Here is a 576716-nt window from a genome sequence, read left to right as displayed (position 1 = left end):
TAAGTTCAGGATCAGACATCTGTCAGACCGTTCAGCCGACCACTCAGTTGCCACATGTTAAAGCCGCCGGCTTTTTCCCTTATATCAAAGTTGAATGATAAGTTTTCATATCAAGCTGTTATCTCACCCCCATATAATTCATCTTACCAACCAATGACATTGCAGTACAGATGAAAAAGGGGGACGCCGACACGAAACCCAGACTGGAACGGCTGGAGGTGCAGACTGTAGAGGCAGGTGGCAGGCAGATACCATCGGGGAGACGCCGGACAGAAGAAGAGCGCCAGCACACCACAAACCGTCACTAGAGGCAGCGGGGCCGCAGACGAAGCAGTGCCGGGATATCAGCAGGGGGGTCGGCGTTTTTCGCAGCGCTATCATCCCAGAGATCAGAAGGGGAGCCGGGTAAGGGAGGGAGGAGGGAGGAGCCGCAGCATGCCTCTCAATGTATTTTACAGCTGTTATCGTAGAACAGTGCAGGAACGCAAGAGAATATGAAAATAAAAATCACATAACTGGACTCTGCATCACTTACTATATGCCCTGCTTACTTTAGTTTGAGGGGTGTTTTGGAGCTGAGAGATTCCTTACAGTGTCCTAACACAGATTCCTTCATTAGTCTCCTATGTATACCATCTGTGGAGAAAAAGCTTTACAACTGGCATAGCATAACTATGCCTGTCACTTGTTAACTATTGGTGCTCAAAAGGGTTCACTGTAAGGGCTTATTCCCACGAATGTGTGCTGCCCGTTGCCGTATTTCGGACCCCATTTGCGGATCCGCAATACACGGGCACCGTTCCGTGTGCATTCCGCATCACGGATGCAGACCCATTCACTTCAATGGGTCGGCAAATCCGGAGATGCGGAACAGTGTGGAACGGAAGCACGGAACGGAACACTACGGAAGCACTACGGAGTGCTTTCTGGGGTTCCGTTCCGTGCCTCTGCACCGCAAAAAGATAGAACTTGCTCTATCTTTTTGCGGAACGGATGGATCGCGAACCCATTCAAGTGAATGAGTCTGCGATCTTCATGCAGCTGCCCCACGGATGGTGCCCGTGCGTTGCGGAACGCAATTTAGGGTCCACAGAACGGGCTTCACACGGTCATGTGAACAAGCCCTAAGGCTGTTATTTTAGCCCTGTCACTGGCTGTAAACTTCTATGGTACTTTGCTACTTAGACTTTTAAATTAGTATGTACACTTTTAAATTTTTTATGTAATATATATAGCTCCTTTCTGTTAATTCACAGGTTACCTGTGGAGACCCACTTTAAAGAGGACCTTTCACCGATTATGACAATGTGAACTAAGTATACAGACATGGAGACCGGCGCCCGGGGATCTCACTGCACTTACTATTATCCCTGGGCGCCGCTCCGTTCTCCCGTTATGCCCTCCGGTATCTTCGCTCAGTAAGTTATAGTAGGCGGAGATTTCAGTCACTAAGTTATGGTAGGCGGAGTCTGCCCTTGTTCTGCTGTAGCGCTGGCCAAGCGCAGAGCTCACAGCCTGGGAGGTTATTTTCTCCCAGGCTGTAAGCTCTGCAATGCGATTGGCCAGCGCTACAGCAGAACAAGGGCAGACTCCTCCTACCATAACTTTGTGACCAAAGATACCGGAGGGCATAGCGGGAGAACGGAGCGGCGCCCAGGGATAATAGTAAGTGCAGTGAGATCCCCGGGTGCCGCTCTCCATGTCTGTATACTTAGTTCACATTGTCTTAATCTGTGAAAGGTCCTCTTTAATGGTATTTTCAAACTGGGTGCTGCACTATCTATTTCATCTATAGATAGTGTATTTCAGTTGCAGCAAACTGCTACTCTTTGATTAGGTCTTTAGGAGTTGCAAAAGAAAATTGGGGGTCAGTCAGCACATCCCAGTGCACAGGTGCACGTTGCCATGGCTGAAATGTGGGCTCGGCATGCATGTGGAACCTGCATTCCCTGAATGTAATGGAGGCCGGTATGGCACCAGTAAATGTGGTATTTAGTGATAGTGATTTGTACAAAATGTATTTGCCAAGAATCTCAAATTTACAAAATAAGCGTAGCATTAGCACCAGAATACTTTCTATTACTTTGGCATTATTGTACTTTATTTGGTTTGTAGAGTGCTGTCGCAATGTATATTTTTTTGTTTTTAGGAGTTGTCCAGGAAATGTTGAAGATTTTCTTATTCCAAAACATACTGTGCATTTATTGCGAGGAAGTGAGGTTCGATCTCATATATTAAAAGTCGAATACAAAAAAGACTTCCTTCCTGCCAGTCTCAATTTTAAGAATCTCAAAAAGCTCCAAAACATTTCCAGTATCTAACTTTATTGATTACAAACTAAAAGCAAACCAAGATAATAATTGCTTTTCTATAGTTAGCCTACAAATGGCATGTACAGTCATGGCCAAAGGTTTTGAGAATTACATAAATATTGGAAATTGGAAAAGTTGCTGCTTAAGTTTTTATAATAGCAATTTGCATATACTCCAGAATGTTATGAAGAGTGATCAGATAATTTGCATAGTCCTTCTTTGCCATGAAAATTAACTTAATCCCAAAAAAAAACTTTCCACTGCATTTCATTGCTGTCATTAAAGGACCTGCTGAGATCATTTCAGTAATCGTCTTGTTAACTCAGGTAAGAATGTTGACGAGCACAAGGCTGGAGATCATTATGTCAGGCTGATTGGCTTAAAATGGCAGACTTGACATGTTAAAAGGAGGGTGATGCTTGAAATCATTGTTCTTCCATTGTTAACCATGGTGACCTGCAAAGAAACGTGTGCAGCCATCATTGCGTTGCATAAAAATGGCTTCACAGGCAAGGATATTGTGGCTACTAAGATTGCACCTCAATCAACAATTTATAGGATCATCAAGAACTTCAAGGAAAGAGGTTCAATTCTTGTTAAGAAGGCTTCAGGGCATCCAAGAAAGCCCAGCAAGCGCCAGGATCATCTCCTAAAGAGGATTCAGCTGCAGGATCGGAGTGCCACCAGTGCAGAGCTTGCTCAGGAATGGCAGCAGGCAGGTGTGAGCGCATCTGCACGCACAGTGAGGCGAAGACTTTTGGAAGATGGCATGGTGTCAAGAAGGGCAGCAAAGAAGCCACTTCTCTCCAAAAAAAAACATCAGGGACAGATTGATCTTCTGCAGAAAGTATGGTGAATGGACTGCTGAGGACTGGGGCAAAGTCATATTCTCCGATGAAGCCTCTTTCCGATTGTTTGGGACATCTGGAAAAAGGCTTGTCCGGAGAAGAAAAGGTGAGCGCTACCATCAGTCCTGTGTCATGCCAACAGTAAAGCATCCTGAGACCATTCATGTGTGGGGTTGCTTCTCATCCAAGGGAGTGTGGCTCGCTCACAATTTTGCCCAAAAACACAGCCATGAATAAAGAATGGTACCAAAACACCCTCAAGCAGCAACTTCTTCCAACAATCCAACAACAGTTTGGTGAAGAACAATGCATTTTCCAGCACGATGGAGCACCATGCCTTAAGGCAAAAGTGATAACTAAGTGGCTCAGGGACCAAAACGTTGACATTTTGGGTCCATGGCCTGGAAACTCTCCAGATCTTAATCCCATTGAGAACTTGTGGTCAATCCTCAAGAGGCGGGTGGACAAACAAAAACCCACTAATTCTGACAAACTCCAAGAAGTGATTATGAAAGTATGGGTTGTTATCAGTCAGGAATTGGCCCAGAAGTTGATTGAGAGCATGCCCAGTCGAATTGCAGAGGTCCTAAAAAAGAAGGGCCAACACTGCAAATACTGACTCTTTGCATAAATGTCATGTAATTGTCGATAAAAGCCTTTGAAACGTATGAAGTGCGTGTAATTATATTTCACTACATCACAGAAACAACTGAAACAAAGATCTAAAAGCAGTTTAGCAGCAAATTTGTGAAAACTAAAATTTGTGTCATTCTCAAAACTTTTGGCCATGACTGTACATACAGTATATATTACAGCATCTATTACATTACTTATTTTAATCTTACCATAGACAGCATACATAATGCCATTGTGTCATTATGAGCATCTGGACGAGATCAACAGGGCAAACTGTCATATGGAGAGTTGGTCAGATGGACAGACAGACTAAGGCCTCTTTCACACGAGCGTGTCCGGATGCGTTGCGGCAAACCCGCGCGAGTAGGTATGCAATTGCAGTCAGTTTTGACTGCGATTGCGTTCCGTTGTTCAGTTTTTATCTTGCGGGTGCAATGCGTTTTGCACGCGCGTGATAAAAAACTGAATGTGGTACCCAGACTCGAACTTTTTCACAGAAGTTCAGGTTTGGGTTCAAGGTTGTGTAGATTGTATTATTTCCCCTGATAACATGGTTATCAGGGAAAATAATAGCATTCTGAATACAGAATGCTAAGTAAAATAGGGCTGGACTTCATCTGTGAGGAATAGGACCTTTGATGATGTCACTGCGTTCATCACATGGTCCCTCACATGACCATCACCATGGATCATGTGATGGACCATGTGATGAGCGTAGTGACGTCATCAAAGGTCCTATTCCTCAGAGATGAAGACAGAAGAGATGCCGGCTGCGCGAACAAGTGGATTAAGGTGAGTTAAATAATTTTTTTATTTTTTCAACCCCTCCAGCCCTATTTTACTTAGCATTCTGTATTCAGAATGCTATTATTTTCCCTTATAACCATGTTATAAGGGGAAATAATAATGATTGGGTCCCCATCCCGATCGTCTCCTAGCAACCATGCGTGAAAATCGCACCGCATCCGCACTTGCTTGCGGATGCTTGCGATTTTCACGCAGCCCCATTCACTTCTATGGGGCCTGCGTTGCGTGAAAAATGCACAAAATAGAGCTTGCTGCGATTTTCACGCAACGCACAAGTGATGCGTGAAAATCTCCGCTCATGTGAACATCCCCATAGAGATGAATATGTCCGGATTCAGTGCGGGTGCAATGCGTTCAACTCCCACGCAGAAAACTCCCCCATGTGAAAGGGGCCTAAGAGTGAGTGATTCAATGCTTTTGTCTCATTAGTAGGGCTTCTTGAGGGGGCTTGTCTCCACAGGTGAAGAAGCTCCCACCTGCCGCATGAATGACAGGGCCTGCGCAGATGCTTGTCTAAAGTCGAAGCAGAGCCTCTGTCTGTGCTCTGGGACTTATTAAAATGGCTGAGCATATTCGCTTGGCTAGTTTCAGAAGTCCCAATAACGGTGAATGGAGAGGATGCCAAGCATGAGCGGGGTGCTCTCCATTCAGTGTGAGGTGCCATTCATGAGAAAGCAGCCAGTTCCAGAGGTGCACGGTTCTGACATTTATGTTGTATCTAATCTGATCATTATGCTATAGATGTCCAAATGGGACAACCCCTTTAAATACACAGTTGTTACAAACTTTAAAATTTACACAATTCATTATAATGTCGAGTTAAATTTGTCTGTAATTGTTTATTTTAAGATATTATGAGTGTCAAAATAAAGATTATTACATCTGTTGTAGGAAGGCACAAGGGGCTGTCATTGATGGAAGGTATGTGTCGCTGAGGTTCCTGGCCTCGGTGAGGTAAGAGCTAGTAGTTTTAAGTGTTAGCGGCAGCTAGTGCTGATTGACACTGTTTGTTGTTAGTATGGCTGTAAAGCCGTTCCAGGCCGGCTCTTACTGGGAGTAGCCAAAGTGCTGAGTGGGTGGCTCCTCCCCAAGCTCCAGGCCGGCTCTTACTGGGAGTAGCCAAAGTACTGGGTGGGTGGCTCCTCCCCATGCTCCAGGCCAGGTCTTTATTGGCCTATATAAAACCCAGCCAGCAGTCTCAGATGGGTGTGGTTGATCCTCCATCTGACAGGGAAGCTGTGGAGACTCTGTTTTGGGATCTGTGAATTGGTGTCGTGCTAAAGGCTTGAAAGCCGCATGCTAGAAAACAGGCACCTAAAGCCTGCTGTGGACGGCTGGGGGAAAAACTGCTAACCAGGTGAAGATTTTGTTCTATGGACATTGCACGGTGTCAACAAACACCAAGACTGTGAGCGGTCATTTTGTGTTTCCTTATGTGTGAATAAACATCGAACTGTTAAGTTAAAGACTTTGTGATTGCCTCTATACTGCGTCCGCTAGCCTATCAAAACAGCAAAAACCCACACTGTATACAGACACACAGATAGACTGAAATGAGATAGATACTACCGGCCCATCCCCTGCCCCACCCACGGCATGCCAAAATTTTGGGCCTGGTGTGAGCTGGGCGAAGTCGCAGATAGCAGCGACACTAACCATTGTGCCACCATCTGCGCCTGAAATACGCCTAATTTAGGCACATTTCAGTGTAGTAAGTGACCGTGTTTATTTTTTGACATTTTGGGCTGGTGCTGCTGTTCATTTTATTTTTTTTATCAAGTGGATCTGTGGTCAAGCATTCTAGACTAGCACCTCTATTGGTTTTTAATTTCTTAAGACAGGTTTAGACAGGGCGATGGAGCGGCCAATTGTCTGGAAGGAAGCATTCCTCTCTGACAGTGGGCTGCTCGCTCAGTGAAGGAGACCTCTGTATTTACATGCAGCGATCTCCGTCACTGTATGAGTGATCCCTCGTCCTCATACAGAATCATTGATTCTGGGCAGCAGATCGCTGTTTAAACAGTGTTTTGCTTATTCATCTGGTGATCAGCAGCACATTTAGATGGACAGATTTTTGGGAACGACCTGGAGGATTTTTGATTCGTCTAAATCCACTTTTATCCTGTGCTGATGGATTTTTGTACCGATAGATAGATAAACTAGGTAAGGGCTCTGCAGTGCATATATGACTACTGGAAGCTGAATATTGTATAATAATTGGTAGCTACTCCATTGAAATAAATGTACAAACTGTGTATTTTTCAAAAAGTAAAAAGCCATGACACCTTCATGCATATGCCATGTGAGGGGAAATCATTTTCAGTTGTACCATTTCAGTTTAATATAAAAGGAGTTTTATGGATTTTATATCTATTGGCACTCGATGTGGAAATAGGAAGACAGATGGCACATAAGAAACCATTTTATTGCACAAGCTGATTTTTGACCTAGACCAATAGAGAGCACATCTGGAGCAGAATAATCTCTCAGAGCTAGGGGTGTTTCTGGTTCACTCCTTTGCAATATATTGAATGTCAAAATTACAGCAACTTGCATTCAGTAAATTATGCTCAGAAATGTCCCGCTATGATTATTATGCTGTTTCTTATTGAAGATAAGAAAAAAAGAAAATTTGGAAAAAAGAGTTTACATATTTTTAGATACAGTAAAGGATCTTGCATCTTGAAATTCAGAATTGTGTAACGCAAGCATCAAATTTATCAAGATTTGGTACTTAAAATGGCATTCCAATCTCAGCCATTGATGGCATATTGCTAGGATATGCCATTAATGTCAGATAGGTGTGAGTCCCAGCTCTGGGACCCGCTCCAGAATGGGACCCCCCAAAGTGAAGAAGAGTACACAGCGCAAGCATGGCCTCCCTTCATTCACTGCTATGGAAGTACAAAAATAGTCAAGAGCTGGCTTTGCTATTTCCAGCAGTCCCAATACTGTTAATAAAGAGGTGGCAGCAAGATCTTTTTTAAAAGTGCTTGCTTGGCAATTTTGAGAACTCCCATAGCAGTGAACGGAGAGCGCTACAACGCATGCGCAGTGTGGTCTTCTTCACTTTGGGGTCCCTGTTCTGGAGATAGGAGGGAGTCTAAGAGGTGGCATATGCACCTATCTGACATTGATGACATATCCTAATAATATGCTATCGATGTCTGAGATGAGGCAACCCTTTAACCCCCTCAGTACCAAGCTGTTTTTCACCTTAAATCCCAGGCTGATTTATGCAAATCTGACATGTGTCACTTTTTGTGATAATAACTCTGAAATGCTTTTATTTATCCAAGCCATTCTGAGATTGTTTTCTTGTGACACATTGTACAGTACTTCATGTTAGTGATAAATCATAGTCCATACGTTTTACATTTATTTATTAAAAAAATTCTAAATTTACAGAACATTTGGAAACATTTTCAATTTTCGAAATTTGAATTTCTCTGCTTTTAAGTCTTCTTTATGTTTGCATAATTTCGTAAATTACATTTTTTTAGGACGTTAGAAGGCTCAGAATCTTAGAATGAATTCTTAAAATCTTTAAGAAAATTCCAAATCCCACAGACCAGTTCAGTTATGAAGTCACTATGTGGGCTTACATAGTAGAAATCACCCATAAATGACCCGATTTTAGAAACGACACTGCGTAACCACGCGAACAAGAATAGGCATTTCTAGAATGGGCCTCCCGTTACATTACTCAAATTGCGGAAGGCACACGGGTGGCTTCCGTTTTTTCCGAATCGGCGCTTTGCGGACCGCAAAAGATGGAACGGTCGTGTGCATGAGGCCTTACATACAGCATTTTTGAAAAAAAATCTTGCTTTTGTGCCTCTGTTTCTGAAAGCCATATTTTTTTCATTTTTCAGCCTATCGTCTTGTCTAGGCACTCTTTTTTTGCTGGAAGAGTAGATGTTTTTATTGGTACTATTTTTGGGTATATATGATTTTTGGATTGTTCAATATGAGACTTGAAATAGCTGGTTTGGTACAGTTTGCTTTTTTTTTTTTTACGGCATTCATCTGAGGGGGTAGATCATGTGATATTTTTATATGGCAGGAAGCAGTAAAACTTTTTGTTAAGTTTTACACAGTGAAAGCATTTTTGAAAATAAAAAAATCTTTTTTTGTGTTGAAATTTTCTGAAAGCCATATTTTTTTTATTTTTCTCGTGATTGTCTTATGTAGCGGCTCATTTTTTGCAGGATGAGGTGATGGTTTGATTGGTACCATTTTGGGGTATATACAACTTTGTGATTGCTTAGTACCCTTTTTGTGAGGCAATGTGGTTTTAGCACCGTTGTTTTTTTTACAACGTTCACTGGACAGGGAGGATCATGCAAATTTTTATAGAGCCGATCGTTACAGACACGGTGATACCTAATATGTATGTTTTTCTTTTCTTTTCTTTTTGAAATTTTATACAGTACAGACCAAAAGTTTGGACACACCTTCTCATTCAAAGAGTTTTCTTTATTTTCATGACTATGAAAATTGTAGATTCACACTGAAGGCATCAAAACTATGAATTAACACATGTGGAATTATATACATAACAAACAAGTGTGAAACAACTGAAAATATGTCATATTCTAGGTTCTTCAAAGTAGCCACCTTTTGCTTTGATTACTGCTTTGCACACTCTTGGCATTCTCTTGATGAGCTTCAAGAGGTAGTCTCCTGAAATGGTTTTCACTTCACAGGTGTGCCCTGTCAGGTTTAATAAGTGGGATTTCTTGCCTTATAAATGGGGTTGGGACCATCAGTTGCGTTGAGAAGTCAGGTGAATACACAGCTGATAGTCCTAATGAATAGACTGTTAGAATTTGTATTATGGCAAGAAAAAAGCAGCTAAGTAAAGAAAAACGAGTGGCCATCATTACTTTAAGAAATGAAGGTCAGTCAGTCAGCCGAAAAATTGGGAAAACTTTGAAAGTAAGGGCTATTTGACCATGAAGGAGAGTGATGGGGTGCTGCGCCAGATGACCAGGCCTCCACAGTCACCGGACCTGAACCTAATCGAGATGGTTTGGGGTGAGCTGCACCGCAGAGTGAAGGCAAAATGGCCAACAAGTGCTAAGCATCTCTGGGAACTCCTTCAAGACTGTTGGAAGACCATTTCAGGGGACTACCTCTTGAAGCTCATCAAGAGAATGCCAAGAGTGTGCAAAGCAGTAATCAAAGCAAAAGGTGGCTACTTTGAAGAACCTAGAATATGACATATTTTCAGTTGTTTCACACTTGTTTGTTATGTATGTGTATGTGTGAATTCATAGTTTTGATGCCTTCATAGTCATGAAAATAAAGAAAACTCTTTGAATGAGAAGGTGTGTCCAAACTTTTGGTCTGTACTGTATATCTTTATTATTTGTGAGTTTTTTTTCCCTTTACGTGAACCTTTTATGTTTTTTATTATGAAAAACACTTTTTAAACTTTTTTTTTTTTATTACTGTGGGACTTCAACTTTTGGGGGTCTGATCTCCTCTACAATGCACTACAATACATCCTTTATTATATTGCATTGACTTTCAGTGTAATACACTGACAGCCTGTCTATCAGACCCAGCCAGGCGGCTGGATCTCATTGGCCCATAACACACGAGCGATTCCCTCGCATCAGACTCGCAGCATGTGCCAGGGATAGCACTCGTCCTGAACTCCAAGCACTGCTGTGGTCACATAGCATTGATTTATAATTCTATGTAATCCTTACAATTCTGGAATGTCTTAGATAACACTGACATAATGATGTCAGTGTCATAAAATACATCCCAGAACTGTAAGGGTTAGTGTTGATCGCGAATATTCTAATCGCTAATTTTTATCGTGAATATCGGCACTTTGAGAATTCGCAAAGATGTAGAATATAGTGCTATATCTTCGTAATTGCAAATATTCTACCCTCACTGCTTCTTGCTTGTGGGCTAATGAGAAGGCTGCAATATGTCTGAGCTTAGCAACATCCCTAGCAACCAATAGGAAAGTTGACTACCCCTTACTATATAAGAAACTCCCCAGCAGCCATTTTCTGCTGTATTTTGCAGTTCTGAGAGAGTGAGAGCAGCGTCATTGCTGTGCTCTGTGCTTTGCTGAGTGATCTCGATCCTTATTTAATTACATTAGATAGTTAGCTCATATATATAATACAGATAATTAGTGGGAGATAGTGTTGGTTAGATAGTGATAAAGTGTAGCTGATAGGTTCCAGTGCAGGGTGTTAGGTAGTGTGATAGGAATTACTGTACTGTGCATTTTCTCCAGTCTGAGGAAACTTCTAGCAGCTTGAAAAATATAGCAAAAGTGAGCCACGCCTGTATTGCGCGCAATGCGCGCATATTACATTGCCGATTTTTGCAATCAAGAAAATAATGACTGGAGATCACGAACTCTAGAATTTGTGAATTTATGGCGAATATTAGGCCAAAAATTCACCAAATATTGCGAAAATGAATTTCGCCTATGCTGCTCATCAGTAGTAAGGGTTACATAGCAACATAGATCAATATAATTCTATGCGACCCCAGCATGATGGGACTGTGGCTCACATTGCAAGTCTGGAGCGTGACACTCGCTCATCTGAAAGGGGCCATAGGCTTGCGTAGGAGGCAAGCCCTGTGTAAGGCATGGAGCTGCTGTTAGAGATTTTAGGCACCCTTCACCGCAGCGTTAATACTCCAACATCGGTGTATTCACCGATGCCACCATATACAGCATGGGCTAGGCTGTCAGAAATTGCCGGGCCCCTGCCTCTGATTGGGTGGGCACAGCTCCTCCACCCGCCCAGTCGCACTGGCATACATACAGTCAGGTCCATAAATATTGGGACATCTACACAATTCTAACATATTTGGCTCTATACACCACCACAATGGATTTGAAATGAAACGAACAAGATGTGCTTTAACTGCAGACTGTCAGCTTTAATTTGAGGGTATTTACATCCAAATCAGGTGAACGGTGTAGGAATTACAACAGTTTGCATATGTGCCTCCCACTTGTTGAGGGACCAAAAGTAATGGGACAGAATAATAATCATAAATCAAACTTTCACTTTTTAATACTTGGTTGCAAATTCTCTGCAGTCAATTACAGCCTGAAGTCTGGAACACATAGACATCACCAGACGCTGGGTTTCATCCCCGGTGATGCTCTGCCAGGCATCTACTGCAACTGTCTTCAGTTCCTGCTTGTTATTGGGCCATTTTCCCTTCAGTTTTGTCTTCAGCAAGTGAAATGCATGCTCAATCGGATTCAGGTCAGGTGATTGACGTGGCCATTGCATAACATTCCACTTATTTCCCTTAAAAAACTCTTTGTTTGCTTTTGCAGTATGCTTTAGCTCATTGTTCATCTGCACTGTGAAGCACTGTCCAATGAGTTCTGAAGCATTTGGCTGAATATGAGCAGATAATATTGCCCGAAATACTTCAGAATTTATTCTGCTGCTTTTGTCAGCAGTCACATCATCAATAAATACAAGAGAACCAGTTCCATTGGCAGCCATACATTCCCACGCCATGACACTACCACCACCATGCTTCACTAATAAGGTGGTATGCTTAGGATCATGAGCAGTTCCTTTCCTTCTCCATACACTTCTCTTCCCATCACTCTGGTACAAGTTGATCTTGGTCTCATCTGTCCATGGGATGTTGTTCCAGAACTGTGAAGCTTTTTTAGATGTCGTTTGGCAAACTCTAATCTGGCCGTCCTGTTTTTGAGGCTCACCAATGGTTTACATCTTGTGGTGAACCCTCTGTATTCACTCTGGTGAAGTCTTCTCTTGATTGTTGACTTTGACACACATACACCTACCTCCTGGAGAGTGTTTTTGATCTGGACAACTGTTGTGAAGGGTGTTTTCTTCACCAGGGAAATAATTCTTTGGTCATTCACCACAGTTGTTTTTCGTGGTCTTCCAGGTATATTGGTGTTGCTGAGCTCACCGGTGGGTTCCTTCTTTTTTTAAGAATGTTCCAAACAGTTGTTTTGGCCACGCCTAATGTTTTTGCTATCTCTCTGATGGGTTTGTTTTGTTTTTTCAGCCTAATAATGGCTTGCTTCACTGATAGTGACAGCTCTTTGGATGTCATCTTGAGAGTTGACAGCAACAGATTCCAAATGCAAATAGCACACTTGAAATATTCCTCTGAACCTTTTATTTGCTCATTGTAAATGGGGTTAATGAGTGAATAACACACACCTGGCCATGGAACAGCTGAGAAGTCAATTGTCCCATTACTTTTGGTCCCTTAAAAAGTGGGAGGCACATATGCAAACTGTTGTAATTCCTACACCGTTCACCTGATTTGGATGTTAATACCCTCAAATTAAAGCTGACAGTCTGCAATTAAAAGCACATCTTGTTTGTTTCATTTCAAATCCATTGTGGTGGTGTATAGAGCCAAATATGTTAGAATTGTGTCGATGTCCCAATATTTATGGACCTGACTGTATATGGCACGAAACATAAGTCACGTCCCGCAGTGCTGTATGACACTGGTATCCTACAGGCGAAAGAAGACCTGTCATCACACCTAATGTCTGTTTTAGTAAATACTTGTATTGTTCAGCAGCATCTGTATTTATGATGCTTTATAGTGCCATTTCTCTATTATTCCTTTCAAAAGCTCATGAATATTTTTACAAATGTATTAACATTTTTTTAACCACTTCCCTACCAGCCACACGATTATATAAAGATAGTGGTGCCATAGCTTCTGGGTTTCTGCTGTTCTGAATAGCAGACACATGGAGGCAATGTCTGCAATTAGGGATAATGCTGATCGCAAACATTTAACCCCTCAGATGCTGTGGACAATTGTGACCATGGCATCTGAGTGGCTTTCCCGGGAGTCCAAATGGAAACCCCACACGGAGATTGAGGAAGCAGTTCATTTGCTGTGGAAGCAGGGCCGGACTGGGGATAAAAACCAGCCCTGGAAAAAGTTGCATACCAGCCCAACAGCATTGCGTTATTATTTACTTGTTTATAATAGGAGAAAGCATTCATTTTAAAACACGTGTGTAAACACGAATATGAACTTTGCCCCACGATAGCTCTTTTGTAGAACCCCCATTGTTCATATTATCACAGTGTTTTCCCAACCAGGATGCCTGCAACTGTTGCAAAACTACAACTCGCCAACTTTACCACGCCCTTTGACCCGCCCTTTTTTTGTTGGCCACCTATTTAATGATTGTTGCATGCAATATTTTACTTGACCAGCTATTTTAGATATTCTACGGCAGTCCTGTTACAATCCCCCCTCCCCCCAATGAGCCTTTCGACCAAATAATAAAAATATTTATAAAATCTCACCCATATGCTGCAAAAAAAAAAAAAATCTGCAATGTAAAATCGATAATAAAGATCAACTACAAACATAAACATATTTCACATGAAAACTTACAGTTACTTGGCTTGGCCCTTGGGGATCTCGGACACCACTTCAACACTTGGCTGGGGGGCTCGGCCGAGCTGATGTGTTTTATCCTAATGAGAAAGATTTCATAATAAGGATTTGGAGAAGGGGCAGAGGGATAGCAGAGCAGGGAGAGGCTGGTGCTGCTACTAGGGGCTCATACCATGGGGGAGTAATAAAGCCCAACATAATGCCCCCCCCCCCAGTAGAAATAATTCTCCTTATAATGTGCAAAACAAACTCCTTTTTAATGCCCCCAGTTGAGCTAATGTTCCGATAATGTGCCAATATAAAATACCCCTTCTCAGTGCCCCCGTAGTGCTCCTCCCCCTTCCCCCCACCATAATATGTCTCAGTATAAAATGCCCCTATACAGAGCCCCCCATATAAAATACCCCTTCTTTTTAGCCTCAGTAGATGCCCCTATAGTGCCAGTAAGATGTGCCCCAATAGATGCCCCCCAATCATGTGCCAGTAAGATGTGCCCCCATAGATGCCACCAATCATGTGCCAGTAAGATGTGCCCCATAGATGCCCCCAATCATGTGCCAGTAAGATGCCCCCCAATCATGTGCCAGTAATAAGAGCTCTCCACCATCATGTGCCAGCAGCCAGAGCCCCCCCATATCATGTGCCAGTAGCCCCCCCTTATGTGCCAATAACCCTCCCTTATTATGTGCCAGTAACCCCCCCTTATCATGTGCCAGTAGCCCCCCTTATCGTGTGCCAGTAACCCCCCTTATGTGCCAATAACCCCCATATCAAGTGCCAGTAGCCCCATATCATGTGCCAATAGCCCCCATATCATGTGCCAATAGCCCCCATATCATGTGCCAGTAACCCCCCCTTATGTGCCAGTAACCTCCCCTTATGTGCCAGTAACTCCCCCTTATGTGCCAGTAGCCCCCATATCATGTGCCAGTAGCCCCCATATCATGTGCCAGTAGCCCCCATATCATGTGCCAGTAGCCCTTATATCATGTGCCAGTAGCCCTTATATCATGTGCCAGTAGCCCTTATATCATGTGCCAGTAGCCCTTATATTATGTGCCAGTAGCCCCCATATCATGTGCCAATAGCCCCCATATCATGTGCCAGTAGCCCCCATATCATGTGCCAGTAGCCCCCCTTATCATGTGCCAGTAGCCCCCCTTATCATGTGCCAGTAGCCCCATATCATGTGCCAATAGCCCCCATATCATGTGCCAATAGCCCCCATATCATGTGCCAATAGCCCCCATATCATGTGCCAATAGCCCCCATATCATGTGCCAATGGCCCCCATATCATGTGCCAATAGCCCCCATATCATGTGCCAATAGCCCCCATATCATGTTCCAATAGCCCCTCCCCTGCCGCAGCATAGACATCTGTATTGCCGTCCTGACGGCGATACAGATGACTTGGAGATGAGCGCTTCCACAATGGAAGCGCTCATCTCCTGCTGCTGTGCCGCTGGCCGCCCCCACTTGCCATCAGGGCCGCGGCCTTCCGGCACTCAGGCCTGCCGGCCTATCGGGAAATTTCCCGGTATCCCGTCAGGCCAGTCCGGCCCTGTGTGGAAGCCTCAAGCCTACAAAAGGCTACTATGCCTTCCACAGTGATGTTCCTGTGGGGTGACAGAGCTCTATAAGAACATAGCAATTATCCCATAGACTGATATGGTAATGTATTACAGTCCTATGGGAGAAGTGATCAGATAATCACCAGTTATGTCCCCTAGGGGGACTTTAAAATAGTCAAAAAATGTTTACAAAATATAGAAAAAATAAAATTATGATCATAGGCACTGCTGTATCCCAAATGTCCATTCTATTAAAATATAAAAATATTCATCCCTTATGGTGAATGCCATAAAAAAATTAAATGCAATAATTTGGCTGATTTTTTGTCACTTTGCCTTCCAAAAAAATGAATAAAAAGTTATTAAAAAGTTATACACACTACAGAATGGTATAAAAAAAAACCTACAGACTGTCCTATAGAAAATGAACTCTCACACAGCTCCATAGATGTAACTATAAAAAAAGTTATGGGGATCTGAATATGATGATGCAAAAAAAAATAAAAATTAAGTACTAAATTACAAGAAAGCTATATAAAAGTGGTATTGCAGTAATCGTACTGACCTGGAGAATGAAGGTAACAGGTCAGTTTTACCACTTATGGAATGATGTACAAATGAATCCCATAAAACTGTGGCAGAATTTAATTTCTTTTTTCAATTCCACCCATTTGGAATTTTTTTCCAGCTTCCCACTACATTGTATGCAATATTAAATGTTGCCATGAAGAGTACAACTTATTCTGCAAAAACAAGCCCTTATACAGCTATGTGAATGGAAAAATAAAAAAAGTCATGACTTTGGGAAGACCAGAAATACATAAAAGAAAATGCAAAAAAACGGAAAATCACCCAATCATGAATTGGTTAACCTCTCTATATAAACAATACAAGCAGTACCATTATAGGATAGGATAGGAATGTATCATACGAAAGGGCCTAAAGCAATAAAAGTTCCATATAAGTTATAATGAAGTTTTACAAAGTTCATCCCTCTTACAAGAGAAAACTGTCCAAGACCAATATTTTATTATGGCCTACAGCATATCTGATTACGTCAATGTAGTTCAACACTCAAAGGAAAAATTAATATGTACAATTATGGCTTAGTTAGTTTCTTAAGCCATAATGGAGCTTGCTGAAGCTCAAATGTATGGCATACGAATATTAAATGCAATGCTACAAAACAAAAGTAACAAAAACCTTTTAAGGCATCTTATTCCATGGAACCTACACTGCTTCAGTATCTAATGAAGAAAATGAATTTGGAGTCAATATTTCAAGATGTTTATGAAATCACTGTAGATCTATCTAGGAGAGCGTTTTTTGAACACAGGGAAGAACAATAAAAAAGGCATCATGTCATGGCATCAAAATCTTTACTAAATTGTTTTATTGTTTTATAGGGTAATTACTCTATAAACCTCTTACTTAAGCTTATATTCACAAGTTAGTGTTTTGGTCAGTGATTTTGAGCCAAAACCAGGTGCAGCTCTAAACATAGAACAGGTGCAGATCTTTCCCTTTTACCCAATGTCTGTGTAGGCTGTAATCCTGGTTTTGGCTCACAACAATCACTGATGGAAATCACTAACCAAAACACTGATGTGTGAATGAGGCTTTAAGCGCCCCCCCCCAAAAAAAAAAAAAAAAAAATCTTAAAATTCTACAAAAGGGTGATAATCTGCTTTCTACCAATTTCCCATAACTTCCCTACAATAGTTAGATGCACAGTATGTAATTCTCTCTCTCTCTCTCTCTCTCTCTCTTCCAACTTATTTACATGGTTACCATCTAGACAGGCAATATGCAACATCTCTTGAAAAGAAAGCTAAGAGACAAAACTGACAAGTTTCCCCAGGCAATCCAAGATAAAAGATTTTCTGCATACTGTATGTTTTAAATAGATGGAGGGTGGCACCTGAGAATCATTTCCTCTCATAATTATAAGTTGCTTAAGTTAATGCATTTGTATGTGCAGTGGCCAGGTTTGGGGTAGCCCCAACTCTACGAGGTGTCACCATGTGTTGCTGCTCTCCGGAAGGGATTGTAAAGTGTGCTACATATCAATGGGAAATAAGTAAGGGTCTGCAGTAAACCAGGGTGCTTCTTTACTGGAGGGATTCAGGTGCAAAACAATACAGGCTAGGCATAGGGCTGGCTTCTCCAGTCTCCTCCCTGGCAGAAGAAGGGTTTGATTCTGAGGAAAGGCAGGAGCTAGCTGTCCCTCTCTCTCTTCAGAAGGCTGGTACCTTGGGCCAAGGTTAGTGATCCAGGGTCTATGGCAGAGTATCCCCATCTCAGTGTCTTCTTCTTGTCACTCAGTAGTCTGGCAGAGTCTCCTTGTCACGAGGGTATCAAGAGCCACGTCTGACTCCGTTATACCCGGGGTCAGGAGGTCGCAGCGGTTGGCTGCGCGCTCTATATCTAATGATCACATTGTTTCTTAGTGATTGTTTTCTGTGTTTGCCTTGCTATCCTTTTTGTCTCAATCAGGGATCCGTAGCTTCTCCTCCTCAGCTGTTTCTTGTCTGCCACTCCCAACCTCCTTATATTCTCCCCTCACACTTCTCTAGTTGCCAGTTATAGAGCTTCCTGCCTGGACATCTATACTGAACCACTGGAGTTGTGAATCCTGGTTGTCGTTCCAGAGTGCTACCCTCCGGATCCCTGTTGGGCTTCTTGTTGTCTCCTGTTGTCGCCCACCTGGGATTATATGTTGAGTTTGTATTGTCTGTCCTTCCCTTGGTGTTTTCCTTTAGAGCTAGTGGTGCGGACTAGTGTTCCCACCGCCCTGTTCACTATCTAGGGCTCAGCTTAGGGAAAGCCAGGGCTTTAGGCACGTGATCGGCGTACGGGTGAGGAACCCGTCTAGGGACGTCAGGGCAGCCAGGTGCCAGCCGCTAGGTGAGTTAGGGGTCACCACCTTCCCTCTCACTTGTTGAAGGGCCTTCCTTGTTCCCTCCCTCTGCGCCACGTATGTGATAGTCACGCCGACCGTGATATTATAACTGGCCTTTTTTTTTTTTCTCTCTACTTAGAATCCAATATGGATCCTGTTGCTGCCTTGGCGAAACAGCTTCAAGGCCTGTCTTTGGAGGTGGCAGGATTGAAGTCGTCTGTCCTCCAACAACAGCAGCAAATGCAGCAGACCGCACCCCCAGCGGTTGCTATGGGTAACCAGGTAGTTACAGAACCCAAGGTTGTTCTTCCTGACAGATTTTCTGGGGGAAGGGACAAATTTGCGACGTTCCGTGAGGCCTGCAAATTATACTTTAAGTTGCGCCCTTACTCCTCAGGTAATGAAGAACAGCGGGTAGGGATTGTCATTTCCCTGCTTCAGGGGGACCCACAATCCTGGGCGTTCTCGTTACCCCCTGGTTCCCAGGCTCTCCGGTCAGTGGAGGGATTTTTTGGGGCTTTGGGTCTCATATATGATGATCCTGACCGAGTCGCCCTGGCTGAGTCGAAGTTACGGAGACTCCTACAGGGAGATCGGTCAGCAGAGAAATATTGCTCAGAGTTCCGTAGGTGGGCTACGGATACTCAGTGGAACGACCCGGCTCTCAGGAGTCAGTTCTGCTCTGGGTTATCTGAAAGGGTTAAGGATGCACTGGCGCTGTATGAGACCCCCCTTTCCCTTGATGCTGTTATGTCCCTCTCTATCAGAATAGATAGGCGTCTTAGGGAGAGATCGAAAATTCCTGAGCAATTGGTTACCTCTCCCAAACAACAATTAGTCTGTACTGACTTAGATGAGCCTATGCAGCTAGGCGGAACTTCTCGTCAGGTCCGTCCTCCTGAGGTTCGCCGTAGGGGGGGGGCTTGTTTTTTCTGTGGGGGGAAGGGTCATTTCAATAATGTCTGTCCCTCTTTTCTCAAAAACAAAAGACCGTCGGAAAACTACTAATCCCAGGCTGTGCGGAGGATGTCAGCCGGGGGGTATACGTTTCCTCCATACGAACATCTCAATTTGTGTTACCACCGGTTATTGTTTTTGGTGTTAAGACGGAGTCTATTTCTTTTTTTCTAGACAGTGGAGCAGGGGTAAATTTGATAGATGCCCATTTTGCCCGCACTATGGGTTTGTCTCTCTGTACGCTGCAGAGACCTATTCCCGTATTCACTATAGATTCGGCTCCTCTGTCTCAGAGAAACCTCACCCACATTGTTCATAATTTACACCTTCGGGTAGGGGACCACCATAATGAGTGTCTTTCATGTTACGTTCTGGAGGGCCTTCCCTCTCCTGTGGTATTGGGTCTTCCCTGGTTGGTAGCGCACAATCCAGTGGTGGATTGGCAGGCCAGGGAGATATTGGAGTGGAGTGAGCATTGCAGAGAGAATTGCTTAAATAACAATTGCTTAATCGCCTCCATAGCTTCCCTACCTACATTTATTTCGGACTTTGAGGACGTTTTTTCTGAAAAGGGTTGTCAGAAGCTACCACCTCATCGTCCTTATGATTGCCCGGTTAACCTGATTCCCGGTGCAAAATTACCCAAGTCCAGGTTGTATAATCTTTCGGGTCCCGAGAGACAAGCCATGAAAGATTATATCTCCGAGAGTCTGGCTAAGGGACACATCAGACCCTCTTCTTCACCCGTGGCTGCAGGGTTTTTCTTTGTTAAAAAGAAAGATGGGGGCCTGCGTCCTTGCCTAGATTTCCGTGAGCTAAACCAGATAACCATCCGAGACCCATACCCTCTTCCTCTCATTCCTGACCTTTTTAATCAGATTGCGGGTGCTCGGTGGTTCTCCAAACTTGATCTTAGGCGGGCCTACAAACTGATTCGTATCAGGGAAGGGGATGAGTGGAAGACAGCTTTTAACACCCCTGAGGGGCATTATGAAAATCTAGTTATGCCTTTCGGTCTGACCAATGCCCCCGCTGTCTTCCAACATTTCGTTAATGATATTTTTAGTCATCTCATCGGCAGGTTTGTAGTCATATACCTAGATGATATCTTAATTTATTCGGCTGATCTGAAAACACATGAGGTGCATGTCAGGCAAGTACTGCAGGTCCTACGGACGAATAAATTATATGCGAAAATTGAAAAATGTGTCTTCGCCGTTCAGGAAATACAGTTCCTGGGATATCTATTATCTGCTTCAGGTTTCCGTATGGATCCTGGGAAGGTCCAGGCAATTTTAGATTGGGATCTTCCTGAGAACCTTAAAGCCCTACAATGGTTTTTGGGTTTCGCAAATTTCTATAGAAAGTTCATTAAAAATTATTCAGTGATCGTTAAACCCCTTACCGACATGACTAGGAAGGGGACTGATTTTTCCAAATGGTCTGACGCCGCTAAAAATGCATTTTCCTCTCTAAAAGAGAGGTTTACCTCGGCACCTGTTCTAATTCAACCTGATGTCTCCCAGCCTTTTATTGTTGAAGTAGATGCGTCAGAGGTAGGAGTGGGGGCTGTATTGTCTCAGGGTCCGTCTCCTGGCAAATGGCGCCCTTGCGCTTTCTTTTCCAAAAAATTATCTTCTGCAGAGAAGAACTATGATGTTGGAAATAGGGAACTGTTGGCGATTAAACTGGCGCTTGAAGAGTGGCGTCACTTCTTAGAGGGAGCAATCCACCCCGTCACGGTGATTACGGATCACAAAAACCTTCTGTACCTAGAATCGGCTAAGCGTCTCACCCCTAGACAAGCTAGGTGGTCGCTATTCTTTACCAGATTTAACTTTGTAATCACCTATCGTCCTGGGGCAAAAAATACCAAGGCAGACGCGTTATCTCGTAGTTTCCCTGGAGGGGGTAATGTTAGTGATCCGGTACCTATTTTACAAAGAGGAGTGGTTGTCTCTGCTGTACACTCTGTTCTAGAGGGAAAGGTGTTAGAGGCCCAGGGGGACACCCCGGCCTCTTGCCCCTCAGAGAAATTGTTTGTACCGTTAAACCTGCGTCTTGAATTATTAAAAGAACATCATAATTCGGCACTTGCTGGGCACCCGGGTAGTAAAGCAACCTTGGAGCTATTATCTCGTCGTTTTTGGTGGCCAAGGTTGCGTCAGGATGTAATGGATTTCGTGTCTACTTGCTCTACATGTGCACGCGCGAAAGTCTCTCATACACGTCCAGCAGGGTCTTTATTGCCACTTTTTATCCCCAATAGGCCATGGACACATCTGTCAATGGATTTCATCACTGACTTACCGTTGTCTGCGGGTAAAACAGTTATCTTGGTAGTAGTAGACAGGTTTAGCAAAATGGTACACTTTATTGCGCTACCCGCACTTCCTAATGCTAAAACTCTTGCTCAGGTGTTTATCAGTGAAATCGTGAAGCTTCACGGGGTCCCTTCCGATGTGGTTTCGGATCGGGGAACCCAGTTTATTTCTAAGTTTTGGAAAGCTTTTTGTTCCCGTTTGGGGGTACACTTGTCCTTTTCCTCAGCTTTCCATCCTCAGTCGAATGGACAGACTGAGCGTACCAACCAAAACCTAGAAACATATTTAAGGTGTTTTGTGTCTGAAAACCAAGAGTTGTGGTCATCATATTTACCGTTAGCTGAGTTTGCCATAAATAATCATTATCAGGAGTCCACTGGCAAGTCACCATTCCTTGGTGCATACGGTTTTCATCCCCAATTTTGTACTTTCAAAGAGGGGGGGTCTTCTGGGGTTCCCGAAGAGGAAAGGTTTTCTTCATCTCTTTCATCGGTATGGCAGAAGGTGCAAGTTAACTTGAAAAAGATGAGTGGTAAATATAAATGCATGGCCGATAAGAAACGGTCGCCAGGTCCGGACCTAGGAGTGAATGACTATGTGTGGTTGTCTACTAGGAATATTAAGTTGAAGGTTCCCTCTTGGAAACTGGGCCCTAGGTTCATTGGTCCTTATAAAATAGTAGCCGTTATTAACTCTGTGGCTTTTCGACTGGAGCTACCTCAGACTTTTAAGATCCATAACGTCTTCCATAAATCGTTACTCAAGATGTATGTTCCACCTCTAGAACCATCACCACTGCCACCTCCTCCTGTTATTGTGGATGGTAATCTGGAGTTTCAAATAGCCAGAATTGTTGATTCTCGTCGGGTCCGCCGCTCTCTTCAGTATCTGGTGCATTGGAGGGGTTACGGTCCCGAGGAAAGAATGTGGGTTCCAGCGTCAGAGGTAAACGCCAACAGGTTAATTCAGGCTTTCCATACCTCTCATCCGGAGAGACCTGGTCCTGAGTGTCCGGAGGGCCCTCGTGAAAGGGGGGGTACTGTCACGAGGGTATCAAGAGCCACGTCTGACTCCATTATACCCGGGGTCAGGAGGTCGCAGCGGGTGGCTGCGCGCTCTATATCTAAAGATCACGTTGTTTCTTAGTGATTGTTTTCTGTGTTTGCCTTGCTATCCTTTTTGTCTCAATCAGGGATCCGTAGCTTCTCCTCCTCAGCTGTTTCTTGTCTGCCACTCCCAACCTCCTTATATTCTCCCCTCACACTTCTCTAGTTGCCAGTTATAGAGCTTCCTGCCTGGACATCTATACTGACCCACTGGAGTTGTGAATCCTGGTTGTCGTTCCAGAGTGCTACCCTCCGGATCCCTGTTGGGCTTCTTGTTGTCTCCTGTTGTCGCCCACCTGGGATTATATGTTGAGTTTGTATTGTCTGTCCTTCCCTTGGTGTTTTCCTTTAGAGCTAGTGGTGCGGACTAGTGTTCCCACCGCCCTGTTCACTATCTAGGGCTCAGCTTAGGGAAAGCCAGGGCTTTAGGCACGTGATCGGCGTACGGGTGAGGAACCCGTCTAGGGACGTCAGGGCAGCCAGGTGCCAGCCGCTAGGTGAGTTAGGGGTCACCACCTTCCCTCTCACTTGTGCAGGGCCTTCCTTGTTCCCTCCCTCTGCGCCACATATGTGATAGTCACGCCGACCGTGATACTCCTCTTCCAAGCACTGTTCTCTAACTGCAGCACACTAGGGGCTCTGACTGCTCTCCTTATATACAGTTTTAGCTAGACTAGAATCTTCTAGTGGGAGGGGTGGAGTGGAGAAACTGAGCATAAACAGATACATTTTCCATCTCTCATAGACTTACATCACAGCTTCAATGATACTCAATGGCAATTCCACAGCAGTTTTTCCAGACATAACAACAGAGCTAAAACCCGACGTTCAAAAGGTCAGGCTGTATGGGTTTGGTGGTAAACAGCATCTTGCTTTTTTCCCTCCAAAACATGGTCTTCTTTAAACTCTATTGCAGCTATGGTAAATAACCTGCTTCTCATTCAAAGTCCTAACAGTCTCTCAGTATTCATTAACCCTTTCCACAAAGTACCCCCTGCTCCAGGGCACAAGATATGTTTACAGTAACATAGTCTGTATTGCTATTCATGCAATCAAAATTACACAAACACTGATGGAAACCTGATGGAACAAGTAAATCAATAGGATCCAAGAAGATTTATTGAGAACGTTTAAAAACAGATCAATCATGACTTTCATTCATAGCTTGTCATGGTCATATTGGTGTTTGACCGTGACGCGGTTGCCATGCAGACTGGTTGCCGGTGGCAACGTGTGGCTAGCAGTTTGCATGTGCACTTCCCCTTTAAGGTTTGCCTCCCTGCTGTTTGGTGAGCAAGGGGTTAATATTCATGCTAGTGGGGATTAAGGTGTTTCCTGGGTGTGGCCATGGGCTTGATATATACCTGTGGCTTGCTGGCTGGGTGCAGTTGTACTACAGCCTTGCTTGGTGTTGGAGCTTTGCTCCTTGCCTGGGTGTTTCTGCCCAGTCCTTGAGGGCCACCTTATGGAACATAAATTGTCCTCCCTTATGTACCCTCCATGTACCTTTACCCTCACTTGTTGTATGTGTGATGTGGGTTTATGTTCTGGGTGTGTGAAGCGTTTTGTTGGTTGTTACATATCTGGGCTGTTGGTGTTGGTCCCTGCATGTATGCTATACGTCACCTGGTATGTTGATACATCCGGAAGGGGGCTGGTTTCCCAGAGGGGTGAACCATAAGTCTGGATGCAGTGCTGCCTGGGGCTGCCGTGCACCTTGCTGTATGGGGCCCAGGCAGTATCAGGTGTGCTGGATACCTGTGTGTGGTGTTGTTTGTACGGTGTCCTATTTGGTTTGTGGGCACCTGTACATTTGCACAGGTTCCAATCGTGGTGGCTGCGGCAGGTATGTGTGTTTCTGGTGTTCTTACCTGCCGACTCTGTTGCTGTATTCAGTCGTCCACTTTTCCCTGCAGCTAGGCTTGTGGAGACTCTGGTTCATCCGTGTCTTGGATGAACCTGGTTGTCTCTTGTCCCTGTCTCCTAACCTCAGGGATTTCAGGGTTCTGAGGTTTCCAATGTATGGGCCCAGTGACGTTGCTAGGGCTGGTCTCACCCGGTGTGGTAGAAAATGGTGTCACCCCCCCACCCGAAGCAATAATTTTTTTGCCATATATGGGGGCTATGGTGGTGTTACTGCCATAGGGAACATCTGTTAGGTCATCAGACCCCCCCTAGCAGTCAGAGCCTGGTCTCGGGAGGGGCACTTCCAAATTATTTTCTGTCCGCCGCCACAAAACAATGGTGCTTATAGAACAGACTACATAGTGTAGCAGTATACTGTATATTGTGTGGCACAGTGTATGTTATATGTGTATAACATAAACATATTTCATATGAAAACTTACAGTTACTTGGCTTGGCCCTTGTGGATCTCGGACACCACTTCAACACTTTGGCCAGGGGCTCGGCGGAGCTGATGTTGTGTTTTATCCTAATGAGAAAGATTTCATAATAAGGATTTGGAGATGGGGCAGAGGGATAGCAGAGCAGGGAGAGGCTGGTGCTGCTACTAGGGGGTCATACTATGGGGGAGTAATAAAGCCCACCATAATGCCCCCCCAGTAGAAATAATTCTCCTTATAATGTGACAGTGTAAAAAATACCCCCTTGTAATGCCCCCAGTTGAGCTAATGTCCCCATAGTGCCCCCATAATGTCCCAGTATAAAATACCCCTATATAGTGCCCCCAGTAAATTCCCCCATAGTGCTCCTCTCCCCCCTTCCTGCTAGTGCCCCCCATAATGTACCAATATAAAATGCCCCATATATAGTGCCCCAGTAGATACCCTCAGTGTCCGGCCTCTGATAGGCTGCCGGCCCAGTGTCCCCCATAATGGCCCCCAATAATGTGCCAGTAAGTGTCCCCATAGATGCCCCCCCATCATTTGCCAGTATCAAGTGCCTCTCTCCTCCCCCTCACATGTCCCAGTATCATAGTGCCACCCCCCCAATGTGCCAGTATCAAGTGCCTCTCTCCTCCCCCCATGTGCCAGTATCAAGTGCCTCTCTCCTTCCCCCCATGTGCCAGTATCATAGTGCCATCTCCCCCCCAAAAAAAGTGCCATTATCAAGTGCCTCTCTCCTTCCCACCCCCCCATGTGCCAGTATCATAGTGCCAAACCCCCCCCATGTGCCAGTATCAAGTGCCTCTCTCCTCCCCCCATGTCCCAGTATCATAGTGCCATCTCCCCCCCCAAAAAAGTGCCAGTATCAAATGCCTCTCTCCTTCCCCCCCATGTGCCAGTATCATAGTGCCAAACCCCCCCCATGTGCCAGTATCAAGTGCCCCTCTCCTCCCCCCCATGTCCCAGTATCATAGTGCCATCTCCCCTGGGTGTGCTGGGGCAGCTATCAGATATAGAGATATAGCAGAGCTGAGTGTGGTGGGACAGCTTTCATATAGAGATATAGCAGTGCTGAGTGTGTTGGGGCAGCTGTCATGTGTATAGATGTACACTTAGCCAGCTATAACAGTAGAAGTATTTTTTCAGCCAGTGGCAATGCAGCTCTTATGGCTGTGTGGATAAGTGCTTTGCCTTTGATACAGAAGGTCATGGGTTTGAATCCAAGACACATCCTCTCCTGAGGATGGCAATACAGATGACTATGCCTGGGATTTGTAAAGGAGAAGTGTGCAAGTTTTGACACAGGCAGGGCGCTGCCGGCCGGCCCTGCTGGTGTCACCCTCCGCACCCCCCTTGTAACGCCACTGTATGGGCCCTCCTACCTTATGGGTCGGCTCATACAGTTAGGAGAACAGGGCCAGATTTAGGGATGCTATAGGAGGTGACCAGCTCCCTTTTCTTGGTAGCCTGGTCTAGCTGCTATCCCTTTTACATTGTACGGTGGGGGATTTCCCCCACTCCACACTGTGACATAGCTAGTCTGAACAGACCCTGAGTCCCTGGAAAGAAATATATGCGCTGCTTGTTTTGACTTAGACCACACCTGTGTTACTCAACAGGAATCAAGCAATATTGTAGTTTTAATTACATACACTGAATATCTATGAATTCATTGTAAGGTCTCTTACAGTAAATGTGTATTCTGTAAACCACTTTTAGTTGACACTGGCTAGAATGGGGTGTAGAGTCTAAGGAATCTCCCCCTTAACCCAAAATAGTCACCAACTGAAAGCAATATTAAATGAGGCAGTAGCATAGTCAGAAACTCAAGTCAAGGGTTGTCATTAAATGGTCAGGATGCAACAGGTTAGAGATGGAGATAAAATCTAGTCAGGAATGGAGCCAAGAATCAGAACCAGGAGAAAAACAATGAATAAAAATAGTTGCCCTAGGAAATTTGCTGCTGGACATGATAAGGAAGTAAGAAGTGGCTAGCAATGCCACAGCTGAGGACTGGTTCATATGAGGAAACATCTTGTTGATTGTGGTTGGGACTGTAGCCTCTCACCAGGACTTGCCAATTGAGTCGGGCAAGGTGAGTAGATCAGAAGAACATTTTGACTGAACTCCATCAACTTCATCATTTGTTCAATCATACTATTTATAGATCCTGTGAAGCACAAGAAGTATAGTGTGGGTTAGTAGACTTCTATGTCACAGAAATTCCACATTCATGGAGCATTATTCTCCATTACGGGCATGTGGATAAGACCTAACGCTGACCATACACATACAATAGCTGTTGTCTGAACAATGGTTCTTCTGACTCCCCCATACACATACACATTCAGTTTGGCTAAGCATGTATGTGTTGTCCCTGTGGAGAGAGGAAAGTCACTGAAAGACACTTCTGGCGGCTTAACTCAGGGAGAACAATAGGCTTGAGTGATAATATTCACTCTGCCTTATCCTTCCCTCCCCCAACATCATCTGTCGGGGAAGTCAGGAGCTCCCCATATGCATTAAACTGTCGGTTGAACTCAAAGCTCTCATTGAGTTCAGCCAATAATACACTAATATGTATGGAGCATTTAGTTATGTACTGGTTATGAAACAATAGAGCACTTTCAGCTACCACATTATTTAGCAAGCTGACAACAGGAAATTGTGGAAAATAGAATAGGAAAAAGAACAAAAATACAGTGTGTTTGTAGGATGCCTACTGAACTCTCCTTCAATTATGAGTAAAATCTTCATTGGGTTTTCTCTATTGTTTAGTTCATTATTACCGTAGTTTCTTTATAGACATCAGATTAGATTTCCCCTTTTTTCCCATTCTGATGTTCACTACCCACATCTTGCTATCACCTTTTTACATTATAAGGAGAATAGTTAGACATCAAAGATCATATAAATATGTAACTGACAGCTTATATATTTGATGTTTGGGCTGCTGGATCTATATATCTCATAGTGAAAAAGATTATGCCTGTCAATCTTCTAATTTCTTCTGTATGAACAGGACTTTCTATAATCCCTAGGCTTCTGAGCTCTGAAATTTATATATGTGTAGCATGAAACCGTAATTTCCCTATTCCAGGAATGGCCAACCTGAGGCTCTCCAGCTGTTGCAAAACTACAACTCCCAGCATGCCCAGACTGCCTGCAGCTAGCTATTAGCCTGCAGCAGGGCATGGTGAGAGTTGTAGTTTTACAACAGCTAGAGAGCCGCAGGTTGGCCATGCCTGTCCTATTCTCTCAAAGCATTGGTTTATTTGCAGGTTTTGTCCTCTTGTCCTTTCCAGTTGCAGCATACTTGTACTTTCCATCTATATGTAATTATATTTCCATTTTACATGCAATCCATTTATTTAATATTTTTAGACATATATTTCTTAAACCTGGGTATAAAAATATCACATGCACAAAAATGAACACTTAGCTTCAAAGGTTTGTTAAGAGGTGACAATGTTGGATCTGAGTAGGAATGATCTGACTTATAGGAAAAGCCAGGATTGAGGAAGTCAAATCCTTGCTCTTGCCGAGCTTCAGAATACAGCCACATTTCACAGTACTGTTAAAATTTAGGCACAAATGCATTGCTGTAGGGGATGCAGAGGTTCAAAGGCTTCTCTGCCACAAAGGAATGAACCAGTAATTTAAATGGCACATGGTAGGTTGGGGGCCTTTTTACATTCAGTATTTAGCATTTCTGGTGAGACATGTTAGGCTACTTTCACACTAGCGTTCGGGGCTCCGCTTGTGAGTTCCATTTGAAGGGGCTCACAAGCGGCCCCGAACGGATCCGTCCAGCCCTAATGCATTCTGAATGGATGCGGATCCGCTCAGAATGCATCAGTCTGGCTCCGTTTGTCCTCCGCTCCGCTCAGCAGGCGGACACCTGAACGCAGCTTGCAGCGTTCAGGTGTCCGCCTGGCCGTGCGGAGGCAAACGGATCCGTCCAGACTTACAATGTAAGTCAATGGGGACGGATCCGTTTGAAGTTGACACAGTATGGCTCAATTTTCAAACGGATCCGTCTCCCATTGACTTTTAATGTAAAGTCAAAACGGATCCGTTTGCATTATCATGAACAAAGTCTGAACGGATCTAAACGTTTGCATTATAGGTGCGGATCCGTCTGGGCACATACCAGACGGATCCGACCTAAACGCAGGTGTGAAAGTAGCCTTAAAGAGGACCTTTCATCGGTCCAAACATTGCAAGATAATTATCAGGCTACATAGAGCGGCGCCCAGGGATCTCACTACACTTACTATTATCCCTGGGCGCCGATCCGTTCACCCGCTGTGCCCTCTGGTATCTTCACTGAATTGGTTTGACTAGGCGGAGTCTGCCCTGCTTCACCCTGGGCGTTCCTTCTCCTGTGGGCCAGTCAGAGCCTGTGTGGAACCATTCACTTTAATGGGTCAGCAAAAAAACTGAAATTACTGCATTCCGTTTCCTTATGTCCACATGCCAAGATAAAACATGTCCTATTCTTGTCCATTTGGAGGACAAGGACAGGCATTGTTACAATAGATCTGCAAAAAAAAGTTAGCATTAGGGATGTCACACAGACGTCATCCATATTTTTTGAAAATTCGTGTTTTGCGGGCTGCAAAATACATACAGTCTTGTGCATGAACCCTAAGGCGGAGTTCACACTTCAGTTATTTGAGCCAAAACCAGTAGTGAAGCCTACTTGGAGATCAGGTATGTTGGAAAGGTTTGTACCTGTTCTGTGTTTTTGACCAGCACTTGGTTTTGGCTCACAATAACTGATGGAAATAACTTACCAAATAACTGAAGTGTGAATTTGGCCTAAGTCCCCCAGTGTTTTGTTCAGAGTCTCAGTCACCAGTTTGTGCTGCTATTAGATAGAAACAAATAAAATATTCCCCTGGGGGTATTCTCATCTCAAACACTGAAGGAGTATTGCTTTAAGTTTCTTGATTCCAAGACTTGCTTTTTGTTTACCAGTCTAAGGGCTTGTTCACACGACCGTGCCGTGTTTTGCGGTCTGCAAATTGCGGATCCACAAAACACGAATTCTGCCTGTGTGCCTTCCGAAATTTGTGGAACGGAACAGACGGCGCTTTATAAAAATGCCTATTCTTGTCCGCAAAACAGACAAGAATAAAACATTATTTATAATTTTTGCGGGGCCACGGAACGGAGCAACGGATGGGGACAGCACATGGAGTGCTATCCGCATGTTTTGCGGCCCCATTGAAGTGGGGCTCAGATGCGGAACCAAACCACGGTCGTGTAAATGAGCCCTAAGTTGGAGTAATTTGCGGTCGTGTAAATTCCATGCTTATGGAACTCTCTCAAAGTCGGAAAATAAAGACTATGCAAGACTTGCACCACAACTTACATCGTCATCTGGCTTTCTTTTTGATAAATCAGTCCAAAACTTCATAAAGCCCACATGCACCCTTTTCAAATTTGAGGAGCGCTAAGAAAATTCACAAATTGTGATACAAATTTGGTTTTGCAACTTTTGAATGCAGTTTTCTCCAAAAACTAGAGTAAACTGATTAATAAATGGGAGAACCTGGAAAGAACCTGTTTGAATGGAGAAATTGCTATTTTTCCACTCTCCAGGTAACCAGATCGTGGCAGGGAGGAGGGGCATCTGGAAGAAGCTGAAGCTGCTGAACTGGCTCCAACAGTGTCACTCACTGCTTAGTTCAAAGGCAGTCTGGACCCCACAGCCCACAGGTAAGTCAGAGGAGGAGAGAGAAGAGGGATTATGTGCACTGTGGCACTAAGTATGTAGCTGAATCAGCAGGGACCGGGACCTGCGGCTCCACCTATCAGCTTAAGTCACAATCAAGTGACAGACATCGGCACCAGTTTGCCAAAGAGGACTCAGGACTGGAGCATCTGTGCCTGTGTGACTTGCCCACTTTTAAGCGCCACCACCAACCTCCTGCCTCTGGATTTAGAACCTAAACCATGCCAGCAGTTGCGAAACTCAAAGGAGGCAAACAAGTGAAGCGAGTCCCTGAGCTGCTATATGCAAGCCTATCCTGTGTGAAACTGTCTATTGAGCTGCTGTATCTAAGCCTATCCTTTCTGATCTATATTGTGAGCTGCTCTATAGTACAGCAGCTCATGATATAATATCACACAGTATAGGCTAGATACTGCAGCTCACTAGACATTATTACACAGGAGAGGCTTAGCGCTCATGCACACGAACGTATTTTCTTTCCGTGTCCATTCCGGTTTTTTTGCAGACCGTATGTGGAACCATTCACTTCAATGGGTCCGCAAAAAAAACGTTTCCGCATGTCCATATTTCCGTTCCACAAAAAATAGAACATGTCCTAATATTGTCCGCATTATGAACAAGGATAGTACTGTTCTATGAAGGGCCAGCTGTTCCATTCCGCAAAATACAGAATGCACACGGATGTGATCCTTTTTTTTGTGGATCCATTTTTTGCGAACCGCAAAATTCATACAGTTGTGTGCATGAGCCCTTAGATACAGCATCAGTATCACACCAGATGTGCTTCGGTTCAGCAACCCACTAGACAGTATCATACAGGATTGACTTAGATACAAAAAATTCACTGGACAGTATCACAAATGATTGACTTAGATACAGCAGTTCTCTAGATAGTACTGCACAGGATATGCTTAGATACAGGCTGTATCTAAACCCAGGGGCGTACCGCCAGTAGCTGCAGACCACGCAACTAGGGTCCCATGTGAGGGGCCCGGAGTGGATGGCTCTGCCCCCTACAGTGTCTGTTGTAAGGCTCTTCTTCCGTCCCAAGTCCTTATCTGGGACTTGGGCGGGCCCTGCTTCTCCTGGGCTCAGGCCCCCTCTCCCCTCTTATTTTACATACATTTTGTTGTGTGCGCTGCAATTTGCAAACACAGTGCATGGACTGGAGGCCATGTCTGCAGCCAGGTAAGCGTGCCACTTGTTCTACTTTGGCTGCTGGGTGCTGCACTGGCCAATCGTCTTTTAGCAATGCTAGGCTCCTGCTGATGATTGGCTAGTGTATTACAGCAGCAGGAGAAAGAACTGAGCGGGCAGGTTGTGCTCACTGCCTGGCTCAGTCAACCACCGGACTCCAGCCCTCACAGAGAGAATGAGTAACTCCTGGGCTTCAAGTTAAAAAAGCAAAGTTCATGACCTGGTGGTGGGGGAGGAGGGGGGCAGCTACTTCCACAGTAGCAGGGACCAGAGTTTATTCGGGTGGGGGGAGGCAACACTGTCCTCAATATAATCATCACAAGTATATATATATATATATATATATACTTAGCAAAAATATAAACGCAACACTTTCGGTTTTGCTCCCATTTTGCATCAGCTGAACTCAAAGATCTGAAACTATTTCTACATACACAAAAGACCCATTACTCTCAAATATTGTTCACATATCTGTCTAAATCTGTGTTAGGCCTCATGCACACGACCGTTCATTTTTTTGCGGTCCGCAAATTGCGGATCCGAAAAACACGGAAGCCGCCTATGTGCCTTCCACAATTTGCTGAACGGAACAGGTGGCCCATTGTAGAAATGCCTATTCTTGTCCACAAAACGGACAAGAATAGGACATGTTATATTTTTTTTGCGGGGCCACGGAACAGAGTAACGGATGAGCTTTCCTTTGCGGCAAAAACTGCAGCTCGGATGCGGACCAGAACAACGGTTGTGTGCATGAGGCCTTAGTGAGCACTTCTCCTTTGCCAAGATAATCCATCCCACCTCACAGGTGTGGCATATCAAGGTGCTGATTAGACAGCATGAATATTGCACAGGTGTACCTTAGACTTCCCACAATTAAAGACCACTCTGAATTGCGCAGTTTGATCAAACAGCACAATGCCACAGATGTCGTAACGTTTGAGGGAGCGTGCAATTGCAGGAATGCCTACCAGAGCTGTTGCCCGTGCAATGAATATTAATTTCTCTACCATAAGCCGTCTCCAAAGGCGTTTTAGAGAAATGGCAGTACATCCAACCGGCCTTGTAACCACACCAGCCGAGGACCTCCACATCCAGCATGTTCACCTCCATGATCATCTGAGACCAGCCAACTGGACAGCTGTAGCAACAATCGGTTTGCATAACCAAAGAATTTCTGCACAAACTGTCAGAAACCGTCTAAGGGAAGCTCCTCTGCATGCTCGTCGTCCTCATCGGGGTCTGGACCTGACTGCAATTCGTCGTTGTAACCAACTTGAGTGGGCCAATGCTCACATCCTATGGCATCTGGCATGTTTGAGAGGCGTTCTGTTCATGGATGAGTCCCAGTTTTGACTGTTCAGGGCAGATGGCAGACAGCGTGTGAGCGGTTTGCTGACGTCAATGTTGTGGATCGAGTGGCCCATGGTGGCGTATGTTATGGACAATGAGCACAGGCACATTTATTGATGGCATTTTGAATGCACAGATATACCTTTGACGAGATCCTGAGGGCCATTGTTGTTCCATTCATGCACGACCATCACCTCACGTTGCAGCATGATAATGCACAGCCCCATATTGCAAGGATCTGTACACAATTCCTGGAAGCTGAAAACATCCCAGTTCTTGCATGGCCAGCATACTCACCGGACATGTCACCCATTGAGCATTTTTGGGATGCTCTGGATCGGCGTACATGACAGCGGGTTCTAGTTCCTGCCAATATTCTGCAACTTCGCACAGATATTGAAGAGGAGTGGACCAACATTCCACAGGCCATAATCAACAAGCTGATCAACTCTATGTGACGGAGATGTGTTGCACTGCGTGAGGCAAATGGTGGCCACACCAGATACTGACTGGTTTTCTTACAGGTTACACTTCTCCTCCACCACCTTTCTACACATGAGATTGAAACCAGGCTTCCACTGTAACTTCCAGGGTTGGAGATAATTCTGATGCCATTCGCTTACTTCCCTAGATACAGTGGTCCAAAAGGACTATAGTGGTCCATACTGGTCCATAGCCGCAGTTAAACAGAGGCAGAGAAGTCCACTGTTACCATTGCCTGGTTGTGAACACAATTGTTGGGTGTCAGTTAAATGTGCAAGCATATGGAAGACTTGGGAGGGATAGCTGTTTTCCTATGGAACATTTGGCCATCACTTATCTAAATTATATGGACATAAATGGGTGAGGGGTGGCACTAAAGTGCCAAGGGCAGCATGAACTCTAAATATGGCCCTGCTTGTGTTTAGAATCACAGCTAAGACAGTAGCCCGTCAGAGGGTCGGTATGCCAAGGTGGTATAAAGTCAAATATGGAGTATTTACAGAGTACCACCCTAATTAAAACGTAGCCTTTAATCAAAGCGCTAAAATTACCCAACACAAAATATGCAAAACACAAAAGATATATTAAATCAAAAGAAAGGCTGTGTAAATACAGACGGGATAGGACGGATTTCTAGGCAGGATGGTGATGGTCTGATGGGGGACCTTTCCCTGATTCTCACCCTATGCTATCGATCCCTGCCTATAGAACGGAATGGCCGCACCGATAGGGGCGATCCCGTATTCAGGAACCTCCTACAAGCCCTCGGATGGCCCTGAAGACAAATGTGCAAGGCACCTAGATTAGGTGGGTCTATTAGATACCCTACTATAAATACAAAAAATAATAAACATCAAAAGAAAACAAACAAATGAATGTTAAATATATCAAAATAAATAGATGCTGAATACATGCTGAGTACATCAGAGTAAAAAAGTGCTGAATACATCAAGGTAAGTCATTGGTCAATACATAATGATGAATAGATGCTCAGTACAGTTTCTGCAATATCAGATTGTATCCTGAATAACACAAAACACCAGTTTGCAAAGGTCATCGCAATCAAATTATAGGTCCCTTAGTCCAACCCGTTTCGCCCACTGTGTAAGATGGGCTCAACAGGGGACATAAGTGCAGTATTTAGATAGGCATCAGAAGTATTATATCACAAATGACCCAACCTGGTGTCCAACAATTTTTTGCAATACCAGTTGATCATTGGTAAAAGATTGACGTTGATATTCATTCACCAAGAAGGCAATAGTCAGAAGGTAGGGCCGATGGGCCTGCAAACACCCTCACATTCGATATATAAGTAAATAATATACATCCTCCCATAAGATGTAAGGTAGGTACTGCTTAATCAAAGATTGCAAGAAGAGTAAGGTCCTTGCGTGCCCCATATATTAGATACAGGTTAGATGTCAGCCAGTATGGTTACTGTTAACCGGGATACACGGGCCGCTGTTATATACTGTCTGCATCACTTAGTGAGTCTGTGTGGCGGCAATTCCATAGGCAGGGATCGATAGCATAGGGTGAGAGGTCCCCCATCAGACCATCACCATCCTGCCTAGAATTCCCTCCTATCCCGTATTGTGGAATACGAATGACTGCTGTATTTACACAGCCTTTCTTTTTACTTAATATTTCTTTTGTGTTTTGCATATTGTTGGGTAATTTTAGAGCTTTGATTAAAGGCTATGTTTTAATTAGGGTGGTACTCTGTGTAATACATCTGCTTGTGTTTAATCAACACATTGCATGGATCTCAAAATGGGGTTATTAAAAATAAGTAATCCCCCAAAAATAACAAGTCCTTGGGACTGATGTAGACAAGTGCTTCAAAGTGGAGACAGTTCTTATGGTGATTTTGGGTCCAAATGGTCACACAGCCAAATATGTGACAATTATCACCTACCCTGTAGACAGATGATAAATACCTTTCATGAAATAAATCCTCTGAATTAATTTATTTCTTTACAGTTAGTAAATAAATGGCATGTACTGTAGTTTCATTGGAAAATGATCCAAGCCTGGAATTTCTTCAACATTTTATAGACCATTGCCTTGTGTAAATGTCTTACAGTGACTTGTAAGCTACACAATATGTAGGATTATTATGAATCTCATTTTGTTGGAAATAGCAATAATATGTCGTGCTCGTCGAGGAATATAGTCATTTTCAAGTACAATTACACATTACATGAACTCTAACACATGCCTAGAGTGCTTTGGAAAAGTCTTAGAATGTGCGTTCCCCTATGGCATAATGTCATTCAATATCTTAACATTCTGTCAATTTCATATCAAGTATGATATGGAAAGTCATGCACTGCTCCAGCACACAGTGTGGAGTCCTTAAAAATGCTTTTGTTGTTCTATGATCAGTTCCAGACACTGGTCCGTAAAGGAAGGAAATGATTTCTTTGGCTATTGCATTCTACTGTTTCCAGGGCATGTTTCTCATCACATATTTAATGAATGATATCTATTTTGTTTCACACAGAATTCTGCTTATGTTGGAAGGAGATGGCAAGGATCACCTCATCCTGAGTAATGGGGAATATTGTCTATTTTCTAAAAACAACATTTTTGCATGTGCTTCCCATGTGGCTAATAGGTGTTAATTGCTGAGCACTGTAGTCCTGTGCTTAAAGGAGTTGTTCATCCCTGGAAGCTTCTCAGGCAGACTGCACAGTGTGGCTGGACCTACGGAGGGAATCATACTTACTTCACCCCAACTGCTGGGTTCTGGTTCTTTTTCTCCCCCCAGGCTGGTGCATCTCTCAGTTCTCCTCATGTCAACATCCGGTTTGATGTGAGTCGCATGGCTGCTGCTTCCAATGACTGGCTGCAATGGTGACATTACGTGATGCATAGAAGACATGTCACCACTACAGCCAGTGGGGAGCGATGGAGCTAAAAACCAGCAGCGAAAAACAAGAAAACATGCACTATTTTAACTAAAAAATATATAGCAACTTGCAGGATAACAGGCCGAACTGGATGGACAGATGTCTTTTTTTGGCCTTATGTACTATGTTACTATGTAATAAACACATTATTAATTTTATAACTGATAAAAGTCTAAGTCTAGACACTCAGCTCTCAGTGTACAGCCAAATAAAATTACACAGAACCTCTCTATTTGGATTTAACAGAGCACGGTCTATTTCTGCTAAACGTATTCATCTTGCCTACATTCATCGCTCTACTTCAATACGCTATTTCTGTCTGCTGTTTGCCCCATTGCCGGACTCCATCTCCCTCATCCATTGCCATCAATGGGATTCAAGTTGTTGTGATCTATAGGTGAGTTTCTTTATTCTGCATTTGCTGTCCGATATGTGTTTTAAATATCTTTTCTTCCAACCATCTAGTTGCTGTAATTCTAATATGCTTAAGTACTGGGGTTATCTGAGTACCAAGAGCTATTAATTAGGTCTTGAGACTGCAATAGGTGAAATTAAGCTCTATAGGCTTGCAACCAACCAACGTCACTACAGTGGATAGGGAATTTGAAATACCGGCAGTCCATGTTTACAAATTAGCATTTTCATTTAAAGCAGACTGTCTTCTGTAAGTGACTAGTGAATCTTCCCCAATATTTTTTGTAGGTGGAAGTGGCGGTGAAGGAGGAATAGGTAGCCAACACTGATTTGTGTTATTTTTTATTTTTATATTGGGGTATCCCCCAAAATATTGGGACATATAACAAAATAAAACAAAGAATAAGTGCACTTGAGTACAAGAATGGATGGTTGAGGCTGGTATAAATGTCTATTCTGCACAAGGTATGGACAAGTCCTGTGGGATCCATGCCTGGTTCATTTTAATAAACGTAAGCTTGTCCACATTGGCTGCGGCCTGTGATAATGCTCTCTGCTGTACTAAACACACGTTCACACTATACACTGGCTGCAGGGCAGGTCAGCACCTCCAAGGCTGACAAAGCTTTTCCACATTTTGGCCATGCTAACCCTGCCTTCTCAGGTGCTGGTGGTGCCCCAGCTGCGTTGGCGACCTCTTCCTCCTGCTCTGCCTTCGCCTTGTGCTTCCACTGTGCCCCGACTGTCAGGTGGGAATGCTATCATCAGTGTGCGCTTGTAGTCGCGCATCTTCCAATCAGTAACAGATGTTTTCACTAAATTTAGTTCCCTGTCAGCAATGCAGAGCAGGGGTTCATTCACAGCAAAAGGGGGTTCATGTCACCCAGCAATAGAACAGAGGATTTTGAGAAATTTAGGCCCCTGTCTCCCAGGCACAGCAGGGGTTCATTCACGGCAAAAGGGGGTTCATGTCACCCAGCAATAGAACAGAGGATTTTGAGAGATTTAGGCCCCTGTCACCCAGACACAGCAGGGGTTCATTCATGGCAAAAGGGGGTTCATGTCACCCAGCAATACAACAGAGGATTTTGAGAGATTTAGGCCCCAGTCACCCAAGCACAGCAGGGGTTCATACACGGCAAAAGGGGGTTCATGTCACCCAGCAATAGAACAGAGGATTTTGAGAGATTTAGGCCCCTGTCACCCAGACACAGCAGGGGTTCATTCACGGCAAAAGGGGGTTCATGTCACCCAGCAATAGAACAGAGGATTTTAAGAGATTTAGGCCCCTGTCAGCAATGCAGAGCAGGGGTTCATTCCCGGCAAAAGGGGGTACATGTCACCCAGCAATACAACAGAGGATTTTGAGAGATTTAGGCCCCTGTTACCCAGGCACAGCAGGGGTTCATTCACGGCAAAAGGGGGTTCATGTCACCCAGCAATAGAACAGAGGATTTTGAGAGATTTAGGCCCCTGTCACCCAGACACAGCAGGGGTTCATTCACGGCAAAAGGGGGTTCATGTCACCCAGCAATAGAACAGAGGATTTTGAGAGATTTAGGCCCCTGTCAGCAATGCAGAGCAGGGGTTCATTCACGGCAAAAGGGGGTACATGTCACCCAGCAATACAACAGAGGATTTTGAGAGAATTAGGCCCCTGTCACCCAGGCACAGCAGGGATTTGTATACGCCAAAAATGGTAAAATGTCACCCGACAATTGAAAATAAGAATTATTTCAATTTAGGGCACTAAAATTGGCACTTTTTGGAATTAAAATGGCTCTAAAATAGTCCTTGAAAAGGCTAGAGGGATGTAAAAGGCAGTAAAATGTGCTTAAGAGCATGGCAACTGCTCTGCCAACAAATGTGGATAGGGAAATAACTTAAAATGAAATAAAATAACTAAAAATTACAAATTATTAACCTGCAACTCAGAGAAGGAGGTGGATATGGATTCGGAGGTTGAGGAGGCGGTGAATGTGGTGTTGTAGGTGGAGGCAGCAATGGAGGAGGAGGTAGCCAACAATGTTTTTTTTTATTTTTTATTGGGGTAGTTAGCCCCCAAAATATTGGGACAAATAAACAAAAAACAAAGAATCATTGCACTTGACTTGAGTACAAGAATGTATGTTTGATGGTGGTATAAATGTCTATTCTGCACAAGGTACAGACAAGTCTTGTGGGATCCAAGGCTGTTTCATTTTAATGAACGTGAGCTTGTCCACGTTGGCTGTGGACAGGCGGCTGCGTCTGTCTGTAATGACGCCTCCTGCCGTGCTAAATACACGTTCAGAGAGTACACTGGCTGCAGGGCAGGCCAGCACCTCCAAGGCATACAGGGCAAGCTCTGACCATGTGGACAATTTGGAGACCCAGAAGTTGAATGGGGCAGAACCATCAGTCAGTACATGTCGTCGTGTGCACAGGTACTGTTCCACCATGTTGTTCAAATGCTGCCTCCTGCTAACACGCTCCATATCAGCCGTTGGGGCCGGTTGTTGCGGCGAGGTGACAAAGCTTTTCCACATGTCGGCCATGCTAACCCTGCCTTCTGAGGTGCTGGCGCTGACACAGCTGCGTTGGCGACCTCTTCCTCCTCCCCTGCGTTCGCCTTGTGCTTCCACTTGTCCCCCGGCGTCAGTCGGGAATGCTCTCAGGAGCGCGTCCACCAGCGTGCGCCTGTAGTCGCGCATCTTCCGATTACGCTCCAGTGAGGGAATTATGGACGGCACATTGTCTTTGTAATGGGGATCCAGCAGGGTGGCCACCCAGTAGTCAGCACACATTAAAATGTGGGCAACTCTGCAGTCGTTGCGCAGGCACTGCAGCATGTAGTCGCTCATGTGTGCCAGGCTGCCCAGAGGTAAGGATAAGCTGTCCTCTGTGGGAGGCATATCGTCTGCATCCTCCGTATCCCCCCAGCCACGCACCAGTGATGGGCCCGAGCTGCGTTGGATGCCACCCCGCTGTGAACATGCTTCATCCCCATCCTCCTCCTCCTCATCCTCCTCCTCCTCATCCTCCAGTAGTGAGACCTGGCTGGCCAAATTTGTACCTGGCCTCTGCTGTTGCAAAAATCCTCTTTCTGAGCCACTTCTAAAAGACTGGCCTGAAAGTGTTAGAGATGACCCCTCTTCCTCCTCCTCATCCTGGGCCACATCCTCTTCCATCATCGCCCTAAGTGTTTACGCAAGGAGACATAGAAGTGGTATTGTAATGTTGATAACGGCGTCATCGCCACTGGCCATGTTGGTGGAGTACTCAAAACAGCGCAACAGGGCACACAGGTCTCGCATGGAGGCCCAGTCATTGGTGGTGAAGTGGTGCTGTTCCGCAGTGCGACTCACCCGTGCGTGCTGCAGCTGAAACTCCACTATGGCCTGCTGCTGCTCGCACAGTCTCTCCAGCATGTGCAAGGTGGAGTTCCACCTGGTGGGCGGGAAGGCCGAAGTTACGCTGTAGAGCAGACAGCCGAGCGGCGGCAGGATGAGAACGCCAGAAGCGTGCACAACGGCCCGCACTTTATGCAGTAGCTCTGACATGTCGGGATAGTTATGAATTAATTTCTGCACCACCAAATTCAGCACATGCGCCAGGCAAGGGTTGTGCGTCAAACCGGCTAGTCCCAGAGCTGCAACGAGATTTCGCCCATTATCGCACACCACCAGGCAGGGCTTGAGGCTCACTGGCAGCAACCACTAGTCAGTCTGTTGTTCTATACCCCGCCACAACTCCTGCGCGGTGTGGGGCCTGTCCCCCAAAAACATCAGTTTCAGAACGGCCTGCTGACGTTTACCCCTGGCTGTGCTGAAGTTGGTGGTGAAGGTCTGTCGCTGACCGAATGAGGAGGTGGTAAAAGAGGAGGAGGAAGCCGAGTAGGAAGAGGAGGACACAGGAGGCAAAGAATGATGCCCTGTGATCCTTGGCAGGGGTAAGACGTGCGCCAAACAGCTCTCCGCCTGGGGCCTAGCCGCCACTACATTTACCCAGTGTGCAGTTAGGGAGATATAGCGTCCCTGGCCGTGCTTACTGGTCCACGTATCTGTGGTTAGGTGTACCTTGCCACAGATGGCGTTGCGCAGTGCACACTTGATTTTATCCGATACTTGGTTGTGCAGGGAGGGCACGGCTCTCCTGGAGAAGTAGTGGCGGCTGGGAACGACGTACTGTGGGACAGCAAGCGACATGAGCTGTTTGAAGCTGTCCGTCTCCACCAGCCTGAATGACAGCATTTCATAGGCCAGTAGTTTAGAAATGCTGGCATTCAGGGCCAGGGATCGAGGGTGGCTAGGTGGAAATTTAAGCTTTCTCTCAAAGGTTGAGAGAAAGCTGAACGCTTCCATGTGACATGGTGGAGATGCTTGGTGACGGAGGTGGTGTTGTTGGTGGCACATCGTCTGTTTGCTGGGCGGCAGGTGCCAACGTTCCTCCAGAGGCGGAGGATGAGGCCGAGGCAGAAGCAGAAGAGGGAGCAGGAGGGGCCTGAGCCCTTTCTTGGATTTGAATGTGCTTACTCCACTGCAGCCCATGTCTCGCATGTAGATGCCTGGTCATGCAGGTTGTGCTAAGGTTCAGAACGTTAATGCCTCGCTTCAGGCTCTGATGGCACAGCGTGCAAACCACTCGGGTCTTGTCGTCAGCACATTGTGTGAAGAAGTGCCATGCCAGGGAGCTCCTTGATGCTGCCTTTGGTGTGCTCGGTTCCTGTTGACGGTGGCCAGTAGCAGGTGAACTGTTTTGGCGACGGCTGCTCTGCTTTTGCACACTGCTCCCGCTTTTGCTACGCTGTTGGTTCGGTCTCACCACTGCCTCTTCCTCCGAACTCTGAAAGTCAGTGGCACGACCTTCATTCCATGTGGGGTCTAGGACCTCATCGTCCCCTGCATCGTCTTCCACCCAGTCTTCCTCTCTGATGTGACGGTAACGTACACTACACACAGGGGGGAGGATAGTGACCACTGCGCTCAACCCTCACCCCTGGCCCTGCCTACTTGACTCGCAAGTCCTAATGACAGGGGATAACTAGACGGCAGTCCCTAACTTAGGATACGTGCTGGGAAGACAGACAAGACAAATAACAGAACGTGAACGGACCAGGTCAATACCTAGAGAGCTACGCAGTACTAAGGAATGAGCAGAGAATAGTCGATAAAAGCCGAGGTCAAATACCAGGAGAGAAACGAAGTACAACAGGAGTCCGCAAAGAATCGTCAGGTGGAAGCCGGGGCCAGGATACCAGGAGAGATGCGCAGTACAGGAGGAGCAGGCAGAGAATCGTCAGGGAACACAGGATCAGGTAAGTATGCAGGAACAAAACAATCACCAGATACCTAAAATTAACAGGCAACCTGTGGCCAGCAGGCTGCCTGTATTTATAGTGGGGAGTGAGGGTCATGTGACGTGGACAGACAAATCGAGCACCGAGTGATCAGCTTGGCGCTCAAGGCAGACCTAGGAGCAGGGAGCCTTCCAGCTAGCAAAGCCACTCAGGGAATGAGGCCAAACACAGATCCTTGCTCCTGAAGCTAAGCAGCAGGTCTGCGGCTGATGGGAGACCGAGTGCACCTTTGGCGCCCCGTGACACCTGACCTCCTTTTCGGTCTGCACACTGCAGAAAGACGCAGCTGTTGGCACCTGTGTTTCGTCATCATCAGAGACGTGCTGAGGTGGTATTCGCATGTCCATATCCGAAAACATAAGTGGTTGTGCGTCAGTGCATTCTATGTCTTCCACCCCTGGGGAAGGGCTAGGTGGATGCCCTTGGGAAACCCTGCCAGCAGAGTCTTCAAGCAGCATAATAGACTGCTGCATGACTTGAGGCTCAGACAGGTTCCCCGATATGCACGGGGGTGATGTGACAGACTGATGTGCATGGGTTTCAGGCGCCACCTGTGCACTTTCTGCAGAAGACTGGGTGGGAGATAATGTGAACGTGCTGGATCCACTGTTGGCCACCCAATTGACTAGCGCCTGTACTTGCTCATGCCTTAACATCCTTAGAACAGCATTAGGCCCAACCAAATATCGCTGTAGATTCTGGCGGCTACTGGGACCTGAGGTAGTAGGTTCAGTAGGACGTGTAGCTGTGGCAGAATGGCCACGTCCTCTCCCTGCACCAGAGGCTAAACCAACACCACCACCACCACGACCATGACCGCATCCCTTATTAGATGTTTGCCTCATAGTTAGCGTTCACAAAGCAAAGTAAAAAGTGGTTAAGTATGTTAAAAATAATTAACCGCCAATATAAACCCTGATGTAGGGTATTGCACTCTATTTATTTTTTTAACTCTATATGACAGCAGTATTTGTGGCCTAAATGTGACACTCACTTATGCACATCTTATCCCAGATGTGCAGTATATCAGAGGGTATTTTCACCCCAGTAACCAAAAAGCCGTATTTCTGGCCTAAATGTGACAGTCACTAATGCACGTCTAATCCTAGATGTGCAGTATATCAGAGGCTTTTTTCACCCCAGTATGCCAAAGATGTATTTATGGCCTAAATGTGACAGTCACTTATGCACGTGTAATCCCAGATGTGCAGTATATTAGAGGGTTTTTTCACCCTAACCAAAAAGCTGTATTTCTGTCCTAAATGTGACAGTGACTTATGCACACGTAATCCCAGATATGCAGTATATTAGAAGTTTTTTTTACCTTAACCAAAAAGCTGTATTTCTGTCCTAAATGTGACAGTGACTTATGCACGTGTAATCCCAGATGTGCAGTATATTAGAGGGTTTTTTCACCCTAACCAAAAATATGTATTTCTGTCCTAAATGTGACAGTCACTTATGCTTGTCTAATCCCAGATGTGCAGTATATTAGAGAGTTTTTTCACCCTAACCAAAAAGCTGTATTTCTGTCATAAATGTGACAGTGACTTATGCACGTGTAGTCCCAGATGTGCAGTATATTAGAGGGTTTTTTCACCCTAACCAAAAAGCTGTATTTCTGTCCTAAATGTGACAGTGATTTATGCACGTGTAATCCCAGATGTGCAGTATATTAGAGGGTTTTTTCACCCTAACCAAAAAGCTGTATTTCTGTCCTAAATGTGACAGTCACTTATGCACGTGTAATCCCAGATCTGCAGTATATGAGAGGCTTTTTTCACCCCAGTATGCCAAAGCCATATTTATGGCCTAAATGTGACAGTCACTTATGCATGTGTAATCCCAGATGTGCAGTATATTTGAGGCTTTTTTCACCCCAGTATGCCAAAGCCGTATTTATGGCCTAAATGTGACAGTCACTTATGCATGTGTAATCCCAGATGTGCAGTATATTAGAGGGTTTTTTCACCCTAACCAAAAATCTGTATTTCTGTCCTAAATGTGACAGTGACTTAGGCACGTGTAATTCCAGATGTGCAGTATATTAGAGGGTTTTTTCACCCTAACCAAAAATCTGTATTTCTGTCCTAAATGTGACAGTCACTTATGCACGTGTAATCCCAGATGTGCAGTATATGAGAGGGTTTTTTCACCCCAGTATGCCAAAGCCGTATTTATGGCCTAAATGTGACAGTCACTTATGCTTGTCTAATCCCAGATGTGCAGTATATTAGAGGGTTTTTTCACCCCAGTATGCCAAAGCTGTATTTCTGGACTTGCAGATAGCCTATGCTGGTGCACTATCATTGCATAAAATGGCTGCCGATCATGTATTGATATTGACTAACTGAAGAAAAGAAAGTTTGTTTTCAGCAGTAGTTGGCTCAGGGTAGGCTTAAAAAAATTGTGCACTGCACCCACAAAACACTTTTTTCTGTAGATCACTGAGTACATAAACCAGTTTTTGATAAGATTTCTCCCTGCAGCCGCCGCTACAAGACTCCAGCTTAAATAGAGGCTGGGTCACATGCTGCAGTTGGCCAATCACAGCCATGCCAATAGTAAGCATGGCTGTGATGGCCTTTTGGGGCAAGTAGTATGACGCTTGTTGATTGGCTGCTTTGCTGCCTTTCAAAAAGCGTCATAAAAATCGCCGAACACCAAACCCAAACTTTTACGTAAATGTTCGGGTCTGGGTGCCGAAAACCCTAAAGTTCGGTACGAACCCGAGCTTTACAGTTCGGGTTCGCTCAACTCTAAACATAACCAATAAAAACATCAACTGCCAGGTTCCTTTAAGAATGGATATTGACATTAAAGGCGACCTTTAATTAGGATAATAGCAAATTTTCTGCCTGAGGCTGAAGTGCAGCCCTGATTTCCTAATCATCTTTTCCTATAATAGATCTGTGTCATTGTAGGGTACAGTGAGCCCTATACTCCTGCCTAGCACTGTCCCTGCCTATTTACACGATCTGCCCTTACTGGCAGCCTGCAACTGGGCAGCAGTCCCTTCCTATAAATGTGCTGTGGCCAAATCAGGGAGAGGAAAACAAGGGAACAAAATAACAGAATACTAGAGATAGAATGGCACGGCTTATAAAGATAGAGCCAGAAAATGTACCAAAGCATGGTCAATATTCGGAGAGTCTAAACTAAAACAGAATCAGAACCAGTAATATGAACATGGAGAGGGCCTTCTGGTCCTTATAGCCCCATACATATTAGTCTATTGTTGTCCAAAGCCACTGTTTTTGGCAGGACTGGTTATAATTTTATGTGTGTGGAGAGAGCTCAAGACTCATCTTTCTCTTTTCCAACATCATCTATCAGGAAATAAAATAATAGGGTACATTGAATTTCAATGGCCAATCCTTTAATTCTTCCAAGAGGAAAGCCACCACCAGAATGATTTATTTTTTATTTTTTATTAACAAACGAAAAGTAATGAAAAAAAAAGCAAAAAATGAAAAAAATCCTGCGAGCAGTTAAAGGTGTCATTCAGGCCAGCGACTTCTTCAGAATGTTCTTTTAACACTTTTCATTCCTGAGCACACAGCTGTGAAGCAAGGACACATATAAGTGTTTCATCTTGCAGCGCATAATTATGTAAGGACGTTTCTGTGCACGTTAACAGATAGTGTCCTTTGCTTAGTGATATTTTCCATGATGCGAGCAGCTAAACGAATGTGCAGGTTTATTAGCAGTTCTCTTGATACATACTAATCAATCACTGAGCTGAGTAAACAGATGCAAAGGCTAAACAGATGGTGTTTCTTCACCCAACTACACCATCACAAGGATTTTTTTCCCTTCTGGATAGATACAAATAGCCTGACCTTCTAGTGTGTGGTTTATTACAGCCACAATCATCAACACTTCAAGGGATTACCACTTGTTTATTTCTTCTAAATGTGATCTTCTAATAGGAATGAGTTGGGTGTTTAGTAGCGCAGACAAAGGGGATATTCTTAAACCTCTTGCAAGTGCAGTTTGAGTCTTTTTTATAGAACCTTAGGAGCCTTTGGAGATTTGACTGTCTGTCTTTACATGGGCTAATGCCTCTCACTGGCACATGGCATCTCTCCTGACATGTTGCGGCTTCAGCAGCTGATCAAAGTCCACACTAGCAAAATGGCTGGGGAGGTGAACGTGAGTGACACAAATCAATGGCCCAGAACAGAGGAGGCCAGGCTGTCACCATGGCCGCTAGAAAAACTACCATGGTATATGTCAATATGCTGAATGTCGTTATCTGTTTCTTTAATACATTACCATACACATTTGACTGCAAGAATGTACATTATAAAGTTAAATTATAAATGAGTAGCATAACTGAATACATGGAAATGCATCTGCAAATGTGAATAGCAAGTACGATGAGAGAAGATCTGTGAGCTGTAATATATAATGTATGTAACAGGTGCACCTAGTTAGGGCCTATTACAGCATCCTGTTGCAGTACACTACAAAGCACAAAGTAAAGGGTCAACAATGCCCTTTTTTTGTAATATGTAATACCTGCATATGTATGTATTTCCACAAAGTAATAATGGGTCATATCCACAGGCACCACTAGATGGGGTTGGTGTCATCCTCGAAATAGAGTGCTTCCTCACTCCCCCAGTATGTCCCCCAGTATGTGGACAGGACCTCTCATGTTCCCTCTCCATCTAACTCTGACTATAGATAACTGAACTATACTGTACACTAGACCTTCCCCTCCTGACAGGAAGTCGGACCAGCCTACTCTGCCAGGGGCGGAACAGGGTGGTTAAACCCTATTACAGCTAGCCATTGCCAACCAATACCTCCTCCTGCTGGATAAAATGACATAGCACATGTGACATACATAACATTACATAGAATTGCATCTAAAACTTATATAAACATATAAACTTAAATTAAAGAACATAATAGTAATAACCCCAGGTCTGGGGTATTACAAATCTAAGAGAGAGACCACATGTAAGAGAGAGAGAGAGAGAGAGGTGTAGGGAAAGAACAATAAAGATAAGTTGTCTCACTGTACAACAACTTTACGACATGCATGTTCAGGTGCCTGAGCACACCAAAGCACAGTTTGGCCACATTCCAAGGTGGAAGGATACTGTGTATGTGGAAGTACAGCAACCTGTTCAAAGAATAGAGAAGAAGAGTTTGCCTGCCATCAGAGAACACCACCCTGTGGGTTGCATTACATTTATTTTAAATCTACATATCACATATGGATGCCTATGTAAGAGTTAAATAGAGAATCATATAGTGAGGAAGACTACTGTCTAGAGACACCTTTTGGCCTATTAATTACCTGTGCAGCTGTGAAACCTATAACATCTGAGGGGAAAACTGCATTTTATATACCAACTAGTAGTCTGCACATGATAAGAACTGTACTGATCTGATTCCATTTGAGTTCTTCAGTTAAGAACTGTTCTGCTGCACAACTGCTTCATTATTGCTTCCTGCACTACCACTTATACTCTCAGGGGTGGACTGACCATATATCATACAAGCAAATTTCCCAGTAGGCCAATAGTCAGGGGTCAACCAAGCCCTCCTCACTGCTGCTGGTCACCCATGCTTTCAGTGCTAATTAACACTTGGAAAATCAGGTAATTATGTAGTAGGCACCTGCAGATGTCCTTCTGAATTCAACTGTATGGCTGTCCTCAGGTTCTCTGCCCTGCTGTTCACCCTCATAGATCACAGGCCACTATATGAGACAATGTATAAATGGCACAGAGACATAGGTCTCTCAGGCTGCAGGTTGAAAAAGGCCAATGCCTGCACTGCAGAAGCTTGGAACAGGTATTTTACAGTTTCTTCTTTCCTTCACCGCTTGAAGAGCATACTACTGAGGGCAGTAGTCATTACTAGTTGAAGTCCAGGTGGCATGCTGAAGGTAGGTGTCACGGCTGTATCATGGTCTGGTGGTAGTGGACCGTGACACTTTAGCCGTGCATGCTTGTTGCTGGTGGCAACGTGTAGTTTTTACCATGTTTACACACTTCCTTTTAAGGTTGTTGTCCCTTCCCATTCTGGTGGGTATGGGGTTAAAGTGTGGGCAAGGTGGAGCTGGGTGTGGGCTCTTAAAGTACTTGGGCTTAGAGCCTGAGGTTAGTGGGACTTCAACTTCTTGTGAAGCTGGAGTTATGCTGCCATTCTGGACCTTACCATCTGTCTAGTTTTAGAGCCTCCTTGTTGGACATAGATTGTCATCCCTTATGTACCCTCCATGTTCCCTACCTTACCTGTGTTGATGTCTGGTGTGGGTTTATGTTCAGGGTTTGGTGTACGTCTTGTTGTAGTTTTATGTCTGGTCTTTTTGTGTTGTTCGTCCACCATGTATGCAAAGCGTTTCCCTGTGTGTTGTGCCTCTGGTGAGGGGGCTCCTGGGTTCCTCAGAGGGGGAACTACGTTGAGCACCTGCCTGCGGAAGTGGGCTCCAGGGTAAAGTGTCATGGTCCACTACCACCAGACCATGACACAGCCGTGACAGTAGAGCTGGCTTGGTTCTGGGTCTTGCATCTCATGTCCTATGCCCCCTGCTCCATATCTTAATTAGAGACAATCGGAAGGGGAGGAAAGAACATAGCAGCTATTGATGCCTAACACAAATGGACAGCTTCTGGAGTAGAATATTGTGGTGCACTATGGTGTTTGGTTCTGCTGTGATAGTAGGATAGTACTTTGTGGTGCCCTATGGTATTGATGACCCTGCCTACTTGTGTTGGCCCGCCTTCTGTCTATTTGGTCCTGTCTACAACATGGGGCCACTTTTAGTTTTTTTCCAGGGACACTTTTAGTTCCCAGTCCAACCCTGATTACACTGAAAAATGTTTGCATCACAACAACTGAGACCCTGCCTTGCATCTCAAAACTACTAGCTACAAAGGTACCTCAACCATCATCAAGTAGGAGAACCCTAGAATCGGAGTATGTCCTGAAGGGAAGTAAAGGTGCACGCCAGCCCAGGGAACTTCGTGAGTACAACTAGTACACCTATTGGGCGATTCACTCACCCACATGCACCTATGGCCTGGTCACAGCACTATTTATATCATGTTTGGTTTCTTATTGAAATGTTCATTTAATTTGTCTTTTTTTTTTCAAACAGATCCGTTACTAGATCCATAGTTTTCAATTGGACTTCATTCACAATTAAAGGGGTTTTCTGACTTAAAAATCTCTGCAAAGCCCCTAAAAGTGTTAAAGTTGACCCTACCCAAGATACCTAACTTAATTCATGCTCCAATGAGAACAAGATCTGGGGGTGACTTTATCTCTCCTTTACTGTCAACATTGCTGTACCACTACTTCCAATTAATCTACTTTAAATGAGTGTTATCCCTCTACACCCAGAATTTCACAGAACTATGACTTTGTGTGAACTTGTGAACAAAACGTTATGAACAAAGTTGATCAAGTAGCATGAGAATAACAAGATTTATGTGTTTTGTTCAATGGACCTTTATACAACAACATTGGCATATAGCTATGCTCCCAAAGACAATTTAGCTCCCATGGAAATTTCTTAAGAAATCTCTCCAACTGAATGTAAAACTCTTTGCTTTTTAAGTCATTCTTATTCAGCTCTAATGTATCGCTAGAAATTAAATGTAGTGACAGATGTTCTAGAAAATCTGCAGATAACTCTATTGGTCTGTGATTTAAGCGCACTACTTTGCATTATGTCAAGAGCCGACCTGACTGTGCTGGCAGTACGTCACTGCATAATCTCATTTTAGAATAGATAATATCTCACAGCTAAATGTAATTTAAATCCAAATTGAATTCTCTATAAAAGCAATTGTAGCCAATTGAACTAATCCTTCACTATCTGCCCAAGCTAGCGATATCAGTATCAAAATGAATTTATAGCAGAGTAAAGCCCTAGTCTATGTAGTAAATAGAATAAGGCGAGGCCTGAAGATGAAAATTACATATGTATGAGCATATTAACCTTGTGACAACACTAAATTTATTTACAGAAATTTTGAGCTGATCGAAATTTATCAGATACGAATATTATTGTGTGTCTGAATGTTTAAGAGGAATGATATCATTATATATGATGTATACTTTCATTCAAGTAATGAGAAGGTTTTTTTGAGATTTTTTTTAACTGATAACTGTGGGGATTTGCTCTGGTAGTTGGGATAAGAGGGTGCAGTACAGATGCAAATTACAAGTTCGTAATTCAGATGTCCGTGTTTATTCACACATAAGGTCAAACAAAAAACAGGGTTGGTGTTTGTTCACACAGAGTAGAAAGTTCATGCATAATAAAAACGTCACCTCATCGGCGGTTCTGCCTCCAGCAGTCTAAATGCAGGCTTTAGGTGGCCTGCTCTCCCAACACACATGTCTCAGCTTTTCAGCCCAGCACAGGGCTCAGATCACAACACACAGGGCATTCTCTGCTGCTGAGCCCAGCTGCCTTTTTAAGGATAGCCAGGTGCTGTCAAAACCCAGCCTGGAACATGGGGAGTAGCCACCCACCCAGCACTTTGACTACTCCCAATAAGAGCCGTCAGCAATTTACAGCCGTACTAAATAGCAAAAGTGTCAATCAGCATTAGCTGCTGCTGACACATGAAAATACCGGCTCTTACTTCACCAAGGCCAGGAACCTTGGTGACACATACATACCATCAATGACAACCCCTTGTACCTTCCTACATGACCTATCCTTTGGGATCCCCGTCAATCCGCTGTTTGAGAAGGCATCGGCGCTCGCAGTAGTGCCACGGTCTTCTCACAGCTTTGCCAAGGCCATGAGACATCATGTTTATTGGTCTCATGGCCTAGGTGCAGTTCAGCCCCATTGAAGTGTATGAGGCTGAGCTGCGAGACGTACATCCATATACAATGTACGGTGCTGTGCTTGGTGAGCTGATAGAAGGCTACTGGAGCGCCGATGCATTCTCAGGTAATCGTCAGAGAATAGGTCGTCAGTTAAAACATCTCGGAAAACCACTTTGAAGGTTATGGACACCTTTGGGGCAATTTTTTTTATGATTGCAGTTTACTCATTTTGGGCTTAAAAATACTACAGTTCATTTCTTATTACACGGATAAGAATAAGGCCTAAATAAGTGTTTATGAGGTGAGGAGGTCACAGATGAGAACTACACATGAGCTGTAAGATGACGGGATTCAAGGAAAAAGCAAAGTGACAGCTTTTTAACTTTTGTATCTATGAAACAGCTGCACATTTTTAATAAGGACCCATTGAAAAAATGGTTTGTAGCCCAAATGAGTAAAATGCCATCATAAAAAAACCTCTGAAGGTGTACACAGCTTTTACAGCAAAGTCTCTTTTCTTACATCTTATTAGTGTCATATTTGATACACAAATTTTCCTATATACGAGAGCAGAAGAATGGGGCATCTGTAGTCATAGAGATTCATCTCTGCGTGCACCTGCAAAGGAATGATAATCTGGAGAATATTAAAAATGAATAGTTTAAACGAAATCGCTCAGAATTTCATATTGTACAATGTGTCAGTTGCAGCTGTCAGTAAAGGCATATCCTAAACCAGGGATGCCCAACCTGTGGCCCTCCAGCTGTTTCAAAACTACAACTCCCAGCATGCCCGGACAGCCTACAGCTATCAGCCTACAGCAGGGCATGATGGGAGTTGTAGTTTTACAACAGCTGGAGGGCCGCAGGTTGAGCATACCTGTCCTAAACTATTGTTTACTTATAGGGAGTCTTTCAGTGCTGCTGTCACCATTAAAGAGACTGTGCCACTATTAAATAACTTATTATTTTAATATAATTACATTTTTAATTATCTTCAACAAAAATGATCCAGCTGTAAGATATTCCTTTTACATTATTAGAATGGTGCCTCCTGGTGTTTCATCTGTATATAATGTGCACAGTATGTCCTCTCACGGAGGTTGTTTTGGATGCACACAAGCTATGCTATCTTATCAACTGCCTGCTCCAAATTATAAGCTGTTAGTGGTGCACGACAGAGAAAATCACACTGACACTTCTTTAAGGATCAAAGCAAAATTCTCTCATTTATTAGATAAAGTTAAGCATTATATATGTACATCAGTGGGATTGTCCCCTCTGAGGCTCTTGGCATTGTTCCATTGGTCATTATACAAAAATAAATTTTCACTTTTGCGCAATTAGCATAGCTAAGGAATGTAAAAAATAGATTAGTGGGGAGTAGTCCTGCATGCCATCGCCATCTTGTAATGGTTTCCGATATTTCAGTCTCATATCCACAACAGTCCCCCCTTTAGAGCCATTTAAAGCATGGTCTGTTCTCCTGTCCCTAACCTGAGTAAACCTAACAATCTGTCCCATTGTGACCGTTATTTGTTTCACTACTTTGGAGACAATCTATCCCTTGTGGATAGACTCCCTCTTAATGGACTTTCACAAAGGGAAGTCAGATTCTCACATATCCCTAACACAGAACATAAGAGGGGGAATCTTGATGTTGATCTTCTGTAGAGGATTTAGGTATCAGTTCTTTGGTCTTCTCATCTTCAAACTCTGTGTAGTCCGCATACATGGTCAGAGTGGCTTCTGCTATGGTCTTGGTAAGAAGTTTCCGAACACACAGGGCCACACAGCAAGCGAATAAAGCAAGGATTATAAGAATGCATACTATAGCCCTACCTATTTGTTTTAATGCCATCTGCCATAATCAAAATAGGGCCTAGTTGTTCAACTACCTCTCTGGTGTAGTTGACAAATCTTTGCTGATCCAGTCTACATTCTTGTTGATGGAAACCAGCTGCTACCTGATCCCAGGCTTTGAACTCATCAGGGACACCTCATGGAACACCTATTGCATCAATATATATACATGTGGGTTAAAAGAGCCTTTTACTTCCCTTCTTACCCTGTTTAACTGGGTGACCTTTGTAACCTGTTCCCACTCTGGTTGTTCAAAAATCTGGAATGGCATTAAAACTTTTAGGGTGCATTGACCCCCCCATCTCATCTATAACCTGGGTCTCACCAATATACATCTGGGATCTGTTCTTTCTGATGGAAGAATACAGTATCATTGTACGGTGGGGTACCAACTTCTATAAGAGAATTACAATATCCTTTTGGGAGGTTTCCCAAATCCATCCCTGTGTTTCTTTGGAAGCAGGTATATTCTCCTAAGTATGGAGTAATACCATAACCTACTGGATCACCTTTTCTTGTGGAGGGATAGAGTCTGTGTCATTATCAATGAGAAACGGGACTGTACCTAAGTGAGGTCTTGCTGTTGCACAAGCTATATATGAGGAGTGGTTCTGGGCAGATACAGTGTACTTTATCCACTCCATCCAGAGATTGGAGTCAGACAATCCAGTCTCTAAGGCTAGTTTATTGTCATATGTCAGGTTAGCTAGACATTTTACTCCAACTATAGGAGAGGGGATTAAAGCCTTAGGGATGATGTTGTTTTTGTCTTTTTCTTTTACCCATATTCCAAGTTTACCTAAAGGGTCTTGATCCATGCTTCTAAAACATATGTCCCTGAATCTTCCTGGATTTGATCATGGATAGACAGGAAAAGAGGATTACAGTTCATTGGTGGGGTTCCATTTATGATAGCCATCCTCTGCAGTAAGTTTTCACCTTTATTATCTTAGTAACTGCCTCATTTGGCTTAAACCCCCAACTATTTTGGCTAGTGTTCCACCCCACTAGTCCCCAATTTGCATGTTCATATCTAAAGACTGCATAGTTACCATAATATGGTTCTTGTCCTGTCACACAGATATACTTGTCAGACCAGAGCCAAGCATCTTGTCTGTCTTCAGTAGTGCAGTCCACTACACTGCAGAAATCAAATTTAACAGTTCCAGATTCACCCTTATAGAACACCACAGTTGGAATCTGCTGTGTCTGCTGCCCCTTGTAGTGTCCCACTAGGTAAATGTAGGCACTACACAAGGGTCAATTGGGCCACGTTGTTCTCCACCTCCTGTGGAACAGGGCCATTGTATTTTGTATGTCATTTTAATGTATAATGTCATTTTATTCCTGTTATCTATGTGTATTTACAAGTTACCAGGCCTGTAGGGGTGTAGTACCTCCTCCTAGACATTAGAGGGAGCTAGGGACCCCCTAGTATAAATAGCCAGGTCTAGACAAGAGAGTAGGTGTAGAGTCAGAAGCAAGAGGACACTTTAGCCAGAGAAGAGCTGAGGTGCAGGCTCTGACATGCAGCTAGACAGCCCAGGCTTCTATTTGTCTCCAGGGGAAGAGTTACCTCCTGAAGAAACCTGCAGTTCCTACAAAGTAAAGTGCAGAGCAGAGCAGAAGTGTTTCCAGCTGAACCCCAGAGCTGAAGGGTAGAAGGATAAAGAGAAAGCAAGGATATATACCTGAGGAAGTTTCACTAACCAAGGATAAAGCCAACAATAGGGCATACGGGCCTTGGGATAGTGACAGACAGGAGTTCTGAGGAATAGTGCACAGGATTTCTGAGGAAAAGTGCAGCCTGTTCTGCAAGTGTGTTAACCCTCTGTGTATCTTGCAAGAACATTGTGCCTGCCATTGCTATAAAGCCTGCTTGTGATTGCTGCTGACATGTGGAACTAAACCTAAGACTGTAAATAAGTTAACTGTTTCTAGTAAAAGGAAGTTTTGGTTCACCACAACGTGTTCCTCAATTATTCCTATTGACAATCGGTGTGCCACCGTTACCGGCACTGGCGTCACGAACTTAAAGGGACCTTGCCACCGGCACATTAAACCTGCAACACCCAGGGCACCTCACCTACCACCAGCCTGGTCCCTATACATTCAGAGTGCCCCAGAGGACTTCTGTGCCAGCCTCTCCATCACTGCTGTACGCCTGCCCAGGGTTTCCCTACAAACTGTGAGTAACCAAGAGCACCCCTCGATTGCCTACTGTAGTAACCGTGACCTCACCATCGCAATACCCTGCAGGGCTGCGTACTGCACTCCCCCCATTAAACTCAGAAAAAGGATATATATTAGCAAGATCTGGTCCCATCCTCTGGTTCCTGGGCCTTCTTGCAATGGGAGGCATTGATCCATATTGGTTTTCCTTCAAACTTGACTGAGGTATCTGTAGTCAGCAGGACTTGATAGTGCCGTTCAAACCTTGGTTCAAGAGTTTTTTTCTGCTGAACTTTTTCACCAGCACCCAGTCACCTGACTGCATGGTATGTCGGCCTGGACACACTTCTGGATCTGGGAGAAAGGTAAAGACTCAAGAATGTATTTTAGTCAATTGTTTACTGTTAAGGGGAATATTAATTATTGATATTTTGGGTAATCTCAATAATTAATATTCATAAATAGGAGTGAGTGTCAATTGATGACTGCCTATTTATACCTTAAATACAAATATCTGATTGCCTTACTCTACACTGAACTAAACTACATGTGACTTACTGCTACAATAAGAGAGTATATACTGTATGTTAAATATTTATTACACAATACAAATACAGTCTATTACGCTATATACACTCACCTAAAGAATTATTAGGAACACCATACTAATACGGTGTTGGACACCCTTTTGCCTTCAGAACTGCCTTAATTCTACGTGGCATTGATTCAACAAGGTGCTGATAGCATTCTTTAGAAATGTTGGCCCATATTGATAGGATAGCATCTTGCAGTTGATGGAGATTTGAGGGATGCACATCCAGGGCACGAAGCTCCCGTTCCACCACATCCCAAAGATGCTCTATTGGGTTGAGATCTGGTGACTGTGGGGGCCCTTTTAGTACAGTGAACTCATTGTCATGTTCAAGAAACCAATTTGAAATGATTCAAGCTTTGTGACATGGTGCATTATCCTGCTGGAAGTAGCCATCAGAGGATGGATACATGTTCTCATTCTGTTTACACCAAATTCAGACTCTACCATTTGAATGTCTCAACAGAAATCGAGACTCATAAGACCAGGCAACATTTTTCCAGTCTTCAACAGTCCAATTTTAGTGAGCTCGTGCAAATTGTAGCCTCTTTTTCCTATTTGTAGTGGAGATGAGTGGTACCCGGTGGGGTCTTCTGCTGTTGTAGCCCATCCGCCTCAAGGTTGTGCGTGTTGTGGCTTCACAAATGCTTTGCTGCATACCTCGGTTGTAACTAGTGGTTATTTCAGTCAACGTTGCTCTTCTATCAGCTTGAATCAGTCGGCCCATTCTCCTCTGACCTCTAGTTGACTAGATAATTGCATTAATGAGAAATAGAACAGGTGTTCCTAATAATTCTTTAGGTGAGTGTATATAAAAATGAGTTTCTGTCTGTCTGTCTGTCTTCTTTATGCGCAACCAAACGACTGGACTGATCTTCACCAAATTTGGCACACATGTACATCAGGCGTCCGGGAAGTTTTTAGACTCAGCTATCTAGGACGTACCGTTACTGAGACATTCCCCAAAAATTAGCCCCCCCCCCAAATACAAGCCTGCAATTCTTTCTCTTCAAAGCCCAACTGCCATAAGCACAGTTTTACTCCAGGTTCCCATAACAACCCAGCCATATTTCTTTACTGCTTAAAGGGGCGGTCACTGTGAAAGTCACAGTTAAAGGGGCGGTCACAGTGAAAGTCACAGTTAAAGGGGCGGTCACAGAGAAAGTCACAGTTAAAGGGGTAGTCACAGTGAAAGTCACAGTTAAAGGGACGGTCACTGTGAAAGTTATAGTTAAAGGGGCGGTCATAATGAAAGTCACAGTTAAAGGGGCGGTCACTGTGAAAGTCACAGTTAAATGGGCGGTCAGAGTTAAAGGGGCGGTCACAGTGAAAGTCACAGTTAAAGGGGTGGTTAAAGTGAAAGTGACAGTTAAATGGACAGTCACAGTGTAAGTCACAGTTGAAGGGGCGGTCACTGTGAAAGTGACAGTTAAAGGGGTGGTGAAAGTGAAAGTGACAGTTAAAGGGGCGGTCACAGTTAAAGGGGCGGTCACAGTGAAAGTCACAGTTAAAGAGGCGGTCTTGCTGTGTGTCTCACACTGAAAAGAGCTAAGGCCAGGGTTTCCCAGTGTCCTAGACAGCTTTCAGCATTTTCTGCTTCAATGTGCCATTCAGTCTTTTGACTTTTCTGCTGCTTTGCAGGTGATACTGTGTGCCAAGCTAATTCTGTCCCCAACTGTGTCCATACTTCTTTGGTAACATTGGCTGTGAAGGCTGGTCCATTGTCACTTTCAATTGTCTCTGGTAGGCCAAACCGACAGACTATTTCATTCAGGAGTTTCTTGGCGGTGGTGATGGCTGATACTTGGGGGGAAAAGCCTCTGGCCATCCTGAGAACAAGTCAGCTACCACTAGAGCATACTCATAAGGACCTGCTCTTGGCATCTGTATGTGGTCAATCTGTATCCTCTGAAAGGGGTAGAGTGGTTTGAGAGTGCACTTCTTTGGTCTTCTCTATTGTTCCCGCATTACGCCGTGCACATACAAGACATCCGAGTATTTTGTGTCGATGCCATGGAGAATCCTGGAGCAAAGTTATATGATACCACCAAGTTGTTCATCTTAGTTTTGGACTGATGTGTGGTTCCATGAGCCCACTGTGCCACCATTGAGAACATGGTTCTGGGCAAGCAGGGCTTCTTGTTCTTCATGTAGACTCCTTTTTCTGTCATAACCCTTCTTTATCCATTCTTCTTGTTCTACCTTTGGAGCTTGTTTCTGCAGATTAATGATCAATTCCCAAGCCTGGGAGTCTATTTTCTTGTCTTCTTCAGTTTCCTCCTTGTCTCATTATAAGATCAACTTCTTCTTCTGTATGCGCTTCAGAGCCCTGAGCCGCTCTCTTTGTTGCCCGATCTGCCAAATTATTTCCTCTTGCTTCTGGTGTCTCTGCCCTGGTGTGGGCTTTTACTTTGATGATTGCTACCGCTTGAGGTAGCAGCAGAGCTTCCAAGAGGTGGGCTATGGCCTTGTGATGTCTGACAGGCGTTCCATTTACTGTTATGAAGTCTTTAGCCTTCCAAATGGGAACATAATCATGGGCCACTCCATATGCATATCTGGAGTCCGTGTATATGTTTGCTCTTTTACCTGTTGCCATGTTACAGGCAGCTGTCAGAGCCTTCAAGTCAGCCTCCTGGGCTGACAGATGAGGTGGCAGCTGCTGTTCCATCAGCACTTCTGTGGTGGTGGTCACTGCCATACCTGTGTGAAACCATCCTTTCTCATCTTCAAACCTGGAGCCATCCACAAAGAGAGTTAGATTTGCATCCTGTAAGTGGGTATCTGTAAGTGAGTCAAACAAAAATGTCCCTTGGCTCATTAGTGCAAGGCAGTCATGTGGTAAGTCTGAAACTTCATCTTTCACATGCATACCCACATCATCTTCAGTTTCAACTTCTTCTTCACCCCCCTTTGGAAGAGGATAGAGAGTGGAGGGATTGAGTAGCGCACAACGGGAGAGAGATACATTATCAGGAATGAGAAATGAGCACTGAAGGCGCAGATGTCTGGCTGCGGAAAGGTGTTTGGGTTGAGTCTGCTGCAGTATGGCAGTGATATCATGCAGAGCCAGGATCTCTAGGGGTAGGCCAGTACAAGTTCTGAGGTTTTATCCAGGAGAAGATGAGCTGAAAACACAGCTCTCATGCATGATGGAGCTCCTCTTGCAACTAGGTATAGTCTTGCAGAGTAATATCCAAGAGGTCTTTGTCTGCCCCCATGTTCTTGTGTAAGGACTCCTGTGGCGTGGCCTTGACCCACCATCACATAAAGTCTGAAAGGATTACTGTAGTCAGGTAGGCCCAGGACCGGGGAAGAGGTGATGGCTTGTTTGAGCTGAAAAAAGGCCTCTGTAGCTTGTTCTGTCAGCTGGAATGGCTCTGACTTCAGAGAGTCATAAAGTGGTTGCATGTAGAGAAACACGTGAAGTATCCATGGTCTGCAATAAGAGATGATACCAAGGAAGGATTGTAACTCTGTGGCTAAGGCAGGTAGTTGTAGGGCTTGAATGGCAGCTTTTCGGTCGTCGGTAAGGTGTTTTGCTTGATGGGAGATAAAATGTCCAAAAAAGACAACCTTCTCTTGGCTTAGTTGAAATTTTTGTTTCGAGGCTTTACAGCCATTCTTGTGGAGAAACTAAAGAAGAGAGATGGAGGCCTTGTTGCAGAGCTCTGTGGAAGGTCCACAGAGGAGGAGATCATCCAGATACTGTAGGACCAAGGGATGTTCCATTTTCCATTCTTTGTAGGGATGATGGCACCAACAGCAAGGTAGTACTTAAGTTGTCTTGATATGGAGTCTGTCTGGGCTATAGAGATAGGGTACTGTGGCTTGCATGGGAGAACAGCATGTTATTTCAATGCGACCTTGGTGTCTCTTTTAATCTGTCTATGTCTGCAGGGCCTGTGGCCCATAGGCCTTCAAAAACAGCTTCTAGAGTACTCTCCTCTCTCATGTTTGAAATGTCATCTTCAAGGTAAAATAGGCCAAAAACTTTGGTGGTATCCTCAGGGTCCAGGGGTGATATAAGGGACACTGTGCCATCTTCATGAAATTGGATTGTAGCTTGCATCTTTGCAAGTAGGTCTGCTCCCAAGTCCCAACAGGTTGACAGGGCATGTAGAGGATACAACTGTCACGCCTTGCCCTGTGAATGTGCGGAGATCTGCCAGGCTGGCTGCACATGTTTGACTCGTCTCTTTGTTTTGGTTTGAGTTGAGCTGGATCCACCTTCCCTCAGGTGTACTGGGTTGATTGTTAGCGAGGCTATTTATTCCTCCTTCTCCCACTGGCCTGTGGGGGTTATAGTTCATTCCTGTGGGCTTTGCATGTGTTGTGGATGGTCTGCTCCAGCTCAGCTCAAGATAAGTCCTCTCTGTTTCTTCCCTTGTTGTGTTTTGTCTAGGCCTCTAGGGAGACGCTTGCTTCCTCGTGCTTGAGGAAGCAGTTCGCCTCTTCCCCTTTCCCTTCTGCTCAGGGTTGTCCCAGGGAATATAGGACGTAGGCACGAGGGCATGTGCATAACCACCATAAGGGTATGCACATGTGCACAGCAGTATAGGGAAAGCTTCAGGGATCACTAGGAGGTGACCCTCTCTCCCTAGCTTTTGGGACTAGTCTATTGTTCTGTTTGTATTCCCTGTGTTTGGTTATTTCCCTGCTGATATACCTTCCGTGACAACAACTAATTTTGCTAGCATGGCTTGTATAGGTTGTATGTTCATGTGTAGAGGCCTGGACATGGGGGAGCATCTAGTAGTACGATCAACTCCTACAGATGCCACTGTCGCAGTGGAAAGGCAATCAGGGTCATGGAACTCCGGGTGTCGAATCACACTTCTGGCTACACCAGTGTCCACCAGGAAAGTAGTGATTTTCCCTCTACATTTACCTGGACAAAAGGGGTTGGTCCACTGGGTTGTTTTGTTTCAAGGGCTAAAAGTGGACAGGATGGTGGACCTGGCTTGCCTGTTTCCTAGCGGGATAAATCTTCTTGTTGTTGCCATGTAGGAGGAGGAGGCAACTCTGATAGGCCCTGGTCTTGATAATCCACATAATGGTGACAACCATTAGGGTTTCTTCTCATACCTTGATGTCCCAGGGTCCTACAACTTCTCCTCACATGTCCGGGCTTTCCACAGCGGTAAAAAATAATTATGGATCCTCTGTTTTAGATCCAAGGTGCGGTATTCAGGCCTTGTCATCAGCACCTGTTTTCTTATAGTGTCATGGTTTCTCCCATGACAGAGGTGAGAAGATCGGAGAGACTGGCGGCACGTGAGGGTATCTGACAGTCTCTCTGTTTTCTCCTTTCAGTGTTGTGTTTGATAATGACTACACCTCTTGTCTGGTGCAGCTGATGGTCATTACTGAGGCTATTTAGTTCTGACTCACACTGCTTACAGTGTGGTTGATATTTCCTGCTGGAGTTGGTTGAGCTGGTGTGTTGTTCATTTGGATCTCCTGCCCCTCCATTATGCTTTAAGCTAAGTGCATTTTGTCTGGCATTTTGCTGTTCGCTTTTGTGTGTTGTTGTCTAGGCCTCAGAGAGATGCTGGTTCCTTTATCTGGGGAGGAACCAGTAGTCTCATTCCCTGCCATGATTCCTAGGGCCTTTCAGGGCCTAGGTTCCGGTGTATGAGTATTTCTACCTTCAGGGTCTACTCATACTGGCAGGAGTCAGGGAGAGGTCTAGGGATTCCTAGGAGGTCACCATCCCTCTCCCTTAGCTTTGAGGCATAGACTCCAGTCTATTTATTCTGTGTGTCATTTGGTGTTATACCCTCCCCGTTACCCATGACAGATAGGCTATCTCAGTCCCTGTACAAAAGGCTTGTGTCCAAAGTTGTTGGTGAGATTTTTCCCGTGCTGCAAATCCCAGATCATAGAACATCACGTTTAGAAGGTGGAATAATTTCTCAACTGATTCACCCTTCTCTTGTGTTATATCTTGTATTGTGTTTGCTTGATCAGCCAGTCTTCCTCTGGCCCATTTTCCCAATTGCCTTGTGAAATGGTCTAGTGATTCTATGGTTTCATCTGTCTCTTTATACTCTATATACAGATGCGCTTCCTGTCACGACCGCTATCCCAGCAGCAGTCGTGTCGCACCAGACAGAGGGGAAGGGGGACCCTTATCTACGGATGGGAAATAGAATGGCCACCCCTGACTAACCCTAAGTTGGCACCTGTCTGCCCTGATAACCTAGACGGGGTGTGAACCCGTGCGGCGAGCAGTATGCCTAAACCCTCAGTCACCCTAACAAGACTAGACTGGGGAAAGGCCGATGGGAGCACTAGTCACCATCACTCACGTCTAGGAGAACAACAGGGGAAGACCGCAACAAACAAACAATCTATAGCACTGATAGACTTATCCAGTCACGAGCAGAGAAGGCGATCCCAAACACAACAGTCCACGCCGGACAAGAGCTCCACAGCAACACCGTCAAACGATCTCCTTCAAACGTCAGAATAGCACTGGAAGTAAGGACTATATATGGCAATGACTGCAAGTGAAACTGAAACTAATATAGTAGCTGGGAGTGGCAGACAGGACTCACCTGAGAAGGCTGCCTACAAACTCCCAGTCAGGACAAAAAGGTTCACAAGGCAAAACCTGGATGACATACCCTGAACCACGGAGCAAACTCACAAGCTATCGCGAGTAGCAAGTCGCTGCGACCTTCTCCTCCCAGACCTGCCTGGATCAGTCACAGTCGTGACACTTCCATACTGTAACGGGCCAGAATCCATCTCCCGCTTTGATCCCCACTAGAGCAGCCAAGTCCTTCCATGTTGCTGAGTGGGTCTTCTGTATTTGCTTACTTTCCTGTATAATGGAATAGGCAGATTGTTCACTAAGGCTATCATCCCCTGTGACTTCCATGCAACATATTTTGGCTTTGAAGTGGCTGGAGGGGAGTATGCTCTGGTTCATCTAAAAATGAAGAGTATTTACTGTTGCGGCAAGTCACGGGCATTGATGAGTCGATGAGCCCTGCTTGTAAAGTCACAGTTATTTCAGGTCGGATAACTAACAGTCTTGAGGGACCTGGTTAAGAGGGTTACTGGGAGACCTGTAACTGTTGAACCTCATATGTGGTGTCAGGGGGAGCCCCTACTCCTTCTTCAGCCTGGTCTTCCAGTTGTTCCTCTTCCCCATTCATGAAGATGCCAGTAGTTAAGATGGCCGCTGGAGAGGAAATGGGACTAGTTAAGATGGCTTCCAAAGAGGAAATGGGATTAGTTAAAATGGCTGTCAGATAGGAAGTGGGATTAGTTAAGATGGCTGCCAGACAGGAAGTGGGATTAGTTAAAATGGCTACTGAACAGGAAGTTGGATTAGTTAAAATGGCTGCCGTAGATGGTGCATAAAGTGTGCCATCCTGTGTGATAACCGGGTAAAAGGAGGTTGGCCTGGGGTGTGGTTTTGCCGCACCGCAACTGTAACAGACATTCCTCCCTTTTTGGCAATGACATACTCCACAGATTCAACCCTCCGGAGACTGAGGCGGCTGATGAAATGGTGGCCTGCTGAAGCATGGCAGAGTCCTCCGGCGCCATTTTAGGGGGCTGTGTTGGTGGTATATAAAAGTAATCATTTGTCTTTTCATCATACATTTCTGTCCAGCTTAATTTCTTCATTTCTCTGGTTGTTCTATACCATGCTTCTGCATCTTTCAGAACATTGTTATCTTAAAGCATTCCTTTCTTATTAGTCAGCACTTTCTTCCATTCCTCCTAATTTTAACTCCCTCCTCGGTGAACTTCTGCTATCTTTATTAGTTTTTATCTGTTCTTGATTAATTTCTTTCCTTCTCTCCGCGAGACATCAAGTGGGCGGTGTAACTGCCGGGCGCTGAGCTGGCGGCCCCCATTTTCTTCTTATCCTTTTTAATTCCTTACTACACTGAAAGCTCTGTACACTGCTCTCAGCCTCTAACGCTGCACTGTACTGTCAATCTCTCTAAGTTATCTTTGCATGTATATTCAATCTGAACACTTTCCTAACTCCCTGAAGGTAGAGGACAGCAGCTACCTACTGATAACCTGTTCTCTTCTTCTGGAGAGGGACTTCAGTTATACGCTAATTACATAACTGCCCGCCTCTGCAATGGCTAACTAGGGTCCTTGTTTTACAATTCTGGCACATACATCATGAGTAAGGTTGAGCGAACCCTTGGAAGTTTGGGTTCGCCGGGTTCGGTTGAACTTCAGGTCAAAGTTCGGGTTCGGGACCCGAACTTGACTTGAACTTCACCACAAACCCGGACCCCATTTAAGTCAATGGGGACCCAAACTTCACTTTATTATTTTCTGTTATAACATGGTTATAACGGAAAATAATAGCATTGTTATTGTAACATGACAATAGTCCCTGGCAGGACTAGTATAATTGTAAGTCATTAACTGTCTAAAGTTGGAACACGTGTAATCATATACCATTTCCTCTGAAGTCCCTGTCGAACCACAGACAGTTGATAATACAATTTGACTAGGTTCTTGGGACAAGGGCTTATGTGGTCTGGTGTCCAGATAAACAGCCGTCCCACCCACTGCACAGAGCGGAGGCACAGAAGAGAAATTAGGTAAGATAACTCTTACCTTTCTCAGAGCTGGCAGTCTCCTCCCTCGTATACGTCCGACCCACCAGTGGATGATTCATGCGGCTGCTCAGTCTGAACGATTTCACCCTTGTGCGAACTGTTTTGGATGCACACAAGCTCGGCTATCTCATCAACTGTCTGCTCTAAATTACAAGATGTTAGTTAGTCATGCATGATGGAGAAAATCCCACTTTAGCAATATCTGGCCAGCACCAAATCTGTTCTGGGACGCTGCGGCGGGAAGGGGCGGGCTCCACACGTAACTGAAGAAAGAAATTGTTGTATCTTACTTTTCAGTTATGCTTTTAATTAATTCCACATGTTGCATAGCATATACAAGGACGCGTTTTGGCTATTGTGCCTTTGTCAACAGGTAAACAGTCATGTATACACATGGTATATATACGTGAAACAATGAGTCACACATTAGTGACGTCAGACACCCACTTCTTTCGGTAATCAAACAAAACACAAACAAATTATATAAACACAACATATAATATAAATACAACTTGCAAAGATGTTGATTCAAAGGATACAGCCTAATCTTCCAGTGATAATATCTCAGCGTGAGGATGAGGTCTGCAGAGAAAATCTAAAAATATAAAATGATAGTTTAGATATGCAATCTCATATTCCTTAATGCTTAAGCCTATCTAGGTGTGGAGGAATTTAAAAATCCACCTTTGGCCTCATGCACACAAACGTATTGTGTTTCTGTGTCCATTCCGCTTTTTTGCGGATAGGATGCGGACCCATTCATTTAAATGGGTCCACAAAAAATGCAGACAGCACACCGTCTGTCTGTATCAGTATGTCCGTTCCGTAGCCCTGCAAAAAAAATAGAACATGTCCTATTCTTGTCCATTTTGCGGACAAGGAAATGCATTGTTACAATGGATCCACGAAGAAAACGGATGGCATACGCTCAGTTCCATCTTTCAACATCTACTGTTAGAATCTATGACAGTTACAGGGAAAAAGCTGGAGAAGAAAGGACAAACCCGCTGAGAAAGGCCACACACCCCTAAGCTGCCTGTCTAAAAAAAGTTGTAGAAAAGAATATGTGGTTCTGTGAGACGTACAGGGCTGGTTCTAGCTTGGTTCAAGATTGCCATGTGCTATATGATCTCTGATTTTCCTTTTTTTACTTCAATCATGCCATAACTGTCACGGCCAGTGGTTTGTTTTGTGACACTTTCCTTCACTTGGTTGCCCGTGGCAACCTGTGGTGTTGTATGCATGTGGTGGCAGTGTCTCAGCCCTATGGCTGATCCCCAGGACATGATTGCCACGCATGCCGTTGCCCGCAGCAACAGGTGAAGTGTGTTTGTTTATGTGTGTATTCCCCTTTAAGAGTCAGTTTTCCCTTGCCTGGTTTTGGAAGGGTTAAATCCCTTCTGTGTGTGTGAACACTGGGTGTGTCTGTGTGGGTGTGGCTACTTGGGCCTATAAAGCCTCAGTGTATGTCACTTGTCTGAGGGGTCCTTCAGCCATGGTTAGCTGGAGCAGCCTCCTGTGTATTCCATCTGCCAGTGGGGGCCACCCTTGTGGTCATAGTTTTATGTATGGTGTTTAGAAGATGTTTGTTTGGTCTTTATTTATTGCAGAATATGGTTTCCTGGGTTCCCGTGTGATGTCTGTGTGTGCAGTGTCCTTTGTGTTGTTTGTGGACAGCAGCACTTGCACGTGGGTTCCAGGTTGTGTGTCTGTGGCAGGTAAGTGTGGTTCTAGTTGCACTTACCTGCCATTGCCATATGTCTGTTTATGTTCCCCTTTCTTTATAGCTTGGCCATTTTAGACTCCTGTTACTCCTGTGTCCAGGAGGAACGGGCTGTCTACCCAGCTCCTAGTACAGGGATCGTCGGAGGGTCAGAAGGGATCCAAGGTTCCTGAGCATGAGCCCTCCTACCTTCAAGGGCGGCTCATGCAGCTAGGAGTCAGGGTCAGATTAGGGAAGCTCTAGGAGGTGACCTGCTCCCTAATTCTGTGTTACTGGCCAAGTAGCGACCTTACATCTCCTGATACCCCACGGCTGAGGGTTTTCCCCATCCTCAGCCGTGACAATAACTCCTTCAGAGTAATCACAATGCTGGCTAGGGGTATGAAACACTTGAGCAAAGATACCTTTACGTCTCAATATAGAGAAAAAATATTTATCCAATATTCTTCCACTTTCCCTGCCCTGCGCCTCCCCCTTTGTCTCACTTGATAGCCCATCTGCTGTCTAACTTCACTCTCTGCAGTGCTGAAATCTCACACATACAGAGTGCATATGCACAGCCCCTTGTAGCCTGTGTCTACTGCACTGTATGCATTGCTCTGAAGCTGAAGTACACAGTCTGGACAGTACAGTTGAATGCATGATGTCCCTCCTGGCAGCTCTGAAATCTTGCATGGGCAGCTTGCAATTGCAAGATGACGCCTGCACTGTCCTCTCCAGACTGTGTCTATCAGCTCTCACTCACGGTACACACATGTATGTGACCCATGTGCAGTATGACTGATGGACTCAGTGCAGGGAAAGTGCAGGGCTGGGAATATGGAGGAGAGGCTTTTAGGACCACTCCAAAGGCACCTGCTCATTTACATATCAGATAAAAGATTTTTCTCTGTACTGAGATTTTGCTCTACATCATTGTAGATATCTTTGCACATTTGTTTCACAACCCTTACCTATCCCTGTAATTAAGTTAATGGGTCAATGCAGGGAATAAACCAAAGGGATTGTTTCAGTGGTCGGACCGCAACAATTATATCCAGGACCTAACCCTTTAATGTTCCTTTCTATATACAAGCATCAGTCAGTCCATATTTTTGAGAGAACACTTTCCTTATACGCATCTAAACAATCATCTGTAGTGTGGTGCCTGCAGTTGCATGCATTGGCTAGATAACCTCTTTCTCACCTCAAATTATTTTATGATGAATCATGGTTAATCATCTTGCAATAAACAACCAACACTTATTTCCCTTAAACTTATTATATTAACGATCCAGTATCACCATTAGCATAACCAATCATAGATACATAGATCAGATTGAATAACAAATCATAACTCCATCACAGTTACTTTTAAATAATCATAAATTTTATTGGTACACAGAGTTATAACCATTGCTGGCCTCACAGACATTAAGAACATTTAAAATTAACCATCAGACTTCGGGTGTATGGCAGTTACCATTCATATAAATAAAGTGCTAGTGCAATCGTATACATGGAAAGGTATAATCAGTGCATATTCAGAGTGTTATCCTGTCCACAAAGTATGGTCACAGAGCCAGATTACCGACCCTGGATCCTATGGACACTATCAAACACAATACTTTGCTAAGTTATCATACAATCAGCAAAAAGCTATGCATACTGACCCAGGTATCTGTCACACCGTTAGACTGTGCCCCGACGCGCGTTTCGCCGTCAGCTTTTTCAAGGGGTAATGATATTAACTACATAGCCGGGTATATATGGTCACAGTGGTGGGCGGGATCGTTTGTATTGGACCAGTGAATGATGGTCATTTCAGTAGTAGGCCGGACACTACAAATCCTCACCTGTATAGGTTGGCTCACGAACCGCCGCGCACCGCCGGTGCCTGCGTACGCCGTCGCAGCGATGACGTACGACGGCCGCGCTCCTTGGAGCACAGAGCGTCCCTTGTCAGAGCCGCGACACCGTCAGCACGCCCGCGGCTGCGCAGAAGGTCGCGCGCACTGCGAGCTCCATCTTGGGTGAGGGAAAATGATTATCACAGCCCATCTGTATATACGTATACGACCATTATTCACATATGTCCATTTTTCAAACGTTACATAAGTGCATGTATAGATTATGGCACATTTTTCCTTGAATCTATATAATATTCACCAATTTATCCAGCAAGTGCAAATAAGTGCATGCGATGCATGTAGTGACATAAGTGTGTATATTATGTTAATAAACATTTCCCACATAATTAATCCTACATGATTATAGAGGTGTTCAAACAGTGACAGTACATTAATTTAATAATCACAAGAAGATCTAACCATAGTTTGACATACTGTAGCTGCCAACTACATTATAGCCCATTAGCCACATTTTTAAGAAAAAATATACATTATCAGTGCAAATATTAATTGGAGTTACAGTTTCTTCCACACATTATGGTACATTCTCAATCTATTTAAAGTGACAGTGCAAATTCTAGTGCATAATTACAATTCTCCATAGCTCAATAGCTCTTTGTGTTGAGTTTCCCGTACAACACAGAATAACTCAACACAAATAACATCAAGAAAAATTAATAGATGAAAAAAGAAGAAAAAAAGAAAAAACAGAATCAGTGATTGTGAGAGATTTTGCATGAGTGAACCCATACACAACCACTGTAGATACCAATAGATAGTGATTATATCAAGTGACAGAAAGAAAAGAAAGGTACCAAGTTTTATGTACCTATATCTGGATGCAAAAAATACATATGTGACTACATAAGATCCATATGAACTGGGAGTGCGTGATTCGGTAAAACAAATCACACAGCCCCACGTTCCACCCTTAATTCATGGACATAAAAAGCAAAAATTATAAAAATAAATGCCAAGCACATATTCATCATGTACAAAACACGTGTACTTATAAGAAGCAATTTACTTCGAGCTATTTATCTGTTATAAATCACACATAAAATAAATAATGCTGGTGGAGTCATCACTGTGACCATATATACCCGGCTATGTAGTTAATATCATTACCCCTTGAAAAAGCTGACGGCGAAACGCGCGTCGGGGCACAGTCTAACGGTGTGACAGATACCTGGGTCAGTATGCATAGCTTTTTGCTGATTGTATGATAACTTAGCAAAGTATTGTGTTTGATAGAGTCCGTAGGATCCAGGGTCGGTAATCTGGCTCTGTGACCATACTTTGTGGACAGGATAACACTCTGAATATGCACTGATTATACCTTTCCATGTATACGATTGCACTAGCACTTTATTTATATGAATGGTAACTGCCATACACCCGAAGTCTGATGGTTAATTTTAAATGTTCTTAATGTCTGTGAGGCCAGCAATGGTTATAACTCTGTGAGTACCAATAAAAATGATGATTATTTAAAAGTAACTGTGACGGAGTTATGATTTGTTATTCAATCTGATCTATGTATCTATAATCATCTTGCAATGTCTTAATTAACAATTAACCCTATTGCCCGAATATCTTCCAAAAATCATTTCAGAAACCAAACAATGATATAAAGTACCTCATAGGTAAAAATAAGAAATCTCACAAAAACAAGGACTAATTTGCCCTGTGCAAGCAAGGGCTTAAATGTGTTAACAGCTAGCTAAGACCAGAGGGAAATGTTATTCTATGTTAATTAAAGGAAGCGAAAGCAAACCGTGCGAAAATTATGAGGGTCAATGAATGGGTTTGTTTCTGTCAAGCATTATGTGAAAAAAGATATTGTCAGGGTGAATAATCAAGTATGAATAATTTACTAATTTTAGTGATTTAGTTGAGATTGGTTTGTAAGTTTACACACACTACTGAAAAATGCAAGTATTATGTCCCCTAAATAGCAACTGACTACATATTATTCAGCCACAGTATTGCCATAAGCTATGCAGCAGACTTCTAGCATTTTATACACATCCCAAGTGGTTCTATATGTTAAGCTTGTTTCACATGAGCATGGTACAGTCTCCAAAACATCATAATTTGGGACGTGCTGGCACGTCTTAATCCACAACCCTTTCTCACTAAGCCACACCCCATCGTATATCTCATCCCTCATGACTAGCACTTGCCAATAGCCCTCTCAAGGTGTCCTCCTTTTATCCCCATGGCACTTTGATCCCCTCATTAACATTTACATATACCCAAAGTAACCCAACCAATAGATGCTATAAAATTAGACAAAAGTACCTAACATTGCACCAAATTTATTAGAGGGTGAGCCATAGTATACTCTATCAATATTTTTATAAATCTGTCCCATAGTCAACTGAATCTTTATCTGATCACCATGTCAGCTCAGATTGAACGTCTTTCTGTTGTCAGACAACACATTGAAATGTTTATTCTACATTTAGTGTTTTAGGCTGCTGTAACGGTCACGTCCACACACACACAGGGGGAAGGATAGTGACCACTGCTCTCCACCCTCACCCCTGGCCTTGCCTACTTGCCTCAGGAGTCCTGATGACAGGGGACAACTGGACGACAGTCCCTAACTTAGGATATGTGCAGGGAAGACAGACAAGACAAAATACGGAACATGAACGGACCGGGTCAGAACCAAGAAAGCTACGCAGTACAACGGATTAAGCAAAGAATGGTCAGGAGAAGCCGGGGTCAAATACCAGGAGAGCAGAGAAGTACAAGAGGAGTCCTAAGAGAGTAGTCAGGTGGGAGCCGAGGTCACAATACCAGGACGGATGCGCAGTACAGGAGGAGCAGGCAAAGGATCATCAGGGAACAGGATCAGGTAAGTATTCAGTAGTCCAACAAATAGCCAGGAACCTAGAAATTAACAGGCAACCTGTAGCCAGCAGGCTGCCTGTATTTATAGTGGGGAGTAAGGGTCATGTGACGTGGCCAGCGTCACATGACCGACAGACCAACCAGTCGAGCACCGAGTGATAAGCTTGGCGCTCAAGGCAGACTAGGAGCAGGGAACCACCCAGCTAGTAAAGCCGCCCTGGGAATGAGGTCAAACACAGATCCTCATTCCCAAAGCTAAGCAACAGGTCTGCGGGAAATGGGGGACCGAGTGCACCTTCGGAACCCTGTGACAGCTGCCATGGTGCAAGAAATTAAAGAAAGTAAAAGTCTAAGCTACCACCCACCATTGTCACTCTGTTTCAAGTGCCAGGCACCCTTCTTCTTTGTTTTCACTCCCTGTTGGACCAGAAACATGACATGTCAACTACACTCACGTCCCTTCTGCTGGCCAATCAATGTGTTCAGTAACGTGTTCAGGCATGGCATGTGATCACTGCAACTGTTGAAGCAATTGATTGGCTGGCAGAGCTGACATGTGTGTAGACCGCTCATCAGACTTTCAGTGCAGTGGGGACCAGCAGAAGGGGAAAAGGAATCTTGGCACTGTAGCTGCAGCACTCATGATGGGCGAGCCTTTTTTAGTCCCTGCACCATCCTGGTAGAAATGAAAAGGGGTTCCAGGTCTCAGAGAACACTGTTAACAGATATTTTAGAGACTTTAAAAGGCAAGCCCATATATATTGTAGTACAGGTCCTTATTTACAGTAAACATGGTGCAACAAAAATTATTTTCCAAACGTCTGTAAGTGAGAAAAGATAGTGATCTTAGCTGGTGGCAAGGCAAGATCAAAATGCCTTTTCTGGCCATACCTCAATGATCTCAGTACTGAGGACCTGCCTTTAACTCTTGTTTTTTTCCACAACAGATGCATTATTGCTTACGCTGCAAGTTAAACTCCTTTGTATACAATTAACATATATTGTTCTGATGCAAAACAGTACATTTTTAAATCATTTTTATGTTGCCAACACATTTCTAGCACTTTTATTTCAGGAGCATTAAGCAGATGTCTCCCGTGAGACTAGAAAGAAGCTGAATAATAACTTACTTTTATATTGCACTGTCATCGTATGTTTTGCTTTACATATTAGAATATTAAATTTGCAGTAAACCGTACCCTGAAGAGCATACAGTTGGCATCATGGTAACAGTATTTGCTAACAATTATTATGTAATTTTTATTTACAATTATATATTGAAAAGTAAAATTATTTGGTTTTATGCAACCTTTCTGCCAAGGGCAGGAAATTAGGTGGCGACTATCACTCATGTGAGGAAGCGTCTCACATGAGTCATCATCTTCCTTGGCAATGTTATTAGAGTAAGGGCGTATTATTTTGGAAAGACTTCATGTCGCTGAGAGAACACATCACTGCTGCTCAAAATCTGAAGTACTGCAAATAAATAAAAAAAATATTAAATATCCAGAGGGGTTTAAATTGACCAGCTACCTTCACCATCACTGGCACTAAGGACTTACTTATCTATCAGAAAACATTGCTTGATCTTAGCTATACTTAAAATATTCAAGTGATATTAAGAACCAGGAAAAGAATAAGAAAAACTACAATTCACTCCAGTGTAATTCCAGTCTAAACTTTCTCCACACCACTTAAAGTTATTGTACAGGGTTAAGAAAAACATGCCTACTTTTGTCACGTTTCTACCTTGCTGGCAGCGTGCTCATTAAGTTTTCAGTGCCATTGGCATCTCTGCTCTGTCTCTGTATAGCCGGCAAGCTTGCTCTTCAGGCCTCAATCCCTGATATGCCTGGCTATATTGCTTTTCTGACCTTTGGATTTGTGGACCTCGGCATAGTTCTGACTACTATCCCTTTGCCTGACAATTTGGACCTGACGAGTAGGGATGAGCGAACCCGAACTGTATAGTTCGGGTTTGTACCGAATTTTGGGGTGTCCGTGACACGGACCCGAACCCGAACATTTTCGTAAAAGTCCGGGTTCGGGTTCGGTGTTCGGCGCTTTCTTGGCGCTTTTTGAAAGGCTGCAAAGCAGCCAATCTACAAGCGTCATACTACTTGCCCCAAGAGGCCATCACATCCTTGCCTACTATTGGCATGGCTGTGATTGGCCAGTGCAGCATGTGACCCAGCCTCTATATAAGCTTGGGTCACGTTGCGCCGCACGTCACTCTGCTGATTCAAGCATAGGGAGAGGTTGCAGCTGCGACGTTAGGGCGAGATTAGGCAGATTAACTCCTCCAAAAGACTTCATTCTGTGATCGATCTGCAGCTGTGGATCATTGAAGTGCTAATATTGACTTGCTCACTTTTTTGAGGCTGCCCAGAGCGTTTTTAGATCACTTTTTTTCTGGGGTGATCGGCGGCCATTTTGTGACTTGTGGTGCGCCAGCACAAGCTATCACCAAGTGTATTTAACCATCAATAGTGTGGTTATTTTGTGCTATATCCTACATCAGCTGCAGGCTGAGCCTGTGTCACCGAAGTGCATTTAACCATCAACAGTCTGGTTATTTTTTGGCCATATACTACATCAGCTGCAGGCTGAGCCTGTGTAACCGAAGTGCATTTAACCATCAACAGTCTGGTTATTTTTTGGCCATATACTACATCTGGTGCAGGCTGAGCCTGTGTCACCCAAGTGCATTTAACCATCAACAGTGTGGTTATTTTTTGGCCATATACTATATCAGGGGCAAGTTGAGCCTGTCACCCAGCGCCTAAAAAATATACCTGACATTTCTATTAAACCAAATCTGTACTGTTTTAGCTGGTCAAGTTGTTTGTAGTGACCGTAAAAGCAGATTTTTTGTTCTGGGTTGAAAAACTATTCCCAAATTTGCCATTCTCAAAATAACTAGTTTCTGCTATATGAGGCCAACTTGAAATCTATTCCAAAAAGGATATCTGACATTGAAGGTGCTGATAGTGTCATTCAGAAAAACCTAAGACACACGCTACCGTGCAGATAGAAGTCTGATTCTGTGATTAAACCTATACCTGTCACACAGCACAAAAAAAAACAGGCCTCACATTTCTATTCAACCAAATCTGTACTGTTTTAGCTGGTCAAGTTATTTGTAGTGACAGTAAAAGCACATTTTTTGTTCTGGGTTGAAAAACTATTCCCAAATTTTCCATTCTCAAAATAACTAGTTTCTGCTATATGAGGCCTACTTGAAATCTATCCCAAAAAGGATATCTTACATTGAAGGTGCTGATAGTGTCATTCAGAAAAACCTAAGACACACGCTACCGTGCAGATAGAAGTCTGATTCTGTGATTAAACCTATACCTGTCACACAGCGCAAAAAAAAACAGGCCTCACATTTCTATTCAACCAAATCTGTACTGTTTTAGCTGGTCAAGTTATTTGTAGTGACCGTAAAAGCACACTTTTTGTTCTGGGTTGAAAAACTATTCCCAAATTTGCCAGTCTCAAAATAACTAGTTTCTGCTATATGAGGCCAACTTGAAATCTATCCCAAAAAGGATATCTTACATTGAAGGTGCTGATAGTGTCATTCAGAAAAACCTAAGACACACGCTACCGTGCAGATAGAAGTCTGATTCTGTGATTAAACCTATACCTGTCACACAGCGCAAAAAAAAAACAGGCCTCACATTTCTATTCAACCAAATCTGTACTGTTTTAGCTGGTCAAGTTATTTGTAGTGACAGTAAAAGCACATTTTTTGTTCTGGGTTGAAAAACTATTCCCAAATTTTCCATTCTCAAAATAACTAGTTTCTGCTATATGAGGCCTACTTGAAATCTATCCCAAAAAGGATATCTTACATTGAAGGTGCTGATAGTGTCATTCAGAAAAACCTAAGACACACGCTACCGTGCAGATAGAAGTCTGATTCTGTGATTAAACCTATACCTGTCACACAGCGCAAAAAAAAACAGGCCTCACATTTCTATTCAACCAAATCTGTACTGTTTTAGCTGGTCAAGTTATTTGTAGTGACCGTAAAAGCACACTTTTTGTTCTGGGTTGAAAAACTATTCCCAAATTTGCCAGTCTCAAAATAACTAGTTTCTGCTATATGAGGCCAACTTGAAATCTATCCCAAAAAGGATATCTTACATTGAAGGTGCTGATAGTGTCATTCAGAAAAACCTAAGACACACGCTACCGTGCAGATAGAAGTCTGATTCTGTGATTAAACCTATACCTGTCACACAGCGCAAAAAAAAACAGGCCTCACATTTCTATTCAACCAAATCTGTACTGTTTTAGCTGGTCAAGTTATTTGTAGTGACAGTAAAAGCACATTTTTTGTTCTGGGTTGAAAAACTATTCCCAAATTTACCATTCTCAAAATAACTAGTTTCTGCTATATGAGGCCTACTTGAAATCTATCCCAAAAAGGATATCTTACATTGAAGGTGCTGATAGTGTCATTCAGAAAAACCTAAGACACACGCTACCGTGCAGATAGAAGTCTGATTCTGTGATTAAACCTATACCTGTCACACAGCGCAAAAAAAAACAGGCCTCACATTTCTATTCAACCAAATCTGTACTGTTTTAGCTGGTCAAGTTATTTGTAGTGACCGTAAAAGCACACTTTTTGTTCTGGGTTGAAAAACTATTCCCAAATTTGCCAGTCTCAAAATAACTAGTTTCTGCTATATGAGGCCAACTTGAAATCTATCCCAAAAAGGATATCTCACATTGAAGGTGCTGATAGTGTCATTCAGAAAAACCTAAGACACACGCTACCGTGCAGATAGAAGTCTGATTCTGTGATTAAACCTATACCTGTCACACAGCGCAAAAAAAAAAACAGGCCTCACATTTCTATTCAACCAAATCTGTACTGTTTTAGCTGGTCAAGTTATTTGTAGTGACCGTAAAAGCACACTTTTTGTTCTGGGTTGAAAAACTATTCCCAAATTTGCCAGTCTCAAAATAACTAGTTTCTGCTATATGAGGCCAACTTGAAATCTATCCCAAAAAGGATATCTTACATTGAAGGTGCTGATAGTGTCATTCAGAAAAACCTAAGACACACGCTACCGTGCAGATAGAAGTCTGATTCTGTGATTAAACCTATACCTGTCACACAGCGCAAAAAAAAAACAGGCCTCACATTTCTATTCAACCAAATCTGTACTGTTTTAGCTGGTCAAGTTATTTGTAGTGACCGTAAAAGCACACTTTTTGTTCTGGGTTGAAAAACTATTCCCAAATTTGCCAGTCTCAAAATAACTAGTTTCTGCTATATGAGGACAACTTGAAATCTATCCCAAAAAGGATATCTTACATTGAAGGTACTGATAGTGTCATTCAGAAAAACCTAAGACACACGCTACCGTGCAGATAGAAGTCTGATTCTGTGATTAAACCTATACCTGTCACGCAGCGCAAAGAAAAACAGGCCTCACATTTCTATTCAACCAAATCTGTACTGTTTTAGCTGGTCAAGTTATTTGTAGTGACCGTAAAAGCACACTTTTTGTTCTGGGTTGAAAAACTATTCCCAAATTTGCCAGTCTCAAAATAACTAGTTTCTGCTATATGAGGCCAACTTGAAATCTATCCCAAAAAGGATATCTTACATTGAAGGTGCTGATAGTGTCATTCAGAAAAACCTAAGACACACGCTACCGTGCAGATAGAAGTCTGATTCTGTGATTAAACCTATACCTGTCACACAGCGCAAAAAAAAACAGGCCTCACATTTCTATTCAACCAAATCTGTACTGTTTTAGCTGGTCAAGTTATTTGTAGTGACCGTAAAAGCACACTTTTTGTTCTGGGTTGAAAAACTAATCCCAAATTTGCCATTCTCAAAATAACTAGCTTCTGCTATATGAGGCCTACTTAAAATCTATCCCAAAAAGGATATCTTACATTGAAGGTGCTGATAGTGTCATTCAGAAAAACCTAAGACACACGCTACCGTGCAGATAGAAGTCTGATTCTGTGATTAAACCTATACCTGTCACACAGCGCAAAAAAAAAACAGGCCTCACATTTCTATTCAACCAAATCTGTACTGTTTTAGCTGGTCAAGTTATTTGTAGTGACCGTAAAAGCACACTTTTTGTTCTGGGTTGAAAAACTATTCCCAAATTTGCCAGTCTCAAAATAACTAGTTTCTGCTATATGAGGCCAACTTGAAATCTATCCCAAAAAGGATATCTCACATTGAAGGTGCTGATAGTGTCATTCAGAAAAACCTAAGACACACGCTACCGTGCAGATAGAAGTCTGATTCTGTGATTAAACCTATACCTGTCACACAGCGCAAAAAAAAAACAGGCCTCACATTTCTATTCAACCAAATCTGTACTGTTTTAGCTGGTCAAGTTATTTGTAGTGACCGTAAAAGCACACTTTTTGTTCTGGGTTGAAAAACTATTCCCAAATTTGCCAGTCTCAAAATAACTAGTTTCTGCTATATGAGGACAACTTGAAATCTATCCCAAAAAGGATATCTTACATTGAAGGTGCTGATAGTGTCATTCAGAAAAACCTAAGACACACGCTACCGTGCAGATAGAAGTCTGATTCTGTGATTAAACCTATACCTGTCACACAGCGCAAAGAAAAACAGGCCTCACATTTCTATTCAACCAAATCTGTACTGTTTTAGCTGGTCAAGTTATTTGTAGTGACCGTAAAAGCACACTTTTTGTTCTGGGTTGAAAAACTATTCCCAAATTTGCCAGTCTCAAAATAACTAGTTTCTGCTATATGAGGCCAACTTGAAATCTATCCCAAAAAGGATATCTTACATTGAAGGTGCTGATAGTGTCATTCAGAAAAACCTAAGACACACGCTACCGTGCAGATAGAAGTCTGATTCTGTGATTAAACCTATACCTGTCACACAGCGCAAAAAAAAACAGGCCTCACATTTCTATTCAACCAAATCTGTACTGTTTTAGCTGGTCAAGTTATTTGTAGTGACCGTAAAAGCACACTTTTTGTTCTGGGTTGAAAAACTAATCCCAAATTTGCCATTCTCAAAATAACTAGCTTCTGCTATATGAGGCCTACTTAAAATCTATCCCAAAAAGGATATCTTACATTGAAGGTGCTGATAGTGTCCTTCAGAAAAACCTAAGACACACGCTACCGTGCAGATAGAAGTCTGATTCTGTGATTAATCCTATACCTGTGATTAAACCTATGCACATGGGAAGGAAAAATGCAAGTCACCCGTACATACTAAATGGTAAAACACACGGTAACACTGACATGGAAAAGGATCTAGGAATTTTAATAAACAGCAAACTAAGCAGCAAAAACCAGTGTCAGGCAGCTGCTGCCAAGGCCAACAAGATAATGGGTTGCATCAGAAGGGGCATAGATTCCCGTGATATGAACATAGTCCTACCACTTTACAAATGGCTAGTCAGACCACACATGGAGTACTGTGTACAGTTCTGGGCTCCAGTGAACAAGGCAGACATAGCAGAGCTGGAGAGGGTTCAGAGGAGGGCAACTAAAGCAATAACTGGAATGGGGCAACTACAGTACCCTGAAAGATTATCAAAATAAGGGTTATTCACTTTAGAAAAAAGACGACTGAGGGGAGATCTAATTAATATGTATAAATATATCAGGGGTCAGTACAGAGATCTATCCCATCAGCTATTTATCCCCAGGACTGTGACTGTGACGAGGGGACATCCTCTGCGTCTGGAGGAAAGAAGGTTTGTACACAAACATAAAAGAGGATTCTTTACGGTAAGAGCAGTGAGACTATGGAACTCTCTGCCTGAGGAGGTGGTGATGGTGAGTACAATAAAGGAATTCAAGAGGGGCCTGGACGTATTTCTGGAGTGTAATAATATTACAGGCTATAGCTACTAGAGAGGGGTCGTTGATCCAGGGAGTTATTCTGATTGCATGATTGGAGTCGGGAAGGAATTTTTTATTCCCCTAAAGTGGAGAAAATTGGCTTCTACCTCACAGGGTTTTTTGCCTTCCTCTGGATCAACTTGCAGGATAACAGGCCGAACTGGATGGACAAATGTCTTTTTTCGGCCTTATGTACTATGTTACTATGTTACTATGTTACCTGTCACACAGCGCAAAAAAAAACAGGCCTCACATTTCTATTCAACCAAATCTGTACTGTTTTAGCTGGTCAAGTTATTTGTAGTGACCGTAAAAGCACACTTTTTGTTCTGAGTTAAAAAACTATTCCCAAATTTGCCATTCTCAAAATTGTGGTGAACGGGAACAATGAGGAAAACATCTAATAAGGGACGCGGACGTGGACATGGTCGTGGTGGTGTTAGTGGACCCTCTGGTGCTGGGAGAGGACGTGGCCGTTCTGCCACAGCCACACGTCCTAGTGAACCAACTACCTCAGGTCCCAGTAGCCAGCAGAATTTACAGCGATATTTTGTGGGGCCCAATGCCGTTCTAAGGATGGTAAGGCCTGAGCAGGTACAGGCATTAGTCAATTGGGTGGCCGACAGTGGATCCAGCACGTTCACATTATGTCCCACCCAGTCTTCTGCAGAAAGCGCACAGATAGCGCATGAAAACCAAGCCCATCAGTCTGTCACATCACCCCCATGCATATCAGGGAAACTGTCTAAGCCTCAAGTTATGCAGCAGTCTCTTATGCTGTTTGAAGACTCTGCTGCCAGGGTTTCCCAAGGGCATCCACCTAGCCCTTCCCCAGGGGTGGAAGAGATAGAATGCACTAACGCACAACCACTTATGTTTCCTGATGATGAGGACATGGGAATACCACCTCAGCACGTCTCTGATGATGACGAAACACAGGTGCCAACTGCTGCGTCTTTCTGCAGTGTGCAGACTGAACAGGAGGTCAGGGATCAAGACTGGGTGGAAGACGATGCAGGGGACGATGAGGTCCTAGACCCCACATGGAATGAAGGTCGTGCCACTGACTTTCACAGTTCGGAGGAAGAGGCAGTGGTGAGACCGAGCCAACAGCGTAGCAAAAGAGGGAGCAGTGGGCAAAATCAGAACACCCGCCGCCAAGAGACTCCGCCTGCTACTGACCGCCGCCATCTGGGACCGAGCACCCCAAAGGCAGCTTCAAGGAGTTCCCTGGCATGGCACTTCTTCAAACAATGTGCTGACGACAAGACCCGAGTGGTTTGCACGCTGTGCCATCAGAGCCTGAAGCGAGGCATTAACGTTCTGAACCTTAGCACAACCTGCATGACCAGGCACCTGCATGCAAAGCATGAACTGCAGTGGAGTAAATACCTTAAAAACAAGGAAGTCACTCAGGCTCCCCCTGCTACCTCTTCTGCTGCTGCCGCCTCGGCCTCTTCTGCTGCTGCCGCCGCCTCGGCCTCTTCTGCTGCTGCTGCCGCCGCCTCGGCCTCTTCCTCTGCCTCTGGAGGAACGTTGGCACCTGCCGCCCAGCAAACATGGGATGTACCACCAACACCACCACCTGCGTCACCAAGCATCTCAACCATGTCACACGGCAGCGTTCAGCTCTTCATCTCACAAACATTTGAGAGAAAGCGTAAATTCCCACCTAGCCACCCTCGATCCCTGGCCCTGAATGCCAGCATTTCTAAACTACTGGCCTATGAAATGCTGTCATTTAGGCTGGTGGACACACACAGCTTCAAACAGCTCATGTCACTTGCTGTCCCACAGTATGTTGTTCCCAGCCGCCGCTACTTCTCCAAGAGAACCGTGCCTTCCCTGCACAAACAAGTGTCCGATAAAATCAAGTGTGCACTGCGCAACGCTATCTGTGGCAAGGTCTACCTAACCACAGATACGTGGACCAGTAAGCACGGCCAGGGACGCTATATCTCTCTAACTGCACACTGGGTAAATGTAGTGGCGGCTGGGCCCCAGGCGGAGAGCTGTTTGGCGCACGTCCTTCCGCCGCCAAGGATCGCAGGGCAACATTCTTTGCCTCCTGTCTCCTCCTCCTCCTACTCAGCTTCCTCCTCCTCTTCTTCCACCTGCTCATCCAGTCAGCCACACACCTTCACCACCAACTTCAGCACAGCCCGGGGTAAACGTCAGCAGGCCATTCTGAAACTATGTTTGGGGGACAGGCCCCACACAGGAGTTGTGGCGGGGTATAGAACAACAGACCGACGAGTGGTTGCTGCCGGTGAGCCTCAAGCCCGGCCTGGTGGTGTGCGATAATGGGCGAAATCTCGTTGCAGCTCTGGGACTAGCCGGTTTGACTCACATCCCTTGCCTGGCGCATGTGCTGAATTTGGTGGTGCAGTAGTTCATTCGCAACTACCCCGACATTTCAGAGCTGCTGCATAAAGTGCGGGCCGTCTGTTCGCGCTTCCGGTGTTCACACCCTGCCGCTGCTCGCCTGTCTGCGCTACAGCGTAACTTCGGCCTTCCCGCTCACCGCCTCATATGCGACGTACCCACCAGGTGGAACTCTACCTTGCATATGCTGGACAGACTGTGCGAGCAGCAGCAGGCCATAGTGGAGTTTCAGCTGCAGCACGCACGGGTCAGTCGCACTGCGGATCAGACACACTTCACCACCAATGACTGGGCCTCCATGCGAGACCTGTGTGCCCTGTTGCGTTGTTTCGAGTACTCCACCAACATGGCCAGTGGCGATGACGCCGTTAGCAGCGTTACAATACCACTTTTATGTCTCCTTGAAAAAACACTTAGGGCGATGATGGAAGAGGAGGTGGCCTAGGAGGAAGAGGAGGAAGAGGGGTCATTTTTAGCACTTTCAGGCCAGTCTCTTCGAAGTGACTCAGAGGGAGGTTTTTTGCAACACCAGAGGCCAGGTACAAATGTGGCCAGACAGGGCCCACTACTGGAGGACGAGGAGGACGAGGATGAGGTGGAGGAGGATGAGGATGAAGCATGCTCACAGCGGGGTGGCACCCAAAGCAGCTCGGGCCCATCACTGGTGCGTGGCTGGGGGGAAACACAGGACGATGACGATACGCCTCCCACAGAGGACAGCTTGTCCTTACCTCTGGGCAGCCTGGCACACATGAGCGACTACATGCTGCAGTGCCTGCGCAACGACAGCAGAGTTGCCCACATTTTAATGTGTGAGGACTACTGGGTTGCCACCCTGCTGGATCCCCGGTACAAAGACAATGTGCCCACCTTACTTCCTACACTGGAGCGTGATAGGAAGATGCGCGAGTACAAGCGCACGTTGGTAGACGCGCTACTGAGAGCATTCCCAAATGTCACAGGGGAACCAGTGGAAGCCCAAGGCGAAGGCAGAGGAGGAGCAAGAGGTCGCCAACGCAGCTGTGTCACGGCCAGCTCCTCTGAGGGCAGGGTTAGCATGGCAGAGATGTGGAAAAGTTTTGTCACCATGCCACAGCTAACTGCACCACCACCTGATACGGAACGTGTTAGCAGGAGGCAACATTTCACTAACATGGTGGAACAGTACCTGTGCACACCCCTCCACGTACTGACTGATGGTTCGGCCCCATTCAACTTCTGGGTCTCCAAATTGTCCACGTGGCCAGAGCTAGCCTTTTATGGCTTGGAGGTGCTGGCCTGCCCGGCGGCCAGCGTTTTGTCTGAACGTGTATTCAGCAAGGCAGGAGGCGTCATTACAGACAAACGCAGCCGCCTGTCTACAGCCAATGTGGACAAGCTCACGTTCATAAAAATGAACCAGGCATGGATCCCACAGGACCTGTCCATCCCTTGTGCAGATTAGATATTAACTACCTCCCCTTAACAATATATTATTCTACTCCAGGGCACTTCCTCATTCAATACTATTTTTAATTTCATTTTACCATTATATTGCGGGGCAACCCAAAGTTGAATGAACCTCTCCTCTGTCTGGGTGCCGGGGCCTAAATGTGTGACAGTGGCCTGTTCCAGTGGTGGGTGACGTGAAGCCTGATTCTCTGCTATGACATGAAGACAGATTCTGCGCTGACATAAGGCCAGATTCTCTGTTACGGGACCTCTCTCCTTTGCCTGGGTGCCTGGGCCTAAATGTGTGACAGTGGCCTGTTCCAGTGGTGGGTGACGTGAAGCCTGATTCTCTGCTATGACATGAAGACAGATTCTGCGCTGACATAAGGCCAGATTCTCTGTTACGGGACCTCTCTCCTCTGCCTGGGTCTAAATGTGTGACAGTGGCCTGTTCCAGTGGTGGGTGACGTGAAGCCTGATTCTCTGCTATGACATGAAGACAGATTCTGCGCTGACATAAGGCCAGATTCTCTGTTACGGGACCTCTCTCCTCTGCCTGGGTGCCTGAGCCTAAATGTGTGACAGTGGCCTGTTCCAGTGGTGGGTGACGTGAAGCCTGATTCTCTGCTATGACATGAAGACAGATTCTGCGCTGACATAAGGCCAGATTCTCTGTTACGGGACCTCTCTCCTCTGCCTGGGTGCCTGGGCCTAAATGTGTGACAGTGGCCTGTTCCAGTGGTGGGTGACGTGAAGCCTGATTCTCTGCTATGACATGAAGACAGATTCTGCGCTGACATAAGGCCAGATTCTCTGTTACGGGACCTCTCTCCTCTGCCTGGGTGCCTGGGCCTAAATGTGTGACAGTGGCCTGTTCCAGTGGTGGGTGACGTGAAGCCTGATTCTCTGCTATGACATGAAGACAGATTCTGCGCTGACATAAGGCCAGATTCTCTGTTACGGGACCGCTCTCCTCTGTCTGGGTGCCGGGGCCTAAATATGTGACAGTGGCCTCTTCCAGTGGTGGGTGACATGAAGCCAGATTCTCTGCTATGGCATGAAGAGACTGATTCTCTGCTGACATGAAGCCAGATTCTTTGCTATGGCATGAAGAGACTGATTCTCTGCTGACGTGAAGCCAGATTCTCTGCTATGGGACCTCTGTCCAATTGATATTGGGTCATTTTTATTTTTTTAATTTTTATTTTAATTCATTTCCCTATCCACATTTGTTTGCAGGGGATTTACCTACATGTTGCTGCCTTTTGCAGCCCTCTAGCTCTTTCCTGGGCTGTTTTACAGCCTTTTTAGTGCTTAAAAGTTCGGGTCCCCATTGACTTCAATGGGGTTCGGGTTCGGGACGAAGTTCGGTTCGGGTTCGGATCCCGAACCCGAACATTTCCGGGAAGTTCAGCCGAACTTCTCGAACCCGAACATCCAGGTGTTCGCTCAACTCTACTGACGAGGCTTCCTGGATTTTGACCTCCTGGATTGACTGAGATGTGTATGACTCTGCTATATTCAGTATGGTTTTATTCTGGTTCTGGTTAGCTGACCCATTTAGTCGGTTATCTGCTCTGTGTCTGTCACTACATTTATTATTTTCTCCTTGCCTGTTATCCTTGTAGACCCCTGCATGTAGTAGGATTGGACCGTTTTCCAGTTGCGGCCTGTCATCTAGGGAGAATTGTGCAAGCATATAGTGGCGTGACAGAAGTTCAGTGCCTCACTGATCCTTATTGTGACAACTTTCTTTAAAAAACAGCACTGCACTCGTCCACAGGTTAATTGTGGTTTTGCAACTCAGTCCAATATTCTTCAAAGGAGCTGATCTGCAATACCACAAGCAGCCAATAGACAGGTGTGTGGCACTGTTTCTAAAGAAAGCAGACATGTTTTTTTAAATAGATAATGTATAGCTATACTATAGTATTCTGAGACATTTTATTGGGTTAATGTAAGCCAAAGGGTGCCCTTTTGACATACATACTATATACTTAACACAATCGATTCTAAATGAATCAAAGTTTAAGTTTTTGTGATTTAATTTGAATAAATCTCTCAAAATTGCATTTTCCATTTCAGAGTACATTAATGAGCACAGCAGGGAAGATGAAGAAAGAGGATGACATGACCCCTCGCAGGGCACTGTAGAGTGGGCTCGCAGGGCACTGTAGGGTGGGCCCGCGTGGCCGCCCACACCCGCCGCCCACACCCGCCCATAATACCTTGCAGTCAGCCTGAGAAAATCAGGAGAGACTATATAGACATGTGCCATAGGCACTATGATCCCAAAACAAGGGAATTATGTCATTCTAAGCTTGTACATTAATGTGGCAGAATGTCTCTGACACTAATAAAGCAAAGAAAGACACACAAACAATACAGCAAGTTCAGGGTCATAAAGGGAAAGATGTAAGGATTTAGAAAAATTGATTTAATTAATCGATAGAGAATGCCGGAATTAGACTTACCGGTAATTCATTTTCCATGAATCTACCATGACGGCCCAGAGAGATTGACCCCTGACCTCTGTAGGGGCAGGAACAGAGATAGGTTAAAAGGACCCCACCCACCACCATTCACCAGTGAGTTCCAGATTATAGTGCCACAACCATCGGTTAAGAAGTGAAACAACTCAAAATTGTATATTTTTTTTTTTTGGTATTAGCTCATACCAAGTCATTATAATATTTTTTTGGGTGGGATGTCATGCCGTCATGGTGCATTCGTTGAAAATGAATTACCGGTAAGTCTAATTCCGGCTTTCCACTTCACCACAATGACGGCCCAGAGAGACATAACAGATTATATACGTCTTAGGGTGGGGCAACGGCCTGTAGGACCTTGCGACCAAAGGCCATGTTGGAAGACCTGGATAAGTCGAGTCTATAATGTTTAATGAAGGTGTTTACACTGGACCAGGTTGCGGCCCGGCATATTTGATCTAGGGAAGCTCCTGCCCTTTCAGCGAATGAGGCAGATATGGCTCTCGTGGAGTGAGCCCGAATGACGTCTGGACAACTGATGGCTTCGATCTTGTAGCAGTCTGAAATAGTCTGTTTTACCCAGCGGGCAATGGTAGATCGGGAAGCTGCCTTCCCTTTATTTTTACCACAGAAGAGTTCTAGTAAATTGTCCATCTTTCTTAGGTCCCTAGTGACTTTTAGGTATTTTAGTACTGTCCGTTTGACGTCCAGGGCATGGAATCGTTCCTCCCCAGAATTTTTAGGATTCTCACAAAAGGAGGGAAGAATGATCTCCTGGTTTCTATGGAAGTCTGTTACTACTTTTGGCAAAAACGCCGGGTCTAGCCTCAAGGTAATTCAATCTTCCTGGATTGTCTTTTTGCTGATGTTATAGCCGCAAGAAATGCCACCTTCTGAGAAAGATGCTATAGGGAACTCGAGTCCAAGGGTTCGTAAGGCGGACCTGTGAGTCCCCTAAGGACAATGTTTAAGTCCCAGGTAGGCACCCTTGATTTGAGAGATGGTCTTAGTCTGGCTGCAGACCTCAGGAATCTTTGGATCCATCTATGGCTGGCTAATTCAGAATCGAAAAAAGCGCTAAGCGGTGAGAACTGGACTCTAAGGGTAGAAGGACTTAACCCTGACTCTAGTCCTTTTTGCAGGAAGTCCAGAATCCTCAGAATATTTGGTTTAGTCTGGTCTGGGGCTGCTTCACCTGACCAGGTGCAGAATCTTCTCCAGATTTTTAAATAGATGGAGTTAGTCACCTTCTTTCTGCTGGCCTTCAAGGTAGATATCACACCCTCTGAGAGACCTCTGCATCTCAGAAAGTCGGACTCATCATCCAAGCCGAGAGGTTGAAGATTTCCGGATGTGGATGGAGAACTGGCCCCTGGATCAGGATATCTTTCCTCCTTGGGAGAATGAATGCTTCCTGTGGGGAGAGGTTGGTTAGGATCGAGAACCAGCTCCTCTTGGGCCAGTACGGGGTGACCAGGATTATTCTGGCCCTGTCCCTGATGATTTTTTGGAGAACCCTTGGGATTAACAGGAACGGAGGGAAGGCATATGCAAGATCCCAGTTCCAGTGCAGGGAGAAGGCGTCGATCGCTAGAGGCCTGTCCCTCGGGTTTAGGGAGCAAAAGGTTGATACCTTTGCATTTTTCCTTGAAGCGAATAGATCTACCAGAGGGAGGCCCATCTCTGGACAATTACATTGAAGATGTCGATGCTTAGAGATCATTCACCCTGGTCTATAGTGGTCCCGCTGAGGAAGTCCGCAGCGCTGTTTAGGCTTCCTTTAACCACTTAAGGACCACAGGTTTATACCCCCCTAAAGACCAGGCCCTTTTTTACAAATCGGCACTCCACAACTTTAGCGGTTTATTGCTCGGTCATGCAACTTACCACCCAAATGAATTTTACCTCCTTTTCTTCTCACTAATAGAGCTTTCATTTGGTGGTATTTCATTGCTGCTGACATTTTTACTTTTTTTGTTATTAATCGAAATTTAACGATTTTCTTGCAAAAAAATGACATTTTTTATTTTCAGTTGTAAAATTTTGCAAAAAAAACGACATCCATATATAAATTTTGCTCTAAATTTATTGTTCTACATGTCTTTGATAAAAAAAAATGTTTGGGTAAAAGTTATAGCGTTTACAAACTATGGTACAAAAATGTGAATTTCCGCTTTTTGAAGCAGCTCTGACTTTCTGAGGTTCTACAATGCCCAGACAGTACAAACACCCCACAAATGACCCCATTTCGGAAAGTAGACACCCTAAGGTATTCGCTGATGGGCATAGTGAGTTCATAGAACTTTTTATTTTTTGTCACAAGTTAGTGGAAAATTGTGTTGTTTTTTTTTTATTTTTTTTTATTACAAAGTCTCATATTCTACTAACTTGTGACAAAAAATAAAAACTTCTATGAACTCACTATGCCCATCAGCGAATACCTTGGGGTGTCTTCTTTCCAAAATGGGGTCACTTGTGGGGTAGTTATACTGCCCTGGCATTCTAGGGGCCCAAATGTGTGGTAAGTAGTTTGAGATCAAAATGTGTAAAAAATGACCGGTGAAATCCGAAAGGTGCTCTTTGGAATGTGGGCCCCTTTGCCCACCTAGGCTGCAAAAAAGTGCCACACATGTGGTATCACCGTACTCAGGAGAAGTTGGAGAATGTGTTTTGGGGTGTCATTTTACATATACCCATGCTGGGTGAGATAAATATCTTGGTCAAATGCCAACTTTGTATAAAAAAATGGGAAAAGTTGTCTTTTGCCAAGATATTTCTCTCACCCAGCATGGGTATATGTAAAATGACACCCCAAAACACATTCCCCAACTTCTCATGAGTACGGAGATACCACATGTGTGACACTTTTTTGCAGCCTAGGTGGGCAAAGGGGCCCACATTCCAAAGAGCACCTTTCGGATTTCACCGGTCATTTTTTACACATTTTGATTTCAAACTTCTTACCACACATTTGGGCCCCTAGAATGCCAGGGCAGTATAACTACCCCACAAGTGACCCCATTTTGGAAAGAAGACACCCCCAGGTATTTCGTGATGGGCATAGTGAGTTCATGGAAGTTTTTATTTTTTGTCACAAGTTAGTGGAATATGAGACTTTGTAAGGGAAAAACCAAATCATCATTTTCCGCTAACTTGTGACAAAAAATATAAAATTCTAGGAACTCGCCATGCCCCTCAATGAATACCTTGGGGTGTCTTCTTTCCAAAATGGGGTGACTTGTGGGGTAGTTATACTGCCCTGGCATTTTCCAGGGGCCCTAATGTGTGGTAAGTAGGTAAATGACCTGTGAAATCCTAAAGGTGCTCTTTGGAATGTGGGCCCCTTTGCCCACCTAGGCTGCAAAAAAAGTGCCAAACATGTGGTATCGCCGTACTCAGGAGAAGTTGGGGAATGTGTTTTGGGGTGTCATTTTACATATACCCATGCTGGGTGAGATAAATATCTTGGTCAAATGCCAACTTTGTATAAAAAAATGGGAAAAGTTGTCTTTTGTCAAGATATTTCTCTCACCCAGCATGGGTATATGTAAAATGACACCCCAAAACACATTCCCCAACTTCTCCTGAGTACGGAGATACCACATGTGTGACACTTTTTTGCAGCCTAGGTGCGCAAAGGGGCCCACATTCCAAAGAGCACCTTTCGGATTTCACCGGCCATTTTTTACAGATTTTGATTTCAAACCACTTCTCACGCATTCGGCCCCTAAAATGCCAGGGCAGTATAACTACCCCACAAGTGACCCCATTTTGGAAAGAAGACACCCCAAGGTATTTCGTGATGGGCACAGTGAGTTCATGGAAGTTTTTATTTTTTGTCACAAGTTAGTGGAATATGAGACTTTGTAAGGAAAAAAATAAATAAAAAATAAATCATCATTTTCCGCTAACTTGTGACAAAAAATATAAAATTCTAGGAACTCGCCATGCCCCTCACGGAATACCTTGGGGTGTCTTCTTTCCAAAATGGGGTCACTTGTGGGGTAGTTATACTGCCCTGGCATTTTCCAGGGGCCCTAATGTGTGGTAAGTAGGTAAATGACCTGTGAAATCCTAAAGGTGCTCTTTGGAATGTGGGCCCCTTTGCCCACCTAGGCTCAAAAAAGTGTCACACATGTGGTATCGCCGTATTCAGGAGAAGTTGGTCAATGTGTTTTGGGGTGTCTTTTTACATATACTCATGCTGGGTGAGAGAAATATCTCGGCAAAAGACAACTTTTCCCATTTTTTTTATACAAAGTTGGCATTTGACCAAGATATTTATCTCACCCAGCATGGGTATATGTAAAATGACACCCCAAAACACATTGCCCAACTTCTCCTGAGTACGGCGATACCAGATGTGTGACACTTTTTTGCAGCCTAGATGCGCAAAGGGGCCCACATTCCTTTTATGAGGGCATTTTTAGACATTTGGTTCCCAGACTTCTTCTCACGCTTTAGGGCCCCTAAAATGCCAGGGCAGTATAAATACCCCACATGTGACCCCATTTTGGAAAGAAGACACCCCAAGGTATTCAATGAGGGGCATGGCGAGTTCATAGAAATTATTTTTTAGCGGAAATTGATTTTATTTATTTATTTTTTTCTCACAAAGTCTCCCTTTCCGCTAACTTGGGACAAAAATTTCAATCTTTCGTGGACTCAATATGCCCCTCACGGAATACCTGGGGGTGTCTTCTTTCCGAAATGGGGTCACATGTGGGGTATTTATACTGCCCTGGCATCCTAGGGGCCCTAAAGCGTGAGAAGAAGTCTGGAATATAAATGTCTAAAAAATTTTACGCATTTGGATTCCGTGAGGGGTATGGTGAGTTCATGTGAGATAAAATTTTTTGACACAAGTTAGTGGAATATGAGACTTTGTAAGAAAAAAATAATAATTTCCGCTAACTTGGGCCAAAAAAATGTCTGAATGGAGCCTTACAGAGGGGTGATCAATGACAGGGGGGTGATCAATGACAGGGGGGTGATCAATGACAGGGGGGTGATCAGGGAGTCTATATGGGGTGATCGCCCCCCTGTCATTGATCACCCCCCTATAAGGCTCCATTCAGATGTCCGTATGTGTTTTGCGGATCCGATCCATGTATCCGTGGATCCGTAAAAATCATACGGACATCTGAATGCAGCCTGACAGGGGGGGTGATCAATGACAGGGGGGGTGATCAATGACAGGGGGGTGATCAGGGAGTCTATATGGGGTGATCACCCCCCCTGGAAGGCTCCAGGGAGACGCCTGTATGTGTTTTGCGGATCCGATCCATCTATCAGTGGATCCGTAAAAATCATGCGGACGTCTGAATGGAGCTTTACAGGGGGGTGATCAATGACAGGGGGGTAATCAATGACAGGGGGGTGATCAGGGAGTCTATATGGGGTGATCACCACAGTCATTGATCACGCCCCTGTAAGGCTCCATTCAGACGTCCGTATGCGTTTTGCGGATCCGATCCATCTATCAGTGGATCCGTAAAAATCATGCGGACGTCTGAATGGAGCTTTACAGGCGAGTGATCAATGATAGGGAGGTAATCAATGACAGGGGGGTGATCAGGGAGTCTATATGGGGTGATCACCACAGTCATTGATCACGCCCCTGTAAGGCTCCATTCAGACGTCCGTATGCGTTTTGCGGATCCGATCCATCTATCAGTGGATCCGTAAAAATCATGCGGACATCTGAATGGAGCTTTACAGGGGGGGTATCAATGACAGGGGGGTGATCAGGGAGTCTATATGGGGTGATCACCACAGTCATTGATCACGCCCCTGTAAGGCTCCATTCAGACATCCGTATGCGTTTTGCGGATCCGATCCATCTATCAGTGGATCCGTAAAAATCATGCGGACATCTGAATGGAACTTTACAGGGGGGTGATCAATGACAGGGGGGTAATCAATGACAGGGGGGTGATCAGGGAGTCTATATGGGGTGATCACCACAGTCATGGATCACGCCCCTGTAAGGCTCCATTCAGACGTCCGTATGCGTTTTGCGGATCCGATCCATCTATCAGTGGATCCGTAAAAATCATGCGGATATCTGAATGGAGCTTTACAGGGGGGTGATCAATGACAGGGGGGTAATCAATGACAGGGGGGTGATCAGGGAGTCTATATGGGGTGATCAGGGGTGATCAAGGGTGATCAAGGGTGAATAAGGGGTAATAAGTGACAGGGGGGGTATAGTGTAGTGGTGCTTGGTGCAACATATTACTGAGCTACCTGTGTCCTCTGGTGGTCGATCCAAACAAAGGGGACCACCAGAGGACCAGGTAGCAGGTATATTAGACGCTGTTATGAAAACAGCGTCTAATATACCTGTTAGGGGTTAAAAAAAATCACATCTCCAGCCTGCCAGCGAACGATCGCCGCTGGCAGGCTGGAGATCCACTCTCTTACCTTCCGTTCCTGTGAGCGCGTGCGCCTGTGTGCGCGCGTTCACAGGAAATCTCGGCTCACGCGAGATGACGCCAATCAGCGTTAGTGTGACCTGGGAGCGCCACAGAGATGACGCCTTTCGGCGTTAGCGTGGCGGGAAGTGGTTAAATGAATCGCAGATATTGATTTTACATTTTTTATCCCCCAAAGGAAGATTCTTCTGGACAGAATTTCTAGTTTTTGAGACCGTGTGCCCCCCTGATGTTTGAGGTAGGACACGGTCGTTACCTTGTCTGAATAGATCTTTATATGTTGGTTCTTTAGTTTTGGAGCAGCTGCTCGTATTGTCTCCCAAACTGGCCTGAGCTCCCTGTAATTTGAGGACTGAGCTGCAATTTTCAGAGACCAGTCTCCCTTGTATAGGTCGGCGTATATTTTTGCGCCCCATCCTTTTACGCTAGCATCTGTCTGAAAATGCACTGCTGGGGTCTTGAGCCAGACCATGCCCTTTTTTAGGTTTTTTGTTTGAAGCCACCACCGGACTGAAGATTTTATGTGGCCCGGGATCAGGATCTTCTTGTCCAGAGAGGACAGATGTTTGTCCCATCTTCTTAGAAGCCAGCACTGAAGGGCCCTGTAATGGACCTGGCACCAAGGGACTGCTACCATACAGGCTGTCATTTGACCTAAAAGGCTCATTGTTTCTCTGAAAGAGAAGGAGCGACGTCCTAGGAAGGCCCTGATTGATGTCTGAAGGTTCTGAATTCTTTCTGCTGGAAGAAAGGTTGTCTGTTTTACTGAATCCAGCAATACCCCTAGGAATTTTACCCTGGTATCCGGAACTACGGATGACTTTTTTAGGTTTATCACCCAACCTAGAGCTGTTAGAAGGGTATAGAAGGTCTTTTGATCCGCTATAGCCCGATCCACCGTGTCTGAAATCAGCAAAAAATTGTCTAGGTAAGGAACGACAGTCACCCCCTGAGACCTCAGGGAGGCGACCATCTCTACCACCAGCTTCCTGAAAATCCTTGGGGCTGAGGCCAGCCCGAAGGGGAGAGCCACAAACTGGAAATGGTGAACAGAGCCCTGATCCTGCAATGCAAAACGTAGGAGCCTCTGAGACTGGATGTGAATAGGAACATGATAATATGCGACCTTCGGATTGATTGTACAAAGGAACGCGTCTTTCTGAATTAAAGGAATGGTAGAGTTTTGGGATTACATCTTGAACCTTTTGTAAACTACGATTTTTTGTTTAACATCTTGAGATTTATAATCATGAGGAAGGAACCCCCTGGCTTTTTTTACTAAGAAAAGGTTGGAGTAGAATCCCTGCCCCCGTTGAAGCTCGGGAACAGCAACCACTACTCCTAAGTCCAGAAGATAACCTTCTTCCAAATTTGGTTCTGCTGAAATGGGAAGACTGGTGAGATATCAGAAATACATTCGGAGGGGGGGGGGGGGAAGATAACTCTATCCTGTAGCCGTTCTTGATAAGTTTTTGCGCCCAGGGGTTGGGAGAAGTCTGCTGCAACTGGGCAAAATATTGGGATAGTCTTCCCCCTATCCTGGCGTCACTGTTTCTCACCGCCCTTGTTCTGGGGATTAAGGAGGTACCTCTACCTTTCCCCCCTCTTGGGTAACTCCAACGTCTGGATTTACCTTTCCCCCAAAAGGAGCTATTTTGGGAGTATTGATTACGAAAGGAGGGTTTCTTTTTAGGGGTTTTCTCTTCAGGGAACCCTTTCTTTTTATCAGTAGCCTTCTCGAGGATCTTGTCCAATACAGGACCGAACACGTATTCGCCCGAGAAGGCTATAGAGCACAGCTTCATTTTGGAAGAGATGTCGCCTGACCAAGATTTCATCCAAAGTGCCCTCCGGGCAGCATTGGACAAAGCTGCATCCTTGGCCGAGAATCTAATAGTCCCGGCGGAGGCGTCCGCTAGGAACCCCATGGCGAATTTTAACAAGGGAATAGAGTCTAGAATTTGTTCCCTGGACGTCTTGTTAATTAGATGATTTTCTAACTCATTCAGCCACAGGTACATAGACCTGGCGACTGAAGTAGCGGCTATGTTTGCCTTAACACTAAACATAGCTGCCTCCCAGGATTTTTTTAATAGACTGTCTGCCTTCCTTTCCATTGTGTCCTTTAACTGACAGGAGTCCTCGTATGGTAGTGAGTTTTTTTTATTAACTTTCGCCACATGGAAGTTAATTCTGGGAACCTCGTCAAAGATCTTAGAGTCTGACGGGTCAAATACAAGGCGGTTCCTGAATTCTTTGGAAATCCCTAGTTTCTTCTCTGGATGGGCCAATTCATCCATCACTATCTCTTTAATGTTTTTGTTTATGGGGAATACACGGGAGCGTCTGACCTTCAATCCCCCAAACATCTCTTCCTGAACTGTATGGGGTCGATGGATATCTTCTATCCCCATTGTATCCCTGACCGCCGTTAGAAGGTCACTCATCTCGCTAGGAGTGAAAAAGAATATTTTAGAGTCCTCGACGATCTCGCCCTCTGATAGGGGGTACTCGTCGTCCTCTTTCTTGGAGGATGAGGCCTCGTCCTCCGAAACCTCTGAGGAGGAAATGTCCGCCATTCTGGGCCATTTGGGTGGGCGAGCCCCCAGGGTATCCTCACAGAGGGAGGCTAGAGAAGATTTAACTTCCTCCTGAATCATAGTTCTAAAATCCTGCATAATTGAGGGCTGTTCTTCTCTCACCAACTTGGCAATACAATCCTTGCAAAGTTTCTTAGCGTAATCATGGGGAAGCCTGACGGAGCACTGGATGCATCTGGCGTTGGGAGAAAAAAACCTCCCAAGCTGTGAGCTCTGCGATTGGCCAGCGCTACAGCCTAGGAGAAGGAGACGCCCAGGAGAACAAGGGCAGTCTCCTCCTACTATAACCAAGTGACCGAACATACCGGAGGGCAGAGCAGGAGAACGGAGCGGCTCCCAGGGATAATAGTAAGTGCAATGAGATCCCTGGGCGCCGCTCTACAGATCATGACACTTAGTTCAGAATTTTTTGCCAGATGAAAGGTCCTCTTTAACTGCAACCACTACGTACTATAGCATAGGGATTGCAGGTAATATAAGTACATAGTGCATGTTAGGAGTAGTAGTTACGGACCGCGGCATGGAAGGGGTTAAACGGCTGACATCACAGCACAGATGTTAGCCGTTTCAAGCAGACTGTCAGCAATGTGCCGACAGTCTGCTTGCTAACTGCTCGGCCATCCTGGAAATGAGAGGGGGCGGGTGGGATGATCGCTCGCCCGCCTACCCGCCCCCCCAGCACCTCATCTCCTACACAGCCCGCCGGCAGATAATGAGGGCTGCAGGAAGGGGGTTAAAAATGAAAATTTATGTCATTTTGAAGTTTCTGATCCGCGGGGATCAGAAACTTCCGTCAGCGCTGCAAACCGCAGGTCTGAATTGACCTGCGGTTTGCAGCGATCGCCGATACGGAGGGGGTCACAGTTCCCCCCTCGGCATTGTCCCAGGGTGCCTGCTGAAATCAGGCAGTGATCGAAAATACACATGACGTTTTGGTACATAAAGTCCAAATATAATTTATTTTTATTTTTTATAGGCATATCTTCGTCAGCGAGTAAGGCCGGGAGCACTCCTCCACGAAAACGGCGCCGACATGATGTGGTATGTAAAGTTCGTTAGCATTCCCAACTGTATATTATGTTATTATTCTAATAATTATTTTGTTTTTTTAATCAGTCATCATCTATGGAGGAGAGTTGTCCCGGCCAACCCAGAGGAACAGGGGAGGAGGAAGTCGGGGGTGGAGGACAAACGGTAGGTGTATAATTTTGTTATATTTTTCCAAGATAAATGTCATTGTATTTTACTTAATTTTTTTTAAATATTTTATTTTTTTTTTTTTTTAGCCATCTCGTCCCGTTGCCAGTCAGAGAGGTCGTCTATAGTGTTGAGCGAACAGTTCGAGCATAGTTCGGGTCCGTACCGAATTTTGGGGTGTTCGTGACACGGACCCGAACCCGAACTTTTTCGTAAAAGTTCGGGTTCGGGTTCGTCGTTCGGCATGTATTTTGGCGCATTTTGAAAGGCTGCAAAGCAGCCAATCAACATGCATCATACTACTTGCCCTAAGATGCCATCGCAGCCATGCCTACTATTGGCAAGGCTGTGATTGGCCAAGTGCAGCATGTGACTCAGCCTCTTTATAAGCTTGTGCGCACGTCGGGACGTGCTCACTCCCGATGTGAATAGAACAGGGATAGACGCAGCTGATGCTAGGGCGAGAATAGGCAGGGATAATTGAATAACTGGAAGCAAATTTCTCTCCTCCACCTGTGATTCATCTGAACAACTGCAGCTGAGCTGCTTTTTTGATAGGGATTGGCTATTTTTAGAGTGGCCAGGGTGATTTTTCCATCCACATGTACCTGGGCTGACCGCCGGCCGCCATTTTGCGACTTGTAGTGCTGCAGCAGAAGCTGCCACAGTGTGCATTCCAAAGCTCCAAACAAGTCAGACATCTACACCTGGGATTCAGACCAATAGCGATTTAGCAGCACAGTCCAAGGCTATTTTTTTTAAAGGTTGTGCAGACCATTTTGTGGCACATGTTACTGGGCTGATAGGCGGCGGCCATCTTGGGACTAGTGCTGCAGCACAATCTCTCCCAACGTCCATTAATCACTTGTAATAGTGGTCTGTGCCATAGAAATCCTACATCAGGGACTTGGGTGTGCTTGTGTCACCCCTACTAATACCAGTCCACCTGTAATCCATACAGTGAAAAGCCATAAAGTATTCCAGTGAGGGAATTTTTTTTTTATTTAAAAAAGGCCAAGTTAGTTTATCTGGCGTTCAATATACTAGATACAGTTAGGCCTGCGTTTCATACATCTGGAATTAGCAAACTAATGTGCTGGGGTTGGGAAAACATATATGTACCCATACTAGAATCTGTCAAAGAAAGCGGTACTCACATATAACAGTCATTCCATCTGTAATCCATACAGTCAAAAGACTGAAAGTATTCCAGTGAGGGAATTTTTTTTATTTAAAAAAGGCCAAGTTAGTTTATCTGGCGTTCAATATACTAGATACAGTTAGGCCTGCGTTTCATACATCTGGAATTAGCAAACTAATGTGCTGGGGTTGGGAAAACATATATGTACCCATACTAGAATCTGTCAAAGAAAGCGGTACTCACATATAACAGTCATTCCATCTGTAATCCATACAGTCAAAAGACTGAAAGTATTCCAGTGAGGGAATTTTTTTTTTATTTAAAAAAGGCCAAGTTAGTTTATCTGGCGTTCAATATACTAGATACAGTTAGGCCTGCGTTTCATACATCTGGAATTAGCAAACTAATGTGCTGGGGTTGGGAAAACATATATGTACCCATACTAGAATCTGTCAAAGAAAGCGGTACTCACATATAACAGTCATTCCATCTGTAATCCATACAGTCAAAAGACTGAAAGTATTCCAGTGAGGGAATTTTTTTTATTTAAAAAAGGCCAAGTTAGTTTATCTGGCGTTCAATATACTAGATACAGTTAGGCCTGCGTTTCATACATCTGGAATTAGCAAACTAATGTGCTGGGGTTGGGAAAACATATATGTACCCATACTAGAATCTGTCAAAGAAAGCGGTACTCACATATAACAGTCATTCCATCTGTAATCCATACAGTCAAAAGACTGAAAGTATTCCAGTGAGGGGATTTTTTTTATTTAAAAAAGGCCAAGTTAGTTTATCTGGCGTTCAATATACTAGATACAGTTAGGCCTGCGTTTCATACATCTGGAATTAGCAAACTAATGTGCTGGGGTTGGGAAAACATATATGTACCCATACTAGAATCTGTCAAAGAAAGCGGTACTCACATATAACAGTCATTCCATCTGTAATCCATACAGTCAAAAGACTGAAAGTATTCCAGTGAGGGAATTTTTTTTATTTAAAAAAGGCCAAGTTAGTTTATCTGGCGTTCAATATACTAGATACAGTTAGGCCTGCGTTTCATACATCTGGAATTAGCAAACTAATGTGCTGGGGTTGGGAAAACATATATGTACCCATACTAGAAAGTGTCAAAGAAAGCGGTACTCACATATAACAGTCATTCCATCTGTAATCCATACAGTCAAAAGACTGAAAGTATTCCAGTGAGGGAATTTTTTTTTTATTTAAAAAAGGCCAAGTTAGTTTATCTGGCGTTCAATATACTAGATACAGTTAGGCCTGCGTTTCATACATCTGGAATTAGCAAACTAATGTGCTGGGGTTGGGAAAACATATATGTACCCATACTAGAATCTTTCAAAGAAAGCGGTACTCACATATAACAGTCATTCCATCTGTAATCCATACAGTCAAAAGACTGAAAGTATTCCAGTGAGGGGATTTTGCTTATAAAAAATAATATATTTCATTGTGGTGCGAGTTGAATCGCAACAATGAAGAAAAATACTATTAAGGGACGAGGACGCGGTCGTGGTGGTGTCCGTGGAGCCTCTGTTGCTGGTAGAGGACGTGGCCGTTCGGCCCCAGGCGCACACAGTAGGGAACGAACTCCCTCAACTAGCCGGCAGAATGTACCGCAATATCTCGTGGGGCCCAATGCCGCTCTTAGGATGGTAAGGCCTGAGCAGGTACAGGCATTAATCGATTGGGTGGCCGACAGTGCTTCCAGCACGTTCACCACATGGTCTTCCACCCAGTCTTCTGCGGAAAGCGCACAGGTGGCACCTGAAAACCAAGCCCATCAGTCTGTCACATCACCCCCAAGCATATCAGGGAAACGGTCTGAGCCACAAGTTATGCAGCAGTCTCTTCTTCTGTTTGAAGACTCTGCTTCCAGGGTTTCCCAGGGGCGTCCACCTAGCCCTTCCCCAGTGGAGGAAGACATACCATGCACTGACGCACAACCACTTATGTCTCCAGATGAAGAGGACATGGAATACCACCACAGCAGAGTCACCGACTCTCTGATGATGACGAAACACAGGTGCCCACTGCCGCGTCTTTTTGCAGTGTGCAGACTGAACAGGAGGAGGTCAGGGAGGGAGACTGGGTGGAAGACGATGCAGAGGACGATGAGGTCTTAGACCCCACATGGACTGAAGGTCGTGGCGATGACTTTCACAGTTCAGAGGAAGAGGTAGTGGTGAGACCGAGACAACAGCGAAGCCAAAGAGGGAGCAGGGGGCCAAAGCAGACGAGCCGCCGCCCCCAGAGTTCGCCTGCTACTGGACATCGCCAACAGGGACCCAGCCCCACAAAGGCAGCTTCAAAGAGTTCCCTGGCATGGCACTTCTTTAAACAATGTCCTACCGACAAGACCCGAGTGACTTGCACGCTCTGCCATCAGAGCCTGAGGCGAGGCATTAACGTTCTGAACCTCAGCACAACCTGCATGACCAGGCATCTACATGCAAAGCATGAACTGCAGTGGGGTACACACCTTAAAAACCAGGCACTCGCTGAGGCTCCCCCTGCTCCCTCTACCGCTGCTGCCTCGGCTTCCGCCTCGAGAGGAATGTTGCCACCTGCCGAGCAGCAAACAGAGGATGTGCCACCGACACCACCACCACCGCCACCGTCAACTAGCGTCTCCACTATATCACACAGCAGCGTTCAGCTCTCAATATCTCAAACCTTAGAGAGGAAGCGCAAATTCCCCCCGAGTCACCCTCGAGCCCTTGGCCTGAACGCCAGCATTTCTAAACTGCTGGCCTTTGAAATGCTGTCATTCCGGCTGGTGGACACAGACAGCTTCAAACAGCTGATGGCCATGGCTGTCCCGCAGTATGTGGTTCCCAGCCGCCACTACTTCTCCAAGACAGCCGTGCCTTCCCTGCACATGCAAGTGTCCGATAAAATCAAGTGTGCACTGCGCAACGCCATTTGTGGCAAGGTCCACCTAACCACAGATACGTGGACCAGTAAGCACGGCCAGGGACGCTATATCTCACTAACTGCACACTGGATGAATGTAGTGGCGGCTGGGCCCCCGGCGGACAGTTCCTTGGCGCACGTCCTTCCGCCCCCTAGGATCGCAGGGCATCATTCTCTGCCTCCTGTAGCCTCCTCCTCCTACTCGGCTTCCTCCTCCACTGCTTCCACCAGCTCATCCGGTCAGCCACACACCTTCACCACCAACTTCAGCACAGCCCGGGGTAAACGTCAGCAGGCCATTCTGAAACTCATATGTTTGGGGGACAGGCCCCACAGCGCAAAGGAGTTGTGGCGGGGTATTGAACAACAGACCGACGAGTGGTTTCTGCCGGTGGGCCTCAAGCCAGGCCTGGTGGTATGCGATAATGGGCGAAATCTTGTGGCAGCTCTGGGACTAGCCGGTTTGACGCACATCCCTTGCCTGGCGCATGTGCTGAACTTGGTGGTGCAGAGGTTCATTCACCACTACCCCAACATGTCAGAGCTGCTGCATAAAGTGCGGGCCGTCTGTGCGCGCTTCCGCCGTTCACATCCTGCCGCTGCTCGCCTGTCTGCGCTACAGCGGAACTTCGGCCTTCCCGCTCACCGCCTCATATGCGACGTGCCCACCCGGTGGAACTCCACCTTGCACATGCTGGAGAGACTGTGCGAGCAGCAGCAGGCCATAGTGGAGTTTCAGCTGCAGCACGCTCGCGTCAGTCGTACTGCCGAACAGCACCACTTCACCACCAATGATTGGGCCTCCATGCGAGACCTGTGTGCCCTGCTGCGCTGTTTCGAGTACTCCACCAACATGGCCAGTGGCGATGACACTGTTATCAGCGTTACAATACCACTTCTATGTCTCCTTGAGAAAACACTTAGGGCAATGATGTTAGAGGAGGTGGCCCAGGTGGAGGAGGAGGAGGAGGATGAGGGCTCGTTTCTAACACTTTCGGGCCAGTCTGTTCGAAGTGGCTCAGAGGGAGGTTTGTTTAAGCAGCAGAGGACAGGTTCACAAGTCGCCAGCCAAGGCACTGTACTGGAGGACGAGGAGGATGAGGAGGAGGAGGTGGAGGGGGACGAGGATGACGCGAGTTCACAGCGGGGTGGCAGCCCAGGCCCATCACTGGTGCGTGGCTGGGGGGATACGGTGGACGATGACGATACGCCTCCCACAGAGGACAGCTTGTCCTTACCCATGGGTAGCCTGGCCCACATGAGCGAATATATGCTCCAATGCCTGCGCAACGACAGCAGAGTTGCCCACGTTTTAACGTGTGCAGACTACTGGGTGGCCACCCTGCTGGATCCCCGGTATAAAGACAATGTGCCCACTTTAATTCCTGAACTGGAGCGCGACCATAAGATGCGCGAGTACAAGCGCACGCTGATAGAGGCGCTCTTGAGAGCATTCCCACATGTCACAGGGGAACAGGTGGAAGGTGAAGGCAGAGGAGTGGCAAGAGGTCGCCAACGCAGCTGTGTCACGGCCAGCTCATCTGAGGGCAGGGTTAGCATGGCAGAAATGTGGAAAAGTTTTGTCTCCACGCCACAGCTATCTGCACCGACACCTGATACGGAACGTGTTAGCAGGAGGCAGCATTTCACTAACATGGTTGAACAGTATGTCTGCACACCCCTCCACATCCTGACGGATGGTTCGGCCCCATTCAACTACTGGGTTTCGAAATTGTCCACGTGGCCAGAGTTAGCATGTTATGCCTTGGAGGTGCTTTCCTGCCCGGCGGCCAGCGTTTTATCTGAACGCGTATTCAGCACGGCAGGGGGCGTCATTACTGACAAGCGCAGCCGCCTGTCCACAGCCAACGTGGACAAGCTGACCTTCATAAAGATGAACCAGGCATGGATCCCACAGGACCTGTCCCTCCCTTGTGCAGAGTAGTCCTTATTAACTGCCTAAAACATGTCTTGTTGTGCTACGGGCCACTTCTTTATTTGATACAAATTTTATGAAACCCACAGTTGAATGAAACTCTTCTCTGTCTGGGCGCCGGGGCCTAACCAGATGAAAGTGGCCGGTTAAACTAACGGGTGACATGAAGCCATAACCTCTGCCATGCTACCTCTGTCTTCTGTCTGGGTGCTGAGGCCTAAGTCAAATAAAGCGGTCTTCTGCTGTGCTGGGGGATATGAAGCTAATCTCTGACCTCTCTCCTCTGTCTGGGTCCAAAGGCCTAAATCACTGAAAGAGGCCTTCTCCTGTGGTGTGTGATATGATGCCAGAATATGTGCTGTGGGGCCTCTCTCCTCTTCCTGGGTGCAGGGGTCAAATAAACTAAATTGTGGCCTACTCCTGTGGTGGCTGATATGATGCCAGAATATGTGCTGTGGTGCCTCTCTCCTCTTCCTGGGTGCAGGGGTCAAAGTAACTAAATGGTGGCTTCTCCTGTGGTGGCTGATATGATGCCAGAATATGTGCTGAGGGGCCTCTCTCCTCTTCCTGGGTGCAGGGGTCAAAGTAACTCAATGGTGGCTTCTCCTGTGGTGTCTGATATGATGCCAGAATATGTGCTGTGGTGCCTCTCTCCTCTGTCTGGGTCCAAAGGCCTAAATCACTGAAAGAGGCCTTCTCCTGTGGTGTGTGATATGATGCCTGAATATGTGCTGTGGTGCCTCTCTCCTCTTCCTGGGTGCGGGGGTCAAAGTAACTCAATGGTGGCTTCTCCTGTGGTGGCTGATATGATGCCAGAATATGTGCTGTGGGGCCTCTCTCCTCTTCCTGGGTGCAGGGGTCAAAGTAACTCAATGGTGGCTTCTCCTGTGGTGGCTGATATGATGCCAGAATATGTGCTGTGGGGCCTCTCTCCTCTTCCTGGGTGCAGGGGTCAAAGTAACTAAATGGTGGCTTCTCCTGTGGTGGCTGATATGATGCCAGAATATGTGCTGTGGGGCCTCTCTCCTCTTCCTGGGTGCAGGGGTCAAAGTAACTCAATGGTGGCTTCTCCTGTGGTGGTTAGTATGATGCCAGAATATGTGCTGTGGGGCCTCTCTCCTCTTCCTGGGTGCAGGGGTCAAAGTAACTCAATCGTGGTTTCTCCTGTGGTGGCTGATATGATGCCAGAATATGTGCTGTGGGGCCTCTCTCCTCTTCCTGGGTGCAGGGGTCAAAGTAACTCAATGGTGGCTTCTCCTGTGGTGGCTGATATGATGCCAGAATATGTGCTGTGGTGCCTCTCTCCTCTGTCTGGGTCCAAAGGCCTAAATCACTGAAAGAGGCCTTCTCCTGTGGTGTGTGATATGATGCCTGAATATGTGCTGTGGTGCCTCTCTCCTCTTCCTGGGTGCGGGGGTCAAAGTAACTCAATGGTGGCTTCTCCTGTGGTGGCTGATATGATGCCAGAATATGTGCTGTGGGGCCTCTCTCCTCTTCCTGGGTGCAGGGGTCAAAGTAACTCAATGGTGGCTTCTCCTGTGGTGGTTAGTATGATGCCAGAATATGTGCTGTGGTGCCTCTCTCCTCTTCCTGGGTGCGGGGGTCAAAGTAACTCAATGGTGGCTTCTCCTGTGGTGGCTGATATGATGCCAGAATATGTGCTGTGGGGCCTCTCTCCTCTTCCTGGGTGCAGGGGTCAAAGTAACTCAATGGTGGCTTCTCCTGTGCTGATTGATATAAAGCTGATGGTTGTGCCATCTGACATGGTTGCCAGGGTCTGATTCAATGGGGGCCTACTCCTGTGGTGGGTGATCTAAATGCCTGATTCTCTGCTGTGAAACCTCTCTCCTCCGTCTGGGTGTAGGGGTCAAAGTCTTTCAAAGTCGCCTTCTCCTGTGCTGATTGATATGAAGCTGATGGTTGTGCCATCTGACATGGTTGCCGGGGTCCCATTAAATTGTGGCCTACTCCTGTGGTGGTTGATATGATGCCTGATTCTCTGATGTGGAACCTCTCTCCTCTGTTTGGGTGAAGGGGTCAAAGTAGCTAAATGGTGGCTTCTCCTGTGGTGGCTGTTATGATGCCAGAATATGTGCTGTGGTGCCTCTCTCCTCTTCCTGGGTGCGGGGGTCAAAGTAACTCAATGGTGGCTTCTCCTGTGGTGGCTGATATGATGCCAGAATATGTGCTGTGGTGCCTCTCTCCTCTTCCTGGGTGCGGGGGTCAAAGTAACTCAATGGTGGCTTCTCCTGTGGTGGCTGGTATGATGCCAGAATATGTGCTGTGGTGCCTCTCTCCTCTTCCTGGGTGCAGGGGTCAAAGTAACTAAATGGTGGCTTCTCCTGTGGTGGTTGATATGATGCCTGATTCTCTGCTGTGAAACCTCTCTCCTCCATCTGGGTGTAGGGGTCAAAGTCTTTCAAAGTCGCCTTCTCCTGTGCTGATTGATATAAAGCTGATGGTTGTGCCATCTGACATGGTTGCCAGGGTCTGATTCAATGGGGGCCTACTCCTGTGGTGGGTGATCTAAATGCCTGATTCTCTGCTGTGAAACCTCTCTCCTCCGTCTGGGTGTAGGGGTCAAAGTCTTTCAAAGTCGCCTTCTCCTGTGCTGATTGATATGAAGCTGATGGTTGTGCCATCTGACATGGTTGCCGGGGTCCCATTAAATTGGGGCCTACTCCTGTGGTGGGTGATCTAAATGCCTGATTCTCTGCTTTGAAACCTCTCTCCTCCGTCCGGGTGTAGGGGTCAAAGTCTGTCAAAGTCGCCTTCTCCTGTGCTGATTGATATAAAGCTTATGCTTGTGCCATCTGACATGGTTGCCGGGGTCTGATTCAATGGTGGCCTACTCCTGTGGTGGGTGATCTAAATGCCTGATTCTCTGCTGTGTAACCTCTCTCCTCCGTCTGGGTGTAGGGGTCAAAGTAACTAAATGGTGGCCTACTCCTGTGGTGGGTGATATGATGCCTGGTTCTCTGCTGTGGGACCTCTCTCCTTTGTCTGGGTGCTGTGGTCAAAATAATAGTAAGTGACCTTCTCCATTGGTGGGTGACTTGAAGCCTGATTCTGTGCTATGGGACCTCACTCCAATTAATATTGTTTAATTTTTATTTATTTTATGTTAACTCATCATTTCCCTATCTACATTTGTTTGCAGGGGATTTAACTACATTTTGCTGCCTTTTGCAGCCCTCTAGCCCTTTCCGGGTGTGTTTTACAGCCTTTTTAGTGCCCAAAAGTTCGGGTCCCCATTGACTTCTATGGGGTTCGGGTTCGGGATGAAGTTCGGGTCGAGTTCGGATCCCGAACCCGAACATTTTTCGAAAGTTCGGCCGAACTCGTCGAACCCGAACATCCAGGTGTTCGCTCAACTCTAGTCGTCTACCATCTGCCAGAGGAAGTCATGGAGCACGTGGCGGTCGTGGTCGTGTGAGTATTTTAAAGTTAAGGTTTTTAGTAAATTCTAAATTATCAAAGATTAAAAAGTTTCATTTTTTCTCTTTTAGGGTTCCCAAGTCTCCACCAGAATGGATGAGGAGGACGTTGAAGGATTTTTTTATCGACAATGACCTCCTCATCCATATGGTGGAGGAGCGTCCACCGTTGTGGGACCACACCGACCGCCGCCACGCAGACCATCACGCAACACGGCTCCTCTGGCACCAGATATGTGAGGCCAATCTGCCCAACTGGGACAACCTCAGAGAAAGGCAATGGGATCAGTGCCATAAGTATACAGTATTTCATTTGTAGATAGCAGACACGTAAAACATTTTGTGATCACAAGTGGTTTACAGTCTAGTTTATTTTTCACTGCCACTGATAGTTTTCCAAAAAATTTTTTATTCTTGTTGTGGCTGTTTCAATTAAATTGCAAACTATCTTTGATTAAACAACTGAATTTTTTAAGATACTAAATTTTATTATTTACCATTTTGTAGGGAATACGATCATGGTTCCGTGACCGCTACAAGAAAGCCTTTAATAAGGAACTTCGGCGCCCGAGTGCATCGGGAGGAGACTCGAGGTGGGCATACCGCTATTCTGCCGCCTTGGGGTTCCTACGAAGAACCCTAGAGCTGCGAAGGTAAGATATTTGGTTTATATAGATTATGTATTCTCAAATGTATGTGTATGGCCCAGGCAGACTGTCATTTGGCACTCTGTCTTGGACATCCACATTGTATTTTGTGGAGTACAGATGAACGATGCGTGCTTCCGATTTTGTTTCAGAAGTTGCTTTCACCAAAAAAGGCAATACTGTACATAGACACTTCTCTGTACACTAATATAATGCATGGGCTCTATCTATGTACAGTATTTTTATGTATTTTTTGGAATGCAACTTCCTATGTAGCTTCTGAAGTCTCTTTGCTCACCTCTATTCCAGAGGTTCTCTCATGAAAAAAAATTGCTAATAATTTTTTTCTTTTGCTTTACAGAATGTCTTGCAGTACTCTGGAGGCTGAAGTTCCCCAGGAGGCGGTCCCTGAAGAGCAAGCCACCGCGGGTCCCTCTCGTCCTGCTCCTACTGCTGGTCAGGAACACCCTGTTTCCCTACCTGTTCCCTTACCTGGGCCCTCTGGCGACACAACAATGTCCACTATGGCTCCACTTTTTGAGGCCCTCATGCGTCGCCAGAGGTCAGGTAGGAGCCGCCAAGTGGACTACGAAGACCTCACAAGGCTCAGAGTCCTTGGTGTGGATCACAAATAGGGTTTTTATCTGTGGAGGTTCATTTGCGTCATCTTCAGGAGGAAGCGGTGACGACACAAATGAGTCCAATGCATAACTATATTGTATCGTTGCTACCTGTGGTGGAACGATTATCACCCGACCAGCAGTATGAGGCCAGAAGACAAATGGAACACCACCCCACATCCATTCCCCCACCCCATCCCTATCCCCCATCCTACACCTATCCCCCAGCCCACCTCCACAGGCTCAGCATTCCCACTTGCCAGACACCCCATCCCCCTTCCCACAACCCATCCACATCCCAAACCCCCGAGCTCTTTTCTCAACACTTTTCTTCTCCTCCTTCTTCTTACTATGCTCCTACCTCTTTCACCAGTCCCTCTACTCTTGCTCGGGAAACTCCTTCTCCTGCCCAAACCACACTTAATACTCCCTCTGTTCCACTTGCACCAACACGCACTTTGTTGACCACAGCAGTAGGACAACTGGACAGAGTGGACGCAACCCAAGCACTTCCCTCCACCCCCCACCCTACCTTCCATCATTTGTAAATATTTGTTTTAACCCCTTAAGGACTTATGACGTACCGGTACGGCATGTTTCCCGAGTCCTTAAGGACCCATGACGTACCGGTACGTCATAACTTTAAAACTAGATTGCGGCGCGGCGGGGGTTAATAGGAACAGGATGTCCGCTGAAATCATTCAGCGGGCATCCTGTCACAACACCGGTGGGGATCATGTGACCCCCCGTATCGGCGATCGCAGCAAACCGCAGGTCAATTCAGATCTGCGGTTTGTGGCTTTATCTGCGGTTTGCGGCGGCGATCGGCGGTGCCATCGGGTCCCCATGCGGCTGGCTGTAGGGGGGACCCGATGGCATGGAAGGCAGCACGATGCCTAAGGAAGGCATCGCGCTGCCTTCCGGTGACGAGCCTGTGAGATCCAGCCCCCTGGATCTCACAGGGCGGAAGCTGTATGGGTAATACACACTGTATCACTCATACAGCCAATGCATTCCAATACAGAAGTATTGGAATGCATTGTAAAGGATTAGACCCCCAAAAGTTCAAGTCCCAAAGTGGGACAAAAAAAAGTGAGAAAAAAAAGTTGAAAAAATAAAGTTTATTTCCACAAAAAATTTAAAGTTTCAAGTAAAAATAAAAAAAATGTAATTTTCCCCAAATAAAGTTAAAAAAAATTGTATACATATTAGATATCGCCTAACGATGAACACCGTAAAAAATAAAAAATAAAAACTGTGCTAAATAAACCATTTTTTGTCACCTTACATCACAAAAAGTGTAATAGCAAGCGATCAAAAAGTCATATGCACCCCAAAATACTGCCAAACAGTCATCTCATTTCGCAAAAAATGAGACCCTAACTAAGATAATCGCCCAAAAACTGAAAAAAACTATGGCTCTCAGAATATGGAGACACTAAAAGATGATTTTTTTTGTTTCAAAAATAATATTATTGTGTAAAACTTACATAAATAAAAAAAAAGTATACATATTAGGTATCGCAGCGTCCGTAATAACTTGCTCTATAAAAATATCACATGACCTAACCCCTCAGGTGAATACCGTAAAAAATAAAAACGGTGTAAAAAAGGCCATTTTTTGTCACCTTACATCACAAAAAGTGTAATAGCAAGCGATCAAAAAGTCACACGCACCCCAAAATAGTGCCAATAAAACCATCATCTCATCCCAAAAATCGCCCAAAAACTGAAAAAACTATGGCTCTGAGACTATGGAAACACTAAAACATGATTTTTTTTGTTTAAAAAAAGAAATCAGTGTAAAACTTACATAAATTAAAAAAAAGTATACATATCATCAAACCTGTCAGATGAATGTTGTAAATAACAAAAAATAAAAACTATGCCAAAACAGCAACAATACTGCCACCCTATCCCGTAGTTTCTAAAATGGGGTCACTTTTTTGGAGTTTCTACTCTAGGGGTGCATCAGGGGGGCTTCAAATGGGAAATGGTGTCAAAAAACCAGTCCAGCAAAATCTGCCTTCCAAAAACCGTATGGCATTCCTTTACTTCTGCGCCCTGCCGTGTGCCCGTACAGCCGTTTTACAACCACATATGGGGTGTTTCTGTAAACTACAGAATCAGGGCCATAAATATTGAGTTTGGTTTGGCTGTTAACCCTTGCTTTGTAACTTGAAAAAAATTATTAAAATGGAAAATCTGCCAAAAAAGTTTAATTTTTAAATTGTATCTCTATTTTCCATTAATTCTTGTGGAACACCTAAAGGGTTAAAGTTTGTAAAATCAGTTTTGAATACCTTGAGGGGAGTAGTTTATAGAATATGGTCATTTTTGGGTGGTTTCTATTATGTAAGCCTTTCAAAGTGACTTCAGACCTGAACTGGTCCCTAAATATTGTTTTTTTAAAATTTCTGAAAAATTTCAAGATTTGCTTCTAAACTTCTAAGCCTTGTAACATCCCCAAAAAATAAAATATAATTCCCAAAATGATCCAAACATGAAGTAGACATATGGGGAATGTAAAGTAATAACTATTTTTGTAGGTATTACTATGTATTATAGAAGTAGAGAAATTGAAACTTGGAAATTTGCAATTTTTTACAATTTTTTGGTAAATTTGGTATTTTTTTATAAATAAAAATGAATTTTTTTAACTTCATTTTACCAGTGTCATGAAGTACAATATGTGATGAAAAAACAATCTCATAATGGCCTGGATAATACAAAGCGTTTTAAAGTTATCAGCACTTAAAGTGACACTGGTCAGATCTGCAAAAAAATGGCCAAGTCCAGAAGGTGAAATAGGGCCGAGTCCTTAAGGGGTTAATATTTTTATTGTTATTTATTAATAAATGTTATTTGTTATTTCAATTCAATGACTTTGGATTTTTATTTAAAGGGTTTCTATCACTTCGTTTCACATAATTAGCTGTCAGACACTAGCGATCCGCTAGTGTCTGCTCTGCCAAACCATCCTAATATAATTGCTTTTGGGGCAGCCGTTTTGCTAAAAAAAGAACTTTTATTAATATGCTAATGAGCCTCTAGGTGCTATGGGGGCGTCATTAGCACCTAGAGGCTTGGTCTACCTTCAGAAACTGCCGCCGCCCAGCACGTCCCTCCAGCCTACCCATCTCCTCCTGAATGCGATCCTCCTTGTGAGCGCCTGTATTCGGCGCATGCGCAGTGAATGTCTGACTGCTTCCCTGCTCAGACATCTCCACTGCGCCTGCGTGATGACGTCATAGTGCTCCGAGGAACAGGAGCAATGGAGATGTCTGAGCAGGGAAGCGGTCAGACATTCACTGCGCATGCGCCGAATACAGGCGCTCACAAGGAGGATCGCATTCAGGAGGAGATGGGCGGGCTTGAGGGACGCGCTGGGCGGCGGCACTTTCTGAAGGTAGACCGAGCTTCTAGGTGCTAATGACGCCCCCATAGCACCTAGAGGCTCATTAGCATATTAATAAAAGTTCTTTTTTTAGCAAAACGGCTGCCCCAAAAGCAATTATATTAGAATGGTTTGGTAGAGCAGACACTAGCGGATCGCTAGTGTCTGACAGCTAAATATGGGAAACGAAGTGATAGAAACCCTTTAAAATTTTTAAAATAGTAGATCCAAAATGGTTTATTTTGAAAACTCTTAACTCACAACTAATTGTCGCTCCTCCGGGCATTGTGAGATTGTGGACAAGCTAGGTGGATAAGAGGCCTGACATAATTTCCCAGCACTGGCTGAGCGACACAACTAATTGTCGCTCCTCCAGTGTGGTGACAGAAATATGAAGCACTCATTGAATGGTGGTTAATAAAAATTTAATTCTACAAGTATTATAGACCTAAACACCACACTGTAACAAATATAACCAGGCAACCAAACATAATTATATTAATTTTTACTTTAAAATAAGCCTATTTAGGCAAATCTGTATTGCCAGTCCACCCTTCCGGCATCAGAGCAGAAATAATCTGCAAAAGAGTCTCTCATCCTTGCAACCGCTGCACTTGATCGCGGTCCAAAATGTTGAATGCTGTCCATCTCGCTGTTCTCCGGTATCTGCTCCACATTTTGTGGTTCTGTCACGGCCTATGGTGTGTGCTGTGACACTGTTGCTACACTTGCGGTTGCCCGCGGCAACGTGTTGGTGTGTGTGCATGCGGTGGCAGTGTCTCGGCCTTCTGGGTGATTGCCGTGACATGGTTGCCACGCATGTTGTTGCCTGCGGCAACGTGTAGCTTTCTATGCTTGTGTGTGCACTTCCCCCTTAAGTGGCTTCCTTCTCTTGTCTGGTGTTGGAAGGGTTAACTCCCTTCCTAGTGTTTTGTTAACACTGGGTTTATGTGTGTGTGGGTGTGGCTGCTTGGGCTATTTAGCCTCTGCTGGATGCCTGAAGCTGGGGGGTACTCCAGCCATGGTGTATGCTGGAGCTATCCTCCTGGTCTTCATATACCATCTTTCCAGTGAGGGCCACCCTTGTGGTCATAGATGTTAGATGTTTTTATGGTGTCTCACGTTTATTGCAGCTATGGGTGTCCTGGGTTCCTGTGTGGTTGTGGTGTGTGCTGTGTCATTTTAATGTTGGTGTGTTGCACTTGTTCACGGGTTCCAGTCAGTGTGTCTGTGGCAGGTAAGTGTCTTACTAGTCTCGCTTACCTGCCATCTCTATAGCTGTATGTGTTCCCCTCTCCTTGCAGCCTGGCCTCAGATAGAGACTCCTGTTCCTCCATTACTGGGATGAACAGGTGGTCTCTTCCCTGCTCCTTGGTGAGGGATTACCAGGGCGACTTAGGGTCTTTAGGTATCCTGAGTATGAGTCGTCCTACCATTGGGGTCCGCTCATACGGTGAGGAGTCAGGGAGAGGATTAGGGATGTTGTAGGAGGTGACCTGCTCCCTTATTACTCCTTTTGGCCAGGCTGATCCCCTTTACCCTTTGATACCGCATGGTGGGGGGTTTCCCCCACTCCCCGTCGTGACAGGTTCTTTTGTAAGCAGGAAGTTGTGTAACACAACATTACACTTTACCACCTCATCGACTGTTTTAACTTTCATCTGAATCGGTTTAGTGAAAATTCGCCATTTGGCAACCAAAAGCCCGAATGTGCACTCCATCATCCTTCTAGCCCTGGTCAAGCGGTATTTGAAAGTGCATTTTTGTAAGTTTAAACCACAGCTGGAATATGGTTTCACAAGATTTCCACACATTTGACAGGCCTCATCAGCAACCAACACAAACGGCATGGGTGGAGCATCTGTACCTGGTAGTGGTTGAGGTGGTGGGAACTCAAATTGTCTATTATACAGACTGCGCCCCATATTTGAATTTTTAAAAACCATGGAGTCGTTTGTGCACCCATAGGCACCAACATCGACGGCAACAAAATGATATTGGGCATCAGCGATGGCCATTAGGATGATAGAAAAATATTTTTTGTAAATGAAATACTCGGATCCGGTGCCTTGGGGCTTGATAATCCTGATATCTTTGCCGTCTACCGCACCAATACAGTTGGGAAACTGACAGACCTCCGAAAATTTGTTTGCAATTTCAATCCACTTTTGACTTGTTGGATAAATTCAGCATGCAGTTGCTCCCACAAAACATGGCACGTATCCTTCACAATAATGGAAACAGTTGAGATCCCAAGACGAAATTGATAATGGAGCGAAGCTTTCTCCAGTTGCCAAAAATCTACAAAAAAATAATTTAAGTACATTTTATATTTTACCACTAAATAAAATACAAGCTACAGTATATCTATTGTATACAATTGATTGGGAATATAACTGCCGATTCAGTTGCTCTTTTGTAATTTTCACTGCCCAAATTAATTTTCTAGCAAAATGCATTGATAGAACGGGCTGTCATAGGCATACTAAAATTCCTCACAGTGCATTCAAGGTCTGCACTGGCCGATATATGGGTAAAATAGGGAACATACAAGATGTTTAGAACAGTAATGCAGACCCTCCATAGCCCTTGGCCAGCGCAATTCTGCACTCAGATTAATGGATAAAAAATTAATAAATAATATTATTAACATTATATATAATTTACCATATAGTCAACATTAGGCGTTCTGCTGGTTAAACACTGAGCCGAAAGGTGGTGTCCTGTCTTTGGATGTGAGGTGACACCGGTTGTAACAGATCATCAAAACTTTCCACGCTCATCCGTAAGTAATTAAAAAACTTTTCAGGATAATTCCGCAATTCAGGAAACAGAGTTTCAAATGTTCCCCTTCTCATTCTTTTAGAAGTTATTGGATGCACCCAATAGTGCCGCTTATGACAACGTCTGGCTATATGTCTTCTCCAGCGTGAAACGAGTATTAGAGCCTGAAATCCGAAACAGAGGTGGTCCGGCATCATCTTTGCTATGTCTTGCGGTAGCTTCTGAGGTCAAGTGAACTTTGGTTGTCTTTTATACTGTATATAGCCACAGTTGAATTTACATATTTTTTGCTTCATCTTTGTCTAATTTAAATGCCGGATCAGTAATTTTGTTTTAAAATGGGTGACAACGAATAACATGGATCCGTTGTTTCGCCGGACACAGCCGCCGGATACGGAAAAAAAGGATCTCCGGCTACATACGTTTTGACTGATCAGGCTTTTTGTTACAACACCGGAATGGCATATCTGGTGGATAAAAATTGGACGTTTTGACACGGTTTGACGGATCCGGCGGGCAATTCCGGCGATTCAAACAACGCAAGTGTGAAAGTACTCTTAGTTGCTAGTTACCAGCTATTCCTGACTATTATATGTAAGGACTTGTTTTATCTATCTTAGTTATCTGCTTATTTTTCTAAAATCTTAATTTTCTCCTATCTTGGGTGACATTTTGGGGCTTTGGAACCGATTATTCAACTTACAGGGGTTTCAACATACAATGGTTGTCCCGGAACCAGTTAATATTGTATCTTGAGGGACCACTGTACTTTGGGAAAGGATGAAGGTCCAAACCTGATAATTGCTGGCTAAATCTATCCTTTGAAGGGAAGGTTAGTGGCCTTATACTTACCTTCCACATTGCAGCCAGTTTGGAGATCCAACTCCCGGTCACGTGGTCCCTCCTGATGGATTTTCTATCTTCGGGCCGAAGTCCGTCTTCTCTTCCTGTATTCTCTTATTTTCTCCAGCAGGAGACGGATCGTCACCACCTCCTGCTGGAGAAAGCGCCTGCCGTCAGTCTTCACAGCGCACTAGGCTGAATGCTCTGTATCATACAGGATTCTATGTGAAGCCTGTGCTGACTCTGATGTCAGTGCTGTGCAGTAGTGACAGTGTTATGCAAGGGGGTGTGGACCCACTGCGCCACTTACTCAGTATACTCTGGAGGGGCATAACTAAGCAGCTACCTGGTGTTCACTAGAGCCCCTGATGGTGGGGATAGGCTTGGGCCGTAGGGTAGCTGCCAGGTGCCACTCCAGAGTAGTCCCCAAGTCAGTGGCAGCTGACCAGGGGGTCAGAGTGCTCGGTGCAAGCACCGAGGGGACGTACGAGGCCTGGAAGTACAGGTCAGTACAAGCGGCAATCAAGCAAAGTCAGCAAACAAGATCCGAGGTCAGGGGCAGGCGGCAAACAGGCAAAGTCCATAAACGAAGTCTGAGGTCAGAGGCAGGTGGCAGAAAGCAAAGTCCAGAAGTACAATAGCAGGATTCGGTACACAGGAAGGCAGACAAGATAAACACCTTTGCACAGGGGCTAGACACTGAGGTTGCTCAGGCAACTTCCTGTAGTAGGAAGTGCCTTTAAATACCTGATGCAATCCAGCCATAGGCTGCTGACAGAGGGCGTGTGTGTGTTGCCTCTTAGGTGAAGAGAGACACACCCATGCAAGCTTCAACACTAATGCAAGTCTCCAGCAGGAAGGAAACTCTGGCATGGAACATATGTAGCAAAGTTAAGTTAGTTGCTGCCCGTGTTTGTCAGCTGGGCGGCAGGAGGGAAAAGAGGGAGCCTGTCGCCCGTGCCTGCTGATAGGGGCAGCGGCGCCGGCAAGGGGCCGCTGGGCTAACAGACAGCATAGCGATCAGCCACAGAGGCTGATTGCAATGCTGTGCATGTCACAGGGGGCACTTTGGATGGCAAACAGGGGGCACTGGGTGGCAAACAAGGGGGCACTGGATGGCAAACAAGGGGGCACTGGATGACACAAGGGGGCACTGGATGGAACAAGGGGGGCACTAGATGGCACAAGGGGGTACTGGATGGAAAACAGGAGGCACTGGATGGCCCAAGGGGGTAATGAATGGCACAATGGGGACAATGGATGGCTCATGGGGGCAATGAATGGCACAAGGGGGCAATGGTTGGCACAATAGGGCAACTGGATGGCACAAGGGGGTCAATTAATGGCACAAGTGGGGCACTGGATAACACAATGGGGGCACTGGATGGCACACATAGGCAATGGATGGCCCAAAAAGGCACTGGATGGCCTAAGCAGGCAGTGGATGGCAAACAGGGGCAGTGGATGGCAAACAGGGGCAGTGGATGGCAAACAGGGGCAGTGGATGGGAAACAAGGGGGCACTGCATGGCACAATAGGGAACTGGATGGGACAAGGGGGGCAAAGGATGGCACAAGAGGGGCAATTGATGGCAAACAGGGGCACTGAGTGCACTGCATGGCATAGTGGGGACACTGTGGATGTCACTGTTATGGGGCACTGTGGATGTTACTGGTATGGCGCACTGTGGATGTCACTGTTATGGATGCACTGTGGATGTCACTGTTATTGAGGCACTGTGGATGTCACTGTCATAGAGGTGCTGTGGATGTTACTGTTATGGGGGGCTGTGGATGTCACTGTTATAGGGGGCTGTGGATGTCACTGTTATGGGGGTGCTGTGGATGTCACTGTTATGGGGGCGCTGTGGATGTCACTGTTATGGGGGCACTGTGGATGTCACTGTTATGGGGCCACTGTGGACGTCACTGTTATGGGGGCACTGTGGACGTCACTGGTATGGGGGCAGGTGTGGATGTAACTGGTATGGGGACACTGAGGATGTCACTGTTATTGGCGCTAAGTATAAGTGATAGGGCTCGTGCACAGAACCGTATCTGTTTTGCGGTCTGCAAGTCCCGGATCCACTAAATGAGGTCCATGTGCAATTTACTTTTTTTTTGCTGTCCTATTGAGCTCTATGTGTTTTAGATCTGCATTATGTGGACCAGAATAGGACATGTTCTATCTTTCTCAGAACTGACATAGGGATGTGATAAGCACATGGACGTCATCAGCAGGGGATTTGCTAGGGTCTCAAAAGATCCAGGGAACAAGCCCCAATGCATATTGACCAATTCTCTAAGTTGACCAACCGACCCCAACCCCACCACCACTGCAAACACTAGCACTGAAGTAATTTTACTGTACTTGCTTTACAGAAATTACCTATCACATCCATATTCCGGAACCTGGGACCTTCTGACCCTAACGATTCCAGAAATTGGAGTCAGGAATAAGAGACGACCGGTATATCCATGACACAGATAAACCGGAGTCTCACAAAGGCCTAGCAACTAGGAAGGAGCAGACAGCAAGCAAAAACACATAGCAGCAGGTAAGAGCCCAGCGCAAAAATGTTCTGGTTCTGATCAATGGTCAGGTAGGTTGATACACTGCTCCAAATTACACTGCGTGCAGAATTATTAGGCAAATGAGTATTTTGACCACATCATCCTCTTTATGCATGTTGTCTTACTCCAAGCTGTATTGGCTCGAAAGCCTACTACCAATTAAGCATATTAGGTGATGTGCATCTCTGTAATGAGAAGGGGTGTGGTCTAATGACATCAACACCCTATATTAGGTGTGCATAATTATTAGGCAACTTCCTTTCCTTTGGCAAAATGGGTCAAAAGAAGGACTTGACAGGCTCAGAAAAGTCAAAAATAGTGAGATATCTTGCAGAGGGATGCAGCACTCTTAAAATTGCAAAGCTTCTGAAGCGTGATCATCGAACAATCAAGCGTTTCATTCAAAATAGTCAACAGGGTCGCAAGAAGCGTGTTGAAAAACCAAGGCGCAAAATAACTGCCCATGAACTGAGAAAAGTCATGCGTGCAGCTGCCAAGATGCCACTTGCCACCAGTTTGGCCATATTTCAGAGCTGCAACATCACTGGAGTGCCCAAAAGCACAAGGTGTGCAATACTCAGAGACATGGCCAAGGTAAGAAAGGCTGAAAGACGACCACCACTGAACAAGACACACAAGCTGAAACGTCAAGACTGGGCCAAGAAATATCTCAAGACTGATTTTTCTAAGGTTTTATGGACTGATGAAATGAGAGTGAGTCTTGATGGGCCAGATGGATGGGCCCGTGGCTGGATTGGTAAAGGGCAGAGAGCTCCAGTCCGACTCAGACGCCAGCAAGGTGGAGGTGGAGTACTGGTTTGGGCTGGTATCATCAAAGATGAGCTTGTGGGGCCTTTTCGGGTTGAGGATGGAGTCAAGCTCAACTCCCAGTCCTACTGTCAGTTTCTGGAAGACACCTTCTTCAAGCAGTGGTACAGGAAGAAGTCTGCATCCTTCAAGAAAAACATGATTTTCATGCAGGACAATGCTCCATCACACGCGTCCAAGTACTCCACAGCGTGGCTGGCAAGAAAGGGTATAAAAGAAGAAAATCTAATGACATGGCCTCCTTGTTCACCTGATCTGAACCCCATTGAGAACCTGTGGTCCATCATCAAATGTGAGATTTACAAGGAGGGAAAACAGTACACCTCTCTCAACAGTGTCTGGGAGGCTGTGGTTGCTGCTGCACGCAATGTTGATGGTGAACAGATCAAAACACTGACAGAATCCATGGATGGCAGGCTTTTGCGTGTCCTTGCAAAGAAAGGTGGCTATATTGGTCACTGATTTGTTTTGGTTTTGTTTTTGAATGTCAGAAATGTATATTTGTGAATGTTGAGATGTTATATTGGTTTCACTGGTAAAAATAAATAATTGAAATGGGTATATATTTGTTTTTTGTTAAGTTGCCTAATAATTATGCACAGTAATAGTCACCTGCACACACAGATATTCCCCTAAAATAGCTAAAACTAAAAACAAACTAAAAACTACTTCCAAAAATATTCAGCTTTGATATTAATGAGTTTTTTGGGTTCATTGAGAACATGGTTGTTGTTCAATAATAAAATTAATCCTCAAAAATACAACTTGCCTAATAATTCTGCACTCCCTGTAGATAGATAGATACCTGCATGCAGGGCGAGAGAAATAACACTGACACTCTATATAAGGTCAAAGAATAACTCTAATTTATTAGTTGGGGGCTTCACATTATATACCCTCTATATAAGTGGGAGGAGTGGGCTCACATGATATCATTGATTGGTCTTTTAGCAGGAAGGAATGTAAACAGGGAATAAGTTTAAGGCATATGTATGACAGACTTAGAGGAATTCCTGACAGTTTCAAGTTTTTGCTGCAAATATTTTAAATCATAGAATGCATACTGGGGGTTGTCTCTTAGACAGACACCATTTTGTAAGTGACAAGTAAGTGTCTATTATATTCCTTAACAAAAAGGAAAAGCACTGGAATGACAGCACTTACCTGCCACAACGACTGGGTGGAACAACTACTGCTAGCTGACTTGTGGTTCCCCCTCCGGGGAACCCTGACATCCCCTTCCAGAGGTATAAGAGACAGGGGAACTGTCTAGAAACCATGCTGGATAACAACACCAAACATATCAGACATGGAACACCAAACTAGACATTACAACACACCCAAAACATAAACCCACACCAAACATACCAAACATGTAAGGAAGGGTACAGAACAGAGGGAACAAAGGGAAGACATCATGGTGACATCAATGTCAAACTAGGTGGCCCTCAAACTGGATCGATGACATAGCCATGAAAAGGAGCAACTCCAGGACTCACCAAGGCTGGAGGACAACAGACTCCAGCCTGGAAGCCACAGGCAATATGAACCCAGTGTCCACACCCAGGACACACCTAAATCCCCACCAGCTAGATAATTAACCTCCTGGCACCAGACAGGGAAGGACCCAGGAGAAAGGAGGAGGCACCTACATGCTGCAATCACAACAGGCTGCCGCTGGCAACAGCATGCAGGGCAACCGTGTCACGGCGCACACCAAAGGCTGTGACATGAAAGCTGCACAGAAGCTCAGACAGTAAGAAGACAGTAAGACTAAAGCACTATAACCCATAAAATGCAATTCAGAGGGAGCTGCTATTATCTACTTACATTCGGCTGAAAGGTGAATTGTGGCCATCAGCATGTATGTCAGTCTTCTCTGTATTGTTGATTGTTCATTTGCAATCTGTTACTGAAGATGAATTACATACACAGTCCATTAAAATTTGTTTTCAGTCTCCAACCATCTATTTCCATTTTTAATAAGATTATTCTAGGAAGAGGACATGACTTAGCCCATGCATATAGCTATTTCAGTTTCACTGCATTGCACATCAGCCACATAATGCATAAGAAGATGAGACATATATTTAGTTTAGAATTTGATTTCAGATTTCCGTGTAAAAAGTTGTTTAAATTCTAAAATAACTCAAAGAGAAAGCCTGTGAGTCCTGCTTTCCTCTTCTACCCACAGTGATTGACAGCTTTCCATGTATACAAAATTATACCAGAAAAGCTGTCAATCACTATCTGTAGGCAGAGGTTCATTTCAATTTGGTGGCTTAATCTATAAGCTATGGCTACACTTAAAGACTATGTACACCTTGTATCAATGATTTTATTGAATATTATTTATTTTGTGTTCAAAAACAATTTATTACTGGGTTTAATTAAAAATGTTGCTTTGCATGATTTTTTATACAGCTATAGAGGGTCATTTATCAAACTGATGTAAAGTAGAACTGCCTTAGTTGCCCATAGCAAAAAATCTGATTTCACCTTTAATTTTGGAAAGCTCCTTTGTAAAATTAAAGGTGGGGTCTGATAGGTTGCTATGAGCAACTAAGCCAGTTCTACTTTACACCCGTTTGATAAATGACCCCCTTAATGTAGACACCATGCATATCAAGTAACAGAATGCTATTCAATAGCAAAATTGTCTGGCTGGCTGTAAATCTGATTTGCTTCAGCAAACAAATAAAGCGACCAATAAAATACCACCACAGTGCATTCATGTAAATCAAGTACATTTCTCTTTACAGTGCAATGCAAAATATTTCACAGGGTTCCTTAATTTTAGAAAGTTAAAAAATACTTTATTTTGCATAATACATCACAAACAAATAGCCAGTAATGTCAGTGGTATCAATAGTTCATCACTAGAGAAGAGAAAATATCATGAAATTTGTTTTGGATCTGATTCTAATGAATCGGTCCGAAAATTTGGTTTAGGTACAAATTAATTAGACCCAAATCAAAACTGATGACACTGCAACTCATATGTCCCAGGACTCATATTTTTTAAATCTCTTGCCTATATCTTTTTTACTCCTTTAGAATTCTAAGGTCACAGTGACATTGACATATACACTCACCTGAAGAATTATTAGGAACACCTGTTCTATTTCTCATTAATGCAATTATCTAGTCAACCAATCACATGGCAGTTGCTTGAATGCATTTAGGGGTGTGGTCCTGGTCAAGACAATCTCCTGAACTCCAAACTGAATGTCAGAATGGGAAAGAAAGGTGATTTAAGCAATTTTGAGCGTGGCATGGTTGTTGGTGCCAGACGGGCCGGTCTGAGTATTTCACAATCTGCTCAGTTACTGGGATTTTCACGCACAACCATTTCTAGGGTTTACATAGAATGGTGTGAAAAGGGAAAAACATCCAGTATGCGGCAGTCCTGTGGGCAAAAATGCCTTGTGGATGCTAGAGGTAAGAGGAGAATGGGCCGACTGATTCAAGCTGATAGAAGAGCAACGTTGACTGAAATAACCACTCGTTACAACCGAGGTATGCAGCAAAGCATTTGTGAAGGCACAACATGCACAACCTTGAGGCGGATGGGCTACAACAGCAGAAGACCCCACCGGGTACCACTCATCTCCACTACAAATAGGAAAAAGAGGCTACAATTTGCACGAGCTCACCAAAATTGGACTGTTAAAGACTGGAAAAATGTTGCCTGGTCTGATGAGTCTCGATTTCTGTTGAGACATTCAAATGGTAGTCCGAATTTGGCGTAAACAGAATGAGAACATGTATCCATCATGCCTCGTTACCACTGTGCAGGCTGGTGGTGGTGGTGTAATGGTGTGGGGGATGTTTTCTGGGCACACTTTAGGCCCCTTAGTGCCAATTGGGCATCGTTAAAATGCCACGGGCTACCTGAGCATTGTTTCTGACCATGTCCATCCCTTCATGACCACCATGTACCCATCCTCTGATGGCTACTTCCAGCAGGATAATGCACCATGTCACAAAGCTCGAATCATTTCAAATTGGTTTCTTGAACATGACAATGAGTTCACTGTACTAAAATGGCCCCCACAGTCACCAGATCTCAACCCAATAGAGTATCTTTGGGATGTGGTGGAACGGGAGCTTTGTGCCCTGGATGTGCATCCCTCAAATCTCCATCAACTGCAAGATGCTATCCTATCAATATGGGCCAACATTTCTAAAGAATGCTATCAGCACCTTGCTGAATCAATGCCACGTAGAATTAAGGCAGTTCTGAAGGCAAAAGGGGGTCCAACACCGTATTAGTATGGTGTTCCTAATAATTCTTTAGGTGAGTGTATAGCTATGAGTAAAAGCTATGTTGACAGTGCTAACAAGCAGCCTGTTTGGAAACACACTACCCTGTCATGTTTGTTATGCTTTTTAAATGTTCCAAAAATTTTACCTTATTGGGGGCAGAAGCTGTGTTTATTTACACATGGTAGTATGAGAAAAAGCAGTAGCTTGTTCTGACCAAGAGTCCAAATATTCTCCTTTTTTTTGGGAACACATAGCAGCAGTACAGTGTGGAACACCTCACAGATACAATCCTGATCAAAAGTTTAAGACCACTTGAAAAATGGCAAAAAATCATATTTAGCATGGCTGGATCTTAACAAGATTCCAAGTAGAGCTTCAACATGCAACAAGAAGAAATGTGAGTGAGACAAAACATTTTTTGAGCATTCAATTTAATGAAAACAACAAATAAACTAAAACAGGCTGTTTCTTAGCTGATCAAAAGTTTAGGACCACACCTCCAAAAAAAAACTAAACCCCCCCAAAACAGAAATCCAACTTCCAAACATGAACTCAGTAATGAGTAGCTCCGCCGTTATTGTTTATCACTGCCAAAATTCGTTTCGGCATCCTTGATGCAAGCGCTTCCATGAGGTGAGTGGGAACATTTCTCCAAGTGGTGAAGACGGCCGTACGAAGGCCATCTACTGTCTGGAACTGTTGTCCATTTTTGCAAACTTCTTTTGCCATCCATCCCCAAAGGTTCTCAATTGGATTTAGAGCAGGGGAACACGCAGGATGGGCCAAAAGAGTGATGTTATTCTCCTGGAAGAAGTCCCTTGTCCTGCGGGCATTGTGTACTGTAGCATTGTCCTGTTGAAAAACCCAGTCGTTACCACACAGACGAGGGCCCTCAGTCATGAGGAATGCTCTCTGCAACATCTGGACATAGCCAGTGGCCATTTGACGCCCCTGCACTTCCTGAAGCTCCATTGTTCCACTGAAGGAAAAAGCACCTCAGACCATTATGGCGCCCCCTCCACTGTGGCGCGTAGAAAACATCTCAGGCGGGATCTGCTTGTCATGCCAGTAATGTTGGAAACCATCAGGACTATCCAGGTAAAAAAAAATTCTCATCAGAGAATAAAACTTTCTTCCACCTTTGAATGTCCCATGTTTGGTGCTCTCTTGCAAAGTCCAAACAAGCAGTTCTGTGGCGTTCAAGGAGACGAGGTCTTTGAAGACATTATTTGTTTTTAAAGCCCTTCAGTCTCAGATGCCGTCTGATGGTTATGGGGCTGCAGTCAACACCAGTAAAGGCCTTAATTTGGGTCGAGGATCGTCCAGTGTCTTGACAGACAGCCAATTGGATCCTCCGGCTCAGTGCTGATGAAATTTTTTTGGGTCTTCCACTTGACTTTTTTGTTCCATAACCCTCAGGATCAGTTAAGAAATTCCAAATGACTGTCTTACTGCGTCCCACCTCAGCAGCGATGGCGCGCTGTGAGAGACCCTGCTTATGCAGTTCAACAACCCGACCACGTTCAAAAAGGGAGAGTTTTTTTGCCTTTGCCATCACAACGTGTGACTACCTGACAGAAATGACAATGAATTCACATCTTTGCACAGATTTGGCCTTTTAAAAGCATGTGGTCCTAAAATTTGGATCAGCTGAAAAACAGCCTGTTTCAGTTTAATCGTTATTGTCAATTAATTGAATGCTCAAAAAATGTTTTGTCTCACTCTCATTTCTTCTTGTTGCATGTTGAAGCTCTACTTGGAACCTTGTTAAGATCCAACAATGTAAAATATGATTTTTTGCCATTTTTCAAGTAGTCTTAAACTTTTGATCAGGACTGTAATGCAAGAGATGTTCGGCTGTGTAGAGGGAGTAGTATCAAGAGCAGCAGTACAGTATCCACTTCCCATCTGGGCTATTTGCCCCCTTCCTGACCAGGCCTAATTTTGCAAAACTGACATATCTCACTTAATGTGGTAATAACTTTGGAACGCCTTTACTTATCCAAGTCATTCAGAGATTTTCTTGTGACACATTGTACTTCATGATAGTCATAAATTTGAGTCAATATATTTCCCAAATTTACCAAAAATTTTGAAAAATTCACAATTTTCTAAATTTCAATTTTTCTGCTTTTAAAACAGAAAGTGATACCTCATAAAATATTTATTACTTAACATTCCCCATATGTCTACTTTATGTTGGCATCATTTTGGAAATGTCATTTTATTTTTTTAGGATGTTAGAAGGCTTAGAAGTTTAGAAGCAATTCTTCAAATTTTTAAGAAAATTGCCAAAACCCACTTTTTAAGGACCAGTTCAGGTCTGAAGTCACTTTGTGGGGCCTACATAGTGGATACCCCCATAAATGACCCCATTGTAGAAACTACACCCCTCAAGTTACTTAATACCGATTTTACAAACTTTGTTAACCCTTTAGGCGTTCCACAAGAATTAAAGGAAAATAGAGATCAAATTTTAAAATTTCACTTTTTTGGCAGATTTTCCATTTTAATCCAATTTTTTCTTTAACACATTGATGGTTAACAGCCAAACAAAACTCAATATTTATTACCCAGATTCTGCGGTTTACCGAAACACCCCACATGTAGTCATAAACTGCTGTATGGGACACGGCAGGGCGCAGAAGAAAAGGAACTCCACATGGTTTTTAGATGCCATGTCCCTTTTGAAGCCCCCCTGATGCACCCTTACAGTAGAAACTCCCAAGAAGTGATCCCATTTTGGAAACTAGGGGATAAGGTGCCAGTTTTATTGGTACTATTTTTGGGTACACATGATTTTTGGATCATTCATTATAACACTTTATGGGGCAAGGTGACCAAAAAATTGGTTGTTTTAGCACAGTTTTTATTTATTTATTTTTACAGCGTTCACCTGAGGGGTTCGGTCAAGTGACATTTTTATAGAGCAGATTGTTACGGACGTGGCGATACCTAATATGTATACTTTTTCTTATTTATTAAAGTTTTACACAATAATAGCATTTTTGAAAAAAAAAAATTATGTTTTAATGTGTCCATGTTCTGAGAGCTATATTTTTTTTTATTTTTTGAGAGATATTCTTATGTAGGGGCTCATTTTTTGCGGGATGAGGTGATGGTTTTATTGGTACCATTTTGTTGGACATGCGCCTTTTTGATCACTTGGTGTTGCACTTTTTGTGATGTAAGGTGACAACAATTGCTTGTTTTGACACCGTTTTTTTTTTTTATTATTATTTTTTTTTTTTTACGGTGTTCACCCGAGGGGTTAGGTCATGTGATATTTTTATAGAGCTGGTTTTTATTGACAAGGCAATACTTAATATGTATACTTTTTTTTATTTATTTCACTTTAACACAATAATAGCATTTTTGAAACAAAAAAATGATGTTTTAGTGTCTCCATGTTCTAAGAGCTATATTTATTTATATTTTTTTAGAGATTTTCTTATATAGGGGCTCATTTTTTGCGGGATGAGGTGACGATTTTATTGGTACCATTTTGTGGGACATACGCCTTTTTGATCACTTTTTGTAATGTAAGGTGACAAAAATGGCTTATTTTGACAGTTATAATATTTTTTTTTATGGTGTTTATTGGACTGGGTTGATTATGTGATATATTTATAGAGCCGACCGTCACGGACGCGGTAATACCAAATATGTCTATTTTATTTTATTTTTTCTATTTTTAACATTTTTTTTTATTCCTTGGGAAAAAAATTTTTTTACATGTGAAACTGGGGGACATTTACTTCACTTTTTCTTTTTTTTTTCACTGTTGATTTCTCCTGTAACTGGGGCTGACATAGTAGCCCCAGTTACAGGAGAAATGCACCACCCAGAGAGGCTGTACAGCACAATACAGCACTGTACGGCCTCAGTGTAGGGCTGATCGAGGTCTCTGAAAGACCTCACAGCTCCTGCACTCTCCGGTCCCGGCGGTCACATGACCACCGGGCCGGAACAGGAAGCGCATAGCTCGGTGAGCGCTGTGTATGCAGCGATCCAGAAGGCAGGGAAACCTGGGAACTGTCCCTGCCTTCTCTACGGGTTGCCCTGCTGTCACTGACAGCGGGCAACCCGATCGGCAGCTGCACGATTAGCGTGCAGCTGCAGTTTCTGAACGGACGTTCTGGAACGTCCATTCAGAAATAGAGAACCACCTCCCGGACGTTTATAATTAATAATCTATGGGCGGACGGGAGGTGGGTATGGAACAAAACAGATAAAACAGTTGATGTGTGCCTGTCTAAGGGTAACAGCAGTGGCAGTAGTAGCGATAATGGCAGCTGTACAGTATAGGACCTGATGGACAAGGCAGTAGACGTGTGGCTGTGTAGGGATAGTAGTGGCATTCGGGGAGCAGCAGCTGTCGCAGCAATAGCAGTAATAAAGTATGGAACACAATGGACAAGTAGAAAGTGGCAGTGATATCATTGGGCTGGTGATACATAGACACTGCCTGCCATGGCAGATTTATTCCATGGCATCAGCCCGAGGAGTTTGAAAAATACTGGTAGAGGGCAATTTTGTCTGCTTTGATGATGCCACCTGCCTTGCTAAATACCCCCTCTGACAGTACAGTGGACAAGACAGTACATCTATAGCAAACTGAACCAGTTTCGGACACTGTTCTTATATGCCTCTCCAAAAGTTCATGAGGTCAGGCGAGCAAGATATGGAAGCTGTTCCTCTTCCACCATCCTTTGTTACATCAGCATGAGAGGTTTCTCCAATAAAAATATCAGGAGGAAGACATGTTTGATGTCGCTGTTGCCCCTACTCAATAATCTGATGTGCAGGGCCGGCATCATAACCCGGCAAACCCGGGCAAGTGCCGGAGCCCACTGAGCTCCTGGGGGGCCCACTGGGCTGGTATGAGCACTCCTATCAATACAGATGGAAGCTCTCATTGCTGTCATTTCACTTACGCAATACCCCTTTGGTGGGCCCTCTGAGTCACATGAGGCCGGCTGCTGCAGAGACTCAGGCATTCCCCTTCTACACAGCGTGGGGGCTACTGGGGGTCATTATTATGAATGGGGGCAACTAGGGGTTATTATTCTGAATGGAGGGCCACTGTGGGGTCATTATACTGTGTGTGGGGGCACTGGGGGTCATTATACAGTGTGGGGGGCATTGGGGAGTCATTATACTGTGTGAAGGGCCACTAGTGGTCATTATACTGTATAGGGGCCACTGGGGGGTCATTATACCTTGTGGGAGCCACAGAGGGACATGTAAATGTAAAAAAATGCCTCAAGGGGGCCCACTGGGATTTATCGCTCAAGGACCCACATGAACCTGGAGCTGGCCCTGAACATGTGTCCCTGATAAGCTGCTACTATCTGAGCTCAAAATAACATGAACCTTTTGTCGTGGGCTGGTTCATGATGTAATCATTCACTGCTTTATGCAACTTGTACAGACATTCCAGTATATGCAAGGTGGAATTCAGGTTTCCCAGTTGTAATTGGCAGGGAGACATCCCGCAGGAAATTAGCTACTTGTTGCACTTTACAACTGATACCCTGTATGGCTTCTCTCATCAAGGCTCATCAGTTGTAAGACAGCCTGGCAACATTTCCGTTTACATATAGGAAAGGTGGCAGGAGGGAGTGGGATTGGAAGCAATGCTCTGCCATGTTTCTGTTGGGGATTGGAGGATGTCTGCAGTGGACAGAGTTGAGGCAGCCTCCATTACTAAGCTGGGTCCTCTAGACCAGGGGTGCACAACCTGCGGCCCGGGGGCCACATGCGGCCCTCAATACCATTCTATGCGGCCCCCAACCATCTGGTAGCAAACATGTATGTCTATGTCTTGTGGCTACTCACATGAATCTTTCATATATTGTCCCATTAGATGGGAGTACTAGAAGAGTAACTAGACATTTATGATATATACTGTATGTTCAATATGCCATAAATATAGTATTTCACATGGTAATACACCTTTAAAGTTTATTTTCGGCCCTTGGAATTGGTTCAGGTTGACAATGTGGCCCCCAACCAGAAAAGGTTGTGCACCCCTGCTCTAGACATTGTTGAGGTGTCATCATATGTTACTGTTCTCCAGAGGGGATTGTAAGGTGATATGCACCCAAATGGAGAGTAAGTCCAGAGAGGCAAGATTTCCAGTGAAAAGGGCAAAGGGCATCTTTACTGGAGAAACTCAAGTGCAAAACAATACAGGCAATGCACTGATACAGCTTCTCCAGTCCCCTCTCTGAAAAAAAAAGGTTTTGTTCTAAAGAAAGGCCTGAGCTCCTTGTTGCTGATAGCAATAGGTTCATTCTCACTTACTGTATGTGCTGTGGGTTGTATCCAGGTTAGCTTCCAGATCACAATCCTGTAAGTGCAGGTAACACATAAGGACTGGAACCAAAGCACTGGCCCGCTAAGAAAATTTTATAAGTACAGTACCAATGAAAATTATTTTTCTGTAATGAAGGGGAGGGGACATGACCTTTAAAAAAAAAAATAGCGGATAAGCCCTTTAAAGGGCTTCTGTCACCCCACTAAACTCATTTTTTATTTTTTTTTGTACTTATAATCCCTATCCTGCAATATATCTATACATTATGTAATTAATCATTTTCGTTCAGTAGATATGTCAAAAAATGTACTTTTATAATATGCTAATTACCTGTCTACCAGCAAGTAGGGTGTCTACTTGCTGGTAGCTGCCGCAAAAAACCGCCCCCTCGTCCTGTTGATTGACAGGGCCAGCAGCAATCTCCTCCTCCGGCTGCCTATGTCTGCATTTCAAAAATCGCGCGCCTGTCTTGATTCGGCGCAGGCGCTCTGAGAGAAGGAGGCTCGACTCCTCAGCACTCCCTCAGTGCGCCTGCGCCGATGACGTCTTCTCTTTCGGTGACGTCATCGGCGCAGGCGCACTGAGGGAGTGCTGAGGAGGCGAGCCTCCTTCTCTCAGAGCGCCTGCGCCGAATCCACACAGGCGCGCGATTTTTGAAATGCTGACAGGGCCAGTCGGAGGAGGAGATCGCAGCTGGCCCTATCAATCAACAGGACGAGGGGGCGGTTTTTTGCGGCTGCTACCAGCAAGTAGACGCCCTACTTGCTGGTAGACAGGTAATTAGCATATTATAAAAGTACGTTTTTTGACATATCTACTGAACGAAAATGATTAATAACATAATGTATAGATATATCGCAGGATAGGGATTATAAGTACACCAAAAAAAAAAAAATAGTTTAGTGGGGTGACAGAAGCCCTTTAAGGAGAAGAATCCAGCAAAATAATAGTTCATAGCCTCATATGAACTATTATTCATAAGTAGGGATGAGCGAACCCGAACTGTATAGTTCGGGTTCGTACCGAATTTTGGGGTGTCCGTGACACGGACCCGAACATTTTCGTAAAAGTCCGTGTTCGGGTTCGGTGTTCGTCGCTTTCTTGGGGCTTTTTGAAAGGCTGCAAAGCAGCCAATCAACAAGCGTCATACTACTTGCCCCAAGAGGCCATCACAGCCATGCCTACTATTGGCATGGCTGTGATTGGCCAGTGCAGCATGTGACCCAGCCTCTATTTAAGCTGGAGTCACGTAGCACCGCACGTCACTCTGCTCTGATCAGTGTAGGGAGAGGTTGCAGCTGCTGTTAGGGCGAGATTAGGCAGTGATTAACTCAGCAAAAACACTTAATTCAGTGATCGATGTACACCTGTGGATCATTGAACTGCTGCTATTTAATTGCTCAATGTTTTTAGCCTGCCCAGAGCGTTTTTATGTCACTTTTTTCTTGGGTGATCGGCGGCCATTTTGTGTCTTGTGGTGCGCCAGCACAAGCTGCCACCAAGTCCATTTAACCATCAATAGTGTGGTTATTTTTTTGCTATATCCTACATCAGGGGCTTGGCTGTGCTTGCTATTTTATTGAGGGGTGAAATACAATTGCCAAAATAGCAGTACCCTAAATCTGGTGTTTCAGCTGTGGCTAGCCAATTGTAATACTGCAGTCTGCTGTCTGGCAAAGGATATATTTTTGTTCTGGGTTGAAATACAATTCCCAAGTTAGCAATTCCCTAAATCAGTGGTTTCTGCTGCATCAGGTCAAGTTTAAATCGATCCAAAAAAGGGTATATTAGATTTAAGGTGCGGATAGTGTCATCCTCAATAACTTCACACGCTACCGTGCATTTCCAAGTTTAATTCTGTCCGTAAACGTATACCTGTCATCCAGCGCCTAAATAATAGGCCTAAAATTTATATTCAGCTAAATCTGTGTTTATTGCTGAGGTTGGTCAATTCATTTAGTGTCCGCCAAAGCACAGTTTTTCTTCTGGGTTGAAAAACAATTCCCAAGTTAGCAATTCCCTAAATCAGTGGTTTCTGCTGTATCAGGCCTACTTTAAATCTATCCATAAAAGGGTATATTAGATTGAAGGTGTGGATAGTGTCATTCTCAATAACTTCACACGCTACCGTGCATTTCCACGTCTAATTCTGTCCGTAAACGTATACCTGTCATCCAGCGCCTAAATAATAGGCCTAAAATTTATATTCAGCTAAATCTGTGTTTATTGCTGAGGCTGGTCAATTCATTTAGTGTCCGCCAAAGCACAGTTTTTCTTCTGGGTTGAAATACAATTCCCAACTTAGCAATTCCCTAAATCAGTGGTTTCTGCTGTATCAGGCCTATTTTAAATCTATCCATAAAAGGGTATATTAGATTGAAGGTGCGGATAGGGTCATTCTCAATAACTTCACACGCTACCGTGCATTTCCAAGTCTAATTCTGTCCGTAAACGTATACCTGTCATCCAGCGCCTAAATAATAGGCCTAAAATTTATATTCAGCTAAATCTGTGTTTATTGCTGAGGCTGGTCAATTCATTTAGTGTCCGCCAAAGCACAGTTTTTGTTCTGTGTTGAAATACAATTCCCAACTTAGCAATTCCCTAAATCAGTGGTTTCTGCTGTATCAGGCCTACTTTAAATCTATCCATAAAAGGGTATATTAGATTGAAGGTGCGGATAGGGTCATTCTCAATAACTTCACACGCTACCGTGCATTTCCAAGTCTAATTCTATCCGTAAACGTATACCTGTCATCCAGGGCCTAAATACTAGGCCTACAATTTATATTCAGCTAAATCTGTCGTTACTGCTGTGCCTGTATTAGTGTAATACGGTACCTAAATAGATAGCCAGATAGTGTTAGGTGTCTGTAAAAAAAGGCCTGAATTTGAATTCAATACATTGGGCCAAATAATTTTTTTCTTATTGTGGTGAACAGTAACAATGAGGAAAACATCTAGTAAGGGACGCGGACATGGTCGTGGTGGTGTTAGTGGACCCTCTGGTGCTGGGAAAAGACATGGCCTTTCTGCCACAGCCACATGTCGTAGTGAACCAACTACCTCAGGTCCCAGTAGCCGCCAGAATTTACAGCGATATTTGGTGGGGCCCAATGCCGTTCTAAGGATGGTAAGGCCTGAGCAGGTACAGGCATTAGTCAATTGGGTGGCCGACAGTGGATCCAGCACGTTCACATTATCTCCCACCCAGTCTTCTGCAGAAAATGCACAGATGGCGCCTTAAAACCAAGCCCATCAGTCTGTCACATCACCCCCATGCATATCAGGGAAACTGTCTGAGCCTCAAGTTATGCAGCAGTCTCTTATGCTGTTTGAAGACTCTGCTGGCAGGGTTTCCCAAGGGCATCCACCTAGCCCTTCCCCAGCGGTGGAAGACATAGAATGCACTGACGCACAACCACTTATGTTTCCTGATGATGAGGACATGGGAATACCACCTCAGCACGTCTCTGATGATGACGAAACACAGGTGCCAACTGCTGTGTCTTTCTGCAGTGTGCAGACTGAACAGGAGGTCAGGGAGGAAGACTGGGTGGTAGACGATGCAGGGGACGATGAGGTCCTAGACCCCACATGGAATGAAGGTCGTGCCACTGACTTTTACAGTTCGGAGGAAGAGGCAGTGGTGAGACGGAGCCAACAGCGTAGCAAAAGAGGGAGCAGTGGGCAAAATCAGAACACCCGCCGCCAAGAGACTCCGCCTGCTACTGACCGCCGCCATCTGGGACCGAGCACCCCAAAGGCAGCTTCAAGGAGTTCCCTGGCATGGCACTTCTTCAAACAATGTGCTGACGACAAGACCCGAGTGGTTTGCACGCTGTGCCATCAGAGCCTGAAGCGAGGCATTAACGTTCTGAACCTTAGCACAACCTGCATGACCAGGCACCTGCATGCAAAGCATGAACTGCAGTGAAGTAAACACCTTAAAAACAAGGAAGTCACTCAGGCTCCCCCTGCTACCTCTTCTGCTGCTGCCGCCTCGGCCTCTTCTGCTGCTGCCGCCGCCTCGGCCTCTTCCTCCGCCTCTGGAGGAACGTTGGCACCTGCCGCCCAGCAAACATGGGATGTACCACCAACACCACCACCTGCGTCACCAAGCATCTCAACCATGTCACACGGCAGCGTTCAGCTCTCCATCTCACAAACATTTGAGAGAAAGCGTAAATTCCCACCTAGCCACCCTCGATCCCTGGCCCTGAATGCCAGCATTTCTCAACTACTGGCCTATGAAATGCTGTCATTTAGGCTGGTGGACACAGACAGCTTCAAACAGCTCATGTCGCTTGCTGTCCCACAGTATGTTGTTCCCAGCCGGCACTACTTCTCCAAGAGAGCCGTGCCTTCCCTGCACAACCAAGTATCCGATAAAATCAAGTGTGCACTGCGCAACGCCATCTGTGGCAAGGTCCACCTAACCACAGATACGTGGACCAGTAAGCGCGGCCAGGGACGCTATATCTCCCTAACTGCACACTGGGTAAATGTAGTGGTGGCTGGGCCCCAGGCGGAGAGCTGTTTGGCGCACATCCTTCCGCCGCCAAGGATCGCAGGGCAACATTCTTTGCCTCCTGTCTCCTCCTTCTCCTACTCAGCTTCCTCCTCCTCTTCTTCCACCTGCTCATCCAGTCTGAAACACACACCTTCACCACCAACTTCAGCACAGCCCGGGGTAAACGTCAGCAGGCCATTCTGAAACTCATATGTTTGGGGGACAGGCCCCACACCGCACAGGGGTATAGAACAACAGACCGACGAGTGGTTGCTGCCGGTGAGCCTCAAGCCCGGCCAGGTGGTGTGCGATAATGGGCGAAATCTCGTTGCAGCTCTGGGACTAGCCGGTTTGACGCACATCCCTTGCCTGGCGCATGTGCTGAATTTGGTGGTGCAGAAGTTCATTCGCAACTACCCCGACATGTCAGAGCTGCTGCATAAAGTGCGGGCCGTCTGTTCGCGCTTCCGGCGTTCACACCATGCCGCTGCTCGCCTGTCTGCGCTACAGCGTAACTTCGGCCTTCCCGCTCACCGCCTCATATGCGACGTGCCCACCAGGTGGAACTCCACCTTGCACATGCTGGACAGACTGTGCGAGCAGCAGCAGGCCATAGTGGAGTTTCAGCTGCAGCACGCACGGGTCAGTCGCACTGCGGAACAGCACCACTTCACCACCAATGACTGGGCCTCCATGCGAGACCTGTGTGCCCTGTTGCGCTGTTTCGAGTAGTCCACCAACATGGCAAGTGGCGATTATCAGCGTTACAATACCACTTCTATGTCTCCTTGAGAAAACACTTAGGGCGATGATGGAAGAGGAGGTGGCCCAGGAGGAGGAGGAGGAGGAGGAGGCCAGTCTCTTCGAAGTGACTCAGAGGGAGGTTTTTTCCAAAAGCAGACGCCAGGTACAAATGTGGCCAGACAGGGTCCACTACTGGAGGACGAGGAGGACGAGGATGAGGAGGAGGTGGAGGAGGATGAGGATGAAGCATGTTCACAGCGGGGTGGCACCCAATGCAGCTCAGGCCCATCACTGGTGCGTGGCTGGGGGGAAACACAGGACGATGACGATACGCCTCCCACAGAGGACAGCTTGTCCTTACCTCTGGGCAGCCTGGCACACATGAGCGACTACATGCTGCAGTGCCTGAGCAACGACAGCAGAGTTGCCCACATTTTAACATGTGCGGACTACTGGGTTGCCACGCTGCTGGATCCACGTTACAAAGACAATGTGCCCACCTTACTTCCTGCACTGGAGCGTGATAGGAAGATGCTTGAGTACAAGCGCACGTTGGTAGACGCGCTACTAAGAGCATTCCCAAATGTCACAGGGGAACAAGTGGAAGCCCAAGGCGAAGGCAGAGGAGGAGCAAGAGGTCACCAACGCAGCTGTGTCACGGCCAGCTCCTCTGAAGGCAGGGTTAGCATGGCAGAGATGTGGAAAAGTTTTGTCACCACGCCACAGCTAACTGCACCACCACCTGATACGGAACGTGTTAGCAGGAGGCAACATTTCACTAACATGGTGGAACAGTACCTGTGCACACCCCTCCACGTACTGACTGATGGTTCGGCCCCATTCAACTTCTGGGTCTCCAAATTGTCCACGTGGCCAGAGCTAGCCTTTTATGCCTTGGAGGTGCTGGCATGCCCGGCGGCCAGCGTTTTGTCTGAACGTGTATTCAGCACGGCAGGGGGCGTCATTACAGACAAACGCAGCCGCCTGTCTACAGCCAATGTGGACAAGCTGACGTTCATAAAAATGAACCAGGCATGGATCCCACAGGACCTGTCCATCCCTTGTGCAGATTAGACATTAACTACCTCCCCTTAACCATATATTATTGTACTCCAGGGCACTTCCTCATTCAATCCTATTTTTATTTTACCATTATATTGCGGGGCAACCCAATGTTGAATGAACCTCTCCTCTGTCTGGGTGCCGGGGCCTAAAAATATCTGACAGTGGCCTGTTCCAGTGTTGGGTGACGTGAAGCATGATTCTCTGCTATGACATGAAGCCTGAATCTCTGCTATGGGACCTCTCTCCTCTTTCTGGGTGCCGGGGCCTAAATATCTGACAATGGACTGTTGCAGTTTTGTGTGACGTGAAGCCTGATTCTCTGCTATGACATGAAGGCTGATTCTCTGCTGACATGAAGCCTGAATCTCTGATATGGGACCTCTCTCCTCTGTCTGGGTGCCGGGGCCTAAATATCTGACAATGGACTGTTCCAGTTTTGGCTGACGGGAAGCCTGATTCTCTGCTATGACATGAAGACTGATTCTCTGCTGACATGAAGCCTGAATCTCTGCTATGGGACCTCTCTCCTCTGTCTGGGTCCCGGGGCCTAAATATATGACAATGGACTGTTCCAGTTTTGTGTGACGTGAAGCCTGATTCTCTGCTATGACATGAAGACTGATTCTCTGCTGACATGAAGCCTGAATCTCTGATATGGGACCTCTCTCCTCTGTCTGGGTGCCGGGGCCTAAATATCTGACAATGGACTGTTCCAGTTTTGGCTGACGTGAAGCCTGATTCTCTGCTATGACATGAAGACTGATTCTCTGCTGACATGAAGCCTGATTCTCTGCTATGGGACCTCTCTCCAATTGATATTGGTTAATTTTTATTTATTTTATTTTTATTTGAATTAATTTCCCTATCCACATTTGTTTGCAGGTTATTTAACTACATTTTGCTTCCTTTTGCAGCCCTCTAGCCTTTTCCTGGGCTGTTTTACAGCCTTTTTAGTGCCGAAAAGTTCGGGTCCCCATTGACTTCAATGGGGTTCGGGTTCGGGATGAAGTTCGGATCGGGTTCGGATCCCGAACCCGAACATTTCCGGGAAGTTCGGCCGAACTTCTCGAACCCGAACATCCAGGTGTTTGCTCAACTCTATTCATAAGCTTAAAAGCTACATTTCTATGTTTTTTTCTGCTTTCCTTTGCCCCTACCTTGTGCTGTTAGAAGTTTAGCTTGGTCCAAACTGCTTACAGACTTCCTTTATTAGTAAGAAGGCTTTCCAATTACTGTAAAAAATCTCCACTTCTGCATACATTGCAGTGACGCTTAGGTTCATACATCATCCCCCTTTGTACAATACACTGGACACCCATACCTTTCACAGAGTATGTTCGTGCTGTGACTATGTGACAAACTGTATTGTCCAAAGCACCACTGCAATTATGCATGCAGCAGTGCATAAAGGGGCATATTGCTAGTATATGCCACCAATGTCAGATACTTGCAGGTCCCACCTTTGGGACCCACACCTACTGTATCTCTAGAACAATGCCCTGAAAGTGGAGTTCTGAAAATAGCTGAGCAAGCATGCTTGGCCATTTTCGGAAGTCCCATATAAGTAACTGAAGAGTGCACCATACTGTCACGACCATGGTCATGGTCGTGACTCCTGTATCCGCATGCTGTTGCCCGCGGTCTGGTTTGGTTGTTCAACCACAGGTGAGGGCTGCTAGTATGTTGCCTCACTTGTGGTTGCCGCTGGCAACATGTAGTTAATTTGCAGTTTAGCAGCCTGAGCTGGTGCTGGGCAGCTTGCTGCAATGTGCATGCGGTTGCACCTGGCAACCTATCTTTGTTAGGTGTGTCTTTTGTATGTCTGGTGTGCACAGGGTTTTAGTTATGTGTGCACTTTCTCCTTTAAGTGGCTGTCTTCCCTTCCCTGGTGTGAGAAGGGTTAATTCCCTTCTGTGTGTGTGAACACTGGGTGTGTCTATGTGGGTGTGGCTACTTGGGCCTATATAGCCTCTGCTGAGAGCAGTAGTCAGAGGGGTACTTCAGCCATGGTCTGCTGGAGTTGTCTGCCTACTTTATACCATCTGCCAGTGAGGGCCACCCTTGTGGTCATAAATGTTGTTATGTGATGTTAAGTTTATGTTTATGTGGTGTCTGTTATTAGTGCAGCTATGGTTCTGGCTTGCTGTGTGTTTATGTGTGCTGTGTCCTTTTATGTCTGTGTGTGGACTTCAGCACTTGTGTCCAGGGATCCAGTCAGTGTGTCTGTGGCAGGTAGGGGTGGAAGTCTTTCACTCTCCTGCCATATCCATAGTCTGTTTATGTTTATATCCCCTTGCAGCTCGGCCAGTTTAGACTCCTGTTTCTCCGCATCCAGGAGGAACAGGTGGTCTACCCAGCTCCTAGTTCAGGGATCGGCGTAGGGTCAGTAGGGATCCGAGGTTCCGGAGCATGAGCCCTCCTACCATCAAGGTCGGCTCATGCAGCTAGGAGTCAGGGTCAGATTAAGGATGCGTTAGGAGGTGACCTGCTCCCTAATTCTGTGGTCCTGGCCAAGCAGCGACCTACCATCTCCTGACATCGCACGGCTGAGGGTTTTCCCCATCCTCAGCCGTGACACATACATGCATGGCCTCCTCTCTATTCATATCTGTGGGACTGCTGGAAATAGCTTCAAAACTCAAAAAATTTGAAGTGAATGGAGGTTTGCCGCATTTGTGCAGTTCACTCTCACTTTTTTGGTGGGGTTCATTATAGAGAACGTGGCAGGTCCCTCAGGTGGGACCCACACCTACAGTATCTGAAATTCGTGCCATATCGTCGAGATATACCACCATTGTCTTAGATGAGACAACCGCTTTAAGTCACAATGATCTTGTAACTACTGCAACTGTACCCACAAGATTAATGGTAGTAGAGCAGCTGATATACACAGCCCCAGGCTCTTGCCGCCAGTGTCAAAATTAGAGATAACCCGGATCCTGGTACTTTTGCCCCTTAAAGGCCGAGGTCAATAACAACCATGACATCTAAGATTGTTGATACAACTATGGCATGTATGGTATGGTTTCATGCACAGCATTTAATCAGGAAAATGTTTTTTTTTTTTGTGGATATATTCATATTTTTCAGCATTTTATAGCTAAATGTCACATTCAAGGCTACAGCAAATATGTGTAGTATTAAAGGGGTTATCTAAGACCTATAATGCCCTCCAATATGCCTTGGCCCCTCACCCAGATTGTACTTACCTCGCTTCCCGATACCCATGTTGCTTCTGATGCATGCACGGCCACTGCTGCATCTCCGGTGACGGGGGTGGGCAGCCAATAGCAGCCCGCAACGGGGACAAACCTCCCTAGTGTCACCCGCAATGCTATGGAAGCTTGTTCTCATTGCGGCCTGCTATTGGCTGCCTCCCCCAACGCCAGATGGTTTCATCTGCGCGGCGGGGAGATGCAGCGGCAGCCGTACCGGCATCAGAAGAGACGCAGGTGCTGGGGAGCAAGGTAGTTACTATTTGTGTGAGGGACCCGAGCATATGGGGGGCCTTATAGGTTAGCATGCTCTGGCTTCTTTATAGGACCTGAAAAATGCCCGAAAAAAATGCCTGTTACAGATGTAAAGTTTAAAAAATAAAATAATCTTTTAAAATCAATGAATAACCTGGATTATTTTTATAAACAAACAATTAGAGATGAGCGAATCGAATCCTACAAAGTGGAATTCAATCCAAATTTCAGGATAAATTTGATTTGCCTCGAAGCCAAACTTCCTTGTGCTTCGTCTTAGCGAATCAATTTAACCTGAAATAGTGTAAAAAAACAAAAAAAACATACTTACTTCCTCCATTTGCTCCGAACGGGCAGCTAGCTGCCATCTTGATTGAAGATCTTGGCCGAAATCCTGTTCGTGGTGACGTATGACGTCACCACACCGGCCGGCGAGATTTCGCTCCAGATCTTCAAGCAAGATGGCGGCAGCCGGACTGTCGCAAACAAATGGAGGCAGTAAGTTTGATTTCATTTTTTTTCATGTTAATTTTACACAGTTTTTACACTCAGATGCCGCAATCATGTATGAACGCGGCATCTGAGGGGTATAATGGCGGGGAGCGGTGCTATCGCAGCTCCCTGTCATTGCACCCGCTACTTACAAAATAAATGCGCTTTGTGGCGAAGTAATTAGTCACAAAGCAAATTTTTTTGTAAAAATTAATCAATCAATCAATCAATCAATCACATATGTACGATCTGCTGACCAATAAACAAGTTAGACTACAATAAGCTGTCCTCTTATTTGAAAGACAGGAATGGTTTATGCTTAATGTCAGACTGCACATTGTGTGAACGTGTATGAAGACAAAACATTAAAACAGATGCTAGTCACCAGCGACAGTGGATCTGACTATACAGAGCCGCCATCAGCCATGCGGTCCTGTGTGCAAGATTGCAGTGGCTACCATACAGCCAGAAGAAGTGAGAGTGCCGTCCCCAGCAAATGCGGCACGATCCAGACCACGCTGAAGTCCGTTCCTATCCAGGCAGAGTCTGCACAGAGACATTAAGCAGCTAGCAAACAGGCACACAATATCTATTAGCCGGGCATTATCAGTCAGGATAAGGTCACAAGCAAGTCACTCTATCAAGTCCTCAATAAAAGAAATGGCTGCTCTAGCCCATGCAGAAGCTGAAGCAGCAAAAGTAAGGTCTTTCTTTGCCGCACAAGAGATGCAACTAAAGCTAAGGCAAGCAGATCAAGAAACAGAGAGAGAACACCTGCTAGCATAAATGAAAAAAGAGAGAGTACACATGTATATGTTGCTCAGGCAAAAGGAGATCTGCCAGGGCTAGCGTTCCTGGACACCTACAGAGGTGTCAATTAGGTTGTCCAAAAACTCCCTTGTAACGTACAAGAGAAGTGGATCACGCATGATTCCCATTATAAACAGGTTCATAATGCCGAAGTGGAGATGGGTTCCATGTGAACAGAAGTTGAACTTGGCCCCCCCTCCCCTTTGTGGTGTTTGTAGACTTTGTCGCTCAACAGGCAAGGATCAGAAACAATCCCAGTTTTGATTTTCCTCTGTCATGTCCCACTACCCCTAATGTCAAACCTCATTAAACAGAAGTGGCAAAACTAATGTTGCCTCCACAGGTTCTCTTTACAGACCGTTTAAGTCTTCTCAAGAAGAGAACAAACCCAAACAATGCCCCCTGCCCAAGAAACCACATTCTCTACTAAAATACAGAACCTTCAGAGAGAAGTTTTTAGAGGACCACAAGGATTTCCTGAAAGAATACAACATCTGCTTAAGGTGCTGCACTACAACATTGCACTTCGCCAGGAACTGTAAGGTCAGTGTGACATGCACAGAATGTGGTAGCACATAACACAACACGGCTTTACACCCTGGACCACCCTCTCAGATATCATTCCAAGCAGAGAAGCAAGACGGAAAGCAGATAGACACTGACGTAGACACCCCGGTAGTCACGTCTCAGTGTACAGATCTGTAAAGAACTCGTAGGTGGGAAGTCCTAATTAAAAATCTGCCTTATCAGAGTTTATCCGGGTGGCCACCGGGATAAGGCAATTAAGGTATATGTAATCTTAGATGATCAAAGCAACAGGTCTTTAGCTAAATCCACCTTCTTCAACACCTTTTACATCGTAGGGCCTGGTTCTCCCTACTCCTTAAGGACATGTGCTGGTACCTTTGAGACGGCCGAGAGGAAGGCAACTGGGTACAAGGTAGAGTCCATAGATGGTCAGACCTGCTTGTCCCTGCCAACCATAGAGTGCAATCACATTTCTGACAACCGTTCTGAGATACCTACAACAGAGGAAGCGGCATACCACCCCCACCTGAGGCCTATAGCTCACCTGATACCGGAACTGGATCCAAAAGCCCAGATAGTCTTACTCCTTGGAAGAGACATACTAAGAGTTCACAAGGCTAGAGAACAGATTAACGGTCCCTAAAACGTTCCATATGCCCAGAGACTTGACCAAAGATGGGTCATTACGTCTGTCTAGAAGGAGCACACAAGCTGACCTCAGTCAACAGTATGCTCACCAACACATTTGAAAATGGACATCCTTCCTTATTTCAGCCATGTCAGAGTAGTTTCCTGATAAGAGAATTGCAACACAGCGCTCCTGTGCCTTGTCCTTTCGCAGATCCCTCCTGTGAAGACCACGCCTGTGATGGTGAGCAAGATAACTTAGGGTGCATAGTCTTCCACGGGACAAGACAAGACAATAGGGTTGCAATGTCCATAGAAGACAGGCTGTTCTTGGATATCATGGATCGAGGAATAGTAAAAGATAAGTCAAAAGCTGGGTCACACCTTTACCGTTTAAACCCCTAAGACAACGCTTACCTAACAGCAAAGAACTTGTCTAAAGCAGACTTATCTCCCTCAAACACAAACTTCAGAGAACACCAGAGATGAAAGAATGTGTCTTTACCTTCATGGAAAGAATATTCCAGAACAACCATGCAGAAATGGAACCTGCACTCCAAGATTGCGAGGAGTGCTGGTACTTACCCATATTCGGCGTGTATCATCCTAATAAACCAGTGCAGATCAGAATAGTATTCGACTCAAGCGCCAGGTGCAAAGGCGTCTCGCTAAACGATGTCTTACGATGTCTGGTCCAGACCTCAACAACAGACTTCTAAAGGTACTTCTCTGCTTCTGCAGAGATTCTGTAGCATTTATGGCCGACATACAACAGATGTTCCACTGCTTTCTCGTCAAAGAAGAACACAGAAACTATTTGAGGTTCATCTGGTACTGCAACAACGACCCCAATGAAGACATTGTAGAGTACCGTGTGAGAGTGCACATCTTCGGAAACAGTCCTTCCCCTGCAGTCGCTATCTATGGTCTCAGACATTCAACCTGAGAGGGTGAAGCAAAGTATGGGTCTGAATTCAAGTCCTTTGGCACCGACTCCCTTCTCATGCAGCGGAGCCTCGGTTTGCTCTGGGATTTAAAGTCAGACACATTCACATCCCAAATCAGCAAGGAAGAAAAGCCCTTCACACGCAGGGGAGTCCAGTCTACCATAAACAGCTTATATGATCCTGCAGAGATTCGTAGCGCCTGTTACTATCCAAGGAAAAATGTTAAGAGACTATACCACAGAGACATCTGATAGGAATGATCCACTTCCCATAAAGAAAAAATACCTGTGGACAGGTTGGAGGAAGTCTCTCTGTCCAGCCTTCATGTGACACAACCGTATGCTTCCGTGTCATCAACTGAAGTCAAGATGCAAATACTATATATCTTCTGTGATTCTTCAGTCAAGGCAATTGCAGCCTTGCATACCTAAAGACCATAGACATTAAAGAACAATGCCATATAGGGTTTGTCATGAGCCAGACCAAACTGGCACCACTCCACAAACACGCGATTCCCAGACTGGAGCACTGCGCTGCTGTGCTTGCAGTGGAGTTGGCTGAACTTATAACGACAGAAATGAACCTGGAAATCAAGGAAGTCGAGTTTTACACAGACAGCAAGGTAGTCCTAGGATATATTTGCAATGAAACCAGACGCTTTTTCGTCTATGTCAGCAATGGGGTGCTAAGGATCAGGAGATCTACTTGTCCTAAACAGTGGCACTATGTTCCCATACACCATAATCCTGCGGACCACGTGACTAGATTAGTCGCACCGAGCCACATTAAGGACACAATATGGTTTATGGGTCCTGCATTCCTGTATCAGTCAACGTCTTGCAGTATCAGATCCAACACATTTTAATTGGTAGACCCAGATGTCGATGAAGAAATCCAACCTGAAGTATCTGTTCTACATACGGTGACTTCGGACCACCAACTCAAATCCCATAGTTTCAACAGGTTCTACACCTGGATGTTGCTCATTTGTGCTATAGCCTGTGTAGTTCATATAGCTCAGTCTTACAAGTCGACCTTACCTGTAAGCCAGAAGCCCTGCAATGGTTGGCATCATTGCAAACACGCCTTTACTGCTCCTATTTTAAAAAGGTCTAAGAACATAATAATTCACACTATACAACATGAATGTTATGCTAAAGAAATAGACTTCCTCTGCAAAGGCCAAACAGTCTCCAAGTATGGTCTTTGAAAAATCTTGATCCCATCACTAACCAAAATGGGTTGCTAAGAATGAAGGATTCAGTAGTGGCGTCTGTTGACACCATGCAGGGAGTGTTCTGCTACAGTCAGGGTAGTCAGAAGTGTTTTGTGTGATTATAGCACCATCTATCTATCGGTGTTAAAGTATATTACACTTTGTTTTCCTATTACAAAGACTACTGCATTGTGGGTGGTGCACAGCATTGTGGGAGTGAAAAGCATCATGGGGAAAGAGAAGTCTCCAGTCTTCAGAACACAGTACAGAGCTGTTCTATGCATGCCTTCTTCTCAAACTCCACTATCCTTGCAAAAGCATATCTGTTTTATCAATCAATCAATCGTATACAATCAATCACATATGTACGACCTATTAACCAATAAACAAATTAGACTACAAAGAACAGTCCTCTTATTTGGAAGACAGGAATGGTTTATGCTAAATGTCAGACTGCACACTGTGTGAATGTGTATGAAGACAGAACACTGAAAAATAAATAAATATACACTGAAAAGGTGTATACTGGAGTTCGAACAAACAGCTTTACCATCACCTTCCAGTGATCTCCATGATTGTGATTTTGCTATTGAAAACGTGCACTTCTTGCTTGTCATCTAACCATTCCAGATTGGATTATCATCAATCAATCATCTAATACTGTCAGTTAACAAAAACAGAGCTGCAAAGTTCAAGATCTTGTTATACTCCAGCCCAGGAGTAAAGCTCCATGGTAAAAAATCACCAGAGAAGCAATTATTATGCTTTACCATTCAAATAAAAATGTTGCAGAACATTATTATGAATCTCTGAAGCTTTTGTGGCAACAAAAACCAGAGGATCTGCATGTTATTGGCTGAACAGATGTATGATTGTCTCAAGCTTCTTCAAAATGAATTAAGATTTGCTTCTGCTTCAATGCCGAATGCCACTATAATTACTATGCATTTATACAAATGTATGAAAATTCAATTTCTTTTGGTTAAGTAAATCATTGGTAAAAACCCCTGAAGCAAAGAATCTCTCTGAGGTTTGATAAATTCATTAGAGCCAGAGTTACAGATATTTTTAAAGGTTGCATATTTTAAATTATGTCTACTGAACTTTCCCTTTTGTCTTCTTATAACAGTAAAGACACTGTTATGGAATGTGGAAATACAAATACGATTGAAATAATAATTGGGTTTTACATGGCTCATTTTATTCAAACTATATTCCAATGTGTAACCGTCAAGAAGCACATAAAGTCACTTTTGGAAATGGTATAATTGAGGCACGTTTTCTGTCCCTTTGGATTGTAATTTTTTATTTATGTATTCATGTAACACACTTGTAAAATTCACTTAAGTTTTGGAGACTTTATAATTTGTTGATTATGACATTCTGTGTCCTGATAAACTACATTATGTATTCACTGTTTCTAAGTTCAGGCTTTGAAAGGGGTTGTCTGAGTTATATAAAAACTCGGCAACCTCTCTAAGTGGCCTAAAATAACAAAATAATGTATACTTACCTGTTTTCCCCTCTGCTTGTTCTTGCGATGCTCTATGACCCTCAGTGGTGACGTTTGTGCAACCAATTCCCGTGGACAGCTGAGGTCAGTAATTGGCTGAAGCGGGGACCTGTGCATGTAGCGTCACTGCTACAGCCAAGAAGATGACATCAGCAGCGAGAAAACCAGGGAGCTGTGCTGTAGAAATAGAGGGGTAAACAGGCAGAGTATCCATTCATTTTTAATTTTGCAGGGGTTGCTTAAGTTTTAACTTGGAAAAAAATCTTTAAGATTTATAAAAGCTTTCAGATTTTAATATTTTTATAAATTGATTTAATTTCATTATCATTATTTATATATGATTATTATAATTATATAATTAATAATACTGTACAATTATATCTTGCACTGTATGAAAAGAAGATAAGTGTGCATGAAGAGTATTGCATCAGCATTTTCCATATACTGTACAAGAAAGTATTTGTTTTTATAGAGCATTAGGTCTTATTTACATGGGAAAGCTGCACACAGAACTTGGATAGTAGCACACAGATTACTGAAAACAGACTACTGTGTGTTACATATGTTAACTCTAGGAGGCATCGTATTCTTACCTATAAACAATATATGTAGGGGAGTGTCATGCTTTCGGCTCACAATGTCCGTCACTGCAGCTTGCAGCTCCCACGCTAACTGGACACCATTTGCTCCACTCTACTCTACAAATCTAGCTTTGCTGTTCTAAGTAGAGATGGCCTTGTGGTTCGCCCGGCGGTCGTTTTGCGGCGAACTTTGCTCATTTGCGATTCGACGAACATGCCAACATATGGCGATGTTCGCATGCGTTATATTATTTTTCATTGCGCTGAACTTTGACCCATGACACATCCATCAGGTGCGACAGGAAAGCCAATTGAGACGTTTCAGCACATTGACACACCTCCACCCTATAACAGAACCCGATCTTGCAGCCATTTTACATTCTGTGTAGGGAGGGGTTGCTTTGTGGAGCAGGGACAGACTGTTAGGGACACCAAACGCTAGCTAATAGGGTCACAATAGTCATTTTAACCCCTTAGGGACCGGGCTCATTTTCACCTTAAGGACCAGGCCATTTTTTGTCACTTTATGTGGTGATAACTTTAAAACGCTTTTACTTATCCAGGCCATTCTGAGAATGTTTTTTCGTCACATATTGTATTTTATGACACTGGTAAAATGAAGTAAAAAAAAATTCATTTTTATTTATAAAAAATACCAAATTTACCCAAATTTTGGAAAAAGTTGCAAATTTCCAAGTTTCAATTTCTCTACTTCTATAATATATAGTAATACCTACAAAAATAGTTATTACTTTAAATTCCCCATATGTCTACTTCATGTTTGGATCATTTTGGGAATGACATTTTAGTTTTTGGGGACATTACAAGGCTTAGAAGTTTAGGAGCAAATCTTGAAATTCTTCAGAAATTTTCAAAAACCCAATTTTTAGGGACCAGTTCAGGTCTGAAGTCACTTTGTTAGGCTTACATAATAGAAACCACCCAAAAATGACCCCATTCTAGAAATTACACCCCTCAAGATATTCAAAACTGATTTTACAAACGTTGTTAACCCTTTAGGTGTTCCACAAGAGTTAATGGCAAATGGAGATAAAATTTCAGAATTGAGATATTTTGGGCAAATTTTCAATTTTAATCAATTTTTTTCCAGTAACAAAGCAAGGGTTAACAGCCAAACAAAACTCAATATTTATTGTCCTTATTCTGTAGTTTGCAGAAACACCCCATATGTGGCCGTAATCTACTGTGCGGGCACACAGTAGGGCGTAGAGGGAAAAGTGCGCCGTGTGGTTTTTGGAATGCACATTTTGCTGGACTGGTTTATTTACACCATGTCCCATTTGAAGCCCCCCGATGCACCCTTAGAGTAGAAACTCCATAAAAGTGACCCCATCTAAGAAACTAAACCCCTCAAGGTATTCAAAACTCATTTTACAAACTGTTTTAACCCTTTAGGTGTTGCACAAGAGTTATTGGCAAATGGAGAGGAAATTTGAGAATTTAAATTTTTTGGCAAATTTTCAATTTTAATCAATTTTTTCCAGCTATATTTATTGCCCCGATTCTTTAGTTTGCAGAAACATCCCATATGTGACCGTAAACTACTGTACAGGCACACGGTAGGGTGTAGAGGGAAAGGTGCGCCGTGTGGTTTTTGGAAAGCAGATTTTGTTGGACTGGTTTATTTACACCATGTCCCATTTGAAGCCCCCCTAATGCACCCCTAGAGTAGAAACTCCATAAAAGTGACCCCATTTTAGAAACTACGGGATATGGTGGCAGTTTTGTTGGAACTATTTTTAGAATACATATGATTTTTCATTTATCTATATTAAATTTTTGTGAGGCAAGGTTACCAAAAATAGAAATTCTGAAATTTCATCTCCATTTGCCATAAACTGTTGAGGAGCACCTAAAGGGTTAATAAAGTTTGTAAAATCAGTTTTGAATACCTTGGGAGGTGTAGTTTCCTAGATGGGGTCGATTTTATGAAGTTTCTACTCTAGGGTGCATCAGGGGGGCTTCAAATGGGACATGGTGCCATCAAAATCTGCCTTCCAGAAACCATACGGCGTTCCTTTTCTTCTGTGCCCTGCCGTTTGGTCATACAGCAGTTTACGACCACATATGTGGTGTTTCTGTAAACTGCAGAATTAGGGTAATAAATATTAAGTTTTGTTTGGCTGTTAACCCTTGCTTTGTTACTGGAAAAAAACAGATTAAAATGGAAAATTTGCCAGAAAATTGCTGTTTTGGCACCGTTTTTATTAATTGTTTTTGACCGTGTTAATCTAAGGGGTTAGGTCAGGTGGTATTTTTATAGAGCAGATTCTTACGAATGTGGCGATACCTAATATGTCTACTTTTTTATTTATTTTAGTTTTAGGTCAGAAAAGATCAGGTCCTTGAGGACAGCCTCATAGAACTGAAGGAATTTCCCTGTGTTGCCAGCGCTCCGGGACAGCACAAAAGAGTTGTACAAGGAAACCTGCACCAAGTAGACCGCAACTTTTTTGTACCAGGCCCGGGTTTTGCGCATGGCATCATATGGCTTGAGGACTTGATCAGAGAGATCAACTCCTCCCATATACCGATTGTAGTCGACGATACAATTGGGCTTGAGGACCGTTGCCGTGGTACCTCGCACAGGGACAGGGGTGATGCTGTTACCGTTAATTGTGGACAATACAAGGACAACCCTCTTGTCTTTATATCTGACCAGCAGCAGGTTTCCACTGTTAAGGGCACGGGTCTCACCCCTGGCGATAGGTACCTGGAGGGGTTGGGTAGGGAGGGTAGGCAGGCCGCGTTGATTTTTCTGCACGGTCCCACAAGGGGACGTGGGTCTGTCGGCGAGGGACTGGAACAAGGGGATACTAGTATAAAAGTTATCCATGTACAGGTGGTAACCCTTATTTAGCAGTGGGTGCATAAGGTCCCACACAAGTTTCCCGCTAACACCCAGAATGGGGGGACATTCTGGGGTTTGAATACGGGAATCTCGCCCCTCGTACACACAAAACTTGTAAGTATACCCTGAGGTACTCTCACAAAATTTGTACAGCTTCACACCATACCTCGTCCGCTTAGAGGGAACATACTGGCAGAAAAGGAGTCTCCCCTTGAAAGCAATGAGAGACTCATCAACAGCGACCTCCCTTCCAAATTTGGCCCCAAAGTGATCGATGACCGGCCTTATTTTGTACAGGCGGTCATAGGCAGGATCACCATGGGGGGAACATGCTGCATTATCTGCATAATGCAGGCATTTCCGGATGGCCTCAAACCGGGAGCGTGTCATGGCCGTACTGTAAAGTGGGGTCTGGTAGAGGACGTCCCCACTCCAGTAATGCCTGACACTAGGTTTTTTGACTAGGCCTATGTGCAGCACAAGGCCCCAAAACGTCCTCATCTCGGCTGCACTGACCGGAGTCCAGCCACCAGCCCTAGCCAAAAAGGAGCCTGGGTGTTGAGCAACGAACTGTTGGGCGTACAGGTTCGTTTGCTCCACTATCAGATTTACAAAGTGGTCACTGAAAAAAATACTAAAATAGTCATATTCAGTGAAGCCCACTGTAGGAATCTGGATTCCTGGTTGGCCTACAAAATCAGGAATCGCGGGCTCAAAATTAGTGATGAGCGGCAGGGGAAATATTCGAATTTGCGCTATTTCGCGAATATTTGGGCGAATATTCGCCATATATTCGAGAATTTGCAAGTTCATGATCTCTAGGCATTATTTTCTTGATTGCGAAAATTTGCATAAAATTCGCCTAAAGAATTCGCATAAAAATGAACTGGTATTTTTAAAAAAATGAAAATTCGCGATTACGAATATATTTTGCGATATTCTAAATATTCGCGAATTCTCGAAGTGCCGATATTCGCGATTAAAATTCGCAATTCGAATATTCGTGATCAACACTACTCAAAATGCTCTGGGGTACACCAGACAAGTTCACCGGCAGGGCGCTTAGGTGGACTAAACTGGTGGGCCGGAAAACTAGTACGAGCCCCAGAGCTGCTCGTACTAGGGTGAGCCACAGGGTCCATAGCATGGCGGTCCCCTTGCTCCGCCTGGCGGCATCTTCGCCACCTTGGGGGCTCATCATCATCGCTAGATGATGAGGAGGACGCGGATGACAAAAGGATGGTGGGAAGTGGGATCTGAAGTGGGATCATCCTCACTGGGGCTCTCAGACTTGGAGGCAAGCTGGGCGTATGCCTCCTCGGCCGAGAACATCCGGCGGGCCATAGGAGAGTGTGTGTGTGCGTGCGTGTTAAACTTTATTTGGTGTGCACGTGTGTGGGGGCACGGGTGTTCACGAACTTACCCTAAACCTAAAAGACAAAAAAATTTTAAAAAAAGAACAAAAATTTTTACAAATAATTTTAAAAATATTCAAACTCGCTGATCAACCGTCCGAAGTTGATCAGCGGTGGGGTGTGTGATGCACTAACAGTGGCCGGACGCTAAGAGTGCCGGCTACAGTCAGCGTACGCAGACACCCAATTTACCCTGAATATCCTTGCCTAACCTAACCTTTCCCTAACCTTTCCCTAAATACATTAGTGTTGCTGGGGGTGCTGGGGCACATATCGGGGTGCTGGCTGATGATCCCTGCACAGATGGCGGTACTGGCTCTGGAGATTGACGTGCAGCGCTACTCTCTCCACGGCTCCCGGACTCAAAAGGAGGAAGAGAGGAGCGCTGCTGTAATTTGAACTGCCCGCCCACCCAGCCAACCAATGAGAGCCGATCCTGAGAGGTAATGGTATTATCACACCACCGATCACCATCCTGTTCAGGGTTATCAGGTCCCCAGAGACCCGAATAACCCGGAAACGCAGCAAACCACAGGTCTGAATTGACCTGCGGTTTGCTGCGATCGCCGACATGGGGGGGTCACAGGACCCCCGGCGCATTGTCCCAGGGTGCCTGCTCAATGATTTTAGCAGGCACCCAGTTCCGATGACCGGGTGGCGGTGATTGGACGTACACATGACGTACCGATACGTCATGTGTCCCTAATTACCGGGGCAACATGCCGTACCGGTACGTCATATGTACGGAACAGGTTAAGGACTGGTATAGGTGTGCTATTGATAGGTGTGATATACTGAGGGGTGTGATATACTTATAATATACTTTCTAACATACTTTTCTTCACAGAGTACCACCCAAATCTAAAACGTAGCCTTTAATACATTTTTTAAAACAAACCCACAAAACAAATAAACAAGTACAAAAAACAAATAATGATAGATACGATAGGGACACAGTGGTCCTAAATCCTCCACGATACTGGAGGGGACTATTCTTCAGGCAGGGTAATAGCAATAAATTTGGGATCTTTCCATGATGCTCACCCTATGCTCTAATTGTCCCTGCCTAAAGAACGGAATGGCCGCCCCGATGGCCTAGGATGGACCTGAAGACAGGTGACACAGGCATAACCTAGATCGTATGCCCAATGCGTGTATTCTGTGGCCTATTATAGATAACATAAAATAATAAATGCTAAATACATGATATTATTCCAATCAATTCTGAGATATACAGATGTACAATAGAAAATATAACAATAATCCAGTGTATGCCAAGTACACTGTTCGCCAGTTTAGGTTCTATACCACGGGCACCTAAGCCACTAAAGTTGACAACACCTTGCTTTAGGCCCCTAAATTCCAGCGCGTTTCACCCACAGAAATTATTTGGGCTCATCAGGGGAGCCCAAATAATTAGAGCATAGGGTGAGCATCAGGAAAAGGTCCCAAATTTATTGCTATTACCCTGCCTGAAGAACAGTCCCCTCCAGTAGCTTGGAGGATTTAGGACCACTGTGTCCCTATCATATCTATGATTATTTGTTTTTTGCACTTGTTTATTTGTTTTGTGGGGTTGTTTTAAAGAATGTATTAAAGGCTACGTTTTAGATTTGGGTGGTACTCTGTAAAGATTACTTAAATATATACCACTCACTGCTATCCTCCCTCTGACGGGTAATTGTCTTAGCTGTGATGCTGTCACGGATGGTGATGCAGAAAGCTGGAACTTATAAATAAACATCCGACTGGCTTTATCACAAACTAAGGAGCATATGGGTGAGCCCTATAAAACCCCTAGAGCTCTCCCTGACTGCTATGCCCATGCAAAGGTCTTTATGGTAGACGATTGCATGCCGACGTACCTTATACTGTGTGACACCTGAAAACCCTATAATAGTGAGGGGACACGACCACCGGCTCCCTGCACTTAATACGGACAGAGTCAGGGTCACCTAGAATCAAGCCAGAAAGGAAACACAAATAAAGGTAAAGGACTTATCTAAGGAATCAGCATTAGGAGCCTCCAGCAGTGAACAACTCATCCAGGAAGAAGTATAAACCGCAAAGTGAGGCAGTATGGGAGGGAATATAAAGGGAGACAATTAGTGTAAATAGGTGACAGCTGGGAGAAGGAAAGGAGATGACAAAGTAAAACCAAAACAAAGAACCTCATGCAAGAGGTAGAGAAGAACGTCTAACAGACCTTCTCATAGAACTGGCGGTGACAGTACCCCTCCCTCTACGGGTGGACTCCGGACACCCAGAGCCCACCTTCTCAGGATGAGACCTATGGAAAGCCCTGATGAGACGAGAGGCCTTAACCACCTCAGCTCCCCTAGCTTAAACCCCCTTAATGACCAGACCACTTTTTACAATTCTGCACTACACTATTTTCACGGTTTATTGCTCGGTCATACAACTTACCACCCAAATGAATTTTACCTCGTTTTCTTTTCACTAATAGAGATTTCATTTGGTGGTATTTCATTGCTGCTGACATTTTTACTTTTTTTGTTATTAATCGAAATTGACGGAAACTTTTGCAAAAAAATTACATTTTTCACTTTCTGTTGTAAAATTTTTCAAACAAAACTACATTTCTATATAAATTTTTATCTAAATGTATTGCTCTACATGTCTTTGATAAAAAAAATGCAATAAGTGTATATTTATTGGTTTGCGCAAATGTTATAGCGTTTACAATTTATGGTACAAAAATGTGAATTTCCGCATTTTGAAGCAGCTCTGACTTTCTGAGCACCTGTCTTGTTTCCTGAGGTTCTACAATGCCCAAACAGTAGAAACACCCCACAAATGACCCCATTTCGGAAAGTAGACATCCTAAGGTATTCGCTGATTGGCATAGTGAGTTCATGGAAGTTTTTATTTTTTGTCACAAATTAGCGGAAAATGATTTATTTATTTATTTATTTTTTCTTACGAAGTCTCATATTCCACTAACTTGTGACAAAAAATAAAATTTTACATGAACTCACCATACCCCTCACGGAATACCTTGGGGTGTCTTCTTTCCAAAATGGGGTCACTTGTGTGGTATTTATACTGTCCTGGCATTTTAGGGGACCTAAAGCGTGAGAAGTAGTTTGGAATCCAAATGCGTAAAAAAATGCCCTGTGAAATAGTAAAGATACTCTTTGGAATTTGGGCCCCTTTGCGCACCTAGGCTGCAAAAAAGTGTCACACATGTGGTATCGCCGTACTCAGGAGAAGTAGGGCAATGTGTTTTGGGGTGTCTTTTTACATTTACCAATGCTGGGTGAGATAAATATCTCTGTAAAAGACAACTTTTCCTATTTTTTATACAAAGTTGTCATTTTACATAGATATTTCTCTCACCCAGCATGGGTATATGTAAAAAGACACCCCAAAATACATTGCCCTACTTCTCCTGAGTACGGTGATACCACATGTGTGACTTTTTTGCAGCCTAGGTGCGCAAAGGGGCCCAAATTCCAATTTTTAGGAAGGCATTTTTAGGCATTTGGATTCCAGACTTCTTCTCACGCTTTAGGGCCCCTAAAATGCCAGGGCAGTATAAATACCCCACAAGTGACCCCATTTTGGAAAGAAGACAACCCAAGGTATTCCGTGAGGGGCATGGCGAGTTCATAGAATTTTTTTTTTTTTGGCACAAGTTAGCGGAAATTGATTTATTTATTTTTTTCTCACAAAGTCTCCCTTTCCGCTAACTTGTGACAAAAAGCTCAATCTTTCAATATGCCCCTCAGCGAATACCTTGGGGTGTCTACCTTCCGAAATGGGGTCATTTGTGGGGTGTGTTTACTGTTCTGGCATTTTGGGTGGGGCTAAATTGTGAGCAACCCTGTAAAGCCTAAAGGTACTCGTTGGACTTTCGGCCCCTTTACGCACCTAGGCTGCAAAAAAAGTGTCACACATGTGGTATTGCCGTACTCAGGAGAAGTAGGGCAATGTGTTTTGGGGTGTATTTTTACATATACCCATGCTGGGTGAGAGAAATATCTCTGTAAATTGACAACTTTGTATAATTTTTTTTTTAAAGTTGTCATTTACAGAGATATTTCTCACACACAGTATCACAAAAAATCGATTTCCGCTAACTTGTGCCAAAAAAAATATATCTTCTATGAACTCGCCAAGCCCCTCAAAAGAGATCTTTATAGCGCCGCAGCGATTTTACGGTGTTTTTGCAGTGATCAGGAAAAAAATTATTTCTGTCACTGTGGTGGGGCGGACTGAACGCAAGTGTGTGCACAAGATCAGGCCTGATCAGGCGAACACTGCATTTTTTGTAGAGAGTATAGAACATGTCCTATTCTTGTCCGCAATTGCGAACAAGAAAAGGCATTTTCTATATAGTTCTGGCAGTGTGCAGATCCGCAAAATGCGGAAAGCACATTGCCGGTGTCCGTGTTTTGCGGATCCGTAAAACACATACGGACGTCTGAATGGAGCCTTACAGGGGGGTGATCAATGAGAGGGGGGTGATCAGGGAGTCTATATGGGGTGATCACCCCCCTGTCATTGATCACCCCCCTGTAAGGCTCCATTCAGACATCCGTATGTGTTTTGCGGATCCGCGGATCCGTGGATCCGTAAAACACATACGGACGTCGGAATGGAGCCTTACAGGGGGTGATCAATGACAGGGGGGTGATCAGGGAGTCTCTGATCACCCCCCTGTCATTGATCACATCCCTGTAAGGCTCCATTCAGACGTCCGCAAAACACATACGGATGTCTGAATGGAGCCTTACAGGGGGGTGATCAGGGAGTCTATATGGGGTGATCAGGGGTTAATAAGGGGTTAATAAGTGACAAGGGGGGGTGTAGTGTAGTGTGGTAATTGGTGCTATTTACAGAGCTGCCTGTGTCCTCTGGTGGTCGATCCAAGCAAAAGGGACCACCAGAGGACCAGGTAGCAGGTATATCAGACGCTGTTAACAAAACCGCGTCTGATAAACCTTTTAGGGGTTAAAAAAAAATCGCATCTACAGCCTGCCAGCGAATGATCGCCGCTGGCAGGCTGTAGATCCACTCGTTTACCTCCCGATCCTGTGAACGCGCGCTCCTGTGTGTGCGAGTTCACAGGAAATCTCGAGTCTCGCGAGATGACGCGCCGATGCGTCAAGGAGGAACAAACTGACTGCCCGCAGGACGCATCCCTGCGTTAGGCGGTCGGGAAGCGGTTAATGTTCGCCACTGGGAACCACAACCCATAACCCTTCCAATGAACGAAGTACTGGAGAGAACATGGGATAATGCGAGAATCCACAATCATAGAGACCTGAAATTCAAGATTACCATCAACAACAATCGGAGGAGGAGGCAAAGAGGAGGGTACAGTGGGTTGGACATAAGGTTTTAATAGGGACCTGTGAAAAACATTATGTATCTTCCAAGTCTGAGGAAGATCAAGACGGAAGGCAATGGGATTGATGATGGACAAGATCTTGTAAGGCTCAATAAACTTAGGACCCAACTTCAAGGTGGGAACCTTCAGTTTGATATTCTTTGTAGACAACCACACCAGATCACCCACATTCAGGTCCGGACTAGGCACACGTCTCTTATCCGCCACACGCTTATATCTCTCACTCATTCTCTTCAGATTACCCTGAATCTTTTGCCAAATAAATGACAAAGACGAGGAAAATCTCTCCTCATCAGGTAAACCAGAAGACCCCTCTCCAGAGAATGTCCCAAACTGCGGATGAAATCCATATGCACCAAAAAATGGTGACTTATCAGAGGACTCCTGACACCAATTCTCCTGATTCTCCGCCACAAAACAGCACAGATATGTCTCCAGATTCTGATTGACGCGTTCGGTCTGACCATTCGACTGCGGGTGAAAAGCAGAAGAGAACGACAACCGAACCCCCAAGCGAGAACAGAAGGCCTTCCAGAATCTGGAAACAAATTGCGTGCCCCTATCAGAAACGATGTCTGAAGGAATGTCATGCAATTTAACAATGTGATCAACAAACGCTTGCACCAGCGTCTTAGCATTGGGTAACCCAGGAAAGGGAATAAAATGCGCCATTTTGCTAAAACGGTCCACTACTACCAGAATCACAGACTTCCCCGAGGAACGAGGCAGGTCCGTAATGAAGTCCATATACAGATGCGTCCAAGGACGGGAAGGAATGGGTAACGGGAGGAGAGAACCCGATGTCCGTGAATGAGGGACCTTGGCACGAGCACAGGTGCCCAGCAAGGACAGTATCGTGGTGCTCCTTAAAAACCTTGTGTCGTAAAGCGAGAGGCACAAACAACCTCCCAGGGGGACAAAGATCAGGAGCCTCTGCCTGGGCTGCCTGAACCTCTGCCTCCAAATCAGGATAAAGAGCAGAGACGACCACCCCTTCAGACAAAATGGGACCCGGGTCTTCAAAGTTCCCCCCTCCCGGAAAACAACGTGACAGGGCATCCGCCTTCACATTTTTAACCCCAGGGCGGAACGTAACAACAAAATTAAACCTAGAAAAGAACAAAGACCATCTGGCCTGTCTCGGGTTCAGACGCTTGGCCGATTCCAAGTAGGCCAGATTCTTATGGTCTGTAAACACGGTAATAGGGTGTCTGGCTCCCTCTAACCAATGGCGCCAATTCTCAAAAGCTAATTTGATGGCCAACAACTCCCTATCTCCCACATCGTAATTTCTCTCTGCAGAGTAGAGTTTCCGTGAGAAAAAGGCACACGGTCGCCATTTGGCAGGAGAGGGACCCTGAGATAAGACCGCACCCACACCCACCTCAGAAGCGTCCACCTCAACAATAAACGGTAGAGAGACATCAGGTTGTACCAAAATAGGAGCGGAAGCAAAACTCTCTTTGATAGTAGAAAAGGCTTTAAGCGCATCTACCGACCACAAAGAAAAATCTACCCCCTTTTTAGTCATATCAGTGAGTGGCTTAACAACAGAGGAATAATTCAAAATGAACTTTCTGTAATAATTGGCAAAACCCAAAAACCGCATCAGCGCCTTCTGATTCTCAGGAAGCTCCCAATCAAGCACAACGCTGACCTTCTCAGGGTCCATGCGAAAACCAGAAGCAGAGAGAGGAAAACCAAGAAATTGAATCTCCGGAACCGCAAACACACATTTTTCCAGTTTAGCGTACAATTTATTATCCCGCAGAATCAGCAAGACCTGACGTAGGTGGTCTCGATGAGTCTTGAAATCAGGAGAAAAAATCAAAATGTCATCTAGATACACCAGTACAAATTTCCCATTAAATGATAAAAAATGCTGTTCACAAAATGTTGGAAGACGGCCGGAGCATTCATCAAACCAAACGGCATAACCAAATTCTCTAAATGACCCTCAGGGGTATTGAAGGCCATCTTCCATTCGTCCCCTTCCCTGACCCTGACCAGGTTGTATGCCCCTCTTAAATCCAACTTAGAAAACCTTAGCCCCAATAATCTGGTTAAACAGGTTCGGGATCAGAGGAAGCGGATATGGGTCACGAATTGTGATACGGTTCAGCTCCCTGAAGTCCAGACAAGGTCTTAAAGAACCATCTTTTTTCTTAACAAAAAAAAACCCAGCGGCAACAGGTGACTTTGAGGGTCGGATGTGTCCTTTTCTCAGGCTCTCAGAGATATAAGTATGCATAGCAACTATTTCAGGTTGGAAGAGATTGTATAAACGTGATTTTGGCAGTTTGGCGCCTGGGATGAGATTAATAGGGCAGTCTTACTCCCGATGCAGGGGCAACTCCTAGACACCACTCTCGGAAAACACATCCGAAAATTCTGAGAGAAAAGATGGCACAGTCTTGGTAGAAACCTCTGAAAGAGACGCCGTGAGGCAATTCTCTCTGCAAAACTCACTCCAACAATTTATTTGCCTTGCTTGCCAATCAATGGTGGGGTTATGTTTAGTGAGCCAGGGTAGCCCCAACACTAGAGGAGTAGGTAATCCGCTTAAGACGAAACATGACATATCCTCAACATGAGCGTCACCCAGGGTCAAACGGATATTGTGAACTATGCCCTTTAATGATCTTTGAGAAAGTGGAGCGGAATCAATAGCAAAAACAGGTACAGTACAGACCAAAAGTTTGGACACACCTTTTAATTCAAAGAGTTTTCTTTATTTTCATGACTATGAAAATTGTAGATTCACACTGAAGGCATCAAAACTATGAATTAACACATGTGGAATTATATACATAACAAACAAGTGTGAAACAACTGAAAATATGTCATATTCTAGGTTCTTCAAAGTAGCCATCTTTTGCTTTGATTACTGCTTTGCACACTCTTGGCATTCTCTTGATGAGCTTCAAGAGGTAGTCCCCTGAAATGGTTTTCACTTCACAGGTGTGCCCTGTCAGGTTTAATAAGTGGGATTTCTTGCCTTATAAATGGGGTTGGGACCATCAGTTGCGTTGAGGAGAAGTCAGGTGGATACACAGCTGATCGTCCTACTGAATAGACTGTTAGAATTTGTATTATGGCAAGAAAAAAGCAGCTAAGTAAAGAAAAACGAGTGGCCATCACTACTTTAAGAAATTAAGGTCAGTCAGTGAGCCGAAAAATTGGGAAAACTTTAAAAGTAAGGGCTATTTGACCATGAAGGAGAGTGATGGGGTGCTGCGCAAGAATATCTGGCCTCCACAGTCACCGGACCTTGACCCAATCGAGATGGTTTGGGGTGAGCGGGACCGCTGAGTGAAGGCAAAAGGGCCAACAAGTGCTAAGCATCTCTGGGAACTCCTTCAAGACTGTTGGAAGACCATTTCAGATGACTACCTCTTGAAGCTCATCAAGAGAATGCCAAGAGTGTGCAAAGCAGTAATCAAAGCAAAAGGTGGCTACTTTGAAGAATCTAGAATATGACATATTTTCAGTTGTTTCACACTTGTTTGTTATGTATATAATTCCACATGTGTTAATTCATAGTTTAGATGCCTTCATAGTCATGAAAATAAAGAAAACTCTTTGAATGAGAAGGTGTGTCCAAACTTTTGGTCTGTACTGTATATAATACAGATAGTTAGTGGCAGATAGTCAGTGTAGGTTATATCCTGATATATATATATATATATATACTTGCAGTGCAGTGTGTTAGGTAGTGTGATAGGTTCTGCTGTCCATACATACATGCAGTCCTGCTAAAATGTGAAGTTTCATGTATTGTGCCAAAGTATTCGCATCATTAGTGCCGATTAGCGCAATCACAAATATATTGGAGCACTCTAACTGCATATAAAGCCATTTTTAATGTTCTGCCGTGCCAACCGTTTTTTCCAGTTTCAGGAAACTTTAGCAGTGTGGAAAATGTAGCAAAAGTGACCCACGCCTGCATTTCGCGTGCATTACTTAAATATTACATTGCCAATTTTTCACAATCAAGAAAATAATCTCGAATTTGTGAATAAATAACGAATATTCGCAAAAATATTCGTGAAATATCGCAAATTCGAATATAGCCCTTGCCGCTCATCACTATTCTTGTGCTGTATTTATGTAATGAGCTTGTTATGGCACCACTTATACTGTGCATGCACAGTGTCCTCTTCATTCACTGCTCTGGAACTACTGAAAATAGCCAGTGCTCAGCTATTTTTGAAAGTACCATAGTGATGAATGGAGGGGTCATCGTGCATGGTTGCAGAGGTATGTGTCTAAGGATCGGGGGGCCACCAAAAATTTTTTTCTCACAGGGTTCCATGTAACCTAAGGTCGGCCCTGCACTGTGGTATTTGTTTGGCACTTGTTAGCAGGCATTTTGTGCTATATTATGGTATGTTGTGCTACTGGGGAGGTGTGCTGTGCTGCACTGTGGTATTTGGTGCTGCTAGGGGTTATTATATGTGCTTGATGGTGGTATTTGGTTGGTGCTGCTGGCAGTATGAGCTCTGCATGTTGGTATTTGGAGTAGTAGCATTTGTTCGCTGGTGAGGCTCTGGCAAACATTTCTGGCCATACAAGTATTGCTTTCTACAGAGGAGACTGTCCAGGTCCACTATGCTACTGCTAACACTAGCATTATCATGTCATCTTAGGGAAACTTTCAAGAAGATATGATGTGAGTGAGCTGATCACGTCAGGATGCGCACTCTGCCACTGGTGCTACACATTCTAGCGATATTTACATGCTGGAAAAGTGATGAGCAGAAGTTTGAACCATGGAGAAATTGTGGGACTTAACCAGTTCAAAACAGGGCCATTTACCCTCTCTTCCTGACCAGGAGCATTTAAAAAAATTTTTTAGTACATGCGCCTTAGAAAGCTATATATTTTTTTTTCTGCTTGATTATGTAAATTATTTTGTGCCATTTTTTCTGTGATACATGGGACTTAATTTTTATGTCATTTTTATTTTAGTATTTTTTGTTTTAATTTTATATTAAGTCTGTTTTTCACATTTTGTATTTTTTGTTGTTATTAATAGCACAACCTGCAACCAGCAAGAAACTGCAGCGCTGCGTATCGAGCAATGGAGAAGGCAGGAACAGTAAAAAACCATCTCTGCCATCTTTATGAGAGCACAGCTGTCACTGACAACTGCCTCCTGGCTCCTGCACAGCATTTTAAAACGTCTGTGCAGAGATGAAAGACGACTGCCCTGAAATAGCTAGTGAACTGGCGGTCTGGAAACGGTTAAGTTACATGCACTGTGAATTCATGTGTGAAGATAGGTCTTAATCAGAATTTCTGCATAACCGACTGACCTAAACATAGAGGCTAATGTATGGTCTTTTTAATAGGATTGATTTGAAGGGAATTTGCCACCACCTTTAGACTGACCTCTTTGAGAGCACCATAAGGGTAGTGACAGATGCGTTGAATTGAGGGCTCTGTCTCTTATGCCTCTATAGGGTGTAGTTTTTGTTAAATGTATATTTTATAGGTTGCAGCACTTGCATTGTGCTGTGAGAAAGGAGACTTCGATATTCATGAAGTGCCGCAATCATGTCCACCCGGGTCATTGAGGTTCTGATTGACATCTTTATCCCTATTCAACAGGTCATCTCCAGACACGTTTCCTATGTCCATATGGCTGCTATAAAGAACATTTCTGCGTTAAGATGTCCTTTAGCATTACTTTGACTTGGAAGATTTTTTTTTTATTTAGCTTGATAAATATAAAAGACAAAAATGAAAAGAAAGGTTATGCAGCAAAATAAAAACTGAGTGTACTTTTTAATGGTTGATAGCTTATAGGATCACATTCTGCATAGCTAAACATCTTCTGTTTTATAAAGCAGATCTACTTTGTATATTCTGCATCTCAGATCATTACTTAGAGGAAATATAAATCACTGATTTCTCCTGTTCATGCTTTTTCTTTTGGCTGTTATCCAATGAAAACACTACATTCCGACAAAGTTGACTCTAGGTCACATGTTACACGAATGCTAACTATGTATGTAACACTTCTGAAAAAGGCAAATGAATAAACTCTATAATAAACAATTTTGCTAATATGATTTTACATAATATAGTGAAACATATAGTATATATATTGTTTTTGAGAGATTACATTGGAATTTTTGTCCAACAGTGCCTTTCAATTAAAAGGGTTGTCCGGGTTTAGAGCTGAACATTGACATAACCCCTTCTTCACTCATTCAGCATGAATGGAAGTAGCATTGGAGCATTTTCAATGGGCAAGGGCTGTTTTGTTTATAGCTACACACTGCTAGACGGAGCAATGATCCCAGTGATGTCACCGGCACTAATGGGCGGTCTAGAGCACTGCCCTAGGTGGTTTTACAGGCTAGGGCAGTGCTAAAGACCGCCCATTAGTGCCGGTGACGAGACCGGGCTCTCTACTAGGTGGGAGCCTCCGCCTAGCATACCCATGGAAAGTCATGGTACGCAGGGCAAGGGGCAAGGTGAAGCATCGGAGCATGCTGAATGAATGAAGAAGGGGTTATGTCCGGGTTCAGCTCTAAACCCAGACAACCCCTTTAACTGTTTTATTGTCCATGCATACATAGGCGTATGGGTCTCATAATGTTGGCCAATAATATTAGCACAGTTATTTTTATATTTTTTTTTTTGCTTCTTTTGTAACCCCAAATATGTGCGGATTATTTCATTTTATAAATCTGTTTGAAATTATGTACTATAGATGTGCAGTGGATGGGCTTAGGTTTTCAACCCAAAGCATTGTAAATACATGGGCCACTTTAAAATCTTCTTCTCCTGAAATCTAGGAAAAGGTCAAGGGTATGGCCACTTCTGTCTTCTTTTTTTCAGCACACTGCACTGCAAATCTCCATCAACTGCAAGATACTATCCTATCAATATGGGCCAACATTTGTAAAGAATGCTATCAGCACCTTGTTGAATCAATGCCACGTAGAATTAAAGGGCTTCTGTCACCCCAGGGCTAGTTAAATTCCTTATACTGCGATATATGAAAATATAATGGTCTTACTTACTTTCCTTCAGCAGCTTCTTATAAAAACTAACTTTTATAATATGTAAATTAGGTCTCTACCAGCAAGTAGGGCGTCTACTTGCTGGTAGCCACCGCAAAAAACCGCCCCCTCGTCGTGTTGATTGACAGGGCCAGCCGCAATCTCCTCCTCCGGCCGGCCCTGTCAGCATTTCAAAAATCGCGCGCCTGTGTTGATTCGACGAAGGCGCGCTGAGATGAGGAGGCTCGCCTCCTCAGAACTCCCTCAGTGCGCCTGCGCCGATGACATCACCGAAAGAGAAGACGTCATAGGCGAGGGCACACTGAGGGAGTGCTGAGGAGGCGAGCCTCCTCATCTCAGAGCGCCTGTGCCGAATGAACACAGGCGCGCGATTTTTGAAATGCTGACAGGGCCGGCCGGAGGAGGAGATCGCGGCTGGCCCTGTCAATCAACACGACGAGGGGGCGGTTTTTTGCGGCGGCTACCAGCAAGTAGACGGCCTACTTGCTGGTAGAGACCTAATTTACATATTATAAAAGTTCGTTTTTATAAGAAACTGCTGAAGGAAAGTAAGTAAGACCATTATATTTTCAGATATCGCAGTATAAGGAATTTAACTAGCCCAAAAAAAAAAAGACTTTAGTGGGGTGACAGAAGCCCTTTAAAGCAGTTCTGAAGGCAAAAGGGGGTCCAACACCGTATTAGTAGGGTGTTCCTAATAATTCTTTAGGTGAGTGTATATCGTTGTCCTAGTACTTTTATCTTTAGATCTAGGAACTCTGTCTCTTCTACAATATTTGAGGTGAACCTCAAATTCAACTGATTTTGGTTAATTTCTTTCAGAAATACTTCTAATTCTTCTCTGCTCCATTTCCAGATAAAGATGATATTGTCTATAAATCTCCGCCATAGGGTCAGATCCACCCCCAGTTTGGGCTCGATATTATTATGTTCCTATTCTGCCAAAAATAAATTGGCATAACTGGGGGCGAATCTGGTCCCCATGGCGGTCCCACACTTCTGCAGGTAATAATCACCCTTGAAATAAAAATAATTGTGGGTCAGAATGTAGCTGATACCATCTAAAATAAAATCGATATATGCATTATCAGTTATTCCATCTCTCTTCAGTTGTTCCCTTACTGCCGATGTACCCTGTTGATGATCAATCACCGTGTACAGTGACTGTACATCAAGTGTACCCATGATCCACCCTGATTCAACTTCTAGTCCCTCCAATATTTGTATAATGTGGGTTGTGTCTTTGATATAGAAGCCGTTTTTTTCACTACAGGTTGTATCTGTACATCTATATATTTAGACAGATTCGAAGATATAAATCCTATGCCTGAAACTATTGGTCAGCCAGGCGGTTTCTCCAAACCCTTGTGTACTTTGGGGAGACAATTAAAGACAGGTAGTCTCCTCTGTGTCACCAAAATAAAATCATGTTCCTGTTTGGAGATTATCGATAATTCCAGGCCTTTTCTACATAACAGTTTTAGTTCTGGATCAAAGCTATCCAATGGGTCGTTTTTCAGCTTCATATATGTTTCCGTATCTGTGAGTTGTCGAAGACACTCTTCATTGTAGTCAGCTGTATTTAAAACGACCACTGCCCCCCCTTTGTCCGCGGGGCGTATGGTGATAGCTTCATTTTTTTGTAACTGTTTTATTGCATGGCATTCCTGTCTGGTAAGATTGTCCTAACACGAAAATCCTGTTTTTAGTTTTCGTATGTCCACTTCCACATTTTTTTGGAAAGTGGCCATTTCCCCATTGATTTCATTTCTAGGGAAAAAAGTTGATTTATTTTTCAGTGTGGATTTAACCGACTGATCTATAGCCGCAGTTCTCACCAATGGATTTTTTAGAAAATGTTTTTTTAGGCCTAAATTTTTAATGTATTTTCGAATCCCTATATATACAGAAAACTTATCCAATTTTTCAGTGGGTGCAAATTTTAAACCTTTTTCTAATAGTTTAATTTGTGAATTTGTGAAATTAACTGAACTCAAATGTATTATTGTGTTAAGTGTCATTCTTTATTAGTGTCTCCTGTGTTGTCTTTCTCTTCCTATGACTTATTCTTCTCTTTTTGGTCCCTCTGTGTGATCTTGGTGATGATATTTTCGGGGATCCCTGTGATTTCTTAGGGGATATGTGACGTGTTCTCTTCCTTGGGGATTGTGATACTGGTGATTTTCTATAACTTGTGGTGGATAGTGGTTCTTGTGCCTCAAATTGTACTGATGTGTTGGTGATTCTCGATTGCAGGTGGGGGGGGGGTGTATTCTTTGTGTCTCGTCCGTGTCCTGTGATGTGCTGGGGTATGGTCTAAAAAATGTTGATTGGACAATTGATCATATCTATTGTTAACTGTTACTGTATATTTACTATGTGTATCTTCTTCTCCTATTTCCTTATTTTTGGAGGGGTTATCTTTAAATCCATTTGTGTTTTCACTGGTATCTTCTGTCTGATAGTTTTTTGGGGGATTTGTGTGTTTTCTCCCTTTTTTATTTATTATATCACTTTCTATTCTGTCCAACCCTTTGCATAATCTCTCCTGCCAATTCTCAAATTCTTCATTTTTAGGTAGTTTATCTATTTGTTCTTTTAGTTTTGTTATCTTATTATTGAGATCACCCAGCATCTCCGTTCTTCTTTTGATAATTAATTTAATCAGTGACACTGAATGCGCAAACAGTAGTGCATTCCATTCTTCTTCAAATTTGTCACTGAGTAAATCCTGTGCTGGGATTTTATTCAGTAGGAGACCCTTGGGTATTTCATCATTTTCCAAATATTGTTGGAGGGACCTAATCTCCCAGTGTTGTTTTAATTGTTTTTGTAGGAGTCCCTCTAGTTCACGAAAAATATTAGTCATATCTCTATCTCCTGATTGTACATTTTTGGTATCATTAAATGTATAAGTTTCAGCTCTCATTCTTTTGGTTTCTAGGTGGTGCCAAATGTCCATAATGCCGTCTAGAGGAGCTCACTCAAAAGGGTGATTGCAATACAAAATTTAGGCTGAGGGCGGTGGCTCACTCTAGGGGGAATCCTGGAATAGGTGCTACTAACCCAAAAATAGAGGGACACCCACCCTCTAGTAGTGAATAATACCAAGGTTATTGGTGAGCACACTTGGACTTCAATAAAATCAAATAAAATTGTCAATAAAATTTAATTAAACCACAATATGGATAAACACGTGTATAAATAAAATGCAAATGATGTGCAATAAAATACAAATCTAATAAAATGAGATAAAATACAATCCCTAAAATCTCAAAAGTACACGCAGATTAAGTTCATAGGTGGGAAGGATTCCTTTAACCACAATAAGCGCTGAGGTATATGTGTAACTGCACAGTGATAAAGTGCTCTGCAGTTACTAGACTCCAATATCAGGTATGCAGATAAACATGGAGAAATGAAGCTTCAAACTCCTGCCCTGTGATAAAGTGCTATATAGTTCCTGGACTCCGGTAAAAAGAATGTAAGTAATCGAAGTATAGCTTCAACACTCCTGCTGTATGGGATATCTTAAATTCCCTTAATATTGTGCACTGATACGGTAGGATAGATATTGCAGTTGTTTTAGTCCCATGTCAATAACATATAATTCCATGGATTTTATCTTCTTACCTTCTGTTCAGTTTATATCTTTCATGTACGTGTTTTCATTAGTTGGGCGAGGGACGAGCGGCGCGGGGCACTGCCGGCGCCTCGCTCCGTACTCCTCCAGCTCACTTACCCAAAATCTTGCGGGAATTGGAGCGATGTCTTGGTATTGCCTGACTCACGTAATTAGCGTCCAGCACAATGGGAAAGCAGGTGTCTTTCTCGATTATTAGATCTTGGTTATAATCGTTTAGATATTCCTCTGTCTCAATATTTCAGCATGGCCATGCTTGTAAGTGCGGAGGTGCTTCTCTACAGGTATGCGATCCAGCCCAGATGCGTTTCGGGAACTCTTCTTCCCTTCATCAGTGGTACTGCATTACCTGATTGCCTCTGCCTTTTATATCCTTAATTTGCACCAAATTGTGGATCGCTGGATTTACTTAATGTAAAAGGATTCCCATGCGTTTTTTGCATGCGTTTTCCATGTGTCTTTTTTGTATATATGCGTTTTTTATAGTATATATTCCTTTCCTCCTTCTGAATATCTTGTATGAACAAAACAGGTATTGCAAGTTGCATATAAAAGTTATTGATGTTTTGAACAATACCACTCAAATTAATACTACCCAATAGTGACATTTTCCCTGGCCAAAGGGTCTGACCCGAATCTTGAAAATGATATTTTATTAAAAGACAAGATATATGACCAAAAGAAGTCATAATATTTAAAATCATACCTGATTGTACATTTTTACTCTTATTCTAATTTTATATTACATTTTATACATTGTTAATTTTCATAATATTTTATTTCATATATTGTTTATTGCATATTTATTATCTAAATCTCTAAAGAGTTGGGGTATAATCAATAGGTCTATATTATATAGTAGGTATTATATACTACTTCATATAATTCTATGTCTAAGATCTATTGTTCAAAACATCAATAACCTTTATATGCAACTTGCAATACCTGTTTTGTTCATACAAGATATTCAGAAGGAGGAAAGGAATATATACTATAAAAAACACATATATACAAAAAAGACGCATGGAAAACGCATGCAAAAAACGCAGCATGGGAATCCTTTTCCATTAAGTAAATCCAGCGATCCACAATTTGGTGCAAATTAAGGATATAAAAGGCAGAGGCAATCAGGTAATGCGGTACCACTGATGAAGGGAAGAAGAGTTCCCGAAACGCATCTGGGCTGGATCGCATACCTGTAGAGAAGCACCTCCGCAGTTACAAGCATGGCCATGCTGAAATATTGAGACAGAGGAATATCTAAACGATTATAAGCAAAATCTAATAATCGAGAAAGACACCTGCTTTCCCATTGTGCTGGACGCTAATTACGTGAGTCAGGCAATAACAAGACATCGCTCCAATTCCCGTGAGATTTTGGGTAAGTGAGCTGGAGGAGTACGGAGCGAGATGCCGGCAGTGCCCCGCGCCTCTCGTCCCTCGCCCAACTAATGAAAACACGTACATGAAAGATATAAACTGAACAGAAGGTAAGAAGATAAAATCCATGGAATTATATATGTTATTGACATGGGACTAAAACAACTGCAATATCTATCCTACCGTATCAGTGCACAATATTAAGGGAAATAAGACTGTCATTTAAGATATCCCATACAGCAGGAGTGTTGAAGCTATACTTCGATTACTTACATTCTTTTTACCGGAGTCCAGGAACTATATAGCACTTTATCACAGTGCAGGAGTTTGAAGCTTCATTTCTCCATGTTTATCTGCATACCTGATATTGGAGTCTAGTAACTGCAGAGCACTTTATTACTGTGCAGTTACACATATACCTCAGCGCTTATTGTGGTTAAAGGAATCCTTCCCACCTTTGAACTTAATCTGTGTGTACTTTTGAGATTATAGGGATTGTATTTTATCTCATTTTATTAGATTTGTATTTTATTGCACATCATTTGCATTTTATTTATACACGTGTTTATCCATATTGTGGTTTAGTTAAATTTTATTGACAATTTTATTTGATTTTATTGAAGTCCAAGTGAAGTGTGCTCACCCATAACCTTGGTATTCTAATTAATTATTCACTACTAGAGGGTGGGTGTCCCTCTATTTTTGGGTTAGTAGCACCTATTCCAGGATTCCGCCTAGAGTGAGCCACCACCCTCAGCCTAAATTAAGTATTAGAGCTTGTTAACCCGTTTTGTAGCCAGCCAAGAGTCTTTCAATTTTTGTTTGAGGGATTTTCATCCATTCTTCCTTACAAAAGTCTTCCAGTTCTGTGAGATTCCTGGACCGTCTTGCATGCACTGTTCTTTAGAGGTGTATTCAGAGTTTTTCAATGATGTTCAGATCAACTGCTTTAAGAGGAGGCAACGTCCCATGCGATCGCTGCTTCTTTTTCATTACATTGCCCGTCGTCTTGGAAGTTATGGTGTTGCAGTGTAATGACAATTACTTTGCTCCATTCATTTGAAGGGAGTGAGAAGTTGTAATTACACTATGCCATCGCTCCATAGGAGACAACGTATAGTGAAGGGGAAGCAGCGCTTACATGTAGCACCGCCTTCTTTTCAAACAGCCATTCGGCAGGGGTGCCAGGTGTTGGCCCCCCGCCGATCACATATTGATGACCTATACAACAGGCTCTTTTCAGAGATATGATGCATACACATGCTATCCAGTGGTATGCTTCAATGAAGTTCTTTGCGCACAAGCTATAGCTGCACTTATTCCTGCTCAGAGTGGAGGTGCCTATATGTTAATGTATGGTCTTAGAACATATACTGGAAGTTCCTGTGTGCCACCTCATGTGCTCCATGGGCTAGACTTCCTGCCCTAACCATGTTTAATTCCACTCGCGATACACTATTCAGCGGGACTCGGTGCACGCCGGCAAACAATTAATTATTTTCTTTATATCGGCATTATAGAAGGAGGGTATTATTCCTCATTTAGCAACCCCTCATGAAGCCGCACGAGACTACAAGCGGCAACACAAGGGAGCCCGTACTTTATCCAGCACACATTCAGGTCGTATTTAGTACTTTATTCTCCCATCTTTAAGCACTGGCACTTTGCTCTTGTGTTCTTGCATCATGTATATATAGTGATTGTTATCCTAAGTAATCATGTGATTTCCCAGCATACACTATTTTTGGCTAGGGGGATTATTTTGTAAGTCTTCATCAATTTTTATTTTTTTTGCATTTCTATATGTGTGTTCTTGTTTCAAGCATTTATAATGTTTTTGTCTTTTATTTTCATATGATTTTTTTGCACTTAGCACTTTATTGCTCAGGTCAGACAATTTGTGGGTATTTTGGCATTCACCATACTTATTTTATTATTCGGTCCACTACACTTGTTGTTTTAGAGTCATTATTTTATTGTGTCTCTGCATACGGGATAGATTTTTTTATGTGCTCATTTACAGGTGCAATATACTTTCACTGCTGTGCTGTACTTTTCCTATTGTATGGTTGTAAATACACTTGTGTCATTTTGGGTTATTCCCTAGTATGGAATAGACTTGTTGCTGTATTTTTGGGGAGGGTAATCCCTTATTGGGGTTCCCCAATTTTTCCTCCCTCATGGGAAATTTCTAAGTGATTTTAATCCATTGACCCAATATATTATTTTGGTGTGCATCCTGGAATTTGCAAGTCTTTTTTTTCTTTTTCAATTGATGTGTCTTGTCTAGGCATGCTAGAGTGCACCCATAGAACCTATGTGCATTTAGGTGGTGCACATCGCATCCTCAATTACTGTTCTAGTTATATTGATGATAGGTCATCAATATAAATGGCAGGATAACCCTTTTGACATTATACTGGTACACCTCTACATGAGATTCTGCACAATGTGCCATTTTTTATTAATTGCAAGCATCATTTCATTGGAAACAAAATTTTGGTGAAAAGTATGTCAGCAGATGAATTAAATATGGCATGATACATTAAAGTATTGAGCTAAGAATAGAAAGCACATAATTTGAAAAACACAGAATGGATGACCCTTTTATAACCGTATATATATATATATATATATATATATAATTTTTGTTTTGTTTTGTTTTTTACTCAATGTTTGGTTAAAACATAAATTAGAACAGAAAATTGGCTTACTTAATTAAAGACTTGGAAATATCTTACCAGCTTTTTCTAGCATTTTAGCATGACTTTGCTCTTACAGTCCATACGATTAACCTAAAATTTAAGAGCTAAATGTCTGAGTAAAATATGCACAACTAATCATAGCATTCACATGAGTCCTATTCTTCTTCAATAGTTGACTCGTATGAACTGTTCCCTTTGAAGTATTCACTTGATGCATGCATGTGCAATAATTAAAAATGCTGATTTTGTTAATCACCATCGCTATGATTTTCTTTGATGTGTATCTGAGGAGTTGCTTGAATATTAGTCACGCAATTCAGGAAAGTTGCAAATTAATAAGCCAATGGGAAGAAACATATTTATTTTAAAGCATTTCTGCTGCAATATGTTTGTAGATGACTTTATACAGAATTAATCATAATACTGTATATACTAAATATAGTAGAAAAGCATACACTATTTTTAAGTTGACAAAGATTTTCAGACTTTTAAAATGTACAGTCACACAGTACTTTTTCTGTCTTTCTATTTTTTTAAGTAAATCCTTCTATTCCCTTACTTTTGTATATAAGTTTACTTGTTTTATGCAAACCTCATTGTTCATACATTTTCTATAAATGTTAGTGAATGCCCTTTTAACATTATATTATTTTTAGGTTGAGCAATGCAATATTTTGTGCAACAATGAGATCTGTAATTAACCTGAACATAGCTCTAAATTTCATGCATGCATAGAGTTGAAAAAATATAGATGCCTATAGCCACCACTAGAGGGAGCTTACTGCATACCATATTATTGAGGTCAAAGTATCAAAAGTACACAGCACCTATTTCCCTCTAGTGGAGGAAGATGGTAGCCAGAATGTTATCATATATTCACATATTTGGTAAGGTTGGACAAAAATACAGGTCTGTCAAGTCCAACCAACCATCCTGCCATGTTGATCCAGGAGTAGGTAGAAAAAAACAGGTAGATGCAAATTACCTCATGTTAAGGGAGAAATATTTCTTCCAGACTTGAAATATGACAATCAGAATAAAACGCTGGAGGTTTGGGAGCTTTACCGGCCCAGCTGCCCAGCTTAAGCAATAGTAGACTCCTGCCATAAAAGAATAAAACTTTATTTTTTCCATTATGCTACCACATTAAGAAGCAACATAGGTATGTTTAAACTTGCTTTCATGGTACCTATTTTGCAGTGTGAGAGATTTGGTAGGGTAAAATATATGGAGAGATGTGATCTTATTTCTCATTAATAGTAAATAAGTGCAAGAGGGGGAAAAGGACTACAGCACCAATGAAGGTCTGAGGGGTGAGCACTGGAGCTAGAGGATCTGGTTGACACTGAGGACATTTTAGATTTTTGGGAGCACACCATGGCTGGAACTAAATGGCAAGTGCTCTGCCTCTGAAATTTAATACTTACCGCAGTGGTCTTTAGAATTGACTTTAGAATTATATGACCATGTGAAAAAAGGTGTTTTTCAGTCATCATAATAAAATAAGACTGTCTGTGAAACACATGCAGCCAAAGAGGGGACATTTCTACCTTCCTGGTGAGTGTGAGCAACTATAATTGCCTGGCAACTAGGGTTTGTACCCTTGATCTCAGCCAGGCTTTGTGCTCAAAGCCATTGATCATTAGCCACCATATTGTAAGGTGCTAGTAGTTAAGGGCCATGTAGAATAGTTATTTGTACACTGTAGAACAGTAGACAGTGGCACCAACTGAAGCTTTGCATACAGTATGTACAGTATCTATCCAACCTGAGGAAGTTCATAAATATTGGATGAGGGGTTCCCTCTCTGAATAGTAGAATTACCTGTATCTAAACAGTACTTGTTAGTCAACATAGTCAACATAATAATCAGTACTGACCCTCCTCACTGGGCTGCAGTCCATGCCCCTTGATACTTATTACAGTATTCTCTGAGATAAATATGGCACTTTTACTTATGGGAAAGTGCCTGAGCAATTAGGTTCCTAGTTAGTCTAACTCATGTGAGGGTACTTTGTTGCTGTATGCTCTGAGCTCACATGTCTGTTCTCTACTTGTTAACCATATACATGTAGATTGTGCCCTGACCTATTGCCTGATTTACCATATTACATGAACTCTGCCCAACCTGACCTTGAATTGCCCTCTAACCAAATCTCTGCTAGTCCTCTTGGTGCTATTCACTGGTGTTTCTTGACCCACCTGGGTCAGCAGTCACAGAACGAAGTCTATTCTCAGAGGGAGTGGCCTAGTGTACCCTGGAAGTGAAGTGCAGATCTCTGTAAAAGGGTAATAGAGCGTATACCAAGGGACCACTCACACACTCACTTGTAGCCCCAAGCCAAATCGATTCAGTGGCAAAGAGTCCACACCTACTGTGTTACAATGAGATCACACGTTGAATCTTCACAAGGTATTGCTGTGTAAATTAGCCTAGCTTTAAAATTACCTGTATTTTTTATTTTATTTTTTATAAAGGATTAAAGCGGATTTCCTCTTTTGGTGATGAATGCATTTTCATTCATTCTGTATCACTCTGTCAATAATGGAAATTCACAGATGAAATATACAATATAATTGAAGAAATAGCATTGCGTTTGCTGATCTACACAGTATAATATCTAATTGTCTACAAATCCACAAGAGATGATCTTTTATTCTAGTATACTATATACATAGTAGTCAGTCTAAGATTTCTAATTGTTTAAAAGGGTCTATGGTCCTAAAACCTGTTATAGTTCATTAAGTGATGCAAGCATGAAAACAAATAAATGGAGCAGGATGGAAGTTGGAACATTTTGTCATTTACAGAATTATGGATTCCTGCCGTGTGCTTGCCTAGATCTGTTTATCTGTCAGGAATATTTTGCTAGCATAATGTTTTCACAAATTATACCAAGGTTAAATATTTGTGGAAACAAGATAAACAGCTATAGACAGCACTGTTAAATGATGATGAGTGGTATTTTCAATAGAGAAAAATAATCATATCATTTCTGTCAGCAGAAGAAGTTGATTGAATCCAGCAGCGGAAAACAAATCATTGGACCTGTTGCTTATGCAAACACTTAAACTTTCATTCTCTTTATAATACAAAGTATTTTCAGCCACTATCTGCAATGCAATTAAGTGAGACCTCATCTAATCTTGCAGCACAGTAAATGCAGTTTTGACCATCAAACTGAAGATAAACCTGTAGAAATACAGATTTCATTATCAAAGTAGGGCAACTCTGAAATACAAAGTCGAACTTTGCTTTCAGAATAAATCACCTTAGAAGTGCATGCAGGAGAAGTTAGCAAGGGGCAAGAGAACAAGCCTGCAGAAGAGCTCTCTGGTAGATTTATTAAAAAAACGTTTACTGAAGCTGCTATGTACTGTGAAACATAAATGTTGCAGAAGCCAAGCAATTTATAATTTTTAATAAAATATATTACTAAAATGTTTTTAGCTACAAATGCATTTAGATCAGTAATAAAATATGTCTCCTAAGGTGTCCAGAGTAGGCATGAGCGAACTTGTGTTTTACAAGTTCAAGTTGGGAGTTCGGGTTTGGGTCCTCTTCTGCATAACAGAAACCAGACGGCTCCATTATGCGTCCCATAGACTTCTATTATGAAAGAATGAAAAATGTCATGCCTCTTAACCTCTTGCGGACACAGGGCGTACCTGTATGGAATAGAGTGCCTGCTGAAATCATTCAGCAGGCACTCTGTGACAATGCCGAGAGGGGTCCTGTGATCCCCCCCGTATCGGCGATTGCAGAAAACCGCAGGTCAATTATCTGGTGACCCGATAACCCGGAATAGGATGGTGATCGGTGGTGTGATAATACACCACCAATCACCATCCTTAGATCCTGAGAGGTCTAAGGATGGCTCTCAGGATCGCTTCCTATTGGCTGCATGGGTGGGCGGGGTTAACTTCCCCCAGCTCTGCTCTCCTCCTCCACATTGCTTCCGTGGAGAGAGAAAAGAGGAGCGTCCGTCCACCTGAGCCCAGCAACTCCAGCACCCCCAGCATCTCCAGCACCTCCATGTGAGCCACTCAAAGTTCGCAGGGAAAGTTTAGATTAGGCAGGGATAGTTTTAGGGGACAAAAAAAGTTTTATTTTTGAGCCTCACATTGATCAACTGTGTGACCCTAGACCCCCCAGGGGTGCTGCAGCTTACCCTCCTGCCTCCCCACACACACAGTGCTTTTTTTTTGTGTGACTGTGGCCGGCACTCTTAGCATCTGGCCACTGTTAGTGCATCAGCTTCGGACTGCTGATCAGCGATTTTGAATCATTTATTTATTTATTTATTTATTTAATTTTTGAGGCTCTCTTTTTTTTATCTGTTAGGTTTAGGGTGGGTTAGGGTACTGAACGTGAACACCCATCCCCCCACACACACGCACACGAAATAAAGTTTTACACACACGCATGCACACACACATGCACACACACACTCCCCTATAGCCCGCCAGACGTTTTCGGCCGAGGAGGCATACGCCCTGCTTGCCTCCGACTCCGAGAGCCCCAGTGAGGACGAGCATGACCCCACTTTCCTCTTGTCATCTGCGTCCTCCTCATCATCTAGTGATGATGATGAGCCCCCAAGGCAGCGGAGATGCTGCCAGGCGCAGCAATGGGACCCCCATGCTAGGGACCCTGTACTAGTTTTCCGGCCCACCAGATAAGTCCACCTAAGCCCCCTAACGGTAAACTTGACTGGTGTACCCCAGAGTATTTTGAGCCCCTGATTCCGGACTTTGTTGGCCAATCAGGAATCCAAATTCCCACAGTGGGCTTCACTAAATATGACTTTTTTAGTTTTTTTTTCAGTGACCACTTTGTGAATCTGATGGTGGAGCAAACTAACTTGTTCGCCCAACAGTTCATTGCTCAACACCCGGGCTCCTTTTTGGCTAGGTCCGGTGGCTGGACTCCGGTCAGTGCAGCTGAGATGAGGACGTGATGTAAGGTGACAAAAAATGACTTTTTTTTGTCACCTTACATCTTAAAAAGTGTAATATTAAGCGATCAAAAAGTCATATGCACACCAAAATAGTGCCAATGAAAGCATCTTCTCATCCCGCAAAAAATGAGTCCCTACCTAAGACAATCGGCAAAAAATTTAAAAATAACTAACTGACTCTCAGACTATGGAGACACTAAAATGTTTTTTTGTTTAAAAAAGGATATTATAGTGTAAAACCTAAATAAATGTTAAAAAGTAGACATATTAGGTATTGCCGCGTCAGTAAGAATCTGCTCTATAAACATAACACATGACCTAACCCCTCAAATGAACACAGTAAAAAAAAAAAAAAAACTGTGCCAAAACAGCAATGTTTTGCCAAATGCCGAACAAAACTGCCACCTTATCCCGTAGTTTCCAAAATGGGTAAATTTTTTGAAGTTTCTACTCTAAAGGTGCATCAGGGGGGCTTCAAACGGGACATGGTGTGAAGGGGTATACGATACTGTAGTCCCTTGCTGGCGAGGAGTGGTGTATCGCACAGGGAGAGGAAGGAGTCCAATGGCAGTGACACTGCTAGAAACGAGGTGCAGGGATGGATGCAGTATATAACAGTGGATCCGGAGTGCTGGACTGGGAACAGGAGGGAGACCAGCAGGTCCCAGAGTGGGCTTGAAGGCAGAAGCGTGGTCAAGAGGAGGCGGCGGTCGGTACACAGGATCGAAGTTCAAGCAGTGAAGGATGAGTCAAAAACATGGTCGGTAAGCAGGCAGCGGTCAGTTCACATGATCGTAGTTCAAGCAATGAAGGATGAGACAAAAACGTGGTCAGTAAGCAGGCAGCGGTCAGTTCACAGGATCGCAGTTCAGGCAGTTGGGAGGAGGCAGAGCTTGACTATGGCTGAGAGCACAATAATCAGGCAAGGAGGAAGTGATGTCGTTGGCTTTAAATAGGGAGTACACGGCTGAGGCTAATTGAGCTGATTGCACTGGGAACTAGGGTCTGAGGTAGAACACCAAGGTCTACAGAAATGGAGCTGTCCAGAATGATGGGTAGCTCAGTCAGCAGAGCTCCCACCTGGAATGCCGGAGGTTCCCGGTTTGAGTCCTGACAGTACTCCCCTTCTTCCAGGATGACCTCTGGGCATCCCCAGGACCGGTCTGTCAGGATGCTGCCGATAGAATTCTCTAATGAGTCTCGGAGCACTGACATTTTCCTCTGGCTGCCAAGAATTCTCATCCGAGCCATAACCCTTCTATTTAATCAAATACTGTAATTTATTCCGGTGTACTCTGGAATCCAAGATTCTCTCAACTATAAATTCCTCTGCACCAGACACTCTCACAGGTGGTGGAGGAGGAAAGTGACGGCCCAGAAAAGGATTTTCAACAAATGGCTCAAAGAGAGAACAGTGGAAGACAGGATGTACCTTAATAGAGTCAGGAAGCTCCAGTCGAAAGGTGACTTCGTTAATTTGGGTAGAGATTTTAAATGGTCCAATATATTTCTGACCCAACTTTGGAGAAGGAATTTTCAGTCTTAGATTTCTAGTAGACAGCCATACTTTGACCCCAATATGAAAGGCAGGAGTTGGTTTTCGGTGTTTATCTGTGGCTAGCTTAGAACGTCTCTGAGCCTCGTGTAAATTCTCAGTAATTCTTTCTTGACATTTCTGTAATGCAGTTAATCGTTCAGTTACTGCTGGAAGAGAAGTTGTGATTGGTAGGAGTGGAATGAAAACTGGATGAAGGCCTGTATTTGCAAAAAAGGGACTGTGAGCGGTTGAACCATGCTCGGAGTTATTATATGCAAACTCGGCCGTGGAGAGATAGTCCATCCAATCATCTTGTAGATAAGTTATGAAACACACAAAGGTATTGTTCTAGCTTTTGGTTGGTTCTTTCGGTCTGTCCGTTGGATTGAGGGTGAAAAGCAGATGATAAATTTACCTGTATCCCCAAAGCAGAGCAGAAGTTTTTCCAGAAATTAGAAGTGAACTGTACACCTCAGTCTGATACCACATCGTCAGGGATCCCATGTAAACGAAACACTTCCCGAATCATGAGCTCAGCAGTCTGTTTTGCGGAGGGAATCTCCCTCTAGTGGGAATAAAGTGAGCCATTTTAGTAAGACGGTCTACAGCAACTAAGATGGTGTTCATTCCCTTAGAAGGAGGCAGATCAACCACGAAGTCCATTGAGACAGAGCCCCAAGGCCGAGAAGGAACGGGAAGAGGCTGCAATAAACCTAAAGGGGAGGAGCGTGGAGTCTTATTGTGGGCACAAATCAGACATGAAGAGACATATCTTTTGACATCGTTCTTAAAATTTGGCCACCAAAAAGATCTGGATAGAAGCTCTTGAGTCTTTTTAACTCCCAGATGTCCTGCCAGCTTTGAATCATGATTGAGTCTTAGAACATCAAGTCGAGCTGCTTCTGGTACATATAACTGGTGATCTGATTGAATCCAATACCCATCTTTAAATCAGAGATTGACATTCTCTGTAGGATGGCTAAGGAAAGGATCATTCTCATAACCATTCTTGATTAAGCTTAACAGATCCCTTGAGTGAGTGGCCTATAAGAATTTATTTTTTTTATCTTGGTTTGGCCCTTATTTTCCTGGGTAGGTTCAGAAAACATCCTAGATAAGGTCATCTTTAGAGCCTGGACGGTAGGTAATTACAAAATTTAACCTGGAAAAGAATAAGCTCCATCTAGCCTGTCTGGCATTTTGAAGAAATTTGAGGTTCTTATGATCCGTTAGAACAGTTACTGGGTTGTTGGCCCCTTCCAAAAGATGTCTCCATTCAGAGAAGGCTTCCTTGATTGCAAGCAATTCTTTGTTTCCGATATCATAGTTTCTTTCAGATGGAGACATTTGACGAGAGAAGTAGGCACAAGGGTGTTACAGCATTTTATCTCCTGAGCGCTGTGACAGCACCGCACCAACTGCCGAATCAGATGCATCGACCTCTACTGTAAATGCCAATTCGGGATCCGGGTGAATTAATATCGGTGCACGTGTGAACAGGGACTTTAATTGAGTAAAGGCGTCCTGAGTCTCAGAGGTCCAAACAAAATGCACTGCCTTCTTAGTGAGTAGTGTAATTGGTTTTATAATTTTGGAGAAATTGCGAATTAATTTTCTGTAGAAGTTAGCAAAGCCAATGAATCTCTGTATATCCCTTTACATTTCTCGGTGTTGGCCACTCTATTACTGCTTTAATTTTGTTAGGGCCCATTCTTAGACCTTCTGGGGAAATGATATAAATTGAATAGTTGTTTTCTCAAATTTACATTTCTCAAGTTTGATGTAAAGCCGGTGTTCCCGTAATTTTTGTAAAACGTTGCAGACGTCTTTGCGATGTTGTTCTAAATTCCTGGAGAAGATTAGGATGCCATCTAGATACACAATTACAGTTTGGTCGAGCATATCCCTAAAAATGTCATTAATTAAGTGTTGGAAGGTAGCCGGTGTGTTGCACCGCTGAGTACACGGCTGAGGCTAGTTGAGCTGATTGCACTGGGAACTAGGGTCTGAGGTAGAACACCAAGGTCTACAGAAATTGAGCTGTCTAGAATGATGGGTAGCTCAGTCACCAGAGCTCCTACCTGGAACGCCGGAGGTTACCGTTTCGAGTCCTGACTAGAGTTGAGCGAACACCTGGATGTTCGGGTTCGAGAAGTTTGACCGAACTTCCCGGAAATGTTCGGGTTCGGGATCCGAACCCGAACCGAACTTCGTCCCGAACCTGAACCCCATTGAAGTCAATGGGGACCCGAACTTTTGGGCACTAAAAAGGCTGTAAAACAGCCCAGGAAAGAGCTAGAGGGCTGCAAAAGGCAGCAACATGTAGGTAAATCCCCTGCAAACAAATGTGGATAGGGAAATGAATTAAAATAAAAATTAAAAAAATTAAAATGACCCAATATCAATTGGACAGAGGTCCCATAGCAGAGAATCTGGCTTCACGTCAGCAGAGAATCAGTCTCTTCATGCCATAGCAAAGAATCTGGCTTCAAGTCAGCAGAGAATCAGTCTCTTCATGCCATAGCAGAGAATCTGGCTTCATGTCACCCACCACTGGAAGAGGCCACTGTCACATATTTAGGCCCCGGCACCCAGACAGAGGAGAGCGGTCCCGTAACAGAGAATCTGGCCTTATGTCAGCGCAGAATCTGTCTTCATGTCATAGCAGAGAATCAGGCTTCACGTCACCCACCACTGGAACAGGCCACTGTCACACATTTAGGCCCAGGCACCCAGGCAGAGGAGAGAGGTCCCGTAACAGAGAATCTGGCCTTATGTCAGCGCAGAATCTGTCTTCATGTCATAGCAGAGAATCAGGCTTCACGTCACCCACCACTAGAACAGGCCACTGTCACACATTTAAGCCCAGGCACCCAGGCAGAGGAGAGTGGTCCTGTAACAGAGAATCTGGCCTTATGTCAGCGCAGAATCTGTCTTCATGTCATAGCAGAGAATCAGGCTTCACGTCACCCACCACTGGAACAGGCCACTGTCACACATTTAGGCCCAGGCACCCAGGCAGAGGAGAGAGGTCCCGTAACAGAGAATCTGGCCTTATGTCAGCACAGAATCTGTCTTCATGTCATAGCAGAGAATCAGGCTTCACGTCACCCACCACTGGAACAGGCCACTGTCACATATTTAGGCCCAGGCACCCAGGCAGAGGAGAGAGGTCCCGTAACTGAGAATCTGGCCTTATGTCAGCGCAGAATCTGTCTTCATGTCATAGCAGAGAATCAGGCTTCACGTCACCCACCACTGGAACAGGCCACTGTCACACATTTAGGCCCAGGCACCCAGGCAGAGGAGAGAGGTCCCGTAACAGAGAATCTGGCCTTATGTCAGCACAGAATCTGTCTTCATGTCATAGCAGAGAATCAGGCTTCACGTCACCCACCACTGGAACAGGCCACTGTCACACATTTAGGCCCAGGCACCCAGGCAGAGGAGAGAGGTCCCGTAACAGAGAATCTGGCCTTATGTCAGCACAGAATCTGTCTTCATGTCATAGCAGAGAATCAGGCTTCACGTCACCCACCACTGGAACAGGCCACTGTCACACATTTAGGCCCAGGCACCCAGGCAGAGGAGAGAGGTCCCGTAACAGAGAATCTGGCCTTATGTTAGCACAGAATCTGTCTTCATGTCAAAGCAGAGAATCAGGCTTCACGTCACCCACCACTGGAACAGGCCACTGTCACACATTTAGGCCCAGGCACCCAGGCAGAGGAGAGAGGTCCTGTAACAGAGAATCTGGCCTTATGTCAGCGCAGAATCTGTCTTCATGTCATAGCAGAGAATCAGGCTTCACGTCACCCACCACTAGAACAGGCCACTGTCACACATTTAGGCCCAGGCACCCAGGCAGAGGAGAGAGGTCCTGTAACAGAGAATCTGGCCTTATGTCAGCGCAGAATCTGTCTTCATGTCATAGCAGAGAATCAGGCTTCACGTCACCCACCACTGGAACAGGCCACTGTCACACATTTAGGCCCAGGCACCCAGGCAGAGAAGAGAGGTCCCGTAACAGAGAATCTGGCCTTATGTCAGCACAGAATCTGTCTTCATGTCATAGCAGAGAATCAGGCTTCACGTCACCCACCACTGGAACAGGCCACTGTCACAAATTTAGGCCCAGGCACCCAGGCAGAGGAGAGAGGTCGCGTAACAGAGAATCTGGCTTCATGTCAGCACAGAATAAGTCTTCATGTCATAGCAGAGAATCAAGCTTCACGTCACCCACCACTGGAACAGGCCACTGTCACATATTTAGGCCCAGGCACCCAGGCAGAGGAGAGAGGTCCCGTAACAGAGAATCTGGCCTTATGTCAGCGCAGAATCTGTCTTCATGTCATAGCAGAGAATCAGGCTTCACGTCACCTACCACTGGAACAGGCCACTGTCACATATTTAGGCCCAGGCACCCAGGCAGAGGAGAGAGGTCCCGTAACAGAGAATCTGGCCTTATGTCAGCGCAGAATCTGTCTTCATGTCATAGCAGAAAATCAGGCTTCACGTCACCCACCACTGGAACAGGCCACTGTCACACATTTAGGCCCAGGCACCCAGGCAGAGGAGAGAGGTCCCGTAACAGAGAATCTGGCCTTATGTCAGCACAGAATCTGTCTTCATGTCATAGCAGAGAATCAGGCTTCACGTCACCCACCACTGGAACAGGCCACTGTCACACATTTAGGCCCAGGCACCCAGGCAGAGGAGAGAGGTCCCGTAACAGAGAATCTGGCCTTATGTCAGCACAGAATCTGTCTTCATGTCATAGCAGAGAATCAGGCTTCACGTCACCCACCACTGGAACAGGCCACTGTCACACATTTAGGCCCAGGCACCCAGGCAGAGGAGAGAGGTCCCGTAACAGAGAATCTGGCCTTATGTCAGCACAGAATCTGTCTTCATGTCATAGCAGAGAATCAGGCTTCACGTCACCCACCACTGGAACAGGCCACTGTCACACATTTAGGCCCAGGCACCCAGGCAGAGGAGAGAGGTCCCGTAACAGAGAATCTGGCCTTATGTCAGCACAGAATCTGTCTTCATGTCATAGCAGAGAATCTGGCTTCACGTCACCCACCACTGGAACAGGCCACTGTCACATATTTAGGCCCAGGCACCCAGGCAGAGGAGAGAGGTCCCGTAACAGAGAATCTGGCCTTATGTCAGCACAGAATCTGTCTTCATGTCATAGCAGAGAATCTGGCTTCACGTCACCCACCACTGGAACAGGCCACTATCACATATTTAGGCCCAGGCACTCAGGCAGAGGAGAGAGGTCGCGTAACAGAGATTCTGGCTTCATGTCAGCACAGAATAAGTCTTCATGTCATAGCAGAGAATCAGGCTTCACGTCACCCACCACTGGAACAGGCCACTGTCACACATTTAGGCCCCGGCACCCAGACAGAGGAGAGGTTCATTCAACTTTGGGTTGCCCCGCAATATAATGGTAAAATGAAATTAAAAATAGTATTGAATGAGGAAGTGCCCTGGAGTAGAATAATATATTGTTAAGGGGAGGTAGTTAATATTTAATCTGCACAAGGGATAGACAGGTCCTGTGGGATCCATGCATGGTTCATTTTTATGAACGTCAGCTTGTCCACATTGGCTGTAGACAGGCGGCTGCGTTTGTCTGTAATGATGCCCCCTGCCGTGCTAAATACACGTTCAGACAAAACGCTGGCCGCCGGGCAGGCCAGCACCTCCAAGGCATAAAAGGCTAGCTCTTGCCACGTGGACAATTTGGAGACCCAGAAGTTGAATGGGGCCGAACCATCAGTCAGTACGTGGAGGGGTGTGCACAGGTACTGTTCCACCATGTTAGTGAAATGTTGCCTCCTGCTAACACGTTCCGTATCAGGTGGTGGTGCAGTTAGCTGTGGCGTGTTGACAAAACTTTTCCACATCTCTGCCATGCTAACCCTGCCCTCAGAGGAGCTGGCCGTGACACAGCTGCGTTGGCGACCTCTTGCTCCTCCTCTGCCTTCGCCTTGGGCTTCCACTGGTTCCCCTGTGACATTTGGGAATGCTCTCAGTAGCGCGTCTACCAACGCTCCAGTGTAGGAAGTAAGGTGGGCACATTGTCTTTGTACCGGGGATCCAGCAGGGTGGCAACCCAGTAGTCCGCACACGTTAAAATGTGGGCAACTCTGCTGTCGTTGCGCAGGCACTGCAGCATGTTGTCGCTCATATGTGCCAGGCTGCCCAGAGGTAAGGACAAGCTGTCCTCTGTGGGAGGCGTATCGTCATCGTCCTGAGTTTCCCCCCAGCCACGCACCAGTGATAGGCCCGAGCTGCTTTGGGTGCCACCCCTCTGTGAACATGCTTCATCCTCATCCTCCTCCACCTCCTCCTCATCCTCGTCCTCCAGTAGTGGGCCCTGTCTGGCCACATTTGTTCCTGGCCTCTGGTGTTGCAAAAAACCTCCCTCTGAGTCACTTCGAAGAGACTGGCCTGAAAGTGCTATAAATGACCCCTCTTCCTCCTCTTCCTCCTGGGCCACCTCCTCTTCCATCATCGCCCTAAGTGTTTTCTCAAGGAGACATAGAAGTGGTATTGTAACGCTGATAACGGCGTCATCGCCACTGGCCATGTTGGTGGACTACTCGAAACAACGCAACAGGGCACACAGGTCTCGCATGGAGGCCCAGTCATTGGTGGTGAAGTGTGTCTGATCCGCAGTGCGACTGACCCGTGCGTGCTGCAGCTGAAACTCCACTATGGCCTGCTGCTGCTCGCACAGTCTGTCCAGCATATGCAAGGTGGAGTTCCACCTGGTGGGTACGTCGCATATGAGGCGGTGAGCCGGAAGGCCGAAGTTACGCTGTAGCGCAGATAGGCGAGCAGCGGCAGGGTGTGAACGCCGGAAGCGCGAACAGCCGGCCCGCACTTTATGCAGCAGCTCTGATATGTCGGGGTAGTTGCGAATGAACTTCTGCACCACCAAATTCAGCACATGCGCCAGGCAAGGGATGTGCGTCAAACCGGCTAGTCCCAGAGCTGCAACGAGATTTCGCCCATTATTGCACACCACCAGGCCGGGCTTGAGGCTCACCGGCAGCAACCACTCGTCGGTCTGTTGTTCTATACCCCCCCACAACTCCTGTGCGGTGTGGGGCCTGTCCCCCAAACATATGAGTTTCAGAATGGCCTGCTGACGTTTACCCCGGGCTGTGCTGAAGTTGGTGGTGAAGGTGTGTGGCTGACTGGATGAGCAGGTGGAAGAAGAGGAGGAGGAAGCTGAGTAGGAGGAGGAGGAGACAGGAGGCAAAGAATGTTGCCCTGCGATCCTTAGTGGCGGAAGTACGTGCGCCAAACAGCTCTCCGCCTGGGGCCCAGCCGCCACTACATTTACCCAGTGTGCAGTTAGGAAGATATAGCGTCCCTGGCCGTGCTTACTGGTCCACGTATCTGTGGTTAGGTTGACCTTGCCACAGATGGCGTTGCGCAGTGCACACTTGATTTTATCGGACACTTGTTTGTGCAGGGAAGGCACGGCTCTCTTGGAGAAGTAGTGGCGGCTGGGAACAACATACTGTGGGACAGCAAGTGACATGAGCTGTTTGAAGCTGTGTGTGTCCACCAGCCTAAATGACAGCATTTCATAGGCCAGTAGCAGGCGGAGTAGCAGGCGGAGTAGCAGGCGGAGTCTCTTGGCGGCGGGTGTTCTGATTTTGCCCACTGCTCCCTCTTTTGCTACGCTGTTGGCTCGGTCTCACCACTGCCTCTTCCTCCGAACTGTGAAAATCAGTGGCACGACCTTCATTCCATGTGGGGTCTAGGACCTCATCGTCCCCTGCATCGTCTTCCACCCAGTCTTGATCCCTGACCTCCTGTTCAGTCTGCACACTGCAGAAAGACGCAGCAGTTGGCACCTGTGTTTCGTCATCATCAGAGACGTGCTGAGGTGGTATTCCCATGTCCTCATCATCAGGAAAAATAAGTGGTTGTGCGTTAGTACATTCTATCTCTTCCACCCCTGGGGAAGGGCTAGGTGGATGCCCTTGGGAAACCCTGGCAGCAGAGTCTTCAAACAGCATAAGAGACTGCTGCATAACTTGAGGCTCAGACAGTTTCCCTGATATGCATGAGGGTGATGTGACAGACCGATGGGCTTGGTTTTCATGCGCCATCTGTGCGCTTTCTGCAGAATACTGGGTGGGAGATAATGTGAACGTGCTGGATCCACTGTCGGCCACCCAATTGACTAATGCCTGTACCTGCTCAGGCCTTACCATCCTTAGAACGGCATTGGGCCCCACCAAATATCGCTGTAAATTCTGCTGGCTACTGGGACCTGAGGTAGTTGGTTCACTAGGACGTGTGGCTGTGGCAGAACGGCCACGTCCTCTCCCAGCACCAGAGGGTCCACTAACACCACCACGACCATGTCCACGTCCGCGTCCCTTATTAGATGTTTTCCTCATTGTTCCCGTTCACCACAATTTTGAGAATGGCAAATTTGGGAATAGTTTTTCAACCCAGAACAAAAAATGTGCTTTTACGGTTACTTCAAATAACTTGACCAGCTAAAAGAGTACAGATTTGGTTAAATAGAAATGTCAGGCCTGTTTTTTTTTTGCGCTATGTGACAGGTATAGGTTTAATCACAGAATTAGACTTCTATCTGCACGGTAGCGTGTGTCTTAGGTTTTTCTGAATGACACTATTAGCACCTTCAATGTAAGATATCCTTTTTGGGATAGATTTCAAGTAGGCCACATATACCAGAAACTATTTTTTTTCAGAATGGCAAATTTGGGAATAGTTTTTCAACCAAGAACAAAAAGTGTGCTTTTACGGTCACTACAAATAACTTGACCAGCTAAAACAGTACAGATTTGGTTGAATAGAAATGTCAGGCCTGTTTTTTTTTTGCGCTATGTGACAGGTATAGGTTTAATCACAGAATTAGACTTGTATCTGCACGGTAGCGTGTGTGTTAGGTTTTTCTGAATGACACTATCAGCACCTTCAATGTAAGATATCCTTTTTGGGATAGATTTCAAGTAGGCCTCATATACCAGAAACTAGTTATTTTGAGAATGGCAAATTTGGGAATAGTTTTTCAACCCAGAACAAAAAGTCTGCTTTTACGGTCACTACAAATAACTTGACCAGCTAAAACAGTACAGATTTGGTTGAATAGAAATGTCAGGCCTGTTTTTTTTTTTGCGCTATGTGACAGGTATAGGTTTAATCACAGAATCAGACTTCTATCTGCACGGTAGCGTGTGTCTTAGGTTTTTCTGAATGACACTATCAGCACATTCAATGTAAGATATCCTTTTTGGGATAGATTTCAAGTAGGCCTCATATACCAGATACTAGTTATTTTGAGAATGGCAAATTTGGGAATAGTTTTTCAACCCAGAACAAAAAGTGTGCTTTTACGGTCACTACAAATAACTTGACCAGCTAAAACAGTACAGATTTGGTTGAATAGAAATGTCAGGTCTATTTTTTAGGTGCTGGGTGACAGGCTCAACTTGCCCCTGATGTAGTATATGGCCAAAAAATAACCACACTATTGATGGTTAAATGCACTTGGGTGACACAGGCTCAGTCTGCACCAGATATAGTATATGGCCAAAAAATAACCAGACTGTTGATGGTTAAATGCACTTCGGTGACACAGGCTCAGCCTGCAGCTGATGTAGTATATGGCCAAAAAATCACCAGACTGTTGATGGTTAAATGCACTTCGGTGACACAGGCTCAGCCTGCAGATGATGTAGGATATAGCACAAAATAACCACACTGTTGATGGTTAAATACACTTGGTGATAGCTTGTGCTGGCGCACCACAAGTCACAAAATGGCCGCCGATCACCCCAGAAAAAAAGTGATCTAAAAACGCTCTTGGCAGCCTCAAAAAAGTGAGCAAGTCGATATTAGCACTTCAATGATCCACAGCTGCAGATCGATCACAGAATGAAGTCTTTTGGAGGAGTTAATCTGCCTAATCTCGCCCTAACGTCGCAGCTGCAACCTCTCCCTATGCTTGAATCAGCAGAGTGACATGCAGCGCAACGTGACCCAAGCTTATATAGAGGCTGGGTCACATGCTGCACTGGCCAATCACAGCCATGCCAATAGTAGGCAAGGCTGTGATGGCCTCTTGGGGTAAGTAGTATGACGCTTGTTGATTGGCTGCTTTGCAGCCTTTCAAAAAGCGCCAAGAAAGCGCCGAACACCGAGCCCGAACCCGGACTTTTACGAAAATGTTCGGGTTCGGGTCCGTGTCATGGACACCCCAAAATTCGGTACGAACCCGAACTATACAGTTCGGGTTCGCTCATCCCTAGTCCTGACACATGGTGTAAATAAACCTTTCCTTCTGCGCCCTGCCGTGTGCCCGTACAGTAGTTTACGACCACATATGGGGTGTTTCTATCAACTACAGAATCAGGGCAATAAATATTGAGTTTTGTTTGGCTGGTAACCCTTGCTTTGTTACTGAAAAAAATGGATTAAAACAGAAAATTTGCCCAAAAATTTTAATTCTGAAATTTCATCTCCATTTGCCAATAACTTTTGTGGAACCCCTAAAGGGTTAACAAAGTTTATAAAATCAGTTTTGAATACCTTGAGGGTTGTGGTTTCCGAAATGGGGTCACTTTTTTGGAGTTTCTACTCTAGGGGTGCATCAGGGGTGCATCAAATGGGACATGGTGTAAATAATCCAGTCCAGCAAAATCTTCCTTCCAGAAACCATATGGTGTTCCTTTTCTTCTGCGCCCTGCCATGTGCCCGTACAGTAGCTTACGACCACATATGGGGTGTTTTTATAAACTAGAGAATCAAGGCAATTATATTTAGTTCTGTTTGGCTGTTAACCCTTTGTTTGTTACTGGAAAAAAAAATATTAAAATAGACAATTTGCCAAAAAATTTTAATTCTGAAATTTCATCTCCATATGCCAATAACTCTTGTGGAACACCTAAAGGGTTAACAAAGTTAGTAAAATCAGTTTTAAATACTTTTTAGGGGTGTAGTTTCCAAAATTGGTCATTTTTGGGTGGTTTCTATTATGTAAGCCTCACAAAGTGACTTCAGACCTGAACTGGTCCTTAAAAAGTGGGTTTTGGAAAATGTCAAAAAAATTTCAAGATTTGCTTCTAAACTTCTAAGCCTTGTAACGTTCCCAAAAAATAAAATGGCATTCCCAAAATGATCCAAACATGAAGTAGACATATGGGTAAGGTAAATGAATAACTATTTTGGGAGGTATTACTATGTATTATAGAAGTAGAGAAATTGAAAATGGTAAATTTGCAATTTTTTTTAAAAAATTTGGTAAATTTGGTATTTTCTTTATAAAAATTATTATTTTTTTATTCCATTTTAACAGTGTCATGAAGTACAATATGTGACAAAAAAACTATCTCAGAACGGCCTGGATAAGTGAGAGCGTTTTAAAGTTATTGACACATAGGTCCTCAAGGTGAAAATGAGCCCGGTCCTGAAGGGGTTAAAGTCATTCCGTTATGCATTCCATCATAAAATTCTGTTATGGCCCGTGGTAACGGAATCCATAACGGAATTGTAATAAAACCCGAACTCGAACTTGTAAAACATAATTTTGCTCATCCCTAGGTTGAAGCCATTCAGCTCATTTAGAAGTAAATATAAAAAAAAATTGCAAAAGTCACAGTCACATTAAAGATTTTTTTCAAGGACTAAAACTCTCATAGCCTATCCATATTATTGGCTATGATTTTTTTTTCAGTGGGAGTCTCAACCTTGGAAACCAAACAATGAAAACTAAGGGACTGGTGCTCTTCGATTGGGTTGGAGAATGTCATCAGTGTTGGTATCCTAGATAAACCCTTTTAAATGCAATCACTATGAGTTTCCATGGTTGCAGATACACTGGGGTAGCTTTTCTGATCTTATAGGTGATATAAACTTAGACAGTCTCTTTAGAAATGCACCAAATTTATCACAGTGGCTCAGGATGGATGCTTTTCTCTTGCTTTATACCAACCATTGGTTGGCTAAGTTTCAAACTGAATTTTATGAGAGAACTGCAGCACAATTTTTGGTCTAAAATTCACATCTTGGCACAACTTATGACAGAATCGAGGTGCACTCATATTAGTAAATGTGGGCTAATGAACTAATGAGTCCTACTTAAAGAGAAAATCTAATAGCGATTTTCCAAATTTACATTTGCTGGTCAAATTAAAGTAAACGTTAAATGTAAAATACTGTATCTCTCTCAACTGATTGGCTGAATAACAAGCCAACTGAAATGCCTGACTTATGCATTCCCCAACCATCAGGGCACAGGCATACATCCCCCGTAAACATCAGTTTTACAGATATTAGTTCTTTAACCCCTTTGTGCCATATGTTTTAAAATTACAGCACTGGGAGTTAGTACCTAGTGACAAGCAGGACTGGAGTGGGACTAAAAGCAGACCTGTAAGATAATCTCAAGGATACTAATCTGCCCTGTATAGCATGGTTTTCCCTATTATAAAAGGTACCCACACTAATACAATGACTTCTATTTACCTTACGGCTGAAGTCTTTCTATATCCTGGTGTATCTTTTCCTCCCAGTGATTCAGATCTCACACTTTCGCGGAACAGGTATCTCGTGTTAACAGCTACCGCCCTGGCCGGTGGTGTGATGCTGTATGAAAAAGAGGTTAGTGGCTTGTGCTCACACGAAGCAGCCAGTGACATCACTCCTGCAGCTATGGGCAGTTGCAGGTGCCAAAATTCCTCGGACGCGGTTCGGACAGTGCGCTGTCCTTCCTTCTTTTGTGCCCTTTTTATGTGCGCTTGCTCTTAGGCGTTACTTTTTAACTCCTTGTTGTCCACAATATACTGTGATATACAGTCAGGTCCATAAATATTGGGACATTGACACAATTCTAATATTTTTGGCTTGAAAATGAGGGAGTGGTGACAGTTTAGAAATAATGTCCTGATTTTTCAGCTCCCACTCTAGTTTTAAACATTCTGCCATTCATTCCTATGGGACCAATTTCGCCACAAAAACACAGATTTTTCATGAATCATTCGGCGAACTGTTCCACAAAGTAATAGCACACCAATCGGGAACGTACGTTTTGGTATATTACTGTCTATGGAGTGTGAAAACTGTAGGAGGAGTTAGGGTGGTAAATTTGGCTATAATAATAATAATATATACGTGAGATAACAGTAAGTGATCTTGCCATGCAAGAAGAACACTTAACTATTTTATATATAACAAAGAGTTTTACCTCCATACATGGGTACAAGGTTAGCACCGGGGTTCACAAATCTGTATGTAGGATGGTGGGAGCATCAACATATCCATCCAGATGGCAGACTTCGGGCGGGCCTCGACCTATGGCGGCATTTTAACGACGACATAATTTTTATATGTGAAGGGGGGGAGACAGCTTACAGGAATTTTTTTAAAACATCAATAAAAATTAGTTTTATCTAGAATTCACACAAAGCTGTTAACACGAGATAACTGGTCCGCGAAAGTGTGAGATCTGAATCACTGGGAGGAAAAGATACACCCGGATAAAGAAAGACTTCAGCCGTAAGGTAAATAGAAGTCATCGTATTAGTGTGGATACCTTTTATAATAGGGAAGACCACACTATACAGGGCAGATTAGTGAGCGGTATCCTTGAGATTATCTTTAAGTGTTTTTGCACAGTAGTTACGTGCGGTTCTACTGCGATACCACAGCCACATTAGGTGAAATAAGGGAAGAGCGCTATTGAAACACTTTAATTTTCCTGTAAAAGCAGCCCTGGCAACCCATACTCCAACCCATGCACAACATTACGTCTCCTTCATATCCCTGAAAAACAGCAGCATACAACAGGCCACTTTTGTCAATACTCAGACTTTCTTAACAATTTCAGTCCCCGGATGAGACCAAGTAAAAAAATCTAATCCCAAACCCCTTTATTTATCACCCATATACCTCACACAAAGACACCATGCATAAACAGTACACTGCATTGGACGCTACGTAAAAAAGAATATTGTCCAGTCCAGGCCTAATGCAAGCTACCAGTGTCATAACTTCAAACTCTAGAAATATGAATCAGGTGCACCCTGTACAAAGACCAGGAGAGAAGAGAAAGTTGTTCCTTGTCATTGTGTCTTATATAATACATAGACTAATCCAAATGAGTGTTGTATTTTTGCCACAAAGTAAAAATCTAAGATACAAAGAACAAAATGCAAACCATCAGAATTTGAAATAGTAAGTGCTAAGGTTACTAATGTACAGTGCCTTGCAAAAGTATTTACCCCCTTGACTTTTTTCGTATTTTATTACATTACAGCCTTAAGTTCAATGTTTTGTTAATCTGAATTTTATGTGATGGATCAGAACACAATAGTCTAAGTTGGTGAAGTGAAATTAGTAAAATATATAAATAAAACTATTGTTTAGAAATAGAAAACAGAAAATTGGCATGTGCGTATGTATTCACCTCCTTTGTTAGGAAGCCCATAAAGAGCGCTGGTGAAACCAATTACCTTCAGAAGTCACATAATTATTAAAATGATGTCTACCTGTGTGCAATCTAAGTGTCACATGATCTGTCATTACATATGCACACCTTTTTTGAAAGGCCCCAGAGGCTGCAACACCTAAGCAAGAGGCATCACTAACCAAACACTGCCATGAAGACCAAGGAACTCTCCAAACAAGTAAGGGACAATGTTGAGAAGTACAAGTCAGGGTTAGGTTATAAAAAAATATCCAAATCTTTGATTATCCCCAGGAGCACCATCAAATCTATCATAACCAAATGGAAAGAAAATAGCACAACAGCAAACCTGCCAAGAGACGGCCGCCCACCAAAACTCACGGACCGGGAAAGGAGGGCATTAATGTGAGAGGCAGCACAGAGACCTAAGGTAACCCTGGAGGAGCTGCAGAGTTCCACAGCAGAGACTGGAGTATCTGTACATAGGACGACAATAAGCCGTACGCTCCATAGAGTTGGGCTTTATGGCAGAGTGGCCAGAAGAAAGCCATTACTCTCAGCTTAAAACAATAAGACAAGTTGTAAGTTTGCGAAAAGGCATGTGAGAGACTCCCAAAATGTATGGAGGAAGGTGCTCTGGTCTGACGAGACTAAAATTGAACTTTTTGGATTTCAAAGAAAACGCTATGTCTGGCAAGAACCCAACACATCACATCACCCAAAGAACACCATCCCCGCAGTAAAACATGGTGGCGGCAGCATCATGCTGTGGGGATGTTTTTCAGCAGCCAGAACTGGGAAACTGGTCAGAGTTGAGGAAAAGATGGATGGTGCTAAATACAGAGATATTCTTGAGCAAAACCTGTACCACTCTGTGCTTGATCTGAGGCTAGGATGGAGGTTCAGCTTCAATGACCCCAAACACACGGCTAAAGCAACACTTGAGTGGTTTAACCCCTTAAGGACACAGCCTTTTTACACCTTAGGACCAGGCCATTTTTTGAAAATCTGACCAGAGTCCCTTTAAGTGCTGATAACTTTAAAACGGTTTGACTTATCCAGGCCGTTCTGAGATTGTTTTTTCGTCACATATTGTACTTCATGACACTGGTAAAATGGAGTAAAAAAAAAATTTTTTTTTGCACCAAAAAATACCTAATTTAACAAAAATTTGAAAAAAATTAGCAAATTTCAAAGTTTCAGTTTCTCTACTTCTGTAATACATAGTAATACCCCCAAAAATTGTGATGACTTTACATTCCCCATATGTCTACTTCATGTTTGAATTGTTTTGGGAATGATATTTTATTTTTTGGGGATGTTATAAGGCTTAGAAGTTTAGAAGCAAATCTTGAAATTTTTCCGAAATTTACAAAAACTCAATTTCTAGGGACCAGTTCAGGTCTCAAGTCACTTTGCGAGGCTTACATTATAGAAACCACCCAAAAATGACCCCATCTAAGAAACTACACCCCTCAAGGTATTCAAAACTGATTTTGCATACGTTGTTAACCCTTTAGGTGTTGCACAAGAGTTATTGGCAAATAGGGAGGAAATTTGAGAATTTCATTTTTTTGTCTAATTTTTCATTTTAACCCATTTTTTCCACTAACAAACCAAGGGTTAACAGCCAAACAAGACTGTATCTTTATTGCCCTGACTCTGCCATTTACAGAAACACCCAATATGTGGCCGTAAACTACTGTACGGCCACACAGCGGGGCGTAGAGTGAAAGGTGCGCCGTTTGGTTTTTGGAAGGCTGATTTTTATGGACTGGTTTATTTACACCATGTCCCATTTGAAGCCCCCTGATGCACCCCTAGAGGAGAAACTCCCTAAAAGTGACCCCATCTAAGAAACTACACCCCTCAAGGTATTCAAAACTGATTTTACATACGTCGTTAACCCTTTAGGTGTTGCACAAGAGTTATTGGCAAATGGCGATGAAATTTGAGAATTTCATTTTTTTGCCTAATTTTCCATTTTAACCCATTTTTTCCACTAACAAAGCAAGGGTTAACAGCCAAACAAGACTGTATCTTTATTGCCCTGACATTGCTGTTTACAGAAACACCCCATATGTGGCCGTAAACTACTGTACGGGCACACAGCGGGGCGTAGAGTGAAAGGTGCGCCGTTTGGTTTTTGGAGGGCTGATTTTGCTGGACTGTTTTTTTGGCACCATGTCCCATTTGAAGCCCCCCTGATGCACCCCTAGATTATAAACTCCATAAAAGTGACCCCATCTAAGAAACTACAGTACACCCCTCAAGGTATTCAAAACTGATTTTACAAACTTTGTTAACCCTTTAGGTGTTGCACAAGATTTAATAGAAAATAGAGATACAATTTCAAAATTTCACTTTTTTGGCAGATTTTCCATTTTAATATTTTTTTTCCAGTTACAAAGCAAGGGTTAACAGCCAAACAAAACTCATTATTTATGGCCCTAATTCTGTAGTTTACAGAAACACCCCATATGTGGTCGTAAACAGCTGTACGGGCACACGGCAGGGCGCAGAAGGAAAGGAACACCATATGGTTTTTGGAAGGCATATTTTGCTGGACTGTTTTTTTTGACACCATGTCCCATTTGAAGCCCCCCTGATGCACCCCTAGAGTAGAAACTCCAAAAAAGTGACCCCATTTTAGAAACTACGGGATAGGGTGGCAGTTTTGTTGGTACTAGTTTAGGGTACATATGATTTTTGGTTGCTCTATATTACACTTTTTGTGCGGCAAGGTAACAAGAAATAGCTTTTTTGGCACCGTTTTTTTTTTTGTTATTTACAACATTCATCTGACAGGTTAGATCATGTGGTAATTTTATAGAGCAGGTTGTCACGGACGCGGAGATACCTAATATGTATACAATTTTTTTTATTTATGTAAGTTTTACACAATGATTTCATTTTTAAAACCAAAAAAATGTTTTAGTGTCTCCATAGTCTAAGAGCCATAGTTTTTTTCAGTTTTTGGGCGATTATCTTAAGTAGGGTCTCATTTTTTGCGGGATGAGATGACGGTTTGATTGGCATCTATTTTGGGGTGCATATGACTTTTTGATTGCTTGCTATTACACTTTTTGTGACGTAAGATGACAAAAAATGGCTTTTTTTACACCGTTTTTATTTTTATTTTTTTACGGTGGTCATCTGAGGGGTTAGATCATGTGATATTTTTATAGAGCCGGGCGATACGGACGCGGCGATACCTAATATGTATACTTTTTTTTTATTTATGTAAGTTTTACACAATGATTTCATTTTTGAAACAAAAAAAATCATGTTTTAGTGTTTCCATAGTCTAAGAGCTATAGTTTTTTCAGTTTTTGGGCGATTATCTTGGGTAGGGTATGATTTTTGCGGGATGAGATGACGGTTTGATTGTTACAATTTTGGCGTACACGCGACTTTTTTGATCACTTTTATTACCTTTTTTGGGAAGTAAGGTGGGCAAAATTTCAATTTCATCATAGTTTTTTATTTTTTATTTTTATGGTGTTCACCGTTCGGGTAAAGTAACATGACCGTTTTATAGATCAGGTCGTTACGGACGCGGCGATACCAAACATGTGTAGGGAATTTTATTTTTTTCATTTTTTATCAGTGATAAATGTGTTTTTTGATTTTTACTTTTTTTTCACTTTTATTCACTTTTTTTTGACCCAGACCCACTTGGTTCTTGAAGATCCAGTGGGTCTGTTGTCTGAATAATACAGTACAGTACATTATATATTGTTCTGTACTGTATTTTACTTACACTGAACAGATCTATGCCTTTCAGCACAGATCTGTTCAGCACCATGGACAGCAGGACGCCTGAGAGGCGTCCTGTTGCCATGGGAACCTTCCCCGTCTGCTCAGAACTTCGCAGACGGGGAAGGGTAAGGAGGGGATCTCTCGGGGGGCTCTCTGGGGGCTCTCTCCCTCCCCATCGGGGGGCTGCAAAGGCACAGCAGCCCCCCGATGGGAGAGGGAGGGAGCTCCCTGCGCTGTTAACCTTTTCCATACAGCGGTCCGTACGGACCGCTGTATGGAAAGGGTTAAACGGCTGACATCGCATCGCAGATGTCAGCCGTTTATACCAGGGTGCCAGCAATGTGCTGGCACCCTGGTATCCCCACTAGACACCAACGATTATACAAGGGGAGGCGGGCGGGGGATCGCGATCCCGCCTGCCGCACCGCCCGCCTCCCGCACCGCCCACACCGCCCGCAACCCTCCCCCTGCACTTCCCGCCACCATAAAAATTATTCGGGGGTGCAGGGGGGGGTGAATAAAACTTTTTTTTTAGGCATATAAAGTTTCTGATCCCCGCGGTCAGGGACTGCGGGGACCAGAAACTTCAGAAATCGCAGCAAACCGCAGGTCTGAATTGACCTGCGGTTTGCCACGATCGCCGACATGGGGGGGTCACGGGACCCCCCCGCGCATTTAGCCTAGGTGCCTGCTCAATGATTTGAGCAGGCACCGGGTTCCGATCACTGCCAGCCGCACGGCAGTGATCGAAAATACACAGGGCGTACATGTACGCCCTGTGTCCTTAAGTACCAGGGCACAAGGGCGTACCTGTACGCCCTATGTCCTTAAGAGGTTAAGGGGAAACATGTAAATGTGTTGGAATGGTCTAGTCAAAGCCCAGATCTCAGAAAATCTGTGGTCAGACTTAAAGATTGCTGTTCCCAAGCACAAACCATCCAACTTGAAGGAGCTGGAGCAGTTTTGCAAGCAGGAATGGGCAGAAATCCCATTGGTAGAGACTTATCCAAATTGAATAGGAGCTGTGATTGCCGCAAAAGGTGGCTCTACAAAGTATTGACTTTAGGGGGGTGAATAGTTACCCACATTGACTTTTTCTGTTATTTTGTCCTATTTGTTTTTTGCTTCACAAAAAAAAAAAAACATCTTCAAAGTTGTGGGCATGTTCTGTAAATTAAATGATGCAAATCCTCAAACAATCCATGTAAATTCCAGGTTGTGAGGCAAGTTTTGCAAGGCACTGTATGTACACTGTGCTACATAGCTAAATAACAGTATTATAAATGCTAGGGCCCTGTTACAGATATTGTATTGGGTCCCAGGAGTATTTTTTGGTGGAATGACCTGTAAAAGGCAGAACTTATTTGCACTCATTTTAAAATGTTTGCTTATATCACTCGATAACGATACTGAACAGCTTAAAAGGGTTTTCTGAGACTTATATACAGATTACCTATCCTCTGGATAGGTGATCAGTATCTGATCTGTGAGGATCTGACACCCGGAATTCCTGCAAATAAGCTAATTGATAAGGTACCAGCGCCCCTGTGAGCACCAAGGCCTTCTCCCTGTTTACCTAGCACTGCGCTGTCCATTTGGTAGCGGCTGTGTATAGTATTGCAGCTCAATCTCATTAACTTCAAAGGGGCTGAGCTGCGCCTAGGCCATGTGACCGATGAACGTGACGTCACTTGGCCTAGGGAAATCTGAGAGAAGGGTGTGGTGCTACAGTGAGCCCAGGTGTCAGACCCCCATCAATCAGCTACTTATGACCTATCCAGAGGATAAGTTATCAGTATATGTCTCAGAAAACCCATTTAAATGCCCCTTTAAATAGCTGGTATAGTCAGGATAGCTATTTTACCCTAAATTTACTCTAGTTAAATAACAATGCCTAATGAGCACAGAAATCTCCTTTCTACAGAGTTGTAATATTCTTGGTAACATGTACTGTCATGTAATTAGCACCAATTGGCTGCCAATAAGGAACGTGGGCATTTGGAATGAAAGCTGCTAAAAAATTAAGATGTTGGGCTAGATTTGTGAGTGACTGCAGATACTTAGTAATTTTGTGACACACAAAATCTATGTATAGTCTGAAATAGATAATAATTGTTACAAGCAGTGCAGTCGAAGGTTCTTTATAGCAATAATAGATCCCAAAAGTACAAGAATAAGCCAATCACGTGGGTGATTACAGTGGGAACATAAATAGGATGTGCACATTACTTGGAACTTGTTCAAAATATGTCCAAAGCATCTGCTTTTCAAATAATAAGACAATATTTTAAAAACAACTATCATGTCTAAAGTGGATGCGATCCAATTGAGATGGCAATTGTTCAAGACATGTCAAAAGCGACAGAGTCTCCAATGAAAGACATTGCTTAAAACAACCACCACATCCAAAGGGGATATGACCCAATTGAGATGGTACTCGTTCAAAACACATCCAACACCTGTATAAAGCGTCAGAGTCTCAAATGATAAGACATTTTTTAAAACAACTATCATGTTCTAGGGGGGATCCGGCCAAGGTATGACCGAGGCCATTTTTTACAGAACCAGACTGTAAGTTTACTAGAATGAGGGGAAAGGGAAGAAGTAGGGGGGGAGGGAGGGGGAGGAGAGGAATGAGGGAATAAGGGGTAACAGGGTAAAACAATAAACCAGTAACATAGTCACATGTAATTAATGAGAAATCTCAGAAGTCAACGGGTAAAGATCGTTACTCTAGATGTTTATTAAACTTGTCAGACGTATTTTCTGACTCTTATCTCCCATTCATTGCAGCTGCCATAAAGCACACTGCTTCAATGCAGACAGTATAGGAAGGAAATGTGTATCTCCAATATGGCCACCCTCAGAAAAGTTTTACATAGTAACATAGTGGCATAGTTTATAAGGCTACAAGTTGATCCAACTCCCTGGATCAACAACACAGCTCTAGTAACTATAACCTGTAATATTATTATCCTCCAGAAATACATTCAGCCCCTCTTGAACTCTTTTAGTGAACTCACCATCACCACCTCCTCAGGCAGAGAGTTCCATAGTCTCACTGCTCTTACCGTAAAGAATCCTCTTCTATGCTTGTGTACAAACCTTCTATCCTCCAGACGCAGAGGATGTCCCCTCGTCACAGTCCTGGGGATAAATAGATGATGGGATAGATTTCTGTACGGACCCCTGATATATTTACATAGTTATTATATCTCCCGTGAGTCATCTATTTTCTAAAGTAAATAACCCTAATTTTGATAATCTTTCAGGGTACTGTAGTCCACCCATTCCAGTTATTACTTTAGTTGCCCTCCTCTGAAACTTCTCCAGCTCTGCTATGTCTGCCCTGTTCTCAGGAGCCCAGAACTGTACATAGTACTCCATATGTGGTCTGACTGTGACTAGTGATTTGTAAAGTGCCAGGACTTTGTTCTCATCACAGGCATCTATGCCCCTTTTGATGTAACCCATTATCTTATTGGCCTTGGCAGCAGCTGCCTGACATTGGGTTCTACAGCTTAGTTTGCTGTTCACTAAAATTCCTAAGTCCTTTTCCATGTCAGTGTTACCCAGTGTTTTACTATTTAGTATGTACTGGTGACTTGCATTATTCCTTCTCATGTGTATAACCTTACATTTGTCAGTGTTAAACCTCATCTGCCACTTCTTTGCCCAAGCCTCCAATCTATCCAGATCCATCTGTAGCAGTATACTGTCCTCTTCCGTGTTAATTACGTTACACAGTTTAGTGTAATCTGTGTAATTTATATTTTACTTTGCAAGCCTTCTACAAGATCATTAATAAATATATTGAAGAGAATAGGGCCCAATACTGACCCCTGTGGTACCCCACTAATGACAGTGACCCAATCTGAGTGTGTACTATTAATAACCACCCTCTGTTTTCTATCACTGAGCTAGTTACTTACCCACATACATACAGTCAGGTCCATAAAAATTGGGACATCGACACAATTTTAACATTTTTGGCTCTATACACTACCACAATGGATTTGAAATAAAACGAACAAGATGTGCTTTAACTGCCGACTGTCAGCTTTAATTTGAGGGTATTTACATCCAAATCAGGTGAACGTTGTAGGAATTACAACAGTTTGCATATGTGCCTCCCACTTGTTAAGGGGCCAAAAGTAATGGGTCAGAATAATAATCATAAATCAAACTTTCAGTTTTTAATACTTTGTTGCAAATCCTTTGCAGTCAATTACAGCCTGAAGTCTGGAATGCATAGACATCACCAGACGCTGGGTGTCATCCCTGGTGATGCTCTGCCAGGCCTCTACTGCAACTGTCTTCAGTTCCTGCTTGTTCTTGGGGCATTTTCCCTTCAGTTTTGTCTTCAGCAAGTGAAATGTATGCTCAATCGGATTCAGGTCAGGTGATTGACTTGGCCATTGCATAACATTCCATTTATTTCCCTTAAGAAACTCTTTGGTTGCTTTTGCAGTATGCTTTGGGTCCAGATAATATTGCCCGAAACACTTAATAATTCATCCTGCTACTTTTGTCAGCAGTCACATCATCAATAAATACAAGAGAACAAGTTCCATTGGCAGCCATACATGCCCACGCCATGACACTACCACCACCATGCTTCACTGATGAGATGGTATGCTTAGTATCATGAGCAGTTCCTTTCCTTCTCCATACTCTTCTCTTCCCATCACTCTGGTACAAGTTGATCTTGGTCTCATCTGTCCATAGGATGTTGTTCCAGAACTGTGAAGGCTTTTTTAGATGTCGTTTAGCAAACTCTAATCTGGCCTTCCTGTTTTTGAGGCTCACCAATGGTTTAAATCTTGTGGTGAACCCTCTGTATTCACTCTGGTGAAGTCTTCTCTTGATTGTTGACTTTGACACACATACACCTACCTCCTGGAGAGTGTTCTTGATCTGGCTAACTGTTGTGAAGGGTGTTTTTTTCACTAGGGAAAGAATTCTTCAGTCATCCACCACAGTTGTTTTCAGTGGTCTTCCGGGTCTTTTGGTGTTGCTGAGCTCAACAGTGCGTTTCTTCTTTTTAAGAATGTTCCACGCCTAATGTTTTTGCTATCTCTCTGATGTTTTTTTTTTTTTTTTTCAGCCTAATGATGGCTTGCTTCACTGATAGTGACAGCTCTTTGGATCCCATCTTGAGAGTTGACAGCCACAGATTCCAAATGCAAATAGCACACTTGAAATGAACTCTGGACCTTTTATCTGCTCATTGCAATTGGGATAATGAGGGAATAACACTGTCCACCTGGTCATGGAACAGCTGAGAAGCCAATTGTCCCATTACTTTTGGTCCCTTAACAAGTGGGAGGCACATATGCAAACTGTTGTAATTCCTACAACGTTCACCTGATTTGGATGTAAATACCCTCAAATTAAAGGTGACAGTCTGCAGTTAAAGCACATCTTGTTTGTTTCATTTCAAATCCATTGTGGTGGTGTATAGAGCCAAAAATGTTAGAATTGTGTCGATGTCCCAATATTTATGGACCTGGCTGTATATTTTCCCCCAGTCCAAGCATTCTAATAACTAACCTTTTATGTGGTACAATGTCAAATGCTTTGGAGAAGTCCAGATATACGACATCACCAAGGTCAAGTCTAGAACTTACCTCCTCATAGAAACTGATTAAATTAGTTTGACATGACCAATCCCTCATGAAGAAAAACAAACAAATAGGATAGCACCACTTATTGACTATAGATAGTCCATACTAGGCAGCGGTGCTCGCGTGTCAGGCCCCGGCCTCAGGCCCCGGCCTCAGGGGCCCCACAATTGCAAAAGGAGGTATAGGAAGAAACCGCAGCACTCGAGTCTTCAATCCAATCATGTGTTTATTTACACCGAACCAAAGTAACGTTTCGACTTTTCAAGCTATACATGAATAGTGCAAGTGAACAGAACTTATACTCCCATCTATACAGGGATTGTTTGAACAATTACCACTGAAGAAAGTCAACCCCTCCCCCTCCTCAGTGTTCACATAGTGACATCATCATATACTCATCACATCTCATAACTAACACATTAGTGCATACTTATATCATTGTCAGACACGTCAGAGCTGTACTAAATAGTAGTCAACAGGACCACGCGGGAAGGCCAGCGTCTCCAACACTCCATCGCGCTTGTGCGGCTTCTGTGTATTGAAAAGCGGCCGAGACAACAGCCACTTCCGCTCACCTGACCGGAAACTGAGGTTGTTGTCAGGACGCCGTGGCCAGCGACAGTCAGCTGATCTGTTACATGCTTTCAAGCGTCCTGGTAACCTAGCAACCCCCCGGTCTTCTTCCGAACTACTGCAAATTCATGCCAAATACATTGGGGATCCATTTAATCGCATGAGTATATTCAGAGTGCGCCACCTTCCGTGTCCAGTCCGTAACCACACAAAAGGCCATGTAAGCATATATATACACATAAATATACATAACCGACAGTGGGCTGCCCTCCTACAATCAGGGACCTGTTACGTATACAGGCTCATCCTAACAATAGAGCCTACACCTATATTGGTCCCGCCGGATATGCAAGGGGGTGTACCATAAGGAAGCCTATTAATGACCTTCATAAAAACCCTACCCTCTAAACCGCGTGGTATGCCTTTGCAAACTTGTGGGGGTGTGTCAGATCAGGGCTAGCCTCCATGGCACTCTTCCCTCTACCCCACTTTGTGTTACACAGCTAGCTACCTCACTTTCCTGAACCTCCATGCTACCACCCTCCTCCACATCTACCCCATAGAGTGCCTGCTCAGAGAACAGCAAACTCTGTTCCAAATTGCCAACGCTTCTCAGTGTTCAAACTCACACAGTTAGATACACAATGTACAATTTCAAACAGGCAATTTGCTCACATTTTGAACAAAGATATGCACCCTCAAACGGCTGTTCCAGAGCTGCATACATTAGACAAGATGTGCACTGGACTGCTCTGTCAATAATGGAATACATACTAAATGGGGATTACGCAAGAAAAAAGAAAAAATACAATACAGTGCAGTGATAAGAAACTGAGTTACTGTAGTTCCCTCCTAAAGTCCCTGAATCTAAAGTCACGTAATCTAAAGTCACACACTTAATACAAACACACACTTGAAATTAAAATTGTGAACGCTCACAAACTCGCGCTGTTTGCCTGCTTGTATAAGTGCAGCTCCCAAACAGCTTCAAACCAGACAGCTTTTTTCCTCTGGATTCAAAGGACTGAGCTGCTCTCAAGACTGGCTATTTAACTTCTACTGTAATTAGATAGCCACATTGTAATTACTCACCTGTCCAGCTGTGAAAAATAAAACATAAACAAATAGCTTCAGCATTTAAATGTTAATAAACAGTTAATAAATGCAATTATTTCAATTTTTTTTGCTAACTGATGAAAATTTTTTAATGCATAACATCCCTTTAAGTTAGTAGACATTTGGATTGGTGGGCACGCTGAGCACAAACTTTGCTTTATATATATATGTATCCCACATAACCTGCTAGGAATGTTGGCATGCCCTAATCTAACAGATATAGTTGCTTAGAAGATGTTTTACACATTCCACTTAGAGGGCATGGTGATAATTACTTTTATTTTGTCTTGACAAATAGCAGGGCAGGACCCATATTTTTAATAATTTCTGCTTCTTTAATGTTCTCTTCAAGGAGTAACATAATATTTTATCAGTTACAGAACAATGCCAAGATTTAATAATAGACTTACTGGCATACCCGCAAAGCCCAGAAACTTCATAAATAAGTAAGCACCATCATGCTGTCATTGCCCCAACTGGAACTAAATTGATCAATGTTAATTGCTGCTTTCTGACTGCTTGTTTGTTGTTTCGTACCTTTTTTAATTAAAAACAGAATTATATCTTTTGCACAAGTTCTGTTCTGATTCACGTTTAGGCTTCATTCTTAACACTAATGTATTATAGAAACACTCATTCTGGCCATTCTAAGTACACTTTAAGTGTTCAGGTTGCTCTGCCATCATTACGAGATGAGTGGCTATCCATTGCTTCAATTGATATAGCAGCACGGTTGCTCAGGCAATGAATGACGTGCTGATATCAAGAATCAAAACTTGTTGTTAAGCTGGTAGCCTAGTTACAAAGGATGAAAAAACACAGAGCCATCAAGATTAAGCTTTCTTGATCAATTATACAAATTAATTGCTAAAATAATTATAACCCTTAATGCCATTTTTTTGCCAATAGATAAGTGTAGTCCTTTTTTTTAAGGATGTCATACAATGCATTGTGAAAGTATTCACCCCGTTAGTGGTTTCTCTGTTTTATTGCATTACAGCCTGAAATAAAAATGAAGTTTCATTAAAATTTTATGTAATGGATCTGACAAAATAATTCAAATTGTTACAGTGGAATAAAATAAAAACTTTATTTAAAAATAAATAAATATGTAAATAAATAAAACTGAAAAGTTGTGAATGCACAACACAATGAAGCATGGTGGTGGCGGCATCATGCTGTGGGAATGCTTTTGATTGGCAGCAATTGGAAAACTGATCCGAATTGAAGGAACAATGGATGGCAGTAAATACAGGGCAGTTCTTGAGGAAAATATTTTTCTGACTACCATAGATTTTAGACTGCAATGGAGGTTCACCATCCAGCAGGAGAATAACCCAAAACATACTGCTAAAGCTACACTGGAGCGGTTTAAGGGAGAACATTCAAATGACTTGGAATGGCCTAGTCAAAGTTCAGACCTCAAGTCAACTGAAAATCTGTGACGTGACTCGAAGGCTGCTCTACATAAATGCTACTTATCTAACTTGGAGCAGTTTTGCCTCGAATGCCTTGTTGGGCTCAGGTCGAGTTGGAGCTGGCCCATCTGACGACTTGTGGAGAATGTTACCTTACTTCATCTTAGTATATCTTTATATATATATATTTTTTATCATAATTTAGTAAACTCTTTTTGCACCTAATTCATGTTAAGTCTATTTTTTACCAAACTTCAGATCCCACGATAATACATTTAGTGCCAGAAGTGGGATTTGGGCAAAAAAATACACTTGGGGGTACATTTATTAAGACCAGCGTTTTAGACGCAGGTCTTAATAAAGCCCTAAGCTGGTGGAGGATCCGCAAAGTTATAAAGAGGCGTCAGCCTCTACATAACTTCGGTGTATCCAGCGCCAGTTCTAAATGTCAGACAGCTTCCTAGTTGTCTTTGATTTAGACCATTTTCTATGCCTAAAACAGGCGTAGAAAATGACCAATGAGACGGACCTGCTCACTCCATGCCTACAATTTTAGAACTGACGTGAGCGTGGAGAAGTCGCAGATAGCGGCAGAAATAACCATTGAAGCACCATCTGCGCCTGAATTATGACTAATTTTAGGCGTATTTTAGTATAATAAATGACCCCCTTATTGTTTATAAGATGATGCAAAGAGTTGGTATGGTCTGATCCCTTTGTCATTGAGGATGGGACCTGGACATCCATTAGACAAAGGAAGGGTGACAGTATAAGCTGTCACATAGGATCTCTACAATTTGTTGAGTATATATCCATGGAGATCATTAATGCAAGCTGATATTCTGCCGGAATTTGAGCAGTCGAAAGTCTACTGACTGTAGACACTGGAGTTCATCCAACAGCTAATAAGGAAGAGGGTCCATATGTTTAGGGAACATCATAAAAAAGCATCCGTGTTTTAAGTTTTTAGTGCCCTAGTGTAGAGTTGAGCGAACACCTGGATGTTCGGGTTCGACGGGTTCGGCCGAACCTCGGAAAAAAGTTTGAGTTCGGGACCCGAACTTGACCCGAACTTGACCCCGAACCTTAACCCCATTGAAGTCAATGGGGGCCCGAACTTTTGAGCACTAAAATGGCTGTAAAAATGTCATGGAAAGGGCTAGAGGGCTGCAAATGATGTCAAAATATTCGTGATCAACACTAGTTAAGAGCATGGCAAGCGCTCTGCAAACAAATGTGGATAGGGAAATGACTTAAAATGACATAAAATACGTAAATATAAAAAATAATAATCTTGATCTAAGAGGACCAGGTCCATATGGAGTAGGAGGTTGAGGAGGCGGTGGATGTGGCGGTGTAGGTGGAAGCGGCGGTGGAGGAGGAGGTAGCCTACACTGCTTTTTGGTTTTAAATTTTATTTTTTAAATTAGGGTACACCCCATAACATTGGGAAATATAACCTGTGATAACCCCCTCCAGTCATGCTAAACACACGTTCAGACAATACACTGGCTGCAGGGCAGGCCAGCACCTCCAAGGGGTAAAGGGCAAGCTCAGGCCATGTGCCCAATTTGGGGACCCAGAAGTTGCAGTCAGTTCGTGTAGGCGTGTGCACACTTAGTGCCCCACCATGTCGCACGTCCCCGTGATGTTCACGATCCAATTTGATATCTGCTCTATCAACTTTCGATGTTCTTTTATGCGCCTACCATGGTGATCACGAGTGGTGGGGAATCAGGGTTGCAGGCCAGAGAGGGAGCGTGAGAAAGAGAGACCACATCCAAGGTAGGATTCATTTTTTCAAATTTAAAATTATAGAGTTAAAATATGGGAGAAATTATTAAAGCGTAAAAGTGTGACAAATTTTCAAAAATTAAGCATTGAATAAAAGGATGTGGCGCGCATTAATTACTGAATAAAATATTAAACTTTATTCCCTGTCACCTATGCATAGCAGGTGTTTATTCACGTTTAAAATTGTATAATGTCAACCCAAGAATGTAACTGAAAAATTATTGAAATTTATTAAGCTGTCAGCTAGGTAGAGGAGGGGTATATTAGGAGGGGTATATTACACCCATAAATTTGTGAATTTCACCCAAAAAGTTAACTGACAAATTTTTTTTTCTTAGGTCTACTAGGTATAGGAGTGGTACATCACACCCAAAAATTGGTGAATTTCACCAGAATATATAACTGACAATTTTTTTTGTTTAACCTGTCTACTAGGTATAGCAGTGGTACTATACACCCAAAAATTTGTTTATTTCGCCAGAAAATGTAACTGACAATTTATTTTTATTTTTTTACCGGTCCACTAGGTATGGCACTGGTACTATGAATTGCATGAGAAAAAAGCACCGCGGCACCCACCACTGGTCACAAAATTGCTGTTGCAGTTAATTCCTCAGTTACATAGTATCAGTGGACGCGGACGGAACACAGGTGCATGGATTGGCTACAGCTGTTTCACGCTGTGTTGCGCTTTGTCAAGCCTCCTGTGATGTAGAGGGGGAGGGGGTTATAAATACCTCCACCCCATGTACGTCACTGGTTACATTCAAGTAAAATACAAAACACAAGTATTTAAAACCAAGTCAAATGAAAACAGCTAAGTCATTCTTGTCATTTAACCCCAAAGGTCCCATGGCTTGCGTTCTAATTATCCATGCTGCTTCTCGCTGCAGGAGGATGCGTTTTCTGTCCCCCCCCCCCCCTCTTGTAGGGGTTTGGACTACTTCAATACCCGCACATTTTAAAACATCACTTCTCCCTGCATGTTCTTTATGTATATGTTCAATTAACCTGGTTGCTCCACTTCTGGTTGTGATTGATCTTTTATGCTCTCTGAAGTGCATGTACAAACACCTGTGTGTCTTACCAATGTAAAATCTCCCGCATGGGCAAAAAATCGCATATACTACATATTGGGTCTTGCAGTGTATAAATTGCTTCACTACATGTCCTACGCTGCCCAACTGCAGATATTTATGTTTATATACATGTGCACACATTGAGCAATGTCCGCATGCAAAGTTTCCTTTAGGAGTGTTCCTACCCAACCAGTTATCAACTGGACGGGGAAGGTTGCTCCTGACAATGGCATCCCCTATAGTTTTGCTTCTGCGAAAGCTGACAATAGGATAATTGTCTACTTTGGCTGCCAGAGAACCATCCCTCTGCAGCATTTGCCAGTTGCTTAAAATCACTTTTTTGATGGTAGAAGCCATTAGGGAATAATCGAATGTGAACACCGCTCTACCTCCATCATCTTTGTCATATTGTCTCCTCTTTTTCTTTTTCATGTTAATGTTTTTACCCAAAACCTGTCTTCTATGTATACTCTTCAGATATGCACTATCCACTATCTTCTCTGGGTAACCCCTTTGTAGAAATCGTCTCTTTATGTCTATGCACTGCTCTCCGAATTCAACATCATCTTTTACAATTCTGGCGAGGCGCATAAATTGACCGTATGGGATTGCGGTTTTAATATGTGGTAGATGGTAACTTGTATAATGCAGTAGTGTATTTGTGGATGTTGTTTTTCTATAGATGGTAGGATTCAACTGGCCATCTTTAACCCTTATTTTGACATCAAGGAAATCCAGTTCCTCCGCACTATAAGTGCTGGTGAACCGCATGTTCATATTATTTACATCATTCAAATAGTCCACAAATGCACTAAACATGTGTTTTTTACCAGTCCAGACAATGAATATATCATCGATATATCTTAGGAAAACCTTCATATATAGTATGAATGGATTCTGGACAGTGTATATGTACCTCTCTTCGAAAATAGCCAAAAATAAATTGGCCAAGGTGCATGAGACCGGTGTCCGCATTGCTGTACCTGACAATTGTTTGAACCATTCTGTCACGAGGGTGTCGAGGACCACGCCTGACTCCGTTATACCCGGGGTCAGGAAGTCGCAGCGGTTGGCTGCACGCTCTATTTAAGATAGGGCTGTTTTCCTTATGGTAGCTTTCTGGGTTTGCTTAGCAAACCCTTTTGGCTCACTCAGGGATCCGTAGCTCCTTCTCCTCAGCTGTTCCTTGTCCAGCACTCCCAGACCTCCTTAAATTTCTCTCTCACACTTCTCTGATTGCCAGAGATAGAGCTTCCTGCCTGGACATCTATTCTGACCTTCTGGAGCTGTGTTGCTGCGTTCGCTGGTAGTTGGTCCAGTACGCTACCCTCCAGATCCCTGTTGGACCTTTTTGGTTTATTGTGGTCGCCCACCTGGGTGTATGTGTTTGTATGTTTTGTCTGTCCTCTCCCTGGTGTTTCCCTCTTAGTGATAGTGGTGTGGACTAGCGATCCCACCGGCCGTTTCACTATCCAGGGCTCATATTAGGGAAAGCCAGGGTTTAGGCACGTGATCGCCGCACGGGTGAGGAACCCGTCTAGGGACGTCAGGGCAGTCAGGTGCCAGCCGCAAGGTGAGTTAGGGGTCACCACCTTTCCCTCTCCCTTGGGCAGGGCTTTCCCTGTTTTCCTCCCTGTGCGTGTCGTCGGTCATTACACATTCTTGGTTAAAACTGAAAGCATTATGTGTCAGTATGAATGACAGAGACTCTGTGACAAAATCGATATACAAATTGCTTTTGTTTATCTTACGCAAGATATCCCGGATCATCTCTATCCCCAGTTCCTGTGGAATCCTAGTGTATAGGCTCTCCACATCTACTGGCTGGGTAGGAACACTCTTAAAGGAAACTTCTCATGCGGACATTGCTCAATGTGTGCACATGCATATAAACAGAAATACCTGCAGTTGGGCAGCGTAGGACATGTAGTGAAGCAATTTATACACTGCAAGACCCAATATGTAGTATATGCGATTTTTTGCCCATGCGGGAGATTTTACATTGGTAAGACACACAGGTGTTTGTACATGCGCTTCAGAGAGCATAAAAGATCAATCACAACCAGAAGTGGAGCAAACAGGTTAATTGAACATATACATGATGAACATGCAGGGAGAAGTGATGTTTTAAAATGTGCCGGTATTGAAGTAGTCCAAACCCCTACAAGAGGGGGGGACAGAAAATGCATCCTCCTGCAGCGAGAAGCAGCATGGATAATTAGAACGCAAGCCATGGGACCTTTGGGGTTAAATGACAAGAATGACTTAGCTGTTTTCATTTGACTTGGTTTTAAATACTTGTGTTTTGTATTTTACTTGAATGTAACCAGTGACGTACATGGGGTGGAGGTATTTATAACCCCCTCCCCCTCTACATCACAGGAGGCTTGACAAAGCGCAACACAGCGCGAAACAGCTGTAGCCAATCCATGCACCTGTGTTCCGTCCGCGTCCACTGATACTATGTAACTGAGGAATTAACTGCAACAGCAATTTTGTGACCAGTGGTGAGTGCCGCGGTGCTTTTTACTCATGCAATTCATATTACCATTACAACTGTATCACCGAGAGAGCACCACCGTGAAGGTTCTGGATACCAGTGTTAAAAGCTTTTCAGTGATCGTACAGACACATGCGGCAGTGCCGGCTGCGGTTTATCTCGCTCCCTGCAACATAGCGCTGGTACTATACACCCAAAAATTGTTTAATTTCACCCGTAAAAGCAAATGACAATTATTTTTTTTTTTGTTTAACCTGTCTACTAGGTATAGCAGTGGTACTATACACCCAAAAATTTGTTAATTTCACCATAAAATGTAACTGCCAATTTTTTTTTTTTACCGGTCTACTAGGTATAACAGTGGTACTATACACACCAAAATTGGTGAATGTCACCCTAAAATGTAAATTACAATTTTATTTTTTTAACCGGCCTACTACTAGGTATAGCAGTGGTACTATACACCCAAAAATTGATGAATTTCACCAGAAAATGTTAATGACAATTTTACTTTTTTTTTTTAACTGGCCTACTAGGTATAGCAGTGGTACTATACACCCAAAAATTGGTAAATTTCACCAGAAAATGTTAATGACAAAGTAGTGAAATGATATAAAATAAATCACGTACAAAAAAAAAAAAATATGGATTTATGAGGTGGAGTTCCATATGGAGTAGGAGTTTGAGGAGGCGGTGGACGTAGCGGAATAGGTGGAAGCGGTGGTGGAGGAGGACAAGATAGCCAACGCAGGTTTTTGGTTTTAATTTAATTTTGTAAAATTAAGGTACACTCCAAAAGAGTGTGAAATATGCAAAATACAAACATGAGCAATTGCGCTGCAGTATAACAATGGCTGCTTAGTGCCGGTATACATGTCTATTCTGGACAAGGTAGTGAAAAGTCCTGAGGGATCCATGCCTAGTTCATTTTAATGAACGTGAGCTTGTCCACATTGGCTGTGGACAGGACGCTGCGCTTGTCTGTGATGACGCCCCCTGCCATGCTAAACACACGTTCAGATAATACACTGGCTGCAGGGCAGGCCAGCACCTCCAAGGCATGAAGGGCAAGCTCAGGCCATGTGCCCAATTTGGAGACCCAGAAGTTGAAGAAGGCAGACCCGTCATTCAGTATGTGTATGCGTGTGCACACATACTGCTCCACCATTGGTGAAATGCTACCTCCTGCTAAGACGTTCCATATCAGCTGGTGGTGCTGGTTGTTGTGGCATGCTGACAAAGCTTTTCCACATTTTGGCCATGCTAACCCTGCCTTCTGAGGTGCTGGCGGTGCCCCAGCTGCGTTTGTGACCTCTTCCTCGTCCTCTGCCTTCGCCTTGTGCTTCCACTGTGTCCCCGCTGTCAGGTGGGAATGCCACCAGCAGCTCGTCTACCAGCGTGCGCTTGTACTCGCGCATCTTACGATCACGCTCCAGTGATGAAATTAAGGGCGGTACGTTGTCCTTGTAACGGGGATCCAGCAGCGTGGCCACCCAGTAATCAGCACAAGTTAGAATGTGGGCAACTCGGCGGTCGTTGCGGAGACACTGCAGCATGCAATCACTCATGTGTGCCAGGCTGCCCAGAGGCAACGAAAAGCTGTCCTCTGTGGGAGGTGTATCGTCTGTGTCCTCTGTATCCCCCGATCCACGCACCAGTGATGGCCATGAGCTGGTCTGGGTGCCACCCTGCTGTGAACATGGTTCCTCCTCCTGCATCTCCTCATCCTCCACCTCCTCATCCTCCAGAACTGTGCCCTGGCTGGAAAATTGTGTACCTTGGGTTTGTGGCTGCAGGAACCCACCCTTGGAGCCACTTGGGAATGACTGGCCGGAAACCCTACGAAATGATCCCTCTTCCTCCTCCTCCTCCTGTGCCACATCCTCTTCCATCATCGCCAGAAGCGTTTTTTCAAAGAGGCATAGAAGTGGGATTGTAACGCTGAGAATGACGTTACCAGCACTGGCCATGTTGGTGGAGTACTCGAAACAGCGCAACAAGGAACACAGGTCTCGCATGGAGGCCAAGTTATTGGTGGTGAAGTGGTGCTGTTCCGCCGAGCGACTCACCCGTGCGTGCTGCAGCTGAAACTCCACTATTGCCTGCTGCTGCTTGCACAGCCTGGCCAGCATGTGCAAGGAGGAGTTCCACATTGTGGGCATGTCACATATGAGGCGGTGAGCGGGAAGGCCAAAGTTACGCTGCAGCGCTGACAGGCGAGCAGCAGCAGGGTGAGAACGCCGAAAGCGCGCACAGACGGCCCGCACTTTATGCAGCAGCTCTGACATATCGGGGTAATTTTTAAGGAATCTCTGCACCACCAAATTCAGCACATGCGCCAGGCAAGAGATGTGCGTCAAACCGGCTAGTCCCAGAGATGCTACGAAATTTCGCCCATTATCGCACTCCACCAGGCCGGGCTTGAGGCTGACTGGCACAAACCACTTATCGGTCTGTTGTTCAAGCCCCATCCACAGCTCCTGCGCGGTGTGGGGTTTGTCCCCCCAACAGATAAGTTTTAAAACTGCCTGCTGTCGTTTACCCCTGGCTGTGCTGAATTTGGTGGTGAAGGATAAGGAGCCGGTAGAGGATGAGGAAGCAGAGTAGGAGGAAGCAACAGGAGGCAAACTGAAGCGCCCTGCAATCATCGGTGGTGGAAGGACTTGCGCCAAACTGCTATCCGCCTCAGGCCCAGCCGCCACTGCATTTACTCAGTGTGCTGTTATGGAGATATAACAGCCCTGACCGTGCTTACTGGTCCATGTATCCGTAGTCAGGTGGACCTTGCCACAGATGGCGTTGCGCAGTGCACACCTGATTTTGTCCCCTACTTGGTTGTGAAGGGAAGGGATGACTCCCCTTGAAAAGTAGTGGCGGCTGGGCACAATGTACTGTGGGACAGACACCGCCATAAGGCCTTTAAAACTATCCGTCTCCACTAGACGTAATGACAGCATTTCAAAGGCCAGTAATTTAGAAATGCTGGCATTCAGGGCTAGGGATCGCGGGTGGGTAGGGGTGTACTTCCTCTTCCTCTCCAGCGTTTGGGATATGGAGAGCTGAACGCTTCCGTGGGACATTGTGGAGATGCATGGTGACCCAGGTGTTGGTGTTGCTGACAGATCCACTGTTTGCGGGGTGGCAGGTGGCACTGTCACTCCAGAGGTGGATAAAGAGGCCGCGACTGCAGCAGAAGAGGAATCAGGAGGAGCCAGAGACGTTTCTTGGTTTTTGAGGTGTCTACTCCACTGCAGCTCGTGCTTTGCACTTAAATGCCTGGTCATGCAGGTTGTGCTCAGGTTGAGAACGTTTATGCCTCGCTTCAGGCTCTGATTGCACAGCGTGCAAACCACTCGTGTCTTGTCGTCAGCACATTGTCTGAAGAACTGCCACTCCAGGGAACTCCTTGGAGCTGGCTTTGGTGTGCTTGGTCTCTTGCAGCGGTGGGCAGTAGCAGGCGTACTGTCTAGAGGACGGCCGCTCCGCTTTTGCACCCTGCTCCCTCTTCTGCTGTGCTGGTGGCTCTGTGCGACCACCGCCTCTTCCTCCGAACTCGCCTGACCTTGATTCCATGTGGGGTCGAGGACCTCATCGTCCTCCACATCATCTTCCACCCAGTTTTCACCCCTGCCCTCCTTGTCGGTCTGCACACTTTCGAAAGCCCCAGCAGTTGGCACCTGTGTTTCGTGATCAACCAAGTTGTGCAGCGATGGTCCTCCCATGTACTCATCTTGAAAGATAAGTGGTTGGGCATCGGTGCACTCTATCTCTTCCACTTCTGGGGCAGGGCTAGGTGGATGGCCCTGAGAAACCCTGCTAACAGAGTCATCAAAAAGCAGAAGATACTGCTGCATGACTTGGGGCTCAGACTGCTTGGCTGATTTGCAAGGGGGTGAGGTGAAAGACTGATGGACATGGGCTGCAGGTGCCAACTCTGATTTTTCAGCAGGAGACTGGGTAGGAGACAATATGAAGGAACTGGATCCACTGTCAGCAACCCAATCTACTATCGCCTGTACTTGTTCAGGCCTCACCATTCGTAGAGCCGCATTAGGCCCGACCAAATACCGCTGCAGGTTCTGTCGCCTACTCGCACCTAAAGAAGGGGTTTCACTTGTGCGTGTAGCTGGCACAGATCGACCACGTCCTCTCCCTGCAACAGGAGCTCCACCAGCAGCACCATGACCTGGGCCACATCCCATATTTGATGCTCTTCTCACATTTCTCGAATTTAGGATCTTGCCCTAAATGGGTGTTTAATTAATAGTAGAATAGAACGACAGTATGTACAGGGTGTATCTCACACGCTCTGAACCAGACTAGGCCTTAATTAAATTTGTTTGCCCAAAATGCCTGTATTTCAAATAACTGAATATAACCCCGGTATATAAAGGGTGTTTCTCACACGCCCTGACCCACACTAGGTCGCAATTAAAGATTTGTGCCCAAAATGGCTGTATTTAAAATAACTGAAATTGATATCTGGCGCCACCTCTATGGCAATAAGAAAATATTTTCCTGCTTCAGCCAGTCCTATGGGTCAATGTCCCGTATTGATCTGGCTTTTGCAAGTCGTGATTTGAGTCATCAAACTGTGAAAATGAAGTATGAACCTCATGGAATTCAGATCACTCCCCAGTTCTGATTATGTTCAGAGAGGCGGACGCTCCAGTCTCGGGTAGAACTTTTAAACTGAACTCGCATTGGTTTGATGTGATAGGGGAGCAATGCCGAATTGATCTGGATATACAGGAATTCTGGGGCTTTAATGTAGGCTCAACACATATACACTATGTGTGGGATGCATTGAAGGCCCATATAAGGGGCTTATACTTTACTAAAATCAATAGGTATAGATTTGAACTTCGTCGAAGGGAACAACAGCTGACAGAGGCAATTAGGAGCCTACGGGCTTTATTAATTGCTCATCATAATGAGCAATATATAACTCAGTTAAAGGAGGCCAATCTACAGCTTAAGACACTTCTGTACAGTAAAGCACAACATAAGCTTCTTTTCCAAGGTCAAAATCGCTTTTGTGAATCGGGTAAAACGGGCAAGTTTCTTGCACGATTAGTGGCTAATCAGAGAGAGGCTACTAGTATAAGGGAGATTAGGAACTCAAAAGATAATAGGGTGAGGTCCTCAGAGGAGATTAGGGAGGAATTTGTGAAATACTATTCTACTCTTTATCAGTCTGATTCTATGTTTAATCGGAATGATATGGATCAATATTTACAACAATTGGAGCGTCCCCAGTTAGATTCACAAGACAGAGAGATGCTGGATCGCCCTATTCTTTTGGAGGAGTTGCAAGCGATACTCCCATCCCTAAAGTATAATTCATCCCCTGGTCCAGATGGCTTGCCGTTTGAACTTTATAGGTACCACGCTAAATCACTCCTTCCCATTCTTGTGTGGGTCTTGAATGAAACCTGTTTATTTGGCTCTTTACCTCCATGATTTAGAGAGGCAGTGATCATCTTGGTGTTGAAAAAGGATAAAGATATATGCGATATGGGGTCATATAGACCCATATCGCTTTTAAATACGGACTACAAAATTTTTGCTAAAATTCTCCCTAATCGCTTGAAGAGGGTCATAGCCTCTCTGGTACACCCTAATCTGATGGGTTTTATTCCGGGCCGGCAAATACAGATGAGTCTTGATAGGGTGTATCTGAATCTCTCTGTTGGGGGTAGTATAGACCACTCCATCCTGTCTTTAGATGCCGCAAAGGCGTTTGACAGGATGGAGTGGTCTTTTTTGTGGGCTACTATGTCTCAATTTGGTTTGGGGAACATATTTATGGAAATGACTAAAATTCTATATGAACAGCCGATAGCATATTTTAATATCAATAGTATTAGTTCTTCTCCCGTTATGATGCAGCGAGGGATGAGACAGGGATGCCCCCTTCCTCCTCTTCTTTTTGCCCTATTTATTGAACCGTTGGCCTGCAAGATCCGTTTAGATAACCGTATAGACGGCTTCGGGGTGGCGGGAGTAAGCGATAAAATAAGCCAGCTATTCTGTTCCTGGATCAGGGATGGAAAATCCTTCCTTATGTGATAGAAGCAATAGAGGATTTTGGTAAATTATTGGGTTATTTGATTAACTGGACTAAGTCATCGCTCCTCTCGCTGAACCGTAAGGCCGTAGATGAGGTGAGTGGAGTCCGCGTTCTTGCTTCTAATGATACTTTGGACTATTTGGGGGTTAAGATTGGGGCTCCCATAAATAGGTTTTATGAGCTTAATTTGGCCCCGGTTTTGAATAAAGTTAAGTCTAAAATATGCGCTTGGCAGAAATTGATATTGGCACAGACAGATCGAATAGCATTGGTTAAAATGATTATCTTGCCTATTGTGATGTACCCGATGTGTGCTTCCCCTGTTTGGTTCGATGATATCTTTTTCCATAAATTGGAGACTCCTATTAACGATCTAATTTGGGGAAGGAAGAGGGTGCGTATAAAACAAAGATATTTATGGCTGTCTGAGTCAGAGGGCAAGTTATCATTTCCTTTTTTTCCAAGGATATTATTTATGTGCACAGATTCAGCGATGTTGTAACTTTAAAGAGAGTTCACATGCACGATATTTGACTAAGGTTATGGATAAACCAATAGAGAATATCTTCACATGTTTGGAGTCTGGGTATATGGGATTGAGGAAGTCCCTGCTGATCCCTTGGACCCTACAGAGGGTTTGGAATAAGCTTAAGGAGATTCTAAAAGTTTCCTGTTCTTTTGCTTTCACCCCTCTGTGGGAGAACAGGAGTCTGGTAGAATTCTTCAAAATCGCAGACTTTGTTTACTGGTTAAGTAAGGGGGTTGTCAATGTGTGTCACCTTTTTTCTTCGGGACATTTTAAATCGTTTTTGGAATTTAATTGCACTGATAGTTCATCATTAGATCTGTTGCATTTTTCCACGAGAGAATTTATTCTTTGATTATTGTTATGCCCAGAAAGATGAGAAGGTTAAGATATCTAGATTATACTGCAAACTCCGAATAGCATTGGCAACTGTAACACTTTTTAAAAGCCCAAGCAAGTGGGAGCAAGAGTTTCATTGCCCTCCACTACAGTGGACGACCATTTACAGAAATGTAAGAAAGGCTACAATTTCCAATGCTCATAGATTAATTAAATTAAAGATCTTGCACTGATTGAATGCAAGTGAAATTCCCCCAAAATAAAGGCCAAGATTGCTGCTGCCCTAAATGTGGATATGTGAATGCGCATTACGGCCGCCTACTTTGGAATTGTAGTAAACTAAAAAAGTACTGGGAACAGGTCTTTGTAACCCTACAAAAGGAGTCCTCTATGATATATAATCCTGGGATGTTGACAGTGATATTGGGATACTTTGCTCCAGAAATGGTAATCCCGGTCCGGGTCAGACAGATCTGGATGAGGGGTTTGATGGCGGCAAAAGTTATCCTAATTAAACACTGGGGCTCTGTCTCCCCACCCTCGCTAAATGAATGGATCCTGTACCTTCAACAAATTAGAATGTTTGAGGATATGGAAAGGAAACGGCGAGCGGCACATATGACTGTTTAGCTATAATTAATACTGTAAATGTGGGTATATTTGATAGAGCTGCTCTGACGACAGCCAATCGGGGGGGGGGGGAGGGGGGGGGTTATAGTTGTACTCCCTGTATACTTAATTTTGAATCTATAGTGATATTTACATTTTAGGCAGTATCCTGCCTCTCTTTATAGGGTAGTTGATTGTTGCTTATAATGGATACCCTGTGTTGATTGTTTTGCTTACAATGATGTACTGTTTTTCACAGTGTTTTTAAAAAAAGAAAATAAATATTTAATTTAAAAAAAAAGATTTGTGCAAAAAATGGCTGTATTTCAAATAACTGAATATAACCCCTGTATTTGAAAGGTGTATCTCACACGCCCTGACCCACACTAGGCCGCAATTAAAGATTTATGCCCAAAATGGCTGTATTTCAAATAACTGAATATAACCCCTGTATATAAATGGTGTATCTCACAATGACATCTGCAGCAAAGGCTGCCAAATATTCTTTTTTGCCCAAACGGGTTTTTGTTTAATAACTGAAAGTGACAGCAGTATCTAACCCTGGAATTTCAAACGTCTTGATGCTGCAAGGGTGGAAAAATTGTGTATTTTGCCCAAAAAAGGGTGTTTTATTAATAGAAGAATATAACCCCTGTATATAAAGGGTGTATCTCACACGCCCTGAACCACACTAGGCCGCAAATAAAGATATGTGCCCAAAATGGCTGTATTTCAAATAACTGAATATAACCCCTGTATTTGAAGGGTGTATCTCACACGCCCTGACCCACACTAGGCCGCAATTAAAGATTTATGCCCAAAATGGCTGTATTTCAAATAACTGAATATAACCCCTGTATATAAAGGGTGTATCTCACAATGACATCTGCAGAAAAGGCTGCCAAATTATTATTTTTTTGCCCAAACAGGTGTTTGTTTAATAACTGAATATGACAGCAGTATATAACCCTGGAATTTCAAACGTCTTGATGCTGCAAGGGCAGAAAAATTGTGTATTTTGGCAAAAAAGTGTGTTTTTAAAAACCCAGAAAATTATGGCTGTATTTCTAGATTAAATTGCACACTGACTAATCCAGATGTTGTATATTGCCAAAAAAGTGTGCTTTTTTACTAACAGAATATGAAAGCTGTATATAACGTTTGAATTTCACATGTCCAGATGCAGCTAGGGATGTAAAATAGTGTATTTTGCACAAAAAGGGTCTTTTAAAAAACCCAGAAAATTATGGCTGTATTTCTAGCTTAAATTGCACACTGACTAATCCTGCAAATTCACCAGATGTTGTATATTGCCAAAAAAGGGTGATTTTTTTACAACCAGATTATTAGTGCAGTTTTCAAGGATTGGATTTCAATGTCACAAAAGCTCAGATGCAGTGCTGGTGCACTGAGCTTGCATAAAATGGCTGCCGCCGCCCACCTAACTAACAGACGGATGAAAGTTGTTGTTTTTTCTGTCACTGGGAACAGGGCAGGGTATAAAGATTGTGCCCTGCACCCACACAACTAAATGTATGTCAATCGCTGAGTTAGATTCATGTTCTGAACCAAAGATTCTCTCCTATTCTTTCCCTGAAATCACCAGCCGCATCCTCTCCCTACACCAGTAGCAGCAGAGTGACGTGCAGCGCTATGTGACTCTAGCTTATATAGAGGCTGGGTCACATGTTGCACTGGCCAATCACAGCCATGCCATTAGTAGGCATGGCTGTGATGGCTTCTAAGGTCACACAGTTAAACGCTTGTTGATTGGCTGCTCTGAAGCCTTTTAAAAAGCGCCAAGAAAGCGCTGAACACCGAACCCGAACTTTAACTAAAATGTTCGGATTTGGGTCTGGGGTCCAAAAATCCTTAAATTCGGTACGAACCCGAACTTTACAGTTCGGGTTCGCTCAACCCTAGTGGATAGATTATGTGAGAAAATAGTTTTCCGTATTTAAATTTTTTTCCCAATATCTAGGCCTGACAACCACACAATGTATTCAAGCACAGATCACACAATTCACGGATTACACCGTTGACAGCAAAAATGTGGATAGATTATGGGAGAAAAATTGTTTCCTGTATTCAATTTTTTTTCCCTATATCTAGGCCTAACAACCAGACAATGTATTGAAGCGCAGATCACACAATTCAGGGATTACACCATTGACAGAAAAAAATGTGGACATATTATGGGAGAATTTTTTTTTCTGTATTTTAAATTTTTTCCCTATTTCTAGGCCTTAAATCCACACAATGTATTGAAGCGCAGATCACACAATTCACGAATTACACCGTTAACAGAAAAAATGTGGACAGATTATAGGAGAAAATTTGTTTTCTGTATTTTTCATTTTTCCACTATTTCTAGACCTAACAACCACACAATGTATTGAAGCGCAGATCACACAATTCACGAATTACACCGTTGACAGCAAAAATGTGGATAGATTATGGAAGAAAAATTTTTTCCGTATAAATTTTTTTTCCCAATATCTAGGCCTTAAAACCACACAATGTATTGAAGCGCAGATCACACAATTCACGGATTACACCGTTGACAGCAAAAATGTGGATAGATTATGGGAGAAAAATTGTATCCTGTATTTTACATTTTTTTCCCTATATCTAGGTCTGACAACCAGACAATGTATTGAAGCGCAGATCACACAATTCACGGATTACACAGTTGACAGAAAAAATGTGGACAGATTATGGGAGAAAATTTGTTTTCTGTATTTTTCATTTTTCCCCTATTTCTAGACCTAACAACCACACAATGTATTATAGTGCAGATTTACGGATTACACTGAATAATGAAGAATTCTGTAAGAAATTTGAAATGATTAACAACAAACATGCTTTTGAATTTATGCTGCTTAACATAGACTTCCTCTGTCAGGAGATTGAGGGAGTCAAAAAATCCATGACTGCTCTAGAATGGACACGGTTAGCTATAATCGGGAAGTGCATAGACAGTTTTGTGACCGGGAGGTATACATAGAGTTACAGAATGATCCCAAGTGGGACATTATGCGTATCCTTGAGAACATCATCAGTGACGCCCTAGTGGAGGGCATCATTGATAGGGATGTCAGTGAATTTCTCAAGATTAAACATCCGGTCACTCCCCTGTTCTATGTACTCATCAAGATCCACAAGAGCCTTGTCGATCCCCCTGGCCAACCGATTGTATCGGGTAGGGGGTCGATTTTCAGCAATATTCCTTGACAAGGTGTTACGTGTCCCTACCACCAGCGCCCCATCCTTTTTTAGGGATACCAGACATTTTTTGTTGAAATTGAGGGATCTGTGTCTGCCTGCCCACCCGTAGATTTCTTCTCCAACTCCTTGAGGTGGTCCTGAGGTGGAATTATTTCCGCTTTGGGGACACCTTTTACCAGCAGCAGGGTGGAGTGGCCATGGGGTCCAACGTGGCACCCACGTTGGCTAATATGTTCATGGCGGAGGTGGAGGACAAGTTTATATATGGGTCGTCCCTTTTTGGGGGAGCCCGGTGTTGGTGGCGCTACATCGATGACATCTTCGTGATCTGGTGTGGCACCCTAGATGAATTGCAGTTGTTTCATCAACATCTTAACAAGATGGTACCTGGTCTAGAGTTTACCATGATTGTCTCTCCGGTTGAATTACAATTTTTAGATGTGATGGTATACATCAAGGATGGGGCAATCACGACGGATATCTATCACAAGCCAACTGATAGGAACAACTTGCTGAAATTTTACAGTAACCATCCTCGTCGGATGGTGGAGTCACTCCCTTGGAGCCAACTCCTGAGGGTGAGACGGGTGGTATCTAGTGATGAACAGTTTGGCACAAGAGTTGATGAGATGGGGAGGAAATTCCTTGATAAGGGTTACCCTCATAAATTGGTGGAGAAAATCAAACAAAAGGTGGTGGTGGGATTCCCGAGGGGATGGACAAAGGTAACTGGCGCCAAGGAGGTTGGGAAGTTATCCCTGCCTTGGCTGCTGCAACTGTGGGAATATGGTGAAAGGAGATACCTTTGCCCATCCCTATAGTGGTAAATCCTATAAAATAAAAGAATTTTGAATCCAGAGGGGAAACAAACCAGGCTGGTATAGTGAGCTGCATTTATATTTATATAAGGAGATATATAACGCGAGTTTGACCGCGACGCGTGGTTGATTAAGTGTGGTTGCGTAAGTGTGTGACTTAAGATTAAGTGAGGGAGTATCTGAGAGCTAAATAATTTGTGGACATTGATGAGTGGCTGTGTTTGACTGTATTGTGTGCTGTGATAACACTTTTTTTTTTCCTTCTCCAGGGGTTGCACAGGTGAGCAATTAGGGTGTGGCTGTCTAATAAGGAGACTATAAAAACTCAGCAGTGAGAGCAGCACAGCCTTTTTGAATCCAGAGGGGAAACAAACCAGGCTGGTGTAGTGAGCTGCATTTATATTTATATAAGGATATATATAACGCGAGTTTGACCGCGACGCGTGGTTGATTAAGTGTGGTTGCGTAAGTGTGTGACTTAAGATTAAGTGACTTTAGATTCAGGGACTTCAGTGGGGGACTGCAATTAGCCAGTTTCTTAGTACTACATTATATTGTATTTTTCGCTTTTGTGGTGTAATCCCCATTTAGTATGTGTTGCACAATTGACAGCGCAGTCCAGTGCACATCTTACATGATGTATGCAGTCCTGGAACAGCCGTTTAAGGATGTATATCTTTGTTCAAGATGTGAGCAAATTACCCATTTGGAATCTCAAATCGAGTCTCTAAATGGGCAAGGTGCAACACTGAGAGGCATTGACAATTTGCAAAAGAGTTTGCTTCTCACCGAGCAAGCACTCTATGGGGTAGATGAGGGGGAGGGTGACGGAGAGGAGGCTGAGGAAAGTGAGGTAGCTAGCTGGGTAACAGTTATAAAGCGGGGTAGAGGGAAGAGTGCCAGGGAGGCTAGCCCTGATCTGACACACCCCAACAAGTTTGCACGTTTGGCAGATGAGGGGGATATCAGTCCAGGGACGGCACTGCTGCAGCCGGACACTTCCTCTGCCAGTCAGGGGAATGTCAGCTCCAGTAAGCAGAGAACCAGGAGAGCAGGGCAGGCAAGACAGGTGCTGGTAGTGGGAGACTCAATTATTAGGGGAACAGATAGTGAAATCTGTCACAAAGACCGTGATCGCCGAACAGTGTGCTGTCTTCCTTGCGCTAGAGTTCGACACATCGCGGATCGGGTTGACAGATTACTGGGAGGGGCTGGAGAAGATCCAGCGGTCATGGTCCATATCGGAACCAATGACAAAGTAAGGGGTAGGTGGAGTGTCCTTAAAAATTATTTCAGGGATTTAGGTCAAAAGCTTAGGGCAAGGACCTCAAAGGTAGTATTTTCCAAAATACTACCGGTACCACGGGCCACACAAGAAAGGCAGCGGGAGATTAGGGAAATTAACAAGTGGCTCAGGAACTGGTGTAGGAAGGAGGGGTTTGGGTTCCTGGAGAACCGGGCCGACTTCTCTGTCGGCTACAGGCTCTATCGTAGGGACGGGCTGCACCTCAATGGGGAAGGGGCAGCTGTGTTGGGGAAGAAGATGGCTAGAAGGTTGGAGGAGTGTTTAAACTAGGGACTGGGGGGACGGGTAATTACGTTACAGGATGGGAAGTGCAGATAGAGACCGGGGGCAAAGTAGTGGGACTGGGGGAGGAATGGAAGGAGAGACTAGAACAGATCAGAAGGAAAGGTGTAGGGTAAAAAATATACATAAACCTCTCAAATGTATGTATACTAATGCCAGAAGCCTGACTAATAAAACTGGTAAACTGGAATTAGTGATGTGTGAGGAGGACTATGACATAGTGGAAATAACTGAGACATGGCTGGATGATAGCTATGACTGGGCAGTTAATGTACAAGGTTACAGTCTGTTTAGAAAGGATCGTCAAAACCGGAGAGGGGGAGGGGTCTGCCTTTATGTAAAGTCCTGTCTAAAGCCCACACTCTGTGAAGATATAAGTGAGGGACAAGAACATGTGGAGTCACTGTGGGTAGAGATATATGGAGCTAAAAAGAACAATAAATTACTAATAGGAGTTTACTATAAACCACCTAATATACCAGAGTCCACTGAAAATCTACTACTAAATGAGATAGACAAGGCGGCAAATCATAATGAGGTGGTTATTATGGGGGACTTCAACTACCCAGTTATAGACTGGGAAACTGAAACTTGTATAACTCATAAAGGAAACAGGTTCTTGGCAATAACCAAAGACAATTACCTCTCCCAACTGGTTCAGGACCCGACTAGAGGGACGGCCATACTGGACGTAGTATTAACCAATAGACCTGACAGGACAACAGACGTGCAGGTTGGGGGACATCTGGGAAATAGTGACCATAAAGTAATAACCTTCCAATTATCATTCAAAAGAGCGTTTCTACAGGGAGGAACAAAAATACCAAACTTCAAAAAAGCAAAATTTAGCCAACTAAGAGAGGTCATAGGCCTAACTAAATGGGATAAAGTCCTCACAAATAAAAATACAGCCACAAAATGGGATATCTTTAAAAGCATCCTAAAAGCTCATTGTGAGAGGTACATACCGTATGGGAATAAAAGGTTAAGGAACAAAAAGAAACCAATGTGGATAAACAGAACTGTAAAGAAAGCAATAAATGACAAAAAGAAAGCATATAAAACACTAAAACAGGAGGGTAGCACGGAAGCACTGAAAAACTATAAGGAAAAAAATAGAACATGTAAAAAACAAATAAAAGCCGCCAAACTAGAGACCGAGAGATTAATTGCCAAAGAGAGTAAAACTAACCCTAAAATGTTCTTCAATTATATAAATGTTAAAAAGTATAAATCTGAAGGTCTCGGCCCTTTAAAGAGTAATGAGGGGGGAGTCGCAGAGAGCGACGAGGAGAAAGCAAAGCTGTTAAATATTTTTTTCTCCAATGTATTCACTGAGGAAAATAAACTGTCAGATGAAATGCTGAATGTTGAAATAAATTCCCCATTAAAAGTGTCCTGTCTGATCCAGGAAGAAGTACAACAGCGACTTAAAAAGATTAAAATAGACAAATCGCCAGGACCGGATGGCATACACCCCCGTATCCTAAGGGAATTAAGTAATGTCATAGCTAGACCCTTATTTCTGATATTTGCGGACCCTATACTGACAGGGAATGTCCCACAGGATTGGCGCATGGCAAATGTGGTGCCAATATTCAAAAAGGTTCCAAAAACAGAGCCTGGAAACTATAGGCTGGTAAGTTTAACATCTGTTGTAGGTAAACTGTTTGAAGGTTTTCTGAGAGATGCTATCTTAGAGCATCTTAAAGGAAAGAAGCAAATAACGCCATATCAGCATGGCTTCGTGAGGGATCGGTCATGCCAAACTAATTTAATCAGTTTCTATGAGGAGGTAAGTTCTAGACTTGACAGCGGCGAATCAATGGATGTCGTGTATCTGGACTTCTCCAAAGCATTTGACACTGTACCACATAAAAGGTTAGTATATAAAATGAGAATGCTCGGACTGGGAGAAAACGTCTGTAAGTGGGTAAGTAACTGGCTCAATGATAGAAAACAGAGGGTGGTTATTAACGGTACCTACTCAGATTGGGTCACTGTCACTAGTGGAGTACCTCAGGGGTCAGTATTGGGCCCTATTCTCTTCAATATATTCATTAATGATCTTGTAGAAGGCTTGCATAGTAAAATATCAATTTTCGCAGATGACACTAAACTGTGTAAAGTAATTAACACTGAAGAGGACAGTATACTACTACAGAGCAATCTGGATAGACTGGAGGCTTGGGCAGATAAGTGGCAGATGAGGTTTAACACTGACAAATGTAAAGTTATGCACATGGGAAGGAATAATGCAAGTCACCCGTACATACTAAATGGTAAAACACTCGGTAACACTGACATGGAAAAAGATCTAGGAATTTTAATAAACAGCAAACTAAGCTGCAAAAAACAGTGTCAGGCAGCTGCTGCCAAGGCCAATAAGATAATGGGTTGCATCAAAAGGGGCATAGATGCCCGTGATGAGAACATATTCCTACTACTTTACAAATCATTAGTCAGACCACACATGGAGTACTGTGTACAGTTCTGGGCTCCAGTGAACAAGGCAGACATAGCAGAGCTGGAGAGGGTCCAGAGGAGGGCAACTAAAGTAATAACTGGAATGGGGCAACTACAGTACCCTGAAAGATTATCAAAATTAGGGTTATTCACTTTAGAAAAAAGACGACTGAGGGGAGATATTTTTTTTTAACCCCTCCAGCCCTATTGTACTATGCATTCTGTATTAAGAAGCCTGAGCTCTCTGTGTCATCTAGCGGTCAAGTCTTCACCATCATCCCAGCGGTGGTTGACTCGGTCATCTCTGTTTTGGATCCACTCCTGTTTTTTTGGCATTAGCAATACTGATGGATTACTGACCAAATGCTGACCGAGTGAAGGCGGATGCTCAACAGACAAGATCCGTTTTTTGGGGGTTATTGTTCTGACGAATCAGAGGAAGGGCAAAATAATCAGTGACGTCAACACAAACTTACTGCTGATACCCTCTCCACTCTGTTGGGGGGCTCTACTTGTATAAGTGTTTAATAGAACAGGTTCTGTAGACATATATGTGGAATCAGCTGATGACTAGTGATGAGCGGCAAGGGCAATTTTCGAATTTGCAATATTTTGTGAATATTTTGTAGAATATTCGTCATATATTTGAGAATTAGAGATTATACTCTTGATTGCGAAAATTGGCAATGTATTATTCACGTAATGCATGCAAAATACCGGAGTGGGTCACTTATGCTACATTTTTCAAGCTGCTATAAGTTTCCTGAGACTGGAGAAAATGGTTGACACGGCAGAACATTAGAATAACTATATGCAGATAGAGTGCTCCAATATATTTGCGCTTACGAATTTTCGGCAATTAATGATGTGCATATCTTTTCGCAATACGTGCAACTTGTATAGTAAGGGGCAGGCAACTTTTCTATTGGTTGCTAGGGATGTTGCTAAGCTGTGACAAAGTATATAGCAATGAATGATAAATACTGGCGCTCCCACTGGCAGTTTTGAAAATAACAGAAGTAATGATGGAGCTTAAAATATAACTTTTACTAATATAGTTAAAACATAGTGCCACACACGAATAAATGGTGATAATGATAACTATGGCTTAAGAGATAAGGAACAGTCTTACCATTCCGACCCAACCCTGTTTAGGATCAACCGACCGTGGTAAAGAGGATGCACCACGGCCAGGCTGGTATGTAGGTATGGTCGTTGGTAATTGTTAGGTGTAGACTGTGCAGGGAACCGATGTCCCTAGAAATCCCTGGTTGGGGATGAGGCCATTGCTAATGCAGCTCTGCCTGTCTATACAGAGTTCCTACCCCGCAAGGGATGCCCTGTCTGGATACCTTACCCTAAGGTAGGGAGGTGTCCCTAGTAAGCCCTATTGGATAGTTCCCGATGTGTCACGTTTCAAGTGGTCTATCATCAGGGGAATTGATCCGGAATAGGTGCAAAAAGATAGTCCTTGGATCAGTGGATCATTAGGATGTTAGAACAGGACAACAATGGTCCCTTGTGAACTGGTAGACCCCACAAGTTGCTGGAGGGCACCACTGGGGCAGCTGAAGGAATTATTCCTGTTCTAACATCTAACATCTAAGCTGTGACAAAGCCTTCTCATTGGCCCACAAGCTAGAAGAGGGGATGGATGATCACCTGATGTGTACTGTGTTAAAAAAAAAAAAAAACTGAATATTCGTCATTACGAATATATAGCACTATATTCTAAATATTCACAAATTCTCTAAGTGCCGATATTCGCGATAAAAATTTACTTTTCGAATATTTGCGCTGAACACTACTGACGATGATGTAAAAGGAGTGCGCTTCTTCTTGGCGCTAACAACGACCTGTAAGGCTGAGTTAATACTTGAGTTATTTGGTCAGTTTTGGCCCCGTGACTGCCCAAATAAGTAAAGTGTGCAGTGATTCTAAGAGCGATGCCTGTCATCTGACTCACAGTATTATTTCACTCCCTATGCTTGTTACTGCAAGGCACAGTGTTCTACACCACTATAAAGGCTCACTGCAACCAGGAAATATCCGTTTCTTAATGAAATTCGCTGCAAATAAATTCTGTTTGAACCAAATTTTTTCCCAAACATTTGGTGAAACGGTGAATAGAATTTTTGAAAAATTCTCTCATCTCTAGAAATCATCTCCATAAAGCTGGTCAGTAGAGATGAGCGAATTGAAGTTGACAAAGTCAAATTCGTTCTGAATTTCGGGAAATGGAATTTGAATTCTGGAATGTGATTCTGAACGAATTGGAATTTCCTTGCGCTTCGTGGTAACAAATCGCAATTTTTCCTAACATGGCAGCTATCCGGCTACAATGGCGGCTAAAATGGTGGCTACATGTGTAAAGACATGGGACAAGGAACTCTGGGTAGGCGGGATGACCCATAATGCCATGCATGCAGACAATCAGCAGCCAGCCCGGTAATGTCACAGCCCTATAAATACGGCCGCCATCTTAGAGTCTGCCATTCACTATCGTACTTTGTTCAGAGACAGACATGTATGCAGGCGCTAGGGAGAGTGAAAGAAAAACTCATTGTTAAAAAAAAAATAAAAAGGAAAGAAGCGATTTACTAGTGCAGGGAAAGGATAGTGAGAGGAATAATTTCACAGGCAGGGAGAGACGTGTGCAGATGCTGGGGAGAGTCATAGGAAAATCCTCATTGTGAAAAAAAGTGATTTACAAGTGTAGGGAAACATTATTTGGGGAACCAGATAATATCATAATACAGCTCTGTCATTCCAGCAATTAGTTATTGGGGTGCAAGTGCTATGTTGAAAAGCCTTTAGTGGCTTTTATCTGTGGAAAAAGATAAATATATACGCAGGTCACTTTTGCTGTTAACCCCTTAAGGATCTTGCCATTTTTCATCTTAAGGACCAGGCCATTTTTTGCAAATCTGACATATGTCACTTTATGTGGTAATAACTTTACAACGCTTTTACTTATCGAGGCCATTCTGAGATAGTTTTCTTGTCACATATTGTACTTCATGATAGGATAGCAAATTTCATTTTTATTTTTAAAAAAATACAAAATTTGCCAAACATTTGGAAAAAGTTGCAACATATCAGCCACATTATCTGTGGTATTTCTCCTGTGTAACGTTTACACATGCCAAATACCTGTGACATTCCCTGTAATTTTATATTAGCCGCTGGTGACATCAGCGACATTATCTGTGGTATTTCTCTTGTATGACGTTTCCACATCGCAAATACATGTGACATTCTGTGTAATTTTTTTATTAGCCGCTGGGGACATCAGCGACATTATCTGCTGTATTTCTCCTATGTAACATTTCCACATCCCAAATACCTGTGACATTCCCCTGTAATTTTATATTAGCCGCTGATGACATCAGCAACATTATCTGCGGTATTTCTCCTGTGTAACGGTTCCACATCCCAAATACCTGTGACATTCCATGTAATTTTATATTAGCCGCTGGTGACAGCATTGTCATTATCTGCGGTATATATCCTGTGTGACATTTCCACATCCCAAATACCTGTGACATTCCCCTGTAATTTTATATTAGCCGCTGATGACATCAGCGACATTATCTGCGGTATTTCTCCTGTGTAACGGTTCCACATCCCAAATACCTGTGACATTCCATGTAATTTTATATTAGCCGCTGGTGACAGCATTGTCATTATCTGCGGTATATATCCTGTGTGACATTTCCACATCCCAAATAACTGACATTCCCTGTAATTTTTTATTAACCGCTGGTGACATCAGCGACATTATCTGCAGTATTTCTCCTGTGTATTGTTTGCACATCCCAAATACCTAACACGGATAGTGGTAGGACCCCATGCGTGCTGAGACACCGTGACGTGGTGCATGAGGGGCTCCGATATGTTACTGACTGGAAGATATTGGCAAAGTTCTCAGCTTTTAACATCGGCCAGAGGAATTAGATAGTATTGTCAGTTGCGTATCATTTTTGTACATTTCTTTGCAGTGATTTGTGTATGTATATATTTTTTCATCTGCACAATGTATCATTTTGTGTAAGATGTCCTTGTGGTGCATGTGGTCCGCCTCATCATCCTCCATTGTACGCATTTTTTGCTGGGGATTGCCGTTATCTGCGGACCACATGCGGAGGAATTGCTCCCCCGGTTATAGACAAGCTACAGTGTCTGGGTTTGGAGAATTTCCACCCGTTTAGGCCACTTTTTCAGTGAGTTTTGGTCTGGCTATCACCCTGTGTAATGTCTTCCCTAATTTCCACCTCTTCCACATGCAAAGCGTCGGCCTTAATTTTGAGCAGCGAGCGTTTGAGTAGACACAAAAGTGGGATGGTGACACTGATAATAGCGTTATTTCCGCTCACCATCTGTTTTGATTCCTCAAAGTTTCTTAAAACCTCTGTACCTCTTAAGACATCCATGCCCACTCCTCGCTTGTGAAGAGCGGAAGCTGACTCGAAAGGCGATGACCATGTTGCAGCTGGTATTTCACTACTGCCCTCTGCTGCTCACAAAGCCTGGCTAACATGTGGAACGTCGAGTTCCAGCGCGTGCTCGCATCGCACAATAGTCGGTGAGCTGGCAATTATAAGTGCTGCTGCAGCATTGACAGCCCGGCTGAAGCTGTTGATGACTTGCGTAAATGGGCACACATGCGGCACACCTTCACCAGTAGCTCAGGCAAATTGGGGTAGGTTTTGAGAAACCGCTGAACCACTAAGTTGAAGATGTGGGCTAGGCATGGGATGTGTGTGAGCTTGCCGAGCTCCAAAGCCACCACAAAGTTACGGCCATTATCAGACACAACCATGCCTGGTTCTAGGCTGAGTGGCAAGAGCCACAGCTCAGTCTGATCTCTTATCCCCTGCCAAAGCTCTGTGGCGGTGTGCTGTTTGTCACCTAAGCAGATCAGCTTAAAGGGGTTATCCGAGTAATGGAAAAATATATATAAACATTATAAAACTCTTTAGGACTTACATATACATTAGTTAAGCTTGATTTTTTGAAAGAAAAAAAAAACATACACCTTTACATAGTTCTGTTATTCATGCTTTGTTTACATGCTGCAGCAAGGCTATGTGGGGGTGTGTAACAACAATGACTCAGCTCTCCCTCATAAATTTTTGTGGATGTAAATAATCTGCCCTCCCCTCCTCCTGCACTGCAGTGCTTGCTCTGCACAACCTAACCTTGCATATGCTGTCACATGATCATCTCCTACCTCACACAGGCAGAAGATCTTCCTGTCACATTGCAGATACACACTGCACTACATACATCACACACATGTATACATCACAAACTGCACTACATACATCGCATACATGTATACATCACACACTGCATTACATACATCACACACTGCACTACATACATCGCATACATTTGTGGTCGGATCGGCTATCAGAAAGGTGAACCTAAGCTATCTAACCCCTATCTACAACAAACAGTGGAGTTATGCCATTACTGCCGTGGTAGGGCAGCCTAAAGGGGCCAAAAAGAGCAGACCTTGTTTAGAGTAAATATATACATACCGTTACGACACCCGATTTTGAACGGAAAAGACCCTTCACGATGGAGGTGCGGAATATACCATATATATCACAGTGACTTCCATCTACCTTACCTCTTTGTCATGTGTACCGCCACATCGTTCTTGGAGATGGTTAATGCTGATGCAATTGAAAGAGTGTCTGGTAACCAGGAACGATTTACTCCTATGTTGACTAACATATGACCATATTACGAGAAGGTCTGAATCCTGAGAGCTGCAGACTGAAACAACAATGGTGAATCTGTTGGAAGTGCCTAGATCAGGCATCTCAAACCGCGGCCCCCCAGCTGCCGCAAAACCACAACCCCCACAACGTCCTGCTGTAGGCTGATACCTGTAGGCTGTCCGGGCACCGTGGGAGCTGCAGCCCCGCAACAGCCGTAGGGCCGCAGCCCGAGACCCCCGGCCCAGATGAACCCCAACCATCCGCCAAGGGCCCTGATCGGGCACCAACTGTTCCTGGTGGCAAAATACTTTACCTCTACTTATTCCCCAGGCCACACTTCCTATTAAAGGCCCAAAAGTCAGAACATGGTGTCTGCCGTCTTACTGTAGTAGTAAATTAAGTGAAATGTGTAAACCCACCAGGCCTGGGGAACCATCCACAGGAATACATGGCTATTTCGATTAACGAGCTAATGTTGCCTGTAAAGGACAGAACGTACACAATACCTGCAGTTGTGACAGAAAATGCTTAAGGTCGTGATAAACTATGTATGCTGCGCCTGTAGTCGTGATAGGACTTGTCGTGTCAGAAGACATGACAGACTTCGTAAACTGCGCCTTATTACTGTACCTCCTACTGGAAGATTGACCGATACCCAGGACTTAGGCCGGACACCAACACCCTCGGCCCGAGTTTGTAGATGAAGTAAGCATGCCTGGGAGAAGATGATGTCCGCAAAGGCAGGCTTGGGATGACTGCTTATAAAGAAAACAATGAAAACCCAACAACCTAGAAAATAAAAGTCAGGGAAAACAATAAAGTGAGTGAGACTCTAATGGCACAAGTCACACGTGCGAGCCACCACAAGAAAATTGTATTGCGAGCCACAGATGACCGAGCCATGCGAGCGGGTCTGAAGGCAGAAAAAGACATGGAAATTACTTGTTGTGGGACCACGCAGCCGGCCTCGACTGGCGTTGTTGTGTGTAAAATTTAAACGGAGAAGCCATACGTGAGAGACTCTAATGGCGGAGCCATGCGTGAGAGACTCTAATGGCAGAGACATGTGTAACACTAAAAGGGAGAAGCCATGTGTGAGAGACTAATGGCGGAGACATATGTGTAACACTAAAAGGGGAGAAGCCGTGCGTGAGAGACTAATGGCGGAGCCATGCGTGAAAGACTCTAATGGCGGAGTCATATGTGTAACACTAAAAGGGAGAAGCCATATGTGAGAGACTCTAATGGCTAAGCCATGCGTGAGAGACTCTAATGGCGGAGTCATATGTGACACTAAAAGGGAGAAGCCATACGTGAGAGACTCTAATGGCGGAGTCATATGTGACACTAAAAGGGAGAAGCCATGCGTGAGAAACTCTAATGGCAAAGCCATGCGTGAGAGACTCTAATGGCGGAGTCATATGTAACACTAAAAGGGAGAAGCCATGCGCGAGAGACTAATGGCGGAGCCATGCGTGAAAGACTCTAATGGCGGAGTCATATGTGTAACACTAAAAGGGAGAAGCCATATGTGAGAGACTCTAATGGCTAAGCCATGCGTGAGAGACTCTAATGGCGGAGTCATATGTGACACTAAAAGGGAGAAGCCATACGTGAGAGACTCTAATGGCGGAGTCATATGTGACACTAAAAGGGAGAAGCCATACGTGAGAGACTCTAATGGCAGAGTCATATGTGACACTAAAAGGGAGAAGCCATGCGTGAGAGACTCTAATGGCACGGCCATGCGTGAGAGACTCTAATGGCAAAGCCATGCGTGAGAGACTCTAATGGCGGAGTCATATGTAACACTAAAAGGGGTAAGCCATACGTGAGAGACTCTAATAGCGGAGCCATGCGTGAGAGACTCTAATGGCGGAGCCATGCGTGAGAGACTCTAATGGCAGAGCCATGCGTGAGAGACTCTAATGGCGGAGCCATGCGTGAGAGACTAAAACAGAGAAGCTGTGCGTGAGAGACTAATGGCGGAGTCATATGTGTACAACTAAAACGGAGAAGCCATGCGTGAGAGACTAATGGCGGAGTCATATGTGTAAACCTAAAAACGGAGAAGCCATGCGTGAGAGGCTCTAATGGCGGAGTCATGTGTGTAAAACTAAAATGGAGAAGCCATACGTGAGAGACTAATGCCGGAGTCATGTGTGTGAAACTAAAATGGAGAAGCCATGCGTGAGAGACTCTAATAGCGGAGCCATATGTGTAAAACTAAAACGGAGAAGCCATGCGTGAGAGACTCTAATGGGCGATTTTTTTTTATTTTTTATTTTTTGTTTCCCCTGTGACATGGCAAGAAAAAAACAAGTAAAGAAAAACGAGTGGCCATCATTACTTTAAGAAATGAAGGTCAGTCAGTCAGCCGAAAAATTGGGAAAACTTTGAAAGTAAGGGCTATTTGACCATGAAGGAGAGTGATGGGGTGCTGCACCAGATGACCTGGCCTCCACAGTCACCGGACCTGAACCCAATCGTTATTAAAAATTTTCCGATTGCCGATTTTAGCAATCAAGAAAATAATGGCCGGAGATCACGAATTCTCGAAATTGCGAATTTATGACGAATTTTTGCCCAAATATTCACGGACCCGCTGTGTACATGAGCCCTTATATCTCTATATACATATATATCTATATACTTTATCTATATATGTATATAGAGGTATAGATCAGTAACAAAATAAAAAATAATATATATATATATATATATAGAGAGAGAGAGAGAGATGTATTTACGGATTTATATCTCTATATACATATATGAAGTATATAGATATATATGTATATAGAGATATAGATTAGTGTTGTTCCCGAATATTCTAATTGCAAATTTTTATCGTGAATATTAGCACTTAGAGAATTTGCGAATATCTAGAATATAGTGCTATATATTCGTATTCGCGAATGTTAAATTTTTTTTTTCATCTGAATCCATGATCCCTCACTGCCTCTTGCTTGTGGGCCAATGAGAAGGCTGCAATATCTTTGACTTTAGGAGTAGTGTTGATCGCAAATTTTCGTATCGCGAATCTGTATTGCAAATTTTCCGATTGCCGATTTTCGCAATCAAGAAAATAAAGGTTGGAGTTCATGAATTCTCGAAATTGCGAATTTATGACGAATATTTGCCCAAATATTCAGGGACCCCTATATGAGCCCTTATATCTCTATATACATATATATATATATATATATATATATATATATATATATATATATACTTTATCTATATATGTATATAGAGGCATAGATCAGTAAAAAATAAAATATATATATATATATAGTGTCATGGACACCAGATCCTATGTAGCTGAAATCAGACAGCAGCTCGCAGATACCAATGTATATGAAAGGATCTACAATGATCCTAAGTTTGTGCTATTGAGAGAGCTCAAGGAAATATCGATTGGAGCCAAAGAGAAGGCCATAATTGATGAGAATATTTTTGCTTTTTTGTACTGTGATAAGCCGGCTACACCCATTTTATATACTTTACCAAAAATACACAAGTCTCTGACTTCACCCCCGGGACGTCCTATCGTCTCGGAGATGGATTCACTGTTCTGTAAAGCAGCCATTTTTCTCAATAAGATTTTACGTCCCTTTGCTCTATCCGCAAGATCCTACATTAGAGATACTAATGACTTTCTGACTAAGATCGATGGTTTATCTATTCCCAAAGGGGCACTGTTGGCTTCTTTTGATGTGGTAAGCCTGTATACTTCTATAGAACTAGGCATACGAGTCTTTGAACAAGTTCTACAAAAGACACAATACAGCATTGATTGCCAACATTTTTTGAGTACTTTGTTGAGGTTCATCCTGACTCGGAATTATTTTTTGTTTCAGGGTGACTTCTTTTTTCAATTGCGTGGGACCGCGATGGGGTCCAATGTGGCGCCGACCTATGCAAATCTTTACATGTCACATCTTGAGGAGTCTGTCGTCTATGTGAGCCGCCACTTCAGCCATGCGCTGGGGTGGTGGCGTTACATTGACGACATTTTCCTGATTTGGGTCGGCGCAGCGGAGGACCTCATTGCCTTCCACTGTTTTTTGAACACTATTGATCCCAGTGTCAAGTTTACATTGACACATTCTGATGCAACTTTACAGTTTCTGGACACTCAGGTTAGCATTCACAATGGTAGGTTAGTGACTGACTTGTACGTGAAACCCACGGATAAAAACACTTTATTGCGTTTTGAAAGTCACCACCCAAAACCTATGATAAGGTCACTTCCCTTTAGTCAACTCCTCAGAGTTAAGAAAATTGTGCAAGACCCAGTGAAAGTAGAGAGTAGACTGGAGGAAATGGGTCCAAATTCCAGACACGTGGAAAAAAACTCATTCGAGAACATGTGAATAGAATTAAACCTCTTACCAAAGAGACTATAAGAGAGGGACTAGGTGACACTAAACGTTCCCAAGCCCGGATCCCTTTTGTGTCGGAGTTCAGCACCAATAGTGATAGGATTGCTTCTATAATTAAAAAACATTGGCGAATTCTCACTAGTAATTTTGAGACGGTGGAGGAATTCAAATCCTTAACCTTTATGCTCATATCGATGTAGCTCCAACTTAGGTGATAGACTGGTGAAGTCTGACATTGGCTCCTCCAGGCAGACGTGTGAGACTTATTTTGGCTCTACCCGCAAGGGTTGCTATCCTTGCTATAACTGTGTTAACTGCAAATTGATGTTGAGAGGTGACTCGTTTGTGCACCCGGTCTCTGGACAGAGGGTCAAAATCAGACAATATTTAACATGTGATTCGTCTTATGTTATCTATCTGTTGATGTGCCCCTGTAATCTTTTATACATCGGTGAGACTACATGGGACGTCAAAACCCATCTCAACCAACACCGATATTCTATTAGAAAACAAAAAATGGATCTTCCTGTGTCAAAACATTTCACCGAAGCTAAACACACACAAAATGATTTACGTTTTAGAATTTTGGAGCAAATATTCCCCTCAAGGCGAGGTGGTGACCGAACTAAATTATTGAAGAGACGTGAGCTCTATAGGATCTATACACTTGGTACTTTGAAGCCACAGGGCTTAAATGTGGAGTTTAGGGTTGTCTAGTCATTGATCGTGTTTGTTCTCTTCTGTTCGGATTGCATATATGGAAAACAACATGTGCTATATACTAAACTGGTTTTTCTTTCCTTTTTGTAGGATATTACTTTGGAATATATTATGAATGGTCATGTATGGCGAAGACTGGAGGAACTGTGCCGGCGATCCATCCTTATATTTGTCTGGTGACGGCCCCTGTCTGCACTCTGGTGCGACTCCAGCCCCTTTCGGAACTTGGGTAGCATCTGTGCAGACGGGTGTTGCTGTCATGTGTAATATTAACATATCATGAGCCCCGATGCAGTTTGTCCGTGTCCCTCCCACTGGCAGTTGTGGTGGACTCACAGTAATGTGGACCCTACCCATTGTATGGTGGCGAGTGACACGGAGCGGATATGCTGTTAATTCTGGACAGCGGGGTGTCAGCGGTGTGGCTACCGCATCACCCTGCTGATACAGATGTCCCTTTGGTGACCGGCGTTGAACCGCTGGTCCCCGATGTAGGGATCAGCCTTGTCTGCTGTATACTGCGGTGCTTCTGACACTTCATTATGTGTCTGTCAATTCTATATGGGCGGCTGTGCTGGCACGCGCATGCGCCCAAGTGTAATGTTCAATAGCGGCCATCTTTGTTGTGGTCCTTATGCTGCTTACTAGTACTGCGAGTCTCGCGATAGCGGACGGCGCGGCGCATGCGCCGACACTCTTTCCGGACGCCAACAGTTCCCACCAAGTCTTGTTAATCATTGGCACTATTTATGTACAAACCGGATTCCAAAAAAGTTGGGACACTATACGAATGCAATGATGTGGAGGTGCCAACTTCTAATATTTAATTCAGAATAGAACATAAATCACGGAACAAAAGTTTAAACTGAGAAAATGTACCGTTTTAAGGGGAAAATATGTTGAATCAGAATTTCATGGTGTCAACAAATCCCCAAAAAGTTGGGACAAGGCCATTTTCACCTCTGTGTGGAATAGATCAGTAAAAAAAAAAAAAAACATATATATATATATATATATATATATATATAGAGAGAGAGAGAGAGAGAGAGATGTATTTACTGATTTATATCTCTATATACATATATGAAGTATATAGATATATATGTATATAGAGATATAGATTAGTGTTGTTCCCGAATATTCTAATTGCAAATTTTTATTGCGAATATTGGCACTTTGAGAATACACGAATATCTAGAATATAGTGCTATATAATCATATTCGCGAATGTTCAATTCATCTGAACCCGTGATCCCTCACTGCTTCTTGCTTGTGGGCCAATGAGAAGGCTGCAATATCTTTGACTTTAGGAGTAGTGTTGATCGCGAATTTTTATTGCAAATTTTCCGATTGCCGATTTTCGCAATCAAGAAAATAATGTCACATCTTGAGGAGTCTGTCGTCTATGTGAGCCGCCACTTCAGCCATGCGCTGGGGTGGTGGCGTTACATTGACGACATTTTCCTGATTTGGGTCGGCGCAGCGGAGGACCTCATTGCCTTCCACTGTTTTTTGAACACTATTGATCCCAGTGTCAAGTTTACATTGACACATTCTGATGCAACTTTACAGTTTCTGGACACTCAGGTTAGCATTCACAATGGTAGGTTAGTGACTGACTTGTACGTGAAACCCACGGATGAAAACACTTTATTGCGTTTTGAGAGTCACCACCCAAAACCTATGATAAGGTCACTTCCCTTTAGTCAACTCCTCAGAGTTAAGAAAATTGTGCAAGACCCAGTGAAAGTAGAGAGTAGACTGGAGGAAATGGGTCCAAATTCCAGACACGTGGAAAAAAACTCATTCGAGAACATGTGAATAGAATTAAACCTCTTACCAAAGAGACTATAAGAGAGGGACTAGGAGACACTAAACGTTCCCAAGCCCGGATCCCTTTTGTGTCGGAGTTCAGCACCAATAGGGATAGGATTGCTTCTATAATTAAAAAACATTGGCGAATTCTCACTAGTAATTTTGAGACGGTGGAGGAATTCAAATCCTTAACCTTTATGCTCATATCGATGTAGCTCCAACTTAGGTGATAGACTGGTGAAGTCTAACATTGGCTCCTCCAGGCAGACGTGTGAGACTTATACATATATGAAGTATATAGATATATATGTATATAGAGATATAGATTAGTGTTGTTCCCGAATATTCTAATTGCAAATTTTTATTGCGAATATTGGCACTTTGAGAATACACGAATATCTAGAATATAGTGCTATATAATCATATTCGCGAATGTTCAATTCATCTGAACCCGTGATCCCTCACTGCTTCTTGCTTGTGGGCCAATGAGAAGGCTGCAATATCTTTGACTTTAGGAGTAGTGTTGATCGCGAATTTTTATTGCAAATTTTCCGATTGCCGATTTTCGCAATCAAGAAAATAATGTCACATCTTGAGGAGTCTGTCGTCTATGTGAGCCGCCACTTCAGCCATGCGCTGGGGTGGTGGCGTTACATTGACGACATTTTCCTGATTTGGGTCGGCGCAGCGGAGGACCTCATTGCCTTCCACTGTTTTTTGAACACTATTGATCCCAGTGTCAAGTTTACATTGACACATTCTGATGCAACTTTACAGTTTCTGGACACTCAGGTTAGCATTCACAATGGTAGGTTAGTGACTGACTTGTACGTGAAACCCACGGATAAAAACACTTTATTGCGTTTTGAGAGTCACCACCCAAAACCTATGATAAGGTCACTTCCCTTTAGTCAACTCCTCAGAGTTAAGAAAATTGTGCAAGACCCAGTGAAAGTAGAGAGTAGACTGGAGGAAATGGGTCCAAATTCCAGACACGTGGAAAAAAACTCATTCGAGAACATGTGAATAGAATTAAACCTCTTACCAAAGAGACTATAAGAGAGGGACTAGGAGACACTAAACGTTCCCAAGCCCGGATCCCTTTTGTGTCGGAGTTCAGCACCAATAGGGATAGGATTGCTTCTATAATTAAAAAACATTGGCGAATTCTCACTAGTAATTTTGAGACGGTGGAGGAATTCAAATCCTTAACCTTTATGCTCATATCGATGTAGCTCCAACTTAGGTGATAGACTGGTGAAGTCTGACATTGGCTCCTCCAGGCAGACGTGTGAGACTTATTTTGGCTCTACCCGCAAGGGTTGCTATCCTTGCTATAACTGTGTTAACTGCAAATTGATGTTGAGAGGTGACTCGTTTGTGCACCCGGTCTCTGGACAGAGGGTCAAAATCAGACAATATTTAACATGTGATTCGTCTTATGTTATCTATCTGTTGATGTGCCCCTGTAATCTTTTATACATCGGTGAGACTACATGGGACGTCAAAACCCATCTCAACCAACACCGATATTCTATTAGAAAACAAAAAATGGATCTTCCTGTGTCAAAACATTTCACCGAAGCTAAACACACACAAAATGATTTACGTTTTAGAATTTTGGAGCAAATATTCCCCTCAAGGCGAGGTGGTGACCGAACTAAATTATTGAAGAGACGTGAGCTCTATAGGATCTATACACTTGGTACTTTGAAGCCACAGGGCTTAAATGTGGAGTTTAGGGTTGTCTAGTCATTGATCGTGTTTGTTCTCTTCTGTTCGGATTGCATATATGGAAAACAACATGTGCTATATACTAAACTGGTTTTTCTTTCCTTTTTGTAGGATATTACTTTGGAATATATTATGAATGGTCACGTATGGCGAAGACTGGAGGAACTGTGCCGGCGATCCATCCTTATATTTGTCTGGTGACGGCCCCTGTCTGCACTCTGGTGCGACTCCAGCCCCTTTCGGAACTTGGGTAGCATCTGTGCAGACGGGTGTTGCTGTCATGTGTAATATTAACATATCATGAGCCCCGATGCAGTTTGTCCGTGTCCCTCCCACTGGCAGTTGTGGTGGACTCACAGTAATGTGGACCCTACCCATTGTATGGTGGCGAGTGACACGGAGCGGATATGCTGTTAATTCTGGACAGCGGGGTGTCAGCGGTGTGGCTACCGCATCACCCTGCTGATACAGATGTCCCTTTGGTGACCGGCGTTGAACCGCTGGTCCCCGATGTAGGGATCAGCCTTGTCTGCTGTATACTGCGGTGCTTCTGACACTTCATTATGTGTCTGTCAATTCTATATGGGCGGCTGTGCTGGCACGCGCATGCGCCCAAGTGTAATGTTCAATAGCGGCCATCTTTGTTGTGGTCCTTATGCTGCTTACTAGTACTGCGAGTCTCGCGATAGCGGACGGCGCGGCGCATGCGCCGACACTCTTTCCGGACGCCAACAGTTCCCACCAAGTCTTGTTAATCATTGGCACTATTTATGTACAAACCGGATTCCAAAAAAGTTGGGACACTATACGAATGCAATGATGTGGAGGTGCCAACTTCTAATATTTAATTCAGAATAGAACATAAATCACGGAACAAAAGTTTAAACTGAGAAAATGTACCGTTTTAAGGGGAAAATATGTTGAATCAGAATTTCATGGTGTCAACAAATCCCCAAAAAGTTGGGACAAGGCCATTTTCACCTCTGTGTGGAATAGATCAGTAAAAAAAAAAAAACATATATATATATATATATATATATATATATAGAGAGAGAGAGAGAGAGAGAGAGATGTATTTACTGATTTATATCTCTATATACATATATGAAGTATATAGATATATATGTATATAGAGATATAGATTAGTGTTGTTCCCGAATATTCTAATTGCAAATTTTTATTGCGAATATTGGCACTTTGAGAATACACGAATATTTAGAATATAGTGCTATATAATCATATTCGCGAATGTTCAATTCATCTGAACCCGTGATCCCTCACTGCTTCTTGCTTGTGGGCCAATGAGAAGGCTGCAATATCTTTGACTTTAGGAGTAGTGTTGATCGCGAATTTTTATTGCAAATTTTCCGATTGCCGATTTTCGCAATCAAGAAAATAATGTCACATCTTGAGGAGTCTGTCGTCTATGTGAGCCGCCACTTCAGCCATGCGCTGGGGTGGTGGCGTTACATTGACGACATTTTCCTGATTTGGGTCGGCGCAGCGGAGGACCTCATTGCCTTCCACTGTTTTTTGAACACTATTGATCCCAGTGTCAAGTTTACATTGACACATTCTGATGCAACTTTACAGTTTCTGGACACCCAGGTTAGCATTCACAATGGTAGGTTAGTGACTGACTTGTACGTGAAACCCACGGATGAAAACACTTTATTGCGTTTTGAGAGTCACCACCCAAAACCTATGATAAGGTCACTTCCCTTTAGTCAACTCCTCAGAGTTAAGAAAATTGTGCAAGACCCAGTGAAAGTAGAGAGTAGACTGGAGGAAATGGGTCCAAATTCCAGACACGTGGAAAAAAACTCATTCGAGAACATGTGAATAGAATTAAACCTCTTACCAAAGAGACTATAAGAGAGGGACTAGGAGACACTAAACGTTCCCAAGCCCGGATCCCTTTTGTGTCGGAGTTCAGCACCAATAGGGATAGGATTGCTTCTATAATTAAAAAACATTGGCGAATTCTCACTAGTAATTTTGAGACGGTGGAGGAATTCAAATCCTTAACCTTTATGCTCATATCGATGTAGCTCCAACTTAGGTGATAGACTGGTGAAGTCTAACATTGGCTCCTCCAGGCAGACGTGTGAGACTTATACATATATGAAGTATATAGATATATATGTATATAGAGATATAGATTAGTGTTGTTCCCGAATATTCTAATTGCAAATTTTTATTGCGAATATTGGCACTTTGAGAATACACGAATATCTAGAATATAGTGCTATATAATCATATTCGCGAATGTTCAATTCATCTGAACCCGTGATCCCTCACTGCTTCTTGCTTGTGGGCCAATGAGAAGGCTGCAATATCTTTGACTTTAGGAGTAGTGTTGATCGCGAATTTTTATTGCAAATTTTCCGATTGCCGATTTTCGCAATCAAGAAAATAATGTCACATCTTGAGGAGTCTGTCGTCTATGTGAGCCGCCACTTCAGCCATGCGCTGGGGTGGTGGCGTTACATTGACGACATTTTCCTGATTTGGGTCGGCGCAGCGGAGGACCTCATTGCCTTCCACTGTTTTTTGAACACTATTGATCCCAGTGTCAAGTTTACATTGACACATTCTGATGCAACTTTACAGTTTCTGGACACTCAGGTTAGCATTCACAATGGTAGGTTAGTGACTGACTTGTACGTGAAACCCACGGATGAAAACACTTTATTGCGTTTTGAGAGTCACCACCCAAAACCTATGATAAGGTCACTTCCCTTTAGTCAACTCCTCAGAGTTAAGAAAATTGTGCAAGACCCAGTGAAAGTAGAGAGTAGACTGGAGGAAATGGGTCCAAATTCCAGACACGTGGAAAAAAACTCATTCGAGAACATGTGAATAGAATTAAACCTCTTACCAAAGAGACTATAAGAGAGGGACTAGGAGACACTAAACGTTCCCAAGCCCGGATCCCTTTTGTGTCGGAGTTCAGCACCAATAGGGATAGGATTGCTTCTATAATTAAAAAACATTGGCGAATTCTCACTAGTAATTTTGAGACGGTGGAGGAATTCAAATCCTTAACCTTTATGCTCATATCGATGTAGCTCCAACTTAGGTGATAGACTGGTGAAGTCTGACATTGGCTCCTCCAGGCAGACGTGTGAGACTTATTTTGGCTCTACCCGCAAGGGTTGCTATCCTTGCTATAACTGTGTTAACTGCAAATTGATGTTGAGAGGTGACTCGTTTGTGCACCCGGTCTCTGGACAGAGGGTCAAAATCAGACAATATTTAACATGTGATTCGTCTTATGTTATCTATCTGTTGATGTGCCCCTGTAATCTTTTATACATCGGTGAGACTACATGGGACGTCAAAACCCATCTCAACCAACACCGATATTCTATTAGAAAACAAAAAATGGATCTTCCTGTGTCAAAACATTTCACCGAAGCTAAACACACACAAAATGATTTACGTTTTAGAATTTTGGAGCAAATATTCCCCTCAAGGCGAGGTGGTGACCGAACTAAATTATTGAAGAGACGTGAGCTCTATAGGATCTATACACTTGGTACTTTGAAGCCACAGGGCTTAAATGTGGAGTTTAGGGTTGTCTAGTCATTGATCGTGTTTGTTCTCTTCTGTTCGGATTGCATATATGGAAAACAACATGTGCTATATACTAAACTGGTTTTTCTTTCCTTTTTGTAGGATATTACTTTGGAATATATTATGAATGGTCACGTATGGCGAAGACTGGAGGAACTGTGCCGGCGATCCATCCTTATATTTGTCTGGTGACGGCCCCTGTCTGCACTCTGGTGCGACTCCAGCCCCTTTCGGAACTTGGGTAGCATCTGTGCAGACGGGTGTTGCTGTCATGTGTAATATTAACATATCATGAGCCCCGATGCAGTTTGTCCGTGTCCCTCCCACTGGCAGTTGTGGTGGACTCACAGTAATGTGGACCCTACCCATTGTATGGTGGCGAGTGACACGGAGCGGATATGCTGTTAATTCTGGACAGCGGGGTGTCAGCGGTGTGGCTACCGCATCACCCTGCTGATACAGATGTCCCTTTGGTGACCGGCGTTGAACCGCTGGTCCCCGATGTAGGGATCAGCCTTGTCTGCTGTATACTGCGGTGCTTCTGACACTTCATTATGTGTCTGTCAATTCTATATGGGCGGCTGTGCTGGCACGCGCATGCGCCCAAGTGTAATGTTCAATAGCGGCCATCTTTGTTGTGGTCCTTATGCTGCTTACTAGTACTGCGAGTCTCGCGATAGCGGACGGCGCGGCGCATGCGCCGACACTCTTTCCGGATGCCAACAGTTCCCACCAAGTCTTGTTAATCATTGGCACTATTTATGTACAAACCGGATTCCAAAAAAGTTGGGACACTATACGAATGCAATGATGTGGAGGTGCCAACTTCTAATATTTAATTCAGAATAGAACATAAATCACGGAACAAAAGTTTAAACTGAGAAAATGTACCGTTTTAAGGGGAAAATATGTTGAATCAGAATTTCATGGTGTCAACAAATCCCCAAAAAGTTGGGACAAGGCCATTTTCACCTCTGTGTGGAATAGATCAGTAAAAAAAAAAAAAACATATATATATATATATATATATATAGAGAGAGAGAGAGAGAGAGAGATGTATTTACTGATTTATATCTCTATATACATATATGAAGTATATAGATATATATGTATATAGAGATATAGATTAGTGTTGTTCCCGAATATTCTAATTGCAAATTTTTATTGCGAATATTGGCACTTTGAGAATACACGAATATCTAGAATATAGTGCTATATAATCATATTCGCGAATGTTCAATTCATCTGAACCCGTGATCCCTCACTGCTTCTTGCTTGTGGGCCAATGAGAAGGCTGCAATATCTTTGACTTTAGGAGTAGTGTTGATCGCAAATTTTTATTGCAAATTTTCCGATTGCCGATTTTCGCAATCAAGAAAATAATGTCACATCTTGAGGAGTCTGTCGTCTATGTGAGCCGCCACTTCAGCCATGCGCTGGGGTGGTGGCGTTACATTGACGACATTTTCCTGATTTGGGTCGGCGCAGCGGAGGACCTCATTGCCTTCCACTGTTTTTTGAACACTATTGATCCCAGTGTCAAGTTTACATTGACACATTCTGATGCAACTTTACAGTTTCTGGACACTCAGGTTAGCATTCACAATGGTAGGTTAGTGACTGACTTGTACGTGAAACCCACGGATGAAAACACTTTATTGCGTTTTGAGAGTCACCACCCAAAACCTATGATAAGGTCACTTCCCTTTAGTCAACTCCTCAGAGTTAAGAAAATTGTGCAAGACCCAGTGAAAGTAGAGAGTAGACTGGAGGAAATGGGTCCAAATTCCAGACACGTGGAAAAAAACTCATTCGAGAACATGTGAATAGAATTAAACCTCTTACCAAAGAGACTATAAGAGAGGGACTAGGAGACACTAAACGTTCCCAAGCCCGGATCCCTTTTGTGTCGGAGTTCAGCACCAATAGGGATAGGATTGCTTCTATAATTAAAAAACATTGGCGAATTCTCACTAGTAATTTTGAGACGGTGGAGGAATTCAAATCCTTAACCTTTATGCTCATATCGATGTAGCTCCAACTTAGGTGATAGACTGGTGAAGTCTAACATTGGCTCCTCCAGGCAGACGTGTGAGACTTATACATATATGAAGTATATAGATATATATGTATATAGAGATATAGATTAGTGTTGTTCCCGAATATTCTAATTGCAAATTTTTATTGCGAATATTGGCACTTTGAGAATACACGAATATCTAGAATATAGTGCTATATAATCATATTCGCGAATGTTCAATTCATCTGAACCCGTGATCCCTCACTGCTTCTTGCTTGTGGGCCAATGAGAAGGCTGCAATATCTTTGACTTTAGGAGTAGTGTTGATCGCAAATTTTTATTGCAAATTTTCCGATTGCCGATTTTCGCAATCAAGAAAATAATGTCACATCTTGAGGAGTCTGTCGTCTATGTGAGCCGCCACTTCAGCCATGCGCTGGGGTGGTGGCGTTACATTGACGACATTTTCCTGATTTGGGTCGGCGCAGCGGAGGACCTCATTGCCTTCCACTGTTTTTTGAACACTATTGATCCCAGTGTCAAGTTTACATTGACACATTCTGATGCAACTTTACAGTTTCTGGACACTCAGGTTAGCATTCACAATGGTAGGTTAGTGACTGACTTGTACGTGAAACCCACGGATAAAAACACTTTATTGCGTTTTGAGAGTCACCACCCAAAACCTATGATAAGGTCACTTCCCTTTAGTCAACTCCTCAGAGTTAAGAAAATTGTGCAAGACCCAGTGAAAGTAGAGAGTAGACTGGAGGAAATGGGTCCAAATTCCAGACACGTGGAAAAAAACTCATTCGAGAACATGTGAATAGAATTAAACCTCTTACCAAAGAGACTATAAGAGAGGGACTAGGAGACACTAAACGTTCCCAAGCCCGGATCCCTTTTGTGTCGGAGTTCAGCACCAATAGGGATAGGATTGCTTCTATAATTAAAAAACATTGGCGAATTCTCACTAGTAATTTTGAGACGGTGGAGGAATTCAAATCCTTAACCTTTATGCTCATATCGATGTAGCTCCAACTTAGGTGATAGACTGGTGAAGTCTGACATTGGCTCCTCCAGGCAGACGTGTGAGACTTATTTTGGCTCTACCCGCAAGGGTTGCTATCCTTGCTATAACTGTGTTAACTGCAAATTGATGTTGAGAGGTGACTCGTTTGTGCACCCGGTCTCTGGACAGAGGGTCAAAATCAGACAATATTTAACATGTGATTCGTCTTATGTTATCTATCTGTTGATGTGCCCCTGTAATCTTTTATACATCGGTGAGACTACATGGGACGTCAAAACCCATCTCAACCAACACCGATATTCTATTAGAAAACAAAAAATGGATCTTCCTGTGTCAAAACATTTCACCGAAGCTAAACACACACAAAATGATTTACGTTTTAGAATTTTGGAGCAAATATTCCCCTCAAGGCGAGGTGGTGACCGAACTAAATTATTGAAGAGACGTGAGCTCTATAGGATCTATACACTTGGTACTTTGAAGCCACAGGGCTTAAATGTGGAGTTTAGGGTTGTCTAGTCATTGATCGTGTTTGTTCTCTTCTGTTCGGATTGCATATATGGAAAACAACATGTGCTATATACTAAACTGGTTTTTCTTTCCTTTTTGTAGGATATTACTTTGGAATATATTATGAATGGTCACGTATGGCGAAGACTGGAGGAACTGTGCCGGCGATCCATCCTTATATTTGTCTGGTGACGGCCCCTGTCTGCACTCTGGTGCGACTCCAGCCCCTTTCGGAACTTGGGTAGCATCTGTGCAGACGGGTGTTGCTGTCATGTGTAATATTAACATATCATGAGCCCCGATGCAGTTTGTCCGTGTCCCTCCCACTGGCAGTTGTGGTGGACTCACAGTAATGTGGACCCTACCCATTGTATGGTGGCGAGTGACACGGAGCGGATATGCTGTTAATTCTGGACAGCGGGGTGTCAGCGGTGTGGCTACCGCATCACCCTGCTGATACAGATGTCCCTTTGGTGACCGGCGTTGAACCGCTGGTCCCCGATGTAGGGATCAGCCTTGTCTGCTGTATACTGCGGTGCTTCTGACACTTCATTATGTGTCTGTCAATTCTATATGGGCGGCTGTGCTGGCACGCGCATGCGCCCAAGTGTAATGTTCAATAGCGGCCATCTTTGTTGTGGTCCTTATGCTGCTTACTAGTACTGCGAGTCTCGCGATAGCGGACGGCGCGGCGCATGCGCCGACACTCTTTCCGGACGCCAACAGTTCCCACCAAGTCTTGTTAATCATTGGCACTATTTATGTACAAACCGGATTCCAAAAAAGTTGGGACACTATACGAATGCAATGATGTGGAGGTGCCAACTTCTAATATTTAATTCAGAATAGAACATAAATCACGGAACAAAAGTTTAAACTGAGAAAATGTACCGTTTTAAGGGGAAAATATGTTGAATCAGAATTTCATGGTGTCAACAAATCCCCAAAAAGTTGGGACAAGGCCATTTTCACCTCTGTGTGGAATAGATCAGTAAAAAAAAAAAAAACATATATATATATATATATATATATATATATAGAGAGAGAGAGAGAGAGAGATGTATTTACTGATTTATATCTCTATATACATATATGAAGTATATAGATATATATGTATATAGAGATATAGATTAGTGTTGTTCCCGAATATTCTAATTGCAAATTTTTATTGCGAATATTGGCACTTTGAGAATACACGAATATCTAGAATATAGTGCTATATAATCATATTCGCGAATGTTCAATTCATCTGAACCCGTGATCCCTCACTGCTTCTTGCTTGTGGGCCAATGAGAAGGCTGCAATATCTTTGACTTTAGGAGTAGTGTTGATCGCGAATTTTTATTGCAAATTTTCCGATTGCCGATTTTCGCAATCAAGAAAATAATGTCACATCTTGAGGAGTCTGTCGTCTATGTGAGCCGCCACTTCAGCCATGCGCTGGGGTGGTGGCGTTACATTGACGACATTTTCCTGATTTGGGTCGGCGCAGCGGAGGACCTCATTGCCTTCCACTGTTTTTTGAACACTATTGATCCCAGTGTCAAGTTTACATTGACACATTCTGATGCAACTTTACAGTTTCTGGACACTCAGGTTAGCATTCACAATGGTAGGTTAGTGACTGACTTGTACGTGAAACCCACGGATGAAAACACTTTATTGCGTTTTGAGAGTCACCACCCAAAACCTATGATAAGGTCACTTCCCTTTAGTCAACTCCTCAGAGTTAAGAAAATTGTGCAAGACCCAGTGAAAGTAGAGAGTAGACTGGAGGAAATGGGTCCAAATTCCAGACACGTGGAAAAAAACTCATTCGAGAACATGTGAATAGAATTAAACCTCTTACCAAAGAGACTATAAGAGAGGGACTAGGAGACACTAAACGTTCCCAAGCCCGGATCCCTTTTGTGTCGGAGTTCAGCACCAATAGGGATAGGATTGCTTCTATAATTAAAAAACATTGGCGAATTCTCACTAGTAATTTTGAGACGGTGGAGGAATTCAAATCCTTAACCTTTATGCTCATATCGATGTAGCTCCAACTTAGGTGATAGACTGGTGAAGTCTAACATTGGCTCCTCCAGGCAGACGTGTGAGACTTATACATATATGAAGTATATAGATATATATGTATATAGAGATATAGATTAGTGTTGTTCCCGAATATTCTAATTGCAAATTTTTATTGCGAATATTGGCACTTTGAGAATACACGAATATCTAGAATATAGTGCTATATAATCATATTCGCGAATGTTCAATTCATCTGAACCCGTGATCCCTCACTGCTTCTTGCTTGTGGGCCAATGAGAAGGCTGCAATATCTTTGACTTTAGGAGTAGTGTTGATCGCGAATTTTTATTGCAAATTTTCCGATTGCCGATTTTCGCAATCAAGAAAATAATGTCACATCTTGAGGAGTCTGTCGTCTATGTGAGCCGCCACTTCAGCCATGCGCTGGGGTGGTGGCGTTACATTGACGACATTTTCCTGATTTGGGTCGGCGCAGCGGAGGACCTCATTGCCTTCCACTGTTTTTTGAACACTATTGATCCCAGTGTCAAGTTTACATTGACACATTCTGATGCAACTTTACAGTTTCTGGACACTCAGGTTAGCATTCACAATGGTAGGTTAGTGACTGACTTGTACGTGAAACCCACGGATAAAAACACTTTATTGCGTTTTGAGAGTCACCACCCAAAACCTATGATAAGGTCACTTCCCTTTAGTCAACTCCTCAGAGTTAAGAAAATTGTGCAAGACCCAGTGAAAGTAGAGAGTAGACTGGAGGAAATGGGTCCAAATTCCAGACACGTGGAAAAAAACTCATTCGAGAACATGTGAATAGAATTAAACCTCTTACCAAAGAGACTATAAGAGAGGGACTAGGAGACACTAAACGTTCCCAAGCCCGGATCCCTTTTGTGTCGGAGTTCAGCACCAATAGGGATAGGATTGCTTCTATAATTAAAAAACATTGGCGAATTCTCACTAGTAATTTTGAGACGGTGGAGGAATTCAAATCCTTAACCTTTATGCTCATATCGATGTAGCTCCAACTTAGGTGATAGACTGGTGAAGTCTGACATTGGCTCCTCCAGGCAGACGTGTGAGACTTATTTTGGCTCTACCCGCAAGGGTTGCTATCCTTGCTATAACTGTGTTAACTGCAAATTGATGTTGAGAGGTGACTCGTTTGTGCACCCGGTCTCTGGACAGAGGGTCAAAATCAGACAATATTTAACATGTGATTCGTCTTATGTTATCTATCTGTTGATGTGCCCCTGTAATCTTTTATACATCGGTGAGACTACATGGGACGTCAAAACCCATCTCAACCAACACCGATATTCTATTAGAAAACAAAAAATGGATCTTCCTGTGTCAAAACATTTCACCGAAGCTAAACACACACAAAATGATTTACGTTTTAGAATTTTGGAGCAAATATTCCCCTCAAGGCGAGGTGGTGACCGAACTAAATTATTGAAGAGACGTGAGCTCTATAGGATCTATACACTTGGTACTTTGAAGCCACAGGGCTTAAATGTGGAGTTTAGGGTTGTCTAGTCATTGATCGTGTTTGTTCTCTTCTGTTCGGATTGCATATATGGAAAACAACATGTGCTATATACTAAACTGGTTTTTCTTTCCTTTTTGTAGGATATTACTTTGGAATATATTATGAATGGTCACGTATGGCGAAGACTGGAGGAACTGTGCCGGCGATCCATCCTTATATTTGTCTGGTGACGGCCCCTGTCTGCACTCTGGTGCGACTCCAGCCCCTTTCGGGACTTGGGTAGCATCTGTGCAGACGGGTGTTGCTGTCATGTGTAATATTAACATATCATGAGCCCCGATGCAGTTTGTCCGTGTCCCTCCCACTGGCAGTTGTGGTGGACTCACAGTAATGTGGACCCTACCCATTGTATGGTGGCGAGTGACACTGAGCGGATATGCTGTTAATTCTGGACAGCGGGGTGTCAGCGGTGTGGCTACCGCATCACCCTGCTGATACAGATGTCCCTTTGGTGACCGGCGTTGAACCGCTGGTCCCCGATGTAGGGATCAGCCTTGTCTGCTGTATACTGCGGTGCTTCTGACACTTCATTATGTGTCTGTCAATTCTATATGGGCGGCTGTGCTGGCACGCGCATGCGCCCAAGTGTAATGTTCAATAGCGGCCATCTTTGTTGTGGTCCTTATGCTGCTTACTAGTACTGCGAGTCTCGCGATAGCGGACGGCGTGGCGCATGCGCCGACACTCTTTCCGGACGCCAACAGTTCCCACCAAGTCTTGTTAATCATTGGCACTATTTATGTACAAACCGGATTCCAAAAAAGTTGGGACACTATACGAATGCAATGATGTGGAGGTGCCAACTTCTAATATTTAATTCAGAATAGAACATAAATCACGGAACAAAAATTTAAACTGAGAAAATGTACCGTTTTAAGGGGAAAATATGTTGAATCAGAATTTCATGGTGTCAACAAATCCCCAAAAAGTTGGGACAAGGCCATTTTCACCTCTGTGTGGAATAGATCAGTAAAAAAAAAATATATATATATATATATATATATAGAGAGAGAGAGAGAGAGAGAGAGAGATGTATTTACTGATTTATATCTCTATATACATATATGAAGTATATAGATATATATGTATATAGAGATATAGATTAGTGTTGTTCCCGAATATTCTAATTGCAAATTTTTATTGCGAATATTGGCACTTTGAGAATACACGAATATCTAGAATATAGTGCTATATAATCATATTCGCGAATGTTCAATTCATCTGAACCCGTGATCCCTCACTGCTTCTTGCTTGTGGGCCAATGAGAAGGCTGCAATATCTTTGACTTTAGGAGTAGTGTTGATCGCGAATTTTTATTGCAAATTTTCCGATTGCCGATTTTCGCAATCAAGAAAATAATGTCACATCTTGAGGAGTCTGTCGTCTATGTGAGCCGCCACTTCAGCCATGCGCTGGGGTGGTGGCGTTACATTGACGACATTTTCCTGATTTGGGTCGGCGCAGCGGAGGACCTCATTGCCTTCCACTGTTTTTTGAACACTATTGATCCCAGTGTCAAGTTTACATTGACACATTCTGATGCAACTTTACAGTTTCTGGACACTCAGGTTAGCATTCACAATGGTAGGTTAGTGACTGACTTGTACGTGAAACCCACGGATAAAAACACTTTATTGCGTTTTGAGAGTCACCACCCAAAACCTATGATAAGGTCACTTCCCTTTAGTCAACTCCTCAGAGTTAAGAAAATTGTGCAAGACCCAGTGAAAGTAGAGAGTAGACTGGAGGAAATGGGTCCAAATTCCAGACACGTGGAAAAAAACTCATTCGAGAACATGTGAATAGAATTAAACCTCTTACCAAAGAGACTATAAGAGAGGGACTAGGAGACACTAAACGTTCCCAAGCCCGGATCCCTTTTGTGTCGGAGTTCAGCACCAATAGGGATAGGATTGCTTCTATAATTAAAAAACATTGGCGAATTCTCACTAGTAATTTTGAGACGGTGGAGGAATTCAAATCCTTAACCTTTATGCTCATATCGATGTAGCTCCAACTTAGGTGATAGACTGGTGAAGTCTGACATTGGCTCCTCCAGGCAGACGTGTGAGACTTATTTTGGCTCTACCCGCAAGGGTTGCTATCCTTGCTATAACTGTGTTAACTGCAAATTGATGTTGAGAGGTGACTCGTTTGTGCACCCGGTCTCTGGACAGAGGGTCAAAATCAGACAATATTTAACATGTGATTCGTCTTATGTTATCTATCTGTTGATGTGCCCCTGTAATCTTTTATACATCGGTGAGACTACATGGGACGTCAAAACCCATCTCAACCAACACCGATATTCTATTAGAAAACAAAAAATGGATCTTCCTGTGTCAAAACATTGCTTCTATAATTAAAAAACATTGGCGAATTCTCACTAGTAATTTTGAGACGGTGGAGGAATTCAAATCCTTAACCTTTATGCTCATATCGATGTAGCTCCAACTTAGGTGATAGACTGGTGAAGTCTAACATTGGCTCCTCCAGGCAGACGTGTTAGACTTATACATATATGAAGTATATAGATATATATGTATATAGAGATATAGATTAGTGTTGTTCCCGAATATTCTAATTGCAAATTTTTATTGCGAATATTGGCACTTTGAGAATACACGAATATCTAGAATATAGTGCTATATAATCATATTCGAGAATGTTCAATTCATCTGAACCCGTGATCCCTCACTGCTTCTTGATTGTGGGCCAATGAGAAGGCTGCAATATCTTTGACTTTAGGAGTAGTGTTGATCGCGAATTTTTATTGCAAATTTTCCGATTGACCATTTTCGCAATCAAGAAAATAATGGTTGGAGATCACGAATTCTCGAAATTGCGAATTTACGACGAATATTTGCCCAAATATTCCCGAAATATCGCGAATTCAAATATTGCCCCTGCCACTCATCACAGATATAGATCAGTAAATACATATCCCTATATATATATATATGCCGGGTAGCTTGGACCTGCGATTTGTCTCAGGAGGTGCTGTTCCGTTTTTTGATATATATATATATATAGTGGATATAAAAAGTCTACAAATGTCAGGTTTCTGTGCTGTAAAAAAATGAGACAAAGATAAATCATTTCTGAATTTTTTCCACCTTTAATGTGACCTATAAACTCTACCACTCAATTGAAAAACAAACTGAAATCTTTTAGGTGGAGGGAAGAAAAAAAAAAAAAAAAAATAATAATAATAATAATAATGTGGTTGCATAAGTGTGCACACCCTCTTATAACTGGGGATGTAGCTGTGTTCAGAATTAAGCAATCACATTCAAAATCATGTTAAATAGGAGTCAGCATACACCTGCCATAATTTAAAGTGCCTCTGATTAACCCCAAATAAAGTTCAGCTGCTCTAGTTGGTCTTTCCTGAAATTATCTTAGTCGCATCTCACAGCAAAAGCCATGGTCCACAGATATATATATATATATATATATATATATATATCTTTATTAGCTTGGCAGGGATTTAGTAGCTACTTCTGTGGATGGTGGGGGATGGATTGAGGGTGGACAGCACTTCACAGTAATGAAACAAGGCTGCATGCAGCCAGAGGCAGAGGGAGGGGGGCGTGATGAAAAGGCTCTGACATTTCGTGTACAGAACCAGGACACTCCCTCAAGCAGAGAAACTCCTGTACACGAAACGTCAGAGCCGGGAGCAGGCAGGATGACATCGTGGATCATGTGACCCGCAACATCAGAGAAGAAAGGACATAAAAAAAAACATATAGAGTAATTGGAAAATTTATTGTTAGGTAGGTAATAAAGCATAAGGCCATATATTTATTTAACTCGGATAATGCCTTTAAGCACGGCCTGTTGACGCTTCTCCACTGCAGTGCTACACTGCTTACAGCTACCCACTAAGGCCTGACTGGTGCTGCAAGAGGATAATTCTGAGGTGGAAGTGGTAGGGAGGCAGAGGAGGAGAAGTGGGGGTTGGAACCACTAACGTAGGTGGTGGCGGAAACCCTGATGGAAGTAGGGCCCGCAATCCTTGGCGTGGTTAGCACCTGTGCCATCCCAGGGTACGACTCGCTCCCGACCTCCACAACGTTCACCCAGTGTGCCGTCAGGGAAATGTAGCGTCCCTGGCCGAAAGCACTTGTCCATGTGTCAGCGGTTAAGTGAACCTTCCCAGTAACTACGTTGGTCAGGGCACGGGTTTATGCTATGGAACACATGCTGGTGTAAGGCGAGTACGGCACACCGTGAAAAATAGTGGTGGCTAGGGACTGCGTAACGATGGACGGCCGCCGAAATCAGGCTGCGGAAGGCCTCAGTTTTCAAATGCCTAAATAGCAACATTTCCAGGGCCAGTAATTTAGAAAGTTGCGCATTTAGTGCTATGGCCTGTGGATGGGTGGCTGTGTATTTGCTCTTGTGTTTAAATACCTTGGGTAAGGACATTTGTACGCTGCGCTGGGACACTGAAGTAGATGTGGTCGCTGATGGTGCTTGCGAAGGTCCAGGTGCAGGGTAGGAGGCATCCGGGACTGCGCCTTCGACAGGGGATTGACCAGAATGTAACACAGGGGAAGAGGAGGCAGTGGTGTGACCCACAGACATTGATTGTGGACCCAGGCATTCAGGGTGTGCTGCGGGAAACAGTTGCAGGGCTGTTTGGTGTGGCCCGCCTTCTCTCTTTTGCCACCACACTGCCTCTTCGAACCTGTTGCGGTGCTGCGGATCCCTCCCTCTCTGTACTACTGTCCTAGCACGGCATGCCACCTTCCCAGGTTGGGTCAGTGACTTCATCGTCCACCACCTCCTCTTCCATTTCCTCACTCTGCTCATCCTCCTGACCTAACAACATCCTCAGTTATTGGCAACTGTGTCTCATCATCATCATCAACCTTGTGCAGGGACAGACTGGGGATAAAAAACAGCCCTGGAAAAAGTTGCATACCAGCCCCACAGCATTGCGTCATTATTTACTTGTTTATAATAGGAGAAAACATTCATTTTAAAACACGTGTGAAAACACGAATATGAACTTTGCCCCACGATAGCTCTTTTGTAGAACCACCATTGTTCATATTATCACAGTGTTTTCCCAACCAGGATGCTTCCATCTGTTGCAAAACTACAACTCTCAGCATGCTCAGACAGTGTTTTATCACGCCCTTTGATCCGCCCCTTTTTTGTTGGACACCTATTTAATGATTGTTGCATGCAACATTTTACTTGACCAGCTATTTTAGATATTCTAGGGCAGTCCTGTTACAATCCCCCTACCCCCCCCCCCCATGAGCCTTTCGTCCAAATAATAAAAATATTTATAAAATCTCACCCATATGCTGCAAAAAAAAAATCTGCAATGTAAAATCGATAATAAAGATCAACTACAAACAAATATATTTCACATGAAAACTTACAATTACTTGGCTTGGCCCTTGGGGATCTCGGACACCACTTCAACACTTTGGCCGGGGGCTCGGTGGAGCTGATGTTGTGTTTTATCTTAATGAGAAAGATTTCATAATAAGGATTTGGAGGGGCAGAAGGATAGCAGAGCAGGGAGAGGCTGGTGCTGCTACTAGGGGGTCATAACATGGGGAAGTAATAAAGCCAACCATAATGCACCTTCCCCCAGTAGTAATAATTCTCCTTATAATGTGCAAAACATACCCCTTTGTAATGCCCCCAGTTGAGCTAATGTTCCCATAATGTGCCAATATAAAATACCCCTTCTCAGTGCCCCCGTAGATGACCCCATAGTGCTCCTCCCCCCCTTCCCCATAGTACCCACCATAATGTGTCCCAGTATAAAATGCCCCTATACAGAGCCCCCCATATAAAATACCCCTTCTTTTTAGCCTCAGTAGATGCCCCTATAGTGCCACCCAATAATCTGCCAGTAATAAGTGCCCCAATAGATGCCCCCAATCATGTGCAAGTAAGATGTGCCCCCATAGATGCACCACAATCATGTGCCAGTAAGATGTGCCCCCATAGATGCCCCCCAATCATGTGCCAGTAATAAGAGCCCACCCACCATCATGAGCCAGGAGCCAGAGCCCCCCATATCATGTGCCAGTAGCCAGAGTGCCCCCCTATCATGTTCCAGTAGCCCCCCTTATATGTGCCAGTAGCCGTCCTCATGTGCCAGTAGCCCTCCTTATGTGCCAGTAGCCCCCTTATGTGCCAATAGCCGCCCCTTATCATGTGCCAGTAGCCCCCCTTATGTGCCAGTAGCCCCCTTATGTGCCAGTAGCCCCCTTATCATGTGCCAATAGCCCCCCATGTGCCAACAGCCCCATCATGTACCAGTAGCACCCCTTATGTGCCAGTAGTCTTACTTATGTGCCAGTAGCCCCCCTTATCATGTTCTAGTAGCCCCCTTATGTGCCAGTAGCCGCCCCTTATCATGTGCCAGTAGCCCCCCTTATGTGCCAGTAGCCCCCTTATGTGCCAGTAGCCCCCTTATCATGTGCCAATAGCCCCCCCATGTGCCAGCAGCCCCATCATGTACCAGTAGCACCCCTTATGTGCCAGTAGTCGTCCTTATGTGCCAGTAGCCCCCCTTATCATGTTCTAGTAGCCCTCTTATGTGCCAGTAGCCGCCCCTTATCATGTGCCAGTAGCCGCCCCTAATCATGTGCCAGTAGCCCCCTTATCATGTGACAATGGCCCCCCATGTGCCAGCAGCCCCCCTTATGTGCCAGTAGCCCCCCTTATGTGCCAGTAGCCCCCCTTATCATGTGCCAGTAGCCGCCCCTTATCATGTGCCAGTAGCCGCCCCTTATTATGTGCCAGTAGCCCCCTTATTATGTGCCAGTAGCCCCCCATGTGTCAGCAGCCCCCCTTATGTGCCAGTAGCCCCCCTTATCATGTTCCAGTAGCCCCCCATCATGATCCAGTATGGTACCTATATAAAAAAAAACTAAAAATGCTTATACTTACCTCCATCGATGCGATGCAGGCCTCTTCCGGCCTGTGTCCCTCACTATACGGTTCAGGCGGCGCAATGACGTCATCGCGCCACCTGCACCGGCCTCTGATAGGCTGCCGGCCTAGTGCTGGCAGCCTATCAGAGGAACAGGAGGGGACACACCTCTCCCTCCCCTGCCGTAGCATAGACATTTATATCGCTGTCCTGAGAATGGCAATACAGATGACTATGGAGATGAGCGCTTCCACAATGGAAGCGCTCATCTCCTGCTGTGCCCTGCCGCCGGCCGCCCCCACTTGTCACCAGGGCCGCGGCCTTGCGGCACTCAGGCCTGCCGGCCTAACGGGAAATTTCCCGGTATCCCCGCAGGCCAGTCCGGCCCTGACCTTGTGAATCACTTATTGCCGTTCCGCAGCATCATCTTCTTGTGACTGTGGATGCTCAAGAGTTTGGGAATCAGGGCACAAGATTTCATGTCCCTCTTTAAGCGGGCTTGTCGAGCGGCCCAAATGAAGGAATGGCGCTGAAAAAAGCTCCTCGGAATATCCGAATGTGGGATCACTTGTTTGGCAATACTCTCCATGGTGGGAGGAAGAAGGATCAGGGCGAGGATTGTGTTGACCAGACTCTTGGAGGAAGACAGGGTGGTGCTTAACCGACTGAAAGCATTATCTGCTGCAATCCAACCGACCACCTGGTTGCACTGGTCTGACTTCGAGAGCGCTGGCAGCAGGCACAGTTTCAACGCGCCCAGGGCCACGACCTCTGCGTGCACCATCAGCATCACGGACACTTCCCTGTCCCTTACTGCTTGCCTTCTTCATATTAAATGTTATATATGATTGAAAGTATTTCAGCGGCCTAACTATTACTGATGTCACTGTCTGCAGTGGACACAGTCTACAGATATTTTTTGGATGTGCACACGTTACATAGGAGATGTAGCGCAGATAATGTCGCTGTCTGCAGCGGCCTAACTATTACTGATGTCAGCAGCGGCTAAAATTACACGGAATGTCACAGGTATTTTGGATGTGTAAAAGTTACACAGGAGAAATGCCGCAGATAATGTCGCTGATGTCAGCAGCGGCTAATATAAAATTACAGGGAATATCACAGGTATTTTGGATGTGGAAACGTTACACAGGAGATGTATCCCAGGCAATGTCGCTGTCCGAAGCGGTCACCGTCTACGGAAAAAGTACACTGGATGTCACTGATATTTTTGGACGTGCACATGTTACACAGGAGATGTACCCCAGGTAATGTCACTGTCTGCAGCGGACACCGTCTACGGAAAAAGTACACTGGATGTCACAGATATTTTTTGGATGTGCACATGTTACACAGGAGATGTAGCACAGATAATGTCACTGTCTGCAGCGGCCTAACTATTACTGATGTCAGCAGCGGCTAATATAAAATTACACCGAATGTCACAGGTATTTTGGATGTGGAAAAATTACTCGGGAGAAATGCCGCAGAAAATGTCGCTGATGTCAGCAGCGACTAATATAAAATTACATGAAATGTCACAGGTATTGTATTTTGGATGTGGAAAAGTTACACAGGAGATGTACCCAGGGCCGTCTTTACCAAGGGGCAAAAGGGGCAGCTGCCCCGGGCCCAGTTGCTCCTGGGGGGCCCAAGGCAGCTGCCTCTTGAGCCCTGCTAGCCACTGCCCCGGGTGTCAGGCTGTCAGATACACAGGGGGTGCTGCCATGCCATGCCTGCCGGCACTCCAGCCAGCGTACTGTGAGCTGGGATTCTCTAGGACCTTAGATGACATCATCACCATATGACCAGTAACCTAGCAATATTACTGGTCACATGGCTATGAGGTCATCAAGGTCCTACCAGGAGTGTTGTGACAGAAGTTTCCCTTCAGGGACCCTTGGACCCGGGATTTAAATTATTTCGATTCAGATAGCCAGATGGCTAATGGATTCCCGTTTGCGGTCTATTTTAAAATATAACATTTATTTGCTATTCTTTAAAAATGTATACGGGAAGACAAAAAAGGAAACCTAATATACCGAAGTATATAGATAAACATTAAATAAGTGGATATATAAGTAATAAAAGGAAGATTTTTAGAGAAAATAAGGAAGGCCAATTACCATTCAGGTCGGCATCAACTATAGGATCTTCAGTAGTGTAATATGCATCTTATGACCTATATAGAGTAAATTAGATGGGAAAAACAAGAAAACATACTGTTATATCAGTGAGGTACAGTAGGAGTATATATCCTACCCCATAGGATCTACTGTCAAATAAAAAATATAATATCAGAAATTACAGTAGTAGTGTCCCTTGAGAACAGGATGGATTTGTAATCCCTTATGGAATATAAAACATCCAATATTCCTTTTGTCCCCTCCTCTTTCACTCTTTCTCCCTTCTTTCCTCTTTTTACCATCCCTGTCTGTCACTCAGGAACATTACATGATTCACCATCTATACGACGGATTTATCCCCATCTCTTAGGAGAATAAAAGGAGAATAAGCAAACCAAGCCTGGAGTCCCTTAAATGTAACAGGAAGATAAATATAAAGGGTGAAAAAAATCCTTTCAAAAAAGAACACATGTAGTGGAAGTTATATATCAGCAATTTCCAACTAATAGGGACATAAAATGTTTAAAGGTTTGATCATGGGAGAATTGAGACTAAATCTAAGGGCATGCGCAGGAGTAAAAATGAATGAAACATCAATAAAGCATAGATGCACGCACCTTTGGGGGAATCATGTACTCTGAGACTATGTCTGTGGGCATGCGCAGGAGTAACATCGAGTGAAATATTAATAGAGTCTAGAACGCATGCGCACCGAATTATAATTGGCAGAAGAAGTGGAGAGCAGAATCGGAAGATCTCAGGATTCATAGAGTATGGACGCATGCGCAGAGGTAACTTGGATCGTGGCTCTGTATGACCTCATGGTCTAAGTGTGTGGGCATGCGCAGTGGGGACAAAGGATGGGCAAGCGAGATGGAGTGTGGTGCGCATGTGCACACACTTAACGCTTGTAAGGAGAATCCTTCTGGTAGGAGACATACTACAGTCGGAACAGGTAGGCAGTATATATGGGGAAGATTCTGTACGCAGGTGCATACCTGACAATAATACTGATTAGTCCGGTGCCGGACCAGACGCAGAGATGGATCTTATTGGCCTACCTATATGACTATCACAGGATCGCCGCTAACTCATTGGAGAGTGGGGAGGGAAGGACCCACCCACCGGATATATAAATGTTAAATCACCTGGCGATCTTGTTGATAGTAGCTCCATTGCCCCTGAAGACGCCACATCTGTGGCGAAACATGTCGGGGGAGCTGCAAGTTAGGTTTTAAGCGAGTGTGTGTGCTTGGTGTTCGGCTCCCGGTGAGCTGCAGACACCGGCTGTAGCCGATACAAACAGCAACCCTCTATCCACTCAAGTTGAACAAGGGAACATAGCTATATATATTAGAGTCTCTCCGGTGTAGGATTGACAGGGAGCTGTCATTTGGTTATATTTCCACCAACCCGGAGGAGGAAAGTAGATCAGGAACTATTCCTTAGGATAGAGTGGTAGCTATATGAAGAAAAAGTGACTGCAAATATAAGCAGTAAATTATCAGCAAACAAATACTGATTGCTGCCAAGCACAAGTGCACTTTAATTTTAAGACATTTCCTTTTCTTTTTTTGTCTTCCCGTATACATTTTTAAAGAATAGTAAATAAATGTTATATTTTAAAATAGACCGCAAACGGGAATCCATTAGCCATCTGGCTATCTGAATCGAAGTGACAGAAGTTTGCCTTAACTGTGGAGCTTTTTTTGTGAAGATTACATCAGAAAAAGGTGACAGGGGCTGTTATGCTAATATACTGTAAACTACTGTATAGTGGGGTGCTGTATAGTGTGGGGGACTGTATACTGTGGGGGGCTGTATACTGTGGGGGGCCTGTTTACTGTGGGGGGCTGTATAGTGTGGGGGGCTGTATAGTGTGGGGGGCTATATAGTGTGGGGGCCTGTATACTGTGGGGGGCTGTATAGTGTGGGGGCCTGTATAGTGTGGGGGCCTGTATACTGTGGGGGCTGTATAGTGTGGGGGGCTGAATAGTGTGGGGGCCTGTATACTGTGGGGGCCTGTATACTGTGGGGGGCTGTATAGTGTGGGGGCTGTATACTATATATTGTGGAGTGCTATACTGCTGTACTGTATACTGTGGGGGGCTGTATACTGTGGGGGGGGCTGTATACTGTATATTGTGGAGTGCTATACTGCTGTACTCTATACTGTGGGGGGCTGTATACTGTGGGGGGCTGTATACTGTATACTGTGGGTGCTGTATATTGTGGAGTTCTATACTGCTGTACTGTATAGTGTAGGGGGCTGTATAGTGTGGGGTGCTGTATCGTGTATAGTGTAGGGGTGCTGTATACGGTGAGGTGATATACTGCTCTACTGTATACTGTGAGGTGTTGTATACTGTGGGGTGCTGTATACTGTGGGCTGCTATACTGCTCTACTATATACTGTGGGGTACTGTATAGTGTGGGGTGCTATACTGCATACTGTGTGGTGCTGTATACTATAGGGTGCTTTACTGCATACTATGTGGTGCTGTATACTATAGGGTGCTATACTGCATACTTTGGGGTGCTGGGGTGCACTGTAACACTAGGGTGAGCCGAGCCCCGGTCTCCTTTCTGCAGAGCGGTGCCCACTTCCAGCCTGAGCCCAGCTGCCCAGAGCACTGATCCTGAGCCGCTGGAGTCTTCAGAACTGGAAGTATTTACAGTCATTCACTGTACTCTAACAGATGTGTGGATTTTTTGTGTGTGTGTTGTGGTGGAGGGCGTGATTGCCTGCTAAGGTGTGGGAAGGCGGGATCCAGGGGGCCCAAGTAAATTTTTGCCCAGGGTCCAATCAATATTAAAGACGGCCCTGGATGTACCCCAGGTAATGTTACTGTCCGCAGTGGTCACTGTCTACGGAAAACGTACACTGGATGTCACTGATATTTTTTCGATGTGCACATGTTACACAGGAGATGTAGCGCAGATAATGTCGCTGTCTGCAGCGGCCTAACTATTGCTGATGATGTCAGCAGCGGCTAATATAAAATTACAGGGAATATCACAGGTATTTTGGATGTGGAAACGCTACACAGGAGATGTACCCCAGTTAATGTCACTGTGCGCAGCGGACACCGTCTACGGAAAAAGTACACTGGATGTCACAGATATTTTTCGGATGTGCACACGTTACACAGGAGATGTAGCGCAGCTAATGTCAGTGTCCGCATTAGACACCGTCTACGGAAAAAATACACTGGATGTCACAGATATTTTTGGGGTGCGCACATTACACAGAAGATGTAGCGCAGATAATGTCGCTGTCTGCAGGGGCCTAACTATTGCACGCTAGTTAGCTCAAGATGCGCTAAAAATATATATTGCTGCTGCCACACACAATAATCCCTAAATAGACAAGTTTTTCTAATAAAAAAAAGAAAATTTCACTCCCTACACTATCTTTCCCTTCTTCAGCACAGCTCTCCCTGACTAAGGCCTCATGCACACGACCGTATGTGTTTTGCTGTCTGCAAATTGCAGATCCACAAAAAAAAAAAGGGATGACGTCTGTATGGCATCTGTTTTTTTTTTTTGCGGATCCGCTATTTTGGCGGATCCATTGTTATAATGCCTATCCTTGTCTGCAAACTAGAAAAAAATAGGACATGCACTATTTTTTGGGCGGGGCAACGGAACGGACATACTGATGCGGACAGCACACGTCTGTCCGCGTTTTTTGCGGACCCATTGAAATTAATTAATTACTATCCGCAAAAAAAACGGAACGGACATAGAAACAAACAACGTTCATGTGCATATAGCCTAAGGCCTCATGCACACAACCTTTTTTGTGGTCCGCATCCGAGCCGCATTATTTGCGGCTCGGGTGCGGACCCATTCACTTCAATGGGGCCGCAAAAGATGCGGACAGCATTCCGTGTGCTGTCTGCATCCGCTGCACCGTTCTGTGGCCCCGCAAAAAAAATATAACCTGTCCTATTCTTGTCTGTTTTGCTGACAAGAATAGGCATTTCTACAATGGGCCGCCCGTTCCGTTCTGCAAATTGCGGAAGGCAAAAAACGGCACATTCGTGTGCATGAGGCCAAACACTGAGCCGAACATGTGTCCTCGGGTGCTATATAGCACCCAATGACACGTTCTGGTCAGCAAATCACTGTAATGCCAGTAACCAACATGGCTATGGCATTACAGTGAAGGGTAGTAATTACCTGCACGTTTATTGGCTGCGTAGCAGCCAACAAACGTGCGGGGAGGAGACTCAAGCATTGCGCTCGAGCACATGCGGTATTCGGACGAATACTACCATGTGCCGAGCATCTCAAGCTGAACTGGTGTTCGGCCAAGCATGCTCAATCAACACTATCGGGTGTTCTACCTGATTACAATGGAAGAAACCCAGGCACCCCCTGCTCTGAGGAGGGGCGGGTGTCTGGACTCTAGTTTGGCTTAGGAGTCCCTGTTCTGACTCCATATATACAGTAGCTATATCCATATATGGAGTCAGTCCTTGGGGACACCCCAATGTACTTAAATCTAACTTCTGAAAGGATTTGAACACCTAACCTTGTACATTAAAGGCAATGACCATATATAAGTTTTTAGCCATAATACACTCACCTAAAGAATTATTAGGAACACCTGTTCTATTTCTCATTAATGCAATTATCTAGTCAACCAATCACATGGCAGTTGCTTCAATGCATTTAGGGGGGTGGTCCTGGTCAAGACAATCTCCTGAACTCCAAACTGAATGTCAGAATGGGAAAGAAAGGTGATTTAAGCAATTTTGAGCGTGGCATGGTTGTTGGTGCCAGACGGGCCGATCTGAGTATTTCACAATCTGCTCAGTTACTGGTATTTTCACGCACAACCAATTCTAGGGTTTACAAAGAATGGTGTGAAAAGGGAAAAACATCCAGTATGCGGCAGTCCTGTGGGCAAAAATGCCTTGTGGATGCTAGAGGTCAGAGGAGAATGGGCCGACTGATTCAAGATGATAGAAGAGCAACGTTGACTGAAATAACCACTCGTTACAATCGAGGTATGCAGCAAAGCATTTGTGAAGCCACAACACGCACAACCTTGAAGCGGATGGGCTACAACAGCAGAAGACCCCACCGGGTACCACTCATCTCCACTACAAATAGGAAAAAGAGGCTACAATTTGCACGAGCTCACCAAAATTGGACTGTTGAAGACTGGAAAAATGTTGCCTGGTCTGATGAGTCTCGATTTCTGTTGAGACATTAAAATGGTAGAGTCCGAATTTGGTGTAAACAGAATGAGAACATGTATCCATCCTCTGATGTCTACTTCCAGCAGGATAATGCACCATGTCACAAAGTTCGAATAATTTCAAATTGGTTTCTTGAACATGACAATGAGTTCACTGTACTAAAATGGCCCCCACAGTCACCAGATCTCAACCCAATAGAGCATCTTTGGGATGTGGTGGAACGGGAGCTTCGTGCCCTGGATGTGCATCCCTCAAATCTCCATCAACTGCAAGATGCTATCCTATCAATATGGGCCAACATTTCTAAAGAATGCTATCAGCAACTTGTGGAATCAATGCCACGTAGAATTAAGGCAGTTCTGAAGGCAAAAGGGGGTCCAACACCGTATTAGTATGGTGTTCCTAATAATTCTTTAGGTGAGTGTATATTTACATATATTATTATATATTTTGAATATATAATATAATATAATATATGTAAATATATTATGGCTAAAAACATCAGTAGTAGTTTCCCACATATTATGCATTCATATACAAACCGGATTCCAAAAAAGTCGGGACACTAAACAAATTGTGAATAAAAACTGAATGCAATGATGTGGAGATGGCAAATGTCAATATTTTATTTGTAATAGAACGTAGATGACAGATCAAACGTTTAATCCGAGTAATGTATCATTTTAAAGGAAAAATACGTTGATTCCAATTTTCACCGTGTCAACAAATCCCCAAAAAGTTGGGACAAGTAGCAATAAGAGGCTGGAAAAAGTAAATTTGAGCATAACGAAGAGCTGGAAGACCAATTAACACTAATTAGGTCAATTGGCAACATGATTGGGTAAAAAGAGCTTCTCAGAGTGGCAGTGTCTCTCAGAAGCCAAGATGGGTAGAGGATCACCAATTCCCACAATGTTGCGCAGAAAGATAGTGAAGCAATATCAGAAAGGTGTTACCCAGCGAAAAATTGCAAAGACTTTGCATCTATCATCATCAACTGTGCATAACATCATCCAAAGATTCAGAGAATCTGGAACAATCTCTGTGCATAAGGGTCAAGGCCGTAAAACCATACTGGATGCCCGTGATCTCCGGGCCCTTAAACGACACTGCACCACAAACAGGAATGCTACTGTAAAGGAAATGACAGAATGGGCTCAGGAATACTTCCAGAAACCATTGTCAGTGAACACAATCCACCGTGCCATCCGCCGTTGCCGGGTGAAACTCTACAGTGCAAAGAAGAAGCCATTTCTAAGCAAGATCCACAAGCTCAGGCGTTTTCACTGAGCCAGGGATCATTTAAAATGGAGTGTGGCAAATTGGAAGACTGTTCTGTGGTCAGACGAGTCACGATTCGAAGTTCTTTTTGGAAATCTGGGACGCCATGTCATCTGGACCAAAGAGGACAAGGACAACCCAAGTTGTTATCAACGGTCAGTTCAGAAGCCTGCATCTCTGATGGTATGGGGTTGCATGAGTGCGTGTGGCATGGGCAGCTTGCATGTCTGGAAAGGCACCATCAATGCAGAAAAATATATTCAGGTTCTAGAACAACATATGCTCCCATCCAGACGTCATCTCTTTCAGGGAAGACCCTGCATTTTTCAACAAGATAATGCCAGACCACATTCTGCATCAATCACAACATCATGGCTGCGTAGGAGAAGGATCCGGGTACTGAAATGGCCAGTCTGCAGTCCAGATCTTTCACCTATAGAGAACATTTGGCGCATCATAAAGAGGAAGGTGCAACAAATAAGGCCCAAGACGATTGAACAGTTAGAGGCCTGTATTAGACAAGAATGGGAGAGCATTCCTATTTCTAAACTTGAGAAACTGGTCTCCTCGGTCCCCAGACGTCTGTTGAGTGCTGTAAGAAGAAGGGGAGATGCCACACAGAGGTGAAAATGGCCTTGTCCCAACTTTTTGGGAATTTGTTGACACCATGAAATTCTGATTCAACATAATTTTCCCTTAAAATGGTACATTTTCTCAGTTTAAACTTTTGTTCCGGTATTTATGTTCTATTCTGAATAAAATATTAGAAGTTGGCACCTCCACATCATTGCATTCAGTTTTTATTCACGATTTGTATAGTGTCCCAACTTTTTTGGAATCCGGTTTGTATATGAAAAGTATGATATATATATATCAATTTACACTTGTGTATTTCAGTACGGAGATCCAGTTCCTAGACACTAGAGTCATATACCGTGGAGGCATACTACACACAGAACTTTATACGAAGCCCACAGACACCAACACGTTTTTGTGTTACAATAGTTCCCACCCCAGGAAGATGATTCAGTCGCTTCCCTTTTCCCAATTTTTAAGGGTGAAACGTATAGTGACCGACCAAAGTAAACTTGTTGTTGCCCAAGATTCTATGACAGGCAGATTCCGGGATAGGGGTTACCCCCGTCAGTTGTTGGTTGAACATAGGGATAGGGTACGCAGCCTGTATAGGAATGACATTCTGTCCAATAGGAGTAGGTCACAGAAATCAGATAGAATTCCGTTTGTTTCTGTGTATAATTAATTGAGTCCCTCCATCAATAGGATTCTCAGGAAGCATTTGGGTATTTTGAGTACTTGTAGAGATATTCCCGAGTTTAAACATCCTCCATTGTTCTCATACCGCCGGTCCAGGAACCTGTGTGACCAGTTGGTCAGGGCGGACATTGGTTCCAAGAGGAGACTACGTTGACACAGCCTGGGCTGGGTTGTTTTCCCTGCCTTGGCTGTATTAACTGTAAGTATATATGTAAATGGAAGAAATTTACACATCCCAGTACAGGTATATCCTATGACATCATGTTTCACTTAACTTGTGATTCCAGTTTTGTCATATACGTGTTGTCCTGCCCATGCAATTTATGGTATGTGGGTGAGACTTCCACGGAGTTGAAAACTCGTCTCAACAACCACCGATACAGTATCAGAAAAAAGCGTCTAGACCTGCCGGTGTCTAAACATTTCACTGAGGCGGGTCATAAGGAGAATCATTTGAAGTGTTGGATCTTGGCCCACATACCACTACCCAGACGTGGTGGTGATAGATCTAAGTTGTTAAAACGCAGGGAGTTACTATGGATACATAGGTTGGGCAGCCTTAAGCCCAATGGATTGAATGTAAAATACAATTTTGGGGATATTACGTAAAGGGTTGTTTGCCTTCTCTGACCTGGGGTCTGCAACGTGTCCTCAGTTGTGTGGATTTGGAGAATTGTAACAATTTTATAATGTTTTTTCTAAAAACCTTTTTCTTTCCTTTTAGATCACTTACACAACATGAAGAAAGAAGGGATGGACAATAAGGTTGAGTAGTTGCAGGCATATCCGTCGGGAATTTGGCACGCCTAATGTAATGCTTTATAAAATGTACACTACCTTTTCTGTGGAGTGCCATAGGGTAAATTGTTATTAGCCCTGGTGGTTCAATCTGTATATTTTTCAACTGCCCTGTGTGTATATATATTTGTTCATCGGCCTGAGGAGATCCCTCTCGAGTGTATAGATGTCCGCATCATTTTTAGTGAGCCCCCCATCGATAGCTACGTGAATTGTGGTGGTCCATGGGGTGCTGATGATATTAGCAATGACATGTGGAGCTTGGGCAGTTTGCCAACAATCAAGATGGCGCGTGTATGCCTGGAGTACACTGGCCATGCGCTGAACATCGTACACACCAGGGATGAGAACGGAACGGCAGAGTGGGAATGCGCATGCGCCGGGAGTTGTTTCTGACGCATGCCGCCGGTGTATCCCCTAATTGGCACTCCTCTGAGCAGGCGCATTAGAATACATACAACGCCGTGATGGTGGATTGATAGCGTGCCTCACCCGATGGGTATGTTAGCATCACCTGCCCTTTGACTCCTCCCCTTACACTTGTTTTTGTTCCTATATGTAACTTGGTCAGTATTGATGGATGATGTCGATCATCATGAGTTCACAGGTTTATTATAAGAATATTATGGCGAAATATATGAAACGATTATTGTATATGACCGAGTTTTTACCTTGCAATGTGTATTGTATTTTTTGCACAGTTTTTTGTTTTGTCTTGTATGCTAATTATATCAACACACACTGATTTGATTGGATCACATAACCCTGATGTGTCATATTGCCTATATATACTCACCAAACGTTCTGTTCTTTGCTTGAAAAAGGCTCTAGGGCTGAGCCGAAACGTTATACCGCACGGGTGAATAAAGGAGTTATTTTTTTATCATCTAAAGGAGTGCCGTTCACTTTCTGATCTATATACATATATACATATATATATATATATATATATATATATATATAAAATGCATTTATATTTTTTTGTAATTACACATTTATTTAGTCAATGGATTATATTCAGACCTTGTCTTGTTACCAGTGGGGTACCTCAGGGATCTGTTCTGGGACCCACATTGTTTAATATCTTTATCAGCGAAATCGCAGAAGGCCTCGATGGTAAGGTGTGTCTTTTTGCTGATGACACAAAGATTGTTAACAGGGTTGATGTTCCTGGAGGGATACACCAAATGGAAAAGGATTTAGGAAAACTAGAGGAATGGTCAAAAATCTGGCAACTAAAATTTTATGTTGATAAGTGCAAGATAATGCACCTGGGGCGTAAAAACCCAAGAGCAGAATATAAAATCAGTGATACAGTCCTAACCTCAGTATCTGAGGAAAGGGATTTAGGGGTCATTATTTCAGAAGACTTAAAGGTAGGCAGACCATGTCATAAAGCAGCAGGAAATGCTAGCAGAATGCTTGGGTGTATAGGGAGAGGCATTACCAGTAGAAAGAGGGAGGTGCTCATGCCGCTCTACAGAGCACTAGTGAGACCTCATTTGGAGTATTGTGCGCAGTACTGGAGACCATATCTCCAGAAGGATATTGATACTTTGGAGAGAGTTCAGAGAAGAGCTACTAAACTGGTACATGGATTGCAGGATAAAACTTACCAGAAAAGATTAAAGGACCTTAACATGTATAGCTTAGAAGAAAGACGAGACAGAGGGGATATGATAGAAACTTTTAAATACATAAAGGGAATCAACAAGGTAAAAGAGGAGAGAATATTTAAAAGAAGAAAAACTTCTACAAGAGGACATAGTTTAAAATTAGAGGGGCAAAGGTTTAAAAGTAATATCAGGAAGTATTACTTTACTGAGAGAGTAGTGGATGCATGGAATAGCCTTCCTGCAGAAGTGGTAGCTGCAAATACAGTGAAGGAGTTTAAGCATGCATGGGATAGGCATAAGGCCATCCTTCATATAATATAGGGCCGGGGGCTATCCATAGTATTCAGTATATTGGGCAGACTAGATGGGCCAAATGGTTCTTATCTGCAGACACATTCTATGTTTCTATGTAAGTGCCATACATTTTTTCATTTTTTACAATTACAAAAAAATATAAAACATAAATGTAAGCTATATTTCTAAACTCTCAACCTTGTACATTAGAGGGAAGGACCTTATCCACTTAGCTATAAAGCTGAATGCTAAACTGTGCCAGAAAAACCTCATAGAGTTTCTGATGTAGTGAGTATTCCTATTCATCAGAAGACTTATTTTATATTTCTGTAAAGGTTAACATGTAGCTCTATAGAGTGTGGTTAACATCCTTGCCTCAAATATGCAAGGTTGGAGTTCAAATCCTCGCATAAACATTTCAGAAATAGAGAAAAAATGTATATATTTAATATTTTTTTACTGATTGTAAAAAATGAATGGCACAAAATAAATGTGTAATTACTAATATATATATATATATATATATATATGTATAGAAGAAACCAAGGCAGCCCACAGATATCCGTGAAAAAAAGAGGGTATTTATTCACCCATGTGAAGACAACGTTTCAGCTCTCTCTATGGAGCCTTTGTCAAGCCATGGCTTGACGAAGGCTCCATAGAGAGAGCTGAAACGTTGTCTTCACATGGGTGAATAAATACCCTCTTTTTTTCACGGATATCTGTGGGCTGCCTTGGTTTCTTCTATACATATTCAAATTGGATCAAGTCCATGGTCTGCTCCAAGGAATTGCACCTATTGAAAGAGAAGTGTGTGTGCTGCTCATCTATTTTTTGTTTCATATATATACACTCACCTAAAGAATTATTAGGAACACCTGTTCTATTTCTCATTAATGCAATTATCTAGTCAACCAATCACATGGCAGTTGCTTCAATGCATTTAGGGGGGTGGTCCTTGGTCAAGACAATCTCCTGAACTCAAAACTGAATGTCAGAATGGGAAAGAAAGGTGATTTAAGCAATTTTGAGCGTGGCATGGTTGTTAGTGCCAGACGGGCCGGTCTGAGCATTTCACAATCTGCTCAGTTACTGGGATTTTCGCGCACAACCATTTCTAGGGTTTACAAAGAATGGTGTGAAAAGGGAAAAACATCCAGTATGCGGCAGTCCTGTGGGCAAAAATGCCTTGTGGATGCTAGAGGTCAGAGGAGAATGGGCCGACTGATTCAAGCTGATAGAAGAGCAATGTTGACTGAAATAACCACTCGTTACAACCGAGGTATGCAGCAAAGCATTTGTGAAGCCACAACACGCACAACCTTGAGGCGGATGGGCTACAACAGCAGAAGACCACACCGGGTACCACTCATCTCCACTACAAATAGGAAAAAGAGGCTACAATTTGCACGAGCTCACCAAAATTGGACTGTTGAAGACTGGAAAAATGTTGCCTGGTCTGAAAAGTCTCGATTTCTGTTGAGACATTCAAATGGTAGAGTCTGAATTTGGCGTAAACAGAATGAGAACATGTATCCATCCTCTGATGGCTACTTCTAGCAGGATAATGCACCATGTCACAAAGCTTGAATCATTTCAAATTGGTTTCTTGAACATGACAATGAGTTCACTGTACTAAAATGGCCCCCACAGTCACCAGATCTCAACCCAATAGAGCATCTTTGGGATGTGGTGGAACGGGAGCTTCGTGCCCTGGATGTGCATCCCTCAAATCTCCATCAACTGCAAGATGCTATCCTATCAATATGGGCCAACATTTCTAAAGAATGCTATCATCACCTTGTTGAATCAATGCCACATAGAATTAAGGCAGTTCTGAAGGCAAAAGGGGGTCCAACACCGTATTAGTATGGTGTTCCTAATAATTCTTTAGGTGAGTGTATATATATATATAAATCATACTGCTGATATATATGAATGCATAATATGTGGGAAACTACTACTGATGTTTTTAGCCATAATATATTTACATATTTTATAATATATTATCAATTCTAAATATATAATAATATATGTAAATATATTATGGTTGAAAACATATATATATATATATATATATACCGTATTTTTTGCCCTATAAGACGCACCGGCCCATAAGACACACCTAGGTTTTTGAGGAGGAAAATAAGAAAAAAAATATTTTTTAACCAAAAGGTGTGTTTTTGGTGGGCTTTGAACTAATGGTAGCCTGTGAATGGCACTGTTATTGGGGTCTGTGGATGGCACTGTTAAGGGGGCGTTTGTGGATGGCACTGTTATGGGGGCATCTGTGGATGGCATGACACTGCAATGGGGGGGATCTGTGGATGACAGATAAATAGCATCTTATGCTATTTGACATCCACAGATCCCCCCCCCCATAACAGTGTCAGCCACTGTGAATGACCCCCAATACAGGGGGTGGGGGCTGGCATCTACACTAGTTTTTAAATGGCAGCGGGGGCCCAGTGCAGTCATTGTATTCTACTGCACCGGGCCCCCGCTCACTGTACTAATTGTTTCTACTTTAACTGCAGGCAGGCAATGTTTAACTATAGATATGTTCGATCCAGCAGCCTGTATTTACGATCATAGCAGGCAGGAGGCTGGGCGGGCGGGCGGGCACTGGCAGCGTAACTCACTACATCACGTCCTGCGCCGCCTGCTTCATTCATAAAGTGGGCGGAGCAGGCACATGACGTAGGAAGTTACGCTGCCAGTGCCCACCCGCCCGCCCAGCCTCCTGCCTCCAGCCTGCTATAATCGTAAGTACAGGCTGCTGGATCGAACATATCTATAGTTAAACATTGCCTTCCTGCAGTTACAGTAGATACGATTAGTACAGTGAGCGGGGCCCGATGCAATAGAATACAATGACTGCACCGGGCCCCGGTGCCATTACAAAACTAGAGGCCGGCCCCCAGCCCCTCCTCCCTCCTCGCTGATACACGTGCCAGCCGCGCTGTGCAGCATGCGGTCGGCGGTGTATGAGTGTAAAAACGACAGTATTCCCCTGATAAGACGCACTGCCATTTTCCTCCCACTTTTGGGGGGGGGGGAGTGCGTCTTATAGGGTGAAAAATACGGTATATAAATGTTCCTGCCAGGATATAAAATCCCAACCTTGTACATTAGAGGCAAGGATGTTAAAGGGAACCTGTCACCAGGATTTTGTGCATAGAGCTGGGGACATGGGCTGCTAGATGGCCGCTAGCACATCTGCAATACCCAGTCCCCACAACTCTCTGCGCTTTTATTGTGTTAAAAAAACGTTTTGATCCATATGCAAATGACCTGATATGAGTCCTGTATCCGGAGATGAGTCAAGCGGAAAGGAGCCCAGCATCGCCCGGCGTCCTCCGAATCTTCTCCTTGCTGGCTGACGTCACAGAGCTGGAGCGCCGAAATCTCGCGATGCGCAAGCTAGCGCATGCGTAGTTCGTTCCCTGTGCTGATGCCAGCACAGGGAATGAACATGATGCCGACACTGCGCATGCGCTAGCTCGCGCATCGCGAGATTTCGGCGCTCCAGCTCTGTGACGTCAGCCAGCAAGGAGGAGATTCGGAGGACGCGGGGCGGTGCTGGGCTCCTTTCCGCTTGACTCATCTCCGGACATTGGACTCATATCAGGTCATTTGCATATGGATCAAAAAGGTTTTTTAACACAATAAAAGCGCAGAGAGCTGTGGGGACTGGGTATTGCAGATGTGCTAGCGGCCATCTAGCAGCCCATGTCTCCAGCTCTATGCACAAAATCCTGGTGACAGGTTTCCTTTAACTATAGACATGTTAACCTGCACAGAAATATAAAATAAGTCTTCTGCTAAATAGGAATACTCACTACATCAGAAACTTCTATGAGGTTTTTCTGACACAGTATAGCATTTAGCTTTATAGCTGAGTGGGTAAGGTCCTTGTCTCTAATGTACAATGGGTTGGGAGTTCAAATCCCAGCTGATTCTTTTTAGAAATAGATGCAAAATTACATTTAAATACATTGACTTGAACTGATGTTCGGCCGAGCATGCTCGATCAACACTAGTAATAAAGGGTGTATTGGAGTGCCGGTTCCTTGTAATTTTTGGAAGCCCTTTCACTTAGTGCATAGGCTTTATGAGTGTAAAAGTCCCACTACCTGAACAATTGTATCACAACGTGAATGAGGCCCTCCTTTATGTGATATACAGGTTGTATCCGAGTGCCTCTTTCTTGTAATTTTTGTCAGCACTTGCACTTTATATACAAGTAAATACACAGGAAAGAATGTTTCCTAACAATTTTTCCTCTAAAATCGATTTTATCTTCGGTTTTGTGCGTATTATTGTCAGTCTGTAAAAGTGGCGTACTACTCGGACAACATCGTTCCCAGAGGCGACCTAGGAGTCCAAGATGCATCCAGACATTCTCCCCATGCTGTTCCTGAACCATTTCGGTGGTGTTTCCATCAATTTCTGACCTTTCCCTATGAACCAGATACCCTCCCCTCTTCAGAGCAGGGGGTGCCTGATTTAATGCTTGTGTTCTCCCATTGACTTCCATTGTGCTTGGGTGCTCGGTAGAGCACCTGAGCATCCCTAGGTGTTCGACCCGAACACCCAAGCACTTTGGTGCTCGATCAGCACTAAAATTTATGCATCATAAAATTACCTTTGTAATAAATAACGGAATTTATAATGCTGATGTGAACCGGTCCTTATTTTTAGTGTACTTTATATTTTGAAATGTTTTTAAAAGTATTTATTTTTTATTTTTCTTCAGTACCACGAGGGAATTTGAACTAGCACAGTCCCTAGTATAATAGACTGCAATACTTATCCATTACAAATTTACACTGACATTAATTTTAGCTTATTAGACCCTGTCCCCTACCTGGCAGACCTGGAGACCTCCATCACTGCAGGTCCCTCATAATATATGTGCCCATTGACAGCTTCTTTATAAGTTCTCTATGAAGACAGACTTAGTCTATGTCTGATGAAGGGCTGATAATAACTGAAAAATCATGCACATCTACATTTTTCACAAAGCAGTGTACTTTTGGATTGGATTTGATATTTATCCACTTATGATTGCATCAAAATCGTTATTATCATTGCGCACACAGGATATATCATCAAACAGGTTTGTTAGGCTATTTGTGAATCAACCAATTGACTCTAATGAGGTTGTGTTCTCTTTAAACCATTAGAGCCCTGATCTGGGACTCATTATTGCAAGAGCACCCTTTGGTATTAAGCATATATTTCTGTTTTGTCCCTGGTTGGACGTCCCAATAATTTATTATTAGGACTAGTGATGAGTGAAGTCATGAAAAATTTGATTTGGCTACTTCACTGAATTTCACAAAGAAATTACTTTATCATGGAGTACATTCGTTTGTACGTAGTGGATGCAATGACGAGGAATGGCGATTACGCTGCCCCCCATAATCGAACCCCTCAGATGCAGCGTCCATCGATGACTGCAGCATCTGTGAATAAAATAAGTCTTTTTAGGGGCTAATCCGGTTAAAAAAAATGCTTACTCACATTATCCATTTGCTTGTGAAGAAGCCGTCGTGGCCATCTTGATCGTAGGCACTGTGTGAAATTTCATCATGCTGGCCAGGTGCGGTGATGTTATCACTGAAATCATCACTAATTTTGAGCAAATGGCTAAGGGGAGTATGTTTTTTGTGGGGGTTTTGCCACCATTTCAGAAAAAATTGATTCGTTACCTCAAAGCGTGAGGAAATTCGGCATCACGACTAATCACATTTTTCCTGAAATTCGGATTGAAGTCAATTTGTTTGGCTTTGATTCACTCAACACTAATTAGGACAAACAACTGAGTTGGCCATTTTTTTTTTTTACATTTTGCCATGGCACAGAGATATCAATAACAGTATATACAGTATGATTCCGTTTTGAAACAAATCACAACATAGTAATTATCATTACAACTACATCATTTTCCAACAGCTAATAGTGAAAACAAAAAACAAGTTTAGCGTGTTTGATTTTCCATACATAAATTTACAATGAGGCAAACATCCCTGTGATGAAATATAACTGATTATGTTCCTGCTTTTCATGGTTTTCAACCATTGTGTTTAGATCAGTCCCTTTAAACTGTGCTGTAGCCGAGTGGCCAGTTATTTCCTGTACAACTTAGCTTCGCTACAATGATAACAGCTTCGATTTGTGCTGGTAATCCTCACTGTATTGTTCTGCTGCTCTCACAGGAAATGCCAACAGAGGAAAAGCAAACCATGCTATATTGTTTAATAAATAGCTCCTGAGAATGGTATTTCCGTGCAGGCTCCATGTCACTTGGAGAAACGTTACATTTTGCATGTTGAAGGCCAAGGGAGCAAGTTATAGCTTAGAAACATCATTCTGAGGGCCTAAATTCTGCAGATTATCAGAGTGATCTATGTTTTCAGCAATGATAATAAATGTATTCAAAAAGGAAATAATGCGTGTTGTCCAGGAAATCTAACGTACGTGATTTCCCTTGCACATATTTATGATGAACTTGTGCTTGAGTCCAGCCATATTTCTTCTGCCTGAGGTATTTCACACATGAGGTATACATTTCCCGAATATTATTAGTAACAGATAAGAATTTAGAAAAAATCAGCCAGTGCCTTGAATACATAGATTTAGAGAATGTAAAATGAGAAACATAAGGCATATTTATTTCATTGGAATAGCACCTTAATTTGAGGGTATGGTTAAAATTAGCAAATAAATAAGGTATTGGATTTGACAAATGCAACAGTCAATATATTTACAGCTCTATAAAGTTTTGTTCTCCTCTTCCCCATCATCATATTCATGAAAAAATAAATTAAAGTTCATATTCCAGCACTAGAGATAAGCTGTTATCTTCCTTTCTCTACCCATTTCTCTCCACAGGTCTTTTAAAGGGGTTGCCTGGCCGATACTGTGTGTTGAGAGGGACTAAAAAGTAGAGACCAACGGAGACCCGGAAAGCAATGGAACAGAAGAGGAAGGGATTGGTGAGGTGAGTGTCATTCCTTTTTCGCTTCTTTTTATGCTTTCTATGAACAGGACAACCCCTTAAATATTATACCCATAATAGTGTTGGCTATCATGCACTACAGGAGTTCCAGCCATAATTCTGAAATAGAGCTTTTAGGTAAGAGTCCTACACAATACATAACCATTTGATCATTGCTAGATAGGAATAAATCAATTGTAAATGAATCTAATTCATTACTAATTTCCCCAAAACCAAATTTTTGGGGATTCGTCCCACACAAATTGAACTAAATGACAGCCCTTTTTTACAATTCAGAAGACAGAGAAAAAGGCATCTTCCACCAAAAAGGATAATGTTTTGACTGTTTTTTCATTTTAAACAGTCCAACAGTGCAGTGTGTTTTAAGAAGGCTGTTTGCCACCACTGGCTACCATCCGTTTACCCATAGTCATATATGTTGCTTTTACTTTGACATTTCTAATGCTGTCTTGGCATTAAAGAGCTTGAAAGCTGTAGGATACAGTCCTAAAAGACCTCAGAGTGTTACACAACTTTTCGGGACTACTGGGCACTTTACATTCAACCCAAATTTATTCAGGTCAGATCAAATATAATGAAATGAACTTTATGAAATTTGCTCATCACTAATCATTGCCATTCATACATTTATATTTTACCTAGGAAATCTCCAGGCTTACCAACAGTTTATCAGGGCTTAATGTGCAAATTTCATTAAAAAATGTAGTGTGTAGACACAATGGCCAAAATGTATTTATAGGTTTACACCTGATTTTTGTGTAAACTGCGCTGTTTAAAAAGTCACATGTAAAATTGCACTACAGTTATTACATTCTCAGTCTAAAATTATCACTTCTCACTCTACAAAGTGAGAAAAGTGCTCATGGCCAGGCTGTAAGTGTGCACTTCTAGACTTATTTATCAAGGCTAAAAAGGCATGCCAGCATTGCACCTGTCACACCGGTGACAGGTTTGAGAAGATCTGAAAGATTATCTGCTCATTAGTGATCTGACAGCATCTTTTGGTTTCACTTTGTCTGTGTGTTGCTTGTATGTCCACCAGTGGCGTCGCCAGGGGGGGGCCAGAGGGGGCCACGGCCCCCCCCCCTACATCATGCTGTGCCCCCCCAACTAAAATGCCCCCCCCCCCTAAGTGAGCCGCCGCCCGGCACGGGGAGATGAGCGCTTCCATTGCGCTCATCTCCATTGTAATCTGCCTGTGCCAACGGAGGTGCAGGGGAGGGAGAGGCGTGTCCCTTCCCCTTCCTCTGATAGGCTGCCGGCCTAGTGCCTGCAGCCTACTAGAGGCCGGCGCAGGCGGTGTGATGACGTCATCGCGCCGCCTGAGCCTTACAGCGCGGGGCACAGGAAGAGTCTGCATCGCATCGCTGACACTGAGGTAAGTATAAGTGGTTTTTTTTTGTTTTGTTTTTTTACAATTGTGTTACTGGCACATTGGGGGGCTTATTACTGGCACGTAATGGGGGGGCTTATTACTAGCACGTAATGGGGGGGCTTATTACTGGCACGTGATGGGGGGCTTATTACTGGCACGTGATGGGGGCTTATTACTGGCACGTGATGGGGGGCTTATTACTAGCACGTAATGGGGGGCTTATTACTGGCACGTGATGGGGGGCTTATTACTGGCACGTGATGGGGGCTTATTACTGGCACATTGGGGGGCTTATTACTGGCACGTGATGGGGGCTTATTACTGGCACGTGATGGGGGCTCTTGTTACTGGCACGTGATGGGGGCTTATTACTGGTACATTGGGGGGCTCTTGTTACTGGCAGTGGCATGTTATTGAGGGCACTTATTATTGGCACATTATTGGTGGGCACTATAGGGGCATCTACTGAGGCCACAAAGAAAGGGTGTTTTATATGGGGGGCTCTGTACAGTAAAATTTATACTGGGACACATTATGGTGGGTACTATGGAGAAGGGGGGAGAGGAGTACTATGGGGTCATCTACGGGGGGCACTAAGAAGGGGTATTTTATACTTGCAAATTATGGGGGACACTGAGGGCATCTACTGGGGCACGATATATGGGGCATTTTATACTGGTACATTATGGGGGGCACTAGCAGGAAGGGGGAGAGGAGCACTATGGAGGCATTTACTGGGGCACTATATAGGGGTATTTTATACTGGCACATTATGGGGGACATTAGCTCAACTGGGGGCATAAGGGGGTATGTTTTGCACATTATAAGGAGAATTATTTCTACTGGGGGGCATTATGGTGGGTTTTATTACTCCCCCATGGTATGACCCCCTAGTAGCAGCACCAGCCTCTCCCTGCTCTGCTATCCCTCTGACCCTTCTCCAAATCCTTATTATGAAATCTTTCTCATTAGGATAAAACACAACATCAGCTCCGCTGAGCCCCCAGCCAAGTGTTGAAGTGGCGTCCGAGATCCCCAAGGGCCAAGCCAAGTAACTGTAAGTGTTCATGTGAAATATGTTTATTTTATATATGTACACTCTTGTGAGAGGCGGGGAGGGAGATCTGTGGATGACACTGTTATAGGGAGGGAGATCTGTGGATGACACTGTTATGGAGGGGGAAATGGGGATGACACTGTCATGGGATGGATCTGTGGATGACACATATAGCATAAGATGCTATATACGGTATGTGGCATCCACAGATCCCCCCCCATAGCAGTGTCATCCACAGATCACCCTCTCTATAAAAGTGTCATCCACAGACAGCTGGACTTTTCTTCCCTGTTGCGGTTTTAGGTATTGGGTAAAGTATTGCAGCATTTCTAAGCGTACTTGTGTAAATGTATCGTTGTTATAGCTGCCCCCCCTACTTTTGTCCTGGCCCCCAGTGTGCCCCCCCAAAATTTGAAAGCTAGAGACGCCACTGATGTCCACACCTCCTGTTCAGGTGTGGATCATGTGACCTTTACCTTCCCCTATTTAGTTGGACTCCACCCATCACTCCTTGCTCTGGATAGCTTCATTTGGTGTTGGAAGAGCTGGAGTGTAGTTCTAGTTGAAGTCCTGATCATCCATCATCCATCATCCATCATCCTTAGAAGTTAAGTGTTCCGCTTGTTGTGTTTTGTATTACTTCCCTTCGCCTCTGTTGTTTACTAGGCCTCAGTGAGATGCTGGTTCCTTCACCAGGGAAGGAGCGGGTTGTCTCTGCCCTGTCATAAGTCTAGGGCATCTGAAGGCCACCAGGGTTTTCTAGGTTCCTGTGTATGGGCATCTCTACCATCGAGAGGTGCCCATACGGATAGGAGTTAGGGCCAGGAGCAGGGTTTCATAGGTGGTGACCCTTTTCCTTCCCTAGCGGTGAGGCCTAGTGTCTTTTCCCTTCCGTCTTGTTGTCTTTTGGTGTTCTCCCTTACTTCATTCGTGACAGCACCACAAATTAAGAACCAAAGCTATTTTTGAGTTAAAGAGGCTCTGTCACCAGGATCAACCCTATTAAACCAGACACACTGCCTGTTAGGGCTCATCATGCTGATTAAAACAAAACCTTTCTTTTGTCTGTATGCTAAACAGCTACAGAGATATCAGCATATGCAAATGAGCAATTCGAGCACTAAGAGTCGGGGAGAAATATTCTGGGCACTGCTCTGTAACACCCCCTGTGCTTTGCACATGCACCCCTCCCCTTGAGTGACAGAGCAAGATCATCATGATGAGGGCAGAGCTGTGTCCTGACTTATACATATCTACTGTATACACATACCTCCCAACTTTAGAAAAGAAGGAAGAGGGGAAAAAAATTCTGCACTAGGGCATTCTTCTAACTCCACCCAAAACATACCTAAACACCTAATCCCACCCAGTCCCCTAAATGTCCCCACATAGTAATTAGTCCCCCTTTAGCATTGTTTGTGACCCCTTCACAGATTATGCCCAGTTATGTGCCCCCTCACAGTAGTTATGTCCAGATATGTACCCCCTCACAGTAGTTATGCTCAGTTATGTGCCCCCTCACAGTAGTTATGCCCATATTTGTGCCCCCTCACAGTAGATATTCCCAGATATGTGCCCCCTCACAGTAGTTATGCCCATTTATGTGCCCCGTCATAGTAGTTATGTCTCAGTAGTTATGCCCAGTTATGTGCCCCCTCACAGTAGTTATGCCTAGTTAGATGCCCTCTCACAGTAGCTAAGCCTATATATGTGCCCCCTCACAATAGTTATGCCCATTTATGTGTCTCCTTACAGTAGCTATGTGCCAACTCACAGTAGTTATAGCCAGCTGTCCCCCCTTCACAGGCAGTAAAAAAATAGAATAAACTCCACATACTTACCTCGTTCCCCAGCAGCAGCAGTAGCAGGATACACGGAGCTACCAGCCCCGCCCTTCCCTCACCCAGACCGGCAGTGTGGAGCGCCGGCAGGGGGGAGGAATGACATATCTCTGGGACCATTGGACAGCCACTGAAATCCAGAACTTGCCCGCCGGATCAGGGATGGTTGGGAGGTATCAATATATGTGTATTATACACACTCTGTACTATAGCTTCACCACACTGACATCTGCTCAGAAAGCTAATATACATATTACTGCTTTATTCACAGGCACAATATATTATTATAAGACACCAGAAATGTGCTTAAGGCCTTATGCACACGACCGTTGTGTGCATCCGTGGCCGTTGTGCCGTTTTCCGTTTTTTTTTTTCGCGGACCCATTGACTTTCAATGGGTCCGTGGAAAAATCGGAAAATGCACCGTTTTGCAGCCGTATCCGTGATCCGTGTTTCCTGTCCGTCAAAAAAATTTGACCTGTTCACGGACCCATTCAAGTCAATGGGTCCGTGAAAGAACACGGATGCACACAAGATTAACATCCGCGTCCGTGATCCGTGGCCGCAGGTTACTTTCATGCAGACGGATCCGAAGATCTGTCTGCATAAAAGCTTTTTCAGAGATGAGTTTTCACTTCGTGAAAACTCAAATCCGACAGTATATTCTAACACAGAGGCGTTCCCATAGTGATGGGGACGCTTCTAGTTAGAATATACTGAGAACTGTGTACATGACTGCCCCCTGCTGCCTGGCAGCACCCGATCTCTTACAGGGGGCTGTGATCGGCACAATTAACCCCTCAGGTGCTGCACCTGAGGGGTTAATTGTGCATATCATAGCCCCCTATAAGAGATCAGGGGCTGCCAGGCAGGAGGGGGCAGACCCCCCTCCCTCCCCAGTTTGAATATCATTGGTGGCCAGTGTGCGGCCTCCGTCGGCCCCCCTCCCCCCCTCTACTGTAATTTCATTGGTGGCCAGTGTGCGGCCTCCGTCGTCCCCCCTCCCCCCCTCTATTGTAATTTCATTGGTGGCCAGTGTGCGGCCTGCGTTGGCCCCCCTCCCCCCCTCTATTGTAATTTCATTGGTGGCCAGTGTGCGGCCTCCCCTCTCCCCCCCCCCCCCTGCTGGCTGCTGCGCTGTCTCTCTCCCCCCCATACTTACCTGCTGGCTGCTGCGCTGTCTGTGTCCGGCCGGGAGCTCCTCCTACTGGTAAGTGACAGGTCTGTGCGGCGCATTGCTTAATGATCTGTCACTTACCAGTAGGAGGAGCTCCCGGCCGGACACAGACATCGCAGCAGCCAGCAGGTAAGTATGATGCTTCTAATATTGTAATATTGCTAAGTAACCATGGCAACCAGGCCTGCAGTAGCGTCCTGGTTGCCATGGTTACCGATCGGAGCCCCAGAGCGATTAAACTGGGACTCCGATCGGAATCTCCGCTACCACCAATGATCGGGGGGGGGGGGAGAGGGGAGGCCGCACACTGGCCACCAATGATAATAATACAATAGTGGGGGGGCCGGGGGGGCCCGCACACTGGCCACCAATGAAATTACAATAGAGGGGGGAGGGGGGCCGACGGAGGCCGCACACTGGCACCAATGATATTACAATAGAGGGGGGGCGGGGGGCGCACACTGGCCACCAATGATATTACAATAGAGGGGGGGCGGGGGGCCGCACACTGGCCACCAATGATATTCAAACTGGGGAGGGAGGGGGGTCTGCCCCCTGCTGCCTGGCAGCCCCTGATCTCTTACAGGGGGCTATGATACGCACAATTAACCCCTTCAGGTGCGGCACCTGAAGGGTTAATTGTGCTGATCACAGCCCCCTGTAAAAGATCGGGTGCTGCCAGGCAGCAGGGGGCAGTCATGTACACAGTTTGTAGTATATTCTAACTAGAAGCATCCCCATCACTATGGGAACGCCTCTGTGTTAGAATATACTGTCGGATCTGAGTTTCACGATGTAACTCAAATACGATGGTATATTCTAACATAGAGGCGTTCCCATGGTGATGGGGACGCTTCAAGTTAAAATATACCATCGGATTCGAGAAAACTCAGATCCTATGGTATATTAACTCCTGACTTTACATTGAAAGTCAATGGGGGACGGATCCGTTTGAAATTGCACCATATTGTGTCAACGCCAAACGGATCCGTCCCCATTGACTTGCATTGTAATTCAGGACGGATCCGTTTGGCTCCGCACGGCCAGGCGGACACCAAAACGACTTTTTTTTCATGTCCGTGGATCCTCCAAAAATCAAGGAAGACCCATGGACGAAAAAACGGTCACGGATCACGGAAAAACGGAACCCGTTTTTGCGGACTGCAAAAAAAAAATGGTCGTGTGCATGAGGCCTTAGCTAATAAGCAGAGAAAAACCAATATCTCTATGTGGAAATATTATAGCTTAATGGTGTTATGGTCTACCTTATATGTAAACATCTTTGGTTCAAGTCCCAGCAGCAACATATATTTTCTTTCTATTATTATTTTTATTTAAAACCATATTAAAAGGCTATACTATAATAAATCATACATAATCACATAATAATAATAAGGCCTTACTATATTGAGAATACCGTTTTTTTTTTTTTTTTTTTGCTAAGACCTATTACAGGTTTATTATATGATTATAAAGAAACCAGTAATATTTATTAGCTTTGTAAAAAAAAACATTATTCTCAATATGATAAGGACAAAGTCTTTTCTTATGGGATAAAAACAAATACAGTGGATATAAAAAGTCTACACACCCCTGTTAAATTTCAGGTTTCTGTGATGTAAAAAAAATGAGACAAAGATAAATCATTTCAGAACTTTTTCCACCTTTAATGTGACCTATAAACTGTGCAACTCAATTGAAAAACAAACTGAAATCTTTTAGGTAGAGGGAAGAAAAAAATATAAAAATAATATAAAATGGTTGCATAAGTGTGCACACCCTTAAACTAATACTTTGTTGAAGCACCTTTTGATTTTATTACAGCACTCAGTCTTTTTGGGTATGAGTCTATCAGCATGGCACATTTTGACTTGGTAAGATTTGCCCACTCTTTGCAAAAACACTCCAAATCTGTCAGATTACGAGTGCATCTCCCGTGCACAGCCCTCTTCAGATCACCCCACAGATTTTCAATCGGATTCAGGTCTGGGCTCTGGCTGGGCCATTCCAAAACTTTAATGTTCTTCTGGTGAAGTCATTCCTTTGTTGATTTGGATGTATGCTTTGGGTCGTTGTCATGCTGAAAGATGAAGTTCCTCTTCATGTTCAGCTTTCTAGCAGAAGCCTGAAGGTTTTGTGCTTATATTGACTGGTATTTGGAACTGTTCATAATTCCCTTTAGCTTAACTAAGGCCCCAGTTCCAGCTGAAGAAAGCCCCAAAGCATGATGCTGCCACCACCATGCTTCACTGTGGGTATTGTGTTCTTTGGTGATGTGCAGTGTTGTTTTTGCACCAAACATATCTTTTGGAATTATGGCCATAAAGTTCAACCTTGGGTTCATCAGACCATAACACCTTTTCCCTCATGCTTTTGGGAGACTTCAAATGTGTTTTTGCAAAATGTAGCCTGGCTTGGATGTTTTTCTTCGTAAGAAAAGGCTTTAGTCTTGCCACTCTACCCCATAGTCCAGACATATGAAGAATATGGGAGATTGTTGTCACATGTACCACACAGCCAGTACTTGCCAGATATTCCTGCAGCTCCTTTAATGTTGCTGTAGGCCTCTTGGTAGCCTCCCAGACCAGTTTTCTTCCCGTATTTTCATCAATTTTGGAGGGACGTCTAGTTCTTGGTAAGGTCACTGTTGTGCCATATTTTCTCCACTTGATGATGACTGTCTTCACTGTGTTCCATGGTATATCTAATGCCTTGGAAATTCTTTTGTACCCTTCTCCTGACTGATACCTTTTAACAATGAGATCCCTCTGATGCTTTGGAAGCTCTCTGTCGACCATGGCTTTTGCTGTGGGATGCGACTAAGAAAATTTCAGGAAAGACCAACTAGAGCAGCTGAACTTTATTTGGGGTTAATCAGAGGCACTTTAAATGATGGCAGGTGTATGCTGACTCCTATTTAACATGATTTTGAATGTGATTGCTTAATTCTGAACACAGCTACATCCCCAATTATAAGAGGGTGTGCATACTTATGCAACCAAATTATTTTCGTTTTTTTGTTTTCTTCCCTCCACCTAAAAGATTTCAGTTTGTTTTTCAATTGAGTGGTACAGTTTATAGGTCACATTAAAGGTGGAAAAAGTTCAGAAATGATTTATCTTTGTCTCATTTTTTTACATCACAGAAACCTGACATTTTAACAGGGGTGTGTAGACTTTTTATATCCACTGTATCTGAAGAAAAAAACTTCAAAGTCTCTCCTGAGATTCAAACCTGGCATCTCTACATACAAAACCACTGAGCTTTTCTCAGCTTTTTTTTCCCCGTTTTTGCGTCATTATGTTTTTCTGTTGACATAGCTCTATGAGGACTTGTTGCTTTGCAGGAATAAAATATATGGGGGGAATTTACTAACCTGAAATACGTCTATATTAGGTGTATTTCTGGTGCAGATTACGGCGCAAAGCTTATTTTTTCCCCCACTCACGCAAGGTCTAAAAAAGGTGGCATGGCTTGGGAATGGGACAGGCTGGTAGGCCCATCTTATTCATAATTTTCTACGACTGTTTTAAGTGTAGAAAATTGTGTAAATCCACACCAGCAAGGAGGGAGCTGGCGTTAATTTAGTAGCGGCAGTAGATCCGCCAAAGTTATGCAGAGGCCAGCGCCACTGCCAGCCGGTTTTGGTCGCTTCATTTTCTACTAAAAAAAAGTGATCAAAAAGTCCTGCACACCCCGGAATGGTATCAATGAAAAGTTCAGATCGCCCCGCAAATAATGAGCCCCCATACAGCTCCGTACACATAATTACAAAAAAGTTATAGGTGTCAAAAAAATAAAACAGATTTTTTTTCCCACTTTAAATTTTTTTTATCACTATCAAAATGCAAGAAAAACTCTACATATAAGGTATCGCCGTAAATGAAAAACCCATAAAACTGTGGTGGAATTGCTTTTTATTAGAAATTTCACCCCATTTGGAATTTTTTCCCTGCTTCCCACTACATCATATGCAATATTAAATGGTGGCGTTGGAAAGTACAACTTGTCCCGCAAAAAACAAGCCCTCATTTGGCTATATGAACAGACAAATAAAAAAGTTATGGCTCTGGGAAGGTAGGGAGCGCAAAACGAAAACGCAAAAAAAACAACCTCTGGGCCTTAAGGGGTAAAATTCACACATTCCACTACATTGCATAAATAACCTGTTACTTGCTAATTTTATAGATCAGTACGATTACAGAGATACCAAATATTTATAGTTATTATATTTTTATTGCCTTGGCACAATAAGAGCGCATTTAACCCCTTCCCGACCAGCGCCATAATAGTACGGCGCAGAGGGACGTATCTTGTCGCCCAGCTCAGTACTATTACGGCCCGCTGATCGGACAGGTGCAGGAGCTGCATCCGCCCAATCAGCTTCGGGGGATAGGCTGTTCCCCTTAGCCGGACCCCAGCTGTATGCGCCTGACCGCGACATAGAAGGGGTTTGCTGCGGGTGAGGGAGCCCATCGGGTCCCAGCGCTGCGGTGGCAGGTACCTGATGGGTGAGAAGGCAGTCCGATGCTGTGCAGAGGCTGCCCAATGCCTTGCATGGCATCGGGACCTGCCTTCTATGCGTGCCCAGGAGATCCAGCCTCAGGCTTGGTCTCCTAGGCAACCTGTTAGTGTATTACTCTGTGAGATACACTAACAGGCAATGCATTACAATACAGATGTATTGTAATGCATAGCAGAGGGGAACAGACCACCAAAAGTTAAAGTCAGAAATAAAGTTAAAAAAAAGTAAAAAACTGTATTTTTAATTTAAAAAAATAAAGTTTCAAGTAAAAAAAGAAAAACGCCCCTTTTCCCCTGATTTTATAATAAAAAAATAAAAAATAAAATAAAAAACACATATATTAGGTATCACCGCTTCCGTAACGACCGGATGTATAAATATTTCACATGATCCACCCCGTCCGATAAACACCATAAATAAATAAAATAAAAACTGTGTCAAAAAAAGCTATTTTTGCAACCTTACGTCACAAAAAGTGCAACACCAAGCGATCAAAAAGGTGTATGTCCCACAAAATGATACCAATAAAACTGTCACCTCATCACTCAAAAAATAAAAAAAACTATAGCTCTCAGAACATGAGACACTAAAACATCTTTTTTTTTTGTTTCAAATATGCTATTATTGTGTTAAAGTGAAGTAAATAAAAAAAGTATACATATTAGGTATCGCCATGTCCGTAACTACCAGCTCTATAAAAATTATAACATGACCTGACCCCTCAGGTGAGCACCGAAAAAAATTAAAACTGTAGAAAAAAAAGCAATTTTTGTCACCTTACATCACAATAATTGCAACACCAAGCGATCAAAAAGGCGTATGCCCCCAAAAAGTACCAATCAAACCGTCACCTCATCCAGCAAAAAATGAGACCCTACTTAAGAAAATCAGTCAAAAAATAAAAAAGCTATCACTCTCAGACAATGGAGACACTAAAATATGATTTTTTTTTTTTGCTTCAAAACTGGTATTATTATGCTAAAGTGAAATAAATAAAAAAAGTAGACATGTTAGGTATTGCCACGTCCGTAACAACCTGCTCTATAAAAATACCACATGACCTAACCCTTCAGATGAACACCGTAACAAAATAAAATAAAAACAGTGCCAAAAAAGCAATTTCTGTCACCTTACAACACAAAAATTGCAACACCAAGCGATCAAAAAGGCTTATGCCCCCCAAAATAGTACCAGTCAAACCGTCACCTCATCCCACAAAAAAGGAGATCTTACCTAAGACAATCGGTCAAAAAATAAAAAAGCTATGGCTCTCAGACTATAGAGACACTAAAACATAATTTTTTGGGTTTCAAAAATGCTATTATTGTGTAAAACTTACATAAATAAAAAAAGAATATTTGGTATTGCCACGTCCGTAACGATCTGCTCTATAAAATTATCACATGACCTAACCCCTCAGGTGAACGCTTGAAAAAAAAAAAAAAAAAACTGTGCCAAAATTACAAATTTTTTGGTCATCTTGCCCCATAAAGTACAATAATGAATGATCAAAAAATCATATGTACCCAAAAATTGGACCAATAAAAACGTCAACTCTTCTTGCAAAAATCGAGCCCCTGCACAAGACAAAAATATCTAAAAAATATGGCGTTCAGAAAATGGAGATGCAAAAACATATTTTTAAAAAAAAATGCTTTATTATATAAAACTCAAACAAACAAACAAAGAAAGTAGACAGATTTGATATCATTGCGTTCATAACAACCTGCTCTATAAACATAGCACATGATCTACCCTGTTAGATGAATGCTGTACTTTGCCTCACAAAAAACGTAATATAGAGCAATTAAAAATCATATGTTCCCTAAAATAGTACCAATAAAACTGGCACCTTATCCCCTAGTTTCCAAAATGGGGTAACTTTTTGGAAGTTTCTACTGTAAGGGTGCATCAGGGGGGCTTAAAATGGGACATGTCATCTAAAAACCAGTCCAGCAAAATCTGCCTTCTAAAAACCATATGGCATTCCTTTCCTTCTTCGCCTTGCCGTGCGCCCTTACATCAGTTTACGACCACATGTGGGGTGTTTCTGTAAACCGCAGAATTAAGGTAATAAATATTGAGTTTTGTTTGACTGTTAACCCTCGATGTGTTAAAAAAATTTATTAAAATGCAAAATCTGCCAAAAAAGTGAAATTTTTAAATTTCATCTCCATTGTAAAATTAGTCAAAACAGAATGCTGAATTAAGAATAATAAAATCTACAGAGCACCTAACCCAAACCCGAACTTCTGTGAATAAGTCCGGGTTCGGGTCTGGGTACCAAACATGCCGATTTTTCTCATGCGCGTGCACTCGCGCGGAAAAATGTCGCATTTTCCCGCGACGCACCCGCATCCTATCCGGCCCTCACACACGACGCTCGTGTGAAAGAGGCCTAAACTGTCCCGGGGTTGAGATGGTTTTTATGCTGTTGCATTCCAATAGCATTCCATTCCAATAGCCCAAACTTTTTTATTTTTTATTGATGTAGCCTTATGTGGGCTTTATTTTGTGTGGGATGAGTCATATTGTTAACAGAATCATTCTGGGGCACATAAAGAAAGTTGAATTACTTTCATAATTTTTGAGGGGTGAAAAAATACAGTTCTGTCATTGCTTCTTGTGTTTTTGTTGATGTTCACTATGCATTTTATACAACATATTAAAGGGGTTATCCAATATTAAAACAAAGCTCCCAGAGTGGCCAACCTGCGGTGGGGATCATACTTACCTGGTTCCTGCCGCTGGGTTTGGTCTCTGTAGCTCCCAGATCTGCCTCTCTCTGCAATACTTAAAGGGAACCTGTCACCTAGATTTTGTGCATAGAGCTGAGGACATGGGTTGCTAGATGGCCGCTAGCACATCCACAATACCCAGTCCCCATAGCTCTGTGTGCTTTTATTGTGTAAAAAAAACAATTTGATACATATGCAAATCAACCTGAGATGAGTCCTGTCCCTGACTCATCTCATGTACAGGACACATCTCAGGTTGATTTGAATATGTTGATTGCCATCTAGCAACCCATGTCCTCAGCTCTATACACAAAATCCAGGTGACAGGTTCCCTTTAAGTCAACATCTGTTGACAGGGAGTACATTTGACCACTGCAGCTTATCACAGAGTGCAGGGGTGACCTGCTCCCTTTGCATAACAACAACTGGTCATTTGATTCAAAGGCAGCAGCTGTGATTAGCTGCAGCTGTCACATGTCCTGCCCTTCCATCGACAGCACTGCAGGGAGAGAAAGAGCTGCCCCAGGAATGACAGATGCTGAACCATGCAGTGGAGACCAGGTAAGTACGATCACTACTATCAGTTGGACACTCTGGGAGGTCTGTGTTAGTATAGGATAAGTCCTTTAAATTCATTATTTTTGTTTTTAACACTACTACTAAATAAAATCACTTTTTATGGAAACAATGGTTCGACTTTTTACTGTGAACCTTTTATTAAATTTAATTCATGTTTTAGTCCCTACTGACGACCATAGTGTGTCTGCCTTTAATACAGGCTAAGGACTCATGCACACGACTGTTTCGTTTTTTGCGGTCCGCAAATTGCAGATTCGCCAAACACGGAAGCCGCTCGTGTGCCTTCCGCAATTTGCTGAACGGAACAGGCGGCCCATTGTAGAAATGTTATATTGGACATGTTATATTTTTTTTGTGGGGCCACCAAACGGAGCAACGGATGCGGACAGCACACGGAGTGCTGTCCACATCTTTTGCGGCCCCATTGAAGTGAATGGGTCCGCACCCGAGCCGCCAAAACTGTTGCTCGGATGCGGACCAGAACAACGGTCGTGTGCATGAGGCCTAATAGGCATAAAGCTATGGCAGACCAAGGGACACCAATGGGTGGACAGAGGGAGTTCCTACTCTCCATCAAACAATGCAAATAATGTAGCTGTAGCACCTAACTGCAAAATTACCATAAGTAAGAATGAAACAGATTCAAGTCTGCCCAAGATATTTTTCTTTTTTTACAAAGAAAGGAAATATAGTACCTCAAGAAAATGAAGGGGTTGTACATGCTTGGGTTGTGTCTTTTTGCCCATACCCCCCCCCCCTTCCCTTCCTGGGCAGACCTGCAAAGGGAAGCATACTTACTTGCTTCCCAACACTGGCTACCAGTTCCTGCGCTCTATGGCCTCCACTGCTTTGCTCAGGTCCCTGGATGTAAGCTTCCAGTTTGATGCCTCTGCAGTCAATCGCTGGCTGCAGAGGTGACTTGGTCCCATTGTATTACCTGATATTTATCATTTTGAAAGTGGAGCAGGGGAATGGCTGCAGCCACATCAAAACGTTAGTTTACATCCAGGGAACTAAGCCGAGCAACCTAGTCTATGAAGCATAGCTGAGAGCCAGCACTGGGAAAGGTAAGGCAGGCAAGTATGCTTCCGTTTTCCAGTCTGCCTAGGAGTGGGGTTGCCAAACCCCCGCCACCAAACATGCACAACACATTTAAGTGTTTGGGTTCTTTTTGTCTTTTTGCATAAAAGCACAGATATTACTTTCCCTAGAGGATTTCCAATTAGTTTGCACAATGACAAAATAAAAATGTCAGCCATCATTTTTAACATCTGTTAAACGGGTATAACCATCTGAGTCAATTGGGGCATATCGCTAGGATATGTCCCCATTGTCTCATAGCTGCGGGTCCCACCACTGCGATCTGCACCTATATTGAGAATAGAGTGGGTAAAGTTTCCCCGGGTCTAGCCACCACCAAGTGCTCTACCCATAAAAGTGAATGAGAGCACAACGCACTTGTGTGGCCACTGCTCCCATTCATTTCTAGGGGGCCTACGGAAATAGCCGAGCCAGTGCTCAGCTATTTTCGGCGACCCTATAGAAATTAATAGAGGGCAGCTGCGCATGTATGGTGCGCCCGCCTTCACTTTGCCATTTATGAGATGAGAATCCCAGAGGTGGGACCTGCACCTATCAGTCAATGGGAGCATATCCTAGTGATATGCCCCCATTGTCTCCAATGCGAATACTCCTTTAAGCACTAAATAATAAAGTAAAATAATTAGGATTTATTCCTGTCTAGTGTTGAGCACGAATATCCGAAAAGCTAATTTTTTTCGTGAATATCGGCACTTTGAGAACTTGAGAATATTTCGAATATAGTACTATATATTCGTAATGACTAATATTCGTGGGTTTTTTTTGTTAGTTTTTTAACACAGTACACATCAGGTTATCATCCCTCCTTCTTCTAGCTTGTGGGCCAATGAGAAGGCTTTGTCACAGCTTAGCAACATCCCTAGCAACCAATAGAAAAGTTGCCTATCCCACGCCGGTATTTTGTGCGCATTACGCGAATAATACATTGCCGATTTTCACAATCAAGAATATCATCTCGAATTTGCGAATTTATGACAAATATTCTACAAAAAATTTGAATATTGCCCCTGCCGCTTATCACTATTCCTGTCTAAAATATTTATTTTGGCAAGGCATATAAGGTATATCCATCGATATGTTTTCTGAATGTCAAGTGGGGATCAAATCCTTCTCGAAAGTATTTAAAGCAGTCCATTATCCTAGTAAGATGCAAATTATTTTTGCTCAATGTCTTATAACATAATGGATGTGAAATTAGTCATTTCTCTTCATCCAACTTTTCAATCATGAAGTTTTCCAAGGTCAATAATATTGGCAATGGCTGTATCTTTCTGTACAGCCCTCGTGTATTATAAAGGCAGGGCATTTCAAACAGATGTTAGCACAGTAGGAACAGAAAAGATTATGGTTTTAATCATTTACATTTCACGGGAAAAATATTGAAGTCAATCATTTTAAAAAGTTGCATGCTGTAAAAACCAAGGAAAGCTTAAAACACATTATACAGTCCTGATCAAAAGTTTAAGACCACTTGAAAAATGGCAAAAAATCATATTTTACATTGTTGGATCTTAACAAGGTTCCAAGTAGAGCTTCAACATGCAACAAGAAGAAATGAGAGTGAGACAAAACATTTTTTGTGCATTCAATTAATTGAAAATAATGAGTTTTTCAGCTGATCCAAATTTTAGGACCACATGCCTTTTAAAAGGCCAAATCTGTGCAAAGATGTGGATTCATTGTCATTTTCTGTCAGGTAGTCACACGTTGTGATGGCAAAGGCAAAAAAACTCTCCCTTTTTGAACGTGGTCGGGTTGCTGAACTGCATAAGCAGGGTCTCTCACAGCGCGCCATCGCTGCTGAGGTGGGACGCAGTAAGACAGTCATTTGGAATTTCTTAAATGATCCTGAGGGTTATGGAACAAAAAAGTCAAGTGGAAGACCCCAAAAAATTTCATCAGCACTGAGCCGGAGGATCCAATTGGCTGTCCGTCAAGACACTGTATGACCCTTGACCCAAATTAAGGCCCTTACTGGTGCTGACTGCAGCCCCATAACCATCAGACGGCATCTGAGACTGAAGGGCTTCGAAAACAAAAAGCGTCTTCAAAGACCTTGACTCCTTGAACGCCACAGAACTGCTTGTTTGGACTTTGCAAGAGAGCACCAAACATGGGACATTCAAAGGTAGAAGAAAGTTTTATTCTCTGATGAGAAAATTTTTAATCTTGATGGTCCTGATGGTTTCCAACGTTACTGGCATGACAAGCAGATCCCACCTGAGATGTTTTCTACGCGCCACAGTGGAGGGGGCGCCATAATGGTCTGGGGTGCTTTTTCCTTCAGTGGAACAATGGAGCTTCAGGAAGTGCAGGGGCGTCAAACGGCCGCTGGCTATGTCCAGATGTTGCAGAGAGCATTCCTCATGACTGAGGGCCCTTGTCTGTGTGGAAACGACTGGGTTTTTTCAACAGGACAACGCTACAGTACACAAGGGACTTCTTCCAGGAGAATAACATCACTCTTTTGGCCCATCCTGCGTGTTCCCCTGATCTAAATCCAATTGAGAACCTTTGGGAATGGATGGCAAGGGAAGTTTACAAAAATGGACAACAGTTCCAGACAGTAGATGGCCTTCGTGCAGCCGTCTTCACCACTTGGAGAAATGTTCCCACTCACCTCATGGAAACGCTTGCATCAAGCATGCCGAAACGAATTTTGGAAGTGATAAACAATTGATCAGCTGAAAAACAGCCTGTTTCAGTTTATTCGTTGTTTTCATTAAGTTGAATGCTCAAAAAATGTTTTGTCTCACTCCCATTTCTTCTTGTTGCATGTTGAAGTTCTACTTGGAACCTTGTTAAGATCCAGCCATGCTAAATATGATTTTTTTGCCATTTTTTAAGTGGTCTTAAACTTTTGATCAGGACTATATTAACTTTTGGCAATATCCGCTGTACATTTACAGCACTGGCATTATCTAGTTAGTGCCAACCACTGTAAATAGTTTGTAAGTATAAGGATGGTGTGGACACAGGAACTGCACCTTCTTGCATCATGTGTCACCTAACACTCTTCTGCATATGTCAGGATTGGAGATAATTCTGACCAACTTTTTAACTCCTCAGATGTCATGGCAAATAGCAATTGTAGCAACTAAGAGGGAGGGGATCCCTGCTATTGCCAGCTACGGACCTAAAGATATCTCCCAGGTCTGACTATTAGGCCCTGAGGTAGTGCCTAATTGGCTGTTTATTACAATATGAATATACATTAATAAAATGATAAAAATGTTATAGTAACACTCCAGAAAATGTTTTTGACATATGATGTTAACTCATGAGCAATCTTCTAGCAGTGTAATTCCTTTCATCCCAGCTCAGTTACATCCACACATTTGAACCCTTTTATTATAGGCAGTTGCATCATGTGATTCCTAATCTGATCAATCTTCTGTATATACAGGAGACCAGTCTCTACTGTGTGTCTGACTTCCTATGAACTTGATGATTATCTATCAATCCCTTTGGGTACATCTCAGGATCCTCTCCTCACCACCAAGTATTGTCCCCCCTGTTCCTTTGCATGCTGTATATACTTTCAGTGGTTCTGAATAGATCATTTAACCATCATTACCTACGGGAGCAGCAGGGCAGTGTAGAAGGTGAGTCTATACAATCATTAGCTACAGAATTACAGTATAAAACTACCCTGACTTATATACTGCTCAAAAAAATAAAGGGAACACAAAAATAACACATCCTAGATCTGAATTAATTAAATATTCTTCTGAAATACTTTGTTCTTTACATAGTTGAATGTGCTGACAACAAAATCACACAAAAATAAAAAAATGGAAATCAAATTTTTCAACCCCTGGAGGTCTGGATTTGGAGTCACACTCAAAATTAGAGATGGGACGGGGGATTCGTCGAATCCACGAATCCCTCGAATCCCTCGAATCTTGCTGGATTCGTGGGATTCGTGGACTCGAATCCCGACGTAATTTGCCTGAAACGAATTTGACGAATCCGGTGGGAGGGACTGGGAGGCGGAGCTGGGGGCCGGTGCGTTCACTGTGCTCCGGCCCCTCCGCTCCAGTAGTTATAAAATGTGTAATTCTGATTAATAATCATGCTGCCCCCTCTGTCTGTAGTATAACATTCAATGAATCTTACTTACAGGGCTACTGCTATCGTAATGCAGGCCGGCCGGGAAGACGAGCGGCAGCGTCACTGACTGACGTCACCTGCTTTCGCCGCCTGCTTCATTCCGGCCGGGCAGACGAGAGGCAGCGTCACTGACTGACGTCACCTGCTTGCGCCGCCTGCTTCATTCATAAAGCAGGCGGCGCAAGCAGGTGACGTCAGTCAGTGACGCTGCCGCTCGTCTGCCCGGCCTGCCTGCATTACGATAGCAGTAGCCCTGTAAGTAAGATTCATTGAATGTTATACTACAGACAGAGGGGGCAGCATGATTATTAATCAGAATTACACATTTTATAACTACTGGAGTGGCAATGGGGGGGGTCTGTGGATGACACTGTTAAGGGTGGGGGGTGGGTCTGTGGATGGCACTGTTATGGGGTTGGGGGCTCTGTGGATGGCACTGTTATGGGGTGGGGGGCTCTGTGGATGGCACTGTTATGGGGTGGAGGGGGTCTGTGGATGGCACTGTTATGGGGTGAGGGGCTCTGTGGATGGCACTGTTATGGGGTGGGGGGGTCTGTGGATGGCACTGTTATGGGGTGTGGGGCTCTGTGGATGGCACTGTTATGGGGTGGGGGGCTCTGTGGATGGCACTGTTATGGGGTGGGGGGCTCTGTGGATGGCACTGTTATGGGGTGGGGGGCTCTGTGGATGGCACTGTTATGGGGTGGGGGGCTCTGTGGATGGCACTGTTATGGGGTGGGGGGCTCTGTGGATGGCACTGTTATGGTGTGGGGGGCTCTGTGGATGGCACTGTTATGGGGTGGGGGGCTCTGTGGATGGCACTGTTATGGGGTGGGGGGGTCTGTGGATGGCACTGTTATGGGGTGGGGGGGTCTGTGGATGGCACTGTTATGGGGTAGGGGGGTCTGTGGCTGGCACTGTTATAGGATGGGGGGATCTGTGAATGCCAGGGGGAGAGGTGAGAGGCACTATGATACTACTGGCACATTGGGGGGAGGCACTATGATACTACTGGCACATTGGGGGGAGGCACTATGATACGGGCAAATTATGGGGGGAGGATGCACTATGATACGGGCACATTATGGGGGGAGATGGCACTATGATACTGGCACATTATGGGGGGAGGTGGCACTATGATACGGGCACATGGGGGGAGGAGAGAGGCACTCCGCACTTGATACTGGCACATGATTAGGGGGGCATCTATGGGGACACTTACTGGCACATTATTGGGTGGCACTGTGGGGCCACTTCTTATTGGCACATTATTGGGGGGCACTATGGGGGCATCTACTGAGGCCACAAAGAAGGGGTATTTTATATGGGGGGCTCTGTGTGGTACTAGTATTATCAGGGGTATTATCTGTTTCTGCAGTATAGTATTGGGAAGCACAGCGGCACAGTATTGGGGGTGTTAGGATGATTTGTCCAGAAGATGGGAGGATGATGGAAAAGTAGTAAAATAAGATTTTTTTTTTTTGTCAAGCTGCAGAGACGAAAAATGGCTGAAAAATGGTGGTCTGTACGGAAGGTCTGAAAGGAGAAGATGAGGAAAGAGAACATCTACAAGAATTGTCACTGGATGTAAGAGGTATGTGGCTGTATTGCCCTGTATGTTCTGTAGTGATAGGAGCAGGGGTCATAGCAGGGGTCATCGCGGTCATATAGGGTGCGACCGTGACTGGGAGGTGGAGGTTCAGACAAACTGACGCGGTCTGACTTTGTTTCTTACACCGTTCACACAATTATGTACAGGATTCGTAGGATTCGAGATTCGAAAGATTCGATATATTCGAGAACCTTTTCGGATTCGGATTTGAATTCGAAAAAAATTGGATTCGTCCCACCTCTACTCAAAATTAAAGTGGAAAAACACACTACAGGCTGATCCAACTTTGATGTAATGTCCTTAAAACAAGTCAAAATGAGGCTCAGTAGTGTGTGTGGCCTCCACGTGCCTGTATGACCTCCCTACAATGCCTGTGCATGCTCCTGATGAGGTGGCGGACGGTCTCCTGAGGGATCTCCTCCCATACCTGGACTAAAGCATCTGCCAACTCCTGGACAGTCTGTGGTGCAACGTGACGTTGGTGGATAGAGCGAGACATGATGTCCCAGATGTGCTCAATTGGATTCAGGTCTGGGTAACGGGCGGGCCAGTCCATAGCATCAATGCCTTCGTCTTGCAGGAACTGCTGACACACTCCAGCCACATGAGGTCTAGCATTGTCTTGCATTAGGAGGAACCCAGGGCCAATCGCACCAGCATATGGTCTCACAAGGGGTCTGAGGATCTCATCTCGGTACCTAATGGCAGTCAGGCTACCTCTGGCGAGCACATGGAGGGCTGTGTGGCGGTCCAAAGAAATGACACCCCACACCATTACTGACCCAATGCCAAACCGGTCATGCTGGAGGATGTTGCAGGCAGCAGAACGTTCTCCACGGCGTCTCCAGACTCTGTCACGTCTGTCACATGTGCTCAGTGTGAACCTGCTTTCATCTGTGAAGAGCACAGGACGCCAGTGGCGAATTTGCCAATTTGGTGTTCTCTGGCAAATGCCAAACGTCCTGCACGGTGTTGGGCTGTAAGCACAACCACCACCTGTGGACGTCGGGCCCTCATATCATCCTCATGGAGTCTGTTTCTGACCGTTTGAGCAGACACATGCACATTTGTGGCCTGCTGGAGGTCATTTTGCAGGGCTCTGGCAATGCTCCTCCTGTTCCTCCTTGCACAAAGGCGGAGGTAGCGGTCCTGCTGCTGGGTTGTTGCCCTCCTACGGCCTCCTCCACATCTCCTGATGTACTGGCCTGTCTACTGGTAGCGCCTCCATGCTCTGGACACTATGCTGACAGACACAGCAAACCTTCTTGCCACAGCTCGCATTGATGTGCCATCCTGGATAAGCTGCACTACCTGAGCCACTTGTGTGGGTTGTAGACTCCGTCTCATGCTACCACTAGACTGAAAGCACCGCCAGCATTCAAAAGTGACCAAAACATCAGCCAGGAAGCATAGGAACTGAGAAGTGGACTGTGGTCACCACCTGCAGAACCACTCCTTTATTGGGGGTGTCTTGCTAATTGTCTATAATTTCCACCTGTTGTCTATCCCATTTGCACAGCAGCATGTGAAATTGATTGTCACTCAGTGTTGCTTCCTAAGTGGACAGTTTGATTTCACAGAAGTGTGATTGACTTGGAGTTACATTGTGTTGTTTAAGTGTTCCCTTTATTTTTTTGAGCAGTGTACTAATGGTACATACTGTGAGTTCTGCATGAAGAATCTCCAGTAAATCCCACAATATGGTTTCTTGCTCCTCTCCCTGCCTCCTGTTTGTAAGAGGTGGCAGGTTTGCTTCTTGCATCCTAATACAGTACTTATTTTATTGATTGGGTCACTGTAATTTTGGTCGTGTCCCAAATTAGCAGACTATTCCTGCCTTGTCTCCATACACAGCTAGTCACAGCATCCTGCATAAGCAAATTCTGGTTGTAACTAGTTGGTGTCCAAGAGCATGTGTTTCCCATTTGTTGTGTTTTTGTCATGTTTAGGAGCTAATAATGGACCTAAAAGGACATGGGGGAGGTTGTCCATAGTTGTCCATGGCAACCAGTTTCCACCTTTCATTTTTCAGAGCTCTATTGGGAAATAAAAGGATCAATCTGATTGGTTTGTATGGGTAAATGTAGTGACCTAGAGCACGGGTAATATGCACAGTGTTTTTTTCTTTTTTACATTTCCCCGTTTTGCAAAGCCATCAGCTCATTACTTTAGTGCACTTAGAAAGGTTAGCTTGAACTATATCAGGTAAGCCCACAGAAGTGGGATGCCACAACGTGCTGACCGACTGAACTGTAAGTAACCATTCAAGCGGGTACTTATCCATTTAAGATATATACAAATATCAATATCAAAATTGAAAGCCTAAGCTACATCTTTCATAAGCAACCAATAAATGTTTCCCCTTCTATGTATCAACGACCCAATATCAAAATAATTGGAACCAATACTAAAGAATATATGGATCAAAGTTTTCACAGACCGTAAATCCACCACTGAATATACATTCAAATAATCATAATTTTTATTAAATATTTCAAAATTACAAAAATCTGGCTTCACATAATTAAGAACATTTAAAATCTCATGGGCTTCAGGTGTATGGTAGTTTAAAATTCATCTATATAAATGTATATTTGCAAGTGCAAAAATATATATCCAAGGGTAGTATAATGAGTGCATGTATAAGGTGTTACTCTGACCACAGTATAACGAGATCACAGTACCAGTATTACTGACACTTAAACCTACATGGACACAACATAACACCATGCTATACCTAACCACTATGTAAAGTTAGCATAATACACAGCATACTGACCCAAATGTGAACCACACCACCGCCAGACCGTACCCCGACGCGCGTTTCGCGCGCTCTGCGGGCCCCATCTTCAGTTAGGGAGTAGGGGTCACCCAACCCACTCATAAAATACTGATCGATCCTCATTTATATAGACCAAATAAAATCCACAGGGGACATCAAAATCAATACATAAATACATAGTAGGATATAGATACAAGACTTGACATATCTCTCCACATAAAATCATCAAGTATGATGTGCATATACAATAATAGTTTTACAATGCAAAACAATACACCAGTGTTATTATTCAATATTGAATTATAATGAATATCCTAAAATGACAGTGCCTAAATATAGTATACATTCACAATTATGTCTGGGCTCTGACGTGATGAGTTCTGTGCTCCAAGGAGCGTGGCCGTCTCTTGTTATTGGCATGACTGCGCACGCACGTACCGGTGGCGCGCGGCGAGTCGCGCGCCATATACACAGCGGAGCACAATGTTTGATTTAATACAGGTGAGAATATTTATGTCACTCAGCCCACTTTTAGTTCGGTCAGTTTCCATTGGTTCAATGTATGTGACTCCGCCTATTCCTATGGCTACATATACCCGGCTATTTAACAGATGTTATATAACCCCTTGAAAAAGCTGGCGGCGAAACGCGCGTCGGGGTACGGTCTGGCAGTGGTGTGGTTCACATTTGGGTCAGTATGCTGTGTATTATGCTAAGTTTACATAGTGGTTAGGTATAGCATGGTGTTATGTTGTGTCCGTGTAGGTCTAAGTGTCAGTAATAGAGTTGAGCGAACACCTGGATGTTCGGGTTCGAGAAGTTCGGCCGAACTTCCCGGAAATGTTTGGGTTCAGGATCCGAACCCGACCCAAACTTCGTCCCGAACCCAAACCCCATTGAAGTCAATGGGGACCCAAACTTTTCGGCACTAAAAAGGTTGTAAAACAGCCCAGGAAAGGGCTAGAGGGCTGCAAAAGGCAGCAAAATGTAGTTAAATCCCCTGCAAACAAATGTGGATAGGGAAATGAATAAAAATAAAAATAAAATAAATAAAAATTAACCAATATCAATTGGAGAGAGGTCCCATAGCAGAGAATCAGGCTTCATGTCAGCAGAGAATCAGTCTTCATGTCATAGCAGAGAATCAGGCTTCACGTCAGCCAAAACTGGAACAGTCCATTGTCATATATTTAGGCCCCGGCACCCAGACAGAGGAGAGAGGTCCCATAACAGAGATTCAGGCTTCATGTCTGCAGAGAATCAGTCTTCATGTCATAGCAGAGAATCAGGCTTCACGTCAGCCAAAACTGGAACAGTCCATTGTCATATATTTAGGCCCCGGCACCCAGACAGAGGAGAGAGGTCCCATGACAGAGATTCAGGCTTCATGTCAGCAGAGAATCAGTCTTCATGTCATAGCAGAGAATCAGGCTTCACGTCAGCCAAAACTGGAGCAGTCCATTGTCATATATTTAGGCCCCGGCACCCAGACAGAGGAGAGAGGTCCAATAACAGAGATTCAGGCTTCATGTCAGCAGAGAATCAGTCTTCATGTCATAGCAGAAAATCAGGCTTCACGTCAGCCAAAACTGGAACAGTCCATTGTCAGATATTTAGGCCCCGGCACCCAGAAAGAGGAGAGAGGTCCCATAGCAGAGATTCAGGCTTCATGTCATAGCAGAGAATCATGCTTCACGTCACTCAAAACTGGAACAGTCCATTGTCAGATATTTTGGCCCCGGCACCCAGACAGAAGAGAGAGGTCCCATAGCAGAGATTCAGTCTTCATGTCATAGCAGAGAATCAGGCTTCACATCAGCCAAAACTGGAACAGTCCATTGTCAGATATTTAGGCCCCGGCACCCAGAAAGAGGAGAAAGGTCCCATAGCAGAGATTCAGTCTTCATGTCATAGCAGAGAATCATGCTTCACGTCACCCAAAACTGGAACAGTCCATTGTCAGATATTTTGGCCCCGGCACCCAGACAGAGGAGAAAGGTCCCATAGCAGAGATTCAGGCTTCATGTCATAGCAGAGAATCATGCTTCACGTCACCCAGCACTGGAACAGGCCACTGTCAGATATTTTTAGGCCCCGTCACCCAGACAGAGGAGAGGTTCATTCAACTTTGGGTTGCCCCGCAATATAATGGTAAAATGAAAATAAAAATAGGATTGAATGAGGAAGTGCCCTGGAGTACAATAATATATGGTTAAGGGGAGGTAGTTAATGTCTAATCTGTACAAGGGATGGACAGGTCCTTTGGGATCCATGCCTGGTTCATTTTTATGAACGTCAGCTTGTCCACATTGGCTGTAGACAGGCGGCTGCGTTTGTCTGTAATGACACCCCCTGCCGTGCTGAATACACGTTCAGACAAAACGCTGGCCGCCGGGCAGGCCAGCTGTAATGACCGGCGTCACGCAAAGGGAGGGAAATGGGAAGGCCCTGTCCAAGGGAGAGGGAAAGGTGGTGACCCCTGACTCACCTTGCGGCTGGCACCTGACTGCCCTGACGTCCCTAGACGGGTTCCTCACCCGTACGCCGATCATGTGCCTAAACCCTGGCTTTCTCTAGGATGAACCCTGAGTAGTGAACGGGGCGGTGGGATCACTAGTCCGCACCACTGACACTAAGAGGAAAACACCAAGGAGAGGACAGACAATACAGACAAACATACAATCCCAGGTGGACGCCAACAACAGACCACCAAGGCCCAACAGGGATCCGGAGGGTAATGTTCTGGAACAACAACCAGTGAACACAACTACACAGCTCCAGTGGGTCAGTATAGAAGTCCAGGCAGGAAGCTCTATATCTGGCAACCAGAGAAGTAGGAAATGGGAATATAAGGAGGTTGGGATTGCTGGACAAGAAACAGCTGAGGAGGAGAAGCTACGGATCCCTGAGTGAGCCAAAAAGGGTTGCAAGGCAAACCCAGAAAGCTACTATTACGAAACAGCACTGTCTTTGTACATCGAGTGCGCAGCCACCCGCTGCGACTTCCTGACCCCGGGTATAACGGAGTCAGGCGTGGCTCTTGACACCCTCGTGACACCAGCACCTCCAAGGCATAAAAGGCTAGCTCTGGCCACGTGGACAATTTGGAGACCCAGAAGTTGAATGGGGCCGAACCATCAGTCAGTACGTGGAGGGGTGTGCACACGTACTGTTCCACCATGTTAGTGAAATGTTGCCTCCTGCTAACACGTTCCGTATCAGGTGGTGGTGCAGTTAGCTGTGGCGTGGTGACAAAACTTTTCCACATCTCTGCCATGCTAACCCTGCCTTTAGAGGAGCTGGCCGTGACACAGCTGCGTTGGCGACCTCTTGCTCCTCCTCTGCCTTCGCCTTGGGCTTCCACTTGTTCCCCTGTGACATTTGGGAATGCTCTCAGTAGCGCGTCTACCAACCTGCGCTTGTACTCGTGCATCTTCCTATCACGCTCCATTGCAGGAAGTAAGGTGGGCACATTGTCTTTGTACCGGGGATCCAGCAGGGTGGCAACCCAGTAGTCCACACACGTTAAAATGTGGGCAACTCTGCTGTCGTTGTGCAGGCACTGCAGCATGTAGTCGCTCATGTGTGCCAGGCTGCCCAGAGGTAAGGACAAGCTGTCCTCTGTGGGAGGCGTATCGTCATCGTCCTGCATTTCCCCCCAGCCATGCACCAGTGATGGGCCCGAGCTGCGTTGGGTGCCACCCCGCTGTGAACATGCTTCATCCTCATCCTCCTCCACCTCCTCCTCATCCTCGTCCTCCTCGTCCTCCAGTAGTGGGCCCTGTCTGGCCACATTTGTACCTGGCCTCTGTTGTTGCAAAAAACCTCCCTCTGAGTCACTTCTAAGAGACTGGCCTGAAAGTGCTAAAAATGACCCCTCTTCCTCCTCCTCCTCCTCCTCCTCCTCCTCCTGGGCCACCTCCTCTTCCACCATCGCCCTAAGTGTTTTCTCAAGGAGACATAGAAGTGGTATTGTAACGCTGATAACGGCGTCATCGCCACTGGCCATGTTGGTGGAGTACTCGAAACAGCGCAACAGGGCACACAGGTCTCGCATGGAGGCCGAGTCATTGGTGGTGAAGTGGTGCTGTTCCACAGTGCGACTGACCCGTGCGTGCTGCAGCTGAAACTCCACTATGGCCTGCTGCTGCTCGCACAGTCTGTCCAGCATGTGCAAGGTGGAGTTCCACCTGGTGGGCACGTCGCATATGAGGCGCTGTAGTGCTGTAGCGCAGACAGGCGAGCAGCGGCAGGATGTGAACGCCGGAAGCACGCACAGACGGCCCACACTTTATGCAGCAGCTCTGACATGTCGGGGTAGTTGTGAATGAACTTCTGCACCACCAAATTCAGCACATGCGCCAGGCAAGGGATGTGCGTCAAACCAGCTAGTCCCAGAGCTTCAACGAGATTTCGCCCATTATCACACACCACCAGACCGGGCTTGAGGCTCACCGGCAGCAACCACTCGTCGGTCTGTTGTTCTATACCCCGCCACAACTCCTGTGCAGTGTGGGGCCTGTCCCCCAAACATATGAGTTTCAGAATGGCCTGCTGACGTTTACCCCGGGCTGTGCTGAAGTTGGTGGTGAAGGTGTGTGGCTGACTGGATGAGCAGGTGGAAGAAGAGGAGGAGGAAGCCAAGTAGGAGGAGGAGGCAACAGGAGGCAAAGAATGTTGCCCTGCGATCCTTGGCGGCGGAAGGACGTGCGCCAAACAGCTCTCCGCCTGGGGCCCAGCCGACACTACATTTACCCAGTGTGCAGTTAGGGAGATATAGCGTCCCTGGCTGTGCTTACTGGTCCACGTATCTGTGGTTAGGTGGACCTTGCCACAGATGGCGTTGCGCAGTGCACACTTGATTTTATCGGATACTTAGTTGTGCAGGGAAGGCACGGCTCTCTTGGAGAAGTAGTGGGACAGCAAGCGACATGAGCTGTTTCAAGCTGTCTGTGTCCACCAGCCTGAATGACAGCATTTTTATAGGCCAGTAGTTTAGAAATGCTGGCATTCAGGGCCAGGGATCGAGGGTGGCTAGGTGGGAATTTACGCTTTCTCTCAAATGTTTGTGAGGGAACTTCCGGTTCCGGCGCCATCGAGTGAGCAGCATGTGTTAGGAGCTCCGGCGCTCGGGGCACAGAGGACACTGAATCGGTTCATTACTGGCTGTCAAACTTAACCAGGCGGCCAGGACAATCACCCAGAGAGGGAGGAATTCCAGTATATGGACCGCTTCCTCATACATATGGGGAACAAGTCGAAAAAAAAAACAGCAAAACCCTGCGCGGTTCCTGTGGAGGGCAAGATTGCGCTTGCGGCGGTGGCCGTTCAACAACCTGACTCCTTAGCGTCCGAGGATAGTCCAGAACAAACTATGTCTCAGGAGATGGAAACTATGGATCTGGACTATAAGCAACTGGCAATTGAGGTGGCTACACGCATTCTTCCGGACCTACAAGAATCACTTTCGTCCACCATTGCTCAATCATTTGCTCCACTTCAGGCTGAGGTGTCTCTCCACTCCACCAAGATTGGGGAGATGGAACTAATAGTCCAGGAGATCGATGCTCGGACTGTATCCCTGCAGTCGCAACTGCAGAAATCCATAGCGGAGAATAATAGGCTATGGGATAAGCTGGACGACCTCGAAAACAGGTCGAGACGCAGCAACCTGAGGATTGTTGGTCTCCCTGAATCTATCCCAGCTAAAGATTTAATGGAGATCTGTGAGTTTGAAATACCGGAGACTTTGGGTATAAACTGCCGTTGCAAAGTGGAAAGAGCCCACAGAGTGGGCGCAAGCTCTCTCCTCATATCTGACCCTAAACGGTCATACAGTTCTGTATTGCAAGAGCCCAAGAAAACTAGGCCAAGACAGGTCATAGTCAAGTACCTGGATTACTCAGAAAAGATGGCTATACTGAGGGCCTACAAACAAAATGGCGGTCAAATCTCCATAAGAAACCATCGCGTCCTCATATTTGGAGACTTTTCCGCGGAGGTGGCTCGTCGTAGACGAACCTTCGTACCTATCTGCTCTGTCTTGGTCAAGCAAGGGACCCGCTTTGCGCTAATGTTTCCAGCTGTCCTGAAAATCTTCAATCAAGATGGGTCCACCATTACATACCTTGATCCGGAAGTGGCGGCGAAAGAATTGAAGATCTTCTATCCTAAAGCTCCTAATTTGCTGGCGCTGACTTTCGGAGAGGGCTCGGACGCTCCAGGGGAGCCTCTACCACAACGCAGAGGACCAGATCTTCGCCCGAGACCTCCTAGATCGCCTCGCCCAGCGGACAGAAACATCACATCTGCGCCTAATAATGAAGTGGGCTGAGGTTTCTGCGGCATGCATCGGATAAGTACTTTGCTAACTTCGTTAGCACTTGAGGGGAGACGGGGTCTTTATTCCATCTATAGGCCCCCCCCTAATATTGCAGTAGATGTCGACACGAGATTTTGATTATATTATTTTATTTAATATCCTTTATTTAACATGTTTTACTTTATGGGGGCATTGTTCTGATGTTATGATATGCCTGACAACAGTCAATATATTCTGACAGGGGATAGAGAAGGAGATTATAATGAAGTTGGCGCCGGCGGGAAAACTGTACTTACATTGAAATTCCATGTCCTCCCTGCTATCTCCTTAACTCTATAGTTTTTAATGTGCTGAAACAGAGACCGGAGGTAGGGGAACAGATGGAATTGGCGCCGACGGGAAACTGCACTTGCTTTGAAATTGCTTATGCTCAATGATTTTTCTCTAATCATATATTGGTAGTAGGTTTAACTATATATGATCGGACGTGTGCAGGATACTAAACCGTTTATATATTTTGTTATCTGCTGATTTTGCAGTACATTTGCCGGGGTTCTGGGAGGTGTGATTGATCCTGACCATGGTTCAATCCGCACCTGGTCTGGGGTCGCGCACCTATCTCAGACCTTCAGGAAATGGGGAGTTCCTCTTCTGAAATTAAATTTCGTGAAACAGTGTCCGATGTCCACGAGAAAGGACACACGGTCAAACGAAACATGCGCTTTGAGATGGAAAAAAGTGAAGTAAGAGCTCATGTTGTTCTATTTGTGTTTTTCTATTTGAGGGCTGAGGTGAAAGCTATTGCCTCCTGTGCCTTCACTAAGTTAGGTTTTGAGGTTAATGTTCAGGGGTTGGGGGGGAAGGGGGGGGTGTGTTTTTCCTTCAGTATACCGGAAAACTTTGACATATCTCTCTTGAGTACTGGGGATGGCTGACAAGATTAAAGTTGTTTCATGGAATGTCAAGGGCCTCAGATCTCCGTGCAAAAGGATGATGATCCTGAAACACCTAAAGCGTTTGCACACAGATATTGCTTTATTGCAGGAGACCCATCTGACTCTTGCTGACTTTCCACGAATGAAACGCTTATTGGTGGGGGAAGTTTTAGGCTCTCCCGCAGATGGGAAAAAAGCAGGGGTTATCATCTTACTAAAAAAAGGTCTCACTTATAAGGTGGTGAATCATGACTCTGATGAAAAAGGTCGGATCTCTCATATACATCTCACATCCCCTACTGGTGACCTGAGCATATATAATATATATGGCCCAAACACCGTTGATACTGGCTTTTTCCCTGCTCTTACGCACCAGATTCTACAAGACCCAATAGCTCTAAAAATTATTGGAGGTGACTTGAACACAGTCCTAAATTATCTAGAGGATAGACAGAGGGGATGTACTTCGGGTAGGGGAACACCTCCAGTGGATGGAAGATTAGCTACTCTCTTAAATGATGCTGGCCTGCAAGATCTTTGGAGATCTTTTAACCCTGAAGGTAGGGACTACACCCACTTCTCTCATGCCCATGGCTCATGGTCCCGCATTGATTATATTTTGACAAGTAGGGAAATTGCAGGTCTTTGCTCCAAACCCACCATAGAAGAAATGGTGATTTCTGATCACGCGCCAATATCAATTTTAGTACATCAGAGATCCCTTAAAGGCACAGACTTTATTTGGAGATTCCCCTCTTCACTAATCCAAGACGAAAACTTTAGAGATCTTCTTAGGGGTTGGTGGCTTGAGTACAAATCAGAGAATGAGACTTCCATTAGCCCGCAGCTGTTGTGGGATGCAGGAAAAGCGGTTATTAGAGGCCGGATCATGGCATATATGTACAATAAAAAATCATCCCTGAAAAAAAGGATCAGTCAGCTAAGCGACAATCTTAGTTCAGCATACACAATGTTCAGACAATCCCCTTCACAACTCCTACTTAAGAAATGGCAAGCAGCCAAGATGGGATAAAAAGCATCCTTAGGAGCTGGGAAATATTAGCCCAATCTAAATGGGAGGCTCATTTATTTAGACACGGAAATAAATCTGGCAAACTACTAGCTACCTTGGCAAAAGGTCATAGGCCAGTGACAAACCGCTCTTAGGAATAACTCAGGGAATTTATGTTCGGATCCCAAAGGGATTAATACCATATTAAAGGATTTCTATGCAACTTTATATAAGAGCCCGGATCATTCGAATGGTAATCTGACCGATTGGCTAGAAGGGACTAATCTCCCCACACTCTCTGACCTTGACAGAGACTCACTTAATGCTTCCATATCCGTAGAAGAAGTTACCAACACTATCAAAAACTTATCTTTGGGTAAGGCCCCTGGGCCAGATGGGTACTCTGGGGAATTCTTCAGAATTCTATCGCTAGATATTGCCCCAACTTTATCTCAGATGTATACGGGATATTTACAGGGATCCGTCATACCCCTACATACAAACACGGCTCACATAAAAGTATTACCGAAGCCAGGAAAGGACCCTCTTTCAGCAGCCTCATACCGGCCGATATCATTAATTAATGTGGACCTAAAGATAGTCTCCAAAATCTTGGCTGACCGATTGGCACGTATTATGCCTTCATTGATTTCTCCAGCCCAGGTGGGTTTTGTACAGGGGAGAGCGGCAGTGACTAACCTGCGTAAGGTATTAACGGTGTTGGATGAAGTAAAAATGTGTCCCCTAGTGCACCCCTCTGCGGCTATTGTGTCAATAGACGCTGAAAAAGCATTTGACAATGTGAGTTGGGGGTGGCTGGGGGCCGTATTAGACCATATGGGGTTCAGTGGCTCATTCCGTAATTATATATCAGCATTATATACTGACCCACAAGCTAGAATATGTATGCCGGGCTTTCTCTCTTCACCGTTTAAGCTATATAAAGGGACTAGGCAGGGCTGTCCGCTCTCCCCTTTACTGTTTAACCTTGCTATTGAACCCTTGTCGCGTAGAATCAGTACTTGCCAAAATATAGAAGGTATTAGGATAGGTAAAGCATCCATTAAACATTCACTTTTCGCTGACGATCTTTTGGTCTTCCTAGAAAACCCGGAAAGGGACTTAGTCAGGGTATTTGAATTATTGGAAGATTTTGGATTAGTATCAGGTTATAAAGTGAATGCCACTAAATCTGAAATCCTCTTTTTAGGAAACAAACACTACAAGAGAAGTCCCCAGCTACTTGGTGTGCCCATCCAAATAGCCCCAATATCCATTAAATACTTAGGAATCCATATCGGTAAGCAGCCGGAGTCTTTATACCACCTAAATTACCCACCACTCTTTAAGAAGATTCTCTCAGACATAGAGAGATGGATGAATCTTCCCCTGTCCCTGGGAGGAAGGTGCCAACTGTTAAAAATGATTGCCATCCCAAAACTTTTATATCCCATGCAGACAGTTCCACTCCTTCTTAAGCATAAAAACATCAAACTATTGGAAAGAGCTTTTAATAGTTTCCTATGGGCGGGGAAGAGACCCAGAATAGCATTATCAAAATTGCAGTTGCCCAAGATTAAGGGAGGTATGGCGTTTCCTAATTTGCGGTTATATAACTTGGCGAGCCTCATGCGTCATTGCATTGACTGGTTGTTTGATACCAATTTTTACACTAATAGATCACTAGAATCCCAACTTGTAAAACCTTGGTGCTTGAAGGCCCGTTTACATACCAAATACTCGGCCCAACCCTCACTGATAAGAACAAGCCTAGTAATAAAAGATACCATTGCAACATGGAAAGAAATCCGTAAAATTTTCAAATTGCCCTTTTCCCTCTCTAAACTTATGCCTTTGTGGGGTCACCCAGAACTTCCTGCGGGTATACAGCTTAAGCACTTTAACGCCTGGAAAGCAGCAGGCATCATAAAAGCATCTGATTTGTGGCATCCACAAGATCATCGGTTCTATACATATTTAGAATTAAAAGAGAAGTTTCTCTTAAGACATCCACAACATGCTTTTGCTTTTCTTCAAGTAAAAAGCTTTTTATATGCTAGGATTCATGATCCTAGACCATTGTTCTCAGCGAGCGGTTTTGATAGTTTAATAGGACAGGGTAAAAATAAAAAATCACTATCTGAATTGTACCAGGGAATCAGTGAAACCAGACATAAACCCCTTGCGGAGCCTCTCTTTTTATCCTGGAAGAAGGACTTCCTGGAGGGTGATATACAACAGATTATACAAAAAGGTTGGGAGAAGATTAGAAAGATAGTTATTAATGAGGGTTGGAGGGAAACACAGTTTCGCCTAATACACAAGGCAATTTACGGTTTTCGCTTCTCTCCTCTATTTCAAAGACAAGATAGATTGACATGCTGCCCAAAATGTCTCCTACAGGGGTCAAATATGCTACACGGGATTTGGTCATGCCCAAATTCGACTAATTTCTGGAATCTAGTGAGACAACAAATTAAAAGACATCTCGGTGTCGCCATCCCCGGTACTCCTGAGTGTATTTTGTTTCATGCTTCCCCAGAGAATAAGCACATACGACCAATCGTTCATATTCTGGCGGCTAAAAGGTGTCTACTAAATAGCTGGCTTAAACCTCAGGTACCTTCAATGAGTGAAATATTAGAACATGTCAAAAAATGCTTTGATATGGAGAGAATAGAAGCGAACTCTGTTAGGGGAAAACGTATCGAACATTTTTTCAAAAGATGGGAGGATTTTATGATAATAGTATATTCAGATCTGGAGTTGAAGAGCTTGATGGCACCATTTCTATCCTAGGAGTGGTATTTGAAACGAAAAGTGGCGGGGACATTAGGGAGATTATTGTCCGATTAATACATAAATTAGGTCGGGACCCGGTATACTGGAGGAAAAAAAGTTTGAGGGGGGGGGGGGGTGAGGGGTTATCTTCAGCTGGGGGCTAGCCGACTAGCTTGAAGATCAGAATTTTGATCGAGTGGTCAATAAATAATGTGAAAAGAGGTTCAGCTAGGGGTCAGCTTTATTCATGTAAAGAATTTTTCAATATGAGACAAATATATTGTATCTTTATGTCAAACCTTGTCAATTTTTCATAATTCTGTAACATGCTTTTGGAATGAAAATTGATAAAAGTTAATAAAGATTATATTTAAAAAAAAAAATATGTTTGTGAGATGGAGAGCTGAACGCTGCCGTGTGACATGGTTGAGATGCTTGGTGACGGAGGTGGTGGTGTTGGTGGTACATCCTCTGTTTGCTGGGCGGCAGGTGCCAACGTTCCTCCAGAGGCGGAGGAAGAGGCCGAGGTGGCGGCAGCAGCAGAAGAGGTAGCAGGGGGAGCCTGAGTGAGTTCCTTGTTTTTAAGGTGTTTACTCCACTGCAGTTCATGCTTTGCATGCAGGTGCCTGGTCATGAAGGTTGTGCTAAGGTTCAGAACGTTGATGCCTCGCTTCAGGCTCTGATGGCACAGCGTGCAAACCACTCGGGTCTTGTCGTCAGCACATTGTTTGAAGAACTGCCACGCCAGGGAACTCCTTGAAGCTGCCTTTGGGGTGCTCGGTCCCAGATGGCGGTGGCCAGTAGCAGACGGACTCACTTGGCGGCGGGTGTTCTGCTTTTGCCCACTGCTCCCTCTTTTGCTACGCTGTTGGCTCGGTCTCACCACTGCCTCTTCCTCCGAATTCTGAAAGTCAGTGGCACAACCTTCATTCCATGTGGGGTCTAGGACCTCATCGTCCCCTGCATCATCTTCCACCCAGTCTTGATCCCTGACCTCCTGTTCAGTCTGCACACTGCAGAAAGTCGCAGCAGTTGGCACCTGTGTTTCGTCATCATCAGAGACGTGCTGAGGTGGTATTCCCATGTCCTCATCAGGAAACATAAGTGGTTGTGCGTTAGTGCATTCTATCTATTCCACCCCTGGGGAAGGGCTAGGTGGATGCCCTTGGGAAACCCTGCCAGCAGAGTCTTCAAACAGCATAAGAGACTGCTGCATAACTTGAGGCTCAGACAGTTTCCCTGATTATGCATGGGGGTGATGAGACAGACTGATGGCTTGGTTTCCAGGCGCCATCTGTGCGCTTTCTGCAGAAGACTGGGTGGGAGATAATGTGAACGTGCTGGATCCACTGTCGGCCACCCAATTGACTAATGCCTGTACCTGCTCAGGCCTTACCATCCTTAGAACGGCATTGGGCCCCACCAAATATCGCTGTAAATTCTGGCTGCTACTGGGACCTGAGGTAGTTGGTTCACTAGGACGTGTGGCTGTGGCAAAACGGCCACGTCCTCTCCCAGCACCAGATGGTCCACTAACACCACCACGACCATGTCCGCGTCCCTTATTAGATGTTTTCCTCATTGTTACCGTTCACCACAATAAGAAAAAAATTATTTGGCCCAATGTATTGAATTCAAATTCAGGCCTTTTTTTTACAGGCACCTAACACTATCTGGCTATCTATTTAGGTACCGAATTACACTAATACAGGCACAGCAGTAATGACAGTTTTAGCTGAATATATATTGTAGGCCTAGTATTTAGGCCCTGGATGACAGGTATCCCTTTTATGGACAGAATTAAACTTGGAAATGCACGGTAGCGTGTGAAGTTATTGAGAATGACCCTATCCGCACCTTCAATCTAATATACCCTTTTATGGATAGATTTAAAGTTGGCCTGATACAGCAGAAACCACTGATTTAGGGAATTGCTAAGTTGGGAATTGTATTTCAACCCAGAAGAAAAACTGTGCTTTGGCGGACACTAAATGAATTGACCAGCCTCATCAATAAACACAGATTTAGCTGAATATAAATTTTAGGCCTATTATTTAGGCGCTGGGTGACAGGTATACGTTTACGGACAGATTTAAACTTGGAAATGCACGGTAGCGTGTAAAGTTATTGAGGATGACACTATCCGCACCTTAAATCTAATATACCCTTTTATGGATCGATTTAAACTTGGCCTGATACAGCAGAAAAAAATTATTTAGGGAATTGCTAAGTTGGGAATTGTATTCAACCCAGAACAAAAACTGTGCTTTGGCGGACACTAAATGAATTGACCAGCCTCAGCAATAAACACAGATTTAGCTGAATATAAATTTTAGGCCTATTATTTAGGCGCTGGGTGACAGGTATACGTTTACGGACAGATTTAAACTTGGAAATGCACGGTAGCGTGTAAAGTTATTGAGGATGACACTATCCGCACCTTAAATCTAATATACCCTTTTATGGATCGATTTAAACTTGGCCTGATACAGCAGAAAAAAATTATTTAGGGAATTGCTAAGTTGGGAATTGTATTCAACCCAGAACAAAAACTGTGCTTTGGCGGACACTAAATGAATTGACCAGCCTCAGCAATAAACACAGATTTAGCTGAATATAAATTTTAGGCCTATTATTTAGGCGCTGGGTGACAGGTATACGTTTACGGACAGAATTAGACTTGGAAATGCACGGTAGCGTGTGAAGTTATTGAGGATGACACTATCCGCACCTTAAATCTAATATACCCTTTTATGGATCGATTTAAACTTGGCCTGATACAGCAGAAAAAAATTATTTAGGGAATTGCTAAGTTGGGAATTGTATTCAACCCAGAACAAAAACTGTGCTTTGGCGGACACTAAATGAATTGACCAGCCTCAGCAATAAACACAGATTTAGCTGAATATAAATTTTAGGCCTATTATTTAGGCGCTGGGTGACAGGTATACGTTTACGGACAGAATTAAACTTGGAAATGCACGGTAGCGTGTGAAGTTATTGAGGATGACACTATCCGCACCTTAGATCTAATATACCCTTTTATGGATCGATTTAAACTTGGCCTGATACAGCAGAAAAAAATTATTTAGGGAATTGCTAAGTTGGGAATTATATTCAACCCAGATCAAAAACTGTGCTTTGGCGGACACTAAATGAATTGACCAGCCTCAGCAATAAACACAGATTTAGCTGAATATAAATTTTAGGCCTATTATTTAGGCGCTGGGTGACAGGTATACATTTACGGACAGAATTAAACTTGGAAATGCACGGTAGCGTGTGAAGTTATTGAGGATGACACTATCCGCATCTTAAATCTAATATACCCTTTTATGGATCGATTTAAACTTGGCCTGATACAGCAGAAAAAAATTATTTAGGGAATTGCTAAGTTGGGAATTGTATTCAACCCAGAACAAAAACTGTGCTTCGGCAGACAGCAGACAGTATTACAATTGGCTAGCCACAGCTGAAACACCAGATTTAGGGTACTGCTATTTTGGCAATTGTATTTTACCCCTCAATAAAATAGCAAGCACAGCCAAGCCCCTGATGTAGGATATAGCAAAAAATAACCACACTATTGATGGTTAAATGGACTTGGTGGCAGCTTGTGCTGGCGCACCACAAGACACAAAATGGCCGCCGATCACCCAAGAAAAAAGTGACATAAAAACGCTCTGGGCAGCCTAAAAACAGTGAGCAATTAAATAGCAGCAGTTCAATGATCCACAGCTGTAGATCGATCACTGAATTAAGTGTTTTTGCTGAGTTAATCCCTGCCTAATCTTGCCGTAACAGCAGCTGCAACCTCTCCCTACACTGATCAGAGCAGAGTGACGTGCGGCGCTACGTGACTCCAGCTTAAATAGAGGCTGGGTCACATGCTGCACTGGCCAATCACAGCCATGCCAATAGTAGGCATGGCTGTGATGGCCTCTTGGGGCAAGTAGTATGACGCTTGTTGATTGGCTGCTTTGCAGCCTTTCAAAAAGCGCCAAGAAAGCGTCGAACACCGAACCCGAACCCGGACTTTTACGAAAATGTTCGGGTTCGGGTCCGTGTCACGGACACCCCAAAATTCGGTACGGAACTATACAGTTCGGGTTCGCTCATCCCTAGTCAGTAATACTGGTACTGTGATCTCGTTATACTGTGGTCAGAGTAACCCCTTATACATGCACTGATTATACTACCCTTGGATATATATTTTTGCACTTGCACTTTATATAGATAAATTAAAACTACCATACACCTGAAGCCCATGAGATTTTAAATGTTCTTAAGCTACATCTTTGTTCTACATATGAGCCCCATCTAGCAGAACTGCCTGATATGAACTGTGTTTAACTAATCTCACCATAATATCCTGGTCTACATATGAACTTTCTACAACTGGATTTACTGAAATACATATATATGGGACTTTTGTGAAAACACGGAACATATGTGGAGTGACTCTAAGGTTCACATACCCTACCATATTCGGGTACATCCATGCGTGTTTTTATGGTTCTATCTTTTTGTTTTTAGTGTGTAATATTTTAGTTATATTTTAGCTGCACAATTCGGCTGTTTTATACATAGTTTTTATTACAATAATAAATCTATGTGTATCCATGTTAGTCACCAATGTTTGAGTGCCAGTCCATCCATTATTTATATATTGTAATTTATTCTGTTCATTTGCACTGTACTGTAATCTTAATATAAGGGACTATGTAAAATTTTGTAAGGAAAAAAATAGGCACACATATATTTTGACTACCAGGTTTAGCTCTGTTGTTTACGTCTGAAGACTTGTTTATGTGTGGAAAAACTGCTTAGCCATTCCCATGGAACTCTATATAAGTCTATGACAGACTGAAACTGCAACATTGTTTATGTTTAAGTTGTGCTTCTCCACTCCACCCCTCCCACTAGAAGGTTCTAGTTCAGTTAAAAACTGTATATAATGAGACAAATTAGAGCCCCTAGTAGTCTGCAGATAGGGACCAGTGTTTCGTGGAAGAGACTCAGCCAGACACTGAGATTCTGTCACAGAACCTGGATCTCCAGCCCTATGATCAGAGGACCAGCTAGACAACTGGACACAAACCCTGGACCTTATAAGAGAGACAGAGAGAGAGAGAGAGAAAGAGAGAGAGGTAGCTCATTGCTTTTCTCAGCACAGAACCTTCTTCCAGAGGGGAAGCCAGCTGAGTACTTTGCTTGTATTATTTTGCACTTGTTCCTCCAGTAAAGAAGTCCACTGGTTTACTGCAAACCCTTATTCTGTGGACTTATTTCCAACTGCTTTGCCATTTCCTACAGAGTTCACCAACACAGTGTAGTGTTGGGACCACCCCAAACTCAGCCACTTCATAACTAAGCCAGTTTTCCTTTGCTCCAGTTTTGATAAATCCTCCTCTTTGACTCTTAATCACTATGAGGCACAAGGTCACTTTTCTCCAAACTATGATTGATAAATGCAGGCAATAGTATTTATATTACCTACAGTAACATACCATATTTTGTAACATGTTCTCCCCTTGTAATGATCAAACATGGTCAGTAGAGATGAGCGAATCGATGTTGATGAAGTGGAATTCGATCCGAATTTCAGGAAAAATTTGATTTGCACTGAATCTGAATTTCCTCACTCTTCGTGGTAACAAATCAAATTTTTTCCTAAAATGGCTGCTGCATGTGTTAAGACATGGAGCAAGGAACTCTGGGTACGAGGGATCACCCACAATGTCATGCATGCAACCAAACAGCAGACAGCCAGCCCTGTGATGTCACAGCCCTATAAATAGCCTCAGCCATCTTGGATTCAGCCATTTTCCAGTGAACAAAGTGCAGGGAGAGATGTCAGCAGGTGAAAGGGACAGTGGTAGAAAAAACTTTAAAATTTTTATTTTGCTGTATAGAAGTTCAGGTAAAGGATAGGGAGGAATCATTCCACAGTATTGAAGCAGAACAGGGTTCAGTAGGGTAGTTTAGAGCCTGGGTAATAGGAACAATCCTATTACACCGTGCTGCCCTGACTGTGGATCCAAATTGACATTATACAGATCTGTAATTCCAGCAAACCGTTATTGTTATTGGGGTGCAAGTTCTGTTTAATACAGCCATTAACAAGGTTTATTGCCAGAAAATATTTATGCATCTTATTTGCCCTTGTGCAGTGCAGTTATATGTTCTAAAGCATTTTTTGGCTTGTATTAGTGGGAAAAAAGGGGCCTTTTTAGCTGTTGTGTGGTGAGTGAGAAAATTACAGCCCTTTCTGGCATCTATTAGTGGCAAAAAAAATAATATTATTTGCTGTTCAGCAGTGCAGTTATATGTTCTAAACCCTTTTGTGGCGTGTATAAGTGGAAAAAAATAAGGGCCTATTTGCCATTCAGCGGTGCAGTTATGTGTTCTAAAGCCCTTTTTGGCGTGTATTAGTGGCAAAAATATATATATATTATTTGCCATTCTGCGGTGCAGTTACAGATGTAGCAGGGTTAACACTTAAACTCTTAACTCAAATTTCTTAACTCATTGTGTTATCTTGAAACAAAAGCCATTAAAAAGCAATTTAAGGTGTTTGCTTAATGCATTTAGTTTAGATAACACATCTCATAAATCATGAGTGTTAACTCTATGTCATGCTGGACAGGATACAAGATACACAGAAGACCACCAAACAAGTGTCTAGGCAAGAATCTGGGGATAAAGGTCACCTCCTGACAAATCCCTACCAGCTCTCCCTAGACTTCTATGCCCACATTCAGACTATAAAGGTGGGAATAAACGTGTCCCCGTGCCTAGGCTGAAGATTCCCTAAAATCCCTAAGATGGTGAAAGGGGGAAAGAGACAGCCTGCTTCCTCAGGACCTGGAGGGGGCAGGCGTCTCTCTAACAGCCTAGACAGAAAACCACAAGAAAAACAAAACCAACTTATCTTTTTACTGAGCAGGAACAGCAAATCCTTCCTTCCTTCCTCTGAGCAGGACAGAAGCTATAACCCGCACAGGACACTGGGAATGGGCGTAATTTTAACTCATACCAACGAACCCACCCAGTGCACCTGAAGGGAGGCGGATACAGCTCAACTCCAAAACAAAAACAAAAGGCTACACACGTTCTGCTAACCTGGCAGACCTCCGCACATAATCTGAGCAGGGCATGACAGTACCCCCCTTTCTACGGGTGACCTCCGGACACCCCGGCCCAACTTTATGTCTATTCTGCACAAGGTACAGACAAGTCTTGTGGGATCCAAGCCTGGTTCATTTTAATGAACGTGAGCTTGTCCACGTTGGCTGTCGACTGGCGGCTGCGCTTGTCTGTGATGATGCCCCCTGCCGTGCTAAACACACGTTCAGATAATACACTGGCTGCAGGGCAGGCCAGCACCTCCAAGGTGTAAAGGGCAAGCTCAGGCCATGTGCCCAATTTGGAGACCCAGAAGTTGAAGGGGGCAGACCCGTCATTCAGTACGTGTAGGGGTGTGCACACATACTGCTCCACCATGTTGGTGAAATGCTGCCTCCTGCTAAGACGTTCCATATCAGCTGGTGGTGCTGGTTGTTGTGGCGTGCTGACAAAGCTTTTCCACATTTTGGCCATGCTAACCCTGCCTTCTGAGGTGCTGGCGGTGTCCCAGCTGCGTTGGCGACCTCTTCCTCGTCCTCTGCCTTCGCCTTGTGCTTCCACTTTGCCCCCACTGTTAGGTGGGAATGCCACCAGCAGCGCGTCTACCAGCGTGCGCTTGTACTCGCGCATCTTACGATCATGATCCAGTGACGGAATTAAGGACGGTACGTTGTCCTTGTAAGGGGGATCCAGCAGTGTGGCCACCCAGTAATCAGCACAAGTTAAAATGTGGGCAACTCGGCGGTCGTTGCGGAGACACTGCAGCATGTAATCGCTCATGTGTGCCAGGCTGCCCAGAGGCAACGAAAAGCTGTCCTCTGTGGGAGGTGTATCATCTGTGTCCTCTGTATTTCCCCATCCACGCACCAGTGATGGCCATGAGCTGGTCTGGGTGCCACCCTGCTGTGAACATGGTTCCTCCTCCTGCATCTCCTCCTCCTCATCCTCCGCCTCCTCATCCTCCAGAACTGTGCCCTGGCTGGACAATTGTGTGCCTTGGGTTTGTGGGTGCAGGAACCCACCCTCGGAGCCACTTGGGAATGACTGGCCGGAAACCCTACGAAATTATCCCTCTTCCTCCTCCTCCTCCTGTGCCACATCCTCTTCGATCATCGCCATAGAAGTGGGATAGTAATGCTGAGAACGGCGTTATCGGCACTGGCCATGTTGATGGAGTACTCGAAACAGCACAACAAGGAATACAGGTCTCGCATGGAGGCCCAGTCATTGGGTAGTAAAGTGGTGCTGTTCCGCCGAGCGACTCACCCGTGCGTGCTGCAGCTGAAACTCCACTATCGCCTGCTGCTGCTCGCACAGTCTGGCCAACATGTGCAAGGTGGAGTTCCACCTTGTGGGCACGTCGCATATGAGGCGGTGAGCGGGAAGGTCGAAGTTACGCTGCAGCGCTGACAGGCGAGCAGCAGCAGGGTGAGAACGCCGAAAGCGCGCACAGACGGCCCGCACTTTATGCAGCCGCTCTGACATGTCGGGGTCATTTTTAAGGAATCTCTGCACTACCAAATTCAGCACATGCGCCAGGCAAGGAATGTGCGTCAAACGGGCTAGTCCCAGAGCTGCTACGAGATTTCAACCATTATTGCACACCACCAGACCGGGCTTGAGGTTGACTGGCACAAACCACTCATCGGTGTGTTTTTCAAGGCCCGTTCACAGCTCCTGCGCGGTGTGGGGTTTGTCCCCCAAACAGATACGTTTTAAAACTGCCTGCTGTTGTTTACCCCTGGCTGTGCTGAAGTTGGTGGTGAAGGTGTTACGCTGACCGGATGAGGAGCTGGTAGAGGATGAGGAAGCAGAGTAGTAAGAGGAAGCAACAGGAGGCAAACTGAAGCGCCCTGCAATCCTCGGTGGTGGAAGGACATGCACCAAACTGCTATCCGCCTCAGTCCCAGCCGCCACTGCATTTACCCAGTGTGCTGTTATGGAGATATAACGGCCCTGACCGTGCTTACTGGTCCACGTATCCGTAGTCAGGTGCACCTGGCCACAGATGGCGGAGAGTGTGCTGCAAGTGCCCAGTGCTCCCCGCCTTACTTGCTCCCTACTCCTCCCCTCTGTATAGTCCGGCCAGCCCTGTATCCTTGCGGCATCATTCTCATCTCCATTCATAATCTAGTGCCTGTGCACTTCACCGCCGGTTCCGGGCATGCGCAGTACATTGCCCACTGTGGGCAGAGGCATACTGATATGCCGTGCACATGCGCCAGTTACGTAACGGGCCCGGCGGTGAAGCGCACAGGCTCTGGATTATGAATGGAGACAAAAATTACGCCGCAAGGATACAGGGCTGGCCGGACGAAACAGAGGGGAGAAGTCAGGAGCAAGTAAGGCGGGGAGCACTGGGCACTTGCAGCACACTCTCCGCCCCTGGGCATTTGCGATAGGTATTTTGCATATCTTTGGAGGCTCGAAAAAACTAAACATGGTTACCATCAGTGTTATGGATCTGCCTCCCACAGAGCTATATCATCAGTTTAAAACATGTTATGTAGGTGACAGACTCCCTTTAAATGCCTGGTCATGCAGGTTGTGCTCAGGTTGAGAACGTTTATGCCTCGCTTCAGGCTCTGATTGCACAGCGTGCAAACCACTCGTGTCTTGTCGTCAGCACATTGTCTGAAGAACTGCCACGCCAGGGAAATCCTTGGAGCTGGCTTTGGTGTGCTCGGTCCCTTGCTGCGGTGGGCAGTAGCAGGCGTACTGTCTAGAGGACGGTCACTCCGCTTTTGCACCTGTTGGCACCTGTGTTTCGTCATCATCCGAGACGTGTTGCGATGGTCCTCCCATGTACTCATCTTGAAAAATAAGTGGTTTGGCATCGGTGCACTCAATCTCTTCCACTTCTGGGGCAGGGCTAGGTGGATGGCCCTGGGAAACCCTGCTAACAGAGTTATCAAAAAGCAGAAGAGACTGCTGCATGACTTGGGGCTCAGACTGCTTGGCTGATTTGCAAGGGGGTGAGGTGAAAGACTGATGGACATCGGCTGCCGGTGCCAACTGTGGTCTTTCAGCATGAGACTGGGTGGGAGACAATGTGAAGGAACTGGATCCACTGTCAGCAACCCAATCTACTATCGCCTGTACTTGTTCTGGCCTCAGAAGATCGTAGAGCAGCATTAGGCCCGACCAAATACTGCTGCAGGTTTTGTCGCCTACTCGCACCTGTGGAAGGGGTTTCACTTGTGCATGTAGCTGGCACAGATCGACCACGTCCTCTCCCTGCAACAGGAGCTCCACCAGCAGCACCACGACCTGTGTAGGCCTGAAGTAAATATATCTTTGCACAAAAAGGCTGTATTTCAAATGGCTGTATTTCAAATGCCTAATTCAAACCCCTGTATGTATAGGGGAGATCACACACGCCCTGAATCAGTGTAGGCCTGAAGTAAAGATTTATTTGCACAAAATGGCTGTATTTCAAATGGCTAAATCAAACCCCTGTATGTATAGGGGGGATCACACATGCCCTGAATCAGTGTAGGCCTGAAGTAAATATATCTTTGCACAAAATGGCTGTATTTCAAATGGCTGTATTTCAAATGCCTAAATCAAACCCCTGAATGCATAGGGGGGATCACACACACCCTGAACCACTGTAGGCCTGCAGTAAATATATCTTTGCACAAAATGGCTGTATTTCAAATGGCTGTATTTCAAATGCCTGTAATTCAAATGTCTAATTCAAACCCCTGTATGTAGAGGGGGTATCTCACAGGGCCTGAACCAGAGTAGGCCTGAATTCAATATTGGTGCACCAAATGGCGGTATTTAAAATCTCTGAATGTAACCCAAATGTATTAAGGGTGTATCTCAAAATGACATCTGCATCAAAGGCTGCCAACTAAATTTTTTGTGCCCAAATGAGTGTTTGTTTAAAAACTGAATTTGACAGCAGTATATAAGCCTGTAATTTCACACGTGCTGTTGCCTGAAAATAGTGTTTTTTGTCAAAAGAGGGTGTTTTTCAAACCCCAGAAAATGATGGGTGTATGTGTACCTTAAATTGCACACTGACTAATACAGATGTTGTAGATTGCCCAAAAAAGTCTTTTTTTGCTAAAAGAATATGAAAGCTGTATACATTAAACTTGAATTTAACACTTGCAGATCTGTAAAATACTGTTTTTTGAAAAAAAAATAGTGTGTTTTTCAAACCCCAGAAAATGATGGGTGTATTTCTACCTTAAATTGCACACTGACTAATACAGATGTTGTAGATTGCCAAAAAAGTCTTTTTTTGCTAACAGAATATGAAAGCTGTATATATTAAACTTGAATTTAACACTTGCAGATCTGGAAAATACAGTTTTTTGAAGAAGAAAAAAGTATGTTTTTCAAACCCCAGAAAATGATGGGTGTATTTCTACCTTAAATTGCACACTGACTAAGGCCTCATGCACACGACCGTTTTTTTTTTGCGGTCCGCAAAACGGATTTCCGTTGTTCCGGGATTTGTGACCGTTTTTTCTTCCGTGGGTCTTCCTTGATTTTTGGAGGATTCACGGACATGAAAAGTGAAAAAAAAGTCACGTTTGCATTGAAAATGATAGGAAAAACGGACACGGATCACGGATACGGATCACGGACGCGGATGACTATCTTGTGTGCATCCGTGATTTTTCACGGACCCATTGACTTGAATAGGTCCGTGAACCGTTGTCCGTGAAAAAAATAGAACAGGTCATATTTTTTTCACGGACTTGAAAAACGGATCACGGACGCGGAAGCCAAACGATGCATTTTCCGATTTTTCCACGGACCGATTAAAAGTCAATTGGTCCGTGAAAAAAAACGGAAAACTGAACAACGGCCGCGGATGCACACAACGGTCGTGTGCATGAGGCCTTATACAGATGATTTTTTCAACAACAACCAAGAGAGTTTATATAATTCCTTGAATATAAAATATATTTATTGAAATTCATTTCAAAAGTGTACATGACACTACTACAAACAATATGTTGGTCTGATTAAAGTAAAGTGCCTAATGCATATAAATGAACCACATCTGAAGTTTGTCTATACCTGTGTGGTGGCGAAATGGATCAGGGTGCCGCTCCACCCTCGTCCATATCGCCACCACACAGGTATAGACAAACTTCAGATGTGGTTAATTTATATGCATTAGTCACTTTACTTTAATCAGACCAACATACGGACATCGGTGCGGTTGAATGTAGCTAGGATTGGTTATCCAGAAGTTTCATATAGTCACGCACATAGTATGTCCACTTGATATTAATTCATGATTGTTTGTAGTCTTATTGCAATTATAATTGGATGTCATGGATGCGGCAAATTTTGGAAACTCAAACTATATATATTGTTTGTAGTAGTGTCATGTACACTTTTTAAATGAATTTCAATAAATATATTTTATATTCAAGGAATTATATATACTCTCTTGGTTGTTGTTGAATTGAATTGTTGAGTATTCCGGTCACGTTAGATCCGTCTAACTGTAGACCCTGTTGTGTACTAATACAGATGTTGCAGATTGCCCAAAAAGTCTTTTTTTGCTAACAGAATATGAAAGCTGTATATATTAAACTTGAATTTAACACTTGCAGATCTGGAAAATGCAGTTTTTTGAAGAACAAAAAAAGTGTGTTTTTCAAACCCCAGAAAATGATGGTTGTATTTCTACCTTAAATTGCACACTGACTAATACAGATGTTGTAGTTTTCCCCAAAAATTGTGATTTGCAATGTCCCAAAAGCTCAGATGCAGAGCTGGTGCACTGAGCATGCATAAAATGGCCGCCGCCTCCACTCACCTAACTAACAGAATTCTAAAAGTTAGTATTTTTTGGTCAATGAGCTCAGGGCAGGGTAAAACGATAGTTCCCTGCACCCACACAACTATTTGTCTGTAGATCGCTGAGTTAGATTCTCTCCTATGCTCTCCCTGAAATCACAAGTCCAGCAGCATCCTCTCCCTACACTTGTAACAGCAGAGTGACGTGCAGCGCTACGTGACTCAAGCTTATATAGAGCCTGGGTCACATGCTGCTCTGGCCAATCACAGCCATGCCATTAGTAGGCATGGCTGTGATGGCCTCTTGGGGCAAGTAGCATTATGCTTGTTGATTGGCTGCTGTGCAGCCTTTCAAAAAGCGTCAAGAAAGTGCTGAACACCGAACCCGAACTTTTACGGAAATGTTCGGGTCCGGGGTCCCAAAATCCTAAAGTTCGGTACGAACCCGAACTTTACAGTTCGGGTTCGCTCAACCCTAATTATTTACCATTTAGCGGTGCAGTTATATGTTTTTAAGCCTTTTGTGGTGTGTATAAGTGGAAAAAAATAAGGGCCTATTTGCCATTCAGAGGTGCAGTTATATGTTCTAAAGCCCTTTTTAGCGTGTATTAGTGGAAAAATAAAGGGCTTATTAGTCGTTATGTGGTGAAGTGAGAAAATTACAGACTATTTTGGGGTGTTTTAATTTACTTTTTATTTATTTATTTGATCTAACAGTATGTCAGACAGAGAAGTGCCAGTCCCTGCACAGGGGAGTGACAGAGGCCTAAATGTTTCTGGCGCAGACACAGGTCGCATCAGAGTAAGGGGGCGTGGCAGCAGTAATCACAGCGAGAGGCCTGAGCTCCCGATGTCATCTAGCAGTCGTGTTTTGACCATCAACCCAGTGGTTCTTAAATGGTTGACTCGGTCATCCACTTCGTCCCAAGTGACATCAGACACTCTCAGCCAAGAGCCAGTGGGTTATTCAGATACAACCCTTATTTGGCATGGCCCGGGAGCAGGCCCTATGCCCTCACCTGTCCTCAACCTGCCTCTGTCCTTTTCTGTTCCTTCAGCCAGAGAAGTATTATATGCTGTGGGCTCAGCTCCACTATACAGCAAGGATGAGCTACTAGAGGACAATTAGCAGCTACTGGCCAGCCAAGATGTGGAGGAGACATCGGCCGCTTCCTAGGGGTTCATGGAAGCTGCAGCGGCAGCAATCAGTCAGTGTCGAGTGTTGGGTAGTGTTGATCACGAATATTCAAATTGCAAATTTTAATCGCGAATATCGGCACTTCGAGAATTCGCGAATATTTAGAATATCGCAAAATATATTCATAATCTCGAATATTCGTTTTAAAAAAAAAGACCTGTTTCTGCAATTTTTTTTATGCAAATTTTATGCTAAATCTAGAAAATCAAGAAAATATTGCCTGGAGGTCACGAATTTGCGAATTCTCAAATATATGGCGAATATTCGCCCAAATATTCGCTAAATATTGCGAATTCGAATATTGCCCCTGCAGATCATCACTAGTGTTGGGGTAAAATCACCTACTCAGCGATTTGCCAGTTTTTTGTTAAGCTGCCAGAGGAGGTGTTACATAAATATTTGTAGAATCTGTGGGCAGAAGGTGAAGCATGGCCAGGGTGCCAATGTTGGCACCACGGCCCTGCGTCAATATATACAGCGTCATCATAAAGTGGCCTGGGAGAACCGTGGCTCCAATGTGGTGGTCGAGCCTGCCACAGCAACCACTGCATCATCCAGTGACATGCACCCGATTTCAAGGCTCCACCACCTCAGCCAAAGGGAGCTGTCTGTCCTTCCCATCATCTGGTGGTCCTGATGCTCCTGCTCCTCCTCCTACTCCTTGTCAGTCATTCTGTCAGCAATCGATCACCGAAGCGATTGCCAAGAGACAACAGTATGCGTGCACTCATCCAACGGTGCTCCTGAATGTGCTCCTGTCCAAGTTGCTGGTGCTGCAGCCCCTCCCTTTCCAGGTGGTGGACTCTGCACCTTTCAGAGAACTGATGCTTGTGCCAAGCCGAGGTGGAGAGTCCCAAGCCGTCATTTATTTGCCAAAAAGGCAGTACCAGCCCTGCAAACACATGTAGAACAGAAGGTGGGCTAGTCCTTGAGCCTGTCGGTGTCTGCCAAAGTGCACGGCAACGCCGATGTGTGGAGTTGTAACGTCAGTCAGGGACAATACATGTGTGAAGGTGGTTCCTGCACAGCCACACCAGCAACATGGCCAGGTGACACTGCTTCAGCCTCCAAGTTCTCACGCCGTTGGTCCTTTGACAATGTATGCCTCTGCTTCCTCATCCTCCAACGTGTCCTCAGCCTCCACTTCAGGGATAATTCACAGGCGCTCTCCAGCCTACCACATGTGCAGGGCACAGCGGTGTCACGCTGTTCTGCACTTCATTTGCCCGAATGAAGTAACACAGACGAGGAACTGCTCTGTGTCCTTCATTAACAAATCTAATCCTGTCTTTCTCCACGACAAATCAAAATCAGAACCATGGTGACCAACAACAGGAAGAACTATGTGTCGGTGCTGCGTCAAGATGGGATGAGCCATGCGTCCTGCATGGCACATGTGTTCAATCTGGTTGTAAAGAAAGTTTCTGCAAGACATACTAAAAATGGCCAGGAAACTTTGTATGCACGTCAGACACTCGTACAATGCAAAGCACACCCTCCTTGAGTTGCAGCGGAAGAACGGCATCCCCCAACATAGGCTCATATGAGATGTTTCCACCCGTTGGAATTTCACCCTCCATATGTTGGACCGACTATACAAACAAAGAAAGGCCATAAACAATTTCTTGATGATCCAAGCAGACAGGAGTGCCCGTTGTGTATCTTCGATGTCAGCCAGTAGCAGCTCATGCGTGACACCTGCCGTTTGCTCAGGACTAGGGGATAAACAACGTCATTCCACTGCTTCATGTCCTGGAACAGATGCTGGTAAATCTGGCTGGTCAGGGAACTGGAGACGTGGTGCCTAGATCTCACGGCCACATGAGCCCTGTGGGGGCTGAACTGGAGAAGGAGGAGGAGGAGGAGGAGGAACACAATGGAGCACAAGCAATGTGTAGTGAAATTGGAGCTTTTTCTACACAGGTGACAGGAGAGGAGGAGCAGGAGCAGCCAGAGGAGCTACAGGGCAAGGAGGAAGATGAGGCAGAGGACCCAGACACACAATAGCAGTATGCAGTGTAGATGGAGGCAGGGAGCCCCTCCGAGTCACTTGCACAAATGGCCCGATGCATGCTCACTTGCTTGCATAGTCAGGGGCGTAGATAAGGGGGGGGATAGGGGTCTGTCCTCCTAACTAGTGATGTCCGGTGTCACGAGTTGGAGGTCCCAGGAGAGACCACCGCGTCGTCAAGCAATAAACGGAAATCAGGTACAGACACATAAGAGTTTATTGCACAAACAGAAACATGAAAGGCAGCACAGAGAAAACATGAGCTCTATGTACCGTCAGCACAGTGGGAGAAAACCCCCACTGCGCCACTGTCTAGTAATACTCCAGAGGGGCGTAACTAAGCAACTCCTGGTTTTCACTAGAGCCCTAGATGGTAGGGTTAGACTTAGCCGCAGGAAGTTGCCAGGGTCCACTCTGGAGCGTGACCTAGACAGTGACAGCAGGAGCGAATGGACAACAGGTACCAGAAGGTACCGACGGCACATAGGCAAACATAACAGACAGGTAAATACAAAACAGGGCAAATAATAACACAAGCAGGAGTTCATGCAAGGGAGCAGGAGTGGCAATGAGCAGAGAAGGACTTGCTCCACCAGTAGTAAACTGCATGGCCTTGTCATGCCACTCTGCTGCAAAGGCTTGCTACACACAGACATATGAATACAAAACAGGGCAACTAATAATACAAGCAGGAGTTCACGCAAGGGAGCAGGAGTGGCAATGAGCAGAGAAGGACTTGCTCCACCAGTAGTAAACTGCATGGCCTTGTCATGCCACTCTGCTACAAAGGCTTGCTGAACACAGACATCAGAATAAACACAAAGTAACTAAAACATAACAGGCAGAACAGATAACAGACAGACGACGTTAATGAACAAGTAGGGAAACCCACAGAGCACAGACAGACAGACACGGATCCCATGGGTCAGCAGCATGGGAGAAAGAGTACAAACCAGGAGCAGAGCAGGACAAGACAACACACACCAGGAGAGCTGACACAGAACTGAGGAAACCTCAGCCTTATATACAGGTTCCATGGGTGCAGCAGAGAGACCACACCCATGGAGCAGACAGAGGATTAACTCCTAATAGGAACACAGGGGAGTTAACCCATAAAGAACCACAAATGACACACAGGAACAGAACTTCAGCGAGGAGCGCCGAACAAGCAAGAACGGAAGGTCACAGCCAGAGATAGTGGCTGTGACATCCGGTTCATGAACGAATCGTTCATTTGAATCGATTCAGTTCACTGTACCGGAGGACTGGAGTTGATTCACCTGACTGAGCTGATCCGTGTGAAACAGCTCAGTCACATAGCACACAGACAATAGCAGAGACGCCGTCGCTGGCAGCAGGGAGGGACTCGGGAGGAGCGTAATATGATCCTAGAGAGGAAGCTGCCTTCTGCCAGCCCCTCCCCGCCCACCAACCAATCAGAGCTGAGGCAAGGCAAGCACTAGCAGCTCTGTGTCGTCTGAGTCACACAAGTAAGTACAGGGAGTCTAAGAATAGAAATGAATCAAATGAGTCACAGAGGTTAAAAGAATCTAAAGATCCGATTTAGTTAGAACCGTGATTCAGAGTCACCAGAACAGTTTACACTGAAGCTGTCCTGTCAGACTGTTGTCACTGTGGGTAACAATGCACACCACAGTGACAGCTCCTGAGTCGTCCTGTCCGGCGTCCGCTTCCCTTGAATCCCTTCACTATCACTAGAATCACTCTTCCTGACTCACTCAGTCAGAGAGCTCAGAAATAGAATGTACCAAGAGCCGACTGAGTCAGCAAGTGAATCGAATAAATAGCATCCGCTCATGCGCACCACCTAGAGTCTTCGGTTCACTTGCGAGTCAGCTCAGCAGTCAGTAGACTCAACAAGTGAACCGCCTCCGTGACTCCGTCTCCCGGCGGCCGGCTACGTCACGTCACTCGCTCCGACGTCACGCGCCTGCTCCGCCTTCATTAATAAAGTGGGAGGAGCATGCGCCTGCGGCGTGACGTAGTGAGTGACGTCACGTTACGCTGCCGTCGGCTGCCTAGTTTTAGTGTTTGAAGAGCGGGAGCCAGCCTGGAGCCTATCTGGAGTCCTGACAGTCCCAGTCCCAGTAAGTTTGTAGTGATAGATTATTAGATAGTAGTAGTACATATACTTTGCACAAGTAGCTCACTTAGTCACTTACATAAGGAACGGCGGGTCCGTCTTACAATAGGGACACTGTCAGGGACACTGTTATGGGGGGGGGAGATATCTGTGGATGTGGAAGATGACTCTAATAATTTGAGAAAGCTGAAACCCCCCCCAGGAAAAAAAATTATCTACGGCCCTGTGCATAGTGACAGCCGAATTGTCACCATTCGGCAGAGGGATGACTTCTGGCTCTCCACTTTGATAGACCCTCGCTACTGTTCCAAAATTGGGGCTGTTTTTACATCCGCTGAGAGGGAGGACAAACTGAACTACTATAGAGACATCCTATGTAGTCAGTTGGCCGCTGCCTATCTGCACCATCGTCCATCCTCACGCAGGTCTGACCGGGGGGGTCCTCTGCGCTCACGTTCCTCTTCCATGGCTGCTGGGGCAGGGTCGGGATAGGAGAAGTTCCAGCTCCATCAGCAGCAACTTGAGTCTAGAGTCGCTGATGAGCAGCTTTCTTCACCTGCCTAGTGAAGAAACTACTCAACACCAGCAGCAGCAGCACCTGGAGCAAAAACAGCAGGTGGTGTCATACTTGGACAGCACCCTGCCATCCCACATTAAAGAACTACTGGGCAGCCAAACTGGATTTGTGACCACAACTGGCAGAGTTTGCCCTGGAAAAGCTGTACTGCCCGGCCAGTAGTGTGACATCAGAGCGGGTGTTTGGTGCGGCGGGGGCCATAATTACCCCAAGTAGTCTTGCCTCTCCACCCAAAATGTGAAGAGACTGATCTTTGTCAAGATGAATCAGGCGTGAATCAGCCAGGATTTCCACCCACCAATGCCTGATGCATTAGACTAGATCATCCATGGTGCCACACCAACACTTTGACAAAAGAGATCGGTTTCTTCTTGCTACCTGCCTGAGGCCACACATCTGATGCCAAGTGCTCCTTCTTTCACCCACCATCTTCAGCTGATACTGGTATTGCCACCCACCTCCCCACTCTGTCACCGGGTCACTCTGTGGTCTCCTGATGCTGCTGCCACCTCCACACTATGTCACCTTGCCAACTCTGTGGTCTCCTGATGCTGCTGCCACCTCCACACTATGTCATCTTCCCACTCTGTGGTCTCCTGGTGCTGCTGCTACCTCCACACTCTGTCATTGTGCCATTCTATGGCCTCCTGATGCTGATGCCACCTCCACACTGTCATTGTGCAACTCTGTAATCCCTCCTGATGATGCTGCTGCCACCTACACATTCTGTCATTGTGCCACCCTGTGGGCTCCTCCTGATGCCGCTGCTGCAACATCCACACTCTGTCATTGTGCCACTCTGTGGCCTTCTGATGAGGCTGCTACCACCTCCACACTCTGTCATTGTGCCACCCTGTGGCCTCCTCCTGATGCTGCTGCCTCCAACTCCACACTCTGCCATTATGCCACTCTGTGGCCTCCTGATGAGGCTGCTACCACCTCCACACTCTGTCATTGTGCCACCCTGTGGTCTCCTCGTGATGCTGCTGCTGCCGCCACCTCCAGGCTTTGTCATTGTGCCCCTCTGTGGTCTCTTCATGTTGCTGCTGCTGCCACCTCCACACTGTCATTGTACCACACTGTGGCCTCCACCTGATCCTGCTGCCACCGCCACCTCCACACTCTGTCATTTTGCGGCCTCCCGATGCTGCCGACACCTCCACACTGTCATTGTGCGACCCTGTGGCCTCCTCCTGATGCTGCTGCCGCTACCTCCACACTCTGTCATTGTGCCACTCCATGGCCTTTTCCTGATGCTGCTGCCACCTCCAGACTGTCACTGGGCCACTCTGTGGTCTCCTCGTGCTGCTTCCACCTCACCACTATGTCATAGGGCCAATCTGTGGACTTCTAATGCTGTTCCCACCCTCCCCACTTCACGACTGGGCCACTATTTTACCTTTCGGCCTGTCTGACATCATCATTTATTTGACCCTACTTCTGATCTGTCAGAAGGAGGATAAAATGAGACGCACAACTGATCCTGTCTATGTATCAGCTGTAAGGCCTACATGACATGGTCCCTATTTTGCATCAGAATTGGCTTATGATTTGGTAGCCAAAAGCAGGAGTGGGTACAAAACACAGAAGACATGCAAAGATTCCATTCACGTGTCATCTCTGTTTTGGATCCACTCATGTTTTTTTGGGCTTTAGCAATACTGATAGATTACTGACCAAATGCTGACCAAGTGAAGCCAGATGCTCCACAGACAGGATCCGTTTTTTGCGGGGTTATTGTTCTGATGGATCAGAGGAAGGGCAAAATAATCAGTGACGTCAAAACAAACTTACTGCTGACACCCTCTCCACTCTGTGGGGGGGGGGGGCTCTATTTGTATAAGCGTTTAATAGAATAGGTTCTGTAGGCATCTATGTGGAATCAGCTGCCGACGGTGTAAAAGGAGTGAGCTTCTTCTCGACGCTAACATTGACCTGTAAGGCTGAGTTAACACTTGAGTTATGGGAAAACCCAGTTAACCACTTCAGCCCCCCTACCTTAAACACCCTTAATGACCAGGCCACTTTTTACACTTCTGACCTACACTACTTTCACTGTTTATTGCTCGGTCATGCAACTTACCACCCAAATGAATTTTACCTCCTTTTCTTCTCACTAATAGAGCTTTCATTTGGTGGTATTTCATTGCTGCTGACATTTTTACTTTTTATGTTATTAATCGAAATGTAACGAATTGTTTGCAAAAAAATGACATTTTTCACTTTCAGTTGTAAAATTTTGCAAAAAAAATGACATCCATATATAAATTTTTCTCTGAATTTATTGTTCTACATGTCTTTGATTAAAAAAAATGTTTGGGTAAAAAAAAAATGGTTTGGGTAAAAGTTATAGTGTTTACAAACTATGGTACAAAAATGTGAATTTCCGCTTTTTGAAGCAGCTCTGACTTTCTGAGCACCTGTCATGTTTCCTGAGGTTCTACAATGCCCAGACAGTACAAACACCCCACAAATGACCCCATTTCGGAAAGTAGACACCCTAAGGTATTCGCTGATGGGCATAGTGAGTTCATAGAACTTTTTATTTTTTGTCACAAGTTAGCGGAAAATGATGATTTTTTTTTTATTTATTTTTTTCTTACAAAGTCTCATATTCCACTAACTTGTGACAAAAAATAAAAACTTCCATGAACTCACTATGCCCATCACGAAATACCTTGGGGTGTCTTATTTCCAAAATGGGGTCACTTGTGGGGTAGTTATACTGCCCTGGCATTTTAGGGGCCCAAATGCGTGCGAAGTAGTTTGAAATCAAAATCTGTAAAAAATGGCCGGTGAAATCCGAAAGGTGCTCTTTGGAATGTGGGCCCCTTTGCCCACCTAGGCTGCAAAAAAGTGTCAGACATGTGGTATTGCCGTACTCAGGAGAAGTTGGGCAATGTTCTTTTGGGTGTCATTTTACATATACCCATGCTGGGTGAGAAAAATATCTTGGCAAAAGACAACTTTTTCCATTTTTTTATACAAAGTTGGCATTTGACCAAGATATTTATCTCACCCAGCATGGGTATATGTAAAATGACACCCCAAAACACATTGCCCAACTTCTCCTGAGTACGGGGATACCAGATGTGTGACACTTTTTTGCAGCCTAGGTGGGCAAAGGGGCCCACATTCCAAAGAGCACCTTTAGGATTTCACAGGTCATTTACCTACTTACCACACATTAAGGCCCCTAGAATGCCAGGGCAGTATAACTACCCCACAAGTGACCCCATTTTGGAAAGAAGACACCCCAAGGTATTCTGTGAGGGGCATGGCGAGTTCCTAGAATTTTTTATTTTGATTTCACATCTGCATTAAAATTTTTATTGTTCTGTTCAGTAAGAGCAACTGAAAAACAAAAAATAAATGGTTCTGTTAAATGTATAGAATAACGGGTATAAATTTCTATCCACCTTTACCTGGCCTATAAGACTACTCATGCCATTTAAGGCACTCTCCATAAGGAGATATTGTTTTCCCCAAATCCTGACCTAGGCCTCTCAGCCACTTAAGGCAGTACTCTCTGCTCTGCAATGATGAGGGGCAATCACCCCAAAACAGGTTAGGGCAGCACTAAAGACCTGCCGGTGATGTCACTGGGATCACTGCTAGGTGAAAATCTCTGCCTGGTAGTGTAAAAAGGTAAACAAAACACCATGCGCGATGCAACACAGGGAAATAGGGAGCATCGGAGCATGAAATGAGTGGCTGAATGAAGGAAGAAGGAGTTATATCTAGGTTCAGCTCTGAACCTGGACAACCTCTTTAAGACACTATTGTATTCCCCGTATCCATCATTCGTTGACTTTAATATTAAAAATAAAATGGAATGCTCCTTTCCATTATGTTTCAGATATTTTTGACAGGAGAAGTCCTGCAGATAGTTTTTCTTCAATCAAACAGAAACATGACTGAATGGAGTCAAATTGAGTGTAATGGATGGTAGTATTACAGTACTGAGATCAATGGTGATACAGTAGTAGGGGACAAGTTTTTCTGTCCTTGAACGGAAAAGAGCAACAGAAATTATCGGCACTGATGTGACCTTAGTCTTAGAAGGGCATTTTAGCAACACTTTTTTGTTTGAGAATGAATGTTAATATAATACACGTGCATGGCTTAATCTTTGAGACAAGCATATGCTACTGGCAGTAGCATCTGCTTGTCTCAAAGATTAAACCATGCACGTGTAAGTACGCACGGCCGGTACAGTGAAACTGCGAATGCCTCATTAAATCAGTTATGGTTCCTTTGATTGCTCCAACCGTTACTTTGATAACTGTGGTAATTCTAGAGCTAATACATGCCGACGAGCGCTGACCCACAGGGATGCGTGCATTTATCTAACCAAAACCAATCCGGGGGCCCGGGAGCAGCGAGGCCCGGGGGCGTGGATGGTCTCAGTCTCCCCGCTCCCGCCCGCCGCCGCTCTCCCCGCCCGCTTTAGTGACTCTAGAAAACCTTGAGGCGATCGCACGTCCACGTACATGAATATTGCCGTATGTTGAATAAAAATATCTCTACTATCAAGATCTAAATCTACATGCTGTAGTTGTATTCTTTATTGAAAGCGGGGTTGGAACCCTACTTACAGCATTTCACGGAGTGCGACAAAGACTTATTGAAACCAAATGAGAATGAATGTTGTCATAGTCAAGCAAGGAGTCCTAAATGAAATGAAGCCATCTTGTCCATCAGTTAGTATGTACAAGCCTTGTACACAAGCTATACATGCCTTTTTTACTGAACACATTTACAGCTAGGAGCGATATTGTGGGGTGTATATGTGATAAGATATCTGCAAAAGTTGCATTTTGTAACAAACTAAAACTGATGTGTGCTTTAAATGTAGCAATATTTCATTGGGGGCTGTACAGTCGTGGCCAAAAGTTTTGAGAATGACACAAATATTAGTTTTCACAAAGTTTAAATAGTAAAATATGGGTGAGCACTCTGGCACCTGGACTAGGTATAAAATTTTATTAAATCAATTAATACATGTATGATTGTGAAACAATTAAGATAAATAAAACATCAAAAAATACTGTTGCCGATGAATTGTATTAGGATAAACACTTTGCGTATAAAGTTCTTTCAATATCTCAGCAGTGCAGACCACCAAGGTGGTGGTAATCAAACGCAGATATACTGGAGAAAGTGTAGTATGGATATACTTTGTCCCATATATAAATCCTGTATCATAAGCATGTAAATCTTCAAAGTATGATTGGGGTAGTAAATGTGTCTCTTCCACAGAGTATTCAAAAGCCCATTCAAAGGAGTGAATCTCCAACGTGATTTCAGGCTTAAAAGCCGTAGATATTAAATACTTTGTTGGTAGGTCAGTGCTTTTGGGAAGGATTAGCTCTTGCCTTCCTTCTTATCCGAACGACAGTCGAGCGGTGCAGGTTGATGTCAGCGTCTCGCTTCCAGCTTCTTTCGCCGGCTCTACCGAAGTATCGCGGGAGTTGGAGCGGGACTTGGTTGGTCCGTGCCTGTTCCCGGTCTGGCTGGAATGCAGAAGCTGACTTTTTGGTCTGTATTAATCTGTTCCAATAGACTTCGCTCTGTCTTACAGCTGCAATATTCGTAGCGTGGCCACGCTATTAATAACGGAGGTACTTTTTGCAGGTGTCCAGACCAGAAGCGTTTCGGGAATTAACCTTCCTTTCCTCAGTGGTGCCATGACACCCTATTAGTTTTCACAAAGTTTGCTGCTAAACTGCTTTTAGATCTTTGTTTCAGTTGTTTCTGTGATGTAGTGAAATATAATTACACGCACTTCATACGTTTCAAAGGCTTTTATCGACAATTACATGACATTTATGCAAAGAGTCAGTATTTGCAGTGTTGGCCCTTCTTTTTCAGGACCTCTGCAATTCGACTGGGCATGCTCTCAATCAACTTCTGGGCCAATTCCTGACTGATAGCAACCCATTCTTTCATAATCACTTCTTGGAGTTTGTCAGAATTAGTGCGTTTTTGTTTGTCCACCCACCTCTTGAGAATTGACCACAAGTTCTCAATGGGATTAAAATCTGGGGAGTTTCCAGGCCATGGACCCAAAATGTCAACGTTTTGGTCCCCGAGCCACTTAGTTATCACTTTTGCCTTATGGCACGGTGCTCCATCATGCTGGAAAATGCATTGTTCTTCACCAAACTGTTGTTGGATTGTTGGAAGAAGTTGCTGTTGGAGGGTGTTTTGGTACCATTCTTTATTCATGGCTGTGTTTTGGGGCAAAATTGTGAGTGAGCCCACTCCCTTGGATGAGAAGCAACCCCACACATGAATGGTCTCAGGATGCTTTACTGATGGCATGACACAGGACTGATGGTAGCGCTCACCTTTTCTTCTCCGGACAAGCCTTTTTCCAGATGCCCCAAACAATCAGAAAGAGGCTTCATCGGAGAATATGACTTTGCCCTAGTCCTCAGCAGTTCATTCACCATACTTTCTGCAGAAGATCAATCTGTCCCTGATGTTTTTTTTGGAGAGAAGTGGCTTCTTTGCTGGCCTTCTTGACACAAGGCCATCTTCCAAAAGTCTTCGCCTCACTGTGCGTGCAGATGCGCTCACACCTGCCTGCTGCCATTCCTGAGCAAGCTCTGCACTGGTGGCACTCCGATCCCGCAGCTGAATCCTCTTTAGGAGATGATCCTGGCGCTTGCTGGACTTTCTTGGACGCCCTGAAGCCTTCTTAACAAGAATTGAACCTCTTTCCTTGAAGTTCTTGATGATCCTATAAATTGTTGATTGAGGTGCAATCTTAGTAGCCACAATATCCTTGCCTGTGAAGCCATTTTTATGCAACGCAATGATGGCTGCACGCGTTTCTTTGCAGGTCACCATGGTTAACAATGGAAGAACAATGATTTCAAGCATCACCCTCCTTTTAACATGTCAAGTCTGCCATTTTAACCCAATCAGCCTGACATAATGATCTCCAGCCTTGTGCTCGTCAACATTCTCACCTGAGTTAACAAGATGCTTACTGAAATGATCTCAGCAGGTCCTTTAACGACAGCAATAAAATGCAGTGGAAAGGTTTTTTGGGATTAAGTTAATTTTCATGGCAAAGAAGGACTATGCAATTCATCTGATGACTCTTCATAACATTTTGGAGTATATGCAAATTGCTATTATAAAAACTTAAGCAGCAACTTTTCCGATTTCCAATATTTATCAAATTCTCAAAACTTTTGGCCACGACTGTACACTTAATATTGTGCTGAGAAGCGAGTTTTATTGGCATAGCATGTGGATGTGCGATCCAGTTCTGTTTTTCTCCCCTTGATATTAGCAATATTTGATATTTTCCACTTTTAAATTTATAAGATAACAATGTAATGTTGAGAACGAATTTAGAGGGTTAATGTTCCCAGATCATATCACCTGTTATATTTAACCACTTATTTTATCACATGTTTAATCATACTGGTTGTTTATCACATAAAATTATTTTCTTTTGTTTTAGCCCCTATATAAATATATAAATGTATTGCCTTTTTATCCTAGCTGGACTACTGTCTTCTATGCTTCATATCAGGCTTAAAAGGGTTGTCCCATGAATAATATTCTACAGTCTTAAAACCAGCATGTAATTAAAAATGTATTATAACTACTGAGCTCTTCAATGAAATCTATCTGTATAGCTTCACCTGCTGTTTGCTCTTTTTCTAATTTCTTCATCCTACTCACTGAGATAGAAGCACATGCTCAGTTTTATCCTTCAAATTACACCAGCTGTAGCATACAGGACATGCCCTCTGAGAAAGGACAGGCCCTCTGAGCTGCCAGCTTAAAATACATCTAGCAGAACAATTGGAGCAATCAATGGGGAGATTTCTGGTTCCATGGGAGGTACAGGGCTGGTTCTAGCTTCATTAGAAATAGGTCATCATGTACTAGACTATGTATGATTTTCTATTTTTATATTAATTATGGGATAACCCCTTTAAGTCAGAGGGAAATTGTTGCAGAGGTGCACAACTGTCGTCTTAATGGGGATGCGGTTACGTTTCTTTTTTTGTTACCAAGGTGTCGATGTCTTGTCATCCAAGACCAGGAAGTATAGGAAACCTGATGTTTCATGAGACTATAGCATGGTCTCCTGGCCATCTTTCTCAGATTATTAATTTACTTCTTCCATGGGTTCTCCTGCTCCCAGATTTTGTGGATTTATAAAGCTCAAACAAAATTAGAGAATATATCATTTCACTGACTTTCCCAGACTTTTACCATGATTAAATTATAATATAGACAAACCTTCTACTTGAATTACCACTGATTTGACTAAACAATGGAGTGGAGATCCCCGGGTATTTAACCTTTAAGCGCTACACAGTAATCTGGAATTTGTTGCAGGGAATCCACAGGTTGATTTGACCCACAGTGTAGTCTCTGTTAACAGCTGATAACAGCTAGTGGCAGTGTCACATGTCGCAGCCCATGGCATAAGGTGGCTAAGATGCAGGAAAGCTGGAAGAAGCATGGGTGTAATGAGTGGAAGAGGAGCTGCAGTAGCCAGAGTGTCAAGGGGTGAGCATGACAAATTAACATTAATATGACCATTATATCATCTTCTTAATGAAATTATTTCGACTGATTATAGAGGAACTGTTCGTTCTCCTGACATGCCTGTTTTAGCATCTTAAATACCTAAAGGAGAATTCCAAAATCAGAAGAAAATTGACTAAATGGAGGAAATTGGGTAAAATAACAAAAGCACCTATTCTCATCTCACCTGATAAATCTGATACCACTCTAATGCCACCATTCCTGAGCTCCCAAACATTCTTCATTTATCATGCTACCTCAGCAATGTAGCCTTTTACCCATGTGACTGCTGACACCCATCACTGGCCTCAGCAGTCTAGAGCTCTAGATTGCTGAAGTCAGCGATTTATCATAGTGGTCACGTATATTGACATGTTATCACTGTAATAAGGTAAGTAAAGAGAGTTGGAGAGCATCAGAGAGGCAGAGTTAGAATATACCATAGCTTTTTGTTAATATAGCCTATTTCTTCCATTTACTAAATTTTCTTCTGGTTTCAGAAAAGACTGCATTGCGTTATCCCTCTAATACACCTAATATAATTATGTAAATATATAAAAAAGTGTATTAGCATTTTATACACTTGCTTAATAAAGTTAGCGGTACAAAAAATATACGCTGTTCTTGATGTTTGTTAGATAAAAATTATATAGTCATAGACACACAATGGGGAAAATTGTTGATGCTAGTTTAAGCAAAGTGTTGGCCTTTGCGCTTCACATGGGCACAGTTCCATAGCACTTCAGCAAAGTCATGTCTTAAGATAAGCAGAACAATTCAGCAATGTTTGGAATTTAGACTTTGGTCAGTTTGGTGGTCCCTAATCGACCTGCAGACTGAATTGTAGGAAGTTCATTTACAGGGCACTGTTTCATAACACAATGCTAAACATTTAGGGTAACAGTACAAAAAATAATGTTATTTTTTTTGCCTTGAAACATAATTTTAAGATATAGGAAGATATTTTATACTACAGGAATATTCAGAATCTGCTCTCCTGTATCTGTGTTAGGACCCCTAGTCTTATTACAGTGCCCACTGTGGTCTCATCCTCCCCTGCAGGCATCGACACTGAATTACTCAACCTGCATATCTTCTGAAAGAGATTAGAGCGGGTGTTTCTGCGCTTTTTTGTAGGGCTGGTGCACGCATGTCGAAATGCTTCCTCAGCCAATGGCTGGCTGTCCTAAAGTATTTTAGGCACCCTCCCCTGCAGGAGGGTACATGAGCTTTAGGTCCTTGTGTGCTAGCGTTCCAGTGAAGGTGTGTTTTCCATTGTCTGCCCGTTGCCTGTTCATTGACTCTGATTATCCACTGCCTGCCTCGACCATAGCCTGTCTACCGTATTGACCCATTGCTGGCTTTCCCGACCTTGGACCAGTTTTACGGATATGCATGAGGTCAGCATGTTCTGATCTTGGCCTGCCTCTGACTATGTATATTTCCTGATCCTTTGGTGCTTTGCAATGGTGTCTCTGACCCCCATGGGTCAGTTTTCAACTACACTAGGACTATTTCAGGAATCAGGAGCAGCCTGGTTGTTAACTTGCAGCAAAGTCCAGATTACTGTATAGTGTAAATAAAAGGGAGCTGCCAGGATAACCCCCTTAGTTTTAGCCCTAAGCCAATCTAGTTATTTGCCAAAGTGGGTCCGCACCTACTTAAAGGGACTCTGTCACCACTTTCTAACCCCCCCTTTTAAAAGTATTGTTATCTCCATGGCGCCCCTGTGATTACAAAGGTGTTGTTAGAAGATAAATTCGCCGTCTCCTTTTGATAAAAAGAGCTTTTATCTAACCTGTCAATCTTCTTGATAAGGTGCCCAGGGCGTTTCTGTTGGTCTCAAGCTGCCGCCCGCCGCCGCCGCTGTTGGTGCCCAGCTCCTCCCCTGATGCTTTCAGCGCCGCCTGAATGTAATGAAATACGCCTCCGGCTCTCGCTCAGTGCCCCCTCCTCCTCTTCAAAGATCCCGCGCGTGCGCACAGGCCTGTGCCTGATGCGCCCGTGCGGACATTTACAATCAGCCTCATTGAGCGAAGTGCGCATGCGCGCACTTCGCTCAACCTCCTCATCAGACGAGCACTGCAGCCAGCCGGCTGCAGTGCTCGTCTGATGAGGAGGTTGAGCGAAGTGCGCGCATGCGCACTTCGCTCAATGAGGCTGATTGTAAATGTCCGCACGGGCGCATCAGGCACAGGCCTGTGCGCACGCGCGGGATCTTTGAAGAGGAGGAGGGGGCACTGAGCGAGAGCCGGAGGCGTATTTCATTACATTCAGGCGGCGCTGAAAGCATCAGGGGAGGAGCTGGGCACCAACAGCGGCGGCGGCGGGCGGCAGCTTGAGACCAACAGAAACGCCCTGGGCACCTTATCAAGAAGATTGATAGGTTAGATAAAAGCTCTTTTTATCAAAAGGAGACGGCGAATTTATCTTCTAACAACACCTTTGTAATCACAGGGGCGCCATGGAGATAACAATACTTTTAAAAGGGGGGGTTAGAAAGTGGTGACAGAGTCCCTTTAACACCTAGATCAATACAGAGAGGCAGAACCTGGAGTAGTGTGCCTATTACAAAGGCTCACCCCAAGTCCATATGAGCAAATTTTTGTTCTCTCTCATAGAGGAGCATCCTAAGTGGTAGTTCCTATGGGCAGGATGTGTCAGTATGAGACAACCCTTTTAAGGATACATTTTTAAACTGAACTCTAATCTTACTAACAGTAAACCAAACCATAGTCCTCACATATGAATCAGAAAGTTGGTATACATATAAATGAATTTTATTCTTTTACTTATTTTCAGAACATGTCCAGCTAAAGCAGAGTTCAATTTACTTCGGCACTTCACACATTCACCTGAACCTCCTAGTGTCCACTATTTAAAGCTCAGTTCTTGGCTGGCTTTTGTTTCACGTTTTGCTCTTCAGCTAATAATTGTGTTTTGTTCCCAGAAGAAATCAGGAATATTTTCTATCTTTACTAGTGTTAATGCATGGAATACAATAAACTCCACCTTAGAGGACCAGAGTACTGCTTTGAACCCAAGAAATTGTTCTTAATACATGAAGGCAGATGGATGCCATGTTTTAGTTTATCAGCTGAATGCCTGTAGAATTCCCAAGAGACAAAGCTTAAGACAAACTAAAGAAATTATTACCAAATAAACGAACATCATATATAAAAAATGCATTGCTCCATTGCTGTTTGCATCTCTTAACTGCTTATAATATAGAATACTGGCAATGAGACAATATTAATGCTTTGTCAGTTATGGCACTCTTTAGGAATGAAAGGGTAAGTGCTGGCTTAAACATGCATACTATCTAGAGATGAGCGAATCGAAGTTGACAAAGTGGAATTCGATCCGAATTTCAGGAAAAATTCAACTTACACCGAATACGAATTTCCTCACGCTTCGTGGTAACGAATCACATTTTTTCCGAAAATGGCTGCTGCATGTGTTAGCACATGGAGCAAGGAAATCTGGGAATGAAGGATCACCCACAATGCCATGCATTTAACCAATCAGCAGTCAGACAGCCCTGTAATATCGCAGCCCTATAAATAGCCTCAGCCATCTTAGTTTCAGCCATTTTCCAGTGTACTTAGTGCAGGGATTGAAGATAAATGTGACTCCATCTTGTCACTGCTCTAAATATGTAAAGAATTGCTATAACATCTCACCCACGCACTGTTTCAAGTTCCCCTGCTGTGAATTAGGTTCGCGTATCTGTCCCAGGACAGTTTCTGGGAATCCCCCAGAACTAGTACAATTGTTCTTGCCTTATTCAGGGTCATTTGGCACAACTGCGTACATTCTTATATGTGACTGATTAAAGCCTATTATTTTTGCTTACTGCACATACACATACCATATAAGGATGTTCCGGTAGTATGTGTATGAGCACTAATGTTTATCTCTATGATTGGTTTAACGCTGTTGTTATGGAAACTTTTCTACTGCCTATATAAGGCCAAGCGATAGCATAATAAAGTTAGAGTATTTCTCACTGATACCTGTGTGTGTGTGTCATGTTATTGCCGACTGAGAAATATCTCTCCTGACGTCAGTGACATCAAACCAAGGTGGTCGTAGAGGTCCAGAAAGGTCCAAATCCTTTCAGTCTGGGAGTTCGTCCGGGATAGAGAAGGCCATCCCCGTGTCCAATAAGAGAGACATTCCTTTTGTCCACTGCCCGGTCCGAGGGCACTGGCCACATCTCTACCCATGAATTGTTGTTTTTTATGTATCCAGGATACATTGTTAAACCTTAAAAATAGACTCAGGGAGTTTATAATAAGTACTTGGAGTACTTTCATGAATGAGGCCGGCACTTGGATTGCCACGCATGGCAAAGGATCTCAGGGAGGGGACCAGGAGAGCAGGGCAGGCCAGACAGGTGCTGGTAGTGGGAGACTCAATTATTAGGGGAACAGATAGGGAAATCTGTCACAAAGACCGTGATCGCCGAACAGTGTGCTGTCTTCCTGGCGCTAGAGTTCGACACATCGCGGATCGGGTTGACAGATTACTGGGAGGGGCTGGAGAAGCGGTCATGGTCCATATCGGAACCAATGACAAAGTTAGGGGTAGGTGGAGAATCCTTAAAAATGATTTCAGGGATTTAGGTCAAAAGCTTAGGGCAAGGACCTCAAAGGTAGTATTTTCCGAAATACTACCTGTACCACGGGCCACACAAGAAAGGCAGCGGGAGATTAGGGAAATTAACAAGTGGCTCAAGAACTGGTGTAGGATGGAGGGGTTTGGGTTCCTGGAGAACTGGGCCGACTTCTCTGTCGGCTACAGGCTCTATCGTAGGGACTGGCTGCACCTCAATGGGGAAGGGGCAGCTGTGTTGGGGAAGAAGATGGCTAGAAGGTTGGAGGAGTGTTTAAACTAGGGAATGGGGGGAGGGTAATTACACTATAGAAGGGGAAGATAGTGCAGATAGAGACCGGGGGCAAGGTAGTGGAACTGGGGGAGGAATGAAAGGAGGGACTAGAACAGTTCAGAAGGAAAGGTGTTGGGTAAAGAATATACATAAACCTCTCAAATGTATGTATACTAATGCCAGAAGCCTGACTAATAAAACTGGTGAACTGGAATTAGTGATGTGTGAGGAGGACTATGACATAGTGGGAATAACTGAGACATGGCTGGATGATAGCTATGACTGGGCGGTTAATGTACAAGGTTACAGTCTGTTTAGAAAGGATCGTCAAAACCGGAGAGGAGGAGGGGTTTGCCTTTATGTAAAGTCCTGTCTAAAGCCCACATTCCGTGAAGATATAAGTGAGGGACATGAACATGTGGAGTCACTGTGGGTAGAGGTACATGGAGCTAAAAACAACAATAAATTACTAATAGGAGTTTACTATAAACCACCTAATATACCAGAGTCCACAGAAAATCTACTACTAAACGAGATAGACAAGGCGGCAAATCATAATGAGGTGCTTATTATGGGGGACTTCAACTACCCAGATATAGACTGGGAAACTGAAACTTGTATATCTCATAAAGGAAACAGATTCTTGGCAATAACCAAAGACAATTATCTCTCCCAACTGGTTCAGGACTCGACTAGAGGGACGGCCATACTGGACTTAGTATTAACCAATAGACTTGACAGAACAACAGACGTGCAGGTTGGGGGACACCTGGGAAATAGTGACCATAAAGTAATAACCTTCCAATTATCATTCAAAAGAGCGTTTCTACAGGGAGGAACAAAAATACCAAACTTCAAAAAAGCTAAATTTAGCCAACTAAGAGAGGCCATAGGCCTAACTAACTGGGACAAAGTCCTCAAAAATAAAAATACAGCCACAAAATGGGATATCTTTAAAAACATCCTGAAAGCTCATTGTGAGAGGTACATACCGAATGGGAATAAAAGGTTAAGGAACAAAAAGAAACCAATGTGGATAAACAGAACTGTAAAGAAAGCAATAAATGACAAAAAGAAAGCATATAAAACACTAAAACAGGAGGGTAGCACGGAAGCACTGAAAAACTATAAGGAAAAAAACAGAACATGTAAAAAACAAATAAAAGCGGCCAAACTAGAGACCGAGAGATTAATTGCCAAAGAGAGTAAAACTAACCCTAAAATGTTCTTCAATTATATAAATGTTAAAAAGTATAAATCTGAAGGTGTCGGCCCTTTAAAGAATAATGAGGGGGGATTCGCAGAGAGCGACGAGGAGAAAGCAAAGCTGTTAAATATTTTTTTCTCCAGTGTATTCACTGAGGAATATAAACTGTCAGATGAAATGCTGAATGTTGAAATAAATTCGCCATTAAAAGTGTCCTGTCTGACCCAGGAAGAAGTACAACAGCGACTTAAAATGATCAAAATAGACAAATCGCCAGGACCGGATGGCATACACCCCCGTATCCTAAGGGAATTAAGTAATGTCATAGCCAGACCCTTATTTCTGATATTTGCGGACTCTATACTGACAGGGAATGTCCCACAGGATTGGCGCATGGCAAATGTGGTGCCAATATTCAAAAAGGGTCCAAAAACAGAGCCTGGAAACTATAGGCCGGTAAGTTTAACATCTGTTGTGGGTAAACTGTTTGAAGGTTTTCTGAGAGATGCTATCTTAGAGCATCTTAATGTAAATAAGCAAATAACGCCATATCAGCATGGCTTTGTGAGGGATCGGTCATGTCAAACAAATTTAATGAGTTTCTATGAGGAGGTAAGTTCTAGACTTGACAGCGGCGAATCAATGGATGTCGTATATCTGGACTTCTCCAAAGCATTTGACACTGTACCACATAAAAGGTTAGTATATAAAATGAGAATGCTTGGACTGGGAGAAAACGTCTGTAAGTGGGTAAGTAACTGGCTCAATGATAGAAAACAGAGGGTGGTTATTAACGGTACATACTCACTGTCACTAGTGGAGTACCTCAGGGGTCAGTATTTGGCCCTATTCTCTTCAATATATTTATTAATGATCTTGTAGAAGGCTTGCATAGTAAAATATCAATTTTCGCAGATGACACTAAACTGTGTAAAGTAATTAACACTGAAGAGGACAGTATACTACTACAGAGGGATCTGGATAGATTGGAGGCTTGGGCAGATAAGTGGCAGATGAGGTTTAACACTGACAAATGTAAGGTTATGCACAGGGGAAGAAATAATGCAAGTCACCCGTACATACTAAATGATAAAACACTCGGTAACACTGACATGGAAAAGGATCTAGGAATTTTAATAAACAGCAAACTAAGCTGCAAAAAACAGTGTCAGGCAGCTGCTGCCAAGGCCAATAAGATAATGGGTTGCATCAAAAGGGGCATAGATGCCCTTGATGAGAACATATTCCTACTACTTTACAAATCATTAGTCAGACCACACATGGAGTACTGTGTACAGTTCTGGGCTCCAGTGAACAAGGCAGACATAGCAGAGCTGGAGAGGGTCCAGAGGAGGGCAACTAAAGTAATAACTGGAATGGGGCAACTACAGTACCCTGAAAGATTATCAAAATTAGGGTTATTCACGTTAGAAAAAAGACGACTGAGGGGAGATCTAATTACTATGTATAAATATATCAGGGGTCAGTACAGAGATCTATCCCATCATCTATTTATCCCCAGGACTGTGACGAGGGGACATCCTCTGCGTTTGGAGGAAAGAAGGTTTGTACACAAACATAGAAAAGGATTCTTTACGGTAAGAGCAGTGAGACTATGGAACTCTCTGCCTGAGGAGGTGGTGATGGTGAGTACAATAAAGGAATTCAAGAGGGGCCTGGATGTATTTCTGGAGTGTAATAATATTACAGGCTATAGCTACTAGAGAGGGGTCGTTGATCCAGGGAGTTATTCTGATCCCCTGATTGGAGTCGGGAAGGAATTTTTTATTCCCCTAAAGTGAGGAAAATTGGCTTCTACCTCACAGGTTTTTTTGCCTTCCTCTGGATCAACTAGCAGGATAACAGGCCGAACTGGATGGACAAATGTCTTTTTTCGTCCTTATGTACTAATGACAAGTCCGGGTTTGGGCCTCCCTGACTACAAACTCACATTCCACGTATATGCTCGACAAAATTGTAAAACCATGGCGGGTGTGCTGACACAATATCACAAGTTACGTCCTTGTGCCTTTTTCTCAAAGGTGGTTCCGGCATCCGTCCAAGGAATGCCGGCCTGTCTGAGATCTCTTGCAGCCTGTGCTATGATGGTTGAGCTTGCAACGCCACTCACAATGGGACATGAGACTATCCTGTACACCACACATGATGTAGTAGGCCTTCTTAAAGGCATACACACACAGGACATGTCCGCACAAAGACTATCTGGATATGAGATTCTACTCCTCAGCAATCCCTCCCTCCAAATCAAATACGCAACACACACCTCAGGTCCAGCACCTATCTTGAATTCCCTATTAGGACTTAAAGGACCTGAGGATCACTTGACAGAGGCACATGATTTTATACATGTCATACAACTTTTAGAAGCGATAAGATTGCCCTCACAGATTGCAATTTTCCACTGCAGGGCGCATACTGGTGGTAAAGATCATGTGTCCCAAGGCAATGCCCTGACAGACGCGGAGTCCAAGAAGGCTGCACTGATGGCCCCGGCCACATTGCAAATGGTGAATTTAGTACCTCCTTCACTTGAGTTAACTCAGATGCTTGTGGATCTCCAGTCCTCAGCTACTGACGATGAAATGGCCGATTGGTGTTATCCAATCTTGCAGAAGATTCCTAGGACAGGATTAATCTGCAAAGAGGGGAAACCATGCATACCACAGCACAGCTCCCCTCTGTTCATTGCACATTTTCATGGAGTAGGACACAACAGCATTCAAACAACACACATGCTGCTAGCACAGAATTTCTATATTACAGGCATTGAACAGTTAGTGCCAGATTATGTGGGAAGGTGTATCACATGTTTGAGGAACAACCCAAACACCAATGTAACCAGATTGATTAAAGCCCTAAGTGAAATTGAGGAAAAAGTTGCTTGTAAGTCTCCTTGCCTTCCACAGGAACCAACTCACCCATTCCAAGTGACAGATATCGTGCTGATAAAGAAATTAAAGAAAATTTGCAGGAGACTTCACCTACGGACCACCGACTACAGTGGTAGCCGTGACCCGCACAGCTGTACTTACAGAAGAAGCACCTACCTGGGTCCACGCCACCAGAGTAAAACTGGTAAAGGAGGCACCCCAAAAGGAGGTAATAATGGGGACAGACAGTCCTGACCTCGAAAAAGGACAAAGTGAGGTAGTAACTAGTGTTGATCACGAATATTCGAATTTCAAATTTTTATCGCGAATATAGGTACTTCGAAAATTCGTGAATATTTCGAATATAGTGATATATATTCGTAATTTCGAATATTCAATTTTTTTTTTCATCAGTACACATGATCCCTCCCTGCTTCTAGCTTGTGGGCCAATGAGAAGGCTGCAGTATATTTGACTTTAGGAGTAGTGTTGTTTGCGAATTTTCGCAACTATTAGACAAAGAAGATTATAGCACTGTATTAGCTAAATTGCTCTATATTCGTTTTTTTTTTATATTTGCTATATTGCTATATATTCTTGTTTTAGAATATTACGAATATTCGAAAATTCGAAGTTATAGCAATATAGCGAATATTCGAAAAAAAACAAATATAGAGCAATTTAGCTAATGTAGTGCTATAGTCTTTTTTTAAATAGTTGTAACTATTGATGAGAAAAAAATTACAACTATTAGACAAAGAAGATTATAGCAGTATATTAGCTAAATTGCTGTATATTCGTTTATTTTCGAATATTCGCTATATTGCTATATATTCTTGTTTTAGAATATTACGAATATTCAAAAAAACTAAGTTATAGCAATATAGCGAATATTCAAAAAAAAAACGAATATAGAGCAATTTAGCTAATATAGTGCTATAATCTTCTTTGTCTAATAGTTGTAAGTTGAAAAATTCTCAATAAAAATTCGCATTACGGAAATTTGCATATTACACGATCATTACCTTGCCGATTTTTTGAGAGAAAAAAATCGTAGAATATAACGAATATTAGAATTTGCGAATATTCGACGAATATTCTACAAAATATTAGCGAAATATTGCGAATTTGAATATGACCCCTGCCGCTCACCACTAGTACTAACGGGAGCAGACAACTCTGACCTCCACCAGGATGCACTCCCTCAATTCTGGAAGATGGCACAGACGGTCCACTTGGACTGTGGAATTACTGATGATCCTAATGACTCTGCCGGAGGATAACAAAGCTGAAGTTGCTATAACTCAGAAAAGTGGAATCACTACCTTCTGGTACAATTTCTCCAGTACTCACGTTGCAACTTACTCCTTCTGTTTATGCAGCATAATGAAGTGCAGTCCTTCCACGAGATCCGGCAACCACTATAAGAATGGACAGGCTTAAGGGTATTACTGACCCTTATTGGGGTAATAGATGCACATACTGGGGGTCAGTATGATGGAATACAGGAGAAGACTGGCGGTATAAACCACAGAATTCCCTTAATCGAAAGGATAAGAATGGTAAATCCTTGATTAGTAGAATGACAATTATCAACGGAGGGGACTGTCACATAGATGTTAGCCTATATCCTGAAGGGTGGGCATGCCCTAAGATGGTGTCTGAGATGAAAATAATTATAAACATAAACCCCAACAAAGGTGATGAAGGAGATTACGTGCTGGGATGGTACTTTCACAACATGACATCAGACACCCCCAGCCAAGAGTCGGTGGATTCATCAGACACAACCCTTATTTGGCATGGCCCGGGAGCAGTCCCTGCCTCTGTCCTTTTCTGTTCCCTCAGCCAGAAAAGTATTATATGCTGTGGGCTCAGCTCCACTATACAGAGAGGACGAGCTACTAGAGGACAGTCAGCAGCTACTGGCCATCCAAGATCTGGAGGAGACATCCACCGCTTCCTCTGGTAGTTGGGAAAGTAGTGATGAGAAGAGTGGCGTGGGAGCTGGTATTGCGAGCGGTCAGGCTCCTGGCTCAAAGACTGTTGAGCAGGACATCAGTGACTTGCAGACAGTACTCAATAATGATGTAGCCGATCGCATTTGGGAGCTGGGTAACAAAGGGGCTTCATCATCATTGGGAGAAGAGGGTGGCAGCTTGCGTGTCAGCTAACGGCGGAGCCAGCAAGTTGGTAACGTGGCCGGGAGTCAGAAGGGTGGCAGCAGTGGAAGGTCGGGAGCCAAACATGCCCAGGGTAGACCTCCCGCTTCGCCTACCTGCATGGAAACTAGTGGTGCAGGGGGTCACGAAGGCAGCGGCGGTAGCAGTCAGTCAGTGCAGAGTGTTGGGGGTAAAATCACCTACTCGGCGATGTGGAAGTTTTTTTGTTTTGCCACCGGAGGAGGTGAACATGGCCATTTGCCGAATCTGTGGTCAAAAGGTGAAGCATCAACATATGCAGCGTTACCATAAAGTGACTTGGGAGAACCGTGGCTCCAATGTGGTGGTCCAGCCTGCCGCAGCAACCACTGCATCACCCAGTGGCACCCACACGATTTCAGGCAGTCAAGGCTTCACCACCTCAGCCGAAGGGAGCTGTCTGTACTTCCCATCATCTACCGGTCCTGTTCCTCGCCCTCCTACTCCTCTTCATCAGTTATTCCGTCAGCAATCGATCACCAAAGCAATTGTCAAGAGACAACAGTATGTGTGCACTCATCCAAAGGCGCAGAAGCTGAACATGCTCCTGGCCAAGTTGATGGTGCTGCAGTCCCTCCCTTTCCAGGTGGTGGACTCTGCACCTTTCAGAGAACTGATGGCTTGTGCCGAGCCGAGGTGGAGAGTCTCAAGCCGTCATCTCTTTGCCAAAAAGGCAGTACCAGCCCTGCACACGTATGTACCATGTTTGCCTGGGCCAAAGGAGTCACACAGGGGAGGAACTGCCCCGTGTCCTTCATCAAGAAATCGAATCCTGGTTTTCTCCGTGACTACTCAAAATTGGAACAATTGGTGACTGGCAACAGGAAGAACATGGTGTAGGCACTGCAACAAGGAGGGCTGAGCCATGCACCCTGCATGGCACACGAGTTCAATCTGGTTGTCAAGCAGTTCTTGAAGTCTTCCACCAATCTGCAAGACATCCTAAAAATGGCCAGGAAACTTTGCATGCACTTCAGCCACTCGTACAACGCAAAGCACACCCTCCTTGAGCTGCAGCGGCATAACGGCATCCCCCAACATACTGTAGGCTGATATGCAACATTTCCACCCGTTGGAATTCCACCCTCCATATGTTGGACCGAATATATGAACAGAGAAAGGCCATAGACAATTTCTTGATGATCCTTGCGGACAGGAGTACTCCCCTGTGTAACTTCGATGTCAGCCAGTGGCAGCTCATGCGTGACAAATGCCGTTTGCTCAGGCCACTTGAGGAGGCCACGTTATTTGTCAGTCACCAGGACTACAGTATGAACAACTTCATTCCGCTGCTTCATGTCCTGGAACAGATGCTGGTAAATCTGACTGGTCAGGGGACTGGAGACGTGGCGCCTAGATCTCACGGCCACATGAGCCCTGTGGGGGCTAATTTGGAGGAGGAGGAGGATATTGGAGCACAAGCAATGTGTAGCGAAATGGGTGGTTTGTCTACATAGAAGACAGGAGAGGAGGAGCAGCCAGAGGAGCTACAGGGTGATGAGGAAGATGAGGCAGAGGACCCAGACACATTGTGGAAGTATGCAGTGTAGATGGAGGCAGGGAGTCTCTCTGAGTCACTTGCACAAATGGCCCAATGCATGCTCACTTACTTGCGTAGTGACAGCCGAATTGTCACCATTCGGCATAAGCATGAGTTCTGGCTCTCCACCTTGTTGGACCCTTGGTACCGGTCCAAAATGGGGGCCTTTTTTACACCCACTGAGAGGGAGGACAAACTGAACTACTATAGAAACATCTTATGTAGTCAGTTGGCCGCTGCCTATCTGCGCCATAGTCCATCCTCTCGCAGGTCTGACCGGGGTGGCCTCTGCGCTCACATTCTGCTGCCATGGCTGCTGTGGCAGAGTGGGGGTGGTAGGAGCAGTTCCAGCTCCATCAGTAGCATTGAGTCTAGAGTCGCTGATGACCAGCTTTTTTCACCCGCCTAGTGAAGAAACTACTCAACAGCAGCAGCATCTAGTCCTGGAGAATAACCTGAACCAGCAGGTGGTGTCATACTTGGACAGCACCCTGCCACTCCACATTAAAAATCCGCTGGACTACTGGGCAGCCAAATTGGTGTTTTGCCGCCACTGGCAGAGTTTGCCCTGGAAAAGCTGTCCTGCCTGGTCAGTAGTGTGGCATCAGAGCGGGTGTTTAGTGCGGTGGGGGCCATAGTTACCCCAAGAAGAACTCTCCTGTCCACCCAAAATGTGTAGAGACTTACTTTTGTCAAGATGAATCAGGCATGGATCAGCCAGGATTTCCACCCATCAATGCCTGGTGCATCAGATTAGATCATCCATCTCCACACTATGTCACCGTGCCACTCTGTGGTATCATGCTGCTGCTGGTGTTGCTGCTATGTCCACACTATGTCACCTTGCCACTTTGTGGCCTCCTGATGCTGCCATGTCCACAATATGTCACCTTGCCACTATGTGGTATCATGCTCCTGTTTCTGCCATCTCCACATTATGTCACCTTGCCACACTGTGGCCTCCTGATGCAGCCATGTCCACACTATGTCACCATGCCACTCTGTGGTATCATGCTGCTGTTGCTGCCATCTTCACACTATGTCACCGTGCCACTCTGTGGCATAATCATACTGCTGCTGTCACCTCCACACTTTGTCATTGTGCCATTCTGTGGCCTCCTGATGCTGCCGCCACCTCCAGACCCTGCCATTGTGCCACTTGGTGGTCTCCTCATGCTGCTTCCACCTTACCACTATGTCATAGGGCCACTCTGTGGACTTTTCATGCTGTTACCACACTCCCCACTCTATCAAAGGGGTCTCTATTGTCCTTGGTTGGGCTTCTTGAAATCACCATTTATTTGACCTTTCTTCTGATCGGTCAGAAGAAAGGAAAAATCAGATGCACAACAGATCCTGTCTATGTAGCAGCTGTAAGGCCTGTATGGTCGCATCAGAATTGGCTTATGATTTGGTAGCCAAAAGCAGGAGTGGGTACAAAACACAGAAGACATCCAAATATTCCATTCACGTGTCATCTCTGTTTTGGATCCACTCTTTTTTTTGGCTTTAGCAATACTGATGGATTACTGACCAAATGCTGACCGAGTGAAGGCGGATGCTAGACAGACAGGATCCGTTTTTTGTGGGTTATTGTTCTGACGGATCAGAGGAAGGGCAAAATAATCAGTGACGACAGAAACTTACTGCTGACACTTTTTTCCACTCTGTTGGGGGGGCTCTACTTGTATAAGCATTTAATAGAACAGGTTCTGTAGACATCTATGTGGAATTAGCTATCGACTGTGTAAAAGGAGTGTGCTTCTTCTTGAAGCTAACATTGATCTGTAAGACTGAGTTCACACTTGAGTTATTTGGTAAGTTTTGACCCCGTAACTGGCCAAATAAGTGAAGTGTGCAGTGATTCTAAGAGCGATGCCTGTCATGTGCGTGTCATACTGATTCACATTATTGTTTCAATACCATAGCAGACTACCTATGCGTTTTACTGCAAGGCACAGTGTTCTACACCACTATACAGGATCTCTGCAGCCAGGAAATAGCAGTTTTCTAGCACGATTTGCCACAAATAAATTAAGATCAAGACAAAAAAAAAATACAAAATTCCGGCGAACCGGCCGAATAATTTTTGAGAAATTCGCTCGTCTCTAACAATATAATTTCCGATATTTATACAACATACTCCGGCCTGTTGTACTGTTCATTTAGTTGGCCCTTGTAGAGCTGAGAGAATGCTTCAGCCAGATGTTACTATCTGCATATACAAAGCAGAGTGTAGGGCACTTCCAGAAGAGACACAAATAGCAAAGCCAGTAATATAGATTATATTTTTACTTACTCATCATTTACTTTTGCTACAAATCTTGCTCAACAGATCAGTTCCAGCAATTAGATACACTGGAGAAAAATTCTTTACAACAGACAAGTTCAAAGGAATAAGGATAGGTTCAAATGAGCTCTACAAATGACCTACATTCAACGTATGGACAAATTTGTCGCAAGTGAACATAACCTAATTGTTAGCATGAGGACTCTCTTCTTTTTTAAATAGAATGATAAATGATAAATAGCTAAAAGAAAAAGTCTGAAAGATAGCAGCTAAAACTATAAAAACAACTCTAAGGCTCAATTCACACCTGAGCGTTTTACAGCGCGTTCCTACGCGCTGTAAAACGCTCAACAAGGAGAAACCAATGCTTCCCTATGGGAATGGTTCTCACCTGGGCGTTTTACAGCGCGTACGATCGCGCTGTAAAACGCCCGACGCTCACACAAGTACAGGAGCGTTTTTTTGGGCGCTTGTCGCGCGTTCCCGTACATAGACTTTCGGGAACGCGCGACACTGTGTGCACACTTGTCTCTGTATGCGCGCTTGTAAACGTCCGTACAATCGCGCATACAGAGCGCTCCTTTCAGAACGCTCAGGTGTGAATTGAGCCTAAGGCTAGGTTCAGACCTGAGTGTCTTTGATATGCGCGTTTAACGCACGTTTTTGACGCGCGTTTTTGACGCGCGATTTTTGCAATAGTAAACGCGCGTTTGACGCGCGTTTGTGTGATTGACTGCAATGTCCTATGGCCACAAACGCGCGTCAAAACGCCCCAAAGAAGCTCAAGTACTTGTTTGAGCGTAGGGCGTTTTACAGCGCGTTTTTCAGCGCTGTAAAACGCTCAAGTGAGAACCAGGGCCATAGGGAAGCATTGGTTTTTATGTGTTGAGCGTTTTACAGCGCGTTTGAACGCGCTGTAAAACGCTCAAGTGTGAACCTAGCCTTATACTATCTGCATAGCTAAGGCTCTCTTCAGACCTCGTTTGTTGCTTTCCAACCACTTAAGGCTGGGTTCACACTTGAGCGTTTTACAGCGCGTTCAAACTCGCTGTAAAACGCTAAACACATCAAAACCAATGCTTCCCTATGGCCCTGGTTCTCACTTGAGCGTTTTACAGCGCGTTTGAACGCGCTGAAAAACGCCCTACGCTCAAACAAGTTCTTGAGCTTCTTTGGGGCGTTTTGACGCGCGTTTGTGGCCATAGGACACTGCAGTCAATCACACAAACGCGCGTCAAACGCGCGTTTACTATTGCATAAAAACGCGCGTTAAACGCGCATATCAAATACGCTCAGGTCTGAACCCAGCCTAAGGGTGTTCTCAATGCTGAGAAATATAGGCAGACACTTATCAATCATGCAATATCATCAGGGAGGTGTCTGATTGACTTTAAATTTATTGTGAAGCAGGAAACGAACCATGAACATACAGCCAATGTCATTAAGAACTATTTTTAGCATAAAGAACAAGCCCTAGAAGTGATGAAATGGCCCTCACAGAGCCCTGATCTAAACAGTATTGAGTGGATTTACATGAAGAGGCAGAAGAATTTGAGCAAGCATACATCTACAGAAGATCTGTTAGTTCTCCAACATGTTTGGAGCACACACCTTTAAACTGTGTGCAAGTGTGCATTAGGCCCATGAAGGGGGTTAGTGTAGAGGACATAAATGGAGGTAGTGGCTATGATGGTGGTAGTTGTATTCTTGGTGGAAGTCTTCACTCTGGCTCTCCCTGGGCCATAGGGTGAAAGTAGGATGAACCCTTTCTTCCATCAGGGTATTCCCTTTACTTTTGGTGGTTCCTGCCTGGTGGTGGCTGAAGTGCCCTTGATATAAGGTGGATGTGTATGAGAATGCAAGGCAGGAGGGCAAGAAACAGGGGCCGGTGAATGGTGGAGGCAATGACCAGGCCCGTTTGGTTAGAATAAATGAAGTCTCTCTTTACTGAGCAGATGATGGGAGTTACAATATAAATGCAAGTAACATGCACAGTTTCCAATTATTTTAGAGTAGGCTTTTCCTAAAGGCTGTATATAGGAGGTGGCAATGATGGTAGTAGAACTCTATTACTACTTTATGGGCCAGTTTGTAGAAGCTGATTTATGGGCCAGTTTGTAGAAGCTCCCACTGGGGGTAATGCTCTGTAGGATCTGGTGATTTCTAATAATGCAGAGCTTGTTGAAAATGTTACTGTTCCAGAAACACTAGGTAATAGTGACCACAATATAATTATATTTCCCCTAAATTATAAGAAGCAAACTCTGTCAGGCAGAGCAAAGACACTGAATTTTTAAAAGGATAATTTCCCTGGGTTGAGGGCAGCATTTCAGGGCATAGACTGGGAGCACCTACTGTCACATAATAATACTGAGGATAAATGGGAGAGCTTTAAATCCACATTGAGTAAGTGCACTAAAAATGTATTCCTTTAGGTAATAAGTATAAATGGCTAAAATTAAACCCCCCATGTTTTACAGCTACTGTAAAAAGGGCAAAAAAAGACAAAAAAAAAGGGAATCAGGGGTCAGCTGTAGTGTTTGAAGTTTACAAAGGGATTAATAAAAACTCTAAAAAAGATATAAAATTAGCAAAAATACAAAATGAACAGCAGGTGGCAAAAGAGAGCAAAACAAATCCCAAAAAATTATCTAAATATATGAATGCTAAAAAACCAAGGTCTGAGCAGGTAGGAGACCTAAATAATGGTAAAGAGGGGTTAGTCACTGAAGATAAGGAAAAGGCAAAAACTAAATGGGTTTTTTAGCTCTGTATATACAAAAGAAGAGAAAGGAGTTGATATCTGTGGTGCTGGGACTGTTAATGCATCCAGTAATATACTCAATTGGCTAACTGTAGATATGGTCCAAGATAACTTAAAAAAGGTAAATGTGAACAAGGCTCCGGGTCCAGATGGATTACACCCAAGAGTGCTTAAAGAGCTCAGATTCAATCATGGCTGTGCCCCTGTTTATAATTTTTAAAGATTTTCTAGGTACTGGTACAGTGCTAAATGATTGGCTCAAGGCAAATGTGGTGTCCATATTCAAAGAAGGATCTAGGTCCTCCACAGGTAATTATAGACCTATAGGCTTGGAAATTATAGTCTGTAATTGGATTAAAAACTGGCTGAAGGTCCGTGTCCAGAGAGTTGTGGTCAATGATAGTGATGAGCGGCATGGGTCATATTCGAATTCACGATATTTTGCGAATATTTTGTAGAATTTTCGGCGAATATTCGCGAATTCGAATATTCGTTGTATTCTACGATTTTTTTACTCCAAAAATCGACAAGTTAATGATCACGTAATATACGATTTTTCATAATGCAAATTTTTATCGTGAATTTTTCAATTGCCGAGCAAAAACATGATTCCTCCCTGCTTCTTGCTTGTGGGCCAATGAGTCATAGCACTATATCGAATATATTTGTTTTTTCGAATATTCGTAATATTCTAAAACAAGAATATATAGCAATACAGCGAATATTCGAAAAAAACGAATGTAGAGCAATTTAGCTAATATAGTGCCATAATCTTTTTTTTTATAGTTGTAATTTTTTTCCAATCTGAACTTCAGATGAGAAAAAAATTACAACTATTAGACAAAGAAGATTATAGCACTATATTAGCTAAATTGCTCTATATTAGTTTTTTTTTCGAACATTCGCTATATTGCTGTATATTCTTGTTTTAGAATATTACGAATATTCGAAAAAATGTATATATTCATTTTTTCGAATATTCGTAATATTCTAAAACAAGAATATATAGCAATATAGCGAATATTCGAAAAAAAAACTAATATATAGCAATTTAGCTAATATAGTGCTATAATCTTTTTTTTTTCAATAGTTTACATTTTTTTCCAATCTGAACTTCAGATGAGAAAAACATTACAACTATTAGACAAAGAAAATTATAGCACTATATTAGCTAAATTGCTCTATATTCGTTTTTCTCGAATATTCGCTATATTGCTATATATTTTTCTTTTAGAATATTACGAATATTTAAAAAAGAATATATTCGATATAGTGCTATATATTTGTTTTTTAGAATATTCATCATTTTTCCCATTTAAAGTCATGATTCCTCCCTGCTTCTTGCTTGTGGGCCAATGAGTCATTGGCCCACAAGCAAGAAGCAGGGAGGAATCATGTTTTTACTCCGCAATTGAAAAATTAGCGATAAAAATTCGCATTACGAAAATTCTCAATAAATAAAAAACACGAATATTCGAAATTATGAATATATGTCACTATATTCTAAATATTCACGAATTTTAGAAGTACCCATATTCGCGATAAAAATTTGCAATTTGAATATTCGGAATCAACACTAGTCAATGATTCCTATTCAGAATGGTCCCGGTTATAAGTGGTGTACCCCAAGGTTCAGTGCTGGGTCCTCTATTATTTAATTAGAGTGATTGGGCATCAACTTGGCAAATGAGGTTCAATGTGGATAAATGTAAAGTTATGCATCTTGTTAGTAATAATCTCTGTGCTTCATATGTCCTAGGGGATGTAACACTGGGGGAGTCACTTGTAGAGAAGAATTTAGTTGTCTTTGTAGATCATAGATTGAATAACAGCATACAATGTCAATCAGCTGCTTCTAAGGCCACCAGGATATTGTCATGCATTAAACAAGGCATGGACTTGCGGGGCAGGGATGTAATATTACCATTTTACAAAGCGTTGGTGCGGCCTCATCTGGAAGACGCAGTTCAGTTCTGGGTACCATTACATAGAAAGAACGCACTGCAGCTGGAAAAAGTACAGAGGAGAGCGACTAAACTGATAAGGGACATGGAGGGTCTTAGTTATGAAGAAAGATTTAAAAAATTGAATTTATTTAGTCTTGAGAAGAGATGTCTAAGGGGGGGACATGATTAACCTATACAAATATATAAATCGGCCATACAAAAAATACGAAGAAAACAGTTCCATATAAAATTCCCTCAAAAGACAAGGGGGCACTGCCTCTGACTGGAGAAGTAAAAGTTCAGTCTCCAGAAGCATCAAAACTTATTTACTGTAAGAACTGTAAATCTGTGGAATAGACTTCCTCAGGACATGGTCACAGAAGGAACAGTGGACAGTTTTAGGGATTAGATTAATTCTTAAAAGTAAACAACATTAATGCTTATGAAAAACGTGTAGAAATCTGAATCTCATTTCCTTCTGGCATTCGCGTCCACACCAATCCCTTGGTTGAACTTGATGGAATGATGTCTGTTTTCAACCTTATTAACTATGTACCTATGTAACTATTAATTTAGCTCAGGACAGCACAGCCATAATTTGGCCTTCAACTTTCTACAAATATTCAACGCTTGCTTTCTCTTAGTCCTTAGTAAGGTTGCTTTCTGCCAGTTTTCCACTCTCAGGAATGGTGTTTTCCTGGATAAGGCTTCTCTATTGGGCTTACCTGCCAGAGCACACCAAAACATTTCTTGTCTTTAGCTCTGCTTGCTAGGAATTCCCTGCTCTACAAGCCAGGAGGCATGGCTAGTCTTCTGGCAACCAAATAAAGACTGTCAGTTTATCTACTTCCTACCCATATATAACCTTTTGGGATACAAAGTGCACAGATCATCATCATCACAGTAAACATTTGGAAGTGGTGATCCTGATTCTAAAAACCTTTTTAGCAAGTGTGTTTAGAAGAACTGATGCTGTTTTGAAGTCAAAGGGTGGTCACATTTTTTCCACACCTGCACCTAACAATTTTGCACAGTACTGTATATATGTATAGTTGAGACTTATTTCATTAAGATATATTTTATGTGCACACTATTCTAATTTGCACTTTATATTCTCAAGTAGAGTGTAAAGCTGTGATAAGGGAAGTTGTTATGACATGTAATGCCACTATTAGGCTACTTTGACACTCGCGTTTAGTGCGGATCCGTCATGGATCTGCACAGACGGATCCGTTCAGATAATACAACCGTCTGCATCCATTCAGAACGGATTCGTTGGTATTATCTGTAACATAGCAAAGACGGATCCATCTTGAACACCATTGAAAGTCAATGGGGGACAGATCCGTTTTCTATTGTGCCAGAATGTGTCATAGAAAATGGATCCGTCCCCATTGACTTACATTGTGTGTCAGAACGGATCCGTTTGGCTCAGTTTCGTCAGATGGACACCAAAACGCTGCAAGCAGCGCTTTGGTGTCCGCCTCCAAAGCGGAATGGAGGCGGAACGGAGGCAAACTGAGCCAAACTGATGCATTCTGAGCGGATCCTTATCCATTCATAATGCATTAGGGCAAAACTGATCCCTTTTGGACCCCTTGTGAGAGCCCTGAACGGATCTCAAAAACGGAAAGCCAAAACGTCAGTGTGAAAGTAACCTAAAATCTACCCCAATTAAGCACATGATAATTTGAAGTTTAACTAGATTGGAGAGGTTTGCTCTGCATTACCAATAAGACTGTATCTAGATAAAATAGAGCCCTGGGGAAAAATACAGGGACCTAATGTCCAGCAGAGATTCCACAGCCTAATAACACCAACATATACTATAAATAATAAAATGTAAGTTTAATATTCATTGCAAACTAGGGTTGTAAAGGAGTTAGTTTTTCAATTTGTGGTGGTGTGGGACAGTTTCAGGCTATCTCCCTTGGTGACTATTATACAGTGAATTGCAGTTGCTTTCTACTGCTGAGCATTGCCTACCTCTGTGAATTACTTGCTCTGGATATCACATATCCCCAGTTATGGACTAGCTGTCATGCAATGGTTAAACTGTTGTCATTTCCTGGAGAAAATGCTAAGGTTATGTTCATATTGTTTTGGACGTCCGGTTTAATTTCTAGCAAAACGTCTGGCATATTCATTAAACATCATTGACCCTAAAGGATGCCAAAAGAGTGTACTTCAGGCATCCTCTGGCACAGTATGCATCATCATAATATGTTTTACTACTAGGTTATGTCTGACAGTTTCAGAGAATAACTGAGTGAAACAGCATTGAGCATGTTTGACTTGCTTCTCCATTCATACGGGCACATGGGACTCCCATTCTCATGATTGGTAGGATCCTGTGGATAGAGCATAAGTTGATATCTTGGCACAACCCCTTTCTTGTAGCTGGATCTTTTTCCAACAAAGTTGGACATAGAATTTTCTAATTTATTGTGGACTAGCCATTGATTGCACATGTTCAGACTGGAGCATCAGGACTACAACAGCATCACAGTTTTTTTTAATGATATATTGATCTATGATATTTTAGACCAGTGTTCCCCAACTCGGTCATGATTTGGGAATATCCCACAGAATGAACACCTGTGGTAAGTCCTGAAGCATTGACACTAATTATCTCATCTGCTCAATACTAAGGAAATCCTGAAAACATGACCGGTAAATGGGTCCTGAGGACTGGAGTTGAGGAACACTAGACTATAGGCTGTGTTCACACCTCTGTTGTGGCTGTCACTCATAACAGAAACCATGGGACCACAAATGCATGATGGACACTACTGGCCACTGACACTAATGGTTTATAGTGGGGTTCATTGTGTTCTTTGAGGTGCTGATGTTTTAACAGGAAGATAGCTGCATGCAGCAATCTGCTAGGAAGGTTCTGCAGATACAAACATAGCCTTACATAGTGAAATTTCGATATTTTAATATGTTATTAGATCTGTAGAATAATTAACATAGAAGAGGTACACTGGGGATTTTATAATCACAAAACACTATGGAAAGCTGACAATTGAAAGAAATTTGGTCCTAAAGGAGTTGTGCCAAGTATATAAGTTATTCCTATAACAAACTAATCAGCGGGGGGTCTGATATTGGGATCCCCACCAATGCGAGAATTAGAGTCCCATTTCTCTGATCTGATGGAGCAGCAGGTCAATGCGCCTTTCTGCTCCATTCATTCTCTATGGGACCACCAGAAATAGTTGATTGCTGTACTCAGCTATCCCCAGCAGTCTGAAAGAATGAAGCGGTAGGGCGCATGTTGACCTACCACTCCATTAGATAGTGGAACCAAAGTAAATAAGACCATTGGACGTAATAAAAGAGAATAAGATGACTATGACTAGAACATAGATTTATCTTTATACAATTTTTTTTATCAGATATAGGCAAGTAATATTGTGTACTTTATTTATTCTCTATTGACCACTAGAAAAAGTTAATTGCTGTACTTGGCTATCTCCGGCAACCCAATGAATAAAGCAGCAGGGCCCGCATTCTCTGGATTGTTGGGGATCCCAGCTGTTAGACCCTCAGTAATAACTTAATTATCCACATCCTGTGGATAAGGGATAACTTCTACACTTGAACATAAATCAATAGCCAAGGGTAATACCAATTCTGTTTTAGGCCTAATTATTTATTCTCTTTCTTTTTAAAAAAAAAAAAATAACCTTTATTATATTATTTCAAAATAGACACAAGACAAAATAATATATCTTTATATCTCTCTGTGTTATCTTTTTTTTTAAAAGCCTTTGTTAGGCTACTTTCACACTAGCGTTCGGGTGTCCGCTCGTGCGCACCGTTTGAAGGGGCTCACGAGCGGCCCCGAACGCATCCGTCTGGCCCCAATGCATTCTCAGTGGAGGCGGATCCACTGAGAATGCATCCGCCTGCCAGCGTTCAGCCTCCGCCTGGCCGTGCGGAGGCGAGCGGATCCGTCCACACTTACAATGTAAGTCAATGGGGACGGATCCGCTTGAAGATGACACTATATGGCTCAATCTTCAAGCGGATCCGTTCCCCATTGACTTTCAATGTAAAGTCTGAACGGATCCGCTCAGACAACTTTCACACTTAGAAAATTTTCTAAGTTTTAATGCAGACGCATCCGTTCTGAACGGATGCGAACGTCTGCATTATCGGAGCGGATCCGTCTGATGAAACATCAGACGGATCCGCTCCGAACGCTAGTGTGAAAGTAGCCTTAATAATAAAAAAGCCAAAAACATTAGTGTGTTGTTTTACAAATCCTCTGTATGTATTATTGGTATTATTATTTAGGTATAGATATATTGTGGAGGTGGTTGTGTTTTTACACACCACTGCTACAATAATAAGGAGATGTCTTTTTAATCGGTTATTAGCAGCTGCTTTGTTAGAACACCTTTTATATATTATCTAAACATTCTGCTTATTTCCTGAGTGTACTGAAAAACCTTAATAATCAGTTGCTCTCTGTTAGCAACATTGTTTATTATTAGTAAAATAGTTTGTTACACTGTTCAACTCACTTAATTTTGCTTATTTTCTAAATATTGGAATTCCAAATTACCCCTGATTCTAATTGTGAGAAATAGAATTGAGAACCATAATGGAGGACATTTAGGAAATAGATTGTTTGTGTAAAGTAAGCTCAAATTGAGCAGGGAACGAGTATTAGATTGGCAGCTGTGATATTTACACTGAGCAAAAATATAAACGCAACACTTTCGGTTTTGCTCCCATTTTGCATGAGCTGAACTCAAAGATCTGAAACATTTTCCACATACACAAAAGACCCATTACTATCAAATATTGTTCACAAATCTGTCTAAATCTGTGTTAGTGAGCACTTCTCCTTTGCCAACATAACCCATCCCACCTCACAGGTGTTGCATATCAAAGGTGCTGATTAGACAGCATGAATATTGAATATGCAGCACAAAGCCACAGATGTCACAACGTTTGAGGGAGCATGCAATTGGCATGCTGACTGCAGGAATGTCTACCAGAGCTGTTGCCTGTGCAATGAATGTTCATTTCTCTACCATAAGCCATCTCCAAAGACATTTCAGAGAATTTGGCAGTAAATCCAACCGGCCTCACAACTGCAGACCATGTGTAACCACACCAGCCCAGGACCTCCACATCCAGCATGTTCACCTCCATGATCGTCTGAAACCAGCCACCCAGACAGCTGCAGCAACAATCGGTTTGCATAACCAAAGACTTTCTGCATAGACTGTCAGAAACCGTCTCAGGGAAGCTCATCTGCTTGCTCGTCATCCTCATCGGGGTCTGGACCTGACTGCAATTCATCGTCGTAACCGACTTGAGTGGGCAAATGCTCACATTTGATGGCGTCTGGCATGTTGGAGGGGCGTTCTGTTCATGGATGAGTCCCGGTTTTCCCTATTCAAGGCAGATGGCAGACAGAGTTTGTGGCATCGTGTGGGTGAGCGGTTTGCTGACGTCAACGTTGTCGATCGAGTGGCCCATGGTGGCGGTGGGGTTATGGTATGTGCAGGCGTATGTTATGGACAACGAACACAGGTGCATTTTATTGATGGCATTTTGAATGCACAGCGATACCGTGACGAGATCCTGAGGCCCATTGTTGTGCCATTCATACACGACCATCACCTCATGTTGCAGCATGATAATGCACGGCCCCATATTGCAAGGATCTGTACACAATTCCTGGAAACTGAAAACATCCCAGCTCTTGTATGGCCAGCATACTCACCGGACATGTCACCCATTGAGCATGTTTGGGATGCTCTGGATCGGCGTATACGACAGCGTGTTCCAGTTCCTGCCAATATTCTGCAACTTCGCAAAGCTATTGAAGAAGAGTGGACCAACATTCCACAGGCCACAATCAACAACCTGATCAACTCTATGCGACAGAGATGTATTGCACTGTGTGAGGCAAATGGTGGCCACACCAGATACTGACTGGTTTTCAGACCCCCCCCCCCATGCCCCCTCCCCAATAAGGCAAAACTGTGCACATTTCAGAGTGGTCTTTTGTTGTGGGCAGTCTAAGGCACACCTGTGCAATATTCATGCTGTCTAATCAGCACCTTGATATGTCACACCTGTGAGGTGGGATGGATTATCTCGGCAAAGGAGAAGTGCTCGCTAACACAGATTTAGACAGATTTGTGAACAATATTTGAGAGTAAAGAGTCTTTTGTGTATGTAGAAAATGTTTCAGATCTTTGAGTTCAGCTCATGCAAAATGGGAGCAAAACCGAAAGTGTTGCGTTTATATTTTTGCTCTGTGTAGAAAGTAGGCAAAATTAAGTGAGTTGAACAGTGTAAGGGCTCTTTCACACAAGCGGATGCTGTGCGTAGAATCCGCTGCGTGAAAGAGAGCCAAGCCCCGTTCTGGACAGCAGAGACACGGAGTATTAACATGATTGATAATGCTCCGTGCCTCTCTGTGATCTTTTTACTATAAAATTACAACAATGAGAAAAAATTGTCATTGTGATTTTGTAGTAAAAAGGTCACAGAGAGACAAAGGGGCTTATCAATCATGTTAATACTCCGTGTCTCTGCTGTCCAGAACGGACTTGGCTCTCTTTTACGCAGTGGATTCCACGCCCGGGTCCGCTCTTGTGAAAGAGCCCTAACAAACTATCTTACCAGGGGCGTAGATAAGGGGGGGGATAGGGGGTTCAAACCCTCCCCCCCAGAGTGTCTGTCCTCCTAACTAGTGATGTCCGGTTCATGAACGAATCGTTCATTTGAATGGATTCAGTTCACTGAACCGGAGTACTGGAGTCGATTCACCTGACTGAGCTGATCCGTGTGAAGCCGCTCAGTCACATAGCGCACGGACAATAGCAGAGACGCCGTCGCTGGCAGCAGGGAGGGACTCGGGAGGAGCGTAATATGATCCTAGAGTGGAAGCTGCTTCTGCCAGCCCCTCCCCTCCCCGCCCACCAACCAATCAGAGCTGAGGCAAGTCAAGCACTAGCAGCTCTGAGTCGTCTGAGTCACACAAGTAAGTACAGGGAGTCTAAGAATAGAAATGAATCGAATGAGTCACAGGTTAAAAGAATCTAAAGATCCGACTTAGTTAGTGACTCGATTCTTTGAGTTAAAAGAGCCATGAGTCACCAGAACAGTTTACACTGAGGCTGTCCTGTCAGACTGTTGTCACTGTGGGTAACAATGCACACCACAGTGACAGCTCCTGAGTCCTCCTGTCCGGCGTCCGCTTCCCTTGAATCCCTTCACTATCACTAGAATCACTCTTCCTGACTCACTCAGTCAGAGAGCTCAGAAATAGAATGTACCAAGAGCCGACTGAGTCAGCAAGTGAATCGAATAGATAGCATCCGCTCATGCGCACCACCTAGAGTCTTCGGTTCACTTGCGAGTCAGCTCAGCAGTCAGTAGACTCAGCAAGTGAACAGCCTCCGTGACTCCGTCTCCCGGCGGCCGGCCACGTAACGTCACTCACTCCGACGTCACGCGCCTGCTCCGCCTTCATTAATAAAGTGGGAGGAGCATGCGCCTGCGGCGTGACGTAGTGAGTGACGTCACGTTACGCTGCCGCCGGCCGCCTAGTTTTAGTGTTTGAAGAGCGGGAGTCAGCCTGGAGCCTATCTGGAGTCCTGACAGTCCCAGTAAGTTAGTAGTGATAGATTATTAGATAGTAGTAGTACATATACTTTGCACAAGTAGCTCACTTAGTCACTTGCATAAGGAACGGCGGGTCCGTCTTACAATAGGGACACTGTCAGGGACACTGTTATGGGGGGGGAGATATCTGTGGATGTGGATGATGACTCTTATAATTTGAGAAAGCTGAACCCCCCCAGGAAAAAAAATTATCTGCGGCCCTGTATCTTACTAATAATAAACATTGTTGCTAACAAAGAGCAACTGATTATTAGAGTTTTTCAGTACACTCAGGAAATAATCAGAATGTTTAGATAATATATAAAAGGTGTTCTAACAAAGCAGCTCCTAATACCCGATAAAAAAGAGAACTCATTATTGTAGGGGTGGTGTGTAAAAGCTAACTGCCATATTTTATCTATACCTAAATAATAATACCATTAATACATACTAAATATTTGGAAATACGACACACTAATGTTTTTAGTTTTTTTATCATTTACCAAAGCTCTGCTCCTGATGAAGCAGATACGCGAGACGCACGTAGAGGGGAAGGTGCCACTTACGTCTCTCCCATTCCTAAAAGGTAATGTCAGTTTAGGTTCTTATTGTGTTTCATGTCCTGCATTCCAATGTTATTCTATTTATAGGCTACTGCTCGTTGCCTTAGACAAATAAGAGGACGCAGTTAGCACCTTTGTACGCCATTTAGTTATACTTATACCGGCAGATTAGCCTTTGTGGTTACACGCCTATAATCATATTGATATTGCTGGACTTCCATTTACCTAGCTCATTGTCAGTTTTTTGTAGAGATCAAGTGGCACCTTATTATTGACTCCCTACTACATGTATTGGATACATTTTATGATGATGTAAAAAAACTGATATTTTTAAAGGGATATAATGTTATTCACTTGTTTTTCTTGGTAATACATTGATATCTTGAGTACTCCCATTTTAGTTATATAATATTAGAAAGTGGATAATTTTGAGTATACTTAAACAGAATTGGTATAGCCCTCGGCTATTGATTTATGTTCTTTTTCAAAACAATCTGGGCCAAAAGGGTCATTCTTTTCTAAAACTTCTAAACTTAGCACAACACCTTTAAATGTACCAACCAATACCAAGCTGCTGCTACCAAGGAAAATAAGATCATTGGCTGTAATAAAGAGGATAAGGTGACTATGACTAGAACATACAGTAGATTTATCTTTTGCAAATTGCTAATCAGATATAAGCATGTAATATTGTGCACTTTATTGTATTGGACAAGGATGGAATAGGTTTTCTTTTGCAGAATATTTGTAGAGGCCCATTACTATGTGAGAGATTGGGAGTCAGGGAATCCTGTTGTAGCCTATTGCACTTGTCTAATCCTCCCTTCTATGCATAGGCCTATAAATATAATATAGATGTGCCCAGTACATCTAAGGGCGGGTTCACATCAATGTTAGAAATTCACTTATAGTTTTCCGTTATAACATGCTGCAACTGTGACACAACAGTTGAAAACTACATCCAAGTTTTATTTTTGTGCAACTGTCGTGTCACAGTTAGAGATGAGCGAATTTCAAAAAAATTAGATTCGGCCGGTTCGCCGAATTTTCCAAAAAGATTTGATCCAAATTTATTTGCGGCGAATCGCATTACAAACAGCTATTTCCTGGCTACAGAGAGCCTGTATATTGGTGTAGAACACTGTGCCTGCAGTAACACGCATAGGGAGTCTGCTGTGGCAGTGAAACAATACTGTGAGTCAGTATGACATGCACATGACAGGCGTCGCTCTTAGAATCACTGCACACTTCAGTTATTTGGGCAGTTACGAGTCCAAAACTGGCCAAATAACTCAAGTGTGAACTCAGCCTTACAGTTCAATGTAAGCACCGGGTATAAAGAACCGTGCAGAGGCCCAAGATTCTACTGTAGCGTGAAAAAGTGCACTTTTTGTACACCGTTTTTTACACCGTCGTCAGCTAATTCCACATAGATATCTACAGAACTTGTTCTATTAAGTGATTAAACGCTTATACAAGTAGAGCCCAACTATTGCTAAAGCCCAAAAAAACAGGATTGGATCTAAAACAGAGATGACACATGAATGGAATATTTGCATGTCTTTTGTGTTTTGTACCCACTCCTGCTTTTGGCTACCAAATCATAAGCCAATTCGGATGGGACCATACAGGCCTTACAGCTGCTACACAGACAGGATCCATTGTGCATCTAATTTTTTCTTCCTTCTGACAGATCAGAAGAAGATTCAAATTAATGATGATGTCAACCAGGCCAAAAAGGTAAAATAGTGGTCCAGTCATGGAGTGGGGAGGGTGGGATAACAGCTTGAGAAGTGCACAAATGACATAGTGTTAAGGTAGTAGCAGCATGAGGAGACTACAGTGTGGCCCAGTGACAAAGTGGGGAGGTGTCAGCAGCAGCAGCATGAGGAGACCACAGAGTGGCACAATGACAGTGTGGAGGTGGCAGCAGCATGAGGAGACTACAGAGTGGCTATTTACATAGTGTCGAGGTGGCAGCAGCATAGGAAGCCACAGAGTGGCCCAGTGACATAGTGTTGAGTTAGCAGCAGCATGAGGAGGCCACAGACTGGCAAGGTGACACAGTGGTGATTTAGCAGCAGCATAAGCAGACCACAATGTGGCAAGGTGACATAGTGTAGAGGTGGCAGCAGAAGCAGCATGAGAAGGCCACAGACTGACAAGGTGACATAATGTGGTGGTGGCAGCAGCATGAGAAGGCCACAGAGTGGCCCAGTGACATAGTGGGGAGGTCGCAGCAGCAGCAGCATGAGAAAACAACAGAGTGGCAGAGTGACATAGTGTTGAGTTAGCAGCAGCATGAGGAGGCCACAGAGTGGCAAGATGACATAGTGTGGAGGTGGCAGAGGCAGCAGGATGAGGAGGCTTCAGAGTGGAAAGGTAACATAGTGTTGAGTTAGCATCAGCATGAGGAGGCCACAGACTAGCAAGGAGATATAGTGCAGAGGTGGCAGCAGCCACAGCATGATGAGGCCACAGACTGGCAAGGAGACATAGTGCAGAGGTGGCAGCAGAATGAGGAGGCCACAGACTGGCAAGGTGACATAGTGTGGAGGTGGCAGCAGAAGCATCATGAGGAGACCACAGAGTGGCACAATGACATAGTGGGGAGGTGGCAGCAGCAGAATGAGAAGACCACAGAGTGGCTTATTTACAAAGTGTTGAGGTGTCAGCAGCATGAGGAGGCCACAGAGTGGCAAGGTGACATAGTGTGGAGGTGGCAGCAGCAGCATGAGTAGGCCACAAAGTGGCACAATGACAGAGTGTGGAGGTGGCAGCAGAATGAACAGACCAAAGATTGGCACAATAACAGAGTGTGGAGGTGGTAGCAGCAGCATGAGGAGGCCACAGACTGGCAAGGTGACATAGTGAGGAGGTGGCAGCAGCAGAAGCATGAGGAGGCCACAGAATGGCACTATGACAGAGTGTGGAGGTTGCATCAGCAGCATGAGGAGAGCACAAACTAGCAAGGTAACATAGTGTGGAGGTGGCAGCAGCAGCAGCATGAGACGGCCACAGACTGGCAAGGTGACATAGTGTGGAGGTGGCAGCAGCAGCATGAGGAGACCAGAGTGGTGAGGTGGCAACAGCATCAGGAGACCACAGAGTTACATGATGACAGAGTGGGGAGGTGGGTGGCAATAACAGTACCCGTGTAAGAAGGAGCACTTGGCATCAGATGTGTGGCATCAGGCGCATGGCAGCATCAGAATAGTAGCTGAGGCAGGTAGCCAGAAGAAACCGGTCTCTTTTGTCAAGGTTTGGGTAAGGCAGCATTGACGATCTAATATGATGCATTGGTCTGTGGAAATCCTGGCTGACCCACGCCTGATTCATATTGACAAAGGTCAGTCTCTCCAGCAGCTCTTTAATGTGGGGTGGCAGGGTGCTGTCCAAGTATGCCACCACCTCCTGGTTCAGGTTCTGCTCCAGGTCTAGCTGCTGCTTCTGGTAAGTGTTTTCTTCACTAGGCAGGTTAAGAAAGCTGCTCATCATTGACTCTAAACCCAAGCTGCTGCTGATGGAGATGGTACTGCTCCTCCCCCCCTCCACCCTGCCACAGCAGCCATAGCAGTGGAACAAGAGTGCAGAGGGACTTCCCGGTCAGACCTACGAGAGGATGGATGATGGAGCAGATAGGCAGCGGCCAACCGACTACATAGGATGTCTGTATAGTAGTTTAGTTTGTCCTCCCTCTCAGCGGGTGTAAAAAAGGCCCCTATTTTGGACCGGTAGTCCAACAAGGTGGAGAGCCAGAAGTCTTTCCTCTGCCGAATGGTGACAATTCAGCTGTCACTACCCAAGCAAGTGAGCATGCAGCTGGCCATTTGGGTAAGTGACTTGGAGGGACTCCCTGCCTCTATCTCCACTGCATACTGCCACGGTGTGCCTGGGTCCTCTGCCTCATATTACTCATCTCCCTCTTGCTCCTCCGGCTGCTCCTGTTTCTCCTCTCCTGTCACCTGTGTAGAAAAACCACCTATTTTGCTACACATTGCTTGTTCTCCAATGTCCTTCTTTTCCTCTTCCTCCTCCAGTTCAGCCCCCACAGGGTTCATGATGTAGATGTAGGCGCTATGTCTCTAGCCCTCTGAGCAGCCAGATTTACCAGCATCTGTTCCAGGATATGAAGCAGTGGAATGACGTTGTTCATCCCGTAGTCCTGGTGACTGACAAATAATGTGCCATTCTCAAAGGGCCTGAGCAAACGGCAGGTCTCATGCATGAGCTGCCACTGGCTGACATCGAAGGTACACAGGGGAGTACTCCTGTCCGCTGGGTCATCAAGAAATTGTTTATGGCCTTTCTCTGTTCATATAGTCAGTCTAAAATATGGAGGGTGGAATTCCAACGTGTGGAAATGGCGCATATCAGCCTATGTTAAGGGTTGCCATTTTGCCGCTGCAGCTCAAGGAGTGTGTGCTTTGCGATGAACAAGTGGCTGAAGTGCATGCAAATTTTCCTGGCCATTTTTAGGATGTCTTGTAGATGGGTGGAAGACTTCAGGAACTGCTTGACAACTTGATTGAACACATGCGCCATGCAGGGCACATGGCTCAGCCCTCCTTGACGCAGCGCCGACACCATGTTCTTCCCATTGTCGGACACCATGGTTCCGATTTTGAGTTGTCGCAGAGAAAGCCAGGATTCGATTTCTTGATGAAAGATACGGAGCAGTTCCTCCCTTGTGTGAATCTGTTCGCCCAGGCAAATAAGGTATAGAACAGCGTGATACTGCAATGCCCTGCACATGTGGTATGCTGGAGGAGCACTGTGAATTGTCCCTGCAGAGGAGGCTGAGCACACGTGGAGGATGAGGAGGCAGAGGCGAACATTGTCAAAGGACCAATGGCATGAGAACGTGGAGGAGGAAGCAGCCTCACCTGGCCAAGTTCCTGGTTTGGTCGGGCAGGAACCACATTTACCCAGTGGGCCATAAAGGAAATATATTGTCCTTTACCGTAGTTTTAACTCCACACGTCGGCGCTGCCGTGCACTTTGGCAGACACCGACAGGCTCAAGGACTGGCCCACCTTCTGTTCTACATGTGTGTGCAAGGCTGGTACTGCCTTTTTGGCAAAGAAATGACGGCTTGGGACTCTCCACGTCGGCTCGGCACAAGCCATCAGTTCTCTCAAAGGTGCAGAGTCCACCACTTGGAAAGGGAGGGACTGCGGCACCAGCAACTTGACCAGGAGCATGCTCAGCTTCTGCGCCGTTGGATGAGTGCACACATACTATTGTCTCTTGGCAATTGCTTTGGTGATCGATTGCTGACGGAATAACTGATGAGGAGGAGTAGGAGGGTGAGGATCAGGGGCATCAGGACCGGTAGAAGATGCGAAGGACAGACAGCTCCCTTCGGCTGAGGTGGTGGAGCCTTGAATGCCTGAAATCTGGTGTGTGCCACTGGGTGATGCAGCGGTTGGTGCGGCAGGCTGGACCACCAAATTGGAGCCACGATTCTCCCAAGTCACTTTATGGTGACGCTGCATATGTTGACTCAGGTCCGTGGTGCCAACATTGGCACCCTGGCCATGCTTTACCTTTCGCCCACAGATTCAGCAACTGGCCATGTTCACCTCCTCTGGCGGCTTAACAAAAAAAGCTTCCACGTCGCCGAGTAGGTGATTTTACCCCCAACAATCTGCACTGACTGACTGCTACCACCGCCTTTATTATTTATTACTGTCTGCTTGTCACTGATGTCCTGTTCAACAGTCTTTGAGCCAGGAGTCTGACTGACCAGCTCCCACACCACTCTCCTCATCACTACTTGCCCACCTACCGGAGTAAGCGGTGGATGTCTCCTCAAGATCTTTGATGGCTAGTAGCTGCTGACTGTCCTCTAGTAGCTCATCCTCGCTTTATAGTGGAGCTGAGCCCACAGCATATAATACTTGTCTGGCTGAGGAAACAGAAAAGGACAGAGGCAGGTTGAGGACAGGTAAGGGCACAGTGCCTGCTCCTGGGCCATGCCAACTAAGAGTTGTGACTGATGAACCCTCTGACTCTTGGCTGGGGGTGTCTGATGTCACTTGGGACAAAGTGGATGACCGAGTCAACCATTCAAGAACTGCTGGGTTGCTGGCCAAGACACGACCGCTATATGACACTGGGAGCTCAGGCCTCTCAAAGTGAACCCTGCTGCCACGCCCACTTACTTGTGCTTGCGCCCAAAACATTTAGGCCTCTGCCCCTCCCCTGTGCAGAGCCTGTCACTTCTCTGTCTAGCGTACTGTTATCAAATAAGTAAATAAAAAGGAAATTAATACACCCCAAAAAATGGCACTGCAAATCATACTTTTTTGCCACTAATACATGCTCAAAAAAGTTTTAGAAAATTTAACTGCACCGCTTAAGGCAAATAATATTTTTTTGCCACTAACACACTACAAATGGGGCTGTAATTTTCTCATTTCACCATAAAATGGCTAATAAGGCCTTTTTTCCCACTTATACATGCCAAAAAAGGCTTTAGAATATGTAACTGCACTGCTGAACGGTAAATAATACTTTTTTTGCCACTAATACACGCCAAATAAGGCTTTAGAACATATAACTGTTCCTCTGAACGGCAAATAATTTTTTTCCCCACTTATACACGCCAAAAAAGGCTTTAGAACATATAACTGCACTGCTGAACGGCAAATAAGCTCTTTTTTTTCCACTAAAACACGACAAAAGAGACTTTAGAACATATAACTGCACTGCACAAGAGCGAATAAGATGTAGATATATTTCCTAGTAATACACCCTGTTAATAGCTGTATCACACAGCACTTGCACCCTAATAAAGACAACGGTTTGCTGGAATTACAGAGATATCATCTATTGCAAACCTGAAAGCAGCAGTATAATTGCAAATTGGATCCCCAGTCAGTGCAGCAAGGTGTAATAGAATTGTTCCTATTACCAAGGCTGTAAACTCCCCTACTGAACCCTGCTCAACATAAATGCTGTGGAATGATTCCTCTCTATCCTTTCCCTACACCTTGAATAATCTTTCCCTGCACTTGTAAATAGTTTTTTTAGCACAATGAAGTCTTTCCTAGCACTTTCCCTAGCGCCTGCTGACGTCTCTCCCTGCACTAAGTACACTGGAAAATGGCAGAATCAAAGATGGCTGAGGCTATTTATAATGTTGGCTTCTGATTGGCTGCATGCATGGTATTGTGGGTGATCCCTTGTTCCCTGAGTGCTTTGCTCCATCTCCTAACATGTGCAGCAGCCATTTTAGAAAAAAAATGCCATTCATTTACACTAAGCGCTAGGAAATTTGGATTCGGTGCGAATCAAATTTTTCCTGAAATTCGGATCGAAATCCACTTCGTCAACTTCGATTCCCTCATCTCTAGTCACAGTCGCAACATGTAGCAGTGCAACATCATAGACTATCATTACAATAAATGTTGCATGACACATGTTGCAATGTAGTGCTACCCTTTTTGTTGCGCGTGTAGCATGTAGCCCTAGTCTAAAGCTTGGCAAAATGTGTTACACAACAGCAAATCTTAGAAAAAGTGGCACATCCAAAAACATTTGTATGACTTGTCTGTAACTTGCCATCTATCAACTATTTTACAGCTGCAATTAAAAACAGCCAAATCACAGAAAGGTTAGTGTTGGATCCTTTGTGACAGTTGCATTCCGGCAGGTTACATGCCACATTGAGACTTCATAGACATTACATGTGATGTTGCAATTTGACATTCTTCTGGTCACGCAACACATGTGACCATGTAGCCCCAAACTTAAAGTCAGAATAGGTCTCCTGGCCAGTGATACATTCAGAGGATGTACCTTTACTGGTCAATAGCTAATAATGGTTTGCTGGGTTTGAGACTTGCAGTGATGCTGTGTGGTTCCTATGTTTAGAAAATTGTGAAGATGAGAATTACCACCAGCAAATAGCAAAACAAGAGATTTGAATTCCTGGATCCAGGTTTTCGAATTTGCATTATATTGAGTTCATATTGAGTGAAAAAGCTCTTTTTCAGCTTTGTCTTGCATTATCTATAATATGCCTATCTCTGAAGACACCTTCAATATGGAACTCTTTTGCTACACCGCTGTTTGTTAGTTTAGAGAATGACAGCAATAAGGATCCTCCAAACCTTCAGGCTCAACTTTGCAGACCACTAGAACTTTCTTTCCTCTAGGTTAGCACCAAGAGACCCTGGAGAGGTACTGTTGTCAGGGATCTGGAAAAATTATGGATTCACCCACAGCTCACTGTTGTAGAGAAGCAGCCGCAGAGCTGTAGAAACATAAAGTCACCACCAGTGAGCGCTCACTGTGTAGGAATTTATGCAGCTCCTATTGAGTTCATTTAAGAGGTTGGAGTACAATGAGGAGTGGCAGAAAAAATTGGCCCCAGTAAATGAGTACGGTGCTCAGCTGACATGTTAAAGGGCTTCTGTCACCCCACTAAAGTCATATTTTTTTTTTGGGCTAGTTAAATTCCTTATACTGTGATATATGAAAATATAATGGTCTTACTTACTTTCCTTCAGCAGTTTCTTATAAAAACAAACTTTTATAATATGTAAATTAGGTCTCTACCAGCAAGTAGGGCGTCTACTTGCTGGTAGCCGCCGCAAAAAACCGCCCCCCTCGTCGTGTTGATTGACAGGGCCAGCCGCGATCTCCTCCTCCGGCCGGCCCCGTCAGGATTTCAAAAATCGCGCGTCTGGGTTGATTTGGCGCAGGCGCTCTGAGATGAGGCGGCTCGCCTCCTCAGCACTCCCTCAGTGCGCCTGCGCCGATGACGTCTTCTCTTTCGGTGATGTCATCGGCGCAGGCGCACTGAAGGAGTTCTGAGGAGGCGAGCCTCCTCATCTCAGAGCGCCTACGCCGAATCAACACAGGCGCACGATTTTTGAAATGCTGACAGGGCCGGCCGGAGTAGGAGATCGCGGCTGGCCTTGTCAATCAACACGACGAGGGAGCGGTTTTTTGCGGCGGCTACCAGCAAGTAGATGCCCTACTTGCTGGTAGAGACCTAATTTGCATATTATAAAAGTTTGTTTTTATAAGAAACTGCTGAAGGAAAGTAAGTAAGACCATTATATTTTCACAGTATAAGGAATTTAACTAGCCTAAAAAAAAATAATTACTTTACTTACTAACCATTTATCTGTATCTGGCCCTGAAATTTTTAATGCCCGCAGGTCATATTATTGCTGTGCTTTTACATCAAATTGCAGCCCACTCTGCCATGATCCACTAACAGATAAGTGTTAACCATGAACTATGTTCTTTTTGCTTCTTTTCCTTGCACTTCACCCTTACAACCTGTAGCATTATTAACCACCTCAGGACCGCCGTACGCAGGATTGCGTCTTTGCGGCGGTCCTGTTGTTCTGGGTGGACGCGCCGGTGCGTCCTCTCGCGAGACGCGAGATTTCGTGCATTGCCGGCCCGCGCATGCGCATCGCGGGCCGGCAAAAGTTAAAGAAGTATTTCGTCACCAGCCTGCCAGCAACGATCATTGGCTGGCAGGCTGGCGATTTTCAAAAAATCGAATCAGAAGCCAGATAACAGATCATATTAGTAAATATGATCTGTTATATGGCTTGTCTGCTCCTGTGCTGGTCCTTTTCGTCGGTTGGATCCAGCAGAGGAGCAGACTTCACAGTGAGTAGCACCAACACCACACTTTAGCCCCAGATCACCCACCTGCACCCCAATTAACCCTTTGATCACCCCTTTGATCGCCCCTGTCAATCACTATTGAAAGGAAAAAAAGTGATCAGTGTAAACTGTCACTTTTTTTTTTTCACTAGTATTGGCTGTTAGGTTTTAGGGATAGTTTAGGCCCCTTGGTTAGGTAGTTAGCGTCAGTTAGCGCCCAGCCCACCGCACCGCAGTCACTTTTATTCGCTGATTAGCGTATCGCTAATCAGCATTTGTACTTTTATAGTATCTGTAAGTGATCAAAACTGATCACGGTCAGATCTATAATAGTATTAGTGTCACTTTAGTTCGCCCTCCACCCAAAACGCAGTGTTTGCCCGATCAGGCCTGATCGGTCGCCCACACGTGCGTTCACCCACGCCCGCCCCACCGCAGTGACAAAAAAAATTTTGTTTTTTGATCACTGCACATTCACTTTACAAGCACTGCGGCGATAAAAAAATCAGTTTTGATATTTTTTATCAACCGCAGCAGCCTCCGGTACTTCGCTAGCCTCCCCTTTGTAAGACAGGTTTGCTTTTTTTCTTGGGTAGTCTCAGGGAATACCCCTAAATTTAGTAGTCCAAATGTCAAACAGGGGGTATTCTTCTGAAGAGGCCTACAGGATTCTGACCCAGTCGGATGAGGAGTGGGAACCCTCATCTGATGAATCTAGCGGGTCAGAATATGAACCTGTGGAAAGCAGTGGCTCTCTGACCCAAAGTTCGGACGAGGAGGTGGAGGTCCCTGGCAGCACCAGGCGTACCCGGCCCCGTGTCGCTAGACCACAGGTTACGCAGGATCCGTTTCAAGAGCAGCAGAGTGGGGCTGTCGCTGCCGGATCACGTGGTGAGGCATACACCAGCAGCGCAGCCCTTCCTGGACCTAGTACCAGCACTGCCGTACAACATGGTGACGTGGCGAGCACCAGAAGGGCAGTTGAAGCTGGTACGGTGGCACGTGCACTAGTTACCCCGTCGCAGCCACCGCGCAGACAGGCCCGTAGAGCCCCTAGAATCCCTGAGGTGCTGGCAAACCCTGATTGGCAGTCACCAACTTCAGCCGCACCTGTAGTTCCCCCTTTCACCGCCCAGTCTGGAGTTCGGGTTGAGACGGCTCAAATCGGTTCGGCCCTGGGATTTTTTGAGCTGTTCTTGACTGCGGAGCTCTTGGACTTAGTCGTGGCAGAAACAAATCGGTATGCCACACAATTTATATCCGCCAACCCGGGAAGCTCTTATGCCCAGTCTTTCCGGTGGAAACCAGTCCAAGTTTCCGAAATTAAAATTTTTTTGGGCCTTCTCCTCAACATGGGTCTAACTAAAAAGCATGAATTGCGGTCATATTGGTCCACGAACCCAATTCATCACATGCCCATGTTCTCTGCTGCTATGTCCAGGACACGATTTGAGACCATCCTACGTTTTCTGCATTTTAGCGACAACACCACCTCCCGTCCCAGAGGCCACCCAGCTTTTGACCGGCTCCACAAAATTCGGCCCCTCATAGACCATTTCAACCAGAAATTTGCAGATTTGTATACCCCTGAGCAAAACATCTGCGTAGACGAGTCCCTAATACATTTTACCGGGCGCCTTGGCTTCAAACAATACATCCCAAGCAAGCGTGCCCGGTATGGGGTCAAATTGTATAAGCTCTGTGAAAGGGCCACAGGCTATACCCACAAATTTCGGATCTATGAGGGAAAAGATCAGACCCTGGAGCCGGTCGGTTGCCCTGACTACCTGGGGAGCAGTGGGAAGACAGTCTGGGACTTGGTGTCACCCTTATTCGGCAAGGGGTACCATCTTTATGTGGACAATTTCTACACAAGTGTGGCCCTCTTTAGGCATTTGTTTCTAGAACGGATTTGCGCCTGTGGCACCGCGCGAACTAGTCGCGTGGGCTTCCCCCAACGGCTTGTAACCACCCGTCTTGCAAGGGGGGAGAGGGCTGCCTTGTGTAACGAAGAACTGCTCGCGGTGAAATGGAGAGACAAGCGTGACGTTTACATGCTCTCCTCCATTCACGCAGACACGACAATCCAAATTGAAAGGGCAACCCGTGTCATTGAAAAGCCCCTCTCAGTCCACGACTATAATGCGCTCATGGGAGGGGTGGACTTCAATGACCAGATGTTGGCTCCCTATTTAGTTTCCCGCAGAACCAGACGCTGGTATAAGAAGGTGTCTGTATATTTAATTCAATTGGCGCTGTACAATAGTTTTGTTCTCTACAGTAAGGCTGGGAGAACACGATCTTTCCTCAAATTCCAGGAAGAGATCATCGAGAACCTCCTTTACCCAGGAGGTTCCGTGGCCCCATCCACCAGTGTAGTTAGCCGTCTACACGAGCGACATTTCCCCAGTGTCGTTGCTGGTACCTCAACCCAACCGCCACCCCGAAAAAAATGTCGTGTCTGTAGCAGGAGTGGAATAAGGCGTGACACCCGCTATTTCTGTCCTGACTGTCCTGACCACCCTGCCCTATGCTTTGGTGAGTGTTTCCGGAAGTACCACACACAGGTACACCTAGCATAGGGATTGCATCTCACAGGACAGGCACACAGGGCTATTAGGGCCCTTTTACTCACAGCTGCTGCAAACCTCTCCTTTCACCTGGGATAAAGTGCATAATGTACTTCGCCACATCTTTGGGCAATTTGCGCTTTGCACATTGTCCCATGGGGAAGGAGAGGTTTGTTCTATAAAGGTAAAAAAAACTAAACAAAAAAAAAATTACCGGTAAGTAAAAAAGTTAAACGTTCAGTTAAAAAAGTTAAAAAAAAGTTTCTATGTTCTGTTCAACAGTTAATAAATTTATTGCGTTGCGGCCTGGTTTTTTCTTTTTTGTTTTGTTTTTTTTACCTTTCAGGTGGACCAACCGATCGACTAGCTGCAGCACTGATGTGCATTCTGACAGAAGCATTGCGCTGCTGTCAGATTACACGCAAGTCGGTGTATGCGGCGCTGCAAGACGAGATTTCTCCTCTGCAGTAAAAGATATGTTTGCCGAGGCATATGAGCTGAGGAGGTGGCGGTGTTCATATACTTTGGCAAACACTTTGTATATATAAAAAAAAAAATCCCGGCAATGATTTATTCATCCACATCGATTGATGTGAATGGAGAAATCTGGTTTGCCAGGGCATACGAGCTGAAGTGGGTATGGATGTTGGGCGGAGCTCCTATGTCCTGGCAGACGCCTTTCCCCTCCTTTTTTTTTTTTTGGCAGAGATTTTTTCATCCACATTGATCGATGCGAATGAAGAAATCTGTGCCGTTCATTTTTTTCTTTCAGCCCAGAGGCTGAACGGAAAAAAAAAATCTCATTACCCGTATGCTCAATATAAGGAGAATAGCAGAAACTCCTAATGCTGGGCATACATGTAATGATTGTGGAGACCCTCAAATGCCAGGGCAGTACAAACACCCCACAAATAACACCATTTTGGAAAGAAGACACCCCAAGGTATTCGCTGAGGGGCATATTGAGTCCATGAAAGATTGAAATTTTTGTCCCAAGTTAGCGGAAAGGGAGACTTTGTGAGAACAAAATCAAAAAAATCAATTTCCGCTAACTTGTGCCAAAATTATTTTTTTTCTATGAACTCGCCATGCCCCTCATTGAATACCTTGGGGTGTCTTCTTTCCAAAATGGGGTCACATGTGGGGTATTTATACTGCCCTGGCATTTTAGGGGCCCCAAAGCGTGAGAAGAAGTCTGGTATCCAAATGTCTAAAAATGCCCTCCTAAAAGGAATTTGGGCCCCTTTGCCCACCTAGGCTGCAAAAAAGTGTCACACATGTGGTATCTCCGTATTCAGCAGAAGTTGGGGAATATGTTTTGGGGTGTCATTTTACATATACCCATGCTGGGTGAGATAAATATCTTGGTCAAATGCCAACTTTGTATAAAAAAAATGGGAAAAGTTGTCTTTTGCCAAGATATTTATCTCACCCAGCATGGGTATATGTAAAATGACACCCCAAAACACATTCCCCACCTTCTCCTGAGTACGGAGATACCAGATGTGTGACACTTTTTTGCAGCCTAGGTGGGCAAAGGGGCCCACATTCCAAAGAGCACCTTTCAGATTTCACAGGTCATTTACCTACTTACCAGACATTAGGGCCCCATTAGGGCATGGCAAGTTCCTAGAATTTTTTATTTTTTGTCACAAGTTAGTGGAAAATGATGATTTTTTTTTTTTTTTTTTTTTTTTACAAAGTCTCATATTCCACTAACTTGTGACAAAAAATAAAAACTTCCATGAACTCACTATGCCCATCAGCGAATACCTTGGGGTCTCTTCTTTCCAAAATGGGGTCACTTGTGGGGTAGTTATACTGCCCTGGCATTCTAGGGGCCCAAATGTGTGGTAAGGAGTTTGAAATCAAATTCAGTAAAAAATGACGAGTGAAATCCGAAAGGTGCTCTTTGGAATATGGGCCCCTTTGCCCACCTAGGCTGCAAAAAAGTGTCACACATCTGGTATCTCCGTACTCAGGAGAAGGTGGGGAATGTGTTTTGGGGTGTCATTTTATATATACCCATGCTGGGTGAGAGAAATATCTTGGCAAAAGACAACTTTTCCCATTTTTTTATACAAAGTTGTCATTTGACCAAGATATTTATCTCACCCAGCATGGGTATATGTAAAAAGACACCCCAAAACACATTCCTCAACTTCTCCTGAGTACGGGGATACCAGATGTGTGACACTTTTTTGCAGCCTAGGTGGGCAAAGGGGCCCATATTCCAAAGAGCACCTTTCGGATTTCACAGGTCAATTTTTACTGAATTTGATTTCAAACTCCTTACCACACATTTGGGCCCCTAGAATGCCAGGGCAGTATAACTACCCCACAAGTGACCCCATTTTGGAAAGAAGAGACCCCAAGGTATTCGCTGATGGGCATAGTGAGTTCATGGAAGTTTTTATTTTTTGTCACAAGTTAGTGGAATATGAGACTTTGTATGAAAAAAAAAAAAAAAAAAAAAAAATCATCATTTTCCACTAACTTGTGACAAAAAATAAAAAATTCTAGGAACTCGCCATGCCCCTCACGGAATACCTTGGGGTCTCTTCTTTCCAAAATGGGGTCACTTGTGGGGTAGTTATACTGCCCTGGCATTCTAGGGGCCCGAATGTGTGGTAAGGAGTTTGAAATCAAATTCAGTAAAAAATGACGAGTGAAATCCGAAAGGTGCTCTTTGGAATATGGGCCCCTTTGCCCACCTAGGCTGCAAAAAAGTGTCACACATCTGGTATCTCCGTACTCAGGAGAAGGTGGGGAATGTGTTTTGGGGTGTCATTTTATATATACCCATGCTGGGTGAGAGAAATATCTTGGCAAAAGACAACTTTTCCCATTTTTTTATACAAAGTTGTCATTTGACCAAGATATTTATCTCACCCAGCATGGGTATATGTAAAAAGACACCCCAAAACACATTCCTCAACTTCTCCTGAGTACGGGGATACCAGATGTGTGACACTTTTTTGCAGCCTAGGTGGGCAAAGGGGCCCATATTCCAAAGAGCACCTTTCGGATTTCACAGGTCATTTTTTACTGAATTTGATTTCAAACTCCTTACCACACATTTGGGCCCCTAGAATGCCAGGGCAGTATAACTACCCCACAAGTGACCCCATTTTGGAAAGAAGAGACCCCAAGGTATTCGCTGATGGGCATAGTGAGTTCATAGAACTTTTTATTTTTTGTCACAAGTTAGTGGAATATGAGACTTTGTAAGAAAAAAAAAAAAAAAAATCATCATTTTCCGCTAACTTGTGACAAAAAATAAAAAATTCTATGAACTCACTATGCCCATCAGCGAATACCTTAGGGTGTGTACTTTCAGAAATGGGGTCATTTGTGGGGTGTTTGTACTGTCTGGGCATTGTAAAACCTCAGGAAACATGACAGGTGCTCAGAAAGTCAGAGCTGCTTCAAAAAGCGGAAATTCACATTTTTGTACCATAGTTTGTAAACGCTATAACTTTTACCCAAACCATTTTTTTTCTACCCAAACATTTTTTTTTTATCAAAGACATGTAGAACTATAAATTTAGAGCAAAATTTCTATATGGATGTCGTTTTTTTTGCAAAATTTTACAACTGAAAGTGAAAAATGTCATTTTTTTGCAAAAAAATCGTTAAATTTCGATTAATAACAAAAAAAGTAAAAATGTCAGCAGCAATGAAATACCACCAAATGAAAGCTCTATTAGTGAGAAGAAAAGGAGGTAAAATTCATTTGGGTGGTAAGTTGCATGACCGAGCAATAAACGGTGAAAGTAGTGTAGGTCAGAAGTGTAAAAAGTGGCCTGGTCTTTCAGGGTGTTTAAGCACTGGGGGCTGAGGTGGTTAACTCAAAATTGAAATACAATAGCTTTACTATTTTCATTTCCTATTTATGCCACTGCATTATCTAGTTTTTCCTATCAGATTAAAATTCCTTTACTATATTTCACAGTTTATGGCTTAAAATAGATCCAGAGTCAATACAGCATGATAACCGTAATTACTGAGAGTAATGTTCAATACAGATTTATGGGCATCAGAAAAAAGTGAATTGTCCGGTATCACCGTTTATAAACCAGCACAAATTGCAAGACTAACAACAGAGAAAAGTCAATTACATTTTGTCTATCTGATTTTGCATTATCTACATAACAGGTATACAGCTGTTTTCTGTCAATGCATTTTGAGCAGTAAAATAAGACAGATGCATGTTACGTAGTAAATATAATTTTTTTGCTATTTGAAATCAGCTAGCTGCATATAAAGAAGGTTCTTGGGGATATATTCAGTATATCATCCCACATGTGCTCCTTTCCTGAAGCAGTTGATAAAAGGATTTCTTGTGCAATTTAGCCAGGTGATATATTGAGCCAATTAATAATGGAAGCTGAAATTTAATTTGCCAGAAAAGTGCTTGCATTTTCTGTCATATTTTTGCTAGGCTGTTAGGCAAAAAATACTAATTTTTCAGATGACTAATCCCTATTGCTTTTTTAAAAGTGTTGTGTACAAAGCATGAAATCCTTGTTTTGCAAAAAGGAAATAAAACTTGTTCAATGATTTATTTTATGAATGAATAAAATGCATGACGGTGTTTAGCAGCGGTACGGTAGCAGAGGTTTCTTATAATAAATCCTTAAAAACAACTCTAGTGCGTTAACTACGTCCATATGCAACACAATAATGCTTGTTGATGTAGAGAAGTGATCTCGAACATGATGTTCTCCAGATGTTGCAAAACTACAATTTCCATCATTCCCTGATAGATGCAGGCTGTCATGGCATGATGGGAGTTGCAGTTTTGCAACAGCTGGAGAGCTACTGGTTGAGAGACATTGCTGTAGAATGAAGCTCCACTTTTGATCAACATTAGCTCTATTGTCAGAAAAACCTAAAATCCTAAATTCAGATTGTTGCCAATCTGTCCTCATTGGGGCTGGAAATCTTACTTCCAAATTAACCTATTTATGTGTTTTTTGGAGTCTGGAAAAAAAACGGAATACCCAATACAAAGATAAGAAGAACATGCAAATGTTGCCCTTGGTCAGAGTCAAACCCATGACCCCAGGGCTGCAAAACATGCATCACACTAAGGCCCCTTTCACACGGGCGAGTATTCCGCGCGGATGCGATGCGTGAGTTGAACGCATTGCACCCGCACTGAATTCCGACCCATTCATTTCTATGGGGCTGTTCACATGAGCGGTGATTTTCACGCATCACTTGTGCGTTGCGTGAAAATCGCAGCATGCTCTATAGTCTGCGTTTTTCACGCAACGCATGCCCCATAGAAGTGATTGGGGTTGCGTGAAAATCGCAAGCATCCGCAAGCAAATGCGGATGCGGTGCGATTTTCACGCACGGTTGCTAGGAGACGATCGGGATGGAGACCCGATCATTATTATTTTCCCTTATAACATGGTTATAAGGGAAAATAATAGCATTCTGAATACAGAATGCATAGTAAAATAGCGCTGGAAGGGTTAAAAAAATAAAAATAAAATTTAACTCACCTTAATCCACTTGCTGGCGCTGCCAGCATCTCGTCTGTCTCCTTCTTTGCTGAACAGGACCTGTGGTGAGCATTCATTCCAGGACCTGTGGTGACGTCACTCCGGTCATCACATGATCCATCACATGATCTTTTACCATGGTGATGGGTCATGTGATGGATCATGTGATGACCGGAGTGACGTCACCACAGGTCCTGGAATGAATGCTCACCACAGGTCCTGTTCAGCAAAGAAGGAGACAGACGAGATGCCGGCAGCGCCAACAAGTGGATTAAGGTGAGTTAAATTATTATTATAATTTTTTTAACCCCTCCAGCGCTATTTTACTATGCATTCTGTATTCAGAATGCTATTATTATCCCTTATAACCATGTTATAAGGGAAAATAATACAATCTACAGAACACCGATCCCAAGCCCAAACTTCTGTGAAGAAGTTCGGGTTTGGGTATCAAACACGCGCAATTTTTCTCACGCGAGTGCAAAACGCATTACAATGTTTTGCACTCGCGCGGAAAAATCGCAGGTGTTCCCGTAACGCACCCGCACCTTTTCCCGCAACGCCCGTCTAAAAGAGGCCTTAGGCCTCATGCACACGACAGTTGTTTTTCTCGGCCTCCGCTCCGTTTTTTTGCGGATAGGATGGGGACCTATTCATTTCAATGGGTCAGCAAAAAAATGCTGATAGTTCATCCGTTTGTGTTCCGCGTCCGTTGTCCGTGTTTCCCTTCAGCAAAAAAAAATTGTGCATGTCCTACTTTTTTCACATTTGTGGACAACGATAGGCATTTATTACGGGATCTGTGGAAAAAAATGGATCCTCCCAAAATAACGGATGCCGCATCCGTTTTTGTTTTGCGAAAGCACAAAACAACTGTCGTGTGCATGAGGCCTTAGGGTTCATGCACATGAACATGATGTCGGTGCTGCGTCAAGGAGGGCTGAGCCATGCGCCCTGCATGGCACGCGTGTTCAATTTGGTTGTCAAACGGTTCATAACGGCATCCCCCAACATAGGCTGATATGCGTTTCCACCCGTTGGAATTCCACCCTCCATATGTTGGACTGACTGTACGAACAGAGAAAGGCCATAAACGATTTCTTGATGATCCAAGCGGACAGGAGTACTCCCCTGTGTAACATTGATGTCAGTGAGTGGCAGCTCATGCATGACACCTGCCGATTGCTCAGGTCCTTTGAGGAGGTCACATTATTTGTCAGTCGCCAGGACTACGGCATAAACAATGTCATTCCACTGCTTCATGTCCTGGAACAGATGCTGGTAAATCTGGCTGGTCAGGGGACTGGAGACGTGGCGCCTAGATCTCATGGCCACATAAGCCCTGTGGGGCAGAACTGGAGGAGAAGGAGCAGAAGCAATGTGTAACGAAATGTGTGGTTTTTCTACACAGGTGACAGGAGAGGAGGAGCAGGAGCAGCCAGAGGAGCTACAGGGCGATGAGGAAGACGAGTCAGAGGACCCAGACACACTATGGCAATAAGCAGTGGAGATGGAGGCTGGGAGTCCCACTTGCACAAATGGCCCGATGCATGCTTGCTTGCCTAGTGACAGCTGAATTGTCACTATTCGGCAGTGGGATGACTTCTGGCTCTCCACCTTGTTGGACCCTCGCTACTAGTCAAAAATGGGGGCCTTTTTTACACCTGTTGAGAGGCAGGACAAACTGAACTACTATAGAGACGTCCTATTTAGTCAGTTGGCCCCTGCATATCTGCGCCATCGTCCATCCTCTCGCAGGTCTGACTGGGGGGACCCTCTGTGCTCACGTTCCACTGCCATGGCTGCTAGGGAGGGGTGGGGTGGCAGGAGCAGTACCAGCTCCATCAGTCTAGAGTTGCTGATGAGCAGCTTTCTTCACCTGCATAGTGAAGAAATTACTCACCAGCAGCTAGACATAGAGCAGAACCTGAACCATCAGGTGGTGACATACTTGGAGTGCACCCTGCCAGCCATCATTGAAGATCTGCTTGACTACTGGGCAGCCAAACTGGATTTGTGGCCGCAACTGGCAGAGTTTTCCCTGGTAAAGCTGTACTGCACGGCCAGTAGTGTGGCATCAGGGCGGGTGTTTAGTGCGACAGGGGCCATAGTTACCCTAAGAAGAACTCACCTGTCCACCCACAATGTGGAGAGACTGACATTTGTCAAGATGAATCAGGCGTGGATTAGCCAGGATTTCCACCCATCAATGCCTGATGCATCAGACTAGATCATCCATGGTGCCACACCAACACTTTGACAAAAGAGACCGGTTTCTTCTGGCTACCTGCCTCAGCTATGCTGATGCTGCCACCTGCGTGATGCCATACATCTGATGCCAAGTGCTCCTTCTTTCATCCACCATCTTCAGCTGGTACTGGTATTGCCACCCATCTCCCCATTCTGTCACTCTGTGGTCTCCTGATGCTGCTGCCACCTCAACACTATGTCACCTTGCAACTTTGAGGTCTGCTAATGCTGATGCCACCTCCACACTATGTCACCTTGCCACTCTGTGGCCTCCTGATGCTGCTGCCACCTCCACACTATGTCACCTTGCCACTTTGCGGTCTCCTGATGCTGCTGCCACCTCCACACTATGTCACCTCACCATTCTGTAGTCTCCTCATGCTGCTGCCACCTCCACACTATGTCACCTTGCCACTCTGTGGCCTCCTGATGCTGCTGCCACCTCCACACTATGTCACCTTGCCACTTTGCGGTCTCCTCATGCTGCTGCCACCTCCACACTATGTCCTTTTGCCACTCTGTGGTCTCCTGATGCTGCTGCCACCTCCACACTATGTCACCTTGCCACCCTGTGACCTCTTGATGCTGCTGCTGCCACCTCCACTCTATGTCACCTTGCCACTCTGTGGTCTCCTCATGCTGCTGCCACCTCCACACTATGTCACCTTGCCACACTGTGGTTTTCTGATGCTGCTGAAACCTCCACACTATGTCACCTTGCCTTTCTGTGTTCTCCTCATGCTGCTGTCACCTCCACATTATGTCACCTTGCAACTCTGTGGTTTTCTGATGCTGCTTTCACCTCCATACTATGTCACCTTGCCACTCTGTGGCCTCCTGATGCTGCCTCCACCTCCACACTATGTCACCTTGCCACTCTGTGATCTCCTCATGCTGCTGCCACCTCCCTACTATGTCACCTTGCCACTCTGTGGTTTTCTAATGCTGCTGCCACCTCCACACTATGTCACCTTGCTACTCTGTGTTTTCCTCATGCTGCTGCCACCTCCACACTATGTCACCTTGCCACTCTGTGGTTTCCTGATGCTGCTTCCACCTCCACACTATGTCACCTTGCCACTCTGTGGCATCCTGATGCCGCCGCCACCTCCACACTATGTCACCTTGCCACTTTGTGGTCTCCTCATGCTGCTGCCACCTCCACACTATGTCACCTTGCCACCCTGTGGCCTCCTGATGCTGCTTCCACCTCTACGGTATGTCACCTTGCCACTCTGTGTTCTCCTGATGCTGTCGCCACCTCCACACTGTTATTGTGCCACTCTGTGGCCTCCTCCTGATGCTGCCACCACCTCCAACTCACACAACTGCTGCACAATACAAATGCACTATAATATACTTTCTATGTTAGAAAGTATATTATAGTGCATTTGTATTGTGCAGCAGTTGTGTGCGGTTCTGCTGCGATACCGCAGGTATATAGAGTGACAAGCATTATTGGAACAACTATTTGCAATGGGTGTGATATACCTGTTGCCCCAAACAAAACTAATTGAGGGATTTGATATACCTGTTTCCACAAAATACTGATTGAAGGGTGCGATATACCTGCTTCTACAAAATTCTGATTAAGGGGTTCTATATACCTGCTTCCACCAAATATTGATTGAGGCCTGCGATACACCAGCTTCGACAAAATACTTATTGAGGAGTGCGATATTACTGCTTCCACCAAATATTAATTCAGGGGTTCTATATACCTGTCTCCACAAAATACTGATTGAACGGTGCGATATACCTGCTTCTACAAAATACTGATTAAGTGGTTCTATATACCTGCTTCTACAAAATACTGATTGAGGAGTGCGATATACCTGCTTCCACAAAATACTGGTTAAGGGGTTTGATATACCTGCTTCCACAAAATACTGATTGAGGGGTGCGATATACCTGCTTCTACAAAATACTGATTAAGGGGTTCTATATACCTGCTTCCACAAAATTCTGATTGAGGGGTGCGATATACCTGCTTCCACAAAATACTGATTAAGGGGTTTGATATACAAGCTTCCACAAAATACAGATTGAGGCCTGCGATATACCTGCTTCCACAAATACTGCTCTTCTCTAGGGACTTTGGCACAGGGTCATTTTGAAAATTACAGGCAGAGGAAGAGGCAGGCCGTTACGCAGGGGTGGTAGGGGTCGGGCAGGTGCACCAGGCCGGAGCCTAAGTGGGAAGATGGAAAAGGTGCGTGGAATTACGCCAAAGGACGCACCAGAGTTGGTTGAGTGGCTCACTCAGCCTTCCACTTCTGCACCCTCCTCATCCTCTGTATCTGCACCCTCCTCAATCTCTGCTGTGTGCACCTCCAAAGACACCACCACCACCATAGCTCCTCCACTCAAGTCAGAGGAATTATTTTCCCATCCATTCCCAGACTTTACCTATGCACAGCCATTCTTGGTATCGGATGAGGAAGAGGAGGTAGCAACGGCCGCCATCCAGCGGTCTCACGACAGAACCCAGATCAGCCCAAGGAGGGTGGTCCCCGCTGTTGCTGCCTACTCCGAGATCTCTAATGTCAGTGGTGGTGAAGGTGGTGATGATGACGTGTCGATGGACGTCATGTGGATGCCCACAAGAGAGGAAGACAAGGGAAGTTCAGAGGGAGAGACAGAGCAGCAGATAGGGAGGAGAAGGAGGAGAAGCAGGCAGAACTCACAGTGCACAGGAGGCAAAAAGCAGACTGCTAATGTATATGGAGCGAGCCATCCACCATGCACAGTCACACCTTGTGCTCCCAGGACGATGGCACATGGCTCCGCAGTGTAGGCTTTTTTTAACGTGTCAGCTGCTGACAATAGTGTTGCCATCTACAGCCTGTGCTGTCAACGCATAAGTCAAGGTAAACCCAACACTCACCTAGGGACGACCGCCTTAAGAAGGCACCTGGTCTCCCATCACCGAGCCCAGTGGGAGCAACGCCGTCAGAACCCGCAAAGCCACACTTCTCCTCTCTCCTCGCATTTGTCCTCCACTCCACCTTCCACCGTGCCATGCAAGCTTCCGTGGCCCAAATGTTCAAGCGTAAAAAGTTGATGACGCTGGATAATCCTCTTGCCCAACGTTTGACCGCTGGCTTGTCGGAACTGCTAGCCTGCCAACTACTGCCATATAAATTGGTGGACTCGGAGTGCTTTGGAAAATTGGTGGCCACTGGCACACTGTAATGGAAGGTCCTCGGAAGAAAATATTTCACACAGAAGGGCATCCCATAGCTGTATGGCCACATTAAGCGACAATTGAATATATCTCTGGCACACAGTGTCGGTGCCAAGATACATCTGACCATAGACACATGGTCTAGCAAACACGGGCAGGGAAGGTACATAAGTTTTACTGCCCACTGGGTGAACCTTCTGACGGCCGTCAAGCATGTAACATTTGGCACCCGTGAGGATTTGCTGTTACCGCCACGGATTGCATGCAGGCCTGCCTCTTCTTCTCCTCCTCCTACTCCATCCTCCGTCTCCTCCTCGGCTGATTCCTCCTTTTCCACTGCTACCGCCTCTTCAGCTGCACCCCCTAAGCTCCCCAGAACCTATTCAAAGTGCCAGGTGAGACGTTGCCATGCTGTGCTGCGACTGTTGTGCCTGAAAGCCAAGAGCCAGACCTGTCCTGCACTGCTTTCAGCTCTGCGGTCATAGGCCGATCAGTGGCTAACCCCGCTCAATTTAACAGTTGGTAAAGTTATGTGTGACAACGATGCAAATCTGCTGAGCGCGTTGAAACAGGGAAAAATGACACATGTGCCGTACATGGCTCACGTCCTGAACTTAATCGTGCAGCTATTAGTTGCCAAATGTCCCGGGGTCCAGGACGTCTTGCGGCAGGCCAGAAAAATCTATAGCCATTTTAGAAGATCTTACACGGCCATGGCTCGCCTTGCTAACGTTCAGTGGCGAAACCACCTGCCCAACAGACGTCTGATTTGTGACAGCCTGACGCACTGGAACTCCTTGTATATGCTTGATAGGCTTGTTATCCACTGACCACCTAATATACCTCCAGCCACATAATCACTTGTTCTTTTCTGTGTAGTAAATGTATATTTTTTGGGGCCTGTACTCCACTGGCCTGCAGTAAAATTGTTATCCACTGACTGCCTAATATACATCCAGCCACATAATCACTTGCTCTTTTCTGTCCGGTAAATGCCTAATGTTTGGGGCCTGTACACCACTGGCCTACAGTAAAATTGTTATTCGCTGACCGCCTAATATACCTCAAGCCACATAATCACTTGTTCTCTTCTGTCCGGTGAATGCATAATTTTTGGGGCCTGTACTCCACTGACCTACAGTAAAATTGTTATCCATTGACCACCTAATATACCTCCAGCCACATAATTACTTGTTCTTTTCTCTCCAGTGGATGCATAATTTTTGGGGCCTATACTCCACTGGCCTACAGTAAAATTGTTATGCACTGACTGTCTAATATACCTCCAGCCACATAATCACTTGTTCTTTTCTGTCAGGTGAATGTCTAATTTTTGTGGCCCGTACTCCCGTGGCCAAAAATAATATTTTTCTAGGCTCCAGCAGGGAACATTTTTGAGAGTTTCCCTTTAAGATGAATAAAAATGGCCCCCAATTAAAATACAAATTTTTTATGTGTGAATTTTTGCCATTGATTCCTCTCTGTTATGTCACTGTCCATGTTGTGGGACTATTTGTGCACTTCTAGTAGGTATTTGATGGCTGCAAATATGACCTGAAGATTTTTCAAGTTCCCCTGCCTTTAAAGTGAATACGGCCCGCTGCCAACGCGCGGTTCACGAACATTTGATCGCGAACGCGAAAACATCCCGGCCGATGTTCGTCCATCACTACTTGTGACCAAACTCATTTTGGAACTACGTATTCCTTCCTCAGTGGCCTGCAGTGAATAGATTGATGCCTTCATTTTATGCAGTATTCCATCATTAGGTGAAGGCGTCCTTCTGAAATCCAAGATTTGATAAAGCCTGGACTGGATATTATTTCCTATGTCTGTAATCGAAAAGCGCATAATTGCGATTCACAATAGGAATGTAGATAATAGTGAAAACAAATACTGGAAATACAATTGGTCGTATCTATATACTATAACGTTTACAAGACGATCATCATTATCATGTATCCATTCTTATACTACACCATCAATAATAATGTAATAAAATAATTTAAAAAAGTATGTTCCCTTTATGTATTAGGGAACAGACGCAACTGACAATACTAGCTAATTCCTCAAGCCAATGTTAAAAGCTTAGAACTTTGCCAATCAGGGGAGGGCTGGCAGCCTTAGTCCTGGGGGGCAAATCCAGTCAAGTGGCACATTTTTAGCCCCGCCCATTATTAAAAGCCCCTCCTACATTTAATAGGCCACTCCCAACACACACTGTACAGCTGACATTCTATAGTTGCGGCCTGTCTCTACACATCATACGAAGAGGGGAGGACCTGTCCTGGCTGCACTGCCTGCTTATATAACAAGCTACAGCCAGGAAGCTCCTCCGCTCTCCTCCCTCCCCTGATCCTGCTCAAGGCTTATGGTTCCCCCCACCATCTGCCACCCGCCCGTGGCCTGCTGCCCCCTTTCGTCATCCTCACCCAGCTCTGAATCATCCTTCTGCAAATGGCAGGGGGAGGAGCCGGAGCATCTCCTCTCCTACATAGCGCCCCCTACCTCTTACATCCAATGTCACCTTTGTTGTAGACGTTCTTTTTCCTCATCTTCTCCATTCAGACCAGACCGCCATGATGATTTTTCAGCCATCTCCCGTCTCTGCAGAGATTGACAAACAGACATTAGTTTCCTGCCACCCCCAATACTATACTGCAGAAACAGTACCCCTGGGAATACTACTACCACACAGATAGTGCCCCCAATACTGTGCCCGCTGTGCCCCCAATACTATACTGCAGAAACAGTACCCCTGGGAATACTACTACCACACAGATAGTGCCCCCTTAAACAATTATTGGCACACAGTGCTCTAAAAAATAACTGCGCCCAGACACTAATAGTATAAAGATAATGTCCCCCAAAAATAATAGTGCTAAGCTGATACTGTGCTAGGGTGCCCCCAAAGTAACAGTGCCCCCCAAAATCCAACCAATAGAAATAATTCTCTGCCAGAGCATACTTGGTAGTAATAATGCCCCTATAGTGCCCTAGTAATCATGTTCCTCATAGCCCCCCAGTAGTAGTAAAGCTCCCCATAATACCCCCTAGTAGTACTAATTCTCCCTATAATATGACAGTACATGAAATACCCCCGCTTAGTGCCCGCAGTTGAGCTAATGTCGCCATAATGTATGCCAGTATAAAATACCCCTATATAGTGCCCCAGTAAATGCCCTCATACTGCTCCTCTCCCCCTTCCCCATAGTGTCCCCCATAATATGCAAGTAAAAAAAATGCCCCTTAGAACCCCCAGCAGATGCCACTATAGTGCTCCTCTCCCCCACAATGTGCCAGTAAAAAAATTCCCCTTCTTAGTGCCACCATATGCCCCAATAGTGCTCCACTCCCCCATAGTGCCCCCAAATAATGCCCCATAGTGCCACTCTCCCCTATAGTGCCTGCCATAATGTGCCAGTAAAAAATGCCCCCTTAGTGCTACCAAATGCCATAGTGCCCCCCATAATGTTCCAATACAAAAGGCCCCTTTAGAGCCCCCACTTCCCCATAGTGCCGCCAAATAATGCCCCTATAGTAACCCCAGATGCCCCATAGTGCTGCTCTCCCCTATAGTGCCCCCCAGAATGTGCCAATAATTTAAAAAAAAAGCCCCTTTAGAGCCCCCAGATACCCCCATAGTGCTCCTCTCCCCCATGGTGCCCCCCCATAATGTGCCAGCAAGAAATGCCCCCATAGTGCCAGCTCCCCCCCATAGTACAAGCCCCCCATAGTGCCAGGCCCCCCATAGTGGCAGCCCCCCATAGTGCCACTTCGCCCATAGTGCCAGACCCCTTATAGTGCCAGCTCCCCCATAGTGCCAGCCCCCCCCATAGTGCCAGCTCCCCCTATAGTGCAAGCCCCCCCATAGTGCCAGCTCCTACCCCATAGTGGCAGCCCCCCATAGTGCCACTTCGCCCATAGTGCCAGACCCCTTATAGTGCCAGCTCCCCCATAGTGCCAGCCCCCCCCCATAGTGCCAGCTCCCCCTATAGTGCAAGCCCCCCCATAGTGCCAGCTCCTACCCCATAGTGTCAGCCCCCCCCCCCATAGTGTCAGCCCCCCCCATAGTGTCAGCCCCCCCCCATAGTGCCAGCCCCCTCTATACTAGTGCCAGCTCCCCCTATAGTGCCCCCCCCATAGTGCTAGCTCCCCCAAAGTGCCAGATTCCCCCCCATAGTGCCAAATCCCCCCATAGTGCCAAATCCCCCCATAGTGCCAGCTACTCCCCCATAGTGCCAGCTACTCCCCCATAGTGTCAGCCCCCCCATAGTGCCAGCTCCCCCTATAGTGCCAGCCCCCCATAGTGCCAGCCCCCCATAGTGCCAGCTCCCCCATAGTTCCAGCCCCCCCTATAGTGCCAGCTCCCCCTATAGTGCCCCCCCATAGTGCTAGCTCCCCCATAGTGCCAGATCCCCCCCTATAGTGCCAGACCCCCCCCCATAGTGCCAGATCCCCTTATAGTGCCAGATCCCCCCCCCCCATAGTGCCAGCCCCCCTTATAGTGCCAGATCCCCCCCCATAGTGCCAGCCCCCCTTATAGTGCCAGACCCCCCCCCCCCCATAGTGCCAGCCCCCCGCAAAGAAGAAAAAAAAAACCAACACTAATACTTACCTCCATCAGCAGCGATGCGATGCGATGCAGGCCTCTTCCGGCCTGTGTCCCTGCTGTGTGCTGCCCGGCTCAGGCGTCGCAATGATAATGACGTCATTGCTCTGCCTGAGCCGGCCTCTGATAGGCTGCAGGCATTAGTGCCTGCGGCCTATCAGAAGAACAGGGGAGGGACACGCCTCTCCCTCCCCTGCCCCACAGCACGGCCGCAATGACATCCAGGGCCGCGCCGCCTGTGGTGATGATCGGCGGTGCGGCCCTGAAGAATAAGAAAAAAAAATTTATTTTTTTTTAAGACGCGCGGCCCAGTGGCCGTTTATTTCGGGCGGCCTGGGGGGCAATTGCCTCCCTGCCCCCCGGCCCAGCCCGCCCCTGTTGCCAATATCTTTCAGTCAGTCATTTTTTGCTGGGGATTGCTGTTATCTGCATACCGCATGGAATTGCTCCCCCGGTTATAGACACGCTACAGTGTCTGGGTTTGGAGCATTTCCACCCGTTTACGCCACTTTTTTCAGTGAGTTTTGGTCTTTATGTGTATGGAATGTGCCACTTCATTGTGGTGGTAGCGTTCTTTTGCACCTGGCAGCTTCTGTGTCACATGGTCTGTTGTGGGTGCGGTTCACAGCTTTATTCTACCTCACAGTGCATTGGTGATACCACTATGGAGGCATGTGAGAGTCTGGCTGTGAGTTGGTTTCTAGCACTGGTCATACCCTGTTCACACACCATGGGTAGTTGAGTGGTAGGATCCCATGCTTGCTGATACACCGTGACGTGGTGCATGAGGGGCTCCGATATGTTCCTGACTGGAAGATATTGGCAAAGTTCTCAGCTTTTAACATAGGTTTGAGGAATTAGCTAGTATTGTCAGTTGCGTATCATTTTGGTGCCACCAATGAGTTAAATACAGGGGGGGAGGGGGGGCCGGCCGCACTGGCCACCAATGAGTTAAATACAGGGGGGGAGGGAGGGGGGGGCCGGCCGCACTGGCCACCAATGAGTTAAATACAGGGGAGGGAGGGAGGGGGGGCCGGCCGCATTGGCCACCAATGAGTTAAATACAAGGGAGGGAGGGGGGGCCGGCCACACTGGCCACCAATGAGTTAAATACAGGGGAGGGAGGGGGGCCGCACTGGCCACCAATGAGTTAAATACAGGGGAATGAGGGAGGGGGCAGTCATGTACACAGTTCTTTTAGTATATTCTAACTTGAAGCGTCCCCATCACCATGGGAACGCCTCTGTGTTAGAATATACTGTCGGATCGGAGTTTTCACAAAGTGAAAAATCAGATCTGAAAAAAACAGTTATGCAGACGGATCCGTTCTGAACGGATGCAAGCGTTTGCATTATAGGAGCGGATCCGTCTGTACAGACACCAGACGGATCCGCTCCGAACGCAAGTGTGAAAGTAGCCTAAGATGTCCTTGTGGTCCATGCGGTCCGCCCCGGCATTCTCCATTGTATGCATTTTTTGCTGGGGATTGCCGTTATCTGCGGACCACATGCGGAGGAATTGCTCCCCAGGTTATAGACACGCTACAGTGTCTGGGTTTGGAGCATTTCCACCCGTTTAGGCCACTTTTTTCAGTGAGTTTTTGGCTTTTCGATTATAGACAAAGGAAATAATATCCAGGCCAGGCTTTATCAAATCTTGGTTTTCAGAAGGACGCCTCCCCCTAATGAAGGAATACTGCTTAAAATTAAGGCATCGATCGATTCACTGCAGGCCACTGATGAAGAAACACGTAGTTCACAAACGCGTTTGGTCACAAGTTAACTGCAGTGAATTGACGCGCACCATGTCCTTTCGGGGTATCGTACCTCTGTAACAGCCTTGAGAATCCAGAACTGTCCGCGCTCCGTTACATGCGCAATCATTCCTTCTACGCCTGTTGAATGTGATATCTCCTGACCATGTAGGATGCCACACAGGAAGTCAGCGTATTACCAACCCAGATACAGCGCAATTGGGAAGCGAGTCACGATTCTGAGAGGCTGACTTCTGTATGAACACTCTCCTAACTACATGAGGAGCCATACAGACGAGTAGATATACTAACCTATGTAATCTGATTGATGTTCAGCTATCCCAGCATCACCATCTACAGGATTGGTAACGTAATACCTTGCGGCTACATTGTTTGTTACTAACAAGTTAAGTAACAGTTAGACCGTTACACTGACTATCAGATTGGCTACACATTATATCGTAGCTATATTGATTACTGCTAACAGGAGAACATCCGGGTACTATATTACGTCGATTACACTGCACAAAGGATCCTGTCTGTGTAGCAGCTGTAAGGCCTGTATGGTCCCATCAGAAATGGCTTGTGATTTGGTAGCTAAAAGCAGGAGTAGGTACAAAACACAGAAGACATGCAAATATTCCATTCATGTGTCATCTCTGTTTTCGATCCACTCCTGTTTTTTTTTTGGGCATTAGCAATACTGATGGATTACTGACCAAATGCTGACTGAGTGAAGGCGTATGCTCCACAGACAGGATCCGTTTTTTTTTCAGAGAAAGGGCAAAATAATCAGTGACGTCAACACAAACTTACTGATGACACCTTCTCCACTCTGTCAGGGGGCTCTACTTGTATAAGCGTTTAATAGAACAGGTTCTGTAGACATCTATGTGGAATCAGCTGCCGACTGTGTAAAAGGAGTGTGCTTCTTCTTGACACGAACATCGACCTGTAAGGCCTCTTTCACACTACAGTATGTCCATTTCAGTGTTTTGCGTTCCGTTTTTCACTGATCCGTTTTTTTGTTTTTTTGTGTTTCCGTTTTGGTTCCGTTTTTCCGTTCCGTTTTTCTTTATGGCATATACAGTATACAGTAATTACAAAATTGGGCTGGGCATAACATTTTCAATAGATGGTTCAGAAAAAAACGGAACGGAAACGGAACACATACGGATGCATTTCCGTATGTGTTCCGTTTTTTTTTGCGGACCCATTGACTTTAATGGAGCCACGGAACGTGATTTGCGGCCAAATATAGGACATGTTCTATCTTTCAACGGAACGGAAAAACGGAAATACGGAAACGGAATGCATATGGAACACATTCAGTTTTTTTTCGGAACCATTGAAATGAACGGTTCCGTATACGGACCGTATACGGAACGCAAAAAACGGACCGCAAAACGAAAAAAAAAAAACGTAGTGTGAAAGAGGCCTAAGGCTGAGTTCTTACTTGAGTGTGCAGTGATTCTGAGTGTGCAGTGATTCTAAGAGCGACGCCTGTCATCTGCATGTCATACGGACTCACAGTATTATTTCACTACCACAGCAGACTCGCCATGCGTGTTACTGCAAGGCACAGTGTTCTACACCACTATAAAGGCTCTCTGCAGCCAGGAAATAGCAATTTTTTAACAACATTCGCCGCAAATAAATTTGAATCGAAACAAATTTTTTCAAAAAATTCAGCTTTCCGGCTGAATCGAACTTTTTAAACATTCTCTCAGCTCTAATTATAAAGTTGCAAAATGGAAACAACATTTTATATAATTTTATACAGCGATTTTGATTATAGAGGCTGCAAGATAAAAGCAAAAATTATGACCTATTATTATTGAAATAATAGTAATTTATGAAAACAACAAACAACTTATTTTGGCATTAATGAGACTTTACTGCAGAAGGTTAATATAATGTTCTATCAATTTATAATCGTATGCCTAAAATATGTCTATTTCTATATTACTGGGGTAGGCTGTTCAATTATTCAAAACCACAACACTGCATTGCAAGCTGCATACAATATTAACACACCAGAAAATGTCTGACCTCAAGTACATTTCTTTGATAAATCACATGGTATATAATTTATCTCTAGGAAGGGAATCCGAAGTCCTGGTGAAGATAACATTGCGTTGTTCATAAAGTTGATTACTGTGTTACTGTTATGTCTAAGTGAAACAATTCAATAAGCACAGATGTATCTAATTCCAAAGTCACCGTACTGACAGAAGCCATAATCTAATTTATTTAGGCAATTTGTAATGATGATTTTTACCAAACCCCCAAAAATCCTCAGAATGTTCCCCAACAAAAATATACACACTTCAAGCATGTGTTTTTGCATTTTAGACCAGGACTTGTTACTCATTTGTTACTCAGCTCTCCCAGATCCAGCAACTGTTTGCCTGCAGCTTCTGCATCCTTGCTCCCAACCACAAGTCTTTTCAGGTTTCCATGACAACCAGACTGCTATGATGACATAAGGTTCCTGGCAGCAGGTGTAAAAAGAGATTTGTTTGTACCTCCTTTGCCTGTGAACTAAGGTACATTCTGTCTAAGGTAGCTGATCATTGTTTTGACCCTGATCTTTGCTTTATCTCTAGATTTCACCTTTATCTTGCTCCTTTGTATTTATTGCCTGGCTACACGCAGTTTGACCTCCTGCTTTTGACTTGTGTCCCATCTTCTGGTTAAATCTTCTCCTCCTTGGTTTGCTGTATCCTAGCCACTAGAGATGAGCAAAGTTTTGAACAATTCCATTTGACCGATTCGCCGAACTTCAACAAGAAATTAGATTTGTAACAAATGAATTTATCACAAATTGCGATAAATCATGTATAACCAGGCCACTCTGTCTAATCATATTCATCCTACTTGGTGGCCCAATCTCAGTGTGAAGGCTTGCAGTGCACCAAAATCTACAGTATAGCTAATCCCTTCTGTTAAACAAAAACAAAAGCATACAGCACCCTTCAGTAAAGCAAAAAACCTGTGCGCACCCCTGCAGTGCAATGGCTCCTTAGTGGCACAAAATAAAGAAATGGAGGAAGCACCAATAAAGTAGTGGAGAAAAAAAAAAAGTTATTTTAATGCATGTTGTGGCAGTCCAAACACATGCTTTTTAATCTCTTCTGTTAGCTGTAGATTTACATGACAGAATGGGGAGGGAGGCAGCAGTGGCACTAACAGTGACAATAGTGGCCCCATGACAGAGTGGGGCGGGTGGCAGCAGCAGTGGCAGTAAGAGTGACAATAGTGGCCCCATGACAAAGTGGGGGCAGCAGCAGTGGCAATAACAGTGACAGTAGTGGCCCCATGATAGAGTGTGGAGGGTGGCAGCAGCAGTGGCAGTAAGGCTGTGGTCACATCACTGTTTATTCTTCTGTTCTTCTGAGCCTTCAGAAGCCTATATTTTGAGCATCCATCAAGCATCTTTCAGACAGTCAGTATTTGATCAGTAATTGTAATCCAAAACCAGGAGAGGGTCCAAAACAGAGATAAAGTATAATAGAAATATTTGTATCTCTTCTGTGTTCTGGACCCACTCCTGCTTTTGGCTTACAAATACTGATCATATAATAATGCAGAATACTGACATTGCAAAATAAACCTTATGCGCCATTTGCATCCGTTTGGACCATTTATATTTAAAATTAGTTTTTTTTAACAAGTAAAGCAGGCAGGACTTTAATGGCCTTTTTTACACGGTTAGTATTTGATCAGTATTTTGCATCAGTATTTGTACACCAAAAACAGGAGTAGGGCTAAAACAGAGATAAAATGTAATGGAAATATTTGCATTTCTTCTGTGTTTTGGACCCACTCCTGCTTTTGGCTCAGAACTACTGATCAAATATTAACTGTGTGAAAGAGGCCTTACGCATGCTCAAAATACAAGATCCTTTTTTTCCCCGGTTCTTCTGATGGAGAAGAAGAACAAAAAATAAATGGTGATCTCTACATGGACAAACAGGGACAATAGTGGCCCCATACTAGAGTGGGTATGAGTGCCAACAGCAGAGGCAGTAAAAGGGACAATAGTGGCCCCATAACAGATTGGGGAGGGGAGGAAGCAGCGACAGTGACAATAGTTGCCCCATGACAGAGTGGGGAGGGGGTGCATCAGCAGTGTCATACAGCACAAGATGGTGGCTAGTGTTGGTCGAGTATGCTCGGCCGATCACCATTTTCACTCTCCTAACCACACGTTTGTTGGCAGCTACGCAGCCAATAAACGTGCGGGAAAGTACTGGCCCTCACTGTAATGCCGAAGCCATGTTGGTTACTGGCATTGCAGTGATTGGCTGGCCGGAACGCTTCATCGGGTGCTATATAGCACCTGATGACACGTTCTTCGGCTCAGTCTTAGTCAGGGAGAGCTGCAGCAGAAGGCACAGATAGTGTAGGGACAGGAATTGTTTAGTATTGAAAGGTGTTAGAGACCCAAAAGTCCTTTTATGGACTATTGTTTTATCTGGCTGCAATATATATTATTGGCGCAACCTGTGCTAAATTGTGTGCAATTGTTTGGCCGCTGCTGACAGTGACACAACCTTTGCTACATCTGTTGTGTTACATTAGCGCATCCTAAATATCTGTAACATTCAGTGTAATTTTTTCTTAGCCGCTAGTGACAGCGACATTACCTGCGCTACATCTCCTGTATAACGCTTGTGCATCCTAAATATCTGTGACATTCAGTCTAATTTTTTCATAGCCGCTGGTGACAGCGACATTACCTGCGCTACATCTCCTGTATAACGTTTGTGCATCCTAAATATCTGTGACATTCAGTAAAAAAAATTCATAGCCGCTGGTGACAGCGACATTACCTGCGCTACATCTCCTGTAAAACGTTTGCGCATCCTAGCTTCATGTCCCAGTTTGCAGGGCGGTGCAGGACACCACTCTCGAAGTCACACCTGTGCGACCAGGTGGTCAGTTGTATTGCAGTTGTGTTGTCTTCCACAAAGTCCAGTCTCAGTAGACAAGAGTCTGGTCAACAGAATTCTCACCCTGATCCTCCTTCCTCCCACCATGGAGAGTCTTGGCAAACAAGTGATCCCACACTCGGATATTCCGAGGAGCTCTTTTCAGCGCCATTTCTTGATTTGGGCCTCTCGCCAAGCCCGCTTGAGGAGGGACATGAGGAGATCTTGTGAACTAATTCCCAAACTCTTGAGCATCCACAGTCAGAAGATGACAGTTGGGAACGGCAATTAGTGTTTCATAAGGTGGATGATGATGATAAGACTGTCACAGGGAGTCGGCTTTGCGCTCCTTCCCTTCAGTGCCGCCGGCGCCCTGCCATAAGTTCGGAGCGAGGACGTCACACCGTTGACAGTGAAAAAATATTCTAAGAAGATGAGCGCCAATCTGGGGGGTCGCCAACAGGATAAACTCATGACACCTGGGGCATGTCACCCACCCGGCCGGGATCGCTTGTAGAATGGTAGAGGTTGGTGTCAACGCACTGGATGTGCAGCTCAGATGTAATTCAGCACACGGAGCCAAGAGGAAGGGGGTGTTGTGACCCCTGAAACGCGTTGAGCCGTATATTTAAAAATAAAGAGGATTGATGACATATTCTTGGATCCGTGTGCTGAATTACATCTTAGCTAAACATCCATTGCGTTGACACCAACCTCTACCATTCTACAAGCGATCCCGGCCGTGGGCGTGACATGCCCCAGGTGTCATGAGTTTATCCTGGTGGCGACCCCCCAGTGAAGTGAGTGGATCATTAAGATCAAATTTATTTTAAATAATTTATTTTATTTTATTTATTGATTCTATTTTATGTTCTATCAGCATTTTATTTATTTATTTACTGCACGTTACTCCAGCTCACTTTCATATGTACCTACTACCCCACACACTATCTCCCCGTGTCTGTGGGTGATATTATTCCATAGTAAACTTGCATTCGCATTTAACTAGTTAGTCCTGAGATTGGCGCTCATCTTCTCAAAATATTTTTTCACTGTCAACGGTGTGATATTTGGGGTGGATCCCTTCCCCTTGTTATCCACCCCAATTCTTGCTGATACTCTGTCGCATTTCTAAGGTGTTTAGCCTCGCCTACACCTAGAGCAGCCTCCTCTATCTTACCACTTATATCTCTTCTAATTATTTTATCTCACGGTCCTTTTGGCGCCCTTGTCTTTATCCTATTTCTTCAAGGACAACACAGTCCTGTGAAGCCTCTGGATAACCTCGTTTTTTTTTCTGCTTGTGTTTTTTCTACGTGACTACTGTCTCCTATTGGGGCGGGGTTCTTTTTTGTAAAAAAAAAAAGGATGAAGGTCTTAGACCCTGTATAGACTACCGTGAATTGAACAAAATCACCATTAAAAATCTATATTCTCTTCCATTGATCCCCGATCTATTCAATCAAGTTCTGGGGGCATCGTGGTTTGCCAAACTCGATTTAAGAGGGGCATATAATTTGATCCGAATCAAAGAAGGGGATAAATTGAAGACAGCCTTTAATACTCCAGAGGGACACTTTGAATACTCTGTCATGCCTTTTGGGCTCAGTAATGCTCCGGAAGTTTTTCCAAATTTTATAAATGACATATTCAGAGAATTTATCGTTAGATTTATGATTGTATATCTTGATGATATTTTAAATTTTTTCTCCGACTTGGCATTCCCATGTTACTCATATCAAACAAGTGCTTGAAATTGTAAGAAAAAATCTATTATCTGCCAAGTTAGAGAAATTTTGTATCTAGGGTATATCCTTACTCCACACTCGTTTAAGATGGATCTGGGAAAGGTACAGGCTATTCTAGACTGGGCGAGACCATCTTCCCTTAAAGCATTACAGCGCTTCCTTGGGTTCTCCAACTATTATCGTAAATTTATAAAAAATGTTTCAGTAATTGCTAGACCCTTAACCGACCTAACTAAGAAGGGGGCAGATCTTGTTAACTGGCCTGTGGAGGCCATAGAAGCCTTCGAAAACTTTTTGGGAACGCCCCAGTCTTGATTCAGCTGGATCAGGTCAGGAGAAACCTTTTGTGGTGGAGGTCGATGCTTCTGAGGATGAAATGGGCGCAGTTCTTTCTTAGGGACCCTCTACTTCACTAATCTAAGACCTTCTGCATTTTTTTCATGAAAATTCTCTCATACTGAGAGGAATTACGATATTGGTAATCGTGAATTGTTCGCCATTAAATGGGCCATTAATGAGTTGAGAATTTTTTAGGAGGGGACCAAAAATTGCATTACTGTTCTTTCTGATCATAAAAATGTATTATTTCTAGAATCTGCGAAACGCCTGAATCCTCGACAAGCCACTATTCTTCACGCGTTTTAACCTCTCTATTACTTTCAGGCCAGGAATTTAAAATTTTAAAGCTGATGCTTTGTCTGAAAGCTTTTGTGCGTTTCAACCTCCTGACACACCTCCTGAACCTATCTTACCGGCTAACATCATCGTGGCATCTTTATCCACGGATATTGCTTCTGATATTGAGGTGGCACAACACCTAGCTCCGGCGCAGACACCCACAGATAAGTTATTTGTTCCTGGCCATTTCCATCTCCAGTTGCTGGGTAAGTGCCATGATTCTGTTTTATGTGGTCATCCTGGTATTGAGGGGAACTGGTGTACAGATCTTACTGGTGGCCCACATTATCGAGAGATGTCAATTCTTTTGTCTCTGCTTGCGAGGTATGTGCAGATCCAAGACTCCTAGAACACATTCTGCTGGTGAATTACGACTACTACCTATTCCTAGTAAACCCTGCTCACATATTTCTATGGATTTCATTACTGACTTGCCACACTCTGAGGGTAAATCTGTGGTTTGGGTAGTGGTCAAATAGGTTTAGTAAAATGGTACATTTCGTTCCTCTGGCCAAGCTCCCGAATGCCAAGACTCTGGCTTCTGTTTTTATTGAGCAAGTGGTAAGTTTGCATGGAGTTACTGAGAACAGTGGCGTTGCTAGGGCTGGTGTCACCCGGTGTGGTAGAAAATGGTGTCACCCCCCCTGGGACGAGTCACGTAGGGGACGTCCATCAAGCTCCGCCCTGCCGCCGCCGCTGACATCCCTTCACGTCCTTCACTTAGCCTGCCGACCGACCCAAGCGATAACTCGGGGGAAGGGGAGGGTTTGGATAGTAAACAAACTGCTGATAACGTGGGGGATGGGGGCTAAGCAGACAGATTGCCAACAAGGGGGGAAGGGGATTTTTTTGCGGGGGTTGGGGGTGCTAGCAGGCAATGGGGGGGTTGGATAAAAAATTTTGAGAACAGGTTCCCTACTCAACGGCGGACACGGGGTGTCATGACACGTACACCATATATATCCAACACACATACCCATAAATACACCATATACATGGTACACATACATAAATACACCATACATGGTACACATACATAAATACACTATATACATGGTACACATACATAAATGCACTATACAATACAGCAGCACGTACCTCTCACATCCAGGGCCTCCAGGTGACGTCTCCTCCGATGTAGATCTTCTCTGCCATCATCTTCTCCATTTGGTCCAGACACTTCTTTCAGCCACGTCTCGTCTCTGCAGAGTGTGACACACGGACATCTTAGTGTCCTCACTTTTCTATCATCATCCTCCAACCTGGAGCCCCCACAGTGTTATCCTGCAGCTCGCTGTGCTCCCCAATACCCCCAAATACTATCCTGAAGAAATAATAGTGCCCCCATAGTAATAGTGCTTTCCTCATAGTCCCACCAATAGTAATTTCCTTCTAGAGTGCCATAATTAGTAATACTGCCCCCTACACTGCCCCACATTAAGTAATATGCCCCCCTACACTACCCCACATTAAGTAATATGCCCCCCTACACTGCCCCACATTAATATGCCCCCCTACACTGCCCCACATTAAGTAATATGCCCCCCCACACTGCCCCACATTAAAGGGGTTCTGCGCTTTGTTTTAACTGATGATCTATCCTCTGGATAGATCATCAGCATCTGATCAGCGGGGGTCCGACACGTGGGATCCCCGCCAATCAGCTGTTTGAGAAGGCAGCGGCGCTTCTCACTGTTTACCGCTGGCCCAGTGATGTCACGACTAGTATCAACTAGCGTGGGCGGGGCTAAGCTCTGTTTACTTGAATGGAGCTTAGACGCACCCAGGCCAGATGATACTAGTCGTGACGTCACTGGGCCAGCGGCGCTGCTACCTTCTCAAACTGCTGATCGGCGGGGGTCCCGGGTGTCGGACCCCCGCCGATCAGATGCTGATGATCTATCCAGAGGATAGATCATCAGTTAAAACAAAGTGGAGAACCTCTTTAAGTAATATGCCCCCCACTGCCCTCCATTATGTAGTTTGCAGCATTTCCAGGAAATGCACTTTAATGCTCCATGAGTCATGGAGCATTAAAGTGCTTTTCCACCTTCTGTTCAAGCTTTACCCTGGCTAGACCTGGAGGCCCCAACCCCCCACCCCCCTAAATATAATAAATACTATAATGGGGTATTAAATTAAATCTAAATATAAAGTCAATATGCGCTCTCTGCGCTACCTACCACACCTCCTCCTCCCTCAGGCGCGGCAGTGGCAGGTCTGGCTGGCTGTGTGAGTGAGTCACTGCTGTCACGTGACTCACCACCCAATCCATTAGCTCCAGACTCGAGTCCTGGGCCTGCTGGCTGCTCCTGCAGTGCAGCCGCCGCGGCGCTACTCACCAGGTAGTCACACCCCCTTCTCCACATGACGGCCGGACCGACGTGCTTGCTAGTGAATAAGGAGAACTCCGTCGGCCGACGGGTGACACCCCATCAGACTGGTGTCACCCGGTGCGGCCCGCACCCACCGCACCCCCCTCGCAACGCCACTGACTGAGAACATTGTATCTGACAGAGGTGTTCAGTTTGTTTCTAAGTTTTGGAGAGCCTTTTGTCAGAGGTGTGAGATATCATTGTCTTTTTTTTGTCAGCTTGTCATCCTGAGACTAATGGACAGACTGAACGGTTGAATCAGGCTGTGGAACAATTTTTAAGATCTTACATCTCCGATAATCAGCAATTATGGGTGAAATATCTTCCATAAGCTCGCCATCAAAAACCGTGTGAACTCTTCCACTGGAGTGTCTCTGTTTTTCTGTAATTTTGGTTTCCATCCTCGATTTAATTCTTGTTCATCGATTTCCTAAACTAAACCTGAAACTGAGAGCGTAACTTCAGAACCGTGCACAGTCTGGGCTCGGGTTCAAATGAACCTGGAAAAAAGCTCAGGAGGTTCAGAAAATTAAAGCTAATAGGAAGCAATCCAAAGTAGTAGCTTTAAAGATTGGTGAAAAGGTCTAGTTGTCCCCAAAAAAATTGTTATTAAAAGTGTCTTCCAGGAAATTTGCGCCACGGTATGTAGGTCCATATGAAATTCTCGACATTATTATTCCCAGATCATTTAGGTGGAAGTTACCAGACTCGTTTCGTATTCACAACGTATTTCATAAATCAATGCTTAAGAAATACACTGCTCAAAAAAATAAAGGGAACACAAAAATAACACATCCTAGATCTGAGTTAATTAAATATTCTTCTGAAATACTTTGTTCTTTACATAGTTGAATGTGCTGAAAACAAAATCACACAAAAATAAAAAAAATGGAAATCAAATTTTTCAACCCATGGAGGTCTGGATTTGGAGTCACACTCAAAATTAAAGTGGAAAAACACACTACAGGCTGATCCAACTTTGATGTAATGTCCTTAAAACAAGTCAAAATGAGGCTCCCTGCCTGTATGACCTCCCTACAACGCCTGTGCATGCTCCTGATGAGGTGGCGGACGGTCTCCTGAGGGATCTCCTCCCAGACCTGGACTAAAGCATCTGCCAACTCCTGGACAGTCTGTGGTGCAACGTGACGTTGGTGGATAGAGCGAGACATGATGTCCCAGATGTGCTCAATTGGATTCAGGTCTGGTGAACGGGCGGGCCAGTCCATAGCTTCAATGCCTTCGTCTTGCAGGAACTGCTGACACACTCCAGCCACATGAGGTCTAGCATTGTCTTGCATTAGGAGGAACCCAGGGCCAACCGCACCAGCATATGGTCTCACAAGGGGTCTGAGGATCTCATCTCGGTACCTAATGGCAGTCAGGCTACCTCTGGTGAGCACATGGAGGGCTGTGCGGCCCTCCAAAGAGATGCCACCCCACACCATTACTGACCCAATGCCAAACCGGTCATGCTGGAGGATGTTGCAGGCAGCAGAACGTTCTCCACGGCGTCTCAAGACTCTTTCACGTCTGTCACATGTGCTCAGTGTGAACCTGCTTTCATCTGTGAAGAGCACAGGGCGCCAGTGGCGAATTTGCTAATCTTGGTGTTCTCTGGCAAATGCCAAACGTCCTGCACGGTGTTGGGCTGTAAGCACAACCCCCACCTGTGGGAGTCGGGGCCCTCATATCACCCTCATGGAGTCTGTTTCTGACCGTTTGAGCAGACACATGCACATTTGTGGCCTGCTGGAGGTCATTTTGCAGGGCTCTGGCAGTGCTCCTCCTGTTCCTCCTTGCAAAAAGGCGGAGGTAGCGGTCCTGCTGCTGGGTTGTTGCCCTCCAACGGCCTCCTCCACGTCTCCTGGTGTACTGGCCTGTCTCCTGGTAGCGCCTCTATGCTCTGGACACTACACTGAAAGACACAGCAAACCTTCTTGCCACAGCTCGCATTGATGTGTCATCCTGGATAAGCTGCACTACTTGAGCCACTTGTGTGGGTTGTAGACTCCGTCTCATGCTACCACTAGAGTGAAAGTGACCAAAACATCAGCCAGGAAGCATAGGAACTGAGAAGTGGTCTGTGGTCACCACCTGCAGAACCACTCCTTTATTGGGGGTGTCTTGCTAATTGCCTATAATTTCCACCTGTTGTCATCCCATTTGCACAACAGCATGTGAAATTGATTGTCACTCAGTGTTGCTTCCTAAGTGGACAGTTTGATTTCACAGAAGTGTGATTGACTTGGAGTTACATTGTGTTGTTTAAGTGTTCCCTTTATTTTTTTGAGCAGTGCATATTTCACCCATAGTTCCATCACAGGCAGTCCCTCCCCCGGTACACATGCATGATCAAAATTAATTTATTATTTCCAAAATCATTGATGTCTGGAGAGTTCGCAACCTTTTTCAATACCTTGTCCATTTGAAGGGTTATGGACCCGAGGAAAGGTCCTGGGTGCCAGTGAATAGGATTCATGCTACGAGGTTGATTTAAAAATGTCATCTCGCTCATCCAGAGAAACCTTCTCCAGCGAATTTTGGTCCGGTGGCCCCTCGTAGAAGGGGGGGTGCTGTTACAGGGCACCGGCTTCGTGCTCCTTCCCTTCAGTGTCGGCGAAGTCCTGCCATAAGTTCGGAGCGAGGACGTGCACTGTGTCCTCGTCTCCAGAGCAATGGGGGACAGGGAGGACCCAGCCGCGCACGCCTTCTTAGCGTGGCTGGTGTCCTCCGCTCCCATGGTTACTGTGAGGAGTCTGAGCGCCGAACTGGGCACTCTGGGCGCAGCTGTATGCAGGGGGATGAGTCATGTAACGCTGGCCACGTCACATGATTTCTTCTCTCCCCTATTTAACAGGCAGCCTGCTGGCCACAGGTTGCCTGTGATTAAGGTCCTATACCATGTGTATTTTCCTTTGCGACATTGCTCTTTGATATTTGAATTTCGGCTCGTTTTTTTACTTTGCCCTTCGCTTGCTCCTTTTGTCCGGTTGCATCTCCTAGTATTTGACTCCTGCTAGACTTTGACTTGTCCTCACCTGCTCCCTGTGTCCAAGTTGCTTCTTCTGGTTTTGACCTTGCTTGTTTGACTACACTGTGTTTGTCTGTCTTGTTTGTCTCTCCCGCACTTACTCAGGTTAGGGATCGCCGCCCAGTTGCACTCCGTTACCTAGGACGGGCAAGTGCAAGCAGGAAGGGACAGAGGTGTGGGTGGAATCAGTTTTGCACCTATCCCCACCCCCTTCTCTTGACAAAGACATACAGTGGGATGCGAAAGTTTGGGCAACCTTGTTAATCGTCATGATTTTCCTGTTTAAATCGTTGGTTGTTACGATAAAAAATGTCAGTTAAATATATCATATAGGAGACACACACAGTGATATTTGAGAAGTGAAATGAAGTTTATTGGATTTACAGAAAGTGTGCTATAATTGTTTAAACTAAATTAGGCAGTTGCATAAATTTGGGCACTGTTGTCATTTTATTGATTCCAAAACCTTTAGAACAAATTATTGGAACTCAAATTGGCTTGGTAACCTCAGTGACCCCTGACCTACATACACAGGTGAATCCAATTATGAGAAAGAGTATTTAAGGGGGTCAATTGTAGGTTTCCCTCCTCTTTTAATTTTCTCTGAAGAGTAGCAACATGGGGTCTCAAAACAACTCTCAAATGACCTAAAGACAAAGATTGTTCACCATCATGGTTTAGGGGAAGGATACAGAAAGCTGTCTCAGAGATTTCCGCTGTCTGTTTCCACAGTTAGGAACATATTGAGGAAATGGAAGACCACTGGCTCAGTTCAAGCTAAGTCTCGAAGTGGCAGACCAAGAAAAATCTCGGATACACAGAAGCGACAAATGGTGGGAACAGTCAGAGTCAACCCACAGACCAGCACCAAAGACCTACAACATCATCTTGCTGCAGATGGAGTCACTGTGCATCGTTCAACCATTCGGCGCACTTTACACAAGGAGATGCTGTATGCTAGAGTGATGCAGAGGAAGTCTTTTCTCCGCCCACAGCACAAAAAGAGCCGCTTGAGGTGGGCTAAAGCACATTTGGACAAGCCAGCTTCATTTTGGAATAAGGTGCCGTGGACTGATGAAACTAAAATAGAGTTATTTAGCCATAACAAGGGACGTTATGCATGGAGGACAAAGAACCCAGCATTCCAAGAACAACACCTGCTACCTACAGTAAAATATGGTGGTGGTTCCATCATGCTGTGGGGCTGTGTGGCCAGTGCAGGGACTGGGAATCTTGTCAAAGTTGAGGGACTCATGGATTCCGCTCAGTATCAGCAGATTCTGGAGACCAATGTCCAGGAATCAGTGACAAAGCTGAAGCTGCGCCGGGGCTGGATCTTTCAACAAGACAACGACCCTAAACACTGCTCAAAATCCACTAAGGCATTTATGCAGAGGAACAAGTACAACGTTCTGGAATGGCCATCTCAGTCACCAGACCTGAATATAATTGAAAATCTGTGGTGTGACTTAAAGAGAGCTGTCCATGCTCGGAAGCCATCAAACCTGAATGAACTAAAGATGTTTTGTAAAGAGGAATGGTCCAAAATACCTTTAACCAGAATCCAGACTCTCAGTGGAACCTACAGGAAGCGTTTAGAGGCTGTAATTTCTGCAAAAGGAGGATCTACTAAATATTGATTTCATTTCTTTTTTGTGGTGCCTAAATTTATGCACCTGTCTAATTTTGTTTAAACAATTATAGCACACTTTCTGTAAATTCAATAAACCTCATTTCACTTCTCAAATATCACTGTGTGTGTCTCCTATATGATATATTTAACTGACATTTTTTATCGTAACAACCAACGATTTATACAGGAAAATCATGACGATTAACAAGGTTGCCCAAACTTTCGCATCCCACTGTAGTTGCCAATAAGTCAACCGCAATTAGTGTCTCAAGAGGTTGATGATGAGGATGAGACACAGTTGTCAATAAGTGAGGTCCTTGTTAGGTCAACAAGTCAGGAGGATGACCAGAGTGAGGAAGTGGAAGAGGAGGTGGTGGATGATAAAACCACTGACCCAACCTGGGAAGGTGGCAAGCCGAGCGAGGACAGCAGTACAGAGGGGAAGGGATACGAAGCACTGCAACAGGCTGGAAGAGACAGTGAGGTGGCAAAAGGGAGAAGGCGGGTCACACCAAACAGGCCCGCAACTGTTCCCCGGTGCACCCCCTTGCGGAAATATCCCTTGCCAAGGGGTAGGACTTCCGCATTCTGGCGCTTTTTTGAGGAAAGTGCGGATGATAAAAGAATTGTCATTTGCAACCTGTGCCGTACCAAAATTAGCAGGGGCGTGAACACTAGCAACCTCACCACCAACAGCATGATTCGCCACATGGCGTCAAAGCACCCTAATAGGTGGGCTGTACGCCTGGGTCCACAATAAGTGTCTGCGGGTCACACCTCCTCTTCCCCTGTGTTACGTGCTGGCCAATCCCCTGTCCAAGACGCAGGCCTGCATGCCTCCCGCAATGCACCTGGACCTTCGCAAGCACCATCAACTAGCACATCCACTTCTGTGTCCCAGCGCAGCATACAGATGTCTATACCCTGGGCCTTTGAACGAAAGCGCAAATACCCAGCCACCCACCCACAGACCATAGCACTAAATGCGCACCTTTCCAAATTGCTGGCCCTGGAAATGTTGCCATTGAGGCTTGTGGACACTGAGGCTTTCCACATCCTTATAGCGGTTGCCGTCCCTCGTTACTCAGTCGCCAGCCGCCACTATTTTTCCCGATGTGTCATCCCCGCCTTACACCAGCATGTGTCCCGTAACATCACCCATGCCCTGACCAAAGCAGTTATTTGGAAGGTCCACTTAATTACTGACACATGGACAAGTGCTTTTGGCCAGGGATGCTACATTTCCCTGACGGCACACTGGATGAACGTTGTGGAGGCCGGGAGCGAGTCGTGCCCTGGGATGGCACAGGTGCAACCTATGCTAAGGATTGCGGGCCCTTCTTCCATCAGGATTTCAGCCATCACCTACATTAGTGGCTGCAGCCCCCCTTTCCTCCTCCACCTCCTCCTCCACTTCCACCTCTGAATTCTCATCTTGTAGCACCAGTCAGCCATGAGTCAGTAGCTGGAGGCAGTGTAGCACTACAGTAGGGAAGTGGCAACAGGCCATGGTGAAACAAATTTGCTTAGGTGACAAACAGCACACCACCACAGAGCTGTGGCAGGGTTTATGGGACCAGACTGAGCTATGGCTCTCGCCACTCAACCTAAAACCAGGCATGGTTGTGTCTGATAATGGCCGTAACTTGGTGGCAGCTTTGGAGCTCGGCAAGCTCACGCACATACCATGCCGAGCCCACGTGTTCAACTTAGTGGTTCAGCGGTTTCTCAAAACCTACCCCAATTTGCCTGAGCTACTGGTGAAGATGCGCCGCGTGTGTGCCCATTTCCGAAAGTCATCTACAGCTGCCGCCAATCTGGCATGTTCCACATGTTGGCCAGACTTTGTGAGCAGCAGAGGGCAGTAGTGGAATACCAGCTGCAACATGGTCGTCGCCTTTCCAGTCAGCTTCCACCCTTCACAAGCGAGGAGTGGGCATGGATGTCTGACCTCTGTGAGGTTTTACACAACTTTGAGGAATCAACACAGATAGTGAGCAGCGATGCCGCTATTATCAGCGTAACCATCCCCTTCTGTGTCTACTGAAACACTCGCTGCTCACAATGAAGGCGGACGCTTTGCATGTGGAAGAGGTGGAAATAGGGGAAGACAGTACACAGGTTGATAGCCAGACCACCCTCCATTCGTCTTCTCAGAGCGAATTGGTTGATGAGGAGGAGGAGCAGGAGACGGTTGCCTCCGATAATGAGGGTAGTACCTATAGCAGGTTTATTCCATCTGTTCAGCATTGATAGGCCAAAAAGGAGGAATAGGATGAGGAGCTTGAGAGTCATCTTCCTGATGAGGACAGCGAAGTCTTGTCTGTTGGGACTCTGGCACACATGGCTGACTTTATGTCATGCTGCCTTTTCTCGTGTTATATGCATTTTGGCCAACACCGATTACTGGTTGTTCACCCTTCTTGACCCCCACTACAAAGAGAACTTCTCATCTCTCATTCCTGTGATGGAGAGGACTAGAAAAATGGTGCAATACCAGAAGGTCCTTGTGGAAAATTTGCTCCAAAAATTTCCAGCTGACAACGCTGGCGGCAGAGTACGTAGTTCCTTGGACAACCGAGGAGGGGAGACGAGGGGAACACACAGCAGTTCCAACAGAGGCAGGGAAACACTCTCCAAGGCCTGGGGCAGTTTCATTAATCCCCGCAAGCACCCTCACCCATATGCGCAGCCTAGTGTCACAAGGAGGGAAAAGTTTTGGAAGATGGTGAAGGAGTACGTAGTAGACCGTGTCAGCATCCTCAGTGATCCCTCTGTGTCTTACAACTATTTGTTGTCCAAGCTGAACATGTGGCACGAACTGGCGCTCTATGCCGTGGAGGTGCTGGCCTGCCTTGTCGCCAGCGTTTTGTCAGAGCGGGTATTTAGTGCTGCTGGCGGCATAATAACTAATAAGCGCATCCGCCTGTCAACTGAAAATGCTGACAGGTTGACTTATCAAAATGAAAAAGGCCTAGATTGCTCCTGACTTTTCTACTCCACCAGAGGAAAGCGGCTGAACATAAAGGCACTTTAAATGTGGCTTTTATGGTGTATTCAACACACTGTATTCCCATCTACCCCTTGCACCACAAGAAATGTTATATGGTGCAATCCTCCTTTTCTCGTCTTCCTCCTCCTCTTCCTCCATCATATCAACATCCTTATTAGGCTCCCCTTGCGCCTAATGTTTTAGAGGGTCAGCTCAGCAGCAGACCCTCACCCCTAATCTTTTAGAGGGTCACCAGCAGGCCCTCGCCCATAATGTTTTAGATGGTCAGATCAGCAGCAGGCACTCGTCACTTATGTTTTAGATGGTCAGATCAGCAGCAGGCCCTCGCCCCTAATGCTTTAGAGCAGGGGTACTCAACTGGCGGACCGCGGTCCAAATACGGACCGCGGCCGCCAGCTGTCAGGACCCCGGCCATCCTTCAGAGCGCTCCTCCAATCGATTCAGTTCAGAGTGATCCGATCCGTTTGAACCGGCTCAGCTCAGTCACAGCACACAGCAATGCAGACAGAGACGCTCAGCTCACCTCACGCTGGCAGCAGGAGCCTGAGGGAGGGACTCGGGAGGAGCGTAATATGATCCTAGAGTGGAAGCTGGCTTCTGCCAGCCCCACCCCTCCCCGCCCACCAACCAATCACCGACCAGAGCTGAGGGGGCGAGGCCAGCACAGCACACTAGCAGCTCTGACTCGAGTCCTCGGAGTAGTGCAGGGTCAGGGAGTCTAAATGAATGGAATGAGTCACAAGAACCTAAAGATCCGACTCAGTCAGTGACTCATTCGATTCATTGAGTTAAAAGAGCCGAGAGTCAGACTGTAGAACAGGTTACACTGAGGCTGTCAGACTGTAGAACAGGTTACACTGAGGCTGTCGGCTGCTTTTGTTGCAGCAGTGATAAGATTAAGGGACAGGAGCAGAGAGATAAGAGAAGGGACAGATGACACAGTTCAGCACATAGTTTTCCCTGTGCATTCACATTTCACATCACTTGGTTCGTTGTACTACTGTCAGTGTCAGACTGTTGTCACTGTGGGGAACAATGCACAACAGACAACAATTCACATTGCACACCACAGTGACAGCTTCCTCCTGTCCGCCTGTCCAACGTCAGCCTCAGCTTCCCTTTACTATAAAAAAAATCACTCTTCCTGACTCACTCAATACTAATCAGAGACGAGTTCAACTTCAGAGAGCTGAAGAGCCGACTCACTGCAGTGTCACTGACTGAGTCAGCAGCTGCGCATGCGCACCGGCACCTAGAGTCTTCAGTTCACTTGCGAGTCAGCTCAGCAGTCTGACTCGCCAAGTGAACCGAAGATCCGATTCTGATCCGAATGAGCTGATTCAAATGAACCGATTCACCTAAAAGATCCGAACTTCCCATCACTATCTCCTGCACACTGTGCCGTGCAGGAGGAGGAGCTTACCGTCGCACTTCCTCCTGTCCCAGAGCGCAGTGAGACAGGCCGGCTCCCTCCACATATAGCGCTCCTCCTCCTGCACACTCTGGTACGTGCAAGAGGCAGAGCTTACCGGCGCACTTCCTCCTTCCCAGGGGCGCAGTGAGAGACGGCTCCCTCCACATGCAGGCACCAGCGCTTTCTCCCTCAGTGCGCTCACAGGTCCCTCCTCCCCTGCAGCAGCGGCAGCACATAAGGGAGCTTCAAGCTCCAAAGGACACTTACGTGCTGCTGGAGAGGGGAGGGACATCACCACTGCCACCAATGAAATAAATGTCACATTTGGAAAGTAAGGGGTGCGTGGAGAGGGCTACAGAGAGGCGGGAACACGTCACTGACTCCAGTGTCATGTTCCCATCTCTCCTGGGCCATCTTCTTTAGGTAACCTGATTAAATAAAGTGATTAAGCCCCATCAAACCATGATAGTTTTGTTCCGCATCCAATTCCCATTATTGGGGCATTGGATGCGGACCCCTTAGTTTCAATGGAGCGGAAAAAGATGCAGACAGCACACAGTGTGCTGTCTGCATCTCTTGGGGCCCCATTGTAATTAAGGGGCCGCATCCAATCCCCCAATAATGGGAATTGGATGCGGAACAAAACTATCATATGTCTGTTCTGTGGCTTGGGTTGCCACCCGGCCAGTAGTTCACCAGCAAGGCTGGTATTTTAGTTCCCTTGCCGGTGCCAGAATTTTCCTGTAGGGACTGTTAAGGTACTTTCACACTTGCGGCAGGACGGATCCGACAGGCTGTTCACCCTGTCAGATCCGTCCTGCCGCTATTTCGCCGGACTGCCACTCCCCATTGACTATAGCGGGAGTGGAGCTACGGTGCAGCATGGCAGTGCATGGCGTGAGGCCGCCAGACGAAAAAGTCGGACATGTAGTACTTTTAGTCTGGCGGCCTCTCACCGTGCTGCGCCGTAGCTCTGCCCCCATCCACATTATAGTCGATGGGCACAGAGCAGCGGCACGGCGAAGTAGTGGCAAAATGGATCTGACAGGGTGAGCAGCCTGTCGGATCCGTCCTTCTGCAAGTGTGAAAGTACCCTTACTAATGAGCGCTTCCATCATGGAACGCCCATTAGTACAGCCGTTACCTCTACCGCAACTTGTGCTAGTAAAAAAATTAATAAAATTACGGTACCTCCACCTCTATTTGCTGACGCTGTGGAGAGCACTCCCTGCTGACTAGAAGCTCAAGACAGGACCTACAAGACGTCATCACGTTGGAGCACCGGTCCTGAGCTTGCAGTCAGCAGCGAATGTTCACCGCAGCCGGGTGAATGCAAATTTTATTTTATTTTTTTGCAAAAGCAGAGAAGGGGGGCACTAATGGGGGCATTACTCTTACTGGGGGCACTAATGAGGACATTATTCTTACTGGGGGCATTATTCTTACTGGGGCACTAATGTGGCCATTACTAATTCTGGGACTTACCCGGGGCGCTCCACTATAACGTCAGAGCGCCCCACGCGCATGGATCACATGATCGCATGGCATCTTTACTGTTGGCGTTCAGCTCGGACCTTCACCTGACTGCAGACCCAGGTATGTGGACCTTTAATAAAACTAGTTGAGTACCCCTGCTTTAGAGGGTCAACTCAGCAGCAGGCCCTCGCCCCTAATGTTTTAGAGGGTCAGCTCAGCAGCAGACCCTCGCCCCTAATGTTTTAGAGGGTCACCAGCAGGCCCTCACCCCTAATGTTTTAGATGGTCAGCTCAGCAGCAGACCCTCACCCCTAATGTTTTAGATGGTCAGATCGGCAGCAGCCCTCGCCCCTAATGTTTTAGAGAGGTCAGCTCAGCAGCAGACCCTCACCCCTAATGTTTTATAGGGTCAGATCAGCAGCAGGCCCTTGCTCCTAATGTTTTAGATCAGGGGTACTCAACTGGCGGACCGCGGTCCAAATACGGACCGCGGCCGCCAGCTGTCCGGACCCCGGCCATCCTTCAGAGCGCTCCTCCAATCGATTCAGTTCAGAGTGATAAACTACCTGGTTGTGTATAAAATTCCTGATTGTTAATGTCCTCCTGATCCTCCTTTGCCAGTTCATCCTCCTCAGGGCTCAGGTGGCCATGAAATGGAGGTGCCATGTCTTCTGTCCCCTCGCCAATCAGATTTGTCAGCAATCCCTCCAGGACGTGAAGGAATGGAATGACATAATTCGTCCCATAGATCTGCTGACTGACAAATAAAGTGGCCTCCTCAAAGCTCCTGACCAAATGGCACATGTCACGCATAAACTGCCACTGACTAACGTGAAAGTTTCACCGGGGAGTAGACCTCTCTGTGTCTGCAGCATTAAGAAATTGCTCATCGCCTTCCTCTGCTAGTACAGGCATTCTAATATATGGTGCGTAGAGTTCCAACTAGTGGAAACATCGCATATCAGGCGATGTTGGGGAAGAGCATTTTGTCTTTGTAGCTAAAGGAGAGCATGTTTTGCACGATAAGAGTGGCTGAACTTTTCTGGACATTTTAAACAGCTCTTGCAGTTCAGTGGAAGGCTTGAGGAACTGAGTGACATGGGTCAGCCCTCTGTGATGCAGTATAGACAAAATGTTCTTCCCGTTATCAGTAACCATGGTTCGTATCTCCAGCTGGTGAGGAGACAGCCAGTGTTCGATTTCTTTATTGATGATGCCGAGCAGTTCCTCCATGGTGTGGCTCCATTCACCAAGGCTGACCAGATTCAGAACCGAATAAAAATGCCTAGTTTTGCATAGGTGATTTGCTGGAGGACCACTGTGAACTGTGCCCAGAGGGGAGTCTGAGTACGAGGTGGAGGGTAAGGAGACAGACAAGAACATTGGCGCAGAAATCACAGCATTACAATGCAGAGGCTGCATTGCCATCACCTGGCCAAGTTGCTGGTGTGCCTGACCCGGAACAACATTTACCCAGTAGGCTGTGAACAACATATATTGTCCTTGACCACAGTTATAACTCCATATGTCAGTGCTGGCCTGAACTCTACCAGACACAGAGAGGCCCAACAACTGGCCCACCTTGTGCTCAACGTAAGTGTGCAGGGCTGGTACAGCTGTAGTACCAGCAACTTAGCCAGGTGCACGTTCAGCTTCTGCATCGTTGGATGAGTGCACGCATACTGTTGTCTTTTTGCAACTGCCTCAGTGATCGATTGCTCTTGAAACAAGTGACGAGGAGTAGGAGGAGGAGATTCAGGAGCAATAGATATTGAAGTTGATGTATAAACTAACAAATCAACTGGGAATGTGGCAGCAATTCAACAAGATGTGCAAGGTGATATATTAGATCGCCCCGTTAATACTTAGGCAAAGTAATTCTATGTATAAACTAACAAATTAACTGGGAATGTGGCAGCAATTCAATAAGATGCACACAACGATTACACTCAACCTGCACTGTCCCTGCTGTCTCCCTATGCTCTCCCTACAGTCTCTAAAAACTCTCTCTACAATCTCCCTACACTGTTCCTGCACTCTCCCTTTCCAATGTTCTTCTAGTAATAGCTTTCTGCAACACTGTCCCTAGCGGATAAGCGCTTGTCACATCTCTCCCTATGCTTAGCTTACACTGAAATGGAGATAAGAGTTTTATAGGTGTGTGACATCATAGGGGATGGCTACCTGCGGATTGGCTGGCTGCATAGCATTGTGGGTCATATTGCATTTAGGGCTCCTTACTTTCACTTTGTAACATGTACAGCAGCTATTTTAGAAAAAAAATTATTTGTTACCACGAAGAGCAAGGAAATTCAGGTCGAATTCCACTTCAGATGCTTTGATTCGATCAACACTACTGACCACTCTAGCAATGACAATTGGCTTCACTCACGTCTGATTCAACATTGCTTAATTTATTCATACAGTGGAGAAAGACCATACTGTACCTCCTTGCAGAGTTCCAATAGTAGGGAATTCAGACTTTCCTTATATTCCACACCTCATTTTAGGCAGCACTAAACCAATTGATTTTCTCTAGTGAGCCATGTTACCAGACATAAAGATAAACCATCTCTGGCTTTATGGGTCAAGCCTCATTGCATTGTTGTATCCCAGACTCTTTATGGGATACATAAGTCCTTTTTGTGGGAGGCCTTAAACACTTTTGGTTGCAAGCAACTCATACAAGTATAAACATTGTAGTTGTAGAATATAGCATGTAGAGTATATAAGTACAGTGTGTATGTGCTATGAAATGATTCCTTTTTATACATAATACATAGATACAATTTATTGGACACATTTATTCAGCTTTTATTTAAACATGAGCAATGAAAAATGCATCTAAATAGCATTATGCATTTCAGATATTGACTGGCATCTTAAATGTCACTAATAGTAAAGCAGAAGTAAATAGATTTCAGATCTCGCTAAGCTCAATTTACATATTATTGAGCATTTTTGATATTGAAAGCCTGACCAAGTATAATTTCATTTCAGAAAATGTCCCTAAACAGTGACAAGACATTCCTGGCAGTGTAATAAAATATTTTATTCTAGGTGATAGAATAGTAGCGTGGAGAACTGGAAAATAAATATATAGATATTTTTGCGTTATTTAGAAAAAAGATGAATTATTCATTACTCTTTAGAAATAAATTAATCTGCTTTTGCTAGAGGCTATAAATTACCTTATGAAAAAGGAAGAAAAACTACACCTTTGCAAACTTTTAATTAGCCGTTCTGTGCTCTAATGCTTATGGTTACATGCCATAAATTCTCAGATTGTTAGTTACTATTATTAGCCCTAAAATATAACTGAGCACAGTTTGTAGAAGTATAGCAGGAATATAGCAGGACTACCTTTACAAGTTTTAGATCCCTGTGAAGTGTGCAAATAGTGTTATCCTTACCAGCAGTGGAATATACAGTATTTATCTATTGGCAGGCTTAAATTTAGTTTTTTCCCTTTACAGTGCTCCCACAAGTTGCAAAGACCTCAGGATCAATCACTAGTGTATAGCCAGGAAGTACACATAAAAAAATCTTCTTACTTCTTTATTTCTAATTTCCAGATTTAGAAAATAGCGCAATAGAATACTGTATGAAAACTATAGGATTCCCTTAAAAATGTTGGTTGCCGGCATTTTCATGCATTCTTATGTGCGCTCCACTCAACGTCTTAGGGCATACTTTCTCCAGCAACAGGGTTGCGCAAAGTAGCCACCATGCAACGTTTCAAGGGCACGCCTTCTTTGTCAAGCGTAATCATCATCATGTCAAGCTTTCATTAAAGGCTATTGCGGAAGTGTGATCCGGATCCGCCGATCTGCATTTGACTGAAAGTATTTGTGAGACGCATCCGGATGCAGATCCGTCTAACAAATGCATTACAAGAACGGATCCGTCTCTCCGCTTGTCATGCAGACAGACGGATCCGTCTTGAATCTTTTTTCACATTTTTACCGGTCTGCTGTCGGATCCGGCACTAATACATTCCTATGGTGAAAAATGCCGGATCCGGCATTCCAACAAGTCTTCAGTTTTTTTCGCCGGAGATAAAATCGTAGCATGCTGCGGTTTTATCTTTTACCTGATCAGTCGAAATGACTGAACTGAAGACATCCTGATGCAAACTGAACGGATTACTCTCCATTCAGAATGCATGGGGATAAAACTGATCAGTTTTTTTTCCGGTATAGAGCCCCTTTGATGGAACTCTATGCCGATAAAGAAAAACTCTATTGTGAAAGTACCCTAAAGGAAATGTGCTACCAACAATCTGCCAATATTTGGTGGCCTCATTGACTTCTATGGGAGATTTTCTAGGCATGCTCTGTGATCTGTGCGGAGGTCTCTGTACAAGGAAAAAATAGATAAGCTAGACAATGACCTAGCCAGTACAAAAACTGCAGGATTTTATGATATTTAATTAACCCCTTAAGTACCAGGCCCATTTTTGTTTTTGTATTTTTCATTTTTTCACATTCCAATGGCCATAATTTTTTTAATTTTCCATTCATATTGCCATTATTATAGCCAAAATACACAATTTTACAGCCCTTGCTGCATCTGCACGTGTGAAATTCAAGCGTTATATACAGCTGTCATATTCTATTATTAAAAAAACACCCTTTTTGCGCAAAAAACTTAATATTGCAGCGCTTGCTGCATCTGTTATTGTTAAAAACAAGTTTGAAAAACTTCAATAATTTTGTGGCTTTGAAAAAATACCCATTTTTGGCAATAATCTTCATCTTCGGCCTCTGCCGCATTAGTCAGTGTGCAATTTAAGCTAGAAATACAGCTATGATTTTCTGAGTTTTAAAAAACACCCTTTTTGGCCAAAATACTCAATTTTACAGCCCTTGCTGCATCTGCACATGTGAAATTCAAGCGTTATATACAGCTGTCATATTCTGTTATTAAAAAAACACTGTTTTTGGGCAAAAAACAATATTGCAGCCCTTGCTGCATCTGTTATTGTTAAAAATAATTAGAAAAAAATAGTATGAGACTGGCACTCAATTATGTGGGTCACATAGAACATGGCAGTTTATTACAGCAATTGATTATTATAAAATCGCATTTAAAAATATACAATAAAATACAATCTCACACAATGAATGATGAAATCAGTAAGGTAGAAAAAAATGAAAAATAAAATAAAATAAAACCGCAGGATAAATGCACACTGGCAAAACTATGTCAAAATTTATATAGGTCTTGTCTTTCGATTAAATATGGTAATTTAATCGCGTATAGTTCATAGGAAATAGGTAATTCCAGGTCTAAGACTGTTTTTGGAGAGAAAGTCACTTCTTTAATTGTCACTGTGTTCTCTCAGAAGTATTCCCTTAGGTAGGGACAATGCAGACAATGAATAGAACCGGAGAACGGGACCTTAATATTCCGGTTGGTATTATTGTTGAATATAAGTGGTGAGTAAGGCGTGAATTGATATCTTACCCCCTGTTGTATCGGGAACGCCACTTGGAGATTACTTCTCTCAGGTCTCTACTCACCACCTTGTACCGGCGTCTTCTTCTCCCGTTTGGCGTCCTCGTCCGAGACTTCCGGGTCACGTGGTATTGGTCTCGCGGGACTTGCCTGTTTGGTCCGGTCTTTCTTACGAATATTAATTCGAAGATTTTTTATGGAGCGGTCCACAGTTCAGATTATCATCGGTCCTCTGCAGTTAGTCCGGATCTTTCTTTGTGGGGGTGAACTACGCCAGACGCGTTTCGGGGACCTCTCTCCCCTTCCTCAGTGGCTCAACCCCCATTGTAATGTCACTTCCTTTTATAGTTCACTTAGAATTGTCAAAAACCTGGACCGGAATCGTTTTTTTTAGCTTTCTATGGCATCCATGCGTTATATTGGCCATATACAGTATTTCAGAAGAATATTTAATTAATTCAGATCTAGGATGTGTTATTTTTGTGTTTCCTTTATTTTTTTGAGCAGTGTATATCTTTAAATGCGATTTTATAATAATCAATTGCTGTAATAAACTGCCATGTTCTATGTGACCCACATAATTGAGTGCCAGTCTCATACTATTTTTTTCTAATTGTCTCATATACTGATTGGGTGATCAGTTTTAGACTAGAGCACCAGTTCCAGGCTGTAAAGGAGGTGAGCTATCCACTCTAGTGCCATTACATTGTTAAAAATAAGTTTGAAATACTTCAATAATTTTGTGGATTAGAAAAAACACCCATTTTTGGCAATAACCTTCATTTTGGGCCTCTGCCGCATTAATCAGTGTGCAATTTAGGCTAGAAATACAGCTATAATTCTCTGGGTTTTAAAAAAGACATTTTTTGGGCAAAATACTAAATTTTACAGCACTTGCTGCATCTGCACGTGTGAAATTCAAGGGTTATATACTGCTGTCATATTCTGTTATAAAAAAAAACTATTTTGGGCAAAAGACTTAATTTTGCAGCCTTTGCTGCATATGTCATTGTGAGATACACAATTTAGATACTGTGGTTCTATTCTGTTATTAGTAAAACACCCATTTTGGGCAAAAATCTTTAATTGCGGCCTAGTCTGGATCTGTACGTGTGAGATACACACTTTAGATACTGTGGTTCTATTCTGCTATTAATAAAACACCCTTTTTGGGCAAGATCCTAAATTTGAGAAATATGAGGAGAGCGTCAAATAAGGGACGTGGCCCAGGTCATGGTGCTGCTGGTGGAGCTCCTGTTGCAGGGAGAGGACGTGGTCAATCTGTGCCAGCTACACGTACAAGGGTAAACCCCTTCCTCAGTTGCGAGTGGGCGACAGAACCTGCAGCAGTATTTGGTCGGGCATAATGCGGCTCTGCGAATGGTGACGCCACAACAAGTACAGGCAATAGTAGATTGGGTTGCTGACAGTGCCTCCAGTTCCTTCACATTGTCTCCCGATGTCCATCAGTCTTTCACCTCACCCCCTTGCAAATCAGCCAAGCAGTCTGAGCACCAAGTCATGCAGCAGTCTCTTCTGCTTTTTGATGACTCTGTTAGCAGGGTTTCTCAGGGCTATCCACCTAGACCTGCTCCAGAAGTGGAAGAGATGCCCAACCACTTATCTTTCAAGATGAGTACATGGGAGGACCATCGCAGCACGTCTCAGATGATGACGAAACACAGGTGCCAACTGCTGGGTCTTTCGAAAGTGTGCAGACTGACAAGGAGGGCAGGGGTGAAGACTGGGTGGAAGATGATATGGAGGACGATGAGGTCCTCGATCCCACATGGAATCAAGGTCATGCGAGTGACCTATGTAGTTCGGAGGAAGAGGCGGTGGTCGCACAGAGCCACCAGCACAGCAGAAGAGGGAGCAGGGTGCAAAAGCGGAGCGGCCATCCCCTAGACAGTATGCCTGCTACTGCCCACCGCAGCAAGGGACCGAGCACACTAAAGCCAGGTCCAAGGAGTTCCCTGGCATGGCAGTTCTTCAGACAATGTGCTGACGACAAGACACGAGTGGTTTGCACGCTGTGCAATCAGAGCCTGAAGTGAGGCATAAACGTTCTCATCCTGAGCACAACCTGCGTGACCAGGCATCTAAGTGCAAAGCACAAGCTGCAGTGGAGTAGACAACTCAAAAACCAAGAAACGTCTCTGGCTCCTCCTGCTTCCTCTTCTGCTGGAGTCTCGGCCTCTTCATCCACCTCTGGAGTGACAGTGCCACCTGCCACCCCGCAAACAGAGGATCTGTCAGCAACATCACCATCTGGGTCACCAAGCATCTCCACAATGTCCCGCGGAAGCGTTCAGCTCTCCATCTCTCAAACACTGGAGCGGAAGAGGAAGTACCCCCCTACCCACCCGCGATCCCTGGCCTTGAATGCCAGCATTTCAAAATTACTGGCTTTTGAAATGCTGTCATTACGTCTGGTGGAGATGGAGAGTTTTAACGGCCTTATGGCGGTGGCTGTCCCAAAGTACATCGTGCCCAGCCGACACTCCTTTTCCAGGCGAGCCATCCCTTCCCTGCACAACCCAGTGGGGGACAAAATCAGGTGTGCACTGCGCTACGCCATCTGTGGCAAGGTGCACCTCACTACGGATACGTGGACCCGTAAGCACGGTCAGGGACGTCATATCTCCATAGCAGCACACTGGGTAAATGCAGTAGTGGCTGGGCCTGAGGCGGATAGGAGTTTGGCTCATGTCCTTCCACCACAGAGGATTGCAGGGTGCCTCAGTTTGCCTCCTGTTGCTTCCTCCTGATACTCCGCTTCCTCATCCTCTGCCGCCTCCTCATCTAGTCAGCATAACACCTCCACCCCCAACTTCAACACAGCCAGGGGTAAACGACAGCAGACAGTTTTAAAACTTATCTGTTTTGGGGACAAACCCCACACCGGGCAGGAGTTGTGGACGGGCCTTGAACAACAGACCGATGAGTGGTTGATGCCAGTGAGCCTCAAGCCCGGCATGGTGGTGTGCGATAATGGGTGAAATCTCGTAGCAGTTCTGGGACTAGCTGGTTTGATGCACATCCCTTGCCTGGCGCATGTGCTGAATTTGGTGGTGCAGAGATTCCCTAAAAATTACCCTGATATGTCAGAGCTGCTGCATAAAGTGTGGGCCGTCTGTGCGCGCTTTCAGAGTTCTCACCATGCTGCTGCTCGCCTGTCAGCGCTGCAGCATAAGTTCGGCCTTCCCGCTCGCAGCCTCATATGCGACGTTCCCACAAGGTTGAACTCCACCTTGCACATGCTGGCCAGACTGTGCGAGCAGCTGCAGGCGATAGTGGAGTTTCAGCTGCAGCACGCACAGGTGAGTCGCTCTGCGAAACAGCCCCTTTTCACCACCAATGACTGGGCCTCCATGCGAGACTTGTGTTCCTTGTTGCGCTGTTTCCAGTAAGCACGGTCAGGAACATTATATCTTCATAACAGCACACTGGGTAAATGCAGTGGCGGCTGGGCCAGAGGCGGATAGCAGTTTGGCGCATGTCCTTCCACCACCGAGGATTGCAGGGCACTTCAGTTTGCCTCCTGTTGCTTTCTCCTCCTACTCCGCTTCCTCATCCTCTACCGGCTCCTCATCCGGTCAGCGTAACACCTTCACCACCAACTTCAGCACAGCCAGGGGTAAACGACAGCAGGCAGTTTTAAAACTTATCTGTTTGGGGGACAAACCCCACACCGCGCAGGAGCTGAGGACCCGCCTTGAACAACACACCGATGAGTGGTTTGTGCCAGTGAGCCTCAAGCACGGCCTGGTGGTGTGCGATAATGGGCGAAATCTCGTAGCAGCTCTGGGACTAGCCGGTTTGACGCACATCCCTTGCCTGACGCATGTGCTGAATTTGGTGGTGCAGAGATTCCTTAAAAATGACCCCGATATGTCAGAGCTGCTGCATAAAGAGCGGGCCATCTGTGCGCGCTTTCGGCGTTCTCCCCCTGCTGCTGCTCGCCTGTCAGCGTTTCAGCGTAACTTCGGCCTTCCCGCTCACCGCCTCATATGCGACATGCCCACAAGGTGGAACTCCACCTTGCACATGCTGGCCAGACTGTGCGACGAGCAGCAGGCGATAGTTGATTTTCAGCTGCAGCATGCACGGGTGAGTCGCTCTGCGGAACAGCACCACTTCACCACCAATGACTGGGCTTCCATGTGAGACCTGTGTTCCTTGCTGCGCTGTTTCGAGTACTCCACCAACATGGACAGTGCCGATAACGGCGTTCTCATCGTAACTATCCCACTTCTATGCCTCTTTGAAGAAACGCTGCTGGCGATGATGGAAGAGGATGTGGCACAGGAGGAGGAGGAGGAAGAGGGATCATTTCGTAGGGTTTCCGTCCAGTCATTCACAAATGGCTCTGAGGGTGGGTTCCTGCACCCACAAACGCCAGGTACACAATTGTCCAGCCAGGGCACAGTTCTGGAGGATGATGAGGAGGAGGAGGAGATGGAGGAGGAGGAACCTTGTTCACAGCAGGGTGGCACCCAGACCAGCTCATGGACATCACTGTTGCGTGGCTGGGGGGATTCAGAGGACACAGACGATGCATATCCCACAGAGGACAGCTTTTTGTTGCCTCTGGGCAGCCTGACACACATGAGCGACTACAGTTGCAAGAAAAAGTATGTGAACTCTTTGGAATGATATGGATTTCTGCACAAATTGGTCATAAAATGTTATCTGATCTGCATCTAAGTCACAAGAATAGACAATCACAGTCTGCTTAAACTAATAACACACAAAGAATTAAATGTTACCATGTTTTTATTGAACACACCATGTAAACATTTACAGTGCAGGTGGAAAAAGTATGTGAACACTTAGATTTAATAACTGGTTGAACCTCCTTTAACAGCAATAACTTCAACCAAACGTTTCCTGTAGTTGCAGATCAGACGTGCACAACGGTCAGGAGTAATTCTTGACCATTCCTCTTAACAGAACTGTTTCAGTTCAGCAATATTCTTGGGATGTCTTGCGTGAATCGCTTTCTTGAGGTCATGCCACAGCATCTCAATCGGGTTGAGGTCAGGAATCTGGGCCACTCCAGAAGGCGTATTTTCTTCTTTTTAAGCAATTCTGTTGTTTATTTACTTCTATGCTTTGGGTCGTCCTATTGCAACACCCATCTTCTGTTGAGCTTCAGCTGGTGGACAGATGGCCTTAAGTTCTCCTGCAAAATGTCTTGATAAACTTGGGAATTCATTTTTCCTTCGATGATAGCAATCCGCCCAGGCCCTGACGCAGCAAAGCAGCCCCAAACCATAATGCCCCCACCACCATACTTCACAGTTAGGATGAGGTTTTGATGTTGGTGTGCTGTGCCTCTTTTTCTTCACACATAGTGTTGTGTGTTTCTTCCAAACAACTCAACTTTGGTTTCATCTGTCCACAGAATATTTTGCCAGTACTGCTGTGGAACATCCAGGTGCTCTTGGGCAAACTAAACTTGCAGCAATGTTTTTTTTGGACAGCAGTGGCTCTGTGGTATCCTCTCATGAAATCCATTCTTGTTTAGTGTTTTACTTATCGTAGATTCGCTAACAGGGATGTTAGCATATGCCAGAGACTTTTGTAAGTCTTTAGCTCACACTCTAGGATTCTTTTTCACCTCATTGAGCAGTCTGCGCTGTGCTCTTGCAGTCATCTTTACAGGACGGCCACTCCTAGAGAGAGTAGCAGCAGTGCTGAACTTTCTCTATTTATAGACAATTTGTCTTACCGCGAGACTGATGAACAGCAAAGCTTTTGGAGATACTTTTATAACCCTTCCCAGCTTTAGGCAAGTCAGCAATTCTTAATCGTAGGTCTTCTGAGAGCTCTTTTGTGCAAGGCATCATTCACATCAGGCAATGCTTCTTGTGAAAAGCAAATCCAGAACCAGTGTGTGTTTTTTATAGGCAGGGCAGCTGTAACCAACACCTCCAATCTCATCTCATTGATTGGACTCCAGTTGGCTGACACCTCACTCCAATTAACTCTTGGAGATGTCATTAGTCTAGGGGTTCACATACTTTTTCCACCTGCACTGTGAATGTTTACATGGTGTGTTCAATAAAAACATGGTAACATTTAATTCTTTGTGTTATTAGTTTGAGCAGACTGTGATTGTCTATTTTTGTGACTTAGATGAAGATCAGATCACGTTTTATGACCAATTTGTGTAGAAATCCATATAATTTCAAAGAGTTCACATACTTTTTCTTGCAACTGTACATGCTGCAGTGTCTCCGCAACGACTGCCGGGTTGCCCACATTCTAACTTGTGCTGATTACTGGGTGGTCACGTTGCTGGATCCCTGTTACAAGGACAACGTACCGTCCTTAATTCCGTCACTGGAGAGTGATCGTAAGATGAGCGAGTAAAAGCGCACACTGGTAGACACGCTGCTGGTGGCATTCCCAACTGACAGCAGGGGCACAGTGGAAGCACAAGGCGATAGCAGAAGAGGAGGAAGAGGTCGCCAACGCAGCTGGGGCACCACTAGCACCTCGGAAGGCAGGGTTAGCATGGCGAAATCTGGAAAAGCTTTATCAGCAACAACCAGCACAACCAGCTGATATGGAATATCTTAGCAGGAGGCAGCATTTCACCAACATCGTGGAGCAGTATGTGTGCACACTTCTACACGTACTGAATGACGGGTCTGCCCGTTCAACTTCTGGGTCTCCAAATTGGGCACATGGCCTGAACTTGCCCTTTACGCCTTGGAGGTGCTGGCCTTCCCTGCAGCCAGTGTATTATCTGAACGTGTGTTTAGCACGGCAGGGGGCGTTATCACAGACAAGCGCAGCCGCCTGTCCACAGCCAATGAGGACAATCTCACGTTCATTAAAATGAACCAGGCATGGATCCCACAGGACTTGTCCGTACCTTGTGCAGAATAGACATGTATACAGGCCTTAACCAGCCATTGTTATACTACAGCGCAATTGCTCATTGTTGTATTTTGGATATTTCACACTCTTTTGGAGTGTACCCTAATTAAAAAAATAAATAAATGAAAACCAAAAACCAGTGTTGGCTTCTTCGTCCTCCTCCGCTGCTGCTTCCACCTACACCGCTACGTCTACCGCCTCCTCAAACTCGTACTCCATATGGACATCCACCTCATAAATCAAGTTTTTTTTATTTATTTGTACGTATTTTATTTTATGTAATTTTACTAATTTGCCTGTTACATTTTATTGTGAAATTCAGCAATTTTTGGGTGTGATATACCACTGCTATACCTAGTAGACAGGTTAAAAAAATCACCAATTTGGTCTGTTACATTTTCAGGTGAAATTCACCAATTTTCGGTGTGATATACCACTGCTATGCCTAGTAGACAGGTAAAAAAAAAATCACTCATTTGTCTGTTACATTTTAGGGTGAAATTCACCAATTTTTGGGTGTGGTATACCACTGCTATACCTAGTATACAGGTTAAAAAAAAATCACTAATTTGTCTGTTACATTTTTGGGTGAAATTCACTAATTTTTGGGTGTGATATACCACTGCTATATCTAGTAGACAGGTAAAAAAAAACACTAATTGGTCTGTTACAATTTCGGGTGAAATTAACCAATTTTTGGTTGTGATACACCCCTGCTCTATCTAGTAGACAGGTAAAAAAAAACACTAATTGGTCTGTTACAATTTCGGGTGAAATTAACCAATTTTTGGTTGTGATACACCCCTGCTCTACCTAGTAGACAGGTTAATAAATTTCACAAATTTTTCTGTTACATTCTTGAGTTGACATTTTACTATTTTTGCCGTGAATAAACCCCTGCTCTGCATAGGTGACAGGGACCGAAATTTTTTTAAATAATCTGTTCCATTGGTGGGTGACATTAACCTATTTCTGCCGATGAAAAGCCCCTACTCTGCATAGGTGACAGGGACTTAAATTTCTAAAATTCGTCTTTAATTGGCCCTTTTCTTCGATCCTTCTGCTTTAATAACTTTTCCCATATTTCCGCTCGATCAAAATTAATCTTCATCCATTTATCTCCCTTGGATGTGGTCTCTCTTTCTCAAGCTCCCTCTCCGGCGTGGAACCCTGATTCGCCGATAACCGTGATCAACATGGTAGGCTCAGAAAAGAACATTAAAAGTTGATAGAGAAGATATCCAAATGGATGGTGGACGTCACGGGGGCACCTCTGCATAGGTGACAGGAACATAAATTTCCAAAAATCGTCTGTTATATGGTCAGATGACATTTTACCAATTTTGCAGGATAGAAACCCCTGCTCTGCATAGGTGACAGGGACTTAAATTTCAAAAATTCGTCTTTAATTGGCACTTTCCTTCAATCCTTCTGCTTTAATAATTTGTCCAACATTTCTGCTTCATCCCATTGCAGCCATTGACCTCCAAGGATAAGGTCTCCCTTTCTAACGCACCCTCTCTGGCGTGGAACCCTAATTCGCCGATAACCGTGATCAAGATGGTAGGCTCAAAAAAGGTTAGAATAAAAACGATGCAAAACATTCACTTCACCCAGGAGGGGCAGGGTGGGAAAAAGCTGCACATCAACTGAATCCCCCCAGCTCCCCAGGGGCTATTCCACATCTCGGATACGACAGTGTCACGCTGTCTTGGGGTTGACTTGCCTGAAAGCAGAGAGCCACACCGGACCAGCACTCCTGTCCGCCCTGAACGCACAGGTGGATCAGTGGCTGACCCCGCACCAACTGGAGATCGGCAAAGTGGTGTGTGACAATGGAAGCAATTTGTTGGCGGCATTGAATTTGGGCAAGTTGTCACATGTGCCGTGCATGGCACATGTGTTGAATCTCATCGTACAACGCTTTGTGTCTAAGTACCCAGGCTTACAGGACATCCTCAAGCAGGCCAGGAAGGTGTGTGGCCATTTCAGGCGTTCCTACACGGCCATGGCGCACTTTTCAGACATTCAGCGCCGAAACAACATGCCAGTGAGGCGCTTGATTTGCGACAGCCCGACACGTTGGAATTCAACACTCCTAATGTTCGACCGCCTGCTCCAACAAGAAAAAGCCATCAACGAGTATTTGTATGACCGGGGTGCAAGGACAGCCTCTGCGGAGCTGGGAATTTTTTTGCCACGTTACTGGACGCTCATGCGCAATGCCTGTAGGCTCATGCGTCCTTTTGAGGAGGTGACAAACCTAGTCAGTCGCACCGAAGGCACCATCAGCGACCTCATCCCATTTGTTTTCTTCCTGGAGCGTTCCCTGCGAAGAGTGCTGGATCAGGCTGTAGATGAGCGTGAAGAGGAAGAGTTGTGGTCACCATCACCACCAGAAACAGCCTTGTCATCATCGCTTGCCGGACCTGCGGCAACGCTGCAAGAGGAGTATGAGGAAGAGGAGTCAGAGGAGGAATGTGGCTTTGAGGAGGAGGAAGACCAACCACAGCAGGCATCCCAGGGTGCTCGTTGTTGTCACCTATCTGGGACCCGTGGTGTTGTACGTGGCTGGGGTGAAGAACAGACTGTCAATGACATCTGTGAGGACGAGGAACGGGAAATGAGTAGCTCGGCATCCAACCTTGTGAAAATGGGGTCTTTCATGCTGTCATGTCTGTTGAGGGACCCTCGTATAAAAAGGATGAAGGAGAACGACCTGTACTGGGTGGCCACGCTACTAGACCCCCGGTATAAGCAGAAAGTGGTGGAAATGTTACCAACTTACCGAAAGTCAGAAAGGATGCAGCAGTTCAAAACAAAACTAAAAAATATGCTTTACACAGTTTATAAGGGGGATGTCACAGCACAACGGGAATCTAACAGGGGAAGAGGTGAAATTAATCCTCCTCCTACCATGACCACGGCGGCAAGGACAGGACGCTTTACAGATGTGTTGTTGATGGAGGACATGCGGATCTTTATCAGTCCTACACATCGCCACAGCCCTTCGGGATCCAGCCTTAGAAAACGACTCGACCGTCAGGTAGCAGACTACCTCGCCTTAACTGCAGATATCGACACTCTGAGGAGCGATGAACCCCTTGACTACTGGGTGTGCAGGCTTGACCTGTGGCCTGAGCTATCTCAGTTTGCGATAGAACTTCTGGCCTGCCCCGCTTCAAGTGTCCTGTCAGAAAGGACCTTCAGTGCAGCAGGAGGCACTGACAAAAGAAGTTGCCGGTCAAAAAAGTGTTGATTACCTCACCTTCATTAAGATGAATGAAGCATGGATCCCGAAGGGACTGACAGTGGGGGATATGTTTGACTAACAAAAGGCCTGATGACATGCCTTGGCCTCAAAATGGTCCCCACGCTGCTGTATTTAATGTCTGCATACCGGATGACTTTCGTGAATTCTCCGCCACCAACTAGGGTTCAAGCCGCAATGTTTTAGTCACCTTTCTGCTTTGAAAACATCAATTTTTCCGGCCGCTGCTACAACAGCGGCTGCAACAATAACATCATTTTTCAGGCATGTGTACATGCCTAATTTTTCTGGCCTCTGGTGCTGCACTGTGGCTGCAAAAACAAAACAAACAAAAAAAGGCACATACAAGTGTCAATTCCCCTTCGTGATCGTTACCTTGTTGTGGTGAAGGGGCTTGCGTATCACAATGAAGCGATCATCACCTCTGAGTGTGTTGCTTCATTATGATCAGACCAAAAGCGATCGGCTGGATAATTTTTCATAGAAAAAACGTAAATTTTTTAAAAAAAATTTTAAAAGTTGTATGGGTGGGTTTTTAATACATAAAATAAAAAAATTATAATAAAGTCTCTTAATAGTTTATTAAAAAATAATGCAGACAATTTAAAAAATACTCATCAATTCCAATACAAAGCAAGTACAAAGCTCAGAACTAAATTATTCCAGGATGTCGTATAGGTTTGTTAATTCGACAATGGTTAATCAATTCGACACACATCCCCGGATAGGGGACGTAACAGGGATTAAACTGATATGAATAGTACTAGTTAAGACACCACTCATATAGGGTGTCACAGCACATTGCTCCGTGCACGCGCAGTGCCCCAACTTGGGAGTAAGATGACCGACCAAGCTGCTTTTTCCATCTCCCGGTTCCTAAAATCAATTCAGTTTGGTGTATCAGAGTTTGGTCTGTCACTGTGAAGGCAGTCGAAGGTACCTGGCCTAAATTTTTTTTCACAAAAGGCAATCCCACCCTGATATGGGACGTAACAGGGATTAAACTGATGAGAATAGTACTACAGAAAATAGCACTCATATCGGGTGTGACAGTAAATTGCACGGTGCAGACGCAGTGACCGTGGCGTAAAGTCAAACAAAGGGGAGGGAGCCAGCGTTTTTTATACCATCTCCCCGTTGAAAAATCAATTTAATAAATGGACCCCAGATTGGGGACAAACTAAGAAGACAGGTTGGCATTCGCAGGAGGTGCTCAAACCCACATGCAGTTGTGCATATATATAGGGGAGCAAATCCTGCACTTGTGGCCCGTTGCTAATGGCAATCCCCAGCAAAATGCATACGGTGGAGGATGCCCGCGGCGAACCACAAGTACCACTATAGACATCCTACACAAGGTAACAAGTGCGGATGTGATAATTAATATAACAATATAACAAAATAACAAAGATAGGTGCACTCTGCAGTCTCACTAAACCCTCAAACTGATTTTAAAATTGAGAGATTAGTCAACATGTCCTACGGTGTAGAGCATGTCTAAGCCCGGGCACCATGCCAAGGTTTCTCAAGTAGCCCGGGACCTAACACTCTCCTACCTGAGCCATTTGGGCAATACCAGGAGCCAGTGGGCAAATTACAGGAACATCAGGCCGACTCACAAACAGCTCACCTAGTTACCTCCAGCATGAAGCCATACTTGCAATGGGAGGAGGGAGGAGTTTGCAAGTCCCACTCAAGACTGGCTGATATGTCCCAGGCTTTACAGGTGCACCTAGATGTGGCCTGTAAATGGAAAACAGGCACATTTAAATTGGAGTTTATACACCTCCAGGATTTTGCCCACTGGCTCCTGGTATTGCCCAAACGGCTCAGGTAGGAGAGTGTTAGGTCCCGGGCTACTTGAGAAACCTTGGCGTGGTGCCCGGGCTTAGACATGCTCTACACCGTAGGACATGTTGACTAATCTCTCAATTTTAAAATCAGTTTGAGGGTTTAGTGAGACTGCAGAGTGCACCTATCTTTGTTATTTTGTTATATTTCCCAGATTGGGGACGTAACAGGGATTAAACTGATGAGAAGAGAGAACTACAGAAAATACCACTCATATCGGGTGTGACAGTAAATAGCACGGGGCAGGCGCAGTGACCGTGGCGTAAATTCAAACAAAGCGGAGGGAGCCAGCGTTTTTTTAACCATCTCCCCGTTCGAAAAATCTATTTAATAAATGGACCCCAGATTGGGGACGTAACAGGGATTAAACTGATGAGAAGAGAGAACTACAGAAAATAGCACTCATATCGGGTGTGACAGTAAATTGCACGGCGCAGACGCATTGACCGTGGCGTAAATTCAAACAAAGTGGAGGGAGCCAGTGTTTATTTAACCATCTCCCCGTTCGAAAAATCAATTTAATAAATGGACCCCAGATTGGGGACGTAACAGGGATTAAACTGATGAGAAGAGAGAACTACAGAAAATACCACTCATATCGGGTGTGACAGTAAATTGCACGGCGCAGACGCAGTGACCGTGGCGTGGATTCAAACAAAGGGGAGGGAGCCAGCGTTTTTTTAACCATCTCCCCGTTCAAAAAATCCATTTAATAAATGGACCCCAGATTGGGGACGTAACAGGGATTAAACTGATGAGAAGAGAGAACTACAGAAAATAGCACTCATATCGGGTGTGAGAGTAAATTGCACGGCACAGACGCAGTGACCGTGGCGTGGATTCAAACAAAGGGGAGGGAGCCAGCGTTTTTTTAACCATCTCCCCGTTCTAAAAATCAATTTAATAAATGGACCCCAGATTGGGGATGTAACAGGGATTAAACTGATGAGAAGAGAGAACTACAGAAAATACCACTCATATCAGGTGGGACAGTAAATTGCACGGCACAGACGCAGTGACCGTGGATTCAAACAAAGGGGAGGGAGCCAGCCTTTTTTTAACCATCTCCCCGTTCGAAAAATCAATTCAATTCACCTTTCCGGGACCCTTGGTGTTGTACGTGGCTGGGTGGAGGAAGAAACCTTCAATGACATCAACGGGACATGGCTAGCTTGGTATCCAACCTTGTACAAATTGTGAGTTTGCGGTTGGGCAAATGGACTGTTTGCGGTTGTTTGCGGTGCATTAAAAGGTGAGTTTGGTCTGTCAATGTCTGTGAAGCGGGCATAACCCTTACAATACCTGATCGATACAACATCATACCTGATCGTATACACACACTGGATGTTTTAAACCACGTTGTTCAAAAAAAATTAGATTGTTAGGTGATTTATGCCCTTTATGGATTAAATTCCAACTCTGCGTCAACTATGTAATTTTCCATGGGAGTTTTGCCATGGATCCCCCTCCGGCATGCCACAGTCTAGGTGTTAGTCCCCTTGAAACAATTTTTCCATCACTACTGTGGCTAGAAAGAGTCCCTGTCGGTTTTAAAATTCGCCCGCCTATTGAAGTCTATGGCGTTTCGCCCGGTTCGCCCGTTCGCAAACATTTGCAGAAATTCGCGTTCGCCGTTCGCGAACGGAAAGTTTTATGTTTGCGACATCTCTACCTACAAGCAATTAAGCATTTTTTAACTAAAGACCATGTCATGCCCTCATCTCAAAAAGATTTATTCTTAATTCTATTCATTTTATTCTTCACCACAATTTTTTTACTTTTAATGACAAATTTTATCTACAGACAAAGAGCACGGCTATGGGGACCAAATTTACGACATTATATTTATCTGGGATTGACATAAGGAGGGACTGACTAATTTCATAAAGGAATTAAATACAAATAGCTGGGGTCTAGAATCTAGTTCTGAACACGACCCACAGGCGGCTATTTTTCTAGACATTCACATTAAAACAACATCTAACAAAATCACAACCCAAACCCATTTTTAAAAAGTGGATGCAAACAGTTACCTTGATTATTCCAGTTGTCACTATTCCAAATGGAAAAACCGAAGACAGATGAAAAGAATTAGGAGAAATTGCGCCGAAGACAAAGTGATGAGGGAACAGTTGGAAACACTTAAAAATAGATTCAAAGAGAAGGGGTACCCAAAAGGGCTAATTAATGGCACTGCCAAGAGGGTACTTACCATACCCCAAAAAATGGCCCTCACATCCACCCGACCGAAAACTAAAATAGATGATAAATATCAATATAACCTCATTACCCGTTTTAATGCCAAACATAAAAACATCAGGCATATATTGACGAAAAATTGGGACATCCTTCTCAAGGATCCAATTTTAAGAGACTCTATACCTAGACAACCGTCTATCACGTTTAGGAGAGCACAAACTCTCAAAAACATAATTGCTCCATCCTGCCCGAAATTAGGGACAAAAAAAGCCACTTCACTCTCAGGAAGTCTGATGATGACAGGGATAAGGAAATGTCAGCTTAAAAAATGTCTATGCTGCACCATGATTACCCATGGTGCTAAAGAAATACTGATAGACCCCCCTAAAGAGGCCCAAAATGAAATCTGGAAGATTAAACAGGAAAATGTGATATATCTATTGACCTGTCCCTGTAAACTTAAATATGTCGGTAGAACTACACAAACGGTTAGGGAGAGAATGAATGAACATCGCTCGAATATCAGACGGGGTGTCTTAACCCATAGCGTCTCTCGCCACTTCTCCGAAAAACACAATAATGATCCATCTACTCTGAAAGTGTCACCCATAGAACACATCACTACCTCCTACCAACAATTATGCCGAAAAGAAATGCATTGGATCTATCTTCTAAACACTCTATCACCTTTTGGAATCAATAGAATATTCAAACTACTAAAATTTAGTGTCAATACATTGATATAATGCACAATACTATGCTGTTCAAAACATCACCCCCAATATACACTCACCTAAAGAATTATTAGGAACACCTGTTCTATTTCTCATTAGTGCAATTATCTAGTCAACCAATCACATGGCAGTTGCTTCAATGCATTTAGGGGTGCGGTCCTGGTCAAGACAATCTCCTGAACTCCAAACTGAATGTCAGAATGGGAAAGAAAGGTGATTTAAGCAATTTTGAGCGTGGCATGGTTGTTGGTGCCAGTCGGGCCGGTCTGAGTATTTTACAATCTGCTCAGTTAATGGGATTTTCACGCACAACCATTTCTAAGGTTTACAAAGAATGGTGTGAAAAGGGAAAAACATCCAGTATGCGGCAGTCCTGTGTGCAAAAATGCCTTGTGGATGCTAGAGGTCAGAGGAGAATGGGCCGGCTGATTCAAGCTGATAGAAGAGCAACGTTGACTGAAATAACCACTCGTTGCAACTGAGGTATGCAGCAAAGCATTTGTGAAGCCACAACACGCACAACCTTGAGGCGGATGGGCTACAACAGCAGAAGACCCCACCGGGTACCACTCATCTCCACTACAAATAGGAAAAAGAGGCTACAATTTGCACGAGCTCACCAAAATTGGACTGTTGAAGACTGGAAATATGTTGCCTGGTCTGATGAGTCTCGATTTCTGTTGAGACATTCAAATGGTAGAGTCCGAATTTGGCGTAAACAGAATGAGAACATGTATCCATCCTCTGATGGCTACTTCCAGCAGGATAATGCACCATGTCACAAAGCTTGAATCATTTCAAATTGGCTTCTTGAACATGACAATGAGTTCACTGTACTAAAATGGCCGCCACAGTCACCAGATCTCAACCCAATAGTGCATCTTTGGGATGTGGTGGAACGGGAGCTTCGTGCCCTGGATGTGCATCCCTCAAATCTCCATCAACTGCAAGATGCTATCCTATCAATATGGGCCAACATTTCTAAAGAATGCTATCAGCACCTTGTTGAATCAATGCCACGTAGAATTAAGGCAGTTCTGAAGGCAAAAGGGGGTCCAACACCGTATTAGTATGGTGTTCCTAATAATTCTTTAGGTGAGTGTATTCTCTATGAAGCGTGATACATCCCCTGGTGCACTGTCCAACTATGCCTTCTGATAGAATGCACATCATATATTATACATGTATTCACACATCCAGTTTCGTATATAGCCATGTATCGCTATGCCTATCATCTTATAGCGACTTTCTCTCCCTATAACAATAAGATCACGATATATATATATATATATATATATATATATAAAATATAGAGGAATAGGCATCCTCTGTGGAACTTAGCACTCCCCGCCCATCCCCCACCCCTTGGTGCTTTTAATCAGAGAAACAATGGAGCTGGACATTCTGTGTTAGAGTAGGTCTCACCTGATGAGAAGCGACATTGCCGTCTGGTAGGTGGGCCCGACATATTTTTGATCAATAATATGCGCTAAGAGCTTCTCCACTGCTTTGAAGTAACTATATGGCGTCATGTATTTGACCCTGTTCACACATTTACCTGTTCACTTAGTCTTAGCGCATACAGTGGTGTGCTGCTACTGTTTTTTGTTTGCTATATATATATATATACAGTACAGACCAAAAGTTTGGACACACCTTCTCATTCAAAGAGTTTTCTTTATTTTCATGACTATGAAGGCATCAAAACTATGAATTAACACATGTGGAATAATATACATAACAAACAAGTGTGAAACAACTGAAAATATGTCATATTCTAGGTTCTTTAAAGTAGCCACCTTTTGCTTTGATTACTGCTTTGCACACTCTTGGCATTCTCTTGATGAGCTTCAAGAGGTAGTCCCCTGAAATGGTCTTCCAACAGTCTTGAAGGAGTTCCCAGAGATGCTTAGCACTTGTTGGCCCTTTTGCCTTCACTCTGCGGTCCAGCTCACCCCAAACCATCTCGATTGTGTTCAGGTCCGGTGACTGTGGAGGCCAGGTCATCTGGCGCAGCACCCCATCACTCTCCTTCATGGTCAAATAGCCCTTACTTTCAAAGTTTTTTCCAATTTTTCGGCTGACTGACTGATCTTCATTTCTTAAAGTAATGATGGCCACTAGTTTTTCTTTACTTAGCTGCTTTTTTCTTGCCATAATATAAAAATTCTAACAGTCTATTCAGTAGGACTATCAGCTGTGTATCCACCTGACTTCTCCTCAACGCAACTGATGGTCCCAACCCCATTTATAAGGCAAGAAATCCCACTTATTAAACCTGACAGGGCACACCTGTGAAGTGAAAACCATTTTAGGGGACTACCTCTTGAAGCTCATCAAGCTTCAAGAGGTATGTCCAAAGCTTCAAGATGGTGTGTCCAAACTTTTGGTCTGTACTGTATATATATATATATATATATTTGTGTTCGGATAGGCTATCAGAACGCATGCCCTACCACGACCCCCTAACCATAATAAGCAGTAGAATTATGCCATAACTGCTGTCGTAAAAGTAGCCTAAAGTGGGCCACCTTAGTAGTCTGATAATTGAAAAAGGGGGAATGGGCGGGTGGGTGAAAAGCAAACGAGCCGCGCGACGTGGGCTATGGGGGTGAGCCTTATATGCCGTGAGAGGGAGCCTCCCCTCACACAAATACGGCAATACTTTAGCCTTAATACTTGTGTTCGGATAGGCTATCAGAACGCATGCCCTACCACGACCCCCTAACCATAATAAGCAGTAGAATTATGCCATAACTGCTGTCGTAAAAGTAGCCTAAAGTGGCCAAAAAGTACAAACGTATTATGCCAACAAATTACGAAAAGCAACAGACATTTCATGACATGGGTCTGGGATGTACGCAAGGTATGACGAGGACTTCCACCTCCCTAGTTTCCTGATGACATGGACCGGGACACCGTTCTTGGAAGCGGCTGAGGCGGCGCCGATACGAAATGAGTGACCCGTGATGCTAGCTGGGTTAACATTGATATTGACAAGTAGTGCCCTAACGTACTTCAGGAAAACCTGAATGCTGAGAGATGCGCCGTTGTGAGGCAGCAACGGCGAATCTGGTAACGATGTACGTATATGGAGTAACCACTGGTTTAGGACTACGACTGGACATTAAGCCTGGACAGCGCGTCTGCAGCAAGATTCCTCTGTCCTTGAATATGCATGCAAACAAAATTGAACCTATGCTGCAACGACAACCACACAAACTTCCTCAGAAACGCCATGATTTCTCTGGACCCAGACCTGCCCTTCATCATAATGTCCACCAGTGCTGCATTATCTGTTAAAAACAACACGGTCTGGTTACCCCACAGACTGCCCCACGTATGAGCTGCTGCCACTACTGGATATATCTCAAACAGGGTGGATGACTGTAGAAAGCCTGGAATAGCTAAAACCTCAGGCGGCCAAGGACTAGCCATCCAATGTTTCTTGTAAATGGCCGCAAAGCCGGTCGAAGAAGCTGCGTCTGTATGGACGATCGGGGAATGACTGGACACAGAGGGGACAAAGAACGACACTCCGTTCCACTGTGCCAAAAATTCATCCCACATCATGAGATCTGCTAAAGCATCCTGATCTAACCTAAGCGCGCTATCCTGACCCGGGGCTAAGGGTAGAAGCTTCAGCAACCTGGATATGAATGATCTACCTTGTGGTATTATTCTCATTGCAAAGTTCAACATACCAAGTAGACTCTGGAGACCTGTTTTAGTGGTGACTCTAACACGTGCAAGTTTGTGTACTACTTCTCTGATCCTGGTTAACTTGTCGTGAGGCAGACTAGCTTGCATGCTAACTGTGTCCAAGCGAATGCCTAGAAAAGTAATGACATTACCTGGACCCTCTACTTTATTGGGGGCTACAGGGACTCTAAGGTCATCAAAAACTCCTCTCAACACCGTGAGATCTCGTGGGACCTGTGTGGGTGGCTCGATTAACAGGAAATCGTCCAGGTAGTGGATTACGTGATGTGCTCGAAAAACATTCACTAGCACCCAATGCAAGCCTTGGGCAAACTGATCAAATAACCAGGGACTCGATTTAGCGCCAAAAGTCAGTTTGTTCGCAAAATAATACTGCCCTAGCCACTTAATGCCATGCCACTGCCACAGCTGGGGTTTAAGGGGTAACAACTTAAAAGCATCCGTGATATCGGCTTTTGACAACCAAGTTCCCTCGCCTAGTGACAGAATGACCTGTATGGCCTCATCTATGGAAGAATATTTCATAGAAACTTCCTCAGAGGGTATCAGTGAGTTCAAACTTGGAATGGAGAGTGAATGAGGAGCTGACAAATCATAAATTACCCTTTTTTTATTGGAAAATTTCCCTGTGACAACACCTATGGGGTTGACCCTCCAACAATCATATGGGGACTGTGCCATTGGCCCTATCAAATATCCCTTCTCTAACTCGACAGACAGTAAGTGTGAAATGGAGACCGGGTCTCGGACGGCCGACAACAAGTTTTTGCATTCGTATGTAACCTGCGGCAGCGCCACCAAGCCGGTGTGGAAGCCATGCCGCAGACCATCGATCAGAAACTGGACCCAACTCTGATCTGGATGATCTAGTAAAAATATGGCCAGCAAATCCGTATCTACCACGCTTAGTCACGCTGAATGTTGCCCTTTCTGGGGGCACACGGTGACAGAATGAGCCCTGAAACAAAGGGTACACAAGTGCAGCAGCCTACAAAGATTAAAGTAACAACCGGTAGTGTTAAAGTTGTTACATATCTGTGTTTTCCCAAGATATTTAATCGGCCGCCCTAACTTGTCTGTGCCTGTCGTAAGCCTAGCAAACGGAGGTTGGGGAGTGTAGCTAGCTTGTGCTCGTTCTGGCCTGGCACTAGTACACCAATCTGTGGCATGTGCGTAAGAGCCGCAGCTACTACACGCCGGGGCTTTGAGACCTGCAAAATGCCGGCAAAACAGCTCGGTATCGACTATGGACCAGTCAATGGTATGCTGAAACTGCCTGTGAGCAGCTGCAGCTTTAGCTGAAAACGATCTGTGGTATTCATAAAATGCCGTACCGCCGTATTTGTTGGCTAAATCCACAACCTTGTATAAATACAGATCCAGCTCCTCTCTTCTATTAGGACTCACTGAACACACTACATCTCTAAATAAGCTAAAAGCAAGTACGAACTCTGCTACGGTGAGCTTCCTGTTAAGCCTGACATCTCTGGACTTCAGGATCACTGAAACCTCCCCACACGCTATGGTCTTGCTATCTGGCGTTTCGTGCGTGGCTACGAGCAAGGAAGCTAAGTTAACGTCCTTACCATCTAATATGTCTTGACGCACATTGGCGGGAATGAAATGACATGGTGCTATGTTAAGAGGGTTGACCTGGGAGCCAACAATAGAAGACTGGGTGAGTAACTGCACGGCCGTATTCGGGCCAACCGCGTTTGAAGTAGAGGCCGTATTTTCCATTGCCTCTAGTCTGGTCTGAAAGCGGGACAGAGAGGACGCCATCGTACTGACTACAGCGTGCAGTTGTGACAAAGAATTTTTTATCGTGTCCGTGGCCACCGAGTCCTCCCCTGAAGCAGGGGGTTCTGAGAACAGCAGCCTGTAAAGTTCCGCTTTCCTAGTGGTCGCTGGAAAATGAATCCCTTTCCTTAACAGTTTTGCCGTGAGCCTCGGCACAGTCCAGGATCTGAGAGCTGGAACCGCCTCTCTTTCGGATTGGGTATCTTCATTACTATGCGATGCGACACTCTCTTCCACGTGAGATTGCTGAGACATCCTGACTAAAAGAAACTGTGGTTACCTATGGATACCGACTCTCGTGCTCCCGCCACCAGTGTCACCGGACCCGCGATGTCTGAACCTGCTAACGTGATGCAGTGCTGCCCAGTGGAGCGGGCATCGTACTCCTGAATCTGTTGAGCTGCCCACGGTCCACCCCCAGGTATATAACTACCTGGTGACCTGTGGCCGTGACGGACTATTGAGCGTCTGTAATCGTGACAGACTATTGAGCGTCTGTAGTCGTGACAGACTATTGAGCGTCTGTAGCCGTGACAGACTATTGAGCGTCTGTAGCCGTGACAGACTATTGAGCGTCTGTAGTCGTGACAGACTATTGAGCGTCTGTAGTCGTGACAGACTATTGAGCGTCTGTAGTCGTGACAGACTATTGAGCGTCTGTAGCCGTGACAGACTATTGAGCGTCTGTAGCCGTGACAGACTATTGAGCGTCTGTAGCCGTGACAGACTATTGAGCGTCTGTAGCCGTGACAGACTATTGAGCGTCTGTAGTCGTGACAGACTATTGAGCGTCTGTAGTCGTGACAGACTATTGAGCGTCTGTAGTCGTGACAGACTATTGAGCGTCTGTAGTCGTGACAGACTATTGAGCGTCTGTAGTCGTGACAGACTATTGAGCGTCTGTAGTCGTGACAGACTATTGAGCGTCTGTAGTCGTGACAGACTATTGAGCGTCTGTAGTTGTGACAGACTATTGAGCATCTGTAGTCGTGACAGACTTCTGGCCGACTGCTGTCGTGACGGGTTTGAGCGTCTGTGACTATAGGCGCCTGCAATCGCCACAGGCCTTGATCGTCTGTTAGACATAACGGACCTCGTGCCCGCACCAGTGACAGGCCGCACCTGCCTATTGGTAACAAGCCACGAGCATCTGCACTGGTGACAGCCACGAACGTCAGTACCCGCAACACACGACACAAGGGCTGCCGTGACAAGACCCCTAGCGCCCCTGGTCAAGGCAAGGGGTGAAAAGAAATATATGTCTACCCCCTTGTTGTTTTTTTTTTTTTCTCTTTTCAGGAGTAGAATACCCTGCATAAGATGTGCCACACCCCCGTGTTACTAGACCGTGACACCAAACCCCCTACCCCAAGACGGACTCCGTGTCACCTACCTGAACCAATGTGGAAATGCCCTACCGCTGCTAGTTAAAGTGAAAAAGGGGAGAAAGGAACTCAACATATTGCATGACCGCTACTACTACTACCCCTTCCCCCCCCCCCCCCCCCCGCCATTTTTTTTTTTTTTTTTTTTACCTGCCGGAAACAAAGTACCAGGAGATACGTAGTGGCAGTATGCGCTGTGGGATGATGATCCTACTGACCTGAAAAAGATACTGCGGTTACCACCTCGAACCCTGATAGGTCAAACTGTTATGAGCCATGTATTTAGATGTGCCACCACTATGTGCTTTATCTGGCGCTGGCCGAGGCCACCCAAACCACTACGTGTGTGCCAATGAGAAACCACAATGCAGTGCAGTATGGGCTGCTGTCTGCAATGACTACCCGCCTAGTAGCCTCAATGCCCAGAGTCCAAGAGCCGGACCAGGCGACGTGCCCTGAAGACCTTGACTGAGGGCACTGACGTGTACCGCCAGACTGCCCTGCCAAGGACCACCACAACTGCGGCCCCCACTGAGGGACCATGAGCTGCCCGTACGCGAGCAGCGCACTCAAAAAGCCGCCCAGTGAGGCGCCCAGTGAGGCACCCGTGGCGGCGGCACATGCCCCAGACACGTGAGACACGCCCCCTACCATGCCCAAGGATGCTATTGTAGCCGCGCCGGCTGACTGACCGGCTGCCGGGTAAGTGATGCGGCCCGTGACCGCCGCGCACATGTATCCAGACTGCGGCATGCTCTGGCAAGTACCGGCGTCTAACGCCCCCCCCCCCCCCCCACAACCTTATCACCTTAAGTCCGAAGAAACGGAGCTGTCGCTGTGACTCCGATCGCGAATAGCCTCGTGACGTCTGTGAGCGTGCCGAAGTGCCGACCTGGAAGTAACCTCGCCGGAAAAGCAAACGAGCCGCGCGACGTGGGCTATGGGGGTGAGCCTTATATGCCGTGAGAGGGAGCCTCCCCTCACACAAATACGGCAATACTTTAGCCTTAATACATATATATTCATTACATTCTATATATATTTTTATAGGTTTTAGGCTACCAGATTTTACTAAATATACCCATTATTTATAGACTTTATGATTTATGTATCCACTATTTATGTACCAATACTTTTATGATCTTTTTAAGAAGAATATCTCCCTATAGAGCTATTAACTAGGTGATATCGACAAAGAAAATTTGATTACATAACATCACCACTATTATATTCCATATAAAGCGTCATGACTTCCTTGTTGTATTGTATTGTATTTTATTGTATTATTTTACCACTTTTCCTGTCTGTGGACATAATATGTACCATATACTATCCATTCATTTATCGATTTATTTTTATACTAGTACATATTACCATTTTATAGTGACCTTTCTCTAGAAATGACCTTTTTCATAATACTGAGACTGTGATATATTTTTATATATATAGATACTACAGTTTCCAGGCCATTAGGTTTTATGTTTATTCACCGACTATTTATATGTTTTTTCCATGCACCTATTTATATGGTATGATATTGCTGAGACCAAAGACCAGAATTTATAGGTTATAGGTTCCACCGGATCCTCTCATTATTGAGGTGGATCTACTTACCAATGGCTCATACATAGATGTCCACTCATGTCTATGTGGGACCTTAGTTTCGGTGGGTTCCGACGCGTTCCAGGCTGAAACGCATATCAGAACTCACGTAGCGTCATGCCAGCTACAGTGCGTTCCACCCTGAGGCGCAAACCGGAAGTGACATAGTTTCCGTCACGCCGCGTCACACGCTGGAGCACGGACCGGAAACGAAGGCATTTCTTTCTCTTCCTCATTAGTCTTCTTGCGTTCCACGCTGGAGCGCGGACCGGAAGTGATGTAACTTCCTCCATTTTTTGGCGCATTTTTTTTTTTTGCTTAAATACCAGACAATGTTGTAATGTGTTTATGCTCCTGATGAAGGGGATCTTGTAGACCCCGAAACGCGTTGAGCTTGCTCTTTACCCACACCCTGTGCTAATTAAAAGATATTGACCAGATGTACCACGTGTGACTGCCGTTAATTCTGGACACTCTACGGGCGACCGAGGCGCAGGAGGAAGCAGAGTGGGTGTCTTGAGCTTTTTCCCACCCTGCCCCTCCTGGGTGAAGTGAGTGTTTTGCATCATTTTTATTCTAACGTTTTTATGTAACGTTTGCAGCACATCATTTTATCCTATTTTATAATACCTTCATCATTTGATGATTGGACCAATCTATTAAAAGGTATATGTGTTTTTTTACACTGTGATTGATAATAAGGGCAATGAACTGATTATTTCCCTTAACCTACCACCGATCATTATTCAGTGGGATAATATTACGTTTCCATAGGTACTTGCCGCCATTTACAGGTTCTTTTTTTTCTCCTAATCCACTTTTGTACCATGTCCACATAAGAACTTCCTTATTGGGACTATACACCTGTGGCAGCCTATACCTCCAAAGCTACAAAACCACACTTAGAATCATTATACACGGTCCTTCCTTTGGCGCCCTGCCAGGATATCCCAGACCTTTTTTCCTAAAAAGGGCCTGTGACTAATCCCCTCTTCTTTTTCTCCTACTGTCACTGCCTAGGCTCAGAATAGAACATCGAAAGTTGATAGAGAAGATATCCAAATGGATGGTGGACGTCACATGGACGTGCGATCAGGTAGAAGTTATCTACAGTCAACAAAGCGGCAGCAGGGCCTCTCCTGTCTAACGTTTCCTAATACAAAATACTGCAAAGACATTCCCTGTAATTTGGAATTAATCATTCAAATAACAAAGGGCATCTTAAGAGTCCTGTATTGTTATTTATCGTCACTACCCTCCCGAGTCGGGAAAGGGTAATTGCCGCACGCCCCCTCCTTAACTTGGAAGATTGTGCTTCAATACTTTGTCCCACATTTCCGCTCAATTACATTTAATTTCATCCATTGACCTCCCTTGGATGTGGTATCCCTTTCTCAGGCTTCTTCTCCGCCCTGGAACCCTGAATCATACTTTTGCGTCAAAAAAAAACATAAAAGTTTGGATATTTGTAAATACTTTAAATCATATAGTATTCAGATGAAGTGTTTTTCAAGCAACAGTTCTGCTTCATTAATGCCATAGACCTTTAGTACAAGGTTAATTTGTAATAGTCTGAACATGGATTCATACATAGATTTCCCTTTCTGTAAATATCCTAAATGGGATTTATTAGGATTTATCCATAGGAAGTGTTTTTTAAGGGATTCTTTTGCATCTGCAAAAATATCTGACTATTTGTGAATATTTTTAAAAGCATATATTGGTACCTATTCACAGGGGCGTAGCTAAAGGCTCATGGGCCCTAGTGCAAGAGTTCAGCTTGGGCCCCCCTTCCCTTAGTGCTTTGTGGCCAGGGGCAGGGAAGCACAAACCTTTGTGCTGTCCAAGGCAAAACTTGAAACGGCACCCCCTCATGCCAAATTTATGACCTAACCCCTTCCCTCCAGCCAGAGGTGTAACTTGACCAGCATGCACTTTCTATAATGCTGGTGTCTTCTTATGCAGCAAAGGGGTCTTTGGGCCCCCTCAGACTCCTGGGCCCGGTAGCGACTGCTACCTTTGCACCCACTATAGCTACGCTCCTGCCTATTCACATGATGTATCTTTCAAGTAATAGTTCTTAACTCCTGGGACAACAAGATATGTATGTAGACCCCTAACTCAATGTTAATTTGTTATAGTCGGAACATACTGTAGGTTCACAAACACATTTCCCTTGTTGTAAATATTATAAATGGTATTCATGAATCTATCCATAGAAGGAAGTTAGGAAGTTTTTCAATGGACACTAAAGGATACTTTTGTGTTCATAATAAAACCTATTTGTGAATAATTAAAATAGCATATGTAGGTACCTATTCACATGCAGCATTTTTCAACTGATCGTCCTGCTTTATTAACTTTTGGGATATTAGGTTATTATGCGTGGAACTCTCTTAATAATGTACCATTATCTGCTCATTGCTTGTCTTTTTATGTAGTGTTGACTGAAGCATTCGAAATGGAAATCAGTCTGAAGTTTAGGAAAACTTCATTTTGCAACGAATCAGAATTTCCTCGCTCTTCGTAGTAACTAATCAGGTTTTCCTAAAATTGCAGAAGCACATGCTACAAAGTGAAACTAAGTGTAGAGGAGACAAGCACGGGAACGCAAGATCACCCATAATTCCATGCAGCCAGCTATTCCACTGGTGATGTCACAGTCCTATAAATCTTTTATCCCGGGTGGTCTCCACCACTGTCCTGTGAGCTAAGCATAGAGAAAGACGTGGAAAGCGCTCATGCTCTAGGGACATTGTTGCTGAAAATAATAATTAGAAGAATTCAATACCATTAAGATGGAGGATTTTATTATTCCAGTGCCAGCGTATAAACTCCAGTCGGCAAGGTCTTAATGATAACCATCCTTATCTTTTGCTGGCTTTACTTTCTAGAAAAGTCAGCAAGATGCAGAGCACGGAGGAGCTGGATGTTCCTGATGACATATTCTCATCGATATTAGATGATGTGGAAAAGGAGGAAAAGCAGATGGCAGAAGAAGGGCTCCCACCTGTAGGGCAGGAAAGCGCTGGGGTTGGAGAAGTGGATATGCCAGCATATTGTGCCCCCACCCAACCAGCCAAATCCCATACCAGCAACAGCATCTGTGCATTAAAGGTGCTGCGTGGCCATTAACAATAAAGACTATACAGTGTGGTCTTCATTATTAAATGAAAGTCATCTGCAAAATAATTGGCCGTGCGGTTCTTCACCACAGCATGACCACAACCTGCCCGCAGCACGGCCACTCCGTGTGGCCTTACCCTAAGGCAGAATGTTCTGGGTATACCTGATTTATAATGATTCATGACTAATTAATTCGTAACTAATCAAATTTTTTGGCCAACTTCGATAAACCTACTCAATTGAATTTTGTCTAGTGTTATGTATAGAGACTAAATGTGTTCACTAATTCTTGCATATCATTTCTGTTATATATGTACGGTATGGCTTTTACGCCATGAGGAAGATCGCGTATGAAGTTAGAAGTTAATGTACTGTATGTCGTGGTTATTTTTAATGATACAATATAGCGGATGAAGTTTCAATCCCTGGGGAGCTGGATGAATGTTTTGCTTGGATTTGCCTCAACTAACTCCGTTAACTCGACCAGCTGGTAATTTGTATTTGTTTTCAACTGTGAAGGCACTTACAGGCTAGGCGATTTTGGCCTTAAAGGGGTTTTCTGGGATTACAATGATTTTTAACAGATATGTTAATGTTTTTTCGCTTACCTCATGTACATTTTCCTCCTGCATTTTAACAATTTGGACTCTCCTGACCCATTTTCACCATGTAAATAAATCACTCTGGTTTGTTTCTATCCTGCACTTCCTGTTGCTATATCAAACCAAACTCATGATTCACTTCTCCTTTCTCTCCCACAGCTCCAGCACCGCCCCTACCAATGCCCAGCTACTTTATAGCTCCTCCCACCCAGCTACATAGACACTGCCCTATCACTGCCCATGTTGCTGCTCTCACATGTCCATGGACATAACATCACAGGATATGAGAAGGAGCAGCATGGACATGGTCTTGGCCCAGAAAGGAAGGTAGGAGCAATAAAGGTAGAAAAACATTACATAAATAAAACCCCCTTAAGGACCAAAACAATCTTTTTTAGTATTTCAGTATTTCAATTTGGTAAAGGGAGTCTTTCACCAGGAAATCACAGCTAAACCAGGTACAATGACTTGAAGGGCTAGCTCAGTTGAATGTAAGGATATCTTTCACTTCGATCTCTTGCTTCAATCTAGGGAAAAAAGTAGTTTTAATTCATATGAAAATGAGCAGTTAAGTTCACTGAGGGAGGGCAACCTGGCACTTTCTGCTTCCTCTGCCAACCTCTCCCTCTTTCCTCCTTAATTCAAAGGGCCAAGAGAGATGCAGGAACCTGGCCCTGGTAAACAAGAAAGAAAGGAAGGGTCTGGCTGAGCTTAGATCTGTCCTCTGTGCTCCTAACAGCTCTGCATATGGACTTTCAGTACTTTCTTTTACAGAATAAAGCAACAGAGCAGTAAGTACGAGAGATTTTCAATAAGTGATCTACCTGAATATGAAAAAAAAATTGGAGAAAATTTAACTTCCTACTTTTCAATGTAATCCTCGGCTTGACTTCAACACACCTATTTTACTTTGCCTCCAGTGATAGGATGCCCTTAGAATATACAGTACAGACCAAAAGTTTGGACACACCTTCTCATTCAAAGAGTTTTCTTTATTTTCATGACTATGAAGGCATCAAAACTATGAATTAACACATGTGGAATTATATACATAACAAACAAGTGTGAAACAACTGAAAATATGTCATATTCTAGGTTCTTCAAAGTAGCCACCTTTTGCTTTGATTACTGCTTTGCACACTCTTGGCATGCTCTTGATGAGCTTCAAGAGGTAGTCCCCTGAAATGGTCTTCCAACAGTCTTGAAGGAGTTCCCAGAGATGCTTAGCACTTGTTGGCCCTTTTGCCTTCACTCTGCGGTCCAGCTCACCCCAAACCATCTCGATTGGGTTCAGGTCCGGTGACTGTGGAGGCCAGGTCATCTGGCGCAGCACCCCATCATTCTCCTTCATGGTCAAATAGCCCTTACTTTCAAAGTTTTCCCAATTTTTCGGCTGACTGACTGACCTTCAATTCTTAAAGTAATGATAGCCTCTCGTTTTTCTTTACTTAGCTGCTTTTTTCTTGCCATAATACAAATTCTAATAGTCTATTCAGTAGGACTATCAGCTGTGTATCCACCTGACTTCTCCTCAACGCCACTGATGGTCCCAACCCCATTTATAAGGCAAGAAATCCCACTTATTAAACCTGACAGGGCACACCTGTGAAGTGAAAACCATTTCAGGGGACTACCTCTTGAAGCTCATCAAGAGAATGCCAAGAGTGTGCAAAGCAGTAATCAAAGCAAAAGGTGGCTACTTTGAAGAACCTAGAATATGACATATTTTCAGTTGTTTCACACTTGTTTGTTATGTATATAATTCCACATGTGTTAATTCATAGTTTTGATGCCTTCAGTGTGAATCTACAATTTTCATAGTCATGAAAATAAAGAAAACTCTTTGAATGAGAAGGTGTGTCCAAACTTTTGGTCTGTACTGTACTTCTTGCTGCTGTAGGAAACCTGTTACCACCTCTTTGACTGCATTATCATCAGGAAATCGTTGCCCGTGCAGACAGACCTTCAGGTTCCAAAAGACAAACTAATCACTGGGAGCCAGGTCAGGACTGTAGGGTGGATGGTACAGCTCCATGAAGCCGCATTCCCTGATAGCAGCTTGTGATTTGAGAGACTTGTGAGCTGGCTGACATGAAGCAAAACACTTGCCGACAACTTCCCATGGCATTTCTCTTTAATTGTGCATTGTTGAACCACAGGTGTCTCCAGTGTTTGTTGTCTCATGTGGTATGAAATCTATTAATAAAACGCTTCTGTATCTCAAAAAACGGTTGCAATGATCTTTCAAGCTGATTTTGGAGTTGGTGACCCCTTGTGCCTCCATTGCAACTCCCCTTGTGCCTCCACTACAACTCCATTGTTTGGTCCAAGGATCATGGTGGTGGACTCATGTTTCATCATCCATAATAATTTGAGAATAAAAGTCTCCTGGATTTTCTCTAAGGGCTCTTTCACACCTGCGTTCTTGTCTTCCGGCATAGAGTTCCGTCGTCGGGGCTCTATGCCGGAAGAATCCTGATCAGGATTATCCTAATGCATTCTGAATGGAGAGTAATCCGTTCAGGATGCATCAGGATGTCTTCAGTTCCGGTACGGAACGTTTGTTGGCCGGAGAAAATACCGCAGCATGCTGCGCTTTTTGCTCCGGCCAAAAATCCGGAACACTTGCCGCAAGGCCGGATCCGGAATTAATGCCCATTGGAAGGCATTGATCCGGATCCGGCCTTAAGCTAAACGTCGTTTCGGCGCATTGCCGGAGCCGACATTTAGCTTTTTCAGAGTGGTTACCATGGCTGCCGGGACGCTAAAGTCCTGACAGCCATGGTAAAGTGTAGTGGGGAGCGGGGGAGCAGTATACTTACCGTCCGTGCGGCTCCCCGGGCGCTCCAGAGTGACGTCAGGGCGCCCCAAGCGCATGGATCACGTGATTGCATGGATCACGTCATCCATGCGCATGGGGCGCTCTGACGTCATTCTGGAGCGCCCGGGGAGCCGCACGGACTGTAAGTATACCGCTCCCCCGCTCCCCGCTCCTACTATGGCAACCAGGACCTTAATAGCGTCCTGGGTGCCATAGTAACACTGAAAGCATTTGGAAGACGGTTCCGTCTTCAAATGCTTTCAGTACACTTGCGTTTTTCCGGATCCGGCAGGCACCTCCGGCAACGGAAGTGCATGCCGGATCCCAACAACGCAAGTGTGAAAGAGGCCTAAGCATGTCTAAATTCTCTTGGCTAAACTGAGCTCTCTAACATGCTGGGGTAGATAATTTATTGAACACCAATCGTAAAAAAAAGTTATCATTCTGCTGATCTAGCCCTACAAGCCCTATAATAAATTTCCCATTGACTAAGGTCTAATTTTATTTGTCTCCTCATCTAATATATAAAGCTGAGTGTATGTGTGTGTGTATGTATGTATGTCCGGTAAAGGAATCCGCAACGTCACAGTCACAATCATAAAATTTGGCACACAGGTACATCAGGTGTCCGGGAAGGTTTTAGACGAGGTCTCAGCTCTCTAGGACATACTGTTCCTGATATATTCCCAAAAAAATTCATTAGCCAATAGAAGCTTGATCACATGACCCTTATCAGCCAATTGAAGCTCACAGGCCAGTCTCCAAACACACTGTCACGGTATCACGGTCGGCGTGACTATCACATACGTGACACAGAGGGAGGGAACAAGGAAGGCCCTGACCAAGTGAGAGGGAAGGTGGTGACCCCTGACTCACCTAGCGGCTGGCACCTGGCTGCCCTGACGTCCCTAGACGGGTTCCTCACCCGTACGCCGATCACGTGCCTAAAGCCCTGGCTTTCCCTAAGCTGAGCCCTAGATAGTGAACAGGGCGGTGGGAACACTAGTCCGCACCACTAGCTCTAAAGGAAAACACCAAGGGAAGGACAGACAATACAAACTCAACATATAATCCCAGGTGGGCGACAACAGGAGACAACAAGAAGCCCAACAGGGATCCGGAGGGTAGCACTCTGGAACGACAACCAGGATTCACAACTCCAGTGGGTCAGTATAGATGTCCAGGCAGGAAGCTCTATAACTGGCAACTAGAGAAGTGTGAGGGGAGAATATAAGGAGGTTGGGAGAGGCAGACAAGAAACAGCTGAGGAGGAGAAGCTACGGATCCCTGATTGAGACAAAAAGGATAGCAAGGCAAACACAGAACACAATCACTAAGAAACAACGTGATCTTTAGATATAGAGCGCGCAGCCACCCGCTGCGACCTCCTGACCCCGGGTATAACGGAGTCAGACGTGGCTCTAGATACCCTCGTGACAGTACCCCCCCTTTCACGAGGGGCCTCCGGACACTCAGGACCAGGTCTCTCCGGATGAGAGGTATGGAAAGCCTGAATTAACCTGTTGGCGTTTACCTCTGACGCTGGAACCCACATCCTTTCCTCGGGACCGTAACCGCTCCAATGCACCAGATACTGAAGAGAGCGGCGGACCCGACGAGAATCAACAATTCTGGCTATTTGAAACTCCAGATTACCATCCACAATAACAGGAGGAGGTGGCAGCGGTGATGGTTCTAGAGGTGGAACATACTTCTTGAGTAACGATTTATGGAAGACGTTATGGATCTTAAAAGTCTGAGGTAGCTCCAGGCGAAAAGCCACAGGGTTAATGACGGCTACTATTTTATAAGGACCAATGAACCTAGGGCCCAGTTTCCAAGAGGGAACCTTCAACTTAATATTCCTAGTAGACAACCACACATAGTCATTCACCCCTAGGTCCGGACCTGGCGACCGTTTCTTATCGGCCATGCATTTATATTTACCACTCATCTTTTTCAAGTTAACTTGCACCTTCTGCCATACCGAAGAAAGAGATGAAGAAAACCTTTCCTCTTCGGGAACCCCAGAAGACCCCCCCTCTTTGAAAGTACAAAATTGGGGATGAAAACCGTATGCACCAAGGAATGGTGACTTGCCAGTGGACTCCTGATAATGATTATTTATGGCAAACTCAGCTAACGGTAAATATGATGACCACAACTCTTGGTTTTCAGACACAAAACACCTTAAATATGTTTCTAGGTTTTGGTTGGTACGCTCAGTCTGTCCATTCGACTGAGGATGGAAAGCTGAGGAAAAGGACAAGTGTACCCCCAAACGGGAACAAAAAGCTTTCCAAAACTTAGAAATAAACTGGGTTCCCCGATCCGAAACCACATCGGAAGGGACCCCGTGAAGCTTCACGATTTCACTGATAAACACCTGAGCAAGAGTTTTAGCATTAGGAAGTGCGGGTAGCGCAATAAAGTGTACCATTTTGCTAAACCTGTCTACTACTACCAAAATAACTGTTTTACCCGCAGACAACGGTAAGTCAGTGATGAAATCCATTGACAGATGTATCCATGGCCTATTGGGGATAAAAAGAGGCAATAAAGACCCTGCTGGACGTGTATGAGAGACTTTCACGCGTGCACAAGTAGAGCAAGTAGACACGAAATCCATTACATCCTGGCGCAACCTTGGCCACCAAAAACGACGAGATAATAGCTCCAAAGTTGCTTTACTACCCGGGTGCCCAGCAAGTGCCGAATTATGATGTTCTTTTAATAATTCAAGACGCAGGTTTAACGGTACAAACAATTTCTCTGAGGGGCAAGAGGCCGGGGCGTCCCCCTGGGCCTCTAACACCTTTCCCTCTAGAACAAAGTGTACAGCAGAGACAATCACTCCTCTTTGTAAAATAGGTACCGGATCACTAGCATTACCCCCTCCAGGGAAACTACGAGATAACGCGTCTGCCTTGGTATTTTTTGACCCAGGACGATAGGTGATTACAAAGTTAAATCTGGTAAAGAATAGCGACCACCTAGCTTGTCTAGGGGTGAGACGCTTAGCCGATTCTAGGTACAGAAGGTTTTTGTGATCCTTAATCACCGTGACGGGGTGGATTGCTCCCTCTAAGAAGTGACGCCACTCTTCAAGCGCCAGCTTAATCGCCAACAGTTCCCTATTTCCAACATCATAGTTCTTCTCTGCAGAAGATAATTTTTTGGAAAAGAAAGCGCAAGGGCGCCATTTGCCAGGAGACGGACCCTGAGACAATACAGCCCCCACTCCCACCTCTGACGCATCTACCTCAACAATAAAAGGCTGGGAGACATCAGGTGTAATTAGAACAGGTGCCGAGGTAAACCTCTCTTTTAGAGAGGAAAATGCATTTTTAGCGGCGTCAGACCATTTAGAAAAATCAGTCCCCTTCCTAGTCATGTCGGTAAGGGGTTTAACGATCACTGAATAATTTTTAATGAACTTTCTATAGAAATTTGCGAAACCCAAAAACCGTTGTAGGGCTTTAAGGTTCTCAGGAAGATCCCAATCTAAAATTGCCTGGACCTTCCCAGGATCCATACGGAAACCTGAAGCAGATAATAGATATCCCAGGAACTGTATTTCCTGAACGGCGAAGACACATTTTTCAATTTTCGCATATAATTTATTCGTCCGTAGGACCTGCAGTACTTGCCTGGCATGCACCTCATGTGTTTTCAGATCAGCCGAATAAATTAAGATATCATCTAGGTATATGACAACAAACCTGCCGATGAGATGACTAAAAATATCATTAACGAAATGTTGGAAGACAGCGGGGGCATTGGTCAGACCGAAAGGCATAACTAGATTTTCATAATGCCCCTCAGGGGTGTTAAAAGCTGTCTTCCACTCATCCCCTTTCCTGATACAAATCAGATTGTAGGCCCCCCTAAGATCAAGTTTGGAGAACCACCTAGCACCCGCAATCTGATTAAAAAGGTCAGGAATGAGAGGAAGAGGGTATGGGTCTCGGATGGTTATCTGGTTTAGCTCACGAAAATCTAGGCAAGGACGCAGGCCCCCATCTTTCTTTTTAACAAAGAAAAACCCTGCAGCCACGGGTGAAGAAGAGGGTCTGATGTGTCCCTTAGCCAGACTCTCGGAGATATAATCTTTCATGGCTTGTCTCTCGGGACCCGAAAGATTATACAACCTGGACTTGGGTAATTTTGCACCGGGAATCAGGTTAACCGGGCAATCATAAGGACGATGAGGTGGTAGCTTCTGACAACCCTTTTCAGAAAAAACGTCCTCAAAGTCCGAAATAAATGTAGGTAGGGAAGCTATGGAGGCGATTAAGCAATTGTTATTTAAGCAATTCTCTCTGCAATGCTCACTCCACTCCAATATCTCCCTGGCCTGCCAATCCACCACTGGATTGTGCGCTACCAACCAGGGAAGACCCAATACCACAGGAGAGGGAAGGCCCTCCAGAACATAACATGAAAGACACTCATTATGGTGGTCCCCTACCCGAAGGTGTAAATTATGAACAATGTGGGTGAGGTTTCTCTGAGACAGAGGAGCCGAATCTATAGCGAATACGGGAATAGGTCTCTGCAGCGTACAGAGAGACAAACCCATAGTGCGGGCAAAATGGGCATCAATCAAATTTACCCCTGCTCCACTGTCTAGAAAAAAAGAAATAGACTCCGTCTTAACACCAAAAACAATAACCGCTGGTAACACAAATTGAGATGTTCGTATGGAGGAAACGTATACCCCCCGGCTGACATCCTCCGCACAGCCTGGGGTTAGTAGTTTTCCGACGGTCTTTTGTTTTTGAGAAAGGAGGGACAGACATTAATGAAATGACCCTTCCCCCCACAGAAAAAACAAGCCCCCCCCCCTACGGCGAACCTCAGGAGGACGGACCTGACGAGAAGTTCTGCCTAGCTGCATAGGCTCATCTAAGTCAGTACAGACTAATTGTTGCTTGGGAGAGGTAACCAATTGCTCAGGAATTTTCGATCTCTCCCTAAGACGCCTATCTATTCTGATAGAGAGGGACATAACAGCATCAAGGGAAAGGGGGGTCTCATACAGCGCCAGTGCATCCTTAACCCTTTCAGATAACCCAGAGCAGAACTGACTCCTGAGAGCCGGGTCGTTCCACTGAGTATCCGTAGCCCACCTACGGAACTCTGAGCAATATTCCTCTGCTGACCGATCTCCCTGTAGGAGTCTCCGTAACTTCGACTCAGCCAGGGCGACTCGGTCAGGGTCATCATATATGAGATCCAAAGCCCCAAAAAATCCCTCCACTGACCGGAGAGCCTGGGAACCAGGGGGTAACGAGAACGCCCAGGATTGTGGGTCCCCCTGAAGCAGGGAAATGACAATCCCAACCCGCTGTTCTTCATTACCTGAGGAGTAAGGGCGCAACTTAAAGTATAATTTGCAGGCCTCACGGAACGTTGCAAATTTGTCCCTTCCCCCAGAAAATCTGTCAGGAAGAACAACCTTGGGTTCTGTAACAACCTGGTTACCCATAGCAACCGCTGGGGGTGCGGTCTGCTGCATTTGCTGCTGTTGTTGGAGGACAGACGCCTTCAATCCTGCCACCTCCAAAGACAGGCCTTGAAGCTGTTTTGCCAAGGCAGCAATAGGATCCATATTGTATTCTAAGTAGAGAAAAAAAAAAAAAACAACAAAAAGAAAAAAAAAATTATTTTATTTTATTTTTCCCAAAAAGTAAAGGCCAGTTATAATATCACGGTCGGCGTGACTATCACATACGTGACACAGAGGGAGGGAACAAGGAAGGCCCTGACCAAGTGAGAGGGAAGGTGGTGACCCCTGACTCACCTAGCGGCTGGCACCTGGCTGCCCTGACGTCCCTAGACGGGTTCCTCACCCGTACGCCGATCACGTGCCTAAAGCCCTGGCTTTCCCTAAGCTGAGCCCTAGATAGTGAACAGGGCGGTGGGAACACTAGTCCGCACCACTAGCTCTAAAGGAAAACACCAAGGGAAGGACAGACAATACAAACTCAACATATAATCCCAGGTGGGCGACGACAGGAGACAACAAGAAGCCCAACAGGGATCCGGAGGGTAGCACTCTGGAACGACAACCAGGATTCACAACTCCAGTGGGTCAGTATAGATGTCCAGGCAGGAAGCTCTATAACTGGCAACTAGAGAAGTGTGAGGGGAGAATATAAGGAGGTTGGGAGTGGCAGACAAGTAACAGCTGAGGAGGAGAAGCTACGGATCCCTGATTGAGACAAAAAGGATAGCAAGGCAAACACAGAAAACAATCACTAAGAAACAACGTGATCTTTAGATATAGAACGCGCAGCCACCCGCTGCGACCTCCTGACCCCGGGTATAACGGAGTCAGACGTGGCTCTAGATACCCTCGTGACACACGGATGAAGTTAGCAGATAGCTGGAACATATAAATAAACGAGAGACTGGCTTGATCCCAAACTAAGGAGATTATAGGTGAGCCCTATAAAACCCTAAGAGCTCTCCCTGACTGCTATGCTCATGCAAGGGTCTGTATGGTAGACGATTGCATGCCCGCGTACCTAATACTGTGTGACACCTGAAAACCCTATAATAGTGAGGGGACACGACCACTGGCTCCCTGCACTTAAATCGGCCGGAGTCAGGGTCACCTAGAATCAAGCCAGCAAGGAAACACAATAAAGTAAAAGACTTATCTGTACAAACAGCAGAAGCAGCCTCCAGCAGTGAACACCTCATCCAGGAAGTAGTATAAACCGCAAAGTGAGGCAGTATGGGAGGGATTATAAAGGAAGACTATTAGTCAAAATAAGTGACACCTGGCAGAAGGAAAGGAGATGAGAAAGTGAAACCAAAACAAACAACATCATACAAGAGGTAGATAAAAAAACGTCTGCCAGATCTTCTCACAGAACTGGCGGTGCCACACACACAGCTTTATACCAGGTTCCCATAACAACCCAGCCATTTTTCTTCACTGCTGTAGGTGAGCTTTAAAGGAAATCTGTCACCAGGATAATCATTATTGAAGTAAAACCATGGCCTAATAGCACTTAATACCTTATTTCCAGATGTGGCTTTGTTCCAGCAATAGATGCTTTTATCCTCTGAAAATCCAGTATCTTTGGTATGCAAATGAGCCAGTAAGGTGCCCAGAGGGGCATCACTCTTGCAGCAAGGAGCCCAGATATGCCCCCTGCCACAATGTGTCCACCCTCAACAGATGAACTTAAAACCCTGCTCCCAGGTCCCGCTAAGCCATGCCCATGATCCAGTTAGGAAACACCCTCTTCCACTCCTCAGCCGACGGGGATTGAAAAAATTAAGGTAAAAATCAACTTCTGTCAGCTGCAGGGGTGGGAGGGAGGGTGACTTTCTCCCTGCAGCTCACACTCAGACAGCACAGTGCTGCTGTCTTAGAGTGAGCTGTTCAAAAGGACAAGCCCCCAATCCAGTTAGCCCCCACCCCCACACTTCTCAGCCGACAGGGATTGAAAAAATGAGGTTAAAAATCATCTTCTAGGTCATGCCCTGATCTGGTTAGGCCTTGCCTCCTCCCACTCTTCAGTTGACAGGGATTGAAAAAATGAAGTTAAAAATCAACTTCTGTCAGCTGTAGGGGTAGGAGGGATGGTAACTTTCTTCCTGAAACTCACACTCAGACAGCACAATGCTGCTGTTTGAGAGTGAGCTGCTCAAAAGGACATCCTTGTGTCCGTCCAGGCCCTGCACCAGATGGATGACTATCCATCTGGTTCAGCTATTTTGAAAGCCAGACTGTCGGGCCTAAAACTGCACCTCTGGCCACCCTCTGGCCACCCTAGGGACAGGCTGCTGTGGAGGTCACAGTTAAGGGGATGGTCCGCTATGGAGGTCAGTGTTAGGGGGCAGATTGCTGTAAAGGCCACTGTTAAGGGAGGTCACTGTCAAGGGGGTGGTGTGCTGTGAAACTCACTGGTAAAGGAGAAGGCTATAAGGGTACTTTCACACTAGCGTTTTTTTTTTCCATCATAGAATTCCATCACAGGGGCTCTATACCGGAAAAGAACTGATCAGGTATATCCCCATGCATTCTGAATGGAGAGTAATCCGTTCAGGATGCATAAGGATGTCTTCCGTTCAGTCATTTTGACTGATCAGGCAAAAGAGAAAACCGTAGCATGCTACGGTTTTATTTCCGGCGAAAAAAAACTAAAGACTTGCCTGAATTAATTTTTTTCCATAGGAAAAGGTGAAAAAAAGGTGAAAAAAAAGGTGGAAATAAATGCCAGATCCGTTTTGCCGGATGACAACGAAAAGACAGATCCGGCATTTCAATGCATTTTTTTGGTCTGATCAGGCATTTTTAAGACTGATCAGGATCCTGATCAGTCTTACTAATGTCATCAGTTGGCATACGTTTTGCCGGTGACGGAACTGCTTGTCAGATGACTCTGCCGCAAGTGTGAAAGTAGCCTAAAGGTCAAAGTTAAGAGGGTGGGCTGCTATGGAGGTCCAATTTTAAGGGACGGGGAACTGTGGGGGGGGGGGATCAGTGTTAAGTGGGCGGGGTGCTGTAAATGCCACTGTTATTGTGGATAGTGTTGATATATTTTAACGACACACACAAACATTAAATGAAATAGATTAAATATACCCGATCCTTCAGCTAGTTTAAATTATTAGATAATATAGATTCTGACTTAAAGGGGTTTTATAAGATCCTAAAAATGTAATTTAATTGTTTAAAACTCATATAGTCTCCTACAGAGCCTAATAGTGTACCTGTCAACTTTTTCTGAGTCTTCACTTCAATCTCCTTGCTCCTGCTGAACTTCACTGTTTACAACCCGAACTTCTAGGTTGTGGGTCTAGATGAGCTGCAGCCTCATTCTTGGACTGAAAACACTGTCCACAAGACCCTCCATCATCATTGCAGCTTTGATATGACAAGACTTCCCTTAATGCTTTTGGATTGAGAGATTCAACCGCCCCATTCCAAGATTACATGGGTATGACATTACAACCATGTGGGGATTCTGACAGTGGGGATAATGGGAGGACTGGTTTTGTTGTCAGAGTAAATACAGCCTCAACAGTCAAAAGACCACTCTCCCGATCTCCAGAATGAGACAGAAAAACTAGCACAAGTGCATTAGTAAGTTGCAGGGCCTAGCAGGGGATGAACAGAGAAAATTTGTATCTAGATAATCCCTTTAATAATTGACATAATACTGAGTGCATGCAGTGACCACTAGGCATACATAACTTTAAAATTATAAAGTTAGTGGTAGGTCCTGCATCTATCATAGTTGTGCCACCACCTAAGTTTAAGCAATACGAGTTCATTTTCTAGTTTTTAGTATAAAGGCTATTTTAGTCTTTTTGGTTATAGAATTGGATCTGTTGGTAGATGTCTCCTTCTGTCAGAAGTAAACCAAGACAAAATGAGCACATGTAGAAAAAGAAAATGGCGCACACCAAAAACTATACAATTTAATCACATGATTTTATTAGTATACAAAAACATAATTAAAATCCATTAAAACAATTAAAAATAACAATTGATGAGAGGTACGTGAAGATATAACCACACCACCCTCCTCCCACAACGTATACACCTGATAAGGTCCAATTCATAAATGAAACTAGGTGCAACATGTGAATGTGATGTGCTTAAAAAGTGCCAAAAATATATGACAGTAGGTCAACTGTACTGTGACATTCAGCTATCAATAAATGCTAAGATGCTAAATATCTACACAGAGAAATAATAACAAGATTGTAATTTAAAGATCAGATACAAAATATACTGTAAGTCATGAAAAACATTACACTAGCATAAAAATGATACGTAAATGATCTCACATTTTTCAAGTTGCTGTGGAGGGAATCAAAGCCCCATGCATACCGCCGCTCTTGCAGCTTTGTCAGGAGCAAGAATCCAACAAGATCATGCAAAGAATAGATACCATGGTGCTCACACATAGAGATGGCCTCGACGGCAGTCATTTCGAGGCGAACTTTGCGTGTTCGCGATTCGCCGAACATGCGAACATATGGAGAAATTCGCGCCCGCCATATTCTTTTACATTGTGAAGAACTTTGACCCATGACACATCCATCAGGTGGTACAGGACAGCCAATTGAGACATTTCAGCACATGGACATACCCCCTACCTTATAAATAAACCTGATCTGGCCGCCATTTTACATTCAGTGTTTTGCCAGTGTAGGGAGAGGTTGCAGTGTAGAGCAGGGACAGGCTGTTAGGGGCACCAAACACTAGCTAATAGGGCCACAAAAGTCTTTTTAAGCACTAGTATAGGTGTGCTATCGATATGTGTGATACACAGAGGGGTGCGATATACTTATAATATACTTTTATAATGAGTCAAAAACACATAGATCTATATAGTGATCACTTGGAAGTCAGGGGCTAGGGGCTTACTAGGGCCATTTTTATATAGGGTAAGGTTCCGGACGGGGTCGCTCTTATCAGGGCGGGTGGTCTGTGGTTAGGCTATCAGGGTCAGAATAGCACCCCCCTGTAGGGCAATATCAGGGACAGTTCTTTGTCCACCCTGTCCTTCAATACCACTTCATCATCTAGCCCAGGGATGGATGTTTTTTTGCTTTCCCTCCTGGATTCATCGATGTGCACTGGAACCCCCCGGATTGTGGTAGGACATATGGTTTCTGATTTGGTGCCAACGAGCACCTGATTTAGTGCCGCCGAGCACTTGTTATTGCCTACCACATCCATGCTTTTTGCTTAACTTTAATAATTTTATATATTTTCATTTTGAGGGATATCTTTTCCATTCACACGTCCGCAAAATGGGTTTGCATCCATTCCGCAATTTTGCGAAACGGGTGCAGACCCATTAATTTTCAATGGGGCCGGAATGTGCTGTCCGCATCCGCATTTGCGGCTCCACATCCGCATTTGCGGATTCGCACTTCTGCATCTGTGCTTCCGTTTCTGCAAAAAAATAGAACAGGTATTATTCTTGTCCGCAATTGCAGACAAGATTAGGCATTTTGTATTATAGTGCCGACGATGTACGGTCCACAAATTGAGGAATGCACATTACCGGTGTCCGTGTTTTGCGGATCCGCAAAACACTTACGGACGTGTGAATGGACCCTCATAGTAAAATTATTAAAGGTTACGTTTTATCTTCATGTATATTCTAATAGATTGCCTTCCTTGTACAATGTTATAATATACTTTCTATGTTAGAAAGTATATTATAGTGCATTTGTATTGTGCGGCAGTTGTGTGCGGTTCTGCTGCGATACTGCAGGTATATAGAGGGAAAAGCGTTATTGGAACAAATAATTTCTACTGGTGTGATATACCAGTCGCCCCCCAAAAAAACTGATTGAAGCGGGGTGTTATATACCAATATACTTTCTTTATAGTGCATTTAGGTACTGTATAGTGCATTTGCACATGCAGATACGTGAAAATTATATTGCCGATATTTCGCATTGAAAAAAAAATGAATGGAGATCACAAATTCGAATAATATATCTGGTATGTCACTGTCCATGTCGTGGGACTATTTGTGCACTTCTAGTAATTATTTCTTGGCTGCAAATATGAGCTGAAGGTTTTTCAGGTTCGCCTGCCATTAAAATGAATGGGACCTGCCGCGAACTTGCGGTTCGCGAACATTTGATCGCTTTCGCGCGATTGCGTTCGCAAACCGTCCCGGCAGATGTTCGTCCATCACTTCTCACACATCAATGGCATTTCTGCGCAGCCATCTAGTCCCAAAAAGAGGCTTGTGCGATCACTAATCCAATTCAAGGTATTACGCATGTGCCAACTATATTGAAGCTATGCTTGGAGCTGCAGCGTGAAACATGCCCTGCTTTCACTATTATTTCATGCGCCTGCGCAAAGCGATATGCATTATGAGCACGCATATATGGATCCCTGCGTCCCTACATGGTAGGAAGCATACACGATTGCAATCCATAAACACACATAGTAAGTATTGCTATAATGAGCAAAATGCAATGATAAAGGTGGAATAAATATAGCTATATAAGTAAAATGAGTATACATATACACCAATAATATTAGAATACATAAATGCTCATGTGCAGTTCAACAAAGACCTGATGTTTAGGAAAAATAACCAGATAACTAACACACATAAAACAGGTCCTTACATATAACAGTCATAAATAGCTGATAATTAGCAACTAATACAGCTAGTTTACCAGAGAAGTGACCTTGACTGGTTGGATCGGAATCTGAGGCATTGTATTATGAGTCTAGTTTCAACTTACGATGGGTCAGAAAAGACCATTGTATGTTGAAAATACTGTATCCTGAGGCCATAGTATCTTGAGGGATCACTGGTATGTCCATTTATCCGCCACTATCTTATACTTTTCCTGTCTCAAGTAACAAGGATCCCATAAACAACCTAGATGTGCCTGGTAGACTTCTATTTCCCTCAGTTTTTGAAATGATATACATGCTACACTTAGATTAACATGCATGTTTATAGGGGAGTCTTGGTTGATTACTGTGGACCCAACAGCTGTTGCCCATTTTTAACAGCGGTAAAATGTAGATACATTTGCACAGGGTTAAAAAATACATAATTTCCATTATAGACATTTTAACAGCATTATTATTGGAGAGGTTAACCACTTTTTAGATATTGATGATCTTACCTCCAAGTAGATCATCACTATCAAATCGGTGGGGGTCCAACACCCAGCGCCCACACTGAACAGTTATTTGTACCAGCCGTTGGCTCGTGCAACATAGCAATGGATGGAGCTAGAATCTGATGGTTGGGTGTGTCGGGGGTTGTCAGAACCCCACTGATCTGATATTGATAACCAGTGCAGAGAATAGGTCATTCAATATCTACTTGGTGGAAAACCCTTTTAAAGAATTGCAAGCCACTGACCAGATATATGGAATACATTAGAACTGTCTCTGGTTCCACATGTACATTCTGAGATAGCAGACATTATACTAATATATTACGGTATATGACATATTCATTAGGAGCACATTCATTTCTTTGCCCAGTCTTCTTCACATTTCTGTAAACTTAATCATGGTAATCATTTCTTACATGGCTTAGTCACTGGAGTTTCCTTATGGGCCTTCATTAAACTCCCAATCCATGTGTATGTGTCGATGCCCTAGGCCAGGGATGGCCAACCTGTGGCTCTCCAACTGTTGTAAAAGTACAATTCCCACCATGCCCTGCTGTAGGCTGATAGCTGTAGGCAGTCTGGGCATGCTGGGAGTTGTAGTTTTGCAACAGCTGGAGAGCTGCAGGTTGGCCATCCCTGCCCTAGGCTCAATACAATCTTATGTAGCAATGTGTTTATTTTATTTTATTTCTGTGTATTATCTTGTGCTGTTTAGCATCCCTTATTTTGGTTATTTTAACATTTTGGATGACATCCAGTAGTTCCACTGATGCTCTCAATAAACCTAATAGTTTTTTTTTTATCGCAATCGACCAGCTTACTGCGTTGTTCGCAAATATTCTGCTAATTTTTATTTAGAATAAAGTGCTATATATTCGTAATCGCTGCAATATCTTTGTCAGAGCTTAGCAACATCCCTAGCAACCAATAGGAAAGTAGCCTGCCCTTTTACTATATAAGAAACTCCCCAGCAGCCATTTTCTGCTGTTTTTTTTTTTTTTTTCAGTTCTGAGAGAGAGAGAGAGAGAGAGAGAGAGAGAGCAGTGACATTACTGTGCTCTGTGCTTTCATCTGGATCCTATTCCTTATCCAATCACTTTAGACAGTTAGTTAGCTTATATATATATAATGCAGATAGTTAGTGGGAGATAGTCAGTGTAGGTTAGATAGTGATATAGTGTTAGCTGATAGGTTCCATTACAAGGTGTTAGGTAGTGTGATAGGAATTACTGTTTCTCTGCTGTCCATACATACATGCTACAGACATAGTGCTGTGATGTCACAACAATACTTAGTGCACCAATCAGAAATATCTACTCACACCTGATAAAATGTGAAGTTGCATGTATTGCGCAAAAAATATGCGCATCATTAGTGGCGATTTGCGCAATCGTGAAAATAATGACTCGAGATCGCAAGTTCTAGAATTCACGAATTTATTGCGAATATTATGCGAAAAATTCACGAAATATAGCAAAAACGAATATTGCATATGCCGCTCATCACTACTTATTGCATTTAAAGTATCATTCCTTAACCTCTGAGATCTGTAATCAGGATAATATGGCTACAAATTACAATGTACTGAAATCAAAGCACATCTCCCCAAAATTATAAAATCACCAGTAAATATCATAGACTTGTATTCTATTAGGTTGATACAATCATCTTCGTTCATTTCCTATAAATAGCAGGGGCATAGCTAGAACTGACTGGCCCCCACAGCAAATTTTTGTACACCCCACCCCCCCATAACCATCCTGGTATCACATCTGTTCGTATATGTTGGAAAAAAGGGATATATTAATATTAACCATATATATTAGGGCTTATTCACATGACCGTGTTTTGGGGTCTGCAAATTGCATCCATTAACGTATATGTGTTTTGTATATGTTAAACGGATGGCAAAAACATGATGTGAACCCAGCCTTAGTGTGCCAGGATAAGCACTAGTACAGAGCGGAGCAGTGGGGCAGAGAGGGAGGCTGCCATGTACTGTATGCTATAGTACAGAAGGCTAAAATAGCGCAGCCTGGTCCTGGTGGTCAATGGTGGGAACTGTGTTCTACAAGGCTCATTTACTCTATTGGGAAATACAGGGCACACTGCAGTATAATATACTGGAATCTATATACTGCACATACTGTAGCTCCGCACTACTCCCAAATAATACGCTACTGTATATATTACCAACATACAGAGAATAAATAATACCCCTATACTGGATAATAGCCCCATACCATGAATGGATTAACCAGTTAGATGCCATACAGTGATTGGATAACGCTGCCATACAGTGACTGGATAACACCCCCATAAATGACTCAATAGCACACCCATACAGTGACTGGATAACACTGCCATACAGTGACTGGATAACGCAACCATACATTGACTGCATAACTACGCCATACAGTTACTGGATAATGCCACCATATAGTGACTGGATAACACCCCCATAAATGACTCAATAGCACACCCATACAGTGACTGGATAACACTGCCATACAGTGACTGGATAACGCTGCCATACAGTGGACGGATAAGGGTATAAAAGGGAACAGTACAGTATATGACCAAGGGCACTGTACAGAGTATAAGAGGGCACAGCACAGGGTATGACTAGGGGCATTGTACAGGGTATGGTAAGGGTGCACAATACAGGGTATAGGAGGGCATAGTTCAGATTTTTAGGCAGAGTATAGGGTATAAGAGAGCATAGTACAGGTTAGGTGGCACAGTATAGGGGTATAAGGGGATACCCCTATACTGTGCCTCCTACAGGGTATTATAATGGGGCATAGTACAGGGTATGGGGCACAGGACATGGTAGGGGGCACAGTACAGGGTATCAGACTCACCAATGACTGAAGCAGGAGGTCATAGCAGGCAGGCAGCAGCAGTGGCCGGAGGCAGGAGGGCTGACACAGCGCTGCTCAGGGTTGCTCCTGCTGCTTCTTGGCTGTCTTTCATGGCCAGAACAGAACAGAAAGAGAGGAGTGTGGCCAGGCAGGTGGGCAGACATGGGCAGTGCATGGGCAGGGTTCACATGCTTTGCCTGGGAGTACACTGTGTTATCACTGAAGTGTGATTAAATGAATGGTAGAGCAGCTATTCCTGCCCATTGCTGCTCCACCAATCATCTAACACACAGTATGGGCCATAGCATTACAGACCCCCCCCCCCCCCCCCCCAAGGGAGAGAGGGGAATTGTAAAATAAAATAAATTAAAAAATAATACTGGTGCAACCCCCACGGCTGGACCCCGAAGTAGGCACATGCCCTGGAGTGCCTATTAGAAATATGGCCCTGCTGGACACCTGCCCTGCTACTGTTCCCGGGGCCCCTTCTGAGCTCAGGCCCTGAAGCAGTCGCTTCCCCTGCTTCCCTGGTAGCAGCGCCAATTATATATACAGTATATACATACATTCACCTAAAGAATTATTAGGAACACCATACTAATACGGTGTTGGACCCCCTTTTGCCTTCAGAACTGCCTTAATTCTACGTGGCATTGATTCAACAAGGTACTGATAGCATTCTTTAGAAATGTTGGCCCATATTGATAGAATAGCATCTTGCAGTTGATGGAGATTTGAGGGATGCACATCCAGGGCGTGAAGCTCCCATTCCACCACATGCCAAAGATGCTCTATTGGGTTGAGATCTGGTGACTGTGGGGGCCATTTTAGTACAGTGAACTCATTGTCATGTTCAAGCAACCAATTTGAAATGATTCGAGCTTTGTGACATGGTGCATTATCCTGCCGGAAGTAGCCATCAGAGGATGGATACATGTTCTCATTCTGTTTACGCCAAATTCGGACTCTACCATTTGAATGTCTCAACAGAAATCGAGATTCATCAGACCAGGCAACATTTTTCCAGTCTTCAACAGTCCAATTTTGGTGAGCTCGTGCAAATTGTAGCCTCTTTTTCCTATTTGTAGTGGAGATGAGTGGTACCCGGTGGTGTCTTCTGCTGTTGTAGCCCATCCGCCTCAAGGTTGTGCGTGTTGTGGCTTCACAAATGCTTTGCTGCATACCTCGGTTGTAACGAGTGGTTATTTCAGTCAACGTTGCTCTTCTATCAGCTTGAATCAGTCGGCCCATTCTCCTCTGACCTCTAGCATCCACAAGGCATTTTTGCCCACAGGACGGCCGCATACTGGATGTTTTTCCCTTTTCACACCATTCTTTCTAAACCCTAGAAATGGTTGTGTGTGAAAATCCCAGTAACTGAGCAGATTTTGAAATACTCAGACCGGCCCGTCTGGCACCAACAACCATGCCACGCTCAAAATTGCTTAAATCACCTTTCTTTCCCATTCTGACATTCAGTTTGGAGTTCGGGAGATTGTCTTGACCAGGACCACATCCCTAAATGCATTGAAGCAACTGCCATGTGATTGGTTGAGAAATAGAACAGGTGTTCCTAATAATTCTTTAGGTGAGTGTATATATGTACTGTATATATACATTTTTTGCTTGGATTGGAGGAACATGTGTGTACTGTATGTGGGTAAGTAACTGGCTCAGTGATAGAAAAAAAGAGGGTGGTTATTAATGGTACACACTCAGATTGGGTCACCCTTACCAGTGGGGTGCCTGAGGGGTCAGTATTGGGTCCTATTCTCTCCACTATATTGAGTAATGATCTTGTAGAGAGAAAGCACAGTAAAATATAAATTTTGTAGATTATACTAAAAAGTGTAACGTAATTAACACAAAAGAGGACAGTATACTGCTACTGAGGGATCTGGATAGATTGGGGACTTGGGGAGTGAAGTACTAAATGAGGTTCAACACTGATAAGTATTAGGTTATGCACAAAAGGAAAATACAAGATAATAGGATCATGGGATGCACCAAAAGGTGCATAGATGCCTGTGACAAGAACATAGTCCTGCCACTTTACTAATAATTAGTCAGATCACACATGGAGTATTGTGTACAGCACTGGGCACCTTTAAACAAGAAATACATAGTAGAGCAAGTTCAAAGGCAGACAACTAAAGTAATAACTGGGATCAGTGGACTACAGTGCCCAGAAAGATTACCAACATTAGGGTTCTTTAATTTAGAAAAAAGACAACTGAAGGGGCATCTAATAACCATGTACAACTATATCAGGGGGCAGTACAGAGATCTATCCCATCATCTATCTATACCTAGGACTCTGACCGTGACAAGTTGACATTCTCTACCTGTAGATGAAAGAGGATTTCTCCATCAGTAAAGAAGGGGATTCTTTACGGTCAGAGACCTGAGACTATGGGCAGTGGCGTTGCTAGGGCTGGTGTCACCCGGTGTGGTAGAAAATGGTGTCACCCCCCCTGGGACGAGTCACGTAGGGGACGTCCATCAAGCTCCGCCCTGCCGCCGCCGCTGACATCCCTTCACGTCCTTCACTGAGCCTGTCGACCGACCCAAGCGATAACTCGGGGGAAGGGGAGGGTTTGGATAGTAAACAAACTGCTGACGTGGGGGATGGGGGCTTAGCAGACAGATTGCCAACAAGGGGGGAAGGGGATTCTTTTGGGGGGGTTGGGGGTGCTAGCAGGCAATGGGGGGGTTGGATAAAAATTTTTGAGAACAGGTTCCCTACTCAACGGCGGACACGGGGTGTCATGACACGTACACCATATATATCCAACACACATACCCATAAATACACCATATACATGGTACACATACATAAATACACCATATACATGGTACACATACATAAATACACTATATACATGGTACACATACATAAATGCACTATACAATACAGCAGCACGTACCTCTCACATCCAGGGCCTCCAGGTGACGTCTCCTCCAATGTAGATCTTCTCTGCCATCATCTTCTCCATTTGGTCCAGACACTTCTTTCAGCCACGTCTCGTCTCTGCAGAGTGTGACACACGGAGATCTTAGTGTCCTCACTTTTCTATCATCATCCCCCAACCTGGAGCCCCCACAGTGTTATCCTGCAGCTCGCTGTGCTCCCCAATACCCCCAAATACTATCCTGAAGAAATAATAGTGCCCCCATAGTAATAGTGCTTTCCTCATAGTCCCACCAATAGTAATTCCCTTCTAGAGTGCCATAATTAGTAATACTGCCCCCTACATTGCCCCACATTAAGTAATATGCCCCCCTACACTACCCCACATTAAGTAATATGCCCCCCTACACTGCCCCACATTAATATGCCCCCCTACACTGCCCCACATTAAGTAATATGCCCCCCCACACTGCCCCACATTAAAGGGGTTCTGCACTTTGTTTTAACTGATGATCTATCCCCGCCAATCAGCTGTTTGAGAAGGCAGCGGCGCTGTAGCAGCGGCCTTCTCACTGTTTACCGCTGGCCCAGTGATGTCACGACTAGTATCAACTAGCGTGGGCGGGGCTAAGCTCTGTTTACTTGAATGGAGCTTAGACGCACCCAGGCCAGATGATACTAGTCGTGACGTCACTGGGCCAGCGGCGCTGCTACCTTCTCAAACTGCTGATCGGCGGCTGTCCCGGGTGTCGGACCTCCGCCGATCAGATGCTGATGATCTATCCAGAGGATAGATCATCAGTTAAAACAAAGTGGAGAACCTCTTTAAGTAATATGCCCCCCACTGCCCTCCATTATGTAGTTTGCGGCATTTCCAGGAAATGCACTTTAATGCTCCATGAGTCATGGAGCATTAAAGTGCATTTCCACCTTCTGTTCAAGCTTTACCCTGGCTAGACCTGGAGGCCCCAACCCCCCACCCCCCTAAATATAATAAATACTATAATGGGGTATTAAATTAAATCTAAATATAAAGTCAATATGCGCTCTCTGCGCTACCTACCACACCTCCTCCTCCCTCAGGCGCGGCAGTGGCAGGTCTGGCTGGCTGTGTGAGTGAGTCACTGCTGTCACGTGACTCACCACCCAATCCATTAGCTCCAGACTCGAGTCCTGGGCCTGCTGGCAGCTCCTGCAGTGCAGCCGCCGCGGCGCTACTCACCAGGTAGTCACACCCCCTTCTCCACGTGACGGCCGGACCGACGTGCTTGCTAGTGAATAAGGAGAACTCCGTCGGCCGACGGGTGACACCCCATCAGACTGGTGTCACCCGGTGCGGCCCGCACCCACCGCACCCCCCTCGCAACGCCACTGACTATGGGACTCTCTGCCAAAGGAGGGGATAATGGTGAACTCACTAAAAGAGTTTAAAAGGGGTCTGGAATCATTATGTAGTTCATCATATTATAAGCTGTAGTTACTCGAGGAGTGGGTTGCTGATCCAAGGAGTTATTTTAATTTGGACTCTAAAATGAGGAAAATTGGCTTCTACCTCAAGAGGGTTTTTTCCTTCCTCTGGATCAGCATTTCAGCATAACGGACATACTGTACTTTATGTGTTTTTATTTTCAGCCTTACAAACAATATTACTATGTTACCATGACAGTTCCTTTGAATTCAATGTGTTACCTGTTTTTTTTACTAACTAAAATAACATATTGACACATATTCTCTTTTTCTAATCTGTATTGTTTTTAATTATATTTTCAGTACATGATTAGGGGAGCAGCCATCTTGCTTGACCTATTGCTAATAACATTTCGGGATATTGTTTAAATACACTACAGTTAAGAGTATGTAAGAAAACATCTGACGTTTCATCATAAGACAGATATATTTTGTTATTTTAGCAATATAGATGTCCCATTAAATTAATTCCATATACATATGACTTAGCTATTTAGATACAGCATCATCTAGAATTTCCGCTAAACAGTGACATTACTATTTTATGTGAAATGTCCTTTACTTGCCTGCTTCAAATGACTGCTTTTTATCTTTACTTTTGTTTAATTCAGGAGCAGCATAGTCAATGAGATGAGCAATTAAACATTTTCTGAAATTCCAATATTAAATTTCAAATGCTGCAGCAAACACATTTGCACAGATAGTTAACAAATTGGCATTATGTATGTACACGAACCTAATAAACATTTACTCACTGGATAGTTTAAAACTTGTTTAGAAAGAAAAAGACAATAAATACAGTCACTTTTACTCCAAGTTATGTTTAAGCTTTGTAGAACTGAGCAATTTTATAGATGCTCCGTTATCCAAGAGTACCTGCAAAATTCCCAGAGGGCGTAGTCCCTGAGACAGTGTTTACTCCTCATAATAAAATGGAAAGGCTAATTTAAATGACACCAGTGAATGCCTTGTAGCCAGATGCAGGTTATACGACTGAAACATCTGTTACACTTGACTATGCCTCGTATAAACACTGAGATATGAAGAGAATGAGTATGAGGAAGCCATATTCCTTATTGACCACTATATTAAGAAGATTGGTTGAATTACTAAACAGCAGTTGGCTGTTTAATGCCTGGTGTCAGAATATAATAGTAAAACTAAAATTGTTTTCCCTGTTCTGTAACAACAAGTTGTAACAGACAAGGTTTTATAAAATACTACAATTATGTTCAAACCCAAGTCTACTAAAGTTCAGATTTCACGGTAGTTAGACTAGGTCTATATAATGATTTTAGGGCAACATAGAAATGTAATGAATCTAGAGATGTGCAGATCGATCTGTGTCATCAAGAGTTTTTCACCTGTAAGGACATGTCCAACCCTGTCAATCAAGCGCAAGAAGGGAACTTCGTGGCCAGCAGGGACAGACCCTCACAGGGGAAAAAATGATTTACTCACCACTAAATGAGTCTATCTTATCGGTATTTTAAAAGAGTGATGGGTGAACCAGATCTTGATTGACAGGGATAGGTTTTTCCATAGTCATTGCCTGACTCTGTCAATTAAGAAGTAGAGGTAGGGTTGGCAGAGGAATCAAGAGTTGCAAAGTTGCACAATTGCTTGGGCTCACTCTCTGTGCGCTTAACCGCTCATTTGCAAATGGATTAAAAATACTTTTTCTCCAGAATGAAGCAACGAGTGAAGGATGTAATTACATTTAATTCAGTTAGCCCTCCAAGGCATTGGACCTGGTTTAACAGTGAATTTCCTGGTGACAGACTCCCTTTACAGTAAAACTTTATTTTGTGTTGTTGTCAAGTTGTAAAAGCTTAGTGTACAGTTAGGCAGGTGTGCCTTGAAAAGTAAAACTTGCTACTGCAATCAGTCTGGCACTGACTAAAGGAAGTGAGGAGTCTAATGGATCTTTCGGTCCTTCACCAGGAACCCCATTAGTAGGTTTTGCTTTATCAAATTGAATCTCCAAGTCAAAGATCTCAGGATAGTTACAGTTTGACAGAGATAAAAATCAAAAATAAGGCTGAGCCACTGAGGAAGTAGACAGCAGAGTCTTCAAAACGCGTCTGGCGTGGACGATACATTTGATCTGATGTCACAATAACCGGCAATACGATATTCAATATCGCTTTAGTTGATACTAAGTGAAGTGCTTCCAAGAAAGACACATTAGTAAGAATTGCAGCAATCTGCACACTACAGGAAGTAGCAGTAAGCCAGACCATCTTCAGGGACGCCAAAGACACATAGAGAGGCTAGCATTACGAGCCGAGAGTCTGAGATCGCTAAAGAGAAGCAGTGAGGTACAGTAGTGCTCCGATCAAAAGCCACAGCGGACTGCATCTGCTCTACATTTAATCTAAGCAAGGTACCATCGCAGTCTTTCTCCTGATACCACTGAAAATACAAGTTATAGGTAAGCTTACCGCCCACTCACTCCACGTGGGATGCCACGAACTGACATTTTTCTTGTAAATATGAGTACCAGAGTTTCTTTCTGCAACTGCACTTTTGATATTGAACTCCGATCTATGAATCCATATTGCAGCAGTATATGAATATCAGTCATCAAGAATAGTTCAGTATGTTATGCGACAATAAGTAACACTAAATCAAAAAGTTACACTCTCCAGAGAGACTTTAATTGGAATTATATCATCACTGTGGATACAATCTATATAAGTGTCAGTGTCCAGTATATCGCTACTCTTTTTTTGATCACCGACTTTTGACTATTTCATACAAGTACGTCACAACCAGTTCACTTTTTGTAGAGATATATATATATATCCTATCTCCCCATTATATTTTTCCGTTTTCCTTTTCACTTGTTTTCTTTTTCTTTTTTTTCCTTTTTTGCACTTGTTTTTTTGAATATATCAATTTCATCTACCAAGTTTTAAGAAAACATACTTGACTTGTGTATCATCCAACTCACCCAACAATGACACCAGGAAAGCCGGTTGGAATATTACAGCAATTCGCTGCATGGATCTCCCTATATACCATTAGAGGTGTTATACAATACCTGGACTAACCTCATCATATGTTCTTCTACAATTTATCAGCTGACTTGATATTTGAACATCACTGTATCGATCAAGTATATCAACTCCCTCCTTTTGGAACATTTTATTGAGCATTTACGGCTCAGCTTTTTTTTTGATTTTTTATATATTTTCTATACACCTATTTATATCTTTTTTCCAGATTACTGTAAACTATTTTATCTATTAAAAACCTCATTTATTTTTATACCTTAGATCCAGTCTATGTGATTCCCTCTATAAGAGTGCCCATTCACTTCTTCTTTACAAACTTAACTCACCAATCAGAAACTATAAAGCCTAGGAAGGCGAAAATGTGAAAAGATCTCCTAAAAGAACCTTTTGGCCTGTTGTGGATCAGAGGGTATTCATGGGGGTTGTCCTGGTCTTTAGGTAAATCAAAGATTAAAACCCTTTTTACATGGGCCAAGAATTAGGGAAACATTATTTCATCAGGTAACTGCATCTTTCATGTGACACATAAAATCATTGATTGCTGAAAGCAGGTCACACTGTGTAAACAGGAGGGGATGACTGCTGCATTAACATTTAATTGCCGATAATGCCCTATAAATTAGCCCATGATAAATCAGGGGGAGTGGTTAACAATCCTTGACTGTGTTTAGACCTCTATTGTTTATGCAAAGCCCCTCAGAAAAATTAGAATACTGTGGAGGAAATACAGAAGAAGCCCATACAAAAAGAATGGACACAGTAACAGGAGAAAAAAAAAAACTTGCCATTTAGCGTTGATTGAGCACCGTAGTATAATGGAAGTCAATGGGAGAACCCATGCATTAAACCAGGTACCCCCTGCTCTGAAAAGGGGAGGGTGCCTGGTTCATAAGAAAATGTCAGAAATTGTTGGTAACACCACCGAAATAGTTCTGTAACAGCATGGGGAGGATGTATGGAAGCATCTTGGACTCGCTGGTCGCTGTTGGGAACTATGTTGTCCAAATAGTATGCCACTTTTACATAATAACAATAATACGCACAAAACCAAAGGGAAAAAAATCGATTTTAGAGGAAAAATGTATAGAAAAAATTATTTCCTGAATATTTACTTGTATATAAAGTGCAAGTGCTGCCAAAATTTACAAGGAAGAGAAACTCCGATACACCCTTAGTTACACAAAAAAGAGGGCATCATACACACTCTTTAAAAATTATGATTGATGGCCTAGTGGTGACCATCCAAAACATTAAGAGCAAGGGCCTACTTATCTGACCACCTAAAACATTATGGGCGGTGGCCTGCTGCCGCTTTGGTTACTCTAGTTAACCTGGGGCCGATGGCACGTCCCTGTGACGGCGACGATCCATTCGGATGTCTGGCCTATCAACTTTCGATGTAATTGTTAGCTCAAAACCATTGTAAACTACGGGAAACGGGGAATCAGTGTTTGATTCCGGAGAGGGAGCCTGAGAAACGGCTACCACATCCAAGGAAGGCAAGCGGGTGGCGCGCAAATCACAAGCTCCCGAATCGTGGAGGTAGTGACTATAAATAACAATATAGGACTCTTAAGATGCCCTGTTATTGGAATGAGTAATAAAAAGTTACAGGGAATGTCACTGCAGTATTTTGGATGAGGAAACATTATACAGGAGAGGCCCTTCTGCCGCTTTGTTGACTCTAGATAACTTCTGCCTGATCACACGTCCCCGTGACGTCCACGATCCATTTGGATATCTTCTCTATCAACTTTCGATGTTCTTTTATGCGCCTAACATGGTGACCACCGGTAGTGGGGAATCATTGTTTGATTTTGGAGAGGGAGCCTGATAAACGGCTACAGCTACTACTTGAAAGGCAGCATGAGTTGCGGGTCTGATGATGAGCTGACCCTGTAAAAGATTTGAGTTGCAGGCCTGCAGGTGAGCTGATCCTGTAAAAGATTTTAGTTCCGGGCCTGCTGGTGAGCTGACCCTGTAAGACTTTATATGCAAGTGCCTGTGGGTGAGCTGACCCTGTAAAACATTACATGCAAAGGCCTGCAGCTGAACTGACCCTCTAAAAAAATTCTATGTGAGCTGACCCTGTAAAATATTTGAGTTGCGGGTCTGCATGTGAGCTGACCCAGTAAAAGATTTGAGTTGCAGGCCTGCTGGTGAGCTGACCCAGTAAAAGATTTTAGGTGTGGGCCTGCTTGTGAGCTGAGGTGTAACCGACAAACCCAACTTGATTTTGATGGCTGCATTAATCTGCAGGTGACCCTCATATAGCTCTACAGATTTGTTTCCATCTGCATATTTCTCAACAATCTGTGGCCCTAGTCTTTTATCCAGACTCAGTCATTGTGCCACTATGTGGCCTCCTCATGCTGCCATCTCCACACCATGTTAGCTTGCCACTCATTTTTATTACCATGCTGCTGTTAATGCTCCTTAAAAGTCCTTAAACTGATCACCAGGCCCACAGGCCCACAATTTAATTAAGGTTTTGGAATCAATAAACCCAATTTTTTAGCAATCCCTTCCTTTCATGCCGCCCCCATTCCTGTGGCTAGTAAAGATCGCTCTCTCAGACCAGGCTACAGCTACTACTACTGTTCAATCGATTTTATACACTGTCTATACTGTCACTGTATATGATTTCATTGTGCAATACTGTTGAGGGGGCCCTGACCAAATCCTTTAGTCCTCCTCCTCCTGGATGGGCCCCTTCTGAGTCAGGGCCCCAAAGCTGCAGCTTCCCCTGCTTGCCCGATAGCTACACCCCTGGTCTGCATTAATCTGCTGGTGACCGTGATACAGCTCCACAGATCATTTCCATCTGCATCTTTCTAAACAATCTGTGGCTTTAGTCTTTTATCCAGACTCAGTCATTGTGCCACTATGTGGCCTCCTCATGCTGCCATCTCCACACCATGTCACCTTGCCACTCATTTTTATCACCATGCTACTGATGATGCAGCTTAAATGGGCTTAAAATGACCACGAAGACAACAATCTAATTAAGGTTTTACGCACAAAATCAAAGTAAAAAATCGATTTTATAGGAAAAATTGATTGAAAACATTCTTTACTGTATATGTACTTGTATATAAAGTGCAAGTTCTGCCACAAATTACAAGGAAGAGGCACTCTGATACAACCTGTATATCACATAAAGGAGGGCCTCATTCACATTGAGTTGCGGGCCTGCAAGTGAGCTGACCCTGTAAAAGATTTTAGTTGCGGGTCTGCAGGTGAGCTGACCCTGTAAAAAATTTGATTTGTAGTCCTGCAGGTGAGCTGACCCCTTAAAAGTTTTGAGTTGCGGGCCTGCAGGTGAGCGGACCCTGTAAAAAATTATATGTGAGGGCCTGCTAGTGAGCGGACCCTCTAAAAAACTATATGTGAGGGCCTGCTGGTGAGCGGACCCTGTAAAAAATTAGATGTGAGGGCCTGCTGGTGAGCAGACCCTGTAAAAAATTAGATGGGAGGGCCTGCTGGTGAGCGGACCCTGTAAAAAATTAGATGTGAGGGCCTGCTGGTGAGCAGACCTTGTAAAAAATTTGATGGGAGGGCCTGCTGGTGAGCGGACCCTGTAAAAAATTTGATGTGAGGGCCTGCTGGTGAGCGGACCCTGTAAAAAATAAGATGTGAGGGCCTGCTGGTGAGCGGACCCTCTAAAAATATATATTCTAAAGACATAATTGCGAGGGCATTATATGTGATAAATAAGCAATGCATGTTAATATGACGGAAGAGGAGGAGGAGGATGAGAAAAGGAAGATTCAACCATATACCCTTGTTTGTGGTGGAAGGGGTGCATGGGAAAACAGTCTATTAACTACATTAAAAACAACACATGTAAAGTGCTTTTATGTTTATCAGCATTCCTCTGGTGGAGTCGAGAAGTCATGGTCAATCCAGGCCTTGTTCATTTTTATATCAACCTGTCAGAATTTTCAGTTGACAGGCGGATACGCTTTTCTGTAATAATGCCACCAGCAGCACTAAATACACGCTCAGACAAAACGCTAGTGCCAGGGCAGGCCAGCACTTCCAAAGTGTAGAGCGCCAGTTCGTGCCCGTGTCCAGCTTGGACACCCAGTAGTTGTAAGGCACTGAGGGATCATTGAGGATGCTGACACGGTCTGCTATGTACTCCTTCACCGTCTTCTAAAAATGTTCTCTCCTTGTGGCAGTAGGCCGCACATCAGGGTGACATGAAACTGTCCCAGGCTTTGGAGTGTTGCCCTGCCTCTGTTGTTACTGCTGTGTGGTTCCCTTGTCTCCCCTCCTCGGTTGGCCAAGGAAGTACGGACTCTGCCGCCAGCAATTTTCCAACCAGGATCTTCTGGTATTGCACCATTTTGCTAGTCCTCTCCACCAGAGGAATGAGAGATGAGAAGTTCTCTTTGTAGCGGGGGTCAAGAAGGGTGAACAACCAGTAATCCATGTTGTTTAAAATGTGTATAACGCGCAGGTCGCGGGAAAGGTGGCCTAACATGAAGTCAGCCATATGTGCCAGAGTACCAACAGGCGAGACTTCGCTGTCGTAGCCAGGAGGATCACTCCCAATCTCCTCATCCTCTTCCTCCTCTTCTGCCCACCCACGCAGAACAGATGGAATAAAACTTTCATGGGTACTACCCTCTGTAGCTGAGGCATCCGTCTCCTGCACCTCCTCCTCTTCAGCCTCCAATTCGCGGTGAGAAGATGAACTGAGGGTGGTCTGGCTATCATCAACCTGTGTAATGTCTTCCCCCATTTCCACCTCTTCCACATGCACAGCATCATCCTTAATTGTGAGCAGCGAGCGTTTGAGAAGACACAGAAGTGGGATGGTGACGCTGATAATAGCGTTATTGCCACTCACCATTTGTGTTGATTCCTCAAAGTTGCGTAAAACCTCACAGAGGTCAGACATCCATGCCCACTCCTCGCTTGTGAATAGCGGAAGCTGACTGGAAAGGCCACGACAATGTTGCAGCTGGTATTCCAAAACTGCCCTCTGCTGCTCACAAAGCCTGGCCAACATGTGGAACGTGGGGTTCCAGCGTGTGCTCACGTCGCACAAAAGCCGATGAGCTGGAAATTTCAAGTGCTGCTGCAGCATTGACAGACCTGCTGAAGCTGTCGGTGACTTGCGGAAATGTGCACACACGCGGCGCACCTTCACCAGTGTCTCAGGCAAATTGGGGTATGTTTTTTGAAACCGCTGAACCACAAGGTTGAATACGTGGGCAAGGCATGAGATGTGTCTAAGGTTGCCCAGCTCCAAAGCCTCCACCAAGTTACGGCCATTATCAGACACAACCATGGCTTGTTCTAGGTTGAGTGGCGAGAGCCACAGCTCAGTCTGATCTCTTATCCCCTGCCACAGCTCTGTGGCGGTGTGCTGTTTGTCACCTACGCAGATCAGCTTCAGCACGACCTCATGCCGCTTCACCACTGCAGTTCAACACTGCTTCCAGCTACCGACTGATGACTGACAGGTGCTGCACGCGGATACTTCGGAGGTGGAAGTGGAGGAGGAGACGGAGGAGGAGAAGTGGGGGTTGTAGCCACTAACGTAGGTGGTGTCGGAAACCCTGATGGAATTGGGGCCCGCAATCCTTGGCGTCGGTAGCACCTGTGTCTTCCGAAGGTACGAGTCGCTCCTGGCCTCCACAGCATTCATCCAGTGTGCCGTCAGGGAAATGTAGCGTCCCTGGCCGAAAGCACTTGTCCATGTGTCCGCGGTTAAGTGGACCTTCCCAGTATCTGCGTTGGTCAGGGCACATGTGATTTTAAGGGACACATGTTGGTGTAAGGCTGGCAAGGCACACCTTGAAAAATAGTGGCGGCTGGGGACTGCGTAACGAGGGACGGTCACCGACATCAGGCTGCGGAAGGCCTCAGTGTCCACAAGCCTAAATGGCAACATTTCCAGGGCCAGTAATTTGGAAAGCTGCGCATTTAGTGCTATATCCTGTGGGTGGGTGGCTGGGTATTTGTGTTATGGGGTGCCTGGGGTAATGACATTTGGACGCTGCGCTGGGACAGTGAAGTGGATGTGGTTGCTGATGGTGCTTGCAAAGGTCCAGGTGCATGGCGGGAGGCATCCAGGCCTGCGTCTTGGACAGGGGATTGGCCAGCACATAACACAGGGGAAGAGGAGGCAGTGGTGTGACCCGCAGACACTGATTGTGGACCCAGGCGTTCGGCCCACCTATTAGGGTGCTTTGATGACATGTGGCGGATCATGCTGGTGGTGGTGAGGTTGCAAGTGTTTACGCCCCGGCTCATTTTGGTGTGGCACACATTGCAAACTACTATTCTTTTGTCATCCGCACTTTACTCAAAAAAGCGCCATACTGCCGAACACCTACCCCTTGGCAAGGGAGATTTGCGCAAGGGGGTGCTCCGTGGAACAGTTGCGGGCCTGTTCGGTGGTGCCCGCCTTCTACCTTTTGCCACCCCACTGCCTCTTCCAGCATTATTCAGTGCTACAGATCCCCCCCCTCTGTACTGCTCTCCTCGCTCTGCTTGTTGTCACCTTCCCAGGTTGGGTCAGTGACCTCGTCGTCCAGCACCTCCTCTTCCACTTCCTCACTCTGATCATCCTCTTGATTTGTTGATCTAACCACCACCTTAGTGATTGACAACTTTGTGTCATCTTCTTCCTCAACCTCTTGAGACAGTAATTGCAGTTGAGTCATTGGCAACTGTGTCTCATCATCATCCATCTCATTAAACACTAATTGCTATACCCCAGCTTCATGTTCTTGTGACTCTGGATGCTCAAGAGGTTGGGAATCGGGGCACAAGATCTCAGGTCCGTCTTCAAGCATGCTTGGCGAGAGGGACAAATCAATTAATGGCGATGTAAATGCAGTACGCCAGTCCTTCAGGGGGAGCGAATGTGAGGTCACGGGTTAATAGGCAGACCGAGGGTTGCTCTTGGTACCACACATTTTGTAGAAGACCCTGGGCAGGCGTACAGCAGTGATGGAGAGGCTGGCACATGGATCCTCTGGGGCACTCTCTGTATGTAGGGACCAGGCTGGGTGGTAGGTGAGGTGCCCTGGGTGTTGGAAGTTTAGTGTGCCGGTGGCAAGATCCCTTATAGTTCGTGACGCCAGTGCCGGTAACGGTGGCACACCGATTTGTTGTAGGAATAATTGAGGTACACAAAGTTGTAGTGAACCAGAACTCCTTTTTACTGAACAGTTAAACTATTTACAGGCTTCAGATAAAGTTCCATATGCAGGATAATGGTATCAGGCAGGCTTGGCATAAATGGCAGGTAAAATCCTAGCAAGATAACTCAGAGGGAATAAACTCACAGATCAGGCTGTACTTTCTGCAGAATCCTGTCTGACTTTCTCCAAGGCCCGGATGCCTAATAGCTGGCTTTATCCTTGGGAGGGAAACCTTCTTCTGGTATGAATCCACTTGCTGCAAATAACCTTCTGCCTTTCAGCTTTCTACTTTGCTGGTTAAAATTAGCACTGCTCTGTACTTTAGTAAGCTGCAGGATAACTTCAGGAGGGAACTTCTTCTCCTGGAGGCAAACTAGGAGCCTGGGCTATCTAGCTGCATGTTAGAAGCTGCACTTCAGCTAACACCTGGCTAAAGTCAATACTGGCTTCTGACCACACTCTCTTTCTCCTGAACTGGACCTGACTATATATACTAGGGGGTTCCCTAGCTTCCTCTACTGCCTAGGAGGAGGAACTACACCCCTAACAGGCCTGGTACACAGGAGATAATATGAAAATACACATTACAATGCAATATAAAATACCATGACCATGTTCCACAGGAGGTGGAGAACAACATGACCCAATTGACCCTTGAGTAGTGCCCACCATTACGTAGTGGGACACTACACAAAGAGGTCCTCGGAATATCCGAGTGTGGGATCACTTGTTTGGCCAGACTGTAAATGGTGGGAGGAAGAAGGATCAGGGTGAGGATTGTGTGGACCAGACTCCTGGCTACTGAGACTGGACTTGGTGGAAGACAGGGTGGTGCTTAACCGACTGGAAGCACTATCTGCTGCAATCCAACTGATCACCTGCTCGCACTGGGCTGACTTCAAGAGTGGTGTCCTGCGCCGCCCTGCAAACTAGGACATGAAGCTAGGTATCTTGGATGATTGTTTTTCTTGTGCTCTGGCAGCAGACACAGTTTCTCCGTGCCCAGGGCTATGGCCTCTGCGTGCACCATCATCATCACGGCCACTTTCCCGTCCCTTAATGCTCGCCTACTTCATATTAAATGTTATATGTTAAAAGGGACTGTTTATAGCAACAATGTGGATAAATAATGGAAAAAATATATTTGTTAGTAATATTTTTCCCAATATCTGGCCCTGACACACTCTATTGCAGCGCAGATGTGACAATTCACTGCAGACACTGTTTATAGGCAAAGTGTGGATAAATTATGTATAAAATATAATTGTTTTCGCTAATATTTTTCCCAATATCTGGCCCTGACACACGCTGTCGCAGCGCAGATGTGACAATTAACTGCAGAAACCGTTTATAGGCAAAGTGTGGATAAATTATGTAAAAAATATAATTGTTTTCGCTATTTTTCCCAATATATGGCCCTGACACACGCTATTGCAGCGCAGATGTGACAATTCGCTGCAGACACTGTTTATAGGCAAAGTGTGGATAAATTATGGAAACAATATAATTATTTTCACTAATATTTTTCCCAATATCTGGCCCTGACACACGCTATTGCAGCGCAGATGTGACAATTCACTACAGACACCATTTATAGGCAAAGTGTGGATAAATTGTGAAAAAAATATATATATTTGTTGTCAGTAATATTTTTCCCAATATCTGGCCCTGACACACAGAAGGTATTGCAGCACAGATGTCACAAGTCACTCCAGACACCCTCTATCGAAAAAGTATTGCAAAGTATAGAAGAAAAAAAAATTGCTGGCTAAATTATATTGCTGCCAGCCTGCCACCACACACAATAGTCTTTAAAAGGACTTTTGGGTCTTTGAAACGTTTTTCTATTGAATATATTTCGATCACACTCCCTACACTTTCTGTCACTACTTAAGCGCAGCTCTCCCTAACTCACAATGAGCCGAACCCGTGTCATCGGGTGCTATATAGAACCTGATGACGCGTGTCGGCCAGCCAATCACTGTAATGCCAGTAGCCAACATGGCTACTGGCATTACATTGATGGCAGCACTTACCTGCATGTTTATTGGCTGCTTAGCAGCCGCAAAACGTGCGGGGAGGAGACTCGAGCATGGCGCTCGAGCACATGCGGTACTCGGCCGAGTACCGCCATGTGCTGAGCATAGCGTTGCTCTAGCCGAACAGGTATTCGGCCGAGCATGCTCGCTCAACACTATTGGCATTCTTATAAACAGAAGGATCTCCAGCTGCTAAATAGTCCAATAATCCAATCAAAAGTGGGATTGAATAGACAAAGCGTTAACAAGCCTAATAAGAGTGGATGGGTAATAGATGGTAGAAAAAGAAAGGAAACTTCCTCATGATGCATCAGATCGACCTAAAACTTAACTGGTGAGGTATAGTAGCATATCACATGAATGGGATACCAAAGATAACACAAACCTGGAAGCCTTTGGGTTAAATAATAATACTGAAGTTTTGGGGTCATTGAATGCTTCAGCATAGTGCAGATACCTGAACCATTGAGGATCACAGGAAGAATTATTCTTTCCTTTTGAGACTAATAATTAAAGCCCAAGATAATCTTTCCTGCCAAATTTATGCCAGAAGGTTTGCAGTCTGAAGAACTGGTGGAGCAATCTAGGCATAGATGACCTTTTTTCTCACCCAAAAAACAAACACCTAAGCAGTGTCGTAGTGTGTGGGGGGACCGTTGCCCCAGGCGCAAAACTGCAGGGGGCGCCAGCAGGGCCGCACCGCCAATTAGGAGAGGTAAGGCCATCGCCTCTGGCAACACGGCCCTGGTGACAAGTAGGGGGCGGCAGCAGGGCACAGGGAGATGAGCGCTTCCATTGTGGAAGAGCTCATCTCCATAGTCATCTGTATTGCCTTCCTCAGGACAGCGATACAGATGGATGCTGCGGGGCAGGGGAAAGGCTTCTCCCTTCCCCGTTCCTCTGATAGGCACTACGCCTGCAGGCTATCAGAGGATGGTGCAGGCGGCGTGATGACGTCATTGCGCCGCCTGAGCAGTATAGCGCGGGTCACAGGATGGAAGAGGCCTGCATTGCATCGCTGCCAGCCTGATGGAGGTAAGCATAAGTGTTTATTTTTTTTATATTGTACAATACAGGAGAGGAGTGCTGTGGGGGCATTTGTTACTGGCACATGATTGGGGGGCATCTATGGGGGCACTTCTTACTGGCACATTATTGGGGGGCATCTATGAGGGCACTTCTTACTGGCACATTATTGTGGGGCATCTATGGGGGCACTTCTTACTGGCACATTATTGGGGGGCACTTCTTACTGGCACATTATTGGGGGGCACTATGGGGGCACTTTTTACTGGCACATTATTGGGTGGCACTATGGGGGCACTTCTTACTGGCACATTATTGGGGGGCACTATGGGGGCATCTACTGAGGCCACAAATAATGGGTATTTTATATGGGGGGCACTATGGGGGAAGGGGGAGAGGAACACTATGGGGCTTCTACTGAGGCCACAAAGAAGGGGTATTTTATATGGGGGGCTCTGTATAAGGGCATTTTATACTGGCAACTTGAAGAGAGAAATGAGAAATAAAGTTGCGGCACTCACCGAAGTGTGTCAAAAGTGTCTTTTATTGTAGCTTCCTCAGCAGGTAGCAGTAGGGATCCAGGGCGGACACATAGTTGCGAGCAGCGACGGCCGTTTCGCGCGCTAAGACGCGCTTCCTCAGGCCACTGATTACGTCATTGCGCATACGTGCGCTTCATACATAGTGGATAGGGGGACGGCCGACGCCGTCAGCAAGTATCTCACTCCCACGGATGTGACGTGATAAGAATACATGCAAAACAACAGGTAAGATTACAATCACATGATTAATTGAGCCAGAATTAGAACAAATAAAGAGAGCATACATAGAGAGGACAAATATTACAAAATACATATTAAGGCATGCAGGAAAATCGAAAATGAAATAACTGGTCTGGGCTACGATAGTGAATCAGAATGCCTTGACATGGACCAAAGTCCGCGATACGTTTATAAGGCCTAATAAAACAGGCACAAAGCTTTTACTGCAAAGGATAAAAGGAGAAGAGGATTTGCTTCTACACGGGAAAGACAAATCGCCACAAAATCCCTCCATATATGGGCGCATGGAATGTCACAAAAATACAGACATATCATTTCTGTCATTCATTCCTACCGCATGCATGGCTTCCGTACGCATGATCCACCTTGCCTCCCTCTGCAGGAGCAGGCGATGCCGGTCACCACCCCGAGGGATAGGGCGGACATGCTCTATGCCCGCAAAGGAGAGACAACGCGGATACGCGTCGTGGGCCGTGCGGATATGTTCAATGAGGCGAGGACTGCCTCTGCCTGATCGAATAGAACCAATATGTTCGCGAATACGCTCAAAAAGGGGGCGAATTGTCTTTCCAATGTAGAAGCGTCTACAGGGACAGAAAACCACATATACCACGTAAGACGTACGGCAATTAATGAAGTCCCGTACTGTATGTGATACACTGCCTATTTGTAGATGCCTAGAACAGACATTTAGTGCGCAAAAGGAACAATGGCCACATCTAAAATTGCCCATCGGTTTCTTTAACCAAATTTCATCTCTTGGTGAAGAGAAGACACTTCTGACTAATTTGTCTTTAATTGTGGGGCATCTTTTAAATGTGACCAATGGTCTGTTTTCAGTGAAGCTATTAAGAGTGGGGTCTCCCTTAAGAAGGTCCCAGTTTCGATTAATACTCTGCCGGACCATTTCAGCAACCGGACTATATTGAAATGCAAAAGCAAAACGTGAAGGTTTGGTACTATTGCTCCGTTCAGTGAGCAAAGAATTACGTTCAAGTGTAGACGCTTTTAGTAGAGCTGAGGAGACTTCTCGCGGTGGATAGCCCCTACTGATGAGCCTAGCTCTGAGTTCTTCAGCTTGGCGAAGGAAACCTTCGTCCGTGTCATTAATTCTTCGCAGACGGACAAACTGCCCGTATGGAACTGCGCGTGTGACGGATGCTGGATGGAAGCTGGTCTGGTGGAGGAGCGAGTTAGTCGCTGTCGGCTTACGATAACCACAAGTGTGTATCGCTCCATCTTTAACCATAACATGTACATCTAGAAAATCCAGAACTTCACCACCAAAATTGATGGTGAACTTCATGTTCATGTGGTTACATACGTTAAGATGGTCGACAAATGCACGACACGACTCCTCGCTCCCCGACCAGACCAGGAAAATGTCGTCCACATATCTTAAAAATAGGCTAATGTGTCTCACATAGGGGTTATCCACCGCGAAAATGTAGGTCTCCTCAAATACCGCCAGGTACAGGTTGGCGAATGTGCACGAGACAGGCGTGCCCATAGCCGTACCTAGTACCTGGCGGTACCACTGTCCATCAAATTGAAAGACATTGTTTGACAAAACAAGGTCCAATGCCCTGTGGACAAAATCAATGAAGACCGCACTCTTGTTGCTTCTGCTCAGGACTGTATCAACAGCCCTCAAACCAAGATCATGGGGTATTCTGGTATAAAGGCTCTCGACATCTAAGGACACGAGACTGAATTCCTCCCGCCACTCCAAGGCACGGAGTGCCCGGAGGAAGTCTCCCGTGTCCTTAAGATATGTCGGAGTGCTCCTTAGTAAAGGTCTAAGGAGCCAATCAACATAGCCGGATAGAGGTTCCAGCACTGAACCGATACCCGCCACAATAGGGCGTCCCGGAGGCCGGGTGAGGGACTTGTGAATTTTTGGTACAAAATACCAGGTGGGGATTTTTGGAAAAGCTGGCACGAGTTTATCCCTGAAATTTTTGGGTAAAAACCCATTATATATGTGCTGGTCAATAAACCGATAAAGTTTGGAAGATATTTCTGGTATCGGGTTCCCCCTAAGCTTCTTATAAACCGTACTATCTCCCAGCTGTCTATTGGCCTCCTCCATGTAATACTCCCTCGACCTCAGGACCACATTCCCTCCCTTGTCGGCCGGCTTAATCACCATATTTTTCTGCTTCCCTAACCACAATAAAGCATGAGACTCTTCCACCGAAAGGTTGGAAGGTGCTGCTGGATACACCAGCGCACGTATTTCTTTCAAAACTTGTTTGTGAAAAAGGTCAATAGGTGAGCCGGCCGGCATGGGAGGAAGGAAGGTGGACCTGATGCCTCCTGTGTATTTATTGGAATATTCTACTCCCTCTGTGGGTTCATCTGGTTCAGTGCTGGAAAGGAAATGGATGCAGGAAATTTCTTCATCACTGAATTTACCAGACAAATGAAAATCAGTAATAGACATTGTGGCAGGAACCTCCCCCTGTAGGGGGTCAAGGACCTGGGAGGTAGTTTCAGAGAACAATCTCTTAAGGTATAGCTTGCGGATAGACAAGAACAGGTCTATCTCGAAGTCAACCAGGTTGAACTGTCCAGGTAGGCTGTATCCCAGCCCCCGATTGAGGAGTGGGATACAGCCCTGGGGCAGTTCAGAGCCTGTGAGATTAAGGACCACATTTTCAGGAGGTGTTTGAATAAAGAGTTCGTCAGGAACTACTGTCGCCAGGAGACCTGACGTCTTCGTCTTGTCGATTTTCTGATTCCTCTTACTTGCTGTTCCACGTCTGCCACGCCCCCTTCTCGTGCCTTTTCTAAAGGGGTGATCAAATCTTCAGTTGGATTAACTCCATTTCCCTCGGAGGCACTTGATTCCGAATCAGTGGCCCAAAAATTGTGGCGGCCTCTCCGTGGGGTTCGTTTAGGGCGGTTGCGCTTTTTCCCCCAATCAAAAACACGATCAGCCTCATAATCATTTTTGTCTCTGATGAATTTATCCCTCTTACGGTCTTTAATGTCCGCCTGTGTGGCAAGTAATTTTTTATTTAACCTCTTCTCAAATCCATGGAATTGCGACTCCATGAGTCGTTTTTGTAGCTCTTCCTTTGCTTTAATCAATTGCTCTGTAACATTAGTATACTCTTGCTGATCCCGTGCCAATACCAATTCCATAATCTCTAAAGAGAATCTCTGATGTGCTGCTTTCCATTCCCCTGTAAATAGGGGATCATCCTCGTACTGCACGATCTCTTTGAAGAGGCGTAAGCCTCTAGGAACACGTCCACTTTCCTTGTAGGACTTCAATGACTCAATAGTCCAAAATAATCTGACTTCTTTGTCAGCTAGTTGAAATATTTTTACTTCCAAACTTTTAGTACTGGAAGTCTGTACATAGTCCTGTTGATTGCAGGTAACAAAAAATGTGTCCGCCCCTTGACGACCCTGGATTAAACTGCATGTGGTTTCAGGTGCGGTTTCTATTTCAGAAGTGGTGGCTTCAGTGCTTGATACGGCGTGCTCTGCCATCATGATACAATTAGTATAGAATGAAGGGAGACGTGAACCATAAACAGGCGGCACTGCACACACTGAATACGCCGTGCAAAAACCGAGCCAGATGCAGTCAGGAACACTTCTCAACGTGGTGCTCAGCAAAAATAGTATGTAGTATACAGATGGCAACTTGAAGAGAGAAATGAGAAATAAAGTTGCGGCACTCACCGAAGTGTGTCAAAAGTGTCTTTTATTGTAGCTTCCTCAGCAGGTAGCAGTAGGGATCCAGGGCGGACACATAGTTGCGAGCAGCGACGGCCGTTTCGCGCGCTAAGACGCGCTTCCTCAGGCCACTGATTACGTCATTGCGCATACGTGCGCTTTATACATAGTGGATAGGGGGACGGCCGACGCCGTCAGCAAGTAACTCACTCCCACGGATGTGACGTGATAAGAATACATGCAAAACAACAGGTAAGATTACAATCACATGATTAATTGAGCCAGAATTAGAACAAATAAAGAGAGCATACATAGAGAGGACAAATATTACAAAATACATATTAAGGCATGCAGGAAAATCGAAAATGAAATAACTGGTCTGGGCTACGATAGTGAATCAGAATGCCTTGACATGGACCAAAGTCCGCGATACGTTTTATTAGGCCTTATATACGTATCGCGGACTTTGGTCCATGTCAAGGCATTCTGATTCACTATCGTAGCCCAGACCAGTTATTTCATTTTCGATTTTCCTGCATGCCTTAATATGTATTTTGTAATATTTGTCCTCTCTATGTATGCTCTCTTTATTTGTTCTAATTCTGGCTCAATTAATCATGTGATTGTAATCTTACCTGTTGTTTTGCATGTATTCTTATCACGTCACATCCGTGGGAGTGAGATACTTGCTGACGGCGTCGGCCGTCCCCCTATCCACTATGTATAAAGCGCACGTATGCGCAATGACGTAATCAGTGGCCTGAGGAAGCGCGTCTTAGCGCGCGAAACGGCCGTCGCTGCTCGCAACTATGTGTCCGCCCTGGATCCCTACTGCTACCTGCTGAGGAAGCTACAATAAAAGACACTTTTGACACACTTCGGTGAGTGCCGCAACTTTATTTCTCATTTCTCTCTTCAAGTTGCCATCTGTATACTACATACTATTTTTGCTGAGCACCACGTTGAGAAGTGTTCCTGACTGCATCTGGCTCGGTTTTTGCACGGCGTATTCAGTGTGTGCAGTGCCGCCTGTTTATGGTTCACGTCTCCCTTCATTCTATACGCATTTTATACTGGAACACATTATGGTGGGTACTATGGGGATGGGGGAGAGGAGTACTTTGGGGTCATCTACCGGGGCACTAAGAAGGGGTATTTTATACTTGCAAATTATGGGGGACACTAAGGGCATCTACTGGGGCACTATATAGGGGCAGTTAATACTGATACATTATGGGGGGCACAAGAAAGAAGGGGGAGAGGAGCACTATGGGGGCATTTACTGGGGACACTTTATAGGGGTATTTTATACTGGCACATTAGGGGGGCACTATGGGGAAATTAGTTCATCTCGGGGCATCAAAAGGGGGTATTTTTTGCACTGGCATAGATTATAAGGGGGCATTTTTTGTACTGTCACATTATAAGGAGAATTATTACTACAGGTGGGCATTATGGTGGGCTTTATTACTACTGGGGGTCTATGGGGAACATGATTACTAGTATGGGCACTATGAGAGCATTACTTCTGGGGCACAGTGGGGACATGTTGGGGGCACTGTAGGAGCATTATATCTACCATGTGTGCTCTATCAGAGAATTATTACTATTGGTGGGACTTTTTGGAGCACTATTACTGTGGGGGCACCTTAGCACAGTATCAGCTTACCACAATTATTTTTGGGGGATGTTATGTTTACACTATTAGTGTCAGGGGCAGTATTTGCTGGGCGCAGTTGTTTTAGGTCACTGTGTGCAAATAATTTATCTGTGTGGTACTAGCACAGTACCACAGCGGCACATTATTAGTAGGATGATTTGTCCAGAAGATGGGAGGATGATGGAAAAGTGGTAAACTAAGATTTTTTTTGTCAAACTGCAGAGACGAGAAATGGCTGAAAAATGGTGGTCTGGTCTGAAGGTCTAAAAGGAGAAGATGAGGAAAGAGAACATCTATATTAAAGAGACGTCACTGGATGTAAGAGGTATGGGGCGCTGTATTACCCTGTATGTTCTGTAGTGATGGGATGGTGGATATTGAATTTGGCCCACACTGTAGCAGACTTCAGGTTACTCTGTGCGTGTTCTGAATTCTGGGGGCTCACACCCATCTACTACATTATCTGTACTCAGAAAGTTATCACTGTGTTATCGGTGCTGTTACGTATGACTGCAAGTGATATCTACTACATTATCTGTAAAAGTGGGTGTGGCCGCAGGTTAAAGGGGCGCTATACTTGGCTTGACCCGGGTGCTTGCAACCCATGCTACGCCACTGCACCTAAGACAGTCTCCTCCATAGACTGTACATAGAAAGTGCTGTACATAGACAGTACTGAGGACACAGAAGAAATATGGGAATTATTGAAACATGAGTTACCGTAGATGTGGAAGGAACCTGAGCAGATGTTCAGTACATCAATTGAACAACACACCGGCAGTAGAATTGATACCTGGATATATCTGTATCTTGCCAAGCCAGTTAATCTTTGATTTGACCTAGTAAGCTCTCATAGAAAGCTGCCCAAATTTTGTTGTTCCAGGATGATTCCAAATTTAGGGCTCAGAATTTGATGACATATTACCCAGTCGAGGAAAGTAACCCACCCCTCACAATAGGTTGCAATGAAGCGAAATATAATTGCAGAACTGCAAAGGTTGCAGAAAATACCTCTGTATATTTTAAACTATTCGGTGGGTAGCTTTTTGCAAGCTCTCCACATTCATTTAGGAGATTTTGTGTATTCTAAGACAACTTTGTTATTCAGGTTTCTTCAACGATGATTTTAACAATTCAAAGATCAATCTTGCAAGACACTTTCAATTGAAATCTGTTCTTGGACATTATGAAATTAATATAACCTTTTTTCCATTTACTTTATTCTATGTCTTAGCACAGATTTTTTAAGTATTATTTTAATGTTTTATACTTTTAGTTTAGTCCATTTCAAATTAGACAAAGTATCCTACTGTACTTGCCAGTTGAACAGAAAAAAAAATAACAGAGTGCTAAATTATATTGTAGTGTAAAACTGGTCCATATCTAGTTGTGTCACCATGGCAAGTCACACAGAAAAGCTCAGATACATTTTCCAGTGACCTTGCAAGTGTTATTTTCAGTGATGTTTGTAGCTTTAAGATTCGGGTGCCCTCATAATTGCTTTTTCATTTTCTTGAATCACTTTTTAAAAAATTGGACTTGGCAAAGTTTAGAAAGATGTTTTTTTTTTTCCGACTCACCAGAGATAAGAAACGTATTGCCTTATAAAAGAAACTTAAGTTGCATGGGGTATGCGGTATCTGTTAGATACAAGTAAGCCAAGTGCTCACACACATGGCTATAGTGTAGTATAGTGTTGCATTGATCTTTAATAAGTATGGTATGGCCTGTTATGATATCTAAAGCCTTTGGCTGTGAAACAACCCCATATTATCAGGCTTCATTCACCAAACTTCACAGTTCCTTCAATTTCTCGATCCGTTAGAGCCCTTTTCCCTTGTTTCTTCCAGACCAATTTGCACCCATCAGGGCCAAGTCTATTAACTTTTGTCTCATCGATCCAAATCACCCATTTCCAATCTTCTACTGTCCATTATTTTGCAAACTCGAGCCAATGCTTCTTATAATGATATTGTTGTTGAGGCTTCTTCACCGTTTTCTGGGCCAACGTTCCAGACTTGTGTAATGTGCATCGCATGGTGCCTGCATGGATGTCTGTGAACTCACTATTAGAAGAATATGACCCACATCAACTGCCGTGTTTGTCATGCCAGAACTGATAGACCTTGTGATGAGCCAACTTGTTGACTCAGATATTTTGTTTGGATGTCCTACTCTTGGTTTTGGAATGGATGGACGGACTTTATTTAGTATTCTTTTAACATAGAAGCATGTCAAATCACATGCAGTACTAGAATACATATAAATGGAGAGTCCCAGACATGTACTGTATAAAGTGTTGGTGTTGGTTGGGACTGAAGCTTTATTTGTATTACCGCCAGTATTTGCCTGTTCATTTTGAGTTATCCAAGGTGCACCACGGGGAGGTGAACCAGCTTCACACCCTGTACTGTACCGTTACTTGAACTTCACTAGATAGGTACATCACTGCTCAGCTTGCCAATATCCGATTGCTCAGACACCACACACATACAATCACAATACAATCCCATCTTATAACGGAAACATTGAATCAAATATTTTCCCTGCAAAAACTTCAATACTTTCAGTTTTTTTCTTGTCAACATGTTTTTCGATACTTGCATTATAAAAAATTTGGATTATATGTGTGTGTCTTTTTCCTGCAGCGGATGTTGGAGCGGGGCTACAACCGCACCAGGCTCACGGCAGAGAAACAAAGCATATTGGCGGAGGTCATGTTTTTTTAATTTGCACTACTTTGTTATTGGTAATAAATATTTTGTTACGTTTAAACGTTTGCTCTCGAATGTTTGATATTGTTATTTTATACATCAATTTTAAGTTATCAGGTTGCAGGAAGGCCCCTTGAGTCCTGGGGCAAAGTCATCCGGATCAGGACAGACAACAGCAGCAGCAGCAGCAGCAGGTTAAGGTAACAGTGGAGTAAACGGCCTACACTAAACTCAATAGGATTAGGACAGACAGAAATTATGCTTACACAGAACAATATGAAAGAATGCAGTCAGACATTAGAACAGAACAAAAAAATAATTTATTAACAAACATGCCTCTATGGCAACTTTTTTAGTTGGTTATAAATTCTAAACAGGTCCCTTGTCTGTTTAAGGTGCTAAGCCTTCATCTTGGCTGTCAGCCTCCGCATTTCTTTCATGCTGGCATCATGCTCCAGCTGAATCATTCGCAATTTTTTTTTCAAAGACATCAGTACTGTTAGGATTAAAAAATATATGAAACTTACTTGCAATTCAGATTACGTGGCATAGATACAGAATTATATTGCTATGTGCACATATTAACCCTCTTGGCGAGGGTTGGTAACAACCTCCTCTTCCCTTTCATTGTCATCATCAGGAGCGGTGGGGCTTCTTGTGGTGGCTGGGAGGGTCCACTGTCTTCAACCTCCACATCTTCGCTCACATCATGTATGTCTGTCGCCTGAGGCTGCAACTCCTGGCAGGATCCAGCCTGCTCTCCCTTCTCCTGCTCCCCGCCACCTGCCAGTGCTTGAGGGAAGCCCTGCTGCGTATTGATGGAACGGGAACCCCTGTAGTCACACATTATTCAGAATTTAGACAAACAACTGACTGACTAATTTACACAGAACAAATGCCAATTAAAGTGGTTGTCCGGGTTAAGAGCTGAACCTGGACCCATAATTTCACCCCGGCAGCCCCCCTGACTTGAGCATCGGAGCAGTTCATACTCCGATGCTCTCCTTTGCCCTGCGCTGGATCACGCAAGCCAAGGGATATTTTGTTTACAATCACACACTGCTGGGAGTAAACTTCTGCCCGTTCGGCGATGTCACCGTTTTACAGGCTAGGGCTGCACTAAATCCCGCCCATCAGTGCTGGTGACATCACCGGGCTTCCTGGCAGCCCCATGGAGAGCCCGGTACATCACCGGATCTCCAAAAAATGCCTTTGCCCTGTGTCATTTAGCACTGGGCAAAGGAGAGCATCGGAGCATAAACTGCTCCGATTCTCAAGTCAGATGGGCTGCCTGGGTGAAAATAAAGGTATGTCCGCGTTCAGCTCTGAACCTGGACAACCCCTTTAAGTGTGGGATGTATGTAATGTAATGATGGACGGATCCTTTTACTGGAATACAGAATGATGTTTGCAGTTTATGTATATACACATCTCTATGCTTTACACACCCAACTATACACTTCATCCCCTGACATCACCCCTGCTTTACTCCACAACACCAGCAATTGTCTGGCAGTGGCCTGTAACATCATGTCCTTTCTGTATCTAAATCTGAACTTGTTGTCTTTCCCCCATCTCCTTAGGCTACTTTTACACCTGCGTTAGGTGCGGATCCGTCTGTTATCTGCACAGACGGATCCGCAGCTATAATGCAAACGCTTTTTTTTTTTTTTTTTCATCATAATGCAAACGGATCCGTTTTGACTTACATTGAAAGTTAATGGGAGACGGATCCGTTTTCAATTGCACCATATTGTGTCGGTGAAAACGGATCCGTCCCCATTGACTTACATTGTAAGTCAGGACGGATCCGTTTGGCTCAGTTTCGTCAGACGGACATAAAAATGCTGCAAGCAGCGTTTTGGTGTCCGCCTCCAGAGCAGAATGGAGACTGATCGGAGGCAAACTGATGCATTCTGAACGGATCCTTATCCATTCAGAGCCCTGAAACGGATCTCACAAGCGGACCCAGAAACGCCAGTGTGAAAGTAGCCTAACCCATCTAAACTTAATATTTTAAATTTAGGTATGCAGAACTATCAGAACTGTGGTGCAACATGCCGCCCGACTTTGGGACGCATTTTACTCTGACATTAACCTTCTTCAACATATTCAATCAATTACATAATCTGGTCGTCTGCATCTTAAACATTTTGCCAGAATACACCCTTTTCTTATGGTGGAAATCACAAAAACTGTGGTTGCTGCCTTGATTCATTCTCATCTGGAATACTGCAACGCATTACAAATCAGTCGCCCTCTTTCTAAACTCTCCGCCCTTCAGGCTGTCCTAAATGCTGCATCCAGGCTCATCTATCAACCCAACCGCGACACTGATGCTACTTGCCTGTGCCAGTCAATTCACTAGTTGCACATCCGCCAGAGAGTACAGTTCAAACTTGTCACCCTCACCCATAAAGTTCTCCACAGTCCTGCACCTCCATGCATCTCCTCCCCCATGTCCATCTACCACCCCTCTCGTGCTCTCCGTTCTGTTAGCGACCGAAGATTCATAACCTCCTTAAGTTGTATCTCTTTCTCCCATCTTCAAGACTTTTCTAGAGCTGCACCTACTCTATGGAATACTCTGCCCCGGAATATCAGGTCAATTCACAAATTTTACACTTTTAAACATGCATTAAAAACTCTTATTTTCAGGCTGGCTTAACAAGCTACTTAAAATGAATCTTCCCCAAATAAACCTGTCTCCCATCAAGTGCTCTGGCCTTAAGTCGATCCTCTAGCACCATCTTTCCCAGATATTAAACTTTTCAGGCTTGTGTGCAGCAAACCATCTTTTCCTTTCAAAATTACAGACTTTGAAGAACTCTGCTCTAGCAATCCCAAACCCTAAGCAGATCGCCCGCACCACTCCTGTCATTTCAATAATGGAACTAATGGAGCGAAAGTAATGTAAGCATTGTACCTGGGCATGTGCGGTCACGGATTTCTTGGATTAACTTCAGGTTCCTCCGCTTCAGATATGACCATTTTTTGATGACGGAATCTTTTTGGTGCATGACACTGAACTTCCTTTTGAGGTTGGAACGGATCTATACAACTAGAGGGAAGCTATATGTTAATTGATGACTTAATCACCTATAATTGAGATTACACAGACAGAGTGGGGATGGTGATTCTTATTAAAACTTTACTTTTAATTCATTTGATAGAAGAAAGGCCCTAGATATTATTATTTGATAACAAAAAAGTGCACGATAACACAAAGGATAGTGAATTACACGGTGCACGGCGGCACCTAAGATAACCGGAAGTCCTACCGTTTTCCTGGAGTCCTCCGGTTTCTGTAGATATTCAGTAGATGTGGTGTTACTGAGGGTAGAGCAGTCAGCGCCAGACGGGGGTATTAGTGGGTTCTAGGTCCCTAGACAGCCCTAAGATGTGGGTGCTATCGTGACCCTAGTGTCCTATTCACGGAGCACCCGTTCTAATAAGAACGACCCCGTCCGGAACCTTGCCCTTTTGCTACTTGGCCCTATTGTGCCCTAGTGCAGCTAATCCCTACACGCATGTTTCGTGTCAGAACTCATCAGGGGAATTTTGAGCACATACAGAGGGGCAATACAATAACATATGGTGTTGGTACACATGAATCAGTGATCAAAACACACAGTTATCAGGTATGACAAAAAAGACACATTGATACATTACAGGTGGTAGCCCCTGTTCCAGGCTCCACACACGTATCAGGGCTCAGTACGTACCTAAAGATAAGAAGGCAGTGTTGAATGGGCGGCCTAGCTCAGTACGTACCTAAAGATGAGAAGGCAGTGTTGAATGGGCGGCCTAGTGATAATAGGGTCCCTATTTATGAGCGCAGCGATGTATCCTGAGGCTGTGGTGTAGCCTGTTGGAACGGATCTCCAACACAATACGCTGCTTCTCAGCATGTTTACGGGTGCGGTCATAGACACACTCCAAAATACGCTGCAGGATAAAGATGCAAGCATATAATCCCACATTTTTTACATACAGTACAAGTATGGAACATAATGTCCTCCACAAAAGATCAAAAAGTATTTAAGTCTTTGAAGGGGAAATATAACATTAAATGTTACCGTTATAAGATCTGATTGTATTACAATTGCATGTGTGTGGGGTCGGAGCAATCGGATATTGGCCAGTGGAATTCACTGAAAAAGGTGCACCACAATGATCAGCAACTGACAATGCTGGCTAATCCCTCAAGATGATGTTAAAAGCTGAGACTTTCACCAACATGTTCAAGTCATGAACATATCAGAGCCCTTCTGCACCACCGTCAAGGTATCTCAGCAGGCAATAGGTCCTACCACTAGACTACCTATGGTGTGTGAACAAGCTCTGATAGGTGCTGAGATCCGACTCACAGCCAAGCTCCCACATACCTGCATAGTAGGATCACTAATGCAATGTGCGGTAAAATAAGGCTGCAAGCCACACCTATAACAGACCATGTGACACAGGCTACCAGGTGCAACAGAATGTTACTAGCCAGAAGTAATGGCACTAGTGATGAGCGAGCACCAAAGTGTTTGTGTGTTCGGTCTGAACAAATCGCGATATTCGTGCGCTCGGCCGAGCACCCGAGTTTAATTGAAGTCAATGGGAGGCGACCAGGCACCCCCTGCTCGGATGAGGGGAGGGTGCCTGGTTCATAGGAAAAGGTCTGAAAGAGATGGAAACACCTCTGAAATCGATCAGGAACAGCAGGGGGACCATTTCTGGATGCATCTTGGACACCAATGTCACTGCTGGGAACCATGTTGTCCAAGTCGTACACCACTTTTACAGACTGACAAAAAAAAAAAACGCCCCCACAAAAAAAATCCTTTTTAGAGGAAAAATTGTTATATTGTTGGTTCAATTGTATATACAGTGTAAGTGCTGCCAAAAATTACAAGGAAAAAGAGATACAGCCTCTATATCACATAAAGGAGGGCCTCATTCACATGGTGCTACAACTGTTCAGGTAGTGGGACTCCTACACTCATACAGCCTATGCACTAAGTAAAAGGCCTACCAAAAAATAGGAACAGGCACTCCAATGCACCTTTTATTACACATAAAGAAGGGCATCATACACACCCTTTAAAAATTATTAATAATAGCCTTCTGATGACCCTCAAAAAACATTAGAAGCAAGTGCCTGCTGGTTACCCTCTAAAACATTACGGGTAAAGGCCTGCTGCTCAGCTGACCCTCTTAAACATTATGGTTGAGGGCCTGAAGGTGAGCAAACCCCATAAAACATTGTAGTGAGGGCCTACAGCTGAGCAGATCATATGAAACATTGGATGTGAGGGCCTGAAGGTAAGCAAACCCCATAAAACATTGTAGTGAGGGCCTACAGCTGAGCAGACGTATGAAACATTGGAGTGAGGGCCTACAGCTAAGCAGACCGTATGAAACATTGGATGTGAGGGCCTGAAGGTAAGCAAACCCCATAAAACATTGTAGTGAGGGCCTACAGCTGAGCAGACGTATGAAACATTGGAGTGAGGGCCTACAGCTGAGCAGACCATATGAAACATTGGAGTGAGGGCCTACAGCTGAGCAGACCGTATGAAACATTGGAGGTGAGGGCTTACAGGTGAGCGAACCCCATAAAACATTGTAGTGAGGGCCTTATGGTGAGCAAACCCCATAAAACATTGTAGTGAGGGCCTACAGCTGAGCAGACGTATGAAACATTGGAGGTGAGGGCCTTATGGTGAGCAAACCCCATAAAACATTCTAGTGAGGGCCTACAACTGAGCAGACCGTATGAAACATTGGAGGTGAGGGCCTACAGCTCAGCAGACCGTATGAAACATTGGAGGTGAGGGCCTGAAGGTGAGCAAACCCCATAAAACATTGTAGTGAGGGCCTACAGCTGAGCAGATGTATGAAACATTGGAGTGAGGGCCTACAGCTGAGCAGACCGTATGAAACATTGGAGTGAAGGCCTACAGCTGAGCAGACCGTATAAAACATTGGAGGTGAGGGCCTGAAGGTGAGCAAACCCCATAAAACATTGTAGTGAGAGCCTACAGGTGAGCAGATCGTATGAAACATTGGAGTGAGGGCCTACAGCTGAGCAGATCGTATGAAACATTCGAGGTGAGGACCTACAGCTGAGCAGACCCCATAAAACATTGTAGTGAGGGCCTTATGGTGAGCAAACCCCATAAAACATTGTAGTGAGGGCCTACAGCTAAGCAGACCGTATGAAACATTGGATGTGAGGGCCTACAGCTCAGCAGACCGTATGAAACATTGGAGGTGAGGGCCTACAGCTGAGCAGACCGTATGAAACATTGGAGTGAGGGCCAACAGATGAGCAGACCGTATGAAACATTGTACTGAGGGCATATATACTGTATGAAACAGGAGGAGGAAGAGGATGAGTAAACAAGATTCAAACATATACCCTTTTTTGGATGTGAAAAGGGTGCATCTGAATCCTGTGGATTGAGTACATTGTAAAGCATACATTTAAATTGCGTGTTTGTTCCTCATTAGCTCAGCGTTCCTCTGGTGGAGTGGAGAAGTCAGGGGCAATCCAGGCCTTGTTCATTTTTATCTGAGTCAACCTGTCAGCATTGCCAGTGGACAAGCGGATACGCTTATCTGTTATAATGCCACCAGCAGCACTAAATACATGCTCAGACAAAACGCTGGCGGCAGGGCAGGCCAACACCTCCAAGGCGTAGAGCGCAAGTTCGTGCCACGTGTCCAGCTTGGATACTCAGTAGTTATAAGGCACTGAGGGATCATTTAGGATGCTGACACGGTCTGCTATGTATTCCTTCACCATTTTCCAAAACGTTTCCACTAGGCCGCGCTTCAGGGTGAGGTTGCTGGCGAGGTGTCATGAAAGTGTCCCATGCCTTGGAGAGCGTTGCCCTGCCTTTGTTGGAACTGCTGTGTGTTCCCATTGTCTCCCTTCCCCGATTGCCTAAGGAAGTACGGACTCTGCCTTCAGCGTTGTCAGATGGAAAATTCTGGAGCAATCTCTTAACAAGTACCTTCTGGTAATGCACCATTTTACTCATCCTCTCCACCACAGGAATGAGAGATGAGAAGTTTTCTTTGAAGCAGGGGTCGAGAAGGGTGAATACCCAGTAATACGTGTTATCTAAAATGCGTATAACGCGAGGGTCGCGGGCAAGGCAGCCTAACATGAATTCAGCCATGTGTGCCAGAGTACCAACAGGCAAGATGTCGACATCAGGATGACTCTCCATCTCCTCTTCCTCCTCCTCCTCCTCTTCGGCCCATCCTTGCTGAACAGATGGAATTAAAGTGCCATGGGTACTAGCCTCAGTAGCAGAGGCAACAGTCTCCATCGCCTCCTTCTCCTGCTGCTCCTCCTCCTCTTCACGGTTCAATTCGTGCTGAGAAGATGAACTGTTGGTGGTCTGGGTATCACCCTGTGAGATGTCCTCTGCCAGTTCCTCGTCTGCCACATTCAGAGTGTCGTCCTGAATTGTGAGCATGTCATGGTCTTACCTTCTTGCTGTTCTCCTTCGTTTGACATGTGCTGGCGGCCATCTTGGTTTCTGGGTTTCTTGTAGCCTTCCACCCTGCGGCTCCTCCTTCCCACTGGGAGGAGCTGGATGCCTAGCTCATATATATAGGAGGTCTGTGGCTTCAGTTCCTTGCTTGGTCCTCTTGTGTTCACATGCTTCTAAGACTGCTGCTGCTTCTGGTTCCTGATCCTGGCTTCGTCTGACTACCCTTCTGGTTCCTGATCCTGGCTTCGTCTGACTACCCTGCTGGTTCCTGATCCTGGCTTCGTCTGACTACCCTGCTGGTTCCTGATCCTGGCTTCGTCTGACTACCCCTCTGGTTCCTGACCTCTGGCTTCGCAAAGACTCTGCTCGGTTTCACCATCCGTTTGGACTTTTGCTTTACAGCTTTATTTTCAATAAAGCCTTCTTATTTTCTCTTATCTCTTGTTGTACGTCTGGTTCATGGTTCCGTGACATTAGGACCAAGCCATGACTTCTGACGGTACAGGGCCATCCTCGCTACCCACGCTGGTTGCCAGACTTGATCAGCAGGATCACCTGTTGGGTTGGTTCGCTGTGGCGTTGCAAACCCTGCTTGAACGCACGGCTCATTTCGCTCCCGTTGCCGATGGGTCGGTTGTCGCTCCTGGGCTCGCTCCTACTGCCGCTCCGGTTGTTGCGCCAGAGTCTACCCCGACACCTGTTGTTGCGCCTGCGGTGTTTCGGGGTATGACCGGTTCTGCCCCTCTTCCACAGCGCTTTGGGGGAGAGCCAACTCAGTGCCGAGGTTTCCTTAACCAGGTGGGCATTTATTTCGAGTTGCTGCCACATGCCTTTCCTACTGAGAGATCAAAGGTGGGCTTCTTGATCTCGCTGCTCTCGGACAAGGCCTTGGCCTGGGCCAGCCCTTTATGGGAGAACAACAATCCGGTGGTTGCCGAGTTTTCCGGTTTTGTTGCTTCTCTTCGGAAGGTATTCGATGTGCCGGCTCGTGCTACCTCTGCTGCGAAGCTCCTTATGTCCATCAGACAGGGTTCACAATCTGTAGCTGAATACGCCATTGAGTTTCGTACCCTGGCAGCAGAGGTGGGCTGGAATAATGAGGCTCTGGTCGCTGCTTTCTCTCATGGTCTCTCGGATGCCTTGAAGGATGAGGTTGCAGCTAAGGACCTACCAGTTGAGCTCGAGTCTCTTATTTCTTTCCTGATTTTGATTGACACCAGACTCAGGGAGAGACCTTCCTTTAAGGAGAACCTGCGGAGGTCTTCTAACAGATTGGTGCCTACGTTTGCTGTCCCACCCGTGCCTCCCTCTCCTCCCACGCCTCCTGGGGATGACTTGTCTGGGGGTGAACCCATGCAGCTGGGGTTTGCTCGCCTGTCCGAGGGGGAGAGGGCACTCCGGAGACGCGAGGGCCGATGCATGTACTGTGGTCTCGGTGGGCATTTTCGGTTGGCATGTCCGAACCGTCCGGGAAAACGCTCGTACCTGAGATCCTGTCGGGGGCAGATCTTGGGTGGAGTCTCCTCGTCCCCGGTTTCCCGTGTTGACAAACCACTGATCACTGTTGTCCTCTCCTGGGTCGGGGGCTCGGTGACGACCCAGGCGTTGGTGGACTCTGGTGCTGGTGGTTTGTTCATTGATAGTGTGTTCGCTGCCGCCAATTCCATTCCTCTGCAGGCTCGAGGTTCCCCACTGGCTCTTGAGGCGATAGACGGCAGACCCCTTCTGCCGCCACACGTGACTCATGAGACCCTTCCAGTGGGGATAGCCATTGGTGCCGTTCACAGAGAGTCGGTCTGCCTCCAGGTTATTTCGTCTCCACACTACTCGGTGGTCTTGGGGTACCCCTGGCTCCAGAAGCATAATCCGACTTTCGATTGGAGATCGGTCGAGATCCTCTCGTGGTCACCGCAGTGTGGGACTAGTTGCATCCATGGGTCTGTCAAGTTGCTGTGTACTTCCTCGGACTCTCTGTTGCCTCCTGAATACGAGGAGTACCGGGATGTATTCGATAAGGTGCGCGCGGTTGCCCTACCTCCGCACCGCCCATACGATTGTGCCATAGAGTTACAATCTGGTGCCGTTCCTCCTCGTGGCAAAGTCTATCCACTGTCGGTAGCGGAGAATGAGGCCATGGAGGAGTACGTGAGGGAGGCGATTTCACGCGGACACATTCGCAAATCTTCGTCCCCGGCAGGGGCTGGATTTTTCTTTGTGAAAAAGAAGGGCGGTGAGTTGAGGCCTTGCATCGATTACAGGGGTCTCAATCGCATCACGATCAAGAACGCTTACCCGATACCCTTGATTTCCGAGCTGTTCGATCGCCTTAAAGGGGCCACGGTCTTTACCAAACTCGACCTGAGGGCGGCATATAACCTGGTAAGGATCAAGGCGGGCGATGAGTGGAAGACCGCGTTTAACACCAGGACCGGTCATTATGAATCCTTGGTTATGCCCTTTGGGTTGTGCAATGCGCCCGCAGTCTTTCAGGAATTCATCAACGATGTTTTCCGTGACCTGTTGCAGCAGTGTGTGGTGGTCTATTTGGATGACATCTTGGTATATTCTGAATCCATGGAGGCCCACATTCTGGATGTCAGACGAGTGTTGCAACGGTTACGAGAGAACAAGCTGTTCGGTAAGCTTGAGAAATGCGAATTTCACCGATCCCAGGTAACCTTCTTAGGTTACATCATTTCCGCTGAGGGGTTCTCCATGGATCCTGAGAAGGTTTCGGCTGTCTTACAGTGGCCCCAGCCCAGTGGTCTTCGTTCCCTGCAGCGCTTTTTGGGCTTCGCCAATTATTATCGGAAGTTCATCAGGGACTTTTCCATGCTGGCCAAGCCTCACACGGATCTGACCAGGAAGGGCAGTAATTCCCAGGTCTGGCCGCTCGAGGCCATCCGAGCTTTTGAGGCCCTAAAGTCCGCCTTTGTATCGGCTCCGATTCTGTCGCATCCCAACCCTGGGTTGCCCTTTGTCCTCGAGGTGGACGCGTCTGAGACGGGAGTAGGCGCCCTTCTGTCTCAGCGTAGAACACCTGAGGGTCCTCTGCTTCCTTGTGGGTTTTACTCCCGGAAACTGTCTTCCGCGGAGTGCAACTATCAGATTGGTGACAGGGAGTTATTGGCCATCGTGCAGGTCCTTAAAGAATGGAGGCACTTGCTCGAGGGTTCGGTGGTTCCGGTTCTCATCCTGACGGACCATAAGAATCTGACCTACCTTTCTGAGGCCAAGAGATTGACACCACGTCAGGCCAGATGGGCTCTGTTCTTGTCACGTTTTAATTACGTGGTCTCCTACCTACCCGGTTCCAAGAACATCAGGGCGGATGCCTTATCACGACAGTACTCCGAGCTGTCCAGGGAGGAGTCGATTCCGACTTCGGTCATACCTCCGAATCAGATCCTGGCCGCCATTCGCACCAGCCTGACCTCTCCCCTGGGTGAGCAGATTTTGGCGGCTCAATCTGGTGCTCCCTCTGGGAGACCCAACGGCAGATGTTTTGTGCCTGAGGAGTTGCGCACTCGGTTGTTGCGAACCTACCATAACTCCAAGACCGCGGGGCATCCTGGAAAGAATCAGCTGTCCTGGGCTGTTTCACGTCTGTTCTGGTGGCCTTCCCTACGTTCCGACATCGCCGCATATGTAGCGGCATGCTCCGTTTGTGCCCAGAGTAAGTCCCCTCGGCACCTTCCGTTGGGCCTTCTGCAACCCATAGCCACCGGGGAGCGCCCATGGTCACACCTGGGGATGGATTTCATTGTGGACCTCCCTGCATCCCGAGGCCATACGGTCATTCTCATGATTGTGGATCGGTTTTCCAAAATGTGCCACTGTGTTCCTCTCAAGAAGTTACCCTCTGCACAAGAGTTGGCCACGATTTTTGCCAGGGAGGTCTTCCGGTTGCACGGTTTGCCCAAGGAGATTGTGTCGGATCGAGGGAGTCAGTTTGTGTCCAGGTTCTGGCGCGCCTTTTGCTCCCAGTTGGGGATTCATCTCTCCTTCTCCTCGGCCTACCACCCTCAGTCCAATGGGGCCGCAGAACGATCCAATCAGGCCTTGGAGCAATTCCTTCGTTGCTATGTCTCCGATCACCAAGACAATTGGGTTGACCTCCTGCCTTGGGCTGAGTTTGCCAGGAACACGGCGGTGAACTCTTCCTCTGGGACGTCTCCCTTCATGGCCAATTATGGGTTCCAACCTGCCGTGTTACCGGAGGTATTCTCTCCCCAGGATATTCCGGCTGTGGAGGATCACCTTTCCGTCCTACGTGCTTCTTGGGTACAGATCCAGAAGTCCCTTGAGGTCTCTGCGCAGCGCCAGAGACTCTAGGCTGATCGCAGACGAGCGCCTGCTACTTCCTACCAGGTCGGAGACCGTGTATGGTTGTCCACCCGCAACCTCAACCTTCGAGTGCCCACTCCCAAGCTGGCGCCTCGCTTTGTTGGTCCCTTCCGAGTGCTTCGCAGGGTAAACCCGGTAGCCTATGCCCTTGCGCTTCCTCCTGGCATGCGGATCTCCAACGTGTTTCATGTCTCCCTGTTGAAGCCACTGGTGTGTAATCGTTTCACTTCCTCGGTTCCTCGGCCTCGTCCGGTCCAAGTGGGCAATCGTGAGGAATATGAGGTGAGCAATATCCTGGACTCACGCCTGGTCCGCGGTCGGTTGCAGTTTTTGGTCCATTGGCGTGGTTATGGTCCAGAGGAGCGTTCCTGGGTTCCCTCCGCAGATGTCCATGCTCCTGCCTTGCTCCGAGCCTTCCATGCACGCTTCCCTCAGAAACCGTTTTGTGCTCCGCGGAGGAGGGGCCCTTGAGGGGGAGGTACTGTCATGGTCTTACCTTCTTGCTGTTCTCCTTCGTTTGGCATGTGCTGGCGGCCATCTTGGTTTCTGGGTTTCTTGTAGCCTTCCACCCTGCGGCTCCTCCTTCCCACTGGGAGGAGCTGGATGCCTAGCTCATATATATAGGAGGTCTGTGGCTTCAGTTCCTTGCTTGGTCCTCTTGTGTTCACATGCTTCTAAGACTGCTGCTGCTTCTGGTTCCTGATCCTGGCTTCGTCTGACTACCCTTCTGGTTCCTGATCCTGGCTTCGTCTGACTACCCTGCTGGTTCCTGATCCTGGCTTCGTCTGACTACCCTGCTGGTTCCTGATCCTGGCTTCGTCTGACTACCCCTCTGGTTCCTGACCTCTGGCTTCGCAAAGACTCTGCTCGGTTTCACCATCCGTTTGGACTTTTGCTTTACAGCTTTATTTTCAATAAAGCCTTCTTATTTTCTCTTATCTCTTGTTGTACGTCTGGTTCATGGTTCCGTGACAGAGCAGCGATCATTTGAGTAGACACAGCAGTGGGATGGTTAATCTGATAATAGTGTTATCGCCACTAACCATCTGTGTGGATTCTTCGAAGTTTTTTAAAATCTCACATAGGTCTGACATCAATGCCCACTCCTCGCTTGTGAATAGTGGCAGTTGACTTGAAAGGCGACGACCATGTTGCAGCTGGTATTCCACAACTGCCCTCTGCTGCTTACAAAGCCTGGACAACATATAGAGTTCCAACGGGTGCTCACGTTGCACAACAGTCGGTGAGCTGGAAGCCGCAAGTGCTGCTGCAGTGTTGACAGGCCGACTGAAGCTGTGGACGACTTGCGGAAATGCTGCTGTCCTTGCTCGACTTTTCACCTTCCCATTTTGGGTCAATGACCTCATCGTCCAACAACTCCTCTTCCACTTCCTCACTCTGATCATGCTCCTGTCTTGACCTAACCACAAGCTCAGTGATTGAAAACTGTGTCTCATCGTCATCCACCTCGTGAACTAATGATTGACGTTCACCACCGTCAGCTTCTTGAGACTGTGAAGGCTCAAGAGGTTGGGAATCAGGGCACAATATCTCAGGTCCCTCTTCAAGAATGCTGGCCGTGAGGGCCAAATCTAATAGTGCAGCTGAAAAGAGCTCCTGGGAATATCCGAGTGTGGGATCACTTGTTTGGCAGGCCTCTCCATGGTGGGAGGAAGGATGATCTGAGCGAGGAGTTGGCTGACCAGACTCTTGGCTACAGAGACTGGACTTGGTGGAAGAGAGGGTGGTGCTTAGCCGACTGGAAGCATTATCGTCAGCAAGTCAACCGACCAACTGTTCACACTGGTCTGACTTGGACAGTGTTGTCGTGCGCCGCCTAGCTAAGTTGGACATGAAGCTGGGTACGGTTTTATTATTTTTTTTTTGGTGCACTGGCAGCAGGCACAGTTTCATTGCGCCCAATGCCACAACCTCTGCCTGAACCATCAGCATAACGCCCACTTCCCCGTCCCTTAGTGCTGGCCTTCTTCATATTTATGGATTTTTTTTACTGGTTGTGACGCTGGTTTTTTTACTGTCCACAAAAGACAATTTTCAGATACAGGGCAAGTATATGACACAGAACAGCACAGATTTTGGACAGTATTTTAGCCACAGATTATTGTAATCTGCAGTACAGACACTGTTTTATGATGTTGTTTATATTTATGACTATATTATTCCCAATATATGGGCCTGAAGCGCACAGACGGTACAGAAATGCAATGCACTGCGATTAACGTTTTAAACCGCAGACAAGAAAACTGGGTGCTGATTTAGCGAAATGTGTATATATACTGATTTTCAATTTCTCCAAATATATTGGCCTCAAGCACTCAGACGGTATAGCAATGCAATGCGCTGCGATAAACGGTTTCAGTCAGACAAAAAAACTGGGTGCTGATTCAGTGAAATTTGTATATATATTGATTTAAACTTTTTCCCAATATATGGGATTGAAGCACTCAGATGGTATAGAAATGCAATGCGATAAACAGTTTCTAGCACAGACAAAAAAACTGTGTGCAGAATCAGTGAAATTTGTATATATATTGATTTTCACTTTTTCCCAATATATGGGCCTGAAGCGCACAGACGGCACAGAAATGCAATGCACTGCGATTAACGTTTTAAACCGCAGACAAGAAAACTGTGTGCAGAATCAGTGAAATTTGTATATATATTGATTTTCACTTTTTCCCAATATATGGGATTGAAGTACTCATACGGTATAGAAATGCAATGCGCTGCGATAAACTGTTTCTGCCGCAGACAAGAAAACTGTGTGCAGCATCTGTGAAATTTGAATATATATTGATTTTCACTTTTTCCTAATATATGGGATTGAACACTCAGATGGTATAGAAATGCAATGCGATAAACAGTTTCTAGCGCGGACAAGAAAATTGTGTGCAGAATCAGTGAAATTTGTATATATATTGATTTTCACTTTTTCCCAATATATGGGATTGGAGCACTCAGACGGTATAGAAATGCAATGCGCTGCTATAAACGGTTTCTGCCGCAGACAAAAAAACTGGGTGCTGATTCAGTGAAATTTGTATATATATTGATTTTCACTTTTTGCCTGTGCATAACCTTCAGCATGACAGGAAGATGCGCATTAAGGAATTCAATGTATGGCTTGGTGAATGGTGTCTGAACCAAGGGTTTGGCTTTGTGTCTCATGTTAGCTTGTGTTGGAATGGAAAGAACTGTACAAGAAAGATGGTTGGCATCTTCCTTTCAAGGGAACGAATGTTCTGAGTGAACAGTTCAAAGTATTTGCTAAGGAGCATTTAAACTAGGAAAGGGGGGCAAAACAGTGACAATCCAGCAGTCCGAATGCCCCCCAGAACAATGCCAGAAGATGCCAGTAGCACATAGGTTAAGAAATGACAAGCTCAGAGTCTACAAATGCTCGCAGTTTAGGGTATAAGATCAATGAACTTGAGGCTATAATGGCATCTGAGAATATAGATTTAGTGGCTGTTACTGAGATGTGGTTCAATGGAAGTAATGACTGCTATATACAAATACCAGGGTTCTCTCTATATAGGAAAGACAGAGAAGGCAAGAAGGGGGGAGGGGTGGCCCTGTATGGGAAAGATAGCATAAAATCTAATTTAATACAAGTTAGCGAGACCAATTTAGAGTCAGTTTGGGTTACCTTGCAGCTTGATAATCATAAGGTAACCCGTGTAGGTGTGATAAATAGACCACCCAGCCAAGTCAAAGAATTAGATGATCTACTATTTGAGAAAATAGCTAAAATGACATTGAAGGGGGAAGTTTCATTATGGGAGACTTTAATCTTCCTGAGGTAAACTGGAAAACCAAAATAGCTAGTTCTGCCAGGAGTACAGATATTCTAAATTCCCTACTGGGATTATCTCTACAGTAAGTAGTTGAGGAGCCAACCCGGAAGGAGGCCATTTTAGATTTAGTATTCACAAATAGGAATTTGGTATCTGATATACTGTAGGGGAAAGCTTGGGATCTAGTGATCACCAGTCAGTGTGGTTTACTATAAGTACAGTGACTGAGTCACACCACACAAAAACAAAAGTTTTAAATTTTTGAAAAACTGACTTTTCTAAAATTAGATTAGTGGTATACGAGTCCCTATCAGATTGGAACAGTTTCAATGGAGTCCAGGAGAAATAGGACTACTTAAAAGTGGCACTATTGAAGGCAACAGAAAATTGCATTAGGCTTGTCAGTAAAAGTAAAAAAAAAAAAGGAAGAAACCACTATGGTACTCAGCAGAAGTGGCCAAAATCATTAAAAACAAAAAGATAGCATTTAGTAATTATAAAAAAAAGACTACAGGCAAATTTATAAGATTAGGCAGAGAGAGGCCAAACAAGTTATAAGAGCTTCTAAAGCGCAGGCAGAAGAGAAATTAGCTCAGTCAGTGAAAAAAGGTGATAAGACATTCTTCAGATATATAAATGAAAAAAGGAAACTAAAACAAGGAATTACCAAATTAAAAACAAAAGAAGGAAGTTATATGGAAGAAGATAAAGAACTAGCTGACTGCCTCAATGAATACTTCTGTTCAGTTTTTACAAAGGAAAATGAAGGAAAAGGACCTCAGTTAGGAAGGAAGACTAATGAAACTGTTGATGCATGTGTCTTTACAGAGGAAGAGGTTCTAAGTCAGCTGTCTAAAATTAATACAAATAAGTCACAGGGGCCTGATGGGATACACCCAAAGCTATTAAAAGAGCTTAGCGGTGAACTAGCAAAACCATTAACAGATGTTGTGCCCGTTCACAAGAAAGGTAGTAGGGAGGAATCGGGCAACTATAGGCCAGTAAGCCTGACATCAATAGTGGGGAAATTTATGGAAACTATATTCAAGGAGAGGATTGTGGAACATCTAAAATCCCATGGATTGAAAGATGAAAAACAGCATGGGTTTACTTTAGGGAAATCAGGTCAAACTAATCTTATTGATTAAAATAATAGATGGCGGAGGTGCAGTAGACATCGCTTATCTAGACTTTTGTAAGGCTTTTGATACTGTCCCACATAGAAGGCTTATCAATAAATTACAGTCTTTGGGCTTGGACTCCCATATTGTTGAATGGATTAGGTAGTGGCTGAGGGACAGACAACAGAGGGTTGTAGTCAATGGAGTATATTCAGACCATGGTCTTGTTACCAGTGGGGTACCTCAGGGATCTGTTCTGGGACCCATATTGTTTAATATCTTTATCAGCAAAATTGCAGAAGGCCTCGATGGTAAGGTGTGTCTTTTTGCTGATGACACAAAGATTTGTAACAGGGTTGATGTTCCTGGAGGGATACACCAAATGGAAAAGGATTTAGGAAAACTAGAGGAATGGTCAAAAATCTGGCAACTAAAAGTGGCCGGGAGGAAAATGGATGTGCATATGAGAGATATTTTGATGCTCTGCAAAAATACATGCTACAGACACAGTTTTGTGATGTCACACAATACTTACTGCACAAATGAGTAATATGTACGTAGACCTGTGAAAATGTGTAGTTGAGTATCATGCGATTTAAAAAATTGCATTATAATGCGATTGTCATACTGGTGATATTTTACAGAAAATAATCTACAACTTAATTGTATGTTCACCCTTGTGAGATCAGTAAAATACAGTGCTAGAATGTCACATAACTTACGGTTATCAGGTGTTCTGTCTCTTTGGAGTCAAATATGCTGTTAGTATTAGTGGTAGACATTTTCTACAATTGCATCAAACTTCTGGTAGTTCGAAAACTGCGCCACGCCTTTTTCTCACTTGCACATGCGCACTTTAGCGATTTTTACTTTCGGATTATCACATTACTATAACATGAACCAATATAGCGAATACGATTTCAAGAATATTTGACGAATATTCGCCCATATGCTATTTAAATATATAGAATATAGCCCCTGCCACGCTCATCATAATTCACTACACATCATTCATCACTGAATGTGTACTACTTTGTAAAAAAAAATATATATAAAAAGAATATTCATACAGTCAGGTCCATAAATATTGGGACATCGACACAATTCTAACATTCTAACATGTTTGGCTCTATACAGTCGTGGCCAAAAGTTTTGAGAATGACACAAATATTAGTTTTTACAAAGTTTGCTGCTAAACTGCTTTTAGATCTTTGTTTCAGTTGTTTCTGTGATGTAGTGAAATATAATTACACGCACTTCATACGTTTCAAAGGCTTTTATCGACAATTACATGACATTTATGCAAAGAGTCAGTATTTGCAGTATTTGGCCCTTCTTTTTCAGGACCTCTGCAATTCGACTGGGCATGCTCTCAATCAACTTCTGGGCCAATTCCTGACTGATAGCAACCCATTCTTTCATAATCACTTCTTGGAGTTTTTCAGAATATGTGGGTTTTTGTTTGTCCACCCGCCTCTTGAGGATTGACCACAAGTTCTCAATGGGATTAAGATCTGGGGAGTTTCCAGGCCATGGACCCAAAATGTCAAAGTTTTGGTCCCCGATCCAATTAGTTATCACTTTTGCCTTATGGCACGGTGCTCCATCGTGCTGGAAAATGCATCGTTCTTCACCAAACTGTTGTTGGATTGTTGGAAGAAGTTGCTGTTGGAGGGTGTTTTGGTACCATTCTTTATTCATGGCTGTGTTTTTGGGCAAAATTGTGAGTGAGCCCACTCCCTTGGATGAGAAGCAACCCCACACATGAATGGTCTCAGGATGCTTTACTGTTGGCATGACACAGGACTGATGGTAGCGCTCACCTTTTCTTCTCCGGACAAGCCTTTTTCCAGATGCCCCAAACAATCGGAAAGAGGCTTCATCGGTGAATATGACTTTGCCCCAGTCCTCAGCAGTCCATTCACCATACTTTCTGCAGAAGATCAATCTGTCCCTGATGTTTTTTTTGGAGAGAAGTGGCTTCTTTGCTGCCCTTCTTGACACCAGGCCATCCTCCAAAAGTCTTCGCCTCACTGTGCGTGCAGATGCGCTCACACCTGCCTGCTGCCATTCCTGAGCAAGCTCTGCACTGGTGGCCCTCCGATCCCGCAGCTGAATCCTCTTTAGGAGACAATCCTGGCGCTTGCTGGACTTTCTTGGATGCCCTGAAGCCTTCTTAACAAGAATTGAACCTCTTTCCTTGAAGTTCTTGATGATCCTATAAATTGTTGATTGAGGTGCAATCTTAGTAGCCACAATATCCTTGCCTGTGAAGCCATTTTTATGCAACGCAATGATGGCTGCACGCGTTTCTTTGCAGGTCACCATGGTTAACAATGGAAGAACAATGATTTCAAGCATCACCCTCCTTTTAACATGTCAAGTCTGCCATTTTAACACAATCAGCCTGACATAATGATCTCCAGCCTTGTGCTTGTCAACATTCTCACCTGAGTTAACAAGATGATTACTGAAATGATCTCAGCAGGTCCTTTAATGACAGCAATGAAATGCAGTGGAAAGTTTTTTTTGGGATTAAGTTAATTTTCATGGCAAAGAAGGACTATGCAATTCATCTGATCACTCTTCATAACATTCTGGAGTATATGCAAATTGCTATTATAAAAACTTAAGCAGCAACTTTTCCAATTTCCAATATTTATGTAATTCTCAAAACTTTTGGCCACGACTGTACACCACCACAATGGATTTGAAATGAAACGAACAAGATGTGCTTTAACTGCAGACTGTCAGCTTTAAATTGAGGGTATTTATATCCAAATGAGGTGATTGGTGCAGGAATTACAACAGTTTGCATATGTGCCTCCCACTTGTTAAGGGACCAAAAGTAATGGGACAGAATAATAATCATAAATCAAACTTTCACTTTTTAATACTTGGTTGCAAATCCTTTGCAGTCAATTACAGCCTGAAGTCTGGAACGCATAGACATCACCATACGCTGGGTTTTATCCCTGGTGATGGTCTGCCAGGCCTCTACTGCGACTGTCTTAGGTTCCTGCTTGTTCTTGGGGCATTTTCCCTTCAGTTTTGTCTTCAGCAAGTGAAATGAATGTTCAATCGGATTCAGGTCAGGTGATTGACTTGGCCATTGCATAACATTCCACTTCTTTCCCTTCAAAAACTCTTTGGTTGCTTTTGCAGTATGCTTTGGGTTATTGTCCATCTGTACTGTGAAGCGCCGTCCAATGAGTTCTGAAGCATTTTGCTGAGTATGAGCAGATAATATGGCCCGAAACACTTCAGAATTCATCCTGCTGCTTTTGTCAGCAGTCACATCCTCAATAAATACAAGAGAACCAGTTCCATTGACAGCCATACATGCCCATGCCATGAAATTACCACCACCATGCTTCACTGAGGAGGTGGTATACTTAGGATCATGAGCAGTTCCTTTCCTTCTCCATACTCTTCTCTTCCCATCACTCTGGTACAAGTTGATCTTGGTCTCATCTGTCCATAGGATGTTGTTCCAGAACTGTGAAGGCTTTTTTAGATGTCGTTTGGCAAACTCTAATCTGGCCTTCCTGTTTTTGAGGCTCACCAATGGTTTACATCTTGTGGAGAACCCTCTGTATTCACTCTGGTGAAGTCTTCTCTTGATTGTTGACTTTGACAAGCATACACCTACCTCCTGGAGAGTGTTCTTGATCTGGCCAACTTTGTGAAGGGTGTTTTCTTCACCAGGGAAAGAATTATTCGGTCATCAACCACAGTTGTTTTCCGTGGTCTTCCAGGTCTTTTGGTGTTGCTGAGCTCACCGGTACATTCCTTCTTTTTAAGAATGTTTCAAACAGTTGTTTTGGCCACGCCTAATGTTTTTGCTATCTCTCTGATGGGTTTGTTTTGTTTTTTCAGCCTAATGATGACTTGCTTCACTGATAGTGACAGCTCTTTGGATCTCATCTTGAGAGTTGACAGCAACAGATTTAAAATGCAAATAGCACACTTGAAATGAACTCTGGACCTTTATCTTCTCATTGTAGTTGGGATAATGAGGGAATAACAGACACCTGGCCATGGAACAACTGAGAAGCCAATCGTTCCATTACTTTTGGTTCCTTAACAAGTGGGAGGCACATATGCAAACTGTTGTAATTCCTACACCGTTCACCTGATTTGGATGTAAATACCCTCAAATTAAAGCTGACAGTCTGCAGTTAGAGCACATCTTGTTCGTTTCATTTCAAATTCATTGTGGTGGTGTAGAGAGCCAAAATTTTTACAATTGTGTCGATGTCCCAATATTTATGGACCTGACTGTATATGCTGTTTTTCTCAAACTTCAACCCCCCAAAAAATATATTTCAGCTGTGTGGAGATGCATCAACACAGATTTCAGCCTAGTATTTCACATTATCACTCAGACTTATTATCATCCGCTACCATGCAAATTTAAACTGTGTGGAGATGCAGCTACATGGATTTTGGCCTAGGATTTCACATTACCACACACGTGTCGTACAGTTTTGAGCTTATTCCCTGCCCTTTCCCCCTTCCCCCCCCCCCCCCCAACACACACAGCAAAAAAAATGTGTTTCTATTAAAATGCAAAAGAAAAAAAGAAATGTCCTTGCAGGTAGCTGCTTTTGAGGTTCTGCAGTAGTTGCGGCTGTGTTATAAGGCAGTAAATACAACTAGAACATACTGCCAGGGATACCCAGGCTCAGCTCCTCACTTCTCACTCCCTGGCTGACAACCTTCCACGCCTTTCCCTATTCTTTCGCCTTTTTAATGTCCCTGGTAGTAGATTAGAAACTTGATTGTGACTTTTGACTCTCCCTAAGATAATTTTTCTGAGCCCAACACAGAATGACGTGCCCTTGCACAACGAACAGAACTTCTTTGCCTGATTGGATTATCCAGGCTCTCTGGGAGCAAAACAGGGCAAGACATCCCCTCCACTATTTATATTTATAGTTGCTGCAAATATAGTTCTAGATGTACTGCATTTCTGTATATAATACAATAGTTATTGGCTGTTAATATAGTTCCAGACATACTGCATTTCTGTATATAAATCAATAGTTAATGGTTACTGCTAATATACAGTATTTCCAAGTATACTGTATTTCTGTGTATCTGTTATTCACATATATACACAGTTGTTTCATTTCTGTTTAGAGAAACAGTGGTGGACTTCTTTTTCCCAGCAGCTAATATTTGAGGAAATAAAGCAGGCAGCACACACCTTTCGGTTGCATTCGGGTGTTTTACTTTTTGGTAAACAAGTTGACAATAAACACATCCTTGAAACAATTATATTACTCATGTACTAATTGCAAGTCAGTGCTTTTCACATGCCCATATGCTACATGGGTTCCATATGTTGGTAGCTCGCAGCAATAACAGAAAAAATAGTTTGGGGCATAATGACTACAGATAAGTTAACAAGCCGTGTCAAAGATACATCTTGTAATTCAGGGATTTTGTATTTAAAGTTAAAGTCTACTTCATCTCAGCTGTATTTATTTTAGACTGTTATTGCAGTAGTGTTTGTAACTGGAATCAGCAGCAGCATTGTATTTTTCACAATGTGGAACATATGAAAATGAATAAAAGTTGAGTAACGGGAACAAGCCTCCCTAGCATGATCCGTAATGATGGCGGCGGTGCAGGCAAAAGGAGCGACCAAGGTGCTGGGGAGCGGACTAAGTATAACCTGTATGTGGTGACGGGGAACTTTTGGGGGGGGCATTATAGGGGTTAGATAACCCTTTTAAGGGTTTCAAAACAAGGGCTCAGATTTACTAATGTTTCTACACCTATCTATTAAGCAGGGGCGTTGCTAGGTTAAAGCATTCAACATGCCCTGCCTGCCAACTAGATACAACTGTATTGCCAAGGACGGCAGTGAAGAGGAGAAAACCTGGGGGAAGAAGCTGTGGTGAGGTCTGCTACATGAGGAGAAGTAAGTAAAGGGAAATGCAGAGCATTGGAGTAATGGTTATTTAAGGGTCCATTCACACGTACGCAAGAGTCCATTCATTTCTATTTACGATGGGTCCGCATTTCCGTTCCTGAAAAAAATAGAACATGTCCTATTCTTGTCCGCAATTGCGGACAAGAATAGGCATATTCTATTAGTGCCAGCAATGCCGCTGTCCGTGTCCGCAAAACACGTTACGGACATGTGAATGGAGCCTAACTGGGACTGTATGCTAGGGCTGAAAGGAGGGATGTTATTTACATGGAACTGTGTGTTGGAGGTGGCTGGGGAGGGGGTCATGTTATTTAAATGGGACTGTATTGATGGCGGCTGTGGGAGGGAGTGATATTATTTACATGGGACTGTATGTCAGAGGGGGCTGGGGGAGGCAGTTATGTTATTTACATGGGACTGTATGTTGATGTCGGCTGTGGGAGGGAGTGATGTTATTTACATGGGACTGAATGTTACAGGGTTCTGAGGGAGGGAGTGATGTTATTTACATGGGACTGTATGTTACAGGGGTCTGAGGGAGGGAGTAATGTTATTTACATGCAACTGAATGTTGAGGGGGTGATGTTTACATGGGATTGCATGTTGAAGACGGCTCTGGAGGAGGTGCTGTTATTTACATGGGACTGTATTTTGGAGAGGGCTGTAGATAGAGAGGGATGTTATTTACATGGGACTGTATATTGGAGGGAGCTGGAGAGATGGTGTGATGTTATTTACATTGGACTCTATGGCAGAGGGAGGGAAATAGTGTTATTTACATGGGACTGTATGTTGGAGGGGCTGAAGGGAGGGGAGTGATGTTATTTACATAGGACTGTATTTTGGAGGGGGCAGGAGAGATGGTATGATGTTATTTACATGTGACCGTATGGTGGAGGGAGGAGTATAACTACAGGGGGCACTGAAAATACAGGGGACATTATAGGCATTCTTATTACTTCTGGGGGCTCTATAGGAGGGACTTATTGATCCAGTTTGTTTCTATATTTCTACTAAGAGCACTGTGGGGGCGGGCCTTATTACTACTAAGAGGTCTGTAGAGAGCTTTATTAACACTGGTGGAAGAATGGAGGCCTTATTTCTACTGGCGGCTCCGTGGGGTATTAGTAACACTGGAGGGCTCTTCTACTAATGGAGGCACTCTTGGGGAGCATTATCACGGTTGGGGGCACTGTAGGGGATGGTATTACTAAAGGGGCACAAATTTTTCTTCAGGATAGTATTTGGGGGTACTGGGGAGCACAGCGAGCAGCAGGATAACACTGTGGGGACTCCAGGTTGGGAGATGTTGATAGAAAAGTGAGGAAGCTAAGATGTCTGTGTGTCACACTCTGCAGAGACGAGGCGCGTCTGAAAGAAGTTGTACAGACCAAACGGAGAAGATGATGACAGAGAAGATCTACATCAGAGGAGACGTCAACTGAAGGCACTGGATGTGTCTGGGTATGTCCTGCTATAAAGCAAGCACAGAAAAATGCGGTGTGTGGGGGGAGGGGGGTGGTGACTTAGAGAACAGGGCCATATTCATTGGGGCTTGGGCCCCGGATCGTTTGAGACCGTAGCAACTCCCCTGCTATAAAGTGGTGCAAATTGGCACAACTAGGATTTCTACTAGTGTTGGGCGAGCATGCTCTGCCAAGCACTAATTTTACTTGAGCATCGCGATGCTCGGCACATTGCGGTGTTCGGCAGAACACCACGTGTGCTCGAGCGCGACACTCGAGTCTCCTCCCTGCACATTTGTTGGCTGCTACACAGCCAAAAAACGTGCGCAGAGGTACTGGCACTCACTGTAATGCCATAGCCATGTTGGCTACTGCCATTACAGTGATTGGCTGGCCGGAACGCGTTATAGGGTGTTATATAGCACCCGATGACACGTGTTCGGCTCAGTCTTAGTCAGGGAGAGCTGTGCTGAAGAAGAGACAGATAGTTTAGGGAGTGAAATAGTAATATTTTAGTGAAAAAACTTGTTACAGACCCAAAAGTCATTTTAAGGACTATTGTTGTATCTGGCAGCAATATATATTATTAGCGTAACCTGCACTAAATTGTGTGGAATTGATAGAGACCCAAAAGTCCTTTTATGGACTATAGTTGTATCTGGCTGCAATATATATTATTAGCGCAACCTGCTTTAAATTGCGTGCCGCTTCTGATACATCTTTTATTTTACATTTGCGCAGCCCAAATATCTGTGACACTCAGTGCAATTGTTTAGCCGCTGGTCACAGAGACATTACTTGAGCTATACCTCCTGTATAACGATTGAGCATCCTAAATATCAGTGACATTAATTCAGTGTCATTTTTTATTAGCTGCTGGTGACAGCGACATTACTTGCGCTATACCTCCTGTATAAAGTTTGCGCATCCTAAAATTATCTGTGACATTCAGTGTCGTTTTTTCATAGATGCTGCAGACAGCGATATTATCTGTGCTACATCTCCTGTTTAACGTGTGCGCATCCTAAAAATATCTGTGACATTCTGTGTACTTTATTTGCGCATACACTTACGAAACCTGCGCTGCTGTACGTGTGACATACTTGCAAGCATATATACCATTTAATATGCGCAAGGCGAGCAGTAAGGGACGGGGAATTGGCCGTGCTGCTGATGGTGCACGTAGAGGAGGTGGCCCTGGGAGCGGTGAAACTGTGCCTGCTGCGATGGCACAAGAAACACATTCATCCATGATACCTAGCTTCATGTCCCAGTTTGCAGGGTGGCGCAGGACACCACTCTCGAAGTCACACCAGTGCGACCAGGGGGTCTGTTGGATTGCAGTAGATAATGCTTCCAGTCGGTTAAGCACCAGCCTGTCTTCCACAAAGTCCAGTCTCAGTAACCAAGAGTCTGGTCAACAGAATCCTCACCCTGATCCTCCTTCCTCCCACCATGGAGAGTCTTCGCAAACTAGTGATCCCACACTCGGATATTCCGAGGAGCTCTTTTCATCGCCATTCCTTGATTTGGGCCTCTCGACAAGCCAGCATGAAGAGGGACATGAGGAGATATTGTGCCCTGATTCCGAAACTCTGGAGTATCCACAGTCACAAGAAGATGACGGTGGGGAACGGCAATTAGTGTTTCATGAGGTGGATGATGATGAGACACAAGTCAACAATAATTGTCTCAAGAGGTTCATGATGAGGATGAGACACAGTTGTCAATAACTGAGGTTGTTGTTAGGTCAACAAATCAGAAGGATAACCAGAGTGAGGAAGGGGAAGGGGAGGTGGTGGACAATGAAGTCACTGACCCAACCTGGGAAGGTGGCAAGCAGAGCGAGGACAGCAGTACGGAGGGGGAGGGATCCGCAGCACCGCAACAGACTGGAAGAGGCAGTGGGGTGGCAAAAGGGAGAAGACGGGCCACACCAAACAGGCCCGCAACTGTTCCCCAGTCTGGCGCTTTTTTGAGGAAAGTGCGGACGATGAAACAATTGTCATTTGCAACCTGTGCAGTACCAAAATAAGCAGAGGCGTAAACACTAGCAACCTCACCACCACCAGCATCATCCGCCATATGGCATCAAAGCATCCTAATAGGTGGGCCGAACTCCTGGGTCCACAATCAGTGTCTGCGGGTCACACCACTGCCTCCTCTTCCCCTGTGTTACCTGTTGGCCAACCCCCTGTCCAAGACGCAGACCTGGATGCCTCCCGCCATACACCTGGACCTTTGCAAGCACCATCAGCTAGCACATTCACTTCTGTGTCCCAGCACAGCATACAGATGTCTATACCCCAGGCTTTTGAATGAAAGTGCAAATACCCAGCCACCCACCCACAGGCCATAGCACTAAATGCGCACCTTTCCAAATTGCTGGCCCTGGAAATGTTGTCATTTAGGCTTGTGGACACTGAGGCTTTCCGCAGCCTGATGAGGGTGGCCGACCCGCGTTACTCTGTCCCCAGCCGCCACTATTTTTCACTGTGTGCCGTGTCCGCCTTACACCAGCATGTGTCCCGAAACATCACCTGTGCCCTGACCAGTTATTGGGAAGGTCCACCTAACGACTGACACACGGACAAGTGCTTTTAGCCAGGGACGCTACATTTCCCTAAAGGGCACACTGGGTGAACGTTGTGGAAGCCGGGAGCGAGTTGTACCCTGGGATGGCACAGGTGCTGCTGACGCCAAGGATTGCGGGCTATACAAAAAATATGACGAAAAGCTGTTCCATGTAAAATGTGCTCAAAAGACAAGGGGGCACTGCCTCTGACTGAAGAAGAAAAAGTTCAGTCTACAGAAGCGTCAAAGCTTCTTTACTGTGAGAACTGGGAATCTGTGGATTAGACTTCCCCAGGACGTGGTCACAGCAGGAGCAGTGGACAGTTTCAAAAAGGGTTTAGACGAATTCTTAAAAGTAAAAAATATAAATGCTTATGAAAACGTGTAGAAATCTGAGTCTCACTTCCTTCTGGGATTCGCGTCCCCACCTATCCCTTGGTTGAACTCGATGGACGTTTGTCTTTTTTCATCCGTATTAACTATGTAACTATGTAACTTCCATCAGGGTTTCTGCCACCACCTACGTTAGTGGCTGCAAACCCCCTTCTCCTCCTCCCCTCCTCGTCCTCCACTTCCACCAGTGAATTACCATCTTGCAGCACCAGTCAGACATCAGTCAGTAGCTGGAAGCAGTGTAGCACTGCAGTGGGAAAGCGGCAACAGGCAGTGCTTAAACTGATATGCCTAGGTGACAAACAGCACAACCACCGCAGAGCTGTGGCAGGGGATAAGGGACCAGACTGAGCTGTGGCTCTCGCCCTTAACCTAAAACCAGGCATGGTTGTGTCTGATAATGGCTGTACCTTGGTGGTGGCTTTGGAGCTCAGCAAGCTCACACACATACCATGCCTAGCCCACGTGTGGTTCAGCGGTTTCTCAAAATCTACTCCAATTTGCCTGAGCTACTGGTGAAGGGGTGCCACGTGTGTGCCCATTTCCACAAGTCATCGACAGCTTGCACCAGCCTGGCAACGCTGCAGCAGCGCTTGCAATTGCCAGCTCACCGACTGTTGTGCGACGTGAGCATGCGCTGGAACTCCATGTTCCACATGTTGGCCAGGATTTGTGAGCAGCAGAGGGCAGTAGTGGAATACCAGCTGCAACATGATCGTTGCTTTAAATAATAATAATAAAAAATGTATTTATATAGCGCCACCATATTCCGCAGCACTTTACAAATTCATAGGGTTCATGTACAAAACAAAAGTACAGTCCTGATCAAAAATTTAAGACCACTTGAAAAATGGCAAAACATCATATTTAGCATGGCTGGATCTTAACAAGGTTCCAAGTAGAGCTTCAACATGCAACAAGAAGAAATGGGAGTGAGACAAAACATTTTTTGAGCATTCAATTTAATGAAAACAATGAATAAACTGAAGCAGGCTGTTTTTCAGCTGATCAAAAGTTTAGGACCACATGCCTTTAAAAGGCCAAATGTGTGCAAAGATGTGGATTCATTGTCATTTTCTGTCAGGTAGTCACACGTTGTGATGGCAAAGGCAAAAAAACTCTCCCTTTTTGAACGTGGTCGGGTTGTTGAACTGCATAAGCAGGGTCTCTCACAGCGCGCCATCGCTGCTGAGGTGGGATGCAGTAAGACAGTCATTTGGAATTTCTTAAATTCTTAAATGATCCTGAGGGTTATGGAACAAAAAAGTGAAGTGGAAGACCCAAAAAAATTTCATCAGCACTGAGCCGGAGGATCCAATTGGCTGTCCGTCAAGACACTGGACGATCCTCGACCCAAATTAAGGCCCTTAATGGTGCTGACTGCAGCCCCATAACCACCAGACGGCATCTGAGACTGAAGGGCTTCAAAAACAAAAAACATCTTCAAAGACCTCGTCTCCTTGAACGCCACAGAACCATGGGACATTCAAAAGGTGGAAGAAAGTTTTATTCTCTGAGGAGAAAAAATTTAACCTTGATGGTCATGATGGTTTCCAACGTTACTGGCATGACAAGCAGATGCCACCTGAGAGGTTTTCTACGCGCCATAGTGGAGGGGGCGCCATAATGGTCTGGAGTGCTTTTTCCTTCAGTTGAACAATGGAGCTTCAGGAAGTGCAGGGGCGTCAAACGGCCACTGGCTATGTCCAGATGTTGCAGAGAGCATTCCTCATGACTGAGGGCCCTCGTCTGTGTGGTAACGACTGGGTTTTTCAACAGAACAACGCTGCTACAGTACACAATGCCCGCAGGACAAGGGACTTCTTCCAGGAGAATAACATCACTCTTTTGGCCCATCATGCGTGTTCCCCTTATCTACTTTTATTTACATATGCCTAAGTAGGCAAAAAAACCTATCTTGGCCCAAGTCAAACTAATAAATCACTTTTATTCGGTATACATTAAAAAGCTAGACGATATGCGTGGAACGCAAATTTTATTGGTTATATAGACCATTGAAACAAATAGTTACTAAGGAATTAAAAACACGGTCACCACACCACTGTTACTAGTACTGACTAGTGGTAGTGACGGAGACAAGGGAGGGGAGGGGAGGAGGGAAGGCGATGAACCATACACAGTCCCTAACCCCAAAGTCCAATTGTTTGCCCTACCACGTCAGTGAATATTGGCTCTATCTTGATCTGGTAACCTTGCTAGTAAGCCTACTGCAAGTGTTATGGTGTAGAGACCACCAGGCGACTGGATGCCCTAGCTGTCTACAGACTGATAGCACCGACGTGGACTAAACACCTATATCTCCTATAATTATCAACTAGTGACGGTATTAAGCCTATAGTCCATCCGGACTACTATGCGATTCTAATAACAGTGGTGGAGTGAACGCTAGTTAAAACCTAACACTGCCCCCCGACATGTTTCACCAGTTACACTGGCTTCCTCAGGGGTAATGGGCAGCAATGATATGACCTCCAGAACCGGAGCCTGAAATAGTTATGTAACTGATTGGCAGGTGCTGCCGACCTATCGATCGGAAGACCGGTAGTGACTACAGCCAATCGCCATCATAGATAAAGGTAAACATTACCCGTCATGGGGCTGCTGCCGTCGCCGCTTAGATACGTCATTATAGGCGCACTGTGCCGGCCGCGCATGCGCAGACGTCCGTACGAGGACTATCACTTACTGCGCATGAGCTGCGCAGCAAAGGGTTGCGCACCGACTCTGAACCCTCCGGTCTGAAAGGGAAAGAGTACGTCATCCTAGGCGCACTGTACCGGCCGCGCCTGCGCAAACATCCCGGCATCCACAGAAGGACTAACGCTTACTGCGCATGAACTGCGCAACACAGACCTGCGCGCCGACTCCGAACCCCAGTTTGAAAAGGGGAAATATGGAAAGAAGTGAGTTAATAACTATCTATGTGAAGAGGGGCCTATCGATTAGCTAACTGGAGCCTACTTGTACTGCCTCACATTAGTTGGCATATAACCATAGTGGCTATGGAGGATAGATAATTATAAAAAGTGGTGGTAGTGAAAGATACATCTAATTTTTATTGGTGCATGACACAGATATTAAGTAAATATATAACTAGATGCTTAGTGACAAATTATGAATATACAGTAGTGATTTTAGGTACAGCTGTCAATAATTTTTATTAAATGTGCAGTAGTAATTTTAGGTTCAGCTGTCAGATAGTGTAATTGCAGCATAAGCTCATGTAGACATGCTGCAGGCTCCTTATAACCAGATAATAACTCACCAATATATTACAGGCTTCTTATAACCAGATAGTAACTCACCCATATATTGCACGGTACCAGAAACGGCGTGGCGGTGCTGTGCCACCTGCCCTAACAGTAGATAACCAGTCACTAATATTTAAGATATTATTCTAAATTATAGGTAATTATTACATAGAGTATTGGATACCGATACTGAGGCCAGAACTGATCTGTCTCAATGTCTATAGTAAGACAACCGTACAACGTTACATCCGCCCCAATCAACGGGGGTGGGTGAATGCATAATATAACTGAATTTGATATTCCCTTATCCCCTCCTACTTATAAGAAGGCAGTAAATGCAAAGCCTTCATTTAGTCCCTTTGGACTAAGACTGTCCAGGCGGTAAATCCACCTGGTTTCCTCTTGTAGGAGTACAGCATCCAGGTCCCCTTTTCTTGCACCCAGAGTTTTTTTGCAGATCCCCCAAAATTTAAGTGTCCTATAGTTGCCATCATGATGGGTTCTCACATGCCTAGAGATGGGAGTGTCAGCCGAGGTGTTAATACTGCTAATATGTTGACAGATCCTTCTCCTAAACTGTTGAGAGGTCTTGCCAACATAGATTTTATAGCAAGGACATTGGCAGGCATATACGATCCCTGTAGTCTTGCAATTTATGTATTGCCTGATCTGATATTCTCTTTTGTCCACAGGATTTACAAAAGACCGACACCTCTTCACAAGAGGACAGAAGATGCAGTCTCCGCACGGGTAGGTACCCACTAGATTTGATTTCAATAAGGTGGTTTGAGATGGTACCGGACGAAAGAAGCTATGGACTAGTGCGTCTTTTAGGTTTCTACCACGGCGGTAGGTAACACTGGGGTTCTCTGTGATCACTGCCCTCAGGTCGTTGTCTGCCCAGAGGACATGCCAATGCTTCCTAAGGATGCCAAATACCCTATTATTTTGGGCATCGTAGGTACCAATACACCTGACTGTATGTTTACTGGTGTCCTTAGGTGGGGTAGTCAGAAGTTCAGTCCTATTGGCATTGTTTGCCCTAGCATAAGCTTGATGTAGTACCTTTTTAGGATAGCCCCTGGCCCGAAAGCGGTCATAAAGAATCTTACTTTCTTTTTGAAAGGCTGCTTCATCCGAGCAGTTTCTACGGGCCCTGATGTACTGACCAACAGGAATACCCTTCCTGAGGGGCCTGGGGTGGAAGCTACTCCATTCTAGTAAGCTATTTGTGGCTGTCGGCTTGCGGTGCACCTCTGACCGGATGTGGCCATCAGGATCCAGGACCAGTTTAAGGTCCAAGAAATTAATGGTGCTTTCGTGTATTTCTGACGTGAACGCCATACCTATGGCATTAGAATTGAGTGCTGCAACAAAACAGTGAAATTTCTCTATAGTGCCTTCCAGTACATCATCGATGTACCTACCCCAAAATAATATGTGTTGAGTGAAGTCAGAAAGGTCAGAAGTGAAAACTATAGTGTCCTCCCACCACCCTAAAAATAAATTGGCATAATTTGGTGCACATTTACTTCCCATCGCGGTCCCAACAGATTGTAAATAATAGTGACCGTTAAACAGGAAGTAGTTGTGTGTGAGTAGGAATCTTAAGAGAGTTAAAAGAAACTCATTGTGTGCATAAAACTGTATACTTTTAGTTGAGAGATAAGTGGAGACTGCCTCAATTCCCAGGTCATGCCTAATGTTGGAATATAACGCCTCAACGTCGAGGCTGGCCAGTTTCGTTTCTGGGGTGACCTGAATGTCCTGGATCCTGGTGACCACATCCTTGGTGTCCCTAATGTAAGAGGGCAAACTAAGTACAAAAGGTGCGATGAACCCATCAAAATATTGGCTAACATTCTCTGTGAGACTATTGTTACCGGACACTATTGGTCTGCCCGGCACTGGTCGCCTCTGTTTGTGCACCTTAGGGGTCGCATAAATTGTGGCAACCGTTGGATGTTTTTTGAAAAGGTATTGATATTCCTCTTTCGAAATCAATTTATCCGCCCTTGCTGTGTTAAGAATGGCCTTCAATTCTCCCAGGAATCTTTCTGTGGGATTGCAATCCAACTTCTGATAGGTGTCATTTTGCACAACAAGGTCTTCCACCATCTTTTGATAGTACTGTTTGTCCATGAGGACAATATTTTCCCCCTTATCTGAGGGTTTAATTATTAGATCTTCATTGTGGCTCAGTTCTTCAAGGGCTCATTGTTCATCCACCCCGAGATTAACATGTCTGGTGGGTGTTTTCATATTGAGAGTCTTGAGGTCCCTTGTTACTAGCTGCACAAACGTATCAATATTACCATATTGACTAAACGGGGGGGTGTACTTAGATTGTGGTTTTAATGTTGAGAATGGTGCTTCAACTAAGTCCTGGGCACCATCATCAAACGTATCCAGTGATTCTAAAATAGCCAGGGCTTGTCTTTCATTGGCCTGCATCCGCTGACACTCCCTAGACTGTTGATTAAACAGTTTATGGAGGGCAAGCTTTCTCGCAAAAAGGTTAATATCCTTAACCCAGTTGAAGCAACGGAAGGAGGGTGTAGGGGTAAAGGACAATCCCTTATTCAGTACCCTCAAATGCTCAGGTCTCAGGGGGAAGCTTGACAGATTTATCACCCTTAGCGGGTCATCTATGTTCTGGCATTGTATGCCCACTTCTCCCTGTCCCTCAGAGCCGGGCCCTGGCCTAAAAAAGATGGTAGATTCATTGGAACTGCTATGGATAGAAGGGGCATAGATGGAGGACAATAGACCCCAGATGATACATGAGGCAACAATTGGCCCTGTTGTTGAGAACTGGCGCCTGTACCTGGAATAGCTGTTACCATAGCCGCATTTGAAGTCGCAGCAGCTCCTTGCGCTTCTTGCCATAGTTGGCCTGATGGAATACCTGTACCTACCTGGGGAGTGGGTGCCCTCCTCTGGTACGATTGTCCACGAAGTCACACCAGTGCGACCAGGGGGTCTGTTGGATTGCAGTAGATAATGCTTCCAGTCGGTTAAGCACCAGCCTGTCTTCCACAAAGTCCAGTCTCAGTAACCAAGAGTCTGGTCAACAGAATCCTCACCCTGATCCTCCTTCCTCCCACCATGGAGAGTCTTCGCAAACTAGTGATCCCACACTCGGATATTCCGAGGAGCTCTTTTCATCGCCATTCCTTGATTTGGGCCTCTCGACAAGCCAGCGTGAAGAGGGACATGAGGAGATATTGTGCCCTGATTCCGAAACGCTGGAGTATCCACAGTCACAAGAAGATGACGGTGGGGAACGGCAATTAGTGTTTCATGAGGTGGATGATGATGAGACACAAGTCAACAAATCAGGTTGTTGTTAGGTCAACAAATCAGAAGGATAACCAGAGTGAGGAAGGGGAAGGGGAGGTGGTGGACAATGAAGTCACTGACCCAACCTGGGAAGGTGGCAAGCAGAGCGAGGACAGCAGTACGGAGGGGGAGGGATCCGCAGCACCGCAACAGACTGGAAGAGGCAGTGGGGTGGCAAAAGGGAGAAGACGGGCCACACCAAACAGGCCCGCAACTGTTCCCCAGTCTGGCGCTTTTTTGAGGAAAGTGCGGACGATGAAACAATTGTCATTTGCAACCTGTGCAGTACCAAAATAAGCAGAGGCGTAAACACTAGCAACCTCACCACCACCAGCATGATCCGCCACTTGGCATCAAAGCATCCTAATAGGTGGGCCGAACTCCTGGGTCCACAATCAGTGTCTGCGGGTCACACCACTGCCTCCTCTTCCCCTGTGTTACCTGTTGGCCAACCCCCTGTCCAAGACGCAGACCTGGATGCCTCCCACCATACACCTGGACCTTTGCAAGCACCATCAGCTAGCACATTCACTTCTGTGTCCCAGCACAGCATACAGATGTCTATACCCCAGGCTTTTGAATGAAAGTGCAAATACCCAGCCACCCACCCACAGGCCATAGCACTAAATGCGCACCTTTCCAAATTGCTGGCCCTGGAAATGTTGTCATTTAGGCTTGTGGACACTGAGGCTTTCCGCAGCCTGATGAGGGTGGCCGACCCGCGTTACTCTGTCCCCAGCCGCCACTATTTTTCACTGTGTGCCGTGTCCGCCTTACACCAGCATGTGTCCCGAAACATCACCTGTGCCCTGACCAGTTATTGGGAAGGTCCACCTAACGACTGACACACGGACAAGTGCTTTTAGCCAGGGACGCTACATTTCCCTAAAGGGCACACTGGGTGAACGTTGTGGAAGCCGGGAGCGAGTTGTACCCTGGGATGGCACAGGTGCTGCTGACGCCAAGGATTGCGGGCTATACAAAAAATATGACGAAAAGCTGTTCCATGTAAAATGTGCTCAAATGACAAGGGGGCACTGCCTCTGACTGAAGAAGAAAAAGTTCAGTCTACAGAAGCGTCAAAGCTTCTTTACTGTGAGAACTGGGAATCTGTGGATTAGACTTCCCCAGGACGTGGTCACAGCAGGAGCAGTGGACAGTTTCAAAAAGGGTTTAGACGAATTCTTAAAAGTAAAAAATATAAATGCTTATGAAAAAGTGTAGAAATCTGAGTCTCACTTCCTTCTGGGATTCGCGTCCCCACCTATCCCTTGGTTGAACTCGATGGACGTTTGTCTTTTTTCATCCGTATTAACTATGTAACTATGTAACTTCCATCAGGGTTTCTGCCACCACCTACGTTAGTGGCTGCAAACCCCCTTCTCCTCCTCCCCTCCTCGTCCTCCACTTCCACCAGTGAATTATCATCTTGCAGCACCAGTCAGACATCAGTCAGTAGCTGGAAGCAGTGTAGCACTGCAGTGGGAAAGCGGCAACAGGCAGTGCTTACACTAATATGCTTAGGTGACAAACAGCACAACCACCGCAGAGCTGTGGCAGGGGATAAGGGACCAGACTGAGCTGTGGCTCTCGCCCTTAACCTAAAACCAGGCATGGTTGTGTCTGATAATGGCTGTACCTTGGTGGTGGCTTTGGAGCTCAGCAAGCTCACACACATACCATGCCTAGCCCACGTGTGGTTCAGCGGTTTCTCAAAATCTACTCCAATTTGCCTGAGCTACTGGTGAAGGGGTGCCACGTGTGTGCCCATTTCCACAAGTCATCGACAGCTTGCACCAGCCTGGCAACGCTGCAGCAGCGCTTGCAATTGCCAGCTCACCGACTGTTGTGCGACGTGAGCATGCGCTGGAACTCCATGTTCCACATGTTGGCCAGGATTTGTGAGCAGCAGAGGGCAGTAGTGGAATACCAGCTGCAACATGATCGTTGCTTTAAAAAATAATAATAAAAAATGTATTTATATAGCGCCACCATATTCCGCAGCACTTTACAAATTCATAGGGTTCATGTACAAAACAAAAGTACAGTCCTGATCAAAAATTTAAGACCACTTGAAAAATGGCAAAACATCATATTTAGCATGGCTGGATCTTAACAAGGTTCCAAGTAGAGCTTCAACATGCAACAAGAAGAAATGGGAGTGAGACAAAACATTTTTTGAGCATTCAATTTAATGAAAACAATGAATAAACTGAAGCAGGCTGTTTTTCAGCTGATCAAAAGTTTGGGACCACATGCCTTTAAAAGGCCAAATGTGTGCAAAGATGTGGATTCATTGTCATTTTCTGTCAGGTAGTCACACGTTGTGATGGCAAAGGCAAAAAAACTCTCCCTTTTTGAACGTGGTCGGGTTGTTGAACTGCATAAGCAGGGTCTCTCACAGCGCGCCATCGCTGCTGAGGTGGGATGCAGTAAGAGAGTCATTTGGAATTTCTTAAATTCTTAAATGATCCTGAGGGTTATGGAACAAAAAAGTGAAGTGGAAGACCCAAAAAAATTTCATCAGCACTGAGCCGGAGGATCCAATTGGCTGTCCGTCAAGACACTGGACGATCCTCGACCCAAATTAAGGCCCTTAATGGTGCTGACTGCAGCCCCATAACCACCAGACGGCATCTGAGACTGAAGGGCTTCAAAAACAAAAAACATCTTCAAAGACCTCGTCTCCTTGAACGCCACAGAACCATGGGACATTCAAAAGGTGGAAGAAAGTTTTATTCTCTGAGGAGAAAAAATTTAACCTTGATGGTCATGATGGTTTCCAACGTTACTGGCATGACAAGCAGATGCCACCTGAGAGGTTTTCTACGCGCCATAGTGGAGGGGGCGCCATAATGGTCTGGGGTGCTTTTTCCCTCAGTTGAACAATGGAGCTTCAGGAAGTGCAGGGGCGTCAAACGGCCACTGGCTATGTCCAGATGTTGCAGAGAGCATTCCTCATGACTGAGGGCTCTCGTCTGTGTGGTAACGACTGGGTTTTTCAACAGAACAACGCTGCTACAGTACACAATGCCCGCAGGACAAGGGACTTCTTCCAGGAGAATAACATCACTCTTTTGGCCCATCATGCGTGTTCCCCTTATCTAAATCCAATTGAGAACCTTTGGGGATGGATGGCAAGAGAAGTTTACAAAAATGGACAACAGTTCCAGACAGTAGATGGCCTTCATGCGGCCGTCTTCACCACTTGGAGAAATGTTCCCACTCACCTCATGGAAACGCTTGCATCAAGCATGCCGAAATTAATTTTTTAAATGATAAACAATAACGGCAGAGCTACTCATTACTGAGTTCATGTTTGGAAGTTGGATTTCTGTTTTGGGGGGGTTAGTTTTTTTTTGTAGGTGTGGTCCTAAACTTTTGATCAGCTGAAAAACAGCCTGTTTTAGTTTATTCGTTGTTTTCATTAAATCAAATGCTCAAAAAATGTTTTGTCTCACTCCCATTTCTTCTTGTTGCATGTTGAAGCTCTACTTGGAACCTTGTTAAGATCCAGCCATGCTAAATATGATTTTTTGCCATTTTTCAAGTGGTCTTAAACTTTTGATCAGGACTGTAACTGGCTAATATGCAACTGAAACACTTGGGAGTCAGGGCCCTGGTCGCAAGAGCTTACAATCTACCCAGTCAGCCACCGATGTTCACAAGCGACGAGTGGGCATTGATATCTGACCTCTGTAAGGTTTTACACAACTTGAGGAATCAACACAGATGGTGAGCGGCGATAACGCTATTCTCAGGGTAACCATCCCACTTCTGTGTCTACTCAAACGCTCGATGCTCGCAATTAAGGTGAACGCTTTGCATGTGGAAGAGGTGGAAATGGGGGAAGACAGTACACAGGGTGATAGCCAGAACACCCTCAGTTCGTCTTCTCAGCGCGAATTGGATGATGAGGAGGAGCAGGAGATGGTTGCCTCCGCTACAGAGGGTAGTACCCATGGAAGTTTTATTCCATCTGTTCAGCGTGGATGGGTAGAAGGGGAGGAAGAGGATGAGGAGATTGAGAGTCATCCTCCTGATGATGACAGCGAAGTCTTGTCTGTTCGGACTCTGGCACACTTGGCTGACTTTATGTTAGGCTGCCTTTCCCGTGACCCTCGCGTTGTATGCATTTTGGCCAACATTAATTACTGGTTGTTCACCCTTCTCAACCCCAGCTACAAAGAGAACTTCTCATCTCTCATTCCTGTGGTGGAAAGGATGAGCAAAATGGTGCAATACCAGAAAGTCCTTGTGGAAAAATAGCTCCAAAAATTTGCAGCTGACAACGCTGGCTGCAGAGTACATAGTTCCTTGGCCAACTGAGGAGGGGATACGAGGGGAACACACAGCATTTCCAAAAGAGGCAGGGCAACACTCTCCAAGGCCTGGGACAGTTTCATGACACCCCGCCAGCACCCTCAACCTGATGCGTGGCCAAGTGTCACGAGGAGGGAAACCTTTTGGAAGATGGTGAAGGAGTACGTAGCAGACCGTGTCAGCATCCTCAGTGATCCCTCTGTGCCTTACAACTATTGGATGTCCAAGCTGGACATGTGACACAAACTGACACTCTACGCCTTGGAGGTGCTGGCCTGCCCCGCCGCCAGCGTTTTGTCAGAACGTGTATTTAGTGCTGCTGGGGGCATAATAACTGATAAGCGCATCCACCTGTCAACTGAAAATGCTGACTGGTTGACTCTTATAAAAATGAACAAGGCCTGGATTTCCCCTAATTTCTCTTCTCCACCAGACGAAAGCGGCGGGACATAAAGGCACTCTAAATGTGGCTTTTATGGTGTATTGAATATACTGTATTCCCATGTACCCCTTCCACCACTAAAAAAGGTATATGGTTCAGTCTCCCTTTTCTCGTCCTCCATCATATCAACATGCTTATTAGGCTGCCCTTGCTCCTAATGTTTTAGAGGGTCAGCTCAGCAGCAGTCCCTCGCCCATAGCGTTTTTGAGTATCATCAGCAGGCCCTCGCCCATGTTTTTGACGGTCACCAGCAGGCCCTCGCCCATAATATTTTAGAAGTTCATCAGCAGACCCTCGCCCATAATGTTTTAGAGGGTTACCAGCAGGTCCTTGTTCAAAATGTTTTTGAGGGTCAACAGTAGGCCCTCGCCCCTAATGTTTTAGATGGTCAGATGAGCAGCAGGCACTCGCCCCTCATGTTTTAGAGGGTCAGCTCAGCAGCAGACCCTCACCCCTAATGTTTTAGGAGGTCAGATTAGCAATAGGTCCTCGCCTCTGTTTTAGATGGTCATATCAGCAGCAGGAACTCGCCCCTAATGTTTTAGATGGTCAGATCAGCAGGCCCTTGCTCCAATAGATTTTGAGGGCCACCAGCAGGCCATCAATCATAATTTTTCAAGGGTGTGTTGGATGCCCTCCTTTATGTGTAATAAAGGGTGTATTGTAGTGGCGGTTCCAGGGGCGTTACTAGATCTCAAAAGATCCAGGGCCCAAGCCCCAATGCATATGTGCCATATTCTTGAAATATCCGCCCTGTCCCCTCCCCCCACATACTCACGCCATAGCACTAGAAACAGATTATACTTTTTAGACATTTCCGCCTGAGATCAGTTTTTTACTGCATACAGGACTTTTTTTCCACCTTAAATTTTTTTATCTCTGATGGGAATGGCTAAAACAGATGCACAATGTCCATAATGGATGCACAGGATCCTTTTTTTTACAGGATCAGTTTTTTTTCTGTTCTTCAGAATAGTGATGGACAAACATCGGCCGCGACGGTTCGCGAACGTGATCGCTCGAACGCGATCAAATGTTCGCGAACCTCAAGTTCGCGGGGAGCCCCATTCACTTTAAAGGCAGGTGAACCTGGAATGCCTTCAGGTCATATTTGCAGCCACCAAAAATACTTACTAGAAGTGCACAAATAGTCCCACAACATGGACAGTGACATTCCAGATGTATTATTCGAATTTGCGATCTCCATTCATTTTTTTTTTCAATGCGAAATATCGGCAATGTAATTTTTCGCCTATGCGCATGCGCAAAATATGCGTGGCCTACTACAGCAACTGGGTTTCCACCTGACCAAAGTTGTATGCGATCAGAAAAGATGGTTGGCAACAATTTTCACGAGGAGGAATTTCTGATCACTGTAAGTAATTTGACATTAAAGCAGTGTATTTGATTACATTTCATGCATGTTATAACAATCGCTGTATATGCAGATCGAGTGTTTAAAAAAAGCTCCATTGCGAAAATCCCTAATGATGCGATTTATTTTTTCACGGTACACACAACTTCACATTTTATAAAGGTCTCATGAGATATTAGTGATTGGTGCACTAAGTATTGTTGTGAGAACTTGCCACTCCAGTACAGGCCCCAAAAATTAGCCAATAAGCATTCACCTGACAGCACACAACTTTGTAGGATTCTGTGGCTGGAGGGACATTAGGCGGTCACAGGATAAAAATGTAACTGTTGGCCAGTACAGGCCCTAAAATTTAGCCAATAGGCATTACCTGACAGCAAAGAATTTGGGATTCTGTGGCTGGAGGTACATTAGGCGTTCACAGGATAAATATGTAACTGTAGGCCAGTACAAACACCAAAAATTAGCCAACAGGCGTTCACCTGACAGCACAGAATTTGGGATTCTGTGGCTCGAGGTACATTAGGCGGTCACAGGATAAAAATGTAACTGTCGGCCAGTACAGGCCCCAAAAATTAGCCAATAAGCATTCACCTGACAGCAAAGAACTTACTTTGGATTCTGTGGCTGGAGGTACATTAGGCGGTCACAGGATAAATATGTAACTGTCGGCCAGTACAGGCCTCAAAAATTAGGCATTCAACGGACATAAAAGGCCTTTAATGCCGCTGTTTTTACCTAAGACAGGGACCATGATTTGTTCTGGGTGGTGGCGGATATTTGTGGGCTGTCATAAGGAATTTCAATCAAACATGGTCGACTCATCACATGTGTTGAATTTCTCCGAGATCCATGCCTCATTCATTTTTAGAAATGTGAGGTAGTCCACACTGTCGTGAGCTAGGCGAGTGTGCTTATCTGGCATGATCCCCCCTGCTGGACGGACAGGACACTGGACGAGGGGCAAGCCAACAGTTCCATGGCAGATTGTGCCAGCTCTGGCCACAGGTCAAACCTGCACACCCAGTAGTCCAGAGGTTCATTGCTTCTCAGAGTGTCCACATCGGCCGTTAACCTGATGTAGTCGGACACCTGCCGGTCTAGGCGTTCCCTGAGGTTGGATCCGGATGACGGCTGTCGATGGGTTGCCTGCAAGAATGATCTCATATCCGAAGTGACAAACACATCTTCAAACTGCCCTCTTCTTCCATGCGCTGTTGGATTGGTACCCGCAACTGTTTCTCTGTGAGTGGAAATTCCTCTGCCAGCGCCCGCAAAAGCAGAATGCAGCATTAAATCGAAGCAAGGCCTGGAAGTGCTGCATTCTGACAGGGGGTCTAAGTACGTTGCCACCCAGTGCTGGTCCTTGCCCTTTATGCTTTTTGTCCCTCTTCAAACACTGGAGCATGAAGAGGAGCATTTGCACTAAACTGGAAGCGGTGAAGTGGCCTGGCTCCTGCTCATCATCCAGGATGATGTTGTTCTCGTTCTCCTCCCCCATTCATGCACAACACCAGGGATCCCAGAAACGTTTAAAGCATGCTCTTATTGCTCCTCCTCACCCCCAGCACCATCCTCCTCTGACTCCTCTTCAGACTCCTGTTGTTGACTTGTCTCAGATGGAGTAGCCCCCCTGGGAATTCATCCAGCATTGCAACTTCCTCATCTTCCTGCTCCTGCTCCTCGACAGCTTGATCAATGACACAACGCAATGCACGCTCCAGAAAGAAGGCGTAAGGTACGATGTCACTGATGGCGCCCTGGCTGCGACTGACCAGTTTGGTGATCTCATCAAATGGCCGCAGAAGTCTGCATGCGCATGAGCAGCCACTGGCACGGTGGAAAAAAAACAAGCTCCCCAGAACCTGTCCTGCCTAAGAGTTCGTACAGGTAGTCATTAACTGCACGTTTCTGCAGGAGCAGCCTATCAACCATTTACAAGGTGGAGTTCCATCGCGTCGGGCAGTCACAAATCAGACGTCAGATGGGCAGGGCCGTGTAAGATCTTCTAAAATGGCCAGAGATTTTCCTGGCCTGCTGCAAGACATCCTGGACCCCGGGGTATTTGGCAACGAATCGCTGCATGACCAAGTTCAGGACGTGTGCCATGCACGGCACGTGTGTCATTTTGCCCTGTTTCAGCGCGCTCAACAGATTGGCACTGTTGACGCACACCACTTTACAAACTGTCAAATTGAGCGGGGTTAGTCACTGATCTGCCTGTGACCACAAAGCTGAAAGGAGTGCAGGAACTGTGTGGCTCTTGGCATCCAGGCACAACAGACGAAGCACAGCATGGCAACGTCTCACCTGGCACGTCGAATAGGTTCTGGGGATCTTGGGGGGCACAGTGGAAGAGACGGTAGCAGCGGAATAGGAGGAGTCAGCCGAGGAGGAGAGGGAGGATGGAGTAGGAGGAGGAGAAGAAGAGGCAGGCCTGCATGCAATCCGTGGCGGTAACACCAAATCTACATGGGTGCCACGGGTCGCATGCTTGACGGCCGTCAGAAGGTTCACCCAGTGGGCAGTAAAAGTTATGTACCTTCCCTGCCCGTGTTTGCTAGACCATGTGTCTGTGGTCAGATGTATCTTGGCACCGACACTGTGTGCCAGAGATACATTCACTTGCCGCTGAACGTGGGATGCCCTTCTGGGAGAAATATTTCCTTCCGGGGACCTTCCATTGTGGTGTTCCAATGGCCATACATTTTCTGAAGGCCTCCGAGTCCACCAGTTTAAATGGCAGTAGTTGGCGGGCAAGCAGTTCTGACAAGCCAGCGGTCAGCCGTTGGGCAAGAGGGTTATCAGGCGTCATCATCTTTTTTCGCGTAAACATTTGGGGCAAGGAAGCCTGCCTTTTGCCAGATGAACGCGACGACAGCACGGTGGAAGGTGGAGTGGAGGATAACTGGGAGGAGAGAGGAGAAGGAGAAGAGGCAGGACGGTGAGCGCCGGGAGTGTGGCTTTGTGGGTTCTGGCGGTATTGCTCCCACTGCGCTCGGTGATGGGAGGCCAGGTGCCTTCTTAAGGCGGTCGTCCCTAGGTGAGTGTTGGGCTTACTGCGACTTATGCCTTTGACAGCACAGGCTGCAGATGGCAACACTATTGTCAGCAGCGGACACATAAAAAAAAGCCCACACTGCGGAGCCATGTGCCGGCGTCCTGGGAGCATCAGATGTGACCGTTCATTGTGGATGTTTTGTTCCAGATACATTAGCACTCTGCTTTTTGCCTCCTGTGCACTGTAAGTTCTGCCTGCTTCTCCTTCCTATATGCTGCTCCATCTCTGCCTCTGAACTCCCCTCTTCCTCTCTTGTGGGCACCCACGTGACGTCTATCGACAGGTCATCATCGGATTCGTCACCTTCACCACCACTGACATTAGAGATCTCGGAGTAGGCAGCAACAGCGGGGACCATCCTCCTTGGGCCCGATCTGGGTACTGTCGTCAGACTGCTGGTTGGCGACCGTTGATACCTCATCTTCCTGATCTGATGCCAAGTATGGCGGCACATCGGTAAGGTCTTGGAATGTATGGGAAAATAATTCCTCTGACTTGAGCGGAGGGGATATGGTGGTGGTGGTGGTGTCTGTGGGGGTGGACACAACAGAGAGTAAAGAGGGTGCAGATAGGGAGGATGAGGAGGGTGCAGAAGCGGAAGGCTGAGTGAGCCACTCAACCAAGTCTGGTGCGTCCTTTGACGTAATCGCACACACCTTCTGAAACTTCCCACTTAGGCTCCGGACTGGTGCACCTGCCCGACCCCTACCAACCCTGCGGAATGGCCTGTCTCTTCCTCTGCCTGTAATTTTTAAAATGACCCTGTGACAACAGTCCTTATAGAAGAGCAGTATTTGTGGAAGAAAGTATTTCACACCCCTGCCTCAATCAGTTTTTTGGGGGGGCAACTGGTAAATCACACATGTGTAGATGTGGTAAAAAACAGCAAAAACGCAGACAAATGCTGCACTACCTAAATGCACTATGTAGAACGTATATTATTGGTATACAAATTCCCTGCTTCAATCAGTTTTTTGGGGGGGAACTGGTAAATCACACCAGTAGATGTTAGAAAGTATATTATAAGTATATTACACCCCTCAGTATGTCACACCTATCGATAGCACACCTATACCAGTCCTTAAAAGGACTTTTGTGGCCCTATTAGATAGCGATTTGTGTCCCTAACAGTCGCTGCTCCACACAGCAACCTCTCCCTACACTGGCAAAAGACTGAATGTAAAATGGCGCCCAGATCAGGTTTATTTATAAGGTAGGGGGTACGTCCATGTGCTGAAACGTCTCAGTTGGCTGTCCTGTACCACCTGATGGTTGTGTCATGGGTCAAAGTACTTCACAATGTAAAAGAATATGGCAGGCGCGAATATTGCCATATGTTCGCATGTTCGGCAAATTGCGAACGCGCAAAGTTCGCCGCGAACTGCAAGGCAATCTCTACTTCAGAATGGATCAGAAGAACAGAAAATAAAAGGCGATGTGAATCCAGCGTTATGATAGTTGTCTCTTTCAACTCCCCAATACACATACTGTACATACTAGCCGAGAGTGACTGATCCATGACAATATCACACTTCCAACCTTTGTACATGCTTCTTTTTCTTTCTTTTTTTATCTATTTTTGTATTATATTCTGAGATTAAAAATGTTTTTCTTTTTTCTGTTGATGCAGCATGTATAAGGCTTATTTTTTATATTATGAACTGTTTTCATTGTGGGGTACCTACAACTTTTTGATCACTTTTTTTCTGTGTTTTTGGTGGGGACAGATGGGATATGCCCCTTTCTGGCATTCACCATGCATTATAAATAAGACATTTATTTTATAAAATGGCTAATTAAGGCTTGAGTGATATGTGCCCACAGTCACATCACAGGGCACTGATAGTGTGATAGAGGGAGCCCCCTCCCTCTGTTTAACCGGACAAATGTGTTCACATACAACCCCTTAACGCTTATGATGTACAGTTCAGTCATATAGTTTTCAAGGGGTTAATGGCTAGGATCTGTTGGCTGTCATTTAGGGTGTTTCATCTAGAGGCTTTCTGGAGGATCTTTATTTGGGGGTATGCTTGTAGATAAAGGTGGCCACAGGCAGAGTCATTTACTCCAGGCCCCTTACATAACTTATTGGAGTGATCTTGGAATTATCGGGGACCACAAATCAGCTTTACATTAGTGTATATATTTATTAGACTTAGTAGAAATATAATGTAAGTCTGCTTTTTGGTCCCAGATACTGTAATTCCAAGACCATTTCAATCTAGTATGGAGGGAAAGTGGAGTGAATGACATTTGCCTGTAGGAATCACTTTCCTCACCTTTCGAAATTAAAGTGAGTGTAGCCTGCATTGTGTCCACAACCTTCCCCTGGAATGTGCAGTAGCCGTCCTGCTGCCGATGCCCTAATCCACCCCCTCCCCACACATCCCAACCACCACATTCTCAAGAACACGGCTGTAGAACTTACACTGTGGCTGGCTGTGGCTGGCTTTTCTCATGGTGTGAGAAGCGCACTCTCTGTCAGCGTGCAGGAGGCGGCTCTGATTAGTGGAGCAGCAGCAATGAAAGAAGCCTGCTAACTGCTCCTCCACCAATCAGCGTAGGTATTGCAGAAGAGAGGGAGGAGCACTGCTTGTCTACTTCTCTCTGCAAAGTATTAATGTATCACACTGTGCTCTGACTGCTGTAACAATCGGGGCCCTGGACAAAACATCCAGGGCTCAAGCCCCGAATGTTTTGACCTGGCAACGCCACTGGCCGGTTCCTTGTAATTTTTGGCAGCCCTTTCACTTAGTACACTGCTCAAAAAAATAAAGGGAACACTTAAACAACACAATGTAACTCCAAGTCAATCACACTTCTGTGAAATCAAACTGTCCACTTCGCAACACTGAGTGACAATCAATTTCACATGCTGTTGTGCAAATGGGATAGACAACAGGTGGAAATTATAGGCAATTAGCAAGACACCCCCAATAAAGGAGTGGTTCTGCAGGTGGTGAGCACAGACCACTTCTCAGTTCCTATGCTTCCTGGCTGATGTTTTGGTCACTTTTGAATGCTGGCGGTGCTTTCACTCTAGTAGCATGAGACGGAGTCTACAACCCACACAAGTGGCTCAGGTAGTGCAGCTTATCCAGGATGGCACATCAATGCGAGCTGTGGCAAGAAGGTTTGCTGTGTCTGTCAGCGTAGTGTCCAGAGCATGGAGGCGCGACCAGGAGACAGGCCAGTACATCAGGAGACGTGGAGGAGGCCGTAGGAGGGGAACAATCCAGCAGCAGGACCGCTACCTCCGCCTTTGTGCAAGGAGGAACAGGAGGAGCACTGCCAGAGCCCTGCAAAATGACCTCCAGCAGGCCACAAATGTGCATGTGTCTGCTCAAACAGTCAGAAACAGACTCCATGAGGGTGATATGAGGGCCCGACGTCCACAGGTGGGGGTTGTGCTTACAGCCCAACACCGTGCAGGACGTTTGGCATTTGCCAGAGAACACCAAGATTGGCAAATTTGCCACTGGCGCCCTGTGCTCTTCACAGATGAAAGCAGGTTCACACTGAGCACATGTGACAGACGTGACAGAGTCTGGAGACGCTGTGGATAACGTTCTGCTGCCTGCAACATCCTCCAGCATGACCGGTTTGGCATTGGGTCAGTAATGGCGTGGGGTGGCATTTCTTTGGAGGGCCGCACAGCCCTCCATGTGCTCGCCAGAGGTAGCCTAACTGCCATTAGGTACCGAGATGAGATCCTCAGACCCCTTGTGAGACCATATGCTGGTGCGGTTGGCCCTGGGTTCCTCCTAATGCAAGACAATGCTAGACCTCATGTGGCTGGAGTGTGTCAGCAGTTCCTGCAAGATGAAGGCATTGATGCTATGGACTGGCCCACCCGTTCCCCAGACCTGAATCCAATTGAGCACATCTGGGACATCATGTCTCGCTCTATCCACCGTCACGTTGCACCACAGACTGTCCAGGAGTTGGCAGATGCTTTAGTCCAGGTCTGGGAGGAGATCCCTCAGGAGACCATCCGCCACCTCATCAGGAGCATGCACAGGCGTTGTAGGGAGGTCATACAGGCACGTGGAGGTCAGCCTGTAGTGTGTTTTTCCACTTTAATTTTGAGTGTGACTCCAAATCCAGACCTCCATGGGTTGAAAAATTTGATTTCCATTTTTTTATTTTTGTATGATTTTGTTATCAGCACATTCAACTATGTAAAGAACAAAGTATTTCAGAAGAATATTTAATTAATTCAGATCTAGGATGTGTTATTTTTGTGTTCCCTTTTTTTTTTTGAGCAGTGTACATAGGCTTTATGAGTGTAGAAGTCCCACTACCTGAACAATTGTGCCACAATGTGAATGAGGCCCTCCTTTATGTGATATACAGGTTGTATCGGAGTGCCTCTTCCTTGCCATTTTTGGCAGCATTTGCACTTTATATACAAGTAAATATATAGGAAAGACTGTTTTTCCTCTAACATAGATTTTATCTTTGGTTGTGTGCGCATTATTGTCAGTCTGTAAAAGTGGCGTACTACTCGGACAACATCATTCCCAGCAGCGACCTGGGAGTCCAAGATGCATCCAGATATCATCCCCATGCTGTTCCCAAACCATTTTAGTGGTGTTTCCATCAATTTCTGACCTTTTCCTGTGAACCACACACTGTCCCCTCTTCAGAGTAGGGGGTGCCTGGTTTAGTGCTCTGGTTCATTGACTTCCATTGTGCTCGGGTGCTCTTTAAGTTTACGCCATTTATAAAATTAATAAATCTGCCCAAGGTTTATATGTGTTCAAAGTATTTGTCTTTTATTACCTATATTTTATTATAGTTCCTAAGTGATAGTTATGACTAGAGATGAGCAAATTTCTTAAAAGTTCAATTCGACTGATTTGCCGTACTTTGCAAAATAATTAGCTTCATGCCGAATTACTTCATACATGATCGCAGCATCTGAGTGTAAAATTAACAATAAAAAATATTAAATCAAACTTACCGCCACCAGTTGCTCACTACGGGCTGGCCGTCGCCATCTTGCTTGAAGATTCTGGCAGAAATCCTGTTCAGCGTGGGATTACGTCATCACACCGGCTGGAGTGGTGACGTATGTAATCTCGCACCACACGGGATTTCGGCCGAGATCCAACTGGTCTCACCTGTGGTGGTATAGGGGTGTGGGCCGCCCTATACACACCTTCCTTGCCTCTAACCTGTGTGAGATCTGTCACACATGCATAACCATGGGAGGCTGGTGAGAGGGCTTCCACCTGGCCTATAACCTTCCTTTTGTTCTGCAAGACCCACGCCAGCAGAGCTTGGTTTATCACCAAAACTGACGTCTTGCCCAATAGAAACTGCCTAAAGGCCTCATGTGCCCATCTCATGGCCAAATACTCATTTTCTACTCTTTCCTAGGTGATGATGATGCGCCCTCGCACTCTTTGATCTCTCTCTTTTTAGATCCTCTGGCTCCCGCACATGCTCCTCATGTCCTTTCTTGGACTGCTGCAGCTCTTGACTGAACTGTTCCCGGTTATGGTCATGTCCAGACACTTTCTCCTTTGCTTTGCGGTGCTCCTTCAGCCTGCCGCTCCCTTTGTCTTAACTTTGGTCTCTGCAGCACCTGGGGACTTCACGTCCACCAACACATCGGCCTCAACTTCTTCAGCCTGTGTCTTCTTTGAGTCACCAGTCTCTTTGACAGCCTTCTCATCCTTCTCGGACATGGCACCATACACTTGCCCTCTTAACTCCTCCCCCTCTTTATCATCGAGGCAGGAGGCACCGAGGTCTTCAGCAGACTCGTCTTCTGGCAATTTTTTCCAGAGGCTCACCCAGGACACTGTTCTCCTTTTGGGGAGGAGTCTGGAGAGCCAGCCCATCGTAATAGCCAGGATCCAAAAGCTGATTGTTCACCTTCTCGTACTTCTTCCCCAGCAGGCTGTTGGCTATTTGGAAGGCCTTGTAGGCAGAGGGGATGTCTTCCAGACCCGGGCTACACTCTACCATGGGTCTGTGGTATTCGGCATCCACATCAGCCCCATCAACTGGTTCAGCAGAAGCATCTTCCATCTTCTCTGCCTCAGCCAACACCGCAGTGCCACCATCTCCAGACCCATTCTTAATAGGCTCTAACTTAGAATTCTCCAACTCATAAACGTTCTTCCCGAAGTCATCCTTTGAGCTCACGAGATCCTCTATCTCTGCTCCGAGTTGCTTGTTCAGCCTCTCAAATTCAGCCTGCTCCTCAAGCGCTTCTTCAAGGGCTCTAGCCAAGGAGAGAGCCTTGGGCTCCTTCTCCCAAGCATCACTCTCTGCTCGGTCATGTTTTTCGTCATATCGAGCCGAGATGTATTTCTCTTCAGCCAGGAGCCAGTCAAACTTCTTCTGTTTCTTCTCTAGGTTAGATATAATTTGCTTCTGGTGGTCCAGGTCCACCATCAGATCATCCAATTCTCGCTGAAGCTTGTTCTTGGTTTTCTCCAACTTTTCGTATGTCAGACCCTTTTTCTCCAGGCGCTGAACCATCAACTCCATGTTTTTCAGCAGTTTCTTTTCAGCTTTTCGCACAAGCTTATGGGAAGTGCCCCGCTTTTGGGCCTCCAGTTCCAGCTGCTCCTCGCTTGGCTCTGCTGCAGCAGATGTAGGAGTATCACCACTCTTTCTGGCTCTCCTCCTTTGACCCTTCTGAAGCCTTCTTCAGTTGCTCTGGGAAGACAGCTAGTCCCTTCTCTAACGTTTCTAGGGAGCGTGTGGAGTGAGCGAGATCATCCTCCTGTTTGCAGCTGTACTGTCCTATCAGGTCATCTACAAATGTCTGGATATGGGCTTCAGACACTAGGCTGACGTCACCCGACTTAATTCTCATCGGTCACAGCACATATGTCATATATACCGCTCGTGTCATTATTAATTCTGACCTCTAGGGGCACCGATGAGCTAATCCCCACCTGGGACACTTCCTTAGTAACCATAAAACACTGTGGGGACTGCATATCCACCTCTGGTACGTGCGGTACACCCTCTAGCCCTACCATATTTTCCTGCACATTCAAACACCGAGTTGGAGCTGTGCTTTGCTCCACACTACTTATATGCACAGTTACACCCCTTCCTTGCCTCTAACCTGTGTGAGATCTGTCACACATGCATAACCATGGGAGGCTGGTGAGAGGGCTTCCACCTGGCCTATAACCTTCCTTTTGTTCTGCAAGACCCACGCCAGCAGAGCTTGGTTTATCACCAAAACTGACGTCTTGCCCAATAGAAACTGCCTAAAGGCCTCATGTGCCCATCTCATGGCCAAATACTCATTTTCTACTCTTTCCTAGGTGATGATGATGCGCCCTCGCACTCTTTGATCTCTCTCTTTTTAGATCCTCTGGCTCCCGCACATGCTCCTCATGTTCTTTCTTGGACTGCTGCAGCTCTTGACTGAACTGTTCCCGGTTATGGTCATGTCCAGACACTTTCTCCTTTGCTTTGCGGTGCTCCTTCAGCCTGCCGCTCCCTTTGTCTTAACTTTGGTCTCTGCAGCACCTGGGGACTTCACGTCCACCAACACATCGGCCTCAACTTCTTCAGCCTGTGTCTTCTTTGAGTCACCAGTCTCTTTGACAGCCTTCTCATCCTTCTCGGACATGGCACCATACACTTGCCCTCTTAACTCCTCCCCCTCTTTATCATCGAGGCAGGAGGCACCGAGGTCTTCAGCAGACTCGTCTTCTGGCAATTTTTTCCAGAGGCTCACCCAGGACACTGTTCTCCTTTTGGGGAGGAGTCTGGAGAGCCAGCCCATCGTAATAGCCAGGATCCAAAAGCTGATTGTTCACCTTCTCGTACTTCTTCCCCAGCAGGCTGTTGGCTATTTGGAAGGCCTTGTAGGCAGAGGGGATGTCTTCCAGACCCGGGCTACACTCTACCATGGGTCTGTGGTATTCGGCATCCACATCAGCCCCATCAACTGGTTCAGCAGAAGCATCTTCCATCTTCTCTGCCTCAGCCAACACCGCAGTGCCACCATCTCCAGACCCATTCTTAATAGGCTCTAACTTAGAATTCTCCAACTCATAAACGTTCTTCCCGAAGTCATCCTTTGAGCTCACGAGATCCTCTATCTCTGCTCCGAGTTGCTTGTTCAGCCTCTCAAATTCAGCCTGCTCCTCAAGCGCTTCTTCAAGGGCTCTAGCCAAGGAGAGAGCCTTGGGCTCCTTCTCCCAAGCATCAGTCTCTGCTCGGTCATGTTTTTCGTCATATCGAGCCGAGATGTATTTCTCTTCAGCCAGGAGCCAGTCAAACTTCTTCTGTTTCTTCTCTAGGTTAGATATAATTTGCTTCTGGTGGTCCAGGTCCACCATCAGATCATCCAATTCTCGCTGAAGCTTGTTCTTGGTTTTCTCCAACTTTTCGTATGTCAGACCCTTTTTCTCCAGGCGCTGAACCATCAACTCCATGTTTTTCAGCAGTTTCTTTTCAGCTTTTCGCACAAGCTTATGGGAAGTGCCCCGCTTTTGGGCCTCCAGTTCCAGCTGCTCCTCGCTCGGCTCTGCTGCAGCAGATGTAGGAGTATCACCACTCTTTCTGGCTCTCCTCCTTTGACCCTTCTGAAGCCTTCTTCAGTTGCTCTGGGAAGACAGCTAGTCCCTTCTCTAACGTTTCTAGGGAGCGTGTGGAGTGAGCGAGATCATCCTCCTGTTTGCAGCTGTACTGTCCTATCAGGTCATCTACAACTGTCTGGATATGGGCTTCAGACACTAGGCTGACGTCACCCGACTTAATTCTCATCGGTCACAGCACATATGTCATATATACCGCTCGTGTCATTATTAATTCTGACCTCTAGGGGCACCGATGAGCTAATCCCCACCTGGGACACTTCCTTAGTAACCATAAAACACTGTGGGGACTGCATATCCACCTCTGGTACGTGCGGTACACCCTCTAGCCCTACCATATTTTCCTGCACATTCAAACACCGAGTTGGAGCTGTGCTTTGCTCCACACTACTTATATGCACTTCTTCAAATCTTTTGATCAAGTCATATAGATCTTCATGAAATAGCAGATGAAGAAAATAAAGCTTCATCATCATTTACATTTTTACCACCAGGGGGCGCTTCTTCCCTGACCACAACCTGCAACGGAAAAGGCATGTTATCAACATCAGATATTTCACATGACATCCCCCTTTCATTATGCCTTTTCGCCAACTTGGCACAATCACTTGCACCTTATCTGCACCATTGTTTTTAATGGTCACTTCCCTTAACAGATTAGGTACCAGTTCTGCAGGAGTTTCGTCACTGACTGCAGAAGTGTTTCCACTTCCCCACAAGTCACGGACCAATGGGAAATCATGGCCCAACATTCCTTTATGTATGAGCATATGTATAACATCAGGTTCACAAGTCCCAGTTCTCATTGGAGTCTCACACTGAGTGAGAACCACCGGATAGTCCTTATTATCCGCATGACTTGTCCAGCCCCTTTATCAGTCTCAGGTTTCACTATCGTGCTACCTTTTACCCAGGCTAGCATAGGATCTCTGAGTTTTGCCATCCCAAACCTAGCTTTTGTTACGGGCAATTTAGGCAATACAGTAACCTTCTCCCGTGCAGACTCCTATGGGGGAGCAACCACAACAGGCTTACCTGCCTGTTCAGACACTGCTTTTTTCACATTGTCACATATTTTTGTAGCAGTTTCTCGACTGGGTGTCTTACCCCATACTGGCCCAGAAGGTAGCAACTGCCACCGGCCCACTGTCACAGGGTCTGCCACAATCAACAGGAACGTTCTTACCCCCTGATGTCACGGGTTTGGCAGTCTCGAGAGACGAGGACATTCCAGGGACATCTCTACCAAGATCATCATCCTTCTTCCGGACTTTGGAAGCCTGTCCCTGGTTCCTGGTACCACGATCACCTGCAAAATCTGTGATACAAGCGTTGCTACTGGAAACGCCCTGGCTTTGAGTCCAGACTTTTCCCGGACGATCACTCCAGCCGCACCCTTTAGGACTCTGTGTACATTTGCAGGAAATATAGGAACTCCTGAGAGCCAAACCACTCTCCACCTCCTTTTCTTCCCGTTGGTTGCCCTAGGCAACGGCCCATATCTTTGTCTCCGGAACTCCAACCGCAGAACTTGAAGTACTCTTGCCGCTCCATATCTGCCAAAAGAACGGAAATTCCTTGCCCAGTATGGACTCTACCCTCAGGGTCTCGCATTTCAAGATCTCCCACAGTATGGAGCCATAGTCCGTCACAAAGGTCAGTGACACCATAGTTTTTGTCTCTGGCCCCCTTGTTACAAAGTCCAGAATTTCAGGCAGGACCCAAGACACACGCTGGCGGGAGTCTAGAATGACCCCCAGCGGGATTCCCTCGATCACTAACTCGCAGGACTTCTCCCACGGGCTATACCATTTTGCAGTCATTTCCACTGATCAGTCTCTCGTACTAGGCTTCTGGCCTTTTAAGATCCACACAGCAATTTCCTTTGCAACCCAGCAAAAAAAATGTCCAGAACAGCAAGGACTCTGCCCTTTGTTGCAATGTCGTTGCTCCTAGCAACCACTTTGGCTCTTTCAGCATGGACGTTGCCCGCATCCGACACCAATTGTGGGGGGGTTAGCTCTTTTTCGGGAGTTACAACCACCCGCTTTTTCACAGACACCAGAATTTTGGGGCCAAACTGTGCTTTTTTGTGGCAAAAGCACAAACATAAACAGTACAAAATAAAAGCCTGCCTGTCTGGGCACTAACTAAAACATAAGACGTGTCTGGCCTCATGCACACGACCGTTGTTTTATTCCGTGTCCGTTGCACCATTTTTCGTGATTTTCTGCGAACCCATCGATTTTCAATGGGTCCGTTGAAAACTCGGCTAATGCACCGTTTGCCATCCGCGTCCGTGATCCGTGGTTCCAGTCCGTCAAAAAAATATAACCTGTCCTATTATTTTCGCGGAAAACGGCTCGTGGACCCATTCAAGTCAATGGGACCGCTAAAAAACACGGAGGCACACAAGATTGTCATCCGCGTCCGTTTTTTTCCTATCATTTGCATGGCAAACCTGTCTTAGGCTACTTTCACACCTGCATTTAGGTGCGGATCCGTCTGGTATCTGCACAGACAGATCCGCACCTATAATGCAAACGCTTGTATCCGTTCAGAACGGACCTGTTTGCATTACCATGAAGAAAAAAAAAAATAATGCAAACGGATCCGTTTTGACTTACATTGAAAGTCAATGGGAGGTGGATCCGTTTTCAATTGCACCATATTGTGTCAGTAAAAACGGATCCGTCCCCATTGACTTAGGCCTCATGCACACGACCGTTTTTCTGAGGTCCGCAAAACGGATTTCCGTTGTTCCGTGACCGTTTTTTCTTCCGTGGGTCTTCCTTGATTTTTGGAGGATCCACGGACATGAAAAGTGAAAAAAAAACTAAGTCAAGTTTGCATTGAAAATGATAGGAAAAACGGACACGGATCACGGACACGGATTATTGACGCGGATGACTATCTTGTGTGCATCCGTGATTTTTCACGGACCCATTGACTTGAATGGGTCCGTGAACCGTTGTCCGTGAAAAAAATAGGACAGGTCATATTTTTTTCACGGACTGTAAAAACGGATCACGGATGCGGAAGCCAAACGGTGCATTTTCCGATTTTTCCACGGACCCATTGAAAGTCAATGGGTCCGCAAAAAAAAACTGAAAATGGAACAACGGCCGCGGATGCACACAACGGTCGTGTGTATGAGGCCTTACATTGTAAGTCAGGACGGATCAGTTTGGCTCAGTTTCGTCAGACGGACATCAAAACGCTGCAAGCAGCGTTTTGTTGTCCGCCTCCAGAGCGGAATGGAGGCTGAACGCAGGCAAACTGATGCATTCTGAACGGATCCTTATCCATTCAGAATGCATTGGGGCTGAACTGATCCGTTTTGGGCCGCTTGTGAGAGCCTTGAAACGGATCTCACAGGCGGACCCAGAAACGCCAGTGTGAAAGTAGCAAAAATAAAGGAAAACACACGGAAACAAAAACGGAAATGGATCACGGAACAACAGAACCCCGTTTTGCGGACCGATAAAACTGATAGTTCACCAATCCCCAGGCTGCAGCACGGTCAGAATATCTCCCAGCCTCGTGGTCTCTCAGCCTTGCCCAGCTGAGACCACACTCACAGAGCCTCACCAGGCCTCTGTTTGCACACTCATCCCTTACTGACACCCTGGGAGGTGCTTTATGCCCGCCTGAGTACCTCCAACTGGTCTCACCTGTGGTGGAATAGGGGTGTGGGCCGCACTATCCACCCCTTCCTTGCCTCTAACCTGTGTGAGATCTGTCACTGTCTCACAATATATATGTTGCAGGGAAATGATGAAAATGGAGATTTGGTCAAATCCCTAAGATAAAAATGGAGATTTGATCAAATCCCTAAGGGAGATGATCAATTCACGGAAGATAATGTTCCCTAAAGAAAGTAAGTGATTTGATCATCAAATTCCTCAACTGTTTTAGTGAAAAGTTTTATATTTTTTATAATATAATAATAATATGAAATAATATTGTAAGAAATAGGTACTTAACCCCTTAAGGACCGGGCTCATTTTCACCTTAAGGACCAGGCCATTTTTTGGAAATCTGACCAGTGTCACTTTAAGTGCTAATAACTTTAAAACGCTTTGACTTATCCAGGCCATTCTGAGATTGTTTTTTCATCACATATTGTACTTCATGACACTGGTAAAATGAAGTCAAAAAAATTATTTTTTTTGCACAAAAAAATACCTAATTTACCAAAAATTTGGAAAAATTTGCAAATTTCAAAGTTTCAGTTTCTCTACTTCTGTAATACATAGTAATACCCCAAAAAATTGTGATGACTTTACATTCCCCATATGTCTACTTCATGTGTGAATTGTTTTGGGAATGATATTTTATTTTTTGGGGATGTTATAAGGCTTAGAAGTTTAGAAGCAAATCTTGAAATTTTTCAGAGATTTACAAAAACTAAATTTTTAGGGACCACTACAGCTCTGAAGTCGATTTGCGAGGCTTACATAATAGAAACCACCCAAAAATGACCCCATCTAAGAAACTACACCCCTCAAGGTATTCAAAACTGATTTTGCATACATTATTAACCCTTTAGGTGTTGCACAAGAGTTATTGGCAAATGGGGAGGAAATTTGAGAATTTAATTTTTTTGTCTAATTTTTCATTTTAACCCATTTTTTCCACTAACAAAGCAAGGGTTAACAGCCAAACAAGATTGTATCTTTATTGCCCTGACTCTGCCGTTTACAGAAACACCCAATATGTGGCCGTAAACTACTGTACGGCCACACAGCGGGGCGTAGAGGGAAAGGTGCGCCGTATGGTTTTTTGAAGGCTGATTTTTATGGACTGGTTTTTTGACACCATGTCCCATTTGAAGCCCCCTGATGCACCCCTAGAGGAGAAACTCCCTAAAAGTGACCCCATCTAAGAAACTACACCCCTCAAGGTATTCAAAACTGATTTTACATACGTCGTTAACCCTTTAGGTGTTGCACAAGAGTTATTGGCAAATGGGGATGAAATTTGAGAATTTCATTTTTTTGCCTAATTTTCAATTTTAACCCATTTTTTCCACTAACAAAGCAAGGGTTAACAGCCAAACAAGACTGTATCTTTATTGCCCTGACTCTGCTGTTTACAGAAACACCCCATATGTGGCCGTAAACTACTGTACGGGCACACAGTAGGGCGTAGAGTGAAAGGTGCGCCGTTTGGTTTTTGGAAGGCTGATTTTGCTGGACTGTTTTTTTGACACCATGTCCCATTTGAAGCCCCCCTGATGCACCCCTAGAGTAGAAACTCCATAAAAATGACCCCATCTAAGAAACTACACCCCTCAAGGTATTCAAAACTGATTTTACAAACGTTGTTAACCCTTTAGGTGTTGCACAAGATTTAATGGAAAATAGAGACACAATTTCAAAATTTCAAATTTTTGGCAGATTTTCCATTTTAATATTTTTTTTCCGGTTACAAAGCAAGGGTTAACAGCCAAACAAAACTCATTATTTATGGCCCTGATTCTGTAGTTTACAGAAACACCCCATATGTGGTCGTAAACAGCTGTACAGGCAAACGGCAGGGCGCAGAAGGAAAGGAATGCCATAAGGTTTTTGGAAGGCAGATTTTGCTGGACTGGTTTTTTTGACACCATGTCCCATTTGAAGCCCCCCTGATGCACCCCTAGAGTGGAAACTCCAAAAAAGTGACTCCATTTTAGAAACTACGGGATAGGGTGGCAGTTTTGTTGGTACTAGTTTAGGGTACATATGATTTTTGGTTGCTCTATATTACACTTTTTGTGCAGCAAGGTAACAAGAAATAGCTTTTTTGGCACGTTTTTTTTTTTTGTTATTTACAACATTCATCTGACAGGTTAGATCATGGGGTAATTTTATAGAGCAGGTTGTCACGGACGCGGCGATACCTAATATGTATACATTTTTTTTTATTTATGTAAGTTTTATACAATAACTTCATTTTTGAAACCAAAAAAATGTTTTAGTGTCTCCATAGTCTAAGAGCCATAGTTTTTTCAGTTTTTGGGCGATTATCTTGAGTAGGGTCTCATTTTTTGCGGGATGAGATGACGGTTTGATTGGCACTATTTTGGGGTGCATATGACTTTTTGATCGCTTGCTATTACACTTTTTGTGACGTAAGATGGCAAAAAATGGCTTTTTTTACACTGTTTTTATTTTTATTTTTTTACGGTGGTCATCTGAGGGGTTAGGTCATGTGATATTTTTATAGAGCCGGTCGATGCGGACGCGGCGATACCTAATATGTATACTTTTTTTTTATTTATGTAAGTTTTACACAATGATTTCATTTTTGAAACAAAAAAAAATCATGTTTTAGTGTTTCCATAGTCTAAGAGCCATAGTTTTTTCAGCTTTTGGGCGATTATCTTGAGTAGGGTCTCATTTTTTGCGGGATGAGATGACGGTTTGATTGGTACTATTTTGGCGTACATGCGACTTTTTTGATCACTTTTATTACCTTTTTTGGGAAGTAAGGTGGGCAAAATTTCAATTTTCTCATAGTTTTTATTTTTTTATTTTTATGGCGTTCACCGTGCGGGGAAAGTAACATGACCATTTTATAGATCAGGTCGTTACGGATGCGGCGATACCTAATATGTGTAGTTTATTTTATTTTTTTTAATTTTTATTCAGTGATAAATGTTTTTTTTTTATCTTAACTTTTTTCACTTTTTTTTTACTTTTTTTTGACCCAGACCCGCTTGGTTCTTGAAGATCCAGTGGGTCTGATGTCTGTATAATACAGTACAGTGCAATATATATTGTTCTGTACTGTATTTTACTTACACTGAACAGATCTATGCTTTCAGCATAGATCTGTTCAGCACCATGGACAGCAGGACGCCTGAGCAGGCGTCCTGTTGCCATGGAAACCCTCCCCGTCTGCTCAGAACTTCGCAGACGGGGAAGGGTAAGCACGGGGCTAAGGGGGGCTCTCTGGGGGCTCTCTCCCTCTCCATCGGGGGGCTGCAAAGGCACAGCAGCCCCCCGATGGAGAGGGAGGGAGCTCCCTGACCGATGACAGATAACTTTTTCCATACAGCGGTCCGTACGGACCGCGGTATGGAAAGGGTTAAACGGCTGACATCTGCACAGATGTCAGCCGTTTATACCAGGGTGCCAGCAATGTGCTGGCACCCTGGTATAACCACTAGAAGCCAACGATCATTCATGGGGAGGCGGGCGGGGGATCGCGATCCCGCCTGCCGCACCGCCCGCCTCCCGCAACGCCCCCACCGCCTGCGACACCCCCCCGCACCACCCGCCGGCATCAAATCATGCAGGGGTGCAGGGGGGGGTGAAAAATATAGATTATAGGCACTCAAAAGTTTCTGATCCCCGCGGTCAGGGACCGCGGGCATCAGAAACTGCAAAAAGCGCAGCAAACCGCAGGTCTGAATTGACCTGCGGTTTGCTGCGATCGCCGACACGGGGGGGTCACATCACCCCCCCTGGCGTTGTCACAGGATGCTGGCTGAAGGATTTCAGCCGAAATCCCGTTCCGTTTAACCCCTCGGGCGTCGGAATCCCGATTTAAAAGTTAGGACGTACCGATACGTCCTTGGTCCTTAAGGACTCGGGAAATAGGGCGTACCGGTACGTCCTATGTCCTTAAGGGGTTAAGCTGATATTTTTAAAAACAAAAAGCATATTTTTAGTGAAATTTTTTTTTTTTTAGTGAATGTAATTACGGTAATAAATAATAATGTTCATTCATTTTTATTAAACACGTTGTTGATTTGTGGCATCTCGAGTTACAAAGTACGTTACTTTTTTACAGGCACATCTTTTTGTTTTACATTGTATTTTGGATTGTTCACAAGAACACTTCTTAAATCCTTGACCTCCAAATAAGGATAATTTTCCTGCAATCTCACGCGGACTTAGGTTAGTTCGGGGAACTGTTTCGGTAAATGTTGTAGTAGCTATTTGAAGAGCGTCTCTAGGTAGCCAATCTTTTATAATTCCAACTGAGGTACCAATTTGGTATAAATTATTTTTTATATCTAATACGATCCCCACAGTGTTATTTCCATCTAATGGACCTCTATCTATCTTAGGTACATCCATTTTCATCATTTCCCTTAGGGATTTGATCAAATCTCAATTTTCATCATTTCCCTGCAACATATACTGTATATATATATATATATATATATATATATATATATATATAAATCAAAAGAGCTCAGCACTCCAAAAGAAAAAAGATAAAACTTTTATTCACCCAAGTGGTACAGCGACGTTTCAGCTCTGCTTCAGAAAGGCTCTATTGTTGAGCTGAAACGTCGCTGTAGCACTTGGGTGAATAAAAGTTTTTTCTTTTCTATTTTGGAGTGCTGCCCTCTTTAGAGTTTTATATTGTGGGTAATTGTTTATTCTCATTTGGCTTTGCACCCATCTGCTATTGTTGTTACTTGTCTGTGCTGCCATTTTTTTCTATTTATTTATATATATGCAGGGAGTGCAGAATTATTAGGCAAGTTGTATTTTTGAGGATTAATTTTATTATTGAACAACAACCATGTTCTCAATGAACCCAAAAAACTCATTAATATCAAAGCTGAATATTTTTGGAAGTAGTTTTTAGTTTGTTTTTAGTTTTAGCTATTTTAGGGGGATATCTGTGTGTGCAGGTGACTATTACTGTGCATAATTATTAGGCAACTTAACAAAAAACAAATATATACCCATTTCAATTATTTATTTTTACCAGTGAAACCAATATAACATCTCAACATTCACAAATATACATTTCTGACATTCAAAAACAAAACAAAAACAAATCAGTGACCAATATAGCCACCTTTCTTTGCAAGGACACTCAAAAGCCTGCCATCCATGGATTCTGTCAGTGTTTTGATCTGTTCACCATCAACATTGCGTGCAGCAGCAACCACAGCCTCCCAGACACTGTTCAGAGAGGTGTACTGTTTTCCCTCCTTGTAAATCTCACATTTGATGATGGACCACAGGTTCTCAATGGGGTTCAGATCAGGTGAACAAGGAGGCCATTAGATTTTCTTCTTTTATACCCTTTCTTGCCAGCCACGCTGTGGAGTACTTGGACGCGTGTGATGGAGCATTGTCCTGCATGAAAATCATGTTTTTCTTGAAGGATGCAGACTTCTTCCTGTACCACTGCTTGAAGAAGGTGTCTTCCAGAAACTGGCAGTAGGACTGGGAGTTGAGCTTGACTCCATCCTCAACCCGAAAAGGCCCCACAAGCTCATCTTTGATGATACCAGCCCAAACCAGTACTCCACCTCCACTATGCTGGCGTCTGAGTCGGACTGGAGCTCTCTGCCCTTTACCAATCCAGCCACGGGCCCATCCATCTGGCCCATCAAGACTCACTCTCATATCATCAGTCCATAAAACCTTAGAAAAATCAGTCTTGAGATATTTCTTGGCCCAGTCTTGACGTTTCAGCTTGTGTGTCTTGTTCAGTGGTGGTCGTCTTTCAGCTGTTCTTACCTTGGCCATGTCTCTGAGTATTGCACACCTTGTGCTTTTTAGACACTCCAGTGATGTTGATCTGAAATATGGCCAAACTGGTGGCAAGTGGCATCTTGGCAGCTGCACGCTTGACTTTTCTCAGTTCATGGGCAGTTATTTTGCGCCTTGGTTTTTCCACACGCTTCTTGCGACCTTGTTGACTATTTTGAATGAAACGATGATTGTTCGATGATCACGCTTCAGAAGCTTTGCAATTTTAAGAGTGCTGCATGCCTCTGCAAGATATCTCACTATTTTTGACTTTTCTGAGCCTGTCAAGTCCTTCTTTTGACCCATTTTGCCAAAGGAAAGGAAGTTGCCTAATAATTATGCACACCTGATATAGGGTGTTGATGTCATTAGACCACACCCCTTCTCATTACAGAGATGCACGTCACCTAATATGCTTAATTGGTAGTAGGCTTTCGAGCCTATACAGCTTGGAGTAAGACAACATGCATAAAGAGGATGATGTGGTCAAAATACTCATTTGCCTAATAATTCTGCACGCAGTGTATATATATATATATATATATATATACACTAGCTGAAGGACCCGGCTTCGCACGGGTATATTTCATCTATCAGTTTGTTTGTGTCGTTAAAACATATCGACAGTATCCACTATAACAGTGACATCTACAGCACCTTGCCCCTTTAACAGTGACCTCCACAGCCCCCCACCTCTTAACACTGACCCCCCCCCTCCACAGTGCCGTGTCTCCTTAAAATGGGACGTCCACAGGAGCCCACCCCCTTAACTTTCACTTTCACAGCAGCTTGCCTCTTTGACAGTGAGTTCCACAGCACCCCACCCCCTTGACAGTGACCTCCACAGGGGCTCGTCCCCTTAACAGTTACCTCTACAGCACCCACCCCAAAACACTGACCATAGATTACAGTCCCCTTAACACTGACCTCAACCATTCCAGGCCCCCTTAACAGAGACCTCCACAGCGACTGCCCCTTTAACAGTGACTGCCACGGTACCACGCTCCCTTAACAGAGACCTCCACGGTGCCCACCACTTTAACATTGACCTCCATAGCGGCCTGCCCCCTTAACAGTAACATCCACAGCGCCCTCACCTTTAACAGCGACCTCCACAGCAGCCGACCCTTTATTAGTGACCTCCACAGTACCCCGTCTCCTTAACAGTGATTCACACAATAACACGCCCCCTTAACAGTGACCTCCACAGAGCTATGTTCCCTTAAAATGTGACCTCTACAACACCCCGCCCCCTTAACAGTGACCTCTACAGCACCCCGCCCCTTAACAATGACCTCCATAGCGGACCGTCCCCTTAACAGAGACCTCCACAGATCCCGCCTTTTTAGCAGAGACCTCCACAGCATCCTGTCCCCTTAACAGTAACATCCACAGCGACCCACCCCTTTAACAGTGACCTCCACAGCGAACGCCATTTTATTAGTGATCTCCACAGTATCCCATCTCCTTAATAGTGATTTCCACAACACCCCACCACCCTTAACAGTTGCCTCTACAGCAATCTGCTACCTTAACACTGACCTCCATAGTGGACTGTCCCCTTAATTGTGACCTCCATAGCAGCCTGCCCCTAGGGTGGCCAGAGGTCCGGTTTTAGGCAGGACAGTCCAGCTTTCAGACTCCCTGTCCTCTGGTGCCCGGCCTGGACCGACACAGGGATGTCTTTTTGAACAGCTCACTCTCAGACAGCAGCACTGTGCTCTCTGAGCATGAGCTGCAGGGAGAAAGTCACCCTCCCTCCAACCCCTGCAGCCAGGGGATAAATCCCAGTGGGTCCCCTTGAGGCATTTTTTTACATGTCCCCTTGTGGCTCCCACAGGGTAAAATGACCCTAGTGGCCCCTATACAGTATAATGACCACTAGTGGCCTTTCACACAGTATAATAACCCCCCAATGGCCCCCCCACTGTATAATGACCCCCAGCGGCCCCACACACAGTATAATCACCCCACATCGGCCCTCCATTCAGAATAATAACCCCCAGTCGCCCCCCACACTGGGGGAATACTGTATGGAGGGGGCACTGGGGGTCAATATACTGTATGGTGGTCACTGGGGGTAATTATATTGAATGGGGGCTCTGGGGATCATTATACTGATTGGAAGGTCATTGGGGATCATTATACTAAATGGGGGATACTGGGGGTCATTTTACTATGTAAATGGCCCTCACAGTATAATGACCCCACAGTGGCCCTCCATTCAGAATAATGACCCCCAGTCGCCCCCACACTGGGGGTTATACTGTATGGAGGGGGCACTGGGGGGTCATTATATTGAATGGGGACTCTGATGGTCATTATACTAAATGGAGGGTCAATGGGGATCATTATGCTAAATGGGGGGCACTAAGGGTCATTATATTGTATGCCCTCACAGTGTAATGACCCCACAGTGGCCCCCTCACATACTGCAGGGGAGCCGGCAGTCCTGTCATTCACTAACCACAGCTCCCTGCGCTCCTTTTCTCCTCATGCCCACTGACTGGGCCCCACAGCAAATTTTAGTACGCCCCCCCCCCCCCCAGTGGGTTCACATCACGTTTTTCCTGATGTATACAAATGTGCAGCACTCCACGTTTTTGTATCCTGCAGAGTCCAGTAAAATGCATACGTTAACGTATATGTTTTTTTACAATGGAACTGTATGGTGAACGGACGCCACTGTACGCCATCAGTCTGAGGCATATGTTATGGGGCACAAATGTGATGTGAACCCAGCCTTAGTGTCAGAATAAGCACCAGTACACAGCGGAGCAGCGTGGCGGAGAGGGGAGGCCGCCATGTACTGATAGAGCGCTACCTTATCCTGGTGGTCAGGGATGATGACTGTGTTTCCCAAGGATCATTTATCTACTGGGAAATACAGGGTACAGTATAATACACTAGAATCTATATAATATAAAGATATTAGCCCTACTCCCGAATAATAATACAATTAGGGGGTCATTATGTAGAAATATGTCTATATTAGGCGTATTTCTGACACAGATCTGGCGCAAAGGTCTTTAGCACCACAATCTGTATCTTTTCCCGCTCATGCCAGGTCTAAAAAAAGTGGCGTGGGCAAGGAAGAGGATACAGTTATGTCCATACAGTTATTGGATACCACCGCTATACAGTGATATAACGCCGCCATACTATGATAAAACCACCATTCAGTGACCGGATAAAAGGGTATAAGAGGGCACAGTACAGGGAATAACTAGGGGCACTGTACAGGGTGTGGTAAGAGGGCACAATGTAGGGTATAAAGGGGCACAATACGGGGTGAGGGGCACAGTACTGGGTGGGGGGCACAGTCACATGACCCTGTGACGTTAGAAGGTCATTATGGTGAAAGAAGTTCAGATGCCACCATAATGAGAGGCAGAGGAGTTAGACAGAGGCCCTGGATGGAAAGGAGGGGTGGACACAGCAAGTAGGTGGAAGGGGCTCTGAGGGGGATTCATACAAGTAGTGGCCGGAGGTCTGTGCAGTGCACAGAATGAATTATTTCAATAATATTTGTTATACTCACTGTTGTGAGGACAGCGTTCATTCGTGGCGTCCCACGTGGAGTATAGAGCGGTAAGCTTAACTCAGTTGGCACATGAAAGCGTGTTAGAAGGGAAGGTTGATTAGAAGTGGCGTGGATTATACACTTGATCATTTGCCATAATAGCCAGTAACAGTATGGAAAATACAGACTAATGGAAAAATAAGTAAAGCGCTTCACTGAGATATCAAGAAAGAGCTGAAGTCCAGAGCGGTTATGCGATATGAGCAATCAATCAGCTAAGCCCACTACTACTACCTGAGCTTGCGAAATCTGGAACACGTGGGACGCCGAATATACGGAGCCCATAGCCCAGACAGCAGAGACAACGAGACCGCTGCAGACAAAAAGCCGGGCACAGCACCCCACTGCCAACACGTATAGCGGAATCCACCTGCTTTACAAAAAATCCAAGTAAGGAATTACCAACCTTCCCTTCACAGCACCCGCCCCTTTAACAGTGACCTCCACAGCGCCCTGCCTCTTTAACAGTGACCTCCACAGTACCCATCACTTTAACAGTGACCTCCACAGCACCCGCCCTTTTAACAGTGACCTCCACAGTGCCCGCCTCTTTAACAGTGACCTCCACAGTGCCCGCTCCTTTAACAGTGACCTCCACAGTGCCCACCCCTTTAATAGTGACCTCCCCACAGTGCCTTCCTTTTTAACAGTGACCTCCACATTGCCCTCCCCTTTAACAGTGACCTCCACAGCATCCTCCTCTCTAACAGTGACCTCAACAGCGCCCGCCCCTTTAACAGTGACCTCCACACAGGGGCATAGCTAAAAGCTCATGGGCTCTGGTGCAAGAGTTCAGCTTGGGCCCCCCTCCCCCCCCCCACCTTCCCTCACTGCTTTATGGCAAAGGGCAGAGGTGCACCTAGCCTTTCTGCTGCCTGAGGCAAAAATTAAAACGTTCCCCCCCATGCCAAATTCTCAGTCTAACCCATTCCCTCCAGTCCTGCAGTTAAAGGGGTTGTCCTATTTTTACTTCTAATGACCTATCCTCAAGATAGGTCATCACTATCAGATCGGTGGGCATCTCCTGGCACCCCCACCGATCAGCTGTTGTAAGAGAGGGCAGCGCTTATATGAGAGCTGCTTTCTATGCTCTGTTCACCTACACGCCGCTACAATTGTAGTGGTGAGCAGGTAAACAGAGCAGAGAAGGCAGTGCTCATACGAAAAAAAATAAAAACGGACAACCCCTTTAACCCCTTAATGATCCAGGACGAGAATGCTCGTCCTCAATTGCCGGCACTTAGCGCTCGAGGACGAGCGTTCTCATCCTGCAGTCGTTCCTCCCCCCGCGTGCGGTCCCCTCGATCAGCAGCAGAGATCCGGCGGATACTGACCGCCGGATCCCTGCTGCATCCACCAGCATCGGCGATAACGCTGATGCCAGTGGATTAACCCCTCATATGCCGCGGTCAGTGCTGACCGCGGCATATGGGAGGTTTGCGCTCCCTCACTTCATACATCGGGTCCCCGCGCTGCTATGGCGGGGACTTGATGGTTGCCATGGCAGCCCCAAGCCATTCCAAGGCTTGGGGCCTGTCATGTACGGAAGCCTAAGGGGCCCAGCCCCCAGGCTGGGTCTCCTAGGCAACTGTTAGCATCTTACAGTGTAAGACACTAACAGTTCAATGCAGCACAATACAGATGTATTGTGCTGTATTGAAACAAGGATCAGACCCTGTCCCATAGTGGGACAAAAAATAAAGTGAAAAAAAAAAGTTTATAAAATTAAAGTTTTACCCAAAAAAATAAAAGTTTAAAGTAAAAAAAAAAAAAGCGTCCTTTTCCAAAAATAAAGTATAAAAAATAGTAAAAAAAAAATAGGGAAAAGACATATAGACATATTAGGTATCGTCACATCGGTATCGACCAGCTCTATAAACATATCACATGAGCTAACTCCTCAGATGAACACCGTAAAAAATAAAAAATAAAAAATAAAAACTGTGCTAAATAAACAATTTTTTTGTCACCTTACATCACAAAAAGTACAACAGCAAGCGATCAAAAAAGCGTACACACACCAAAATAGTACCAATCTAACCGTCACCTCATCCCGCAAAAAATGAGCCCCTACCTGAGACAATCTCCAAAAAATAAAAAAAACTATCGCTCAGGATATAGAGACACTAAAACATCATTTTTTTTTTATTGTTTTAAAAAAGCTGTTATTGTGTAAAACTTACATAAATAAAAAAAAGAGTATACATATTAGGTATCGCCGCGTCCGTAATCGACCGGCTCTATAAAAATATCACATTACCTAACCCCTCAGGTGAACACCGTAAAAAATAAAAAATAGAAACTGTGCTAAATAAACCATTTTTTGTCACCTTACATCACAAAAAATGTAATAGCAAGCGATCAAAAAGTCATATGCACCCATAAATAGTGCCAATCAAACCGTCATCTCATCCCTCAAAAAATGAGACCCTACCTAAGATAATCGCCAAAAAACTATGGCTCTCAGAATATGGAGACACTAAAACATGATTTTTTTTTGTTTCAAAAATGATATTATTGTGTAAAATTTACATAAATAAAAAAAGTATACATATTAGGTATCGCCGCATCCGTATCGGCCCTATAAAAATATCACATGACCTAACCCCTCAGATGAACACCGTAAAAAATAAAAACTGTGCTAAATAAACAATTTTTCACCTTACATCACAAAAAGTGTAAAAGCAAGCGATCAAAAAGTCATATGCACCCCAAAATAGTGCCAATCAAACCGTCATCTCATCCCACAAAAATCCTACCCTACCCAAGATAATCGCCCAAAAACTGAAAAAACTATGGCTCTTAGACTATGGAAACACTAAAACATGTTTTTTTTTTTCAAAAATGAAATCATTGTGTAAAACTTACATACATAAAAAAAAAGTATACATATTAGGTATCGCCGCGTCCGTATCTACCGGCTCTATAAAAATTTCACATGAACTAACCCCTCAGGTGAACACCGTAAAAAAATAAAAATAAAAACGGTGTAAAAAAAAGCTATTTTTTGTCAACTTACATCACAAAAAGTGTAATAGCAAGCGATCAAAACGTCATATGCACCCCAAAATAGTGCCAATCAAACCGTCATCTCATCCCACAAAAAATGAAACCCTACCTAAGATAATCGCCCAAAAACTGAAAAAAACTATGGCTCTCAGACTATGGAGACACTAAAACATGATTTTTTTTGGTTTCAAAAATGAAATCATTGTGTAAAACTTACATAAATAAAAAAATTGTATACATATTAGGTATCGCCACGTCCGTGACAACCTGCTCTATAAAAATACCACATGATCTAACCTGTCAGATGAATGTTGTAAATAACAAAAAAAAAACTGTGCCAAAAAAGCTATTTCTTGTTACCTTGCCTCACAAAAAGTGTAATATAGAGCAACTAAAAATCATATGTACCCTAAACTAGTACCAACAAAACTTCCACCTCTTCCCGTAGTTTCTAAAATGGGGTCACTTTTTGGAGTTTCTACTCTAGGGGTGCATCAGGGGGGCTTCAAATGGGCCATGGTGTCAAAAAAAACTGTCTAGCAAAATCTGCCTTGCTTTGTTACTGGAAAAGATGGATTAAAATGGAAAATTTGCCCAAAAATTGAAATTCTGAAATTTCATCTCTATTTTCCAGTAAACTGTTGTGGAACACCTAAAGGGTTAACAACGTTTGTAAAAAAAAATCTGTTTTGAATACCTTGAGGGTGTAGTTTCTTAGATGGGGTCACTTTTATGGAGTTTCTACTCTAGGGGTGCATCAGGGGGGCTTCAAATGGGACATGGTGTAAAAAAAAGTATACATATTAGGTATCGCCGCGTCCGTATCTACCGGCTCTATAAAAATTTCACATGACCTAGCCCCTCAGGTGAACACCGTAAAAAAATAAAAATAAAAACGGTGTAAAAAAAAGCTATTTTTTGTCAACTTACATCACAAAAAGTGTAATAGCAAGCGATCAAAACGTCATATGCACCCCAAAATAGTGCCAATCAAACCGTCATCTCATCCCACAAAAAATGAAACCCTACCTAAGATAATCGCCCAAAAACTGAAAAAAACTATGGCTCTCAGACTATGGAGACACTAAAACATGATTTTTTTTGTTTCAAAAATGAAATCATTGTGTAAAACTTACATAAATAAAAAAATTGTATACATATTAGGTATCGCCACGTCCGTGACAACCTGCTCTATAAAAATACCACATGATCTAACCTGTCAGATGAATGTTGTAAATAACAAAAAAAAACTGTGCCAAAAAAGCTATTTCTTGTTACCTTGCCTTACAAAAAGTGTAATATAGAGCAACTAAAAATCATATGTACCCTAAACTAGTACCAACAAAACTTCCACCTCTTCCCGTAGTTTCTAAAATGGGGTCACTTTTTGGAGTTTCTACTTTAGGGGTGCATCAGGGGGGCTTCAAATGGGCCATGGTGTCAAAAAAAACTGTCTAGCAAAATCTGCCTTGCTTTGTTACTGGAAAAGATGGATTAAAATGGAAAATTTGCCAAAAAATTGAAATTCTGAAATTTCATCTCTATTTGCCAATAACTCTTGTGGAACACCTAAAGGGTTAACGACATTTGTAAAATCAGTTTTGAATACCTTGAGGGGTGTAGTTTCTTAGATGGGGTCACTTTTATGGAGTTTACATTATAGGGGTGCATCAGGGGGGCTTCAAATGGGACATGGTGTAAAAAAAAACAGTCTAGCAAAATCTGCCTTCCAAAAACCGTATGGCATTCCTTTCCTTCTGCGCCCTGCCGTGTGCCCGTACAGCAGTTTACGTCAAATTATTATATCACTTTTATTCGGTATACATTAAAAACTAAATAATGTGCATAGAACGCAAATTTTACTAGTTGTACAGACCATTGAAACAAAAAAGTAACTAGGATATTAAAAACACAGTCACCAGACCACTGTTATTAGTGTTGGCTTATTACAATGGAGGAGGAGGGAGGGGGAGAACGTGCACAATCCCTGAACCGAAAAATAGAACGGGCAATTGTTTGCCCTGCCACGTCAGCATATGTTAACTATGGCTTAATCTAATTGCCTAACTTGTAAGCCTACTGCATGTATACTGGTGTAAGATTCGGATAATCAAACCACCAGGCAACTAGAAATACTAGCTGTCTGCTGACAGTTAGTACAGACGTGGACTATACAACTGCATCTCCTATAAGTGCCAACTAATATCGGTATTGAAACTATAATCCATCCGGACTACTATTGAAAAAATAATAAACAGTTGAAAAGTGACCGCATATTAAAACCTAACACTGCCCCCCAACATGTTTCGCCAGTAACACTGGCTTCCTCAGGGTTAATGGGCAGCAATGGATGACCTCAAAAACCGGAGACTGAAATAGTATCGTTTCTAAATGACAGGTGCTAGCGCCCTATCTATCAGAGGGCAGGTAGTGACTACAGCCAATCCCCATCATAGATCGAGATAAACATTACGTGTCATCAGACTGCCGCCGTCGCCACCTAAATACATCATCAATGGTGCGCTGACCTGCGCATGAGCTGCGCGGCACAGGGCTGCGCACCAACTCCGAACCCTCCTGTGTGAAGGGGGTGCGCTGACCTGGCGGCGCATGCGCAGACGCACCGACGACCGCCAGAGGCCGCACGCTTACTGCGCATGAGCTGCGCGGCACAGGGCTGCGCACCAACTGTGTAAAGAGGAGGGATACATGAGACATACTACCTGGTTGAAATCAAATTTAGTAGGTACTTACCCATGTGGAGATTGTATCTTCTGTCCTCTTGTCAAGAGGTGTCGGTCCTTTGTCAATCCTGTGGATAAAAGAGAATATCAGATCAGGCAATATATAAATTGCAAGACCACAGGTATTGTATACGCCATTCAATGCCCTTGCTGTAAGCTTTATGTTGGTAAGACTTCTCAACAATTTAGGAGAAGGATCTGTCAACATATTAGCAGCATCAACACCTCGGCAGACACCTCCATCTCCAGACATGTGAGAGCCCATCATGGGGGCAACTATAGGACACTTAAATTTTGGGGGATCTGTAAAAAAACTTTGGGTGCAAGAAAAGGGGACCTGGATGTGGTCCTTCTACAAGAAGAAACCAGGTGGATCTATCGCCTGGACAATCTTAGTCCAAAGGGGCTAAATGAAGGCTTTGCATTTACTGCCTTCTTATAAGTAGGAGAGGAAAGGGAATATCAAGTTGTGGTAAATCATACACTCAACCACTCTATTTGCCAATAACTCTTGTGGAACACCTAAAGGGTTAACAACGTTTGCAAAATCAGTTTTGAATACCTTGAGGGTGTAGTTTCTTAGATGGGGTCACTTTTATGGAGTTTCTACTCTAGGGGTGCATCAGGGGGGCTTCAAATGGGACATGGTGTCAAAAAAAAAACAGTCTAGCAAAATCGGCCTTCCAAAAACCGCATGGCATTCCTTTCCTTCTGTGCCCTGCCGTGTGCCCGTACAGCAGTTTACGACCACATATGGGGTGTTTCTGTAAACTACCAAATCAGGGCCATAAATATTGAGTTTTGTTTGGCTGTTAACCCTTGCTTTGTTACTGGAAAAAATGGATTAAAATGGAAAATTTGCCCAAAAATTTAAATTCTAAAATTTCATCTCTATTTGCCAATAACTCTTGTGGAACACCTAATTGGTTAACGACATTTGTAAAATCAGTTTTGAATACCTTGAGGGGTGTAGTTTCTTAGATGGGGTCACTTTTATGGAGTTTCCATTATAGGGGTGCATCAGGGGGGCTTTAAATGGGACATGGTGTAAAAAAAAAAACAGTCTAGCAAAATCTGCCTTCCAAAAACCGTATGGCATTCCTTTCCTTCTGTGCCCTGCCGTGTGCCTATACAGCAGTTTACGACCACATATGGGGTGTTTCTGACCAGACCTCCAAACCTTCATATCTGACCCCCATTAGACCTCCAGATCCAATCAGACCCCCATTAGACCTCCAGACACCCAATCAGACCTCCATTAGACCTCTAGACCCCCAATCACACCCCCATTAGACCTCCAGACCCCCAATCAGACCCCCATTAGACCTCTCTAGACCCCAAGTCAGACCCTTTAGACCCTCAATCAGACCCCCAATAAGACCCTTCAGGTTCCTAATCAGACCCTTCAGCCCCCCAATCAGACCCTCCAGGCCCCAAATCAGACCCTTCAGGCCCCAAATCAGACCGTTCAGACCCCCAATCAGACCCTCCAGATCCTTAATCAAATCCCCAATCAGGCCCCTAATCAGACCCTTCAGACCCCCAATCATACCTCAGATCAGACTATAAAATTAATAAACTTACCTCTCCTGCTCTGCCTCTCCTCTCCCGGTCTTGCTGTCTTCCCAGCTCTCATCTCTTCCCAGGGCCCATGCTGCTGTCACCTGACCTCCTGCAGCATCAGATCAGAGTACGCTGTGTACATACCGACGCTGCAGGTGGCCAGGGCACAGCAGCGCGGCACCCCAGGAAGAGCGAGCAGGAGGAGGGGTAAGTACTGTACTGCGCACTAGTGAACGCTTCCATAATGCATCAGCATCTAGCAGCATAGTTGTGCCCTATGTGTCGCTCTTTATGCGCGACCAAACGACTGGACCGATCTTCACCAAATTTGGCACACAGGTACATCAGGTGTCCAGGAAGGTTTCTAGCTCTCTAGGACTTTCCGTTCCTGAGACATTCCCAAAAAATGACATACATTAGCCAATAGAAGCCAGCAAGCCTTTTACTTAAATCCGAACTGCCATTTACATGGTCACATGTCCCTTATCAGCCAAAAGAAGCTCGCAGGTCCTACTCCAGGTTGCCATAACAACTGATCACAGGTTTTAGAAGTTTGCAGGTCCTTAAATATTCAGTCATATGAAGTATGATGGCACAACTACACTGCTACAAATAACTACAACTACACTATACAAATAATTAAATGCAGTACAAACAGCCTTTTTGCTCTTTTTAGTGGCACTTTTCTTCACTGGCATTGTTTTTTTTAGGGTCAATAGTATTTTTTTAAAAAAATTGCGGCATGCTCTGTGTGTGCCATTGTTTACCTCCTTTCTAAGGCCTCATGCACACTGCCATTGTGCGGTCATTCCGTGCGTTTGGGACCACAATTGAAATGATTTGTGATTCGTCCGCACCGCAAAAAAATAGAACATGTTCTATATTTTTGTGGTGCGGAGGCACTGGTAGAAACACCACGGAAGCACTCCGTAGTGCTTCCGTGGGGTTCCGTGCCTCCGTTCTGCACCGCAGCTGCGGATTGCGAACCCATTCAAGTGTTTGCAGCCAGCAATACAGCCACGGCAGGGCAATGGCCGTGTGCATGAGGCATATATTATAAAAAATAAAAAAAAGTCTCTAAAACAAACTATTTGCTAAAACAAATGCCACTAAAATGCAGATTACAGTGGCTCTATTGGATGCATACTAAAAACTTCCATTCAAAAAGTGGGTGTAGTTCAGCAGAATTGGGCAGAACTTTGTTGGGAGAGGTAGTTGTCTAAGATGTCATGTTTTGCACCACAATTGTGCCACAATTCTGCCATAAAATGATGTCTTATGATCAGCCAAACAATAGTTAGCGAACAGTTAATCTATCCATGAACCAAACTCATCATGCAGCCTAAGCCACTATGATAAATCTGGTGGAGGTCTAGAAAGCCTGTCTAAGTAACACCATCTATAGGATTAGTAAATCTGCCCCACTGTTTTCAAATTCTAAACGTAGGATCCTTTACTAAATGACCATGCAAATTCTTAGGATACACGCACACAACAGTGAAAAACGGACATGTGATGTAAATTTTTCTAACGGGCATCACACGTCCATTTTAAGACCAATGGTAGTCTATGGGGTTATTCACATGGCAGTTTTTTGACTGTCAGTGAAAAACGGACGTCGAAAAATGTTCTATCTTGTCCGTTTTTTAAAGACAGACTGCCCCATACAATTGAATGGATCCATTTTTAATGTCCGTTTCTCAGAAAGGCATCAGTGAAAAAAAGTCAGTTAAAAATGTCAGTCGTATGCATGTAACATTCCATTATTAAAGGAAACAATGTTTGGATCTGAGACAGCATCGGATAAGATTCCACCATATGCCAGCATCTGTAAATCACCAATCTAAATGAAATTATTTGACTTCATACCAGTCTCTATTGGGCATACAGCTGGCTGGTTTTAGTCACTGTTAGGCATGCACCTAGGCAGTTCCAGTAGCTATTGGGCACAAATCGTTATGATTACAGTCTCAAATGGCCAAACAATTCTGCCTGGCCATGGTACAGGTATGTTCTGGAAGTTGTCTGAAACTACATGCAGGACACATCAACAACTTTGCCCTCCAGTATACAATGCAAACATTTCAACAAACTTTTAAAAGCACAGTACCTGCAAAATAAAAGTATGCTATAATGCATTTAAAGGGAATCAATATTAAACCAAAAGTATGTCCTTACAGCACTTCATATCTTATTTCCATAGGTTTTATTTTGGAGCTGGTATTATACAGTATCCAATGTTGGACGAGCATGCTCGGCTGAACACCTTTTTCACTCGAGCATCGCGATGCTCGGCACATCGCGGTGTTCGGCCGAACCCTGTGTGTGCTCAAGCGCGATGCTCAAGTCTCCTTCCTGCACGTTTTTTGGGAAGTAGTGCCACTCACTGTAATGCCGTAGCCATGTTGGTTACTGGAATTACAGTGATTGGCTGTCCGGAACGCGTCATCAGGTGCTATAGTGCACCCGATGACATGTGGTTTGGCTCAGACTTAGTCAAGGCGAGCTGCAGCAGAAGGGACAGATAGTGTAGGGAGAGGAATTGTGGTTTTTTTTCGTGTGGGGGGGGTTTGAGTGTTGAAAAGTGTTAGAGACCCAACAGTCCTTTTAAGGACTATTGTTTTTTCTGGCTGTGAAATATATTAGCGCTACATCTCCTGTATAAGGTTATCCGCTGGTGACAGCAGCGACATTCCCTGCGCTACATCTCCTGTATAAAGATAGCCGCTGGTGACAGCAGCGACATTACCTGAGCTACATCTCCTGCATAACGTTTACGCATCAAAAATATCAGTGGCATGCAGTAAAAAAAATTCACCGCTGGTGACAGAGACATTACCTGCTCTATATCTCCTGTATAACATTTGCGCATCATAAATATCAGTGACGTTCAGTTAAATTTTTTAGACGCTGGTGAAATCGACATTACCTGCGCTACATCTCCTGTATAGCATTTGCGCATCATAAATATCAGTGACATTCAGTTTAATTTTTTCGCCGCTAGTAACAGCGACATAACCTGCGCTACATCTCCTGTATAACGTTTGCGCATCATAAATATTAGTGACATTCTGTTAAATTTTTTTGCCGCTGGTGACAGCAACATTACCTACGCAACATCTCTTGTATAATGTTTGCGCATCATAAATGTCAGTGACATTCAGTTTAATTTATTTCGCTGCTGGTGACAGCAACATTACCTGCGCTACTTCTCCTGTATAACGTTTGAGCATCCTAAATATCTGTGACATTCAGTTTAATTTATTTCCGCATACACTTAGAAAACCTGCGCTACTGTACGTGTGATATACTTGTAAACATATATACCATTTAATATGCTCAAGGTGAGCAGTAAGTGGCCGTGCTGCTGATGGTGCATGCAGAGGACGTGGCTCTGGGCGCGGTGAAACTGTGCCTGCAGCCAGAGCACAAGAAACACACTCATCCACTATACCTAGCCTTATGTCCCAGTTTGCAGGGAGGCGCAGGACACCACTCTCGAAGATACACCAGTGCGACCAGGTGGACGGTTGGATTGAGATAGATAATGCTTTCAGTCTGTTAAGCACCACCTTGTCTTCCACAAAGTCCAGTCTCAGTAGCCAAGAGTCTGGTCAACAGAGTCCTCACCCTGATCCTCCTTCCTCCCACCATGGAGAGTCTAGGCAAACAAGTGATCCCACACTCGGATATTCAAAGGAGCTCTTTTCATCACCATTCCTTGATTTGGACCTGTAGCCAAGCCCACTTGAAGAGGGACATAAGGAGATCTTGTGCACTGATTCCCAAACTCTTGAGCATCCACAGTCAGAAAAAGATGACGGTGGAGAACGGCAATTAGTGTTTAACGAGGTGGATGATAATGAGCTGGATAATTTCCTTTACAATGATGAGACACAGTTGCCAATTAGTCAACCGCAATTAGTGTCTCAAGAGGTTCATGATGAGGATGAGACACAGTTGTCAATAAGTGAGGCTCTTGATAGGTCAACAAGTCAGGAGGATGGAAAGAGTGAGGAAGTAGAAGAGGAGGTGGTGGACAATGAAATCACTGACCCAACCTGGGAAGGTAGCAAGCCGAGCGAGGACAGCAGTACAGAGGGGGAGGGATCCGCAGCACTGCAACAGGCTGGAAGAGGCAGTGGGGTGGCTAAAGGGAGAAGGCAGGCCACACCAAACAGGCCCACAACTGTTCCCAGAAGCACCCCCTTGCGGCAATTTCCCTTGCCAAGGGGTAGGTGTTTTGCAGTCTGCCGCTTTTTTGAGGAAAGTGCGGACGATAAAAGAATTGTCATTTGCAACCTGTGAAGTACCAAAATTAGCAGGGGTGTGAACCCTAGCAACCTCATGATCTGCCACATGGCATCAAAGCACCCTAATAGGTGGGCTGAAAGCCTAGGTCCACAATCAGTGTCTGAGGGTCACACCACTGCCTCTTCTTCCCCTGTGTTACGTGCTGGCCAATCCCCTGTCCAAGATGCAGGCCCGGATGCCTCCCTCTATGCACCTGGACCTTCGCAAGCACCATCAGCTAAAACATCCACTTCTGTGTCCCAGCGCAGGGTACATATGTTCATACCCCAGGCCTTTGAATGAAAGCACAAATACCCAGCCACCCACCCACAGGCCATAGCACTAAATGCGCACATTTCCAGATTGCTTGTGGACACTGACTGTTTCCGCGGCCTGATGGCGGCGGCGGTCCTTCGTTACTCTGTCCCCAGCCGCCACAATTTTACCTAGTGTACCGTCCCCGTCTTACACCAGCATGTGTCCCATAACATCACCCGTGCCCTGACCAAAGCAGTTATTGGGAAGGTCCACTTAACGACTGACACCTGGACAAGTGCTTTTGGCCAGGGACACTACATTTCCCTGATGGCAAACTGGGTGAATGTTGTGGAGGCCGGGAGCGAGTCATACCCTGGGAGCTACCGACACCAAGGATTGCAGGCCCTACTTCCATCAGGATTTCCGCCACCACCTACATTAGTGGCTGCAACATCCCCCCCTTCTCCTCCTCCATCTCCTCCTCCCCTTCCGCTTCTAAATTCTCAACTTGCAGAACCAGTCAGCCATCAGTCAGTAGCTGGAACTAGTGTAGCACTGCAGTGGGGAAGCGGCAACAGGCCGTGCTGAAACTAATTTGCTTAGGTGACAAACAGCACACCACAGTAGAGCTGTGTCAGGGTATAAGGGACCAGACTGAGCTGTGGCTCTCGCCACTCAGCCTACAACCAGGCATGGTTGTGTCTAAAAATGGCCGTAACTTGGTGGCGGCTTTGGAGCTCGGCAAGCTCACACACATACCATGCCAAGCCCACCTGTTCAACTTAGTGGTTCAGCAGTTTCTCAAAACCTACCCCAATTTACCTGAGCTACTGGTGAAGGTGCGCCGCATGTGTGCCTACATCCGAAAGACATTTACAGCTGCCGCTGGTCTGGCAACGCTGCAGCAGCGCTTGCAATTGCCAGCTCACCGACTGTTGTGCGACGTGAGCACGTGCTGGAACTCAACCTTCCACATGTTGGCCAGGCTTTGTGAACAGCAGAGGGCTGTAGTGGAATACCAGCTGCAACATGGTCGTCGCCTTTCCAGTCAGCTTCTGCTCTTCACAAGCGACGAGTGGGAATGAATGTCTGACCTCTGTGAGATTTTAAGCAACTTTGAGGAATCAACACAGATGGTGAGCGGTGATGCCGGTATTATCAGCATAACCATCCCACTTCTGTGTCTACTGAAACGCTCGCTGCTCACAATGAAGGCAGGAGCTTTGCATGTGGAAGAGGTGGAAATAGCCAGAACACCGTGAGTTCGTCTTCTCAGTGCGAATTGAATGATGATGATGACGAGGAGGAGCTGGAGATGGTTGCCTCCATAGCAGGTTTATTCCATCTGTTCAGTGTGGATGGGCCAAAGAGGAGGAAGAGGATGAGGAGATTGAGAGTCATCCTCCTGACAAGGAAAGCAAAGTCTTGCCTGTTAGGACTCTGGCACACATGGCTGACTTTATATTAGGCTGCCTTTCCCGTGACCCTCGCGTTATACGCATTTTGGACAACACCGATTACTGGTTGTTCACCCTTCTCAACCCCCCGCTACAAAGAGAACTTCTCATCTCTCATTCCTGTGATGGAGAGGACTAGCAAAATGGTGCAATACCAGAAGGTCTTTGTGGAAAAATTGCTCCAAAAATTTCCAGCTGACAAAGCTGGCGGCAGAGTACGTAGTTCCTTGTGCAAATGGGGAGGGGAGACGAGGGGAACACACAGCAGTTCCAACAGAGGCAGGGCAACACTCTCCAAGGCCTGGGACAGTTTCATGACAACCCGCCAGCACCCTCATCCATTCCTGATGCGAAGCCTAGTGTCACAAGAAGGGAGAAGTTTTGGAAGCTGTGAAGGAGTACTTAGCAGACCGTGTCAGCGTCCTCTGTGATCCTTCTGTGCCTTACAACTATTGGGTGTCCAAGCTGGACATGTGGTACGAACTGGCGCTCTACGCCTTGGAGGTGCTGGCCTGCCCTGCTGCCAGTGTTTTGTCAGAGTGGGTATTTAGTGCTGCTGGGGGCATAATAACTGATAAGCGCATCCACCTGTTAACTGAAAATGCTGACAGGTTGACTCAGATAAAAATGAACAAGGCCTGGATTGCCCCTGACTTCTCTACTCCGCCAGAGGAAAGCGGCTGAATGTAAAAGCACTTTAAATGTGGCTTTTATGGTGTATTAAATACACTGTATTCCCATGCACCCCTTCCACCACAAAAAAGGGTATATGTTTCGATCTTCCTTTTCTCGTCCTCCTCCATCATATCAACATTCTTATTAGGCTGCCCTCGCTCCTAATGTTTTAGAGGGTCAGCTCAGCAGCAGGCCCTTGCTCCTAATGTTTTAGAGGGTGGGCTCAGCAGCAGACCCTCACCCCTAATGTTTTAGAGGGTCACCAGTAGGCCCTTGCTCCATAATGTTTTAGATGGTTTGATCAGCAGCAGGCCCTCGCCCCAAATGTTTTAGAGGGTCAGCTCAGCAGCAGACCCTCACCCCTAATTTTTTAGATGGTCAGATCAGCAGCAGACCCTCCCCCCTAATGTTTTAGATGGTAAGCTCAGCAATAGACCCTCACCCCTAATGTTTTAGATGGTCAGATCAGCATCAGACCCTCACCCCTAATGTTTTAGATGGTCAGATCAGCAGCAGGCCCTCGCCCCTAATGTTTTAAATGGTCAGCTCAGCAGCAGACCCTCACCTCTAATGTTTTAGAAGGTCAGATCAGCAGCAGACCCTCACCCCAAATGTTTTAAATGGTCAAATCAGCAGCAGACATGCACCCCTAATTTTTTAGATGGTCAGACCAGCAAAAGGCCCTCGCCCCTAATGTTTTAGATGTTCAGCTCAGCAGCAGACCCTCACCACTAATGTTTTAGAAGGTCAGATCAGCAGCAGACCCTCACCCCTAATGTTTTAGATGTCAGATCAGCAGCAGACCCTCACCCCTAATTTTTTAGATGGTCAGATCAGCAGCAGGCCCTCACCCCTAATGTTATAGAGGGTCACCAGCAGGCCCATTGATCCTAATGTTTTTGAGGGTCACCAGCAGTCCATCAGTCATAATTTTTCAAGAGTGTGTATGATGCCCTCCTTTATGTGTAATAAAGGGTGTATTGGACTGCCGGGTCCTTGTAATTTTTGGCAGCTCTTTCACTTAGTACATAGGCTTTATGAGTGTAGGAGTCCCACTACCTGAACAATTTTGCCACAATGTGAATGAGGCCCTCCATTATGTGATATACAGGTTGTATCGGAGTGCCTCTTCCTTGAAATTTTTGGCAGCACTTGCAATTTATTTACAAGTAAATATACAGGAAATAATAATTTCTAACAATTCTTTCTCTAAAATCAATTTTATCTTTGGTTTTGTGTGTATTATTGTCAGTCTGTAAAAGTGGCGTACTACTCGGACAACATCGTTCCCAGCAGCGACCTGGGAGTCCACGATGCATCCATAGATCCTCCCCATGCTGTTCCTTAACCATTTCAGTGGTGTTTCCATCAATTTCTGACCTTTTCCTGTGAACCAGACACCCTCCCCTCTTCAGAGCAGGGGGTGCCTGGTTTAATGCTCGGGTTCTCCCATTGACTTCCATTGTGCTTGGGTGCTCTGTAGAGCACCCAAGCATCCCAAAGGGTTCTACTCGTGTTTGGTGCTCGATCAACACTAATTATTATAAAATCCATTTTATCCATATACTAATGAGGCATTTTTTTCATTCAAAGGTGCCCAGGAATGCCCCCATCGAGTGCCCAGGCCGGGCACCCTACAGAGCCCAAGCACTCCTCTGTTCTGCTCATACACTACGCCACTAACTATACCAAGTTCATCAAGTTGGATGACAATTAGAGATGAGCGAATCGAAGCTGACGAAGTCGAATTCGTTCCGAATTTCAGGAAGAATTTGATTTTGAATTAATGTGAATTTCCTCCCGATTCGTGGTAACGAATCACAATTTTTCCTAACATGGCGGCTACAGTGGCGGCTAAAATGGCGGGTACACATGTGATGACATGGGGCAAGGAACTCTGGGAAGGCGGGATGACCCATAATGCCATGCATGCAGCCAATAAGCAGCCAGCCCAGTGATGTCACAGCCCTATAAATACGATCTTAGATTCTGCTATTTACCATCTTACTTTGTTTAGGGACAGACGTTTATGCAGGCGCTATGGAGAGTGAAAGAAAACCTAATTGTGAAAAAAAATGTGTTTTATAAGTGCACGATAAGGATAGGGAGGAATCAATTTGTATCATCTAAGTGCAGCGACAGACGTTTCAGGCGCTAGGGAGAGTGATAAAGAAAACATTGTGTAAAACAAAGCGGTTTATAAGTGCACGATAAGTATAGGGAGGAATCATTTCACAGCATCTTAATGCAGGGACAGACGTTGCAGAAGCTAGGGAGAGTCATAAGGTAAACATCATTGGGAAAAAAAATGATTTACAAGTGCAGGGAGAAATTATTTGGGGATCCAAATTGCCATTATACAGCTCTATCATTCCAGTAATTTATTGTAGGTATCCAAGTGTTATGTTGAAAAGCCTTTAGTGGCTTATATCTGTGGAAAAATAGAAATATATACTCTGTTAACTTCTGCAGCTATATATGGTGAAAGCGTTTAGTGCTCTATTATAGTACAATACGAGAAAAATACACACCGTTCACATTTGGTGTTATTTGCGGTAAAACCATTTATTGTCAGTTCAGTACAATACGAGAAAAATAGACGCTGTTCACATTTGGTGTTATTTGCTCTAAAAACATTTATAGTCAATTCAATACAATATGAGAAAAATAGACGCTGTTCACATTTGGGGTTATTTAAACTCAAAACATTTATTGTCAGTTCAGTACAATACGAGAAAAATAGATGCTGTTCACATTTAAAGTTATTTGCACTAAAAGCATTTCTAGTCATATTTCTAGAGAAAAAGCGAAAAATACACGCAGTTCACATTTGGTGTTATTTGCGCAGAAATAATTTTGTGGCCTATTTCAGTACAATATGATAAATATATACTCAGTTCACATTTGCTGTTATTTGAGCAGAAATTATTTAGTGGCTTATTTCAGTACAAAAAGAGAAATATATTCATGGCTTTTAGTGTTTTTGGTGTTTTATTTTGCTTTTAATTTATTTAGTTTAGCTAAAAGTATGTCAGACAGAGAAGTGTCAGGCCATGCACAGAGGAGTGGCAGAGGCGTAAATGATTCTGGCGCAGGCACAGGTCGCAGCAGTGGACTCGATCTTCGGCTTCGTCGCAAGTGACAGTAGCTCCAGCGGCCTGAGTCTAGAGTCGCTGATGAGCAGCTTTCTTTACCCGCATAGTGAATAAACTACTAACCAGCAGCAGCAGGTAGACCTGGAGCATGACCTGAACCAGCAGGTGGTGGCATACTTTGACAGCACCCTGCCAGCCGTCATTGAAGATTCGCTGGACTACTGGGCATCCAAACTGGATTTGTGGCCGCAACTGGCCGAGTTTGCCCTGGAAAAGATGTCCTGCCCAGCCAGTAGTGTGGCATCAGAGCGGGTGTTTAGTGCACCCAAATTGTGAAAAGACTGACCTTTGTCAAGATAAATCAGGCGTGGATCAGCCAGGATTTCCACCCACCAATGCCTGATGCATTTGATTAGATCATCCATGCCGCCTTAGATCATCCATTTGATTAGATCATCCATGATTAGATCATCCATGCCAACCTACCTGCCTCAGCTACTACTCTGATGCTGCCACCCGCCTGATGCCACACATCTGATGCCAAGTGCTCCTTCGTTCAACCACCTTTGTCAGCGGGTACTGGTATTGCCACCCACCTCCCCACTCTGTCAACGGGTCAATTTGTGGTATCCTAATGCTGCTGCTGCAGCTGCCATCTCCACACTCTGTCGCCTTGCTGCTCTACACTATGTCATCTTGCCACTCTGTGGTATCCTCCTGATGCTGCAGCTGCCATCTCCACACTCTGTCAACTTGCCACTCTGTGGTATCCTGATGCTGCTGCTGTCATCTCCACACTATGTCACCTGGCCACTCTGTGGCATCCTCCTGATGCTGCTGCCATCTCAACACTCTGTCATTGTGCCACTCTGTGGCCTCCTCATACTGCTGCCAATTCTGGACTCTATCATTGTGCCACTCTGTGGTCTATGCCTGATGCTGCTCCTGCTGCTGCCACCTCAACATTCTGTGTCACTCTATGGCCTCCTCATACTGCTGCCAACTCCAGTCTCTGTCATTGTGCCACTCCGTGGTTTGTGCCTGATGCTGCTGTAGCCACCTCTAGACTCTGTCATTGTGCCACTCGCTGGCCTCCTCATTCTGCTGACAACTCCAGACTCTGTCATTGTGCCACTCTGTCGTCTCCTCATGCTGCTTCCACCTCACCACTATGTCATAGGGCCACCCTGTGGACTTCTCATGTTGTTCCCACCATCCCCACTTCATGAATTTACCACTATTTTGCCTTTCGGCCTGGCTGATATCATCATTTAGTTGACCTTTCTTCTGATCTGTAATAAGGAAGGAAAAATAAGATGCACAACAGATCCTCGCTGTGTTGCAGCTGTAAGACCTTTATGGTCCCATCAGAATTGGCTTATGATTTGGTAGCCAAAATCAGGGCTGGGTACAAAACACAGAAGACATGCAAATATGCTCCACAGACAGGATCTGTTTTTTGTGGGTTATTGTTCTGACGGATCAGAGGAAGGGCAAATTAATCAGTGACGTCAACACAAACTTACTGCTGACACCCTCTCCACTCTGTCAGGGGGCTCTACTTCTATAAGCATTTAATAGAACAGGTTCTGTAGACATTTATGTGGAATCAGCTGAGGACAGTGTAAAAGGAGTGTGCTTCTTCTTGACACTAACATGGACCTGTAAGGCTGAGTTCATACTTGAGTTATTTGGTCAGTTTTGGCAAATTTAAGTATACTTTGTTATAATTTTAATCAAGTTTTGGTTAAATTTAATATGAAATATTTAATGAATTTACTAATAAAAATTACATGTTGCCTATGACAGGAGCGAATTGTCCAGTCTTCTGTTTATTAAACGACGTGGTGTTGCGATGGAGAAAGAATGCCAAGAAAACAATTTCTCTCCACCTGGAGATGAATCCTGTCAAGATTGATGCAAGTGCGGTATTGACTGCTCATCGACCAACATACTTCTGGGGGAAACCTGCCTGGCATGAACAGGCCTCCAGTAGCTACAGACAATGAGAAGACAAAGCTTCAAGATAAGCTTGGAGCACGGAAGAGTCATGAAGTTAGTCAAGATTCAAACCAACCAACAAGGCCCCAGTCTCTTCGTCCGGTGAAAACATCTCGGGTTCCCAGTTATCATGGAAATGAAAAGGAGGGCATCCTTATTATATTTAATTAATTTAATAATAAAATATTTAATACATTTACTAATAAAATAAAAATTTTGCCTATGACAGGAGAGAATCGGCCAATCTTCTGTTTATTCAATGACGTGCCGTTGCAATGGAGAAAGCATGCAAAGAAAACAATTCCTCTTCACCTGGAGATGAATCCTGTCAAGATTGATGCAAGTGCGGTATTGGCTGCTCATCGACCAAGATACTTCTGGGGGAAACCTGCCTGGCATGAACAGGCCTCCAGTAGCTACAGACAATGAGAAGACAAAGCTTTAAGATAGCTTGGAGCCCGGAAGAGTCGCGAAGTTAGTCAAGATTTAAACCAACCAAACAGGCCCTGGTCTGTTTGTCCGGTGAAAACGGGTTCCCAGTCATCATGGATATGAAAAGGAGAGCATCCTGTGGTGCACGGAGATGGAGAGGGTCTTCGGATTCCCCCTGCACTATATGGACGTCTCAGAAATGGACCGCTGCTCCCGACAGCAGCTCGTTGGAAGGTTATATAGCGTCCCGGTCATCCTGCATCTATTCGCCCCGCTGAAGGATTATTTTGAAAGTGTGCAGAAGCCACACAGGGCCCTCACGCTGCAGATTTATCATAGAGACACCGGATTTTACAATATTACATTATTATTTTGTGCTTTAGCAATACTGATGGATTATTGAGCAAATGCTGACAGAGTGAAGGCGGATGTTCCACACAGGATCCGTTTTTTGTGGGTTATTGTTCTGACAGATCAGAGGTAGGTCAAAATAATCAGTGACGTTAACACAAACTTACTGCTGACACCCTCTCCACTCTGTTGGGGGGGCTCTACTTGTATAAGCGTTTAATGGAACAGGTTCTGTAGACATCTATGTGGAATTAGCTGACGAGGGTGTAAAAGGAGTGTGCTTCTTCTTTACACTAACATTGACCTGTAAGGCTGAGTTAATACTTGCGTTATTTGGTCGGTTTTGGCCCCGTGACTGTGAAGTGTGCAGTGATTCTAATAGCGACGCCTGTCATCTGAATGTCATACTGACTGACAGTATTATTTCACTAACCCAGCACACTCCCTATGCGTGTTACTACAAGGCACAGTGTTCTACACCCATATAAAGGCTCTATGCAGCCCGGAAACAGCAGTTTTTTAATGCGATTCGTAGCAAATTAATTCAGATCGAAGCAAATTTTTCCGGAAAATTCAGCGAACCGGACGAATCGAATTTTGGAGAAATTCGCTCATCTCTAATAACAATATCTGCTTAGAGTCCAAAAAGTTGTAATAGTATAACACCACATTTACCATATAAATTAGATATATACTTGTGTATTAAAGGGGTTGTCTCTTACTAATGTAATGTGATTGTCCATATTGCTTCCTGTGCTGGCTTGATTCATTTTTCTATCACATTATACACTGATCGTTTCTATGGTTAAGATCACCCTGCAATCAGCAGTAGTGGTCGTGCTTGCACAATGTAGGAAAAAGCGCCAGACTACGCACACTCCCTTGGTCCCGGCCAGCAGAGAGGCTGGTGCTTTTTTCCTATAGTGTGCAAGCATGGCTACCACTGCTAGATTGCAAGGTGGTCATAACCTCTGTATACAAGCAGCTTATAATGCGATGGAAAAATTAATTAAGCCAGCAAAGGAGACAATATGGACAATCACAATACATTATTAATTGCCTTGTGTTAACTTCCTGTTCATGATACATACCACTTGCTAAAGTGAGACAACCCCTTTAACAAAATGAGTTGTAGTGCCCAAAACTTTGAATTGGAAGAGTTTTGCTTTATGAATACATAGAGAAAGAAATGAGTAGAGCTTAATCATTCC

The sequence above is a fragment of the Bufo bufo genome, chromosome 4 (assembly GCF_905171765.1).
Source record: "Bufo bufo chromosome 4, aBufBuf1.1, whole genome shotgun sequence".
Taxonomy (NCBI): Eukaryota; Metazoa; Chordata; class Amphibia; order Anura; family Bufonidae; genus Bufo; species Bufo bufo.
Note: the sequence above shows the minus strand (reverse complement) of the source record.